Here is a 487,587-nt window from a genome sequence, read left to right on the forward strand (position 1 = left end):
ATAGACAGATGAGAGCTTATGAGTTACCATTGAGTGCTGGTATCTATGGCACACTGCAACACGGACATGGGTTGAAGGCGTCTGCACTATTAACACTGGAAATAACTCAGAGCAGATGTATAAATGGTATTTATGTACAATGGGTTAGTACTCATCAACAAGAATGAGCAAGTTAGTGTGAAAAGAGTTCTGCACTGCAAGTGTGCTTAGTTCACAGGGGAGGAGCTGAGATTCTTGGAAAGGTTGAATAATTAGGGCCAGCTAATAAATATCATAGAAGGATACTTTCTTTCTTCTTGATTTTATAAAAGGACACTTTGTTAAAGAGTAATGCAGACATATAACAAAAATCTCCTTCAAGCATCTAGTTTCATAATGAATTCTGACAAACCACACACACACTATACATATACACATACACATGCACAAGCACATGCACATACACATATGCATTTGTATAGTAACTCTATAATACCTGAAGTTATCAACATATCAAACATACTTATTACTGTGAAAATTGTTATTTCCCTTTGTAGTAAAATTTTTCTCACTCTAATCTTGCCTTTCCTCAGACATGCTTCTATGAAATCATGGAGTATGTGTTTGCATTAGACTTCCTCCACAGTGTTTGTGGGACTTCCTCCACTTATGACAATGTCAAGTTTCATTTACAGATCACTTCACTTTTGCAAAGTGTAGGACTTTATTTTGTGGTCTTGGATCATACAATTTCCATTTGATAATCATGTGGATTATTGTCAGTTTTTGACTGGGGGAAGCCTGCATGATTTACATGTGGACCTTCTTAAGGAGATGAATTTCTGTTTGCCTAAGGTCGGAACTGGTGGTTCGAATTACTTAGTTATTTGCTGGGCACAACCAAACCTTTTGAGAAACTCAGAAATGTGTCTAAACTGACAGCACCATTCCAAATGCCTAGCAACTCCTATCTCACACCTCTCTCCGCTCCTAACGTTGTCGGTCCTTTCTGGTTTGACTTTTCCAGTTAGATCTGCTGGTGCTTTAATTTGCATTTGCCCAGGTGATGCTATTTTTCCCCATAGCGTTACCTTCAGTTCCTTTGTAAAAGTGCCTGCTATCATCTGCATCTTTTTCCATTGTCTTTTTTGTGATTTTTAAAGACTTCTTTGTGTATCCTAGATTCACCTTCTTTAGTTACGTGCTTTCCGTAGGTACTGTGTACCAGACGATGCCTTCTGCTTTTCCTCGAAGAGCAGGATGTGTTGATGGTGTCTTGCTGTGCTCCTCCGTGGCTCCAGGGTTTTATCTAACTTGGTCTGAAGAAATGACAGTTATTAAAGACAGCACAGACATACGAAGACACATACAGAAAAGACAGGGCCGGTGGCCTGGGCTCTAGACAGCTGCAGCACCCCGTATGCTCATCGTGTTCATTATGTGCAGTTGAACAGGGAGGTGGGGTTGTTGGGAGTCAGGGTTATTATATACGGCTTAACAGGACGGCAGGTTAAATCACTCCCAGTGGAAGGAGGCGCTATAGGGGAGCAACCCCCGGGCTGACAGGATCTAGAGGGAGAAAGCTATGCTAGACATTTTCTGCACACACTGTCAACAGTAGCATTCAGACACAAAGAAGGCTTTGACATTCTCATGGGGCTGAGGCCTGCGGCTCCTGTCATGGCAGTGCCTAAATCAAAGGATACACATTCACTTCGGGTGCAGTGTCTACCTTTTTTTTTTCCTTTGATTTAGTTTTGTTTTGTTTATTTTATTTTATTTTATGATCATGCTAAAAAATATGCTGATCTGAAGTCAGAACACATTTTTCTCCTTTAATTTTCTTCTACGAAGTTTCTTAGTTTTTACTCGGATACGTGATGGCAATCTATTTTCAGTGGCTACTCTTCCTCTCTGAATATGTCAAAGTTAAAGGTTAAAGCTCTTTCTTTTCCATTTAAATGTCTGACTGTTCCAAAGTTATTTGTTGAGTAAACTGCCTCACCTTGGTAACTTTGTAAACATCCTCCTAATCATTTTTATCTAGGCCATAGCTGAAGGTTGAATTTAGAAAAAGCCCACGGCCCTGCACTGTCTACTGAGTCAGAGTGTTCATTTTACCACGTAGCTGGGGAAGTTTATGGCCCCTGTCAGGAGACAAAGAGCAGAACTGAAGCTAATCTAATCATTCCACAAGTGGCAATGAAAAGGAAGAACAGATATTTTCATGCCAAAGAATGAGAAACCCAAACGTGTTGCCGCTTAAACCATCCGGGCCAGGATGACAGGAGTCCCATTGCTTCCGGCACTGAGTAACCTGTCAGGTGCTTTGGTGTTTTCCGTTTTTCTTTTTCTTTTCTAAGGAGCATGCAGACCACTTTGCCAGTGAGTAGAACCCTTGCCTTCTCCAACTCAGCCAATTTTTTTTATCTTACCTCCGGGTCTGCAGCCTCCCTGAACACCACCGTCCTATAGGGACAGAACTGTTCTTGCCTTGACTGTGCTCATGTAAAGTTGGTGTCAGAAAAGGAAGCCCCCTTTTCCTGGTGCCTTTACCCTAAGCATTAGTAGGGCAAGTGTTGATTTCCCATGGTATACCTGAGACAGACCCTTAACTTTAAGGAATCCCAAAGGGAGCAAATTTTATAAGCAATGCACAGAAAAATCCAAGCCTGTCCCAGGTATCCAGAGAGTCCTAGCTTATGGGTGTAAGCTTCTCTGTGACCATGGCAACCAGATCACCTCAACCTGCTGGTCTCTTCCACAGTCAAGAGTCCAAGTTATATTAACGATTTTCTGAGAACCAGTCAAATTTCTTCTGTCTTCCTCCATAGAAATCTGTTTCTCTCTTTCTCAGAATGTCTGGTTGGGAACATCCATTCCTCTTTAGGTAAACTCTTCACTTGGTTCAATGGATTTTAAATACGATCAAGCACTAGGTAAATCTCTAAAAATGTATGGTGTTCGTTCTATTGTGATTGTGCTGTGAAAACATCTAGAGAGTAAACTTTGAAATGAGTAGGTAAAATGGAGATAGAAAATCAATTCAATATCTTAGCTTTGCTTGCTATCTGGTGTCCCTGGCTTAAAGATGGATCGGTGGAGGCTGAGATCTTTAGGCGATGAAGGATCAATACCTACTTCAGATGTCCACGCTGTTCTCATGAAGCAGCATTGATGGCGGCGCATACTGTATTTCACTCTCCTGCCTCGAGCTGAGGAGAGGGCAGTCCTTCCTCTCGCACTCCACATTCATTTCTTCAAAGCAGCGAGAGCTGTGGATTGCGAGGGTGAATTTCAGTTGTCTCGGTTTCCCACAGCCTTTTTTATTGTTCTTCCATACTGGGAATGTGCTATTCTTGACAAGGAGAAAACAAGTCTTGTTTGGGGAGCATAACTGGTGGCCAGTAAATGGGTGTCCCATGAAGAAGTTCTCATTTCAAATTTTTGTTAGCTTCTAAACTTAGCACAGAGAGCACACGCCTGGCTTTCACTGCAGCACGTTTGAATGTACTTTCCTCTTACTGCTTTTCCTTCTGGAGGTCAGCCCCACCCCCTCCTCCTCTCCGGCTGAGCCCCTCCCTCCTTCCTTTAATACCACATCTGTTTCTGTGTCATAGCTATGTGTCCCTCTTGTCTGACCCTTAAGAGAGCCTCTTCCTCTCTCATGGGGCTACCTTACTTTTTAAGTAAGCATTTGGGTTCTGGTTGCTGTGGATCCTGGCTCTTCTAATTTCTAGAAAAACTGGTCAAATGGTTTTAAATGATGCAGTGGCTGTAGGCAAGTTATTATCTAAGTGGGAGCTTGACACGGCTTAGCCAAGAGATTCCAATATGCTAATATTTGCAGAGCTCCTACAAGTGCCACACCAGGGTGATAGTGGGGAAGCAGCCTGCCCAACTGTGTGAAGTTGAGCATTGGAGGGAGCGAGTGATTGGAGAACACTGAAAACAGCAGTAACTGGTTATAATCACGGTGTGGTTTGCTGTAACCGTGTGCCGGCCGGATGCTCTAAACAGTTACAATGATAAAGTAGCTACCCTGCTCCAAGTGCCATGAATGCCTCGGGGAGCCACCTGCATGGAGACTGGGTGAGAGGTGGCTCTGAGCCTTGGCTCTGGGTTGTTTGTGAGAGGGTGTAGACCTCCTTTCTTTCGTGAGGACAGACCACAGCTTTGGGTTAAATCACCAGCCTCATTCCTATAAAGCCATTCCACCATGGAGTAGTTTAATTCTCAAAATTAAAATTTAAATCAATTTTAACCCCCTCCCTCTCTCCCTCCTCCTCTCTCTGCTGGAGAGATGACTTAGTGATGGATGGGCAGTAAAGATCACTCCTTGCTCTTGCAGAGGCCCTGGGTTTGGTCCTAGCACCCATGTGGCAACTAACAACAGTTTGCAGCTCCAATTCCATAAAATACGATGCCCTCTTCTGGTTCCAGCAGGTACTGCACACACACGTTTCACATACATACCAGTAGGAAAAACACTCAGACACATAAAATAAAAATGACTTTAAATGTTCGTGTTCTCTCTCTCTCTCCCTCTCCCTCTCCCTCTCCCTCTCCCTCTCCCTCTCCCTCTCCCTCTCCCTCTCCCTCTCCCTCTCCCTCTCCCTCTCCCTCTCCCTCTCCCTCTCCCTCTTCCTCTTCCTCTCCCTCCCTCCCCCCCTCAACTTTCTATGTTGTCAGGAGTGGTGAGAACTGGACTCCCCTCTTCCTCATTCAGTCCCGAAGTGCCTGGGGTTGTAGGCATGCGCATTGGACCTTGCTAGAAATCTGATACCAATAACTACATTGTTTCAAATTTTTCTTCAAAAGAAGTAACTGTTCACCTTCAGCCTTCTATTAGGACAGGAGATGTTTATGCCCACTTTAAAAAAAAAAAACAATTACCGCAAAAAGAAGTGTTCACTGTGGAACAATTGAAATAAGTATCTGCTGAAGGTAACCCTGTGTCCTCTTTTCTGAATGTGATACAAAGGCTTAATTAGCTCTGAGAGGAGCAATGCAGTTGTCACTCAGAAGGCTCTCACGTGTGTCTTCTATTAGAAGAAACATTCTTTCTATCCTTGTCTTTCACCCAGTAGAACAGATTCAAACAGACCTCAGTTCTTATCTTTTATTTTCCTTCTCTCCATTTCCTGAATCCAGATCGGCTCTGAATAGTGACTGATATTAATGGCCTTTCTCATTTGAAGAGAAAATTTTTTCCTACCTAACATATGGGGAAGACCATTCCATGTACACGAATTATGCAATTAGCATGAAAAATTTCAACTGGTTGAATCTTTGTGTACGATCAATTGTGTAAAGACTAAAAAGTTGATATTAAATTAAAATCAAAACTTGGTTTGTTGTTGTCATTGTTTTGCTGTGGAAGTCTTTTCCCTCTCAGCACCCAAATGCTGGTATTACTGTGGCATTGTGCTGAGCTGCTGTTATGTTGTCTAAACCAAGCAGCTGCCTGCTGGGTCATTGAAAGGTGCAGGTGTGGGACATTAGTCTTTTTGATGACAAAATGAAACTGGCTTAAGATCTCCATGCGAGAAATGAGAACTTCAGGTCTTCTGAGGACGCAGCTGCTTTGATAACCCAACCCACATTGTCAGAGATCGTTGTTATTTTTTACACAGTGTTAAGGAAGGAAGCCAGACGCCCTAGCACCGAGCTACTCTACATTTCCACACTGTGCTTGTGTTCTGAGGCTCGGCCTGCAGTGGTTTTGGCTGACAGCTGTGTATTCCTCTAGCTGAAATCTCTCGAAAGTAAAAGCAGATCTCCAAAGGCAGTGCTACTAATCTCGCCGCCAGTGATCATTTTAGTATCGATCACACATCTTCACAGATGCAGCAGGAAAAGGCTTATGCTCTCTTCTGCTCTAGACAACTAGTTAAGTCCCCAGCTTTTTGTTATACACCATACTACTTCAGGAATGAGAATCCAATGGCTTTCTCTGTTGTCAGGTAATTGTGCACATATTTTTAATTTGTTTTGCCGAAAAGAGATGAAAATTTGCCACTGACCCCATTTGCTTTAATTTTATAATATGCTTAATCTGTAGAGAAAAAACCCTTTATTTTCATCTACAGAATAACCTAACACAGAAGGAATATAATGTTTTGCAGCAAGGTTTTTTTCCCCTACAGTTGGCAAAGATTGTTTAATGGAACAGAGCATTTTATTAGCACAAAAATAGACCGAGACCTTAGAGGAGTAAAAGCTAAACTTTGTGTAATATGAATTCTTTTAAACTTAGTAAATATAAAAGCAGCAACAGCAGTGAGGTTCGCCTCTGAATATTTATTTATGTTCATTTCCTCACACAGCAGGCAAAGTAGAAACGCCAGCTCCTGAACCAAGCCTAGCTGCGTGCATTCCTGTATGCTGCCGCTGCCTTGGTATGATGGTCCAGTGTCACCTTGTCACAAAGTACCCGGAATGAGAGTCTTCCATGCTGGATTATCTAGATTAGGTTGGTCTGGGATTGTGGTAAGAGAGCATCAGTATTGGCCCCCAAGACCAAGTTCTCAGCATAAAGGAGATTTATGTGCCCCAGACGGAGAGAAGTCAGGGAATAAGAGACAGGAAAGAGAGAATGAGAGAGAAGGGACCACGGGAAAGAGGAGGGATTATTTGTCTTAGAGTACAAAGGACTGTCTTTGGATACAGAAGAGACGGCCATAGCACATAGGAAAATGCTGGTTTATAAAGAGGAGAGAGGAAACCCCATGTTAGGATGAGGTGTTTAATTTTCACTGGGCATGCTCATTAGGTGTTAGGGGGATGGGGGTGCATTTGTTTGCTGGATGCTGGATCTTGGTAGCCTCAGGAGGAGGAAGTGACCAAATAAGGAATAGACCCTTGGTGGCTAGCTTTAGGAATGTAAAATAATAGTGTTTGTTTGTTTTTGTTTCATTTCTGCAAGACAGAGGGAATGAGGGAGAAGGGCAAGGCCTGCCAGAGCCGTCTTTGCCAGCTGACTAGAGTCCTCCAGGTGTCTATGGGAGATAGTCTTGACCGCCTAAGTCAGTGTGGGAAGACCCAGACTGAAAGTGAGTGGCACCATCCCTGATTTGGAGCCGTGGGCTGCAACCCTGGACGGAAACAATGCTGGGGGGGGGGGCGGCACAGGATGTGCAGGCTTTGATTTTCATTCTCTCTCTCTCTCTCTCTCTCTCTCTCTCTCTCTCTGTCTGTCTGTGTCTCTCTGTCTCTCTGTCTCTCTGTCTCTCTGTCTCTCTGTCTCTCTCTCTCTCTCTCTCTCTCTCTCTCTCTCTCTCTCTCTCTCTCTCTCTCATGAGATAGGGCTAGATTCTCATTCTTACCTTACCACTCAATAATGGAATTTAACCTTCGATCTTGGGACAAATAGACCCTGTCTCCTGTAAGTTGCCCTTTGCTGGGGCGTTTTATCCCAGCAACAGAAACAAAACGGGGGCACCGGGTAAAGGGGAAACAAAACGATGGCTATGTTCTGTTTTCATAGTCAGCATTGAGGATGGCTGGGAAAATGTTAGGAGCAGTTTACTTTTCTCCACTCAAATAGACAGAGCGCAGAGCTAGCGAACACTGTGTGCAAAAGGCAGGTTGCATTTTAGGGCATGTGGCATTTAAGCAAGCATGTCGCTTCTACGGTTTTTGTGCCACACTACCTGGTTCTTAAACACACTTCTTTCATTTTCTTTTTGCCCATCCAGATCAACTGATCTACCAGGGTGCATTTAACACCTTTTTTTCCTGTGCAACAAATTGTAACAAACTTTGCAGCCTTAACTGTCTTATATGCATTATCTCACGGTGTCAGTGGATCCGGGGCAAAACCAAGGCTTACCAGTGCTCAAGGTTCAGCCTGTCTTAAAGCCACCGCTCACAGTGTTCCCAGTCAAACTCTTACCCCAAAGCTCTGCTAGATAAGGGTGTTTCCAGGAATATGTGGTAGGATTCAAGGATTTTTTTTGCTTGTTTGGTTGGTTTATCAGCCTGAAGGCCTCAATTCTTAGCAGGCTGTTGAGCACTTGCTTCAACAAAATACGCGTCAAGAAAGTTAACAGCCAGAGTGGCGTGAGCAGTGAAGACTGAAGAGGTAGATTATGCTACATCCTACGCACTGTGGGCTGCCCTCGTGCGGTGAGCCCCCCGCATGCGTGCTGTGGGCAGCCTGCGCACGGTGAGCTGCCCGCCCGCACATGGTGCAGTTAACATCCTGTGGTACAGCATCCTAGAGTAACTTCTAAGGATGTGGTGGGTGGGTCAGAGGTGCAGCTATTTGTGTTGAGTTGCCCCTGCTCCCCTAAGTGATTCCAGCAAAACTCCTGGCTCAGTGAGTTGGACTTGGATGGCATTGTATGTGGTTCTGTTGTTCCTTTCCTATCCTGAGTGGATGCTTATCCTCTTTACCCAGAAAACATTTCACGGAACTCAGTCACAATCTGGGGTAACCTTATCACAGGCAGAGACAACGTTTCAATGTTCTCCCAATGTTCTCCATGTTCTTGTTAGAAGGGTGTTACTTCTGGGATAGACACTGTCCGGTAGCACGTGACAAACTTCCTCCTATAGGTAGTAAGTTGGTAAGGAAATACATGATTGCATACTCACAGGGAGAGCTAAGAACTGTGGAGACACAACGTAAAAGCTGTGGATATGGAAGCGCCATTAAAATCTCAGCACTTTTCTCTAGTTTTTGTTTTGTTTTTAAGTTAAATGTGAGCAGAAATGAGTCGCTGACAGTAGGAAACTTGAGAAAAAGAGGAAATAAAATAAAGTCCCTGGGACGAGAACTGGCTTTGTGTGCTTCGTGAGCAACAGGAGGTTAGTGTGCACAGAGGGCTGACACGGAGTGGGCTGAGAGTACAACACCGAGCAAAGCTCAAGGCCACCAAACCCGGAGACACCAAAACAGCTCACGTTTATCCCAAATGTAATATCTGGGATCTAGGGTGATTTTTTTTTAACCAGAGAGCATTAGGTAATTAGGGAAATTCTAGTTACTCTTATAAAAAATTCAAAGATATATCTTAGCACTGAGAGGCAAACAAGACCATTTTCCACTAATATGAAATGGAACAGATATTCCTCATCATTAGTTCGACAGTTACCCAGATACTTGGCCTCATTTTACCAGGGAGCAAACTGACTGCATGCTGCAGCAAGCCAGAGAGGGAGTCTTATGTGGAATGCTTTGGTGGTGGTGGTGGTGGTGGTGGGTTTACATTCATCATTTGTAAATACTACATCGCTTTTATTTTACAGCCCACCATTGAGCCACACAGCTAGTTAACAGAAAGGGGGCATTCTAAATTTAATCTAGGATTGGAAACAGGATGCAAAGATAATTAGCTGAACAATTAATTCTTCTCCAATAAGAGCCTAGCATATCTTAAAGGTTCTGGTAACCTTCACATTGTCAGTACAGCACTGAAGGTAAAAATAGAAGTGATAAGTCCAGACAGATGACAAGGCAGTCCAGGCAGGACAGGCTGACTCCTGGACTGTACAGACAGACGTGAAGACAGTGAGATATTGTTGGGTTTCAAAGGTAGTGTTGAGAAGAGTAGCTATTCTTGGATTCTATTTTGGAAGATAAGATAAGAGAAAGATCAAAGATGCAGCTCAAATTTTGGGTTAAAAAAATACAGAGGATAGTGACAGAGGAGAGGTGGTGACAGAGGAGAGGTGGTGACAGAGGAGAAATGGTGGCAGTTCTTGAATGGAAAACACACATGGAAAGGGAGAAAACCAGAAAAGTCAAGGCAGCAATGACCAAGGAACAAATGCTCAGTTAAAATGTAATAATTGTGACTATGGCCAAAGAACCTTCACTGTAGCACTGGAAACAAATTTTTAAAAAGAAAAGAGGAGGCTGGGTATTTGAGAGGGTGTGCATCCACAGCTCTTCCAGTTGGTTTTGCTGTACAGGGAGTGATTGTTTAAGAGGAGAACAAGGGAGTCTTTTTAAAAACAATGTATTTGTGTCTTATTAGAAATGGTCCATAAAGACAGTAAGGGTCAGTAATGCAGGAGATGGATGGATGGATGTATAGATAGATAGATAGATAGATAGATAGATAGATAGATAGATAGATAGACAGACAGACAGACAGACAGGTAGATAGAGAATGCATGGCTTGTCTATGTGAGGAGGAGTGGGAACCAGTGGAAATTTGGAAGAATTGGCCCTAGGAAGAATAGTCAGGTTGGTAATTACACAGAAGGCAACAGAGTCAATGAGCACAGATCCCACTGGCACAGTATATGATGTATCTTTATGACAGTTAAGGTTTTATTTATTTTTCTCTTAAGATTGCGCTACATTGTCCAGGCTACAAAAACTCTGGGTCAAGCTACGAAAGCATCCCAAGGAGCTCTGTTTCTTTTTAACCAGGCAGATAAAAACAGATGCCTACAGCACAGTGAGGGAGAAGCACCCAGTTCTTCACTAGAAGGAAGCTCCCTGTTAGGGAAGAGCCTCCATTTTTCTGAAGGAGCAGTTCAAGACTTGGTGTTTTTTATGATGTTCATTCTTAGACATTTGACAGACAACACAATTCATCAAAGAAATAAAAAAAAACTAAAACAATTCTTAACCTCATATGGAAACACACACACAGAGTCAGAAAGAGACAGAGAGAGACAGAGAGAAACAGACAGACAGACAGAGACAGAGAGACAGACAGACAGAGACAGAGAGAGAAAGAGGGGGGGACCAGACAGACAGACACACACGCATGCACACACACACACACACAGAGAGAGAGAGAGAGAGAGAGAGAGAGAGAGAGAGAGAGAGAGAGAGAGAGTATATCAGGGTTAAGGCCTAGGTAAAATATTAAAGCCTAGATGGAATGTTAAGACCTAAGAAAAATGTTAATGCCTGGGTAACAGTTACCTGGCTAACCCGTCATCATAAGGAAACTTTCTCGTGTGTTTCTCCTGTTACTAGGAAACTGTCTAATGCCAACTTGATTACATATTCTGTTATGTTTTGTGCCCTTGGAAACAAATCATGATAGAAATCAGTAAACTGCTTTATAATCTTAGACCCGAACCAACCACCCAACAGTATTTTTGCACCTGTTTATAAGGTTTTATTGTTTAAGCTGCCCTTTGGATGGACCCCAACATAAGAGAGATCCCTGAACTAGTATAAGAAACTAATAAGACTTCTATTTTGAGTATTGGTCGACCAAAGTTCAAGTTCTCAAGGCCTCCCTGGGAACTGACATCATACTTGACAAAAAGAGACATGAATGTGGTTAACTACTGACATCCTGGTTGGCAAATTAAGACTGAATGTTAGACAAGTCCCATCCTCATAGACTAGTTAGGACATGAATGTTAGACAAGGCAAGTCCCCTGCCACAGTTGAAGACCCCAACCAATGGGAGCAGGATAAATGCACAACAAAGCCATGTTCCTAAGGACGTCCCCTATTCCTAAATCCTGATTGGTCCAATAACTTGGCACAGATGTTTGTAGACTTGGGGCTTAAAAACTCTGTAGTATCTTAACTCAGGGTCATGGTTCGGTTCCTGAATCTGGACCATGGCCCTGGTCAATCAGTCCTGGGGTGGATGCTCAATAAACTATCCCTGTCTGACTAAGGTCCAAGTTCCTGTGGTTTGTGAGACGATTCCTGGACCCCAACAAAAAGAACTGCTGAAGGTATCCATTTCTGTTCTCAAGCCCCACCACCGAGATCCAGTGATGAAGACAGCATGGTATTACCTGGTATTGGCGCGAACCCAGACACACTGACCAGCAGAACCAAATGAAGACCCAGGCGAAGTTAAAACACCTGTGGGGATCTGATTTTTGTACAAAGAAGACAAAAGTACACGCTGAAGAAAATGCAGCACCTTCAACAAAACAGTGCTGGTCAAATTGGATGGCTACACACAGAAAAAAGAAAATAGACGTATTTATCAACTTTACAGAACTCATTTCAAATGCATCAAGGATCTCAACATAGGACCTAATACCTTGAGTCTGAAAAAAATATATATATATCTCACTCCAGGGCAGGTCTCAGGCTCAGGAGTAGGTGACCAATGTAAAACAGAAGGGCGGGATGAACAAGGGGGTAGAAAGGATCTGGGAGGAGTTTGGGAAGAGGAAAACATGATCAAAATATACTGTATGATAAATAAATGAGATGTTAGCTTGATGACTTCTACAGGGCCTTTGGGTTGAAGACTTTATTATATGATTTTATTCACCTTAACATCTCATATGATCCAATAATCCAACAAGGACTTATTGAGGTAAGATTTCATGAAAATAAAGTTTCTGCCTTCAGGAGGCTTACAATATTACTCATTGGGTGGGAAATACTCTTTAGGACAGTTTCACAGTTTCATAAAACTGCAGAAAAACACGCTTTTGCCAATTCGAGGTCTTAATAATTAAAAGTCTTTTTGTCTTGTTTTTCAAATTGCTTGTTGAAATCAATCAGTTGCAAGGAAAAGATTTCAGTAAGGAAGGTAATGTAAGCTCTCCAGTGAATTATTCAGCGTTGGGCGCTAGCGTCTCTCTCCCTCCATTTACTTTTGGAAGACAACCTGAGTCTCCCAAAAGGTGTTCTATGCCACATTCATTACTATTTTCCTTCCAGTTCACCTCAGAGCCCACTTTACTGCTCCTCCAATCCTTCATACTCCAGTTGGACGATTTTCCTGCAGGTCAACATCTTCGAGCACGGTACACACCGGCTAGCTCTGGTCTTCATCCCAGCACGTGACATGGTTCCGTGACACCTTCCCGTGATGCTGTTTCCGTGGGACACATGCTTCTATTCTGGGAGACCTCTATTCCATTCTCCACTTAGACTGGCCTTACGAAAAAGAAACCGTGTCACCCAGACCAGTCCCCCACACAGACTGGTGACATTTCTTTGTCTGGTGCCTATTTAGATAATGACCATCCCTTTCCTCAACACACACCCCTTATAGAGCTATGGGATGCCCTTTTGACCTCTCTGGCCTTGTGACAGGCCTCTCCTTTGGCTCTCTGTAATTTGCCTCGTGTCCCCAGCCTGCATCCCAAGAGCTACCGACACAAAACCTGTCCACCATTGCCTCATCCAACCTCATCATGTAACTGCCCTGCTTCTGCTTTCAGTCTCACTAATGGCTACTCATTGTTCTCAGAATAAAGCCTAACTTCTTCAGAGACTTCTTCCTTGAGCTTCTACATATACATATACAATACACCTAAACACACATGCCTACACACGCAAACCCCTACACACATACACACATCTACACACATATGCCTATATACACTATATCTACACACACATACATACACACCTACATATATATACACACACACCCTTACACATACAACCTCCCTACCCACATACCTACACACACACACACACACACACACACACACACACACACACACCACACGTGCAGCACTAACTTAGCAAATGCCTTGAGTTTTCCATTCATTCACACCGTCTAAAAGGCATAATTTTACAGCTCACATTACTCTTCTTTGAGATTCTGTGCTGGGCTCACTCTGCAATGAACCCTTAGTTCTTCACACTGTAATTACAGAATCGGAAGTGCTCCGTAGATATCTGTTGAGTGGATGAAATAGAGACCATGAGCCATAGCAGCTGAGTGTAAGTCTTTGTAAGGACCGCAACACTTGAGAGACTATCAAATTTCTATTGTTAACGTGTTTGTTATCTATACATTTTCATTTAGTTACAGATTCAACCTTCATTTCTGTTCTGTGAAAAGGGCTCTGGGCCCGTCAAGAATTCATCTCAGCAGTTGGTGTGGGTACCAATCACATTGCAGGAGGAAGAGGCTATCCTTCCTGATTCTAACCTGTCCTTGGGGAGAGTGCGTCCAGTACCATTACTCCATCTTTTCCAATGAGACCCAGACCTCAGCTGTGAGCTGCTTACACCTTGGGTGTTCGACCTCAGTTTTGGTGTCTACTTTTCCTATGTTCTCAGAATACTATGGTCTTTGACTCAGGAAACGAGGAAGAGGAGGCAGAAAGATTGTGAGAACCAGAAGACAGTCTTACGTCACTTTGGTTTGCCAATCTTCACTGACTCCACCGCAGACAAAGGTTCTATTTTAAAATTGCCCCTTTCAAATTGTTGTGTGGCCGTGGTCCTCTCTTTGAATCTTTAAAAAAAAAAGTTATTTTGGTTACGTGTGCAGGCGTGTGTGTTTGTGTGTGCGACATGTATGTATGTGGAGGAGGGGTTGCTACAAAGCCTGTGGAGTTCAGAGGACAAGCTCATAGAGTGAATTTGGCTTTCTCTGTGGCTGGCAAGGATCTAACTCACGGTGTCTGGGTTGCCCCTTTGCACACGGAGCCGTCTCACCGGCCCTTATTTGCATCTTAGTTATAAAATTCCATCTCACAGTCAAAACTTACATCAAGGACCATGATCAGTTTGCGATAGCTCTTGAAGCTAGCAATAAAAAGAGGGGGGAGGGGGATGGTAATCCAAGCTGTAGGATTTCAGAGCCCATGCAACCAACCTCGACTGCCTCTTATGTGTGAACACAGTAAATACACTGTGCTCCATAAAGTTGTCAGAGCTGTTATGTGAAGTCACATTTATATCTGCCCTACCCGTGGGGGTGGCACACAAATCAGTGTGCATATATATGTTACAGCACTGGCTCCAGAGCCTCCTGATACATATCACGGCCTGCTCTGATTTCCCATGGTTCTGTCTCTTCAGGGAAGGGGGATATCGTTTTACTCTCCCCTCCCTAGCCACACTGTTTTTCTCCACTGGTGTGAGCTCGTCCATTACATAAATATGCATTCTATAGAAAACATCTATGAGCATGCGTTACACACTTAGGTACTGCATATAGCTTTGTGTCTGTTTCTTCAATCTACACTGAAAACTAAACACTTAATCAGACCGTCTTTCTTTCTTTCTTCCTTTCTTTCTTTCTTCTTAAAAATGTGTCCCTGTACTGTGTGAGCATTGTGCCCTTGGAGGACAGAGGAGGGTAGCAGATCTCCTAAAATGGAGTTTTATCCCACTGTGAACTACCATGTGGGTACTGGGACTAGAACCTGGGCCCTTTGGAAGAGCAGCAAGCGCTCTTAATCCCCTTCCCCCTGGTCCTCTTGTCAGCCCTAAGATGGTCTTTGTTCAAAATCTTAGGAACAGTATAAAGTGCAGGTGTCACTTTTTAATATTAACATTCTTAACACATCATCAATTTGAAAGTTAAACATTTAAAAGACTGGAGGGATGAATGGGTAGACGTTGATTAACTAGAGCTGATGGTTTTAGATCAGGAGAAAGGGGAAGAGACTAGGTGGCAGAAGATAGTCCTCTGTGTTAGGATAGACATATTTAGTTTCCTTAAAACTTAAAAGTTAAGGCAGTATGTTAATACTCTGTCTGCCTCTCCCTCTCCCTCCACCCCATCTCTCACACATACACACACAGTTTTATTTCTATAATTTAGAGCTTGGCACACTTCGAAATACAGTCTTTTTTCCCTTTCAGTCCAAACTCAAATTATTTACATGCTGGACGTTCCCATGGAAGCCTCTGACCGAGACGATCTAGCTCTCACCAGATAGTCAGGCAAATGGCACAGTCTATTGCGTAACTCAGCTCTGCTGCCTGCCACCGTTACCATCACCACTGTTGGATGTGGACGCTAGACTTCCCTAACAAGAATTTGATTGGTCGTTTAGAATGATCGCCCTCCCTCTGCAGGCGCTCTCTGCTCACACCTCTCTCTCTTCAAAGGAAAGGGGGACGGTCAGTGTCCGAGTTCTTAAGGAGACTTTCCAGGGGCGGCGATGTGGGCCGCTTTCGGATCTCCTCACGTTCTTCCTGTTCCTCTTTAGAAAGAGTACACAGAGACGTTCTTGAACATTTCCATGAGGTAGACCTGATATCATGGAGACTTACATGCTCTTTCAGCAACAGGGTTCGGTGGAGAGCAGGCCATTTTGTTTGTGATAATTTCAGAGGAATTACATTTTCCTTGGGTTTACACGTGTATATTTCAAGCATATGTTCGTGCTTCAGTGCAGACCTGTGTCCTGTGTGTTAGTTTATGCTTCCAAAACACGCAAAATGAGTGCTGATGCGCTGATTCCATAATAGGTCACCCACATTTTGATTTTTTTTGCTTAACTGTGCCCAAAGGATATTACTTTTATCCATTTTCCCATGAATAAACCCATGTTAGCTGTGTGAGTAATTTTTCCATTTTGTCCTCTTTCAGTTAATTTTAACTTCATTATTAAGATGAATTGTAATGATGTGAAAACCCCAGAGGCAAACTGGCTTCATTTAATTTCTTCTGGTAGATGGAGGGAAGGAAAGAAAGAAAGAAAGAAAAGAACTGTTAGCAGTTCCAGTCTTCTGTGAAATGTGCCCTGTGCTTTGTGCTTACATTTTTAATGTGCCTTTCAAAATGGAATTGATTTGGTTCTTTCTTTTAAAATATAAAACAATAAATATTTTATAGGAAGCAGGTTTTTTTTTCTTTCCTTCTGGGGGAGAAATGGGAACTGTAAGAGTAGTCTCACCATGGTAAGCAACTGACAGCCAAGCCAGGCAGCTCTAGATTAGATGGAGTTCCCACAGAAAGTTACCCCCAGCTTCATTGTGGTTGGTGGGTGCTCTGTAGGGAGAGTAATGCCAGCTCGGTCCTCCACAGAGCCAGCCTTCTAACATCCCAAACAAGAGGAAAGATGTTTGCAGTTTGCTTTAAGAAAAAACATAAATGGATATGCATGTGTCAGGGTTCCTGGTGGGATTCCAGAAAGAATCATAAAAAGCTATGCTGTGTTTTCTCACATCGTATGACCTTCTGTGGTGTAAAAGCTCATTTCGTAGAGAGAAAGTATCCTCTGTTTTATCCGGTTTCCCGTTCAGGCCTTAGAGAGAGTTGGCTGCATTAGCCTCGGAGCTACCCAGGGGCCTTAGCGTTCGTTCCCATCATTCATGTCACAAACCTCAGCCGAGCGCCTCGCATATGCATCTTGTGCACGAGAACCGAAGATGAATTAAGCACAGGTTTTGTCCTCAGAGAGCTTAAAGTCTAATGGGAAAGTTGACATTTCCTATTAATATGGACGGCCAAAAGGAAACTCCGTGCTTTGTACAGTTGACAGGAAAACACTGCGGGCTATCCCAGACTTAGAGCTCGCTTCTTTGAATACAGTAAGGAGCCGTCAGTGGCGCCATTTTGCATTTGGAGGTTGGTTTGCCGTGAGCCCGTACTGTCCGGAGACTCCGTGAACGTGGACGTTGGCGGCTTCATCTGCTTTCCGTGTCTTCGGTGAACTCAAGACCCCTTACTACCTGGTTAGGGGAAATCTGAAGTTTCCCTTACCAGCCTAATTATTAGCAAAGTGCTCTTGCTGGATCAATGGACATACTTTAAAGTCTAGTAAGAACTTTTTAAAAAGGGTTCAAAGCTGAGATAGTTTTAGTCCCACAGAGAGATTGATTTCTTTTTATAAGGCTCTGAATTTTTTTTAGAATGTTTTCTTAAATGTCAGCCGACATTTCAGGTTTTATACTCACTGCGCTGAAAGCATGTTTTCTTGGACGACTGCCCCTTTCTGGTTACCTTTTATCATTTTCCCTAGTTGGAAATGAACTCAAGTTTCTAAGCAAGTTTACACCATGACGGCACTGGTTTTTGCTAGTTGAAAAGTATCAACTCAGGTATTTAAAATGATAAACATTGATGATTACTCTGTTTTCTTACTTACTTGGTTGGGAACTCAGCTGAAGTTACCTTCCCGCCCCAAGCAGGATTTATTAGCATTTGATAGTGGTTGGAGAGGATTGTGGATTAGCCTCACTGCACTTTGACAGATGTGGAGAAGTTGGACCTCTTGCACACTGTTGGTGGGAAGGTAATGGGCAGATGCTATATAAAACAGTATAGACCCCTCTCAAACAATCAAAAATAGAGCTAGGATGTTGTTTAGCTGTCCTGACTCTTGGAGTGTCATCCAAAAGTACTGAGGGCAGTGTCTCAAACAAACATCAGTGCTCCTGAGTTTACTGAAGCTCTCTTCGCAGTGGCCAGGATTGACTGATTGATGATTGACTGATTGATTGACAAATGAACAGATGTGGAACCTGAGGTAACACACAGACTGTAATGCTATGATGATTTAAGATGTAGATTTTGCAGCAGTGACAAAGTGGATAAAACGAGGTGGATTGAGAATATCATGCATATTTAAATAAGCTGGTCACAGAAATACACTATGATCTCACATATGGAAGGTATGAAACGAGTCAAATGCAAAGAATTCCCCAGGCAGAACGGTGGTTGCTAAGGGCTACAAGAAAAAGTAATGAGATTTCTAATCAGTGAGAGTTACATAGGTGAGAAGATGAACAAGTTCTGTTGCGAATTTATATCCTTGTCAAACACATTACTACAATGAAACAAAAATTTACAACAGAACTACCCATGATGCAACACTTAGGTTATGGCTACAAATAGGTTTGGGTTAGGATTGGGGTTATTTGTTTCTCTGGTGGCAGGAGCCTCAGGTCTGCCCTGAGGGATTTGCGCTCTAGGTAAGGAAACTGCAGGTTGTTTTAAGAACTGGCATGTAGAACTTGGAGACTTTAAAGGGACACCGTCCTTTCTTTCCTACATTTATTTTTCCTTCACAGTATGGGTGAATTGTTTCCCCCACTGAAGCTATGGTAATTGCTAATTTCTGGTTCCTTAGAATGTGAAAATCTCTGTAAATAGATTGTTGGTATGATTAAGGTGAAGTCATACTGGATTAAGGACACCTTCATTTAATTCAACGTGATTGGTGTCCTTATTAAAAGATGATGTGACAATGTAGTGTGAGGTCCTTGGAGAGATTAGAGATATCAGGCTGTAAATCTCCGAGCACCAGTGATGCAGCTATGACAGACCACATGCTGGAGGGAGCAAGAAACTATCGTCATAGAGACTCAAACCCATGACTGTGCTGATATAGTCACTTTAGTTGTCTACTAATGAGTAGCGATAGACCCCCTTTTAATACAATAAACGCCAGGCAATGGTAAATATAGCATCGTCTGCTTCAGAGATGGAAGAGGTGAGCCATAACTTAATAGTTGCGACACAGAAAAAAACAAAACAAAACAAAAACAAAACAAACACCAAAAACGTCTTTTTTCCCTCATTTGCTTGCTCCCAGATTTTATTTCTAAAAATAAATATACCTAGAAAGATAGTAGTAGAATAAATGGTTCTACTTTATTTACGGTGAAAGTAAACGAGTTATGGCAAGTGCTTTCTAGTTTCTGTTGAACCTTCGGTTGCTACCATGCCCTGGGTGGCAGAGGCATGGCTCTCAGACCTATTTGCTCCAATCACAAGCAGAGGCGTGGCTCTGAGCTCTAGTTGCTCCAATCAGAAGCAGAGGCATGGCTTTGGGCCCTAGTTTCTCCAATCAGAAGCAGAGTTGTGGATCATGTCCTTAATTGGCCCAATCAGAAGCAGAGGCATGGCTCTGGGCCCTAGTTGCCCCTACCAGAAAACGGTGTGGCCTCCAGCATGGTGGTCAGAGATGAAGTATAGACATTGCCCTTACTAACACTTTCTGAAAAGCTAACTTTCTATTGTTCAGTGGAATGCAGAGGCCAGCAGATATATTGCCTCATTAGTCTATTTCTAACAATGGGTCTTATCCCAAATCAAGGTCCCCATTCATGAACACAAACTGCCTGGTTCTTTCCAAAGTGACAAAACAACTTCAGGGTTTGGGAGGATGAGTCGTGAGGAGTAGCAAATGGCTTGACGGCTTCCTTGGCAACCTTACAAAAGAAAAGCAGCTCCGAGGAGCCTAGTTTCAGAATTCAGATGAGTTTATCATGTTCAGCAACCTGGACGCAATCATGTTCTGATGAAAGAAATTCTCCAGAGGATGGGGGGGGAGGGGGAAGAAAACCCACCAGACCTGTGCTCATCTTTGAATATTTGAGAACTCAAAATCTTTACCTTACGAACCGCCAAATCCTTCCTAATAAGCTTTGTGGGAGCGACTCTAGACTCTGAGCAGAAGGAAATAAAGCAGGCGCTTTAAAGTCTTTATTTCTGAAATGCATTTGTTCACATAAGCCGTTTTGGTCCGAGAATCGTAGCACTGCATAGCAGACAGTACAATAGCGCTTAGACAGGAGGCCTGCTTAGGTACTTGTTTACTTCAAAACAGTGAGTGGTGGGAAGGAAGCCAACAATTCAATAGAGCATGTTCTAAAGTAACATGACCTGTCAGAGCATTTGCTTCAGCCTGGATCGGAACACTCCCCCCTGATCAGCTGTCCACTTGCCTAAGTGAAGACAGCAGCGTGATGGATACGTTTAGAACTGAACTCAGATCATCAAACACCTAGATCTGCTAATACTACATAGCAAGTGGTTATAGCTGTACTGTGCAGTTGTGCTAGCTACAGAGGAAACAGTTCACACTAGGTGAACAGTGTTAGATGAGTAGTATTTTTAGTGACTAAAAATGCCACTTTCAACAGAGACGTAATGGCTAGGTCTTTGGTTGCATTGTCTTTCACTGTCCATAGTTCGGTGTGTGGGTATGTCTTCTGCATTAGCAGAGAAAAAAATAGCTATTTATGAGCAAGCAGTAACCTTTCATCTCTCTGCATTCTTCCTTGTGGCCAAATAAAGTCCCATTGTGTATATATACTAGATTGTCTATGCAGTCCTCTCGTGACAGACTCCTAGGCTGATGCCTCCATAGGTAGCCTGTGCACTGCCAGTACCGCAGGGTAAGCACAGAAGCGTAGGTATCCCTGAACTACAAACGCTCGCTGGATGCCTGTGCTTCACCTTCTCCTCACCAACCACCTCATTCCCTAATCTACTCACTGCATTGCTTGATGTTTTGGTACTTGGTATTTTTTTTTACATACTTGCCTAATCTTAGTATTAATTTCCCATTAGGTCTGTAACTAGAGGTTAATCTATTAGGTGAAACAAGCCAGACTCAGGCAAATAACACACTTTTCATATTTTTTCCTCTTATGGGTGGATCTTCACAATATACACATACATGCATAGACACAATACATAGATACGCATGTGTACACACATAAACATACACACACATACATGAATGGAAGGAAAACTTTCTGAGGAAAGGAAGACACAAGTTGGAGAGAAGAGTAGGGGGATCTGTACTGTATATGGTTGGCTGAGGTCAATGTATAGATTGATTAAGATGTCTTTATGAAAGCCATCCCTGTGTATTAACAGCAGGATATAATTGGTGTGAAGAGGGAAATGGGGGAAACTTTAATTGGGGAGGAAGCAGAAGTACAATACAAAAGGAGTGGGAGGAAGAAAAGGAGTAATGTTAAAGATATTGGAAAGAGCCACAGTATATATACCCTGTTATCTTGTGTATATATATGTATATATATATATATATACAAGATATATAATCAATATTATATGTATAATATATAATCTTATATATTTACCTAAAATTACATAGAGCCCATATAAATGTGTGTGCATACATATACAGTTATGCCATTCAGGCTAACAGTGCTCCCCCAAAGAGCCATTTACTATCTATAAACAATACTCAACACCAAACATGAGAAAACACCCCTGTTATCCAGAGGAGTCTGAGAGACTCCCAGAATGGTCTGGGCTATCAGCATTGCCCTTGACTGTCTCCAGGAGGTTGAAGGGAAGTCCTTGTTCCTAATGTACTCAGACAGAGGTCTTGGAAGATCTATCTGGATGCGATGTGAAAGCCCCCACCTCTGAGGATTAGTTTTCAATGTACTGGAAATTGCTATACAAACTTTCAAAGGAAGGAAACAATATTCTACTCCATAGCTGTGATGCATATAACTCACGACAATGCTCCTGGCATGACCAGATGTCCCTAAGCGTGCAATAGTGGTACTCATACCTAGCGGTAACAGCTATCCAATTGGGCTTAAGTCCAACTCAATAGCCAGATGTCATGTCTGGCACTCATAAGTATATCCAACCCATACATTATTAGTGAGGTCATGAATGTTAGACTATGGTCTATGTCACTAAACCGGCATAGTCCTTACCTGCATTGTAAGCACTTATTCTTATAACCATAGATAAGTGGGGCTCTCATTCATCGTGAAAGAAAGTCATTTTTTGCAACATATGGAGACTTTTATACGAAACTGCAACTGGTCAAAATATAGGTAACCACTGATCATCGGGTACCCAGCCCAAGTAGACACATCTGCAACACAGCTCCAATGCCTAAAGCTCGGGGAACGTCATGGAAAATGAACGGGAACTATTGCAATAGCCAGAGGACCAGAAATCTACTGAGAATGACGAGGAAGTTACATGCCCACAGTACCACAGCAATATGGCTACCTACATAAGACCCGAACACGAACAACATCAAAAGACACATTAATACGGAAAGAGGAAATTCAGTGGGCCCCGCTCCTAAAAAAGGCCTACAGGCAACCAAGGACTACTGAGAGTTGGAGGACATAATTTTTATGTGCTGTGTGGAAGCATCACCTGTCAATTAAAAGCTGATGGCCAATGAGCTAAGCCAAAATTAGAAGGTGGGACATCTGAAAGAGAGAGGATTCTGGGAAATAGCCACCCCTAGGGGATTCGCCTCAAACTCTTAGGGAGACGGATATGTGAACCCTCGGAGAAGTAACTAACAACACGACAGGACGTAGACTCGTTTAAATGGGATAATTGAGCTGTGAGCTAGCAGAAATGAGCCAAAGCTATTGGCCTAGGCATTTATTCATGTATTAGAAGTCTCAAGAGAACACAGGAATAGACCCATGACTCTATCTGCATATATAGCAGAGGATGCCCTTGTCAGGCATCAGTGGGAGGAGAGGCCCTTGGTCCTGTCAAGGGTGGATGTCCCAGTGTAGGGGATGTCAGAGCAGGGAGATGGGACTGGGTGGGTGGGTGGGTGAGAGAGCACCTTCATAGAAGCAGGAGGTGGGGTGGGATAGCGGGGTTCTGAAGGGGAAACCAGAAAATGGGATAACATTTAAAATGTAAATTTAAAAAAAGGAATAAAAAAAGGGAGTCTCAGAGTTATTATTTCAGAACACAAAGTGGATGGGAGGGAAAACCTGCGGTTACAGTCTTCCCCAGGGATGAATCCCTTAATTGGTTATCAAATACCAATTCTCAGTCCTGAAAAAAATATACAGACAATTAACACCAAGAGGACTAAAGAACCTGGATTTTTATATTTATTCATATGTAACAATTAAAGTAAAAGAGGGCATGAATTTGGGAGAGGAAAGGGTGGGCATGGGTTAGATTGGTGGGAGGAAAGGGAAGGAGAGAAAGTGTATTGTAATTGCAAAAATAGAAGTCATTTTATATATATATATATACACATTATATATAATATATTGAGAAAGAGTCTCATTTTTATGCAAAAAGGACCATAAGATAAATATATGTAAATGTATATTTAATAGCCTCAGTAATGGTGTCAGGTCTTGGGGCATCCCCTTGAGCTGGATTCCAGTTTGGGCCTGTTCTGGGCATTCCTTTCCTCAGGCTCTTCTTCATTTTTGTCCCTGTAGCTCTTACAGACAGGAACAATTATGGATCAGAGTTTTGACTGTGGGATGGCAACCTCATCCCTCCTTTAATGCCCTGTCTTTCTGTTGGAGGTAAAAGCCCCAACATTTTAGATAAATTTACCAATGACTAGTGTATGTGAGCAGAAGAAAAACCAGGTTGGAGGTACCCAGGTTCTGGAGGTCAGTCAGTGTCACCCTGTTATCAGCTTAAACTTAGAAAGGTGGGTCTGATATTCTATATCTATCATAGACCTACAGCCTCCAAAGTAATATACTTATTAAAATTCCAACATTTAGGGTATATCTTATCAAATGTTCCTCTCCCTTAGAGTCTCTTATGTCCTTTCATTATTTCATGGTTAACAACTTCGCTCCAATAGAGCTTAGAAATCTGAGCACAGTTGCACAGTTGTGTTTGAAGTGTACATGTTATAGACACAGACCTGCTGGGTACCCCACCCGCTGTTATTCTTAGGCCACAATGAAAGCCGCCCACTGCTATCCATCCGAGATACCATCTATTCGCATACACACAATGCGTGCTTTTCCTTTGTTCTGCTAGAGATTGAATCTAGAGCCATACATGTGCTAAGTGTGTTCCATCATCAAACGTCCTCTTCTTACTGTCCTTCACTGGCTTGTGACATGTGTTTGAGTGTGTGTGTGTGTGTGTGTGTGTGTGTGTGTGTGTGTGTGTAAACTCTTGTATATTTCTTGGAACAGGTAAATCACCTAATGTCTGCCTTCTTTTTTTTTTTTTTTCTTTTCTTTTTTTCGGAGCTGGGGACTGAACCCAGGGCCTTGCACTTGCTAGGCAAGCACTCTACCACTGAGCTAAATCCCCAACCCCATCTGCCTTCTTCTTAATGCTGTGTTTTCTCTGTATCTCTGTGTCTATTTTATGCAGGAGACCAAGTCACACAGGACTAGGGACCATCGTTATGTTTGGTCTGCAAAAACTCTTTCCTATTAAGACCACATTGAGAGGAACCAGGGGTCGAGTTTACATTTGTGTGAGGTACGAGATCTAATAGACCATGTACATTAACCTAACCCAAGCTGTACTAACTAGTGGAGGTGAGGTTATTTACAGAAATGGCAGAAATAACTTCAGTTGGTGCTAGAGGAGGGGCTTCGGCATATCTAACCTCAGAAGGCTATGACCGAACTTCAGAAGCAGCAACGTGTGACGCTGATAAATTCTGAGAGGAGAGGATAGAATTCTGTTTTACCAGTTTTAGAGGTGCATTCTTGGAGGAAAAAAATGCCTGGTGATGTGTTTAGACAAATATGACATTAGCCCCAAACAGATCTCATTTACCCAAGAAGGGAAAACATGAGGTGGGCCATAGAGGATGGGGGTGAACTGCCATGAAACTAACTCAGTAACAACCATAGTTGAGCACTGAATGCTGCACTTACTGGAACAGTCAGATTCCTGGCACTCGGAACGCAGTTGAAGACTGCTGACTTTGCTGTTTTAAAAGCTCTGCTACAAAGAAGGTCAAAACCATGCCACGTTTATGCGAGGGCCACGACAGTGACATTTAATAGGTTATGCCCTCTGCTCTTTCTCACAGTGCTGCCTACAGGGCCTTTGAGAGTCTTGACATTCTGGAAAAGTTAATGCCAGGTTTTTGATGATGTAATAATATTTGCCGCACCTGGAAATCAATGGCCTTGCACGCACGTGTGGTTGGAGACAGTGAGATAATCCGCCTTGAATAGCTTTGTATCTACTGTGTATCTGTAGAATCTTTTCAGACTTGGCAGTGTGGGACGTGCTGGGATTTTCCTGGTTAAAATGGAGAACAGCATTCACACCGTGATCCTCACTCCCAATTATAAAAGAGAGGAATGTCTTTGGTGAACCCATCTGATATTGCAACAGATGCATGCTAGCCTGGGATGGCTGCTTAACTCTTTCATGGGGTGACTTAGAAGGCTTCTAATTTTGAGTATGGGTTCATAGCAAGGGGAACCATTCTGGCTCCGGTGGGCATTTAAGATGGTCTCCCAAGTGCCCTCTACTGACTGCATTACCCTCCTGCTGCTGACAGGGTTAGCTAATAATGACCATGACCTCCAGCCTCCCTTTCTTCAGACAACTGCCCTCAACCAAAATCCGAGTCAGCTCCGCCTCCTCTGAGAAGCTAGACCGGCTGTGGTGGCAGACCTCAGCCCATGTCAGCTGACAGCCATAGAGGTCCAGCTGCACAGCCCGTGGAGAACTAACCAGGAGCCACACTGTGTTCCAGGGGCTCCCCGTGGGATCACATGAGCGTTGAGCCCCAGGTGGGGCCTCTGCTAAGTTTTACCTCTGCCCCGTCACATTTCGTTACCACTCTACCTTTCTGGAAGACATTCCACTCTTCATCCTATGAAGAAGAACCTCTCCTCCTAAGGAACGTGGGCCACAAGCACAGCGGTTTACCTTGAGCTGTGCAAAGAATCTGGAAAGTTGCCATAGAAGAGCCCATGACATGGGCTGCTGTGATTCTCAGCACGGTCATCTCTGGTGGGCTGAGGATAAGCTGCCGTTTCTAAAGAGGCTTGTAGCCTATCGCCGCACCCTAGCAGACACTGAAGTCCAGAGGAATATTCAGTATGCAAGGAAAGACATCCGTCATCGTTGACGTGCCAGAATTTCCAGGTCAGAATGTTAGACAGATGCGGCAGGTAGGTATCCGTTTATGATAGAAATGTCCAAGTCAGTAAAGCATACACAAGTATATTGCATACGGTGTTCAACTTTCTGTGTCATCTCTCTCAAAATCCATTTGTGACTTCCGTACCGATGTTTTTTCAACAGCCAAGAGAGTTTACTATGTCGTGCTTTGCAAGAATGAATTACAGCTGAGTTAAAACCTTCCGGGGATGCCCCTGAAGAAAATTTATGATGAGAAAACTTACTGGTAGCAAAGACATCACAAATTTGAATATTCACATTGAATGAATGACGAATTGGTCTAGGTCTAGCTTACCTGGATTTGTGGACTGTTCCCACGTTTTGCTGGTTAACTAAAGGCTATTGAAAGGACACAGATAGGAGCGGAAACAAAGAAAGAAGAGGAAGAGGCATGTGGGTGCACTACAGACGTGAGTGCGAAACTGTGAATCGCTGTGCTCGTATCCCACTAAATATCTACCTACTTCCGGGTACTTGCTAACTGTTGGGTAAGCGGGATGGCACGTCTTGTAGATTCTAGCAATTCTATCTTAATTGATATCCTGTCAATTACCAAATTCCGTAGGCCTTTAAAGGGAGTCATGATCATGAGAGACGATCATGAGAGGCAGGGCACTGGCTCTCACTAAACTACATGTGTGCTGTGTGCTGCAGGTTCACATGTATGTTCAGGTGTATAGTTGGAGGCCAGAGGAGCACACGGGTATTCTGCTGTATTCCTTCTGCTTTGTTCCCCCAAAACATCGTCTAACTGTCTGTAGAGCAAGGCCATCTTCTAGCAAACCCAGAATTACCCTTGTCTCCCTACCCCACAGGCTGGTGCTAACGAGATAGGCTGTGACACCCACCACCCGGCTGTTTGCATGAGTTTGAGGACAGGGACTCAGATCCCTATGCTTGCACGGAGCACTATTAGGCACCGACTGACCTGTCAGTTCCTAAGACGGATCATTTCTAAGTGTTCTCTACAACATCGAGCACTGAGACGCCCTTGTTCTGTGTCTCAGAGCAGCCAGGTTGCCACTTGGAAGAATGTTGAATGCGCTCAATCTCGAACTTATCAAGAATAACAGGATTAAATAAAACTAAAAAGTCCATGTTAAATACAGACACATGTCGGGAAAGCAGTGACATTCCTATACTGTCCTTCGAATATTTGGACCATCTGAAGTATCAACCTCAGACCTGTATAATGTGTGATGAGACCACAGAAGTCTTCACTTAAAAAGGGATCTGTGACAGCAGATGAAAAGGAACTCTGTGACTCACAGCTGCTGCAATAGAAAGAAACACAAACACAGCATGGATATTGTGATGATGTGGTCTAAGGATCTATTAGAGTAAAAGGCATTTCTCATTGCTAGTGAAGCAATGTCTGACCCTAACCCTAACCCTAATCAAATCCTAAAGCTAACCTAACCCTAACCTAACCCGAACTCTAACCTAAACCTAACAACCATAACCGAACCCTTACCTAGCCTAACCCTAACTCTAACACTAGCATAATCCTAACCTAACCTTACCCTAACCACTTCACCAAAGTTTAAAGAGAATGAAGCCATTGAGCCCGGAACCACAGTATTCAATTAGCAAAGAGTGAATGACCACACATGGTCAGAGCAAGCCATTCTAATCGCTGGGTGAGTCTGGGCAGGAAGAGTATGCCTGGAATCCAGCAAACCCACCACGCCATCTTTGGTGCCTCAAACTCAGGGGCATCCTCTCCTCGAAAACTGTAGCAACAGAAGCGCTTGAAGAGAAACGCCTTCAGTGTCGAAGGAGAGAGTCAGCTCACCAGAAAAGCCTATGAGATCAACTCTAGTGCAATGGGAGATTCCCAACAGCACACTATCTGAACGCCACACCGAATGTTGGTAAATCCAAATTAGGAAACATATAAAACATGTAGAAAAATATGAAACAGTATTACAAAGTCCGTTATCATATCTACTAAGTGAAATGTTGCAGGTAAGTTGAAAATGCCCCTTAGTACTTTGCAGAGTCCAGCTGTTCCCTTTCAAATGTAGGTGCTGTGCTAAGGCTGACAAGTAGGATTTCCATGTCCATGAATCTATAAATGGCATGTAGACTAATGTATGTCTAAAATATCACATAGCATGTGTGTTTCTTCATGGCGTGCCTTCCATTCAACGTATTATTTAGATTTTTGTTGAGCAGCCCACATTTTTTTATAAGTCTAATTTCCTTTTAGAAACTTCTCTGGTTGCCACTGTGCTTTATGTAGCTGCCTGTTGTCGTCTTTTTCCCAGTAGCTGAGCTCTTGGCATCCCTGAAAACAGAAATCTCACACTACCTTGAGCTAACGCCCACACTGCAGAGTGCATGTGGTCATACAGGAAGGACTCTTTCCCCGGCAATACTGTTGTAATGGTTTCCGGGAAGAATCTTCCAGACTAAGGCTTTGCAAGAGCATAAAATATAGGCCAAAAACTTAACTGAAGCTACTAGCCCTAATGCCTATTTCTTGAAAATAATTATCGAGGACAAGTTAGTCCTTATATTTTATCCTCTTTTTCTTTTTTTTTTTAAATCCTCTTTTTCTAACAGAGTTCTATTCTTGTTACCAGAAAGCACACTGTTTTGTGAAGCAGTACAAGAAAAGGACCGAGTACCTGGGAAGGAACTGGGTTTTTTTGGAACTGAAAAGGACCCAGTGAGAGCTTGCAACCAGCACCACAGAGCACCACCTCCGCTGAGCCCCAAAGAAGAGCTTTAGAATCCTAACAAAAGCCCTTATAAACGGCCCCACTCTCCCCAAGTTAAGACCCCCATTCAATTTTGAAAGCCTGTTTTTTTAACCCTTGACTCAGTAACAAGAATCTTCTTATACACTGTCTGCTCTGAAATCTCTGCTTGTCCTCAAAGTATGTGACCATGCTAGGAAAACACTTGGCAACTGGGAACATCTACCTCTCCCCTGTGTAGTTTACTACCCCTCTGGCATAAACAAACAGCCTTCAATTTCAGGGAAATGACAGAACAGAAGGTCACCATATTAAGCAAAGTAAGCTAGACTTAGACAAATACCACATACTTTATATTATGTGTGGAGCATATATTTGAATGTACATATATAATATATATGTATATATTCGTGTGTATATAGCTTTGCATTAATATATAGTTCATGCTATTTATTTCTATAATGTTATATATTGTATACTGTTATATATTTATTATACACAGTTATTTTTTCATCTTTATTAACTTGAGTATTTCTTATTTACATTTCGATTGTTATTCCCCTTCCTGGTTTCTGGGCCAACATCCCTCTAACCCCTCCCCCTCCCCTTCTTTATGGGTGTTCCCCTCCCCATCCTCCCCCCATTACTGCCCTCCCCCCAACAATCACGTTCACTGGGGGTTCAGTCTTGGCAGGACCAAGGGCTTCCCCTTCCACTGGTGCTCTTACTAGGATATTCATTGCTACCTATGAGGTCAGAGTCCAGGGTCAGTCCATGTATAGTCTTTAGGTAGTGGCTTAGTCCCTGGAAGCTCTGGTTGCTTGGCATTGTTGTTCATATGGGGCACAGTTATTATAATATAAAACATTGTGTATGTTTGTATTTTATATATATAATGAAAATAGCAGGTCATCCTTGTGTGGAAGGGGCTAGGAGGAGAGACCAGGGTGAAGAGGAGGAGGTGAAGATGGCTTGTGTTTATTGTAGGAATGTGTGAAAGTGCCAAGGTGAAACATTAGTTTACATGAATAGCACATGCTAAAATGCATCAACAAAAAGTAGTTATACGTTGTCAAGCACATCGAGTTCTTTCAAGTTACACACAGTAGTGTAAAAAATAAAGCCAGCGTGAATCAAGATAGAAACAGAAATACTATGAAAGCACCTGATAGACATCCGTGGGTTCTCAGTTATTTAATCCTCACAATGCAAATCATGACGTTTGAGGTTTTTGCATCATATATTATCACTGAATAAAACCTTTGAGGTGTATTAGGATAAAATACTGGTCGTATTTTTAACATGAGGAAGAGTTCAGTAATGGCATCCACAGTACAGTGTCGCTGGTCGCAAGGAGCATTTGCATCTCCCACCGGTTGACATCTCTTTTTCCCCTTTGAATTGAGTTAGATTAGGGACAACGTGAATGACGGTGCAATGGTTCTGAGTACAGACTTTAACCGTGCTTGCCCATCTCTATCTGACTTCCTGGTTCTTGCAGATACAATTAGGGAAGCTTGGGTTATTTTGCTTGGGTAGTAAGGACTAGCCTTGGGTACTCAGCCAGGATTAGCCAGGCAAAGGAGTCTCTTGCTGCTAACAGCTGATTGATAATCCATTCAGTCCTTGGATTGCTTCCACCAGAGCTCAGTCCCAATTTTTGACCCATGAAATTGCAAATTAAACACAGGGTTTTTGTTTTAATCAGTACATGGCTGGAAGACAGACACATTAACCAGTGGGGTGCACTGGGAATCTCAAATCAGACTGAGGCACAGAGACAGCTTGATTTCCAGAATCCGGTGACCCGTGATGTAGCAGCCAAAATGTGTTTTGTGTGAATGACATTATGACAAATAATAAAAATCTCAACTCCTGGTCCATAAATACATGTAAGTTACAGAAGAACCATGGACCTAAATGTAGAAGGAAAAACGTGAGCTTTAAAATATTAATATTAAGCACAGAGACACTTCTCAAATAGAATACACAATCATAATCAGGAAGGGAAATATTAGTCAAATGGATTTTTAATTAAAATTAAGCACTTTTGCTTATTAAAAAATACAACTGGGAAAAGGCAAACCAAATATATAAAATATTACCAATATCTGTGAGTTTTTAAAAAAGCATATGTTGAAAGGATATGTTGAAAAGTTCACATCAGTTGAAAACAGGCAGACAATATTTTTGAATGAATGAAAAATTTTACTGTGAAATAAAGACAAGTTAACGACAAAATAAAAAGCAAGAATAAAAGCCCTGAAAACCACTAGTTAATAGGAAGTCACGCATTTCTGATGATAACAAACCTAAGAGAACAAACTTACCGATAACTTTGGCAGAAAACATTGGCCTTGGTAAAAATATGAATTTGTGCTTTCCTTAAGCTCTATTATAGCATACAATTTAATATTTAAAAATAGAAACAAGAGGAACCAGGGAGATAGCCCAGTGTTTAAAAGCCTCTGATGCTCTCACAGAAGACGCAGGTTTAATTCCCAGCACCCACGGTGGCTCACAACCATCTGTAACTCCAGTTCCTGGGTAGCCAGCATCTCCTGGCTTCCGCTGGCACCCGGCATGCACACAGTGCACTTACACACATGCAGGCCAAACACGCATGCGCATAAAATAAACATTAAAACAGAGACTGTTTGAGAGTGTTTAAGTGAGTCAGTACAATGAACAAAACTAACGAGGAGCTGAATGGTGGCGCATGCCTTTAATCCCAGTGCCTGGGAGGCAGAGGCAGGCAGATCTCTGTGAGTTCAAGAGCATCCAGTTAACTGGTGCTGTTTATCCAACATCAGACAACCTCACCCTTTTAGGAAACCTAAGATTGTGTTTATTTGCCTCCCCCCTTTTGTGATCTTTCATGACTGTATTTTAAAATTTATTTATATTTTTGGTTGGGGACATACAGGTTAGACCGGTCAAGGCAATGCAAGTGTTTAACTCTCTTGTGACTTGCTACCTTGCCACATGGCAGTGGTTCCTGCGGGAGCGCATGCTGAGATAAAGTCTCTGTTTGCTTGGGTCCCTGACAGATCGCAGGCAGCCCAACTCCGACAGCCTGCGGCCAAGCACACAGCGTGATTAGTTCTGTTGTATTCAGCCATTTTGATTTCACAGCTCGTGTGGGGACGTGTGTAAGTGTCCTGGATCAGAAAGCCTTTAAAACACACCTTTAGCCTTGCAGTTAAAAGTCTGGTTGGGACTAGGGTGAGGCCTCTGAGTACAAGCAAGCGGGTCTGGACTTGAACCCCACCCCTTACATAGATCAGTAGATACGAACGTGAATGAGATGCCAGTCCTGGGTGGGCAGAGAAAGATCCTCACAGCGCTGGTCAGCCAGTCTCGCTGATTGGTGAGCATCAGGTCAATGAAGGATCCAACCTCAAAATATAAGGCAGAGAGTGACAGAGACCAATGCCTGAGGTCAACCTCTGGCCTCTGCACACACGTGCATGGTTAATGTGTACCCCCCCCCACATACATATACACATTCACACACTACGCATGTGCATACACACAAACACACGCCATTTTTAAAAAACAAACAAGTCCAGTTGACGGAGCATTCAGACTATTTTGCCAGATAGCCTCAGTTTGAATTCTGCATCTTCAATTTACCAGCCATGCCATCTCGAGCAAGTGATTTCTTTACCTCAGTGTCTCTGCATGTGAAGTGGGAGCAAAAATAGTGCTCAGGCTAAATAATTTAATAATTAATTACCACATGGTAAAAGTGGTAGAATTCTTTCTCCCTCACCCCTCCCCATCCATTCAACTATGTTGAAATAGGCGTAGTCACTTTCAAAGAACTCAAACTCACGGAATTTTGAAAGCACCAAAAGTAACTTAATGAGACTTAATAGAATATCGCTTATTGTGAGTTGAGTTGCCCGAAGTCACTCGTTGAAATCTAGTCTGGAGTTTAGGGGCATTTGGAACTGGGCCCTTGGGAGGTAATTAGTCCACAGGAAACAGTGCTAACCAGTGCTCTCCCTCAGGAAGAGGCCAGAGTGCTGGCTCACTCTCTGGCCGCCGCCCTTGGGAAAGAAGGAAGAGTCAGCTTTGGCAAGTTGGAAGAGGGGTTTCCCAGAAGCTGACGGTGCTGAGACCCAGCTGCCAGATCTGAGGTACAAATATCCATTTTTGGTAAGCCAAGCAGTCGACACATATTTCTTAGAGAGGCCTCAACTGAGACAGATTGCCCCTGGTTTTCTGCCGTTCTCAGAGCGAGGGTAGATCAAAATCAATGAATACGCATTTGGCCCTCGAGGATGGGAGCACGGCGCCACCTTTATCTGGCGAGGATCTGCATGCTGCATCTCAGCTGGTAGGAGAACAAACAGAAGACTGAGGCAGGACAACCTAGGAGCAAACTCATCCTTTGATCAGGAGCCTGCTTCTGTGCTAACTGCACCGTAATGCAACCGCAATGCAAACGTCGTCGTTTCAACACTAGTTTAGGCAGGGCGGTCAAAGCATGGCCGCCATGTTTTGATCGTAAACGGCTTAACTGCGGTTATTGCCATCCTGAGGCAACTGGGTGTTTAATATTATTCAACATCCAAGTAACCAATTCACACAAGACTGCTCCTTCTCCAGTCTTCTCCTTCCCTAGAGGGACTAGAGATTTGTTCATGGGATCTGGCTGAAGTCTGTAGGTTTTCAAGCCACCCTTAGATACCTTCCTTTCAGTTCAATGGCGACACCCGAGAACATGACTTTGAGCGATGTTCGATTCTGAGGGACCACTCTGAAGCCACTTGGAATATATATATATATATATATATATATATATATATATATATATATATATATATATATATATATATATATCCAAAGATTCCAGGTTTGTTTGGCTTTTTTCCAGATCGTTCCTTTGTGGCCCAAGAAAAGATGCAAAAGATTGATTGCCAGGGTCATGACTCAGGAAGACATGAGCCTTGAAATACAGGAGATGACAGAGAGTAGAATCTTCTGCAGGCTGCTCATTTCCACCAGCTAAAAGCACAAATTAGATGGACCGTAATTGTGGGCTGTGTAAAGTCCATGCCTGGGGCAGAGAAAGGTAGATGAAGATTCCACCCAACCCATTTAAACCACAAACCTGCCTCTTGTTGATGATTTAATTAACACCAAAGCCATTCTGAGGTCACAGCCTAAAAGGCTGAGCATTTTATAGGGCCCCAGATCAGGGTATATCTACTCTCTATTTAGGAAAAACCTTAAATTCACACTCATGTATTTAATCTTCATGGATCACTGAAGGAATAGAGATTTCAGGGTTTTTTCAAGGATGCCAGAGACAATCAGAAGGTCACTGGTAGAGGAATCTGGGGCTTATTGGATTCATAAAGCTCTTTGCCATAGATAATTTGTAAGAGAAATGTAGTTTTAAGAAAAAAGATATGTTGTGCCTTGATGACAGTTCTTTCAGGCTTTACATTTTTATTAAAATAAAAGTATCAGAGCCACGTGGAGAAATTTGAATCCTAACTTAAACTGGTTTCCCCTCAAAAGGTACCAACCACCACATTCCACAGAATGACTGGGAGTTTCTCCTGGTTTCTGTTTTGTTCACTGACCTACAGGAGGTCTTGTGTATTAATACGAAGTGCTCCAGCTCCCTGATGAAAACAGACTTCCTTGTTTAACGGTCTTGTATGTATTCAGCCAGATTTTTCCACAGGGGATAAAATTTACATTGAAAGCTGATCCAAGAAAATTTAACTTGAAAGGATTTCTTCAAAAGTACCACCAGAAGCGCCTTCTTTAATCTTGGCCTCTGTTAGGTGAGCTGCATGCGTAAAATCATATGTGACAATGGACTAATGACAATTACATATATATTATATATTACTATATATAAACTTAGAAATCAGTACAATGTAGATCATTTTCATGACTTTAGTAATTTTTGTTTTCCCTTCATTTTCATGCTTCAAAATGTCTTCAAAAAATACTCACGGAGCACGCCTTCAGCGTCTCCCCTTGCCTCAGGTTTCCTTTCAAATCATATTAAACATAGGGCTTTTCAGTGAGCTTTGCTAGGACGCCCTATTATGTGCGTCCACAGGTGTCAGGATCACACGTCGTTCAGACTCCACCCAGAGCTTCAGACGCAATATTGAAAGGTGGAGTAGCCAATGAGCATCCGAACTCATCCCTGACTTCAATGGGGCCACGTCACGCCTTTCCTCCCTTTAGAATGAGGCTGGCTCTGGGTTTCATGTACATGGCTTTTGTTATGCTGAGCTCTGTTCCCATTCACCATACATTCTCTAGGGTTTCTATGGGCAAGGCCTGTTGCATTTCGTTAAAGGCTGTTTATGCATCCGTCGAGATGATCCTTGTTCAGGATGATTCGTTTGTTGAGATATTTCTTAGCCATTTTTTTTCTTCTTTTGAAAACACTCTTTTGAGGTTCCAGGACCATTTTTTTTTATTACGGGTCATTTGTTCTCTTCGATGTTATTTTTTTTGATATGTTTGCATATTGTGAATATTAATCCTCAGTCAGATGTACATCTTGCAAAGATTCTTTCCCATTTTGTGGGCTCTGCGTCCAGTTGGTTGTCATGGTATACGTCTGTCTATGGTATACGTCTGTATTCAGTTTGCAGGTATTGTACTGAGCATTTTTGAGTTTATGTTGATCAGATATTGGCCTTTTGGTGATGTGTCTTTGTCTAGTTTGGGGTTACAATAATATTGGCTTGATTTTAAGTTTTATTGCATTCATTGTGGTCAGTCAAGATGATACAGGAGTGATTTTAATGTTTTTAAATTTGTAAATATTCACTTTCTGTCCCACGTTTTTTGTTTTTTGTTTTTTTTTGTTTTTTTTTAGAAAATCTTCCCTGTGCTGCTGAGTAGAGCATGCACACTTTCCTGTGTTTGATAGAATATTCTGAGGATTCTGTTAAGTCCATTTGGTGTGTGACGTCCATCAATCCTGGTATTTCTCTGTTATTTTCGTCCTTATGGTCTACCCGTTGGAGAAAGTGGGTGTGATGGACATTTTGGGTTGTCAACCTGACTACATCTGAAATGAACCAAACCCAGGCAGTTGAATATACCCGTGACAGATGTTTTCTCTTTCTAAAAGTGGGTCTTCCCACTTTTAATCAGGATCTTTGAGGTAGAAATACTTGCCTTTAACTCTGGGCCACTATTCTGCTGGCCACAGAAGAGGAAGCTTGCTCTCTTTGCCTGCTTGTTCTAGGTCTTGTTGGAAAGCTCACTCCTTCACTGTTGTTCCAGCATACTTCTTTGGAATTCTGGCATTTAGTGAAGACCACTAGAGACATCAAGCCTCACTGACTGAACAACCACTGCATCTAGGCCCCCCATTAGCAGACAGCCCTTGTTGGACTAGATGAACTACAGTCTATATGTAGATACATACATGTATACATACATACATGTATATATTCATTCTACAAGTCCTATTCTTTAGGAATCCTTGACTAATAAACACAGTGTGTACTTTTAGAAAAAAAAGATGTTACGTTGATTCTACAGTTTTTGTTTATTTCATTTTTCTTCTCTAAAACTATCGTGACCTGGGCTTGCATACCTCAACTCTGACCATGTAGAGCTTGATTCCACTTCTTTCTCACCTTTAATTCTTTGAGATTGTATTGTTTGTTTGTGTGTTTGTTTTGTTTTGTTTTGGTGCTCTCTCTTAGTGGAATGACTCAGCATATAGATGTTACTACAAGACAGAGGTTTCCACCAACTCTGCATCCCAACACAATATATCTTTTTGTAGCCTTTTTTACACAAAACTTCTCACCAAAGCCCTCAAAGGATTATCATAATTTCAATAAGAATCTGGGAGAGAGAGCAAGACATTCAGCATTTGCTCATGTACCCATTTCTGCTTACAAGTTCTGATTCCAAGTCTAGGAACTATGCTTTGTGTCCACTGGTCTTGGCAGATTGGCCCCTTGTACAGCAGATGCTGTAAAATCTGGAAAGAAGGGTTGCAGAGGTCATTTTCTTCTCATTCTTTGGAAAAATGAGGACTTTTCAAGGAGGAGCTTGACAGTATCTTGTTTATATTGTTTGACTGAGAGTGGCTCCCATAGCCTCATAAATTAGAATGCTTGGTCTCCAGTTGGTGAGATTATTTAGGAATGATCAGGCATGACTCTATTGAAGGAAATGTGATACCAGGAGTGGGCCTTGAGGTTTCAAAAATCCATACCACCCAAGTAAGCTAGTTTGTTCTATCTGTCTCTCTGTCTCCCTGTTTCTGTCTCTCTGTCTCTCTGTCTCTGTCTCTGTCTCTCTCTCATTATTATTATATTTCAAGATGTGAGCTTTTATTTACTGTTTCAATACTATGCCTACCTGCCACCATGTTCCCCACCATGTTGGTCATGGATTCACTCTTTGAAACTGTAAACCCCAATAAACTCTTCTTGAAGTTGCCTTAGCCATGTTACAGCATCAGAAAAGTACCTAGGATAGAAACTGGTACTGGGTCGTGAGTTACTTCTATGGCAGACCTGACCGTGCTGGGTTTTGGAGGAATGCGGAAGACTCTGGACTAGGAGAACAGATGAATGCTATAAGCTTAGCCTAATGGGCCATCCTAGTTGGAGCATGGAAGACACTAGGACTGAATAAATTATGGACTATAGAGGTCCCAGTCAAAAGGTTTCAGAGGGAAACAATAATAGCAACTGGACTAGAGGCCATTCTTGTTATCTGGGGAGGGAAATGTGGCCGTTCGTTTTATTTATTTATTTTTTGTTTTGCTTTGCTTAGCATTGTTCGCCCTTATTCAAAGAACCTGCCTGAGGCTAAATTGAAAAGTTTTGAACGATATTTTATTGGTAGAGAAGATTTCAATATACCTTTCTGGTGACTCGGCTGTGCAGTCATTAGTAATCACTCTTATATGGATATAAAATAAAATTTAAAAAAGCAAGCAGGGCAAAAACTAATACAAAGTGTGCAGTTTGATCAGAGAAAGAACACCAGAAAATTTAACACTGGAGCCAAAGTCTGTGCTGAAAAAAAAAAAAAGGAATAATGGATTAAAGGGGATGGCAACCTCAGGGCAAGACCCTGCCCAGCTATCCCTGAAATTCATGAACAAAAAAGGCCTAAGAAACTACCTCTTTCCAAGAAGCAACAGCAAAAGAAAGCTCGTGAACTCCAAGCAGGCAAGACTCCAAGTGCGCCAGTTACATGATTCTGACTTTGGAGTCAGGAGGGACACAGGAAGAAATGGGTTATGAAATCTTCCTCTGAAGTTTAGGAGAACCACTGTGATGGTTTGTATATGCTCAGCCCAGGGTGTAGCACTATTAGAAGGTGTGACCCTGTTGGAGTGGGTGTGGGCTTTAAGACCGTCATTCTAGCTGCCTAGAAGCCAGTATTTCACTAGCAGCCTTCACATGAAGACGTAGAACTCTAAGTTTTACCTGTACCCTGCCTGTCTAGATGCTGCCATGCAATGCAGTACATCTAATGGACTGAACCTCTGAACCTGTGAGCCAGCCCCAATTGAATGTTGTCCTTTATAAGACTTGCTTTGGTCATGGTGTCTGTTCACAGCAGTAAAACTCTAAGAAAACCACTGAGGCAGGCAGTTCCCTCCCCGGAGCCCCAGAGAGTCTATTGCATGAAGCTGTCAGATGGCATGTCAGTTGCATTGGAGACCCAGAATGATAAAAATGCTAGAGCTGGGAGATGTCTCCAGGGAAAGCTGCACATAGGAAGTGGAACCACCTAAGAGAGAGAATGTCTTATAGTCAGGAAAGCAGAAAGGGAAGCGCCATCTCAGCCCTTTGACCTCAACTCCCTGCTGGGTTTCAGTCTTGCTTTAGTCCATTCTTTCCTAACTATAGTCTCCTTTCTCTGTTTTTGAGTAATAATGACTGTTCTATATTTTGGGCCACTGTGTGTTCGAAGTATATAGTTTGCTCTCTGATTTTATAGAGAGTAACAATTCAGATTCAATTCAGAAGAGACTTAGGACTTTGAAAGTATGTTGAGATTGTGGAAGACTGTGGGAGCCTCGCAAGTTGAACTCTGTGCACTTTGCATTGTGATATGGTTACAAACCTATTTGGGGCCAGAGAGTGGAATATGGGGTTTTGAATGAGATTGGCCCCATAGACATATGTATATAAATGCCTGGCTCCCAGTTGGTAGACCTGTTTGTGAAGGATTTGGAGATGTGGCCTTGTTGGAGGAAGTGTGTCACCAGGGGTGGGCTTTGAGGTTTCCAAAGCCCAGGACACTCCCAGTGAGCTCTTTCTGCTTGTGGTCATTGCATCATGATGTAAGACCTCATCTACCGGTCTAGTGCTTTCCCTGCTGCCATGCTCCCATGGCTGTGTGCTCACCATCTGAAACTGTAAGCCTATGAGTTGCTTTGGTCATGGTGTCTAATTACAGCACTAGTACAGTAATGAGAGACACATTTGATAAAGATGAGTAGAGCGACTATGAAATTGTCACTGTTTTCTGTAGATTTGAAGTTCCAGTTGACGGTTGCTGATTCTGTCTATGCCTTTCTACGTTTTGGGGTCTCTTAATTCCCTATTTTATGTTCTTGTTCTAAACACATAAAATGCCTTTTGTATATATAACTGAGTCTTTTCTATGTTGTACATGGTATACATTCTTATAAGATTCCTAAATTACAAGGTAAACGCAAACCATCTATGTGCATTGTTCTAGTGTTTAATCTTGCCTTTACTCTCTTATGTAGACCTCTGTCTGCCTCCATGCAGCATCCTTGCCTCTGAGCCTTCACAGAATCCAAACTTCTGAACTCTTTCAGTGGAAGGAGCATGGAGCAAGCAGCTTTTCAGATTCATTGTTAATTTCCTTTTATACTGGTATTTTAACCATACTTGTCTCTCCCATTAAACCATAGGCTCTGAAACCCAGGCTATGTATTTTCCTTTTGACTTCACGCTAGAGACAACACAGTATGGGACGGAGAATTGTCTTACTAAAGGACAAACATGAGAGTCGGTGGTTTCATCTGTGATCATAAAAGTTATATATGCTTATTATGTAACACTTGAAAAGGGATGGCATATTTAAAGAAGATAAAAACATTTATAGTTTCCTAATTCAGACATGATTCACTGTTAACAGTATGTTTTATTCATGAATAATTAAAAATAATGTGAATTATAAGAGGTAAGAACAAAGTTTTGGATACTATTTTCTCTTCTAACACCACAAAACAAATATCTTTGCTACCACTGAAAATCCCACAAGCACGGTGGTGGCTTTATGGTACTTGATATCCAAATGGAACATCATTTATCTAACTATTTTCTTTTGCTAAATATGTAGGCTGTTTTCTTTGTGTTTTATTATAAACGCTGCTGCAGTAACATTAAACATTGGTCTTCCCAGCACTATAAAAAGTTTCCAGCATATTGTTTTCTTAAAATCCAAAGCACTTGGTGATTATGTACTCAAAATAAATAGCACCGGAAGAGACTAGCAAAGAATTTTTAAAATGAAGAGGAAAAATAAAATTCTTTGGTGGGATAGCTTTCCTTTGATATTCTTCAGTGAATAAAGGTTTAAATGTATGAGTTAAGGCCCTGATACAAATCCATTTCGTCTATGGCATAGAAGAGTGATAGGTAAGCGCTATGGCGTTTCATTTCAACGCGCGTCACTTACACAGGCACAGTTGGCTTTGCTGGACTGATTGACGTCTTGGGACACAAGTCTTGTCTACAACTTCACTTTACACTTGACCGGTTATTCTCTTCCTCAAAAACTTGATCAAAATCTATTCCACATTGACATTATCAAGTTAAGAATCCTGGCAAGAAATTTTCCCCACTTGTCACTTACTTAAGAACAAATCACCCAGTAAATCTAGAAAAGAGGGTGGGGTGGAAGTCCCTGGATGACATGACGAGGCACTTTGGTGCCACGGCTGCCGGGTGACCAGTGGGAAGCTGCAGGAGAGTTGAGATGTGTCAGTGCAGATGTGCTGGGCCAGGGAGAATGTCTGACACACAATCATCTTAGGGCACTGCTCTCAGAGCTACGGTCCACATGAGCAATAGGACGCACTCACTCCTCAGCTGAGGGCATTGCAGAGGGTGAGCAACAATAACTACTTCCGGGTTAGCTTCTGGGCAGTTAATTACTGGAATTGGCATTTGGCATTACAGGGCACCAAGAGTTTTTCTTTTCTCTTATTTTTCTCCTGTTTTTCCTTTTTTTAAAAAATGCCCTATTGGTGCTTAAAAAAAAAACTAGAAAGCCACACCACATATAAATATTATATAGGCATGATTCTAGGTCACTTTTATCTATTAAGGAATATCTTTGATGTGCTACAATTATCCTTGGAACCTCAGTATTGAGCACGTAAGAGACAGCTACATGGCAGAAAATGCTAGAGGAAGCTTAATGAAGATGATCAATGAAATCCAATGGACAAGATGTCTTTTAGTGAGTGTCATAGGAGGCAACCCCAAAGGAAGAAAGGTGGCGTTGAATAGGAAATGGAGAAAGGGTTTACCTTGCATAAACTTCTAGAACTTTCCAGACAGCCTCCTGTCTTGTTTAGCACGCATTCCCTCATGCGCTGGGTTCCTGACCCCAGATCTTCTTGGCACCTGGTCTTAATAGTAGCAGCATCCCGCAGCACCACGATAGTTCTGCTGGCACAGCATGCTCTCTGACGAGGGTCCGAGTATCGGGTTTCTCAGAAAGGCCCACACAAGAGGCAAAAACCGACATGCTCATTGTTGAGCATAATACTGAGAGATACTGAATGTGGTTTTGGCATGGCTTTGAGAATTTTAAAAACACTATTTCACTTGGTATACATGACGAAGGGTCCTGATATTAATCACAAGCAAAGAAAGTACGAAAGCATAAAGTTATATAGATCTCGAGAAATTTCCTCACCAGAGCAGAAGGTTGATTGAGAATCTATCTTTTTGAAATAGAGCATAGTGCCTTTTCTTGATGAAGTCCCTAGATTGACTTCCCAGTGCTTGGGACAAGTAAATGTTTACGAATGTGTCCCCAAACATCGTCTCTGTCTCATCTTTTCTACTTCCCCAAACTCTTTATAGTCCAGGCAGCTAAGGACTCTTGGTTTCCAAAGCATGTTTGACTCACTTTAGTCTCCTCTGCCTAATAAATACGTCACCTCTTTACTGTTTGCAACATTCCAGTTTTAAAGCTTGACTTAGACAATCATTTCCAATGTCTATGTAAATGCATCTTTGTCCCCCTCACCGTGTTTGACACCCATCAAATTGTCATTCTGAATATATATCACATGGGTATTTATTCAGAAAGGTAAGAGCTATACTGCATTATTATTTCCTTTTAAAGTTATTGATCCATCCATTGCAGAATGTGTGGTATCAGATATGTCCTCGCTAAGCTTACGTTTAATTAAGAACTTCAAAAAATATTGACAACATTAAAATTCAAAGAAGATAAGGAACATTATTTACTGAGTCAGTACAGAAAGCATTTAATTCCTTGCACTTCTGAAAAATACCTGTAATTATGAGCTAATTAGAAAATACCATTCTATGTAGTATCTAGAGTCACAAAACTCTTAGTAGGTCTGGCCCTAGATCATGTTTATGATAAAGAATCCCCTGGTTTTCACTTCACTGTTATCTTAAACTCTTGTTAATCCTGGTTGACCGCAGCTACCCATACATAACCTTGTGAGGCAATTATCTTCCACACTGATCACTGGCTGCTAGGCCAGAGGAATAGCTGCTGGTGAAGGATAAGCACTTGTAATCCACTCGCTCTCTCTTCCCTTCCTAGACTTCTGCACCCCTGAGAGGCTCACACCAGCCCTTCCCAACCATTTCTGGATACTGTCTACTCATAAAATCTGTTTCAGAGCCACCTAAGAACCAAAAGGAAAAGTAAGGTCCCTTCTCTCATAGGACAGAGAGTTCACGTAGCAAAGAAAAGTTAAGGTCTTGGCCTTTCAGCCTTCATTATGATTCTCCTCGTGATAGAACCAGTGGTTAAATCTAGCCGGCCAGCACCCATGAGAAGGAATCAGCTCATTCAACCAAAGCTGTCTTGAACAGGAGACACAAAGCAACATCATTCTACTTGACCTTATAACCTGAGCTGTCTGTTCTCTTGACGTTTAAGTTTTTTGGGTTGTGTGTTCTGGACGCTAACTATCTGTCAGAGGTATAGCAGGTGAAGTACTTTTCCCCATCCTGCAGCCTGCCTCTTCCTCGAATGAAGTTGTCCTTTGCTGTACAGAAGCAGTTTTAGGTTTGTGAGTTTGCATTTGTTTATTGTTGTCCCGATGCCTGTGACAGATGCCTGTTCAAAAGAGCCATTCTTATGCCAGTTACCGCAAGTGAATTCCTTAATTTCTGCTCTCAGATTCATGGTACTAAGTCTTAGGTGAAGTATTCGATCCATTTGGAGTTGAGTTTTATGCAGGATGAGAGATAAGAATATTTTAAAACTAACATCATCAAAACATTGTTGCATAAAAAAAGAACAAATTGATTAATGGAACATGAGGGGGAAGCACAGAAGTAAAGCCACGCATTTACAACCGAATGGTTTATGACAAAGACACCAAGAATACACCCTAGGGAAATGACAGCCTTTCAAAGAAGGAAAAAAAAGGAAACTTGAGTTTCTATATTCGGAAGAATTAAATTCTATCCTTATATGCAATAACCAATTCAAAATGGATGAAAGATTTAAATTTTAGACCTAAAATCATGAGACTTTCAGAATATGGGAGTAAAAATGTGTGACATTACTCTGGACAGTGTCATCTTTTCTCTGATAAATAGGGCACAGAGACCATCTACACACTGGGGAAGCATTTTTGGGAGCCGTCTATTCGCTAAGACACTGACATCTGAGAGTACGATGAGCTCAACACAGCAGGGCCTAGGTGGATAAATAGGTCACGAGGTATTGGCCTTTGAAGTTTACAGTTTGCCTCATGTTCTGTTCACTCCATCTGCTTCCTGGTCCACAGTGATGTGACCGTCCTCTATGATATACTCCCTCTGCCAAAGCTGAGGTGATCAGCCATGACTTTCTTTTCCCTGCACAGTGCAAAAGGACTCGTGAAACTATAAACCAAAATAAGTCTTTTCTCTCTCAAGTTGTTTCTGGCAGGTGTTTCATCAGAATAATGTGACGCTATCAGTCCCAAAGAGATGCTTCCGGAAGCTATGAATACATGTAGGAAGACCATGCTTAATACCATTGACTGTCATAGAAATTTAAATTTAACTATTATAAGATTCACGTAACACCACTTAGGATTTCATTTAAATGGGTTGAGCATAGCTCAATGGTATAGTTTGTTCTTGCCATGTACAAAGCTCTGGGTTCAACCCCAAGCACCATAAAATAAAGTTAAACAGATGTATAAGCAAGTAAATAAATATTCAAAAATCATGAAACATTTGTAAGCATGTGGCGAAAAGGAAGTTTTGCACTACTGATACAAAGCTGCACAGCCATATAGAAAGTAATGAACACGTTCCTCGAAACAAGAATACCACAGAGTCAAGCAACCATTGCCATGGGGTATGTGTCTTAAAGAAACGACGTCGATCTGCAAACAGTTTAATTCCTGTGCTCATTGCACCCCTGTTTTCAGTAGCTAAGACAAAGAAGCAAACAAAGTCCCCATCAAAAGATGAATGGATAAAGATGTAAAATATTATTCAACCATGAAAAGATGAAATTCTGACGTCCACAAGAACATGGATGGAACTGGAGGTCACTCTGTTAAGAGAAATAAGCCAGGGATAGAGACACACAATCAGGAATCGTGGGATCAGAGAGAAGAAATGGTGCTTCTCATAGTCTGGAAGGGAGAAGTACTGACAAGGGGTGATGCTTGCCAGACACTACACAATTATAGTTAGGAGAACTCCAATATGGGTGTGTGTATGTATGTATGTATGTACGTATGTATGTATATACATGTATATATCATGGTAACTATAATACAGTATATAGTGATATTGCTAAAAAAATAGGTTTTAAACAACTTGTCTCATAAGTGTTTGAGGATGCATAGCCATCATCTGGATTTAGATATTTCATAGCATGCATATATAACAAAATATCACACACTAAAATATATACAGATATTACTTGTCAAATAGTCAAAGAAAAAGCAGGGAAATTTTAAAAGGCAAATACAGCAGCTGACGCGTGTAGAAACAACGCATGAGAGACATGAGAGACAGGGACCATAGAAAGAAGAGGTAAGTTTAGGGAGAATGTAGACGTACTCTTTTCCTTGAGGAAATAGTACCAGCTCTTTAGAAATTGAGATTGACAAAATGAAGACAGCTAAAAGCAATAAAATGTGTAGCATGTAGGTTCGCCGTAGTTTTAATGGAACAGTTTTTAGTCACACCTCCACCTTCCAGGACATTTTTAAAAAGAAGCAATTTGTTCGGATTTGTCGAGGTTTGGCTTGTGGGTCATGATTCCCTGACCCCTAATTAAGAAGCACAGCTGAAGAAGCCTTCAGAGTGTAATACCTCTTTACTGTTTATTATGCTTCCCACAAACAGTGCAGAATAAAATGAAATATTAATGCTTTCAAAATAAAAGTTCTAAGACTAGAAGAGCCTGAGAAGTTGTTTTCGCATAAAGGTGTTGGGAAATAAGTTGCAAGTAAGTGAAAACGGACAGGGAAGAGTAGCTCAGTTTCAAAGAAGAGCTGTTCACAGACGGATAAAGACACAAGTGTGTCATTTGAGGGCTCGGAGCCCCAGACACCAAGTGTCCGTTGTTGGGTCCCAGGAAGACTCACAGCAAAAGGATGATCAAGCCCTGAACTCTTCTGGAAGATCCCATGATGCTTAAAAGGAGAAACACAGAGGCCATGGATGAAAGACAGCAATTCCTCACCAATTCTCAGCAACAAAAAGGCTAGAAGATCAAGGCTAGGCTAATTTTGGACTTTGTTGGCTAAAACATGAGTCCAACCATCTTATGATAAGGAATTTGTACTATATAGACTCATAGGTCTTTACCCTTTGCTTTTAATAGCATTTCTGGACTCAGTGGTGCGTATCTGGAGTCGTGAGACTCAGGAAGCTGGTGAGAAGATTGCCTGAGTGCACAAGTTCAAGATCAACATGGACAAGACAGTGAGAAGCTAACCTTTAAAATGTTATTACAGGATTTTGAAGGGTTGTTTTGATAAGGAAAAGCAACTCTTATCAACCCTGGTCATCCTACACTCAGGTCCACATGCTGAGAAACGGGTCTATTGTTGTCCTCAATGACTGCTGCCACAACTGTAAGGGTCCTCCTGTAGCCAGTAATTGATAGAGTCTGTGACATCTGACCATGTCTCATTGTGATTCAATATCAGTTCCCTACTCTCTATGGAAAAATAATCCCAAGTTCTTAAAATGGACTAAGGACTTTTTAATTTTAATGTGCTCTTGTGTACTTTTCTGGGATCTGTTTTTCCTAATTACTACTTTGACCTTCAAACCCAGGCAGTGGCCAACCACTGTACATTTCCTACTGACTTGAATGAGCTCATGCCTTTGCACCTCTGCCATGCCAGTGTTCCCACTTCTTGACAAGATGGCTTGAAGGCTCCCATCCCAGTACTTCTTCATCTGTGCACATCTTACTCTACGTTAATAAAACACTTCTTCCTGTCCTACACCTCCAGTGAGGAGTGAACAGGGCCAGCATTCTTTTGTTTGCAGTTCACACAGTTCTTGGCTTATATTAGATATAATCCAAAGCAATTGCAAATGTGCAGTACCCAGCTGAAAGGAACATTTCCAGAAAGGGTTAAAGTGGGAAAGAGGCAAGAAGTAGAAGCTTGAGGGTTGAGTCCTGGGTGTAACTTGCATAGCGACCACTTTCTAGTTAGGATTGGTTGCAGATAAGATTAATGCAGGATAAATAAACAAACAAGCAAATAAATAAATACTAGCTTTCCCACTTTGCTTCTTTGTAATTATCTGTTGGGAAAAAGTACATTTGATATAAAATTTTATACATTGTATTCTAAGGAGATTCTGGCATTTGTGAGAGTCCCTGGTATAAGTGGCAGCATATATATTCATGGAAGTGTGCACTTCATTTTCCTCATTTCAGTTTAGAGTCTTAGCTTTAGAGATGGTCTCTGCCCTCAGAGATGCATACATTCAAAACAATATGGTTGGATATTTTAGTGGGCAGAAAGGATATTGTGTTGTGTGGTTTTATGTCAATTTGACTCAAGCTAGTTATCTGAAGGGAGGAAACATCAAGGAAATGCCCCCATAAGATTGGGCCACAGGAAAACCTGTAATCCAGTTTCTTAATTAGTGATTGATGGGGGAGGACCCAGCCCATTGTGGGTGGGGCCATCCCTGGGCTGGTGGTTCTGGGTTCTATAAGAAAGCAGGCTGAGCAAGCTATGAGGAGCAAGCCACAAAGAGCAGCAACCCTCCATGGCCTGTGCATCAGCTCTTGCCTCTGGGTTCTTGCCTCTAGGTTCCTGCCTCTAGGTTCCTGCCCTTTTTGAGTTCCTGTCCTGATTTCCTTTAGTGATAAGACTCCAATGTGGAAGTGTAAGTCAAATAAACCCTTTCCCCACCGGCCACCCCCAAAGTCGTGGTGTTTCACCATAACAATAGTGACCCCAATTGAAACAAAGAACATGCACACATTTAAAACAGAGTGATTATTCTTTGAGCACTATGTGTAGCCATAGCCATACCAGCTCGTTACCACACTGGCAGATAGTTGGGGCTTCTACTGCTAAAGTTTCCTATAGGAGTTAATAAAAGCATCAATGGTTACTACTGGTTATGTCTGCCATCATATTAATCACTCCCACCCATTTTTCCAATTAATCACAAGAGCTCCTTGATACAAATTAGGAATCTCAGGTCATTCAAACAGCAGAATCAGGATTCCAGTTGCAACAAGTGTGCTTTTTATGACAGTATACATTCTAACCATTTATCAATTCTCTTAAAAGGCTTCTGTTTAACACTGTTGCCTACACACCTCCTGTTGCTGCTTGCCTGGCTACTGGCTATGGCTCCATTTCAGGCTTAGGCTCAAGGTACGGACTCTTTTGTCAAGGATTTCAGAGTCCATGAAGGAAGAAGTTAAAAAGCCTCCCTTTTGCAGACAAAGACATTTGGGCCACCTGTCTGACATAGCTCCATTCAACCAACCTCTACTCCGTTGGAGGACAGAACTGAAGTCTTCCATAATTCCCTGCCTAGAAGATATACAGTGGGATATATCACATCACAACAAAGGAGGATGTGGCAAAAGAGTGGCTCCAGGATTAATGAGCGAGCTACCCTTCCCTGCTTCCTCATTTACTTGTGTTTCAGAGGAATATTACATAAAACACAATAACCCCTGGTGCTTTTACAAGTACTTCCTCCTGACAGCATAGCATTAGAGTTGGAAACCAAGAAATCATCATCTTTAGCAGCTGATCTGTGTTAAAAGCAATCAAGTAATTCAACTCCAGAGCCACCCATGCCCACAGCTCTTATTAAGTGCCTAATAGAAGTCTAGCATTAATTGTGCTGACTTGGACACCAAAAGATTATCAAGGCCCAGGATTCAACCAAAGCAGTGACCAGCACAGGGCAGAGCTTAAGTGGTAAGCAGCCACTCTGGTGACTGACAAGGCAGAGGTAGGGATAGCATGCTCAAGCACTGTGGATAGTTGCTCCCACTGTCTGCCATCTACTTGGTTTTCCCCTATGGTGTGATATGGATTTTGCTCTGAGCAGTCTTACCTTTCAGGCTATTTAGTGTGATTTATGCCTAAGACCGGAATAGTAGCATAACTGAATTATAGCCGGGAAAGTTTTTCTTTAATTGCCAGGAGCTGAAGCCAGCCACCTCTACAAATGGACCTTTCAGTCAGAAGAAACAATAAATTCCTTTTCTCTTAAGCTATGTTGCTACTTGTAACCAAAGGGCTTTTCTGCCTGTAGGTAGGTTGTAACAGACCATGTTTCTGAATAGGATGCAGTGGTGGCCAGCAGGGTGAAGCTCTCCCTATAACAGCTAGATCCAAAGAGATAAATTGCAACAGTTCAAGAAGGAGCTGTGTAGGTTAACAGGAATGAGGCACTCACTGGGTAATTCTGGGGAAAAGAAAGGCCATCTTGTCAGCTTCAGCCTTTTTTCTTTTTACCTTTTTTTTCTTTCTGCTCAGCCTGTGTCAGACTATTGGTTTTGCTGAAGTAGCAGGCAGGAATTCTCGCCAAAGCCTTTGGTAGACAAATGGCCAAGGAGTGGGGAGTTCAAAACTTAGAAAGGCTAAAATGCTGGGGTTGTTGGTTTGCTTGTTGGTTTTCCCCCAGAATGTTTGCTAGGACTACAGAAAAGTTAGGGTAGAATCTTAAAACCCTGAGTAAAATATCTGTAGTCTCTTGGAGCTTAAGAAGTTAGACCTACCTATAAGGGTCTTGAATTATAAAACAATTTGAATAACATGGAAATGAGGTTACAGAAAATGCCATACACTAAAGCTAATGAAAGTAGAAATAGAAATTTAAAATAATCTTTTATTCATTAAAGAGGTTTAGATCTTATTTTAAGTTGCTTTTCAAAGAAAATTGTGAATCCATCTTGTTTTACCAATGAATTTCCTCCAGAAAAAAATAATACAGCATTCAATTTGACAAGCTCTTCCAGGAATCAACTTCTAGGACTTCTTATGGGTAAAATCCATTTACTTTATCCCAATACTTACAGAAGAAAATTTACACCCATTTCTTTTATGAACACGGATGCAAGAATCTTGACAAAATTATCCAATTTACTAGAATAAGGCATCATAAAGATCAATTGTTCATAATTAAATGGACCACATTCTAAATGTGTAAGGTTGATTCACTGAAAAGTCAGTCAATACTCTGTAAGGACACACTCTCCTTTGGGAATATTCCTAAATTGTCTGTCAGGGAGATCCTCAGAGGAGCACCTTCTTCAAATGGAGCTTGAAGCTTTACTAAAAGGTAATTCTGTCACCTGAACTACTAAGGCAGAAATTCTCAACCTTCCTAATGTGACCTTGTGATATAGTTCATCACGTGGTGGCGACCCCCAACTATAACGTAATTTTTATTGCTACTTCATAGCTATAATTTTGATACTGTATGAATTGTAATAGAAATATCTGTGTTTTCCAGTGGTCTTAGGCAAACCCTTTAAAAGGGTCATTTGACCCCCAAAGGGTCACGACCCACAGTTGAGAACCGCCATACTAAAGTCTCCATTTGAGTTGTTACACCCGGAACTCCTGCCTTGGGTCTGGTGTCCGTCAAGAAGAGAAGGGGAAAGTGGCTTCTTTTTTTTTTTCTTTCCTGGAGCTGGGGACCGAACCCAGGGCCTTGTGCTTGCTAGGCAAGCACTCTACCACTGAGCTAAATCCCCAACCCCGGAAAGCGGCTTCTAACTCGCTAAGTCTCCATTACTCACAGTTTTCATCAACAACTAATCCAGTTACAGTTCATCAACTTGTACATGTGCCTCATATTAATAAACGTTAATAAGATTCCACTTCAAACAAATACTTAAATGTTATCACTTCGTTTGATGGCAGTCGCCCCATGTATTTGTTACATGGTTCCCTTTTAATTATTCATGTGTGACTCTTCACACTGACACTGCAATTCCCCTCACTGTTGTTCTGTCTACAGGAAGCAAGCACTTTCAAGGGATGGTCAACAGTATAGAAGGTGAGCATTGTCATTCCCACACTCAATGTATATGCTGTATCATGTAACAGTACTCTAGTGTACACCGTTTATACAATGTATGTGATACACTGCAGGGTGTGATGCCGCGTTACCTGCCTGTATGTAAGTTCTTTCTCTGCCTTGATTATCGTATTTTATAAGAAAGACTTAGACTCCAAGGGACTCTATCCTATAACAAATCATTTGAAAAAAATCCATCTCACTCCATTGAACCATGAGAAAAATTCCCCCAGTTAATTCTAAAATGAAAATACTTATAGTTACTTGCCTGGATTTTTATAAAAATTCAAAGGTACGAGTTGCCTGACACATGCTATGAGCTCAGTAAATGGAAATTGCGTTTGAAGATTCATCTTCTCATAATCTTCCCTATAAACGCCTCTGCATGCGTTACCTGCATAAATATTGATACTTCGCAGATCCTGGGGATGACGCAGAGCCACGGCCACCCTATAGTGGCTCTAGAAGCTACGATTGACTTTCCCAACAAATATTTTCTCTTTTACACTCGTACAGGGCTGAAAATTAAAGACCATTTCTTCCTGCTGGAACTCCCACCTCGCCCAATAGCCAAGACTTTCCACAGCACACTGCGACTGTCCACGAAAGCCAGACTCTTTTTCTGCTTGGGCCTAATTAGATTTCTAACAAATAAGGACCAAAGCGAGAAGGGTGCTAATTAACTTTTATTGTGTTTCTTTGGTGGATACAGGGATAAAAGCACACTTTCATTCGGAATGAAAGCAGGCTTCCCAGGTAGCCAGGATCCAGCTAAGTGATAGATCACAGTGGTGGTGTTTTACAGAGTCTCTTGTTCCGTGGACCAACATAACCCTCAGCCCAATGACGAGGCAGATGCCAGAGGTTTCACAAAAGGATCTGATGGCTTTACCTCCATGAGACTTACAATGTTTGTTTCTTCCAGGCAGTACAATAATGTGCGCCAGCGCTCAGCGAAGGGTAGAGTGAAGAGGGCTGTGTAATTATACAGAGAAGGGTGCTCTGTTTTCCTGTGATTCGCCCTGAGGAACTGCCCATAGCCTAAGCAATGGGGAGACTTTATTCCAAACTCGCGATGCCATCATAGCACATATGCTGTGGCTTAGGGGCTTTGAAAGTCAAGGACTCAAGGGGGTACAAGTTTGTGTGCCCTTCCAGGCATTGCCCCAGTGGATGTTGTTAACTCCATTCGTGGCGGGGTAGTTACAAGAACAGAGCTCATGCATATTTGTACATTCTGCCACTTCTTTTAAATTCTTTAACCGGACCATTATCTCCCACTCCTGGGCATATCTAACTGATGCTATGGTTTAAAAACAATCCCTTCAATCAATAAGATAACCTCTCATTCTAAAATAATCAATGTGCTTAGTGAGGTTCCCCAGGATAGGTAATATATTGATTTGAATTTAACTTGAGGCATAAAAGACAGCAGAGGATTTCCTGGGTTACCTCTTTGTTAACTAAATTTTACCTTGCGTGCTGATAGTGTGCTCTGACTGTTCTCACCCTCCACTTTCTTGTCTCCCACAACTGCCTATCAGTCTCTTCTGTCTCCAAAGGTGTCGTTCTCACATTCATGATGCGTATGTGTGCGTGTGTGCATGGGTGAGACCCACTGACTTTAACCAGGATCATCTGTGTAACAACGGGTTTAGAACTGTCTATGGGGCTCGGAGAACTTACCAGCAGCCAAGCAATGGAAGACAGTCACTCTGTCTCATCTAGCATCTATCAATATCTACAGGTCAGCAGAGACGGGGAGATGGGATGGACCCAAGACCCCCAAGCACATCCCATTCACAACTGACTTCTGAAAGGTCAGTCTTAATGCAGGAGCCACCATGAGTTTGTGATTTCAATGCTTAAGACATACTCAGAAGAAGCATTTGATAGTCATTCTTTCTATTTTATAGTGCTTACACACACACACAAACACACACACACACACACACACACACACACACACACACACAGAGAGAGAGAGAGAGAGAGAGAGAGAGAGAGAGAGAGATTTTCCATAATTTTCCATAATGTCTCCGAGCCTTAGAGAGGTTGGTGTAAATGCCTTGTTTAGGGCTCAGTCTTCAACCATCACCTTTTGTCAACACCTTGTGCTCCTATAAGTCTCTGCTCATGACTATTCACTGGAAAAATGGAAGCTTTTACAATTAGGATGATGGCATAATTTTTTTCACATGGGTACGAATACAGATTTAGAACACAGTTTGGTGCTATGCCAGTTAACCAAAACAATAATGGAAAATTCCCCTAAGGGCTTATAAATTTCCCGTCATGTGTTTTTTAACCAGGCTCACAGTTTTACTGTCATGGGTTCCCTCTGGGAGAGCAGACTATTTTAATTATAAAATGGTGCCACCACTGCAGCAGTGGGCACATCTTGCCTGGCGTGTCGGTATCGGAGGTCATCCGCCCTCCGCAGCACAATCCTCATAAAACCTCGGGCACTGTGAAAACCAGCCAGCATAGAGAACGTTCTAGCTCAGCTGTAGCTTGATTTCTTTATGTCTTGTAACCAAGGTATTCCATATTTTTCAAAGAAAAGCATCGCTATTTGTTTCTGGTGGTCATCCTCAAGAAATGACAAGGACCTGCCTCGTAACTGTTAGGGCAGAGGAAGTGGGAGCTTCTTTGACCAACAATTCCTACAGAGGTTTCCCGTACACAGCACTTGGATTTCGTTTAATAATCCACAGTTTCTAAGGGAAGCATCCAGGCACTCAAGGTGTCTGCCTCTGCCTTTTACCTCTTTTATAAATTGTGGGATTTAGGAAAATGGGTTATAGTGTAGTAGGTTTCCGGATGGCTTAGTACTCTATCCCGCTCCCTCATCCCCCCCATGCCCTCTGGAATTCTACTTTCATCCGGTCATGTTCTCACTGCCTTCTCCCTTAATGCTCTCCATCCAAATGACACCCTTCTAGTCTCTTGTCTCCCATGGGTGTTTCAAGTTAAATGCACAAACTGGAGATCTGAAGTGAGGATACACGTGTAAGTGACAGCACATAAGTGTTTGCCTTTCTGGACTCTAGTCATCCAGCCTGGTATAATTTTTCCTACTCCATCATTCACTTGCCTGTTATTTTCACCATTTTATTTTTCTTTACAGTTGAGCAAATCTCCATTTTTGTATATGTAGCATATTTTCATTACCCATTCAACAGTTGATGGACCTAGAGGTGGATTCCATCACTTAGCTGCTGTGACTAGAGCCTCAGTGAACATGGGTGGAAAGTGTCTCTGTAGTGGAACACAGAATCCCTTTTGTATATGCCCACGATTGGTATGGTAACAACGTGGAATTCTATTTCTCCGGACTGATCCCCAGATGACTGTGCGTGTTTACACCGCCGCCGACGGTAGGTAAGGGCTCCTCTCTCTCCACTAGCAGTCCAGGGGTTGAGGTCCTTTGGGTTTCCGTGATGGGCATTCCTAGTAGTGAGATTTCACGGATGCCTAAATCCTTACAAACACTTCAAGTGTTTGCTAGTCATTGCAATTTCTTCTTTACTGAAGGAATGCAGTTTGTTTAGCTCCACAGCTCATTTTAAAGCTGGATTGTCTGTTTTATTATTCTTTATTTCTATTTAAAAATTCCATATAGTATATTTTATCATATTTTCTCTCTCCCCATGACTCCTCCCAATTCTTCTCTCCCCACCTCCAGTTTTCCTGGTGTTCATTTTATAATTCTTCCTATATTCTAGACACACATACATAAGTGGTATATATATATATATGTATATGTATATATATATATATATAAAATACAGTAGGTTTCCATATGTCCTTTACTAATTCCCAACTCCTCTCCCACCTCAACACATCCCTTTCCTAAATTCAGTTCCTTACAAACAATATGCACATGACGTCATCCAGTGGTGCATTTACAACCTGCCCAATGGCTACCACCAGATGGAGATGGACTCCTCCTCAGCAGCCATCAACTCCTCAGCTGGGGTGGTCGGGGCATCTGGAGCCCCATGGAATCCATCCCCTTTCTATGCCACAGTTCTTAACTGGATTGATCTTGTGCCCATTGTATCCACGCAGCCACTGCTGCCCTGCGTTCAGATGTGCAGCACTATGTCGTTTCTGCCTTTCTCCACACAGGTTTTCTTTTCCTATACTGATGGAGAACGGTCCTGGGATGTCGTTGAGGTGACACTGAATCTGTATGTTGCTTTTCACAGGGTGGTGATTGTCACATGAACACAAGAGGTCTTTCTATCTTCTATCGTCTTCTTCAACTCTTTTAGTGTCATAATTTTTCATTTCAGAGTGAGTCAGTCTCTCTCTCTCTCTCTCTCTCTCTCTCTCTCTCTCTCTCCCTCTCCCAGTAGCCATCAAATATGACTCTCAACTTCTCAACTTGGTAAGATTACCTCTCCCTTTCCCATCTTCTCTCTTTCTTCTCCCTTCCCCTCCTCTTCCCCTCCCCCTCCATGATTTTGTCTGGCTTGCTTTTAGCTTTCCACAGCCTCCTGCATGCTGTCACAATTGCCATGCTTTTGTGTGAGCTTCTGCCTTCTGGTGTCTGGAAACCACTTTTCTTGAAAGTCTTTTACCACCTCCGGCTCTCGGACCCTGTTCTGCAATGATCCCTGAGCTTGGGGGTGAGACGTAAATGATCGGTTTGGAGCTGAGGACTCTACAGTCTTTAGTTCCCTGCACGTCACCCCCAGGTGGGCATTGCTGTGCTACTTGTCATCTACTGCAAGGAGAGGAAGCTAGGACTCCAAACACTGTATTGAATAGCATTGTGTGTGTGTGTGTGTGTTCCTTGTCTTGTTCCTGATCTCTATGGGAGCACTGAGTTTTTCTCCTTTAGCTTGATGTTGACTCTGTCTCGCCTTTATTTCGTTGAGATAAGCTTCCTCTGTGTCTTGACCTTCAATGACCTTTATGATCAAGAGATGGTATTTATCTTATCAAAAGCCTCCTTTGTGTCTACTGAGATGACTGGGTTTTCTCTCTCTGAGTCTATTCATATGGTAAATTACATTTTTGATTTATGTTGATCCACCCTTGCATCTATGGAATGAAGTCAACTTGATGATGATGGATGGTCATTTTAGTGTGATCTTAAACTCGGTTTGCATTTTATTGAGAATTTTCCGTGTCTTTATTCATGAGGAAGATCATTCTGTAATTTCTCCCTTGCTTTTTCTTTTGTCATGTTTCTACATGGTTTGAATGTCAGAGTAATATGACCTTTATAAAAACAATTTAGAACCATTCCTTCAACAGAGGAATGGATACAGAAAATGTGGTACATCTACACAATGGAATATTACTCAGCTATCAAAAACAATGACTTTATGAAATTCATAGGCAAATGGTTGGAACTGGAAAATATCATCCTGAGTGAGCTAACCCAATCACAGAAAGACACACATGATATGCACTCATTGATAAGTGGCTATTAGCCCAAATGCTTGAATTACCCTAGATGCCTAGAACAAATGAAACGCAAGACGGATGATCAAAATGTGAATGCTTCACTCCTTCTTTAAAAGGGGAACAAGAATACCCTTGGCAGGGGATAGAGAGGCAAAGATTAAAACAGAGACTGAAGGAACACCTTCAGAGCCTGCCCCACATGTAGCCCATACATATACAGCCATCCAATTAGACAAGATGGATGAAGCAAAGAAGTGCAGGCCGACAGGAACCGGATGTAGATCTCTCCTGAGAGACACAGCCAGAATACAGCAAATACAGAGGCGAATGCCAGCAGCAAACCACTGAACTGAGAATAGGACCCCCGTTGAAGGAATCAGAGAAAGAACTGGAAGAGCTTGAAGGGGCTCGAGACCCCATAGGTACAACAATGCCAAGCAACCAGAGCTTCCAGGGACTAAGCCACTACCTAAAGACTATACATGGACTGACCTTGGACTCTGACCTCATAGGTAGCAATGAATATCCTAGTAAGAGCACCAGTGGAAGGGGAAGCCATGGGTCCTGCTAAGACTGAACCCCCAGTGAACTAGACTGTTGGAGGGAGGGCAGCAATGGGGGGAGGGTGGGGAGGGGAACACCCATTAGGAAGGGGAGGGGGGAGGGGGATGTTTGCCCGGAAACCGGGAAAGGGAATAACACTCGAAATGTATATAAGAAATACTCAAGTTAATAAAATAAAAAAAAAGAAATACTCAAGTTAATAAAGATGGAGGAAAAAAAAAAGAACCATTCCTATTTTATTCAATGAGTTCAGAAGTATTGGCTTAGGTCTTCATTGACGATCTGGTAGAATTCTCTAGTGAATCAGTGTGGTCCTTGGCTTTTTAAAACGGTAAGCATTTTATTATTGGTCCAGTTTCATTATTTTTTTATAGATCTGTTGAAGTTATTTGTTTAACTTATTAGATAATTTGTAGATTTTATCAGAAACCTATTCATCTACCTTACATTTTCAAGTCAGTGAAATATGGGCTCTTGAGGTTTACCCATATTTTCTGAATTATGTTGGCATCTGTTGAAATCTCTCCCTTTGCACCTCTAATTTTCTTAATTTAAGACTTTTCTTTCATTTCTTCCTTTAACAACTATTGCTTTACTGGGACAATTGATGCTGCTCATCTGGAACTAACAAATCAGTGGCGATAAAAAGGAGACCATCATGACTGAGGTAAAGCCTTCTGGGAAGTGTTTCCTCAGAGTCTGCACACAGAGGCTGTGTTCCAGAGGCAGCCAAGGGTGTACCTTGACCTGAGAGCCAAACATGGGTAGTGTGGGAGTCTCCCAGGTGGTGCTGGTTCTAAAAACATGAAAGGGACTTGGAGAGCAGCTGAGTCCTGGCACTTTGAGAGGCCAAGAAAGGTCATTGGTGAAGGTGTCCTCTTAGCAGCAACTGAAGGTCCAGGATTGAAGAGGTCATGCAGAGAAGTTGAGGCTTGGCAACATGAAGAGTCCAGGAGATGTTTTTGGTAAAAATTAAGCCAGGTGCAGAAGACCCCAACAGTTTGAAGATACCAGTACCCTAGGATGACCACCAACGCAATAGCAATCATGGAGTAGAGCCAGACAGATCATAGGAGACAAGCTGTATGCTCCAGAGGGCACAGTCAGAGAAGTAACCCAAACCCCTTGGAGTACAGAAGACGGGATATGGAGCTTTTTACAGTTCACGTTTGAGTTAGCTTTGATCTAATTGTGACTGCATTCTGGTCGTCCTCTTGAAGTAAAAAAAAAATATTTAATTTATTCCTGATTTTACACAAACCCCAGTTGAAAGACTTTAAACCTCTTAAAAGATTTTGACATTTTATAGAGACTTTGTATTTTAAAAGGGAATGGATATTTTTTAAAGAAAGCATTTAAAGTGTTTGAATTTTTGAGTCTGTGGGACTTTTTAAGTTTAAAAAATAATTTATATTGTGATGTCTTCATTAATGTGTGATCCTGGGGGGAAAAAAGAAAGAAAAGGTTGTGGCTTAAGAGCGATGTCTTTGCTCGACAGGTTGAAAAGATGTCAGTTGTCCTGGCAAGTTCTGTGTCAAGTTGACAGACACTAGAGTCATCAGTGAAGAGGGAGCCTCAGTTGAGAAGATCTTGGATAAGATGGGGCGGTAAGCAAGCCCGTAGGGCATTTTCTTAATTAGTGGTTGATGTGGGAGGGCCTAGACCATTGTGGGTGGTGGTCTTGGGTTCTATAAGAAAGGGTGTTGAGCAAGCCACGGGGAGCAAGGCAGTAAGCAGCATCCCTCCAAGGCCTCTGCATCAGCTACTGCCTCCAGGTTCCTGCCCTGCTTGAACTCCTGTCCTGACAAAGCCATACAAATCTTTCTGCTTCTGGTTGCTTTGGTCATCTTATTTTACCACAACCATGAAACCCCTAGGACAGTTTGCTAAGACCATTTGTTTTTTCCAAAGAGTCACCTTTTCACTTTTCTTATTCTATTTTCTATTTCTACCATATTAGATTCCGCCCTGTCTTATTTAACTATTTTTCTGTCTGCTGCTTTTTACATATTTTATTTTAATTAAAATATAAGCACATCATTTCCCCACTCCCCCTTTCTCCCTCAAACCCTTTCCACACCTGTCCCACTCCCTTTCAAATTCATCGCCTCTCTTAATCTTGAAATAATATATAATGTGTGTATGCTCACATGTCACATATCATATATAATATGACACATATAAATTATTTAGGTTGTTTATTTGACTTCCGATTATTCTATAGGTATGGAGTGTTAACGCTGTAAATTCCCTTTCTAGGCTGCTTTCATTGCCCTTGTTGTATTCCATGGATTTTAGCAGGTTGTAGATCCATTTCCATTCAATTTCAGGAATTTGTAAATTTCGATCTTGACTTCTTCCTTTACCCATTTATGCCACCCAATAGTGATTTGGTTGTTCTTCGTGAGTCTGAGTATTTACTGAAACTCTCTTGCTGTTCACTTGCTAGATTTAGATAGACTCTAAGTTGTCATTTTAATTTGCCTTTATTTTTGAAACTTGTCTTGTGTTCGAACACGGAATCCATCTGGGAGGACATTCCATGACTTGCTGAGAATAATGTTAATTCCTTAGTATTTGGGTGGGGTTTTCTGCAGTTGTCCGTTACAGCTGCTTAATTTTTTAATTTTATCTTCTTGTGCTTGAATGAAGATTCCTTTTCTACATTTACAAATTTTTCTTCTATGACTTTATTGAAAATATTGCATGGCCATTTTCATGATATAGCTTCTTCTATCGGGACTCTGGGGACTGGTCAGTTTTGAAAGGTGCAGGTGTTTTTTATTTGGGGTGTGTGTGTGCACGCTCGCGCACATGCACATGCTTAAACTTACCTATTTACATTTATTTTGTTGATCGAATTTCTTTCTCTATTTCTTTCTTCAAGTCACTGTTCTCTTTTTGTGGACATATTTACAACGTTAATGGGTCACAACAGATTCAAGTCATTCTCTGCTGTTGGACTGGTATTTAAGAAATCAGTCTCGGGGCTGGGGATTTAGCTCAGTGGTAGAGCGCTTACCTAGGAAGCGCAAGGCCCTGGGTTCGGTCCCCAGCTCCGAAAAAAAGAACCAAAAAAAAAAAAAAAAAAAAAAAACCAAAAGAAATCAGTCTCTCTCCCTAGCCTTCCCCTAAGAGTCAGCTATGCTATGAAGGAAAGATCACTATGGGCCAGCATATCCTTGGTGGAGTCATACCATTTTTTTTATGGTGTGGCTCTGTCTGGGTGTTCTAGCTTGGACCGGCTGTGGCATGAGTCAGAAGCCTTGGCTGCTTTTTCTGGTACGCATAGGCCTAGATATCTCATCCTCAGCCATCGTCAGCTCTCGCCCACTTCTGTAGTTTCCGCCGTCTTGTATGGGACTCTGATCCCCTGAGCACCCGACCCTCAAGCAGTTCCAGCCTCTGACCTTGTCCTTTAGTCCCCGTCATCTATCCTGGATTACTTTTTAGACTGTGGCTGATCCAAGGCACTCAACAATTAAGTAGAGCCTACTCAAAGAAGAAACTAAAACGTTCCTACACAGAAACAGCGCTCACTTAATTCCTTCCAGTGTCACCCTCCGTGTCTGCCTGAACACAGTCTCTTAAAGTTTTGGGTTTTTTCTAAGTTCACAATTCCGGATCCCATCGAACACACATTGACTCAACTCTTTGTGTGGGTCGCGCATTCACGGGAGCACGGGGAACATTTACGGAGAAGCACTTGTGTACGTTCCAATGTGCTGGTGCACAGACGTGAATGTGAGAATATCTGTCTTGGGTAATCACCTCTGTGATTTGGGGCACGCCGCTGAGTCCAATCACGGAGAAAGCGGGCGCCATGCTGGCTTCCCGGGACTGACCTAAGTCCACATTGACTTCCGCCTTGGGAAATTTGGCATTTAGGAGGCTGCACTTGAGAGACGCCTCCTGTCGCCCTCCTCAGATATTTTATATTTATAGCTCCCAGCATGGTTCAGTGTGGGCATTGGCTCTCATCATTTTAATGTTTTTTTTTTCCAGACTCTGCACCCACTGATAATATTTGTTCTGTTCTAAACTATTTAATATTTTAATGTGGCCCTGAAGAATATGCAGCAACTGTTGTTTGCAGTTTTGCAGTACCCTGGAAAACACACACACACACACACACACACACACACACACACACAGGGGGGAGGGGGAGGGAGGAAGGGAGAGGGAGAGTCACAAACCAACACCGCAAACTACCATCTCAGAGCTATGAGCTGCAATCCTCCTTACTCCCTCTTAAATCATGGAGCCTGATGCTCACCTATGCTAATGAAAAGAAGATGCACTCATTACTGCGCACGCACCCTCCATTATTCTTGCTTCACATCTTCCACAGCTTGGCAGCCATTTCAGCAGTGAGTGGCCACATAGTTCTGCTCTGTGGTCCAGCCTTCACCCTTGCTTGTGCTACCTGACCTGCACGCCTTCAGTCCTCAGCTACCCAAGCCTAACCCTCTGAATCATTATCTCCGTTCTAAAGCTCTCCTCAAAGAGAGAGAGGGACAGAAGGAGGGTGGGTGGGAGCATCAACATGACCCCTAGTGTAGCCTTTCTGCCTCCCGAGTTCACGTCTTTACCTCCCACTTCGTCAGTCCCGGTCTCTTACCTTGTCTCTTCTCAGCAGTCAGCTGTCATTATTCCTCGGGGCGTCTCCATAGTGGACTCACACGAGCTATGGCGTTTAAAGGAGGTTACTTTAGCTTATGCGGGGTCTGAGTGCAGACCTGACTTACAGGTACAAGTGGGGCTAAGCCTTTGGTATTATATGGCATTTAGGAAGCTGCAGGGCACTGACCCGGTGACTGACAGGCCTCTCTCCCGTGTAGCCAGAAGAGCCAGGCTGGTTTACTTAAAAAGTCTCCTGGGATTTGCTGGAATCTGCAAATCCTCATCTTAGTTCCTTCAATGTGGAGAACTTTCTTGCACCGAGAGCCTTTGTTCTCGTGCCTCATTAGGTTGCAGAATAGCTGACAGATTGCACATCCCAGCTTCCCCTCCCTGCTCCACGGCCTAATAATATAAGGGTAAGCAGTAAGAGGGCTGGCTCCCACTGGCTTCGCAAGGCTTGAGAAAGAGCAATGTCAGAAGCCAGGAAGGATGTAAGCAGATTTCACTCTGTGCACAGATGAAATTTAAAAGTGGATAAATCCCTTTTTATTATTCAGCTTTCCAAAAGGAGAGGCAAAACCACATGTGCAGTGTTGGGCCTTCTGAGTATGTGTGTGTGTGTGTGTGTGTGTGTGTACAGACAAAGAACTGTCTTTGTCTTCGGCCAGACTAAAGATGGTGGCTCTGATCCGGTGTCACAAAGTCAGAATTAGCAGCAGTGCCTTCCCACCATGAGTTAGGGTCTCAATCAATTATGGGAGATGGATCAGTCTTGGAGACAACATCCTAGACTATATGCCAGCACTTAAATGTGGTCAACAATATGTGCTACTACATTTTAACCACTGACATTAAACAGGACTCCGAAGATGACCTAGCACTCAGTTCCCCATTGCTGCCGATGTCCGTGTCTTTGGTCTATTATTTCTTTCCATGGAGTTTCGTGTTTCCTAAAAATAGCTCTCTGAATAGATCTCTTGGTCCCAGCGAGGTTTTATCCAGGACTGGATGAGTTATGCTTTTTATAATTAGATATATTCATTTATTTCTAGTGGCAGTGGATAGTGTTTTGAGTTTGTTTACTGCTTCTCGGTTGGTTTCTAATTTCCCCAAAGTACATGTGCACCTACAGGGCTGATACACTGGCCAACCTCATTATAGACAAAAATCAGAAATGTATCTGAAAAGCACTTGATCTCCTCTCTCTTTCAATTGCTTCTTGTCCTTCAGCCTGCTTAGAGCCCCAGAGGACCAGGCTATCATTGAGAGAGCAACAGAGAGAGCCCGTGTAGGAGGGTCACTGAGAAAGATGAATTTAAAATACAGAAAAGGAACGAGCAAAAAGATCATTTACCAGGTGAGAGACACTGAGGGTAGTAGAGTCCTGTTCTCAGGGGAGCCACAGACTAGAAATGGATACAGAGGTTAAGAGTGGGAAATGACCAGATGTAGGAACTGAAATAAATCTAAATAAATCACCACCGATGTGTTGTGAACCTGTTTTAAAGATATGGGAATTCAAGGGGAATTTAGAAGGGGAAATAAGAAGATATGACTTTAATTCTTCCAAATGTTCCTCATCTTCACAGCTGGAAGATCTGCGGTCAGTGAAAAGATTAACGGCAGATTTTGGCAAAATCGTTATGGCTTCACGACAGATGGAGGGACATTTTTAAAAAGTCTGGCAAAGGGTCACTCTCCGGAAACAGATGCCCAATGTAGGAAAATACATTAGCCCAGGTGACGGATTTCTCGTTCACTGCTTTGCACACTGCACTGAGTGTCACAGCTCCCGCCATGTCCCCAGTGTCCTTTGGGAAACATTAAGATTCTGCCTCAAAGCCTGAACAACTCACTCAATGCTGCCAAGATGCATAGGCCATGTGTAGCTGTCATCCAGCTCATGGCACGGTCTCCCTAAGCAGTAACTCGTTTAGAGCATCTTGGCCTGGAGAGCATGCATGGAGGAATACCCTACAGGGTTTGCTCAAACGGCTACAGCTTCCTGGAGTGTGGAAATTACATATCAGAGATGGGAAAGAAACATGGACTGCATCAGAGGAACCACCAGATTCCTCCGTACACACCAGCCCTTTGTATAGGAGCTTTTCATCCAGATCATAACATCCCTTATATTGGAAACCAATAGGTTCTCTTTTTGTCCAACTCAAATATTTTCCTTCTCACTCTACATTCATCTACAGCTCCCTGCTTGAGCCTGACCCTCTACCACTGTCTTGACAACCGTGTGCAGTTTGATTTCTGTATCCCCCAAACCTTACAGAGTCAGTGTTCCTTAACTGCATCACTGGCTCTCAGCAATGGATTACTCTAGACTTCTCACTCCCTTGGCTTAGCATGGGATACTCCTTTTTGCCAGTTCTGTCTCTTAGCCTCTCTCTCCATCTTGCTTTTCTCTTCTTTCCAGACCCTCACATTTTTTGGTGGCTTATCAAGATTTCCTCCCCCCACCTTCTGCCTTTTCTCTAGACATTCGTGTTTCTACCGAAGATGGGCCTCTGTTGGAGAGTGAGCACCTTCAAACTAGAAATCAGCACCAGTCTTCTACCTATAGCGCAGACCTGGTATTTCCAAAGCTGTAGTTGGCCAGCCAGGGTCGCTTTAAGTAAATGCATGATCTTTAATTCACTTCTCTTTTTAAAGTTTGCTCTCTGTTCCAAATATTCCAATTTTGAAAAACAGACTAATGTTGGACAGTGTCTTTGAGAATCTCTATGGGTCTTGCTAGCGTGTGTGTGTGTGTGTGTGTGTGTGTGTGTGTGTATGTGTGTGTATGTGTGCATATACCCTGAGACTCCCTGTCTTTCAATCGTATCTGGACTTTAACTCATTTTGATATATATTTGAAGATATATATATATATATGTATATATGTATGTATATATATGTATATATGTATGTATGTATATATATATATATCTTCAGCTCCACGCTGAACATATGGTTGCAGACTATATGGAATGAGGTGTGAAACGATGCCTTGGGACTCTCCTTTCCAGCTATCTTTATCCATTTTTTCCTCTTCCCCTTTTCCCTCAAACTACTTTCTCCACAGCACCACACAGGCAATGTAAATGAACCAGATCCAACGATCAGTAAAAAAATAACTTAAAAAAAACAATTAAAGCCACTAATGTTGCATCACAGGCACCTGGTGATGAGAACTGTAAGGCTGGGGTGGCTGGAACTCGTTGAGCTTGATACATCACCATGAGGGGCTTCTTCCTTCTGTGTCTCACTTTCTTTTAACCTGGATGGGGGTCTAGTAATAGCGTCCCCAAACAGCCCTTTCTCCAACTTAACTACATTTTAGATTAAATTTCCTGCCTTTAGGCCTAACCTGTCTTTCACCTCAGCTCTCGTAGAACTGAAAAATAAGGTACTCTCTCTCCTTAAAAAACCATCGTTCCATTAAGGAAGCTGTAATTATAAGTACTCTCTCTGAACCTTTGGGAGAAGAAATTATTCTAAAAACCATGCTAGATTTTTAGAGAGGTCTGCCTCTCTTAAAAAGACCAGAGAGCCTTCTTTTCCAACTCTGATCATCAGAGAAGACGATGTCGTGGGCTCCCTTCCTGTGGGAGGGTGGGGGCCTAGATTAGCCGCATGCCATTGGCCTCCTATCAAGAAGATAAGAGAGAGTTCATCATTTCTTATATAAGGTCAGTAGTAGACGCAGCCAGCCCCATGGCCTTCTTACTCCCAGCCTATCTTAAACCCCCAACCTTTGATTCAAAGGAATTTAATTCACATTGACTTTTGAAGGAAACATTATATTTCTGGTATGCCGTACAATCCGAAAGGGATTATTACAGTCATCCTGCCAGCAGGCTGAGAACAACAGAGATCGGAAAACTATTATTAAATTTATATTTTAAACCACGTGTCTGTGTTTCAGTACATTCACATGAATAGGTGCCCATGGAAGCCGGGGGCATTGGATCATCACAGAGCTGGGTTTATATGTGGGTGTGATGAATGTGGGTGCTGAACTGAACCCGGGTCCTCTGTAAGAGCAGTGCGTGCTCTCACCCATCGAGCATCTTCCTTTAGAGAATCCCTGACTGTGCCAGCAACAGGAAACACTGAGGTAAAGGTGCAGGTGAGGCATATCTAACATGTGGAATACTTTACAGTGTTCTTGGGGTGCCTTACGAGAGTCTCCAATGGAGTGTGCAAGGATGGGCTGCATCCTAAGCCAGGGCACCTTGTTAGGATGTAGACTCCATAACAGACCTGTCAAAGGTGTAGAGAAAAACAAACTTTTAAAATTTCTGAGAACAGTTGGGAGTGGATAAATTAATACAAAATTACATGGAGACTTGAAGGCCACATTTCTTCATGCCTTAGATAAGCATCAGGCTTTAAGTTAGAAAAGGAATAATTACAAATAAAATGTATAAGCTTATTTATTTTTAACCTTTCACCTACAACCCCAAATCATTTTATCTATGCATTCCTGTTTATAATGTTTTTATTCTTTGATAATTTCAGACAATGTATTTTGATCATATTCCTCCCTCTTCCCCCAATTTTGCCCAGTTTCTCCCCACCTCTCTCCTCATAACCCATCTCTCTCTCTACCTCTCTGTCTCTCTGTCTCTCTCTCTACCTCTCTGTCTCTCTGTCTCTCTCTGTCTCTCTCTGTCGTGTGTGTGTGTGTGTGTGTGTGTGTGTGTGTGTGTGTGTGTCTGTGTCTGTGTCTGTGTCTGTGTCTGTGTGTCTGTGTGTTTATGTTCCTCTCTGAATCTCCTAGTCATGGGCCCTGCCTTGGAGTGCAGTCAGTATACAAGAAGTCACATCAAAAACAAGCAAACATACAAACAATAACAGAACCTGATTTTCATGCTCCCAGCAGTAGCCTAACATCAATAGCTCCTCAACTAGAGGTGAGAGTTTGTGCCCATCTCCCCTTCTCCATACTGGGATTTTGTGTGGCTTGGGCTTGTGCCGGTTTTGTGCATGCTGTCATGGCTGCTGTGGACAGTTCATCGATCCGTCTACCCTGTTGTGTCTGGGAAACATTCACTCTCTACACATTGATGACTTGGGATTTTTGTGTAAGTTGTTGGCCATAACAGATTTGGGGTAAGTGGAGGTTCTTGAGTAAATGATCTTCCTTACAAGAAGCTACTGCTTGCTGTCATCTCTGAAAATGAGCCCCCATCCCCAGTACCCTCTAAGGCTTTTTTTTTATTTTATTTCATTTTTCTTGGATATTTTATGTATTTACATTTCAAATGTTATCCCCTTTCCCAGTTCCCCCCTCTCCCATCTTCCCTCCCCCTCCCCCTGCTTCTTCTATGAGGATGCTCCCACTCCCACCCACCCACCCCCACCTCAACACCCTGGCATTCCTCTAGATTGGGGAAATGAGCCTTCACGGGACCAAGAACTTCTCCTCCTATTGGTGCCAGACAATGCCATCCTCTGCTACATATGTGACTGGGGCCATGGGTCCCTCCATGTATACTCATTGGTTGATGGTTTAATCCCTGGGAGCCCTGGTGGGGTCTGGTTGGTTGATATTGTTGTTCTTCCTATGGGATTGCAAACCCCTTCAGCTCCTTCAGTCCTTTCTTTAACTCCTCCATTGTAGTTCCCTTGTCCAGTCCAATGGTTGGCTGCAAGCATCCTCATCTGTGTCAGTAAGGCTTTAGAAAAGCCTCTCAGGAGACATTCATATCAGGCTCCTGTCAGCTAGCCCTTCTTGGCATCTGCAACAGTGACTGTGTCTGGTGTCTGCAGCTGTCTTCATCTTCAGTTGCCCTGATGCCTCCTTGCCAGGAAATGTGGAAGGAGCTTGGGTCTGCTTTAATCTCAGTTACAAACACCAACAATCTTCACTGGGTCAGGAGAAAGGCGAAACACTTCTTTGTTGACCCTCAGCACCCTACTGACGTGTAAGAAAAGTATATGAGCTCAGAGTGGAGTAGAGGCCTATGTGTGGTCGTGTGCACACGCATGCAACAGAATTATCTGGAGTCTTTGCTGAACAAGTGCAGATCAAACTTACTACTGTTAAAGATCATGCTACAACAATCAGAAACTGAAAACAACCAGGACAGTATGTGCTTGGTGCCTCAGGCGCCCATGATAAACTCCAGACACAAGTACAACCACCAACCTGCAGCACCAGGGTCCAGCCACCTTCATGGCATCTCATGGGTAAGGAGCCCTCACGGCATTCACCCGCTTCTTCAATGGAGAGGTCACCCCTGAAGGACCCCATCCAACTGCTGAATCTGACTGGACCCAGACTTTCTCCTGGGAATCTTTCTTTTAAATTTATGTGGGAATAAACTGGTTGCTTCCATTCATATTATTAAAAGCATATGGAAATAAGTGTTCGTTAGCCCTCCCAACTCTAGCCGGAACACTATTTTTTAAGTTTTCTTTTTACTCTCAGTAGCGTGTGTTAATTTTCTCCTATTGTTAGCCTGTACTGTATCAATAGCACAGCTTCTGACACCTCTACCCTGGAAAAAATAGTTTCCTCCATTGTAATCTCCCCTTAAACAAACTTCAGTGGAAAGCAATGTTCCAGGAACTAGGCCAGCCTTTGAGAAAACAAAGATTAGCAATATAATACTCGGTGGCTTTGAAACAGTCACCAGGCCACCAATCTACAGAGGAACAGGCGAGGGACATTAGATGAATAACCAATGCCACGCAAATTAGATCTGCTGTTGGCACACGAAGAGAACAAGCCTAGTTGCAGGCCTTGGAGAAGGGAGAGCAGAAGGGCATAAAATATTAAATGTTTACAGGCATTCGGGGAGAGCTAGGCCACCACTTCTTTTGCTTGCAGACTTATTATTGGAAATTTATTAATCACCCAGAGGTAGATTATTAAAAATGGAATCAGCAGTGACCTCAAATGGAGGCAAGAGCTTTCAAAATGTCCCCCCTCTTCCCTTGTTAGAAGCGGATAGAAAACAGGTTGGCTTTGAGTGGCCAGCCATCTGCAAAATGACCTTCCTTTTCCTCTATTCTTTTCTGTAATTGTTTTAGCATCTAATTGAAACAAGTGTTCTCTCTCTCTCTCTCTCTCTCTCTCTCTCTCTCTCTCTCTCTCTCTCTCTGCACCTTTTTGAGTCTTGTGAAAACTGAATGTGTGAAAGGGACCATGTCTCTTTTCTGCCCTCAATCCAAGGCTTTTGAAATCTGTTGTCAGGACTAAAATGAAGCCACATATTCTTGATGCCTAGAAGACGGGCGTCACAGGTCGACTCTCTGGGGTTAGGGAGAATGGTGACCGCGTCTTCTGTGCTCCCTTCTCATGGCCTGCCTGCTGACTTGGAGGGAGAGCATTCTAAGCAAGGATGACCTCCCTAATGTTCCCACCACTAATACTGTAACCACTGCGTTACAGACACGGGAGCTCACGTTGGAGAGATCCAACCTGTTCCACAACACACAGCCGGGCAAAGCAGGGTCTCCAGGATTTGGACCCAGGCTGCCTGACTCCATGTCCTTTGTATTTAATGGTGGTGCTATTGTTTGCCAGATAAGAGCTCACTAGTTAGGAAAAGATCAGACCTACTCTGGGGATGAGCATAGGTCCCAGGTTCAACGTGCCTGCTGCTTTCTGTTTTAAAGGAGGTGCTAAAGAAGATGGTTCAGCTATTAAGAACACCGGCTGACCTTTCAGAGGACCAGGGTTCAATTCCCAGAACCTGTGGAAAAGCTCCCACGTGACTATAACCCCAGCCCCAGTTCCTGACACCCAATTCTGCCATCCTTCCTCACCAGGCACATACATGGTATACATACATACATACATACATACATACATACATACATACATACCAGGCATACACACGGTATACATACATACATACATATATATACATACAGCACACCAGGCATATACACGGTACACAGACATACATGCAGCCAAAGCCTCAAACACATTAAATAATAAATCTTTTATGAAAAAGAAAAGAAATGGAAAGTAGATTAGTATAGCAGAAGGGACGTGGCTTAATGAAAACCTGAAACAGGAACGACTGTCACATAAGCTTTCTCCTCGAGACGACCTCGATCTGTGCTATCTGACTAATAGAGTCTCCTTGCACCGTGCTCAGCCCTGAGACACGTGGAGGCATTCTCGCCATTCGAGAGTGCAGTGCCATTACTCTACGCCACAGTATGGGAGGTGTGCCAAGCCAGCCGACACTTCTGTTTCTTTGAAGGTGAGAAACAATCTTTTTGTCGGATTTCTGTCCTTTTAAAACCTGCTATAAAGAAGGTCACACTCAGACACAGTTGTCACAGCCATGGGATATTGTCTTGGTCAGGGATCAGGCTAGCCGCCCTCAGACGTAAATTAAGAAAAGCGGGGAATGGCCTTCGTGTTTGCTCGTCTTTACCAGGCATAACCTCTCTCCTCACAATTTAGCTCAGTGAAAATTGTGCCTCTCAGAAGCCAACCTTTGACATCTCCCTCCAATATCACCCTACCTTATTCAGTTTCCTTCGGGAAGAGCAATACATCTCTCTTCAACCATTAGTTACGATCATTAGTTAGAGCTATCAGAGTCGCAATACAGAGCAGTTATCTATCACTAATGGCATGACAAGTGACCGAGAATCACTGCCATGAGTTGTAAGGGCATTGAAGATAGGCCTTCCATCTATATTCAGAGCTGCTTCCTCGGCTTCTCCTGTTAGGACCTGGCACCCCAGAAGAGTTTACTCTGGTTTGATAAGATAATTGAATGCTTGAACCACATCATTTGTTTTACCCAAATGATGGCCCAGAACAGGACCAGCAACAGCACCCTATAAAATGTAGCTAGCTTTCGCAGATACAGGCCAATTTTCACCCCGCATATCCCTTTACAGCAAACTCAAAAAAGGAGGAGGAGTCTTCCTTTCATATGGGTCAATACGTGTGGAATACATTGTGTGCAATACATAGCTAGTGATATCTATCTATCTATCTATCTATCTATCTATCTATCTATCTTCTAATCATTTCCGTATAGACACTGTGCTTGCTGGCCATCCTTGCAATGGAATCATTTCATATGTCTGTGGTGTTTTTTTATGTAGTTTCATATGCCGTGTATTAGGGCACTTGCTTGTAAGGTGCCATATAATGTAGTATGTATGCAAGAAGGGATTTTCTTTTTTGGTATCTGAACATCTGCCAAGTTAAATTAGCAGATGGTCCAGATACTGGCCAGAGATCTTCAGGGTAACTCCTTGATGGAACTCTACGTGATCAGGTACCAGCAAGGGATAAAGAAAGGAAAAATTATACTGCCAACTTTTAAATTGAAGGGTAAAAATAAGGCAGATTTGCTATAAGGCCCAGAGTAAGGTCTTTTGGAAAGGTTTTTGTTATTTTTATATCCTTATTATTGAAAATCATTTTCATACAATACATTCTGATTATCCTCCCCCCCCCACCTAACTCACAGGTCCTCCTCCCCATGGGCCTACCCCAACAACTCCACAGTTTCTCTCTCTCTCTCTCTCTCTCTCTCTCTCTCTCTCTCTCTCTCTTTCTCTCTCTCTCTCTCTCTCTCTCTCTCTCTCTCTCTCTCTTTAGAAAGCTACAAAGGGGAGGGGCATTGGATGTGGGAGTTTGCAGAAGGGACACCAGGAAAGGGGACAACAATCGAAATGTAAATAAAATAACCAATAAAATGAAAAAAAAAATAAAATCAGTAAGAAATAAAATTAAACAAATAAAATTAAATTAATTTGATACTTTAAAAGAAAGAATTAGTAACCAAAAGGCAAACAAATCAGAATGAAACAAAACACAAAGAGAAACCACAAGGAACAGATACAACATAACCCATAAAAACACAAAATTCAGAATCATGATCTACAAAGAAAAGACCGATAAGACAAAAAAATGTTCTAAGTAATGCGAGACAAAGTCTGTAAAACTGGAGTTGAGTCAATTTTATGTTGACGATCTACTGTGGGCATGAGGCCTGCTATTAAGCGTGTTTAATGTACACAGTGAGAATCCACTGGAGAGACCTAGTTTTTCCTTTGTAAGCAGATGTCAGTTGGAGATGTATTCACGGTTAGGGACGGGAGCTTGTGTCCGCTTCCCCCTCATAGCATTGAGACCCAGAGTGGCTTGAACCTGTACAGGTTCCGTGTGCGCTGCCACAGTCTCTGAGTTCATAAGAGCGTCCCAGTCTGCCGTGTCAGAAAAACATTGTTTACTTGCAGTCGTCCTCCAACCTCTCTGGTTCTTACATTCTTGCCACTTCCCTTTTGGGGTATCTCCCTGAGCCTTCAGAGGAGAAGATTGATGAAGGCATCCCTTAGGACTCAGTGTTCTAAAGTTTCCCCCAGTGGGTTGTTCAGTTGTGAGACATTTCACTTCCGTCAACTGTGAGAGGAAGCCTCTCTGATGATGGATAGATAAGGCACAGCCGAATGTCATAGGGGTCATTGTATTGCTATGTTCCTTTAGCAGGAATAATCATTTTTGCTTTTCTCATAGATCCACAGCCCACCAGCTCCATGTTCTTGGCTGCCCACGCAGTGTCAGGCGTGGACTCCGTCTTGTGGAGTACCCTTCCACAAGTGGGAATGATTGGTTTCTCCCACATCGTTCGTGTCACTATTGCTCCAGGATATCATGCAGATGGGTCACTGTTCTAGATTGCAGGGTTTGTAGCTGGATTGATAATTAGTTACCTTCTCCTCTGGTAGGGCATGGAGTCAATTCCAGTGCCATGAAAACTGGTCAATAGGGTGATGGTTTTAGATAGGCACTACCTCGGTGTCTTTGTGTTGAGAGAGATGTTTAAACACTAGGGCAATGACTTGCTTGAAAATAGCTTTAATTGTCTGGGGGCTTCCATGAGGCCTTTCTGACCAACGACTAAACTAGACGTCAGCCATTGCTGGCATAGGATGGTTCAGTTGGGGGCAAAAGATGTCTAGGCTGAGCATCGTCTCCCTGTTATTTGCGTTTCTAATTCTTTTATATATGTAGACATTTTAAGAGTCTTCTACGGGTTTCCACAGGATCCCTCCAGTGGCTTTGAGTGTTAGTTGTAGGCCCCTCTTTACTTTCCCTCCACACTTAGTCTTCCCACTCCCGTCTCCCCCTCTTCTCTCTGTAGTGTACGCTTTATTTCCTCTTCCTTGTGAGATCCACCCCATTCCTTACTCAGAACCTAACCTCTGCAGTTATGTGGATTGTAACACACTTATCGAAGGCTTAAAAGCTAACAACTGCATATCAGAGCATATACATGCTATTTGTTCTTTGGGATCTGTGTAATCATACTTGGAATAACTTCTTCTAGCTCAACCCATTTACTGGCGAATTTTATAATTCATTTTTAACAGAGGAGTAATTCACACTTTTATTATCCATTCGCCTGTTGATGGACATCCAAACTGTTTGGAATTTTGGGCTATTATGAGTAAAGTAGCAATGAGTAAAGTTGAGTAAAAGTCTCTGTAGTACAATGTTGTCCTTTGGGTGGGTGTGCCCAAGGGTGTTACAGCTGCATCTTGAATCTATATCCCCAGCCTCCCGATTTCCAAGATGGGTACGCACGTTTTCATTGCCAGCATCAATCCTTTCCCTTATCCTTGCCAGCATTAGCTGTCATTTTTTAAAATTAATCGTGACTATCCTGAGTGGTGGAAGATGAAATATAAAGTAGATTTGATTTGCATTTCCATAATGACTAAGGATATGAAACATTTCTTTAAGGGTTTCTCAGTCATTTGTGTATCATTTGAGAACTCTGTCCAGATATGTACCCAGTTTTAAATTGATGTCTAGGTTTTATTTTTAAGTTTTTATATATTTTAAATATTAACCCTCCGTTTGTAAAAATCTTTTCCCACTCTGTAGGCTGCCACTTTGTCAGATGAGAATGTACTTTCTGTTACACAGAAGCTTTTCAGCCATTGGCCTTAGTCCCTGTGTTAATGGTGTTCTATTCGGAAAGTCTTTTCCAGTGTCGATGAGTTCAAGACTATTTCCCACTTTCTCCTTTATCAGATTCAGGGTAGTTCATCTTATCTTGGGGTCCTTGATCCACTGGGAGCTGAGTTTTGTACAGGGTGATAAATCTATTTGAATCCTCATACATGTAGCCACCCAGACAGTCCATCATAAGTTTTGGAAGATGCTGTGTTTTCTCAACTATGTATTATCTGGCTTACTTGGGAAAAATAAAATGTCCACAGGTATGTGGAGTTATATCTCATATTCAGTTCAGTTCCACTGATCAAGGTGTCTGGTGTTATGCCAACACCCTCATGTTTGTATTAGGATAGCTCTGTAGTACACCCTTAAATTGAGGGTGGCTATGTCTCTAGTAGTCCTTTTATTAGTCGGGATTGTTTTAGCTTTCCTGATTTTCTGTGTTTTCATACGAAGCTGAAAATTGTCCTTTCAATTTTCTGTGAAGAATTATTGTGTTCAATTTTCGTGTTGGGCTTTTAATGGGGGTTGAATTGAATCTGTAGGGTGCTTTTGATAGAATGGCCATTTTCACTATATGAATTCACTATATGGGCTCTGCAGATCTTTTCTTCTTCTGATGTCTTCTTCAGTCTATTTCTTCAACGTCTTAAACTTCTTATTATACAGGTCTTTCACTTGTGTGTTGTTCTAGGCTATTGGAAAAGGTACCGTTTTCCTGGTTTCTTCCAGTCAGCCCACTTGTATACAGAGTGGTTCCTGATTTTGTGAGTTAATTTTGCACCCTGCTGCTACGTTGATGAAAGTGTCAATCAGCAGCAGAAGCTTCCTGTTAGACTTTGGAGGGTCTTTATATATAAATCACGTCATCTGCAAATAAAGATGCTTTGACTTCTTTCTCGCTATCTGTATTCCTACGTGATCTCCTCCAGTTGTGTAATTGCTCTAGCTAAGACTTCAAGACTTTAAACAGGTATGGGACAAGTGGACATCACTATCTTGTTCTTGATGCTCTGAGTTTCTCTTCAGCTAGGTCGATGTTGGATATAGGTTTAAATTGCTTATTTGGGTTTGATTTAGTTTAAGTAGGTCATACATATCAAAAATTATATCCCTTTGTCTTAGATTTTTCATTTTGATGGCATATGGGTTTTTATAAAGTATGTCTTTATTATTCCTTAGACCAGTGATTCATTCCCTCCATCCCCATTTTCATCTCATATTTTACTAATTTGGATCTTCTATTTCTGTCATTGGCTTAAATTGACAAAGGGTTTATAATCTCGTGATTTTTCTGAGATGAATTCTCTGTTTCATTGACTCGTTATATTTTGAATTTCTGATTTCATTCCTGAGTTTGGCTATTTCTCAGTGTCTTCTCCTTTGAGTTCTTATTTCTTCCTTTGCTTTGGAGCCTCCAGGTGTGCTGTTAAGTTGCTAATAATAGCTCTCCAATTTATTTCTTAGATCTGGCTTCCCTGGGTCCCCTAAGTTCAAGTATGTTGCGTTTTCATTTCCATTCAATTCTAAGGTGTTTTTTAAATTTCCTTCTTGATTCCTGAAGTGACCCATTTTTTTTCATTTGGTGGTGAGTATTCTGTTTCCATGACCTTGTAGGCTTCGTGTTGTTCCTATTGTTGTTGCTATCCAGCTTTAATTTATAATGGCCACATAGAATGCAGAGTGGCATTTCAATTTTCTCGTATCTGTTGACACTTGTTTTTTGTCCAAGTATGTAGAGAGAATCTCTTATAAATATCAGCTGTCGGTAAAAAAGCCGATGGCCAATAAGAAGAGACAATAAATAGGAGGCGGGACACTGGCAGAAAGAGAGGGGATTCTGGGAAATGGTAAGAGATAAAAAAGAGACACAGGAAGAGCTGAGAGAGATGAGATGGGAGACAGACTGGGAAGAAGGATGTAAACCAGCAGGGAGATGCTGAGGAGAAGCAAAGGAAGAAGTGGGCTGGGACTGAAGGAGAGATAACATGGTAGACATAGAGTAGTTTAAATGGGTTAAATAAGTTATGAGATAGTCAGGGAATGAGCCAAAGCTTACGGCCTAAGCATTTAATAATAAATATTAGTCTCAGAATCATTATTGAAGGAAATGAAGGGACCAGAAGGAAAAATGGATTTAAAAATTATTTTTATACAAGTATGTTATTAGTTTTGGAGAAAGTTCCATGAGGTGCTGAGAAGAAGCTATATTCTTTTGTGTTTAGGTGAAATGTTCTGTAAATAACCTGCTAAGTCCATTTGATTTACAACATTATTTAATTCCAGCATTTTTCTATTTAGTTTATGCCTAGATGGTCTGTTTATTAGTTAGAATGGATATTAAAGTCTCCTACTATCAGTGTGTGAGGGTCATCATGTAATTTTAGCATTGGTAGTATTTCTTTTATGAACTTGCTTTGCCCTAGTGTTTGGTGCATAAGTATTTAAAATTGCGGTGTCCGCTTGGAATTTTTCTTTTGCTTTGTCGAGAGTTTTCTTTCAGGTTGGTCAGTGGCAGAGAGGACGAGAGGTAGGTAGGAGAAGGCAAATGGCTGAGAGGGGTTTTGAAAGAATAAAACGATCCTTAGGGTCCTTGGGAAGTTAGAGATGCGGTTGGAGGAGGGATTCCTTCAAATGGGCTCCTGTAAGACAAAGAGCAATCTAGAGAGTCGTGGATGAGGGGGTCAGAAGGTTTGTACCAAGAGTCTAGTCACCAGTGAATGGAGGGAAAGGCAGGGTACCAGCAGCAGACTGCTACGGGGCTGAGTGAGGATGGAGAGACCCTAACATGGCCTGGGGACTACCATGGGAATCACCTTCCTTATTCCAGCTCTGTGTGGCTCCTGGGGGTATCAGGCACACGGTGTTCCTAGGTACCGGAGGCTGACACACAGGAATGGGAATGGACTAGAAGGGAAGGCAGAGAGACTCCACAGGAAGAAGGAAACCTGTCTATGCCAGTGTTTGGTGGAGTCCCCAGGGAATGGAGGTGGACTGGGAGAAGAGGGTCTTACAGGAAGGAGGTGAGATCGGAATAGAAGAAAGAAGGGGAAGTGACCCCCTCATCCACGACCTACGGGGATCCCAGTTCAGTTCTGTGTGGCCACTCTGTGGTATTTTCTACCCCCTTTGATCTTTAGTGCTATCAGGGGACCTAACGCACTAACGAATCTCTGCCTCCCTCTTGACTAATTCTATAAGCCTTTCATCCATTATACATCGTGTCGCCGCTGGGCTTGCCGTCACGGCGAGTGCTCGTGGGGAGACACAGAAGACAAGGTCTAGTACTCTAGCATTTTATATTCCAAGAGGGGACACAAGGACTTTCTACTTAGCTCGGAAAATAATCAAAGGTAATGATTTGGCACTGGGGACAAAGTTGCATTGTTTATAACATCATTCCAAGATAACACATCTCATGTCTGAAAAGGAGTGGGCGCTGTGACAGGGACATGTACCATTTATAACATGTCCTGTCTATACCGGAAATGCTGATGGGGACAGTGTTGTCAAGAGACTCAGGAGTTGGTGTAGGATGTTCTTGTGCAAATGAAGAGGAGTAGGAAGTACAATGGGAATTCCTGGCCCACATCTGGGGCAAATTCAAAAGCAAAAGTCATGAGGATCCCATGAAATACAGATTAGCAAAGGAAACTGGGTTTAGGGTGGATCAGAAAGTTTTAAGGTGTCCTTAGAAAAGGGCTTGCTGCAAGGCTGCACAAGTCATGTCTGGGGCCACATGGTGCTTTGACATTGGTTTCTTGGACTTAGATTAGTCAGGCTGTGGCCAGACCTTCAGCAGCCCTCACTCCCTCAGAGGCCTGGGAAGCTCAGCACAGGCTCGGGAAGCTCAGAATGGCCAAAGTCTATTGTTTGCTTCCTTTTGTGTTGGATTGCCTGCTCTTTTTTTGAGTTTAAGGTTGCCCTTCTTTTGTTGAATTTATTTTTCTGATCAACTGCCCTGAACTTCATTCAAATGGAGAGAGAGAGAGAGAGAGAGAGAGAGAGAGAGAGAGAGAGAGAGAGAGAGAGAGTGTGTGTGTGTGTGTGTGTAATCCTGGCCATTTAATTCACAGAAGAAGCCTTGGGAAACTTTTAGGTTTCAGGTTGTGTAGAGGGTCACATTGTTTTGAGTTTTGACCTCCAGTTGATGTTTTAAAAAGACCAAGGGAGGACTGCAGCTGCACCTTCTGAGTTACAGCTCCAGGCAGAACCGCTCACATCCACCTCCTAACCACTTCAGTATCTGTTTCTCCAGTATATTCAGCCATCACGTGGCTGCCTATGACTAACTCTTTTCCCAGTGCTGAAATAGGCAGTTGCTTTAAAATATGCCCATGGTGTAAACACTAAAAGCTTGGAGAAGGCTCCTTCGGCATCGACAGGGTTAACTGGTCGCCACTCAGATCTGCACCCACACCTGTTCTTGTGCTACCAACGTCTCCGAGAGATCTTGGCAAGAGTCACTTTTAATTATAGCCCTTCTATTTCATGGTGAAATTACTGCACTTAAATTACTTAAATTCAAATCACATTAGGTTGAAAATATCTGAACTCATAATTTATCTATAACCTCACTTCGAAACAACAAATAACTTTTGTTTTTTTTGAAGAAGCTTTGCCAATGGACTTCTTTCACGGAAAGACAAAATCTTACATTGACGACATATTTTATTTCTATTTTCATTCTGTAGTTATCACAATGCTGTTTCCTGTGTCATCCACAAACCTGCAACCCTGCGTTACTCAATTCTTCCTTATATGATCCTCTCACGTGAGCAGCTTTAACACGCTTTCCTCTGCTATTTTAAGTTTTGTCGTTCTGCTGCATGCTGGTGGCAACATTTCAATGATTTCAGAAATTAATCTTTAGGACTTGAAATACTTTGTCCACATTACTATTTTGCCAGACGAGGTCAGTTATTTGTTTATTCATCTGGAGACGGGGTCTCACTATGTCTTCCTGGCTGTTCTGGAGTTTGTTATGTGGACCTGTCTGGCTTTCAGATCACAGAGACCCACCTGCCTTTGCCTCCCAAGTGCTCTGACTAAAGGTGTTTGACACCATGCCCAGTGTGAAGTATTTACCTTCAAGGAAACAGTTTCAGCAATCGAGGTCTAAATAATAGTCTGACCTAAGTTTGGATAAGGATGAAACTTCCTAGTTCAATATTTCAACCTTGTTCATGTTTTGTTTTGAATTTTGTTGTTTTTATTTTCAAATACATTTTTTAAATTAAATAGAATCACATTATTTCCCCCTCCCTTTTCTCCTTCTAGTTCTTCCCAAGTACTCTCTCTCCAAGCACTCTGTGTCTTCCCCACAACTCTCAAGTTAATAGCCTATTTGTCTTTGATTATCATTGGTGTGTGTGTGTGTGTGTGTGTGTGTGTGGTGTGTGTATGATGTATGAATGCACAAATACAACCTGCCAAGTACACTTTTGTTGTTTGTGTGTATGACTGAGGGACACAGAAGAAATGTCACCTGATAGTGAGCCCTCCATAATACCACAAGGTCTTTCAGGAGGGCCACAGAGTTGCAAGGCGTACTCAGAGTGACAGAGATTACTGTCACAGTAATCTCAAGACTCCTGACATCTGATATTTACGACCAGGTGTCACTTAAGGAAGGTACAGCATACCCATTTCGAACCTTGGAATAATTATGACAACTGTAGTGAGCCAATATATGGGAGCAATTTGTATGTGAGGCACAGTCCTCACCACTTAACACACGGTGTCATCTACTCTAACCCAACAACCCAGTGGAGTGCATATTACTCACCACTCTGTATTGAACAACCAGTAAGGGGCCTTGTCCCCCAGGGAGGCTAGTTCTCCCTCTCCCAAGAGTCATTAGTTGCCTGTAGTTCTTAGTCTAGGGAAGAGACCACATGTTCCCTCCAGTATTACATGTCCATTGATAGTGCCATTGTCCGACCTCACCATGAAGCCACGTCTAGGAGAGCCATTTTCACCAGACTTACTAACATTCCAGCTCTTACAGTCTTTCCACCCCGTTCCATGCCATTCTTGGTCTTAGATGCTGGAGCTGTGGATTAGACTGACTTACTATATCTGGGATCCCCATCGATGTTGATCTCTAAATTGTATCCAGTTGTGGTTTTCTGCCATATTCTCCATTTACTGTAAAGCGTATCCATCAATCTCTGATGATGGATGGCAGCTACACTTCTCTGTGGGTATAAGGATAATATTTAGAATGCTCTAAGGAATTATGCTGGTCCAGCAAAGAGACGGTAGTAGGTCCTTTTCTAATGTTTGCGACAACATTAGCTCTGGAAAGCTGGCTAGCTTTTTAGTGTCATGAATTATTTCTCTCCTGATGTGCAGACCCTCCAAGTCCAACTAGATAGCTACTGGTTACCACCAACCTGTGAATGCCACTTATGCACTTTATGGCTGGTCCACCATGCTGGTCACTGGAAATTTTGACTCCATTATCATTTCTTTTCTTGCTTGCTTGCTTGCTTTTTTCATATAGAATGAACTATTTATGGCACGGGGAGAGGAGCCAAGAATGTAGTAGAGACAGAGAAAGGCAGAGAGAGATGGGGGGAAGGGAGAGGGAGATGGAAAGGGAGAGGGAAGGAAAGAGGAGGTGAATGGGGAGAGAAGGGACAGAGAGGGAAGAGAGGAAGAGAGCTCTTTCTTGAGGCCTTGATTTTTTTACTGAAATAACGAATGCTATCTTTATTTATAAAATGGAGACACTATTTTAAAAATTGGTACTTACAAACATCAAATCTAGAATTATAATGGGAAATTAGTGATTTGGTGAATTCGTTAGACAGAGTGGCCAGGGGTATGAATTTTTGAAAGGTAATTTTTAAAGTAGGGTCTACATACAAAAGCATCCTTGAAGATTCTCTACAAAAAAAAATTGTCTGAAGCAAAGGAGCATGGGTAAAAATGTTGAGTTAGAAGTGAGATTGACACTTCCAGTCCCAGTTGTGATGTGTGTAAAAGCAGTGAAAGAAATGAGACCACGGATGTGAGAGAGAGGAATAGGGGACTGCATGGGGGAAAAGAGAAGGGAAAATGGTCTAATTATATTTTAATTTAAAAATGTTTAAAAACATAGAAAAGATGTATTTCAGTCATGGGATTCATAGGTATCCATCCATCGTGGTGAGGCGAGATCCTGGGAACAGAGCTGTTCCACTCACAGCAAAGGGGAGTAAAGTTAGAAAAGAGCCAGGGCCAGGCGAGCTTCTCAATGACTCCTTAATGAGGCGCCCATCTGTCTGTCTACCCTAGTTTATAGCCATCGACTGTGTCAGAGCTTTCACGGTCTGTTCTCCTGTGGAAATGCCCGCATAGGTGCTAGAGGTCCCTTTCCCAATCTCAAAGGCATCACCCAGTTCAGTCAGCGTGATCTTCAACATTAACCATCACAGAGGTGCACAGATGCTCCGGCTGAGAGCGAATGAGGGTCTGAAGTAAAATAAACAACAATGGAGACATTCACAAAGTTCCATGAAATGTGAATACTTTTTCTCATTGTAGCTGGTGGCATTATTTCCTCCTTACTTCACTGCATCTGAAAAAAATGTTCTGATTGGATTAGGCCAGATCACATGTATCCCTGGAGAAATCAGTGAAGTCTCCCCCCACTGCCAAACAAAGGAACTATATCAGTAGAGGGAGACAATAGCAGAGTAGAGGGAGACAACAAGCAGGAAAGTGACACATGGGTGATGGGTGGTATGGACCGTAGATGGTCTTCACACTTTCTGCTCCTCAAAAATCCACACAAGCTCTGTTCTAAAAATGGCAGCAGCTGAGCCCTATACAGTAAGATCTCTGTTTTATTTCTCTATGGTACTGAAGGATAGATGTCCCAACCTCTAGTGTACTTTAATCCAGCAGAAGAAGCACGGTGTACTGACTGAATGTCACTTGACCCACGTCAAAGAGGTGGGTGAAAATAGGAACCCTGATCATTACTCTCCAGAAGATACTCCGCTAGACTTGATTCTATATAGGTTTGTGGCATAATTGTGGTCGAGCAGTCTGGTAGAGGGTAGGACATATATTTAGCATTTTGACGCATCTGTGAAAAGAGCCTTGTAAATTAAAGGAAGCCCTTTAAATATTTCATATCTCTCCATTAATTCTGGATCTGAATATATCCTAACATTCTTGAAGCTAATTTCAATTTCATATCACATTAAAAGGACCTATTTTTTTCAATCTTTGAAAATATAGGCGCTAAGGAGAAAGCATGAAAATCTTTGAGACTGGAGGCACTGGCACCATACTGGAAAGGAGGAAGGCACATCTGTCTGTCTGTTTGTGTTTAAGAACGGTTAACACATTGAGACCCCAGAGAAACATGTGGGTCTTACCCAGCAGACGGTCAGCCAACACAGAGAAATAACTCAAGCCAGGAAATATTTAAAAGGATTCCGCAAAGAGGGGAAAGAAAGAAAAAGAGGATGAGAAGAGACTTCAGACTGTGAGAGGTAAATATTGTTAAAGTTATTTGAAAGCATTCTCTATTTGAAAGAAAGAAAGAAAGCGAAGAAGGATGCGGCAAGCAGAGAGGAAGAATGCTGTGGGTGTAAATCAAAGGTCAGTGGCGAAGGAAGCAGGTGGAGGAAATGACTGCGCTCGGGCTCTTCCCATAGGCCAGACTGCGGGGCTGGGCTCCAGTGGGAGATCGGTAAATGTTTCTCCGGATTCATCCTGCTCTCTCTGCTTCCTTCCTTGGTGCCACTCTCTGAGGGTAAACGCTGGATCTGTCGTTGTCTAAGGACTGCTTTCTCTTCTAGCTTCCTGTGATTCCACGCTTAGCTTTTCCCCTGAAGGGCCTAATGAATGTCACACCCTCGGGCTCGCTGCTGTTTCTCATCCAAGAGCCATCTAAGTGCGGGTCGATTTCTTTTTCCGATATAATTCCCATCCAGCGGGGGACCTATTCAGAAAGATTCATCCCGCCATCTTCGGGCCCACAGTCTGGTTCCCAAACTAGAGTGTAAGCCTGCAGGTGTGATATTTTAAGCCACGAAGGTAGACACAAAACATAGTTAAGAAACCCGTCACAGAACAGGACCAACAGAATCCCGCATTGATTTTGTGTTTGTTCAGCTGGCAAACAGTCGTCACCACAGCACATAAGCCCTGAAATCTCAGGGACTTACAGTGTTTTTTGTTATTGATGTAGTTTTCAGTTGGCCTGGGTTCTTTTGTTTGTTTGGCTTCTGTTGTTGTGGTTGTTGTTTTGTTTTATGTCCTGGGCCAGAGGTGAGATGGTCAAGTGGGAGACAGTCCTGACCTGTGTCCAGGTGTCCTACTTCTTGTACCAGCGATTGATCTGGTCTTTATATTTTTCTGTTGGCTCGCTTTTTTCTTTCTTTCTTTTCCTTTTTAAGTTGTAATGCATTTTAAACATGTATCTGAGAGAACGTAGCATTTTGAAATCCATACAAGATGTTTTATAGATGCGGGTTCTTCTAAAGCTTGCTTTTTAAATCGACATTTTGCGCCTGAGGTTGCTCTCCGTTGAGGCTGTGTGACTGTAATTCCTACTAATGCTGCACACGGTAGCTCTCCTGGGCCCCACCATCCTGTTTATTGATGCACGTGTGAGGTTTATCCCCCGCTCTCAGTGTTTATTAGCTAATAAATACTTCAATTAGCAGTCTGGACGTCCTCATATACTCACGTCTTGGTATGTGTGTTTTTGTGTGTCTGGTGAGTGTGATGCCGTTACGCACGCCTAGAGGTCAGAGGACAACTTGCGGGAGATGGTTCTCTCCTTCCACTGCGGAATCAAGCACGGTTTCCCCGGGCTGTCCCTTTGGACGGGCTCATATCTGATCTTAGGTCATTTTAAAAGTCAGGCTGATATTTTCTTATTGTTTGTGCTGCAGTTACTGTATTTTGCCTGTTTGACTATTTGAGATGAGGTCTCATTATGCAATCCAGTCTGGTCTAGAACTTGCTATGAAGGTGTGTCTGGGGTTGAACTCTTTTACTTTTCTTTTTTCTTCTCTTTTCTCTCCTTTGTGGGGGCTGAACTCTTATTCATCGACCTATAATAAGAATCCATTACTATAACGCGCACCCACCTGCCTCTGCACAGTCATTCAGAAAGGCCTTCATGAATCCCGTGGTGGTTTGAATGGGAACGGCTCTCATAGGCTCGCACATTTGAACGTTTGGTTCTGTGTCGGGAGACTGTTTTGGAAGGGTTAGGAGGCATGGGCTTGTTGGATGAAGTTTCTCAACGCTGCTTCCGTCTCCCAGGCGCTGGCGTGACAGGCATGAGCCTCGGGGTGGGAGTCCATACTCTCGTAGGACCTTGCAGCCCCTACTTTCACTTTCCATGTGTTGCATTTTGATAAACCAAAGTTAGCAAGTTAAAGGTCTGCATTGAGTCCTCTCACCTGCTTTGTGTAAAGAACCATTTCCAGACTTTAGTTCATAGATTAAATGGCTTCAAAATAAATAAATAAATACATAAATACATAAATACATAAATAAATACATAAATAAATGCTTCTAAAAGTTTTAGAGAATTTTGCTTTTTCACTTAGAGTTAAATCTAATTTTAGATTACCAGTTTCCCGTCTGAGTCCAGTGCTCTTTCCTTTCCACTCCAGCTTAGCATATGGGTTTTAGTGTTTGCCTGGTTCTCTCCGGCCTCTCCATTTGGTTTCTTTGCACTAGTGTCGTGTTATTTTGTAATTAAATTTTATAATATCTAATAATTAAAATTTATAATATTAATATAATATTATAAGAAACGCCTCACTTCATTCGTACATGTGCGCGAGCTACCTTTACTCTGTGTCCAGTTGTCCACGAAGCAGCTCACGGACAGCTTACCGGGCTGCATTTTCTTCTTAGTACAGTGTTAGGACAGGTGACATTTTTACACTATTGAATTTTCCTCTGCGCAGGTATGACCTCTCTTCTTCTGTTTCATCAACATCTCTCTCTTTCTTCAATATCCTTTATTAAAATTTAATAATTTCCATAATAGCGTCTGTTTTCTGAAAACTTCATACTATTACAGATACTACAAATAACAGCTTTAAAATAAAATTTTCAACCATTTGAATCCCTGTCTCTCTGTCTCTCTCTGTCTCTCTCACTCTCTGCATGCGTGTGCGTGAGTGTGTGTGTGTCTGTGTATCTGTGTGTGTGTATGTGTGTGTGTGTGTATGTGAGTGTGTATGTGTGTGTGTATGTGTGTGTGTGTATGTGAGTATATGTGTGTGTGTATGTGTGTGTGTGTATGTGTGTGTGTATGTGTGTGTATGTGTGTGTGTGTGGATGTGAGTGTATGTGTGTGTATGTGTATGTGTATGTGAGTGTATGTGTGTGTGTATGTGTATGTGTATGTGAGTGTATGTGTGTGTGGATGTGTGTGTGTGTGGATGTGTGTGTGTGTGTGTGTGTGGATGTGAGCGTATGTGTGTGTGGATGCGTGGATGTGAGTGTGTGTGTGTATGTGTGTGTGTGTGTGTGTGTATGTGTGTGTGTATGTGTGTGTATGTGAGTGTATGTGAGTGTGTGTGTGTGTGTGGATGTGTGTGTGTGTTTGTGTGTGCGCCTGCCTGTGTGTACGTGTTTGTGTGTGTGGATGTGAGTGTATGTGTGTGTGTATGTGTGTGTATGTGTGTGTATGTGAGTGTATGTGTGTGTATGTGTGTGTGTGTGGATGTGTGTGTGTGTGTGGATGTGTGTGTGTGTGGATGTGAGTGTATGTGTGTGTATGTGTGTGTGTATGTGTGTGTGTATGTGTGTGTATGTGAGTGTATGTGTGTGTGGATGTGTGTGTGTGTGGATGTGTGTGTGTGGATGTGTGTGTGTGTGTGGATGTGAGTGTATGTGTGTGTGTATGTGTGTGTATGTGTGTGTATGTATGTGTGTGTGTGGATGTGAGTGTATGTGTGTGTGGATGTGTGTGTGTGGATGTGTGTGTGTGGATGTGAGTGTGTGTGTGTGTGTGTGTGTGTGTGGATGTGAGTGTATGTGTGTGTGGATGTGTGGATGTGTGTGTGTGTGTGTTTGTGTGTGCGCCTGCCTGTGTGGATGTGTGTTGTATGTCATGAAGTAGCTCATTCCTCAACAGCATAAGTAAGGCCTGGAGTTTATTTGCCATGACAGTATTGGTAGGTGAACTGGCTGGGAAAGGCTCCCCCTTCTGCTGTTATTTAGGACCCAACTGACTGAATTTATATTGAAGATAATAGAACGACAGGTTTTGCACTCATGGCTTTGATAGGTACCCGGAGGGACTGAATGCACTGTTTGTAATCAGAAGGGAAAGAATTTTGGAGAACAACTGAGAGGTCCAAAAACCTTGGAATAAAATTTTCAATTCCCTGGGAAGCAATCTGTGCTCCCTGGAGGAAGCCACTGACAATGGGCCGTTGATCAGTGGCAACCCTGGCTTAAGGGGGGGATGAGTGTGAAACTCTGAGCCAGCTCCTGGGACACCTGGCCAGAGGAGATAACAAGGCCAGACAGAGCTGGTGACTGAAACTCTTCAAGGCCTCACCAGAGATGAGGAAACTAACATAGTGGCCCATACAACTGTGCCAATGCACTGCTTTGCCCTTACCAATCATATTAGAGGTTACCTAACCCTTCTGGGAAATTCCCCCAGCCGCATAAAAAGGGACCTGCGAGCCCCTCAAGTGTCGTCGCTTTGATGAATGGTTGACCCCTGCATGCTGGTGATTTCTGCACAATAAATGCTTTTTGCCTTTGTGTACTCTCTGCGTCTGGGGTCCTCCTTCAGTGAATCTTGGACCCGACAACCAGGAGGTGTGGTAGGCTACGGGATGAGTATAGGTACTTGTGCCCGCAGATAAGAGCCTGGGAAACAGGAGTGTTAAACATGTACGACTGTCTCTTCAAAGGGGGAACTGTATAACCATTTCTGCACAGAAGGCTGGGGATGTGTTTAATAGCCCGGTGACCTCCGCACTATCTAAATGTCCAGGCCATAATGGCTCCCCTAGACCCTTTCTCACAATTACCTCAATCCATACCACTTGTATTCGATGTGGCCAATAGCCATGTCTTAAGCCTTGTCATACACACTAATCATCACCAGGGATTTTTTTCCCAAAACTCCGCTGTGCTTAAATATGCCTGACATAAACTTGCCAGGGTCCCACACTCAAAGTTCGCACCAACATCAGCGACTGAGTAGTGCTGCTAAACTGAACTGTCTCCTTATCTCATTCAGATTGTTTCTGTGCTGGCTGTGGTAGGCAGACACTTAGTGGATGTTGAGAGCATGAAGTCCACACTACATTCCTGAAGCGAGGATATGCAATTCTAGAGAACCGCTACTTGTCCTGTGGAGTGATACCCCACTGGTCCCTGAATTTATCTCCACGCTTTCCCCCACAGACACACCACCATCTTCATCTGAACTCCAGCAACCCGTGACTATGGAGTCACTCCCAACACTGCTATGGCACAGCCTAGCAGCAGCTAAGCACCAGGGGCCAGAGGACTCACCCTGTGGAGTTCCACCTCAACGCTCCCACTCCCAAAATTGTGAGATGGCTTCAGTCAAAGAATGAAAGACTGGGGATAAACAATTATTTTTATGGGGATAAAAAATAATGAAAGTTAGATTTGTAATTAGCTAAGGAAGGCCAAGCAGTAAAAGTCGAGAAGGTAAATTGTCAAGGACTTAGAGACAAGTTGCTGCTCACGCCCATGAAAGAAAAGACTCTGTTTTAAAGATTTATTTATTTATTCTATATAAGTATACTGTAGGTGTCTAAGGACACCAGAAGAGGGCATCAGATCCCATTACAGACGGTTGTGAGCCACCATGTAGTTGCTGGGAATTGAACTCAGGACCTCTGGAAGAGCAGCCAGTGCTCTTAACCACTGAGTCATCTCTTCAGCTCAAGAAATGTTTCTCTTTCTGCAACTGGGGCAGGTTATCCTTACTGAGAGTTCGAAGGAAAAGCTGTGGAATGAAAGCTGGACATGCGACAGGGACATAGAGTAGCATTCGGGGACAAGGGCTCCACAAAGACCAACTGGAGGCTTCGTTAGGCTCTCATTGCATGTAACCTTGATGGGGGTCAAGGGCTGCAGGGGCATCTGGAAACTTTGCCACAGCACTGCACACACATCTGCGGCAACAACAATAAACGGAGGGAGAGATGCTGTGGGAGTCCAAGTTCTATGAGCCTCACCTGGTGTTTGCGTCAGTCAGTAAACTTTGGGTATTGGCTGCTTCCAATACCCAAACTCCTATGCAGATTTCTGTTTCTGCCCATCATAACCTATGCCTTAAAGGGCAGGACATCCAAAACAACCAGTTTTAAAAAGCAAACAAACAATGTAAGACCAGTCTCGTGATAAGCTTTCCTATGTACTAGTTGGAGAATTAATGACAGTCAAATCAGAGCTGCACAGACTGCTGGAAAGAACTTCTTTTTCTGAGGAACTGCCAGAGGCCCCCACATATTGGGACTTAATAAACAGTAAGACAAGGTCGCACAGCACATTGTCTGCTCTTTGACAGATGAGGCAAAAGTACAAATGGGAATAGAAGCCTGGATCCTTGGCTCTGAGTCCAGCTCCTTCCTCAACACTTAGTTGAGCCACTGGCAAATCCATTCATCTCTGTGTGCCCAAGCTTTCAGGAGCCGTTTCCTCCTGAGAGACAGCTTTGCACATCAGCCATTTCCTCCCTGATGGGATGGAGGGTTGCACCATTAGCAGATAACACCATCTTCGTCTCTCGTCCGGGTAAGCTTTGGGTCGGAACGCAAATGTGAACATTCGGTAGAGACCATAGTCTGTGATCTGGGTTAGATGTGACAGAATTCTTTAAGTGTATGCTGTCTTGCAGCAAAGCAACTTCACCAAAGACAGAAGGCTGCTGCTGGTTTTCTGGGATGTAGTGTAACCTTGGAATCCTGACCCTGCTCTCGGAGGGCAGACTTGAACTTGCCTCCTGTTCCCATGTCTAGTGAATGTGTTTTTCCCAAGAAACTTCAATGCCGGATTATTTCTCACCCCGAGCCACATGTTAATGTGTCACCTGTGCTGTGCACCCAGTAGAGCTCTTCAGTGACATTAAATTAGCCAGGCCTTGGAGCCACGCAGCAGAGAAACCTTTGCCCTTTATTCTCAAAGAGGCCCCATTGGGGGGAAATTGATGGTCTCAAACTATAATTGGTCTGTGGTCTTACGGGGTAAGGGGGAAGGCCTTCTGCTTGCACGGTGCCAAGCTCGGTTTTAAATAACATACTTCATGAAGGTGTGTGCCGCTCAGTGGCCATAAGAACTTGACTGCTGAGGCTCAGTCCCTCTCAGAGATTTGATTGCACCGAGAGTAAGAAAGAGATGCTTTCCAAACAAGGGGGATAAAAACAAGGAAGTAGTAACCTCTTGCCTTTTTGCTTGTGCTTCCGGAATGGAGTCCAACAAGTCCCAAGCTATTCCAAGTCCACTGGGATGGCCCAAACAGACCTGTTCTGGAGATTTCCGAACCTCTACAGGTTAATGAGCTCCTAGACCAATAGCTCGATTTGGGATTCAATGTAGAGTTTTACATAGCATAATGTTTGCTTCTCACGGGAATATAAACATACATACATGTGCCTAGGGTTTAGCTGCCACAGTGAAAAGAACACCATCTATCAGGAGTTATCCTGGAGTTTCTTGCCTTAGTTAACAAAAAATGCCAAGGCCAACCTCAACTTTTTATAATGAAGTTCATGATTAGAACTTTCGCTGCTATTTCGGCTCGGAATAGCTCTTTCCTCAGAGCAAACATATGCTGCTCCGAGCCTATGCTCAGGAGTGTAATAAACGCTCAGGGAGACGCGGCTCTGCATTAATGAATGTGTTACATTATGCTTGGCCAGTAGTCTCTTGGCAACAGAGACGCCACTGGGTGTCATTAGATCTGGATTTAGCTTTTGTGACCTTTGGAGGCTAGATAACACAGAAGGAGGAGAGGAAGACATATCTTACTGTGCAGGCAACGCACATTGTAAGACAGGTTGCAAAAAGCTCTCGGTTTCCTCACATAAATCTCTCTGCCTCAGAGAGGTTGGAAAATCTTAGTGATTCATGGGCACGGGCTTTAATTTACTTTTTTTTTCCTCGGGTGCTATTGAGGATTGGCAGAAGGAAGCGACCTTATTACAAAAAGCAGTGCTCTTATATTGGGTGTAAAAGGATATGACAAGAGTAGCCATACATGTGCTTATTATTAAAAAAATGAAGCAAAATGACAAACAACAATGAAACAGACACAAGATTCCTTTGTGCACATAATTATAGAAACGCCACCTAATTCTGTTAACTCTCTTTTGAACTACATACAAACACTGAGACACAAATCTGATACTCTTAATGGTTGCATTCTCTGCTACAGTAGCATAAACTGAAAGAAAACATTTTCGTGTATATCTGTTTTTAATGAGCATTCATTGCGGGGCACAAGGAGGGTTCTATCTGACTAACTTGAAATCCTTGTATAACAATACTACAGAATAGGCAGAGGTGGATCCTACTGCCAGACTTGCCGTCATATTTCCGGGGTCCAGGAGTGAGGTTCAAATGTAAAATCTCCATAGGAAATAACTCGGGACTGTCCTCTCACCTTTGCCACGTGTTAAAAGTAATCGAGCTCCCAGACTGCTGTTTTGTTTCTGATAACGATGTGCGGCTCCCTCTCCCGGCCCTGTGATGGAGTCTTTTGTTGTTATTATGCCCAGTTATTCCTGGGGTATAATAGTAACTAAAATCCATCCACAGGCAGAGAGCAGACCCCAAATGTGGTTGCTTTAAAAATCCAATGAAATAGAGGCAGTGTGTCAGCAACGGGCAGCCGTGGGAAGTCGCTTAGAAAGTCCTTTCTTTGTGTTCACGCTGCTGCAGGTAGTTCGCACACCTGCCAATAATAGGTGTCCCTAGGACTGTCTTAACGAACATGGGCCTCATTCCCCAAGGCCTTCCCTAAATAGAGCCCCGGGACACAACACCTGAGCACTGACTCAGACTCCACAGCACACCCAGGATCTCACGAACACACATCACGCAGGCAAGTAACACTTAACATGTAAATCAAGCGTCCGCTTTACCTCCAAGGACCTTGAAGCTACGACTGGAATTAAGGAGAATGTCTGACAGCCTTTTCTCTGCACTGAGAAAAATAAGCCAAGCATTGGAAGGGGTTTTTCATGGAACCCAGCAATGATGCAAGCCTGGAGAAATTAGTGGTTTAGTCATTTTGGAAAAGCGTGAGGAGGATAAAGCAAAAGAAAACAGCTCTTCCTTGTCAAAAAGACTTGCAATTTAGTAGATAAATATCAGCTGAACTGAAGCCATGAAGGGCGTGTTTGCCTTTCTATTTCTTCATGGCACGGGGAATATTCTAGACAGTATAATGTCTTGTCTAAATACCTGGGGGATGATACACTTGGAACAGGTCCCAGTAGGTATAAGACAGAATATAGTATTTAATTTAGGTGTGCAATACCATTTTCACTTGCATTCATTCAAGTCTCATTAATTCTAAACCCATAAGCATTGTATGTGTTGCAAGCAAGCATATTAAAATATTAATTTTTCTTTTTACTTTTCTCATGCTTTTTTTCCCAAGCAAGTAAATAACCCCTTAACATCTTCAGGCTTCAAGGTGTTTTTGTAGATCCTGAAGCAAAATGGCATGTGAAGTCTGGCTTTCCATGCCTTCTGTAAAGCCCTGAGTTCTTTGAAGAAGTGCTGCTGCTGTCTCAGGGGAAGGAGGAGGGACTCCCGGGAACTGCAGAAGCAGCCTTCTGCATGCCCAGGATGCCAATGGAAGTGCAGACCCTGGAGAAAGGGCCGCCAGAATGATTGCAATTGAATTGAAAGTCAGACCTCAAAGTATTCAAAGAGAAGGCCTTGGCTCTTTTCCTGTGTGCCAGAGGTTACAGGGTAAAGAGCCATGCCTTCCCTTTCTTTACCCCATGTCCTGGCAAGGTTAAGATACCTTCTGTGATAATTTGCAAATGTTTACTCAATAGTATGCTTCATGTTTCAAGTGGGAAAAATAGTGAACTACTGCCCCAACTTCAGACTCACATCAGGTCTGCTTTCTCTGCCATTCCTTTGCTTTGCCCCATTGATATATAATATATATACATATATATGTATATATATCACTATATATATACATATATGTGATATAAATTATGATATGATATATACATATATATGCTAAATATAACCTACTCGTTTTGTATAATGTCACTTGTATGTGTGTTTTAAAGACTGACCTTTGGTATTGGATAACTAACTAGTGAGTTCTTCCCTGGAGAAGACTGTTTCTCCCGCTCTCAGTATTACTTAGCTGCCTGCAGTCCTTTGCCTACAGCAGGGGCCTCATGAGTTTTCCCCCCACTTTGGCATGTCTACTGTGGTTGCCCTTCACAATGGCAAGACTTTGAGGGTGTAGCTTGTTTGGCTCATGTTTAGGCACCCATGTGGGCGACGCTTCGGGCATTCCTAGGAAACACATTTTCTGACCTTCTGGCTTTTGCAAACATTCTGCTTTCTCTCCTGCACCATTTTCTAAGCCTTAGGTGCGGGAATGGTTTGGTAGACGTAGCCGATGAGACACGGCTTCACAACTCTGTGTTTGTTTTGGCTGTGGTTCTCTATGACGGTCTCTCTCTCTACTGCAAAGAGACGCTTCCTTCATGAGAGAGGTGAGGACTACCCTTACCTGTGGGTATAGTGAAAAAATATTCAGCATGTGGTTAGGGTTAGAGAGTGTGTTGGTTTAATAAAGTTATGGCTATAGGTTCTCCTCCAAGATGTATGACTCCTCCAGCCCTGGGTAGTCGCCTAGGTTTCCAGTATCAGGCAGGGTTTCTCTCTAGCTTATGGGCTTTAAGTCCAATCAGAGAGCAGTTGGTTACCTTATAGGTGTGTGTGCCACTAATGCACCCTCAGGCTTACAGTGCAAGAACTTTGTCATGGTTCATTTGATTTAATTTGATGCTATAATGCAGTAAAAGGGCAATTTTTTCCTTTCTGTAATTGAAATTTTTCAGACAATATATTTCATTATGTTTTACTCTCCCCATCTCCTCCAAGATCCTTTCCATTTTCCATCCACCCAACTGAATATTCAAAAATAAAAAAATAAGCAAAAAAAAAACCCACGAGCACACACACACACACACACACACACACACACACACACACACACATCAAGCAAATGACCAGTATGACAGTTTTTTTAAAAAAATACAAAATATTTCTTTAAGTTTATAAGTTCACTGAGTTCATACGTTTGCGATGTTGGCCAACTATATGGTATGGAGCCTGACTTGAAGTGTGATCTGAATACCCAGGGATATTCCATTGGTGGGAACAGGTATCAACTGCACATAACTCCTCGGTTAGAGGCAGGACTCAGTGTACACTTCCCGCTCAAAGTTCTGGGACCCTATCTGGCTGGACTGCGTGCAGCTCTGTGTGTGCTGCCTGCGTCTCTGTGAGTTCGTATGCGCCCCAGTCCTGTTCTGCCTGGAGCACACTGTCTCAGGAGGATCATCCTTTAAAGGGTGTTGGTAAAGGCCAACAATTTTAGACTTGGACAGAAATGGGGGTTTAAATTTCAGTCATGAACTTAATGGAAATGTGATTTTAGGAGAACTTACTCCTGCTAAATCTTAACCTACTAATCTGAAAGTCTGACATAGGGAAGTATGCTCACGGTGAACTTGTTGTGACTATTAAAGGGACAAAACTCTGGGCACCCAATAGGTCCACTCTGTAAAAGGGATTGAATCCAGAAAAACGGATGAGCTAGCAAAGTGTACAGCCTTGAAGGAAGACTAAAGAAGACAAGAAATGGGGCCTGCATAGGAAGACAAGAGAAAGCTAGTTGGGAACATGGAAGAGTCCAGGGCTGTACAGGAGGCCTGGGAACAGAGGGAAGGAGGGGGATGCATCGGCCGGCAGTAAATAATACAATCTCCTGATGAGGTGTATATGATGCTTTTCACTTTGTCCTTTGTCTGTTTGAACAAAACCATGACATCATCATGCTATGTCCAACTGACTCAGCCTACGACAGCTGGGTTTCTGACTGGTAAACATCTCCTCGTGTTCGGCTGTGGCTGCTAGACTAGGCTCTGAAGTCGGCCTACATCATTGCTCTGCGCCAGTCCTTTCTGTTAGCATGGACTAGAGAAACAACATCGGGTGTTTCTTATCTCTTCCGAAGCTCTTTCTTTCTCTTTCTCTTCAGCATAAAGAGGGAATCTATGCCCTTAGCCATGATTTTTTTTTTTTTTGGTAAAAATTCTGTTATATCGCTGACTTGTATGGTGAAAGCATAAACCCCACATTCGCTCCAGCAGAGAGCCCCATTCCTACTGTGTGGAAGTGACAGGCTGCCCTTTGGCCATAGACTTGCAGACCAATAATTGGGCTGGGTCTGTGTCACCTGATCTCTGTCCAGGTGTGTTTTCTAGTGTTTTTATGCTATGCTGATTGCCGGATATAAATCTGTCAGTGCTCACCTACGCTGTAGAGCTTAAGAGGAGTCCTTTCTAACTTTCAACGTGCCCTCACGTAGAGCAAACTGGGCACCAAGTGCTATCTTTGACAAATAAGCCAAGGGGCAGATGACACTAACTTGAACTGGCTTATAACTTCCATTCCATTTCTAAAAATTTATAACACCGTGCTTGCCTAACATACACATTTGTGTCATTTTTCCTGGGCACCATGAAGGTAACTCCTATGACTTAAAGGGTCAAGTGGACAGTGTACACACACCACACACATCTCTGGCAAAATAAACCCAGGTGTGTATTTATTTATATGTGTGCACATCTGCATGCTGGATGTGATGTGCTTGTACAAGAGGATTGGTATCAAACACAAAATTTACTTTTTTGCATTACATGTTCGTATCTTCCTTTTTCTTACCTGCCCATCAATTATTTCTCTCTGATATAATTGATTGCGACCTACTAGAAAGGGAAGGAAAACTATTTTGACTGATTCTGGCCTTCCCCATAGAAGGCTAAGCGACTGTGCTCGCGTTCATAGACAATTCCATCGGCTTAAGGGTATAGTTTTCTCCTTAGGCTACTACCTGTGTGAGTTGGTGGCTGTTATCAGAGCAAACCTAGCCTAGCCACCCATACAATATCCTCAGTGGGGTAGGAAGGGCAGATGCTACACATATCGATGTTTATATCTCCACATAGTCTTCGTCTTCGTCATCAAAGCAGTCATTGACATTCTGTTTGGTAGACAAAGATTTAACGTCTCTGAGAAATGAAACCTGGGCACACCGTTCCCAGCGTGGTCAACTAGGGAACTGGCAGGGCTCTTGGTCCATGAACCTTGACTTTGTACTTCACGCTTCCCAATATATTCACTAGGAAATTGACCGGGGGCAGATGATGAGTCCAGGTGCTGAAATCCTTCCTTTGTCGTCAGCAATTTGTCTTCAGGTTTCCCATATCCAACAAGAACAGTCGTCTTGTCAGGTAGTTATACCCTAATTTAAACCTAGAAACAGTGTTTGACTGACTTTGTGAGACTGACTTTTTTCTGCTACTGAAATAATGTGGGTAAGTGCATGAGAACAGGAACACTCGGCCTAGGCTGAGAGGGCGGCACTGTTTTGTCTCTCAGAACCTATACTCTGAGCTCATTCACAAACAGAACACCTCTGTAGAAGCCTTTGTCTCAGCCTTTCAGGAGAACGAGGCTAAAACGCATGGGTAAGTTTCTCTTAAAGCACAATATTGTCTACAGTAAGAAATCAAAGGATGAAACCTATGGAACGGCAGTACCTCTTTACTTTGGAAGCATGTACACTTCTTAAAAACACCGTTAGCCATACATTCTGAAGATGTTCAACCTTTCTCATACACACATGAAATCTCACAGAGAGCGGGAGGTTCGGGGGAGGGAGAGAGATACTACTGGATACATTCAATAGGGAGAGAAATTAAAGGAATTTGTAGGTGATCTGGAATCAAAGGATAGAAGCAAGCTGAGACCTGAAAATTGATGCTACAAATACTTTTCCTTCAAGGAAACAAACCAACATTAAAATGAAAGCAACTGGCCTATTGAGAAAACACACAGATGCACAAATGTACAAGTCGCTTAGCCTCCACGGTAGAGCTGTTCTGCTAAGCGCTGATGGTTTTCATTAATCCTGTCTGCTGTATACATGATGATTATTTCTGGAATGGATTTCCAGGAGCCACACAACTTGTGTTTTAAATACATTCTGGCGGATGTGTGAGACTGATCTTGAAGGGCACCGCGAGATTGGCTCTCCCGGGGAAAGCGGTCCTCAAATGAACCGTTTTGCTTCAGTTGCCTTCTCTGATCGATACGCTGGACATTTACAGGTTTCTTGGCCAAGCGGCTGCCAAGACTCAGTCCTCTCCCGTCTCGGCTGCTTTCAGGAGTGATGAGTTTCCCTCCACACTGCTCAGCTTTGCAGTGGCCACACTTCACAAAGCTTTATGGAGCATCAGGCTCCCGGCCCCAGAATGGAAGTCTGGCTGCATTCATTGCGAGAGCCCTCCGTTTACTCAGTGGAATTGAAACGTCCCATTTTCCTCCTCTCCAACAACTATCAGGTCACACCGGGGCCGGAGAGAAATCAACAGAAGTAGTTGCTGCTCAACAACCACTGTAGCTCCAGTTGCTCGATCTAGCAAGTCAGGAGGCGGGGCCGCCCTGCTCTCAGATCTGTGTGTGATTATTCAGGTCTGTCTCTGCCTGCCAGTCTTCACCACGTGGTGACTGACACAGTAAATGCAAGATCTCTGTTTGTGTTGAAAGCTGACTCTAAGTAGTCTCACGGCATATGTCACTATTTCTGAAGAACAGAAAGAGATGTATTGGATTGAAGTGCGTGACCTCTGGCCTATTGATGTCCATTTGATTTTTGGGGGGAAATGGAGAGAATAGTGTCACTGTCAGACATGGTTGCAGTTCCCAGTAAAGCCTAGGTCATTATCAGTTTTAATCATGCTTTAAAAAAATCATGCAGAAAAAAAAATCTAAAACTTCACAAAAGAGTATTAATGTGCTGGATGGCCCTATAAAATGCACTCTTAAAGAGGGTTCTTCAGTTTACATAAATCGTACAGATTGGCTTATATTTAAAAGCCTCTAATTCGATGCCTCCTGGCTCTGAGGTGGAGGTCATGAAATGAAAGTGGAGTGACCGAATCTACAGAGCCGGAGCCAAGTGTTGACTTTATGTTTCCACATTGACTTGTTCTCACTGCTTCCCCACAGGACATGGATTCAGATCCAGTGCTCTGTGTGTGAGTGTGTGTGTGTGTGTGTGTGTGTGTGTGTGTGTGTGTGTGTGTGTCTGTGTGTGTGTGTGTCTGTGTGTATGTGTGGTGTGTGTGTGTGTCTCTTGTGTGTGTCTGTGTGTGTGTCTGAGTGTGTGTGTGTGTGTGTGTCTGTGTGTGTATATATGTGTGGTGTGTGTGGTGTGGTGTGTGTGTCTGTGTGTGTGTGTCTCTGTGTGTGTGTATGTGGTGTGTGTGTGTCTGTGTGTGTGGTGTGGTGTGTGGTGTGTGTGTCTGTGTCTGTGTGTGTGGTGTGGTGTGTGGTGTGTGTGTTTATGTGTGTGTGTGTGTCTCTCTGTGTGTGTGTCTCTGTGTGTGTGTATGTGTGGTGTGTGTGTATCTGTGTGTGTGTATGTATGTGTGGTGTGTGTGGTGTGGTGTGTGGTGTGTGTGTCTGTGTGTGTGTGTGTGTCTGTGTGTGTGGTGTGGTGTCTGTGTCTGTGTGTGTGGTGTGGTGTGTGGTGTGTGTGTGTGTGTGTGTGTGTGTGTGTGTGTGTGTGTGGTGTGTGTGTTGGGGGTGACTTCTAAATTCACCTAGTACCACCTCCTTGTTTGCTTTTTCCATACAGAAAGGACTAAAATCTGTTCTGGAACACTGTGGTCACTATGAAAACTACGTATATTTTTTTCAACACAAACCTTTCATTTACCTACTTTACAATTAGTGCAGTTTGTATCATTTATATCTTTTAATCTCAAAACCCCACCGAATTTAATCGTGTTACCCTGAGTAGATCCACACTCCCACGCCCCCACGCCCCCCGTTCTTGTGTTACAGATCACATCCAGGGCCTTGCATGTGCTCTACCACCAAACAACATCCTTACCTAAGGTTTTCTTGTTTTAATTTTGTTAGTAAAGCCGTCACGAGGTGTCTACTTCTTTCTACTTCTAATTGTGACTTTGACATATGGGTTGGTAGTCTCTTGGCCAATGAAACTGCCAAAAAAACTTAATTTAAAAAAAAAAAACTTTTAAGCCTGCATCTGACTTTGCTCTCTATTGCTAAATAAAACACTATGACCAAAACCAACGTGGCAAAGAAAGGGTCTATTGTTAGCTTCAGTTGTAATCCGTCATGAAGGCAAAGCCAGACGCCAGGAACTTGGAGGCAAGAAGTGAAATACAGACCATGCAGGAACCCTGCTGACTGGGTTGGTTCCCATGGCGTGCTCAGACTGCGTCCACCCTCCCAGGGGTGGCCCACTTCACATTAATCTCTGATCAAAAACAATACCCTGCAGACTGGCGCACAGAGAATCAGATGGGGTCCTTTTCTCACCTGAGGTCCCCCCTTTCCAGATAACTCTAGCATGTGTCAAGCATGTGTCTAGCATGTGTCTAGCATGTAGCATTCGCAGAAATGCTTACAATGTACGTAGTTCATGTCCAACCTCTCCTCACACTTAGTTTTCCTCCTCTTCCTTTTCTCCTGGCTAGTGATGATCTGAACTATACTGAAGACTGATTTCCATCCCAGTATTCTCAGAACAGAGAAGTGACCTGCTTGTGATGGGATACACAAGTGATTACGTGGCTCCCTGCTAACAACTCTTGATTTACTCGTTCTCAGAAATACCCTCCAATCCCGACAAGCCTTTATCAGTGTGACCAGAATTCATAGTAGGTGGCTTTGTTCTCGCTCCCGACTGGGGAAGTGTTTAGAAATGGACATGTGAAATAATAAAACATGAAATACAGAATAGCTGAGTGGGCTGAATTTTAACTCAAAATAGAGAAATGTTGACTTGCATGAAGTCCAAATCCTTAAGAGAACTCTTGTACCGAGGCTACAAGTCTCAATGTCGAACCGAGTATTTCGATTTTGGAATCCTATGAGCAATGGCGTTGGAAGGATTGTATGGGATTTTCACCATCTATGCTAACACTTCAGGTGGATCGTCCTTTGTTTTTCTGGGCCACCTGAGCAGTGTAGCATCCACTGTTTCTATTCGATAGCTACATGGGAGCAGGGTGTATTAGGACCACTGTGGCTGTGATGAAACGCCATGAGCAAAAGCAAGGGGGAGGAAAGGTATTTGGCTTGTGAGGAAATCAGGACAGGAACTCAAAACACAGCAGGAGCTGGAGGCAGGAGCTGATGCACAGGGCGCGGAGGGTGCTGCTTTCTGGCTTGTTTTCACAACTTCCTCTCTATTCTTGTTTGCAGTAGGTAGACAACAAAATGAATTAGGGGTCAGTAACAGAGGAACCTGGTATGCAGAGAAGGAAGCCTCTCTGGCGAGCACAGCCTGGTTGCTGACCACATACCATTGACAAGCGTGGCCCCATAGCGGCCATTCAGGACCAGCTGGTGTGGCGGAAGCAGTGAGGGGCTGCAGTGGACTCCTTTGCTCCCCACCCGCCCCCGCATATGCTGGCTTCGTATTAGCAGCCAGCACAGAAAGGAGCGTCTACTTCTCTTGGCTTTTTATGTTCTTACATCTTCTCCTTCCTGCTGCTTTTACCGTTATTTGTTTAATTTTTAATGCTATGCTTTTCCTCTGCTCGTTTTATCTAATTCCCCTTATTTTACAGTTGTTAACTTTTGCTTCTTTCTGACCTGCTTTCCCTTTTTCCTGTCTTCGTTTTCTTTAATCTCATGTATTAGTTAGGGTTCGATTGCTGTGATGGAGCGCCATGCCCACCACCAACTTGGGGAGGAAGTTCGGCTTCTCTATCTCAAGGCGCGATCCAATAGAACGGGCCAAGATAAGAAGGAGCCTGGAGGCAGGGGCTGGTGCAGAGGCCATGGAGGGGCGCTGCTCCCTGGCTTGCTCTCCATGGCTTGCTCAGCCTGCTTTCTTAGAGACCCCAGGACCACCAGCCTAAGGCTAGCAATGCCCACAGTAAGCTAGGCCATCCTTCATCAATCACTAATTAAGAAAATTAGTTTCACGAAGCCACTGGACCTTATGGTAGCAATTTCTCAGTGGGGTTCTCATCTGTTGAAGATCTGGCCCGTGTCAGGTTGACATTACAACTAGCGAACACAAAGCACGATGCTCCCGCCAGCTGTGAGAGCCCATAGCGTCTCCGGTCACTTCGTACCATTTGAAAGTAGATGAAACATGACTGAGAGCTGCCAGGATTTAAGAAATTTACTCTCAGGAAAGGAATATTTTCCATGAGAGAAACCCCTGTCTCAGAAGTTTACCTCTGCCTTCCTTTTCAATGTGGTTTTCGGGCTTAGCCTTCTAGTTAAGTAAAACAAGAGCAAACAAAAAATACTCTGAAATACAAATTTGAATTCCGGTCTCAGGAAACATGGGCGTACAAATGGATCTGTTAGTGTTCGTTGTTGTTCGAAAGATCTCACTGTGCACCCCAGGGTGGCCTTGAACTCTTTTTAGAGTGGAGAGAAAAGGGCGATTGTGACAAATCATGTCGTAACTTAAACACGAACTCAAAACTAAACCAAAGTTTTAAAATACTAAAGATGCATTTGTAGTTTTCCCTCAGTGTGTTTGGTGAGGTTCTTGATGTATGCATAAGGGGATCGGGTCAGAAGAAGATATCAGATGCCTGGAGCCAGAGTCAGAGCTGGATCTGAGCGGCCGAGGACTGGCACTGGGTCTAACCCAGCAAGAGCAATGGCTGCTCCTCACCACTGAGCCATCTCTCCAGCCCTTGGCTTCGGAAGCTGAATCTTCTCATTCCTGCCTCCAGGCCCTGTTTGTAGCCAATTTTTAATGCACGTATTTCCATTTTATTTGTGTAATATGCCAAATAAGTGGCTTTGAATTGAAGAGTTTAAGGAAAAACTTCCTAAAATAGAAAATATAAAGACTTCATGGATAGAAGTATTCCACACAGAACAGAAAACCCTTCCTGTTGTCTAACAGACAGATACGGTGACTGGGCCCTACAGTAGATTCAAGTTGCACGGTACCAAAACTGCTTACTTTCAAGAGTCAAAGCTTAGAGACTGACATGGTTACATCTTTAGAGAAAATGAAAATTACAAACCAAAGCACCCCATTCACCAGCTCGGCTCAGCTCTCTTCTTACAGCTCCACCTTCTTTGAAGGTACCATTTCTTATTGTCTTACTATTGTCTCATTTTCACATGAACACATGCGGCAGTGTTCATAGACAGGACCCTCTAGCGTGTGGGTGTAACAGATTGCAAAGCTAAAGGGAGGGGAAAGGTAGGAAGAAATGAGTATTTCAAGAAAATTTCACATCTGTGGGATCTAGCAGGAATTCTACAAACACATACAGTATCTTCTCTGTGGGCTCTACCTCTGCCCCCTGATATCACACTCCCAATGCCTCTGACAGAAAATTTGATGCTGACACCATGCTCTTGGGAATGTGACTTACCAACTATTTAAGGACCATGGAAATCTGGCTGCAAAGCTATTCCTTTGGGAGACATTCAGCTCATAGTTTAAATATATTTTTACTGTGTCCCCAGAGAAACTAAGCCCAGGGAGTAGGACAAAAGTAGATGGAGCTGGAACCTGAATCTTAGTAATGGGGACAAAAGTGTCCCTAAAAGAAATGTCAGACAAACTCTCCTGACCCATCTTCTATTTCCCTCACAGTGTTTTATCAACTCTCATAGCCACACCATGCGTTAGATCCCAGAACTCCCTCAAATTGTAACTGAGTGTGTTAGCATTTTAAGTAATGGTCCTGTATGTATCCTACATCATAGTACCTGCTAATCACCAAACTTCCGCTTTAAGCTGAGTTCTGTATATCCCTCATTAAAGACTTAGCAGTGTATCTCCCCGTCTATGTCTGAGTTGTCCCTTTTAGTAGAATGCCTTCCATGCTTATCTATGGTTTTAGAAATGATTTTCTTTCTTGTCTCTGTGTAAATAAAATAGTATGCTTTGTGTGCATGTATGTGTCTGTGCACACGCTTCTGATTGGCTATTTATGAATAACATTATAATAATCATATGAGGTAGATCTTTTTTGAGATATTGACTTCATTTCATTGGGATATAAATCTAGATATAGTATTAAATATTGGCGTTTAAGCTTTGTATATAAATCAAAGGACTTCTATTTCCATAATGGCCGTAAATAACTTAGAATTTTACTACTCACTAGGTTTTTAACAATACTAATTACCTTTCAACTTTATTTATTAGAGATACATTCTTCCAAAGATTATTTTTAAATTGCATTCCAAGTTCTGATTTATATCAATGCATCCTATTTGCTCTCATGGGAAAAAAAACAACTAAGTAATTCATGTCTGGTTTTATACATTAATAACTTTATTTTTAATTTTTTATTGTTTAAGAGTTTCATAGATGCCTAAAAGATATTCCAACCACCCATTCCCCCACCCTGGTTTCTCCCTGACTTACTATTTCTCCCTCCAAATTCATATGCTCTTTTTCTAAAACCCACTCAGTCGATTTAGTACAGGATTTGTGTGCTACAGGAGTGGGCACACGTAGCTCCCGTAATGGCTACTCTGAAAAAGACAGACTCTACCTCACCATCAGTTAGAAGTTCCTAATAGCTCTTCAAATAGGTGTGGATTTCATGAACCCCACCATTTTCATGCTGGGATTTGTCTGGTTTGATCTTGCGTAGACCTTGTGCATACGGTCGTAGCCCCAACGATCCGTGTGCACAGTGGCGCTGTCACGTCTTCAAACATTGCCTCACTCGAGCATTCACTACCTTCCGCTTTTAGAATCATCCCCTCCTTCTTCCGCAGTGATCCCCAAAGCCTTAGAAGAGTGTATGTGATGTAGATGTCCCATTTAAACCTTAGCACTCGGAGAGCTAAGAGGTGCACCAAGCTCGTCTCCATCAATGGGACCAGGCACGAGTCCGCTCCTGTGGAGTAGGCTTTGAATTCAATCGGCAAGGTGTTGGTTGCTCCTCTAACATTTATACCACTATTGCATCAATGGAGATATTAACTGTCCTTGATGATAGGCAGAGATTTACTTCACTTTGTAAATTATGCTCTGGCCATTTTAATTTTTTTTGTCCTGTTCTCTTTTGTTGCAAAATTTGAAAAATGTTTTGCAATATTATGCCTTGATTTCTATCTCTTTTGTTAAATAGTGATAAGGAAACCATTTTGAAAGGGTCGTATGTATGGCCATTCAGCATCATCTTATCCAAAATAAGACACTGAGACGAGTGACTATTCCAGCAAAGTAGGAATAGATCCAGGCAGAAAGTGGGATACTCTGATTCGCGAAAAGTAAGTATTCAAATACTTAATTAATTGAGAAAACGTGTATTAAAGTCCCAGGCATTGATGATCCTCAGGAGTGAGGAAGTCATTGGAAAGACTGTTCTCTTTCCTTATTGAAAGGACCCTGTAGATGGAGCTTGGCCATTGCTAAATGGTGGGCAACTTGTTAATGACCAAAGAAAAGCAGACTAATTACGATGCCTAAGTGAAAGGGCTCTATATTCCCTTACATAACCAATGAGTCTATGGATTTAGAAGAAAAGGAATAGTAAACATTCTCGGGCAGCCCTCAATCAGAAGGACTGACACATTTCTTATTGCCTGACAGGCATGGTCCAGAGCTCCAGGGAGCAAAGTCTGCTAAGAGGTTTCATGATGAAGTCCCGGAGTAATATCAACTAGATGCTGAAGTTTGGAGGAATTTATGACCCTTGCCATCTCACTCTCATGCATGATATACTTTTATTTAAAATGTTCAATCTACCAAGTGGCATTCATGATCATGTGAAATACATCAACGCCGTGATGGGTATAATTTGAAACACTCGTGCTGGTCATCTCTGAATGAGGAAAACTAAGTAGCCTTGTACTTTTCTTGGAACCTCTCCATTCTCTTTTGCCTTTTCTCTTGGTTATTGAAATGATCATATACCTAGTGGAACATATTTCAAATTCTATACAGGTAAAAATCAAAATGTTTAGTTCAAATACATTGAGTAGTCTGCTGCCTATAGAAATAATATGTTTGATTTTGCTTGGTTCCTTGTTTAACATTCACCTGGCCATGATGTTAACAGGAGATCCATCTCAGAAGCGTTGTACCGTGCCTGTCCCCTCGTTTAGAAGCTCCCCAACAGTGAACACTTGTTTATAGAGGTTGCTTGGTTCCTGCACAAGGACCAGATGAGCTGCTCACTGAGCAAAGATAAAGATCTCTTTGTTCTGCTCAGCTCTTGGTGCCAATGATACAGGAACTGGAAGCCAAGATGTAAGGAGAGTCCATGCTTTTCCCAGTTCCTCACTTCAGTGAAGCCAAATGAATCCTTTTCTGTCTGATTTGGAGGGCCCTGGCGGCAGGAGGCAGTAGCCTCACACAATGAGAGCAGATTGTGCTGGCCCATCAGGGCGAGGGATAATTATGCTCCCCTCGCTTCCCTTAGGCCTGGCAGCATCTGTAGCCAGGTTCTTAGGGAGTCTGGCTTTCCATCTCTGAACTCCAGCCTGGTGATTCTCTCCTCCTCTTCAGAAAGGGCTTCAGTTTAGTGACTGTTGTAGTTCTGCACAGAATATTGTAACACACTCCAAAGGAAAATCGGAAAACAGAGGAAGAATAGACTAAAGAGGTGGCCCTCTTCTGATTCCATCCCTAAAAGATACTGGTTTGTCCCCGGAAATGGATGTCCCCTAGTGCCAGATGATGTCCTGGCTGCTCTGAGGCTGTTCTTCCTGGTGCTGTAAAGTTCCCATATCCCAGCTCACCCCGAGACCTGTGAGGTTTGAAGTCTCTGGGGAAGGGGAGAGTAATATTGGAACCAGTGGTTCTCAAGTGTTGGGGCCACGTAGGAAGGACAGCGATGTGCCATAGAATGTGTCCCACAGGCTAGCACAATCACAATGTGTGCGCCTTGGAGAGGCAGAGCCCCCGAGGACTACCAACTTCATGGTACAGTACGGTTTTGCTCTGTTTGTTGCCTTCGAGCTCCTAAAGGCTCTAAGGGGTGTCCCGGGTCCTTGCTGGGCAGTGTCATTGACATTTGTAACAATATTGCTTGATAATCTTCAAGTGTTGCTGCTGGAGGAGATTAGTCATTCAGTCAACTCCTTCAGGAAAGAACGTAGAGATCTAGATTCTTAGCAATGGCCACCAACCACCCTTAGAAATAATTTGAAGAAGCGGATTGTTAGTAAAGTTACGTTAGGATGTTTCTGTTAGTGGCTCTGATGTAGAAAAATCTTAGGGAACAACTTGAAGTTCGGAAAAGCACACTCTTGATAGTCGAGCTGGGGATTTTTTTGAGGTCAGGGAACAAGAACAATGGAAGGTTGACTCTTATTAGCTGTCATGACTCTCTTGCTAAAGCTGGGCTGGTGATCATGGTGTACCCATTTTTGCCCTCAGCTTCCTGATATAATATAAGAAGTAATTGTTGATGACTAGATGTGTACCCCTGAGGATTTAAAGTAGAAATGACCGATTGTTTTACTATATGAAAGTTTAGATTTGTGATTCTTTTAAGATTTTTATAAGACTGCTTTTTAAGATAAGTAATAAAATAATTGTTCATTTCTTTGTATCCACAAATGGCAGCCTGCCAGTAAGAGAAACTGGCTGAGAAAATTACCTTGTATACACTTTATTAATCTATAACAAGTTGCTTAGTTACAAATGTGTGTGGGTTTTGGTGGAATGATTTGTTTTTATTTTCATTGATAATACATGAAACATTTGATCATATGAGGATATTGGGAATATGTTTTTAACATATACTCATTGTGATCTCATTTACTTAAAGAAAAATAGAATGTAATCACATTGTAATTTTTATACTGCTTGAAAGATTTTGCTGGGATATATAGGCTGTGAGAGAAAGAATAAACTTTTTGGAACTTTGCTCCATCCACCGTGTGTGTGTGTGTGTGTGTGTGTGTGTGTGTGTGTGTGTGTGTGTGTGTGTGATTATTCTCCCCTTCAGACACTCTTTTTCTCAATTGCCCTAGAGAATATTTTGCTGGCCAAAAAGAATCAACCATTATTCCCTCCAGGGAAAAGTCTGCTGAGTGATCAATCAAGGACTCAGACTCTGTGACCCACCTCAGTTTACCCTGTGATGTCAAAGTTGGCCTTCAATACTCAACCTTCCTAATGCTGTGACTTTTAATACAGATCCTCATGTCAGGGTGACTTCCAACCATAAAATTATTTTATTGCTATTTCATAACTGCAATTTTGCTACTGTTATCACTCATAACATAAACAACTGTGTGCTCTGATAGTCTTGGGTGACCCCTGTGAAATGTTTCTTTGCTCCCCGCAAAGGGGTTATGACCCACAGGTTGAGAAACACTGCTTTAAACATTCAGATCCCATTCCTGTAACCCCAGAAATGTCTGAAGCCCCGCTAATTGAGGATGGTCTCATTTCAGACACTTACAGTCCCACTGTCCAGGAAGCATATCTGTCATCCTAGAAACCTTAAATTCAGTGACCCATGAGTAAGCCTGTGGCTTGAACAGTGGAAATGCTCAGGAGGAAAACACTTTGTGTCAGGCAGACTTCTGAGGTGGCTTCCAAGATACCCTTGGTGCAATGTGTCTGCTAATGAGTATGGGCCCAGTCTGCAATGTAATGTGGGACCGCTATCATGGTGCTGCTGCAAATCAGTTGACAATCAGAAGACTTCTCCTAGCAGGAATGATCCAGTTGTCCTTGGAAAGATCCTGGGCCCTTCTTGAAAGATCATGAGCATGTGGTGAACTCTAATGAGCCCCTTGTGGAAAGGGACATCTACTGTCCTATAGTAAATTGAGGGGACCAGCTGACAAGAAGAGGGGATTCAGTTGAATAGTTGCACCCTTCCCACACTTAAATGAACTCAAAGAAGGGTCCAGGCACCTGGTGATGCCGTAGACTGGATACAGTACTCCTACCTGATGAAACTCAGCCAAAACGTGATCAACTTCTGACGCACAGAGACTGTGACACAATACATTTCTGCACTTTAACCCAGCAATTTTGTGGTGTCTTGTTATAGAATAAATAAACTAACACATAACTCATAACTCATAGTTTATTTTGTGATACTGACAGTGTTCACAGATATATGGTTTCTCCTTACACGCAGTCATGAATGCTTTTAGCTTCTGTCTCAAATGCGTATATTGAAATGCTAACCAACTAGGGTGTCAGTAGTCGAAGATGGGGGGACAGGATCACGAGGCGTGAGCCTTTCTGTGTGAAACCAGTGCCGTCTGAAAAGCCTTACACACCTGTCTTTCCCTTGTAAATGTGAGGGTATGGTTAGAAGGTGACAATAGTTAAACAGAAAGCTGGTTCTCACATTACACATTGGTGACACCTGCCTTGATCTTGGACTTCCCAGCCTCCAGAGCTCTGAGAAATACATCTGTGTGGTTTATAAACTACTTAGTTTATGGTGCTTTTGTCATAGCCACACACATCTTCAGTTTCAAAACAAACAATCATACCTCATTCTTTTCCAAAGTGGGATGTTCAATTTTTGAAAAGTTTTAATTATTGTTTTCCCTGAGGTTCAGTTCTAATTTCTATATCTTTTTTTTTTTTTTTTTTTTTTTTTTTTTTTTTTTTTTTTTTTGGAGCTGGGGCCTGAACCTGGGGCCTTGTGCTTGCTAGGCAAGCGCTCTACCACTGAGCCAAATCCCCAACCCCTCTATATCATTTTTATACATTAATCGTATATTGATCGGTGTCCAGCTCTGAGTAGTTTGGTTCGTTCCTTCTACATCTATGTGGGCTCTGGGGTTTGGTCTCAGGTTGGCAGGATTTCATGGCAAGCGCTGTTACCCTCTGAGCCATCTCTGTATTTAATGGGCCTAAATTACCACCAAAGGATCTGTCTAGTAAGTACAGATCCTATGTTTTCATCGACTCTTTTCTGAGTAAATAACAACGATATGATTGATTGATGGTTTTCTGTACCAAGCAGCAGATCCTAACACATGTTTCCTTGTAGAGTTTATGGGACCAGAAACACCATGGGGTCCTCACAACATGGCCAGTAAGATATGGAAGGGAGAAGAGTTAAGCAAAGAAGATGCAATGGCGTGCATCAGAGCCTCATCCTGCTGCAAAGAGAGATGCTCCAACAGCCCAGTTGGAGCAGGGAGCCGAGGCCTTTGTGCTTTCATATTAACCGGTGGTTGTCGAGGCTTGCTCCTGCGAAGGTTGTGTAGGCATGTGGGATGCCAAAACTGTCGGCTGAGGTCGATTTGCAATCTGTGAGCCCTTGGCTGGCAACACCCTGGCAGCTGGAGAAGGAGTATCTTGGGGGAACTGGGTGGCACCCAACAGCTGTCATTGTAGTCGATTGAGATCCCCGGGAGTCATGTAAAAGTCCATCTCATCCTATTGGGTAAGAGCTTCAGTAGGACTGTGGTTGATTTTACCTTGTGGGAGATGAAATGTTCAATAGCACAGATTGTGGCTTCCTGACAGGGAAGACTAACTCACTAGGGGATGCACTTTCAGGTCAAGCACTCTCTCTCCCTCTCTCTCTCCCCCCCTCTCTCCCCCTCCCTCACCCCCACCCCACCCCCGTTACTCAGTTAAATTTTTTCCATGCCACCACTTAGCACCTCTGCTTGTCTGTGTAGATTTTTTTGATAAGGGTCTTTTGATGCCTTCAGCCTCTATGTCTTGTCCAGGCCATGCGTACCGTAATTACCCACTGATTGATTTGATTGGGGTGGACATCGGAGTACCCTGGGGAACCACTGCCCCCACTGTGGGACAGCAGGCCTGCCTCCCACTTAGGATTTGGGCAGATTAGGCCTGACAGAACATTAGTTATTCATGGCTTGCTTTCCTGAGCACCAGAAACTCAAGTGATACTAGGGTATCAGATCTCCTTTGAAGTCGGACACTTTACCCGGCCCGTGTCCTCTGGTAAAAGTCTTTCTTCTGTGAACCCAGATGTCTACGCACAGATTTAAAGTTGATGAAAGAAAAATAAAATTCTCTAAGTGGGTCCCTGGGAATAAAGGTAACTTAAATTACTGCTTCTTTTAAAAATCTTTTAATTAACATATGTTCAATGTACGTAGTGCTGGGTTTCGTAAGGACATTTTTCCTGTTAGTATATAACAGGCTTTGAGTATTTTCTCAGGTCCTATCATTGTATGTGCCTTTCTGTCTCCACCCCTCCCCTCAGCCTTCTTTGTTATCCAATACTGTTTTGCTTCTGTTTTCATGTCAACCTTCATTTTATATGTCTATAAAATCTAGGATCGATAAATGAGAGAAAACGCAGTATTCATTTTTCTATCACTACTGTAATTTGCTTAATATTAGTCCATCTCCTGGTTTCACATATCTGGACTTAGCATCTTGGAACAACTGTAGCATCGTGGCAAACACTATCATGAGTGTTCTAACCACACTGACACCTCAGATGTACAGTGTTGCCTTCAAAGGGGGGCTTGATTTGTCCTAGAGCTATTACATAGGATTAGGGGTTATTTATTTTCCTCTTTTTGTTTTCCTTTCCTCCCTCCCTTCCTTTCTTTTTCCCCCTTTTTTCTCAGTATCTAATCCTGTATACCCTTGAGCTTGATATAGATCACAGCAGTCCTCAAATTGTTGGTTCTCTAGCCTCTGAAAGACTGGAGTTACATTGTTGCCCCATCGCACAAGTCCTGTGCTCAGTTCACTTCTTTCAGCCTACAAAACTATCCTCAGGTAGATTGCTACATTAGCTAAGATCCCTACTCAGTGAGTCAGAGTCTGAAGACTCTATGTATGCGAAGAGTACGTATCAGTTTTCTTCAGAGGGCGTGCTGACCTCTGCAGTGAGTCTACAGTAACGGAAGTGCTTCCGTGTGATGAACATTCCAGTTTGGGATTGCATGTGGCACTATGTCAAGGACTCAGTGCTCGGTTTCCTTCTAAGAAGTTGGGCGTTTGGCAGTGGACGAATAAGAATTGTCATTGTATCCCATGCAGCTCTTCCGTTCTTCCCACTAAGTAACTGTTAACTTGTTCATTCGGTCAAAGCCCGAATGTTGCTGATGATGGATGAGATTGACGTGAGCTGACTAAGCCATTCGGTCAAGCTGAATAGTGAGTCTTTTCCACGGTAGAGTCAGGTGGTTGTTAGTAAGAGGGTGTGAAGACTTCTGTCCTCTGTGCCAGTGTTCACGGCACATTTACATACCCCTGCTCCCTTGTTACAGCATCCAATCTTGATCTAATACTCTGGTTAATTATGCAAGCCATTTAATAATGTCAATGAATCAGTATAAACTTCTCTTTTCGAAGAACATGAATGACTTCACTCACTATTTAAATTCTCACTAGAATAAATTCCTTTAGCATTCCAAGATACAAACAATTCAGTTTTAGCCTGGACCACCATACTCAGCCAGACTGCCCATAGTCTTATGGAAACATTATGAATTTATAAATTGTGCGGCTGAGGATCTGAGGTGAGGAACCACATCAGTTCATCTGTGGTTAAGCACTTAGAGATTGGAGACTCATGCCCCTGCAGGTTGCTACTGCCTTTTGGCCCAGACCCTACCAGGTTCCAAATGCACTTCTTCTACCTTGTGATGAACTGGCATTGAATACCATCATGGGGGTTGGGGGGGTTGACATAAACTAGCTCACATGATTATTCTAGCATCGTGGTGACTTTTAGACTGTTATCAGTTCCTCTACCCTTCTCAGTCTAGTAGTGTCCCAGGAGCTATTTTTAAATGGCAAAACCACGACACGGCTTTCCTTCTGCATAGCCACACAGTGCAGTGTTCTGAAGCCTAGCCCATGGTGCAGTGTTAGAGTGCTGTATGGAGCACCCGTCAGAGTCTCCCACCTCCCACTGTAATAACCTCTTATCCACAGGGCCTGTCCACTTCTGTAAGTCACCAAATGGGGCCGGCTTCACATCAGGAGGCTCTCTTGGGCTGGATTCCAAACTTAAGCCGTTGTGCCATTGATAAGTGGTCACAGGAAATGTTCCAAAGAGTGAAATATGGTGTCCCTCAGAATCAAAAGAAGCTCATTCGGCATCGTGCTTCTGCGTCAATTATTTGAAACATAATCATTTACCTTTTCCATCTGTGGTGCTATCCTGACAGGTCTCCATTACCTAAGTCTTAAAATATTCATTGAGATGAGATGACTTTCCAACCACCTGGGTCACATGAGCCTCACTACGGCTCTGACATTTTTGTCACGATTTGTTCATCCAATTTGATTAATATGACATTATAAGTAAATGGACCATTGCAATTTTCTTCTGAATGTCTTCTACATTCCAAATGAGTCGCCACAAACTCATGCGTTGGACCTTAATACCCAGTGCAGAGTGCAGTGGTATTGGAGACTGGGCTGGACGAGGGCTTTAGGTGACAAGGGCCTTGCCTTCGGGAATGGGTCAGTGACACTGAACAAGGATGACAAGAGTAGGTCCTGTCTCTCATAGTCTTCTGATGACTGGGGACAAAATATTCGCCACTGCACTGTTCTGTTCTTTACCTGTGAATATAAGAAAGGCATTGTTAGTTACATACCAAAGCCCTGAGCTCCTGCTTCACGGCCTCTAGAATTGGGAGGGAATGGATTTCTGTCCTTTACAAATTACTCAAAACTGTGGTAGCCTATTATCCTTGCACAACGTGAGGTAAAGTGATGTTCAAACAGACTGGATTCCTCAGAACCGTATTATACACAGAGAAAAGTGAGTTAACACACAAGCTGAGACTGTAGGTGTCTAACGTAAATTTAAGTGAATGCAAATTGCTTTGGGTCCTCCCTCGTGATTGAGATGAAAGCTATGTCAGTGGCCGTTTACCAGATGATAAACCTAAAACCATCATAATCCACTTTGCTAAACATACAAGGGCCGGTGGGAGCAGCAGCGTTTGAGAATATGAAGTGATTTGAAGTGAGTCACTGGCATTTGCAGGCTTCCATTAAAACGCCGTCCTGGCCTGATACGTGACTCTATGACCAAGCAGACTATTCGAGAAACTCTTCAGTTCCTCTGTGTTGATTTGATTTGCGTTTCCCTGATGACTAAGGATGTTGAACATTTTCTTTAGGTGCTTCTCGGCCATTCAGTATTCTTCTATTGAGAACTCTTTGTTTAGCTCTGTACCCCATTTTTAATAGGATTATTTGGCTCTCTGGAGTCTAACTTCTTGAGTTCTTTGTATATTTTGGATATAAGCCCTCTATCAGATGTAGGATTGGTAAAGACCTTTTCCCAATCTGTTGGTTGCTGTTTTGTCCTAATGACAGTGTCCTTTGCCTTACAGAAGCTTTGCAATTTTATGAGGTCCCATTTGTCGATTGTTGATGCTAGAGCATGAGCCATTATGTGTTCTGTTCAGGAAATTCTCCCCAGTGCCCATGTGTTCGATATCGCAAATGACTACCAAGTGTGTAAACCAGGGATGCTGATAGATTTGGGGACAAGGGAGTCTGCCTGGTGATAGAAAGAGTTAATAGATCATCCCTAGAATCTCCCCTATCCATTTGGATTACAAGTGGATTGAAAGTAAGGTCTTGAATGCAGTGGTGCACTGTGATGACCTAGCACTCTGTCTCCACAGGGTTGAAACATGGGCACGTGTAATGTAAGACAGGCCCTTCATGGGGAGATCTCCCAGGTTCCCTGTGCCTATCCTCAGACAAATGGTGATCACTTTCTCTGAGGAACTTCTGACTTCCATTCAAGATACTTTAATATAAAATTGTGTGAGCTTTGATTTTATTTATTCGCCATTTCTGCATGTGGTGATAGGAGGTATAGGGTTTTTGTTTTGTTTTGTTCTGGCTTGGTTTCGGTTTTTGTCTTTGATCTTAGATGTGACTGAAATGTTTGGTGACTTACTGAGTTATTTAATAGTGATTTTTTCTTATTTATTAAGCTATTTATTTACTTTACATCCCAATCACAGCGTCCGGTCCCTCTTCTCCTTCCATTTCCTTCCTCTCACTCCCCTTCCTACTCACAAAAGGGAAGGCCTCCCATGAATATCAACCAGACTTGACATATCAAGTTACAATAAGATTAGACACATCTTCTTCTTTTGAGGCTAAACAAGGCAGCCCCATTAGGGGAAGGGGATCCAAAGGCAGGTAACAGAGTTAGAGGCAGGGCAGCCCTGACTCCCACTTTAGGAGTCCCACCTAAGACCCAGCTGCACAACTGCTGCACATGTGCAGAGAGCCTAGATCTATCCTATTCACACTCTCTGGTTGTCAGTTCAGTCTCTGTGAACCTTTATGCACCCAGTCTCTAGTTGACTCTAGGTCTTGTGGTATTCTCGAGCCACCAGCCCTTTAATTTTCTCCTTTAATTCTTCCTCCCCTTCTTCCACAGGATTCTCCAAGCTCCACTTAATGTTTGGCTGGAGGGCTCTGCCTCAGTTCCTCTCAGTTCCTGTCAGATGACAGTTATGCAGGCTCCTGTCTACAAGTAAAACAGAATACCATTAATAATGTTGGAGGTAGACTCCCTCTCACAGCACGGGTCTCAGGCTGGGCCAGTCCTCGCTTGGCCCTTCCCTCAAATTCTGCTCCATCTTTTATCCCTGTACATGTTGAAGGCTGGACAAATTCTGAGTCTAGGTTTTTGTGGCTAGGTCAGTGTCTCAATCCCTCCATTGGAAGTCTCGCCTAGCTACAGAGGCTGACCAGTTCAGGCTCCATATCCCCCATCACTAGGGGTCTTAGCTATAGATTCCATTGTCCTAGGTTTCTAGCTTGCCCCAGACATATCTCTCCCATTCCCAGTACTCTCTCCCAGTAATCTCTCCGTCCATCCTCCCCCACCTCATATGACCTGTTCCCATGCCCACCCCATCTCTGACACTATCCCCTCCCCTCATACACCCCCAATGTCTAATCTACTTCTCCTTAGTGAAATTCAAGTGTCATCCTTGGGCCTTCTTTGTTCCCTAGCTTCTTTGAGTCTGTGGGTTTTAGCATGGGTATCCTGTACTTATGGCTAATATCCACTTGTAAGTGAGTACATACCATGTTTATTTTTCTGGGGCTGGGTTACCTCACTCAGGATGCCCTTTTCTAGTTACATCCATTAGCTTGCAAATTTCATGATGTCCTTGTTTCTAATGGCAGAGTAATACTCCGTTGCAAATTGTGATGTATATGCCACCCCCAGTGGCAGGATTAGAAGGTGTAGCCCTGTTGGAGCAGGTGTGTCCCGGTGGGTGTGGGTCATAAGATTCACTTTCGAGCTGCCTTGAAGTCAGTCTTCCACTAGCAGCCTTCAGGTGAAGATGTAGAACTCTCATCAGCTCCTCCTGCACCAGGCCTGCCTGGATGCTGCCATGTTCCCACCTTGATGATAGTGGGCTGAACCTCTGAACCTGTAAGCCAGCCCCAGTTAGATGTTGTCCTTCTAAGAGTTGCCTTGGTCATGGTGTCTGTTCACAGCAGTAAAACCCTAACTAAGGCACAATTGTACCACTTTTTTTATCCGTTTTTCAGTTGAGGGACATCCAGGTTGTCCAGTTTCTGTGTATTACAAATAAAGCTGCTATGAACACAGTTGAGCACATGTCTTTGTGGTATAGCCCACCTTCTTCTGGATATGTGCCTGGGAGTGGTAGAGCTGGGTCCTGAGGTAGATCTACTCCCAATGTTCTGAGAAAATGCCACATTGATTTCCAAAGTAGCTGTGCAGGTTTGCACTGTCACCAGCAATGGAGAATTGTTCCCCTTGCTCCATAACCTCGCCAACATGAACTGTCACTTGAGGTTTTGATCTCAGCCATTTTGATGAGTAAAAGATGGAATCTCGGAGTGTTTTTGTTTGCATTTCCCTGATGACTAGGGATGTTGAACATTTCTTTAAGTCCTTCTCATCCACTAGAGATTCTTCTGTCAAGGATTCTCTGTTTACATCTGTACCCCATTTTTAACTGTGTTATTTGTTTTTTTGAGCTCTTTGTATATTTTAGATGTTTTATATATTTAACCCTCTGTCAGATGTGGAGTTGGTTAAAACCTTTTCCTATTCTGTTTTGTCTTACTGATGGTGCCCTTTGCATTACAGAAGTTTTTTTTTTTTTTTTTTTTTTTTTTTTTTTTTTTTTTTTTTTTTTTTTTTTAGGTTCATGAGGCCCAATTTATTAACTGTTGCACTTACTACCTAAGCTATTGGCATTTTGTTAAGGAAGTTGTCTCCCGTACCTGGGCTCAGGGTTAGTCCCCACTTTCTCTTCTAGCAGATTTAGAGTAGCTGGTTTTATATCGAGGTCTTTGCTCCACTGGGACTTGAGTTTTGTGCAGGATGATAAATATGGCTCTATTTGCATTCTACATGCAGACCTCTACATGCAGACATTCAGTTAGACCACCATTTGTTGAAGGTGCTTTCTTTTTTTCAATGTATAGCTTTGGATGTTTGATCGAAAAACAAGTGTCCACAGGTATGTGGGTTACTTTGATTCAATTCCATTGATTAATATGTCTATTTTTGTGCTAGTACCATGTGGTTTTTGTTACTATTGTTCTGTAGTACAGCTTGAAATTAGGGGTTATGATATCTCCAAAAGTTCTTTTACTGTACAGGATTGTTTTAACTATTCTATTGTTTTCCATATGAAATTGAGTATTGTTCTGTAAAGAATTGTGTTAGACTTTTGATGGGAATTGCATTGGATCTGTAGATTGCTTTTGAGAGTATGGCCGTTTACCTGTGAATCCTACCGATCCATGAATGTGGGAGATCTTCCCATCATCTGATATCTTCTTCAATTTCTTTCTTCAAAGATTTGATGTTCTGGTCATACAGGTGTTTCAATACAGCAAGATATTTTGTATTATGTGTGGCTACTGCAAAAGATATTGTTTCCTTAATTTCTTTCTCAGCCTGTTTTATCATTTGTATATAGGAGGGTTACTATTTTTTGTTTGTTTGTTTTTTCTTTAGTTAATTTTGTATCCAGCCTCTTCCCTGAAGGTGTTTTTCAGCTGTAGGAGTTCTTTGGTAGAGGTTCTAGGATCATTTATGTATACTATCATATCACCTGTGAATAGCAATGCTCTGACTTCTTCCTTTCTAATTTGTATTCCCTTGATCTCATCTCCTTTACTTGTCTTGTTGTTCTCACTAGAACTTTAAGATAATAATATTGTCTATGGAGAGAGTTGACAGCATTGTCTTGTCCATGATTCTAGTGAGATTCCTTTAAGTTTCTTTTCATTTAAGTTGATGGTGATTAGCAGCTTGGTATATATTGCCTTTATTGTGCTTAGGTATGTACATTATATCCCTGATCTCTCCAGGACTTTTATCATGAAAGGATGTTGGATTTTGCCAAAGGCTTTTCAGCACCAGTGAAATGACCATGTGGCATTTTGCTTTATTTTGTTTATACAGTAGATTACATTGAAGCATTTTCATATGTTGAACTATGCCTGCATCACTGGATGAAGTCTACATGACCATGGTGGATGATGTTTTTGATGTGTTCTAGGATTTGGTTTGGAAATATTTTACTGAGTATTTTTGCATCAATGCTCATAAAAGAAATTAGTTTAAATTTTCCTTGTGTGATTTAGGTATCAAGGTGACTGTGGACTCATATAATTAACTTGGCAGTGATCTTTCTGTTTCTATTTTATGGAATAGTTTGAAGAGTATTGGTATGCTATGGCTCTTGTTGAAAGTCTGGTAGAGTTGTGCACTAAAACCATCTGGCCCTGGGTTTCTTTGTTTGTTTTGATTGGGAGACTTTTGATCACTGCTTCTATTTCCTTAGGGGTTATATGGCTGTTTAAATAGTTGACCTGCTTTTTATTTAACTTTGGTAAGTAGTATTGGTCTAGAAAATCATCCATTTCACTATGATTTTTCCAACTTTGTGGAGTACAGGCTTTTGAAGTAAGACCTAATGGTTCTTTGGGTGTCCCTAGTGTCTTTTGCTATGTCCCCTTTTCATTTCTGATTTTGCTAATTTAGATATTCTCTCTCTACCGTTTAGTTAGTTTGGCTAAGGGTTTGTTCATCTTGTTGATTTTCTCAAAGAACTAATTTTGTTTCATTGATTCTTTTTATTCTCTTGGTTCCTATTTTATTGATTTCAGCTCTGAGTTTGATTATTTCCTGCCATCTACTCCTCTTGGGTGTGTTTGCTTCTGTTTGTTCTAAAGCTTTCAGTTGTTCTGTTGAGTCATTAGTAGGAGATCTCACTAATTTCTTTACTATGGCACTTAGTGCTTTCTTTGTGTCCCAGAAGGTCGGGCATGTGTGCCTTCATCTTCTTTGAAGACTAAAAAGTCTCTAATTTCTTCTTTCAACTTAAATTTGACCCAGTGATCACTGAGTAGAGAGTTATTTAGTTTTCATGAGATTGTAGCTTTCTGTTGTTTCTGTTGTTGTTGAGGTCCAGCTTTAATTCACAGTGCTCTAATAAGATGAAGGGGGTTATTTCAATTTTCTTGTACCTATTGAGACTTGTTTTGTGACTAAGTATATGGCCAGTTTTGGAGAAGGTTCTATGAGGTGCTAAGAATGTGTATACTTTTTGTTGGGGTGAAATGTTTTGTAGACATCTGTTTTCTCGGGGAACTGGGTTCATTGATGTTGGAGATATTAAATATCAATGATTGTTAATCCCTCTTATGTTGATGTTGTTGGTTGGGTGTGTGCCTTTCCCTTCTTTCATTTTTTCCTGGTTTGAAATTATTTTTTCCTGTGTTTTCTTGGGTGTAGTTAACTTTAACCTCCTTAGGTTGGAGGGGTTTTTTTCTTCTAGTTTCATTTATAGTGCTGAAGTTGTGGATGTGTATTGTTTAAATTTAGTTTTGTCGTGGAATATCTTGTTCTTTCCTATGGTAATCGAAAGTTTTGCTGAATATAGTAGTCTAGGCTGGCACATGTGATCTCCTAGGGACTGCAAGACATTTGCCCAGGTCCTCCCGGCTTTCAAAGTATCTGTTGAGAAGTCAGGTGTAATTCTAATATATGTTTCTTAGCCTTTTCTCTTGGAGCTTTTAATATTCTTTCTTTGTTCTGTGTATTTACTATTTTGATTATTATGTGGCAAGAGAATTTTGTTTTCTTTTTTTGGTCCAATCTATTTGGTGTTCTTTAAGTTTCATGTACATTAATAGGCATTTCTTTCTTTAGGTTAGGAAATTTTTCTTCTATGATTTTGTTGAAAATATTTTCTGTCAAATTGTTATAAACTTAACAAGTGCATAACTGGCTCTCTCCACCCCTGTAGTGACTATCTCACATGTCTGTTGCTACAAGGAAAGGAAGTTATGATCAGTTATCAGAGGTGATGCAGACATAGATCTCTGACTATTCTGATGGAGCAGAAGGAGTCCTGGAACCTCTCAATCGTCATATATTAATAGTATAGAGTAGTGAGAAGTAGTTAGGTCAAGAGATACCATTAATTAAAGCTTATCCTTGAACTATTGGGACAGAGAGAACAGTGGTCTTCTACAGATGTCCAGGCTTCGAGCTTTACCTCTCTAAATATATTATCTTACATAAAATAAATAACTTGGAGGAAGGGGTCATCTTGGGTTATATGTAGAACCCCAATCTGATGGCTCAATAACTGAAAGCAGAAATCATTCAGAGGCTTTATCAATGGAAGAAAGACTCAAGAGTCGTGAGGAAGCTGAGTTATAACTTTAACTTTAATTATAGTGCTATAATAAACATAGCTGTAACATTTATTTGCTCAAAACCTCGGTACTTTCAGCCATTATTAACATGTTGCTATAATTCCATCTAAACCCCTTCCTAAGTATATGTAAAGTATATATGTATGTTTATATGCACATAAACATAGGCATAGAAGATAATTGGAATTGTATTATTGTATTGTGAGTATATCACACAATCTCTTTCTTGTGAGTATATAACACAATCTCTCTCCCTCTCTCTCTCTCTCTCTCTCTCTCTCTCTCACACACACACACACACACACACACACACACACACACACACACAAATATTCAGAATCTTTCCTCTGTTCCAAGGGTTGAGGATCCATTAACTACTAAGTCTCTTGTTTTTTTTTTACCTGGCTCCTGGAGGTGATTGCATTTACACAGAACATGTATAACAACCAATTCTGAACATTATCTGTCAGATATCTTCCTTCCCTTCATGTCTCAACTCCAATTCATCAGCAAATTCTGCTAATTTGATAAGGTTAGAATGTTAGTTTTGTCACTTTATTCTTTTCTATTAATACCATGAATCTCATCAAAGTCTTTATTCATAGCTCCCTGACTTATATTGGTACCCTCTTTAATTGTCTTATTTGGGTTCCTCAAACTTAATCTCCACAGGTCTTCAATGTTACACATCAGACGCCATCCTAAGAGTTCAATGATTTTCATTTCTTTAGGATAGAATCAAAATATCCTGAATTTCTCCAAGATTTTTATGCTGTGTAGCCTCCTCCTCCTTCTCCAACATGCATTTCCTTGTATGAATGATGCATTGAAGTGAATTTAAAGATGTTTGAGATCTTGGATTGGATCAATGTATATATAAGAATAATTCAAGAAATATTTACCATGAATTGATTTTAATGAGACTTTCCCTATAGCTATAAATAACCCTGTATTTTGTGTGGAGTTTTACTTTTTACTTGTTGTTTTTCTGTTTTATTTTTAAGTTTTTCTAGTATGGCAGAGTAAGGCATTACTTTAGAAGTGGTGTGAAATACACACAAATAAATAGTACTAGAATCTGTAGATCTTTTCCAAACAAACCCTGGGATTCTGTCGATACTGGAGTTTCTAGAAAGCAGTTCATTTCCTGGTTCTGTAGGACTGTTTCCTTTTCCTACTAAAATGAAGTGACAGAGACTAGGCCACCTGAGAGGATCGTCTGAATACACAAGAAAACATGGCCGGATTCTGTGTGTTGGTTTGCATAACAGGGAAGTAAAACCATAGAAAAGTCAGGAGATTCAGAAGATTTGCCAGAGCAGAGCTTCACAGCCAATCTGCCTCACAACAGAGAAAGCTAAAAACATCAGACCTTTAAGTAGGAGCAAGCTGGTGAGGACACAGTAACCACACGGGCATGCTCAGTAGTATTCTATAGATTCACCCGATTCACCTTAGCTGGTTCCAGAGGGTCTGGAAGGTGGCTTACGAGGTATAGATTATCTGGACACAGATGGAAAGAAAAATAAGAGGTAAAAATGAGTGCTCAGAATACTGTTTGGATTCTAAACTAACACGCACCAATGTAACAATGTATGCAATGTATCCAGTGATGACCTCAGCTCATAACAATTATCCAATGTATCCAGTGATGACCTCAGCTCATAACAATTATCCAATGTATTCAGTGATGACCTCAGCTCAGATAACAATTATCCAGTGTATTCAGTGATGACCTCAGCTCAGATAACAATTATCCAATGTATCCAGTGATGACCTCAGCTCATAACAATTATCCAATGTATTCAGTGATGACCTCAGCTCAGATAACAATTATCCAATGTATCCAGTGATGACCTCAGCTCATAACAATTATCCAATGTATTCAGTGATGACCTCAGCTCAGATAACAATTATCCAATGTATCCAGTGATGACCTCAGCTCAGATGGGGCTTCCAGAAGTTAAGGCCTTCATGATTTAAAGGGCTCCTGGGTACAGACTCCTGTCTTCTCCACTTCTCTAGCATCTTGTAACAGTTCTCTAAAAAAGAGTTCATCAGATGTGTTGTCACTTCTGTAGTGCCTGTTTGGTTGAGTCTAACTTAATGCTCCATAAAACCTTGGTCTAGAGTGTTTATGATGTATTCTCTCACCTCCTGCAGGCACATTTACTAGTTATTCAGTTTTTAAGTTGATGAATAGTAGGTCAAGCATGGAAAAAAAGGGAAGAGGCACTGAAGAGAGCTAAAATAGACTCAATAAAAGCTAAAAATAAAATTTCTTGCTCTAAAATAAAAAATGCTCTTTTATGGCCACAGAAAATACAGTCAGGGGGATGATCTTATATTAAATCTGACAATTCACAACTGCTAGTCTCCTCATTTATATCCACTAGTACCATGTGCAGTAAGTGTTTCATTCACAAATCTTTACCCCCACTATATTTAGATGGGATTTCTAAAACAAGATATATTTTAAATTACTTTAGTATTTTACATGTATGGGTGTTTTGCCTTCATGTATGTCTGCGTACTTTTTGTGTCTGGTGCCCAGAGTGTCCAGAAGAGAGAAAATCCCCCTGGAACTAGAGATAGTTGTGAGCCACCATATAGGCTCTGAGAATTGAACCCAAGTCCTGTGGAATAGAAGCCAGTGTTCTTAACCAGCCATTTCTCCAGGCCCTTAAAATGGAATCATTCTGTTGAAGGATGTGGGCCAGTGGAAAAGGAATGCCACTTTCTCTCCAAGTCTGACTGTTCTGTTTATTTCCAGCTTTCCTTCGTTATTCAATCTCCATCTTTGGAGACAGTTTCAATCTAGTCACTTTCCAGAAACAACCCCAAACCCAAAAGCTCGGACAGTCTTCGCAGACCCCCTCAAGTGTGTACTTACCAACATGAAACACTGTAGACCCCGAATAAGACTCCCAAAGATAGTCTTGACTCTCGGAATGCTGTGCTGTGTAACAGAGTATAATGTGATTAAGGTCTCAGCTGGACTTAGCTTTATCTGTCAACAGACTTAGATGGCCCTCGACTACCCAGGAAGATCCACTGCGAGCATGACAGCCTCTATTGGTGAAGTAGCTGGAAAGGAACAGACACTGTGGTAAGCCCCGAGGACTTACATGACCACTACTGCCACTGGAAGTGGCTGAGTGCCACGAGACAAGGAATGTGGTGGCTGTCAAAAACTAAGAATAGAGCAAAATAAACATGTTACCTTCTTGGGCTTCTGGAGCGAACCAAGCCTATCAAGAACTGGAATTTTAGCCCAGTATTATACCCTGTTGGGTTTCTGACCTTCGGAACATAAAATAGTAAACATGTTATTTTAAGCTCCCAAGTTTGTTGTAGTTGGCTAAGGAAGCCACGGGGAAGGAAGGCAGAGCCTTTGGGCTTCGGGGGCCCCAGCTCCGCCCAGCCTCAGCCCCGCCTTCCTTACCAGGTGAAATGGTTCCCCCCTCACAGCAAACGCTCATCCTGTCAATCATGCAGCTTCCCCATCTGCCTTATAATTGTGTCCCTAAAAACACTCACCAAAAGTAACTATGGAGACAGGGCACTGACAGGTCTGAGCTCAGAATTCCAATTTGGCATTTGTTGATTCCTGATTGGAAACAACACAGATGTTGACCAAGATCAATGCTAGCCACACTCTTTCCTCAGGCTGCTGTCCAGAACTCTGTCTGCTTTGATAGTAATTTGCACTTGCTATCTCCAAAGGGAGCGGGGGAGGGTATGGGGAGGCACTAAAACATCTTCTGATCATGTTTGAAGTTCATGTCCTTTCTCTCTCTCAGGTTCTGAACTGAAAAATCCTCATGTATTTTTTAAACACAAGCATCAGAGGAGAGAATAGCAGGCAACCTCAGACAAGGCTATTGTTTATCCAAGGCTCATTTCAAACTGTCAACAAACCCCAATGAAGAGATAAATTTCTGTTCCAGTCTCTGTGGTACATAGGCTATTGCTTTATGGGACCATTGTCGCCAACCCCTGGGAACTGTCGTTAGTAGTGGAATTACAGGAAGGAAAGAAATGAGAGTGGCCCTGCCTGTGATGATTGTGCCACCATGTACAATGTGTGTACCACCGTGCCAGCACTGTCACACCTTTTAATCGATTCTTAACATAGTTGTCACTTTACAGAAAGGGAACCGTGTCTTATTCAAATTGAATGCATTTCTCTCGTGCTCACAGGAACCAGAAAATGACAGAGGCAGTATCTGGATGTGCAGTCTTTTCATGTGGATTTGATGTTCTTTACCCTGTACACCGTCCCTACTTCAGATAACTCAGACTAAAAAGAACATAGCCATGAAGCCAGTTGCTACCTGCAACCCAGTCCAGGGGCCAGTCCCTCGCTGTGTCCAAGGCTTCCTTCTGTTCACTGAGCTCTCCTTGGGGTCAACAGGCCAAGAGATGAGACGGTAGGTGGGAAAGAAGAAAAACAAAACTCTCAGTAGCCTGGGAGCAAGGAAGAGGGGGCAGGAGTAGGAAGTCTTGTCACCCGCATGCAGTGTGAGTCTTCAAATGCAAGGACTGGTGGGAATCACACAGATGTTTTAACATCAGTTAATGGCAGCATTACTTAAATGAATGTGACCAGAATCACCTTATAGCACTGCAGAGGACTTTAGACATCATACAGCATTAGAGATGGGGAAAGTAGAAGATAAGGCATATTACGGTTTTTATCCATAATCTTTACAGAAAGCAGTGGTAGAAATTAAACTAGAGTGTCCTACTTTTGAGGAAGATATTTGGCTTTTTTATGATGTTATACTCCCCCCCAAGGAATCATAGTTTTTAATACACACATAATTTATACACACTTATAAAACTCACAATTGAAAAATGTAGGCTTTTTTTTTTAAACGATGATTTTAAAATCCAAGACAGAGTTTAAAAAAACACACACAGACCTGGTTTGTTTGCATGAATGGTTTCTTTCGATGATTTTTTTCCCCATTTCAATAGACTTTATTTCAGTTGTGACATGTTTGAGAACACCGGTCTCCACTTAGCATTCAGAGGCAGTCCAAATACCACCAGCGTTAGGGACCATTGAGGGGCAGTGACAAAAGCTTCTCCAGCTGACAGTAAGGATAAGAGAATCCTAACCTTTACCAGATTGGCTCCACTGGCCTTGCCACCTCCCCTGTCCCAGCTGCCAAGACACACCAGCACCCAACAACAGCATGGCATTGTTTCAGTCAAAAAGCTTACTTTGCCAGACATGTGCCAGTTTTCTTAATGTAGGTGCTGACGTCCTCAACAATCCACTCCCATGTCTCCTGGATGTAGAGTGTCTCCTGAAGTCCATTTCTGCTGACCATGACGGTTGCTTGTATGACACCCGGTGTATAAGCCAGAAGGGTGTGCTCACAACTCTGCCCATTCTTAGAGATAACAGCTTTGACCCTGCAAACACCGAGACAGTACAAACAGCCGAGAGATGCCAGAAATCAGACTGTTTATAAAGTCTGTGTGTCCTGGGGGCATTAATGATAGTCGCTTGATTTTTTTTTCTTTTCAGAATTTTCCTTCTCTTATTGAAAATAGATTTTTTTTCCTCACCTATATCCTGATTACAGCTTCTCCACTTCTGTTCCCACTTCCTCCTCAATTCCCCTCCCATCTGGATCCTTCTCTATCTCTCATTGAAAAATGAACAGGCTTCTAAAGAATAATAATATAAATTTTAACATGTGATATAATATAATTAAAAAAAATATAACAAAAATATAACAGTTTGGAATCGGGGCTAAACAAACAGAAGGAAAAGAGCCCAAGAGCACGAGAATCAGAGACCCACTCATTCCAATGCTCAGGAATCCCATAAAAACACTAAACTGGAACCTGTAATTGATACACAGAGGACTTGGTACAGCCCTGTGCAGCCCTGTGCTCAGTCCTCAGGATCTGAGTCCGTATGTGCTTTGATCCTGTTGATTTAGGGGGTCTGTTTTATTGGTGCCCTCTTCTGCCTCCCCTTCCCCAGCATTCCCGAAGCCATGATGGGAGTGATTTGATGATCCAATTTAGGGCTGAGTGTTCCAAGATCTCTCACTCTGCACAAACACTAGCTGTGGGTCTCCATGTCTTTTCCCATCTGCTACAGGAAGAAACTTCTCTGATTATGGCTGAGCAAAGCACAATCTACAAGTATACAGCAGAATGTTGTTAGGAGCCATTTTATTGTTACTTTTCTTTTTAGAGCAATCATGCATGGCTTTCCCCTGAGGTCCCTGGATTACACAGTCCCAGGCATTTGATCGCTCAAGCAGTGTATGGGTTCCCTCTGGTTGAGTGGGCTTTAAATCAAATCTGATATTGGTCTGTTACTCACACAAACTTTGCGCCACCATTGCCCATTGTGGTGGTTTGAATATTCTTGGCCCAGGGAGTGGCACTATTTGGAGGTGTGGCCTTGTTAGAGTAGGTGTGGCCTTGTTGTAATAAATCTATCACTGTGGGAATGGTCTTTAAGGACTGTATCCTAGCTGCCTGGAAGCCAGTCTTCTCCTAGTGGCCTTCACATGAAGACATAGAACTCTCAGCTCCTCCTGCGCCATGCCTGCCTGGATGCTCTGAACCTCTGAACCTATAAGTCAGCCCCAATTAAATGTTGTTACTTTGGTTTTTTTTTTTTTTAATAAGAATTGCTTTGGTCATGGTATCTGTTCACAGCAGTAAAACCCTAACTAAGACACATATTGTATAGGCAGGACACCATTGTAGATAATGGGTTTTTGTGACAGGGTTGGGGTTTACATTTCTCATTTGGTAGCAGACAGAATACCTTCCTGTACCAAAGACACTAGAACATAGGAGTGATGAAAGCTCTCTGTAGGCACTCACAGAAGCTCAACTTCTACATGGTTCATGAATTGTGTCCTCAGCAATGGGGTCTTGCTGTCACTGTGGAGAACAAGCTGTAGTCTTGACAACAGCCTGGGTTGTTCAGGGAAAGACATAAGGTTTTTGTCATACAAGTCTTTCATTTGCTTGGTTAGTTACCTCAAGATATTTGATATTATTTGAGGCTATTGTAGAAGGCGTTGTCTGCCAGTTTTCTTTCTCATTATTTGTTATTTGTACTTAGGATAACTATTCCTTTTTATGAATTAATTATGCATCCAGATACCTTGCTGATCAGCTGTAGGAGTTTCCCAGTGGAGGTTTTATGGTCACTTACAAATACTATCATATCACCTGTCAGTGAAGATACTTTGCCTTCTTCCTTTCCAATTTGTATCCCACCTTGATCTCCTTCAGTTGCCTTAATGGTTTAGCTAAGACTTCAATACTTTACTGAGTATGTACAGACAAAGTGGACAACCTTGCTTTGTTCCTGGTTTTAGTGGAATTACTTTGACTTTCTCTTTAAGCTGGTATTGTCTATGGACTTGCTGTAAACTGCCTTTATTATTTGAGGTATGTCCCTGTATCTTCATTCTCTCCAGGACATTTATTATAAAGAGGTGTTGGATTTTTGTCAAAGGCCTTTTTGCAGCTGAGACAATCATGTGGTTTCTGTCCTCCGATTTGTTTATGTGGTAGATTACATTTACTCATTTATGTATGTTAAGCCATCCTTGAATCTCTGGGGTTGAATCCAGTATTTTATTGAGAATGTTTTGCATCTATATTCATAAGAAAAATTGGTCTGGAATTCTTCTTCATTGTTGGGTGTTATGTGGTTTGGGTATCAGAGTAATCGTGGCCTCGTAAAAACAAATTATAGAATGTTTCTTCTGCTTTATTTTCTGAAATAATTTGAACAGTATTGGCTTTAAGTCCTCTTGGAAAGTATGATGGAATCTGGCTTTGTGTTTTTGGTTGGGAAATTTTTAGTGACTCTGTTTAAATTGCTTGTCTGATCTTGATTTAACTTTGGTAAGTGGTACGTATTGAGAAAATTATCTGTTTGTAAGAAGATTTTCTAATTTGGTAGAGTACAGGTTTTTAAAGTATGTCCTTATGGTTCTCTGGATATTCTTGATGTCTGTTCTTGTGATGCCCTCTCTCTAAGTTTGCTAATTTGCATGTTCTCTATTCACCTTCTAGTTAAATTAGACAAGGATTTATCAATATTTATTTTTGTTCTCTCAAAGAACCAACTCTTTGTTTCCTTGATTCCTTCTATTGTTTGTTTGTTTCTATTTCATAGGTTTTGGCCCTGAGTTTGAGTACTCCTTGTCTACTCACTTTGGGTGTGATTTCTTCATTTTGTTTTAAAGATTTCAAGTGTGCTGTTAAGTTAATAGTATGAGATTTCTCCATTATTTTATGTAGACTCTTAGTCCTGTGAACCTGTCTCCTAGAACCACCTTCATTGTGTCCCATATGTTTAGATATGTTATATATTCATTCTCATTCATTTCTACTTTATTTCTTCCTTAATTTCTGTCTTGACCCATTTCTCACTCAGTAGAGAATTGTTCAGTTTCCATGTTTATAAGCTTTTTGTGGTTTCTCCTGTTGATAATATCCACATTTAATCCATGGTGGTCAGAGAGAATATTCGCAAGGAAATATTTCAATTTTCTTGCATCCATTGTAACTTGCTTTGTTAGTGGAATATGTGGTCAGTCTTGGAGAAGGTTCCATGAGGTTCTAAGAAGCTATATTCTTTTGTTTGGGTGAAATGTTCTGTAAATATCTGCCGGGTCCATTTGATTTATACTGTCAGTTAGCTCCAGCATTCTCCTGTTTAGATTTTATCTGGATGACCTGTCTATTGTCAAGAGTGGGATATCAAAGTCTCGAACTCTCAGTGTGTGAGGGTCAAAATGTGAATTCCACTGTAGTAGTGTCTTTTTATGAACTTGAGTATCTTTGTGTTTAGTGCATGGATGTTAAGAACTGGGATGTCCTCTTAGTAGACTTTTTCTTTGATGAAAGTTCTTCCCTAGCTCTTTTGATTTGTTTTTTGTTTGTTTGTTTGTTTGTTTGTTTGAACACTTTTGTCAGGTATTAAAATGGAGACAACAGCTTTCTTCTTCAGTCTATTTTCTTGAAATTCTTTTTCTATCATTTTACCCTGAGGTAATGGCTATCCTCAATGCTAAGTTTCTTAGATATAGCAAAAGGATGGATCCTCTTTTCACATCTCTTGTTAGTGTGTCTTTTTATTGGGGAATTGAGACACTTGATATTGACTGGTATCAATGAGCAGTGTTTGTTGATTTCTGTTATCTTGCAGTGGTGGTGGTGGTGGTGGTAGTGGGGTGTGTGTGTGTGTGTGTGTGTGTGTGTGTGTTATTTACTGGTCTGGAATTATTTATTCCCTTTTTCCTGGGTGTGGTTAACCTCTTTAAGTTGAAGTTTTCCTTCTAGCACCTTCTGGTGGGCTGGATTTCTTTTCTCATGGAATGTCTTATTTTCTCCATCACTGCTGGTTAATTTTATGTCAACTTGGCCCAGTCTAGAATCATCTGAAAGGAGGAAGCCACAAATAAGAAACTGCCTCCATAAGATAAGGCTGTAGGCAATCATGTAGAGCATTTTCTTAATTAGTGGTTGATGTGGGAGGGTCCACCCTATGGTGGGTGGTGCTATCCTTTGGCTGGTAATCCTGGGTTCTATAAGAAAGCAGGCTGAGCAATCCATAAGAACAAGCCACTAAGCAGAACCTCAGCTTCTGACTCCAGGTTCCTGCTGTTTGGGTCCCTATCCTGACTTCCTTCAGGGATGAACTATGGATATGGAAGTGTAAGCCAAGTAAGCCCTTTCCTCTCTGGCTTGCTTTTGGACATAGTGTTTCATCATTGCAATTGTAACTATAATTAAGACCAATTGGTACCAGGTTAGTGAGGAACTGTTGCGACACACCTGACCATGTTGCTTTCTGGAGAGTTGTGGAAGGACTTTGGAACATTGCTCTAGGAAAGCCACTGAGTGTTGAGCCCAGTGGGCTCTTCTGTAGAAGATAAGAATGTTGAAAGTAATGTAGAAGATGGAGGCCTGGTTTGTGAAGTTTCATAGGGAAGCAAAGACTCTACGAAGACATTTGTGTGAAGAATCTATGGTGTCTGGTCGGCTGGAGCTGAAGAATTAGCTTTGATTAACAAGAGACTAGAAACACTAAAGAAAACCTCCATTTGGCTGGGACAATGGATGCTGTTCAGCTAGGGCTGAAGAATCGTCCATGACTAAGAAGTGCGAGGTGAAATCTTTCCAGAAACGCTTGGTCGGAGTTAGCATATGCAAGCTGTGTTCAGAGGTGGCCAAGGTTTTACCTCATGCTGGCGGCCAAACCTGGTAACATGTAAGAGTCTCCCAGGTGGTCCTGGTTTTGAAGGCCCGAAGGGAATCATGGAGAGCAGCTGAGGCTTGGCTCTGTGAGCGGCCGCTGGTGAAGGTGCAGCTGGAGTAGCAGGGGAAGCCCCTGAAGGACTGAAGGGGTCATGCAGAGAACCTGAGGGCTGGCACCATGAAGAGAGCCCAAGAGATGCTATTGGTGAAAGTAAATTCGGTTGCAGTAGAAGATCCTAGAATTTGGGGGATGCCAGTACCATGGGACAACTAACAGGACCACCAGTAGCAGTGGAGTGGAGCCAACCAGAGTCTAGATGAGGAACTAACTATATGTGCTACAGAGGGAGGAGCCGGAAAAGTGGCCCAAATCCTTTGGAGGAGCCCAGAAAATCGTGAGTAAATCCCTGATATAGAAGATTGAATTATTTACACTGTGAGGGTGGGCCTTTCCATTGTTTAGGTTAACTGTGCCCTGGTTCTCCCTTCTTTTTTCTTTTTCTTTTTCTTTTTCTTTTTTTTAAAGCCTACAGCACCCGGTATTCCCAGGCGGTCTCCCATCCAAGTACTAACCAGGCCCGATCCTGCTTAGCTTCCGAGATCAGACGAGATCGGGCGCGTTTCGGGTGGTATGGCCGTAGACCTTGTTCTCCCTTCTTAAAGTAAGAAAGTACTTAACTTAGTTTTGGTTTTATAGGAGCCCACAGTTGAGAGATTTTGAATTTTTAAAAGATATTTTGGATTTTAAAAGACATTTTGGATCTTTATGGAGACTGAACTTTTAAAGTGTTTGAAATGGTAAAGACTGTGGGACTTTTAAATTTGCAATCTGTTTTATGTTGGTGATATTTATTATTCTGAGATCTTGGGGATGAACCAAAAAAAAAAAAATGGAGAGAGAAGGTTATGTATTAAAAGGTGTTGTGTGTCAAATTGGCAAGGGGTCAGTTGTGTTCGCTAATTTTATGTCAATTCGACACAGGCTAGAATCATCTGAGAGAAGGGAACCACAATTAGGAAAACGCCTCCACAAGGCTAGGCTGTAGGCAAGCCTGTGGGACACTTATTTAGTGATTGATGTGGAAGGACTATGGTGTTGAGAGACCCAGTACTTTTTCACCAGCCTCAAACAGCCCCTCCCATCCAGGAGGGAGTGCACCAATCTTGTCTGGTGCAGTTCAGGTTGCCAGTGAGCGCTGTCCTCACAGGAGGACTGTCTCAACCTAAAAGAATGCATTTCAAGGATGCAACCTAAAAAAAGTTGATTGAGCTCACCAATGCCCCCCACATGCCCAATCACCATCGCTGTAACCCACCCTTTATAGAATACATAAAACTGTACTAACAAATTGTTCGGGGTCGCCTCTCCTCGAGAAGTAGGCGGACCCCAGCTTTCTGGAATAATAATCCTCTTGCTATTGCGATGATCTCTGGTCTCATGTCTTATTCATGGGAGTCTCCTGGTAATTAAGACTCAGGTCGAGTCTTACAGTGTGTGGTGCCATCCCTTGGCGGTGGTCCTAGGTTTTATAGGAAAAGGAGCTGAGTAAGCCATGAGACCAGTCCAGGTAGCAGACCTGTCCTTGGCTTCTGCATCAGCGACCACCTGCAGGAAGCTACCTTTGTCCTGACTTCCTTCAGTGATAGCCTGTGGGTATGGAAGTAAAAGCCAAGCAAACCCATATCTCCCTGGCTTGCCTTTGGTCAAGGTGTTCTATCCTCACAAGAGTAACCGCAACTCAGACGCAATTTACTGTGATTGAAAGTTTCGCTGGGTATAGTAGTCTTGGCTGTCATCTATGGCCTCTTAGAGTCTGCAGTACCTCTGCCCAGACCCTTCTGACTTTTGAGCCTCCATTGAGAGGTCAGGTAGAATTTCAATATGTCTGCCTTTATTTGTTGCGTGGTCTGTTTTCCTTTCAACTTTTAATATTTTTTTCTTTCTTCTGTAGGCTTAGTGTTTTGATTATTACGTGGCAAGGGCAACTTTCTCTTCTGCTCCAGTCCAATGGGTGTTCTCTACGCTTCCTGCACCATGATAGGCACCTCCTTCTTCTTTCTCCTTCCTCTATTGGCCTGGATGTCTTTCTTCTTCGCCTATCCCTATTATTATAGGGATATAATATCTATTATTCGTAGATTCGGTATTTTCATAGAGTCCTAGATTTCTTGGATGTTTTGTGCCAGGAGGTTTTGGGTTTTTTGTTTTGTTTTGTTTGTTTGTTTTAGATTTAACATTTTCTTTCACTGGGGTATCCATTCCTTCTATTGTATCTTCAATACCTAAATTTCCCCTTTGTCTCTTGTATTCTGTGGGCGAAGTTCCTGTATTGAGTTCCTAAATTTTTCATCTCCAGATTTCCCTCAGTTTGGGTTTCCTTTACTGATTCTGTTTGTGCTTTCCAGGTCTTAAAGTGTTCATTTCCTTCCAGAGTTTGTGTTTTCATGGGTTTCTTTAATGGATTTACTCATCTCATCTTTAAAGACCCCCTAGAATATTCGTAAAGGCAATTTTCAGGCGTTGGTCTTGTGTTTTGAGCTGTGCGGCACTCCTCAGGGCCTGCTGTAGTAAGGGTGGATCTGCTGTAGTGGGGGTGAAGATCCAGTTAGCCTTCCCGCCTCCCTGGCTGAGAGGCCTTTGGCTTCTCAAGGAATGCTTGCTGGAGCTGGGGACTGGGATAAACCAATAAATCCAGGGATGAAGGTTTGGAGGGGAAGACTCTGTGACCTGCCAGAGAGGGGGTAAGATGGGGAGGGAGGCTGCACAAGTGTTCTGCTACGGAGCTGAGAATAAGACCCGGGAAGTGGATCGGGAGGACAGACTGGAGAGGTAGAGATCTGCACTTAGGCCCCTGCTTCCCAGGCCAGAGTCCATTTCACTTCTGTCACATGCGAGCAATTGGCTTGCTCTGCATTCTGGTGAAGGACCAAGGCAATTCTGTCCAAATACAATCTGTCCCCAGAGAAACGGAGGTAGTTGGCTTTGTCCATGTTTCATTTGTACATAGAAGGGATTTGTTTTATAATAATTATGTATATTGAATCTTTGCCCATCAGCTGTAGGAGATTCCTGGTGAAGGTTTAAGGTCACTGATGTATACTACCGTATCCGCTGCAAACAGAGCTCCTTTGACTTCTTCTCTATTTGTATCCCTGCTCGATCTCCTTCCTTTGCCTTACTGCTCTAGCCATGATTTCATGAACTACGTTTATTTTCGCATATTGTATTGGATAGGTATGAAGAAGGGGACGTCCTTACATTTTTTTTCAACATAGTTTTAGTGGTAGTGCTTTGATGGGCTTGCTGTAGACTGCCTCTACGATGTTACGGGTGTCCCTTGTATCCCTGATCTCTCCAACACCTTTATCGTGAAGGGGGTGTTAGCTTTTGTCAAAGGGCATTTTTTGAAAGTCTGATAGAATTCTGTGCTAAAACCGTCTTTCCCGAGGGTGTTTCGGTTCAAGGACTTTTGACGACGGCTACAGTGAGACTATTTCACTGCAGGTTGTGGGTCTGCTTAAACTGCTGTTTATCTGGCCTTCACTTATCTTTGGTTTTATATAGATATATATGAAGTATATTTATATTTTCTAATTTGGTGTGGCAATGGGTGTTAAAGTACAGACTTAGGATTTTCTGGGTCTCCTGTGTGTCTGTTACCACACGCACTTTAATTTTGTTAATTTGGGTCTTCTCTCTCCATCATTTAGTTAGCTTGGATAAGAGTGTGTCGATTTTATTGATTTTTTTTTCCTCAAAGAATCAACTCTTTTATTGATTCTTTGTGGGTTTTTTGTTTGTCTTATTTGTCTTCGTTTTGTTTTGCTTTACTTTGCTTCTGGTTTTGGCTTATGGTTTTGTTGCTGCTGAATTGATTCCAATCCTACATGGTAATATTTCTTGGCATTAGGTCGTGTGGGGATGGTTTCTTCCTTTTTGTTCTAGAGCTCTTAGCTTTACTGCTCCATCATTAGCATGACATCATTCCACCTTGTACATAGGCTCTCAGTGCGGTAAACTTGCCTCTTAGAGCAGCCTCCACTGTGTCCCATACGTTTGGCTTTGTTGTTTATTCATTTTCACTGGATTCTAGAAAGTATTCATTTCTTACTTAATTTCTGCCTTGATTCACTTTGCATTCATTAGACAATTGTTCAGTTTCCATGAGTTTGTAAGCTTTCTGTTGTTGCTGTTTCTGTTGACATCCAGGTTTAATCCATGGTGGTCAGATATGTTGCTACATGTTATTTTTCCCCCAATCTTCTTGTATCCGTTGAGACTTGCTCTTTGTCTCAGTATGTGGTCAGTCTTGTAGAGGTTCCATGAGGTGCTGAGAAGAAGGCATATTCTTTTGTGTTTGGGTGCAATGTTCTGTAAATGTTAGATTCGCGTGGTTTATAACATCAGCTAGCTCCGGCACTTTCTCTATTTAGTTTTTGTCCAGATGACCATGAGAGTGGAATATTGAAGTTGAAGTCTTCCCTGTCCATGTGTAAGGATCAATGTGTGACTTAAATGAAGAAGTGGTTTTTTATGAACCTTGGTGCCCTTATGGTTGTTGCCTAGATGTTAAGGATTGTAATGTCCTCTTGGTGGATTTTTCCTTCGAGAACAGTGTCCTCCCCAATCATTTTAGAAACAGTTTGGTTTAAGTCTATTTTGTCAGCTATTAAAATATCTACAATATGTTGCTTCTTAGGTACATTTGCTTAGAATATCTTTTCCTGACACTTTACCCCAATATGATATCTATCCTTTATGTTAGATTGTGTTTCTCAGATGCAGCAGAAAAATAGATCCTATTTCTATATCCATTCTGTTTGTCTGAGCGTTTTTAATTAGGAATCGAGACCATTGGTGTTTAGAGATATCAATAAGCAGTATTTATGGATTCTTAGTGTGTGTGTGTGTGTGTGTGTGTGTGTGTGTGTGTGTGTGTGTGTACTTGTATGTATATGTCTTTCTCTTTTGATTTTTTGGTCTGGATTTTTTATTCTGTTTTCTTGGGTCTCATTAACTTCTTTAGGTTGGAGTTTTCCTTTCTGTGCTTTTGGTAGGCCTTGGTTTATTCCTCTTTAGGGACCTCTATCATATTCATAAAGCCATTTCAAGGTCTTTGTCTTGTTCTTCAGGTATGTCACAACACTGAGGGTCTGCGGTAGTAGGGTTGCTGGACTCTGTTGGGGATTTATTGTTCTGGCTGTTATTGGTAGTGATTTCCCACTAATATCTAAGTATCAGTGGTTAGATAGATTGTAGCTCTCAGTACTGATACATGGTCTTGTCTTTGTTTGGATGGGTATTTTGTTCTTTGGTTTCTGTTGCCCCCTGTGGTTCTCAAGAGAGTGTGGTGACTGTGTGTTGCTATAGCAAATTCTTCTGGGATCTTTACAGGTTTTGGGCACTGGTGGTTCCATATAACACATGTTTTTAGGTATTGGGTGCCCACATGTAGGAATAAGGATGGGCAAGGAGATGGTAACTGGAAGCGTCTCAGGAGGGTGAAAGCAGAGTGTTCAATGAGGATACTCTTAGTCCCCGGGACTGGGGACAGAAGGGGGGAAGAGAACTCGGCCAGTAGTCTGCTCCGAAGCTAAGACTGGGTGGTTGGACTTGGTGGTAAAGATCTGCAGGTAGCCTGCTTGTTTCCGGCCAGAGTGGCCTGTGGATGGCCAGGAAGTACGTGCTGGAGTTGGGGGATGAGCTGGGGGCTGGGTTTGAAGGAAAGGAGAAAAGGGTGGTGATCTTCAGTTAGCTTACCTGCTTCCTTGACCAGCAGACTATGATTTTTCTTCGGACAAGCAAACAAAGTTGTTCTGTGAAATAATGGTAGAGTCCTGTAGTCAAAGGCAGATTTCTCTTACTGTAATTCAGATATAAACCAACCATATTAATGATCATGAAGCTACAATGATGAAAGCATAAACAAGTTGTTTTCAGAACAACAAATGACCAGTAACTTCATTCCCCAATCCCAAGGTTTTCTATGTATGAGTACAGAATAAAAAATAAAAAAATAAAAAGATTGTTAACTAGGTAGCCATCTAGGTAAACGTCAAACATTCCAAAGTGACTCTGGGTAGCCATACATCTTGGTTGACTACAGAATCCTTCCACTACTTATGCCTTTATTGGTCTTGATTAAGGAAACTGATGATTTCTGATTAGATGTAGTAAAAATAAATTAAACATTATAAAGATTGAGGATAAGAACTTTACATGATTCCTGTTCAGTGAAATTAAATTTGATATGATTACCCACTACTCCGTGGCTAATTTTGTGAATTGTGATTTATATACATATTTAGAAACTTCTACTCCACTTATGTGCATATAGAACTTCTAAAATAAAATGTCAATGATCACTTCCATAAAGCTTTGTGGCAACCACTTGTTTAAGAATATCAACACTTATCGCGCCCCTTTATTTTAATGGAAACATAGATTTTTCTAAAAATCCTTTCTAATTCTACTATAGAAACTTTATTACATATATAAATTGACTTAGGCTTTATAAATCACTTGCGCCAAGGACAGTTCTAACTCTCATTTCCCAGTTCGTTAATTAGCAGCCTATGCTTACATCTGATACCATCTAGAAAGCCAAAGAACGTTTGCTCAGAATTTACTTTAACATAAGTAAGCTTTGCTATCAGAACTTCCCTCAGTTAGCCAGAGCGTCCCCTGTTTCTTTCTGTGGATAACAAGAGTTTTTGATTTCTACTCACTGGTATAATTACCTGCCATGTGAATAAGAAGAAACCACTTATTAAACCTGACTGCTGGGTTTCTTGGTTTAGAAATATGCACACTGTCTTAAGACTGATGTAGCTGCGAGTAATTTTCTTTGAGTACCTGCCTAAAATCTTGTGTTTTTTTCTGTGTCTTAGATGATAGAAGGCAGCTTATTCTGTCCAGAACATGTTAGTCCTCTCTACATCAGATGGGCAATGGCGTTTGAGTTTATTAATACAGGTGCATACAGCCTGTTACTACCTAGAAAGAAACCCCAATCACAAGGCAAACTGGTCTTATTCAAAGCTCAAAGCATCTATAGGCAGAACACTGGTGTTTTATTGATAAGGACTTATTGACAACATGCAATTATATTCATGTCTGTGTAGAAGTAGCTTTTATTTCCTTAGAGGAAGTGGTGAGATGAGAGCTATATCCAAGTTTTACAAATACATGGCTTGGGCTGAGCCCAGAGCACTTTTTTTCTCTGTTCTAACTATCCCTAGGCCTAGGCCTGAAAGCTTCTAGACTCCATGCAATCTTCTAGCCTCCATCTGCTAGGCTAGGCTTAGAATGTTTCAGCCTGTGAAACTTAACTGCTGAATAAGCTCACCCTTTCTAGTCCTTTCTGAACTTTAGCTGGCTGATTAAACTTTGCTGTTTTTGGCTCAAACTCCTCCCCAAGCTGACTGATTCAAATGGGCTTCTCGACTTCTGACTGAATTGCTCTGCTTGGAAAAACTGCCTCTGAACTGAACTCAACTGCATTCAGTTGAACTGCTCAGAACTCAACTCAACTGAACTCAATCTTAACTGCATTGCCTGAATTCAGCTGCACTGCAGAAAGTGCAGTGACTGAACTGATTCCTAATTTACCGACTCTCTCTTCCTGAGCTGCGCTTAAATAGTTTCTCTTTCCTCTGCTGTTCTCATGAGAGTTGGGTGTATCCTATCTCTGACTCATTCTGTCACATCTCTCTCTGATTTGTCATTTTGTCTGCCCCTCAATTAGAAATCACTTTCAAACATGGCTGCTCCCTTCTACAAACTAATTTTACCTTAAAGGTGTGTACTAAAGACCTGACTGTGTTCCAGCCAAAGGAATTGAAGGTGTGTGGAGTGTCTGCATTCCAGTCAGATCACACAGACCTACGTCTTTGGATGTCACCCCTTGCCAGAGAAGTCATGTTGCTGGAATAAAATCCCTCTACAAATTTGAAAACTCCACTAAGAGTTGGCCATGGCAGACACGTGGACACAAGTGTACATGCCTATACATGGGTACATGTATATGTATTTGAATAGATGAATGTGTTTACAGTCTTCAATACTGTGCAAACATTAATCTAAATTAAGACCAGAACTAGAAAGCATGGTAGGTTTTGCTTTTAAAATGTATATTGAAGATGGAGGTCTCACGATTGCCGCTCTAATCCTTGGAAGGGGAGTGAGAAGTCATGTCGACAAGGGCTTACACTTAATTATAAGTCATTTTGTGACTAATCAGATGCTTGGCACTTACAAACATTAGAAATCTAGCACCTTGGTTATCCCCATCCCATCCCTGGTATGGTAGCTGCTATTATTTGCTGTCTGACACAGGAAATAAAGTAAATATGGAATATCTAAAGGATAGAATTCTATTAAAGGAGCGGCAAGTGGAAAGTGAGGATCCGCCCACTGCGTGAGAAGTCTCAGTATCGCCAGGCTGAGTTCTAATTCTGGGCAGAACAGAGGCCTACTTGGCAGGGGCCTGGCTTCCTGGTGCCAGCAAGGAGACAAAAGGGCGCGAGCAGAGAGGAGGAGGGAAGCGTTCCTCCTCCAGCTCCATTCACTCCTCCGACTCCACTTTTAGCTGGCACTTTCTCTTGGCTCAGAATTCTGTTTTTACTTTGGTGCCAATGATTCATGAACTAGAGAAATTCCGGGTGTAATTCTAAATTTAGGACTCCGTTTCACCGATTTTAGTGGAGAAAACATTGGAAACATCCGTAAATAAACTACGGACGGGGCGTTCTCGTCAGTCTCTGGAGAGCGAGCTGCGTGAGCTGTTCCTGAGCATTTCGTTTTACCTTGTGCTCATTTTCTGCTCCACTAGCCTCAGAGAGGTATAGGTTACAGGCAGCAGCCACCCAAGCAGGAAGATGTTATAACATCTTTATCGGAACAGCGAATTATTAAAGTAAGACGACTGGAAAGAAAGAACTCGGAAACAATAAAAGGTAATCCAAGGAACCACATTGGAGGGAAAATTGAGTTGAGAAAATCACAGCACTCTGAGCTGCCACACTGTAGGCTAAACAACTTGATTGGATTTCCCAGTAAAATCGTCTAAAATAGCTGGGCATAAAATAAAACACAAATAAACGACATTGGGTGGCCAGCCATGTCAGACAAACTGACTCTAATGAAAAAGCCATTAACAAAGACAGAAGGATACTTCACAGCGATAGCAGGAGGAGCTCACCGAGAGTTTATAACGATTTAAATGTGTGATTTTTACCAATGCAACTTCATACCTCAAACCCTAAAGGGACAGAAATGCAAGGAGAATTAGACAAGATCATTGAAAGGTAGATAGCCTACTGCTCACATAAACTGTTAAGTGAAACAAGCAAAATAAATCTGAGAATATAGGTAAATAGTGTAACTCGAGGCTTGAAGTGACAGACACATAGGAGACATCTTGTCATTATCTGCTCAATAATGACAAGAGCTTCATTATTTCCAAAACTGTGAAACTTTTGTAAATTAGCCACTTTCAGGATTGCAAAGCAAGCCTCTGTGACTTTCAAGTGATTGATTAAGAAAGGATCGGGGATATGCAGCCCGGAGGGGCTGTCCACCTTGCAGTTGTTGGCCCTAAGCCCAAGCACACACGACCAGCACTGAGTGAACTCACTGGGTTTAAAAAAGGTGTGGATCCAGTTGGGAGGGGAAAGTGATGGTTGAGCTAAGGTAGCAAGGGGGTCGGGGAGGAAATGAAAGGTTGATTTGTTCCAAATGTATTATGCGCATTTATGAAATTCTCAAACAGTAAAAGGATTTGCAAAGAAAGGTTGGGGTGTGGCTCAGTATAGAGCACTTGTTAAACATGTACAAAAGGACAGTTTCATGCTTGCCAGCGCGCGCGCGCGCGCGCACACACACACACACACACACACACACACACACACACACACACACACACACGTAAAGATAATGTTAACCTAAGCAGATAGGAAAGAACACCCATGAAAATGTGAATTATCAAGTTAAAACACATGCAACTAAATGAACCGAAAAGTCATAAGTTAACGTTTAGGCAAACTACCAGCACAACCACAAAAGTGGCTTCTGGAGTAAGATGGCAGGCAGATTAGAAACTTTGTCCATGAAAGTCTGAATGAGAAGAGTAGGTGGATGTCAGGCTACTACCGGGAAAACCAGCACCGTTACGTAGCTCCCAGTATTTTGTTTTTGATAGCCAGGCATCAACTAGAAAGAGGGGTCTACTGGCTGAGACTTCAGAGATAATCACTAATCAGGGAGCCTGAAGATACCCTGCACCATCTCTGGGTAAAGAGGGTCATAAGAAACGTCCACAAAAGTTGGAGCTCAGATGCATACCCACAGAGATCAAGTAGAAATCTAGCGGGGAAGTGCAGGGCGTGGTGACTGGTATCCCAGTCCAGTGTGGCAAGAATGGAGTCCATCACCTGTGAGATACTGTGGAGAATCCATGCTAGCGCTGGTGGCCTGTGGGTCTGTGGGCCATCAGTTTACTGTATGCAGCTTGCTGTTGGGCATATCTGGGAAACTGAAAAAGATTGCAGTGGATCGCGTCCTTTCCGTAGCTTCTAACCCTCCTCAGGCGCACTGGGTGGAGTCGGAGAACGAAGCAAGGCAGGCAGAGAGCTTTGATTCCTAGGCCTTCCCCGTTTAGTGCACAACTCTGCTCTATCTGCTTCCCCTCGCTTTGTTACACCCTCGGGTAGAACCTCTTTATTTTTTCGGTGGCTTCAAGCAACTGTGAGACTCAGACCAGCAGGTAGACTACAAGATGAATTAGGGTCAGTAACAGAGGAACCTGGTATACAGAGAAGGAAACCTCTCTGGCGAGCACAGCCTGGTTGCTGACCACATACCATTGACAAGCGTGGCCCCATAGCGGCCATTCAGGACCAGCTGGTGTGGCAGAAGCAGTGAGGGGCTGCAGTGGACTCCTTTGCTCCCCACCCGCCCCCGCATATGGTGGCTTCGTATTAGCAGCCAGCGCAGAAAGGAGCGTCTACTTCTCTTGGCCTTTTATGTTCTTACATCTTCTCCTTCCTGCTGCTTTTACCGTTATTTGTTTAATTTTTAATGCTATGCTTTTCCTCTGCTCGTTTTATCTAATTTCCCTTATTTTACAATTATTAACTTTTGCTTCTTTCTGACCTGCTTTCCCTTTTTCCTGTCTTCATTTTCTTTAATCTCGTGTATTAATTAGGGTTCTATTGCTGTGATGAGACACCGTGATCACAAACTTGGGGAGGAAAGGGTTTACTTGGCTTCCAATATCCCAAGTCACAGTCCGCTGACAGAAGTCAGGGCAGGAACTCAAGCAGGGCAGGAACCTGGGGGCAGGAGTTGATGCAGAGGCCATGGAGGGTGTGGTTCACTGGCTTGCACCCCAGAGCCTACCCAGTCTGCTTTCTTATAGAACCCAGGACCACCAACCCGGGGATGAATCACCTGCAATAAGCTGGGGGTGGGGCATTAATCACTAACTAAAAAAATGTGCTATAGGCTTGCCTACTTACAATCCCATTCTCAGGAAGCCTTTGCTCAATTGAGGCTTCTACCACTCAGAACATCTGGCTTATTTCTTTTTACTATTTTCTTGAACTCTTCATTTTATTCTATAATTTTATTTATTATTATTATTATTATTATTATTATTATTATTATTGCCTTTATATTTCTTAGGTTGTCTTTTCTGGCAATACTAAGGATTGAGCATAGGGACTCGCATTTGTTAGCCCCAGGTCTCCCTCTCTCAATGTTTAACTTCTTAGCTCACTCTAATTTATCCTTCATTATGTTGGCGATATAGTGCCTGCCTTTCCTTGTGACTTATTGTACTTCTGAGTGGTTTGCTACTGCCTGGTAATTATAGCAGGTGATTGCATGCCCTGTGAGCAGTGCTCTCAGGAGAAGGCTGGTGACTAGGAAGACCAGCTATCAAGTCAGCAGGGAGACCCACCCTGATGTCCATGCAAATAGTGATGTACAAACACATGAAATGTTGGAATCATGGCATATGGGTCTTCCAAAAAATATTTTTCTGCCTTTATAGGTCTTGAAAAATTAAACTCACATAGCTGGGTAAAGAATTCAAATTCTAGAGCCTGAAGAAATGGATCAGCAGTTAAGAGCACAGGCTGCTCTTCCAGAGGACCCCTGTTCAATTCCCAGCACCCATGTAGTAACTCAGAACTGTCCGTCACTCCAGTTCCAGGGGATCCAACACCCTCACACAGACATACTTGCAAGCAAAACACCAGTCCACATAAAAATAATAAAAAAACATTAAAAAAAGAATCCAAATCCAAATTCTAGTATTAAATGCTAATGATGTCCTCAGAATTCAAATAAATATATATGTATCAAAGAAGCAAATTCCAATTTTGAGTGATGTATTTAGCAGTCGGACAAGAAATTCAGCAAAGAAAGATTCTAAAACATGAAACAGCAATGGCTTCTGACAGAGATGGGGGTGGGGGGGATGACTCAGTTCTGTCTAAAAGGAGAGGCACTGAGAGTTTGACCATGCTCCAGTGAGAGTTTACAAATAACACAAATGGACTTCGTGGGGGAGCCATGAGGGTTTGGGGGATGGGCACAGATGGACTGCTAGCAAGATGAACAATATAGTTTGCATGGTCTGTGGCTCACTGAAGAAACTGAAAGAGAAATGGAAGAATTCCTACTTTCAAGTAAAAATGAGATCACAATGCACCAGGACCTCTGAGATAATACAGAAAAACACAGTGGAAAAAGAAAAATGTAGATTGACGAGTGCCGGCATGAGGAAAATTTGTGTTCTTAGATAACTAACTGAAGTCTTAGAAGAACAAGTACACACCACATGCAAAGTAGGAAAAGAAACAGGTCTTTCTGAAGACAGAAAGAACAGTGAGCACACTCAGTTCCCTGAAATAAAGATAAACGTTAGATGCTTGGTCAGGAGAGAGAAAAGATGCAAATTAATACAGTTGGAGACAACAGACTATTACAACAGATATTTCTAAAAATAGGATCACTTTCAAACCTGTATTCTAATAAACTTAAAAACATTAAAGAAATTGACAAATTTCTGGGTACATCCAGCCTATCAATAGCACAAGAATTTGAGTTAAAAACCTTATACATATCAATACAATGGAATAAAGTCCTTCAACAAAAGAAGCTCTAGGAATAGAATAATGAACTGTTGAATTCTAACAAACCCTAGAGGAAAACTTACTCTAATGTTCCCCACATTAAAGAACCTATGACTAGAAAGAACACAGACACTATGGGAGAACGCATGTCTATTATTCTGTTAGGTGAATTCAGTATTAAGCCAGCTCTTAATGGCTATTGTTATATCCATAAACTAAAGCTGCACATAAAATTCAGAGCTTGACATACACGAGACTTGTGCAAGCCTAAACCAGCGTGGCGACGGGAGCTGGGCGCCAGGTCATACCCTTCGCCAAAGAGTTCTTGTCAATTCTCACCTGCTGGGCAAGGAAGGATCTGTTTTCTCTAAAAGTGCAGCTCCTGATAGGTCAACCATGCCCCAATAGAAGAGCATACACCCAAGGTATTTGGGACGCACAGATCTGTCTTCATTGATGGGACACAACACTGGATGGGAAGAGGAAAGGAGGGCAGATGTGAGAAATAGTTGAGGTAATGAGTATGGGTTTTATCGAAACACATAGGGAATGCTCAAAGAAAATATGATTAATATGAAAAATATTTTATAAAATATATAAAAATATGATAAAGAAAAGTGATGAAATAAAATATGAAAACAAATAAAATTTAAAAGGAATGGGAAGGAAAAGAATGTTTTCAAACTCAACTTAGGAAGTCAGCATTACCCTGAGAATTCTACAAAAATGGACAGACAGACAGACACACACACACACACGTGCACACATTGTAAACAGTTGTTTTGAGGAGCATCACAGTGAAAATCCTCTAAAAAGTCATTAAATACTAAATTCTATAATACATTGAGAAGGCTATATACCACCATTGAATTGGTTCCCTTCCAGAGACATAAGGATACTTTAATACACATCAATAAGCACAAGTCAGTACATACATTTTATTAAAGGCAGAGTTGCATGATCACTCCATGAGATTCATAGTAGACTTCTACATCTGTTTATGAGAAGAGTCTTGAAAGCACCAGGGGGAGAGGGGTAACAAACACTACAGAATAGTAAACATGTGTATGGCAACCAATGGCCAACACCATGTTGATTAAGGGAAACGAAGCATTTCCTCTAAAACCAGGAGCAAGATGTTCCTGTGGAAGCAGTGTTGAAGACAGTTGGCCAAAACAGACAACCTAAAATTTCTAGCACAGACACTGCCAAACATTGGTCTGTTTCCAAGGACTAATCACAAATTTCTCAGAGTCCTCTCTCCAAGTGCAGGCGCAGCCGTTGTAAAAGTCAACTCTGTAAGAAGATGTAAAAGATGAGAATTTAGATGACCTTGGCAGCCAGAGCAACTTTATTTAATGTCAGAAGAAGTGGGGTCTGGGGTTCTTACTATACTGTGATGAGGGTACAGGACCCAGTCATTCAATGACCAGAGTGTGGGAGAACTTGGATTGCATACTCCAAGCTGGAGCTTTGGTAGATAGGGATAAAGGAGGAAGAAGGTGATGCATTGGAGATGGAATGAGAGACTTGGCTCTGCCCCCACCCTGCGCCCAGACAAGCTTTTGGACAAGTGCAGGGTGTGTCCTCTCTCTTTGCAAAACAGAGTTAGGGGTAGATGCCTTTCTTCTGCAGTCGCCAAAGAGTGGCCATCCTTAGTCTTTCTGCTCAGTTTAGGGACTTGGTTTTGGTGTCAGAGGTGTTCTTTAGTATTTTTTTTTTTATTTTATCCCTTGTAAACTGATACAAAGTGCTATCTGGGTATAGTTATTTAGAGTGCAGTAGAGATGGGCATATTTCAGAACTTGGAAGCTGGAACTTTAAAGTCTGTCATCTGGTTTTGTTGTTCCATGGTTGGTGGTTGGGTTTATTGTTTTGGTTTACTTAGTTTTGGTTTGGTTTGACTTTGCCACCAGGGTAATTTTAAATCCTGCCTTAATTTCTCTGTTACTGAAATGGCAGTCTAGAAGTTACACCCTAAGAGGCTGAGAGGACTCCACTGAGCAGCCAACACAAGACACTCTGGAAACAGTGTCAATTTGTTTTCAAGGTCTGATCCTTTATTTGTTACTTTTGTTGCCTGGATTTAGACTTAGAAGGAGCAGCTCTCATCCAGGGTAGCCAGTCTCTTGGTGATCTGTTCCAGGCCTTTTCCCCACTTTAGTTTCTTTCATTTTCTTGACCAAAGGTTTAGCATATTGTGCAGCCTCCTCCTTGTGTTGTCTTGGTGTGTGGCTTCATCAGCACCATATGTCACCATTCACGGAACAGAGTGTGTGAAATAACAGAACAATGGATCTTGTTACCCTTGTCCTGGGCTTCTTCTCTTCATTTAAGGGCTTTCTGACGACATATTGGAGGACATCAATGAAAAGCTCTTTTTGGCCCCAACCATGAGGCACAGCATTTGTCAGCTTGTGAATAACCTTCCCTCCTTCTTTAAAGAATAGCCTAGCTGAGAATACTCAGATTGGCATCCACAATGCATCTGCAAACTCACGTTTCCACTCTCCAGTTCCTTTCAGTCTATGACTGGAATGCCCCTTACTCAGCAGCAGGCACATTCTGCCCTGGGTCAGGATGCCTTGTCTCATGGGAAAACCTTGCTTGTTGTTCCCACCAATGATTCAGAACATAACCCTTCCACTCCTCACCTAGACCACCAGCAGCTACTTCTGTGGCCAATCACTGCTCATAGAATGTACAAAAGTTATAGGCATCGCCCACTTCAGTGAGTTTTAGACAGCCAGGGACTGGGAAGGAGATATCCAGCTTCATCTTGACATGGCTGACCACCTAGGCACTACCTTGAAAGATAGGTCAATGGGTTTAAAAGTATTTCTTCATCGAGGTTCCAAAGGGGGAGTTTCTAGAATTAAAACCAGTTTACTATGTGCAGTACATGATCTTGTATTCAGATTTCCTTGCCTTTGATGGTTGTCTATGACTTCATTTCTTTACATGTGCCTTGTGTTTCATAGTGTACATATTCAAAATGCTTAATACTGCTTAGCATGGTTGTTCAGGCCTTAATCCCAGCACCCAGGAGGCAGATACAGGCAGATCTCTGTGACTTTGAGGCTAGGAGACTTGCCTGGTCTACATAGTGAGTTTCAGGTAAACTGAGGTACACAGTTAGACCCTGTCTCAATTAAAAATCAAATAGATGTGTATATGCAATACAAGTTTCTAGAATAGAAGTCATGTAAGTGATGTGCAAGGAAGGCCATTTTAGTCACAAATCACAAAATCTTCTCCATATATGTTCAAATTCAGAATTTTAACCAAATGGTATCCTTCTGTTTAAATGTTCTTTTTTTAAAAAAATATTTATAATAATTAGACTGTTCTGATTTTTGTTTTAATTTTCTACCTATATGTATATCAATTTATTAAATTTAAAGTGTTCGTATAACTTATCTAGATCCTTACTCTTACAGAAGAGCCCATAGTTAATATTCTTCTAGTATTCACAGTAAACCTAGAGTGTCAATTATATAGTGTCAGCACTCAGTAAAAATGTATTGATTTGGGAATAATGAATCAGATACTTATTAAGCTACATAAAGGTTGGAGAGAAAGTAATACTGGAAGGTTATAAACAAGCAAGAGGGATTGAAAGGGACCCCAAAGCCTGAATGTTCTAGATTCTGCAATGCAATAACTTTGAAAAGTATATAGGGGCATGACTGCTTGCAGGGCACTGCAGTGTGTGTGTGTGTGCATGCGTGTGTGTGTATGTGTGTGTGTGTGTGTGTGTGTGTGTGTGTGTGTGTGTGTGTGTGTGTGTGTGAGAGAGAGAGAGAGAGAGAGAGATTTTCAGGGTGGCCCAGAGCTGCAGCAGGCTGATTTAATTTGTTTCGTTAGCAGTGGCACAGACTATAAAATATGCATGCTCATATTCTAAATATGTATGCCTGGAGTAAATAAATAATTTATTACATAGGCTATAAATTATTTACCAACCCATTCTAAATATATACACTATTTGCATTTTACTGAAAATAGGGGTGGTAGACTGATGCTCTCTCAGGATTTCAAAACAAAACAAAACAAAAATCAAAGGAAAGCACGCTGCAGTGCAGTGTTCTCTGTACGGGAGAATAAACTGGAACGACAAAACCACAGACATACTGAAGAGAGAAGAAAATTGGCCTGCCTGGTAGAAAATAACGGTTTCACCCAAATGCTCAAGTGTGAATTAATCTGGATTTTTTTTTAAGTCTGTGAACTAAGCCTTTGGATTATAAAACTAGGCAGCATAGACAAAACCTTTTTAAAAACCCTTCAATTTTTCTTTTTTAACGCTAGTTGGCTCCTCAAAGAAATGATAAGATAATACCCTGTTTGGATTGCACACCCAAGGAAACATTGTTGTGTAGTTGGTTCCTTCTTTGGAACAACTCTGCCATTTCCAAATCTTGAGCAACATCTGGGAGGAAGGCTTATTTCAGAACGTACTCGCCTCTTCTTAAGCACATCATGAGCCGACTGGTTAAATGCCTCAGACTCGATCCTTGGAGAGGAGCATTCTGATTCGGAGCCATGGCGTTACATCTGTTCCCAGCATCAAGCACAGAGCCATGGCATCTTGCCTCCCACACACAGGCTTTCCTCCCTCTGTGTGGATTGTGAAAAGGGATCCACTGCCCAGAGCTCTCAACTCCTTCCTTGAAAAAAAAGTATAACATTAATTTAGGAAATATTAATTCTTTCTTATGTGCCCAAGAGCTCATTTCAACTGCATGCAAGCAGAGGACAGGCCTTACAGCAAGACACGCCAGGTTTCCTTCTTACGTTATCTGAGAGTCGTGAACAAATTACCTTGCTGTGCCTTAGTTCCCCTATGTCTAAGATGATGCCAATATCACATACCTCATGGACTTTAATAAGGGTGAAACAATATTCATGAAGCTCTCAGAGTGCTGCGTCCTTGTGTATGGTGATCCCGTTAGCATCATGTTTGCTTATTATTATCAATACATATTATCTTACCACACTGTAGCTCTCAGGAAAGAGATTTTCCTAGTTAATTAACCAGCTTTGCCTTCTCAGATAGTAGATATCTGTTCAACAAAAGGGGAGAGCCATGTGAGTGAGTGTAGGATAGAGATTTACAAATGGAATCTCGCCAGTGACGTGTGGTGTTCAGTTTATCGGGTTGTAACTTTCTCAGGGAATGTTCAGGTTAACCTAGCCCGCAGCTCTCTCACGCATTAAAACTTCTCTTGTGTTTTGAACATCTTAAACATGTTTTCCATAATTTTTAGGTTGAAAATGAGGTGTTAGCCTAAGGTGGAGTCATTTGCCAACATGCTCACATCCTCAAGAATAAAGAAACACTGTTGCCACAGGAATGGGTCTCACAATTCAATGAGTTTGGCTTCATCTTCCCTGATATCCATATGGATACCGTACTCATCTATGTACAGCACAGAAGGTCTCTGGCTTCATGTTGCACTTCCTAGCCTCCTCAACTACCGGAATAATTTTCTCTTCTCAGTCTGTGGTACTCTGTTATAGCATAGAGGAGATGGCCAGTGTACATATCTCTGCCAATCCTGATAAGAATTCAAATTATTTCTCCGCACTTTGTGTTTAAAGGATGTTTCCAATCTCTCTATGCCATCAGTCGAGGCATTTCACTAAGTGGCTATAATGACGGGGCCCTGCTGGTGATCAGTGAGAGGCTGTGGCCTTGCTAACCTTCTGTTTTGTTCCCACAGATCTTTCCTTGAGTAGTCAGTCCTTGACTTTCCTGACCCTGTTGCCTAAAACTTGTCTCATGTGTGTCCGGCCGAGAGTCCCTTGGGTTCCAGGTTCTTCTCTTGTCATTTCTTCTCGTTGATTGTTTAAAGAGAGACTTCCTCTTTCCCACTTTTCTTCCAAGACAGAGAGTTGGAGGTGGGTTTCACAGTAAGGTTTTTAGGAAGCAAATAAGAATGGCCTGCAATTAGAAAATGGAGGAGTAGGTATATTACACATTGAGGTAACCGAAATCCCTTTGAGAAAATATCATGACTCTGGCTAAGCACCCTTTCTCTCCTGAAACGTGGCACGATAAGTGAAGGATTGTTTATTTTTTGTTAGGGCTCTGTTCCATCTCTCCAGTTATCTCTTAATATCCAGCTCAAGCACTCTTCAATTTCTTTTCTTTTCTTTCTTTCCTTCCTTCCTTCCTTTCTTTCTTCCTTCCTTTCTTTCTTCCTTCCTTTCTTTCTTCCTTCCTTCCTTTCTTTCTTTTTTTCTTTCTTTTTTCCTTCCTTCCTTCCTTAGACATTAAATACCCTTCTCTGGGGCCCATTCCTATTTAGCTGTCTGGGTACCCTACAAATAGTCACAATACCTTTTACAAAACAACATAGTCCTCCACATACCGTTCTTTATCTGTACATTCATGCTGTGAGTCCATTGATGGTTTTCTTCAGCTCTCCTAGCTAGCATGGTGCTCAGAGCTCTGTAGTTTCTGAGTTAGGCCTCTCTTGAAAGGATTACTGCCATGATCCATTTGTTGCAGCATCGAAGACAAGAGCCCATGACATGGACAAAGGTCTTTTGTGTCTTTGATGTTCGTCCCTGTGACTCCATGGCCAGTGACATTGTTCGCCTGTTGGAAATATAAGTTACTAATAGGGGTAAGCTCTCCCAGCACACGAAGCACCAGGAAGTCTCAGGGATTTCTCAGGAAGGTGCCTGTCACCGTCAGGGCCTCGGGACTCCACGAAGCTTGTCTTCTCCAGTTGCCAGAGCTTAGCTACCTTGTGAGACTTCGATTTTGGCTGTCATCGTGCATCTTAATCTCGAGCGTTGGCAAGAGGCAGCTGAGCAAGGAAAAGGTGTGATATTTTGCAGCATCTTTGGCAGTCACTAGCAGCTTTGGAAATCCTCGACCATCCCCATATTCTCCACATGGTGGCAAAGTTCCAAATGTTTTAGCTCTTGAAGAAATGAGCTCAGTTGTTCCTGTCTGGGAGCTAACATATGTGGGTTCCACACTCTGGTGCTAACTAGGTGATGAGGATGCTCTGAAATAAAAATTCTAGAAGCTGGTCAGTTTCCTCAGGCCATAGTCACAATCTTGAGAAGGGGGAGGTGACCAGAGAAGTAGAGTTACTTTCTCAAAGTTACACAGTACTTAGCAATAAGAGGAGAAGTAAGCAGAACTGTGTCCTATTTCCAGTCTAGTGTTTGTTCCTAACAGCATCATTGTCTCTTCTGACCTTTAAGAGAGAGCATGGCTCAGAACAGTCAAAGGACTGCATTTCTCCTTACAGACTAGGAAAGCCCGATTCCACAAGGACTGTGGCATGCAGCCTTGGGCAGCTTTAAGCCCCTTGAAGTTGTAGCTGCCTTGTTTTTAAAGCAAGACTGGCAGCCCTGTTGGGTGGTTAGGTGACATCACATAGGCACAGTGCTTGGCACAAGGTCCGGCCTTAGATGATGCTTAGTGATCACGAGTAGTTATTACGAACAAGCCTGCTGTCCGGAGGTGCTCCCAGCAGACAACCAATGCAGCAATCTACCGGCCACGGAGCATTCTAGCAAGACAGAGTTGAAAAAGATTTGGGAGTAAATCTATTATGTAAGAAAACCACCAAATTCCCATGAAGCCTAATTATTTGCACTGTTTATTAATAGCTCTGCTCCTGCCCCTCTCCCACAGAAACAAATTAGGATCTGACGTGAGATAGTGCTCCAGATGAAGGGGGGCCTCAATGTTTCCACAGGGGATAGCTTCTGCAGAACGCATCCTGGCATCTGAGGGGGGCCTGATGGCTGCCTGCTTTCAGTCTCTTTGTATTTCCCATCATAGGCAGCGACAGCCTCCATTATGATTTGGGTCCTCTTTAAGGCGCACATAAATAAAATCAGACAAAAGTGCGGGTAAATCCTTTAGTGGTACAGGCTTGTGGAAGAAGGCAAAAAATTAATTTTATGCATGAAGAACCTCGTTAAGTAGCTTCACAGAAACAAAAGGAACTGACACCAGAAACTCTTGGATGCCAGCTTCTTCAGTCCCTGTGTCCCACGGTCCTGCCCCAGGACAGTTAATCCACCAACACCTCTTGCTGCCGCTGTTGGCTTTGAAGGTCACAGAGGATGCCCAGGCTGCACCTTCTGTAGTGCCTCAGGTTCTCCCAGAAGGCGAAGTCAAAGTCCAGGGGGCTTTCTTTCACTCCAGGTCTCTGGACAGCTCGCTGGCAGGGACTTCCAAACTCCCTAAGTGACACACCAGGTGTCACCCTGGTCACAGCTGCTTTGCTAAGCTCAGTGGACCACCCTTTGGTTTGGACACCCTGCTCCCTCTCTGCAAGAACTTAGGCTGCTAATTTTAACCATCTAGGGAGCTATCCAGCAGAGGGGTAGGGAGGAAGAGATGGGGGAGGGGGATGTTAGAGAGAGAACAGAGGAAGTGAAATGGGGAAGGGAGCCCCTACTGGAACTAGAATCCATCTCCTGGAAGCAAGGAGTACACAGTTGACTCAGAAGCTCTCTCAGTGAGGGCCAGGTTTTCATTCTCGATTGACCGGTACCATGTTAAATCACCGCACATCCCCCATGTGCTTTCAATTCATGTACATCGGAATTAATGACCCATTCTCCATGGTGCATTTCCTGTCCCGGAAGGGACGCTGTTAACAGAAAGGCTGGTAGACTTGTTGCCTTTGGCCGTCATAGTGGCGGCCTATGCCATCCATCAATACATAATGGGTTCCTCGAGATGTAAAGTCATTCATTATTGCTCACTTGTGGTTTCCGTGTAAAGTTCACTTCAAACAGAAAAAAAAGTTATTACAGATTATCGTAACCGCCCAGCTATGTAAACATAACACATCTGGAACACACCACTGAAGACTACAGAGAAAAAAGTTCCAATCAATAATTATGCCCCCCTTTTCCACCGCTGGGGAATGTCTCCTCTAGAACCGAAGACCACAAGCTCTGTAGTGGCTGCCAGAGAAAACAAGCAGCAATAAAGCAGGAAGGGCAGGGAAGCAAGAGGAAGCGTTTCTCCAATAGCAGTCCATTTCTACTTCTAGAACCATTCTGTTGTAGTTTCGTATGAAATCCTCTGTTAAAAGGCAAGAAAACAGCAGAGCCCACTAACCTTTCCCTGTGTGCTTGGACACCAACGGGACATAAATAATGTTAGAGTAACAGTTGGAAGCGAAGCCAGTTCAGAAGCAGACAGCAGAGAGCGGCAGATTTGGGGTCCGAGGTTGAGTTCATCCCTTACAAAGTCTTAGACTCGGTAAAGCAGTCAATCACTCTAGGCAGTGGTCACCTTAGAGTTCTTTTAAGGATGTGGAAAGTCACCCCGTGCTGGCCCTCCACAGCTCCTCATGAACGACAGCTCTTGGGAGAGCTGAGAGAGCTGAGGCTGGGTGGATGAGGTGAGCCAGATTGTAATCTCGGGGCCTCTTCCAATTGTGCGCGTCTGACTACCCCTTCATCTCCCTGAATATTTTCAGTTCCATATGTCACATCCTCTCTCTGATAACACTACCCGAAGGGATTAGAATGAAGAGCAAATTCCGCTTTGAAATGTCAGCCCAGAGTATTGTTTGGATTTGGTTTTCAAGGTCCTTTCCAAATTGTTTTCAAAGAATTAGTTTTCCTTTTGAACTGCTTGCTGATCAAGGCAACCTGCTCCACTGGCTGGGAGCGTCTTCTGCTTTGTAACGCTCTGTCTTCCCTGTAAGCCCAGATTTAATAGCCTTGCTCTCCATTGCTGTTTTTGCCTTTCGGTTTGGCTGAGACCAGAAAGGGTAATATTTTGGTTATTACCACATCATTTCAAGTAGAAAATTTTGAACTAGCTATCGCCCCACCCATTTTTTCTTCCTTTTTTAAAGGATTCACTCATTTTTGATTAAGTGAAAAACAACAGTGTGTAGTAGGGGCTCACAGAGTCTGCAGGTGCCGTGGTGCTTTTACAAAACCTGACCTCCAACACAAATGCTGGATTTCGAAAGCCGAATTTTCTTACTTCTTCCTAGAACTCTTTTCTTATGTGTGTGGCGTGTGTGTGTGTGTGTGTGTGTGTGTGTGTGTGTGTGTGTGTGTGTATGCGCGCGCGCACGCACACGTGCGCGCCCCACTTCATCAAACCACCCTTTGGCCATGCTGAAAGGCATTTAATCATTTTTTTTCTAACTAGCTATGCATCCTACCTCTTACAGGACCTTACAAAAACGGATAACCTTGGCCCTCACCCTTAAATACTGGAGTTCAACAAATTCCTTTTGGTTATTCCCATGCTACTGTGAACTCTCATTAAACTGGGACAAGCCCCAATTTGACAACTGAAGAAATTAAAATTGGATCTCAGAGCTCACCATGACAGAAAGCCCTCCTGAGGACATTCCAAGGCCACCGCCTAAATACGGCTGGGCGTCACTTGCTCAATACCATCTCTACGGGGTTGAGATCATATAGCACTTAGGCAAAAATCACTGGATGCTATAAAAGGCAAAGTCCAGACCACAGTAAACAATGCCTGTGACAGATTTCAAGGTCTAGAAGATCTTTTTGCCTTCCCAGCAGGTGGCTGAATGTAAGTCATTTATGCGACTTACATGTCAGGCCTTGTACAGCCAACATGAAACCATAGTTTACTTAACAGCTATCTCCGAGTTTGTAGTAATGGTTCAAACACCAAAAACCATGTTTGTACCTGGCTAGCAGTGGCATGACTGATCATTCTAGTAGGAGAAGAGAGGGGTCCTGTTGCACAGCTCTCTGAGAAATTACCTCAGGGGTACATTGTGAACACAGTTTCTCCCTCTGACTTCAATCCTATTTTGCAAGATGCAGTGGGACAACCGGAAGTGTTGAAAGTATTTCAACAGCTGGAGCAATGGCTGTATTTGAGCTGACAGAATGCTCTGCCCTTAACACAGACTCCATGCATTCTGTGTTGGCAATAGTAAGCTACAGAACTGTCAGCTTGCCATTTAAATTAGCAAATACATTGTTAGCTATGTGTATAGCATTTCCAAACTAAAAGAGTTTTAGTGAATTCTTCGCCCTGCACCTCGTCCCCCTGGCCCTTGCCTCACCCCGTATGCTCTCTCCCCACCTCCCAGTCAGCTTTCGGTCTCCATGGCGCATGTGTCCTTTTGCCCCACTCCTTTCCACAGGGTTGGTTTTTGTTTTTTGTTTTTTTTTAATATCTTCTTTGTGTCTTTTCTAGTTTTGAAAGCTTTATTCACAGTTCATCTCATTTATATTCATATATATGCAAATTACATACATCAACTCTAACTCAATGTAGGACTTCCAGAGCCATCCAGTTTTCTGTTATTTCATCGTTCTTAGAGTTGAATGAAATCCCACCGTGTCTGTGGACACCCCATTTGCAGCACCGAGGGAAAGAACCAGCCCATCAGCAGCTGCGTAGAGGCACCTGCCACCTTTCCAGCACCGCTCCGCCACAGGTCACTCTGTCCTGATGATGCAGAACCCAGTCCCTCCATACGTTTTCAAAGTTTGCGTGGCTTGAGTTTCCCTGAAGAGATACAATGGAGAGCTAATTTTTACAACAATGTCTTGTTAAATTCTGGCCACAGTTTTGCTCATTGGCAAAAGTGTGAGGATCAGCTCTTCATACACAGTGGTCAGACGTCAACGTAAAGCAATGGAGTCACGGCTATTGGGTGTCCTGTTTCCTATGAACTAGACTAGCGATTTTGCAGAAGTGTTTTTATGATGAAATATTCTGATTTTCTTGTACCAGATGCAGAAACAGATAGGCTCAGGCTGCAAAGCTGGAAGCTTCTCACTCTCTGTCCCCAGAGTCTTTTGTTCCCACACAGTGTGTCTCAGGCAGTGTGATATCCAGAGTGATTGGCTTGTGCTTACTTGATTCAGGTCATTCTCCTTTACTGGGTTCTGAGTTCTCCAAGAGCAAATCCTTGGTATCACGCCTGGACCATCGTGAGTGTCTGGGAAATGTTTGGTAAGTGACTGAAGAGACTCATGTTTCATGTTTAGGAAGACACTGAGCGGGGGTAGCACAGGGTAAGAGATGCTGTACAGCGAAAGGCTTACACGCTGAAAGTCATCAGCACCCTGGACCTGGAGTGCAGGTTTCCAAATCACAAAGATTTCATAGTAAGCTTTGTCTCCCTCCTGCTGCCCTCGTGGTTCACACTGCTGTGAGCTAGACATGTTGGGAAAGAGAAGGCAAAAAAGCCATTCTGTCAAACATGGTAGCTTTCTATGAATTTGGAGAATGGATATACCCAGTAGTGTGTGTATGTCTCTGCGTGACTGTATATGTGTATGTGTGAGCGTGTGCCTGTGTATCTGTTGTGTATATGTATGTGTCTGGTTTTGAGTGTATGTGTGTGGGTGTGTGCTTGTCTGTCTGTCCGTGTGTGTCTGTGTATATGCACCTGTGTATGTAGTGTGTATGTATGTGTGTGTATGTTTGTATGTCTGTGCTTATGTGTGTGCACACACTTGTAATGGCACACTTGTTCTCTTCTCCTCACTAAAGTCAGATAGTCCTAACCATCTCCAGGTTTCCTTTTCTTCATCCCATCATAAGGGAATAGGAAACCGATGGGCAGTTGGGTGTTTTCTCAAGCTGGTCCTCTGGGCTGGCTGTGTCAGGTTTGTTACAGAAGGAACAATTTCAAAGGAAGCACTTTAAACCCAAGCTCTCCATGCAGACACACTACATTGGCTTCTGGATTTAATAGCAATTCCTAGGAAGGTGCGACTGACCTATGCGTTTATCCAATAAATATCTGTTATGGTTCCAGTAAATTAGGCCAAGATTTTCCTCTATGGTTACCTTTGGAGGTAAAGCACTTGGTAAGCAGAAGAGCTAAGCCACAGAGGTCTCTGGAGCCTCTACAGATATTTCCTTCTCCTTCGGCAATGTGGAATCAGCAAGTGCTGCACAGCGGCCTTTGAGGAGCCATCAGGGGCTGCACGCCAAGGCCTTGGCAGGCGAGCGTGGGCTGCTCCAGGTGATGTGAGGAAAAGCAAGCGAGCAGTATGCTCTCCCCATACATTCCCCCCGCCCCCTGCAAATGCACTTACGATCATCTTGCTGACTCTGTACAAGCTCAAACAGAGTCTGCCCACTCTGATTTGCTCTTTCCTCATAATGATTTCCAAAAGGCAACAGAATTGCAAATAAAAGGAACAAATGAAGAAAGAAAAGATACACCCTAAGTAGTTTTTAAACAATTCATCTGGAGAGCTCATACGCAGGTGCCCACGCCTCCGAAGGCCATTACCGGTTCCTGGAAGGATAATATACCCACTTCCTGTTTACTGCATTTATCTTCCCTGCTTGGCAGAAGAAAACTGCTCAGTTTTGCCTTGCAGGAGGCCAGAGACCAATTTTCATCTCACCTGTTTTCTTCTGAGCTTATACACTGCCTAGGAGGGCTCTGAGCATGGAACATTCCGGAAATATTTGTATAATTTACTCAGCGGTTCTACTTGTTCGTATTGATCAAAAGAAGGCAAAGTCATTTAAAAGTGGACATCTGTCGTAGGGTCTCTTTCCAACACTGGCTAGAAAGGTCCCAAGCACTCTTCCATAGGCCAACTGTATTGGTCTCCTGACGTCATCAGTTGCCTCGTCCCTCATACATGATCTGGTCACTCAGACCTGCCCTTAGCATGAATCCTATCAGGCTGGTTACCCAGTGTCTCCCCTTGTTTCTCCTTAGGAATTTTCCACCCACTTGCTCCCCACAGGGTTCCCTGACTGTAAATTCTCATGTGTTCATGAAGCACTGAGCTGTGTCCCAGCACTGGTCCCTGTACTTAACTATGACTCTGCTGAATAGAGACTTCTTCACTGTGTTGCAACAGCTCAGACCACTTCAATGCATGGACTTTCAAGTGCGTGTAAGTGGAATTCACTCCCCATGTCCTTTTGACCCATTACGAGTTCATAAAGTACACAGTTACGGATTATTTAGCCCAGCCAGGCAGGATTATAGACAGCAGAGATGCATCAGTTATTATAATAGATAACAACTTCATTTTCAAATTGTTTAATTCCAGGTGGAAGTATAGGTAATAACCAGGAATGTCAGGTGATACATGGCACAGTGACATTAAGCTGTCCCATGACGTGACATTTCAACCTGGGTGGTCAGGATCCCTTCTGTGGGGCCAGTATCTAAACTCATAAACAGGAGTCGGCTTACTTAAGGTTACCATGAAGATGATTACAGTCTGAGACAGAGACACAAGTGAACCTGATATCGTGTGAGAACAGACACTCAGTGTCTGTGTGCCAGGGGTGGGGCTCGCACAGGGGAGTGAGCTGGAATGGGGACTCAGATAAGTTTGAGGCCAAGCTGGCCTCAAACTCGAAATGCAAGAAAGAAGGCAGAAGGGGCCTAGAAGATGAGGGAAAATGGGTAGGAACGCAGGATATCTCGGAGGTGCAGGTGCAAACAGCGGCTTGAAACAGGTTTAATATCTTAGATGATGCCCTTTCCCGGTAGTCTAGAACCTCCTTAATTGCTGAGTCCACCATTTCTTCAAGTGCGCCCACCGTGCGTAATGTCCACTTAAGTGTTCTGAAAGGCAGTGCGTGCATCTGCGGCTTTTATGAGTGTTTCTCTTAGGAAGTCGCTGGCGTGAGGCTCATACACTGAGAAATTACATCAATAGATGCTGCCAAAATAAATGTCATTGTTTGGTCTCTTGGAGCCGTCACTGTGGGCGTTATTTTCCTACACATGAAAATATTACATGAAGTCCACGAGAATGAATTAAATATCCACTAAAATCACACAATAAAGAAAACACAGAGGACTTAGATTTTTAAGGGATCTCAAAACTTACCACATTGTTGTTCTCAAATAAGTGGGCTGGCTTCCCTTCAGACCATGAGAGACTAAACTGAGGTAACTTCCGGCTTCTGGGAGGACACTTTGATTCCCTGTAGCGCCTTTACCTCAGTTGCCTGGGCATTGTGATCTATTATCTGGAACTAAGAATGGCATCCTTTTCATTCTCCCACTTTTACTGGCGTTTTGTGTCTGTTCGTTTTTTTATCTTTTATATCGTCCACGAGCATCATCTTCTAGCTCCCTTTTTAGACATTGTGAGGGAAAGTTAGCCATTCGTTTTTAAAGTATGCAAGATACAAAGCATGCTTGACCAGAATGGTGGTTTAAGAGCGGCCCCCATAGGCTCATACATATGAATGCTCACCTGGCAGTAGCACTATTTGAAAGGATTAGCTACCTACAGTGTCCTTGTTCAGGAAGAATATCAATGGGGGTGGGCTTGGGAAGTTCAAAAGCCCATGCCAATCACAGTGTTGCTGGGTTGCCCCGCCCCCTCTGGCTCACTCTGCTACCCCTCTCTGCCTGTAGATCCTGGTGCAGCTTTCAGCTCTAACTCCTGCTTCCACACCATATGTGCCACCAGGCTTCCTACCAGGACTAAGTCTCCGAAACTTCAAGCTAGCTCCCAATTAAATACTTTCCTCTACAAGAGTTTTTTAATCATACAGACTCAAGCCTAACTTTCAGTTAACTTCCGGCTTCCCTGGAAGTTAACTGAAGTTCACATCTTCACACAGGCAAATGATACAGTTTTTGAAAGGAAAAATCACTCAAAGGAGAGACGGTAACAGCACGTACAAATTGCAAGTTGCTGAGGTGTGGTAGACTATGAAAAGCACCCTGGGGAAGGTCGGGCGCGGTGGGAGAGTCAGGTCCAGACCTCTGGTGTCTGAGCGCTTCTGCTGCAGGTTTCCTAGACGGTGACTGATTCTTGTAGCATCCATGTCTTTTCAGACATAACTGCTGCCATTTTCCAGATGCTACTGTTACGGGTCTCTGCAGTGCCAAACTTAATTACAAGATATCCCTAGGTCATTGTGTCAAACATACTAAGATTCAGATTCCCAGGGCCAACACACCGTGCCTCGGCTGGCGAGAAATGGGAACGCTAAGCTACCACCTTGGGCTTCCATAGACATAAGCAGCGTGCTGTGTCTCAGGCCCTCGTTCTAACATGCACGTCTTAGAAACGCATTGGTGAAAGGCTGTTGGGAAACTCTTCAGATGTATGACAACATTAAACATCTTTATTTACGTTATTTTATCCCAACAGTTTAAAATACATACCAGTGACATAAGCTACATGTAGTTAAAATACAGTATTTTATAGATGTACATATGTATCTTATACATACTGAGTACTGTACATACTGATTAGCTGGCCAGGGAATGGTATTTTATACACTACAGACTTTAGACATGAGCAGCCAAATTTTGTATGCTGTGAAAATTAAGTAATGTTCGAGAGAAAAACCCGTTTTATTCTCTAGGTATATATACACATATTTAAATATGCATTGTATGTGTGTTCATGTGTATTGATATGTAAATAATCATATCCACATTTATGAAGATGTACAAACTTTTGATCCATGTTAAAGTCCTTTGTACTATATTGAATAGGTACAGAGAGAGTGGGCAGCCTTGTCTACTCCCTGATTTTAGAAGGATTGCTTCAAGTTTCTCTCCATTTAGTGTGATGTTGGCTACTGTTTTGCTGTATGTTGCTTGTACTATGTTTAGGTATGAGCCTTGTATTCCTGATCTTTCCAAGACTTTTATCATGAAGAGGGGTCGAATGTTGTCAAATGCTTTCTCAGCATCTAATGAAATGATTGTGTGGGGATTTTTTCCTTGAGTTTGTTTATATAGTGAATTACATTGATGGATTTCTGCATATTGAACCATCCTTGCATCCCTGGGATGAAGCCTACTTAATCATGGTGAATGATTGTTTTGATGTATTCTTGGATTCAGTTTTTGAGAATTTTATTGAGTATTTTTGCATTGATATTCATGAGGGAGATTGGTCTGAAGTTCTCTTTCTTTGTGTGGTTTAGGTATAAACGTAATTGTGGCTTCGAAGAACAAATTGGGTACTGTTCCTTCTGCTTCTATTTTGGGAATAGTTTGAAGAGTATTGGTAGTAGGTCTTCTCTGAAGGTCTGGTAGAATTCTGCACTAAACCCATCTGGTCCTGGGCATTATTATTGTTGTTGTTGTTGTTGTTGTTGTTGGGAGACTTTCAATGACTGCTTCTGTTTCCTTGGGGTTTATGAGACTGTTTAGATGGTTTTGTTGCAAGGAGACTACTTTCTTGCTTTTTCTACACAAAGGAGGGTGTAGTTACCCTCCTTGTGTTGGAGTTTTCCATCTATTATCCTTTGTAGGGCTGGACTAATGGAAAGACATTGTGTAAAGTTGGTTTTATCATGGAATATCTTGGTTTCTCCATCAATCACCATAATTGAGAGTTTTGCTGGATATAGTAGCCTGGGCTGGCATTTGTGTTCTCATAGGGTCTGTATGACATCTGTCCAGGATCTTCTAGCTTTCATAGTCTCTGTTGAGAAGTCTGGTGTAATTCTGATAGATCTGCCTTTATATGTTACTTGATCTTTTTTCTTTATTACTTTTAATATTTTTTCTTTGTTTTATGTATTTGGTGTTTGACTATTATGTGATGGGAGGAGTTTCTTTTCTGGTCCAATCTGTTTGGAGTTCTTTAGGCTTCTCCAAACAAATTGAATAGGAGCCAGATATGGATGTCTCCTGAGAGGCTTTGCCATAGCCCTACTGATACAGATTAGAATGGTTGCAGCTAACCATTGGACTGACCCCAATGGAGAAGTTAGAGAAAAGACCAAATGAGGTGAAAGGGTTTGCAACACCATAGGAAGAAGAACAATATCAACCTACCAGACTCAACTAGAGCTTCCAGGGACTAAACAACCAACCAGTGAGTAAACATGGCAGGACCCATGACTCCAGCCACATATGTAGCAGAGGATTGTCCTGCATCAATAAAGAGGAAAAGCCCTTGGTCCTGTGAAGGCTCATTTCCCCATTGTAAAGTAATGCCAGGGCGTTGAGGTTGGAATATGTGGGTGGGAGTGGGAATATCCTCACACAAGCAGGGGAAGAGGGAGGGGTATTGGATGCGGTGAAAGGGGATAACATTTGAAATGTAAATATATAAAATACCCAAGAAAAATAAAATTAAAAAAATTCTTTGTACAAATTTATTTTCCTTCCTTATTGACACCCTGGCTTTCCACAATCAATTATAGATTGACTTGATTTTTCTATAATCACATGAAATTGTGATTATATAATGTATATTGTTTTATATCTTTTTTTGCTCAACATAATTATTTCAAATTCCCCTAGGTTTTCACCATGTGTTTGTGCCTACATGTTTGTATGCTATATACATATAAGAAAGTTCACCAGTATTTGTTTGTGTGTGTATGAATGTATGTGGAGATCAGAGATTGATATCTAGTATCCTCTTCTGCTGTTCTACATAATTTTTTGAGACATTGTCTATCATTGAACATGATCCTGTTTCCACTAGCATGGCCAGTCATGAGCCCCAGTATGAGCACTTGCCTTCTTTCCGACTGCTCTGGGATCCAGATTCCAGACGTCTTACTTGTGCAGCAAGCACTTTACTTACACCCTGAGCTGTCCTTCCAGCCCTTCCTTCATGCATTAATACATTTTTTAACTTTGCAGGAGTATGCCATTGGCTAAATATACCAGAGTCTACCTGCCATTTTATAAATACTTGAGTATTTATACTTGAGTATAAATTACTGGAAAGTTTGGGACTCTTACAGATAAAATTTCCTATGACTTTCACCTGTCAGTCTTTATTGATGTACTTCCGTGCTTTGGGATAAATGTTCAGACTGCCTGGGGCATATTGTGGGTCTGTGTTTGTCTTCTGAAGAAGCTGGTAAATCGCTTTCTCCAGTAGTTGTAACATGTTGCAAACAGTGGTGAGTGGAGACTCCAGGAGCACTGTCCCCCCGTTCTCCTATTTGGGAGGGAATATATCTAATTTAGCCATGATAGGCCTGGGATTGTTACAGTCTAAGGTCCAGCAAAAATGACAGATGAATGATAAACTTTTATTAATAATGTAGCATTTAAAGGGCTAGTGAGTAATTCTAATACTATTTAAAAGAAAACCACTATCCTATAACATTTTTGTCAAGAAAGGAAAAATGTTGTAATTGGGAGTTCTATTATGGTCACAGAGAAAGAGTTACACCAGCAAACAAAGAAGGGATTCTGGGACAACATAATATTAGATATTTTAGAATTGTTTCAAGATTAAGGAATGTGAAAACTATGGTCACAATGTTAGATTAAACTAGTCAATATTACACAAGAAAGACAATAGGCTTTTGATGTTTTATATCTGCAAAGGACAAGTCAAGAAGAAGAAGGATGCTGTAAGATTTTTTTTTTTAAATTATGATGTAGAGTGCCACCTAATGAGGACCCTGTGTGCTGGACAGTGTTCGGTGGAAGGTTAGACTTGAGTTGCAGAGGCATTTAAGGCATGGAAACTTAAAGCGCACACTGGGAAACCACACCCCATCCCCCCATTGATTTCTCTATTACAACGAAAAGATTTTGTCAGTGAATCATATTGTAATGTGGGAAGTGAAAGTTAAAAAAAATTACTTATCCCCAGATTAAGTAGTTTTGCTCTCAGCTTTCGGAAACACACCATGTCAGATTGGCACACTATAAATCTTTCCTTAAGCCCAGTGCTACTTAATGATTTTCATGGTTTCTGGGGTCTTTAGGGAAACTGATGATCTGATTATTAAAGTAGATTTCAAGTGGAAGGCTAAGTTATCCCTTTAAAGATACTAATCTGGGAACAGGATCAGGTATGGGGGTGGGAGGAGCCCAGAGGTCCAGGAAAATGAATGGAAATATGAAACCATGGGGGTGGAGGGTGGGAGACTCCTTAGAATGTACCAGAGACCCAGGAGTTGAGAGACTCTCAGCTCTCAAAGGGGGTGACCTTAGATGAAATGCCTAACAATGAGTAGAGGGAACTCGAAGAGTTCACCTCTAGTAGATAGAAGAGCCTCAAGTGGAGGGACAGGGTTACTAACCCACAGTCAAAATTTCTGAATTGTTCCTGTCAAAAAAAAAAAAAAAAACTGCAGGGACAAAAATGAAGAAGAGTCTGAAGGAAGGCAGTCCAGTGACCAGCCCAAGCTGGGATCCATCTCATGGGGTTGCACCAAGGCCTGATACTATGGTGTACTTATAGATGGGAGCCTAGCATGGCTGTCCTCTGAGAGGCCCTGCCAGCAGCTGACTGAGACAGAAGCAGATACTTACACCCAACCATTGGACTTGAAGTCAGAGACTCCTATGGTTAAATTGAGGGAAGGATTGAAGAAGCTGAGGGGAGGGTAACCCTGTAGGTAGACTAGCAGTCTCAACTAACCCAGACCCCAGGGAGCTCCCAGAGACCAAGCCTCCCAGCAGGAGCATACACAGCTGGTCCAAGGCCCCTGGCACATGTACAGCAGAGGACTGCCTGGTTGGCCTCAAGAAGATACATCGAATCCTTGAGAGACTTGAGGCCCCAGGGAAGAAGGGGGGCCTGGTGGAGGGAACACCCTCTCAAAGACAATGAGGAGGAGGAATGAGATGTGGAACTGTGAGAGGGGGGAACTGGGAGGGGCAGCAGCTGGACTGTAAATAAATAAAAATATTTTTCCTTAAAAAGAGACTAATCTGTCTTCTATTTCTATATGCCCTCTAATCCTGTATATTTTTACTATTAGTGCATAGATGCCAGCTTTGCCAATGATAATTTATTATATGATAACAGCTTACTGATGCACCACAGAAATAAAGTGTACTGGTTGACTGACAGGACGGGAGAGAGGCTGCTATGGAACTCTGGCCTCCCTAAGATGTTTCAGAGCTCAAATAGGTTGTGCACATTCCTTAGGGTTGAGTCATGAGCATTTCATGAAATTGCTCTACTACAAAGGAGTATTTCTTGAGAGGTCATGTGAGCGAGCTCTAAAGCAGAGGAAGACGATCGATGGATCAAACCCTTCAGGTGTACTGGAATCCCAGGAGTGCATTCTCCAGCTCTGTGTCAGCCACGCGATGGCTGTGTTACATTAAATTGCCAGGGCGTTTCTTTACTAGTATCCGTTGTATCTTTACCCATAAGTGCTACCGCCTTGTTCCTCGCTGTATTAACAGTCCTTACTATCGGGTTTATTGGCCTTGGCTCTCCTTGTCCATTCACTCATCCCAAATTGCAAATCCACGAGTCCCTCAACTGAATGAAACAGCCTTCAGTTGAAGGGGCTGAATGGTGTGTCTATAGTAAAACCATAGTGAGTGAAAGGAAAAAGTATTTTATTTTATGAGTTCTGCCACACCTGATTGAGTCTCTCTTACTCATCACTTAACAAAATGCCTTCTTCTCTCTGAAACTCACACTTCACTAAGTCAGAAAAGAATGATCAGATACAGAAATAAATGTTCTGTTTCAGGGCTGTTACAGCCTCCACTAATACTAGTACTTCTCCCCCCTCCTCTTCCCTCTTCCTCCTCTTCTTCTCCTCCTTCTTCCTCCTCCTCTCCCTCTCCATCCTCTTTTTCCTCTTCCTTTTTTCCTTCTCATTTTCTTCCTCTCTCAGACAGAATTTTATGTATCTGAGGTTAGCCTTGAACTCACTACATCATCAAAACTGACCTTTAACTTTGAATCCCCTTGTTCTCACCTTCCCTCTGGTAGGATTACAGATGTGCTCCCCCATACCCAGGGGTTTGTGCATGCTTTGCAAATACTTTCCCAACTGAACTATATCCCCAAGTGGAACTGGGCTTCCAAATGAAAAGCCTCATCTGGCATTGAGAGGACACCCAAGAATCTCAGGAGCATTTCCAGAACTATTCAGAATAAAATTAATTATTACAAATTAGTCTACTACAAAACCAGAAGTTAGCGAAGCCTTGAGAGATCTATGAACTGATTCTTCACTTCTGGTGGCGGAGAAGTAACCAAAATTTTGGTGGGCTTGGCCTGAGGAGGGTTTGTCTTTCCTGTGTCTCCCACTTGCCATCTCAAAGACTTGCCCGATATCAGAAGCTGGAGCAACCATCTTGTTTTAGTTTGAATGGATGAACTCACTGACTGGGGCATAAAAACAAACAAAAGCCTCACCCAGTTTTACTCTATCATATGTTAGATTTTAAGTTGCCTCTATTTTAAACTATGTTTAATGGAAACAGAACACCATGAAGTGATATCTACATAAAACTTCATTATCTAAGGATAATTGGTATTGGAAAAGTCTGCCTAAGGTGAGACCACAATCAATGTTATAGGGGATGGTGAAAAAAAATGTTTAGTTGGGAATTTTAATCTTGAAAAGTTAAAGTAAAATTGGCGAAATAATTTAATTAATACTAACCACTTAGGTTATAATTATAACCACAGGCAAAAGGACTACGTGATATTTTTAATGGGACTGATTCTCCCTGTCTCAGCACCCACTAATTGCTTGTAGCCCTTCCTCTAGACCCAGGCATTTTGAGATTCCCCACATTCACGTTGGCAAGTCACCTGCTGTTGTCAGGGTATGGGTTCTGCTTAGGTGGCTGTATTTTTGAGATTCCTTGGGTGAAGTTTCTCTCTTCCCCATATCTCACAGCAAACATCCTGGTCCCCTGGCTCTTAAAATCCAACCCTTCATCTGCAGCATTCTCTGAGTACTACATTCTGAGGTTGTATTGTAGATTTATCAGTCTGTGGTAGGCACCCCATGGTCAGTATTCTCTTTATATTTATATTATATATTGTATTTTCCCTTTTGTTGGAAATAGATTATTTCCCATACAATATACCCTGGTTATAGTTTCCCAACCTCCACTCCTCCCAGTTCTCCCCCGCCCCCCCTTCTATCTGGATCCAGTTTGACCAGTTATAAATTTCTGTTGTAGCCTCTGTCTGCTATAAAACATGAGCTTCGTTGAGGAGATGGTGACTGAGAGTGAGCCTCACCTGAGGATACAAGGATAAATATTTAGGAAGCCGTTTCACATTATGTGAGCATAGGAAAGTGACAGAAATGTCTGCTCTGTAATGTCTATGACCTAATTGGCTACTCTTAATTGACGGAGCTTACAGTACAAAATATGAATCCCACCTACTGAGTGAACTAAGTCCAGTTAGGTGATTGACGGTTATATGGAAATTACAAATGTGACTATTTCACCCTTGGGGACTGTGTGGGTCTCAGGATTTATAGCTGGGTAGAACTCTTACTGATTGCTTTTCTCCTTGGCAGCTTGCATAGTACCATTTGGGTACTAGGAGAGCTAGTTGGTCCTCGGTGGGGAGGCTTCCAGGTCAATTCCTTCAAATATGGAGTCCAAGCTGCCGTGTGTCTTCAGCACCTGGGCCTTACTTTCAAGTCCCAGGATGCAGTGAGGGGCAATGGTAATATCCCACGAAGAAATACAGTGTTCATGTGTGGAATTCTCAAGAGTTGTAATTGACGAAATACATCACACGATTTTTATTAGAATGTAATTTTTAAAACAATAAAATAAATGTCACAGAATTTATTATTTGACAATTATATAAATGAGCCCCCAATCATGTTATATAAGATTTCTCTCAGCCTAAAATGTTGTCTTATACTGTTTTTTTGGTAGATCTCCACAGCCAGTATCCCAGACATTTGCCAACTTCCTGATTGTATGAATTTAGTGTTAACAAAATGTCTTAAGGTTGCGATTGCTATGACAAAACACCACGACCAAAAGCTACTTGGGCAGGAAAGAGTTTGTTTATCTGGCTTACACTTCCATATCACTGTTCATCATGGAAGGAAGTCGGGGCAGGAAGTCAGGCAGTGCAGGAACCTAGAGGCAGGAGCTGATGCAGAGGCCATGCTGCTCCCTGGCTCATTCCTCATGTCTTGCTTAGTCTGCTTTCTTATAGAACCCAAAACCACCAGCACAGGGATGGCACCACCACAGTGGGCTGGGCCCTCTCACATCAATCACTAAGTTTATTTTTTTTATTACAGTGTTGCCTATAGTCTTATCTTATGGAGGCATACTCTCTATTGAGGTTCAAGTGTGTGTGTGTCTGTGTATGTATATCTCTCTGTGTGTGTCTATGTGTCTGTGCGTCTGTGTGTGTGTGTTTGAATGTGTATGACTCTGTATGTGACTGTGTGTGTCTCTGTGTGTTTCTGTGTGTGTGCATGTATGTGTGTGGTATATGTGTGGTGTATCTATGGTATATGTGAATATGTGCATGTGTGTGATGTGTGTGGGATGTTTGTGTATGTGCATGTCTGTTGTGTATGTATGAGTATCTGATTGTGTTTGTGATATGTGTGAGGTATGTACATGTGTGTGAAAGAGAGTGGTATGTGCATGCACACGTGTGTGTGCATGTGTTTACATGTGTGGGTTTTCATGCCCACATGGATATATGTGGAGGCCAGAGGAAGATAGTAGTGTTTTACTCTATCACTCTCTACCCTGTTTTCTTAACATGGGGTCTTTTGCCAAACCCAGAGATAGCCTGGAAGCTCAGAGTCCTAATCCTACTGTCTCCACCTTGACAGGGCTGAGGAAAGTCACAGCCATGCTTGGCTTTTATACATGCTTGCCCAGTCTTCACACCCATACAGCAGGTGCTCTTACCCCTGAGCTATTTCTCTGTCTTTTCCTTCTACGTGCTTTCTTTCTTTTTCCCATCTCCCTAAACTCAACCAGGATTTACAGGAGAGAGGGACTTTACCATCTCACACACACACACACACACCCACTGCACTCAAGCGCTCGCACGGTGCCCCTCCTCACAGCCTGTGTGCTTTGCTCTCTTCATATATGATTGACAGGGAGAAAAAAAATGAGAAAGCTTCTCAAGCATGCAAACCAAAGCCTTTAGAGAGTGAGTGGCTTTTATACTTTTGCTAAGTTTTTACTGTAAGATGGGCTGCAATTTGTTACGGGGATTAACTCTTCTCTGAGGAGGAGGGGACATTAAAATAAAGGTAACAGGCACGTGCTGGTGATGTGCTCAAGCTCTGAAACATGAAAGACTCTGAATCCTTAGCATTGTATGTCACACAGGAGTACTCTGTGGCCTCTGTTGCTTACCCAGGTTCCTTCCGTCGGTTGCCCTGGGAATTACGTGTCTAAATTCTAGATTTGAAACCTCTGTAAACTGTAGACCAACCCTCACCAGGGACATCTGTCTGGCCTACTGTTCTTGTGTCCTGTGCTTATAGTGTAAAGATCAGTGCATTAGTAAACTAGGATGCAAAGCTTCAGGGTGAAAGAAAGGTGCTGACACAGAGCCTCGGGGACGGGGAGTGCCCACAGTGCACACTCGTGTCTCCTCCTGGGCTAACAGAGTATTTACGAGCTTCTTTGTTGACATTGTCTTGACAAGTGACTCTGGGAATTCAGTGCATTTTCCCCCTTCTGATAGACACTGCCAGAATGTTTGACTTTCTGAGTGTGTCAGGCAGGCTTGGTAATTAAATGGCTCAGCGTTTCTGTTTGTCAGGGCGATATAACATGGGGGGGACAATGTTTGCTTTGTGAAGCCTTGCCATCAAACCTTCAGGAAAGATTATACATCATCAGGCCTTTGGCTCCCAGAGGAAAGTGTTTGGGAAGACAGAACATCTTTTGTGCCAGTTTTCAACCAGGAGAAAATGGAATGGAATGAAGTTTGACATACAGAATGGCTTTCGTTAAGTTGTTTCACATGTGGATCATAAGAAAGATCACTTCGAGGGTATTAATGAGAGGCCAGCTGATACGGTTCTGGGGATTTAAATAGTGAATAGGAATCACCTTGCATTTGCGTGTTCACGGACCATGCCCGCATCCAGGCTCAGAAGACTTGGATCCGGTCATTTGGCTGCAGAGTTTGTTCTTGGATATTGCGATTGCTTCTGTGGAGAGGACACGGAACAAGGGTGGGAAACAGCTGTACCTTCCTCGCCCACGCTTGCTCTCTGAAAATTCCTCTTCTGTCAAACACTTCTGTGTCTTCAGGGGTCAAAAGCCACCCTACAGTAGCTACTTTCTAAGTACAGTTAATCCAATAAATAAATAAAATATGACCACCACAATCGCCTCTTTAAATCATAAAGATTTAGTCTGTGAAATTACTGCCAAGACCCCAGGATGCAGCCCAGTTCCTAGTGGGGGAAAAAGAGGTCATCAGAGGAGTACATTATTCCAATACCACAATCATACTTTCCTTTTAGAGTAACAAACTAATACAATTAGGAAGCACGATCATATAGGCACTATAATCAACTACGGTCTCCATACCAGATAGAACGTAAGTCACAGAACATTTGCTTCATATTCAGTTTTAAATGGAATTGGGATTTTCCCCAAACACGTATTTTTTCGCACACCAATTATGAATCAAACTAATAACACTCATTCCATTGCTTGCTATCTCCTTCCTCGTCCCCAGGTTGTTTTGAACATGTTGTGATTCTTAGATTTGTTTCTTTTGTCGCTCTGTTTGTGAGGGAAGTTAATTAAATATGACAAAAGCAACAGAGTCCACCCTGACCAATGACATTGCCCGAAGGAAGAACGAGAGGCGTGGCTTCACCTGGACAGGAAATGCCTTCCAGTATATTAGAAAATGGAAAATAAAGTGGAGTTATAGTTTCACATGTGCGGATATATTTCATTGTCCCTCCCCTCACCTGGTACTGAACAATTATAGTAGGTACAAAAGGAATCCGTTTTGGACTGACAGCGAATGGCTGAGTTTAACTGCTCTTCCTTATGAGAGCCACTGTCGTAGGTAGCAGCAGAGCTGTTCTGGGACACAGGAGTGGGCTCCCATCTTATCAGAGCCCTCTGCATTATCAGCCCTATGGTTGGGCTTTTCGCTGGGAACCTGGAGAGTTTCCAAGCAAGAACCCCTACGGCCATGCTGCAGCCTCCCACAATCTGAACAAGAACCCCCATGATTATGCCGTGGTGTCCCACATTTTGAACACGAGTATCCGTGGTCCTACTGTGGCATCTCACCCAGGCCAAATGCTAATCCTGAGAATATTTAAAGCAGGGGCCTTTTAGTGTTAGTCATGCTGATCAATTTTAATTGGAAAAGAAAAAGCATTCATTGTGCACAGTGTGGCACAGGGCACATCCATTAACAGAGCTGCTAGCAGGGAAGCCGGAGAGTTTCCTGCTTGATTCTCCCCTACCGAAGTCTGTCCTCATTTTAGGAGATGCCTGTCCTGAGAGGAATACACTCAGAATACAGAAGCAGCAAAGTATCACTACCATGCTGGTCAGAGTAATCAGGTCATCCCTGGATGTCACCATGGAGATGCACAGCACGGTTCACAGCTCCACCACGTTCCTTGCTGCAGTCCTTGGGAGAAATCAAGTTGTTGGGCAGTGGCTTTCTTGCTACTTAATAAGCATGCAAATTAAGCATTTCCATATATCATCAAATCTTCTTTAATGATGGCTCTGTTCAATCTGTACTAGCGTCAGTCCAGTGACCTCCGTTGACTGCACTGACCAGGCTGACATTTCTTGACTATGCCTCTGTGCCCTCTTGGCCAGCTCTGTCATGCATTTTTTTCTGTGGCCCTGGGTACTGACAGTTCTCTTAGGTTAGAAACCTTTCTGGTTATCTACAGAACTGGCTCCCTCTTGGGATATCCAGATAGCATCTCTTGAGAAAGACCTTTTGTCCCACAGTGACAACCTGGGATGACCTTTAGACTCTGCAGTCTGTAGTCATCCCTTACCTCATAATCAAATACACCTGCTCTTTTACCTCTGTGGTGGTTCTAAGACCTATCATGTTGATAATCAGTATTCCTGTCATCATTCATTATCCACTGAGGAATTTATGTCTAAGCAGTGAATGGCAATGAAAGGCTGTGTAGAATGTTGTGTATAGTATAGATCTAGGAGTACACAATGAGTCAGGGCATGCATACCTAGTCTAGATCTGGGAGTACACAGTGAGTCAAGATGTGAATACCTAGTCTAGATCTATGAGTACACAATGAGTTAGGGTGTTCACACCTAGTCTAGATCTAGGAGTACAGAATGAGTCAGGGCAGGCATGCCTAGTCTAGATCTAGGAGTACACAGTGAGTCAAGGTGTGAATACCTAGTCTAGATCTAGTAGTACAGAGTAAGTCAGGGCAGGCATACCTAGTCTAGATCTAGGAGTACACAGTGAGTCAGGGCATGCATACCTAATCTAGACCTAGGAGTACAGAGTGAGTCAGGGCAGGCAGCCTAGTCTAGATCTAGGAGTACAGAGTGAGTCTGGACAAAATGGCCCTTTCTTTAAAAATGACCTCACTGCTTCAGGAAATCTCTTCCATACATGTAACTTTTTTTGCTTTGGGGGAAGAAGAAGGATTTCAGCACGAGATAGAAGGGAGTGAAAGAGGGCAATGAGGGTAAGAATGACTAAAAATTGGGTTGTAGACGTGGCTCAGTAGTTAAGAGCACTGACCACTTTCCAGAGGTTCTGAGTTCAATTCCCAACAACCACAAGATGGTTCACAACCATCTGTAATGAGATCTGATGCCCTCTTCTGGTGTGTTTGAAGACAGTGACAGTGTACTCCCATAAAATAAATAAGTAAACCTTTTAAAATGACTACAAATGATTGTACACATTATACACACTGAATCAGTAAGTAACTCAACAGTTCAGGCATTCCCAGAGCTCCATCTGAACAGGGTTTCCCTTCCTATAACATGGCGTTTTAAAAATAAATCAGCAAATGAATGTTTAAATAAGAAACAGAAAATACCCTACCCCCTTGCATCTTCCTGTTGGGATTTGTAAAAAAACAAACTATCTCTGTTTTTTTCATGTTATTTGGTTTTTTAATAATATTTTATTGATATATATTTCATATAACAAAATTTATAATTTTACAGTGTGTAGTTGGGCCCCAGGAGAAGCCTCAGCTGATCATGTGGCTACTGTGCAAGCACAAAGATCTTAAGTGAAATCCTCAACAGTCACATAAAAGCCAGTGTGAGGCAGCATAGACCTGTAACCGGAGTGCCGGGGAGGCAGATACCGTTGGATTCCTGAAGCTCAACAGTCTGCCAGCCTACCTCAATCACAAAGTCTAGATTCAGTGAGAGAATCTGTAAGTGAAAAAAAGATATCTGGTTTTGACATCTGTCCTCCAAAAACGTGTGTGTTCCTGCATGTGCACATGCGCATACCTGTGGCAGAACCTTCCCCTAATGAATAAAGATTTCAGGGGACCAATCACTGGGCGAGGAGTAGGTGGGACTTCCGGTCAGAGAAAGGAAGAGGGCATGCATGAGAAAGATAATTCCCTTTGGATGGGAGAGAAGATGGAGACAAAATGTAGGTAGGGGAGGCCCTCATCATAGGTGGTGGATCCGCTGGGATCCGCTACCGGAGGATTTAACTTAGACTGGCTTACAAATTAGGATGCTAGGTGCTGCGCCCAGCGACTGTGTTACTTGTTGATTCTAAACCAAGTTTGTATGGTGTTTTCCTTCACATGGCGACTCAGCTGGGTTCCAGAGAGAAAGGTCTGACAGCAAAGTGTGGGCTTGCAAGAAGTGCACCCAAAAAAGTGGTGGAAATTTGGAAGCGTGGGGCTGGTGTCGCGGCAACTCGCCATGGGAACTTAGCAAATCAGTGAAGAGATTTCAGAGCTCTGGGTCAGAGTCTGCCGAGCAGAGGACAGGACGGCCAGTCTGCCGGTGCCTTGCCGGCAGTAGCACAGATTGCTTTTTTAATATTTCCTGCTACACGTACCCACATGAATATACACACCATGCACACACATACACAGATAGAAATAGTTTAAGGCTTTTAGAGTATCCACGAGCTAGGCAGCTGCAACCGCTATCAACCACTTTCCCCATCCTATCAATTGCAAGCTGGTACGACCTCTCTGGAAGTCAGTCTAGTGGTTCCTCAGAAAACTAGACATAGTTCCCCAGAAAATTAGACATAGTATTACCTAAGGACCCAGCTATACTATTCCTGGGCATATACCCAAAAGATGCTTCAACATACAACAGGGACACATGCTCCACTATGTTCATAGCATCCTTATATATAATAGCCAGAAGCTGGAAACAACCAAGATGTCCCTCAACAGAGGAATGGCTACAGAAAATATGGTACATCTGCACAATGGAGTACTACTCAGCTATTAAAAACAATGACTACATGAAATTCTTAGGCAAATGGATGGAACTAGAAAACACCATCCTGAGTGAGGTAACCCAATCACAAAAGAACACACATGGTATGCACTCACCGAGAAGTGGATGTTAGGCAAAAAGCTCGGAATACCCACGATACAACTCACAGACCATATGAAACCCAAGAAGAAAGAAGATCACACCAAAGTGTGAATGCTGCAGTCCTACTCAGAATGGGGAAGAAAATAATCTTGGGAAGTAGAGGGAGAGAGGCGGGGGAGGGAACAGGAGGGAAAGTTCAAATGTGGGAGGAGATAGAGGGGAAGTACAGAGGGTGAGGAATTTGAAAATAAGTATGTAGCAGTGGAGGAGGGGGAACTAGGGGTAGCCACTAGAAGGTCCCAGATGCCAGGGTCTCAAGAGGTTCCCAGGACTCAAAAAGGGAGGACATTAGCCAGAATACCTAACACAGGGGAGATGGAACCTGTGGAGACCATATCCAGTGGACAGGCACGGCACCCAGTTGAGGGTTGAGTTCACTCCCCCACCAGAATTCTTCCTGTCAAAAGGAAATGTAGGAACAAAAAGTGGAGCAGAAACTGAAGGAAAGGCCATCCAGAGACTTCCCTACCTAAGGATCCATCCCATCTGCAGACACCAAACCCAGACACAATTGCTGATGCCAAGAAGTACTTACTGGCAGGAGCCTGGTATAGCTGTCCTCTGAGAGGCTCTGCCAGAGCAAGACCAATAGAAAAATAGAAGTACACAACCAAACATCAGACTGAGTGTGGGACTCTGATGAAGAAGTTAGGGCAAGGACTGAAGGAGCTGAAGGGGTTTGAAATCCCATAGGAAGAACAGCAGTATCAACCAACCAAAGACCCCAAAAGCTCCCAGGGACTAAACCACCAACCAAAGAGTACATAAGGGGAGATCCATGGCTTCAACTGAATATGTAGCAGAGGATGGTCTTATCTGATATCATTGGGAGGGAAAACCCTTGGTCCTGTGGAGACTTGATAACCCAGGATAGGAGAATGCTAGGACACTGAGGCAGGAGTGGATGGGCAGGTAGGGGAGCACCCTCATAGAGGCAGTGGGAGCAGGTAGGGGATAGGAGGCTTGTGGAGGGGAAACTGGGAAGGGAGATAACATTTGAAATGTAAATAAATAAAATAACCAAAAAAAAAAATGAACTCTGAAAAGTAGTATTTTTCCCATGAGCTTTTCCCCTAGTCTCTGGAATCCAGAAATGTAGCCTCTGACTAAATTCTGGGAATTTAACATATAAGTACAATTGTACAACAGGGGAATTTTACATCTCACTCCTTTGATGCTTTATCTGTATTGTTGCCAGTGTCCGTAGTTCACTTCTGTAAGATCAGCTAATATTCCATGTGTTCCTTTTTGCTTAACCATTCATCAATTAATGGATACTTGAGTTGTTTCCATGTATTGGCTTTTACAGTTGACACCACAATGTTCATTTCTACACCAGTCTATACATGGACAAGTGGCTACAGTTCTCTCGGAAATGTGTCTAGAGGTAAAGTTGGTCAATCATAGGGTAACTCTTTGTTTAACCTGTATGGAAATGCCAAAAATTTCTCTAGAGTAGACATACCATTTCGCACCCTCATTTTCAGCTCTCAAAGGCAGCATTTATCAAAGATTCGCTTCTCTGTTGTGTTCCCTTTGCTCTTTTGTGGAAGGCTGATTAGGCGTGCATGGGTGTGTTCTGAGCTCTCTGTTCTACTACAGGATACTTTGTTTCTTGACAACTCCACCCCATACTGACTATGTAACCATGGTAATCCTGAAGCCTTGTTTAGATCTTCCAACTTTGCTACTGTGTCATCCTCCTCCTCTTTCATCTTCAGATTTGTGTTTTGGTTCTTTAAGAAAGTGTAGTATTGGTTTGTAGATGTGCTCTAAATACCTTGCTGAGAGTTTGATAGAAGTTGTGTTAAGTTCATAAATCGAGATGGAACAAACCGTCTTGAAAATACCAAGTCCTCCTATCAATGAACATGCGATGTTCTCTGTGACATGATGTTTTGTGGTTTTTCTTTGCATAGATCTTGCACATTTTTATAGATGTACACCTGACATAATGTCCTTTGGCAGAACAAATAATACTCAAGGGTTTACTCCTTCTGGTCACGTGTGCTTTGAACATTCTGAAAACTTAAAGGAACCCCTGACTGCCATGATGATAGCTCAAGGACTCTTTGGGAGGCTGCTTTTCACAAACTTCATCTTCCACTGGACATAGTTTATCAAATTACAGCTCTAGGGAGGTAATGTGGTATTGTCCCAGAGCTTGGAGATGTGCACCTGTCATTTATAAGCTTTATGGTACATGGAATTTTGTTATAGCAACACAACTGATTATATTCACTTGGAAGGGGCAATGTGAAATTTTGGACCTATTCGGGTTTTCTTTCTATGTTGTGTTGTTGTTGTTGTTGTTGTTGTTGTTGTTGCTGTGATAAAACACTATGATCCAAAGCAACTTAAGAGAGAAACGGGTATATTTCAATATAAGTTACAGGCCACCGGTGCCAGTTAGCTTCATTTTATTTATTTTTTTATTGGAGAAAAGTTCATACAATATATTCTGATTAAGGTTTCCTTCCCCCGGCTCATCCCAGATCCTTCGACCTTTTATCTGAACAACTCAAACACATTTCTTTTCTCTCGTTACAAAGAAAACAAACAAGCAAACAAAATCGAAACAAAATATACAAAAATACAATAAAAAAACAGAAACACAAGAAATACACACACACACACACACACACACACACACACACTCACCATAAAAACACAAGATTGGAAACAGTAATATATAAGCAATAAAACAGTAAGACAAAAAAATGACCAAAGCAATATGAGACAAGAACTCCACAGAAACACCATGGGTTTAGTTTGTGTTGACCATCTACTGCTGGGCTTGAGGCCTGCCCTTAATCGTAGTTAATATACACAATGAGACTCTATTAGAGAAAGTGGATTCTTTTCTTTGCATTGAAATGTCAATTGCAGATAACTTCTCAGGGGGAGAAGCCATGTCCTCTCCCTCTTCTAGCACAGAAACCCTGTCCAGCTTGAACCTATTCGGGGTCTACGCATACTGCCACCTCTCGTAGGTTTGTATGTTTATCAGTCCCACTACATCTAGAAGACATTGTTTCCTTGGAAGGTTTTGATGAAGACAGACGTTTAGGACCAAGTGGGTCTCACTGTGCCTGCTCCCATGGACTGCAAGAGGAAGCTTCTCTGATGATGGCTGAGTGAATCACTGAGATGTGGGAGTAGCACAATGCCATTTGGAGTCATTATATTGATACATTCATTTAACAGAACAGAATGTTTGGTTTTTCTATATATCCATGGCATATCTGTTATAAGGTTCATGACAACCACAGAAATGTCAGGTATAAGGTCCATCCCATCAAGTGGGCCTTGAATTTAATGAGTGAGTGGTTGGTCACTCTCAACGACATTCAGGCCGCCATTACACCAGCATATCACACAGGCAGGCAACCATCGTAGCTAGGTTGGCAGTTGCCTTTCTCCTCTGACAGCATGCTGACATTGTGCAGAGTACCTTTTAGTTCTATGAATACCAGTGATTGGGAGCAAAGCCTCTAGTTAGACTCCAGCTTAATTTCTCCATGATCAATGAGTCATGCAAGTATTATCTTCAGAAAAGGGGCTTAACCATCACTTATGGAAAGCGCCCAATAGTGCTACAAGAGCTGAGATGTTTGAGCGTTTCCAGGGGCCCCTTTGAGTGATACACAACCAATTCCCTAACCTATTCCCAGCCCTAGAGGCTTCACTTCGCTGTGAAACATGTCTAGTTGGAGTGGTGTCTTCCCCTTGCCTGAACGACTCTATTTAGACTCCGTGTGTGTGTGTGTGTGTGTGTGTGTGTGTGTGTGTGTGTGTGTGTGTGTGTGTGCGCGCGCGCGCACGCTTGTATAGCACCATCTTCCCATGTGACTCATGAGTTTTCCTAGCTCTGTCCATTTACCTGGTAATTTCATGATTTGGGTTTTTTTTTTTCAAACAGCCAAGTAATATTCCATTGTGTTAATGTTCCGTATTTTCATAATCCATTCCTTACTTGATAGACAGGCTGCTTCCAGTTTTGGGCTATAGTAACATGGCAGCAATGGGTGTGGATGAGCAGGTGTCTCTGTAGTAACTGGAGAGCCTTGGGGTGTGCGTTCCCAGAGTGGTTCAGCTAGATTTTGAGGTAGACCTCCTTCCAGCTTCCTGAACAACTGCCTCCCTAATCTCCATAGTGGCTGTACGAACTTACACTCCCGCCAGCATTAGGAGTTCCTCTTACTCTGTATCCTTGCCAGCTTGGGTTGTAGTTTGTTTTATTGATTTTATCCATTCTGACAGCTGAAAAATGAAATCTCAGAATAGTTTCAATTTTCATATCCCTAAAGACTAAGGCTGATGAACATTTCTTTTGAGCATTTCTCAACCATTGGTGTCTCATCTTCTGTGAACTCTGTTTAGTTCTGAGGTGCCTGAATTACTTGTTTTCTTGATGTACAGTATTTGAGCTCTTCGTATATTTTAGATATTAACCCCCTGTCGGATATGCAATCATTAAAGATATTTTTGGATTCTTTACCCTGCCACTTTGCCCAAATGATGGTGTTCTTTGTATATAGAAGCTTTTCAGTTTCATGAGGTCCCATTTATTGATCATTGATTTTAATGTTGTTGGTGCTCTGCTGAGAAAGATCTTCTCGGTGTTAATGATTTCAAGATTATCTGCTACTTTCTTTTCTTTTTTCTTGAGATCCTTGATCCATCTAGAGTTGAGCTTTGTGCCATGTGATAAATATGGGTCTATTTTCACTCTTCTACACAAAGCATTCAGTTTGACCAGCATCATTTATTGAAGATGCCTCCTCTTCTCCAGTGTATCTTTAGCTTCTTTATGTAAAACCGGGTATCTATAGGTATGTGGACTTGTATTCTGGTCTTCAGTTTGATCCATCAGTTGATTGATGTGTCTGTTTTTAGTCCAATAGCATGATGTTTTAATTACTATATCTCTGTAGTATCCATAAGCATGGGATACATTTCTATGCTGTTCTATCTATTGCTATGATAAAGACTATGAACAAAAAGAACTCAGGGGGGAAAGAATTTATTTCAGCTTACAGTCTACCATGGAGGGAAGTCAGGGCAGGAACACGAAGGTAGGAACTGAAACAGAAGCCATGGAGAAACCCTGCTGACTGATTTGCTCTTCCTGGGTTATTCAGTCTGATCTCTTATATAACTTAAGATCACCTAACCAGGGATCCCCTAGTGCACCTCATCCCACAGTGTACTGGGGACCTTCCATGTGCTCTACATCCCTGACTACAGGCAATGATGGTGGCACTTTCCCATTAAGGTTCCATCTTTCCACCCTAACTTGTATCAAGTTGACAAAAACAAGCAAAACTAACCAGGACAATTTGATCCCTTGTCAACTTGACCCACAAATCATCACTATTCAATTATACTCTTTTCTTTTTTTCATTCACTCTAAGATTTTACATTCTCATTAGTTTTCAATATAAAACATAAATAACTTTAAAAGGTCTATGGTCTAAAAAAATTCAGTCCTTTCCCGAAGTCTCTTTAAAATTTGAAATTCACTCTAAAAAAAAAAAAAAAAAATCCAAAGTCTCGTGACTGCAAGCCTGTAAGTAAGAGAGCAAGGTAAGTCACAATCAAATCAAATCAAAACCACAAGTCGGCAGTGTCAAGAGCTCACCATTCGGTGTCTGGAATCAGCGCATGCTCTCCCGGTTTCCGAATGGTACCAAAGCTCCATTTCTCTGGCTCTGCTATCCACAAACCGCACGGTTAGTCTCCCGGCTCAGGCAGGTTCTTCTCCATTCCTGCTACCACCCTCAATGGCCACTCCACGGACTCACATCTCCAGTAGGGCGTTGTCCCCACCAGCTCTGGGGCTTCTCCCGGACTCTCCTCAGGGACGCTAGCCCAACCCATGGTGCCAACTTCATTCAGCTTTTCTCTATGACCCCTTCAGTCCCGGGACTTGTACTGGATTGAAATTCTTTGGGAATAATTTCTTCAGCATCAGCACACGAAACTGTGGTCTAGAGTGGTCAAGGCTACGTCTATCTCATGATGGCAGCCAGACTTGGAAATATGTTAGACGCACCCAGGCGGCACTGGTTCTGAAAGTGTCATGGCATACCAACTTCAGTGGGTGTTACCGGGAAAGACCTGATTTGTTTCTTTTATCTTTGTTTATGTGCGATTGGGGAAGGTATTTGGGATTTGGGGTTGGGAAATCCTTGGAGTGTTCAGGGCTTAGTGAGTTGTTATGGGAGCTTGGAAGATAATCCTGAGAGCAGTGCGGACCATGAAGGTGTGGCTTGTGACCTTTCAAAGGGAAGCACAGACTCTCTTGGTGTGCCATTCATGTGACACTGTGAGTTAAAAATCTGGGCACCTGGGGCAAGCATTAGCCACAGTATCCCGGGTCCTCTTACATCACTTAGCAATCAAAACAGTTCTTCATAGATATGCCCACAGGTCCATATAATCTGAGCAATCCCTCTATTGAGTTCCTGGAATGATTCTAGGCTATGTCAGTTTGACAGTTAAAAATGATTAGGACAGTGCTCTCCATATGGTGAAAGAGAAATTGACCTTTTGTTTATCAAGAAGACATTTTCTCAACTCCAAGAAGAAAAAAAGAAAGAGAGTTTAGGAAACACCTTTACTGTAGTATGGGGGACAGAGCCACTCTGTACATGCTAATATAGGATATGGTCTATAATTGGGGCTTAGGGAGCCTGAATTCTGCTCTCTTTGGTCTTTTAAAATGAGCACTTATGATCAAAGAGCTACCTTCTTTAAATAATTTAAATTGATATCCATTTTAAATAATGCAGATATTCAATATTAGACATGAAAATGGCTTTCAGCTTTCATCTCTAGGTTTGCTGGTTGCAAATAAAAGGGCAAATAAACAGGAAAACATAGCATCTGGCAAAGTCCTTCTTCGGGAATGAGGATCAAGCAGGGCTCAACTGGGAGCCTCCTGTGATCTCCACACTTCCATGGAATGGAGGAGCAGGCGGGAGGTGCACCTGCTGCAGTGGCCTGGGGAGTCCCTCTGTAGACCCTTCCCACTGCCACTGCTGCCGGAGGACAAACCAATCTGTTTCTGCTCTTCCACAAAAGGGCAAGTGCCCTCCCTGACCCACGGTGACAGAGGTTTGTAATGCTGCAAAGCATTTAATGACTCGTTAGGCAGATTCTCAAGATCTCCTCTAAAAGAACAACAACAACAACAAACAAACAAAAATAAACAAACAAACAAAAACGCTCTCTGCAGAAAAGACAGTGTATTCGATCTCTCTGATGGACAAAGATGGACAAAGCCCACGGGTCCTAAAGTAATAAGCTTGTTCTGCCCCAACTTTTAAAATTGTGTAAGAAGCTCAGAATATGCGCTTGACAAAGAAGCATTGGGCTGCAAGGCTTCTGTTAACTACCCAAATTTTAGTTGTTTTCTCTCACTGTCTGCTTCATGGTAGCAGGTCTTCCCCCTCAGCAACCCCAGACTTCCTTTTTCAAGTAGGTCTCTGGAGAAACAGACTAGCGCAGCTGTCCTCTGAAATCTCAGCGCACAATCGCACTCAAAGGAAAATTAAAATAAAGAGAATAAAGAATTGTAAACCGGAGCCCCCGGATATTACAGATCAAATTTCACTTGGGGATGCTTTTGCATTATTATATGCCTATGGGCGTCATCCTAGGATTCTGAAAATAAATAAGCAATCGTTTTTTTTTTTCTTACCTGTCTTCTCTCAGAAAATATTTATAGATTCTGCCTAAACTCACCAGACCATGTTTATCTTATTCCTCTGACACTCCATTTGAGTTCAAGCAGAGAGTATCGCTGCCACTCAATTTAGAGATAGATTTCATTGATTGAAACTACCCATAGATAATTTGCATGCCTACCCAGACTGGTTTCCTGTATTCCCGCATCCACGCTACCATTTGTCTTAATCTTGGCCGTCCCAACTTGGCTAAGATAAACTATCAAAGTAATTTTAATTCGCATTTCTCTAATGATTAAGGATTGTGAACAGTTTTTCAGACAAAAATAGATTCTTCGTGGCTCCCCACTGGCCTACGTAACCACTCGCTTACAGGGGTGCACAGCCATCACACTTGGCAGGAGCCCAGATATCTTTATCCTTCCTCCATTCTGGTCTCCCCAGAGTCTCTTAGACCTTCAGCTGCTTGCCATCCCAGGCCCCTTTTCCAAGGTCACCTCCATCCCCTTGAGACTGGGCCTTGTGGTGCAGAGCCACCAACAGTACCCCTAGCTCATCCCTGCTGCCCCTTTCAGCCACTCTTTCTTGCTTGCTTCAACTCCCTCATGACTCCGCATGCGAGTTCCTCTTTCCGCCATCTTGTCATTCTGGCTGTTGTTGTCGTTCATGAATGTTATAACTGCGTAGAGATGTTTAATTGCTCCCCCACCTTGGCAGCTTGCATAATATTTTCTGCTACCACAGAGGCTAGACCAAAAGAAAAAACGCTATCAGGTCAGATCCAGCTCAAGTCATCTGACTCTTATGTCCTAAGTGTGCAGTGTCATCATAATAGGGGCTGATCCTTATCCCCCAAGAGGCAACCAAAGAGCTCTACACTGATAGTCTATACTAATCTGAGAGTTACCTGAACTACTCTGATCAGCCATTGGAAAGGAGGTTGGAAGGGTTTTGTTAATCTACAGCTTTGTGGGGAGCATTGTCAGCCTCAGTTCTTAATGTCCTTTGTTCAGTAGATAGTAGGGGCAGATCTAAAAGAAGTAAAAAGGAGGAGTTGGGGGTGATCATGAGCAAAATACATTGTATAAAAACATAATTAATAAATTATTTAAAATATTTGTTGATAACCATAACATGAGTCAATAAAAATACCCTTCTGGATGGCTACATAAACTTAACTGCATAGAGTATCCCCTGTGCCTTGGGTATTGGCTCAGTGAGCTACTGTTGATGAATTAGATTTTCTCCTTGTACCTTTCATGGCCACTGGCTGCCTAATAAGTTAGCTTTACATGTTCAACTCTTTTTCTCTGTTGAATTTTTGAGTCTCCATCATCAACTCAATTGTTAGAAATTTCTCTGAGAAAGTCTTAGTACAGTAGTTCTTAACCTTTCTAATGCTGTAACTCTTGAACACAGTTGCTCATGTTATGGTGGCCCCATCCATAAAATTATTTCATTGCTACTTTATAAATGTAATTTTGCTACTGTTACAAAACATAATGCAAATATCTGATATGCAGGATATCTGATCTGTAACTTCCCCCTCCCCACACCACCAAGGAGTTGTGACCCACAGGCTGAGAACCACTACTTTAGTAGCTATTCATTTCATGCCCTGTAGGCAGAGATGAACCAACGTGCCCTTTAATCGGTTTCCAAATCCGGGCAACATTCTTTGCTTCCTACATGGCTCTTCTTCACTAATGGGGGGTCCTCATATCAAGATGGTTGAAGCTATGCAAATGACAGTTTTGTTAAAGGAAAATAGATAAACCCCAGAGCTCAGAGTTGAAGCAGTACGTGGGGAGAGTGGATGTAAACACCAGAGATCTTCATTCGGTACAGAGCAATACACTATCTTGAAGTTAGCAGTGATTTATGGTGGTAGGTGTCACATTAAGCCAGTCAGATGGGTGCAAGCCTAATCATCATGGGGGAGGGGAGAAAAGATGGGAGATATCTCACATAGAAGAGAGAGGTCACTGTTAGAAAGTTTGTCTCAAGACCAAGGGGCTTGGTACAGATCTAGACAGATTTATATGTATGTGTTTTTCCTCACACTGGCCAAAAAAAAAAAAAAAAAAAAAAAAAAAAAAAAAAAAAACAAACAAAAAACAAAAAAACCAAATACCTAAGGAACTATCAACTATCTCTTAGCTGTAGATGGAACTCTATGATTCCCTCCCCTTCACATGATGGAATTTAGTCAGGCTTGAGCCTACATAGGTCTTGTGAATGTTGTTTCAACTGTGAAACCAAGAAAGAAGTCAAAGCCTCCTTGCTTGTAGGTAATATGATTCTATGCATAAGACTCTAAGCACTCTGCCATGAGTCTCCAACACAGAAAAAGACTTTGAACAAAATATCAGGATACGAAATTAACATAAATATCAAGTCTCCCTACACACAAATGACAAGAATACTGTGAAGGAAATCGGTGAGCCAATTATATCCACAATAACCCCAATAAAATAAAATATCTTAGAGTAAATCTTACCAAGAATGTAAAAGATTTACACACAAAAAAGGACACTTGAGAAGACACTAAAAGGTGGAAAGACTTTAATCTTGATCATGGATTAGCAGTATTAACATTGTAAAAATGCCCAGCCTGCAAAAGCAGGTTACATGTTCAATGTATTCCTTATTAAAATCCTAACACGATTCCTCACATATGTTTTTAAAAGAGTCTTAAGATTCATGTGGAAATACAGAGATCCAGGATACTAAAAAGCAATCCTGAACAATAATAGGACAGGTAGGGAGATCACTATCACTGATTTTAAGTTATACCTCAGAGCTATAATAATAAAAACAGCATGGCACTGGAATAAAAAAAAACAGGTACAATGATCAATGCAATAGAACTGGTCTATATGTAAGTCCACATTCCTAGTTGACTTTGGGCAAAGGGACTAACAATATACATCATGGAAAAGATGGGATCTTCAACAGTGGATGCTGGTCAAACTGAATAGCTGCACGTAGAAGAACAAAACCAGATCCATATGCCTCACTCTGCACAGACTTCAACTCCAAGGAAAAAAAAAACCTCAACATAACACTTGAAATCTTGAATATAGGAGAGAAAAATAGGGAATATGCCCAGACTCAACTCACGGGAAAGAACTTTTGAAGACTCTGATAGGACAAGCATTAAGATCAGAAATTAATAAATGGGAACTCATGAAGTTAAAAAGCTTCTGTAAAACAAAGAATGTCACCACTTAAGTGAAGAGGTAGACTGCAGAGAGGCAAAGGTTATCTACAGACCATAGGTCTGACAGAGGGTATGTAGAATATACAAAGAACTAAAAAGCAAAGTAAAGCAAACACCCGCACATCAATAAAACAATCCAATTTAAAAATAGAGCATGGCGCTAAATAGCAAATTCTGAAAGAACTAAATATAAATAACTGAGAAACATTTTTAAAAATAATATCCCAGGATGAGGCATGAGTAACCTTTGGTGTGATTGGTCAGGGTAGTTCAGGAGACTCCTAAACCAATATAGGCTACTGCTATGGCCTCGGGTGGTCTCCTAAAAGTTGAACGTAAATCCTTATTGCAAAGACATTGTGTGCTTTGGACATAAAACTCGAAGGACTGAAGATGGAGCTGTCATCAAAGCACCTCGAGGAAGTAGATTTCAGAGCAAAGGATAAAAGCAATAAATATTTCTACCTAGCTGTAGACTAGTTCTACTACAGTAATGCCCAGCAGAGCAGACTATTCCTAAGGGTACAAAAGGAGCTCTCAAATCTTCTAGTTCAGTGGTTCGTAACCTGTGGGTTGTGACTCCTTTGGGGTCAAATAAGCCTTTCACAGGGGTCATTTAAGACGATCAGGAAACACAGATATTTAAATTACAATTCATAACACTATCAAAATTATGGAGAAGCAGCAAAAATAATTTTATGGTTGGGGTCACCACAATGTGAGGAACTGTACTAAGGGTTCCAGCATTAGGAAGGTTGAGAACCCCTGTTCTAGATGGACTTAGCAGTTACTCAACAGGAAATCAATCACACCCAGTACTGGGAAACTAGGTAACTCCCAGAGCCTAGCAAAGCCATGGATCTTAGAGGGGAAATTACTACTGCCACGGTATAAAACCAGCACAACTCCTAACTGTGTTCTGAATACTTATCCTATATCCATGGGTAAGTTTAGTTCAGAGCACCATCAAAGAAACTTCTCTTCATAGCCTACTAAGACCACTACAGGAAACTGCAATGGGTCAACATATAAAGAACGATTGTTCCCCAATGGATACATCTGTACAACTTCTTCACTTTTCAGAGAACATTGAGGAAGAGGGGGTGGAAAGACTGTAACAGGCAGAAGACCAATAATCATGCTGTGAGCTTGTCTCTCAGAGATGATAGGGAAGCGTCATCTGTGAAACCACAACATAGCTACTTAAACATGGCTTCATAAGTGAGAAGACCGATAGACATACTAATGTGGAGGGAGAAAATACCAAAGGGCCTCACCGGAGACAAAGTCATAACTCCTGAGAGAGGGAGAATGAGTCTTCCCAAGGATGGGCATCCTAATTGGTTATCCAGCGCTAAGTGATCAGCTCTGAAGTGATATAGGAAAACACTAGACAGACTCAGCAGGTTTGCGTGTATGTGTGTGTGTGTGTGTGTGTGTGTGTGTGTGTGTACATACATACATATATGTGTGTGTGTATATATATGTATATATATATACATATTGACAATAATCAACAGTAAAAGGCCATAAACTTGTAAAGGGGTGGAAGACATAGGGTTGGACTGAAGTACATGGTGGAGCTATATTATTTCCGGAATATATGGGTTATTAAGTGAAAATCAGTTCTAAGCATGTGCTACTTTCCTATGTGTTATTAGTCAAGGGGGCCTCAGAGAGGCACCCAAAACAACACTGGCCACTGCTATCCCCCTTGATTACTCATGACAATTTGATGGTAAGAGCCTATAGTTGAAGATATCATACACTTCAGCTATAAGACATAAAGAAGTCTCGAACAGACTCGAAAACTTTCTCTACTGGCTCTCTTCCTATGTGGACAGTGCCAGGCAAGCCGAGGGTGGGGGCAATATCCATGGTCTTCAGTTCTGGACCTTCCCTGCTAATAGTACTTGGTTTTGAACATTCTATTTTAGTAACAACTGTTTGATACTTGCATGGATAGAGCAAAAAGCCATGTCCACAATTGAGACAGATACTTTCTGTGCTGGGAAGAATTCATCGGCTCTCTACCTGTTGAAAATGACAAACCCTAGCAGCTCTTTCTTCTTGAAAGAACCACCCTCTGGCCATCCATCGCCTCTGACAGGAGTGAGGACCAGTGGTTTCTCAAGGCATTACTGCCATGACTGTATAGCAGTTCAGCTCTTTGATGGGTGCATCGCCCTGTGTATGTGCAGCACAGAATACTCAGTTTACCTTATTCTCCCTTGTTTTGAAGTGAACTGTCATGGCAGAGATGGTCTTTGGCTTCACTGTGTTTAAGTTTTCCCTGGGGCTAATAAGTGTGACATATCTGAACATAGTGAGATAATTGTGTCAAATCTCACTTAAGAAATGCTGGTATCTATAAATTAATTATAAATTCTAAGAATAAGCTTGCATGCGTGTGTGTGTGTGTGTGTGTGTGTGTGTGTAAGAGAGGGGACAACCCATTTTTTCATTCACTCACTCAACAAATACATAAGCCAATATAATTGGGGATAAAATGAGAAAATAGATCTTTCAAACAATGGTGTTTCTCAAATAATAATAAGCAATGTACAGTGTTGATTGGACAGGAAAATTGAAATGATGTTCTGGGATATGCTCAGATTTTAGGCTAGACAATTAAATGAACTTGGTCAAAGGCTGGGGAGAGAAATGTTATAATTATGTATTCAAGAATACCCAGGGACATTGTATGTATTATATTTTCTTGTAAACATCGTGTCTCTTGGTCCAATAAAATTAAATATAATTGATCTTGTCAGAGGAATGACACGTCTTGATCATCTAGATATCTAGAGACAAAGGCAAGATAGAAGGGTACAAATGGCCCTGTGCTCGAATCCCCAAGAGGATGGAAATCACTGAGGTGAACTATATGGGAGTTGGGGCAGCACAGGAGTAATACATCAAGTGCTGAAGGGCTTGGTTTGTGGAGGAAAGGAACACGCAGAGCTTGGCTTGCCTAATGATAAATTGAGCTTGGTGCCAGCCATTGTGTCTGCTGCCAACACATCCTATGCATCATTAGTGAGCCAGGCAAGCAGAAACGAGCTCATACTGCCCTCTACTCTCCCAGTTACTTCTGTCTTCTGGGATGTTTGGTGTGTGTGTGCGTGTGCGTGCGTGTGTGTGTTTGTGTGTGTGTGTGTGTGTGTGTGCATGTCAGGGGTTTTCTAGGGGTGTGACAGATATGTCTGTGTGTGCAGGTAAGTGTAGAGGTCAGTAGACAATCAGCTATCCTTAGGTGCCGTTTAACTTTATTTATTTATTGTTTATTTACTCACTCACTTGTTTGTTTGTAAGCCATAGCCTTTGGCTGCCCCCATGCTGGGTTACAAGGGCAAATCACCACACCTGGTTTCTTTTCATTGTGTTCTGGAGTTGGATTTGGTCTTCATGCACACACGTCAAGCACTTTAACCACCGAGCCAGCCATTGCCCTAGGTTTCTATCAGTCTATAGTTTTCTAATAATTGGTTATGCTGTTCCAGATACCAGAAGATAACAGAGGCCACTCTGCTTGGTGGAGTTAAAGAATTGGTTCAGGATACCAGTTACTGTATCGACTTTGTATTTCATTCACGGACTTAACTCTTAACTCTCCGAGATAGCAGCATTAAACAAAAGAGAAGATTAGACATATAGATTAGGAAGCAAAAAAAAAATCTTGATAAAAAGGAAATGTTAGGCAGAACGAAGGAGCTGTGTTAAACAAGTCCACTAACGGGATAAACAAATACATGTGGTTTCCTGTACTGAAAAATGGGCGGGAGAGAAGTTGTGGCTCCATCCAATTTAATAATGTACATGCTTTCTCAGTATCAGGTTTCCTCACACCACATCATCATCTTGAAGGAGTAAAGCTTCCACATGAAGTGGCACAGACATTCGACCAACACAACTGAATTAAGTTCTTATTCCAGAGATCTAACATGGAGTCAGTCCCAGAGCCATTAAACTTTCTAAACTTGCATTTGCTTTTTATTTGTGTGTGTGCATACATGCATGAGTGTCTGTCTGTCTCCCCCCCACTCCCTCTGTGTGTATGTATGTTCACACCACAGAATACATGTGTGAAAGTCAACACATGTATTATGTGTGTGAGTTTGTTCGGTCATTCACCGTGTAGGTTTGGACTTTCCGATATCAGACTTTGGTTGGCAGGCTTGACAACAGGTGCCTTGACTCACAGAGACATCTCACTGGCTCCTGCTAGCCATCTGTCAAGGGGGTGGTGCCTAAATTTAGTAATGACTGCTTTTTATTCATGATTTCACTGTTGCTTTATTGGCAGTAATGAACTACCTTAGAACACTCTTAGTGACTGTTTTTTCTGTTCACACGCTTTCTAGTTTCACAACATCCCATGGTATGGATAGATTACTCCTACTGATGCTATTTTAATTCTCTGGTTGTCTATTAAATAATTTCAATTACTTAGTGTGTTGATGTTTGCTTTACTGTATATCATACAGTTTACGTGGGATGGTATTTCTTGCACACTTGTAATGTACGTAAGCTCTGATGAAATTTGGTAGAATAAAGAAAACCTCAATTGAGTGTGCAGTGATATAATTTTATGAAAATATTTCTTGTGTTTGAAAAGCAGGAACATTTGTTGGGCCTCATTTTCTTCTTTTCTCTTCTTGTCTCGTCTCTTCTCTTGTCTCCCTCCCTTTCCTTCCTTCCTTTCTGTTTATTGAAAATAGGTTTTTCTCACACCATATATACTAACTACATTCTCAGATCTTTTAAGACAGTGTAATTAATCCGCTATTCTATTCTGTACGTCACTTGCATTTAGCCCACCTTAAAACACACACACAATTTAATGCCTTGAGTTTCTCATGCAATCAAATTTTATATCCGAAGCTAAGTGCATAGTTTTAATCTTAAGTTATAAACCATGGTCCCTGACCCAGGGAAGTATGTGTGTGTGTGTGTGTGTGTATAGTGTATGTGTGTGTGTGGTGTGTGTGGTGTGGTGTGTGTATAGTGTATGTGTGTATAGTGTGTGTATGTGGTGTGTGGTGTGGGGTGTGTGTGTGTATGGTATGTGTGTGGTGTGTGCTGTGGTGTGTATGTGTGCTGTGGTGTGGGGTGTGTGTGTGTATGGTATGTGTGTGGTGTGTGCTGTGGTGTGTATGTGTGCTGTGGTGTGTGGTGTGTGTGTGGTGTGTGGTGTGTATGTGTGGTGTGTGTGTGGTGTGTGTGGTGTGTGTGTGTGATGTGGTGTATATGTGTCGAGTGGTGTGTGTGTGGTGTGTGTGTGTGTGTGGTGTGTGTGTGGTGTGTGTGTGGTGTGATGTGGTGTGGTATATGTGTGTGGTGTGGTGTGGTGTATGTGTGTGGTGTGGTGTATGTGTGTGGTGTGGTGTGGTGTGGAGTATGTGTGTGGTGTGTGGTATGTGTGTATGGGGTGTGTGTGTGTGTGGTGTGTGGTGTGTGGTGTGTGGTGTGTGTGTGTGGTGGTGTGTGTGGTATGGTAGGTGGGGTGTGTGTGTGGTGTGGTGTGTGTGGTGTGTGGTGTGTGTGGTGTATGTGGTGTATGGTGTGTGTGGTGTATGTGGTGTGTGGTGTGTAGTGTGTGTGGTGTGTGTGATGTGTGTGTATGGGGTGTGTGTGTGTGGTGTGCTGTGTATGGTGTGTGTGTGTATGTGGTGTGTGGTGTGTGTGTGGTGTGTGTGTGGTGTGGTGTGTGTGGTGTGTGTGGTGTGTGTGGTATGGTGTGTGTGTGTTTGTGTGGTGTGGTGTGTGTATGTGTGTGTGGTGTGTGGTGTGTGTGTGTGTGTGGTGTGGTGTGTGTGTGTGTGTGGTGTGTGTGGTGTGTGTGGTGTATGGTGTGTGTGGTGTATGGTGTGTGTGGTGTGTGTGTGTGTGGTGTGCTGTGTATGGTGTGGGTGTGTGTGTGGTGTGTGGTGTGTGTGTGGTGTGTGTAGTGTATGTGTATGTGTGTGTGCACGCACGCACACACTGTAGTAATCATTTGCTCAATAACACATGAGCTTGAACGCGATCTCAAATCAAATATCCACAGTGAATGGTGAGACCACCGTGGGCATAGCTTCATGATATCTGTTTGCAGTTGCTTTTCTAAGAGCTGCGGGGTCAGTAAAATTTCTTCTTTGTAAAAATTCTGATAACAATTTCTGTAAAGAAGTCTGCTTTCCCATGCTGTGCTTTCTGTGCTATCAAAAAAAAAAAAAAAGAGATCAAAGCCCATTACTAGAGACAAATGGAAGACGGAATGGGCTTCATTCCGTCCAGAGTTCAGAGTTGGACTCACGCTTGGTCAAATTAAAACCTGAGAGAAAGTCTGATGTCATTCCTTAATGTGACACCAACATATTTTGGTGCCTCTGAGGTATCTTTAATGGGTTTCACTGACACAGAGGTAAAATCATTTGAGAGAAGTTTTCAAGTCGTTTGTATCTTTATCCATTTTTCTTCCTACTATGCTATACTTAAATGTAAAAATATGCAAACATTCTAGAATTATGTTGTCATTTAATGTTATTCCTTTCATCTTTACCAGACTTTGCTCACATATCTTGGAGCTTTGTTACTTAGACGCACTGATGTTCAGTTCTACTTGAAGAATGGGTCACCTTATTGACCCATAGCATACTTGTGCCTCCTGGATGATGCTTTCCTCTGATGGTATTAATATAACTGCGTTAGCTGTCCTTCCCTCAACAGCATGGTGTGCTGGCTAATTTTATGCCAACTTGACATAAGCTAGAGCCGTTGGAGAGGAGGGGCTCAGCTGAGATAATGCCTCCAGGGAGAAGAGTAGAGGAGCCAGGGGAGAAGGGGGACACCAAGAAAACAGGACTCTCTAAGTGGACAGTAGAGCACACGTGAACGCACGGAGACTGAGGCAGTGCGGAGGGCCTGTAGGGTCTGCACCAGGCTGGGTCTACCAGCCGGAAAGAAAAGAGGACCCAAGTCCCCTTCCCTAACCTAGACACAATCTCCAATTGGTAACCACTTGCACATAAACATTTAGTTTCCTCCAAGGGAGTCTTGCTGGGGGAAAAACTATTCTTATAGCTAGGCTTCATGCCCGGCAAAAGATGGCCGACAGGAAGTGAACTCGGCAGCATCTTTGGAGGTGCCTTGTCTCAGTCTCCGTTTCTCGGACCTTCTCTTAGGTTCTCTATCTTCTGTTTTGTCCTATTCTGGTGTATTAGTTTTTGTTTTATCTTATTATATTTTATATCAATTATATCATATATTATTATCCCTTAGAAGTCTGTTTTTTAATGAGACAAAAAGGAAGTAAAGCCAGAGAGAAGGGGGTGGGAAGTAACTGGGAGAAGTTGAGTGAGGGGGAAATGGCAGTTAGGATATGTGATATGAGAAAAAAAATCTATTTTCAATAAAGGAACAAAGAAATGTTAAAAGAAAGGAAGAAAAGGAAGGAAAAAAAGAGAAGAAAAAGAAAAGGAAAAGGGAAGGGAAGAAAGGAAAAGAAAAGAAAAGAAGAGAAGAGAAAAGAAAAGAAAAGAAAAGAAAAGAAAAATGCTTCCATAAGATCAGGGTGCAGGCAGGCCTACAGGATACTTCGATAATTAGTGATGATTGGGAGGGCACAGACCATCATGATTGGTGCCATTCCTAGGCTGGTGGTCCTGGGTTCTATAAGAAAGCAGGCTGAGCAAGCCAGGGGAAGCAAGCCAGTAAGCAGCACCCCTCCATGGCCTCTGCATCAGCTCCTGCCTTTAGTATCTGACCTGATTTGAGTTCCTGCCCTGGCTTCCCTCAGTGAACTGGGTCTCAGGATATATAAACAAAATAAATCATTTCTTCCTCAGTTGTTTTTGGCTGTGCTGTTTCACTGTAGCAACAGTGGATCTAGCAGGGACACGGGATATAGTTTTTTCTATTCTTTTAGTTTTAGCTTATTGTGTTTCTAAAGCTCAGATTTATTCAATCATAGCATATACTTGAAACATGCTCTTTAAATTTAATTTATCCTCTACTTTATAAATATTATTTTGAACTATTCATACATACTGTAATTATCAACATGTTTAATTTAAATCTCTTTCTGCAGTTATTACTATGTGTTGTCAAGTATCTGTGCCTTCACGTTACTACTTTTTTTATTCCATTAAACCTATTGTTTATAACTCTATTAAATCCTTTAGTCATTGCCTTAGAATTTGAAATTTGTATCCAATAATAAATTAACCACTGCAAATAGTATAAGAACACAACAATAATACATTCCTAACTTCTCCCTACCACTTTCTATTCTAATATTATCAACACATCGTGTGGATTATTTTGCATATACATAAGTGCGTGATATATTTCTATATTTTGGCTCAACCATTTGTGTACCAAAATCAATTTTAAAAGTAAGAAATGCGAATCTTACACTTAACTGTATTTAATATACTTCAAGTGTACTTGTCACTCAATGATTAGAGTGTTGGGGTAGCCTCTGTTGTTGCCAGTTACTAGCAAACATGGATTCCCTGAGTCCTGGCAACTGTTTCTCATTGACCGTATCCAGACTCTCAGCTGCAGGAATGAGTCCGTCAGGATATCTTAATCCTTGTCAGGAATCGAAGATTTCATTGTTGGTTTTGATTTTCTTGTTGTTTTTCTCCCCAGTGCCAGTGAGTTTTCATCAATGATCTAATCACATCAGGTCGTGTCACCCTGTCTCTAAAATAGAGCTTTGCAGTTACCATAAAGAGACAGGGAAAGACAGTCTGGTCTGGGCTTTCCCAGATCCCTGCACTCCAGGTGTCAGAACTTCCTGTGACCATTTGCAGGAAAAACAAAACAAAAATCAACAACAGCAACAGAAGCAGCAGAGTTAGTGCAGTGCTCCGTCCAGAGGTTGCCCTGTAACTTACAGTAGGACTTTTATCATCGTATTTAAGCATTAAGCTACAGTCTTACTTATAACAATCCATTTCAGGTGATTGGATGTTTGTGTATCGGTGCTGTCTTCTGTGGACACTGTCCACGTCTTCCTTTACCTTTCAGGTTAGTTAGTACCTATGGTGGTTTGAATAGGTTTGGCCCGGTAGATTCACGGGCTTGAATTCTTGACCATAGGGAGTGGCCTTCTTGAGGAGGCGTGGCCTTGTTGGAGGAAGTGTGTCACCCTGTAGGCAGGCTGTAAAGTCTCCCAGTTATCAAGCTCCAAGCTTCAGGACCACGTGTGCCTGATGGCTGTCCTGCTTCCTGCTGTGGTGATAGTGGACTGAACCTCTGAAACTATAAGCCAGCCCCAATCAAATGTGGTCCTTGAGTTGCCTTTGTCGTTGTGTCTCTGCATAGCAATAAAGCCCCATCTCAGACAGTTCTCGAAAGCTTTCTGCTAGGTTCAAGAGCAGCTACCGACATTCAGGGTGTTTGGTGTTGCTGCTGCTATGGTTGTTGCTATACCAGCAGGAAAGATGGAGCTCTTTATAGCAGCCTATATGCTGAGCAGAAACTGGGAGTCTTAGCATACACAATATTTAACTGGGCTTATAGCCAGCTGGAATCAAAGCTCCATTTCCCGGCCTCTCATGACTACATCTTCCCAATTGCATATACATGAAGGCTGTGCGGCTCCCAGCAAATGTCTTTAAAGGGAAAATAGATGCTTTTTCCCCTTCCACTTTTTCCTGCCCTGCTGACTCATCAGCAGACAAGAGGTCTGAAGCTCCTGTCAGCACTTAGCCACAGGAAGTGGATCGAAAAAGGGAGGGCATTGCCTAGAAATAGAGTGAGGTAGAAGAAAAGCCCTGAACCACTGTTACCTGCGAGAAACAATGCATTTGGCATGTTCTCTTTCATTGTTAGATTAATTAAATCTTCATTAATAAACTATGTAGCAGGCCGTGATGAGCTGTTGGCATCAAGGTGTGAACACTCCGGGGCATCAGTCCTCTGGTTAGTCCCTCCTCTGTAGTGATCTTTCCCCTCCGCCCTACCCACAGCACCCAGCTCAGCACTCACGAGCAGTGGCACTCTACGCTAGTCAATATTCGAAAGTCTAGGCTTAGCACACCCTCGGACTGTTTCAGACCAGGAACAACATAAAGTGTTACTTTGTTATTTTATGTAACGGTTTCTAAGGACGCTTGACACCTGTACCTGTAAGCTGACCTCTCATCATCAGAATCGAAGAGATGGATTCTTTTCTCTTCTGTTGACATTTCCCCCCTCTTTGAGATGCAGTTTTAAGAGTATTTTTAAGCATAGGTCCAGAAGAACAAGAGACAGACAGGCATACAAGACAGAGACACAGAAAGGAGAGAGAGAGAGAGAGAGAGAGAGAGAGAGAGAGAGAGAGAATGAATTTGAAAACTGATGACCAAAATTTATATCCCCTCCTAACTGAAGGCTCCAGGTTATCAATGCAGGCAACTCTTTGCCTCTCTGATTTTCGGCTGAAAGTTGGGTCATGATAGCATCCTTGAAGAAACATTGCATTTTCTTCCTCAGAAAGAAAGCGTCTTCCAGTTATTTATGTCACATGCTGAAGAGGATAACACTTAAAACAGCTCTGTAATCTGCCACTGGGCCACAGAGAAAATGCTAAGGCTGCAGCCAAGAACGGCTAGACCATCCCGGGTAAACTGTCAATTCCTCAAGATTAGAATCTGTGCCATCCGTTTAAGTTTCAAATGTCATACCACAAAAAAAATAATATGTAAGGGTTTTTATTATACCTATAACAGCTGTTACTACAGAAACATCAGAAGCCAGTAACTTGAAGGGTTTAATTGAAGATAAAGCAGGCTTTATGAAAAATATCCCTTCCCATGTAAAAGGCTAAGCAAATGCAGGCTTCTATTCTCCCTGGTTCTGAGGCTTACCTGCCATCCTTAGAACGCCAGCTCTTGAAAGGTAATTGCCTTGAGTCATTTCCTAGCCACAGAGAAGATAAGATTAATAATGACCATTTGTTATAACTTTGCAACTAATTCATATAATGGATTCATGATAAATAACCACACTTAACACAAGCATTCGTCAAAACCAATTTACACATCAATTGGTTCACTGTGCGTTAAACCCACCATTTGTAAGAATAAGTTGGTTTCTTTCTATGTCCCCCAGTCTCTCTGTTAAAGTAAAAATTATTGTTAGGTATGGTAATTTTTGGCTTTCCTAGCAGCAGTATTGATAGTGTTGTATGCCGACTTCTCAGCCGCTGCTCCACGATGTATAATTTCGCACAGCGTGTTGCTTCAGTCTGAAGTAAGAGGAAATTATTGTTTTAAAAATATAAAACTGTTATTGATAGTCTGTTCTTCACTCAGTAACCTGTCATCCCAAGTAGACACAGTTCACCCCAGGGGTGGCTGTGGGTTTCTGTAAACCGTCTACTTTTAATTATTCACAGGAAAAAAATGGACATAAATAGCACAGTAAATGAAATTTGCAGCTCCTGAGTACCTCACTTACGGCATTTCCACATGGGTGTGGAGGTGTGCGCCTGCAGTCCCAGTCCTCGGGGACTGAGACGGGATTGGGAGTTCAAGGCAGAGTGAGCTACAGAGTAAGAATCTGTGTCCAACAAAGCCAAGTGCACACACAAATTATTTTACTGCCATAGTCAAGGTCCTGCCAGAATTATCTTTCCACTGTTATAGGAGTGAGACAGTTGTCTCCTTGGTATGTTCTAGAACAGTCTGTTAAATGTTCATATGAAAATTGGTAGGGGTTGGGGATTTAGCTCAGTGGTAGAGCGCTTGCCTAGCAAGTGCAAGGCCCTGGGTTCGGTCCCCAGCTCCGAAAAAAAAAAAAGAAAAGGAAAAAAAAGAAAAAGAAAATTGGTAAAGTGGACTCATACTATTATACTGACCTGGAAATATTGAAGTCAGAATTACTGCTTGTGCTCGCTGAGATGAGACTCTTCTGTAGAGGACCTGCATTTCAAATGTTTGGTAAATCCACATCATAGCTACGTGATACCTTGTCCTTGCAGAAGTCCATGCCTAATTCCAGCCAACCCAGCAGATTATCCCCGTAGGAAGGAGAAAGGCGGGACAGAGTTAGAAAGAAGAATACAGTCAGAGAGGTGAGGTGTAGGCTTAGGAATACATAGGCAGCCGCCGGGAGACAGAAAATACCTGGTGTTGTTATAACACAATGCCGTGGATTGGCTACTTTGTGAACAACAGAAATCCAGGACTCACTGTTCAGGACTCTGGGGATTCCAAGACCCAGGTACTTGTGTGCCATGAGTGCTGCCTCTCTGTATCAGACAGTGTAGGATCTTATCATGATGTCCAGGCAGAGTAGAAGGCAGAGAAAAGAGGAAAGCGCTCCCTTCAACGTCAGTCCTTCCACACGTGAGCTAATCCAACTCATGAGGGGACCTAGCGAGGCCCTGAAGGCTGCTGCTCTCTCTACCATTCCGCTCTGAGGGAAGTAAGTGTCAGAGTGAATGTTTGAGTAGAGACCATCATTCAAACAGTATCAAACCAGGAAGTGGGCTTTGATTAAAGAATTCTGCCATCTCTCTTCTGATACTCGGATGATCCACGACTGAACTCCCTTCCTCTGTCCTTTGATTTTCAATGTTAGAATGGATTTATTCCACAGTGCCCGTGCCTAAATATTCAACTGACGGCTTTGGCAAATGCTTTCCTGCGTGACTATGGTAGTCATTAAAAAAGCGAGTTTATTCTAATTCACAATAGGAATCCCATATGTCATGTCAGCTTTTGTTTGGCTGTCACTCTAGTTTGGCTGATGTCACTCTAGCTCTCAGAGAATGAACTTTAATTTCCTTGTGTCCCTTGCTAATTGCCCTATGCAGGTTATTTTTTATTTCCTTAAAGATTTATTTATTTATGAGTACACCGTAGCTCTCTTCAGACACACCAGAAGAGGGCATCAGATCCCATTACAGATGGTTGTGAGCCATCATGTGGTTGCTGGGAATTGAACTCAGGACCCCTGGAAGAGCAGTCAGTGCTCTTAACCACTGAGCCATCTCTGCGGCCCCAAGCATGTTACTCTTATTTCCCCTAAGAAAGAAAATGTTCCTTAGTTATATGGACCATGTCTATCAGAACCTTCAAAAGCTGCAACTGATTAATGGTAGAAAAGATTTTATTTGTACATATTGTGTCTGCCTGTGTGCATATTTACACATGTGGGTGCACATGTATACAGGTGCCCAGGCATGTATGCACATGTATGTGGAAGACAGAGGCAAATATCATGGGTCTTCCTCAGTTAGTCTCCAAGACAGGTCTCTCACTGAACCTAGAGCTTACTAATTTCACTTCACTTGCTGGCCAGGGAGCTGCAGGGAGCCTCCTGCCTGTGTTTCCCCAGTGCTAGAGTTAGAAGCATGTGAAGCTGTGCCCTGCATTTTATAAGGGTTCTGAGGATCCAAAAGTACAACCTCCTGCCTATACAATCAACACTCTGCTGACAGAGCCATCCTCCAGGGCTAAGACACCAGCCTTTGATCTTCCATCATCCTGAGATGAAATGTCTGGAATGAATGACATCTTTGGGATTGTATTTTGCATAGGTGCTTTTTATTTTGGATTTATGCTAAATAATAATTTTTAATATTAGCCCTCAAGATAATGGTTCCATTCTATTGAATGATACCTAATTCTACTGCTAACTCTTGCTCTGGTGAAGTGAATGGGCATGGGCCACTAAGCTCAAGCCTCATCTCGCGGTGGCTGTGCGGAGAAGTGATGTGTTACTTTCTAGACAACTGATCCTGAGTCACACTCCAAGTCTGTGAAATGGTGGGTTTGGGTTGCGCAGTTGTGCAAAAGAGGCTGTGCCGAGAGGGAGGTGTGGCTGTGCGTAAAACCATGGCGTTCCTGGCTTCTCTCCAGGCAGAGGTGCGAAGGCCCCAGAATCCAAGCCTTGGCATCTGACACTATCTGTTCTGATCTAGTGCCGTCATTGCTGTGTGCTCAAGAAGGCTATGGGAGATAAAAGAGTCCTAACGCATGCGGGTGACACTGATCCAACCTGTCCAGACCGAGCTGCTTAACCAAGGAGGTGGAGAACGATCCACAGCCTTGCAAAGCTCTCTGATTTCCTTTACATTGCAGATGGTCTGCACTGAACCACAGTGATGATGGCTGGGGGCGGGGCAGTGGGCAGCAGAACCATCACTGCCTACTAACCGGAAGCAAACAAATAGGTGATGAAAATAAGAGCCCAGGAGTTCCTCGGGGATAGCTCTAGTGGTGGCTTCCGTGTGTCGAAGGCAGCAGGACCCTGGTGACCTGCTACCCATGGGAATGGGCATCACTGAAGTTCAGACTAGAGTCTCTTGCCTCGCCTGAGGACATGCACCCTTGATCCCTTTATGCATATGGAACTTTCGGGTTCCATAGCTTGCCACAAAGAACCCCAAGGAACATTCCATCTAACCCAGGGCAGGAAACCGCTTACAGGGCACAAGAAAAGGAAAGACGGCTGCAGGAAGTAAACTTTTTTGGCAGTTGGCTTTCTTCTGAGCACAGCCATTAATCCTGCTGTCAGGAGGAATAAAGACACTTCCTGAAGAAGGTGTGAAGAGCTGAGCTGGATTCTGGTAATGCCCAGGCATGGCAGCATATAAATGCCAGTAAGCCTTTGGAGCCTCCCTCCCCCTGCTTACAGACTCTGCCGCAGACCTGTGTCAAATCTTTGCTAAAATAAACTCTTATGCTTCAGACCCAGAAATAAAATACTTAATCTCTCTGGGAGACAACCGGTCTGCAGAAAAGCCAAGATATTTTTATTTATTGATTTCTGTTTTCATGTTTGAAGGGAATGAGGATTATATAAAGATGAGAGGGGGGAGAGGGAGGGAGGCAGGGAATGGGGAAGAGAGGGGAGAATTGAATTGAATTGAATTATTCTTTAAATACCCTGTCTATCAAACCCTGTTATGACAAAGAAAAACAGTACAGCTATAGTTGTGTTTCATTCATTTCTGACTGAATCACACATTGCCAAGAGTCTGTGGTTGTCTCTGCTCAGGGGACCCAGCCATGGGTATCTGTGATGACCGATAAGGGATGGCCACTCAGGGCCGTCCCCAAGTGGCCTGTTTACCACAGCTGAGCTGCAGGGTTCGTTTCTGCGGCTTGGACCTTAGGACCGATCTTCTCCCTCTCGGCATGAGATTTCTTTATCCATCCATAATTAGTCTGCAGTCCATTTTCTTTATCTGAAGGCCCTTCCCAGTACCTACTCCTCTCTGATGCTCCAGAGCTTAGGGCCTAGAGTGGTGACCTCTGAGCTCAGAAACACGCGGATTCCTCTGTGTTGCTTTCTGAGTTTACCTTAGATGAGGTGGTCCTTCTAGGTGGCAAAAATGTAGAGCTTACGATAAAGTTTAAAGTTCTGACTGCTCTACCTACAAAATACAGGACATTAGGCCAATTTAAAATAACATTTGCATCTTGGTTTTCTGTAAAAAAAAAAAAATCACCAGTATTGACAATTTAGCTGATATTCTGATGTGCTGGTAAAGGGAAGGCAGAATCAGGGACATAGTAATTTCCTCATTATCATGATGCGCTCAAACAAATAACTTACGTAAGTTCAGCATTGATAAACATTTTTTACTTTAATAGACAAGATTTTGGGGATCTGGGCATTCCTCAAGTCTACTCTTGCTCGAGGCCTGCTCCCTACAGCTCCCTGGCCCCACAAAAGTTGAAGGCCAGAGAGTTGGCTCAGTGGTTAAGGGCACCCGTTGATGTTGCGAACGACCTTGGCTCAATGCACAGAACCCTCATAGAAGCTCATTGCCTCCTTGGAGACCAAGCAGTCACGTGGTATACAGAAGCACATGCAGGCAAAACACTCATACACATAAAATAATATAAACATACATAAAAATTTTTTGACTAGGTATGGTTCTGAATCCCACCTCACTGCTGAGGTAAAACTCTGAGAAGCTAGACTGCATTTACCCTATACCCACTGTGGATGCTGGGCTCAAGGGAAGCGCTCAGAGACCACTAAGGGTGTGGGAAAATGCAGCTTAAGGCAGGGGAGGCTGAAGCTGGGGTTCCCTGACTCCCGGGCATTCAGTTGCTATAGGAAATCCGAGTCGAGGAGTTGGAACAGAGGGTCAGGGGTCCACCAGCCTGCGATGAGAAGCACAGGGCTGGGGCCTCCCAAATTTCTAGTCATTCAGATGCTGTCACTGGGTCTCAGAGAGTTGGGAACTGAGTTGTGTCCACAGGCTGAGGACCCCTGGGCCTGAGGGGATAGGGAACTTGAGGTTAGCTCATCGGTGATTGTCCTTAGTTTACCTGAGAGCCTGTCTGAGAGCACGGGGTGGGGTTTGGGGGCTTCTGCGGGAGACTTAGACTGAGCAACTCTGCAGACAAAGGCTTCCTCCACACTCCCAGTGGCAGTTCCTGATGAAAGAGACAACGCATGCTTATCCGTACCATTTACTGATTGTTCTTCATGGAAAATGGGTGCATACAACCTCCTCAGGGTGGGTGGGAGATTAAACACTTTTTGCAGGAAGGGATATCTAGGAAGGGAACCTTATTAGCTAAACCCTCAGGGCCTACAGATACCTCATTAGCATGGAGACTCTGTTCTGATCTATGGTGACCATAGACCAAGTTCCTATGTAAGTAGCTGGACAGGCAACAGGGGCGTGGTTGGAAGTAAGTGTACACACTTTTAATCCCAGCATTCAGGAAGCAGGGTCAGGCAGGTCTCTGAGCCTGGCCTATGGGGCTAGTTCCAGGACAGCAGGGCTACACAGAGAAACCCTGTCTCAAAACCAAAGACCTTTTTTTTTTTTTCCAAACGTTGACAGACTTTATTGTGGGGGGGATTCCCACCTGGGACCCCGCCCTCTTAAATAAAAAAGTGCATAGAAAAGAAGGGATTTAGAAACCTTTGTACAATATCTACATCCTGGGTCCCCAGGGAAAGAGGAAGGAGGCAATGGCTGGGTGGGCAGGAGGGGTGAAGGCAGGGCTCCTGCCCCATTACATGCCCAAATCCACCATGAACAGGAAAGTAGGAGTGAGATACTGAGAATAGGGAGCCACAGGCCAGGGTGAGATGGCAGCGGGCACGTGAGGAATCCGGGGCAGCCATGGCCTCAGTTAAGGAAGCGACGGCAGCGCTTGGCGCCACAGTTGCAGGGCAGCTTGTTGCTGGCATCCTCGATGGGAAACTTGTGGTCATAGGTGAGCTCCTCACCTCGAAGGATGCGACGCAAGGCAAAGATGACAATGTGTTTCTGGCCTTCCACATGGATGACACAAGAGAAGCAGTTGGGAAGACTTTCTTTAGCATGGGACTCGCAGGGTGAGTCTTCTGAAACAACCCCACTGCACAACAGCACACGGCAGCTTCTCACTCCCACCCAATTCTGACTTGGTGTCCACCCGCCAGTCCCTTCCTACCTTTTCCTTCCTCCTATTTATATTTGTTAGAAAATCCACCAATAGCATGCTGGCATTTGTGGAAACACTGACTTGTGCGAACAAACAAGACATTTCTACTTTCATAGATTCGCTTGGACCTCCAGATCCTGCATTCTGAGGCCCTCACTGCTGTAACGCTTGGTGATTTTTGTGCTGTATTCTCATTTCCGATTATCTTAATCTTGCTCCTAAGACAATTGAATTCCTTCCTCCCTACATCCATCAGGGGATGACATTCACTCTGCTTTCCCCTTCTACTTCCAATTCCTCCTCAAAGCAGCGTGTGTCGGAAACGGCCTCCCTCCTTGGTATTTGGGAGCCTTGTGTCACAGAGAAAAACAGTGCCACTCTGTTGTATCTGGGTAGATGAGGCTGATGGGTTTTGGAAACTGCCTGTCAGAAGTGGCTCAAGTTTGACTAATGCATCTGGATAGGGATGCCACTCCTGTTCTCCTGTGGACTTCAAGATCCTCTGGGACAAAACTGGAGTTTGCTTTCCTCCAGGATCCAGCAGCGAGCTCTAGTAGCCCAAAAGTAACACGACATGGGCATCACATTCACTGCCAAGACTTGGGGACTGCAAGCCCTGAAATGAGGGTTCCTTAGTCTGTTCCAACACACCACAGAGGGAGTGAATGCACAAGCCCACACCAGCAACGGAAGTGTCTTTCTCACGGACCCCAGTGTCGGCCGGCACTGTTAGGCCCTGAAGGTCCTTGTGGGGTATTTCTGGGTATTCATTCCATGACCGAAGTACCCTGCTAGGGTGGTTTATGAACTCAATGTGTTAAAACCAATTCGAAATAGTGTGCTCCCAAGAGTTTTAAATGTCTCAAATTCATACTAAATATCATGGCTTTGTTTCTTTGAAGCCTAGGAGCAACAGGCATACTGATTTCCTTGAAATGATGACTGACCTTATTCTAGAAATTAATTTTTAATAGATAATTAAGATATTATTATATATTTACTGAAAAACTTTTTCCAATGTGTTTTTGGTAATATCAGAAGATATAGCAGTATTAAATAAACCTTCCTGCCAGGAGTAACTGGTCAGAATGAGGAGGGCTGCCTCATTTAAAAGGGTGGTTTGATCCTGAATGCCTGAGACATCGCAGGTCCCCTGAGAACAGGACTGAGTTCCTGCCACCTTAGTCCTCACATAGCCATTGTTTTTCTCCTGGAGTGGACAATATTTTCCTAGACATCTCTTTCCACCATCAGTGGAAACCAAGAGGGGAGACTGAAGTGGCTGAAGAAAGGCACTGCAGATTATGACTCTGCGGAAATGTGGAACCTACGTACATGCGTGCTGTATCTGACGCTTGCATCCGCGTAGTGTGCTCCCCACGGATGCAGCAACTTGCAAAAACACCAGCTCTAAAGCTTGTGGATTTAGGGGTGGCCGAATGCACCGTCTTGCTGGTCTGTTCGATAGACAGGCGCGCTGTGTGCAGACTCGAACGTGAACGTCTTTCCTCAGAGCACTGACTAAAGGAAGTAGCTCCTTCTGGATTCTACTTGAAATATTTAAGTTTTGTGCATTAAGAAATCAAACTTGGAAGCCAATCGTAGAGTAAGTAATTACTATTAAAATCATATACAATCTAACTGGAGACATTTTTATAAGTCAATTTCTATGTAAATAACACATCCTAGGCAATTTAGCAAGAAATTGTGAGGTTTGGGAGGTTCCACAGCCTGTGACAGCCCTGAGGAGGAGGAAGATGGGGACAGCTCTGTTCAGGGCAGTTGGCTGACAGTCTTCTCAATGATTCCGATGACAGGGAACACTGCCGAAGAGGCTTGTTTGGTTTTTGTTTTTGTTTGTTTTGGTTTTTTTTGTACATTTGCTTGTTTTTTGTTTTGTTTACTTATTCTTTCTTCTATTGACTTAAAGACTCAAAGTCCACACAAACAGAATCCCCAGAGGAAATGACATTTTCTCCCCAGAAGAAGTCAGCGTACCTTGATTGACAATCTCACCAAGGAAAGAAAAATAATTTCCTAAAGGGAAAAAAGTCAGACATTTAGGACCAGATCAAAAATGAGAGGATTCTAACGGGTTGGTGGTGCACGTATTTAGTCCCAGCCCTGGAGGAAGAGGCAGGCGGATCTCTGATATGGAAGGCAGCCTGGTCTACAGATCGAGTTCCAGGTCAACCAGGGATGCACAGAAAAACCCTGTCTCAAATAATCAAAATAAGGAAGAATGCTAAACCAGAGTAAACGCTCCTTTCTCTTGCTTACCACTGTCTAGCAGGAGATGTTGAATGTCTTTAAATCTGTGAAGATGTAACAGTGAAAATGGATGGCTCACTTCAGGCACAGATCCTCTCACACATGGAGGGTCATGCTCTGACAGCCTGAGGCTCCCTACGTAGATTGAAGTGTCTCAATCTCGGGGTTCCAACTCTAGAGAAAACTTCAAGTAATCAAACACTTGGCAAGCAGAATTAGAAAAATGTTTAAATGTATTTAAATGGCTATCAGACAAAGAAATACATCTAAGTGCTGAACCTTGAGTTTTCTAGCAAGCATGGCCCTCCTTAGCACCACTCTCAGAAAGATCAAATCAATCCACTGTGGTAGAATTCTCCTTTCCCTTCTGGATTTGCTAGAAAAATGAAGGTTGCCCCATCCTTATTTTGATCTGTTCAGCTTCATTTATCCACAGATTTTTCAAGAGGTGAGACATGGCATGGCTGAGAGCTGCCAGGGACCGGTCAGAGCTCCGGAGATTTAGCCAGAATATCAGAAAATATGTAGCTCGTGATGCCCTAGAAATGCTGCAAAGATTTATTGAAAAGAGGGGAATTATTTATGCCAGCGGGAAGAATCACAACAGGAACCTGTGGGGATTTGAGTCGATGAATTCAAACCCGAGGAGAATTTAGCCTTTGTTTGTTAACATAATCCAAAAGCCTTGAAATTCAGCAGGCCAAAAATGATCGGTAGGCAGTGTGGGCCCATCAGCGAGAGATCTCTGAATTTGCTTCAGCTCCTGGGGGCAATCTGGGCAGTGTGGAGGCAGGGGGGTATGGAAAGGAGGCACCATCTTGAGAAAGAGCTGGCTCCAACATCTGCAAGTCTTCTAAATGGAGGGATAGAGTAGGAAAGGAAAGAAGCATTAGTTTTAAAGGTCCAACAGTGAATTATGTGGAGGGGAGAACTATTTTTGTAATATGTATAATTTTTAGAAGTTCATGCATAAAAGTTCAATCATTTACACCCCTACCTCTCCCTCTTACAATGCCATTCACATCTCCCCCATCTCCCTCCCATTCACGAGCTCTTTTTCTACCATTATTATCATCATCAAGGAGGGCCGATGTCACTGAAGGAGACAAAATCACCTCTCTCATCAGTCACTGACCACCCATGACTGTGCATCTAGAAATGAGGCCTTGTGAAACGTCCCCCAACAACATCAACATGAAGGCCAATATGGTTGTTATGCAGAACTCGTTGTGGCAGCCATATTGTTGAGATTCAATGGGTGGGGCCTCCAGTCGTATCTGGAAGGCACTATCAGGCAGCAAGCATCCTGGTCCTTCAGTTCTTACGATGATCTTTCTACCCTTTCTTCCACAAAGTCCTCACATCAGACACACAGCCAACAAACTAAACCAATGTGCCCAAGTCCTATTTCGAAACTACAAACAATATTAAAGGCCAAGATAGTATGCATCCTCTGCCAAAGACCACCCACCCTGGGGATACATTCTCCAATGGAAGTTACTTAGACAACACACAGGACACAGAATTTAAAAGTTCAAGGATAAACTAAGTCAAAGAATTTAAGGTTAAAAAAAAAGAACCCAAAGAATTCAGAAAGACAAAGGCAAACACCTTAATGAACTTAAAAAGGACAGAAATAAACCCCCCAGGTGAAGTCCAAGAAAACACAAAAGACTGAATGAAAGTACGAAGATGATGCAGGGTTATAAAAGTGAATTCAATAAAGAGATAGAAATACTACTGAAAACTCAAACTGAACTGAAGACAGGACTGAAAACACATCACAGATTCAATTAGAAAATTCAAGAGAAGTCCCTAACAGTATGATGGTTCAAATTAAAGACAGGGAATCGGGACTTATAAAGTAGAAGATTGGACCAGTCAACAAGGATAGAGGTTTTTAAAAAACAATTAGATCCATTTTGGTTTTTGTTCTGTTTTGGTTTTGAGAATTTCATACTTTATGTTCTAATCCCAGTTACCTCTTCCACCAGTTCCTCCCAGATCTGCACCATTACTGTGTCCATCCAAATGTGTGTCCCCCATTTATTAACCAATTAAGACCTATTTGTGCTGCCCATATATTCTTGGATGTGTGGCCTTCTGTAGAAGGGTGGTCAGCTTGTCAGCAAGCAAACTTGTAAAGAAAACCCATTCTCCTCTGAGTAACTATCAGTTCCCAATATCTCCTGGGCTAAGGGCGGGACTTCATGTCTCGTTTTTTTTTTTTTTTTTTTTTTTTTTTCTCATTTTGGAATTCGTTGTGGCGTGAGCCTGTGCAGGTCCAATAATTTCTCAAATATGTGGTTTCTTTAGCAATAGAAGCTTGCTATCAAGCTCTGGAGGGTAAGCAATAGTGTTAGCAGTAACATGTGATGTTCAGAGGCTCTGAGAACCCATTGGCCATCAAAAGAGGTGTACCAGACCATTGTGAGCTCATATGTGGAGCTGTGTCCAACAATTTCCTCAGAGTCATCCACCACCTCTGATGCTTAAATCCTTCCGGCCCTCTCTCTACAGTCATCCCTGAGCCTTAGAAAGAGAAGCTATGATACGGAGGTCTCTTTTAGGGCTCAGCATTTTGCAGTCCCTTATTTTCTGAACTTTGACGAGTTATAGGTCTCAGTGTTATCATTATCTACTTCAAGTAGAAGCTTCTCCGATAAGGATTGAGAGATGCATTGATGTATGGATTACAATAAGTCAGCAGGCGTCAGCCTATACATAGTTAATACGATGTCCATTTAACAGAAAAGTAGTTGTAGATGATCTAAGACCTATGACCAGGGTAGCCATAGGCCCTCTGCCTGATAATGGGTTAGGTATGGGGTTCATCTTCTGGAGCAAGACTTAAAATCAATCAGAAAGCAGTCAGTCAACACCAGCTGGATTTCTCCATGTTCTATGACTCAAATGTGTGGTGTCTTTAGCAGTAGTTTCTTTCTGTCAAGTTCTAGAGGATAAGCAATAACATTAGAAGTTACTGATGTTTGGGGGCTGTAGGAATCCACTGGCCTTCAAAAGAGGAAGCCGTGCTTGGCACCGAGGTTTTAGCTTGTTAGCCTGTGCTGTCTAGGAGGAGCATCATTGTCCCATGATAGGGGACCTCCATTCATTCTAACTCTTTAAAAATACAGTATTTTATTTATTCTTTGAGAATATCACACAATATATTTTAGACATGTTCATTCCCTCCCCCAATTCCTTTCAAGTTTTTCTCCTAACCCCCAACCTGCTTAACTTCATATCTGCACCCTCTCAATAACTGAGTCCAGCTTCTGTTGACTGACTGCTCCTGCGAATGGGGTCTGCCCTGGAATGGGATGGTTATAACAAGTGTCATTACACTGAAGGAAACTGACGTCAGTCCTCCCGGCAACAACCAAATGCCTCGGCTAGGGATCCCCTTCTTCATGCAGGATTTTCTCTGGTTTGAGCTTCTACAGATCTTATCCGTGTGGTCACAGACTCTGTGAGTTTGCGTGTACATCTGCCCTGTTGTGTATGGTTTTGCTGATGTTATCCACACTACAATCTTTCTACCCCACATAGATCATTGAGCCATGAGGGGAGGGATATGATATAGACATCTCAGTTAGTGAGGAACATCCTGATGCCCCTTAATTTCTGTGTATTAAGCAGTTGTGGGTTTCCATCTGGTTTTTTTTTTCAAAACGTAAAAAACGATTACTTAAAAATAGAGCATAAACTAAGCAGATTTCTAAAGTAGAAGCACAAATGACTCAAACACCTAAAAAATGTATAGCAGCATTAGCCATTAGGAATAGTCAAATTAAAACAACTTTGAAATTTTATCTTAAACCAGCCAGAATGGGTAAGATCAAAATGAATAAATTACAATAAATGTTGGTGTGGACATGGGAAAAGAGAAACACTTATTCACTGCTGGTAGGAGTACAAAGTGGCATGGTCACTATGGAAACCAGTGTGGAGGCTCCCCGCTAGAAAGAGCTCCGCCACACAGTCCGGCTATACCACCCAAATGCCTACATCCTGATATAGTGATACGTGTTCATCTACGTTCTTCTCTACTGTAATCACAACAGCATTGCATTGAAAGCTGCTGTACAGGACAGAATAAGGAAACAGCTTCTTGTGATGGTAGATTAATATCTAGACTATAGAGAGATCTAGAAAAGCAACACACACACACACACACAGCCCAAAGGGAGGAACTAATAAATAATTGAATGGACAGATACAAGAAGGAGAAACACAAATCAAGTCTTCAGTAAGACTCTAACTTACCCCTGGCGTATTGACTACCATCAAGACAACAAAGAACAAATGCTGATCAGATGCAGGGGACAAGGAACTCTTATACTCTGACGGCAGACATGTCACTAGCGTAGCCACTAGTCAGTATAGTGGCCTCTCACAGAATGAAAGAGAACTGGTGTGTGCTTGGCCCAGGGCTCCTCTGGCGTGCACCTGAGTGAGTCTATGTCAGTGTGTAGCAACAATACCTGTGCGCCCATGTTTATTGCTTCTTAAGGTTTCTTCTCTGGGTTACATTTTTGAGGTGGGGGCACCATGACACGACTCACGGGAGAAAGTCAGAGGACGACAATCTGAAGGAGTCAGTTCTCTCTCTCCTTTGACATGATAGGTTCTGGTGGAAACAAACTCAAGTCATCAGGCTTGGCAGGAAGTGCCTTTTCCCTCTGAGCCACCTCTCCCACCCTATCTCCACATTTATTATGACATGACTCACAACAGCCAAAGTGTAAAATCAGCATATATATCTATATATAGATATATACAGAGCAAAGTCTTATTCGAACAAAGAAGAACAAAATCTTGTCGTTTGTGGGGAAACGGGTGGAATGAGAGACCAGCAGGTTAAATGAAATATGGCAGACCAATAGAGAAAAGATTGTGTCCTTTCTCCCATAGACAGAATAAATTTTTAAGTATCTTTTTAATGTATGCAAACCATAATTAGCATATTTATAATAAATATAAGAGAGAGAAGAAGGGAGAAGCATGAGATGGCTGAAGGGGGACAAGGGAGGGTGACAAGGGTGTCAGTATGAACAAAATACATGACATGGCGTATGGAAAGACTGTGATAAATCCCGCTATTTTATACAACTGAAACCCTAATGAGGAGGAGGCACCGGAGCGTGTCTGGAGTCTTCGGGGGCTGTGATCAAAAAGTTGCGTATGTCTAGGATTCAGAAAACAGACTTGGCAATATAGCAAAGCCTACATCAATAAGAGATCCTGGAGCTGGAAATTGTGGGCCACAGAGATGGCTTGATGCATAAAGGTCCCTGCTGCCACCAAGTCTGATTATGTCACCCTCAAGACTCAGCTCTCCTAGACAGTGACTTCCCTAAGCTTTGCTTGGGCCTGTTTGTGTGCACCATTCAGTGAGTCAGGACAGTCCTATGCTATCACAGGTAAGCACTGGAAGGGAACACAGAGCAGGGAAAACCCTTATGCGTTTGTGGGACACTGTAAAAGAGTAAACTATGAGAAATATTTGAGTTTTGATGCACCTGCAACCTGGAAGCTGTGTTTTCAGGATCTATCGGGAGAAATAAAGGTATTTTTCACAGAACTTACCATGTCAAAACTTTTGTTGCCCAAACTGGAAGCAGCCATCAACTGGAGAATGCACAGTCTTTGGTGTGTTCATACGATGTGAATCCATCTACATGAATTTCTATGGGTCACGTGGCTGGTGCATGGATGTCTGTGATCCAGCAGCTGGCAGACTGAAGTGGTAGGAAAATGAGTTCAAGGCCACCCTGGGCTACATAACAATACCATGTATCAACACACATGGGGGTGGGGCAAATAAAATGAAGAACATAGGAAAAAAGAAGTTGTACAATAGGTAAAAGTAATCAGTAACTTTAGAAACTAGAACTGGATTGTCTTCTCTTTGTAAGGAGATTGTCTGCTCAGAAGTGCAGATAGCAGAGCTTGGAAGAGAACTGGAAAAGCTCTCCTCAATCCGTACCTTGACTACATCCTGTTTACTTCAATATACAACTAACAATACTTATGAAGATAAGACTTCTACTCAGTATAGAAATTATTCCTCAGTAAATCAAGATGATATGCAAGGTAAAAAAGAATGCAACGAGGAACTTTATGTCAAACTTTTGAAAATTAGAAAAAATGATTAAATTTTAAATCAAATACAACGTTCCAAATGGACGTAAGACCTCCGAATGCTATAGCAGCTAGAAAATCAGCTGAGCAGCCTTCCTAGTCCTTTGATTTCTCATTTTTGACCCCAGAACTGGAAAGGGTGTGTTTTCTCTTATCAGGGAACATTGCACAAGAAGTCAGAGAGGCTGTTAAGAACCTGAGGGTCGGTGACTCTGCTGTGAGACCGTGACATGGGCTGGACAAGGACAATAGACAGGAAAAGCGTATGAGGCCCCTAAACTTTCACAAAGAACTACAGGGAACTAAAGAATTCCGTGAGGGGAGAAAGTCTTCCCCAGGGAAGAGCACAGCAATTAATTATTGTATTTCAAATGGTCATGACTGAAGGCATATATACAATTAACATTGTACAGACTGAGCATGTTCTATTTGGGAACATATATGTACACATGTATGCATGTAACAGTGTCTAATGGAAAGAAGCCATGAGTTTGAAAGAGAGCGAGGAGGATACAAGAGAGGATTTGCAGGGAGGAAAGGGAAGGGGGAGGTGACATAATTATAATTTCAATGAAAGAAGCAATAAGAAGCCATTTGAAACTGTGACAATATGTCCACCTCTACCTCTTTGCAAATCACTCATTCTATGTCAGAAACGCCTGAGGTTTGCTCTTGGGCCTGAATCCACTGGTGCTTGTCCTGAGGAGAATAGCAGAGAAGAGACACTTGAAAAGATGGGATGAGAGACAGGATGTTTGCAGCCACAGGCTTGAGGCCACCTGGCAGAGGACCCAAGTGAGGCCCAGCTACGGCTGGAGCCTTTGGATGGAGAGTTCTTCCTGCAACTCATTTCTCAAGCTTGATCCCAGAACTGGGATTGGGTGTGTTTCTCTAACCTTGGGCCGCAAATCCATGGTCTTTGTTGTGACAGCTCCAAGATACGAATACAGAGCTTTCTGAGAAACAATAAAATAGTTAATAGCAGAGCTTGTAGTCTTGCTGGGTCAGAATGGGTGTCTGAAAAGGGTGATGTGTAGCCACAATCAGAGAATTATCCACACAATGCTCATATATGCAAACGAATGTAGATCCTATATTACCTGTAACACTTCATATCTTTAATTCAGTAATAACTGTGTCACCCAGTCAATGAGAGAACAAATGGATACTCGACATTTGGAAATTGAGATAAGAGAATTAGAAGCTCAAGGTTGGGACACCCACTGAGACCTTCTGCTAAAACATCAAAATAAGAGTCCTTAAATTTGACACTTTGGACAATTCGTAGCATCACTGTTTCTTTGGCTCTACATAAATATTCAGCTTCCTGTCTTTCTAATTCCTCTGTTAGCAATCAAGACTGTGGCTCAGTGTGTAGAGTAAGACTTGTGGTTAAAACGAGTCCGCCAGAAGGTTTTTCATCTTACCATAAAAGTCTGTACTTAAGACAGCTAGTTTGGGATGTACCAGATACAACAGGCTGTGGCCAGACATTTGGCCACTGTCCCTTCACTCGCTCAAATAAAAGAGTGCCCCACTGTCACTTTCAGCAAGCCACACGGGAACTTCTAGACTCTTTCACTACTGTAAATGGCCATGGCAAGTTGGGGAGCCATGGTAATTTTTTTTTTTCAGAATTCTCTTGTCTTGGTAAATAGCAAATTTCTTTTAAGTCAAGTATAAGATTAATGACTTAGGCTTGGACTATCCTTAGTGCATGGATTCTTAGCCAGGAAACCATGGACACCCGAAGTGTCTGTAATAAACTGAAAGTGTCAATGACTTTGGTGTTTGTTTTCGTTTGTACGCACGTATGTGAGCCTGTATGAGTAGATTGCACTCCAGGCATGAAAGAGCCCCCGTGGCCAGTGAGGGCGTCACAGCTCCTTGGAGTAGGGTTACACCCAGTGGTTGGCTGCCATGGAGGTGCTGGGAACTGAACTCGGGTCCTCTGAAGAGGAGCCAGTGCCCTTAACTGCTACGCCATCTCCATAGCCCCTTTCTGCGAATCTGGATGTAAACACTACTGTATCGTATTTTCACTGGCCTCTGATTTCATTTTATATTTTTTCTATTAGTTACAATAGAATAAATAAATACATGTGTTTTGCTGCCAACAGACATAAAATATTCTCATATAGATTTACAAATTTTGAAGCTATTTAGGTATGCCATTTAAAGTTATAATTAGCAAACCTGTGGCTAACTCTTAGGTGACACATAAAGATAAGTCATTTATGTTACTGTATTCAGATAACTTCTATGTTACCTTGACAGTTGCTTATAATCTTAGTTTATATGATTAAAATTATTCTAATGAGTCCATGAGTGCCAATGCTCTACCACCTTCCCATTTAGACAGAAAAATTCAAGGCCTGCCTTTATTTACTCCCCAAATTCCAACACGGACAGGAAGATCCATCTAAACAGTCAATGCTATACACTGCTTTATAAATGCTTTAGTTGAAATTTCAGTTTCCCTGATTCCTCAAACATAAAAGGGGAGCAATGTTGCCACAGAGATGAGTTTTTGCAAAAGTGAATTAAAAAATCATTAGCTCATCTTGAAAATGTTAACGTAATATTTTCCCTCTAGTGCATTTCTTAGCCAGCACAAGTATTATTCATTATAATCTTGGTGTCTCTGCCATTCTTAAGTGACGAATATTTCTGAGCCTGTTTATCTGTCTGCTCCCCATGTTTTTCAGCTTTAACTAGGCCAATAAAGGATTCTTCCCAGAAGAGAGATACAAATGGCCTAAACATGTGGGGAAAGTTTCCCATCATTTGCAACTCGAGGCTACCCTGAGATTTCATCACGTCCAAGTCATAGTGGTTAGGTTATAAAAGGAGATATTAACAAACGCTGCCAGGGATGTGGGGAAAAGAATATTTACACACTATGGGGGATCGAGCAAATGAGTTGATATGTTTCCCATGTTCTGATTTTCTGTTCTAGCTGGGTATTTGGAAATACCAATTTGAGAGGTCACAGGAATAGGGGCTGGGAAGGGGAGTGGCCATTTCCATTTATGGAAAACAATATGAAGATTCCTCTAAAAAAATAAAATTTGAACCACTATATGATCTACCCATCAACTTCTGGGTATGTATACAAGGCAAATGAAGTAACCACCCAAAAAGAGATACCTACATTCCTATGTTTATTGTAGTTCTATTCCCAAAACATAAGCCATGAAATCGGCTGAAATGTTCGCCCACAGATATGTAGCTGAAGGAAATCTAATATATACTCAATAAAATCGTATGAGGTCAGAAAGAATGGAAGCTACCATTTGCAGCAAAGTGGACACAAGGAAGACTTATGAGAAGCATCAGATCCCATCATTTTAGACCTTTATCTTTCTTTTTTCTCCAGGAAAGTGTGCTTCTTAGCAACAGCTGAGCATCTTCAGCCCCCTCTTCCTACTCACGGTGAAACCTTGATGGATCTCTTCCTACTCACGGTGAAACCTTGATGGATCTCTTCCTACTCACGGTGAAACCTTGATGGATCTCTTCCTACTCACGGTGAAACCTTGATGGATCTCTTCCTACTCACGGTGAAACCTTGATGGATCTCTTCCTACTCACGGTGAAACCTTGATGGATCTCTTCCCGCAGGAGAATGCTAGGGATAGAGTATATGCCTCTGCTGAAGAGAGGTGCGGGAAGAAAGTGCCAAAACTGAGTTCAAACCCTCCCCCATGTTTCCTACCCCAGACCTCACCCCAGCCAAAGTTCAGCTTCATATCATGCAGAACCAGTATAAGCAGCCACTCCCCTTTCTGGCCTCTAGTCAGTCCTATGACCTCTCAAGCTGTCCTTGGTTTCTATTCTACTGACTAGCTTATTCTTAAGGGCCTATTATTTTCCTATGGTCCCCAACCATCACAAATATAACTTAAAAATTTAAGACATTTCCTGTAATCCTGGGTACTACTTGTATACTACTAACCTAAAAAATCTACCATATGTTCTATAATTCTCTAATGATAAATCTACATGCTCTATTTGTTCACATCAGCCCATCCTTGCTTGAAGTTTGTTCTTAGTTCTAACGTATTTGCCAACTTGTTTATGTTCAGTGGACAGACAGCTGTCGCTGTCCTCACACCTGTCAGTGTCGGAATCTGTCTCACACCTGTACTTCATTCCTGCCTCTGATACCCATGCTCTTTCTTTTGTAATCTGGTAGTTTCATTCACCAAAGAGCATAAAGCATCCCCTTTCTTTAGCTTTCATCAATAATGGCTTCCATTCCCAGATAGGTGACAAAACATTGACACTGTGGAGGTGTCTGCATAATCCTGGTGACTCTGATTCTCCCAACTGGAAGGTTTTAAAAGCATGTGAGAATCTCCATCTGTGGCCATCAGTTCTGTCCTCTGATGAGTTCTAACCCTTTCTTAGAGCTTGGCCTATGGATTTCAGACTTGTTAGACAGGCCCTACAATAGCATAATCCACAAAAGTGATGAATTTCTTTCTTAAAATAACAATCTCTCAGATGGTCTCCTGGTGACACTACTGAATGGTGTCCCCCTAGGCTGAGTGGAATCAATGTGCTAGTTCCAAACCATGCTATTAAGTAACATATAAAGGCAGACCTATTAGAATTACACCAGACTTCTCACCAGAAACTATGAAAGCCAGAAGATCCTGGACAGATGACATACAGACCCTAAGAGAACACAAATGCCAGCCCAGGCTACTATATCCAGCAAAACTCTCAATTACCATAGATGGAGAAACCAAGATATTCCATAACAAAGCCAAATTTACATAATATCTTTCCACAAATCCAACCCTACAAAGGAAAATAGATGAAAAACTCCAACACAAGAAGAGAAACTACACCCTAGAAAAAGCAAGAAAGTAATCTTGAAACAAACCCAAAAGAAGATAGTCACACAAATTTAATTCCACCTCTAACAACAAAGCAACAGGAAACAGTCATTATCTCTTAACATCAATGGACTCAAATTCCCCAATAAAAAAGACGTTAAGACAAACAGACTGGATACTTAAAAGGACCTAGCATTTTGCTACATACAGGAAACACACCTCAGTGACAAAGACAGAGACTACCTAAGAGTAAAAGGCTGGGAAAAGATTTTCCAAGCAAATGTCCCAAGTAACAAGCTGGAGTAGCCATTCTAATATCAAAGGAAGTATCTACCAAGATGACCTCTCAATTATGAACATCTATGCTCCAAATGCAAGGGCACCTACATTCATAAAAGAAACATTACTAAAGCTCAAAGCATACACATGTACCACACACAATCATAAACTTGAATACACCACTCTCATCAATGGACAGATCATGGAAACAAACTAAACAGAGACACAGTGAAACTAACAAAGTTATGAACCAAATGGACTTAACAGACATCTATAGAACATTTGATCCTAAAACAAAAGAATATACCTTCTTCTCAGCACCTCATGGTACCTTCTCAAAAATTGACCAAATAATTGGTCACAAATCAGGCCACAATAGATACAAGGAGATTGAAATAATCCCATGCATTCTATCAGATCACCATGGACTAAGGCTGGTCTTCAATAACAGCAAAAACAAGAAAGCCCACACATACATGGAAGCTGAACAATACTCAATGACAACTTGGAATAGAAGAAATAAAGAAATTAAAGCTTTTTTAGAATTTAATGAAAATGAAGGTAAAACATACCCAAACTTATGGGACACAATGAAAGCAGTGCTAAGAGGAAAACTCATAGCTCTGAGTGCCTCCAAATAAGAAATTGGAGAGAGCATATACTAATAGCTTTATAGCACACCAGAAAACTCTAGAACAAAAAGAAGAAAATTCACCTAAGAGGAGTAGATGGCAGGAAATAATTAAACTCAGAGCTGAAATCAACAAAGTAGAAACAAAAAATTATACAAAGAATCAACAAAACCAGGAGGTGGTTCTTTGAGAAAATCAACAAGATAGATAAGCCCTTAGCCAGACTAGCCAGAGGGCAGAGAGACAGTATCCAAATTAACAAAATCAGAAATTAAAAGAGAGACATAACAACAGAAATTGAGGAAATTAAAAAAAATCATCAGTTCCTACTACAAAAGCCTATATTCAACAAAACTGAAAAATCTGGAGGAAATGGACAAGTTTCTAGACAGATGCCATGTACCAAAGTTAAATCAGGATAAGATAAACCATCTAAACAGTTCCATAACCCCTGAAGAAATAGAAGCAGTCATTAAAAAAAAAAAAAAAAAAAGGAAGCCCAGGACCAGATGGGTTTAGTGCAGAATTCTCTCAGACCTTCAAAGAAGACCTAAACAAAGGGAATATTACCCAATTTATTCTTTGAAGCCACAATTATGCTTACACCTAAACCACGTAAAGACCCTACAAAGAAAGAGAACTTCAGACCAATTTCCCTCATGAATATTGATGCAAAAATACTCAAAATTTTCACAAACTGAATCCAAGAACACATCAAAATGATCATTCACCATGATTATGTATGGTCCATCCCAGGGATGCAAGGTTGGTTCAATATAGGGAAATCCAGCGATGTAATCCACTATATAAACACACTCAAGGAATTAAAAAAAACCACACGAACATTTCATTAGATGCTGAAAAAGCATTTGACAAAATTCAACACGCTTTCATGATAAAGTCTTTGAAAGATTAGAAATTTAAAGCCCAGGGGTTGGGGATTTAGCTCAGTGGTAGAGCGCTTGCCTAGGAAGCACAAGGCCCTGGGTTCGGTCCCCAGCTCTGAAAAAAAGAAAAAAAAAAGAAATTTAAGGCCCATACCTAAACATAGTAAAAGCAACATACAGGAAACCAGTAACCAACCAAACTAAATGAAGAGAAACTTGAAGCAATCCCACTAAAATCAAGGACTAGACAAGGCTGCCCACTCTCTCCATACTTATTCAGTATAGTACTTGAAGTCCTAGCCAGAGCAATTAGACAACAAAAAGAGATCAATGGCATACAAATTGGAAAAGAAGTCAAAATATAACTAGTTTAATATGATATGATCATATACTTAAGTGATCCCAAAAATTCCACCAGAAAACTCCTACAGCTGAAAACAACTTCAGCAAAGTGGCTGGATATAAAGTTAACTCAAACAAATCAGTAACCTTCATCTATTCAAAGAATAAACAGGCTGAGAAAAATTAGGGAAATGACACCCTTCACAATAGCCACAAATAATATAAAATACCTTGATATGACTCTAACCAAGCAAGTGAAAGATCTGTATAACAAGAACTTCAAGTCTCTGAAGAAAGAAATTGAAGATCTCAGAAGATGGAAAAATCTCCCTTGCTCATGGATTGGCAGGATTAATATAGTAAAAATGGCCATCTTGCTGTAAGCAGTCTACAGATTCAATGCCATCCCCATCAAAAGTCGATTCTTCATAGAATTAGAAAGAGCGATTTGCAAATTCATTTGGAAAAGCAAAAAACCCAGGATAGCGAAAACTGTTTTCAACAATAAAAGAACTCTAGGGGAATCACCATCCCCAACCCCCAGCTGTATTGGTATTGGTACAGGGACGGGCAGGTACATAAATGGAATAGCATTGAAGACCCAGAAATGAACCCACACACCTATGGTCACTTGAACTGACAAAGGAGCTAAAACCATCCAGTGGAAAATAGACAGCATTTTCAACAAATGTTGATGGTTCAACTGGAGATCAACATGTAGAAGAATGCAAATAGACCCATTCTTATCTCCTTGTACAAAGCTCAAGTCCAAGTGGATGGAAGAACTCCACATCAAATCAGATACACTGAAACTAATAGAAGAGAAAGTAGGGAAGAGCCTCAAACACATGAGCATGGGGGGAAATTTCCTAAACAGAACATCCATGGCTTATGCTCTAAGATCTAGAATCAACAAATGGGGCCTCATAAAACTGCAAAGCTTCTGTAAGGCAAAGGACACTGTCATTAGGACAAAATGGCAACCAACAGATTAGGAAAAGGTCTTACCAATCCTACATCAGATAGAGGGCTAATATCTAGTATATACAAAGAACTCAAGAAGTTAGACTCCAGAGAATCAAATGATCCTATTAAAAAATGGGGTACAGAGCTAAACAAAGAATTCTCACCTGAGGAATATTGAATGGCTGAGATGCACCTAAAGAAATGTTCAACATCCTTAACCATCAGGGAAATGCAAATCAAAACAACCCTGAGATGCCACCTCACACCAGTCAGAATGGCTAAGATCAAAAATTCAGGTGACAACAGATGCTGGTGACGATGTGGAAAACGAGGAACACTCCTCCATTGGTGAGATTGCAAGCTGGTAAATCACTCTGGAAATCTGTCTGGTGGTTCCCCAGAAAATTGGACATAGTACCACCTGAGGACCCAGCTGTACCACTCCTGGGCATATACACAAATGAGGTATAACAAGGACACATGTTTTATTGTGTTCATAACAGCCTTATTTATAATAGACAGAAGCTGGAAAGAACCCAGATGCCCTTCAACAGAGGAATGGATACAGAAAATGTGGTACATCTACACAATGGAGTACTACTCAGCTATTAAAAACAATGACTACATGAAATTCTTAGGCAAATGGATGGAACTAGAAAATATCATCCTGAGTGAGTTAACCCAATCACAAAAGAATATAAATGGTATGTACTCACTGATAAGTGGATATTAGCCCAAAAGCTTGGCATTTCTAAGGAAAAATCCACAGATCATAGGAAGCTCAAGAAGAAGGAAGACCAAAATGTGGATACTTCATTCCATCTAAGAAAGGAAAACAAAATACTCACTCATGGGAGGAAATACAGGGACAAAGAGTGGAGCAGGGACTGAAGACAAGGTCATCCAGAGACTGCCCCACCTGGGGATCCATCCCGTATGCAGTCACCAAACCCAGTCACTATTGCTGATGCCAAGAAGTGCTTGCTGACAGGATCCAGATATGGGTGTCCCCTAAGAGGCTCTGCCAGAGCCCTACTGATACAGATGAGGATGCTTGCAGCTAACCATTGGACTGAACAAGGGGACCCCAGTGGAGGAGTTAAAAGAGTGAAGGAGCTGAAGGGGTTTCCAACACCATAGAAAGAACAATATCAACCAACCAGACACCACCAGATCTCCCAGGGACTAAACTACCAAGCAACGTGTACACATGGAGGGACCCATGACTCCAGACACATACGTAGCAAAGGATGGCATTGTCCAGCATCAATAGGAGGAAAAGCCCTTGGTCCTGTGAAAGCTCATTTCCCCAATATTGGGGAACACCAGGTTGGAGTGGGTGGGTGGGAGTGGGAGTATCCTCATAGAAGCAGGGGGAAGGGGGAGGGGAGAAGGGAGAGGGGAAAAAAGGGACAACATTTGAAATGTAAATACATAAAATATCCAAGAAAAATAAAATTAAAAAAAAACCTGAAGAGGTTGTTTCTTAGTCTACATAAAATCATTATATTCATATAATTCATTATATTCATATAAGATATCACCTACAGTTTTCTCTCTTAAGTTCATCTCAGAAAACAGATCCTTCAAATGGAAATATGTAGTTTTTCATTTTATGGGTCAGACATGTAGGCCACTGCCAAAAAGACAAAAAAATTTCTATGCATGGTTCCAACCTGCTATGATTATATCATGTATCACCTCCCTAACAGTTCCAGATCTCTCCACATTTCTTCCAGAGTCCATGCCTTCTTTTTTCCGTCCATTCTTTTTGTTCCCAACCATAAGAAAGAGAAAAACATGCCTCTCTAGCCTTCTACTCCCAGGGGTTTCTAGGAACCATGTGAAATGGAGGCCTAGGAAGTCAAGCCCCCTAGGTACTGTTAGCCTTGATCAGATACAGTTGTGATTGCAGCTTATCTGGTTTAAACTCAAGACTTTGCAGGTGGAGTCATACAATGTTATTGTATCAAGGGATAACCAATAAACTAAGCAAGAAAATGTCCACCATTTCACCTCTTCCTGGGGACCCATATTTTAAATTTTATTTGCTGCTACTTTGAAAGCAAATATAAAGTTGAAAATATTCTTCTAATCATAAGTATTTATTTCTCAAACACTCTATTTGTGCCAGAGCCTTTCTGTCTTCTCACACACTTGTTTCTGGGTCAGTTCACAGTGTAATCCTTTTCGAGATGTTTTAAGTAGACATTCGACTCCATTTGCTAAGGGCCAACAATGCACACAGCTCTTGTGACAGAAGGTCAGCTGTAAACAGCTCTGATCAAAGTCCTGCATGCATAGGCACTAACAGCCATGTCACAACTGCCACTTGTGTGACTGCAGTTATAAAGTATCATCAATTACTAAACCAGCCCCCTTTCAAAATGTTGAAATGTAAGAAAAATGTGAGTCATTTGTTAAAGTAATTTGTCAGGCACTGCATTCACACCATGAATTACTATTGGAATCTGGATTCCCTCTTTGGAGAAATTTTAGGTTGAACTCTATGAGCTTTGAACCCATGTATCCGTAAGTATCAGTAAGTATCAGAAAGGTTGGTGCATATTGCCAATGTTACTAACCCCTGACCTGATAGTACAATGTATCTGTTCTCAAACTTGGCACGTGGAATGGGTTGCATCATTGTGTATGTACGGTAGGGAAGGGGGAAAAGAGACATAGGCTTGCCTTCTCCCATCACCAGGTTCCAGCAGGGCGCACCATGATGACTCAAAAGGATAGATTTCCTTTAAGAGTTTATTAACTTGGCTTCTATGCTTTAAATGGCTGTGATTTAGTAATCAGCGCTCTGGCTGATTTCTAGACCCAGGTGTCACTAGTATTAAGTATTACATACAAGAACACAGATTAGGAATACAAGGGGATGCTAAAAGTAGGATGCGAAAGTTGCTTCCATGCATCTGTACACAAAGAGATTTGTGTGTTTTTATAGAATAATTGATCTGTTTTCCTTAATCCATATTCAATTTAGTGTGAGAAGACTTGGGCTTCTCATTTGAAGTCAACTGTTATTTTCTACAGGCAGTATTTGGAAATTTATATTTGATAATTTTACTATTGATAAAATAAAATCTCACATGTTTTTCGAGGACTGAGTGCCAAGTATTGGGGTAGAATCGTCCCATGAATAAAATACTCATTTAATCCACAATCTACAAAAGGACATATTTTTTCTATTTTATAGTAGTGTCTCACTTAATTGAGCTTGGCGTTGGGCCAAGAACACACTATTAGACAGAGCCATACCCCATCCTAGACAAGTTTTGTTATTGGCACGTTTAAACAGTCACGTTCAGGAATGGTAATGAGTCCGCTTGCTCAGGGTCTCAGCCAGATGAGCCTTGATGTTCACAGTGCTCTCAGAACTGCTACACTGCCTCTTCCTGATGGGGACTGCATTGCTCTTTCCCTAGACCCTGGTAATGCCATTCTCCTTTCTGTTTTATGCACTAGACCGCTCAGTATCTCCGGTGGTACAATCAGGCAGTATTTGTCCTCTTGTCATCTTACTGTCCGTAGAATGGGATCCTTGGGGTCTGTCCATGTCATACCATGCATTTAGATTTAATTTTTGAAGCTAAGCACATGGAATGTATATGTTGCATTTTGTCTACCCACTCAGTGTTACTGGACACACTGTTTGCTTACACCTTTGTGGTACTGTGAACAAGGATGCTTTGTGCTCCTCTTTTGAGTTGTTTTGTTTTCGAGGCACAGCTCCACTCCATAGCCCTTCACTGTAGATGGGATTGGCCTCCAACTGGTAATAATCCTGCTGCCCTAGCCGCTGACATGCTGGAATTACAGGCCCGAGCCATTATCTCTGGACAAATAGTGTGGCATTTAATGACACTGAGGGACTATAATTTATCGGAAGAAGAATAAAATACCTAATGTATATATTAATTAAATGTTTTCATAATATAATTTCCGCTATATCCTGTAGCATGTCTCTCTAGACTTCTGATCTCAGAGCTCTGATCTCAGAGACACAGAAACAAGCAGCACCCACTCCCTCCATAACAGCACCTGCTTTTTCTTCCTTCAAAGGGAATATGATTTTTACATTAGAAGTAAGTCAATAGAACAGCTAATTGCATTGGATACTTGAGAGTTTGTTTTATCTTGCTTCTCACAGCAGGAAATAATTGGGAATTCAACCTTGATCAAGCCTGTCTTTCACAAATACAGTGAGTGGGAAGCAACTGCCAAGTGCAATCAGATCTCTTTTCCTCTCCATTGCTGTGACAAAACACAGTGAGTGGGAACGAGGGAGCACCTGCAGGCCGGTCGCACTGAGACACCAACCTGTCTTCAATGGCCGCCCTGCCGGCCCAGGTTGATGCAATCGTGACCATTGATTTATCAAATACATGATGTTTGGGGGGGGGGGTTAAATTGATCCCATTAAAGCAGCTCTGTCTCGCTTTCCAGCAGCAGCAACGGCAGGAAGCCACACCTACATGGCATAAAGGTGTCGGTATTTCCTTGGAGCACATGTTTTCCTAACAACACTGAAGACATCCCACTACCACTTAGAGTGTTTCAGGGCTGTTTTTATCTTTACCAAGTTAGTATTAAGTGTTTCACCGACTTCCAGGTATTTGCAAGAGAAGGATATTTAAATTCATCCTTGTTTTGCATCATGGTTTTATATAAGATTTTGGAAGTTAGAACTTTAAGTCAAACCCCATCATTTAAAATAAAAAAAATTAATTATTTGACTTTTGGGGAAAATATATGAAGAATTAGGCATGTTAGATACTAAGTTCAAGGCGTGGGGATGTCGTATCTCTGTAATAGTCTGGTTGTCTGGAACGCACATGGTCTGGAATTTGGATCCCAGCACCTCAAAAGAAAAGAAAACTACACCTTCCAATTTAAAAAGAAAAAAAATCCTCATTACATTTTTAACATATTTACCTGGTGGATTAGCTTCACCATCACGGTAGAAGAATTTCTCAGCACTCAGAAAAAAAAAAAATCCCCATCAGAAACCCCAACGCTGGCAACTTCACGGTCTGTGCCAGACTCACCTCTCAGATTTGACCTCTTTTCCACCGTCCAGGGTCACCACCCTCTCTGTGGTATCTGCTTCTCTTGAAGCATGAAGTTGGAGGTCATCAGGGATCTTTCTTCACCACTGTGCTAATTTTCTGAGATAGGGCTTCTCGATGAACTTGGAGCTCGATGATTCACGGAGGCTGCCTAACACTGAACTCTACGGTGTCCGTTTTTCCCGGGTCCACACGCTGGGGTCACAGACTCTGCTGTCGTTCCTGGCTTATCGAAAGCTTCCTAACAACTGAGTCATCCTTCCAGACCTGTTTTAGGAATTTTTGATTCTGTGTTTTCTCTTCTCAAACACTGTTACCTCAGGACTTGGGGCTTTAGATGACTCATAGTGCCACTGCGTTCTAATCTTTGTCAAAATCCTCAGAGTGGACCCTCCTTCTGGCCCTATTTAAAACAAAAAAACAGAAACAAAAAGACAAAAAAAAAAAAAAACCTTCCATCCTTTCCGCTCATCACCCTGACTATCTGTTCCTCGCCCATCTCTATGTGAAATTGAAATTTTACTTGTAATTTATATTGATTCACTGGTACGTCTCCAGGGAATAACAGTATATGTAGAATCTAGCAATCGTTAAACTTTCTTTAGTAAACAAATGAACAAATGAGTAATGCAACAGGTTAGTGTACCGATGTTTAGGTACAGGCTCTGCCTGGTCATGTATGTAATGTGTCAAATGCCTACTTCATAGATCCACTGCAAGTAAACAAACTTAGTTCTATATTGCATTTTAAGTATCAAAAGAAAGTTTAGTCTTTGAAGGGTTATGAAAACATTGTTCACACACACACACACAAGGTTCCTCTGCTGGTGGTATTCTTGGAGCAGGGCCAAAAATTAGGCTCAGGAGCTCAGATTTAAAATTAGCCAAATCCAGGACTTGAAGAGGCTCTTTAACCACTAATGTGGTTGCTCTGGATAATTAATTTACCCCTTCAGATTCTCTTTTCCATGCCCAAGGCCATGTTTGGGCATGTACAGTGGGACAGATCCTGGGTAAGGCAGGAGATGGGGCTGCCTCCTAAACCCTTCCCTGTGCCCTCGGGTTCCTCCCTGGTCTTCGCTGCACAGCGAAGGAACCGAGAGCTTCCTTCGCTGGCAGGGCCTGACGTGTGAACTAATTCCTTGTGTCTGTTTGTGTTTGATATACTGAAAGACAGTGCTGGTCATGTTGTTCACTTATTCATGTCCCCTTAGTGGCTGCATCCTAGGAAATGGCTGAGTTCAATATTTACCCTGTACTTTGGCAGGTCCTCAGGAGTGCAGGATTGATGCTACCAACCTGCTAATGACCCTCAGATGTCTGCCCGCTTCCCTTGGGGTAAGAGGTGTGGTACCAAGGGGCCTCAAATCTATCTTTACTTGACTTTTCACAATTTCTTCTCCTAATGAGTTGGAAGAAACTCTTCTTCCTTTTTCTTATTAATTTTTTTTTTTAAGTATAAAACTTTCATTGGGAAGACAAGAGAAAACAGATCTAGGGCAAACAGATTTCTTCCCCAAGTTTTCTTTTATTTTTTACTTTTTCATTATTTGAAATCCCACTGAAAACACTACCAGGGCACCGGCATTTTGAGAATGTACTAGACCCTGGAATTCATGGCCTCTACCTACTCAGTTCATGAGAAAGGATCCCCTTTTCCCAAATAGACTCAGAGGGGGACCGTGGATTGGCAGCTGTGTTGCCATGAATGTCTACCAACAAGAAACCACCTTAGGATACATTTCCTTTTGTTTATTTTCGGCTTCTCAATGAAGCAGTTGAAAGAAACAAGGCATTAGGTATTATGTAAATAGGTCCCTTAGCTAGAATGACTGTGGGAAAGAATGAGTTTGAATAACATTAGGACCAAATTATCCCTGAAATATGTGTCACTATGAAAAATTCATGTAACCCACAAGTAACCAAATCGACAACAGAATTTTCAAAACTGCACAAACCTATGAATTTTATTTTATACAGGATGATAATTTAAAGTGCATTTTCCCCTGGTTGCATACACATTCTGTGCCAGAGAAAATAGCTAGAATTAGTACAAGAAAAACAAAACCACAAGTCTCCAGAAAGTGAATCTGAGGGCTGAGAAGTACAGTTTGCTTACTGCAGGGCAGGGGCACCACACTGCTAGGATCCCTGCCTTCCTTTGCATTTAGCTCACAGAGAAGTGATAAATGTCATTAATTGATTAATTAGCTAATTAATTAAAACATGCAAAACGACAACAAATCACTGGAATGTTTAAAATATAGAATCAGAATCCACCAGAAAACTCCTAGAGCTAATAATAAACACCTTCAGCAACAGCAGAATATGAAATTAACACTCAAAAACCAGTGCCTATGTAGCAATGGCAGACTGAGAAAGAGCAGGGAAAGGCTCTCCTTAAGCCAAAAGAAGGAAATGAAAGAGCTCCACACTTAAGTTAAAACACTGAAGAGGGGAATTGACTATGACGCTAGAAGAAAGACATCCCATACTCATGGAAAGCAAGAATTAATATAAACGTATCCATCCTACCAAACGCCAATTTACGCACTGAATTCACTCTCAATCAAAATGGCAACTCAGTTCTTCACAAACTTTAAGAACAACCATAAAACTCATATGGGAACACAAAGGACCCTGGATATCCAAGGTTGTCCTGAACAACAACAAAAAAGTGTTAGAGGCATTATGTATCTGATGGCAAATTATACTACCTGATCCATCCCTTTTCCCCAAGTAGACTCAGCTGGGAACATTGGATTACAATGTAATACATAGTAATACAAACACAGAGCAGCCTACGGCTGGGCTCCTGTATCTCTCTCTCTCTCTTTCCTGCCAGAAACACACTGTGTCTATCCTGAAAATATATGCTAGAGAGATCTTTGACAGTTGTGGCAATCTCATGTTGACATTGACCTCCACACCTCAGAAGGTCTGTTCTGAGCTGCCATACTCAATGGTGAATCACCTGGAATATTTGAGGCCCTGAAACTTTGGGACAATGTTAAGATCCCCTGTGCAGGGAAGGTTTCCCTGACAGCTGTAGAACACAGCAAAATTAAAAGGGGGGGGGCACCTGGTTAACAAGAAACTGAATATTGAACAAGAGAAGAATGACAAACTGTTGGTTGAGATATCTGACACTGGAAATAAATTTAAGTTTGGTGCAAATGCCACCCTAAAAGTGCCCTTTGCTGTCTGCAAAGCTAGTGCTGTGGAGAAGGTTGTGCCCTGTACCATCACATCGCTGACCTAGCTGGTACCCGGCCATCATCCTGCTACCCTGGCTCTCAATGTGATCAACAGCAGTGCCATGTTAAGCAACCAGCTGGCCATGAAAGAGTTAATGATCCACCCCATGGGTGCATTCGAGCATCCAGCTTCTCGAGAGCTATGAGCCTTGAAGCAGAAGTCTACCATAACCTGAAGACTATAGCCAAGGAGAAGTACAGGGAAGACTCCACCAGCAGGGATGGTGGGAGGTGGGTTTGCCCAACATCCTGGGGAACAAAGAAGCTGAGGACTGCAATGGGGAAGACAATCTTCTGTCAGATGGATAAGCTAACACAGACTCTCTACTCTGATCAGGTCACCAAGGGCATGGATAGGGCTGCCTTTCAGATCTTCCCAAGATGACTGGGGATCATGGCAGAAGTTCACAGCTAGTTGCAGGCATCCAGGTGTTTGGTGATGACCCCACAGTGACCAACCCTAGAGGAATGCTGAAGTTTTGAGCAAGAAGTCTTACAACTTCGTCCTGCTCAAAGTGAAACAGATTGGCTCAATGACCGAGTCTTCACAGGTGTGCAAGCTTTCCCAGATCAATGGCATGTTGCGTTGCTCTGAGTGACTGGCCAAGTGCGATCAGATCCTCAGAACCCAATAAGAACTGGTCTGGTGTGCTGGCAGGACCTTTAAAAACCTCCAGCCAGAAAAACCACGGGCTGGCAAGTCCTAGAGCCATTGACCACTAGCTGCTTAAACCCTGTCCCTGAAGGCATCCTGCACCTTAGACTGGCCCTGTGGTTGACTGGTCTCTCTAGTTAATACCCTCCCCTGCCATTGGTCCGAAACTTTGCCTGGCCACTCAGAGCTGGATATCCCAGCTCTCGATCATATGATTAGCTCAAGTTATTGTGTCTGTCACTTCCCCCTTCACTGAGTACTTGGAACCTTCAGTCCTCCAGTGTTACGTCCCAGGAGGCCACAGGACAGACTCCTTGTGGTTCTGTTAGCAAAACTGAAACCTCGGTACCCACCCTCAAAAAAGGTCAGCATGGTTCTGACACGACGACAGACACGTGATGCTCACATAGAAGCGATAGGACGGAAGACGTGGAGTTAAGTCCATGCAGCTACAGGGCCTGACATTTCTCACAAAAGAGGACAAAGGTATAGTGGAGGGGAAAAGCAGCATCATCAGCAATGGTGTGTGAAACCCTGTATCGATACTGTGTGGCTGAAGGACCTGCCAGGAGACTACACCAGTTCCTAAATATACAGAAGAGTAAAGCGTGATCCTTGTCTCTCATCCTGCAAGTAAATCAATTGCAAATGAGTCAAGGACCTCAGCATAAGACCCACAACTCTCGGATTGCTAGAGGAATAATTGGGAGCGCCCCACACAGTAGAGGTATATACATAAGGACAGTCTTAGTGGGGCTTTGGGTGCTCAGGAACTAAAGCCAATACGTTGTCAAATGGGACCTTGTGGGATTCAAAGTTCTTGGTACAGCAAAGGAAACTGTAAAGTTAGAGAAGATGCAGAAAAGTCTGTGTCAGCCATACACCTGACAGAAGATTAATGTGTAGAATATACAAAGAACCAAGCATACGAAGGAAACTGAACTCCAAGAAAACCAATCATCCGAAACAAGAAAACGTCTGTGGAACTGAGCGGAGAATTCTCAAAGCAATCCAAAGGCCTGTCAGATAGTTGTAAAGGTGTTCAAGGTCGTTGTCCCTCAGGGCATGCAAATTCCAAACTACTTTGAGATTCCGTCTCAGTCAGAACAGCCATCATCAGGAATATAAATGTCAATAAATGCTGGCTCAGATGCGGCCAAGGGGGAACTTAATATACTGTCGGTGGGAGGGCAAAGTGTTGCAGCCACTGTGGAAGTTAGTCTGGCTAGGTCTGAAAACCCTAAGAATAAGACTTCTCTATGATTCAGAAACACCACTCGTGGGAACACACCCAAAGCGCTCTACATCCTGCAACAGTTACCTGCCCATCCATATTCATTGCTGCTCTCCCTAACGACGAGAGTTAGGAAGGAGAATAGCACTAGACGTCCATCAGCTGGAGAAAGGATGATGAAAATGTTGTGTGTGTCTATGCGATGGGATTTTATTTCGCACTTAAGTAAAATGAAACTATGAGATTTGTAAGAAAATGGATCGGGTTGGAAAAATATCAAGACGAGTGAAGTAACCCAGGCCCTGAAAGGAAGACGCCATCTGTTCTCTTTATGAAGAGCCCAGCTTTGAATGTTTATATTTCCATTGTCAAGCTTGCGTGAGCATCTATAGAGGCCAAGAAGTGATTTGGGGGTGTGCTTGAGCTGGGGTGATAGTAAAAGGAGGAGAAGGCACTAGACTGAAAGACTTATGTGATGATAGGATGCGAGAAAGGTGTGTAGGGAGAGCACCTAACCAGGACTAAAGATGTATGGTGAATCCATATAGACACCTCCTACTCCATATACAATTAAATAGTACTACTGTTTTTTTTTTAAGAGAATTAAAACTGAGGTACTCTGTATACGTAGACAATGCTATTCCCCAAAGGCAAGGGTCTTCAAAAAAAAAAGTCCCAATGCCAAGGACAGGGGCCCTGCCTGTGAGTTCTTATTCAGGTTGGGACCAGGAGATTACAAAACAACCAGGCTATTGTCAGTGTTTCTAGCTGCCCAGCAAAACTAGAGTACAATATCGGATTACCAAAGACACATTTTGCATATGGTATGCAAAGAAACCAAGCTGGGACTTATCTGACTGCTGACTAGTGTCCATGATGTTGTAAGAAGCTATTCTGGGTGATGGAGGAGAAAAGTTAACGTTTTAGCCTACTGTGGTCCCTTCGTGCTACAGTACCAACCTATCAGGCAAGTCACGTGCACTGCTGTAATAGCAGTAGGAAGGCTTGGGGGTGGGGGGAGTGGCCAGCCTCATTCTGATTAGATCTGAGGCTCATTCAGGAGGGGGGAAATAGATGTACTATAAACCCAGCTAAAGCCGAAGTCCCTGACATGTTGTCAGACTGCCTTCTGAATACGTATGTTCTTACCCTTAGCCTGGTGCTGTTCTCAGCCGTGGACTACAACGCTTGGCTTGCTGCAGGTGAAACTTAGTGCAGACACAGAACTGGTCAAAGTCCTGAGGATAGGTGACTGTTTAGTTCTTAGTCCTAACTGGAACCTCTATACCACCCTTTTCAAGACCCAAGCAATATTGCGGAAGAGGGTCTGGAAGGATTGTAAGAACCAGAAGATAAAGAGGAAAGTTAGGAAACATTGTCTTTCTGATAACACATCACGACCCCAACCATGAATAGACAGTGGCTATGGATTCCTGCATAGGATCCTCCCAACACTTAGACCTTCAGCTTTCCATCACGGATGGGGGAGGGCTCGTGAGGGCCCACCCCTTTCCATGAGCTACTGGCCGTTACCTGTGACTTGAGTGGGGTGTTATTCTCTGCAATGGTGTGGCCACCGCTCACGCTCCAATAATAACTTTCTATCGGTGATCATACACGCAATCCTAATTAAACTCATTGTGTCTAAAGAAAAAGAAGAGAGAGGCGTAGGGGTGGGAGGGACTAGCTGGGAAGCTGCAGCCAGAAGGCGTAGGAAGGAAATAATGGATAGTAATTGGGGGATGTCTAAAACCGTGATTGTATAAAGCCCATGCAATAATCAAAACTAAGAAAGCCGCATCTTAAAAGCTCCGATGTTATGACTCATGTCCTCACTTCAGCAAAGGGAGGGGTGAGGGGGCGTTCATGAGACCCACTCTGGTCTTTCCCACTCAGGAGCGACTAGGTCATTTCCAAAGGACCTGTGATTGTCACAGCTGGAAGCAGAGCCCTGGAGAGGGCAGGGTGGGGAGCTGCTGGCCTCTACTGCAGGGATGCGAAAAGTGCAGTTCAACAGTGAAGAAGCACAGAGAATCCCCCATATTAAATAATTGCCCATCCACAATATCAGATAAAAATCTCCCATCATTCTGTAGCTGGGAGCATAATAATACAATTATGGGGACGTGTTAGGGGAAAGGAATCTTTGTGGATTTAAAGCAATAGGGAACTTACAGATGATATATTGAAACCTTCTTTGTCTTTGCTGATACATTTAAAGTATGAGAAAGAACAGTCAAGCTTAATTCTCTAGAAAATGGTAACAGTCAGTTACTGATAGAGAGGGACGAATCAGCTACTTGAAGTATAACATCCATGCACTGTCATAGTCTTTCTGGATGAATGATGTCAGCTACTTTTGATGCTTCTCCCCGAACCGTTGTTCCATGAGTAACCACTTTGCCAGGGCTGAGTGTGTGTTTGGTGGTTATTTTTTTTCTTTAAAAGTATCTCCTGTGTTCTTCCAAACCTCCATAGGTCAACTCACCTGTGCTTCTATAACCAGGAAGAGAGAAATATTCATTTCATGCCGTGGTTCAGAATAAACTACTGTCTTCTCTGCTTCTTTCCTCAACAACGCGTGCCTAAGAGTTTCTAGTCCTGCAGGAAAACTAACCCCATCATATTCATTCTGAATCCTGTAAAGGACTGTGGTTTAGTGTGAAGACTATATTCTTAAATATTTATATTATTCTTATATATTATATATACATATATATAATGAGGGTTATTAGGAGGAGCCTACAGAAAATCCACAACCAATGAATTCCATAAAGCCTTGGTTTATTCTTTCAAACTGGAAGCAAGCATAGAAGGTAAATTATACTAGAAATCTATTCAGCAAAATAAAGGAAGTATTTCCTTACGCCTGTAGCCTGTAGCCTGTAGCCATTCTAGGCTACACCACGCATTCTCCCTAGTCATTTAGTACCACCGGTTCTAAACCAACCTCCTCCTTTTCTGTGATGCTGAAAAACAACTGCTGAAGGATAATTGAGAGAAGGGAGGATCTAATTGTTTCTGGAATGATCTGTAGAGACAGCTTGTTCCTCTTTTGATGATTTCTCTCTAAGCCAACTCCATTGTGTCCTTCAGAGGCACCAGCAAGAGGAGAGCAGCCTCCTCTCCAAAGGTCCTCCTCTGCGAGGTGTCTCCTCCCCTCCACAGAACTCTAGTGTTTCCGAGTCCGTGGAGCTAAAAGGTGAGCGTTCTCCTACAGTTCAGTGTTATTCTTCTATTTCCCTTTCTCTAATTTCAGTTCTAAGTCATCCTTTCAAAAACAGTTCCTTGGGGCTGGAGAGATGTCTCTTCCGTTAAGAGCACTTACTGCTCTTGCGAAGGACACAACTTCGGTTCCGAGGATTTACATCAAGGCTCAGACCTGCTTATAGCTGTAGTTCCAGGACATTCAGCATCATTGTCTGGTCCCCAAGGACTTCTGCATGTACATGGTGCACATAAACTTGTCAGGCACACACACACACACACACACACACACACACACACACACACACTTTTAAATCAGTTCTTTATATTGAATTCTCTCTGGTAAAATTATTGACAACCTTGTTTTTCTAATTAGCATTTGCTTGTGACAATCTTTACCTAATTACGTTCACCTTAAAAAATGAATGAATTTAAGCATAAGGGGATTGTTAACTTGTCTACTGTTTTAGGGCAACCAGAAATCAAAACCGGAACGTGGCTCCAGATCTATGAGCATGAAGTCGCTAACATTTCCAGAGGAATCAGACAGACAGCTATAAGAAATGTCTCCCTTTATATTTTAAACTGTAATGTAAGAAGAAAGATGAAGGAATTCGATCACCTCACGCTCTGCTCATCTTTCCCTGTATCGTCGTCTGCCTGTTACTATGGAGATCCTACACCTGCTTCCTTCCATGTCACAACAACCATGACAGCAAAAGGGTGATAAAAAAAAACCCTAAGCATGTGCAAGGATGGCACACTGGACGTATTGAGAAAGCTATGGACCCGTGACAGTAGTCAAACAATGAGGGTCCAGGACTATAACAGAAAAATAAAAGTCTCCAGGGGGACCAGAAGACACGCAGATGCCAGAAAATGGAGGGTCCGGCATCTCTCTACAGAGATGGTAAGGAAAAGTGGCAGTTAGACTATTCACACTCCTTTCCTCACAGCTCGGTGGTCACGTGTGCCAACAAGCCAGTAGATAAGATTAGACAGCAGCCAGGGTTTGGTAAAGTCCACATCGCAGGGTGTGAGGGAAGGTGGGAGGAAATCCAGACTTGCTTGGGTAGAGTGGGTGGACAGAATCTTATGATACGGTGGTGAGCAGCTCGTAAAGACATGGAACTAGCTGGTCTTCTGGATTCGTATTTCATTCGCTTTGCAAGTAGATTTAAAGCCAAGATGAGGGAGATGTATGGTGTATTGTGAGGTTTCCTATAGGACAGGAGGGAATAAGTAAAGAAACGTGACTGTGAACCAGGTAAATGGGGAATGGAAACAGAACGCTCTCTCTCCACCACATTCTTGTCCCTTTGGTTACTGTTATCATGAACAACAACAACACCAAAAATAATACCTACGAACCTCATGATACAGACCATAAATGTGTGGCCCATTTTCCAAATTCAAGCCCCAAAGTACTTTCCAGCTCTGTAAAGCGGTAACTTTCCTTTAACAAGAAATCTTACCTGGATGCAGCCATCTTGAAAGACTCGGAAAAGCCCCAGTGCTGTGCGTACACGTGTGGAAAGTGTAGGGTGTTCCTCTAGATGGAGTGGTCATTCCCTAGGTCCTTCACTAATTTGGGGTACCACTCTGACCTGTATCACATTTGACGTCCCTAATAAAGTACTTGCCTCTTGAGTATTACCAAACCACATGTGTGAGTTGAAGTGAAATTTAAAAATATATTATCTGTATCTTCAAAAAGGAGCCTCAGACACCATAAGGGCTCCACCCTTTCATCCTTGCCCATGGGTTGAGGATCTCAGGTGAAATGAAATACCGTTTATAAAATAATTCCTGGTGGGGTGACTGCCTTGAGCGGTTAGTACCAATCTTTCTGGGCTCCTTCAAACCCAGTCTCATAAGCTCATGTGGCAAACACAAACGGCTGTCACTCAGGGGTGTCTTTGGCCATCCCTCAAACATCACGCTGACCTTGGGGACTTGCCTTTCTGGACTTGCTTATGTACCGCCATTTATCAAGTGGGGTTTAGTTCTTCAAATTCCGACGATAAAATACAGATTCCAGAGCCATCCTAATTTCTTTATTCAAATAGGAATGATTCTAGGGGCTCAATCCCGTGTTCACTCTCGCTCTAAAGAAAAATTCTCGCACACACCCCCACCTCATGTCCTGACTCGTTAATCAGGCTTCGTTTCACTTTCTTCTCACAGTGCAGAGAATGTCAAAGCTTAGAGTGGTTGGAAGAGTGATCCTAGAGCAAGGGGAGGACCGCTGAGGGAAGAATGGGTGTAGCTGGCGAAACCACTTCACCTACGTGTGATGAAGAGTTGGCTGTTAATTTAAGACTATGCTGTGACTACTAACGGGTACCAAGATAGCAACTTCTTTTTTAAAATGGCTGCAGCAGGCTGACGCTAAGAAAGCTCCTCTACGCCGAGCTCACTTGGCGTTTGTTGCAGCGCTGGATTCCGGCTGGCAGAACCCACATTTTTTTTCTGGGTCACTCTTTTTTTTCTGACGGAGTTATTTCATAGGGTTTGGTTTGTTTGTTCAGTTTCCTTTCTCTCTGCTTCATAATTTCTTGAAAGCGAATCTTCTCCTTTTCCTCTTCGTCCTTCCGATTTTGGGCCTCACACACGGCTTCTATTTGCTTTAGGGTCTCCATATCTTTTTGCCACTATGACAGAGAGAATAATTCATTCACATATTACTTTTCCATGGAGAAAGCACATGTCAAAATAGCTTTTCAGATGCCCACTGCTATAGTCGTTCTCCTCTTACTGTTTGCAGGGGTGTCCCTCAAGTTTCTTCTACTCTAGCATATTTGAAGACTGCAGGGTTGGGGATTTGGCTCAATGGTAGAGTGCTTGCCTAGCAAGCGCAAGGCCCTGGGTTCGGTCCCCAGCTCTGAAAAAAAAAAAAAAGAAAGAAAGGAAGAAAGGAAGGAAGGAAGGAAGGAAGGAAGGAAGGAAGGAAGGAAGGAAGGAAGGAAAGGAAGGAAGGAAGGAAGGAAGGAAGGAAGGAAGAAAGAAAGAAAGAAAGAAAGAAAGAAAGAAAGAAAGAAAGGAAGGAAGAAAGGTTTCTTTCTACATCCCAGTGTATTTTCTGTCAGGTTCAATGCTTGTATTCCCATGACAGCATTATGAAATGAAAGGTATAGCTGAAGGAAAAAGAAACTGTATAGAGCATACAATCCCAAAGTAAAGGGTTCAGTCTTAATACTAGTAAGGTTAGACCTGAAATTACCGGCCATGCAGTTCTGCACTGTAGCAGACGGGAGTTCTGACATGAAGAAAGCTAAGAAGGTGTAATTACTTTTGGAACTAAGGATGGGGAAGCACTAAACACCAGGGGCAACTTACCCTTTTCTAACACAGTTGACAGAGGAAATGGGTGTAAGGAGTAGTAGTAAGCCCTCTTCAGACTAAGTGGACTATTTGGTGTAGAGTCACTCCAGCCATGATCTGCTGGAAACCCCTAAGACTCCCACCTGCAATGTTTCATTGTTTTGTTTTTTGTGTTTGTCTGTCACCCTCAGCTTAACACTCACAGCATGCCATGCAACCTTACTACAAGAGTAGAGTTTTTCAAAATGTTTAAATACTCATGTGAGTAAACACTAAAACTGAAGCGTAGTATATATGTATATAGTAGATGACCTGTGTGGAGAGAACATCCTGTGTATTGTATGGATGCATCACCTGTCAATTAAGAAGTCTATGGCTTAGGCAGAGGTGGGACATCTGGGAGTACAAAGAATACATAGACATAGACACAGACACAGACATAGATATAAATATATTTACAGAGATATTAATCCCCAAAGAAGGGAGAAATAAATGGAGATTGATATAATAAATGTTTTTAAAGATACTTGAATGAATGAGTAAATCCAGGCCTTTGATCTCAGTGCTTAGTAGACAAAGGCAAGGATAGCCAGGTTTGTTGTGAACCTGAGGCTGGTCTCATCTTCATACAAATCCAGGTCAGCTTGGGCTACACAGAGAAACTCTAACTCAATAAATAAACGTAAATTGTTTTAAGTTGTTTTAATTATCAAGATGAAGGTGGTTATAAGTTTGGTGGTTATAATGGCATTACAAATCCTCTATGAGAGAGGTCAAAATAGAGCATACCTAAACAAAACTAGAGGCTGCTGAATTGAATCAATCTATACTTTTGATGGCTTTGGGTTGCTGCACCAAGCACATGTTATTGTGGGAGAGAGGCTCTGTATTTGTGTTAACAGAAAAGAAGAAAAGGCTTTGGACCCCTTCCAAAGTAATAAGGATCAGATTTGATTGAGGAAGGCCCCCTGAAGATCTTGGCTACAGATAAAAAGAAAGAGGTCAACAAGACCAAGCAGGACAGGTAACATGATTTGCTGATCCCTCTACGTAGGATCAGCGCTCACTGACTGAGACATAAAAATGCCTCTGGCCAGAACTTCAGCTTCCCATAGCCAATGGATTCTGTTGGTTACAGAGTCCTCTAGATTCATTGTACCATCCTTCTGTACAGCACGTATGAAGATTTATATCACAATATGGTTATATGATCAAACTCGCTCCTAAACAAAGACAGTCTTTCACCTGCTCAAACTAGGAGCAAAAGTTCATCTTTAACTGATCTGTTATAGAACTAAATAATGGTTATGAGGTTTATATATTATGAAACGAAACACCAAGAGAGCAGCCCTAACAACACTCACCCTCGGTGATGATGAAATGACCTGCTGTTCCAGCTCCCTGACTGATCCTGACTCAACTGATGCTCTTTCAAGAGATTCATTTCTAGAACAGCTTCAGAAAGGACTGCTAATCCCAGATGACCTTGGTTCATCCAGCCTTTCCGACTGTTCCAGGCGGGACGGTCCTGAACTTTCTCAACATAAAATTTTTTCAATTTCCTTTCGGGCCCCCAAACAGGAATACTTTACTCCAATTCAGCAGAAGGCAATTATAAGAAAGCTGTCATTCCAGTCCCTTAAGTTGGGGTGGATGGTTTTGGTCATTTTATGAATTATAGATATATTGTCATTTTAGGGAATGCTTTACAAATAATTAAGGTCTTGGACAGGAAGGAAATGAATTAGGGAGCTTAGACTCAGGGATTTCTCTCTTTCCTTTTCTCTTCCCCATCCTTTCTTTCTTAAGTAAAGGGAAGGGTGTTGAATAGAGAAAGGAGAATATAGTAATATTATAAGAAATTTGACAAATAGGGATGGATTATTAAATCTACTCTTTTTTTTCTTTTTTTCGGAGCTGGGGACCAAACCCAAGGCCTTGCGCTTGCCAGGCAAGTGCTCTACCACTGAGCTAAATCCCCAACCCCTTAAATCTACTCTTAAACAAAAGAATTTTATAGCCATAATCTACATTGGTAGAGATCTTTACATGTTGATGCAAAATTGAAGTTACATTCTCTTACACTGATACAATTTTGTATATTGATACAGATTTAAAATTAATTTATTATAACATATTTGTATGTTTTAACTTTTATATAGTTGTTATACCCATACAACTCATCTTAGAATACAAGGTTCAGTCCCAGTTCTTTAATGACTGCTATTACAAACTGTTTAAAATAATTAAGCAATGCAAGTTAAGAGTCAGATAGTCAAACTCATGGTCATATCAAATTACTAGTCTTGGATCAACATTTAAATGTACATCCTGTGTTGTACAGATAATAGGTGGCTGGGAGACAGGTAATGTTTGCTTATTCAGATGTGCTATGAATAGATGGCCTTCAAAAATCTCAGAGATGCAAAGAATATGACATTTAAAGATTTTTTTTTAATTTAAGGGTTTCCTGACATTGAGACATATCAGCTCCTGGCAGCACCCCATTCAACTTGGAAGAAGATGATAAACATCAAAAGACCCCCATATGGGGTTGCTTCAATTGTGGCAAGCTAGCCACTGTGTAAGAGAATGCCCTAACTTTATCTGCAGACAGAATGCTGTTCAGAAAGGACAAACTAATACAGAGAAGTCAATTTGCAAGTTCTGCCAAGATGGGGCCAGCAAATCCTTCATAATTCCTGATTCTTAAAAGGACTGTTAGATATTTGGGACCAGAAGGCTGAGGATAGGTGCTCCAGTGTTATAGAGAATATTGGGGACTGTCAAGGCAGTCAGTTGTTTCTGTCATTTCTATAATTTCTGGGAGCTGCGTCCTTGCATTTCCTACAAACTGAAGTAATATTTACTTCCTTCTCAGGTCTCTGATAGGGTTGAAGACTATATAGTCATAGTCTTACTCTAAGCTTAAATTGTTGAGGATTTAAGAAGATATTTTTAGAATTGTAATACAGGTTAAGATAGTGATTTAGATACAGAACTCTGAACTTCCCCAAGACAGGACAGAAGATAGAACACTACATTTAAATTGCCAAATATAAATGGACTGGACATTGTAAATATATAATCATGCCTTATACTTTTCATAATTGTTACATTTGAAAGAAAAAGAGCCTTTTATTGGACTAAAAGGGAGATTTGTAGAGAGAATATCTTGTGTATTGTATGGATACATTACCTGTCAATTAAAAGGTCTATGGCTTAGGCAGGAAATAGAAATGGGAAATAGAAAAAGAATTCTGTGGGAGGAGAAGGTAGAAGAGTTGCCAAAAAGATGTGACAAGTTACATACAGTACCTAGGCCCATGTAACCAGCCATGTTGCAGAACGTAGGCTAGAATAAATGGGATATTTTAAGTTATATCTAGTCAGAGAAGAGCCTAGCTATTTGGCCAATGTACTTGTAAATTCTGAGAGCCTGGGATTAGGAGGCAAAACTAGGGCTTAATTATAACAGACCTGATTCGATTTTAATACTACAGGAAATAAGTTACTGTCATGTTCCTTGAGGTGTTACCTGAACATCAACATTAAATATTCAGTTTCTCAGAAAATAATATATTGGATGAAATGTACAGGAAATTGTAGCAAAAACATTCATGATGTGCAAAACCTGAAAATCATTTAATTTACCAATTTGTAATGTTCAATAGCAACAGATACTTTTTTCTCATAAGTCTTACAGTTTATTTTTAGCCTTTGAAGTTTTTGTTGTTTGCCTGTCTCATACAATTACATCAATTTCAGTCGTTGTTAACTAAACCTCATTCCCGCCTCATTCTGTCTCTTCCCTCCTCCTCAATAAGTTCTCCCACCCTGACTTCAAGTCTACATTTTGTGTGTAACCTTCTGAGTTTAACCAGACTCTTGCCCAAGTGTGGGTCAGAACTTGTTTACTAGAGCAAAGGCAGTTTATTGGAGGATAGCCAACTAGAGAACCTGACATCCTGACTCAATGATTATCAGCAGCCAGTAGTCCCTCAAGGATCTGAGAGGACGTAGAGAGACTACTTCCCTACGCATAATGAAATGTGCCCAATCTCATGTAAGTCTTGTGCAGGCAACCATGGCAACATGAGTTTAATACCTGTGACATGGCCAGAAGACATTTTTTCCTGTGCATCTCCTTATCCTCTAGTTCTCTTATTTTTTAAGTTCTTATATTATTTTTATTTATAAGAGATTACATCACTCCACCACACACACACACACACACACACACACACACACACACACACACACTTTCATCCCTCTGGGATACCATCTCTCAAATCCCTCCTATGTCTCCACTCTACTCTCAACTCTTTTTATTAATATTACATACATATATGCTTGTGTGTGTGTGTATGCACAAGTATATAAATACAGCATGCTGGGGTTGGAGAGATGGCTCAGTGGTTAAGAACACTGATTGCTCTTCCAGAGGTCCTAACCTCAAATCCCAGCAACCACACATGGCTCACAACTATCTGTAATGAGATCTGATGCCCTCTTCTGGTGTGTCTGGAGACAGCTACAGTGTACTTATAATATTAAATAAATAAATCTTTAAAAAAAAAGATTTATTAAAAGCAACACATTGACTTCATTTTTGTTGTGTGTACATATATGGTTTTAAGGGTGGTCACTTTTCATTGGATAACCAACAATGGATGAGGCTGATTCCTCTTCCATTGGCAATATTTAGTGGCCTGAAGTTCTTTGCCTAAGGGTGGGAAATCCCACAGAATCTTCTCCTTTCTTGTTAACATTTCCGTTATATTGTTATTGTTCTGGTCTTGTTTATGCAGTATTCATATCTAGGAGATAATTTCCCAGGAAACTTTCTGGCATTATGGCTCCTACAATCTTCATTCTTCTCCTCTTCTGCAACCTTCCCTAGGCCAAAGATGTAGGAGCCATGATGTAGGTGTATCTATCGGGGCTGATCTCCCCACAATCTGCTAATATTGGCACTGTGTCTGATCATCTTCAACAATGTTCTCTTGACCTTGAAGGGCTGATGTGGTTGCCCTGAACACTCCATCTCCTGTTGTTGGCAGTTTGACCAGTTATGAGTTGCTTTATCAGCCCCTGCCCAGTGTAGTAAGAAGGTTGAGTGCAGCACTAATATATGTAAATAAACACAAGTACTTTATGTGCACTTGGCAAAACATAAGGTTTTCCCTGTGGTCTACGACCTGCCCAGCCATTGGCTCTTAACCAGGTTGACTACCAGGAATGTATTCTTCTCCATGAGACAGGTCTTAGTTCCAATCAGAAAATGGTTGGTTGTTCACGTAACTATCATACCACTAATGCGTTAGAGGGCACAGATCATTATAGCTCATGGAATTCATAGCAGAATAACACTGTTGTTAACTTTCCCCCTAAAATAGCCTTTATAGCGCTATTAAGTCTATTTAGCAGGTAGGAAAACTCCAGATGAGTTCCAACTTGATATGTTTACATGTTTAAACCATATGATGTCACCATCCATTCATTCGCTGACGGGCATCTAAGCTGATTCCATTTCCTTGCTACTGTGATTAGAGCAGCAATAAACGTGGAAGGAAGAAGTGTCCATAGAGGGGTATAAAGACTATTAGCTATATGCCCAGGAAGGGTAGAGCTGGGCTATACAGCAGCATCATTTTGAGCTTTCTGAGGACTATGAGCACTGATTCCCACAGGGGAGGTACCAGTTTACACTCCCACTGACAGGGACTAAAGGAGTTCGTTTTCATTGTCCGTACCAGTGTTCATACTTCGTTATTTCTCTAATAATAGTCCTTCTGACTGTGTGTGATAAAATATCAAACCACTTTGAATTTAATTTTCTGGTGGCTAAGGATGGTAAACATTTTTTTAAAGTGTTTATTAGTCATCCGTGTTTCTTCTTTGGAGAACGCTACCTTCGGTCCCTTAAACTATTTGCTAAGTAGGTCATTCGTTTACTTGATATTTAGATTTTAAGCTCGTTGTAGATTCTACATTCTAATTTTCTATCAGGTATAGAGCTGGCATAGGGCTTCCCCTATTTTGCAGGCTTCCTTTGCAGTGTAGACTCTTCGTAATGCCATGAGTTTCTATTTGTCGGTTGTTAGCCTTAGTCCCTGAATGGAGTCCTATTTGAAAGGCCTGTCCCTATCTTTAAGTGTACTTCCTACATTATCCTCTAATAATTTCAGAATTTCAGATCTAACATTGGGGTCTTTGATCCTTTTGGAAATAATTGATCCAAATATATATTGAATAGTCATGAAAAACTGGGCACTCCTGCCTTGTCCTTGTAGGGATGCTTCAAGTTCTCCATTTAAGCATGACATCTGCTACATGTGTTCCAAATGTTGCCTTTATTTAGTTGAGATGTGCTCCCTAATGCCTAGGCTCTCCATAGCTTTTATTATGAAGGGGTGGATGTATGGTTTTGTCAAAGGCCTTTTTTATATCTATTAAGATGGCCATGTGATTTCTGTCATTGATACTGTGTGGATGAGTTATGTTGATTTCCATCTGTTGAAACTGTATGTGAGTAGTGAAGTAAACTTGATCAAGATGAATGGTTTCTTTATGTTCTTAAATTTAGGTGGCAAGTATTTTACTGAGAATTTTTCAGTCTGTGTTTATTAGAGATTGGTCTGTAATTTTATTTTCTTGGTATGTCTTTCTCTTGTTTTAGGATTAGAATAATGCTGGTCCTTTAAAAAGAGTTTGAAAGTTTTCTTTCATTTTCTATTTGGCATAATAATCTGAGAAGTATTGGTCCTAGTTCTTAGAAGATCTGATTGAACTAAATTCCCTTTAGGGATCATTATTTTATAAAATTGAGATATTTTAACTATAATTTCTATGTTTATATTTGTTGCAAGTCTGTTTGTCTTATTTATTTCATATTGGTTTAGTTTTGATAGGTCATACCTATCTAGAAATTCATTTGGATTTTCCAATTCGGTGGAATATAAAATTTTAAAGTATTTCTTCATGATTTTCTGGTTTTCATTGGTATCTTATAATGTCTTCCTTTTCATCTCTAATTTTACTGATATGGATCCTTTCTCTCTTTAGTCTGGTGTTTTTATCTGAGATTTTTCCAATTATTTATCTTCTAAAAAAAAAACCCAACTTTTTGTTTTAGTGATTTTTTTTATTTGCTTCATTTTTATTCCACTAATTTATGCCCTGATCTTACTATTTATTTGTATCCAATGATTTGGATTTGATTTTTTGTTTTGTTTTGTTCAGCCTTAAGGTACATTAGGTCATTGATTTCAGAATTCTCCTCTGCACGCTCGCGTGCTCTCTCTCTCTCTCCCCCTCTCTTTCTCTTTCTCTCTCTCTCTCTCTCTCTCTCTCTCTCTCTCAGAGCTTTAAGATTTCTCTCTTAGCACTGCATTCACAGGCTTTGTATATTCATATTTATACAATTCCAGAGTTTTACTTTTCATCCCTTTATAATCCAGTGGTGTATTCTTTACTCTCTGTGAGTGTGTGTATGCTCCATCGTTTCTCTCACTGCGGAGTTGCAGTCTAATTACACTGTGGTCACATGGAATAAAAGGAGTTATTTCAATTTCCCATATCTCTTGAGATTTGCTTTGTGTCCTAATATGTGGTTGATTTTAGTCAAAGTATGTCACATGTGCTACTAAGGATGTGTATTTTGTGATGTTTGAGTAGAATGTTCTGTAGATGTATGCTAAGATGATCTACAGTGTCATTGAATTCCAGTGTTCCCCTGCCCAGCTACCTAGGAGGTAGGGTATTGATGTCTGTTGGGTCCATTCGATCCATTGTGTCCTTTGATGTTTCTCTGTTGAACTTCCTAATGGAGAGATGGGACTAGTAGAATCACTATTTTTTTTTCATAATTAATCTGTAAGTGTAGATCTAGTTGTACTGGATTTGGTTTGAAGTCTATTTTGTCGAATATTCTGATAACAATGTCTGGCTTCGTCTTGGTCCTGGTCGCTTGGAAGATCTATGTTCAGTTTTTGACGCTAAGCCAGTGTCCATCTTTGAAGACAAGATATACTTCCCAGAATCAGTAAAAGGAAGGAACCTGTTTCTAATCCACTCTGCTAGTCTATGTGATTTGATAGGAGAATGAATATTGTTTCTAGAATGTCTGAGAAGTTATACCCATGAAGTCTCATCAACATGGCTACCTAAGCAAGATCTAAACAGGGATGACACTATAAGGCATGCTGATACAAAAGGGAAAATATCATAAGCTTTTAACCCTAGTTTAAAAAACAACAACAACAACAACAAAAACAGGTTATTAACAAATGCTAAGATTGGGGAAAATAGTCTTCCCTGGAGAAGGGGCCCAAAATCATTTATCTAATACCAGTACAAAGTATTTGGCCCTGAGATCATGTACTTATACTTAATGTTATACAGACTGAGCAGGCTGTACTTATATATTTAGATATATATGCATATATATCAACAACTAAGTAAATACAGGCTATGAATTTGAAGAAGAGTAGGGATAGAATTGGAGGGAAGTAAGGTAGAGTGAAAATAATGTAATTATATTCATTTTTTAATTAAAAAAGTCAGTCTTACATGATGGTCAATGACTTCTTCCAATTTCTTATCCGCCTTGGTGAAGAAATCTGGATACGGAAACATGGACAATTCTAACACAGAAGGATGTTCCCTTCAAAAAAAACACACACACAAAAAAATGTCTAGCATTAGGTTGAGATGCAATCCTTTTTAAGACATATTTAAGTGACAATTAATTATTAAGCATCTTGACACTGCTTTATTAACCTTACTCTGATAGATTACTGGTGTACTAACTTGTAGTTTGTCAAAGTCATTTTGGATTACCATAACTAACATTTTTTTGAGAGTAAGACATGAGATTGTACAATGAAAACTAGAAAATAATAACCTTCTGAAAAGATAATCCTCTTGTGGCAGATGCAAACTCTACAGCTGAGACGTAGCTAATAAGCTGTAAGAGCACAAAGGAGAGATAAGATATTGGAATACAGCTGTACTCAGTGGGGACGTGAACACACTTGTCATTTCTCACAGGACCCTACCAGCTTGAAAGCTCTAACCTAACCCAAACCTAAGAATTTGACCTAAGAAATTATGAAAAGATGATGTGAGTCTAATATTTTTAAGTTAACCATATTACTGTGATAATTTAGCAAGAGCTTATAAATTTGCTGCTATTATAAAGCTGGGTCCCCAACTAAGGCAGATTTAGAGCCAAATGCCCACATACTAATTCTACTATTTCAGATACTAGGAAAGAATTGTGCACAGTAAGAAATATGTAACAAATGAAATGGGGAAAGGGGTGAGGGGTGAGGGAGAAAAGAAAAATTGTAAAGGAAAAAGCTTAGGTAAGAGACCAAAAAGAGAAAATTCATGAGAAATTTCAGTATCACAAAATGAAGTTTGATCAGTCCATTAGTTTGGAGTACTTCACATTACTTTTCTCATGTTTGTTGCCCGTATCATTCTAACAAGTTCTGCATTCTTGTTTTTCATTATCCCTTTGCAGAACTGCTCGATCCTTAAGTAAATGCTTTTCAGCTCTCCATCTACCTACACAACACTCTTTCCCCTTCAAACCATCACCATCTCTCCTCTGGACTCATGCCTCATCTTTGGAATTTGTTATTCAGTGTGGTGGTTTGAATGAGTATGGCCCCATGAGCTTATTTGGTTGAATATTTGGTCCCCAGTTCTTAGAACTATTCAAAAAAGATTAGGAGGTGTGCCCTTGATGGAGGAGATATGTCACTGGAGGTGAGCTTTTAAGGTTTCAAAAAGCCATGCCACTTCCAGTTGGTTCTTATGCCTAATGGCTGTGACTCAGGCTGTTAAGTAAGTGATAACCAAGCTGCAATCCATAGAGCCAGAGAGGTTATGTATAGAAGAAGGGGCTGGGGGAAGGAGGGGAGACATCTGGATCTCCCTGGGAGGTGGAAAGAGAATAGATTTTATAGTGGACTGGAGGCAGGGGAATAGATTCAAATGTGAGGATCAGTGGGGAGAGGGAGGGAGGACAGAACTGTAGTGGGGAATGAGTAGAAAGAGAGCTAGAATTGAGGTGATATAGAAATCTACTTCAGTGGAAACTCTATAAAATACATAAAGGTCATCTAATGAAGTCTCCAAATAATGATGGAGTCCTGAATGGCCATCACCAAACAAAATTTCCAGTACCAGGGACTGGGTTTTATCCAGTTGACAAAAGGGGTTGCCTTAAAGGGTCCCATAGACAATCCCAAACAACCTAGGCTGCTGCCAAGACAATGGGGTTGCTCTTTCCACAAACTGACAACAGGGCCCTACTGGAAGACAGCTGAGAACATTGTGAGCTATGGAGGCCCATAGGTAAAAATAGCCAGAGACCATTCTTGTGATGTTTTGGCAGCGAATGTGGCTGCTTTTGCCCTGTCTGAAGGATCTGCCTGAGGCTAAATTGAAAAGGAGTAGACTAATTCTATTGGCAGAGAAGATTTCAAGATAGCTTAATGTTGACTCTGTTGCTTGGGGTTATTAGTGAGCCCTGGTATGCAGATCTATGACGAAAATGAATAGAAATGCCAAAAATAAGTAAATGAATAAATAAATACAAATGAAGACATTTTTTAAATGTACAACTTGAAGAGAAAAGGAGCAAGAGGAATTTTAATGCTGGAACCAAGTCTTGTGCTCAAAGAGATGAGAAGTTAAAAGAAAGGCTTGATGGGAAATGGAATCAAGGGTATGGTGCCCTCAAAGCAAGACCACACCCAGCTAAGCTTCCAGCTTATAAAAGGAAATGCCTAAAGTTTACTCAATAAAGGAAAGAGCAACAAATCAAAATTTAGGCTAATGTAATTAAAGGGGAGGACCAGTCTCCATCCCAAGCAGCCAATAGAAATTGGCAGCATCAGCCATGCAGTCCTGGCTTTAGAGTCAATGATGAGTCAGTAGTAAAGGGATTTTAGAATCTCCTTCACGTTAAGGAAAACTGCTGAGGTGTGTGGCAGGGGAGTTCCCTGCATGGAGTCCCTAAGAGGCTGATGTGTGAAGCTGTGTGGTGAAGCCTGGATGGTGTTGGAGAACTCAAGAGTGTTGTAGATGCCAGAGCCGTGGGACACCTGGCAGAAGACGCGAAGACAGAATGGAACCATTCCAAGACAGAGAAATGTGTTACAGTCAGCAAAGCTGGAAGGCAAGACCCACTAAACCCTTCCATGTCCCTTTGGATCCTGACGTAGAACTACAGGATTTGGCGTTTTCCCTGCAGGGCTTCAGTCTTGCTTTGGTCCAGTGTTTTATCATGATTTCCCCATTTTTCCTTTTGGAATGATAATCTATACCCTGTGCCATTATGTTGGAAGTATGTAGTTTGCTTTATCATCATCATCGTCGTCGTCGTCGTCGTCGTCATCATCATCATCATCATCATCATCATCACTATTAAAGGGTTGCAATTAAGAGATTGCCTTAATCTCAGAATCTTAAAAGAGACTCTGGACTTTCCAACTGTTCACTCTCTCCCCATCAACTACCATCTAGGATGCTGACGCGTGCTGTGTACTTGTGAAAGCCGTTTACTATGACTCCCAGTTGTCTAATTTCCTAGATCTATGTATGTCCAGGTCACAGGTTCACTTGTAATTTCTTCAGCAGACTCTTGCCCTCAGGGTTGTCTGTCTGTGTATGTTGTCAACTGTTTCCCTCTTCTCTTCTCCTCCTCGTCCATGTTCGTTGGGTTAGCGCCTTTAGTTCAAGCCTAGTTCAGTAGTATCGGATCCTGCAGAGACCTTTTCTTTCTGCACTTACCTCAGTTGTAATGTTACATTCATCACGAGCCCGTGTGAGTTTGATGTTTTTCTGAACAGCGACCCAAACAAGGAGATTTCTGTCTGTTTTCTTTTTACGTGCCCAAGACACTGTCAGTAAACACCCCACAATGCCTGTATGTCTCCCACAGGATGGGTGAACCCGGGAATCTTCCAGGATGCTTCAACCCTCTATATTTTCTAAGCTAGCACCAGTTTATCTCATCGGTGCCCACTGCAGTAAGAGTTAGGATCTCAGGAGTTGGGCTGCACGATGAAGCAGATCTGTGGTTCACAGGAAGCCACACGGCACTGGGAACAGGGAGCTCCCTCCCAACCAGTAGTGCTGAGAAATGGTGCGATCTTCTCGCTGCTATTAAAATATTAAAGAAAACTGTGGCTCTAGAAAGCTGGGAGTTGGAGGACAGACAGAGGCTGACATGTGGGTTAACTATATTCATTCCACGAAAGCTGGGGCATTTCCAAAGTTCAGAGAAAGACACTAAGCACTCTGAAGAGTTAGGTAGAATCTTAGGAATTATTTAAAGGTTAAAAGTAAGTTGTCTCATAGTCCTACTTAAATAATACATAAAAAATTTTAAGTGCAAGTTATATGATGCTCAAAGGACTTTTAAAGGGAAAACTTAAATGGGTCTGCTTATCTGTGGTGTTTAGCTCTAGCTGTCCACTCATTTGCACCAAGAGAGAAACACATGAATAAGAGTAACTTCAAGGCAAGGTGAGAATGGGTAGATTTGGTAAAATAACAAAGATAGCTAAGCACGTGACTTCGCTTCTCTCATATCGTGTCATTGTGTCCCTAATATGGAGAACAATACTTGCTATCTCACGGAGGTAAGGTGTGCATCAAACACTGTACAGATGTGTTTTGAAACATTATTATCAACATAATGTAAAAGAGGAAGCCACAACTTTTAGCTTATTCTATCATCTACAGGACTCAGGAATGAACAAAAAGTATGGGCAGTCATAATGAGTCTTTAATGAGTTGCAGAATTCTACTATTTTATAGTAAGTGAGAAGTGGAGACACTTTTCCTGTAATTCTTTGTTTCATGGTCTGGAGTGTTGCCAGTTAGTTCTCTTTTTTTATTGGATATTTTATGTATTTACATTCCAAATGTTATCCCCTTTCCCGGTTCCCCCCTCTCCCGTCTTCCCTCCCCCTCCCCCTGCTTCTATGAGGATGCTCCCACTCCCACCCACCTACTCCCACCCACCCACTCCCACCTCAACACCCTGACCCCCTACACTGGGGCATCGAGCCTTCACAGAACCAAGGGTTTCACCTCCTATTGATGCCCGACAATGCCATCCTCACTACATATGCGGCTGGAGCCATTCGTCCCCCCATGTGTACTCTTTGGTTGGTGGTTTAGTCCCTGGGAGCTCTGGGCGGTCTGGTTGGTTGATATTGTTCTTTTACAATGACTACTTAACTTCTTAGGCAAATGGATGGAACTAGAAAATATCATCCTGAGTGAGGTAACCCAGTCACAAAAGAACACACATGGTATACACTCACTGATAAGTGGATATTAGCCCAAAAGCTCAGAATACCCGAGAAACAGTTCTTCTAATAACCCCAGCAGGGGATGTGCTTCTGTTGAAGGGATTGGCTATCCTTGCTATCCCCTGGCTGAGGCTATTTATCCAATACATTATCCTCATGCGTCTGTCTTCCCAAGGCCACTTCCTCTGTGCACAGGAATACTATCATTAGATTTAAGATTCACGCAACCAAAATAGCTCTAATGTTGCCTCAGTCTACCAGACTTTAAATGGGTGTCTTAGGCTACAGGCTATTAACCTCCATTTTCTTAAAGTATTTCCCCCAGGCCATCAACTCTAAATTCTCTTTCAGCCCTTTGAAATGTAAACTTCATCTGAGCTGAGATGTCCTTCTCGATGAACTGAAGCTCTTCCTCAATGTACAAACCATCTGTGAAGTTAGCCCCCATTTGCCAGTGTCTGAGGGAAGTCTGGGAGCCTTGGATAAGTTACCAGTTAACTAACAGGTCACAGTCACCTAATTGAGTTCTTCTCCCACACTTTCCCACCAGCTTAGAAGCTATCCTGCTGTTTGTTTCAAGTAAGCTGAGTTCAAACGCCTCCTCCTGTTGAGTGTCCCTGAGTAGAGTAGTGCCTGCTGGATACGTCCAGTACGTCTTCTCTTTGGTGCAGCTGCCTAACCCAGGATGGTCTCATCTTCAGAGCCTGGTATTGATTACATTGGAAAAGACTTCTTTTGCTTCCAAGTAGAGTCCCTCTCATGGGCACTAAGAGTTGGGGTTGGGGAGCATCTTTTGGATAACTCAGTCTGACACACTACAGATTGCAAAAGGGTGATGAAGTCATCTGGGGAGCAGTGTGGAGAGCTGGTGTAGATAAACCCCGAGACACAGCAAAGATGATGGACTTCACTTGCTCTCCAGGTCATCTGAACCAATGTCCACCACAAAGAGGCTGCTGTCATAAGACTGATATAGAGACAGGAAAAGGAAAGCACTGGATACTGTCACCCAAAACTTCAATGAAGTACAAGACGACATGGGTAGGACCCTAGAAAACTGCTGTAAAGTGGTACCATACAATTTTTGAGCTGCAAGGTTATGAAAGATGGGCTTTATATGGCTGTCCCAATAGACCTTGGAGCTGGATGAAAATGAAGTCCCATTTGTGACTTAGTTTTGTTCTTATATCAAGGATGGGAAATAGACATGGATGCTTCCCAGAAGGTGTGAGCGATGGCGAGGTTGTTCTGAAAGCCTGGCAGTTATTGTTAAGAGACGGTTCTGTCAGGACACGGGGCAGGCAGCACACACAGATCAGCTGGCATCGCTCCTTGACATACGACTCAGAGCCTTGTGCTCTTTCTCTGTCACCATGAACTGGAGGCTTAAAGAGGACAGAGGCCTCTAGAGACAACAACTGTTACAAAGGTCAAAGGTTACTTAATAAAACTGTTTTAAAACATCAATGGCCCATAGAAGCAGCCAGGTCAAGAGTTGCCAAGGCCTCCAAGAAATGGGCCATTGGGAATAAGCATTATTTTTCAAGCCGTATGCCTCCAAAGGGGCTTTTACACAGTTGTTTTATGGAGCAAAAGGAAAAGAAAAACATCCGAAATAAAATACTCAAGGAAGGGAGTTTTGTTTAGAAAGAAAGTTGGTAGAGACTTGGAAACCTCAAGGGACTGGTAATGTAAAATTAGATTGTAGAGCTATCAGCGGCCCGGAATTGAGGACCAGAGCAATAAAAATGTGAGTCTATGATGGTAGCTAGGTTTGTGCTCAAGGGGCTGCTTGGTACGTAAGCAGAGAAAGGTCAGAGGACTCCCTATGAACCGCAGAGGGCAGACTTTGAAGTTCTGAAAATTTGGAAAGACTGTTCATAAATATTCCAGTATCTCACTCGGGTCTTGTGAAAATCTGTGATTTGGGGTTATAGTTGAATTACAAATAGGTTTGAATTAATAGGTAGGTCCACCTCGTATCAGATTGGGTTAGACAAAGCAACCTCCCAATAATGAAGTTACGAGGGGAAGAAGGAATCGTTGTAGATGCACTGAATGTCAATGATATATGTGTTTTTAAATCTGTCTTTACTACATATGAGTGTTTTGCCGGGATGTCTGAGCATCACACGTGTGTAGTGTTGAGACCAGATGGGGACACTGGATCCCCTAGAACACTTGTCAACTATTTAGGTGCTGGGACTCTAACCTGGGTCTTCTGCAAGAGCAACAAACGCTCCTAAATGCTGAGCCATCTCTCCGGCCCCATTGCTTTGCATTTTCTTCATATACAAATTTCACCATGCATTAAAAGAACTCATGTTGAAACTGTAAACATGGGCTTTTAAATAACTGTGCTAGCCAGGCTGCAGGTGAACATAAGGTGATAGGTTTGTTTGCCTGCCACCATTGCAGAAGAAAGAAGGAGAGAGAGAGAGAGAGAGAGAGAGAGAGAGAGAGAGAGAGAGAGAGAGAGAGAGAGAGAGAAATGATAATATTCAAATAAAGTAGAACAATAGAATTTCAGAAGAAAATGGGGTCTTATATGAACTATTCTCTAATAACCTACATATTAATGCTAGAAGTGAAAGAGTCAACACATGAAATAGAAAATTTCTCAGAAGGATGTAATGAAGAAAATTTGTCAAAGGGATAGAACTACAGGAAGAAAATAATCTGAGTGAGCGGGAAGGTTTTTAAGAAGTAGAACCGTCTGGCTTCAGTAAGGACCCACACAAAAGCAAGGAAGGGACACATTGCACATATGAACTGTCTTACAATAATGGAAAACTGGAATAATCCAGATCTTACCAACAGTACAAAGGCAAACTAGCTGTCTTTTTATATAATTCTAGTACCTTAAAGTGTTATAACTAATTATTTAATATATAAAATATTTAAATGTAAAATACATGTTATTGTTTAAAGAAAATAAATGAATGGACCACATAAAATGTGAAATCACATAGAAAAGGTAAAACAAAATTTATATAGGAAAATATATAGTATAGTTTTACTTATAAACATTCAAACCAAGTAAAAATAGTTTTAAGAATGCATAGAGTTGAAGAAAACAATTTTTAAATGTAAGAATTATATAAATTTATAGTATCTGACCTTTTGCAATGAAGAGAAAGTCAATCAACTAAAAAGATACAAAGAGTTTCCAGTTTTAGCAACATCTGGATCGTAGGGATTTGCCTCTCACTTTTACTACACTATCATCATCACTTGGTGGGAGTATTAATTTGTACATATCTATATAAAAGCCAATTAGAAAGTACATTTTCACACCCATGAAGCACATCTGGAGTACCTTTTCCTGAATAATCAAAATGAGATACAAAGTGACCTTTGTATAGGTGATTAGATGGATACAGAACATGTCAAACACAGTTACAGAGAAACTGAAGGACTGTGCTTGTGCCTTGAGCCTGGGTAGGTCCAACACAAATTACCAGAGGTGTAGTTCACATGCTACCGCTCAGACTGTCTATCCCCAAGAATGTAGTCAGTTATTTCCTAGGATGCCTGCAAGTCCTGTATGCTCTCACTGGATTCTGTGACTTCTCCACAAGGCTATGGCACAACCGTCTGAAAGCACGCCCAGGCCTTTCTGATCTTTGTTTTAAGATGCTTAGGCTCACGTGCCAGAGATACCACCACAGGGCTCCGTTGTGCAGTTTGGTGCACCCAGTACTGAGCATGCCCTATCTACCTGTGGCTTCTGTTCGTGCCTTTTCCCGGGCTTGGTGAGAAGAAGCACGCCTGTCTCTCCAAGCCTTTTGGTACTACACAATTGTCCTCTGATTATATTGTCGAGCACGGCCGAGTTTAGACCTCACTTGTCCACAGACCCACAGAATTACATCCTGCTTGTACATCTTATGCCTCCGTAGCTCAGCATCCTCCAGCTCCAGAGAGGTGCTACACAGAGCGCACCGTGAGCCGCAGCTCCCACCTCACGGCCCCAGAGCACAGGCTATAGGAAATCATTAGTCTTTTCTCCCCTCTGATGAAACACATTTGCTCTGTACTTAGTGTGATTCACCTAGGGTTGCATCGTGTTTGTACTGCCTTCCCCCAACCCCCACCCCGCTATGGGATTTATGCATATTTTACTGTTGGATTATAAGGCTGGGGGTTGGGGGATTCAAATCATGTATTTGTTTTCCCTCAGCATAGTTTGAAGAAAATTAGACTGGAAGTCAGAATTCAAACTGATCATAGTTTCCTCGAGGCTCTGGAAGCCTCTGAGCATGTCTACAATGCCTTAGGTCACGGAGCCCTCAGAAAGTGAGACTGGAACCATCTGGTAAGTCTTCAGTTACCGTTTCTCTCATTTCCACTCATTTTCCTTAAGAACCATGCGTCATCCCTAGAAACTAAGTGCTTCAAATCTTCACGGACAGATTCAACTACGAGTTTTAGACTCAATAGCCCACCTGTCAGATTTAATTTTTCATGCATTTCTCAGAGAGGGAGTTTTTAATTACGTGATTTAGTGAGCACCTGAGGGAAAGATCTTTATCCCAATTAAATATTTTTATTTTCCACTTGGGATTGCTGAGCGGTGCAAATTGTAAATCATATCTGATTATAGTTTGAATATTACTTTTATTTTCTTTGCCTGAATTGGCTCACCCAAGTACAGTCTCAAGTTTATACAGTACTTTACATGAAACTTAGCATTTAAAGAAACCCCCAAAATACCACCACCACAACTGAAGTAACGGCAAACCCGTTTTCTTGGCTACTCTTAAAAACGTAGACCAGTAAGGATTTGTTCCCAACTGACTATTATATTCCCTGCCACCTGTTCCAAACTTTAAAATCTCCTATAACAGCTAATCAGAGACTTTGTGCCATTCTTAGATTTTAATCTGTCTGTAGATCACAGTCTACTCGACGCTAGTAAAAATGTTCTAATCTCTCTCCCCTCCAACAGCAGTAGCTGGAGCAATGTTCTGGTAACTACTTAATGTGGACAACTCGGAAGGAGACCCCAGGGTCATTGAACTTCTGACATTCCCAGTAAAGCTGTCCCAGGGGCTCTGTCCAAGACATTTGCTTCTACCGTGTCCGTCTCAATATTCCCTGCCATTCACGTTACTTGATCTAGTGGTTCCCATATACAATTCCAGCTGGAAGGTTTCAAGTATCTTCACGTTGAATAGAGCCCACAGAAGCAACAAAGAAACACATAATAAATGCCTTTAAAAGAATTTTTTTTTTGCAATTGTTGGGCAAAGTAGCCTGTATACATGCTTTATGGAAGAAATTCTTTCTCTACTTCTAGACAAAAAATGTTCCTGTTTGGCACCAAACAGAATCTGCTGACACCCTCACATCGCCCACTCAGTGAATGCCCTCCTGCAGTTTGTCGACAATCTCCGAAGTCAATTTATAGATCAGTGTCTGGGGCCTTTTCATTACTTGAAGAGTAGACACTCATCTATGTGATTTTCACAACAGGATTGTGATATGTTGGGGGGGGCGTCAAAAGATGCAGTCAGGATGATATGCAAGCCGTCTCACAAAGCAGGTAACGCAAGAGTGCAACTCCAGCTGCAAACCTGGAGACAGAGCGGGACTTGTGGAGAGGCACTGAGAACTGTGCTACGTATGACGTATGACACAAGTGAGAAGACGTAGTAATGTGCCTTGAAAGACAAGAACATGTTGAGTTTTAGTGGCTTTATCTGTTTGGTAGGCTGGTTGATTTTTTTTTTCCTTTTTTGGGTGGGAGGGAGGTTGTTTTGGTTTTATTTTGTTCTGTTGTTATGGGGGTGTATTTTGCTTTAGTTTGGTTTGTAGGCATTCATTGAAATCCGCTGCTCTCGTGGCCTGGTAGGATATTGCCACCCTGGGAATATTCTATTGAGAGAATTTTTATTTTCTCTTGGGACCAACCCCACCTTCCTGTCTGTTTCCTGGCCCGATTCCTCATTTGAGAGAGCACAATAAGAAGTTTCTCAAAGTATAACCAGTGAGAGGAACTTAGTGGTGTGAAGGCCAGCGCCGCATTATCAGATTCAATAGACCTTGGTGGGGTATATTTAGATGTCGTTTGTTATCTTGAATACCTCTATCTTAACAAAAAATTGTATATGGAACCTTTCTAGCTAAACAAATATCAGCCAAATATAATCCGGGACTGTCACAGTTCTATGTTGACATAATTAGTTTTCAATGCCCCAAAACAATTGTTTCACTGTCTGGTCCCTGGTGCATGGTTTCATCATCATCATAAAGAAAATGATGGGGTTGGGGATTGAGCTCAGTGGTAGAGTGCTTGCCTAGCAAGTGCAAGGCCCTGGGTTCAGTCCCCAGCTCCGAAATAAAAATGTTAACCATGAAACTATCTACTTTTTCATGAACCTCTTATCTATCATTTGTGTTTATGGATAAAATAGTACAAAGACAATTGGAAACTCTGGCTGGGTGGTGGGCATGGTGAAAAATCACTCTCATTGGGTTGTGATAATATAAACTAGTTACATAATGCTACATAACAAATTAGCAAGCTAAAATAACAGACATTTATCTTTTCTGTTTTTCTGGGTCAAGAATTTGGACATTGGACAATGTGGAAAGGAAGTGCTGCCAGGTACTTCAGCCATTTCAAAGCTCAGTCAATCGAGCACCCAGTTATGACTTTACTTGTAAGACTCTTGGAAGCCTTGTGGCCTTATTGGCTGTTGGTCAGACACATCGCTCCTTCTGTCTGTCCTTTAGAGCAGCTCCAAATGTGGCAATTGATTTTCTTCAGGTTGGGCACTTCTACTACAGATGTATTTATTACCTGACCTTGGAAGTTTCTTCTCATGTCATCTGACCCATTCTGATTCTTAGAAGTTAAGAATTAAGTTTGTGCCCATTCGATGAAGCACACTAGACACCGACAGGTACACTCGGGAGTCGAGGATTACCGGAAGTCATTGTGGAGCTGCCCTCTCTGGAGTCCAGCCCTTTATCTAGGAAAATCCCATCAGAGCATGTGTGGACTTTTACTGCTGTGCCGGCAGAGCCGTCCGATAGTCCCGTGCCTGGATGTGTGAGGTGAGAAAGGAGGCTCTGAGGGTGGAAGTTACAGATAAAGCGCGGGCTCCGAGTCTGCGGGCAGTTTCAGACGAAGTCTACCTGAATTCGGGACTACGGCCTCGAAGTTTCGGAGGCTTTTACGCAGGGAAACCGTGTGATCAGAATTCCGTTTCAAAATGATTGTTCTGATGATTGTGCAGATTGAACGGGAAGTGCTCGGCGATGTGGGACCTTCTCTGAACCGATTGGAGTCGAATGGTGGTGGTCATTATCAAAGATTGGAAGGGCGATCGTAGGAGAGGAGCTATTGATTGCCATGGCAACTATACAGATTTGGAGGAAGAAACAGAAGGAGGTAAGAGGTGTGTGACTTCCTCCCTGCTGGACAGCATACTCGATGGTGCCCAACCTTTGGTTTCAGGGGACTGAGCGGCTAGGGGTGCCACACGTGAGCGACCCAGGACTGTTATATTCTGCATCTCGATCATGCCGTGCTGGCCTTCCGGGCATGTCTCTTTAGTTACGAGATGCACGGACATTATTGGTGATATATTGGTGAATAGCACCACGTCTGACAATTACCCTTTGCATTTGCAGTTGTGTCTGGGGCTTCATGCATACCAGGCAAACATTCCTCCATTGAGCTGCATCCACGGTTCCAAATTATTTTAAAGTAGACTATCCTGGACTTGGCTTCTCACTCTCATTCGTCACAAGCAGGGCTCTTGGATAGAGTCTGCTTGGTGGAGTCACAGCAGGCATGCTGAAAACTGGGTACAGCCTGGAAGCTCGACTTTCTGTGGGGTGATACAATGATCTAGGAGTCACTGGAGCTATGGCTTATAATGAGAGCCATTTAGAGAGAAGTGAAGGAACTCTTTTCAGATTCCAGAATCTAAAAACAGGCATAGGTTTTAAGACAACAGAGTCACAAGTCCCCCAGGGGCTGATGCTATAGCACCAAGAGGTGGTTTTACCTTCCCTGTATTGTGTCTCATATTTATAATCAGACTTTACAAGATATAAAGTAATTTAAAAATCAGAGAGAAGAAAATTGAGGGGTAGAGATTATGGTATGTCCTAGAAAGAATACTTATCACTAGTAAGAGTCCATGGAGGAAAAAACAGAACACCACCAGGGGAACTGAAATGGGCCTAGCTTTAAGACAGAGTAAGATTTATCATTGCTGACATTTCAGAGGTCCAGGAACAATAGATAGGGGGAGTGCCACATCCTAATTCTCATGAGCTATTTCTTCTGTTTCACTTCTGGCCATCTTTAGTCTCATAGGACATTAGTGAGGTAAGGTCTACTAACTCTTCCTCAGGGCAATATGGGAGAAGCTCATGATCATCAGAGACCTAAAGAGATTCAAGGGGCTCATGAGAATTCCAAGGTTCAAGAACCCTTACGAGTTTCCTCCCTTCTCTGAGACATGGTAAAGGGTAAATAATTTACTTTGGTTGGGTAGTTACCCATATGTTAGCCAGGAAACTCCTTGGTGCATCTACGCTGTGGGTGCATGGGACTCCTCAGTAACCAGGGATACCCCCTGGTGGTGTAGATGCCTCTCTGTCATCTACGTTCCTGTAAGTAACCCCAATAAACTCGATGGTCCTCCTAGCTGGACTTGGATGGATTATTTTCTATTTGATCTGCAGGTTTCCTCTCTGTAATGGTGCCAGTGAGTCTGGAGTGGTGGTGGTGTTTTTAGACATCTCAGGAAAGTCACATGATGCCAACACAACTGTGAGACATAAATGCTCCCAAGAGCTCAGGAACAGGCTAGGCATTTTGACAATCACCATGACACGTAAATGTAGATCTAAATGGTCTCCCGCTGTCACATAAATGTGGGAGGCAGGGACACAAATACAATTGACAAATACATCTTACTGATGAACCCCGGTCTTCTGTAGAGTTCACTTTGATAGGCATAGCAAGTAGGAGAAAGTTGTCAAAAAGGCTTGAAATTATTGCACCGAAAGAATGTCAACACATGATTCCATAGATGATGAAGAAGATGATAAAAATTCTAAAAATATTTTGTAATAACTGCTAAAAGGGAACGGAAAACTGGTACCTGATACTTTTTGGCAAAGATATATAATACCTATAAAAGAGGAGGACACATTTATAAAGATGGAAGGAAAAAAAAACCACTGTGGGATGACAACGTGTGGGAGGGAAACCAGGGGTCACCGTGAAGATTAACAGAGCAACCAGCAGCCAACAGGACAGAAAAGGTGCCATGAGAATAAAGCCATGGCATGGAGCACCCAGTTGAGATCTCCAGGTTCAAAACAGAGAAGACAAACTGGGTACATCCGTCACAGCTGGGACCCCTGCACTCAGGATTTGAGGCAGGAGGACCATGAACTCAAGGTCAGCCTTCATTACAAACTGTGTTTGGAATGCCTCAGTTTTTATGGTTGTTTGGTTTGGTTTTTGGTTTATTTGGATTTTTTGGGTTGTTTTTTTTTTTTTTTAATCTTGAAAATTTTCTGATTTCTTCCAAATATCTAGTTTTTATTCACCTCTCAAACTATTGCAAGGTCTGTCATGCTGAAGCTAGCACTCACTCTGTTATGCTCTTCACGAAAGCTGGGAGGCGAAGAGATTGGTCTAAATGTTTAAGAGTTAAATGACTAGAGCACCCACTTATCACAACAGGGACTGTGGGTTCTGACAAACGGAGCCCCCTGGACCACTCTCTGGATGTACACGCAATGGTCCATAGATGGCGCTCTTCAGGCCCAAACTGCAAGGAACGCGTCAGAACCCTTTAAGTGTTTGTCTTGTGCATACAGCCCTGTCAGGTCCCAGCAACAGAGTAGTCTTCCAACCTGAAGTCAGTTAACCCCACAACCATCCATACATGCCTGCCTTCGTTGTCCTTACCCAGAGGAATGGCATGATGGACCCAGGAAAAGATTGAGGCAAAAGATCAAGAAGTGTATGTTACCGAGTGACCACGTGTTAGGCCAACAGACAAGGCATACAGCGCTTGCCTGAAATGGAATAAAAGTACGTGTTCATCGTAGCGAACCATTGCTACTTTACGGTGTGATTGTGCAAATAGCTTTGCTCAGGTAAGTGGTTCACCCTTCTGCTTCTTAGCTCTCTGTTCTCTTAGGGAAAAGCTTAGTCTATGGTTCACGTGCTTTTGTGTAAGCTTCTTCCTTTAAATTAGAAAATGCCCAGGTAATTTTATTTCCAGAAACTCTGTGACTCTGAATTTTTGCTTTAAAATTTTAACACTGTTCGTTTCCTGGACTAACTCTCCTCCTTCCTTGTCCTAAGCAGCTTCCTCTTCAAAGCTTAGCTAACTCAGTTTAACCGACGGAACAATTCCTGATCTCTTCCACTGAGTCTCCTTTCAGGAATCCTTCTATCCCTTTATCTTCCTTATAGTTTTTATTATTTATAATTAGAATAGCTATTTATAAAAAAAATACTAAATATATATTAGGCAGAAGTCTCAGCTAATACAGTATATTTCCAAGTATGGCATCGTTTTTGTAAATATAATAAGTAATATAAGTTTTTGTTTTACAGTTCAGTAGTTTATTTAAAGACAAATTTTATTTACAAATAAATGTTAAAATACTCAAAGACATTTCAATTACTGTTACCATTCACTGGTTAAATGAGCCTCATTCAATATTGGCCACTTCTTTGCATGTCTCTTCCCAAGGACAGGTAGCTACAGTATCTTGTAGTACCAGCTCAACCTTTATGACTGTAGTGAAATAAAAATTTTCCCTTGTGCCAAAAATTTGACAAATGCTCAAAAATACAATAAAAGACAATATGAATTGAATGATGGAATATTAATCACATTTTAAGCCGGGAAATGTGATTCATATCACACGCAAATGGTGCAAATATTACCTAGATAGTCTGTTAGTAGCTTACAGCGTTTTAGTTTATTTTGAGACTCCTCTCAATTTTGAACAAAACAACAGAGCACACTTGTATTTGAAGAACTCATCCAGATCGCTTTAATTTCCTTGGGATTGATTTTGCAGCCTCTGAGGCACAGGAAGTGTTTTGTTCTGTGTGCATACAGACAAACCGTGAGTGATTTAAAATGAGCTAGGTCAGTGCGGATCAATTTAGGCCATGGTGACCCACGAGGAGATGCAAATTAGGACTCTGCAAGTGAGACCAAAAATAGACGTTGCCAAATGCTCTCTGTGCAGGCTCTGTAAATCATATTAAGGAGGACAGCCGGGAAAACCCTCAGCTCTACTGCAGCGGTACAAACGAAAGACACAAGAGAGATTTGCAAGCAGATGCCAGAGCGACGTCTCTGTTTTCATCCTGTGGCATTGCCAGTTTAGGGGTAAAGGCCCACAAGAGGAGCAAATGCAAGGAAAACTACTAAAGACTTCACACCAGATGTGTGTGCCACTGGCCTTTTCTCTTGACTAGATGGCGGCAGGCAATCTTCTAGTCTCAGCACAGCACGCAGGCCCCGCCCATGCACGCATGCGCATACTCCTCAGGCTCTTAACGGAAGGTGAAACAGCGTGAAAACTAGAAAATAGTCACTAATTGAAGTGATTGCGCCTGAAAGGAAAAGTGGAATCACATTAATAGTAAATGTTTCATGCTATGAAGATCGCTTCTATGTCTGCTCAGTAAATCATTCATTACTTTACTGTAAATGACCTCATAGCTGCTTTTGTTCCACTTTTCCATACCACAGGAGGCCTTCCTAGCATCTGTACAGACTCCTTGTGTTGAGTCTGTACAGACTCCTACCTCAGGTAAAAGTCACTGACTTTTTATGTCTACCCATACGCCCTAACCGGAAGCTTAAGAACTCGATTACAGGTACGCAGTGCGACCGATCTACAGACATATTTCACTTTGGGCAGAATTCCAGATTACATGACGCAAGGACTTCAGCTCTGCTTCTGTTCCTAGCTACCTGTGCTCCACCTCAGCCTGCAGGCTTCACCCGATCATGGGAGCTTCTCTTCGGAGTCATTATTTCCCTGTCTTGAGTTTTCCATCGCAGCTGTCTGCTTGCTTCATCTATTTTCTTTTTAATCAACAAAGGTTCAGTTTCATGTGCAAGAATTGAAGTCGGGTGGTCACCACCCACTGTAGGTCATAATCACCTTGGGCAGTGTGGCTTGGATACTGGATAGTTCCAGGCTGCAAGAATATTTTAAAAATAATGAAAAAGATCAACTAAGAACAAAAAAAAAAATCCTAAATGTATATGAGTCTGAAATCTGTGTCTGAATATATAAAGTGAGAATCATGGAGTTAAAAACAGAAAATTTCATAATTTTATTGGATATTTTCTTTACTTACATTTCAAATGTTATCCCCTCTATCCCATCCCCCTCCTCCTATAAGGGTGCTGCCCCACCCACCCATCTACTCCCTCCTGCCTTCCGGTCCTGGCATCAAGGGGCATCGAGCCTTCACAGGACCAAGGGCCTCTCCTCCCACTGATGCCTGACAAGGCCATCCTCTGCTACATATGCGGATGGAGCCATGGGTCCCTCCATGTGTGCTCTCTGGTTGGTGGTTTAGTCCCCAGGAGCTCTGGGATGTCTGGTTGATATTGTTGTTCTTCCTATGGGGTTGCAAACCCCTTCAGCTCCTTCAGTCCTTTCAATAACTCCTCCATTGGGGATCCTGTTCTCAGTTCAATGGTTGGCTGCAAACATCCACCTCCGTATTTGTCAGGCTCTGGCAGAGCCTCTCAGGAGACAGCTTTATCAGGCTCCTGTCAGCATGCACTTCTTGGCATCCGCAATAGTGACTGGGTTTGGTGACTATGTATATGGGTGGATCCCCAGGTGGGGCAGTCTCTGGATGGCCTTTCCTTCAGTCTCTACTCCACACTTTGCTCCACACAAAATGCTCCTGTGAGTATTTTGTTCCCCTTTCTAAGAAGGACTGAAGCGTCCACAATTTGGTCTTCCTTTGTCTTGAGCTTCATGTGAAATTTCATAATTATACTTGAGAATTTCAGTAGTTTTCTCTCAATACTTAATATAGAAAGTAAAAGAAATGTAGAAAGAAAACCAATGACAACAAAAGACAGAACTGTCACAGAAGAATATAAATAATTTTTAAGTATGTAAGGAATGATCACAAAATTAGATATTCAGGGTCATAAATCAAATCACAACAAATATAAGAGAATAAAAATCATATGAACCATGAGATTTTTAAACTAGGAAAAAAATAACAAACAGAAAGAAATCTAGGGAATCTGCAGGGATTCAGAATTACACTCTATTTCTAGATGCCCCGTGGTTCAAGGTTGGAGAAACAGGAAATGTCCAGTGTAGTTGAGACAGTAGTTAGAAGGAAATGCATATAGGGACATCTAGAATGCTCATAATGTTTGGAAATTCTAAAAACTCTTCAAGTCATGACCTTTTACTTTAAGAAACCAACAAAGAAAAACAAATTGCATTCTTAGAAGTAAAGGGAAGTGGGACAAGTGCATAGATTAGCAAATGAAATTAGAAGATGAGCAAGCCATCGAACAGAAACCAAATCTCTGGTCTCCTCAAACAGAATTTCATGAAAGGCGACCACAAATGGGTCAAAACTAGAATATAATGGGTCAAAACTAGAATATAAAGAGAAATTTCCTTTTAGAAGCTCTGATACTTAAAAAAGTATAATACTACAATCGAATTAATTCTCATCACTTCAACAATAGGGAGATGGTGGGCAAATGTCCTGAGAGGCCTGAAATAGACACTTACAAAAGGAAAAGGAGATTCGGGGACTGAGAGATACACTGTAGCAGTTGGGCTTCCTGCAGAAGGATGTTTGGCTGTGTCTACTGTGTGCTGGAAACCATTAAGGAAGAAATGGCAGTTTTGTATTTGTACGGGACTTCTGTGTGTGAGAACGTGTGTATCTCTGTGTTTCTAGTGTTTCTTGAGCTTTTTCCTTTGGCTCTTCTGTTTATTCATCCGTTTGCTTTGCTCCACTATGATTTGTTTGTTCCATTTTATGTTATTTTGTCTTACTATTTTTAGATGCTTCTTTGTATCCTAGTGAGAAAAGACAAGAAAGGAGGTAGCTTTTTGGGTTAGTGAAGTGGTGAGCTCAGATCTGGGAGTTGGGAGAGGAAACCATAATCAGAGAATATTGTATCTAAAAATCTATTCTCGATAAAAAATACAATAAAATAAATCATTTTCCATGGGATTGTAAAAACAGAAAAGATCAAAGGGAGGCAGGAGAGGAACACAATGTTTGTGAGTATGAGTAGTAGGCACTGAAGAGAGTCCATTTTCCAGGAGACCAGAAGTAGAATAGAATCTCACTGGAAATTCTTGAAAGATTTTAAATAGCCCCAAACTTTAGAATGTACATTTGCAGATGCCTTCCATGATATAAAAATTAAAAAAAAACTTTTACAATAATAAAATGAGAAAGGAGACAGCCTTCCTAATTCAAATGAACCTTCTTGGTTTCTATTACAAAAAAAACTTGACCAATTTTATTTAAATAAAATTTAAGGACTGGATTTCATCCAGATTCAAAAACATTTCCATGACGTAAAATGTCAAAAATTAAAAATAAGCCATAGACAAGGACAAAACACTGGATAGATAACTATCTGCCAAAACATTTATGCTATGTAAAAACTATTGTTACATTCCATTAATTAATAGCAATGGGTTATTTAAATAATTTTACAGAAGATAATACAGGGAAAAGGTTGGTGAAGCATCTTCCAAGCTGGGGCACAAAATTCACTGTTTATAATGAGTCACTCAGCAAATTTAACCTGAAGCCACAGCACACCCATGAGAAGGACTATAAACAATAAACAGGAAACCAGGCCACTAATGACAAATTCTGCCAGGGGGATTTACATAAATTCTGGATGGGAAGACAGAGCGGGACCAGCCATCTTTAGACACCAACGTGTCGATTTCATTCAGGCGTTAGGCAAGCATTTATGACACAACCCAGAACTCTGCCTGCAGGGATTTGACGTGGTAAAAGAAAACAAAAATATGTTGGTTTAAACAGTCGGGTATTTATGGTCACCAAAAAACCCTGGGAACCAAATTCCTCGAATGGTATAGGAATAAGCACTCGGCAGACATAGACAGTGAAATGTTCGGCAGAGTCAGAACAGTTACTGCAGCACACAGCGCGGTGATGGGAAAATCTCAAAGGCCTTGTAATGAAAGAAGGAAGGGCTTTGGGGAAGATCGGAGGCAATTTGGATCAAAGTGGTAAGTTTCACGGAAAGAGCGGTATATCTCAGAAAACCCGCTCAAACTATTCATATTACAAAAATGACTCAAATAAGTAACTTGATAAACAATGTGCATTATCATTCTAGTATAATTACAGGGTAGCCAAATACTCATATATACTTATATGAGTAAATGCATGATGTTTTATTGTGATTAAGGATAAAAGGTGTATCTCTTCTCTCAATGTTTAATCTTCTTTTAAGATTTATTTGTTGTTTATTTTATGTTTCTGAGTACACCATTGCTGTCTTCAGACACACCAGAAGAGGGCATCAGATCCCTTTACCGATGGTCATAGCCACCATGTGGGTGCTGGGATTTGAACTCAGGACCTCTGGAAGAGCAGCCAGTGCTCTTAACCACTGAGCCACCTCTCCAGCCCCTCAATGTTTAATCTTATAAATTAGACATTTCCCCTCAATCTGCATCTTCAATGCCCTATACATGTTTATTATAAGCATTTAAAATTTATTCTCTGTTATTTCATCTTGAATGAAACCACATTTCGAATCTGAATTTGTTTGCTTGGTTCTCTTTCATTCTGCGATGGTGAGGATTTGGGCTACAGAGTTTGGTTCTGGTTTTGGTTTGCTCTTCGGTCCTAGGAGCATCTATCAACGGAGATGGAACTGTGAGGGGTTGGGGGTGCGGGCTTGGGAGGCGTCCATACCTGAACTGTCTAGACTCTCCTTCTCCATTAACTGTGGTTTCATGTATTAGATGTTGATAACCTACACTGTGGGTTGATGATCAGCTGAGAGATTCAAAATGCTTGCCGCTGTTCCAAAATCGCTGGGAATTTTCATCAGTTTCCATAAAGTCCATCTTTTGCAGCTTTTTAAAGACTATTTTTTATTCTTTGACAGTTTTACACACGCGTGCACACACACACTCACACACAAATATACATATATATTCACTAACATCGCAATCACCCTCTCTCATCCTTACTCCTCATGCTAAACTTATCCTCTACCTGAGAGATCCCTCTCCTACATTAGTGTCGTGTGTGTGTGTGTGTGTGTGTGTGTGTGTGTGAGTGACACACTGCGTGTACTCAGGGTTGCTTTCACAAGCATGGGGGTGGAACTTACTGGAGCACGAACAACTTATCAGTGGATACCCCACCGAAGAAAGGGATACCTTTCCCCAGCTATAATTAACTATAAATAGTCTCTCCAACAAAGATGAAGCCCAAAATAACCCTTCCCCCACCTCCTCCTCCCACCCCCAGCCCCCGGCCTTGACAAGATGTTGACCTGCTTACGTATTGGTCTGCACTGCCAACCCCACTGCAAGTAGTTTAGGAGCAATGTCCAGTCATGTCCGGAAGACTTTATTCAGCGTCCTGCCTGATCCTGCACCTCTTCTATTCTCTCTTCCCCTTCTGCAATGCTGTCTGACCCTTTTGAAGCTGACGTTTTCATCTTCTCGTTCATCCCACCCCCCGACCTTTCATGAGCTAGTCTCCTTTTCCTCTCTTTCCAGTGTCTTAGTTTTAGAATTTAAATCATTGTTTTCCGGGTTGATACATTGTTTTAGGAAAGAATGGAAGGTGCTGCGTGCTCTTGGCGGAGCGTCTGACCTTGAGCTGCAGAAGGATAACTCAGGCTGTTGGGTTTAGTGGGGGTTGAGTACAGTCCCTTCCTCGGGAGGTTTTCTCTTAATTTCCCAGGAAGGTAGCCTGGCCTAAGACCCAGGCCTAGGCAGCAACAGCAAGAAGAATCTTCCACACCCTTTGTGGGAGAGGAGATGGAGCCAAACTGAAGAACAGCGAGCATGACTTCCACCCTCTACTGTGGGCTGCATCATCCGCAGGTCCGTGCCTAGCACGCAATGCATGATGGGATCCTTGTCAGTTCATGTCCGCTATCTTCAGCTCCCTTCCCTACTGCCCATTTCTTTCCTGGATTTTTATGATTCTTTTCATTTATTTTCTTCTAATTCTGTGGGTGTTTTTCATTTAAAGAAGATAACTATATCCCTCTGTGTTTGGAGCTGGTCAGAGGCGGTGAGATGCTTGAGCAGTTAAAGCATGAGTCCGCTGTCCTGCTTGGCTGGGCTCTGGTGTGTAAAATGCTCCAAATATTTGCTTAGCTGACTTGCTGAATATGACATCTAAGGTGAAACTATTCCTATATTCTATTTAATTCCTCTCTCTTGCTCTTACTTTCAGTCTATTAGGGAACATCAAATAAAAAGGCAAGCCCTGCACTTCCAGTCAAGCCACAGAAATCAGTTCATTAGGGTAAGTAATCTTCGGGCACCTTTGAGAGCAGGGTATTTATAGCGTATTTAACAGCTTCATTTACATCCATTTTATTTACATCCGGAAGCAAACATAGGTATCAAAGTTTACATTTTATGCCGCTGCATTAGAAACACCAAGTTTCTGTGATTTCCATCTGGACTGGCAGCAGGCCCTGTCCCGTGACGATGGTAGGCAGGACAGAAATATCTCTAGACTGTGCCGACCAACCCTGTTTTTAACTGAAGATTTCATTCTTTGATGCAGCAGTGGATTGGTGTTGCTCAGTGTCGAAGCTTGCGAAGCTTCAAGGACAGGAGTACAAAGACTGATCGTGAAAATACAAAAAAACCCAAAGGTTGACTTTTTTTTTTTTTTTTGGTTTTTTTTTTTTTTTTTTTTTTTTTTTTTTTTTTTTTTTTTTTCGGAGCTGGGGACCGAACCCAGGGCCTTGCGCTTCCTAGGTAAGCGCTCTACCACTGAGCTAAATCCCCAGCCCAAAGGTTGACTTTTTAACCTTATGAGTAAGTCTTCCCTTTTGACCTTACACTAGTGAATTTAACTCTTTACCAAAGCATTTATACTAACTGAAATTCAAAAATAGAAATAGTTTATTTCAATGAGTTGTTAATTAAAAATTGAAAATCTATTTCAAGAAAATGCTAACTCATAACTACAGTTAAAATTTTAGGAGTAAAAACTTTTCCAACCTCCTGGCAATGCCAAAAAAAAAAAATTGTTAGCCAAAAACTATAACTATAAAAATTAGGGGATTAACACTGAATAGGAAACAGGATTTAATAAAAACAATGTTTCCCTGCAAATCTGTTCATTAGAAAAGGAATGGAAAGTATGTTTCCAGCAAGAATAGACTGGACACCACTGACTCAAGTGTTGAAAGTAAAAGTTACCAATAACAGAAGTGGCTAATGGACCCCTGGTGACAGTGTCTCAGCGGGGACATGTTGCCTCTCTCCGCTATTCATGCTGAAGATGGGTAACCTGAAGATAACGTGGATGAAAAAACAGTCACATGAGCTTCATTCCACAGAGTAATCTCCTGTGCCCCCTAGAAAGATCAAAGAAAAGTTGGGGGAGTTCAAATAAAGAGAAAACAGAGAAGCAGCAACTGAACGCCTGTGCTATGCAACCTCCCGAGGCTGGACCTGGAGGAGAAATACGTAAGGAGAGAGCACGACGTAGAAACAGCTGGCCGTGACCAGCTTCATGATAGCGTTGTATTAATTTCTATCTCCTGGCTTTGAGGATTTCTATGTGGTTGTGTGTGAATGGTCTTCTCTTTCTGTCTGAAGCTACTGAAAGGGAGCACACCAAAAAAACTTACAGCAGAATGCCAAGTATTTACTTAGTATAAACACTGCGATATAAATCTGCTTAACTGCTTGATGAACATATTTAAAAATTATCCTTAAGGAAACTTTTCTACTCACACACACATACACTCTACCATATACAAACAGTATTCTATCATTTGGATGTTTACTAGCTATGTAAAACTTTATATGAACCAGACATTAAATGTATCAATTTTGTTCATTCAGGCCTGCCTTTCTCATGTCTATGTAAGCCATTCTTCTTATGTTCATAATATTCCTACTGTTGTCTGAAACATATATGTCCAAACATACAGGAGCTTTTCCTGCTTTTAGCCAACCTTTCTGTGGCTCAGATTATAGTACTGATATACTGTGGTACTGATAGTACTTATAGTACTGATGGTCTCTGTGGGTCCTACTTTTGAACTCTCTCCTATCCATACTCTCTCCTTAGTCCAAGTTCAAGAGTGCATCTCATCAAGACTACGCTAGCATTCCTGCCTGGTCTCCTTGTTGTTCAGACACACTAGCCTAGCTTCTGTCCCACAATAAGCTAAGCTGAGTGTTTCCACTAGGGGGCCTTTGCGATTACTCTCTGACATACTCAGACTCCAAGTCTTCAGGGCTGTCTTGTCGGTAACATTGGGACTCAGTTGTCACTGGCTCAGAGCAGTCTGTCCTATTCACCTCTTATGAAGGAGCCACACTTGAATTTCCCATGACATTGCTGGAGTGCTTTTAAGGACAGTTTTTACACGCTGATCTTAATATTCTAGCTGTCTTCTCCATTCAAAGGGCCAAAGGAGAGAAGAACCTGCCCTTTGAACCCTTGTTGGTTAAGAAATTTCAGAAGCTCAATAAATGGTTATCAGAGAGTGAAAGGCGAACAAAATATTTGTCAAATGAGTGGGGAATCAGTGCTGCTTTAGGAACACAGCCTTGTTCTACTGCAGCGGGCTCTCATGGTGGTCTGCTGCTGTGTTGCTCACTGCATTGATTCTGGGGGGAAACTAAAGATGCTGAGGGAGGGAAGAAAAACATCTCTCTTCAAGTCTGGATTAGGAAGTACGGAATCTAGACCTCTGCGTGCCAACAGTCTGCTAAATGTTTGCAACTGGAACACTGCCACCAACATAGATGGAAACCTGGGTTCCCAGCCTGGCTACATATGGTGTGACCTTTAAGTTCAAATTTATTCAGATAACTCTCATATTTAAAAGCATCATCTTTATGTAATGAGAAAAAATTAACACACAAAGTAGGAAAGCTATTCTGTATTTTTAAAACATGGGGAGAGCTGACCATTTTGAACAAAAAGATAACTGGGATAATATTAATATAGTGTTTGGAAAGATATATATATCAAGAATCTTTGGTTTGTTTATATATCATCTATCTGTTCATCTATTAATCATCTATCCATCTTATCTCTGTATCTATCTACCAGTACACATTCATCCTATCTATATCTATCTATATACCTATCTATAGATCTATCTATCATCCTCTGTGAACCTATTGTAAAATTCTATGCTCCCAGACACTAAACTACATGCCTTTCAGAGCACCTGACTACAGGGACTCAGAAGGGAGGCCTAGCAATGTCTCCAACGCTAACTTCACAGGGGAAGCTCACGAGAGCCTATGACTGCTCTTCTGGAGGTGGTACATGCTTATCAATTGACAGTTGCTTCCTACAGTGATTGAAGCCATCTGAGAAAGCACCACTGGAAGTTCTCCACAGTGGAGAGAGAAGAGGAAGCTGTCAAATGATTATACTGATAAGTGAAGACAGGAAAAATCAGGTCACGAGGACCAGCCTTCTTGGTAACACACTATCTGTGAGGCATTTTGCTTACTTCCTTACAGCTGCATTCACATTCAGCGTTCTGTTTGTCACTGGCACCTTTGCTTGACACAAATGTCGCATTCAACTTCGGAAGCCACTCCACTGCTGTCGGCTGTGATTTGTGGCTAGTGTCCTATGGCAAGGCAGGGGGTGTGAACATGCCCCCACCAGTCACTTAGGTTAAAAATGTTAATGTTTTGCCCAGATCAAGACTCAGAGTGACAGCCTGAGTGCAACAGAATACTACTTTAGTTTTCTCTTTAATGTTCAATGTACTTAATGACGATTTTAATAATCTCTTCAGATGACCATCCCATAACATTTTCATACACAAATAAAGACATTAAAGGTTTGCTTTAAAAACTTGATAATTCAAAACTCATGCATGCAGGTAATAATCTGGGGGGGGGGCGGTCAGCAGTAGTCGATTTGTGAAGTGACACATCCCTTAATGCCAGAGGTACATTCTGGGAAATGTGCCAAGACTTCATGCAGCTATCATGGGGGATACCAGCATCAACCTAGTCAACTTGGGGCACATCTAATCTATATAACATGAATGCTCGTAGTTATAGACATAATATACATAATATAGAGTAATACATATGTTTAGTATGTTTGTTATATATTTGACAAATATAATACAAAGCATAAACAATACATTCACAGACATATATGCATAAATAATTTATATAATACATAATGTATGATATAATAGGATATATACATATATCCTATTGTTTATAATGCCATGATGAAGAAAACAGTATGACATGAAATCAAGTGCAAGAGAAAATGTTCCAACTCAGAGATGGTAAAAATAGATGAGGCCATGGTAGAGTAACATAGTGTGCTGCTTGTAATAAACTTTCTCTCATACATTAAAAGTTATGTATGATAGTGCAGTGAATCTATAGTTCAGCAAGATAGTCATGTTATCATTATCCAGCCCTAAGTTATGAACATACGTGACTGGCAGTCCAGTGATGTTCATGCCAGCATTGGCACACCAGCAGTCAGCCCTCTGCAGTTCAACTGTGACTGCCACAGTGTCTCTAGGAAACAGAAGTGTTTTGGGTGCATCATAGTCCTCCAAGGTCACCTCATAGTTGGGGACAATTGTTGACTGAAAACTCATTATAATTCAGGTGACTGAATAAAATCTATGCACACTGGTGTCTACAGAGCCGTCTGTCTAGCGTTACACTTTCGCTCCAGACTGGAGATTGAAGGAGGGAATTTTTGCATGATATGCGAGTTCCTGCTCTACCACTGAACTACATCACAGCCACATCCTTACTTTCGATTTTGAAGTCAAGTTTCCCCACGCTGCCCAGACCTCCCTTGAACTTGCTCCGTAGCCCACACAGGTCCGGAACCTGATAATCTCCTGCCTCAGCCTCCTGAGTCCAGCAAGTCCAGCTACATTGTGGCTAAAAGTAACAGTTCTGAATGTTAATAACTGATGAGTGACCGCAGAACCTTAGTTCAAGCCCCTGCTGCAACATGGCGCTTGGTTTGTTTGGGAAAGTAACACTTTGTATCAATTCATCCTGCAGTTACTTAATACCTACTTCCACTCTAAGAAAGAGATGTGGCGACCTGCAAAAAAACCACAGCCTGCTCTTACGACACTCTTCCTAGAAACAGTTAATGAATTGAGAAAATATTTACATCATATGGGTAACTGAAAACAGGAGATTTTAAAAAGCATGTGTGCTAGCTAAATCTCAAAGGCGTAAAACAAATGAAATATATTCATTTATTCACCATGTGATTGCTAATGTTTGAAAAGAAAAAGGGATGTGGGGAGGGATTTGATGTTGCCAAGGAAAAGCCAGTAGCTACATCTCCATATTACATAAGGGTTGTGGAAGCAGAGACAGGAGCAGCAGATCGCAACACAGGGAAGTGGAAAACAGAGAATATTGCGAGAGCAGGCTCTTTTCTGCAGAGTTTTTTAAGTGACACAGCTAGCCCTGTGGCTATTCTAAATGATAAATGAGCTATGAAAAAAGTTTGTTAAGAAAAAAAGCAGGGACTAACATTTTGGTTTTTGCAACATACACTTTTGTTGCCTCCTCTAAACAAACACTGTCTCTTTAAATAAATATGATTCAAGTCAAGTAACTTGAATGAATCGAGATATGTGATAGAGCTCCTGTTGTCTACTAACATGAATTAATTTCTAATCTAGAAAGCTAAAGAGCAGTAATATACTATTCTAGAAGACCTATGCTTTAAAAATTATGAGGAAAAATCAGAGCTGAAAGCAGAGTTGTGAACATGTGAAATGAAGTGCTTGGAGCTGCTCGGAGTTGCTCAGAGGACTTGATTTATTGGCTACACACAGGGAAGGAGAGGTTTGCATCCTAAGGCATACACTTACAAAATCCATCTTTTGGAAATTCTGTTTTGAATTATGAATGCACACTTACATATAGGATGAAATAACAGGTTCCTATTTATGCTTATCTGGAAAACATCATTTTAAAGGAGAAATATACATCACTGCCCTTGACACAGTGGACATCAAAGGATGAAGGACCAGGCTCTGCTATGAGAAACAAATGAGTTCTGAAAGCTCCAGGCTACTGTAGGGAAGCTAAGGAGCTTGGGTGAACAATGTCATCCACCATATAAACAAACGGAAAGACAAAAGCACATGGTCATCTGATGCAGCAAAGTCCCCTGGTAAAATCCTGCATCCTTTTATGATAGAAGTTCTGGAGAGATTAAAGATACATGCAATATACCTTATAAAGGCAGTTTACAGCAAGCCTACAACCAACATCAACTTAAATGGAGAGAAACTCAAAGCAAGTCTACTAAAATCAGGAATAAGACAAGGCTTTGCACTCTCTCCATGCCTACTAAACATAGTACTTTGAAGTCTCAGTGAGAGCAGTAAGACAACTGAGGGAAATCGAGGAGATACAAATTGAAAAGGAAGGAATCAAAGTATCTTTGTTTGCAGATGATGTTCTCGAATACATTAGTAACCCTAAAAACATGTTCTACCTGTACATTCCAATAGCTGATAAACAATTTCAGCAAAATAATGGAGTACAAACTTAAAACACAAAAGTCAGTAGCCTTCCCACACACAAATGACAAATAGTCTGAAAAAGAAATCAGGAGGAAAAAAAAAAAACACCTTTCACAATAGCCTCAAGTAATATAAAATATCTTGGGGTAACTCTAGTCAAGCAAATGAAAGACTTGCATAATTAAAAAAAAACTTTAAGACATTGAAGAAAAAATTAAAGATGATATCAGAAGATGGAAAGATCTCCCAAGCTCATAGGTAGATGGGATTAATCCGGTAAAATTGTCAATCCTATCAAAAGGCAATCTACAGATTCAGTGCAATCCCATCAAAATTCTAACATAATTCTTCACAGACATAAAAAGGACGATTTTCAGCTTCAAGTGAAAACAGGAAAGGAAAAAACAAAATCACTGAAACAATCCCGATGAAGATATCACCACCCCCAATTTCAAGATGTAAATACAACATGTTCTACAACATGTACTACAACATGTACTACACCACGTACTACACAACATGTACTACACAACATGTACTACAACATGTACTACAACATATACTATACAACATGTACTATAAAACATGTACTATACAACATGTACTATACAACATGTACTACAACATGTACTATACAACATGTACTATACAACATGTACTATACAACATGTACTACAACATGTACTATACAACATGTACTATACAGCATGTACTATACAACATGTACTACAACCTGTACTATACAGCATGTACTATACAACATGTACTACAACCTGTACTATACAGCATGCACTATACAACATGCACTATACAACATGCACTATACAACATGCACTATACAACATGCACTATACAACATGCACTATACAACATGTACTATACAACATATACTATACAACATGTACTATACAACATGTACTACAACCTGTACTATACAGCATGTACTATACAACATGTACTACAACCTGTACTATACAGCATGCATTATACAACATGCACTATACAACACGCACTATACAACATGCACTATACAACACGCACTATACAACATGCACTATACAACATGCACTATACAACATATACTATACAACATGTACTATACAACATGTACTATACAACATGTACTATACAACATGTACTATACAACATGTACTATACAACATGTACTATACAACATGTACTACAAAGTAAGGGGGCAGAGGTAGGAGGTATGGTAAAGCCATAAAAAAAAAAAACACATTGATCAATATGATCAAATTGAAGTCCCAGATATAAATCCACATACCTATGGACACTTGATTTTCCATGCAGAAGCCACAAATACACACTGGAAAAGGACAGCATCTTCAACACATGGTGCTGGTCAAACTGGATGACTACATATAGAAAATGCATGTAGATCCACTTATCACCCTGCACAGAAGTCAACGCCCAATGGGTCAAAAACCTCAACATAAAACCAGATACACTGGACCTAATGGAAGAGAAAGTGGGGAAATACCCTTGAACTCTCTGGCACAGAAAAAAACTTTCTCAGTAGGATACAATTAGCATTCACACTGGGATCCATAATTAATAAGTGTGACAGTGCAAACCTTAAGAGCTCTGTAAGGCAGTGGACACCATTATTCAGAAAAGGAGGAGAAGATTCTTACAAATTACAAATAGAGGGCTAATATCTAAAATATACAAATAACTAAAGAAACACAAACACAGTTAGCTAAGAGGAACACAAATAGACAAATTTAAAAATGGGACTATGGATGAAAACAGAGGTTTCTCAAAAGAGGGAACCCGGATAGCTAAGAACACTTAAATGATCAACGTCCTCAACAGTCAGAGAAATGCAAATCAAAACAACTCTGAGATTTCATCTTGTGCCTGTCAGAATGGCCAAGGTCAGCACAATGACTCATGCTGGAGATGTGGAGCAAAGGGAACACTCCTCCATTGCTCAGAGGAGTGTCGTCTCCTAAGGCCACTATGAAAATCAGTATGGAGGTTCCTCAAGTTAATGGAGATTGATCTATCTAAAGATCAAGCTGTACCAACTTTGGGCATATACCCAAAGGATGCTTCGTTGTATTACAGAGACACTGGCTTGAGCATGCTCATTGCTGCTCTAGGGGGTAGGAGGGATCATCCTGCAGGAGGTATTCCAGACCCAAAGAACACTTGCTTATGGGTGGATATCAGTCGCCAAATCAATGACAGCCAAGCTACAATCCACAGAACCACAAAGATTAAGTCATGGACAAAGAGGAGGGCTGGAACTGGAGGATCATGTTGGGGGCAGTAGAAAGTAGGACAAAGGCGGTGATGTGGGAAGAAAGAGCTAAAATCAAGGCGCGTTTGGGGAGGAATGTGGAAACCTAATACATCAGAAGCTTACTAAAATTACACATACATGAGGGCGATCATTTGCCAGATGATGGGGGAGACAGAACCCCAGTGGCTACCTCTCATCACCAAATGAAGTTTCCAGTCTGGGGACTAGGGTACATCTGACTGACTTGTGCACCAAATGGCTCCCATGGGAAAACCCCCAGACAACCTAGATTGTTACCAAGACTGTAGATAGTTCTCTACAAAGAGGGCCCTCTTGGCAAAGACAGTGCGCACGCAACTCATTAAACATGAAAACCTTGAGCTAGAACTGGGAAACTTGGAGCGCTCACCCCAGATTCTAGAATCTTTGGTACAGGAGAGTACTAAGAGAAACCTAAACACCAAGGCAGCCACAAACCCTTGGATCAACAATGGCGTCCTGCCCGTAAGATACACTAGTGCAACCGTGAGCCGAACCCTGTGGGAGTGGCCAACCAGTATCTGATTTGACATACGCCCACTTCAGGAGACGGAAGCCACCCAACACTGTGTGAGGGACCAAGCAGTGGTCTAGATACCAGAGAGACCTAGAGTAAAACTGAGTACTATTGATTTTTTTAAGTAGCAATAAGATGACACCTGATGACATTCTGCTGTTCTCGTAGATCAGTGCCTCCGCTCAGCCGTCATCAGAGAGGCTTCTGTCTGCAGCAGATGGGAACAGTCGCAGGACACACAGCCAAACATACAGAGAGTTGGAGACCTTGGAACACTTAGCCCTAAGTGGGATGTCCCCATCAAATTCCTCCCCTCAGTGCTCAGGGGACCCCCTCCCCTGAAGAGGAGGCAGAAAAGAGTGTGAAGTCAGAAGGGACGGAGGACACCGGCAAAACAAGACCCTCTAAATCCACAGGATCAAAGGTCATATGAACTCAGAGACTGAGGTAACCGACGCAGGACCCTGATGGGTCTACAGCAAGTCCTCCGCACACACATTAAGGCTTCCAGTGTAGTGGCTTCTTATGGGAGTCCTGAGTGTGTGAATGAATGGGTCTTTGATTGTCATGCCTTCTCTTGGGCTCTTTTTCCTGCTGTTTGTTTTGTCCAGTTCCAAAGCTTTGTTTTGTCTTGTTTTATTGTATTATCTCCTAGAAGCATGTTTGTTTTTTAATGAGAGACAGAAAGGAAGTGGATCAGGATGGGGGGGGTGCTGGGAGGAGTAGATGGAGGGGAAACTGGACTGGGAGGAGTAGGGGGAGGGGAAACTATTCAGTATATATTATGTGAAGAAAAAACTATTTTTAATAAATGAAAAAAATCCAAAAAGTTTTTCAAGAAGGGAGATTAAAGATACAGTAATTAAACTTTCCAATTAAAGTACAAAGAGGGAAAAGAAGACAATGTTAAAGGAACAGAGCCCCAGTAACACTACAGAAGAACTTGAAGTGGCTGAACATGTATATATGGCTGTAACAGACTCTGGTGTTAGGGAGAATGGAATGGGAATTCAAGAAATAATAACCAAGTTTCTTTTAACGTTGCTCCTTTATGAAACAGGACTCAACCCTGTTGCCCAGACTCAGCTTGAAGTCATGATCCCCCTGCCCCAGCCCCTGCCATGTTGACATTACATCATCAAAAGCAGCTTCTTCCAAACTCGGTGAACCTAGCAAGCTAGAAATAATATACACTTAGATTCTAACCAAACGACTAAATCAAACAACGAAACATCAAGGATAAAGAGAATGATAATGAAACTGACCGGGGGAAATACATTCTGTGCACAGAAGCAACAATACAGGCCAGAGCAGGTTTTCATGTGTGCATCTAGGACAAGACAGAAAATAACAGCGATAGAAAAAGGAGTCGAGCCCTGTTTAAAGAAACAACACTTTCAACACAGAATTCATTCCCTGTAACAGCCTCCCACAGATATTAAGGTACAATAAGCAATTTTCCGATGGACTTAAAGAATCCATCACCGGTGGGATCATATATTTTGCACCACACAAAAAAAATAATATATGTTTACAAAAGTCCTCCAGGCAAAAGGAAAACAGCACCAGATACCTCTGGATTCTGCAGAGGAATGGTGGACAATAGAGGTGGTTACTGTGCGTGCACAAAGCTGGTTCCAGGCAGGACTACAGTGAAACCTTGTCTGGAATGAACAAAAGAAAGAAAAGATGTGGTGTGTATGGACACATGCATGGTGCTACATTATTAAGTCATAAGGAGGAATGAACTCTAGTCACTTGGATGAAAATGAATGGAATCATGTTTACATAAAAACTTCCAGACAGAAAGAATGAAGTATTTTGTGTTTTCTCTCATGCATTGAAATAAAGTGATAAATTTTTAAAATGAACTTAGAGAAGGAGGAGCGCTAGGGACTAGAAAGAGACAGGAGGATGGCCGGGATGAACACGAGAACACGGGAACAGGATCAAAGCATGACAGGCGCACGGACGTATCAGCAAAACCCAATCATCTCTAAAATAATTATGCGTTAATCCTTATAACAAAACTGTTTTGTCTATAAAGTTATCCATTTGTGGGAGGGAACCGCAGAAAGGTTGCCTGTGGTATATCAAGTCCCTGCATCTGGCAAGATGGGGACAGATTTAGCACCATTGCTCTTCATCTTCCTATGGCTTCCTACTTGGTGGCCGGAACTGCTGCAAGAAACAAGGCCGAGGCTGGGAACTGAGGGGTTTCCGTGTCTTCTGCCCTGTCAGGTGTTTGGGGAATTGTTTATACGGGGGCCCCCGCCATGCATGAGACAGTGAAACAGGAACAGAAGCACAAGGGGCGCCTGTGCTCACAGCCATGTCTAGTCTGGGTGCACCTACTCCAGTTTCTGCGAAGCACTCACGTGATGGCACCCAGGCCTTCAGAAGTCCACAGCCAACTTCGCAGAGAGTCTGCCAAAGCTACTGCACGTCTTAGAACAAAGAGAGATGCTATTTTCATAGCTTTTATTGTAAGGACATTATTTTTATATCATCGATTACTAGAATGGCCTGGTTACCAGATCAAAGGATGCAAGAAGACAGGATTTTTTAGCTCAAAGAAAAATGTTTTAGACTTAGAAAATACATTTCAGGAAACCAACCTTCTATTATCTAGAAGGATAATAATAAATCAAGATATTACAATTGTTAAAATTCTTACGTCTGCTGAAGTCATTTCTCCTGCTTGGAAATGCTGTGGAGTGGATAAACAGTCACGTGGTATAAACAGTCACGTGGTATAAACAGTCACGTGGTATAAACAGTCACGTGGTATAAACAGTCACGTGGTATAAACAGTCGCGCGGGCATGGTTTCCTATAACCCTTGGATAGAACCCGCTTATTCCCATTTCACAAAAGAAATAAGCTCTGAGGAACAACTGAACTAAAGCAAAAAAAAAAAAAAAAAAAAAAAAGGAAGTCTTTAGGCAGCAAATACGCCTGCACCGCTGTCCCTCGGATATTCACGGCTAACAAATTAAATCTGAGCAATTGGCCCGGGGGAAAATTATATTTAAAGGCAAAATATTCTTTGTTTGGGAGAGAATAAATGAAAGAAATATTGCTTTGTTTGATATCGATTTTAATGTCAGAGCTGAGGTCTATGTTTAACTATCAAATTGACTATTTTATTTTCCTGACGAATTAACCTAATTGAGTTGCTTTGGTGTCATCTATTACACTTAATCAAAAACCCTGGGTAAGCATTCTTCAGTTTTGTAAAAACAAGTCAACGACTTCCATTTCAAACACATTTGCTTCTTTGCGATAGGTTCCCCCGCTCTGAAAAAATAACATGTTTCTTCAAATTATAATTATTTCTAACCTTAAAAGAACCATTTAGATTAGTATTTCATTTCATGCTTTCCTATTAATCAAATAGAATGCAGAAGCTCTATTACCTAATCAAAGGTGAAATAAACCAAATGTTTTACTCTATTTTAGCACAGTCCAAGTGCTGACGGTTTCTGAGTTAAGAGAACACGGAGGTTAGGATCCCCGGGAAGTCTTTGTGAACAGTAAAGATAACCACTCTAGCGGTCATGAGAGAGGCAAGGTGGTGAAGATCCCACACCCTTTAATAGAATGATTCTTTGCATCCTTTTAGTGAACTAAAAGTCCTGTCAGAAGCGCCTCCATTTCCCTAAGGACAAAAGCTGCATCTAAAACCTCCCGGAGTGCAGTAAGGGGAAACACTGGCCCAGCTAGAAAACATCGGATTGAGAAGAGACAACACACAAAAGTGGAGACAGCACTTTGAGCTACTGTAGGTGTCAAGGTGAAAGAGGAAGGCAGATTTAGCTTGAGAAGCACTGTGCAGAGAGGAAAGGGGCGTTCCAATGGGGTCAGGGGCGTTCCAATGGGGGAAAGAGGGCGTTCCAGTGGGGTAAGGGGGCGTTTCAATTGGGTAAGGGGGCGTTCCAATTGGGTAAGGGGGCGTTCCAATGGGGGAAGGGGGCGTTTCAATTGGGTAAGGCCTCACTTCCTTTTGTGTTCCTCATCTTTTTCTTTCCTTGCTTTATTCCTGAAGACTAGGCTCCATACGGTTCCCAATCCACACAGCAATGCTTGAATTTCTAACTAAAGAAGCTACAAAGTAACAGTCAGGATTATCATGTTTCTTCTTAAGTTATGGAGAGGAAAACGGAGAAAAGATGTACCCAGTAACAATATTCATATTGAAATTTTAATACTGGAAAAGCAAAAATTCACAAAACCTGAAACTAAAGTATTTATAAAAAGATTACCAAAAGTAAGTTTGCCTTGAATATGAGTAACTGGATCATCTTAACAAGATGTGGTGCAGATAGAGCAGAAAACCTAAAAGCAGCTTAATTTAAAAATCCTACAAAAGGTTAATGCCATGAATAATAGCATGAGCGAGCACCACGCCACCCACTTCTACTCCCCACACCTGAGACGCTGAGACCTTGTCAAGTAGAGAAGAGGAAAAAGAGAAGGAAAGAAAGAGGAGGGGGAAGGAAGGGGGAGGGTGCTAGTGGGAGAGAATTACTCATTCCTTACTTGGCAGGAGCCAAGTTACGCAGCACAAGTCTTTAACCCCACTGCTGGGGTGGGATCGGAGACAACAGGAGGACCGAAGGTTTGCTGGCCAGACTGCCTAACCAAACAGCAATCTCTGGCCTCAGCACAAGACCCTGTCTCAGAGTAAGTTGGAAAACAACAGAGAAAGATGCTTAATGTTGACCTCTGGTCTCCACACACACATACACAGGCCAGCACACCAGCATACATGCGTGCATACACATGCACGTAGACATGTGTGCGCATACATAAATGCATGCATATGCACATGCATACATATGTACATACATTTATATGTATATACACAACACACAAAAACCACATGCACACATGCACACACAATAAAACTTAAATTTTAAAGATGATCGTGAGAAAGGGCTTATCTTTTACTTTTCTAAAAAGGATATCCATGAGTTTGCAGAACTATAAAGAAAAATGCCCAAACAAGTTACTTTGAAGTATATTCAAAATATTGAGAGGATGCCAAAGTATAGAAAAACAGGAAAATACCTCAGGTAAGATTGCACTGGCAGAACTGATGAAGATGAGAACATATTTCTTATAAAAGCCACTTACAGAACAAAAATGAAACTGACAACGATGAAATTTTATCAATAAAATGTAAATTCCACGGAAAGACATAAAGGCCCCCAGTGCCACTTTTATCTACACTTCAGAAACTGGAAAGTGTAGAGTCTATTCCAGTAAATTAAGGAAAAATAAACCATGACTGAACACTGTGTCTAACTGTTGTTTAAATATTGTGGGAATGGTGGATCACAGAGCTAGTCAGAGAGAAGTGGTGCTCAGCATATAAGAGTAGTTAAGTCCCAAGAACCCCATGTTAGGTTCGTACCCCTCAGTTCATGCCCAGGAAGCATGAATCTTCTATAGCAAGAACCTCTGTGTTTCCCCCAGAGTGACTCAAAGGCAGTCATCAGCCAGCATGTGCTTACAAGAATACCTGGGTAGCCTAGGCAAGAAAAAAATAGAGAGAAAAGTACACATGAAAATCATGTTAGACTAGGTGAGTGGATGTGTCACATACACAGTTGATCATGTAAACTTCAAGACAGATGAGACAGTTCAAAGGTTATACTAGATACAATGATCACAAATCAGTAGTCATGCTGCCCAGTAACCATTTTTAATTGTAAGGAGACGTGTACATAATCTCGTTTATAGATGAAACATCTGAAGGAAGGAGAATCATTACTTTCCAATAATTCAAATTAAAATTCTAGTGAATATCCTTGTAGCGTTAATAAATGTGGTCTTTAAGTCTACAGAGAAGCAACAGATTATGAATATAAGATCAAGTTATTCATGAGAACTGAAGAAGATTGGCTCTGACACAAAGATTCATGGGAGAGTCATAACCATTAAAACTGTGGTCTCGGCACAGAAACAGAAGGGGGCTCTGAAGATGCTTGGTGTGCGTGCCGTTTGACAAACTGAAGCAGCACACACCTTCACAAAAACTTACATGTATAGATGCAAAATGTATTGTACTGCATATGAAAAATAACAAAATCAAGTCACTACAAGGCGCTGGACACTAAAGTAAAATATTCTAGGCAGATTAAGAACACCGAGATCAAAACTGCAGTGGTCTGTTAAAATTATGGTACAATACATTTAGATAAGAAGAAAGAAAAAAATTAAGAAAGGTACAGGCACTTAAAACACTTAAAGGAAACAGGTAATTAATTACACTAAACTTAAAAAACAAAAACCATGAAAAGAAAATGAAAGGAAAATTATACAGATTTAAGGTTTAAAAATATAAAGTTAAAAGAATAAGTTTCAAAATCCACAGACTCAGAGCCAAAAACTATAAGAAGCAAGCCCAGACAAGTCCAGGCAGGGCGGGGCCCGCCCTACAGCCAAGACTGACAGGCCATAAAGATAAAGAAAAGGAATACAGGAACCAGCCTAGGCTTCTAAAATCCTAAACGCCCCAGTCAGCACGTACTCTTCTGCTGTGTTGTGATCTCACTGCTATGTTTAAATGAGCCAATCATTTATAGCCACGCCATAAATTAGCCAATTGTGTGTAACCACGCCAAACTCCCTAGCCTTCCCTATATAAACCCCTGACTTTTGAGTTTCGGGGTCGACTCCTCTGTCTCCTGCGTGGGATACGTGTCGGCCGGAGATCTCTGTAATAGGTCACTGTAATAAACCTCGCCTTTGCTTATTACATCCAAAATGGTCTCTCTGTGTCTGGGGTCCTCAATTTCCCGAGACTTGAGTAAGGGTCTCTCTCTGACTGGGATCTTTCATTTGGGGGCTTGTCCAGGATCGGTGTTTCCTGGGGTGCGCCATCTTGAGACTCCAGCTAGGTTCTTTCAAAACCATAAGGAAAATGAGAGGAAAAAAAAAACATATCTGTTGGGGGGAAATTTGGGGTGAGAGCTTTAACTTAAGGCTTAAATTTATGATAAAAAAAAAAAAGTCAGTCAAAAAAACCAGAAAAATAACTACATGAATCCGAAATTCACTAAGGAATAGGCATCGGGCCTCTCAAAATATCGCAGCCACAGGGGGGAACAGTGGAATGCAAGTCAAAATATGTCACCAACTGGCAAAAAAACCCAAACTCTAAGGCACTAAAATAAATTAGGGCAAAGGTCCAGAGGAAAAGAAATCCCCTTCCACATTACTGCACAGATTACACAACCAGTTCGCAGAGCCATCTTGCCACAGCTAGCCAGCTGCGCATGCGCGCTTCTGCTTCCTGGCCCCTTGAATGATTCATGTATGTTCCCAACGACACATGAGCTAATATACACACATTGGGTGGAGTTTTGAGATTAATTTTCCTGTTTCTTTCTTCTCCCTCCCACACACCCTTCATTTCTCTTTCATGGCCTCCTTGTTCATTCAATGGTTGTTACACGCGTGTATGTATATGTGTATGTACATATTATTCCTAAATACAACCTGCTCAGTCTGTGTAACGTTACTTGTGTGCAAGGTTCAGGGACGACCACGTGGTCTTAGATACCAATCACCGTGCTCTTCCCTGGAGACGGCCATTACTCCCATTCTCAGCATTCCTTAGTGCCCTACAGTTGTTTAAAGGACTGAGGCCTCGCTGGCTTTCTCGGGTTCATTTTGGGAGGTCGGCCTTACTGGCTTTCTCGGGTTAACTTTGGCAGGTCTGCTGCCATCCTCCGTGTTCTGCTCGCATTCAGGTATTCATGTTAAAATACAAAGTAGATGGTTTATTGATATGCTGTTATCTAAAATAAGTACGAATTACTGGGTATGGGTATGAATTAAGTGATAGCCTCAGATGTCAGAGTAGTGTTTACTTCCCATGATGGGAGAGCAAAGAATAACAATATCAGAAAAAAGATATACAAGTACGTGTGTGTGAGTGTGAGTGTGTATGTAAGAGTGCATAAGAGTGTGTGTGCATGTGTGAGAGCGTGAGTGTATGTGTGTGCGTCTGTGAGTGTGTGTGACTGTGTGTGTGAGAGTGTGTGTGCATGTGTGAGAGTGTGAGTGTATGTGTGTGAGTGTGGGTGTGTGAGTGTGTAAGAGTGTGTGCATGTGTGAGAGTGTGTGAGTGTATGTGTGTGTATGTGTGAGTGTGTGTGTATGTGAGAGTGTGTGCGTGTGTGTGAGTGTGTAAGAGTGTGTGTGCATGTATGAGAGTGTGTGAGTGTATTTTTTGAGTGTGTGAGAGTGTATAAAAGTGTGTGTGCATGTGTGAGAGTGTGAGTGTATGTGTGTGTGAGTATGTGTGTATGTGAGTGTGTGTGCGTGTGTGTGAGTGTGTGTGTGTGTGTGTGTGTGGTACAGCGAATCTGTGCAGCTGAAATTCATGTTATTTGGGGGGTATGTGTGTGAGAATGTCCCTCATCCCTAGAGTTCCTACCTTTTCCACAAGAAGCATCCATGCATTCTTTTGTTGTGACACGTTTTGTTTAAGTGCAGTTTCAGATGACACACTGCTCATTCTGACAACAAAACCCAGGAAGGTGTCACGGTTCCCCATCCTGTTTGTCTAGATATGAGGTGGGCTCTGCTCTGAGAGGGCAGGCATACCACACTTCAACACTCACCTCCAAGGAAGTCTCTGCCTTGGGCTCTCAAAGACATTAAGAGGACTTTATGTGCAATGCCCCTTCCAGCAATCCCCGTGGTTCCTGGTAACAGTCGGGCTGTGAGGTATCTTAGTGGGGAAACAGACAGCATGTTTTAGCATGTGGGAACCCTTGTACACTACAAGGTGTTGCATGTTCCTTGGCGCCTCAGCTAAATCTGAGGGGAAGTTAGTCTGATTGCCCCCTTCGTGTGAATGCAGCAAACCCTTTAAGTACAATAACTTCAAGGTTTTTGTCTAACAGTGTTAGCAGTATCCATGAGAAGGAGACAGTGACAGAGCCTACTTTTTTCTTTCCAATATCTACAGTTTCTATTTTCCCTCACAAGACGCTTGTTTCACTCACGCATTTTATTTTTTTCTTGTTCATGTGCACAGGCAAAGACTCCTTTGAAAAGATAAATCACACGTTTGCACTTAAGTTATATTAGAAATTCTGTACTCCACTGTTCTTGGAGCATAAATTGAGCTCCAAGAACAATGGAGTACAAAGTTTCTAATACAACTACAAACCCTAGCCCATCAGCTGATGCTACCCAAGAATTCATAGTCTAGTTAAAGTTGTGTGTGTGTGTGTGTGTGTGTGTGTGAATTGTTCAATGCATCTCTTTTGTGTATGAAATCCAGATAAAACATGTTTTATAATATTTGTGATTATAATATAATTACATCAACTCCCTCTTTCCTCCTTCCAAGCTCTACATGTATCCCCCTTTGTGCTCTCTCAAATGCATGGCTTCCATTTTCTGTAATTGTGGTTATGTGTGTGTACTCATGCACACACACACACACACACACACACACACACACACACACGTACACACACATTACTAAAACCATAAATATAGCTTGTTCAATCTCCGTAATGCAGCATGTAAGTATATATCTCAGATGAAGAGACCCATCTGCAGAAAAGCACACCCAATCAAAATGCAGAAAACAAGAGATCATGTGGTGTCTAGTCCTAACTAATACATCTACAATGCGGTCCCTGCACCTGAGGCACAGGATCGTTGACAAAGACATGGAGGGAAGATTATAAAAGCCAGAGGAACAGGAAGTTTGCTGTGCGAATAAACAGGAAGACAGTTATCATGCATGGCAAAGGCTTTGAGAGACGCCAACTCCCCCCCACCCCCCACCTCCCAGCTCCCAATAGCTTGATCTTGGACCTTGTGTATCTAGAACCAGGAGGAAATGAGTTTCTGGTGTTGTCAACACAAGGCGTGAAGTATTTTCATTCCATTCCTAGAAAACCTATAAGGTGCATGCTCATGGAAAGTGAGAACATAGAATGAAATATCTATGAAATGGATTTTTAATTAATATCAGGAGGCATCGTGAAGGTTCTAGATGTCACACAACCAGCCTGGTGGCCAGTGGCATCCTAAACCTTTGAGCGTCTCCCGTGTGGAACTCTTGCTGCTCCTGATGCTGCTTATTTTCCTGCATGCGCAACATGCTTGATGACCTGAGCTTTTAAGGGGAAAAGAAAGTCTTTTTTCAGCTGCCTAACTCTCTGGGTTCTTAAGAAAGAAAGACTTTAACTTTCAGGTTTGTTGGCTGGAAATTACCAATACCCAGAGGATTAAACAATTGTTCTTTAAAAAAGAAAAGAGAAGATGGACTTTGGAACTATGAAAATCACTTATTAAAAGTTCCCAATAAACATTAAGAAGGCGTGCGGATTAGTTATTTTTCTATTACTGGGATAAAACACCGTGACCAAGGCAAATTATGAAAGGAGAAGTATATTTGGGTTTATGGTTCCCGAGGGCTAGGGCGGTTGATGTGGGGGAGGGGGGAGGGGGAGGGAGGGCAAGGGGCAGGGCTCATATGTTGAACCACAAGCAGGAAACAAGGTGGGAACCGTGTTAGGCTTTGGACCTCGAAGACTAGCCCCAGTGTCTCGCGCCTCCTGAAAGGCCACGCCTCCTAATGCCAACCCAAAGGGCTCTGCGAGCTGTGGGCCAGGCAGGCGAACATCTGAGCCTGGGGTTGACATTCTTACTTAAACCACCACGGTGTGTGAAGCCACATCTTCCTCTGAGAGTAATAAACTAACTTTTCTGGCAGTCCATTCAAAACTACTAGAAGTTTCTTAAGACAAACCCAAAGCCTATTTGGGCATTCACAGGGGCTTCTAAACGAGGAATCTTTCCAACACAGTGACTTAAAGCCAGACTGTCTTTGGCATCGATGTCATTTCCACGGGAGGAAAGGAGCCGCGATCTGGGTTGCCCCGCAGCTTGCGGTAGGTAGACAGCTGAGCTGCCCGTTAAGAAACCCTGAGATGGGGGTTGGAGATTTAGCTCAGTGGTAGAGCGCTTACCTAGGAAGCGCAAGGCCCTGGGTTCGGTCCCCAGCTCCGAAAAAAAAAGAACCAAAAAGAAAAAAAAAAAAAAGAATCCCTGAGATGTCTCTCACAGTGGACCCTTGCCGCATTCTGCTAGAGGTGGGAACTAGCATTCTTGGCTGGTGAGACCAGCCATTATTTAGCAATTGTTGCTTGGAAGAACAAAGATGGTTTTGTAAATGTCTTAGTAAATCATTCTGAGGAGGAATCCAACTTTGCGTCACTGTGTATTTTGCTCAAGTAATTATATTTAATCACTGTGCTTTGCCTGTCAGGAAGTTGAAGTGCGGAACTGTAATATTAGCGAGAGCATTATATAAAGCACTGTGTTTCTGTCAGTCACAGGGGCCCTTGATTGTTATATTAACTATTGCTCTCTTCAGCAGAACCAGACTACGACTGTTCAGAAAACACCCTTCCCCTGACCATGGAACAGTTTGCTGAAATACCTGTATTTTCTCTGATGTGTGCCTATGAAAACACAACGATTTGTACTGATGAGGAGCTGATGTCAGCTTGCCGTATTGGCATCCATCAATTAAGTGATTAAGTCCACATGCTCATTTTGGATAATGGAAATACAATGACTGTAACACAACGCTGCCATGGAACCAACGTTCTCCACTTTGGAAGCTGTACGTCTTGCCTTGGCTCGCCGTTCTCTGAAGCAGCAGGAGAGTGTTTTCCTGTGACAGCGTTTTATTTCACTGACATGTCAAATATATTCTTAATATCCTTTATATTTGTGTGCAGCTTAGAACGAGAGGATTAGAATAGGTGTTATTATAGTAGAAAGGCATTCATTATCCCATTCAGAATAGCATTAGCATGTGACATGCCTCAGGCATAAGAATCTCTTGGTTCCCGCTGAATCTTTCACTTGTATGTCGTCACAGCGAAGTTGTCTCATCTGTGGGTCATTCCTGTGTGAATCACCCTTGTTGATCCAGTCCCACGTCTACCTGCCTTCTACTTTACAAACTGTGGAAATCAATCCGCTCACTAAAATATTACTAAGTTATTCTTTAAAGTTTTCTAACTTTAACCTGAAACAATAATCATAAATTTAGACTTTTTGCTTTAAGAATATAATGTCCCTTTCATTTTGAAGTCACTGTCCTCATCACGATTCCGCACTCTGAAGGCTATGTGTGCAAAACGGAGGCGCACAATTACTGTCTTTGTAACTTCAGGTAAGAGAGAGAGGCAACTTCGTAGGTAACACCATGGCAGTTTGGGGAGAGTGGATTTGGATTATGCAGGGAAGAGAGCTCCACTTCTCTACCACATTCTTCATGTGTGCATACAGAAACAGAAACGGACACCATAAACTAGTCAAAATACTGTCCAGGGTGTCACATTTGAAGTGAAAGATAGAACAGAGAAACTGAAAATTCTTCTGCAAGCACAGTTTTTGAGAGTCTGCATATGAAGCAAAGGGATATGGAGAGGTCTCGGTGCGTTTCCATCACAAAGCAGTGTTCTGGGTTTCCAGAGTTTTCAGTGTATAGCGTTTCTCGTTCCTGCTAGACTGCTGGTGCCTTCCAGCTGTCTAAAAGGATGCAGACACAGTCCGGTCTACCCCGTGTTACAAAGGAAGTGTGTTGAATAGGAGTGGGTGGGGATGTTGGGGCTTGGTGAGGGTATCTCTCTTTGTGGGTTAAGAGTAAGTCAGCCCTGCAAGCATGCACGTGTGACACTAAGCAGTCAGCATGTTGTATTTATATATTCATACATACACATGTAACGGTAATAACTAAAGAAAGAGGGGTTTCTTTCTTTATGCGTTTGAGGGGTAGATGGAGGAAAGCACAAGGGAGACGGGAGAGAAGTGGAATGGGGGTCGTGCAGAAAAAACGTTCATACATGAAAAACATTATCTCATTAAACTATTCCACTGTCTGAAAAAAATGAATAGGGTGGCAAAAGCTTCAGGATGTGCCCTGGGTTAGGACATACAGTGGTTAAACTCTCACTGAGTCTGTAGGCATATCAACATGTCTCTGTATTCTCAGAAGTTCTGGAGACAGAAGACAACCGATTCCGACGTATCACAGGGAGCCCCCATGGTTTTATCACAGTCATTTCTTCTGAAATATCTAAAGAGATCTCATGGCCAATGTCTTTCAGACCTCAAATATTAACTGGCTCCTGTTAAAATATATTCAGATGTAACTGGCACACAGGTAAGGAATTATTTTTAAACTATTTTAGCCTTAGCTTTCTGCTTACGGACACAGTTGAGATACAGGGTGACTGTTTAGACTTTAGTGCACACGTGGACAATTTGAGTTATCACCAAGTCAATGGATTTTATTAAATAAAACCCAGGTCAAGAAATCAAAATAAATTACCCAAGTAACCTAATGCCCTTCATGCTCCGTTTCCGGTCTTTAACCATTCTCCGAATACCGCCTCTCCTCAGCCTTAAAGCCGTGATTTTTAAACTTGATGTGAACTGCACCACAAAGCACATATTTTACGTTGGTTCTTGAGGTCATACTCGGGGTCATTACTAATTTCATGGGAAACCAGCCAGCCAGCTCTCCTTTCAGAATAGTTAATTTGCTTAGCATAACCCATTTATCCCGTTGTCAGTGCACATTTTGAATTCCTGGAGTTATCTGCTTGAGAGTCCTGTTTTCAGTGTTCCATGGCAATCGAGGACTAAATGTCTCTCTTTCCGAGTAGCACTGCGCTGCCTGGGTGGGGTAAAGCACTCCAGAAAGCAGATGACCTCCTGCGGTCGTCGGTTCTGTGTCTGAGTCCATGGTGGTCTTTTGTGCAGAGGTCACTTGGGTTCAGAGTCTCGTGTGCAAGGCATATATTTACAGCCCCCAAATCCAGGATAAATTTTAATGCGATGCGGTTTTTTGTGCCAAGAGGAAGATACGTGAAGTTAAGTTATTCCCACTGATCGGCTCATCTCAAAACATTTCCATTAATCGCCTCTCACGCGTGGTGACTTCTTTGGCTCCTCACTTCTGTTTTAATTTCCTCAGGTACCTAATAATGTTTAAACCTTATTGCCTATCATACAGGGGGGAAAAAAACAAAAGTTTGCGTTAAGAGTGGCCCCCTGCCCCTTGGAAATGGCTTAGCATTTCTCCACAACATGTATGGTTTGCACAGTCAAGAACTGCCCCTGAGGATTTTTAGTCTCCTGTCGTTGTGGTTGTCGTTTGCGTATGCAAATGCCAGTCTTTGAGAAGCCACAGAATTTAAAGTGTTCTCCAAAGAAGCTAGGGAAAAAACTGAAGAGTGGTGACAATTCCTGTGTTAAATTATTAGCCACATCTAAGACTCGATATTTTTCATTTGGCTGTTTTTAAGATAATGTAGAATGACTGCTGCCAGATGCATTCTCCACACAACGGGGCCGATCACGACTTTCTTGTGACCGAATTTTCTTACTAACTTCTTCAGTACTAGCGGGGCACTGAGGCAAACCTGGCTCTTGGGAGTGTGAAGTAGAAACATGGCAAAGACACACATACTACACACAGTAATGGGCTTTAGCAGTGTCATCTCAGCGTCTTCTTCAGCTCTCCTCCTCTTCCCTTGGGTCTCTTCATCCCACACATTCTCCATTCTCCATTATACCTTCTCTGCTTTGTTTGCTGGTTTTGTTTTTCTTTTTGAAAACAAAAACTGTAGGTTCTGCTTTTGAGAGGGAAATATTGCATTTTTCTTTGAGTCTAATGTGGCTGAACACAGTGATCTTCTGTTCTTTCTACTTTGTGCAAACTATGTGATCGTGTGTGTGTGCACACGCATGTGTGTGTGTGTCTGTGTGTGTGTATGTGTGTATGTGTGTGTCTGTGTATGACTGTGTGTGTATATGTGTATGTATGTGTGCGTGTGTATGTGTGTGTATATGTGTGTGTCTGTGTATGTCTGTGTCTGTGTGTATATGTGTATGTATGTGTGTGGTCTGTGTGTCTGTGTATATGTGTGTGTATGTTTGCGTGTGTGTGTATGTGTGTGTGTGTCTGTGTATGTCTGTGTGTATATATGTGTGTAAGTATGTATCTGTGTGTCCATGTGTGTGTATGTATATGTGAGTGTATGTATGTGAGTGTGTAGGTGTGTGTGTGTGTGCATGTGTGCATGTGTGCATGTGTGTGTATGTGGATGTCTGTGTGTCTGTATGTGTATGTGTGTCTGGGTATGTGTGTGTATATGTGTATTATGTGTGGTGTATGTGTGTGTGTTTGTGTATGTCTATGTGTGTATGTATGTTTGTGTATGTCTATGTGTGTATGTGTGTTTGTGTATGTCTATTGTGTATGTGTGTGTCTGTATGTGTGTGTATGTGTGTATGTATGTGTGTGTGCATGTGGGCGTGTGTGTGTGTATATGTGTATGTCTGTGTGTGTATGTGAGTGTGTGTACATGTGTGTGTGTGTGTGTATGTGTATGTCTGTATGTATGTGTATATATGTGTGTATGTATGTGTATGTGTGTCTGGGTATGTGAGTGTATGTATGTGAGTGTGTGTGTGTGTATGTGAGTGTGTGTGTGTGTGCTTTTGTGTATGTGTGTGTCTCTGTGTGTGCATGCTTTTGTGTATGTGTATACATGTGTGACTCTGTGTGCATATAGGTGTGCTTTTGTATATGTGTGTCTGTGTGTGTGCTTTTGTGTACATGAGTCTCTGTGTGCTTTTGTGTATGTATATGTTTCTGTGCACATGTGTGTGTTTCTGTGTGTATGTGTGTGAATGTGTGGTCAGTGTGTGTGTGAGATGTTTTCTTTATTTATCTGTTGATAGACACGTAGGCCATGCTGATGCTGTAATTGGCTGTTGGGAACAGGGCCACTCAGCATACCACAGAAACCCCTCCCTCCATACCCTGCTTACACCATGGCACTATTTACAGTAACCAAGGAGCTTCCAGTCCCTGCCTTCAGAATAGATGAGAAGAATGAAGGAAAAGAGTCAGAAGTTCAGTTCGTCATCCAGTAAGGTAACACCAAAATAAGTACTTTGCAGTTCTTTTGTGCAATCAAAACTCATTATCTATTAAAAACAAAATTGAATAAAATATTAATCTATTAAAATTTAAAATAGTTGTCTATTTTTACAAGAACGTATGCACTGAGAAGCATTTTCCACCAAACTGAAGATGAGGCACTATTTCTCAAGTGAATGAAAAGATCATTTTAGATCAAAAGGGTCACTTCAGCCCTTTATAGTTGCTTTATCCATTAAATTAGGAGATTGTTGTGCTTAATCTAATCGCATGTGCCTGGTCAATATGTACTCTCTGTTTATTAATCATCCATAATCACATTATTTGCTGAAAACATCTTTTACATGTACACGATAACTGGATTGTTTTGAAACTCATCCTTCCATCCCATAATATTGCATCTTCTATTACATCATTTCACACACTGCTTTGTCCATTGTGCCTACAAATTTTAGTTATAATATTTCAATGCTAAATCACACACTTATATTGATGGGTGATTAAGTGAATTCTGAGGGTTCAAATTTCAGTTCAAAAAGTTGAGTGTGGGGCTGGAGGGATGGTTGGGGGGGCGGCGTGGGTGGGTTAGAGCATCTGTTGCAGGACCTCTGGGTTCTACTCCCAGCCTCATGACTCATGACCACTTGAAACTCCAGGTCAAGGGGACCTGACGCCATCTTGTGGCCACTGCAGGTACACACATGGTACAAATATGGAGGCAAAATTCACAAGCTATTAAAAAATATTGACAAATTCTTTACAAAAAGGAAGGGTGACCAGGAGACAACAGAACTGAGGAACGTGTGTGTCAGAAGTGTTGACAAAGGTATGAAAAGTCTGTGTGAAAAGCCATGCTTCTGAGCTACATTCGATACTTGTATTGGAGACATTGACCACTGACTTATAACAATATACTCCAAAAAGAACAAACTCCTCTTTTTGTCCTTACATCTCTCCTATGTTCCAACAGCAATGAAACTCAGTAAGAGAGAAACTGAACAGAAAGCAAGATGGCTACGTAGCCCCACCATTATTGATGGGTTAAAAGGAACTTTTAAGTGGAAAATCGAGCATTTCAAACCAAGAACCATTAGCTGTTTAAGTAAAAAGAGCCCTATCCTACAACAATTCGCCCTCTCAGGAATTCTAATCAACAGGCTAGAACACTGGAAGAGGATGTGTCCCATCTACAGACAGGCGCTCATAGTCACAGGCTGGCCAGAGATCACCGCCACGTAAGAAATCTGTTGAAACATTTAAAACGGTTGTTTAATTAATGATGGGCACAGATGACAGAGAGCATGAGGCAGCAAATGAATTAGCCCAGTTAGAAGAGTTTTATAATTAAATCCGTAAATTAAAGCAATGAATGTTTTGCGAGTGAAACAAGCTTGAGGCACTGTCGTTTGAAGAAGGAACAGGTAAGGGAAGGTGGTGGTGGGACACATTTCAAGGGCTGATGCATAAAGCATCCAAGAAACGTTCCGTGCATGGGAAAAATACTTTCTTTCAAATATTGAGAATCTTCCCGGGGCCCACTTCCCAAAAGGGAGTGTTAAAGAAATTCCTTCAGATGGAAATCCACACCACACAGAATTAACTCAAATCTATATAAGAAACACGGTATATTGGGGAAAGTTACACCATAGTGAAATATCAAAAAAGAATATATTTTTACTTGTGTTTTAAGTCTTTTGTCTTCTATACTTTAAAATTACTTCAGAAAGCAGTAATCATAAATCTGTGTTAGCGGTACGATCTGTAAAGATTGACTCGTGCAACAATAAGTGACTAGAAAGAATAATGTTCCGGAACAAGAGCTACATGTTGTTGAAATTAGGTTGATGCCAATGTGAACAAAGATTTAAATAGTAATTATGTTAATTCCAAATTGCAGGGGAAATATGAATGAAATAACTTTTTTAAAAAACAAAATGCTGAATTGGAATGTGTCGTTAGAAAACCAGCTTGTGCAAAAGGAGGCAGAAGTGGGTAAAAAGTACGGAACCAGAGGGGAGCTCTGCAGCGTGCTGAGGAACACCTGACGGAAGGAAGCGGGAACTGCAGCAAAGGTGAAGGCACTGAGATCCGAAGGCACTGAAGACTCGGAGGGAGGAGCCCTGACTTGAACCAGTGCACACAGATGACATCAGTAGAAACACAGATGGGCTAAAAGTTAAAAGATACAAGGGTTTCACAAGGCAAACGGCGCTGAAGGTCAAGTGGGGCTCTCAATGCTTACATTAAACAAATTAAAGGTTAAAATGTAACAACAAAGGACATCTAATAATAACAAAAGGTCGGCCTCTCTGGGTAAATGACTTAATAAAAGCCTCAGAATACATGAAGTAGGGAGTAAGGGCCATGAAGGTCTATTAGACAGTGTGACGGGCAACAGAGCAGAGCCGCCACCAACCCGCCCTCCAGGATGTGTGAAGCACACAGGTAAAACACAATGAGGAAGCAGAGACTTGAACGATGTTACAAACTAAGTAGCAATCTGAACACCCCACTTCCAGCTGAATAAACTTCTTTGGCAAACGGAGCTGCCTTGTTCCCTATGATCAACTAAGGATGGAAAACGAGCCATCTTAATGCAGTTAAAACATTTCAAATCGTGTCATCACAGAACAGGATAAAATTAGAAATAAAAATGAATTTTAATTATTTATGCACATGAAATTAGACCATATTCCTACATATAATTCATCTTACAAAAAACTGATTTTTTAAAAAAAGAGGTTGGAAAATACCTGGAGATGAATTAAAACTAAAAAAAAAAAAAAACCGAGAGACTTGACTATCTCCCTTCTATGAGACTAGAAAAGGCAAAGCAAATTTAAGCCAAGACCTAAGCATTGGAAAAAATAAGATTACAGTGCAAATACATGAAATAGAGGATAGAAACGCACTTGAGAAAATTGGAAACGGGTGTTTTTACTTGAAAGGTCAACAGAAATAATAGCGTTAGTCTGATCAAAGAGAGGGGCAGGACCAGAGACAGATGGGAGACAGGGCTATAGATAGATAGCTTAAATTTCTAAAATCGAGTGAAGATGGGCTATTGTTGTGACTGTTTCAGAAATCAAATGGCATGCATATATGTATGTATGTATATATATATGTATGTATGTATATACAAATATATGCTTCTAAGGTAATATATGCATATATGAAATGTATGTAGTATATAATGTATGTGTGTATGTATGTATACATGTGTGTATCAATATGAATACATAAATGGGAAAGAAATTTAAATGGAGTCACCATATAATGGAAGAGACAATGCCCCAACTAAATATAACAGGAACGGGTTGTGTATTGTTGAATCGTTGACCAAGTGGGATGTTTTTATCATATCCTCCCCTCAAGACCCAGGGATCTATGCAGGAGAGGAGGCAGAAAGATTGTAGGAGCCAGAGGTGGAGGATGAGTTCAAGGAGATAGTATCTGCCAGACACAGTAGGATAATGCACAGAGACTGTGACAATAGGCACAAGACCTGCACACAGTAGGGATAATACACAGTGACTGAGATCAGGCAGACCTGTACACAGTAGGGATAGTGCACAGAGACTGTGACAACAGGCATGAGACCTGCACACAGTAGGGATAATACACAGAAACTGAGAACAGGCATGAGACCTGCACACAGTAGGGATAATGTACAGAAACTGAGAACAGTCAGGAGACCTGCACATAGTAGGGATAATGTACAGAAACTCAGAACAGTCAGGAGACCTGCACAGGTTCAAGCCAGACAAAATCCAGCACTGAGAAGTGAATACAAAAAATATAAAGTGCCAACCCTTACCAAGAAGCGATCGCAGTCAATACCTGCTGGGAGAGGCTGAGCCAGTTTTCTCCAGTGGAGTTTCACAGGGTATGTGGAGGACACTTCTGAGAAGCTCTCACGCTCAGGAATAGGTGGACAGTGCAAAAGGGACTCCATGTTTTTATGTGCTTTTTGTTTTGTTTTATTTTGGTTTTGTTTTTTATCTTATTGGGGTCTTTTGTTTTGTTTTGAACTTCATGGGGCAGGAAGGTTCTTCTTCCTCTTAGAGAGAGACAGGAAGAAGGAGAGAGACAGAGAGAAAACATGGAGTTGGGTGGGTAAGGTAAAAAGGTATTTGGAGGAGTTGGGAAAGGGGAAAGAGTGATCAAAATGTATTGTATAAAAAGTAAAACTACATCTTTTAAAAATAATCCTTAAAACAAAATAGATGCCCATAAAACACATGCAATGGGGATTGTCTCTTATCCCAATGTGCTTCTACCAGAGGTGGAGGTAGAGACAAAAGATTGCTGGACTAGCCAGGTTTGTGTGGTGCCAAGACGCTGTCTTGAACATGGTGGAAAGGCAAAATCCAGTACTTAAAGGTTGTTCCCTGTGATCCACGTCATGCCTAGCCATGAGTACACACACACACACACACACACACACACACACACACACACACACTTGAAATGGAAAAGTACTAATAAAACAAAAGTAGGAAATAGAAAAAGATGTCACAAATACAATTGGACCTGTAACTAGTTAAGGGAATTAAATAGTGACACGAGACATATACCAAACAAGACCACCACCCACAAGTCAATGTTGGTGAATTCTATTGGCTGCTTACAGACTTAATTGATGCCTCGTACTTTTTTCTACTAGAAGCAGATAACTTCTCGCCTCAGTCTAAGAGAACGAGTAAATAACAAAGGGAATGAATTACAGCCCCTGGCAAAAACAAAAAACAAATTCTAGAAAACTGAATCCAGCAACATGAAGTGAAAAAAATTATACTCTAAAACTAGTGTAATCCATCCAGATGATTCATAATATTCTCCTCCCAAGGAGAAAAAGTTGTTTGAACATCTGGAAATATGCCACCACCCCATTTTCATGGATTTGCCATAGCAATTTTTAAATACATATTATTTAAAACCCAGTTGGATCTCCGTTTTTTGCCAAAATTAACAATAGAGTTCTGAAATGTGGAAATGTATTAGAACAAAAAAAAAATCAAAACAGCCTCAGAAAATCCTTTAAAATCTGGACGTTCACAAGTCCCCCATTTCCAGTTGTGATACTGGTGTAAGAACAAATGTAGTATCGGTGGCGTTGACTTGAAAGTCCACAGAATTGGTTTACAACAACTGTCCAAACAGCTCAAAGCAACGAACCATTGCTGGAGTAAATACCGTGGAGACAGTTTGCTGTCCACAGACTGCAGAATGAACTCAGACCTTTCTGCCAGTCCACGTGAGAGAATTAACTAAGGCTGGTCAAAGACTTCAGCATAAAAGGTAAACAGAATAAAAGACCTAGAAGAAAAAAATATATAACCTCCTTATTGTAAATCAGGTGATAGCGTCTTAGCTATGCATCACACTCCAAAGCATAGAAACAGGTGGGGGAACTGCCCATCACAAAATATAATTAATATAATATATTATGGTTAATATTATACTATCCAAAAAGTAAAATTATATAGAATGGGAAAGAGAAAAGGCCGATGGGTTCTCGAGGTGGAGACTGTTTCATTATGGGTACAGCTTTCGTTCTAGATTGATTTAATAATTCTAGAATTAAATGTGTTAGTGACTACACACTTACTAATATGTGCAAGTATTGAATTTGACAGGCCTAAAAGGTTAGTTTTCTAGATTGTGGGCCACATTTTAATTTAAGATAAGATAATTTAAGAGAATTAGATGGAGGTGGTAAATATGAGAAAAAAATAAGGGAAATTTTTAAAAGATAAATATTTAGGTGATCTTTCTAAACTTGGCAGACTGGAAATATAAGAAATGCAAGCAGGGTTAGAGAAGAACAAAGAAACGGGTTAAAGTCTCCATGAAAGATCACCTCCATCATGGTTTAGCGATGTATTTTAGAACGTAAACCAAGTAGAGAGAGTTTAAAAGCCCAAGGAGCAGTCTAAAATATAGTAAGCAAAGTTAAGCCAATACAATTTTACAGACAATATTGGACAGATCTACAGAACACAGTCGTGTGATAATGACTTGTGGACTCTGCTGGCTATGCAAACAGATAAGATTCCTAAGGAAACTTGGATGGGTCAGCAAGGAGAGGGGAGAAAATGCCAGGACCCAAGAACGCCTTTCAAGAATCGAGAGACTGCTTCACTGAGGAAACGTGCGAAGATGACTCTTTTTTTTTTTTTTTTTTTTTGGTTCTTTTTTCCGGAGCTGGGGACCGAACCCAGGGCCTTGCGCTTCCTAGGTAAGCGCTCTACCACTGAGCTAAATCCCCAGCCCCGCGAAGATGACTCTTAATGGGGAACTTTTCGAAGTTGGATGACATATAAAGGCAGTTTGCTACTCTGGGAGACGTAATATTACTTGGAAAATGAGTTGAAGCCATAATTCATTACTCGTAAATAAAATTGGGTGATGCCCACAATGGGCCAGAAATTATTGTCCTAATCACCAAGATTATGGTGGATGATAGGACAAACAGAGCGAGGTCGACCACGGTGGGCAGCTGCTCAAGATGGAACTTGTTTGCAGAGGGGTAAATAATGCTGTACTTTCTGGTTTTCTATCTGCTTCAGAGTTGACCTAGCAAACGGGAGTGAGGCAGTAGATCAAAAACCAGACTAAGGGGCTGGGGATTTAGCTCAGTGGTAGAGCACTTACCTAGGAAGCGCAAGGCCCTGGGTTCGGTCCCCAGCTCCGAAAAAAAAGAACAAAAAAAAAAAAAAAAAACCAGACTAAAATAAAAATAAGCCAATCTCGATATTAAACACTAAAGCTTGTGGAATCCAGAGTTAAATGACCAGTTTGGCCATGGTCGTAAGGATATACACAGCACTGCCAACTTAGCCTGAAATTTATGAATATGATGACATGGTCGTTAGAGTTCTCTTGTTTTAGTGAAGTTTATGAATATGATGACACGGTCGTTACAGTTCTCTTGTTTCAGTGAAGTTTATGAATATGATGACATGGTCGTTACAGTTCTCTTGTTTCAGTGAAGTTTATTTTACTGGTCCACAGCACCGTAAAGCATGAGTATACTTGTGAACTGAAATGTCATCCTTTGACGCATATCAAATTGTGCAGGGACTAAATTGGGTTCAACGTTCTAGCTCTCCACATACTGAACACTGCATCTTGGTTCAAACACAAAATCCTCCCTTCTACTTGAAAGCAGCAGTGTGTCTGAGTCCTGGGTAACTGTAACTTAGTACCTGTCAATCGAAAGCCCGCCACCTCTGCCCTCCCGGCTTTTCCTACACTGCAGTAACTATAATCAACTTGTATGGAGTCGGCTGCTTTTGGGTGTCCGTACCACAACCATCAACAGTCTGTCTATTACTGACTCCTCTCAAAGAACACAATCACCGTCAGCTCCTGTAATATGGCATACGATAGGATTCTTTCTATGGCTGAATAGTATTCCACAATATATACAGAACACATGTTCTTATCTACTCATTATGAGATGAAAATCTAGATAATTTGTTTGTGCCTATTGTGAACAATGTGCGCCTGTGTGTGTGGCATACACACACACACACACACAGACACAATAGGGCCAGTATTTCTTCACCATGACAATTCCACTTCCCTTGGATGTGTGCCCAGTTCTCAGATCACTAGGTCACATGGCGGGTGTAAGTGTGATTCTGAGCCTACTCGATGCTATTTTCTATTTTGGCTTTGTGAATATTACAGCCCCACCAGCAACAAATGGAAGTCCTATCTCACATGGTTGCAGTACTCTTGTGTTCGTTTGTTTGATAGTTTCTCCCTTTGTGGCCTCGGATACCTTCAAACCCATGTTCCTGCTGCTCCCCAGTCTGAAATGTTGGGGGGTTGGGGCTTGGCAGTGTGTGTATGCCCACTGTCCTAGCTGCCTGGTGGTGTGTGTGTGTGTGTGTGTGTGTGTGTGTGTGCCCACTGTCCTTGCTGCCTGGTGGTGTGTGTGTGTGTGTGTGTGTGTGTGTGTGTGTGTGTGTGTGTGTGTGTGTGTGCCCACTGTCCTAGCTGCCTTTTCCCCATCTTGATCACATTTTTTATCTTTCTCTCTTCTGTTAATTTGATTCCTTTAACAATTTTTAAATGAAGCTTTTGGAGATTTCATCTCTCTCCCAATCTCATGAAATTAACTGCTATTTCCGGTGTTTATGTCTCTCCAAATATTGTTTTATTTGTTGGGAGAAAAAACTTTATTTTATTTCCTGTGCTTTGAGATGTCTTCCTAAAATTTTTGCTAAACCAACATCTGGAAATATTTCTTCCATGTTTTGATTTGGTCCACTGTCAGAACTACATAATCAGTCAGGGACAGGGAAGAGCTTCCAAAGAGAAAGGTCTTTTAGAGGCATTAAGACCAAGTATGTACTCATATGGAGACAGCAAAATTAATTATTATGATCTATACATACTGTGTACATACATTAAATATCAAAGGAAGCCGTACATGTAAACAACTATTAAATGTTAACTGCTTAATTGTGTGCAAAAATGTTAACTCTGCTGACTTAATTGTTAAGTACTATATACATCTATGAAATTATCATAAGATATCCTATAAATTTGTACAGTTAAAATAACAATATATTTTGAGTACTGTGGGGACATGCCAGGGCAGTGCTCTCAGCTCAGGTAAAATGTTGGCAAACCTCTATCTCCAAAAATATTTATGTTACCATTTGTAACAGTAGCAAAACTACAGTTATGAATTAGCAACAAAAGATAATCTTACGGTTGGGGTCGCCACATCATAAGGAGCTGTATTAAAGGGTCATAGCATTAGGAAGGTGGAGAGTCACGGCACTAGAGGCTCATCTGGCAGAATGGCACTAGAGGAGTCTGACAGAATTGCTTGGGAACAGGAGTTCAAGGCCAGTGTGAACAACAACGTGAGACTCCCACCTTGGTAATAACTATTAGTCTATTAATAATTAGTATTACATACTATAATTATCATTGGTTATCAATAGTATATTAAAATTAGGTTTGCCTTTATCCTAACATTTCAGCATTCTCCTTCCATTTATTCCAATTGGTTCCAGACTTGTTTGCACGTTGGAATTAGCTTTGAGTTTTTTGAACAGTAACAATGGTGTCTCCATTCCACTTCCAGGGTGTCTGATTTAATTTGACTATGCCTCGACTTCAGGATCTGTAGAAATTCTCTTGGGTAATTCCAATGTGCACCAGAGTACAGTACCCACAGGTCTATTTTAAAACAATGATTGTGCTTCAGAGACTGCCCCTCTTGGTGAACAGAACAAAGAGAAAATTTACTTGCTGGATAAATAGAGCACTGTGCTTAGAGTAAAGCTGTGTCGAAATGAACACATGAGGCTTTAGAGATAGGAAAATCATTATGTCATGTCCCAAGACATAATGAGTTAGCAATACATAGCGGTAGAACCATGGTGGAAATCGATGAAGTAAATTAGGTACAATATTTTATTTCCTGACCAATTATGGGAATAATAAAATATATGTGCCATTAAGTTAGTTCATTCGTATCCTTTATCTTTACTGGAACCCCAATGCCATGGAGCTTGTCTATTCCTGACTCTGACCAAATAGTAATGGGGAAAAATAAATATTATGTAATAAAAAAGGCAGGCTCCCCAAATACCATTCCAGCCCAGTGATTATCTTGTTTTTTACTTGTTTTCATATGAATTTAATACCATGATTTCTTAGAAAACTTGCTATCAAACAACAAAATTACCAAACCTTCAATCCACAATAATCTGGAGTTAAACTGGAAGTTTTGTTAAGAATTTAAAATTTACTTTGGTAGTTTTATTGTGTTTTGGGGGGGATTTTTTTTTCATTTTTACAGGTTAAAGTTAGTTATATTAAACTTATTTGGACAACAACCTAGGCTCTTTAACAATTTAAAATGATCCTGAATTCAATTTTATTTTATAAAATCAATGGTGATTTTTTTTTTCATGTTAGGTTCTGCGCAAAGAAGCCACATAACTTAGACGGTCTAAGATCCTGAAATGCGACACTCCCCAGAGGTTCTAGAGTAAGAGGGCGCGATTTTCTCATCTGTAAAGATTTCTGAATTCGTTTTGATGTGGCTTCTATAGAAACATACTTAAGGTGCCATCCTGTGGTGCCATGACTGTGTCCCAGAGGTAAACACGTCCAAACAGAACTTGTTTCTGGCATAACACGGCTGCAGTTAGGACATTAGAATTCAGCTCTGCCAATTAAGGGTTCAGAGGTGCACACACCAGTCAGTCCTGCCATGACCACCTACTTCTGGCCACCCGGATCATAGCGAGGAGTAGGTTAAGGGAGCTAGGCTGGCCCACCTCCCCCACAGTGCAGATTAACGTGATTGGTCAAAGCCTCTCAACACTCCCAGTTTGAAGGGTAAGTATTTTACCCATGACTTCGCTGTAAAGAACTCAACCGCAAGGGTTTAAATCACTGGCAGCTCTGCCAGAGGTCTTGGGTTATATTCCCAGAACCCACACAGTGGCACACAGCCTCGGAGACTCCTGTTCCAGGAATATGGGGTGCCCTCTTCTGGCCTCTGCCGGTACTACAGACACAGGACAACCCCCTCCACCCCCCCAACCCGCAGAGAATGGTGGTGGGAGTGGGGAGGGAGGGAGGGAGGGAGTGGGGAGGGAGGGAGGGAGTGGGGAGGGAGAGAGAGAGAGAGAGAGAGAGAGAGAGAGAGAGAGAATAACAAATAAATAAATGAGAGAGATGGACTGGGGGGCACAGAAAGCTGGGATAGGAAAGGGAGGGAGGGAGGAGAGAGAGAGAGAGAGAGAGAGAGAGAGAGAGAGAGAGAGAGAGAGAGAGAGAGAGAGAGAGAGAGAGAGAGAGAGAGAGAATGAATATGAGAATATGAATATGAATGAATCCCAGGTCATTCTGCTACTACAGGAAGAGACAGGATAAAGAGATGCTTTGCTGTGGGCTAGGAAAATACCTTTTTATGAACCTACTGCATGTTTTTGATGAGAAGAAAAGCTACATGTTTTAAACTATATGATTGGGCCATTAGCTTTCTAGTCAATCGTTAAAAGCTGATTAACTGACTAGGCCTCAGGTTTCTTGTCTATTAATTGCTTGTGCGAGGTACACCTGTGATCTCCCCGTTGTCAATTAATAAAGTGCTTGGGTGGGGTACTTTAATATTTTTCTTGACCTACTTTTAATGATGCTTTAAATGCTTTAACCTCCCTTCTAACCCACCACCCACTAGAGGTAGTGGAAAAGAAAGGATGCTGGGGAAGTGGACCTGTTCGGGGATTCTTCTTTGGAGCAAGCCCCATCTGGATCGTCAGGAAACGAGTAGCTTGGTTCACAGGTCAGCAGCGGCAGCTCGATCCTCTCACAAACACTTCATGAATACGCCAGCGGTCCAGCTCTGTAGAGCTGGTATAGCATCAGCAGTGGTGTGACCTAGCAGGAACTGCCAGCCTCAGCCCAGTCTGCACAAGCCAGGCAGGAGGGACCAGGGCCAGCAGGAGCACCAGGAGAAGTTCTCAGCTGTGCCTCTCTCAGTGACGCAGGGTCAGGAAGACTCGAGACCAGCAAGCATTACCCAGCTACCTCTATAAGCAAGCCAGGCTCAACCCTTCCATCACTGTCTGTCAAGTCCTATTCATACTCCCTCCTAACATGTGTCCTCCACAGGTCTTGCCTCGCCAGCTGTCTTGCCTCATCGTGTTAGCTAAACTCCACAAGTCTACATCAGCTGACATCACTCTGCCAGTCAGCCCAAGTCTGTGGAAGTGGCACGAAGCCACAACATACCCGAAGGTTTCTGATGCATTTCTCTCTGTGGAGTCCCGACAAATGCAGCTCAACTATGCAGTGTAAGGGAGACCAATACATTCACATCGTTAGCAAAGAATCCTTCGTCACGTGTCCTTTCACACGCTCGCTTTAGCAAAACACCCTCTCACCTGCGCCTGCTTCAGCCACACGTTCCTTCACGGCTCTGCCTTCGTCTTTCACCTGTGTCCACTTCAGGAAAACACTCCTTCACGTGTTTGCCCCAGCAAAACAACAGCCAACACAACTCACTTTCCAAGGAAACCTTAAGTTTCCACTTTGGGGTGGAAACTTGTGATCTCCCCCAGATCAAGACATTTCCTGTAGTTTTACATTTTGTCACTTTTTAAAATTATTTCTTGAATTTTTTTAAAAGATTTACTTATTTATTTTATGTATGTGAGTACATTGTCACTGTCCTCAGACACACCAGAAGAGGGCATTGGTTCCCATTACGGATGGTTGTGAGCCACCGTGTAGTTGCTGGGATTTGAGCTCAGGACCTCTGGAAGAGAATTCAGTGCCCTTAACCACTGAGCCATCTCTCCAGCCCTATTTCTTTTATTTTTTGAGATTATGATATAATTACAACATTTCTCCATTCACCATTATCTCTTAAAAACTCCCCCACGTACTGCTCCCTTATCTCTTTCATAGTCATGCTCTCTCTTTTCACTGTGTTTACATCCATGTATGGGAATGCGCATACATGTGCATTCATAAATACAGCCTGCTCGGTCTGTATGATGTTACTTGCATATATGTTCCCGGAATCAGCCCTCTGGTATTAGATAACCAACCAGTAAGCTCCTCCTGGGGAAAGACGATTTCCCCAGCTCTCAGCATTCCTTAGTTACCAGACTTTAAGGAAACTCATGACGAACACCAACCATACATCCATAAATTAGAATTGAGAAATCTATCGGGGAGATACCCAAAGGATTCTAGGGGCTGACACTCAGTTAATATTGAATGATGGCAATAAAAAATAAGCTATGTGGTGATCTATAAGCCATAAATATAGATTTCACAGATGCCAAAGATAAGCAGGGGGCTTAGGAGAGTCACAGCTCTGTGGGAAATCTGAGATGTGAGTTGAAGACACAAACATGGGGTTTGGGTGGATTCTGAGGAAAAGGCATCCTCTGTGAGCAAGGAGGAGTTCATCAAGAGAAAAAGAAGAAAGAACAGAAACAAGAAAAACACTGGGTCTCTGTGCATTAAGTATGGTTGATGTGACTCTTCAGGACACTTTAATTATGAGGAGGTTTCTCACAAAAGAGAAGTCTATAATTTCACCTTCTTTTGAACGTGAAGATTTGATATCACGGTCCACGGCTTAGCCAGTGGTGAAGGCTACCAAGACCAGCCTGGGGCCTAATGAATGCATGATTCCCCAATCGGTTCCACCTTCTAGAACATTCAAACATGGCTCCAACCTGGAAGGCGGAACACATTTATAGAGTGGGGGCCACCATCCTTAATCTGAATGTGTGACCTTAACAAAGGTCCAAGTGGAGAGGAGGTGTTAGTAATGAGTGAAGGTTTTTACCTTAGACTTCTCTGGCTCCTTTCCTCTCCTTGCTGATTTAATGTGTCCAGTATGAAGAGAATCTTATTCATATGGTTTACTGTCCATATATAGAAACAGTCCTGAATTTTTGCATATTTATTCTGTCATGAGAATTACTGAAACCTGTAACAGCCCTTTGTCAGTGTCTATGGTTTTCTACATCTAAGATGACATTATCTGCAAACAACTTAATTTCTTTCTTGCCTGGGTGCTCTGGCTCGGACTCTGGTTCTATGTTGAATGGATGTAGAAGAACTGAGTGTCCTTGTCTTTTCCTGACCTCGAAGAAAAAGCCTCCGAACTTTTCCCAGTCCACGTGCCATCAAGAGCACCTTCGCCATAAATGGCTCTGCCTGTGCGCACGCATGCTCATGCTATCTTAATGATCTTAGTGATCTGAGAGTTTTAATCGTGAAGGGATATCGAATGTTGTCAAACATCTGCTGTTCATCTGTTGAAATGAGCACGTTCCCTGCCTTACTCTATCAATACAATGCAGCGCACTGATCAATGTGCATAGATCGATCCATCTTTTGATCGTTGAGATGACCCCCACTGGACTGCGGTGACAGGGTTTTTAACATGCTGGATAAGAATGGGAATAGAGCTCAGTGGTATAACATTTGCCTAGCACGCACGAGGTGTGGGGTTTGGTCACACCACACAAACACACATGCGCGCGCACACACATGCACACACACAGACACGCACACACACACACATACACAGACACACACACATGCACACACACGCACATACACACACACACACACACACACACACACACACAGCGCTCTTGAGTTGTGTGGTAGTGTCATGCTCAGGTTTTGTTTCTTTTATGTCCAGTGAGGATTCTTGGTGCTGGTGTGCTTGTTTGCTGCTGTTGTTCTGGTGTCCTTGATTTTGATATTGCAGTAATGATGGACACAGAATGAATGCTATGATATCGGTTCCATTTTATTGCAAGGGTTTGGGAATTGACATTGATTTTCTTTTTAAAGTTGCTGGAATTTAGCCATCAATATGTAAAGAGATGGGCTCTCATTTGATGGAAATGTTACTGTTTCTGTCTCTTTACATTTATACTTATACATTTATTTGTGTGTGTGTGCACATGCGTGCACATGCACACATGCCTGCACATACATGCACATATGCATGGCTTTTTACATGGGCGTTCAGGATCTGAACTCGGTCCACAAACTTCTGAGACAAGAGCTTTACCCACAGGGCCCTTACTCCCCTCTTTACTTGTGGATGAACCATTCAGGTCCTTCTCTTTGTTCACACACCAATCCTTGTATGGTGAATGTCGTCCAGATTTTCTTAGTTTAACGCGTGACTGTTGAGAATACCGTCTCATGGCGTTCTGCCCTTCTGCTACGTCATTTGTGGTTATTCCACTTTGAATTTCTGATCGCATGTGAATTTCAGTTTTCTTTTCTTTTTTTGTTTTTTGCCTCTCTATTTAATGGTTTGTTTGGTTTTTGGTTTTTGTTGTTTTAGTTTCATTTTCATTCCAAAGGCATTTCTTTTTCTCTGCAATATTTTATAATGCTTTTCCTGTGTTTTAGCTATTGGCCCTCTATTTTTACTATTTCCCTTTCTTCTTCTAACGTGAAGTTGGAGGCAGGGGTTAGGACATGAGTCCCTCTGCTTCCTGTCATAGATTTTAAGGCAGAAGAGGGAATTGGTTATCACAGAAGAAGCCAGGTTGAAGAAAAATACTGAATCTTCTGCAGGACCCATGAGACCCTGGCTCCCAAGTATGGGTTTCTAATCTGTTCCTTATGTCAGGGACTAGTATGGCCCTCCAGGGCTCGCCCTCACTCCCATTGCCCTCCAGGGCTCACCCTCAGGACCATTGCCCTCCAGGGCTCACCCTCACTCCCATTGCCCTTCAGGGCTCACCTTCAGGACCATCAACACCACTCTCCCATGTTTTCATTCTTTCTTTCCTTAGATCCTCAAGACATCTAGGTCCTTCACTGAGGTCTTTTTCTTTCTTCTTTGATGTAGAACTTGTTGCTGTAAACCACCTTCTTACAGCTGCCCTGGCTGTACCCCACTGGCTTTGGTATGCTGCCTTTCCACTGCCTTTTATCTCAAGGAAAATTTTAATTTCCTTTTCTTCCTTGACACAATACATTAAAATAGAACATTGAATTTTGTCATTTTACAAATGACTAAAGTCTACTGAGATAATTCAGCTGGAAAAAAATTCCTTGTTGTGCATGCATGATGGCCTGAGTTACATCCCTAGAACCTATGGTAGAAAGAGAAAATCAACTCCAGAAACTTGTCCTTTGATCTTCACAGGTACCTCACAGCACGTGCGCACACGCACACACACACACACACACACACACACACACACACAGAGAGAGAGAGAGAGAGAGAGAGAGAGAGAGAGAGAGACATAAAACACATTTTTAAAATATTAATTAAAGGGACAACAATAGTAATTTCAATGTCTCACACTTTAAAGTCAAGCACTCATGACATAAGCATGGAAAATTACGTAGAATACATTAAAATAAGGCATTCTGAAATCTGGAAGTATTCATATGGACTAAAATGGCACAGACTTCAAACTAAAGCAAGAAGAAAATATGGCAAACTTATAACTTAAGCAGATAGGTTCAGGTTCGTTCCTTTAAGTGTCAGGAAAAACAGGTGCCTTTCAGAATGGCCAAAAACACAGAGAACTCCATGCAGCAGCATGCAACAGAGGATGAGTTCAAAGCAGAGAGAGCCAACTGGAATGACAGTGTCTTTTGAAGCCTCAAAACCCACTTCCAGGGACACACCTCCTCCCAAAAGCCACACCTCCTAATCCTTCCCAAATAGTACCACCAACTGCAGAACAAGTATTGAAACATAGGAGCCTCTGAGGACCATTCTAATTCAAACCACCACAAGTAGTTATATACATAGGTATGTGTGGTGGATGCATATATGTAATATATTTAATATGTGTGTGGGGTGTGTGTGTGTGTGTGTGTGTGTGTGTGTGTGTGTGCGCGCGCGCACGTATGTGTGTGTAAGGAGTAGATAAGCATTAAAAGCTGGGGCAGAAGTACTCATATGAAAGTAAAATTTCATGTGAGAGGGCTCTCTAGCAACAAAGGATGCCTCTTAGCACTTCAAGGGTTAGTTTCTCAAATGTATTGATACCTTGAATGTACATGCACTTAATGAGAGAGACTCTGTAAGCAGAGAGCAGACTCGGACTGAATCGTGATTCAACATCTGGAGTCTACATCTGAAGGTGGAGATTTTTATACTCTTCTCTCACTAATAAACAGAGTCCAAGGGAGATGAGGAAAAAGTCTCAGCTATGTTCATGCTCTTCGCCCTAAGCTGGTCCACTAGAGCACCATGCAGTGGTAGAGTATGACCAGTGCCAGCACATCTGGAGCACATCAAATGGTGGATCATAAGAAGGCCCCTCACAGCTGTTAAAACTGATAATTCTGTACAATATTTACTCTGGTCAGAAGGGAACTAAATCTGATGTAAATGTAATGATGGTCGCAGACTTCTTCAATATTTAAAAGTTGAAAATCATTAATAATTATAAATAACCAGAGACCAAATATACAACCAACTAGGATGAAAAACAGTAGTTACACTCAGTTCTTCTGACAATATCCAATCTCAAAGTCTCTGCCTTGAAGGGAATGTCTAGTTAAAGAAGTATTTGAGAAAACAAGAGTTGTAGAATCAGCAACCTAAGGTCTACCCTTTAAGGTGCTAAAATTAAAGAAATAAACAATGTTTGCCCAAAGTACAAGGAAGGAAGAAAACAAATGATGGAAAGTACTTTTAAAACTCTGTAAATATGGGGTGATAAGACCAAAGAATTGATCACACTGGATACTTCTGAGGTCCCTGGGTTAAGCTAATGTATGTTCTCCTGAAGTTGAGGACCCCCAAACTCTTTCAAGCATCATGGAGCTAGAATGACCAACTAGAAAGAAGAAAAACCAGGTGACTGGAATTATGAAATTGCAAGGTTCTGAGTTTCCATCTGGCCCTAGAAATAGTTCCTTCATTATGCAAAGAACTTCCCACCACTTTCCTAAAATCCCCAGGAGTTGATAAAAACATGAGACATAAAGCGGTGTGCCTGTTTTTGCAAACCATTTTACATTTTTTAGAAGTGTTCATTTTACTTATACTATGCATTCATCCATGGCCGCTTGCCAGGTTGCTTACACTGAAATAAAGAAGTGACATTCATTCCTTTCTTCTCAGGCTGTAGCAAAAACTAATGGTGTGAAAACACCTTCTCCGTGCTCACACTGGGACAGAAAGCGGGAGCACATGCCTGTTGTTGTCCTGATGGAAATGCTGTGAAAGCTTACTTTAGTGAAGCATGGTCCTCTGTGCTCAGTCCTTTGAATACAAAATATCGGCATCTCATCTATTCATAGGTTTGTCTTTTTATAAAGAAACCATAGGGGGAAAGTAGGATGTAAGTTGTAATTAGTCTTGTCATAACTAATCATTATGGTTTGTCTTCAGGATCAGGCCATGTAACCCTTAGGGGGGAGTTAAAATGGCATTTTAAATATAATCGGGGGTTTAAACTTTCGAGCACCCACGTTTAAGAGTTACAGCATAAGTTTTCACGAGACACATTTATTTCACAAAGCTATGGCTTAAGATGGAGGCAGTGTGGGTCATCCTTTTAAAGGTGCTCAAATGAGTTAAGATTTAGGGAAAATAGAAGTGTCACAATTACAAACAGCCCTAAAATGAAGAATTGTCTCATTAAAAACCCATTCCACAGAGCCAGTAGACAAGGGAGCTTTAAGGCCCTCTTTAAAAATTTAAGTAAATGCAAGAGAAAAAAAAATCTCATGAAGACATCATAAATGGATGCTTCCAAAACCATCAGTCGAAGGTGACAAAGTATGAAGTGAGTTGACTTACAGAAAACTGTCACCATTGGAGGAGAAGCAGAAGGCCTGATATTGTGACTTTGCTGAAGTATGATGGAGTTTGGCCATCATAGAGAGAAGGAAGCTCTTCAGTTCCGTTGAGTCTTGAGACAGGTCTACCAAGCTATTCTGTGAGAGTAGAGGGCATGAGATGCTCAAGTGTACAGAATGCACGCAAATTAAAATGCGCCTGAGATGCCTAGGAAGCGCAAGGCCCTGGGTTCGGTCCCCAGCTCCGAAAAAAAGATCCAAAAAAAAAAAAAAATGAGCCTGAGAGCCAAAATCGGTGTCAAAATGAACATTTCCTCATTTGATCATTGGAAATTTTGTGATAAGGAAAACCCATGACTGGAACAGAAACGGATGAACTATTGTCATTAAGATGCTAAGAGCCAGGCTCACTAAGACATGGACAATCATTATTATGTTATAAAGTATTTGAGATTTTTGACAGCATTGTGAGGGTTGTTTTCACCATAAACTCCAGTAAAGTGGATGGTGTATTTTATTTTAAAACAAAAAAAAATTAGACAAAAATAACTTTAGTAAATAAACTATGCAAGTCTAGAGGCCAACTCCCAAAGTCTGACTTGTGGGATTATTAGGAACTAAGAACGGCAATGCCTTTTAGCTTTCTGTATTTTCTACTATTCCAGTGACTAGGTCAGGCATTCCCCTCCTTGGGACAAAAGGACTTTTCCAGTGACTTTCAGCTGGCGTGGGCTGCACTTGTCACCCACTGGAAGGAAGAGATCTGGTGGGGAAAATTCTGAAGGTAAGTAGTATAAACCCAGGTCAACGTGATGACCGCTTTTAATTTTGAAAGGGAAATGGGGTAAGAGAGAGGTGGGCGCGGCTTGGCTGTCACCCTCGGACTACGGTCCTGGCTTTTACAGATAAATCAGCCTCGTCGCGACCCTGGAGTGGGTGCCTGGGGTGCCTTATGTGAAATTTCCAAATAATCGGTAAAAATTTAAAAATCTCCTGATCCCTTCCCTCTGCCCTCTGATTAAAACCGGAAGTGCTAATTCAGGGCCAGGGGCACCCTCGCCTGTCTGGCTTCACCTCCTCCTCTCACTGCTGGGCAGGTGTACCAGCCCCCTTGTTATGATCAGGCTCGTGGTGATCTCTCTCCTTCTCCCCCTTACGTGGGCTGATACTTAGTCGACAGACTCTGTGCACAGTCTACAAGGCAAAGTGTTCTTCGGCAGGTCACCACCCAATTGTCCCCTCCTCAGAGAGATCTTTCCTGGATGCCTGAGTAGAATCTTGATTTTCAGTTTTATTGTCCCATTAGTTCCACCTATGGGACTTAAAACAGTGGTGCCTTGTTCGCGTACCAAGCTGTCTAAGGTATTTTAGATTATCATCTGGGTCAGTAAGCAGTTCTCAATCTGTGGGTCACCAAGCCTTTGGGGGTCCAAACAACCCTTTCACAGGGGCTGCCTAAGACAGTCAGAAAACAGGAGCATTAATGGTATGATTTATAACAGTAGCAAAATTCTGGTTATGAAGTAGCAATGAAAATAATGGTTTTTATGGTTGGGGAATCGCCAAAACATAAGGAACTGTATTAAAATGTCAGCGTTAGGAAAGTTGAGGACCACTGCCTCAGCACTGATATCTAGTGCCTAGCCTTGGGCATGGTGCAGGTAGATTCCAGTTTGGGTCAGCCTTCTCTCATCGCTCCCAACAGCCAATCTCAACCATCGTCACCTCAACAGCTGGACTGCCTCGGCTGACCTGTCAGTTTTTTTTTTTTCTTTTTAAATCAGGGGGTAACGGGTTGAGAAGTGAGGGAATTATAGAAATATCTGGAAACAAGACCGTGGGAACATCTGATATGTTACGGATGCAAAGGAAACAGCAGAAGATCCTTTCATACCTGAAGTGATGACAAGATCAACTATTGAAAAAAACTAATGATGAGCAAGGGCGAGGGGAGAGTGGACATTTTCAGTTTTGTGTGTATTAAATGTGAAGTATTTAGATATCCATTTAAAGGATGATATAATACTGTCAGTTACCTACCGTGCCTAGGGCTGAAGGCGAAATCTGGCTAGGGGACCACTGAGGCACAGATGGGAATCACTATTATTGTAAACCTTCCCCGGGAGTGACCTTTCATACACTCCAGACACATAGGCTCTGTGGGTTCAGATGCCAGTCCGCTCAAACATATGCTGAGAGCCTCTCAATCCATTGGCTCTGCATCTTCATGCCTCCTCCCTTCTTTACCTTGTGTCATGGTTTGGATGAAAATGGGCCCCATAGATTTCAAACTGGTACAACCACTCTGGAAATCAGTCTGGAGGTTCCTCAGAAAGTTGGACATTGCACTACCTGAGAATCCAGCTATACCACTCCTGGGCATAAACCCAAAAGATGCTCCAACATATAACAAGGACACATGCTCCACTGTGTTCATAGCAGCCTTATTTATAATAGCCAGAAGCTGGAAAGAACCAAGATGTCCTTCAACAGAGGAATGGATACAGAGAATGTGGTACATCTACACAATGGAGTACTATACAGCTATCAAAAACAATGACTTCATGAAATTCATAGGCAAATAAATGGATGGAACTTGAAAATATCCTGAGTGAGGTAACCCAATCACAAAAGAACACACATGGTGTGTACTCACTGATAAGAGGATATTAGCCCAAAATCTCAGAATACCCAAGATATAATTCACAAACCACGTGAAGCTCAAGAAGAAGGACAACCAAAGTACAGATGCTTCAGACCTTCTTAGAAGGGGGAACAAAAATACTCACAGGGGGAAATACAGAGACAAAGTGTGGAGCAGAGACTGCAAGGCCATCCAGAGACTTCCCCACTTGGGGATGCATCCCATACACAGTCACCAAACCCATATGATGTTGCTGATGCCAAGAAGCGCATGCTGACAGGAGCCTGATATACCTGTCTGCTGAGAGGCTCTGTCAGAGCCTGACAAATACAGAGGTGGATGCTCACAGCCAACCATTGAACTGAGAACAGGATCCCCATTGGAGGAGTTAGAGAAAGGACTGAAGGAGCTGAAGTGGTTTGCAACTTCATAAGAATAACACAATATCAACTAACTAGACCCCACCCCCACCCCCAGATCTCCCAGGGATGAAACCACCATCCCAAGAGAACACAGGAATGAACCTATGTCTCCATTCACATATGTATAGCAGAGGATGGCCTTGTTGGGAATCAGTGGGAGGAGAGGCCCTTGGTCCTGTCAAACCTTGATGTCCCAGTATGGTGGAATGCCAGGCTGAGGAGATGGGAGAGAGGGAGTGGGTGGTTGAGGGAACACCGTCATGGAAGCAGGGGTTGGGTGGGATAGCAGGTTTCTGGAGGGGAAACCAGGAAATGGGATAACATTTAAAATGTAAATTTTAAAATGCAATTAAAAAGACTTAAAAAAATAGCCCCCTTAGGTTCATAGGGAGTGGCACTATTAGGAGGTGTGACCTTGAAGTAGCTGTGGCCCTGTTAGAAGTCACTGTAGGTGGGTTTTAAGGTTTCAGATTCTCAAGCCAGGCCCAGTGTCACTCTCTGTTCCAGAGGCCTGCAGATCCAGATGGAGAATTCTCAGCTACCTCTCTGCCTGCATGCGGTCATGTTTCCCACCATGATGATAATGGCCTGGACCTCTGAACTGCAAGCCCCAAATAAATGTTTCCCTTTGTAAGAGTTGCTGTGGTCATGGTATCTGTGCACAACAGTAGAAACCATAACTAAGGTGTCTTGCCTTTCATTTATAGCCACTATCCCAGGTCTGTAATAGAGAACAGGACCTCAATTTCACTGCTGAATTCATGGCAATTATTTCTCCTTCACCTTACTTTTTAACTTTAAAGACATTAGCCTGTGTGTTTGCCAAATGACTGAGCATTAAATGGAGCTGTGTGACTTCCTTAGAGAGAAAAAAAATTATGCCTTTGGCTTTTCCATACCTAAGGATGTGACCCTTAAGGTTGTATTGTATGGGGGGATGGGGGTCACCCCCCGGTTGATATCACGGATGCATAACACAGTTCCCCTTGTAATCTCCTTCCTACTTGATGTTTGCAGGTCAGAGAACATGTTCCTTTGGATATCTTAGCAGTGTTTTATCCTGAACCAGTCAGGCCATTTGCAAACACAGCACAGCATGTCTGCGTTCAGCTATAAATGAAAATGGTTGTCTATTTATAGATATAGTACTCGTATTGGTACAATTTTAATTCATTACTTTGGGCTCCCGGACGGTTTTCATCTCACGTGGGGTGGGAATTATGCAGTCCTGTATTAAAACTGTCTTTTAACAGGTTGAGTTATGAAATACCAATTATATATGTGAAAAAACAAATGTGGAGAAAAGACGTTAACGTGGTTGCCTGAGCAGAGCAAAGTGGGTTCCTCGTAAGTCTTGATGGTTGTGCTTTCAAGGAGATGCTGAGGCTGGGGCAGAAATGTGCAACACTGAAGCCCTTAGGACGTTAGCAAATTTAACTGTCAGCCAGAGGTCTGCCTGGAGAGAGAAGCTGGGGAGGCTACTTCAGGTGGCTATGAAGGCTCGCAAGACATCAGTAAGCAAGGTGGCGATGCAGGCGTCCTACTGAATCTCTTATTCTAATCTTATGGACTAAGACCCAGGAGACCTACCATTTAAATTCAGGTCTGTAAATGAGGAGGGTGTTCAGTTCTGAGGTAAGCAACTATTTCTTCTTCCTTTTTTTTTTCCTTTTTATTTGAAGGGGGTGTTCTTTTTCATTCATTTATTTCTTCATTCATTCATTTTACATTAAAATATCAGTCCCCTCTCCTCCCAGTCCCCCTTCACACTGCTCCCATTCCACTCTCTAAAGCCTTTAGCCCCACCTTTCCCCTCCACTGCCCAATCACAGGCTCTAGCCTTTATTTGACCAGTTAAACTGGGGAGAAGGTTCACATGGAATCACCTGACTATGTGATCCGCTCCTCTTGAGGAAGCAGAATTCACACCAGAGTACCAAGAGCACCACGGGAAACCCACGACACAGATGTGCAGCTTGGTCTTTCATGGGGTAACTGTTCCAATTTCAGTTTGAATCAAGAAGCTCGAAGCAGCTGGGAAGCAGGATGTCCCTACCACACAAAGCCCAGGTTTTCTGTTCTAATCAAGCTCTGGATTCACTGGATTTGAACCTCTCCAGCATAGAAAAGAATCCCTTCACCTCAACCTACCGAGTCCAATGCTCATATCTCCCAACAACTCTTTCTAGACACTTGCATAATGAGTGTTTGATGAAAAGGCCAAACATTGATGGCTCAAACAAGGTAACACACAAAACCAGCCATCTCGTTGCTATGTAACTATGATTACATTCTTGTTTTTATTCTGGTATCTCAAAGACTTTACCCAAGAGGTTAACAGAATTCGTGTTAGTCCTCTTTCAATGTATACCATTTCTTTCCCTAAACGCTTATTTCAAACCTTGGAATATTACTATAATTGTATAAAATTAAGAGAATTTTTTTGCCCGGATGGAACTGAGGAAAACCTTAGGTTCTAATTCCACTCCTACTCTCCTGCTTATCTTGAGTATGGTCTTGGTAAAGCCAGTTTGGGCTGTAAGATTCCACTCTCCTCGAGTACAAGAAGAGCGCTAGACCAGGGGACTCCTGTGGACGCCTCCTGGCCATGCCCCCTGCTCTCTGTTGCCTCTGGCTCTTTGGATTCTTCATGAGTGGAGATGAACCACCAGCAGTCCTGGTGGTCAGTGTGGCAGAGTGTGTACACAAGATGACTGATCAAAACAGTTTATTGATCCAACGGGGAAAAAGACAATAGGTTTGTGTTATCCATGGTGTCCTCCAAAGGCACAGCCACACTTACCCAAAACACTACCAATCTTTTCTTTTAAAAAAAAATGGGGTTGGGGATTTAGCTCAGTGGTAGAGCGCTTGCCTAGGAAGCGCAAGGCCCTGGGTTCGGTCCCCAGCTCCGAAAAACAGAACCAAAAAAAAAAAAATGTAGTTTGGGCTTAGGGCAGGAAAGATGAGGGGCGGAAGGAACTGGGTAATTTATCCATTCTTCTGCCAAATGTCTAAACTAGTCATAAGCATCTAAGTCCTTCCCATTCTCTAGCATTAATACATAGGCTTGTTGTTCTGAGTGATCTTCACTACCAGTGGATCCTTAACTGCTTTCCTTCAAGGATAGGATGGTTATGGCGCCTCCTGTGGCCTCAGTCATATGAGGTCAGTTTCTTTCACACACCACAGATAATGAATAGCAAATGTTAAATTGTATAACTTTCTTACTGATCTTGTATTATGGTTGCTAACTTTGAATATGTGTGTGTGCGTGTGTGCATGCGTGTGTGTATTTTGTAGATTATTTTTGGCTTCCTTTTTTCCATGTACATGTATGTTGTGTGCATGGTTTTGATGAAGGGGTGCATGCACATAAAGATGTGTGCATGTGTGCACGGCAAGGTTGCCACAAGGAATTGTCCTCAATGACTCTCTTCTATGAAGCTGTATGAGGCAGGTCTCTCAATCAAACCCAGAGCTCCTGGATATGACTAAGAACACTAGGCAGCTTGTTCTGGGGATCACCTCTCTGTGTCTTTCGAGGCTGGAAATACAGATGGATGCCGATACCACCCAACATTTTACCATCTACATTTAATGGCTAAGTCAACTTCTCAGTCATGCCATTATGTTGCGACGTGTAGATGTTTTTCCATAACATTGTATTTGGAGTTGAGGAGACAGGTCATGGTAGAAAACACACTAATACATTTAAGGTTGATTTTACTAAAATATAAATGTGTAATCGCTCTGCAAGCAGTGTTATAGGCAGTTGTCATATGCTGCTTTGAAAACCTGACAACCTTTGCCCCATGGTTACTGACGAGAAGAGCCAGTTATGATCATTCAAATCAGGAGTCTAAACCAACATCAGTTAAGTTAGCAGCTCCCCTCTCTCCCAATCTCACTCATCTGGTAAAAGGCGGCCACAATCAGAGGGGAGGGTTGTGGGCTTTGCTGGCAGAGAGGTTTGCTCAGCCACTAGACATGTGGACACCGAGCGACTCCTGTTTCAGGTGACTGGGAGCCCCACTGAGTCAGATGACTCTGGGGAGAGGGAGGGAGAAACGCCTTGAGCAGCCCATGTGATTCCATTTATATAACCTCATTCCTTCCTAAAATATAATGTTCTGTTCTTACACTCTTCTCACAAAGTTATCGTAGTTTTCCGATCATGTATTTGAGCCAAACGACCACTGTCTTGGGCTTGTTAACTTACCATCCTCCGAATGTGTCTAACTAAGCAGTAGTAAAATCTTCCATGATTTCTGGAAGAGGATTGGACAAATTTATGGTAAAGCCATCCACTGAGTCCATCTTGGCTTAGGGGCAGCAGAAAGAGATTGTCAGTAACCAGAACTTAAGGGGTTTTCACTGTTTCCACATTGGGCTGACTGACAGAACACACATAAAACTGAACAAGAGGAGAGGGGAGCTTGGCAGTTCTTTTGTGTGGCTCTTTCTTCTGGTGCATGCGCTCATCACGGCCTCCCTTACTTCAGATGCTGTGCTTAACTCGTGTTCATTGTTTGCCCAGCTGTGTTTAGAGTTCCTCATGACAGAGAGTACTCTGTGGTGACTGGAAACAGCAAGGATGGGGATTTTGGAAGTGTTTCTGAAAGCCAATGTGGAGTTCTGCTAATAGATATTTTTGGAAACCCAGTTATTCAGCCGTTTCCGCTTCTTCTGCCTTTTCCAGGCTGAGACAAGGAAGGTCTTCAGCCTGTGTAAAATCAACTCACAGTCGGCAGCAATGTTGGAGGCCTCCTCGTAGAGCGCCAGTATAGATGTGGGGCTTCCCGGACTCCGAGGCCTTGTCTCTCCCAGCCAAATAAAATTCTCTGGTGGAAGTTGGGTTAAACGTGGACCCCTTCATTTATGGGGTTGGTTTTTTCTCCTGTATCTTACTATATACTGGTAGAAGGTGAACATTAATAGAATGAGACCAACAGGCATTTGGGAACTGTGAGGGGATGTCAGATATATTTTGTAAATGTACAGACCTTAGTAAGCGGTTCTTAACAGGTCCCTGCTGGTTGCATCCCAAGTTATTTCTTGCCCAGAAAGAGAAGAAGCCAGCGTAATCACCATGTGGCTGTTCCCCTGTGGCTCCCTCATCACCTTCTCTCCATCTTAATGACAGTAAGATAATAGGGGGTTGATTTGCCGGCCAGAACACCGAGAATTGTGTCTGACAACACTGGTTTGCTTACATAAATGGCTTAGTAAAATTTCACAGCTTAGGGCAAGCTTTTCCTTTTGAATTCTTTTATATTTAAGAAAAAGCAGAAGAAAAAACACCACTTGACATTAATTCTGACTCAACAAGACGCGGGTGAGCGAACTGTTGTGGACTGCCAAGAACTTAGTGACATATCACTTTAGAAATGATGGATGCCTACCAATTACGGACCTTCTATTGCACTGACAGTCTTGGCATTGAGTGCGGAGGCTGCTCGGGATGATAAATGGATATGACAATTTATTAAAGATCAAAGGCGTGGTGAGCATTTGAGTACAGAGGCATCCGCTTAGAAAGAACGTGGGAGAAGGGAAAACAAAGGTAAATACAGGTCAGGTGGGAGAAGTGTAAACTTTGAAATGAAAGGCATATCTGAAGTACATATTTGATTTGTTTTGAGATGCAGAAATTCAAGAATCTTAGTAGCCATGTATGTTAGAGGCAACGAAAATATGTGTGAGACAATTCTAAGACCTGACATCACCTCCCTGTCTCCTGACATACGCTACCATGGATTAAGGCCTCTGGGTTGACTACGGTCCTTCCCATGGTCTGGTTAGTTTCAGTGAGAGTTCCCTTTCTCAAATGAAAATGGAAGTCATGAAGTACGGGCACTAAAAAAGGCACTGGGACAGAGGCAATCCCCCAACTTCAGGACTCTACAGCCTTTTTGGTAAACCAAGTGACACACCGATATTCCTAATGGCACACATAATCAACACTTCTTACACATATACGCCATGTGACACCACTCAACCTAAAAGAAAAATAAAATTCCAAGGGTGGTTGTGCATGCCTTTAAACCCAGCACTCAGGAGATAAGAGGAGTGCAGTTCTCTGTGAGTTCATGAACAGCCAGGACTGCTTAGTGAGACCCCATGTCGATAAAAAGGAAATCCTGAACTTTGCTGGTAAGTGAATGGAACTAGAAAAGATCAGATTGAGAGAGGTAACCCAGATCCAGAAAGGCAAATGCCACGTGTCCTCTCTCATCTGAGGATCCGAGCCCCAAAGCTTCAGATGTGAGTACATAACCTGCAGTAACTACATGAACCAGGGAGATAAAAGGGAACAGCGCAGGGCGGGTGAACAAGAGAAATAGGAATAGCAGGACACAAGTTTTCTGAAGGGGAAACAGGGAAAACAGGGGAGGGAGGGCTCTAATGAGGAAGAGGGAGAAAGATAAATACAGAATGAGGAGTAAGGTAAAATATCAGCAAAGGTGTCTGAAAAAGTCATGAGAAGTCACACTGTTAACTACCTACCTAAAAAACAATGCCAAAAACTATGTATAAGTCTGTACATAAATACATACTTTAAATGAAATTTTTCCACCTGGACTGACAATGCTCCTCCCTAGGTCCATAGGCAATCTAACAGGAGTTCCAAAGCTAGGTATGAAAGCCCCCTCTTTAGCCGTTGGTCAGATTTGTAAAAGAGACTCCAGATACATTGTAGGATGCCACTGTTGCCCTTGGTTGACCCCACCTTCACCCCCAGTTAAAAGTCCCGATTGCTGAAGGTGCTATGTACTTCAGACATAGGGCTCAGAGGCCCTGTGGTGGTTGGAATAGGAATGACCCCAAAGGCTCACACACTTGAATGCTTGGTAATTAAGGAGTGGCACTACTTGAAAGGGATTGGAGGTGTGGCCTTGTTGGAAGAGCGTGGGCTTTGGGGTTTCAAAAGCTTGAGCCAGGGTTGGGGATTTAGCTCAGTGGTAGAGCGCTTGCCTAGCAAGCGCAAGGCCCTGGGTTCGGTCCCCAGCTCCAAAAAAAAAAAGAAAGAATAAAAAGCTTGAGCCAGGCCCACTGTCTCTCTCTTCCTGCTGTCTACCAATCTGGCTAGAAAACTGTCAACTCCTCTAGGACAGTGTCTGCCTGCATGCCACCATGCTTCCTGCCATGCTGATAATGGACTAAATCTCTGAAACCGGGAGCGAAGCCCAAATAAATGTTGTCCTTTATGAGAGTTTCCACGGTCATCATGTCTCTTTGCGGTAGCAGAACATTGACTAAGACAGCCCCTGGGTGGGATGTGAAAATCTCCTCTCTGAGCGCTAACTTCGACGATACTACTGAAGGGCATGGTACAAACCTCCAAACGAAGGAAGCGAACAATAGTCCTGCTCCACTCTGACGCCTATGAGGTGCACTATGAGGCACTCTAACCCTAAGGATGCATTAGAGGCACACATAATCTTGCAGCACCCAATCTCTCTCTCGTTGGACTTAATATGCACTCAATTCATAGGAGGGGAATAGTTTCCGGAAGGGAAAACGCATCCATCTGTCTGTAACTACTGAAGTTCTGGATCTTGGAGATGAACTTATGACCTCCACTTTACATGTAACTTCTAACTACATTCTATGTGTGTGTCCTTGTAATCATAAGTAAGTGTAGTTCTCACCCCTTATCAAGAGACTTCTCTTTTCAACAAACTGAGACTATTACAGAAAACCGTCACCAATCAAAATGCAGAGCAGGGGAGAGGAGTCCCAAATGATACACAGACCACCTAATTTCTGTACCTAATGTTTGGGGATCGCTGTAGATGAGGAAAGAAAGGCTGTAAGCGACAGAGGAATAAAAGGTTTGCCATAAGGTTTTGCCTCTTAGAAATGTCAGAAGCTATGCCACAATGTTTCCACAACGTGGCTTTCTAAACATGAGCTGAACGATGGCATGCTAACATAGAAGGGAGAAAGGTCACAAGGCCTCAACCCTAGACGAAGAACTGCAGGCATCTAAGCCCTGCTGAGGGTTGGAGAAGGTCTTCCGCGGGGAAGGCTTCTCACACCGCTGGTTATCCGGTATCAAATGGTCAACCCTGAAAACGTGTGCAAGTAACATACAGGACTGAGCAGGTGGTGTTTAAGTATTTCAGAGAGACAGAGTATAACAACAAGAAAAGAAAACATGAATTTGAAAGAGCGACTTTGTGTCGGGTACAAGGGAGGGTGTGGAGGAAAGAAAGGGAAGAAGGAGTGATGTCATTATAACTTCAAAATAAATTTATTTTTGTTCACAGCTGCATTGCTGGAAGTGTTTCCCAGCTGTAGGAGTTCCCTAGAATTTTTAGGGTCACTTTGGCGTATTTTTTGCCATATCATTGTAATTTGACTTCCTCTTTTCCAATTTGAATTCCCATGATCTTTAGTTGTCTTATTGCTCTAGCTGATACTTCGAGGACTACATTGAATGGGTCTGGAGAAAATGAAAAGCCTTGTCTTGGCCTTGATTTTAGTGGAACTTGGTGGGAGTTTTTCTCCATTTACACTGTTGATGTTGGCTATGAGCCTGCTGTAGCCTGCCTTTCTTATGTTGAGGTAACGTCCCTTGTATCCTAGTCTCTTCAGGAGTCTTGTCATGAGGAGATGTTGGACTTTGTCAATGACCTTTCCCAAATGAGATGATTGTGTGGTATTTGTCTTTCAGTTTGTCGATATGATGGGTTATGTTAATCAACTTGTATATGTTAAACCATCTCTGCATTACCAGATAGAGAGGAGTTGATTGTGGTTGATGATCTTTTTGATATGTCCTTGGATTCAGGTTGCAAGTATTTTATTGATAAATTTTGCTTCTAGGTTCATGAATGAAATTGGTCTCTAATTCTCAGTCTTTGTTGAGTATCAGGGTAACTGTTGCCTCATAAAATAAATTCGTTAATGTTCCTTCTGTTACTAATTTGTGGAATAATTTGAAGAGTATTGGTGTTAACTCTTTTTAACCCCATAGGAAGAACAACAATATCAACCAACCAGATCCCCCAGAGCTCTCAGGGACTAAACCACCAACCAAAGAGCACACATGGAGGGACCCATGGCTCCAACTGCATATGTAGCAGAGGATGACATTGTCTTGTATCAATAAGAGGAGAAGCCCTTGGTCCTGTGAAGGCTCATTTCCCCAGTGTAGGGGAATGCCAGGGTGTTGAGGTGGGGATGGGTAGGTGGGAGGGGGAGCATCCTCATAAGAAGCAGTGGGAGGGGAGATGGGAGGGGGGAACCAGGAAATGGGATAGCATTTGAAATGTAAATACATAAAGTACACAATAAAAAAAGAAAGTATGGTAGAATTCTGTGCTAAAAGCGTCTGGCCCTGGACTTTATTTCTTTTTCTTTTTTGCCATTTCTTTTGGATTTTCTAATTTAGTGAAGTATAGGTTTTTAGGATTCTCTGGATTTCTTTAGTGCCTGCTATGTCCCCCTTTTCAACTCTGTTGTTTCTGTCTTTGTTGATATCCAGCCTTAATCTGTGGTAGTCTGATAAGATACAAGGTATTCTCCTAATTTTCTTGTATCTGTAGGCACTTGCTTTGTGTTTGAGTACGTGGTCAATTTTGGAAAAGTTTCATGGAGTGCAGCAAAGAAGGTATATTCTTTTGAGCTTGGATGAAATGTTCTATAAATATCTGTTAGGTCCGTTTTGTTTATATCATGTTAGCTCTAGCACCTCTCAGTTTAGTTTCTCCCTGGATGACCTGCATCTTGGTGAGAGTGGGTACTGAAATTTCTCACTGTGATCTATGTGATCTAAGCTTCAGTAGTGTTTCTTCTACAAACATGGTGCCCCTGTATTAGATGCATAGATGTTAAGAATTGCAATGCCCTCTTGGTGGATTTTTTCTTTGAGGAGTATCTAATGTCCTTCCCTATCTCTTCTGGTATGTTTGAAGTCTATTTTGCCAGTTAACACCAGCCTGTTTCTTAGGCCTATTTCCTTGAAATATCTTTTTTCAATCCTTTTATACTAAGAATTTTTCCTACTTGGTGTTAAGGTGTGTTTCTTGGATAAAGCTGTAGGTTAGATCCTGTTTGGTTTTGTTTTTTAATCCAATCTGTTAGTCTGTGTCTTTTTATTGGGGAATTGAGGCCAACAATGTTGCAGAAACCAATGAGCAGCATTCACTGATTCCTGATATTTTTTTGTGGGTGTGTGTCTGTGTGCATCCATGTGTCTGCATGTGTCTCTATGTGTGTCTATTGTGTGTGTGTACATGTGTGTGTATATATTTCCCCTCTTTTGATTTGCTGGTCAGGGATTCTGTATTGTGTTTTCTTGGGTGTGGTTAACCTCTTTAAGTTGGACTTTTTCTTCTAGTGTCTTCTATAGGGCTCAGTTTATAAATATTAAGATATTGCTTAAATTTGCTTTTTATCCATGGAATGTCTTATTGTCTGCATTTATATTTGGCATCTGTAGTCACTTAAGAGTTTGTAGAGCATCTGTTGATAATTCTTGGTACTGATCTCTGGTCCTGTCTTTGTCGGAAGAATGGTTTTCCCTTGGTTTCTGTTGTCCTCCCTGGTCCTTAGGAGGGTGTGATGACTGTGTATTGCCTGGCAGGAAAACTTTCTGGGATCCCGATGGGTGTGGCCATTGGGGGGTTCCTGGTAAAATATGTTTCTAGGTATGGGGAGCTAAAAAGTAGGAATGGGGATGGACTGGGGGAAGCGTGGCTGAGTGGGTCACAGGAGGGAGGAAAGCAGGGTGTTCCACCAGGATCTGCTTAGTGCCCTGGGAATAGAGAAAGGAGGTGAGAAACGCCTCAGCAGGTGGTCTGCCACAGAGCTGGGATGAGACCAGGGAAAGAGACTTGGAGGAGTGGAGGAAGACGTCAATATCTACCTTTAGCCTGCCTGTTTCCCTGGTCAGAGAGGCCTATGGGTTGATGGGAGTGCCTCTGGGATAGGGGTCTGGGATAGATCAATGAGAGAGAAGGGAAGTTTGGAAGGGGAAATCTGTGTGATCCACTGGAGAAAGTGGGGGTGAGAAGCCTCAGCATATGGTCTGTAGCCCAGCTAGGGGTGAGACTGGGGGATGGATTTGGAGGAGTTTAGGAAGGGGTAAAGATCTGCAGTTAGTTTTCCTGCTTCCCTCTCAATGTTATCCTTCTGTGAACCTTTCCACTGTGCAGACAGGAGCAAGGGAGAGCCCTCTATTGGAGTGACTCCAGCGGTCCCTGTATTCACGGAACAGAATGAGCTGTCCAGGGTGCTGAAAGAGGAAGCTTCTGTCACTGCCTGGGTAGTCTCTACAGAATGTGGGCTACACACTGACTATTTTTTAAAAAAACAGTCCTGTGGCTTAAGATCATCATGGACTTCTGAGCCTTTTTTTTCCCTCAAGATTTTTATAAAAAATACCGTGGGTTTTTCTCCCACTCCCTTGGCTGTTTCTAAAGTGTGGTTTACCATTTTAGATCCCTCTCCTTCTTTTAGACACTGAATGGTGGCATTCCTCAAAAATTGCACCAAGCCCAACCGCCCATCCTGCTCTGTGCTTCTGCCAAGGCAGCACCCGCTCCACCCACACCCTCCATCAGCACCGTCCGTCGTTCCAGCCCACACTTCCTCCTGAGCTGCAGAACTGTGAAACTCACTGCCCACTTGACACCTTGGCTGAGGGGACTCAAAAAACACTACCTCAAATCCGGAGAGTTCCAAAGCAAAGTTATGTCTTCTCTGTCCCAAATGCCCCAACCGCCCCAACCACCCCTCTGTCTTCCCTCCCTCTCTCACTGGGGCCTCTGCTGGACTGGCTGGTCTATCTCCTCTTCTCCCCCCTCTCCCTCTTCCTCCTCACCCCCTTCTTTTCCTCCCCCTCTCTCCCTCCTCACCCTCCTCTTTCTCTCCCTTCCTCCCTCTCATCTATTTCCTACTACCTTTTCTTTAAATATCAAGATCTTTCTGCCTTCTTCCTCTGTTTTGACCAGTATAATGTGTACATTCATGCTGTTTATAGGTTAGATTATATTATGATTATGCAATTAATATAATAATAGTTTTGTACTTACACAATCTTGGATGTTATCATAATCACTTTTTTGTTATTAACATTTCCAACTCACACATTAAATTTTATATGTCACTTTGTGAAATTTAAATGTGAATACATCCATATATAAATCAGGTCAACAAATGCACGTCTCTTGAATCAATTATCATTTTAATGAAAATCTTCAAAATTCTATTCGGTTTTTTAAGGTGTCCATACACACAGTATGTGTTGTCTATAGTCACTAAACTGTTCAATAAAATATCCAAACTTTTTTCTCTTACCTCTAACTTAATACTCATCAATCCCTTTTCTTACATCCCTTCCCTCGAGTCTTCCCAGGCTCCGGTAAGTGCAGATCTAACCTTACCTTCTTTGTGAAAAATTCATGTACTAACAAGCCCGTGAAGTATTGGTCATTCTGTGCCTGGCTTGTTTCATTTAATATAACTGTCTCACATTGCTGCATGTGACAAGGTTTCAGCCCTGCTTTCCTGTGTCCACATTTTCTTCATCAATCCCTCAACTGATAGACACTTAGGTTCTCTTCATTTTATATCTAAATGGGATAGTGCTACAATAGACATGGGATAAAGATTTCTCTTCTACATGGTAATAAGCTATTACATGCACACATGTATAGGTAAATAATCTGTATATAATGTGATATTTTATTTAAATGTATGTTTTATATAAATACATATTTATAAATCCACATCATAAATGCATATATCCAGTGGTAGATAATTACTTTTAAGTTCTCAAGATTACTCAAAACAAATGTATCCTCATTGCCTTATTTAAGATATTTATGTTTAAAGGAGTTAATTTGCCTAGTGTCACCTAACACACACTCTCTCTCTCTCTCTCTCTCTCTCTCTCTCTCTCACACACACACACACACACACACACACACACATTGTGATGGTTTGTATATGCTTGGCCCAGGGAATGACACTATTAGAAGGTGTGGCCTTTTTGGAGTAGGTGTGTCTCTGTGGATGTGGGCTTAAGACCCTCACCCTAGCTACCTGGAAGTCAGTCTTCCACTAGCAGTCTTCAGATGGAGATGTAGAACTCTCAGCTCCTCCTGTACCATGCCTATCTGGATGCTGCCATGCTCTTGCCTTGGTGATAATGGACTGAACCTCTGAACCTGTAAGGCAGTCCCAATTAAATGTTGTCCTTTATAAGACTTGCCTTGGTCATGATGTCTGTTCACAGCAGTAAAACCCTAACACACACACACACACACACACACACACACACACACACACACACACACGTACGTCACTCCTCACTCAACCACCAAGTGCTTCTTGTGTGCCTAAGATGAAACTAGAAATCCCGACTGCTTCTTTCTCCAAGTCTTTCCCCCTGTGGTGCATGGGCCAACTGCATCATTCTTTTGTGTACTTAAGTGTCCTATCACCCACTTTTCACCACTGGGAATTCCTACTCTCTGTCCTCTGTTGGATGGTGTCTTCCTCCTGAGGAGACACCTCCCCTCAACATCCCACTGAAAGCTTTTATATGTTTTACACACGCATACACACACACACACACACACACACACACGTGCATCCCTCTTGAACATTGCTATGGTACTGTGAACTCACTTTCCTTGTACACATTGTTACAGATACTGAACATATATGCTTGTTTTGACATGTGAGATTGTAACCAACATCTATCTTATAAACTTGAATTTAAGTTCCCATGGGAAAGAATATCTGCAGTGTCCTGTAAACGATGGCTGAAGAAGTGCATGAAACTCAGCAGTCTGAGCACACAGTTTTGAATGAATCCTATGGGGAAGATAGGCTAGACACGAGTGTGAATCTAGCCGAGAAACTAGCAGACATACCCCTGGCTGAGGCTTACTTTTTCTTTATTCTGAGGTTCCTTTCTTTCTTGTGTGGTGGTAGCTCACACAATGCCTGCACAGAGTGCTCTGTGAAGGAATTCAGCTTCTCTTGGGAGCTGTTTTCCCCTTACCATTCACACCTGTAGCCAGTGTCGGCTGTGGTAAAGCCTGGTTAACTGGAACCTTGTTCACCCTGAGAGGTGACAGGTGCTTGTTCAGTTCATGCTCAGAGATCAAATACCTGACCCTGTAGGTTGATGTCATCATGCAGGTGAAGGCAGGTACAGGATAGAATGAGGCCTGTTATTGTTTGAGAAGAAAGAATGGGTGGGAGAAAAGTTTCAGAGTGGAGGAGACCAGGTGAGAGGAGGGAGAGCAGCAGAGAAAACATGGAGGCGGATGTTAAGATTTCCCTCTGCACTTTACAGGTTGTTATGAATATTCTTAAGAGATGGGTGTGTACAGGATTTTGCCTGGCATGGTGGCAACCTGACTTGGGAACTAGATGGGTACAGAAATTGTCAGGCTCAGAGAGTAGCCATCGGCAAGTGTGAGATGGGATGGAGCTTAGCAGATGAGATGCTTTGTTGACTGAGATGAAAATATCCCACAGATGCCATGTGGCCCTACGATGCCCTCACTAGCATGGGATAAAAGAAACCTTTTTTAATTTTACCACAACATGACCCTATCAAGTATTTAAAAGAGGAAAAGATCAAGACCTGAACATTGTTGGCTTCATGTTTTCTGAGAGCTCGAAAGGTAGAACAATTGTAAAAATTTGATCAGTGCCCCAGTCAAGATTTCTCTCCTAACCAAGCAGGTAATAAATGCTTGCAAACTACTGTGAAAATATCTTACAACAAGCCCAATACTTTCCTTTTCTCTGGCAGACCAACGAGGATATGAAAAATAAAATACAAAACATGTAGACTTCGTTTCTGTTGTTGTCCCGTAAAGGGGCCATCATGATTCTAGTTCATCTGTATTTGAAATATAAAATTTCTTCTATCTCATTAATATCATGTTAATACCTGTGTAGTGTTTAGAATTCTACATCATCCCACTCTTAATGAAGAGTTCAGAGGGCGACAGTGGTTTTGAAGGAAAGCATTTATGATGACAAGTGGGAACTGAAGCTATGGAGTGGTCCCACTGCTGCAAAACAAAAGTTCCTGCTGAGATCAAGGCTCTGTTTCAGCAACTGAAACAGGATTAGTAGCTGTAACAAAGTCAGGGAGGTTCACCTACAAGGCAAACTGTGATAATGCTAAGACACCTGGTGAGAATAGAGGAATGGAGAGCCATTTGATCAGTGGATTTCACCTCACAGCACCTAAGTCCCAACAGAATGAAGAAATGAAACTATGTCGATCTGCAAAATTACACAGCAAGCCAAAACATAAAATGCCAGCCCTGGGGTGGGGTGGGGTGGGGTGGGGTTTATTATACACATATAATAAACAATAAAAAAAACAGAGAAAAGCTAGATGAGGTAGAGGTGCTCCTCCCCAGGAAAGAACACACACATTATCTGTCCAGTGCCAAAGGTCAGCCCTGAAAATTCACATACAAGTAACATTATGTGGTCTCAATGAGTTATTTTAAGAAAAATATATGTATATACAAACACATATGCATGCAGTAACAATTAATGAAAAGGACGTCATGAATTTAAAGGAGAGTAGGGAGGAGGTTGTGACAGGGCCTGGAGGAGAAAGGGGGAGAGGTAAATGTAATAATCCAACTGTAATTTCAAAATCAAAACGGATGGTTAATATCCAAAATAGGTAAGGAATTCGTACAATTCAACCATAAAGCATTTTTTTATAAACTGAAACTAAGATCTGCAGACAAAACTTGATTATTGGCAAAGACGATCTGAAGGCATTTTTCTAAGAGGTTGTTCAAATGGCTGACAAGTATACAGCAGTGTTTTCAGCATCACTAATCAAGTCAATTATCCAAACCACAATGGTCTGTGATTTCCCATGGAGGAAGTGGCTTTAGGACTTAGTCAAAAGATCAGTGTGTGATGGGTAAAAGAGAACATTGACAGACTGGAGGGGTGGCTGAGTGATTAAGAGCATACACTGCTTTTTCAGATAACCAAGGTTTCAACACTCGTGCTGGGTGGCTCACATGCACCGAAGCTCTAGCTGCAGGAGCTTTGGCGCCCTCTTCTGGCCTCCACAAGCATATGCACCCATGTGCACATATCCACAGACACACACACACACACACACACACACACACACACACACACACATACACACACAATTAAAAATAAAATTTTAAATAGTGCATTTATACACTGATGGTCCTGTAAATGGTCCAGATATTTGGGGTGGAGATCTTCAAAGAGCTGAAAGTAGAATTATGACCTGATTCAGGATCAAAATTACTGTGTCTTAAAGGGGGTGGGGGTATGTGGAAGAATTATGGGCACTACAAATCCCAGAAGTTTTAGCATGTTGCAGGACTGATCTAAAATAATAGTTGGTTTCTTATCACTCAGACATCTCACAAGAGACAAGATGTAAAAGCCCACTCTCTGAAGAAGCCCTTTACTGTTTTCTTTACTTCTCTCCAGCCAACAACCGAGATCGGCTGTGTGGACTTCGGAAATCTCCACTTTACTTTTCCTAGTAAATCTGCCCAGCATAACCACTGTGGTTAATGTTGTAAATGTGATGGGACCTGAGTTTAACTGAGAGAAATACTCCTAAGGGGGTGTATGAGGATATTTCCAGAAAGGACTGCCTGAGAGGGAAGGACCTTCTCTCTGAATGTTGCACCTTTCAGTGCATGACCCAGGTATAGAGGTCTGAGTACCAAGCCACGTCGTTTGTCTACATTGGTTTCTGTGAGTGTATCTGTTCTCTCCCTCCATGCTGCTGCTGTGGTCACCACTATGGCTGCTTCAGGCTCCAGCCCCTTCAGCACTGCAGTGGACTGAAAGCAAGCAAGCAAGTCTTCACGAATCTTCCAGGTTTTTGGTGCCAGGCTGAGATTTAAGAATCCAGCTCCATGGAGTTAAGGTACGAATGCCCATTGTTGAACTAACCCCTCTCATGTAAACCAGTCCACTGAGTCTCCTTTTGTAACGTATAGGTAGTCTATCGGTCAGGTTCCTACCTAACACAACCATAAAGTCTATACACGCAAGCACACAGCACGTGGTGAAAACTTGGTATAAACTGTTTTTAACTAGGCAGAAGCAAGAGGATAATAATATATAAAAGCAGAGCCATTATAACGCTGTGTGTTCTCTGAAGGATCCTAGCAAGTTGTATCTTGAAGATAAAGCAAAACAAGCAGAAATGTGAGGTGCTTTTCACTTGCTCTTCATTACGGTCTTCGTAGTGCTTTATAAAGAAATACTTAAGAAAATCTAGTAATGACTGAACAAGAAAATCAGGAACTGGAGTGTGTAGGCATGTTACCTACATTCCTCTCTTCAGAACAGACCTTACAGCACCATACAACTCTTTTAGGACTACACTCCTAAGGCATAGAGAAATGAGCTAATTTATTAAAATCAATTTTAAAAAAGCAGCTGTCAGAAGACAGAGTTGATATTATGTGTGATCATGAATGGTTTTAAAGTTTTAAGTAGTTATTAATTTAAATATTTATATCATTTTATGTATATGAGTGTTTTGTCTACAGATATGTATGTGCAAGCATGTGCGTGCCTGGTGCCCACAAAGGTCAGAAGAGGGCATCAGGTCTCACCATAACTGGAGTTAGGGATGGCTGTAAACCACTGTATGGGTGTGGGTACCAAGCCCAGGTCCTCTGTAGAAGCTACAAGTGATCTTAACACTGAACCATCTCTCCAGCTTCTTAAGTGATTATTATAAAACAGTATCATTATTATCTTATCTGTGTCTTAATACCTGATGTGCTGCCTGATTCATAAATTTCTGAGAATGCGTGCTGGTTGGGTTTTGCCAATTTAACAGAAACTAGAATTGTCCAGAAAACGTGAGCCTCAATTGAGGAGTTGTCTTTATCAGATTAGCTCTGAGCATATCTGTGGGGCATTTTCTGGATTGATTGATAAGGGTGGGCAAAGCCCATTATGGGCATTAATATCCCTAGGCAAGTGGTTCTGGGTTATGTAAGCTGAGCAAGCCTGTGGGCAGCATTGGCTTAGGCAGTTTTCTCCTTTGGGTACCTTGGTGACCCCTGATAATGTCCCTATCAACCATATAGACCCTTTCGTTCACAATGCTGCTTTTGTTTGGTGTTTTATCACAGCAACAGAAACGTATATGTATATGTATATGTATATGTATATGTATATGTATATGTATATGTATATATGTATATATATGTATGTATGAACATACGTATGTATAAATGACCATAGTGTATATGGCATGCTGTAGTGTCCAACACATCAAGAATACCCAGTTCTGAGGCTGGAAAAGGTTCCTTGGTGGTGAGCGCCTCCTGCTCTTGCTGGGGACGTGGTACAGCCCTCAGCATACATATCACAACTGACGGTGACTCTAGTTCCAGAGAATCGATGCTCTTTGCTGTCTTCTTTGGGATCTTGCACACATGTGATGCACACACACAAGTCAGAAACACACACATAAATAATGAATAAAAAAACTAAAAGAAATATCTATGCCCATATGGACAGGACTGAACTGTGACCCTTCTCCTCAGAATAAAAAAAGATGGTGTAAAGACATAATGTAATGCCTAAAATTATGAAACAAAACCAGGAAAACACTGCAAGACAAATGGCCTTGGCAATGGTCTTCTAGATTTGACCCCAAAAGCACAGACAGCTAAATAGAAATCAGGTGCATTGAATCTCATCGAACTGAGCTTTCCCATAGCAAGAGACACAATCAGGAGACAGCAGCAGAGAATATCTGTAGACTATTCAACTGATGGAGGATTAATGTTTAAAACTATGTAAAAAGACTTCTAAGAATGTTAAGATAGAAGTAAGAAATCTAACTAAAATACACTGGTAATCTGAATAGACAGTCTTCGAGAGAAGAGACACAAGTGCACAACAGGTTTCTAAACACATGAAGGCATTAGTCATCAAGAAATCGAGCCAAACGCAGATAAGAGGTCATCTTACTCCATTAGCACGGCCATACTGAAGAAGGGAAAGGCTGCCTAGCAGTGACAAGGACAGGGAGAAAAGTGAACTCTCCCGGTGTCGGTGGAAATGCAGACAATGTGGCCACAGAGGACCGTGCTTCCAAACTTACAAACAGATGCGCTGTCAGGTCCAGCTCTACACTTCTGGATGTGAATCTGCGCCCCAGGGTCTGTCTTTGTGACCTGCTTGGTGTGCTATCACGAAAGCAAAGACAGAGAACCAACTCGGGTCCTCACGCAGGAATGGGTGGGGGGAAATGTGGTCCCTGGACAGTAGAAGACTGTCTGCCGAGAAGGATGAGCTTCTCAAGAGAACGGGTGCAATGGGGGACATTAGGTTAAGCTGACTTGGTTTTATCTGAGTATAGAATGAAGACGAGTTAAGGGGAGGAGACATAGGGGTCAGGGCCCTTGCGTCGTGGATACCCAAGCACACTCAGAGAGAGGGGACAGGTTTTGGTGTTCCCCAGCACAATAGGATGTTACGGTTCATCATCACCTGTTGTGTCTTATGAACACTTAAAAGAGAGGTGCCTGACAGCTTGACAACTTGAAGGCATGACAAGATAAACATGCCTGCCTTGGTCTGGCCGTCACATTTGGTACGTGCAATTATTACAAGTCAAAAGTCAGATAAAGTGTGTCTTGTGCCTTGTTCCCTGTATGGAACAGAAATAAGCAGATTTGTTTACAGGATTTGTTCAGATTCTAGAAGTAGAGGGAAGCCTGGAAGATATTAACAGACCAATTCAATCCTTGGGACTCTCCTTTTAAACTCTATCCATGTTTCAGATTTCCCACTGGCTTTGCAAGAATCATGGTAATTAGAAAATGTCATAAATGCCCTGTTGATGAACTGGAGATGTTTAGAGTTTACTCAAGATGTGTGTCCTAATCAATGTCATGTTTTCAAAGTCAAAAGGCAGGAACTGAAAAGAAACATAAGGAAGGGTTGCATTTATTATGGTTTGAAGGCAAGCTCTCTAACAATTGTTAGCACCTTTTAATTCAAATGGCATTCGCTGGGAGGGGAAGAAAAAGAGCATGGTGTATTGGAGTCAGAACATCTTTATTTAAATCTGAACTCCAGAGTGAACAGCTGTGAACCCTTAGGCAAATCGCATTTTACCTCAACATAATATTTTTTATTGATTATTTGGGAATTTTATACAATGCATCCTGGTCACACTCACTTCCCACTCCTCCCAGGTTTATGCTCCCACCCTTGCATCCCTGCTAAACAAACTAACCTCACTTTCCACCAAGTCCTACTTGGGTTGCCTAGATACTCACTGGAGCGTGGTCAGACTCCCAGTTAAAGTCCCTTAAAGAAACCCCAGTCCTTCCCCACCCTCCCGCCAGAAGCCACAGACTGTGAGGAGCTGCACTTCAGCGTGTTTATCGGGGTTGTAAGGACTCTCTTCATAGCTTCCTGTCTGTGCTGCTCCTTTTTGTGGGAGAATGGAGTGGGGGAAGAGGTCATCACAGTAGCCTTCGCTGTCTCTCATTCTCAGTTACGAAGCTGCAGTCATAGATACCACAGCAAATGAAGCTTCCTTGTCCACAGCAGACCAGGGACATCAACATGGTCTCTGGACTAATCACATCTCTAAATCTCAGTGTCTTTGTTGGAGGAAAGTACACCCAAGGGAACGCTGAACATGGACAGCATGAGGGTCCATTGGGAAACAGAATTCATCATCGATCATTTGACAGCTCACTACCTAAGACTAAGGAAAGGTCCAGGTCTCTTCCTTCATGAAAGTTTCTCTACAAATGTTTCGATGGCTACCTGTGTTTGTGGAAATGGGCATGTCTCAAAGCTCCGGATTTCAAGTTCCTGGCATATCCAGGATCCCTTGTGCAGCTAATACCAGACTTCCGATGGCTGGCGGCTGGCCGGGGTGGCAGTGCACATCTGCAATCCTAGCACCAGAAGGCCGAGGGAGAGGATGACTTTAGCGCAAGCAGTGGGGACCAGCCTTGACCGTACGGTGATTTTTAAAACTAAGGGAATTATTTATGAATAAAAAGATTACTAAATTATGGGTAACTAATAATAACTCAACAATTATTTTGACAATTAGCTTTTTAATAAATTAAGAAACTAAGAAAATTATTTGTTTGTGCACTGAAAAGGGTTTTCATGTTTGCCAGAAACTGGAAGAGCAGAAAGGCCGTGTTTCTTACAGAAATCAGTGTTGAGGCGCAGGCTGTTTCTTCTGCAGATCTCTACACATTTACCAGTGGGCTACGAAGAGCCATGATGGGTCCCTCTGGCTTCTCTTTGGTTGCTGTAGAGGTCCTCCTTTTAGGTCTTTTTTTCCTCCTGTAGTGAATTTTCCCAGTCTGAGGGAAATGAAGAGTTCACCGTTCTACCTCGCCGCCATTGGTTAAATCACACTTTGGAGCTGAGCTAGATCCTCTGTGAAGGAGTTTCAGGGAGAAATCAGGTCCACCTTGATCATCCGTCCATTCACGGTGGAGTGACATCTGCTGGAGTGGCAGGAGAAGCTGACAGTCGGCGTTCACCAGGTTTGCCCGTCATAGCCTGGTCTAGTCGTTTGCGAATAAATGAGGTCCTCAGAGTATTGATCAGCCAAGGATTATGAACGATAGAGCTTTAAGTTACCAGTGTCCCAGTCTTCATTTATACGGAGACCATCATGAATCTTCAGATTCAAGGTGTAGCATGAAAACGTGGACTTTAGAAACTGGGACACAAATGAGTCTAGAAATGAAAAGTTTGTTTTTCTAACTTGCTTTAGGGGCTATAAATTTTCAGCCTTCAGTTACACGCAAGATGCTTTTATTGACAAGGAGAGAAAATGGAGAACACTGTGCTTTGAAGCGGAAGGGTTATATACCTTAGTTTCCATCTGCAGTTCTGATGAAGCAGCAAAGAGTCGTAATGATATTTTTTTTCCATTTTAAAAAAATGCCCAGGGGCACACAACGCATGTGTCTAATGACCCGTCCCACTAACCCTCCCCCAGCCTAGCACATAGGACCAAAGGGATCAATTTCCTCTTGAAAAATTTCATGAGAAGGGAATTCTATAGATCATGTAAGTAAAGATGTGTGCTTACAAATGTATAAAAGACAAAAATTTTGAGTAATTTTAAGCCCAAACTACAATTCGGTCTTCAATTTTGCTCTAAAAATAAATTCATTGGAATGATTCTTCAGTGTGGGAGCTCCCAGTTCTCCCTTGGAAGTGCATTTCCGGACTTCCACCCTGAAGTCCGAGTGCTCTGGAACACTGAGGCACCAGAGAACTTCTCAGCTCTCTGCTTACTGTCAGGTCCCAAAGAAAAGCCCTACCCTTCCTCCAGCTCTGCCTGTAACTTGTAATGTGCTGTAGTTTGGTTTTGTTTCTAAGTGCTAATCACCTTTTGATTTATATTTTGATCCAACTGTTATTCAAAAGTATTTTCATTCCCAAACTTATATAAAATCTCCAATATTTGTGCTTTGGCTTCTAGATTTGTTATGTTAGTTCGAGAAAAAATAGCAAACTTGATATTTTCTTATTCTTCTTAGATTTTTTTAAAGATTATTTGTGTTACATTAACTCAGAAAAGACTCCATGGCAATAGGAAAAGAAATCTTTAAATTCTACTATTGTTGGGTATGGGGGTGTTCATGTATCTGTTGGATGTATTTGATCTAGTATTACTCAAACCCAACTTATTCATATTGACCTATTGGATACTTTGTCTATTACTGAATGTCGGATATTGAAATATGTCTTATCATTGTATTTCTGTCCCTTCCTGTCATCTGGTTCATCAATATTGGCTTCAGATGTTTAGAAGTTCTAATATTGAATAGATGTGTGTTTACGTCTAGATCTTTCTCATCCGTTGTCCTTTATAATGTGTTTTGCTTTGTGTGACAGTTTACTACTTAACAGCTATTCTGTTAGAAAAATAGATAGATGATAGATAGATAGATAGATAGATAGATAGATAGATAGATAGATAGACAGACAGATGGATGGATGATAGATGGATGGATAGATAGATGATAGATAGATAGATGATAGATGGATGGATAGATAGATGATAGATAGATAGAGATATAGATAGATAGATAGACAGACAGACAGACAGATGGATGATAGATGGATAGATGATAGATAGATAGATAGATAGATAGATAGATGATGGATGGATAGATAGATAGATGATAGAGAGATAGATAGATAGACAGACAGACAGACAGATGGATGGATAGATACCTTTGCTGTTGCTTATGCTTGACCAACAGGTCCTTTTCTATCCATCAACACTGTCATAGCTCTAGTGAAATAAACAGGCCAAATGGATTTTCACAAATCCAACTAAAGAGTGTGAAAACATAGTCCAAAAGCCCGTGTCACAAGTAACAGACTAACAAGGGACAATTCTGAGTAAAGACAGGGAGAAAGAGAGGCCTACACCCAGGACACTAATCTATTTTTCAGAGAGATACTGAAATAACAAACACCTAAGGGAGAGGAAAGAAGCAAAAGCCAAGAAAGAAGAAATAAATCTTTCATACTTAATACAATTGTTTATCCAGGAGACAAATCTCTTAAGAGAATTTACTCAGGGTCTCCGCCAATTAATCTACTCAACGTCGCAGCCTGGAACACACATGAGGAACAACTGGGAGATGCTGAAATAAGAAGTTTATACTAAAGGCGAGCCAGAGTACTGAGCGGTGAACGTGGGAGTTCAAGTATTACTAAAGAAGAGAAGCAGCCATTTCCAATCCCTGGTCATGTGCGCATCCAGTCATCTCTCGTTTGGGAAGGCGGACCAGTATTCTTTAAATACTCGGTAAACATTTTAAAAAACCAGAAATACTTCAGTCGGGTAGTAAATAAAGATGAATACTAATGGAGAGTCATTTGTAGCAGTGTGAATAAAAGGCATCGTTGGATCCAAATTCGTAGATACATTATCAGCAGCGAGCTGTACCAGCTAGGCTTCCCCACTCTGCTCAGAGCCAACCAGAAGCAGAAGACTGATATACAGGAAAATGACCCAAAACAAGGGCAACCAACCATCATTTCTGAAATACAGAGAAGAAGTGTGCTATTGGAAGAATGGGGTGTGTGAAATACCGGTTTGAAGTACAGTCTAACCATAATCGGTCTTTGGTAAATATCCTGCTCAAGGAAGGGTTAAGATATCAAATGTGAATTGTTAAAAATATTAATACATATGAGTCCTCTGTGGAGCTCATCAAAATTAATAGCAAAAAATATATATGACATATTCTTTAAATGAGCTGGGTTGAAAAATAAAGTCTTCCTGTCTAGAATAAAGCTTTGCATATTAAACAATGTAGGTCACACACATTGTGAGATCCACGCTGAGATTCTTCATTGTAATATGTCAGAGGAGTAAAGTAGGGGGAATATCTAAGTACATTAGTAATAAGCATCTCAAGGCCCTGGTGATATCATTGCAGATACGTCAGATACACATTGAAAACCACTCACCTACATCAACCTATCCCAAGTCTATGTTTTCCTGAGAAGTAAATTTATTCTAAAGTAAAATTAGAAGTAAATTTAAAGATATTCACAAGTGTTTAAGGCATAAAATATATTATCCTTATACTTGCAATTTACCAGATTATTAGTTTGAGACTATGGGGGTACATGAATTTAACACACATTATATGTATAGATATGTATACACACAAACACATCTAAAAATAAAGTCTTGAGCGTCTAAACATCAAGTGTGTGTAGTTTTCTTTTTTAACTTGTATTCCTATACAAGAATCACCTTAACATTGACTTGCATTCTTGTACTGATTCTGTTTTAAATAGGAAAAGATAATTCCTGAGGAAGCTACTGCCTTCTGAGGAGGAGCTGGCTCGGGATAAGTGAAAGGGAGAAACTGGGTTCAGGAAACATCCTTGATTATACTGTCTATGCCTGTGAACTGTCCCCCCACACACACACAGAGCAATGAGACCCCGTTTCACTTACTTCATAACAATGCGCACTACTCCCTTTTTTTCGGGCTGCCTTTTGCTGATGGTGTGTTTCCTTTGCAGGTCTGTTTCCACGGGCGTCTTTTGAGGGAGAGCGGAGACATCCAGAGAGGGGAAAAAGAGTCTGGAGAGAGTGTTAGCGATTCTCCACCCGATGTACTTGGAGAAAGCTTCTGAGTTTGGTGCGGCCTTTGAGCTGAAAGGGTCAGCTGCGTCATTCAATTCAGCCTGTTGGGGCAAAATGAAAAAGAAAAAGGAGTGATTGGAATACGGTTGAATGAAAGAAAGCTCAATTTATTTAATAGAAGATAATGTGTATGTTTTCTTTGACTAGCAGTGCCTTCTTTCTAATGAGTAAGAGTAATCGTGAGCTTGGTGGGAAAATGCTTTTGCCACAAACACTGATTGTCTGAGTTTGGTCCACAGGACCCATATAGAGGAAAGAACAGATGTCCACAAGCTGTCCTCTGACCTCCACATGCGTCCCTGTGCATGTGCAGCACACATGAACACAAATGTAATATACATTTTGTTGGGCTGCAGAGATGGCTCAGAGGTTAAGAGCACTGACTGCTCTTCCAGAGGTCCTCAGTTCAAATCCCAGCAACCACATGGTGGCTCACAACCACCTGTAATGGGATCTGATGCCCTCTTCTGGTGTGTGTGAAGAGAGCAGCAGGATACTCATATAAATAATAAATAAATATATACATATATCAAATAAATAAGTATTTTTTAAAAAAATTGTAAAGCTGACCTTTGCAATAACCTCCCCCAGTCTACAAATAGAGCAATACTCAGCAAAAAGAACAATTATGTATTAGTGCACAGTTAGGTAATTTTTAATGTGGTGATAAAATTCACATTTTAAATATAATGCCCTTGACATACAAAAGTCTCATCAACACAAGCGCTTGAAGTGCTGTATACTTCATTATATGAAATTTCCTTTATTCTGCTTATAGCTCAAGATCCCATTAGAGTGAAGACAGCATTTCTACAGAATGGATTTTTAAATCAAAGGGAGTACAGAAACAATGGCTTTGCATTTAGCTACGGTTAAAAATATTTCAGGAATTTTATTCATTGGTTTTTTTATTTTACTTTAATGCCACATAAAATGTGAAAACTATGTATATTAATCAGTCACCATATTATATTTCAAAGCATGTAGACTCTAATTAACGGCACCCACCAAAGCCATGACAAAGAGTACAAAAAAATCTGAAACATTTCAGCAAATTCTACTCAAAATGAGAGACTGCTCAAAATCTCCAATATATGTGATGTGCCATCCATGACTGACTTCCGAGATATTCAGAGGCTTGGTTTCTTTGGTTTGACATGATTCTTTTGAAGACCCGCACACAGAAGGACAGACGGATACCTACAAGCTCTGTCCCCTGACCTCCACACCTGTGCATGTGCAGCACACATTAACCATCTCAATTCCACCAGGAAAAAGACACAGAATAGCACTGGATACAAGAACAAGATCCATGCTGCTGCATCCAAGAATTCCCATCAAGAATAAGCATCACCCAGAGTAAGGGTGGGAAAAGATATTCCAAGCTGATGAACCCAAGAAGCAAGTCAGTACAACCATTCTAAGATCTGACAAGAGATTTCAAGCAAAAAATAATCTGAAAAGATAGGGAAGGTCCCTATATACTCATCAAAGGAAAATCCACCTAGAGGACATTACAGTTCTAAACATTTATGTACCAAACACAAGAGCATCCAAGTTGGGTGGAGGGGGACATCCTCTTGGAGACAGGGGAGAAGGACTAGAATGAGGACCAGTTGGAGGGCAGATAATGACGACTGTAAAAAAAGATTTAATAATAATAATAATAATAATAATAATAATAATAATAATAATAATAATAATATCAAAAAGGAAAAGAATTCCAAAAAAGAAAAAAGAAAACTACTACAATTTAAATCAAATATTGACCTCACACATTGATAGTGGGTGACTTCAATACCCCGCTCTCACCAATAGACCATTAACCTAGACAAAACCTAAACAGGAATGTGGGGTTGATAACTTCCTAAATCAGGTGAACCTAACAGGTATTTACAGAACATTCACCAGACACCATAGAACGTGCTTCCTTCTGAGCATCTCATGAAACTCTCACCAAAATTGACCACATACTCAGACACAAAGCAAGTCTCAGCAGATCTGAGGAAATTAAACCTTGCAAACCTTGCATGCTATCTGACCGCCACGGATTTAAGGCTGGATGTCAACAACAGCAGAAGCAACAGAAAGCTGGGTGCTGGGATCCTACCCAACTCCTCACTGATACTAAAGACATGGATCTTGCAGGAGAACCTACAGTATCTCTTTACTTATCTCTAACCACGCCCTAAACATTTGTTCTTATAAACACAGGTAAGTGTAGTCTTCAACCTCATCATGGAAACTTCTTTTTGCAACAGATGGGACCCTCCGCAGGAAACCACAGCCAATCGGAGCACGGAGTTGTGGAGTCCAGCCCCAGCCGATACATCTACAAAGCGCCCCCACACCTAAGGCTTGAGGAACATTGCAGAAGATGGGGGAGAACTGTTAGAAGAGCAGGTCAGGAAGTATGCTGGGACGTCGTGACTCCCAGCAATAGCAGATGCTATGTCCATAAACGTGAGCTGAGCAAGGTCAACAGAGATAGACATGCCAACGTGGATGTGGCCTCAGCCCTGTGCAAAGAGCTACAGGCGGCCAAGGAGTGCTGAGATGGGCAGAAATCGTTTCCCCAGGGAAAGGGCACCAACTGGTTACTCGGTATCAAATGGTCAAGCCTGGAAACACACATCAGAGTGACATTATTCAGAGAGCAAGTTACCCTTCAACAGAGGAATGGATACAGAAAATGTGCTACGTTTACACAATGGAGTACCACTAAGCTATAAAAAACAATGACTTCATGAAATTCTTAGGCAAATGGATGGAACTAGAAAATATCCTGAGTGAGGTAATCCAGTCACACAAGAACACACATGGTGTTCACTCACTGATCCGTGGATATTAGCCCAAAATCTCAGAATTCCCAAGATACAATCCACAGACCATATGAAGCTCAAGAAGGACAACCAAAATGTGGATGTGTCAGTCCTTCTTAGAAGGGGGAACAAAATACTCACAGGAGGAAATACAGGGACAAAGAGTAGAACAGAGCCTGCCCCACCTGGGGATCCATCCCACAGGCAGCCACAAAACCCAGTCACTATTCCTGATGCCAAGAAGAGCTTATTGACAGGAGCCTGATATGGATGTCTCCTGAGAGGCTCTCTCAGAGCCCTACTGAAACAGAAGAGGATGCTTGCAGCTAACCATAGGACTGAACAAGGGGACCCCAATGGAGCAGTTAAAGAAAGGACTGAAGGAGCGAAGGGGTTTGCAACCCCATAGGAAGAACAACAATGCCAACCAACCAGAACCCCCAGAGCTCCCAGGGACCAAACCACCAACCAAAGAGTACACGTGGAGGGACCCATGACTCCAGCCACATGTGTAGCAGAGGATGGGCCTTGTCTGGCACCAATAAGAGGAGAAGCCCTTGGTCCTGTGAAGGCTCTTTTCCCCAGTGTAGGGGAACGCCAGGGTGCTGAGGTGGGGGTGGGTGGGTGAGAGGGGGAGCACCCTTATAGAAGCAGGGGGGATGAAGAGCAGGAAGCCTGGTAGGGAATAACATTTGAAACGTAAATACACAAACTATCTAATAAATTTTATGTGTGTGTGTGTGTGTGTGTGTGTGTGTGTGTGTGTGATATATGTCTGGTCATGAGGGCTTCATTTTTCATTACCTTGGCCAGTGTTGCAAATACAGAATGTAGGAACATTAACGTTTTAGACAGGCAGCTGAGGAGGGTTAAAGAAAGGACTGAATGAGAGCTTGATGTTTCCCACTCACAAGTTATGTGGTTTCCTGCGAGTTATGCACTCTCTGTACCTCTTTCCCTACCGCTGAGTTGAAGTAGTAACAACGTGTTCAAGTGATCTTGTAAACGTTGACCACGAGAGTTGACTATGTTTTCTAGCTCCTTCTGACCGCAAACCTCTTCAACGTCAGCCCCTCCTTCACGTTTACTTTCAGAAAAAGCCTGACACAGTACAAACAGCAGGGCCTTGGAGTAGTGTTCACTGACAGGGCATGGACCGCATACCGTTTATTTCACCCTGAGCCACATTGGCAGCGAGAGTAGGAGAGCTACGGAGGTCAGTGCAGGTGGTGGATGAGGTGCTTAGAACTTTGCTGTGCCCATGAGCAGGCACACTGCCTAAACGTGGTGCCGTGACTTCAGCACTTGGTTGCTGAGAATCTAAGGAGAAGAGATCTCCAAAAGCATAGCTATCCTTCCATATCCAGCTTTTCCATTTATGCCAAAACAAGTCAGGCATGGAGGAGGAGACAGGCAGGCACCGGGAGGCAAATAGACTGACGGCTGTCCCTTCTGCCCAACAGGCAGTGCTAGGACTGTGGAGACGTTATGAAGTATAAAAACTATTTTATTTTTAACAGTCTTGCCATTGAAATATAACCACAGAGGGTTGTATCTGAGGAGTCAGGAGACACCCTGAATAGAGTCACACATCCCTTAGAGCTCTGCGTATTTTTCCTTGATGATCCAGGTCACATAGCAGATGGCAGAGAGCCTTCAGACGTGATGGCTTCTCCTGCATGTGCCAGCATAAGCTGCTGACTCACCAGCACTGAGAAGCCTCCCTCAATACAAGCCTTTCTGGAAACATTTCAAACAGAATGCGCTAATTAGCATTTGCCTATTAGGCCACTCTGACGGGATTTTCTTTATATTGGGTTTATGTTCACTTCGGTGCACAAAAGGACTCGTGTTTAGGGATCTATTCGGGATTGATTTTCATCTCAAATATTCTTGTTAGATATTTCACCTCTCCTCGAACCTTTGAAATCACTCAATATTCTGAACAGATATAATGAGATTATGGATGGCAGAATGTTATTATGGATATGTATGCTATATGGTAGTAGCTTGTATAGTTAGCAGTGGATTTATTGGCGTTGAAAATGAATTGAAATATTAAACTAAAAAATTTTCATTAAATTCAAAAGTCTACCATACGAAATGCATATTTGATTTTAATGTACGAGAATATTTCTATTTACCTAGCATTCTAGTACATACCTCCCCCACGTGGTGCTCAGTAGATCATAATAAAAGCTTCATGTCACTCCCTGTAAGCTACAGTAGTATCTGACATGAACAGGGGTTGGGGAAAGCAAGGGACAGGACAGAAAAGGGCGAAGCTTGTGTTACAGACTCAGATTTCTTAAGTCCTGAGCCTTCCTTATACAGGTATTGTTTTTATGTTCCCTACACACGTGGAGTAGTAAATGAACAGCTAAAAATAGGCACACTTTAGTCACAAACATCTTCCAGACAGTTTATATATCATCTTCAAAAGGGGCATCCGGGAAGACATATAAAATGGCCCTGTGGGACCCGTGAATTAGCGAGTTACTAAAGAAGCATGGACGCATATGCATAAACAACTAAACCTTGACAGTCTTTATTGCAAACGACTGAAGTCAACAGAGTGTCAAAGGAAGAAATAAAACAGAGGTTTGTCCCATGACGTTCATGTTTTAAGATAAAAATAAAGACCGCTTGCTTACAAAATGTTCCCATTCAATCCGATTTAAAAACACGATTTTCATAGAGCTGAAGTGTTCAGCCCAGTAACCTGTGGGTGAGACATGCTCATTTTCTAGAACCTGATGTGGGTTTGCCTTACTTGTCTAAGTGACATCTGCTTAGCTGTCTTGTATGATCGTACTAACTATATTGAGAAGGAAGGATATAAAAATATAAATGGATATGTGTGTATTTAACTGGGTAAGTGGTACAGAGGGGTAAGACCATTGGCTTTGGAACTCAAGAAATAGCAATTCCAGGAGCAGGGGGGAGACAGAAGCTGGGACTGCCACTGCTGCTCAAAGGTCCTCAGCCAGTGACTTGGGTTGACTAGTGAGTATGGGAATTTTTAAGAACTTAGCTTAGAGACTATTTCTCCTGAAGCCTGTACTATTTATTCCATCAAATCCTGTAGAGAGCGGCGCGGCAAAACAAAGATGGTGCCGACATCCAGCCTTGTCTGGATATAAATGACTTACTGTGCATGTGCAGGCTTGTCCCCTTGCTAGGGCTCCCTCTAGTGGTGAACAGCGGTACTGCACATGTGCGGTTTATGCACCAGGTGTTAGTTGACCGTTAATATGCTAATGAGGTGATTCATTCTCGGCCAATCCCTGGAGGACAAGTAGTGGGGTGATCCAAGCCCCACCAATCCCTGAGAGATAATTAGCATACTGTTGTCTATATAAGCCGAGCGATTTTGCTGCTCGGAGTCCCTGTTCAAGAGAGCTGTAACACTAAGAGAGCTGTAACACTAAGAAGAGCTGTAACACAGTAAAGGCTTGCTCGCAGAAGAATCCTGTTGCCACGTGTCGTTCTTGCTGGCGGGACATTGGGCGCGCGACAAAATCCAATAAAAACCTTTTATGACCAAAGACATGAGAATGAGGTGAGAAAAAAAACACTGAAATAAAGCAGTTATAAGCATTTACATCTTATGTGTGCTGTGTCAAAAGCTCAGCCCAGAAGACTACCTGTTTCGTATAAAGCTGTCGGCTTTATATAGGCTAGAATCGTCTATCTCGATGAGGGATTGCCTAGATTCCATTGGCCTGTGGGCATGTCTGTGGGGGATTATCTGTCTGTGGGGGATTATCTGTCTGTGGGGGATTGTCTGTGGGGGACTGTCTGTAGGGGATTGTCTGTGGGCATGTCTGTGGGCGGTTGTCTGTTGAGGGTTGTCTGTGGGGGGTTGGCTGTGGGGGGTTGTCTGTGGGGGATTGCCTGTGGGGGATTGTCTGTGGGGGATTGTCTGTGGGCATGTCTGTGGGGGGTTGGCTGTGGGGAATTGTCTGTGGGGGATTGTCTGTGGGGAATTGTCTGTGGGCATGTCTGTTGGGGGTTGTCTGTGGGGGGTTGTCTGTGGGGGTTGTCTGTGGGGGATTGCCTGTGGGGGTTGCCTTGATTGTGCTCATCCATGTTAAAGACCCAGCCTTAGGAGGTGGGTAAGCACATCCTCTGTATTTGGGGTGTGGACTATATGAGAAGGAAAGAGATGAATACTAGCCTGCATTCATCAGTGTATTCCTCTCTGCTTTTTGACATATGACCAGTTCTCTCAAGCCCCTGTCATTTGCCCTTCCCTGCTGCAATGGGCTATCACCGGGAATCATGAGTTAAAACCTTTCTCCCCTAGGTTGCCTCCATCAGGGTATTTTTCATCAAACAACAGTCGAATGAACTAAGACACCATTTAAAAATTAGATTGAAATATTAAACCTGAAATAAACGGAAACCTACAAAATTCACTGCCGCTGAATCAATCACAGTTCGTGCAGATGTGCACCGCCAAGACACATCCTGATACGCATGCACAGCCGTAATTCAAATCTCAACCCATAGCAAAGGTGAATTAGCCCAGGCTGTCGCACATGGGGGAGCTTTCTGCATTATCTACTTAGTTGGATCATCTTTCTTCTTCACTCTTCAATGCCCAGTTCTAGTCAATCAATGTAAAATTTCAGTTTCTGCATGATAAAAATAACTGTTCAAATATCGGCACTTCTATAAGGGAAATGGGAATTATGAAATTTTGGGGAAGTAGATGGATCTGAAAAGGGTACCATTAATAATGAATTATTAAATGAAGTGACCCAAATTAAGAAAGACGAAAAACAACAGTTTCTCACACGCAGATCCTAGCTTGTACATGTGTCTATGAGGGCTGTAAATGTGTGTGCAGCCTAGGAAACTAGAAAGGAACCCAAAAGACGATAAAACTGGGTGCCAAGGAAGAAACAGGAACAAATGAATGTCTGTGACCCCCAAAGCAGGAAGGAGGCTGAAGGTCAAGCTACAAACAAGGGCCCAAGGGAAGGGAGGAAGGAGGCGGAGACATAAGGAGAGGGAAGCAACCACAAAAAGGCATTTTGAGATTGCCATAGTGGTATTTAATGCCTTCTGTGGTGATTTTTAAAATAAAAGTTAAATAAGTATCAGCTATCTTGTTTATCTGAGGTGAAAAGTGTTGCTCCCAATGGCATGTACAGGCCTGCTTGTGGTAGGGTAGTCCGACAGGGGAAGCAGCATGCATCTCTGCCAACAGGAAACATGATGGATACACTATAAGCTAATGGGTTGCTGCGCTGAGCCACAGTTTAAATTGTCACACAGAATGTTGATGAATCTGGGAGACATGTTCGCTGGCACAGACAGATGCTAATTGTGTAACATATGAAGCTGCTCACATTAACAAGACCTAGAGCCTGGGGTAAACGCCTTGTTTAGAGCGGAGAGGAGTGATTAGAAGGGATAGATGTATGAAGCCCTAAACCGTTAAATATTTCACTAAACAGTCCCTCCTTAGGTGTTTGCATTTGGTGTGTCAGAGATAAACATTTTTAATCTGTGTATCTTTACTTTGTTTCTATTTTGATAAAGATTATGTCTAGGCATACACTGCATCCTTGTTTGATACTAGAAAGTAACAACGTGCTAAACAAGAAGAAAGGGAGGAGAGGGGGGAGGAGAGGGAGAAGGAGGAAGAAAAGGAGGAGGAGGGAGAGGATGAGAAGGGAGAGCTAAAAACAAAACCAAAGAGGTATGTGGAAGTCACGAAGGGATAACTGAAGCAGGAGAAACCACGTGGTAATGAGCAAGTATTGCATAGCCGTTTGGGAAGAAGTTTGGAAAGATGGCTGGACAATACATAGATAATTTGAGGAGAAAATGCTTTCGAATTATCAATTCACAAGTGAGGGAAATCCAAATGGCAAAGAGGTAGGGAAAAATAACCATCTTAGTATTAAAAAGATTAAAAGCATTATTTATTTCACACAGAGGACCAGCTATCACACTACTACACAGACGACTGGCTATCTCACTGTCTTAGAGTTGTCACTATTGTCCTGATTAAACATCAAGACCAGAAGCAACTTGTGGAGGAAAGGCTTCCACACATCACTGATCATCACCAAAGAAAAGTAGGCAAGAACTCAAACAGGACAGAAACCTGGAGGCAGGAACAGATTCAGAAGCCAAGGAGGGGTGCTGTTGACTGGCTTGCTCCTCATGCCTTGCTCAGCCTACTTTCCTAGAGTACCCAGGACCACCAGCCCAGGGATGACACCCTCCACAGTGAGCTGGGCCTTTCCCCATCGCCCACCAATCAAGAATATTCACCTCAGCTCTGTTCACATGGCCATTAGTGGGTTTTTTTTTTTTAGTTGAGTTTCCCTCTTCCAAAGCGACCCTAGCTTCTACAATGTTGACATAAAGCTAGCCAGCACAATTGACCCCTTGTCAACTTGCTCAATCAATAGGCTATTGAACAACGAATAACCTTTCCAATTTTGTTCATCCTCAAGCTATCATATAAATAAATATAAATATGTAACATAAGCTATAAATATATGTAAACATGTAATGTAAACTATACTACAAACTTAAAATTCCTACAAATTTTAAACATTTCAGCGCTTTAAAATTCAGTCTTTTTTGAAAGAAAAAAATCAAAATTCTCTTTTAAACTCAAAGTCTCTATAAAACCTCAAAACTCTCTTTAAAAGTTCAAAGTCTTTCAGGTGTAGACTCATGTAAAACTAACAATGAGTTAAATGCTTTCTTATTCTGAGGGGGAAAACCCCAGGGCGCTGTCACAATCTAAACAAAGTAAAACCAGCCCCAGTCATTTAAAGCTCGGTGTTAGACTTCTGGGATTCACTCACTGTCCTCTGGGCTCCTACTAAGGGCTGGCCGCAGCACACACCGCCTGTCTCATGGTCTCAGGGCGACCCCACTCTGCAGCTCCTGCTGCCCTCATCGCTTGTCCCACGGCACAGGCTTCTCGAAAATGCTGCGGTTTCTTATTGCAACTGGGCTGCTCTTTGACCTAGCCTCTCCTGGGCTCTCTTCATCTTGCCAATTCTCAACTCTCTGCATGACCTCCTCAGTCCTGGGGCTTCGACTGCTACTGAAGCTACACCTTCGCCAGTGATCTCTCATGCTCAGCTGCTCTACACAACACTCCTGTGCCTGCAAAACCAATACCACCTGGGAGACCCTTACACGTGATCAGGTTCATCTGCTAGCATGAGGCACAGCCTTGACCGCCTCTGGAACTCAGCTTCTGTGTGCTGAGTCTGGGGAAGGCTTCCCGCAAGACTTCAGCTCAGCGGTGCTGGTCTCTCCTTAATTCCTGTTTATCTCAGCTTCAGGTGACCAGCATCAACTGCCCCGGCAAAGCAACAGTTTCATTTAGGTTCTGGTTTCTCAGTGGTCACAGCTGACTTCCATCAGCCCAGCTGACAAGAACCACGGATTCTTAATTCGAAATTGCAAATGGCCCCCATAGAACCTTTAAGAGTCTCAAGCGGCTCTCGGGAACGCCACAGGCCAGGCCTCCATCGTCTTCTGTGCCTGCGCTGCCCTCAACAGTTTTATCTTCCAAGCCCCTTCAGGACTGCCCCGCCCAGCTCTCAGCTCTCAATTGGTTTCATAAAAATAAAGAATCTAAATGGATTTTGGATTTGTTTGTTTGAAGAGAAAGCAATCTTCACGGAATTTTAATTGTTTGGTTACTTTGTAGTATAAAATTGCTACACAAAATTTCATATATATACTTAAAATAATGGATATTTTTATTATTGTTATTTTGCTATTATTATTTTCCAGCCCAAAGTTCCAAAGTCCTTACACAATCCTCTCTAGAACACAGCCGGGTCTGTCCTGATAACACCTTGTGACCGTCTGTCCACCGCCATCTCAGCCAGGGTTGGTATTTCCGAATGGAGCACCATAATGAAAAGCAGCTTTCAGAGGCAAGCAACGAGGGTAGGAAAGGGTTTATTTGGCTTACACTGCTACATCATTTTCCATCTTTGACCTAGTTAGGGCTTTACTGCTTCGAACAGACACCATGACCAAGGCAACCCTTATAAGAACAACATTTAGTTGGGGCTGGCTCACAGGTTCAGAGGTTCAGTCCATCATCAAGGCAGGAGCATGACAGCATCCAGGCAGGCATGGCACAGGAGGAGCTGAGAGTTCTACATCTCCATCTGAAGGCTGTTAGCAGACTGACTTCCAGGCAGCTAGGATGAGGGTCTTAAAGCCCACACCGACAGTGACACACCTACTCCAACAAGGCCACACCTCCAAAGAATGCCACTCCCTAGGCCAAGCATATTCAAACCATGACAATCATCTAAAGAAATCAGGGCAGGAACCCAAGCAGGGCAGGAGGCAGGAGCTGATGCAGAGGCCATGGAGTGTGCTGCTTACTGGCTTGCTCTTCACAGCTTGATCTGTGTATATGCAATGCTCACACACAAGCATGCTCACATAGGACTCCAAGGTTTTTGTAAGGGTACTCAGCAGAGGAGGGAAGTCAGAGTATAATATAGATATGATTTCAAGCAGTATTGGTAACCATGTATCTAAAAGCAAGCTAGCTAATCTTGGAGAAAATATGAATCCTCATTTAAAATTTTAATTTCCACATCTGTAAAATAAAGGTAAAAATAGCGTGTGTCATGGTTTTATGCAAATCTGCTAATTAAGGCAAATATAGGACACACTGTAAATGCTTAACCAGTTTTAATAATACTATTACTGTCTTTTTTTTTTTTTAACGATGAGCTTGAACCAAAGAGTGGAGCATGCACACTATTTTACTGCTTCGGAGGGGGAGGAAGCTGAGAATTCAACGTTAACCTCTATCATAAAGCAAGTCTGACCATATGCAAACCTTGTCTCAAGCACTTAAGCAAAACAAAGATAATACCAACAGGGTAGTGAAATAAAATCCCATGTGTACAGCTGTCAAACTCAGAACTCGCTGTATCGGAGTGTCACTCCTAAACACAACTGTTTGCTTAACTCGCGGTTTCGAGGTCAGTAGCCTGAGTTTGGGAACAGCAGAGGGATAGCCACGGTGCTTACAGACCTGCTTGCATGCTGTCAGGTTCTGTGGAGAAGGCCAGTCTAGGGGAGGGAGGGGGAGGAGCTAGGGAGGCTCTCTCTGCTTGGGGCCAGGTTTCCTTTCGACCTCCACTAAGTAGTGAACTTTGGGTGGTGACAGTTACAAAATTCCAGGAGAAGACACAAAAGACTTCACTTTGTATGCCTCTGTCACACTTCAGCATGTATAACTGTGCCGTGATCCAAATCAAGTCATGTGGTCGAATCAAGACTCGGAAGAGGAAAGTTATGCAGAGACGTCAGTAAGAGAGGCTCAAATAAAATGGAGGCCACCTCAATCGCTGTATACCACCATTTCCAAAGCAGTAATTCATTGTTTTGAATATATATATTCTATGTAGCAATTTCACACTACAAAGTAACCAAACAACTAAAATTCAATGAAGAGAGCTCTCTTTCTCCAAATTGTTTCTCTTCAAACAAACAAATCTGAAATCCATTTAGATTATTTTTATGAACCCAACCAAACATCTACCTTTGCTTTCATAAATGTCCCTTTAAATTTAATGCCTACTGACGCGCAATCCAAAGTGTTTTCCAAACTGTCCAAGTCAGGCGAAGACTGCCTCACGACAGTTCATCATCTGTGAAATGTTCCTCTGCCTAGCCACCTTCCATCACTGACTACACTCGTGATTTAGGTTTGCAGCTCAAACTCTAGTTGAAGACAGCAATAGTTTATTTCTCACAAGTATAAAATAGTGTCTATGTGAGTGTCCAGAATGTGCAATGTGTTTTGATGGGGCTACCCATATATTTAATCTCCCATTTAAATTATTGATATATGTTGGAAGGCTATGTCTACTGCGTAACATACAAAATTTTTATGTTTGGATTACTGTTTCAGACCTCTTTACATTTTCATATTAAATAAAAATGGATTTAATAAGGACTCAAGTATATTTTCATATTCTTATTTATTAATTTTTAGAATTTATTTATTTGCTTTTTTAAAAGAAATGTTAGCAGGGCACTGGTGGTGTAAGTCTTAAATTCTAGCATTCAGGAGGCAGAGACACACAGATTTCTGAGCTCAAGGCCAACCTGGTCTTCAGAGTGAGTTCTAGGACAGCCAGGACTACACACACACACACACACACACACACACACACACACACACACACACAGAGTCTCAAAATATTCCTTGAAATAATCCTAGTGGCACAGTATAGCCAGTTCACTGCTGAAGCATGGGTTTAGACGCTGATGCTGGCGTGAGACTGACTGCTTCAGACTGCTCTAAAGGCACAGAGGCATAATTAACAATACTCAATCAGATCTGTTCTTTCTCAGATAAGAAAAAATTTTAAATGCCAATTAAAACCCTAACACATCTTCTCCTTAAATGTTTCTTATGGATACAATATCAGTATTATTACTTGATAATGGTAATTTCAAAATTTTGTTTGATTCATAAGTTGAACGACAGTCTACAAGAGGGAACAGACTGCCTGCCTATAGGCTCATAGTGCACACCAAAAGTTCAAGAATGGGACAGCAACTGACCTTTCTAAAAATATCCAACATAAAATTCTCTCAACATTCATGCAAAAAGCTTTATGAAGCAGATGGCCACAGAACCAGAATGCCTCACAGTTTTGCTGGCAGCGTCAGTGGGACAACTCGTGTTTGCGCACGCAAACTGAACTCTCGCCATAGGCTTTGCCGTTGCCTTTTCTGGTTTCGCTAATGACACAAACATGATGCAAATCCCTGAAGTCCTCGTTATAATCAATGGGCACATCCAACAACAAACGTGTCTGGAATTTCGGTTCTGACAAAGTCTTGGCTGTATCCAACACTTTGAGAGGTCGTTTTCACCAACTTGCTTGTGACAATTAACCTTGGGGAGGTGAACTGCTTGACCCAGGAGAGCAAGGCTCACATTGATTTACCAGATCTACTATGATGTCATCAAGACACTCTTTGTACCGTCCTAGGGATGGATCTATCAGTCTTTCTATTCAGTGATCAATGCAATGCAGACAGTTAGTAAAGAATGATTAGCTCCCCCTGAGCACGCAGAAGTCCACAATGTGAATGGCCTCCTGTCCCTTTCATGACATCTTTAGGAAGTCTGTCAGTCCTGTCTACAATCAGCCCCTGAGAAATAAGCATCTTCTCCAAGTCCTCAGCATAGCAATTAGGCACACAAAACAGCCTAGGCCACGGCCTGGGTCATCCTCACTAATCGCCATGCTGGGCTCTAGGTCACCGAGATGGAACCAGCTGGTGAACGTGGGCCACAGCCGACTGAGGAGGAAGCCGGAGAAGGGATTAGCTATCATATGACCTTCGTTTGTATAATACTGATCAAATGCAAAATAAACTAAATGATACTTCCTACGTCAGATATCTTAGGATTTGTGTCTAGAAGTCATGGTTTTGCTGTACAGCAGCTTAATTGACTCTATCTGGTTCTGAGTAACCTTGATGTGAGGCAGGCCTAGAGTGAGGGTCCTTTGGTCTTCATCAGATACGTTATATTTACGACATATTGTTTAATACCAAGTGAACACTAAACTAAACTTCCGCTAAATCAATAGAGCTGCTCTCAGAAATTCCCAATTTAGAGTTTTCGCTGAAGAAGACTTGCCTCCCTATCAATTCCTGGTTCAAGTAAGCAAGGCCCTTCTTCAGCCTGTGTCAAAATCGCGTGCATAGCCGATGGGCTCCTGGCTATGCCAACCATCTGCTCTCTCCCTGAGTCTGAAGCCTTGCTGCATCATCTAGTATTTGCTATATTTGCTGGGCCTGATTGACTTATGAATTTCAAATGTAATTATCTGTAGATATTTACTAAAACGTTGAAAACAGGAACAGCTTACATCAAGTGATTGACCTTGAAAACACGCATGGAGACCGAGTTCTAATGATAGAATACACAAACGTGAGGTGGCTCGTGGGCTTACGGTGTCATCCCCTTGAGATCTGAAGTGGCATGGGAAATAGATAACACATCAGAGAGCAATAGACGTAATCAAAGGAGTCCTAGAAGCAGACAGGGGTTGGGGGGAAGAGTAAGGGTCAGTGAGAGGCATGCACTTCTGAGTCCATTAAAGTTGTCCAGAACGCTGACTGCCGTTCCTGTCACACCCCCACACAGTCTACACAGAGTCAGGAGTGAGGTCCACAGAGACTATGAGGGTGTGGGGGATTTCTGTCCTGGTCCCGGTAGAGGGACCGTTGGGTATACAGTGGTGGTCACTACGGTTGATTTCTTTTTACTGGTTCTTTCTGAGCTCTTGGTCAAAAACAAAAAAACAAAGGTAAAATTTAAGTTGAGTGTAATGTAAGTAGAACATTTTAGTCGCAGTGGGGCAGGCAGTTGTCTGTTTTCTTCCGAGGGGGGAGGAAAACCACTTCCTAATCATACGTAGTTCCTACAGATTATCAGTCACGTCATACTGAGGATTAAAAGGCTGACAAGTCAAAGTCTCATTTTCTACTAAGAACGTGGAGTACAGGCTCCGAATCATCGACCGCCTGACCTTCTACCTGTCAACATTTGTTAAGCTTGTAGTAAAGAATTATGAAGTTGGGTGATTAATCACTAATTTAAACCCAAGAAAGAGCAAGAAACTTCAATGATGTATATATATATATATATATATATATATATATATATATATATATATGATGAGAAATTAACCTGAATGAAAATAAAATAAGATATGAAGAAGAAATGACAGCATTGGGTAAATGGCCAGTGTGTCGGACAGATGACACGTTACTGCTGAAAAGAAGGAATTGGCCTGAAACAGGCTAACACCGAGGCAGGCTGCAAACTAGCAGTCCAGGAGACCAGGCCTGAGTCTCTGCTTCCCAGAACTGGGCAAGTCGTTTGCTGTAACAACCATAGGCTTGTGTAAAGGGAACCCCCTTCCAGCTTATAAGAGCCAAATCTGTGACCAAGATGTCAAGAGCTGCCGGTCCTTGGCATGAAGCAAGCACAGTTAGTCTGAGTCACAGCATCGCCCAGCCCCCAGAGATGGAACCCACCAATCAAGATACAGATCACCTATAGCCCCGCCCCCAAGTGTCCCTCTTTTTAGCTTTAAAATCCTATCTGTGAATCCCGTTGCGGTCCTCCCATCCCGATGGAGCTGGGCCCCTGCGTGCAGGAACGAACGCTCCTTGCTTTTGCATACCGTTTGAGTCTGCGGTATCATTCTAACACTGCAACGTCATGGCTGTATTTTCAGGAGAATGACTCAGTAACTTCAAAACGTCTCGATTCTTTTCCTACGCAAATTTAGACACTTTTGAGGGCGGGTAATTAACTACTGCGATAAGCAAACTGTAAAACACCCGTGAAACACCCGCGAGTTTGTAGTGTTTCGTCAGCAAACTTGCAAATGCCTCTAAAGCAAACAGCCTGGAACGGAATAGTTTCCCTCCTCGTGGTGAAGTTCTAGCAGTTTATTAGGGTGGTGCCTCAGGCCTGAGCGGACATCGGTGCTGCTTACACCCTTGCCACCTGAGGATGGAGACCTGAGCCATCCCGGGGAGACCTGCTTACTTGCAGAATCTCAATGGCTGCTATGTCCAAAGCTAAGAGCCGCCGGGCCGACACCACCTCAGCTTCTCCACCCCCTTTGGAATCTTGAAACAAGTCATGCTCTGAAAATGAGCCGCCCTCCATCAATTCTGGAGGGTTTTTCTAGCCTTGGGACCGTATTTTCATGACCTGAAGGAACAAAGAAACCACTGCAGGAGAAATAATAATTTAATTGGTTTCCTTCATATTGTGACTCTTGTCCACTCCCTCAAGATATTTACCAACTGTAATTTCTTCATGCGAAGTTTATCAGTTTGATATTGAGTTTTTATATTAAATATAAATGTCCCCTTCTTTCATAGTCTACTATAGAAATAATAAGAGACTGGCAGTTTTAAAACACAACTTGGGGTTTTTTTTATTTATTTATTTGTTGAGCAGAAATTGTATTTACTTTGTAATATTAGCTCCAGTCACAGGAGGCAGCCCTTTGGTTGAGGGCTTTTTGGCCTCACTTTCAGAGAAAGACTGATAGCTAAGTACCCTCAAGGTCTTCCAAGGGCCGCATCTCTGTAACTGCCTTCGGCTTGCACCAGGGCCCTGCCCCTAGACTGCCCGTCCCTGGGCTTCCCCTCTCCTGTGTGTCCAGTAGTATCTTTTCTTGTGAGCATGCATGGTTAGTACCACTGAGTACCCAAGTGTAGAGGGCCGCAATACGTTCGCCACCACTAGATGGCGCTGTCTTCCACTGCGCCCCACGTGATAGGTCAGGATAGACTCCGCCATTGCAAGATGGCGCCAACCTTCGCAGCGCCAGCCAGCCCCCCTTTCAGGAAGTTAACTGTGCGCATGTGCAAGTGTGCCTTCGTGCCAGGTCTTTGCCCACTCCGGGGCGTGCCTTATGAGATCATGGGTAACAACCAATCAGGTGTGGGTGCGCCGCATGAGGGTTTTATAAGCGCCCCATGTTGGCGCAGCGTGGCTTTTCCTCTTCTAAGATTAATAGAGTGGTTACAGTAAGGATTTCTAATGTCCGCGTGCTCCTTGCCGGCGGGAGGTTGCGCGCGGGACACCCAAGAGAACTAAGGCTGTGGGTTTTGATTTGCTGCAGTCCAGGTGGTTATAGGAACTGAGAATTTAAACTCTTGTTTCCTTTCTGTTCACGGCTGCTCCAGTGGTGAATTCTGACAACTTCTTTGCATTTTTCATTTACTATAGGACATACTTCCAGTGGGAAAATGCTACACCTAAGTGCACAAGTCGTCGTGACTTAAGTGCCATGTGAAACGACATGGTAATGAATACGTTCATCTTGGTTTCCTACATTCACTAAATCAAATCGCTTGTCTCGGAAATCCATTCATTCTCCCACATGACTGGCCAGGGTTCTCAAAAAGACTATAGCCTATATAAGGTGAGCCTACACTATAAGAATTCGTTCCTGTTGAGTTAGCCTTAGGTCCAATTAGAAAGTTGCTGCTTGGCACCAAGATGTCAATGCCACTACTATACCCTTAGGAATAGCTTCCCTTGCCGGTCATAGTTGTGGTCCGATGGCTTCAAGATGGGTAAGATTGTTGGTTGCTTCCCCCTTGGCCCATTGCATAGTACTTTCCAGCTCTATAAAAGTTACCCACAGGGAGAAGGCTTTTAGGTCAGGACCTCAGAGTGCTCTGTCCAAGTTCATGGTGTCTTCTTCCGCAATAGGGACAAACCTTCTATCTCTGGGAAGCAGCCCAGGGCATCAGCAACGGCCAATCAGAACAATTCTTCGGGCATGGCTCCCTACTCATGTGGTTGGCATTAAGACCAACCGTCACACTCTGTGCCTTCAAATACATTAGCATGAACTTGTGAAGAGACCTAGTAACTGTTCTCCACATCTTAGAGCTCCTCTCCAGCTTTCATGATGAGTATTTTTCTAGATTTCTCATTTGTACCTATTCTACAAATTGTCTACTTTGTTCCAAAGAACAATTTCTCAACTAATCAATTTTATTTTTTATTGAATAATCTATTACTCTATTTTTATATATTTTTTGTTTTTGCCAACAGCATAATTTTTCCCATAAATTTTACTTCATGCCCTATAATCGATCTAGAAGCAACTTCTGTGTGTGCTCACCAAAAGGGCACGAGACATGGAAGAAATCGTCCCAGACATGCAAGAAAGGAGAGAAGAAATGGACACCACAGTCAAAGGAAATATTGAACAAATCTGAGCACACCACATCTAGAAAATCTCAGACTCTGTGAAAGAACAAGTAATAGGAACAGAGGGGGGAGAAAATGAGGCCAAAGGCACAGAAATTACTTTCCACAAAATCATAGAAGAAAGTTTTCCGAAGCCTTTCATGGTACAAGAAGGATACAGAACACCAAATAGAACCAAAAGAGGAATGATCCATAACACATAAAGATCGAAATACTAAATACACACATAGGAATATTAATAATCAGCAAGGCAAAGAGACCAAGTAACAGACAAAGGGAGAGCCATTAGAAAGGCGCATGGCTTCTCAGTGAAGACTCTAGGAGCCTGAAGGGCCTTGGACAGGTGTTCTGCAAGCTCTGAGAAGCCGCAGAGGACAGCCAACCTCTCTGAGCGCTCCTTGTGGAAGAGAGTGTGTACATTCATCAAACCCTTCCCGGACGGAACCCTAGAGGCAGAAGTTCGTGCAATGTTCCTGAAACAGGATCACTTACCGAGCTAATACGCCATGTTCTTCTGAAAAGAGGGGAGAAGCTGTGGCTTGGCGACTTTAGTAGTGGTGTACCTACTACATGTCTGTCGGATTGTTTTGCTACATCGATGTACCAAAATCGATGTTTGGATTAGTCTCCGCTTGGGTTGTTTCACTTGGTTTTGGCCTGTGTTTGTCCAGTTTATTTAATTCTGATTATACTAAAACCTTCAACTTAGCCCTCACTGTGGAACAACAGTAGGCGAGTATGGAACTCAAGGTGACGTCATCGAGGGATGACGAACCACTATGGCTCATTGGACGTGGAAGTTCTACTCTCTGCAGAGAACTGCTACACACGGTTCCTGCTGAGAGAGGACAAGTTTGAGGACTCACCTGGGCTATCGTTACTGCGTTTTGGATTCGTGGGTCTTCCTCATAATCCTTTATCTTTTGCAGTGTTTGCCATACCATGTTTCTAAATCCATCCTGTTCCTCGTCACCCTGAAGTTCCCATGACATCTTCACCAGGTTATACACTATGCCATAGTATCCGACCCAGATCACCTTCGCACCTGTGGGAATGGTGGTGGTGGTGGTGATGGTGGTGGTGGTGGTGGTGGTGATAATGATGGAGAAGGAGGAGGAGGAGGAGGAGGAGGAGGAGGAGGAGGAGGAGGAGGAGGAGGAGGAGGAGGAGGAGGAAGAAAATAACAATTTTTGAGAATATACTATCTTATGCATGAAAAAGTTAAATTTTACTCACATTCATAATTAATGCTATTAATCTAGAGAAACTGAAAATTAAAATGCTCTCCAACCTAAACACGACAAAATAGTTAGAAATTTAACTATATTAAGTTCTACTCTCAAGATTAAAATTAATGTCATTTATCCTTCAATTACTCTTTTTAACCTAGCTAGGCTATATTCTATGTGGTGATGCTTGGCATCGATAATTCTGATTTAGGTAGACACAGGAAAAATAAATCTGAATAATGAAATCATACGGTTCTCAGAAGAGAGACAAACTAAATTTAGTTATAACATAGTATGGAAAAGAACTGGGCCTATGGGAAAACTTCAAGTTTTCTAAAGAAAAAGAAGAATACACTTTTACAAAAAGAGATAGAATGTATTAAAACCCCAAAACTTCAATAAGAATAATTATTACTTTAAAAATCCAGACATAACAGTTCATGCCTTTGATCCCAGCACCTAGGAGGCAAAAGCAGACAGATCTCTGTGAGTTTGAAGCCAGCCTGGTCTACATAGTGAGACCCTGCCTTGAACAAAACAAACAAAAGGATAATAATTATTTTAATTGGCATAAACTGGCGGGCCAACTATGTCTGGATTCTAGTCTGTGCTATACTTCTATTATAGGCCTTATACTTATGTTTATTTAGCGTGTGTGTGTGTGTGTGTGTGTGTGTGTGTGCGCGAGTGTGTGTGTGTGTGTTTAACACATGAAAGGAAACACAGGAAACAATGTTCCCTCAAATGTTCCCTATAGTAACACAGCCGATGAGCAGTAAGGAGGTAATGCCCTATGTGATCTACGCCATGCAACACATGCCCCACTCTATGTGATCTACGCCATGCAACACATGCCCCGACTCAGACAGTTCACACACTCATTCACAGGGAAAGGCCACAAGGTAAGAAAAGCAAGGGAAAGGCTAGAAGAGAGAAAGAGAAAATGTGCATACATTTCAGATATTGAAGAAAGGCATCCTCTGACCTCCTATCCTAAAGGTTGTTCACTCTATGTCACTGTCACTTAAAGGAAGGAAGAGAGGAAGGGAGGGAGGAAGGAAGGAAGGAAGGAAGGAAGGAAGGAAGGAAGGAAGGAAGGAAGGAAAGGGAAGGGAAGGGAAGGCAGGCAGCCAGACATCTAGTAAGATGCTCCTCCCTGTGTCAATCAAATTATGTACAATAATTTATGTAATAATTATGTGTAATACTCAAAGTTCTGTAACTGAAAATGGGCCCATTGACGAATAGTAATGTTTCTCACTACAAAAACAGAATATAATCAAAAGAATGCAAATTTAATTATGTTTTCTTTCTTGGAAATAGATAACCAGTGGCTTTTAGCCACTGGAAATAGACCAGTCTGGAGCTGGAATGACTTACAGAAAACAGTAGATCCTTGGAAAGATGATGTAATGGGACTGCCAGTGCAAGACTCTGGGTGAGGGCTGGTAGAGTAAGGGAGAGAGCTGGACAAGGCAAGACCTCACCCCACCTTGCAAGCAGGGTGATTTGGAGAAAGGGTAGAGACGAATGTTGGAGACTGGCCTCTCGTAGGAGGATACCAGAAAGAGTCAGCCATTAAATGCTATATCAGATCTCCTACTCACCTTTATAGTCAGGCTTACTGCAGGCTAGGTAGCCATTCATAACCCATGCTATGTCATTTGTCTGTATAAATCCCAAATTAGAGAGCCAGACAACCATGACTCTGTCATTTTAATATATCATTTTAGAATACATCTGTCATCACTCATCCACTTTCATCAATTGCAAAGACGTTACACAGAGAAAGTGAGGCCGAAGACTGGAGTTCTTGGGTGAATGCTGAATTCTGTCTTCTAACATTAATGTAAATTACCCCTTTCACTTAACACTACGTCCATCCATCCAATAGTACACTACACTTTAGTGGCCTCCAAGCCATTGTTCTGTTCATATCCTATTAAGAAACTCTCTGAATCTTCATAGTTAGTTTCCTGGCTAGCGCTTACAAAATTATATGTAAATCATATTGGAAGGGTGCATGTTACCCATAGTTCTAGGAAGACAGGTGTTATTTGATCCACTCTGACATACCAATCCCTCAGCCCCATGACTATAACACAGAAGACGTAGGGTAAAAACAATCTCCATTTATCTAGGATTAGTATGCTGCCTAACAGTGCTTTTAAGGACAAAACTGGAGTTGTGCTAAAGGAAATTGGAGTAGCTGAACTGATAATAGGACTCCTGCAGAGGTGCGGTTCTGAGGAGAGAGAGGATGTCACACTGGGCTGAAGAAACGAGTTCCTAATAATATGGAGGCTGTAAAGTTAGCCAACAGAATATGGCAGCAGACGCAAAGGTTGACGTCTCTGCAGAGGAGCGGCGCTCTGTCTGTTCCATGATGTGTCCTAGCCATTCAGTGGTGAACTGGGTGATGAGAACTGTATGATAATAGGTCCTCATTGTGACAGGCAGGAGGGGACTGGAGAGGACGAACAAACGCCAGCTGGCAGAGAGAACAACTGATGAAACCGCTGTGGTGAGCAAAGGTCAAAGGAGAAGCTTGTTCTTAAAGTTAGGAAACAGAAACAACCGTGCGATCGCTTGCGAAAATGAGATGGTTGTTCAGAGGGGTCGGTTTGGAAGTAGAGGTGAAGAACGTCTGGAAAATGGGGAAGGATTGGGATGATCTGACTTCCAGCAACACGAAACTTTTCCATAGAACATGGCTGCAGAGATGCACCAAGGAAAACATGAGTGATGCTGCTTTACAGAGTCACAGGAAGAGAAACACTAGGATCCACACAGGCAAAGGGCTATCGAGGGTTTCTACTATTACTGTATTTTAAATGTGTTTATTTTGTGTAACAGGGGTGTGTGAGTGAGTGAGTGTGTGTGTGTGTGTGTCTGTAAGTGTGTGTATATAAGTGTGTGTGTGTCTGTGTATATGTGTCTCTGTGTGTGTGTCTATGTGTGTGTGTCTGTGTCTGTGAGTGTGTGTGTCTGTGTGTGTTCATGTGCCTCTGTGTGTGTCTGTCTGCCTATCTGTCTATGTCTCTGTGTGTGCCTCTGTGTGTGTATATGTGTGTGTGTCTGTGTCTCTGTGTGTCTGTGTGTCTGTGTGTGTATGTGTATATGTCTGTTTTTGTGTGTATATGTATCTGTGTATGTCTATGTGCATGTCTGTGAGGATATGTGTGTCTATGAGTGTGTGTGTATATCTGTCTGTGTATCTGTGTGTGTCTGTGTGTGTGTGTCTGTGTGTGCATGTGTCTGTGTGTGTATATATATGTGAGTGTGTGTGTATGTCTGTGGTGTATCTGTGAGTGTGTGTGTATGTGTGTATGTCTGTGTGTGTCCATGTGTGTGTCTGTGTCTTGTGGGTGTGTGTATGTGTGTGTGTATGTGTGTGTATGTCTGTGTGTATGTCTGTGTGTATGTCTGTGTGTATGTCTGTGTTGGCATCTGATTACCATGGTGATAGGTGGGAGTCAGAGGACAACTTGAGGAAATCCATTTTCTCCTTCTACCATGTGGGTCACAGGGATTAACCTCAGATCATCAGGCCTGGTGGCAATTCCTGCACTGATTAAGGCATCTCATTTGCCCCAATTTTGAATTTTTAAGTTATTTTTCAAACTGAGTCTTAGGTGAGAAAAGTTTTAATAGGATTTACTTCTGATGCTTTATGTATGTGTGTGTTCTCTCTCTCTCTCTCTCTCTCTCTCTCTCTCTCTCTCTCTCTCTCTCTCTCTCTGTGTGTGTGTGTGTGTGTGTGTGTGTGTGTGTGTGTGTGTGTACAAATACCTTTGAAGAACAGAAAAGAGTTCCAGACCACTATGAGCTGACCATGCTGTCCCTTGTGAGCCGCCCGATGGAGGCGACAGGTTCTCAACTCCAGTCTCATGACAGAGCTCATGACGGTTGAGCCAGCTCCCCAGCCCTGAAAAGGGCTTTGATAAAACAAGTATCATTTGTTACAGATTTTAACTGGTTTTTAATTGTTATATTGTCTTCTGGGTTTTCTGCTCTCTTCTTTTGAAACAGAGTCTCATGTAACCCAGACTGACCTTGAATACATCTCATAATCAAGGCTGGCCTTGAACACGTGACTAGACCATCTGCTCTCTTCTGTTGGGATGGCAGGTATGTACCACTATTTACTGATAGAATCCCAATCTATACATTTCTTTCTGTGATTCATCGCCCATTGCTGTGTCTAAACTCTGGGCTAAGGTCTCACCAAGTCGCTCAGCCTAAGCTAGGACTGTTTTTATTAAGGAGGAAAATTATTTAAATCACAGTTAAAGTTGCTCACATCTGTGGTCAGTCGTCCACTGTCTTTCAGTCTACAGAAGCAGTTCCCGCTCTCCTATACTGAGACCCTTTAGTACAGAGCCTCCTGTTGTGCTGACCCCCATCCATGGAAGTACTCCATAACCATTTCCATATCTTAATTGTGCCACTGTTATGAATCATAATGTAAATCTCTGATATGCAGGATATCTGATCTATGACCACCACAGGTTGAGAACCACTGATCTACAGAGGCGGAATTTCATCACAAGGAATATCTCCTGGAGCAAAGCTGCTAAGCACACCGCAGCCAGGAGACAGCAAGGCAAAGAGAAGATTCAGGAAGGTTCTGACAGCCCGTGGAAGGGAGCTCTAGACCGCCAGGCTCCTTCCAGCTTCCAGAAGGACTCAGCATCTCCCAGTACTGCGAGGCTGAGGACTGAGCCGTCACCACGTGGGCTTCGGGGTACGCCACCGTCACGTATACCACGAACTCTGTTTTAAAAATGGTATTTGTTGTCTTTCAGACACCAAATACAATGTCACTGGGCTACAGAAGGGCATTTCCACACAAGTGTCTAATATTCCTTGAGCATTTTCCCAGCCATGCTGTCTCCCTGACCCTTTAGCTTCTCTCCCTTTGTTCTCCTGTACTTTCATGAATCTATATAAAACCTAGGAGCGGCAAACAAAAGGTCACACGTAAATGTGACTCTCCCGCAGTTACTTAATATAAATGTCTACAGTTGCACCCATGGTTTCTACATGTCATGCTTTCTTGTCTGTTCCCTGCCAATGAACATCTAGGCTGGTTTTCTGAGCCACTGTGGGCAGTGCTGCGGTGAACACGGATGAACCACCGCGCTAACACACGTCCACTTGGAGTTCTTCAGGTAAATCCCCAAGAATGGTTTCACTGGGGTCGTAGGCTACGTCTATTTTTAGTTTGGGGACGGGGACCTTCATGTTGATCTTTGTGACTGCACCCGTTGTTTTCCCAATGGCTACCTTTCTGACTGGGTGAGAGACCTCAGGTAGAGCTTGACTTCGTATCCTCCCTGATGGCTGAGCAGTGTTTTTCTTCATTTGTGCTTACTTTTTAATGACCATTATTATTATTGATTGGCTTGTTTGATTTCTTATGGGGGGTTTTAGAGTGACACGCGCTTGCTCCGTTGTTCCGTTTGCTCTGCCTGCAGTACCTTTCCCCATCTTCTCACCCTTAGTGTGGATGTCTTTAGATAAGGCGCACTCCTTGGAGGCATCGAAGAGATAGACTCTGCTTTTCATTGTCCTCGATCCAACCTGCTGGTCTGTGTCTTTTTGTTGAGGAGCTAAGGTCACTGATGGAGGTGTGTGGTAACTGTTGTCATCTTGTTCATTCTTCAGTGTTTGCTTTTCTCCTGGTTTTCACTTGGTAGTTGTCTTTTAAAGTGGCTTATACTTTCCTATCACCTCCAAAATGGATTGATCTTTCTCTTTAGTCCAAAGCATTCTTTCGGTGTCTTCTGTAAAACTGACTTAGTGCCCATGGATCCCTTGTTTGTTTTCTTTTAGTTAACCTTTAAGCACGACAGCTTTGCCAGATAGAGTGGATTGGATTGGTATGTGTTGTCTTTTAGACACCGAAATGCAATGTTCTAAGGCCTGCTGCCTTTTAAAGTTCCTGCTAACACACCTGCTTTTACTCTGATAGGCTTGCCTTGTCTGTGACCCGGTGTTTCTCTAGCATCTGGCATATGCGTCCTGGGGTGTATATTTAGTGCTTTAATTATAATAGACCACAGGCAGACTCTTTCTTCGTCTTGTCTGTTAGGGATTCTAAATGCCAATTTTACCTGGGTAAACTTGAATGGGCTTCAGAAATTTCTCTTATGCCTTTTTAAAAGAATGTTTTCCACGTATTTTTTCATGAAATTCTTCTTCTGTTCATGTGTCCATGATTCATAGACTTGGTTTTATTACAGTGTCCTACAGATCTCACACGCCCTGTGTATACTTTCTTACTGAGCTAACTGTGTCATTACCTGAATATTCTTTTTTCTTATTCACTTGACACCTGGCTCACTGTCCCTCCTCCCAGTCACCCCCTCCCACAATCCTCCCCTTTGGGAGAGTGGAGATCCCCCAACCCTAGCACATCAATGGGTCTAGGTGCATCCTTTCCCACTGAGGCCAGACAAGGCAGTCCAGCTAGAACATATCCCACAGACAGGCAACAGCTTTTGGGGTGGCCCCCTGGCTCTAGTTGTTTGGTACCCAAGGAAGACCAACCTGCACATCCGCTACAAGGGGAGGTTCAGCCTTGTCATGAGAAGGGAGGCCTAGTTTCAGCTCATATATGTGCTTTGGTTGGTGATTCAGTCTGAGAGCCCCCAGGGGTCCAGGTTGGTCTTCCTGTGGAGTTCCTATCTCAGAGCCAAATCCTTCCCGCTACTCTTCCATAAGCGTCCCCAAGCTCCACCCACTGTTTGGTTGTAGGTATCTGCATCCATCTGAGTCAGCTTCTAGATGGAGCCCTCAGAGGACAGCCATGCTAGACTCCTCTATGCAAACATAACAGAATCATTAATAGCATCAGGACGAGCACCAGCACTCGTTCATGGGATGGGTCTCTAGTTGGGCAGTCATTGGTTGGCCGTTCCCTCAGTCTCTGCTCCATCCTGTCCCTGCATTTCTTTTAGACAGGATAAAGTTTGGCTTGAATGTTTTGTGGGTGGGTTGGTGTCCCTATAGCTCCATTGGGGTCCCTGCCTAGCTACAGGACATAGTCTCTTCAGGTTCCACATCCCCACTGCTGTAACTCACAGATACAGTTACCCATACTGATTCCTGAATGGTCCCCCATCCAAGGTCTCTGTCACATCCTCAAGATGCCCAACTCTCCACCCTCTGTCAGTTGCAGATTCCCATTCATTCTCACGGCCATCTGGCCATCTCTCCTGTCTCTCCCCACACCTGATCCTGAACCCACCCATTCCCCTCCTCACCCCCTCTCCCACCCAGTTCCCTCCCTCCATCCGCCTCCCGTAACTATTTAATTCCCTCTTCTGGGTGAGATTCAAGCATCCTCTCTTCTTGTTTAGCTTCATTGGGTCTGTGGAATGTAGCATGGGTATCCTGTATTCTATGGCTAATATCCACGTGGTTGCCTCACTCGGGATGATATTCTCAAGATCCATCCATTTGCCTGCAAATTTCATAATGTCTTTGTTTTTTAATAGCTGGGTGGTATTCCATTGTATCCATTTTCTTTAGCCATTCTTCAGTTGAGAAACACCTATGTTGTTTCCAGCTTCTGGCTATTACAAATGAAGCTGCTATGAACATAGTGGAGCAGGTGTCTTTTGGGATGGTAGAGCATCTTTTGGGTATATGCCCAGGAGTGGTATAGCTGGGTCTTGAGGTGAAACTATTCTCGGGTTTTTGGGAATCCACCAAATTGATTTCCAAAGTGATTGTACCAGCCTGCAATCCCACCAACAATGGAGGAGTGTTCCTCTTTCTCCACATCCTCGACAGCATCTGCTGTCACCTGAGTTTTTGATCTTAGCCATTCTGATTGGTGTGAGGTAGAATCTCAGGGTTGTTTTGATTTGCGTTTCCTTGATGACTAAGGACTTTGAACACTTTTTTAAGTGCTTCTCAGACATTCGAGACTCCTCTGTTGAGAATTCTCTATTTAGCTCTGTACCCATTGTTTAAATTGGGTTATTTGGGTTGTTGGTGTCAAACTTGTTGAGTTCTTTATAAATTTTAAATATCGGCCCTGTCAGATGAAGGGTTAATGGAGATATTTTTCCCAGACTGCAGGCTATTTTGTCCCGTTGACAGTGTCCTTTCCCTCATAGAAGTTTTTCAGTTTCGTGAGGTCCCATTGGTCAGTTGTTGGTCTTAGAGCCTGACCCACTGGTGTTCTCTTCAGGAAGTTGTCTCCTGTTCCAATGAGTTCAAGGCTATGCCCACTTTCTCTTCTATTAGATTTACTATATGTGTGGTTTTGTGTTAAGGTGTTTTCATTATGCTGGCTCTTTTGTTTTTCCACATGAAGTTGAGAATTGCTCTGTCTAGGTCTATTTAAAAATTGTGTTGGAATTTGATGAGAATTGCATTGAATCTGTAAACTGATTTGGGTAAGATGACCATTTTCACTATATTAATCCTACAAATCCATGAGCTTGGGAGATCTTTCCATCTTTTGAGATCTTTCCCCAATATCTTTCTTCAATGACTTGAAGTTCTTGTCATATAAGTCTTTCACTTGCTCAGTTAAAGTTCTATCAAGATAATATATATTATATATATTACTCATGACTATTGTAGAGGGTGTTATTTTCTTTCTTGGACCATTTATCATTTGTATAAAGGGAGGCTACTGGTTTCTTTGTGTTAATTTTTTATTCATCCACTTTGCTTAAAGGTGTTTATCAGCTGTCGGAGTTCTTGAGTAGAATTTTGGAGAATGCTTATGTATAAAATCATATCATATCATAATCATAGTCTAGGTGGGCATCTGTGGTCTTTTGTAAAAGTTTCAAAATATGCATTCAGGCCCTTCTAGCTTTTAAGAGTCTCTGTTGGAAAGTCAGGGGTCATTCTGGTAGGTCTGCCTTTGTATGTTATCTGACCTTTTTCCCTTGCCACTTTTAATATTCTCTTTGTTCTGTAGACTTAGTGTTTTGATTGTTATGTGATGGAAGGATTTTCATTTCTGGTCCGTCTTATTGATGTTCTATAAGCTTCTTGTATGTTTATAGGCATCGCCTTTCTTAGATTAGGAAAGTTTTCTTCTATGATTTTGTTGAGAATAATTTCTGGGCCTTTCTTCACCATCTTCTATTCCTATTATTCTTAGATGAGGTCTTTTCATGGTATCCCAGGTTTCCTGGATGTTTTGTGTCGGGAATTTTTTTTATAACTAACACTTTCTTTGACTGATGTATCAATTTCTTCTATTCTATCTTCTATGCCTGAGATTCTCTCTTCCATCTCCTGCATTCTGGTGGTGATGCTTGCATCTGTAGTTCCTGTTCCCTTCCCCAGGTTTTCCACCTCCAGGATTCCCTCAGTTATGTTTTCTTTATTGCTTCTATTTCCATTTTCAGGTCTTGAACAGTTCCATTTATTTCCTTCATCTGTTTAACTGCATTTTCTTGTATATCTTTAAGGGATTTGTTTCCTCTTTAAAGACGTCTGCCTGTTTGATTGTATTTTCTTGTATTTCTTAACAGCTTTACTTTTTTCCTCTTTAAAGGCCTCTATTATCTTTATAAGATGGAATTTAAGGTCACTTTCTTGGGCTTCAGCTGTGTTAGGATATCCAGGGCCTGCTGTAATAGAGTAACTGTGCTCTGAAGGGGTCAAACTGTCCTGGCTTTTCTTGATTGTGTTCTTTTGAGGGCTTTTGGCTTTGATCCCTGGATATTCCTGTTGTAGCAGGTATTAGGGGCGTTAACCCTGATGGCCCAGAAGCAGGGAAGGAGTGTGGGGGAAGGGAAGCTCACCTGTTTGTTTCAGGCTCCAGCAAGCCTAATGAAGGTGGGCAGAGAGGTAGCAGAAAAGAACAGAAAGATGAATGTTCTAATCATCCGTCTTTGAGCCCTGTATTCTGTCTCCCCTGGATCCATTTTGCTGCAGAAACTTTCTGCAGAGCTTTTATTCGACATTTGGCACTTTTTTATTTCCAGTCGTTCATATTGATTTTTTTGTTGTTGTTATTTCTCTGTCATTGTTGAATCTCACTTTCATATCCATTTTTTCATTTCATTCTGTTTATGTTCTCTTGGAATGCATTCAGTGGTGTATTTGTGGCTTCTTAGATTTATCCAAGCAAACTTAACATTGTTGTTTTACATTCTTGCCTAGAAAGTCGACTAATTTTCTCTCATTAGAGGGCGCTTCTGTGAGTTCCAAGGAGTCAGGTTGCTTTGGTTTTTCTTGTCCCTTGCATTTGTCCAGTGGTACTTTTACCTGTGAGTTAGACTGCTGGTTGGTTATTTCTTTTGACCGCCCTCATTCACCCAGTGGAAGTACTTGCAGTCTTCGAAAAGTTTCAGAGGTGCTTGGTTATAATAGAACTTGGTTTCCATTTTTGTTTGCTGCACCGGAGATCTAATTCACTAGTTAGATCCTCAGCACCGGATCAATATTGAATGTTCCCAAGAGCATAATATAGTTTTATAAGGAAAACTATCAAAGGGTAGGGCACTGTGAAAATGCAGTGGCTATCAAGTAAAAAGTGATCACCCCTTAAACTCAGGTCATTTTAGGAAGTAGAGGGAGGCGTGTAGAACTGTGAACGCAGAGCTGTTCATTACTGTGTGGGAGTGGAGGGGAAAACAGACTATGACTAGTGATTAGAGCTGGAGTGGTTGAGAAGCATAGAAAAGAAAAACTAAATAGAAGTGGGGAGCAGATGGATCTGCCAATAAGGCTAAGGGTTCACAACCTAAGAAAATGGGAGACACAGGGACGAGGGTTAGAGAAGATGTGTCTGTGACTAATGGTACAGAGAGGAGGTGAGGAAAAATTACAGTTTGATGACCTAAAACAATAACAGATTTCAGAAGTCTGACGCATGGAGGATCCCAAACTAGGCCATGCTATGTTCCTTGGAAAGACCAATAATAATAATAATAATAATAATAATAATAATAATAATAACAACAACTAGATAGATATAAAGAAATAACTAGAAGAGAAAGAGAGAGTAAAAATGACTGGTGTCCTGATAACTTGACATTGGGCATTATATAAAAGAGGAGGGCAGAGAGACCAATGTGGTAGAGTCTGAATGTGATCTCTTGCCTGCTTAGCATCCAGATTCCCAGCCTTCCTTCCTGAACTTCCCGATGCTAGTCACACCTGTGGGAGTTCAGATCACAGATGATGATGACCAGGCCCATCGGTGAGAGGTTCTTTGCAGGGTGGGTTGGGAACAGTGACTCCTCCCTGAGACATCCTTCCCAATGTCTGTCATGTGATTAGAGACTGTGGGTCAATTCTCTTGCAGACTCCAGTTCTAGCTAGGCTTCCCTCTCACTAGATACTGCATGGTTCTGCTGCTTCTCTGTAATCTAGAAGTGTCCTGTTGGTCTGTCTTTGCTCTGGGCTCCCCTGGTTGTAATCCCCAGAGGGTCTAGTTGTCTTCTGAGAAAAGTCGTTTGCTAAATGATTTCTCATCATTGCTTTAGTGGCAAGCACAGAAGAGAGGCTCTTCCTGGTGCCTCGGCCCTCTGCCAGTGCAGTGGACAACTTCTGTCTCCTTCTTTCCCTTTCTCTGGTGTTTAAAATCTCTGTTAATGAGCATGTAGGGCACATTTCCTCAAGTTCTTGGTCATGATTCCTGCCCTCTGGTGTTGCATTTCTGCTTCCCTGGGAGGGAAGAGCTCCTGGATGCACTGATCCCTCAGGGGTGGTGTGGTGGTTTGAATACACTTGGCCCAGGGAGTGGCACTACTAAGAGGTGTGGCCTTGTTGGCGGAAGTGTGACATTGTGGGGTGGGCTTTGAAACCTTCCGTCTAGCTGCTTGAAGTCTAGTCTGCTCCTGGCTTCCTTTGGATAAAGATGTAGAACTCTCAGCTCCTCCATGGCTATGCCTAGCTGGACACTGTTCTGCTTCCTGCTGTGATGATAGACTGAAACTCAGAACTTTTAAACCAGCCCCAGTTAAATGTTGTCCTTTATAAGAGTTGCTCTGATCATGGTGTCTGTTCACAACAAAGGAAACCCTATCTAAGACAGATGGATTTTCCCCTGTTCTGATTTATATTTTCCATTTTATTTTGCTATTTAAACCATTGGTGTTTAGCCACCAGGCTTCTCTTCAGAAGCTGCTATCCAGTGTCCCCAGTTTATTATCTGGAGATACTATGAGCTCATATCTGCATGTGTCTCTTCAGCCTCTATTCTTCTGACCTCAATTTTTTGATCCTCCTGCTGTAGTCTCCCCAAGGGCTGACTTTATGTGTGACCGTGCTCACCTCCCAACTTCCTGACCTTAAAAAAGAATGATTAAAATACATACAGCCCATTTTCCCTCACACGTTTAAATTATTAATTGAAGAAAATTATTTTATAAGGCTACAGTGGTTCCTGTCAAATTGAAAATGATTTGGTCTTATAGTCCTCGAGCTCAATGACAAATCCATAAAACATATTCTAACAAATGTCTGTGCTGTCAAACTCAAAATTCTTTTGAAATTTTCTTACTTTTTTTTTTAACAAGTAAGCTGCTTGAACTGTGCTGGAGTACTGCCGATAAGTGGTATCAATGAGGAGAGTCCATTCATGTAGTGTTCTGACAGTTAATGACGGGAGGAACCCTGTAGCAACAGATGGCATGGGCTGGAACTGTCACGGAGAGCCTTCTCATCCACACGGCTACACCCTCCTGGGAAGCTTGCCTGTTATGCAACTCTTAGTCCAGGACCAAGCCAGTCTTCTGTTCTGCTCTCAGCAACTCTATGGTGGCTACCAAGTGTCACTTAAAATATACAGAGAGAGACCATGCCTACCCATGAAACTAAGCAGGCAGGGCCTCAGGGGATGGAAAGGAACAAAACTATACATTCCCAGAATTCACTAAGAATCTGTGTATTTGAAACCTAGGATTAGGAACTCTCTTTTACTATACTGTTTTGTTTTGGACTCCTTGTAATTACCACTCTGGATATACAGACTGCAAACAGTCTGCAAATGTGGAATACAAACGTCTGTGTTTGTCCGAGTGACTACTAGTGAGTTTCAGCCTCTGTGATTTTGACAAATGCAATCTACTTAGTGAAATCAGATGTGTGGCTGGAAGGTAGTGCAAACGTGTGATGTGGTTCAAAGTGCACCTTTATCAGATGCTGTGTGGAACAAAACTGATAAGGCCAGGGCCCGGAAGCTAACATGGGTAAGACTCGACAGCCAGCTGTGTGTGGGCAAACACAGAGCAGGCGCCATCTCCCAGCGCTGTTCTCTTCACCAATAGAAACTACCACATCAGTGCCTGTGGGATACACAGCTCAACTGGAAGAGGCAGATGTGGAGAAAGTAAACGGAGCAGCATCAGTCCTGGTGGCACAGTGAGAGCCACTGCTGATGACCAGAAGGGAAAGAAATGCCTCGATGGGATAACGGGCAGCCAAGTTTCAAAGGATAGAAAGTGTGAGATGTCTAGAAACCCCAGAACAGTCTTCCCAAAGGAAACAGGGAATGCAGAGGGTTTGGTCCAAAAGCAGCTTACATATTTAGAGAAATAGAAGACTTTTTCTAGTAAAATATATATATATAAAATAAAATAAAAAAGTGCCTTCTGAAAGGCCCTCCAGTGACCGGCCCAAGTTGGGATCCACCCCGTGGGCGGGAACCAAGCCCTGACACTATTACTGACGCCATGTTGTGCTTCCATGGCTGACCTCTGAGATGCAGAGAACTATGGCCAACCATTGGACTCAGGTCGGGGGCCCCTGTGGTAGAGTTAGGGGAAGAACTGAAGGACCTGAAGGGGATGGAAACCCCATAGGAAGACCAAGAGTGTCAACTAACCTGGAGCTCCCAGAGCAAAGAGCACGGGTAGTCCATGGCCCCTGGCACAACGTAGCAGAGGATTGCCTTGTCTGACCTCAGTGGGAGAGGGTGGACCTAATCTGTAGAAACTTGACGCCCCAGGGAAAGGGAGGTGCTGGGGGTGGTGAGGTGGGAGGATAAGAGGGAGTAAGGGAATGGGGTGGGGGAGGACCTTCTCAGAGGCAAGGGAAGGAGGGATGGGGTGAAGAACCCTGTGAGGGGTGCTGGGAAAGGGGGCAGCATTTGGAATGTAAATAAATAAAAGAATTTAATTTTTAAAATGCCTTCTTACTTGAGGGCCATTGAGATGGGTCATGGGTACTTCTTGCCAACCTAGAGTGAGGATTTTGAGTCCGGGAACTCATAAAATGGAAGGAGAGAACCAACTCCCCAAAGGTGTTCTCTAACCTCCATTTGTACCAGCATGACACTCATGCACACGCACGCACACACAAGAAAGATGATAGAGATACATATACATACATACATATACATACATACATACATACATACACACACACACACATACATACATACATACATACCAAAGAAAGGGAAGGAAGGAAGAGAAGGGAAGGGAAGGGAAAGAGAAGGGAAGGGAAGGGAAGGAAGGAAGGAAGGATGGATGGATGAAGGATTATTTAAGTGACTCTATTTACTTGGCATGGGTAATCTTGGTTGGAAATGTGATTCCTCACAGAGCCATATCAGATCAGTTCAACCTCTGGAAATGCCAGAGACTAGAGCGAGCCATTCGGCAAGCCATCTGTCTGAGATCCACAATAAAACTATGAATAATAAATCATGGGAAACCTCCCATAACAGAGTATACCCTTGGTTCCTTATCACTCACTGTTACTAGTGGGAAATGCCGTCCGTCCACACAGACCCACAACAGGAGGATGTGAGCTCTTGGCTTACTCTGCTTCCTGCACTGTTTTTCCCTTGGCTGGTTTTAATCTGTATCCTTTCACAGTTTTAAGTCATAATAAAGGAGAAGGGATTTTGTTAGTCGTGTGAGTCCTTTAACAAAATAAGACAAGCGCTTGTCTCGGGGATCCCCGAGATCACAGTGGGTGTCAAAAAAATTCTGGGACACCCCCCCAAACTTACAGCTGCTGTCAAGAGCTGAGGTGTTCCTGAGGTCTCCCAAGCTTCTGTGCAGATAACAAGAGAGACAGACAAGAGCATGAAAATGAGGGTTGCATTTTGGTTGTGTGATACAATGTTTGGAACATTACCAAATTATAAAAATGATGTTAGACATGCATATGTGCATGACGAATTTACATATAAGTAGTACGGAAAGTTATTTTGCATATGTAATCACAATTGGTTCCTGTTGCTCGTATTAAGCAGGTATGCAACAGAATAAACGGAGGAGAACCGCTCTTAGAAATATGCTCCCGTTTGTGCAGGGACGATTGGCGGCCAAAGACAGAGAGTTAGCAGGATGTTTTATTGGGATGTGATGGTTGACTGGAAGAGAAGCCAAGTAGGGTGCCAACATGTTAGTGAGAGCGGGTGGGACTTGCCTTATGTGAGTTTCATGATGTTTTCCAACTGTAAATTATGGAGATCTGTTCATTAAAAATAATTACTGCCTGGAGTCATAGCTGAAAGGGACAAAAGTGATTCGTTTTTTTGTCAGGACCAACTGTGATTCTTACAAATAGCCTTACAAAATGCTAGACTCCTGTTTCCTTGATTTCTTCTCAGTTTCACTTAGCTAATTTTGTACTACCATGAGATACAGATTATGTCAACAGAGGCAAGGTGATTTTCACAAGTGTTTATATCCCAAGGCTAAATGAGAATAAGAAGGAAACTTAAAGGCAACCTTGGAAAGTAAAGCAGTGTAATAAAAATGTTATGTTTACAGGTGTGCTGAGGAAACAACAACAAAAAGAGTCTGATGAGCTGGGAGACGGTTCAGTGGGTAATGTACTTGATGTCCAAACATGAAGATCTGATTTCAAGTCCCCCGAACCCACGTGAAGACCCTGCTATGGCGGCAGAGCCTGTAACACCAGCACTGACAGCAAAGACACGGATTCGCAGGCCAGACAGTCCAGGTTCAGTAAGAAACATTGACTCAAAACCTAAACAAGTAGTGGTGCCCACGAGTGTGTGTAACAATAGCCATGTAAAAAGGAGGTCATGAACTTGAGAGGAATTAAGGAAAGGAATTCAGGAGAGGCTAAAGGAGAACATGGAAGGGATTGGAGGGAGAGGAGGAATTAGGGGGATTCAAATACTACAGTGAAAGTTAATAAAGGCAGCATCACTCCTCAGACTTTTCTAAATGAAAAACTAGAGGAGGGAGCACTTTCAAACCTGCTTTATGAAACAAAATATGATGCCACAAAAGGAGATAAATTATGTATCAATATCCTGATTACCTTGGATGTAAACTCAACAAAGCATGCTAGTGTGGGAGACAGGTTTTGTTACAGTACCAAGTGTCCCAGACAAACAACTTAACCAGAGGAATCAGTTACTATGTTCTGGTTTATGGTTTCAACAATTCCGCCTGTGGTGGCGGGAGCCTGTGGCAGAGGAGACTTCCCTCCCATGGCTCCCAAGAAACAGAGCAGATAGGTGACTATGACCCAGGCAGTTTTCAAAGGCCCCCAGCACCACATTTTCTCCTGCTGAACCCACCTCCCAAACTGGTTCCACCACCTGGGGGGCACCTTCAACAGAGGAATGGATACAGAAAATGTGGTACATCTACACAATGGAGTACTAGTCAGCTATCAAAAACAAAGACTCCGTGACATTCATAAGCAAATGGACAGAGCTAGAAAATGTCATCCTGAGTGAGATAACCCAACCTCACAAGAACACACATGGTATGCACTTACTGATAAATGGGTATTAGCCCAAAAGCTCGAATTACCCAAGATACAATCCACGGACCACATGAAGTTCAAGAAGAAGGATAACCGAAGTGTGGATGCTTCAGTCCTTCTAAAAAGGGGGAACAAAAATATTCATAGGAGGAGATATGGGGACAAAGTTTGGAGCAAAGATTGAAGGAAAGGCCATTCAGAACCTGCCCCACCTGGGAATCCAGCATATATATATATATATATACAGCCACCAAACCTAGACAACATTGCTGAAGCCAAGAAGTGCATGCTGATAGGAGCCTGATATAGCTGTCTCCTGAAAGGCTCTATCAGAGCCGGACAAATACAGAGGTGAATGCTAGCAGCAAACCATTGAACTGAGAATGGGGGTCCCCATTGGAGGAATTAGAGAAAGGTTTGAAGGAACTGAAGGTGCTTCCAACCCCATAAGAACAACAATACCAACCAACCAGAGCTCCCAGGGACTAAACCACTACCTAAAGAGTACACATGGACAGACCCATGGCTCCAGCTGCATATGTAGCAGAGGATGACTTTGTTGGACACCAGTGGGAGGAGAAGCCCTTGGTCCTTCTAAGGCTGGACCCCCCCCCCCAGTGTAGGGGAATGTCAGGGCCGGGAGGCGGGAAGCGGGGGTGGTTGGGAGAGGGAACACCCTCATAGAAGAAGGGGGAAAGGGGTTTGGGATAGGAGGTTTGTAGATAGGAAACCGGGAAAGGGAATAACATTTGAAATGTAAATAAAAGGTATCCAGTAGAAAAAAGAAAAAATGTAATAATGCATTAAAAAAAAAGATCACACACTATGGGCAAAAAAAATCTATCCCTGGGAAAATAAACACAGTTCTGTAATTCATTTCGTATTGTGTACACATTAAAGCAATGAAGGACAGACTGCCATGTGGTAATAATAATTTAAATTGATGTCTGGCTGTTCTCAATTAAAAGCAGACAGGGCATTTTTAAAAATAAGAAAAATAACTAGGTCACTTTATACTTATTGAGAGGTAGTGTCCCTGGATCTCTGTCTATGACCATGAGGCAACAATCTTAAAGAGAGGAGTGAGAACACTGGAAACAAAGTCTCACTTGTTTAAGATATTGTTAAAGAAAATAATGGGAAAATACACCTGCAACCCACCTTATGCTAATGTTAATCTCCAAAGTACACAAGGAAGTTATAAACAACGGAAGGACTAGTAAGGCGGGCCAGAGGGATCCTCTGAAGGAGCCTGGTGACCTGAAACAACCCACGAGGTCATCCTCTGACCCTCACATTGACAACGTGACATGTGGACCCCATGTCGTGCACGCGCCCATTAATAAGGAATGAAAGTTAAAGGTAATTGCAGCCTAGTAACTAAGTGTATAGGAGGACTTGGAGGGAAGGAAGGGAGGGGGAAATAGATTGCCATTTCAAAAAACCAGAAAGAGAACTCTGTGAAGAGAGATGCTGAGATATTGGCCTTAGACGGCAGGTATCTGTTTTTGTTTTTGTTTTTTTTTTGGTTCTTCTTTTGGGAGCTGGGGACCGAACCCAGGGCCTTGCGCTTCCTAGGCAAGCGCTCTACCACTGAGCTAAATCCCCAACCCCTCTGGTTATATATTTTAAATGACATCAAGTTTTTCCTACTGGAGATATGTCCTTGGTGAGGAAGCAGTGAATCTCCATAGCCAAGTTGTCCTTCTCTCTCAACTGCCAAGATGGAAATCCCCAGGGTGGCCTAGTGGGGAAGAGATCAAGACTTTAAAACTTCCCAGTGAGCTCCAGGCATGGTGTGGCCATGGGTCAAGGCCCTACCTCAAAGGGGCAAACAGACAAAATCAGAGTATAAATCTCCCCAACTTTCTCAGCAAAGGAAACAGCGATCTCACCCCTCCCACTGAAAGTGTAGACAAAGGACTCGAAGAGTCAGTTCTTTAAAGGAGACACACCGACAGCTAAAGGAAGATGAGGGTAAAGAGACAAACGCGACCACGGCTGTGAAGAATTTGCAGTGCTTTTGTGGGTTTTTTGGGGGTTTTTTTTGTTTTTTTGTTTTTTTGGTTTTTTTTTGGTTTTTTTGGTTTTTTTGTTTGTTTGTTTTGTTTTTTGTTTTTTTGGGGGGGTTGGGTTTTTTTGTTTTTTGTTTTTTGTTTTGTTTGTTTGTTTGTTTTTTGGAGCTGGGGACCAAACCCAGGGCCTTGCGCTTGCTAGGCAAGTACTCTACCGCTGAGCTAAATCCCCAACCCCGCTTTTGTGGTTTTGCCAAGAAGGTGGTATGGTACAGCCATGGTGGAATACTGTGAGCGACTTCTTTGAAAACTTCAAGGCAAATTGCTGTGTGGCCCTGCTTTGGGAGGGTGGAGGGGATTTAGCCAAAGGAATTAAAGTTAAGGTCTGAAAGCCTATTAGTGTCATTCCTGTGCTCCTGAGGCCTGTTACCTGTGCCAGCATGTATGAATCTTAATGACATGGCAGCAGGTGAACCAAGCCAGTGAGGGGAGAAATACTACAATTATACCTGTTAGGTAATAAAAATGGTGAAGATCAGATACTGGCTCTGGAGACATCAAAACTGGCCCGATGCACACATGGTTGTCATGACTCTGGCCGAGGATGGCATGCAAATTCCCGAAGTGCTCATGTATGTTATACATGCATTATAGACATATAGAGAAAACACATATATTTATGTATGTGCATATATATACATATATAAATATAATTTGGACAGGAAGTCTAAACTTTGTACATATATACATATGCATATATATAATTTATGTATAATGTGGACAGGGAGTCTAAGCCTCCTCTCTTCCCTTCACTGATGTACTGTTATGAAGTCAGGGTTAGAACCTATGCTAGCTCACTAAGTGCTTGAAATGCTGTATTTCTAGTTCTTTGCTTTTTTTATATTTTATTTATATTTCATCTATATGCTTATTTATTTCATACATGGTTACACAATTCACATATGCTTACATATTTCATATATATTTATATTTTCTCATGTGTGTACATATATATTATATATACAAGTGTTCTGTATATGAAAGAGAAGTGAGGGCGATTTGAAGGGAAGAGGAGGACGGGGGTTAGGAAAGAGGACAAAGTGAGGAGTGGAACGAGTGCTACGGAGCTAAGATGACATTTTTGGATGACCGTGTCCTAGGAATCACTTCATCTGTGAATGTTGAAAAAGGAGATGAACAGCAAGGACAAATAGTTACACTCCAAATGACAGAGCAGGGTGGCAGGGGCAATAGGCGATGGGTTTACAAACTCACAAGTCCTGAGATCTGTCTGAGAACAGAATCCCTAACTCATTCATTAACTTATAAAGAATACAATGTAGTAAAGGGTAGGTGTCCCATATGTAGTGATGTAGCATTATGTATGTGTGTTTGCATACATTTGTGTGTGTGTGTGTGCCTCTACACACATATATAACATAATATTAAATTTTTTTAATCTAGAGAATACTTTATTAGTTTTTGTAATCAAACCCACGTATATAAGACCTTACATATTTCATACAGTGTGTTACCCCTGTACAAATGGAAAAAACTTAAGTTCAACATTTCTAGACCAATATGGCTGTTAATTTCTGTACAGTGCCAACTCAACACAGTAAACGGGGATACTTTTTTCGAAAGTTGACAGCACAGGTAAAGTTTCAAAAAATTCAAATTATATATCTGTATATATATATTTATATTTATATGAAAAGACCAATAATAGCAGTGTGTTATGCATCAACAGCAGCAACAGCTTTTCCAGGTTCTGCAGTCATCTGAACAAAACTGTAGAGACATCCAGCACACTCCATTAAAAAAAAAAAAAGTAAAAAAACAAAACCCGAGAAAACAGCACAGTTCTGATACTCTTGTGGTACCTGGCACCATTTTTTTTTAAATTAGCTTCTCAATCATCATCTGGAAAGAAAACATTCTGAGCAACATCATTAAAAACAGCTCTGATAAAGCACGATCACTACTACATATCATAAAGCAGGTACAAGCTATTTTACATCCACAGAGGTATGATACAGTACTGTCCTACATCTATAATACTAGAGGATACAATTTAAAAGGCATTATTTGAGACTTGATTCTACTTTTCCAGCAGAGGGCCCAAAGGATGGTGTGACACAGCTTTGTAAAGAAACATACTCTAGACAGGATTTCCTTTCACTAGTGGCACAGTTCTAAGGATTCATTCTCTCCATGAATGTCAGCTAAAACCGTTATTAAAAAAAATGAAATATCCCTAGAACAAAACCGTATAACCACCGGATTCACATGAAGATGACCTAGTGGAGACAAGCTGGACCTCACCTTACCAACAAGCTATCAAATCTGTTATGTTTAAACAGTGAGACCTCCAAGGAAGGAGATGCCAAGTAGTGCTTCAAAGCTTCGGACCACAATCAAACACAGCATCCTTTTCAACAGAAGCAGAAGCTCATCTGAATATGTTCATGGATGCTGACATCAACATTTAATCATCTCCTCACTCATCCAGGAAGAGGGGGAGGTCAGTTACTACTGTACTTTATGTGTTCAACCAAATCACCATGTTACAAAAATAGCAAGCTGCCATAATAAAAAATAAGGCTCCTCTATCCAGCACCAGATAGCATCATTTTACTTTCAAGCCTAGAAATTGCACACTTGTATATAAACCAATCTAAGATGAGGATTGAGAGTTCATCTTGGTGGATTTTTCCTTTGATGAATATGAAGTGTCCTTCCTTATCTTTTTTGATGACTTTTAATTGAAAATTGATTTTATTTGATATTAGAATGGCTACTCCAGCTTGCTTCTTCTGACCATTTGCTTGGAAAGTTGTTTTCCAGCCTTTCACTCTGAGGTAGTGTCTGTCTTTGTCTCTGAGGTGTGTTTCCTGTAGGCAGCAGAATGCAGGGTCCTCGTTGCGTATCCAGTTTGTTAATCTATGTCTTTTTATTGGGGAGTTGAGGCCATTGATGTTGAGAGATATTAAGGAATAGTGATTATTGCTTCCTGTTATATTCATATTTGGATGTGAGGTTATGTTTGTGTGCTTTCATTCTCTTTGTTTTGTTGCCAAGACGATTAGTTTCTTGCTTCTTCTAGGGTATAGCTTGCCTCCTTATGTTGGGCTTTACCCTTTATTATCCTTTGTAGTACTGGATTTGTAGAAAGATATTGTGTAAATTTGGTTTTGTCATGGAATATCTTGGTTTCTCCATCTATGTTAATTGAGAGTTTTGCAGGATACAGTAACCTGGGCTGGCATTTGTGTTCTCTTAGGGTCTGTATGACATCTGCCCAGGATCTTCTGGCCTTCATAGTTTCTGGCGAAAAGTCTGGTGTGATTCTGATAGGTCTGCCTTTATATGTTACTTGACCTTTTTCCCTTACTGCTTTTAATATTCTTTATTTTGTGCGTTTGGTGTTTTGACAATTATGTGACGGGAGGTGTTTCTTTTCTGGTCCAATCTATTTGGAGTTCTGTAGGCTTCTTGTATGCCTATGGGTATCTCTTTTTTTAGGTTAGGGAAGTTTTCTTCTATGATTTTGTTGAAGATATTTACTGGTCCTTTGAGCTGGGAGTCTTCACTCTCTTCTATACCTATTATCCTTAGGTTTGATCTTCTCATTGAGTCCTGGATTTCCTGTATGTTTTGGACCAGTAGCTTTTTCCGCTTTACATTATCTTTGACAGTTGAGTCAATGATTTCTAGGGAATCTTCTGCTCCCGAGATTCTCTCTTCCATCTCTTGTATTCTGTTGGTGAAGCTTGTATCTACAGCTCCTTGTCTTTTCTTTTGATTTTCTATGTCCAGGGTTGTTTCCATGTGTTCTTTCTTGATTGCTTCTATTTCCATTTTTAATTCCTTCAACTGTTTGATTGTGTTTTCCTGGAATTCTTTCAGGGATTTTTGCCATTCCTCTCTGTAGGCTTCTACTTGTTCTCTAAGGGAGTTCTTTATGTCTTTCTTGAAGTCCTCCAGCATCATGATCAAATATGATTTTGAAACTAGATCTTGCTTTTCTGGTGTGTTTGGATATTCCGTGTTTGCTTTGGTGGGAGAATTGGGCTCCGATGATGCCATGTAGTCTTGGTTTCTGTTGCTTGGGTTCCTGCGCTTGCCTCTCGCCATCAGATTATCTCTAGTGTTACTTTGTTCTGCTATTTCTGACCATGGCTAGACTGACCTATAAGCCTGTGTGTCAGGAGTGCTGTAGACCTGTTTTCCTGTTTTCTTTCAGCCAGTTATGGGGACAGAGTGTTCTGCTTTCGGGCGTGTAGTTTTTCCTCTCTACAGGTCTTCAGCTGTTCCTGTGGGCCTGTGTCTTGAGTTCACCAGGAAGGTTTCTTGCAGGGGAAAAGTTGGTCCTACCTGTGGTTCCAAGGCTCAAGTTTGCTCGTGGGGTACTGCCTAAGTCCTCTCCGCGGCAGCAGCAACCAGGAAGATCTGCGCCGCTCTTTCCGGGAGCCTCCGTGCACCAGGGTTCCAGATGACGTTTGGTGTTTTCCTCTGGCATCTGGATGTGCACAGAGTGCAGTCTCTTCTGGTTTCCCAGGCGTGTCCGCCTCTCTGAAGGTTTAGCTCTCCCTCCCACAGGATTTGGGTGCAGAGAACTGTTTATCCGGTCTGTTTCCTTCAGGTTCCGGCGGTGTCTCAGGCGCAGGGGTCCTGCCGCTCCCGGGCCCTCCCCTACGGGAACCCAGAGGCCTTATACAGTTTCCTCTTGGGCCAGGGATGTGGGCAGGGGTGGGCAGTGTTGGTGGTCTCTTCCGCTCTGCAGCCTCAGGATATATATAACATAATATTAAATTTTAATGTTGATCACATCAAAACACTGGAAAGACTTTCCGTTCTAATGTGCAAGATGAAATTGGGAATTTCTCTACCTGAGCAGTATCAGGTTTCTCTTGGCATTTTTGTTGTGGTTGTTGTTGTTGTTGTTCGTTCATTCATTCATTTGTTTGTTTTGGATTCGTTCTGGACTGGATTTCACTGGATGGCCCTGGCTGTCCTGGAACTCACTCTGTATACCAGGTTGGCCTTGAACTCACAAAAATCCCCCTGCCTGTACCTCTGCCCCTCTGCCCCTCTGCCCCTCTGCCCCTCTGCCTCTCTGCCCCTCTCCCCCTCTGCCTCTCTGCCCCTCTGCCCCTCCCCTCTGCCCCTCTGCCTCTCTGCCCCTCTGCCCCTCCCCTCTGCCCCTCTGCCCCTCTGCCCCTCTGCCCCTCTGCCTCTCTGCCCCTCTGCCTCTCTGCCCCTCCCCTCTGCCCCTCTGCCTCTCTGCCTCTCTGCCCCTCTGCCCCTCCCCTCTGCCCCTCCCCTCTGCCCCTCTGCCCCTCTGCCCCTCTGCCCCTCTGCCTCTCTGCCTCTCTGCCCCTCTGCCCCTCCCCTCTGCCCCTCTGCCTCTCTGCCCCTCTGCCCCTCCCCTCTGCCCCTCTGCCCCTCTGCCCCTCTGCCTCTCTGCCTCTCTGCCCCTCTGCCCCTCCCCTCTGCCCCTCTGCCCCTCTGCCCCTCTGCCCCTCTGCCTCTCTGCCCCTCTGCCCCTCCCCTCTGCCCCTCTGCCCCTCTGCCCCTCTGCCCCTCCCCTCTGCCCCTCTGCCCCTCTGCCCCTCTGCCTCTCTGCCTCTCTGCCTCTCTGCCCCTCTGCCCCTCCCCTCTGCCCCTCTGCCCCTCCCCTCTGCCCCTCTGCCCCTCTGCCTCTCTGCCTCTCTGCCCCTCTGCCCCTGCCTCCTGAGTGTTGAGATTAAACTTATGTGCTACCACCACCCAGCAGCCAGGTGACACCAAAAGAGAGAAGGTAAAGAAAGAAGATGAAACTTCTAGGCCAGATAAAATACAAGAGTAAATCATTCCAAAGGTGATCGATCACAGAGGTGACCTTAATTTTGACATATGTAACATAGAACTTCCAAGCACATACTGAGTTACTTTATTAATGCACACATATCAGCTTCTTAATTAATTTGGACAGAAAGTTTAAACCTTTTTCCTTAGTTTGCTAACATACTGTTAAGAAGTGACATGTTAGACTGTATCTAAGTGCTTTAGAAACAATGTATTATTTTTAGGCCATTGCTCTTTTTCCTCTGTGGTAGACTCCAGATAACTGAACTAAATGAAATACTTGAATTGTGCTTCAAAATGTTAATTCATTAGGCTGATGAGATCTTTGTGTAGACAAAGTACTTGAAATTTTCAGTTTATTATTTCACCCTATAGTAGCGGCTCTCACCTTTCCGAATGCCGTGACCCTTTAATACAGTTCCTCGTGATGTGGTTAACCCAGCCATAAAATTATTTTCGTTGCTCCTTTAGAACTGTAATTTTGCTACTATTGTGAGTCATAGTGTAAATATCTGTGTTTTCTGATGGCCTTAGGTGACCTCTGTGAAAAGGTTGTTTGGCCCCCCAAAGGGGTCATGACCCCAGAAATATTTGAGAGCAAAATAGTAGGTACACTTTTATTTAAACATAAACAGAAAACAGAACTTCCTGAGAAAGACAACAATATTTCTTAACTCTAAAAACATCCGTAACCCTTTGCCTAGTTAGTTTAGATTTCTTGAAAATAAATTTAGAAGGACAGTTTCAGCTGTAAGATCTAGAACTATTGTCTACAGACGTCACAGACGACGTCTCACCAAAGCAGTGTTGACAGAGACACGGAAGCCTGCCCTATGTTTGCTGAGCACAGCAGTCACACCGGCCACAGAATTTAGCTGCTAACTTAGCTTTGCAAATGGAACCACAAGTGGCCGTGGAGTCTTTTCTTCTGTTCTGCTTACGATACCCACTTACTGTCACCCACTCTGAACTGAAAGCATCTACTTCTGCCCCTCCTACAGTCTTCGGAACTCTCAGCCCGACCCTTCAATAAGTAGAGAAAGAGAGAGAAACCACGGTTCCTCCTGAGCTGCCTGGCAGCTCCAGGGTCCCAGGCCAAGGGCATTTCCCTGACACATGAAGCTGTTCCAGGACTTCTAGCCCTACACTGAAGCTCTCTTGTAAGAAAGCAGAGAGCACCCACTGCAGCCTGGAGGGCTAGTCAGCCCACCTCACATTGGATGCTGTGGGTACCTCCTCAGAGAAGTTTACAGGATGGGGAATACGTTTAATGTTCCAGACCTGACTTACAGGTCAGATTATAGCACACAGTTTTGTCTTAGGGAAGAGGGCAACTGAGAAAAAGAGATGCATACAAGTTAGGATTTGCTCTTGGTCCAATAAGCTTAGAAATGAGGCTGAAAGCGGTGACCGTAATGACAGAATTTCTTTTATTATCCTCTCTACTCTAATGCATGTTCACATTGTCTGACCTTCATTTGCATTTTAATGTTAACCAGTTCTTGTACCCAGATCTTATCTAATCATGTCTTTTAAAATCGGGGTCTCCATTTCATGGAGACGTTCCTTATCAGACATGAAGGTGCTGTAGGTTTTCTTCTAGTTACTGAACGAACTATTCCATGAGGAACTTTGGATTTATTTCCTCTAGTTAGGATGTGTGGCCAGTAAATTTACACACATAGATGGATAATTGATTATACACATTTAATCTATCGATACTTCTTTTCTCCTCTGGTTGAGTGTTACGTGTATCAAGATGTCACCGTGGACAGCAAATAGGCATATTTGGGGCAGGCATTTATGTCTGTCATTCAGCATGCAGGCTTGCACATGTGTGTGAGCATGTGTAGGGAAGCTGCTCTGAGGCAAAGTGCCCACCAGTTCCCAAATATTCTTAATATGAGTGAGGCAGAGAGCCAAGGCCATGCTAATTCCTAAAGCCTGTCTTGCGGATAAGCACAACGATACAACAGCAGAACAGTCATTTTCTGGGACAGACTTTTCACAAAATCTTAGCCACAAGCCGCACACACTGACAGGTAAAGTTTGGGTCACTGCACACTGACTGTTAGATTAGACCAACAGATGCATTTATGCTAGTTAAATATGTAAAAGTTGAGTAATATGTAACCTTCTCACAGGAGCTGTGAGCTTGGGCACTGAGTTACTCTTTAAAAAGGAAACAAGAAAGGGTTGGGTATTTAGCTCAGTGGTAGAGCGCTTGCCTAGCAAGCACAAGGCCCTGGGTTCGGTCCCCAGCTCCGAAAAAAAAAAAAAAGGAAACAAGAAAACTGGAAGGAAATGGAAATAAAATGGTACCACAAACTAAGAAAACTAGAATAGCATAAAGTTAGAAAAAAACGAAAAGGTGGTATTTGATGAATGTAATAAAAAATAATCCGGTATTAAACACTGAGGCATTTTAAATGAGAACAGAAGTTTTCAATGTAAAAAGGCTTTGTAATTATTCAACTACACACACACACACACACACACACACACACACACACACACACACACAGTATGTTAATATGATAAAATCACATTGTTGTGGTTTGAATTAAAATGGCCCCATGAGCTCACATATTTGAACTAGTCACCAGGGAGTAGAACTGTTTGATGGGATTAGAAGGATTAGGAAGTGTGTCACATGGGGGGGGGGGGCTTTGAGGTTTCAAAAGACCAGGCCAGGCCCAGTGTGTCTCTCCCTTTCTGCTACCTGCAGATCAGGATGTAGAACTATCAGCTACCTCCTCAGGATCCTGTCTGCCTATGTGTGCCATGCCCCCTACTGTGATGACAATGGACTAAGCTTCTGAAACTGGGAGCCAGCCCCCAGTTCAATGCTTTCTTTTATAAGAGTTGCTTTGGCCATGGTGTCTCTTCATAATAAGAGGATGGTGACTAAGACAAACATGAAAGTCATCAGGTATCTATGAAAATAAAATTATATATATCTAATGCCTCCCTCAAGGCAGGGAGGGACATGAAGCCGCAGCTGTGGAAAAACTAGGCTCCCTGACTAATTTACTAGCTTTACCCTACAACCCAGGACCACCTGCCTAGAAGGCGCTCCATAGGTCCGCTGATGACACCACTGCAGGGGAAAAAGCCAGTCTTTGGGGTGTGCTCGCCTGACAGCTGAACAGCATGTGCCAGACGGTAAAGGGGCAGCACCTGTCCCAGACTCTTGAGACTAACAGGTAATCCAGTCCAACAGACTGCACCAGTAATCACTTCCGGTGCCTTCCGTTCTACCTGTGACGTTCAGTCAGCCCGACTGCACACTGACTGTTAGATTAGACCAACAGATGCATTTCTTATATCAGATCACGGTCCCTCTTTTTAAAGTATTATTAGTGATTCCCAATATTCTCAACAATCCCAGTAGTGAGGCAGCTTTTAGATTTGTCATTCGAGGCAGGGATAGAGTCAGGAGTGAAGTACACGTGAGCCTGGACCCCAGTACTGGGAGCCTAAGGCAGGAAGATCCTTAGTTTCTGGTCAACCGCAACTTGGTAGCAAAATATAACAATATTGATCACGGCCGTTGGTGATGTTGTTGATGATGATGATGGAGTAACCAAAGAGAAATTTCTTGATAGAAAAAAAGAGCAGGACAGGAGATTAAAGGCAGGTGCTTAGAGGAATGGAGAGAAAACTCCTTAGGAAAGAGCAGAAGGAAAGAGGAAACACATCCCACAGCCGCCTCAGCCATCTTAAGTTTCCAAGTTACCTGATTGGAACCAGAAAACCTACTGAGTTTATTTTAGATATCAGTCGTCTTACAATTACTGATTTTTAAAAATCAATTTTAAAAAAATACTTCCCCTGGGAAGTCTTACTGGACTGAGAGCTATTATTCGTATTTAGACGTAAGCACTCTGTGAAAGGTTGTTATACATAGGAGACAGGGATGATTAGAAAATATGATCCACTAAAAAGAAAAGCTTGTTACTTACAGTTATCAGAGATCCTGGAAGAGAAATACTTCAGCAGAGTTAAAATGCTTGCTCCATCTAATTCGGGCATCTCCTCAGACTTGTTGGTGAGGTGAATGTCCTGCTGCGGGTCTTTGCACACACAGAACCCAATCAAAGCTGTTTTCCTCAGGTCAGAGGTGGCTGCGTACAGACAGACTTCCGAAATAATTGATGTGTATATGAAGACGATGTCTGAGGCCCAGGGGATGTCATATATACTGCAGTACTCTTCCTGAGACCAAAAAAATCAGAAGTGCACATTAGAGAATCAAAGTACGTTCTGTCAGCTTCAAAACCAGATGTATAGTATAATTATAACAAAAATGATTTATTTCAATGTTATGCAGTTGTTGTGAAACTAATTAGAATTTCTAAATGTGCTCATGAGACTTAGTTTTTGATGAGTAAGTTTTATTTAAAAATTAGTTCAGAGATACAGGTAACTAATACATATGTGAAGTAGCAAGCATCCGATCGCTTTAGTAATCTATGGAAAATAAATTAATCTATTGCACCTCCTCCTGCACCCGTGACAGATCAGCAGGCCTGCTTACCCCCTGACCCCACAGCACTGCCCATCTCCCAGGAGGTCTGCCCTACTCAGGGACACAGGTGAGATCCCTGCCCCAATCCCCACTCCAGCTGGGACCCCACGGAGTCCAGCGGGTGTGGGATCTGTCCCACTCTTCTGGTCTACACCTCTGCCTGCATCCATGGCAGATCAGCTGCCTGCTCCCCCATCCCACATCCCTGCCTCTCTCCCAGGATGACTGATCTAACCCAGGTCACACAGCTCTGCCTGCCTCTGGGGAGGTGCCTCTTGGGAGACACCCAAGCCAGTTAACACCAGAGATAACCAGATAGCGAAAGCAAGAACATGATCAACAGAAGCTGGTGCACTGTGGCACCACCAGAACCCAGCTCTCCTACTACAACAAGCCCTGGACAGCCCAACACCCCTGAAGAGCAGGATTATGACCTGAAGTCCTACCCCATGAAGATGACAGAGGCCTTAAGGAAGATTATAAATAATTCTTTCTTTAAAATACAGGAGGACACAGGCAAACAGGTAGAAGCCCTTAAAGAGGAAACCAATAAACCCCTTAAAGAAATGCAGGGAGATACGATCAGTAGGTGAGGGAACTGAAAAGCGGTCCAAGACCTAAAAATGGAAGTAGAAGCAATAAAGAAAACACAGGTGGAGCGAACCCTGCAAACGGAAAACCTAGGGGAAAGGTCAGGAAATACAGATGTAAGCATCACCAACAGAATACAAGAGGCAGAAGAGAGAATCTTAGACATAGAAGATACCATGGAAAATATTGACACATCAGCCAAAGAAAATACAAAGCGTAAAAAGCTCCTAACCCAAAGCATCCAGGAAATCCAGGACACAGTGAAACGACCAAATCTAAGAATGATAGGAATAGAAGAGAGTGAAAATTCCCAGTTCAAAGGGCCAGAAAACATCTTCAATAAAAGCATAGAAGAAAACTTCCCTAACCTAAAGAAAGAAATGGCCATTAATGTTTAAGAAGCCTATGGAACACCAAACAGGTTGGAACCAAAAAAGGAAATCCTCCTGCCACACAGTAGTCAAAACACTAAACTTAAAGGACAAAGAAAGAATATTAAAAGCTGTAAGAGAAAAAGGCCAAGTGACAGATAGAGGCAGACCTATCAAAAGTACACCTGACTTCTCAACAGAGACTCTACAAGACAGAAGACCCTGGACAGATGTCTTGCAGACCCTAGGAGATCACAGATACCAGCCCAGGCTACTATACCCAACAAAACTCCAAATCGCCACAGATGGAGAAACCAAGATATTCCATAAAAAAAACAAGTTTAAACAATATGTTTCTACTAATCCAGCTCTATAGAGGATTCTCGAAGGAAAACTCCAACACAAGGAGGGAACCTACACGCAAGAAAACATAAGAAACTCATTATCTCACAACAAACCCAAAGGAAGTGAGTCACGCACACACACAATACCACCACTAACAACAAAATAACAAAAGCTAACAATCTTTGGTCCTTAACATCTCTCAAAATCAATGGGCTCAATTCCCCCAATAAAAAGACACAGGCTAGCAGACTGAATATAAGTAACAGGATCCATCACTCTGCTGCATACAAGAATATTTGAAATAGCTCTATCTGAAGACCCAGCTACACCACTCCCGGCCATATACTCAAAAGATGCTCCACTATGTTCATAGCAGCTTTATTCAAAATAGTCAGAAACTAGAAACAACTCAGATGTCCCTCAACCAAAGAATGGATACAGAAAATGTGGTTCATTTACACAATGGAATACTATTCAGCTATTAAAAACGAGGACATCATGAAATTTGCAGGTAAATGGATGGAACTAGAATGACGGAAATATCCTGAGTGAGGTCACCCACACCCACAGAGTACGCACTCACTGATAAGTGGATATTAGCCTAAAAGCTCAGCATACCGGTGGTGCACCCCCACAGAACAAAGAAGTTAAACAAAATGGAAGGCCAAAGTGAGGATGTTTCAATCCCACTTAGAAAAGGAAACAAAATAATCATGGGCGGCAGAGAGAGGGATGGACCTGGATGGGAGGGGGAGGAGGGAGGGAAAGGGGTCAGGATTGGATGTCAGGGGAAACAGGTGAGAGGCCCAGAGGGCAGGAGAATGAGTGGAAATACGCAACTGCCAGGGGTGGGGCTGAGGGTAAGGGGGGCCTCTAGAAAGTCCCAGAGATTCTGGAAGGTGGGAGGCTCCCAGGACGCAATGTGGGTGGCCTTGGCCAAAATTCCAAATAGCAGGGAGATGGAACCTAAAGAAATCACCTCCAGTAGATAGACATGATCCCCAGTTGAGGGATGAGGTCACCAAACTACCTTCAACATCTCTGACCCAAAATTGTCCCTGTCCAAAGAAATGCAGGGACAAAAATGAAGCAGAGACTAAAAAAATGGCCACCCAACTTGGGTGGGCACCAATCCCTGGCACTATTACTGATGCCAATGTTGTGCTTGCAGACAGGAGCCTAGCATGGCTGTCCTCTGAGAGGCTCTACCAGCAGCTGACTAAGACAGATGCAGAAAGAGACCCATCACCAACCATTGCAGTCAGGTCAGGGACCCCTATGGAAGAGTTAGGGGAAAGGATTGAAGGAACTGAGGGGGATGGCAACCTCACAGAAAGAACAAGTGTCAACTAACCTAGACCCCTGGGAACTCAGAGAAACTAAACCACCAACCAAAGGGCATGCACAGGCTGGTCTGAGGTCCCTGGCACATATGTAGCAGAGGGCTGCCTTGTCTGGCCTCAGTAGAAAAGGATGCACCTAATTCTGTAGAGACTTGATGCCGCAGAAAAGGGGGACACCTGGGGTGGGGGACTCTCTCAGAAGCAAAGGGAAGAGGAGATGGGGGAAAGAACTCTGGGAGGGGGACCAGGGGGGGCAACATTTGAGATGTAAATAAATGGAATAATTTTTAAAAATTAATCCATTGAAGCAGTTTGTTTTATTCAGGGCTATGGCGCCTTGCAGGCCCAAGTGGTTGTCCAGTAGATAGGCCTACACACCCTTTCACAAACCGACCACACTGAGTGTTCTCGGAGGGTTTGAAAAAACAGAATATGTAAAGTTGGGAGGGAGAAAGGGGTATGGAAATAGGAGATAGACTTGATCCAAATGCATGATTTACATGTGTGTGGCTCTCAAATAATCAATTAAAGAAATAGTTCCTTCCATATTATTTTGGGAAATAGTCTTGTCTAGTGTGTGTAACTTTCATATGCATGAAAATACAAAAGAATTACAACTTTCAGGACAGAGTTTGAGAGTGCGTTCCCAGAACCTGTTCTCAGAGACAGCCTCACTGGGAAGTTCGTGGTAAACGAAGGGCGGTGGCTGTGGAGAGATAGCTCAGAGCATAAATGATTGCTGTGCAAACCTGAGGACCTGCACTCACATCCCCAGCACCCACATAAAACACCCATTGGTGGCAGCACACCCTGGAATCCGAGTATCCCAAGCACCCCAGGGGCTTAACTATTCTGTGAGCTCCAAGTTCAATGAGAGACTGTGTCAAAACAATACTTGACATTGACCTGTGTCTACAGACACACATACACAAACCCAGACACTCATAAATACCACAGAGAGATACACAAACCCAAACACTCATAAATACCACAGAGAGAGAGAGAGAGAGAGAGACAGACAGACAGACAGAGAGACAGACAGACAGACAGAGACAGAGACAGAGACAGAGACAGAGAGGCAGGCAGACAGGCGGAGAGAGAAAGAGAGAGAGGGAGGGAGGGAGAGAGAGAGAGAGAGAGAGAGAGAGAGAGAGAGAGAGAGAGAGAGAGAGAGAGATCGTAGTATTTCACTAAGTAATTTATTCAACAGAAACAGTGAAAATGCAGTAAGAACCCCATCTGTAAGAATTCCAGCTCTACATGCAAAATCCTGTTGGTGATGGCACCATGCTCTTTGCTTTAGGAAGCAGGGGAAACAAGCAGGAATTTATCTAGAAGCTCCCTTCATGACGGCTGTGTGTCCATAGTCCCAGAATGTCCCGCACAAAATCTGGGACACAAAAATCAACAGCCGTATCCAGCTCTAGGCCCTGAAAGCCACAACACCCATCTGCCAGGCAAAACACGCCCCCAGGTTCGATATCAGCCTGACTCTTCGTTGCCTGGTAACCAACAACTTTCTGGTAGGGTTTTAGGTCTATTCCGCAGAACCAAATACACGCCTCATAATGTAAATGCAGTCAAATATCTACAGCTATGGAGACCACAGAGTTTCAAACCTGGTCAAACAAGTAAGAGTAAGTGACCATTGAGTGTTGTGTCCTAAACAGGATGTGCATTGTATCAGCCCCTCAAAGGCCCACTAAACACTTGTGATACCTGTAGTGGGTTCAGCCAATGCTACTTATATTCTAATGTTAATTTGGGTTCCCAAAACTGCTTATATGAGTGTCTCCACGTAGCTTCTGGGAACCTGCCCCCAGTTGGTTCTGATTGGTAAATAAAAATGCCAACAGCCAATAGCTGGGAAGGACAGACAGAGGCAGGCTTTTGGAATTTCCCAGAGTCGCCATGGCTTAGAGTGCAGGACAGAAAGGCATGGCCACCTTGGGAAGGAGCTGGGAGAGCACAGCCTAGTGTGCAGCCCAGTTGGGCAGCCTTCTGGGTACAGAGCAGCCAAGATGAAATATTCACTAAATTCTGTAGCTCACTAAATTAACCACATGATGGTTAAGGCAGTGGCCCAGCTATTGAACTGTTTAAGACATGTCAAAATATAAAGGCTGTGTGTGTGTGTGTGTGTGTGTGTGTGTGTGTGTGTGTGTGTTTCATTCCAAATATAAACCATTGAGGTGGGTGGTGATCCCCTCACCAGGATTTATTAACTAGGTATTTAATTCAACAGACACCTGCTCCACAGCTCTCAGCTTGTGGAGAGCGACCAATAAACTTGGGGATAGCCTGAAGTGTTTGGGGGTTCCATGGGAGACCTTTGGCCGACAACTCAACTGGATGTAACCCATTCCTGGTACTGGGGGACTCACTTGGTGCATTTCCTTCCCTATTATCACACACACACACACACACACACACACACACACACACACACACAGAGATTTTTGTGTATATGCTTCTTGTGTACTTTCTTTAAGTTTTTGTTTGTTTTTGTTTTGTTTTTGGTTGGCTGGCTGACTGGCTGACTGACTGACTGACTGACTGTCTGTCTGACTGGCTGACTGACTGACTTTGGCTGACTGGCTGACTGACTGGCTGACTGGCTGACTGACTGTCTGTCTGACTGGCTGACTGACTGACTGACTGTCTGGCTGGCTGACTGGCTGACTGACTGACTGGCTGGCTGGCTGGCTGGCTGGCTGACTGACTGACTGACTGGCTGGCTGGCTGACTGGCTGACTGACTGACTGGCTGGTTGGTTGGTTTCGGCTTTGATTTGCTTGCTTTCTAAAGAGTAAGAGTGTGGTGTTGGGTGAGTAGGGAGGTGGGAAGGATTTGGAAGGGCTTGGGGAAAAGAAAACCATAATCAGAATGTATTGCATTGAGTTAAAACAAAAAAAAGGAAAATCAAAGATAAAGAGGAGAGAGAAAAATGGCATAAAATAGAAAGGATGATCATGATGGGAAAGGGGAAAAGAGGGCAATTAGTGTGGCTAGGACCGTGATGCACTGCATTCCTGTATGAAATTGTTTAAAAAATAAAAATTAAAAAGGATTCGAGTTCAATATCATTTGTAAACTGTAAAAAATACAGAAACAAACTTAATAGTCAACAGTTCGGGACGAAATGATCCCCTTTCCACTAAAATTTTCAAATATGTTTATGAATGCTATCACAAGTAATTTACATATACAAAAAAACCACACACCAACATTAGCCATTACCGATCTACACACATCAGGCACTCGGATGCGGTATGTAATTTGCGTGACGGTAAGAGTAGAGCATGTTTCCGCCCGTCTACTTTCACAGCTACACGGCGAGGTGTTACCTGGCTCTGAGGAGACAAGAGGAAATGTGTCATTAGGTCCATCAGTGTTTTCAAGCAGGCCATGTTCAACTTAGCGGCTTCCCCCAGGACCAACAAAGCCAGCGCTGAATCCAACCTGAATGGTAAACAAGCGATAAAGGCCTTAATAGATAATGGGAGCAATCAATCTTAATGAAAAAGCATTGAAGCCAAAGGAAATGGGAGTTCTGATTGTCAGATATATTTATCTTCAACACTGGAAGATTCTAGCTGGCATGAATTATAATAAAAGTCTACAAAGAAGAGTGATAGTTTAAGAAGTTTATGAATTTAAGATACTAGGCTGGCAGCGTTGGGGTAATAACCACCAGGAAACATTTCCACATCTGTGTGACACAGTAGTCAAAGGCTGCGGCTCTCAGGGGAACCCTTGAGTCATTGCGAGATGTTCTGAGTCGTTCTCTGGCAACTGACTCAACAGGGTCAATTTGAGGAGGGTTTTCTTTTCATGACAAACCTCGGTATTATGTTATTCTTTGAAAAATGAAATATCTCAAAATAAAATGCATATTTCATAGAGAAAGAATAAGATCACAAGGTAGCTTTTTAAAATTCTATATAAGTGGGAATTTATACTGAAAGTTACTGGCCATTAATGTTCATACGTAACAAGGTTTTCAAGAAAGTACAGCCTATGCCATTGTTTTGGGTTCACCCAACTGCAGTGCGTACAGGCTGGAAGAGTTAAGAGACGGCAAATGTGAGATTGCCCGCATGGAGAGCGTTTGTGGCCTTGGCTGTGGGTGCTGGGTAAGTTGAGCATCCCGGGTGTTTAACAAGCGTGTTTGAATCTCACTATTATGCTGTATCAGGGGATTCAGCTTAGGGGAGCATCCATCATGCTCTCCCTATGCACACACTCAACACGTTAAGTGAGTTAAGCCAGGCTAAGGAAGACAAATACACAAATTTTCCTTTTCTTCGGAATCTAGACGGCCTCTCCCCCCATAAAGACATGAAGGAAGAGAGGCCTAGAACAGGCCCTCTATGGGGAAGGGACAGGAGCCTGCAGGAGGCGGGGCCAAGGGATCGGGAGAGGGAGGAAAGGAACAGTAGCTATGGTCAAAGTACATTCCGTGCTTGTATGAGAATTCCACCACAGAGCCCGTCACTTTCTACAGTTAATAAATGCTGATAAACTAGGTTTTGAGAGGTACAGAGAGGAATGCCTTCTATGAGACAAAGACCACCCTAAATACACTAATAGAGCTTTACAGATCTCAGGGGTCTTTAGCACTAATTGTCTACTTGATTTAAATTTGACAGCTTTGGACTCGTTTCAGATTTTTCAAATCCCTTTCTCTTTAACGTGGCAGACTGTACGCGCGGAGAAGCCCAAGACACTCGCACATACTCCCTTCAGTGCTCACTTAACTGTAACAATGTCTCCTCTGGCAACTCAGATGGCTTTGCACTTCTTTCTTTTCTAAGTCGTTTCTTAAGTGTTTCAACACTAAACCTCCCTGTGGCCTAAAAGGGCTCAGGTTTCACTCGAGATGGCAAAATGTTTGGCACAGATTGTCCCCTCAGCATGGGATGTTGTGTGGCTTGGAATATATGAGTAGGTTTCTCAAAAATGACAGGTCTATATAAAAATATACCGAGATTATGTCTAAGTACGTATTATATCTAAGTTATAGCGCAGTACATTTGACTCGAAATTACCTTGGAGATTGAAAGCACCGTGTGACGTTGGTTTGGCCGATGAGATAGAAATAAATTTGTATCACTAGGTGGGGCGACACACACCTGTAATTACACTTGATAAACTGAGGCAGGAAGAATACAAGGTCACAGCCAGTGCAGACTACATAATAGGACTGTTTCAAGACAAAACACAGAAGGAGGCATACATACAAAGAAAAATCCCTAAGCTATTTTTTCTATTTTTTAATAAAAAAATAGTACTTAAATAAATTAGAATTTTAAAAAAAAATTAGAACTTTTATTTCCTTCACTGATCCTCTTCCTCCTGCCTGGAATACCGACTAATACCAGAATTAGAACTTCTGTGCTGTAGTAGCGACTCTGAAAGTCACATGCTGGGGTGACAGATCAGGGGTCAGAGGACCCATGAGTCAGAGCATGTATGTCACAGCGCTTTGCTTGTCCTGGGCGATGACTGACGCCCTATCTGGTCACGAGTGCAGCTGGATTTCTCTAACACAGAGAAGACTAAATCCCAACCGATACCCCTAATTCCAAGATACTGCAGAGCCTCAGCTCTGCTACTAAGTAAACGCTGTGAACAACTGCCTGATACATCTGCTTCTGCCGTCTCCCGCCTAGCTCAGTCTTACTGGTCTATGTGAACAAGTAAGAAGCAAAATCTGATAATGGTGGGCCATTACCAACTTGAAATAGCTGGGTTAGGGTGTTGAACTGAGGTGAATGGCTGTTTCTCTGGTGTTAAAAGGTAACTTTCCATGACTTTCCAAGTAAAGTCCCAGAGTGGCCGAGGGACATTCAGTGACCTCCAGGAGGAATGAGTCCCATTCACACTCACCACGAATGCTCCACAGGTGGGACAAGGCCCCCACAGAAGGAGAGTTCGGGGGCTTCCCCCACCCTGCCCTGCCCCTGAGAACAGCGTACCTCCTCAGGCTTTCCTCTGTTCTCTTTTCTGTCCGGGGAGTTGTATCTAAACTAGGGCATGCTCACCGAGCTATGCATTGAAAACCATCTCGGTGTCAGCCACTTATGGCAGAAAAAGTGCTCCCTCGCTAGAAGCACACTCTTTTCCATCAGTGCTGTTGACTGCAAGACCTTCTATAAGCAAAACTGCTCCTGCCAAAAATAGACTCATGCATCAATACGTGGGCGCTGAAATTTGTTAAAAGTCAGAATTGAAAATCAATGCACACAGAGAGGAGAGCTGGGGCTGGAACGGGGTGAACATGCACACACACACACACACACACACACACACACACACACACACACACACCGCTACCGCCCCGCTCGGGCTCCTTGAAGATGCAGAAAAGGTTCAGTTACCAGCAACTTGATTTCACAAAGCTTTGAAACTGCACGGGGACCACGTGAGGAACAGGTGCTGTGCATTTCCCCTAATTGTGTAGACAAAGAGACTGACTCAGGCTTCACAGTGACAGCCACGCACATCTGGGAGGAGGTGAGACCATCGACGGCTGAGAGCTCCAGGTTCAGTTTATTCCTCCAAACCGTGCGCCCAGGGAGTAGGTTGCTCTTTTGGAGAAATGGAATTAAAATGTCTCCAACTGGTTACATTTTTAGAAGTTATTCCAACCTCGCCAGAAAGCACTGTCTAGATCAAAATCCACACACAACCTTGAAATCCAGTAACAAAAATGGTCACTCAACTTACAGGGGCAGCACAAGCCATAATATGGGTAGACCTGGAATTAGGAGACCCACTAAGGAATAACCACTCTCTATACTGGGAACGGAAGCAGCCAGGTCCCAAAGAAAACAAAGAAAAAAAAATCGCGTTCGTCTTCAAGTTTATCCTGTGAGTCAGGGATCAGGGGAAAATACAGATGATCCCTTACCCTGGGATGCTGGATTTTAAAAATAAACTATCAGGGATCTTAATTCTGTGTTTCATTGTATCTATCATCGGTCTCTTCCTATTTCTTCAGAGTTATCGGGATTCAAACAATGAAAAGTCCTGAGAGGTATGTGGCGAGGACATAAGGAGAAGTTATGCGGTGAGAATGCAGGCGTGGGCTTTCTCGGGGTGGGGGTGGGGATAGGGGTCGGGGTAAACTGTGGAGGTGAGATCACATGGCGGTCCTCGGTGATCGCAGTGGTGGGTCCTAGTCTTCAACTACTCAAAACCACGACATTAACCGCTGTCAACACAGATACCTCGCCTTAAACTGTCCATTTCCATGGCGATCTTTTCACTCTGGGGTACGTAAAGGGAAAACCGGACAGAGTCTCCGGGACCGGTGAAAATGTATACTAGGGCTGAAAACAAGTATCAGTCTGCTTCCTCAAGAAAACCACAACTCTTAAAGATATTTTTTACAGAGAGCCCAAGGATGTGGCTTAAAGGATAAGTGTGAGGAGCTGAGTTCTAGTCCCCCAGACCCACCGTAAAGCTGGATGTGACATGGACCACATTGACAATCCCAGGGGTCACCACCCCACCCCCCACCCCCCAGTCTCCCATCCCAACAAGATGGGAGGCAGAGACAGGAGGGTTCCACAGAAGGGTGCATAATGAAATGCAAATATATCCTTTAAGTAGATTCCTTAGTAAAAGATATTTTTAAGTAGAAAGTAGCAACTTTTAAATAACTAGTTTAATGCCATAAAGAAACAGACCAAGTAGAATAGGGTCGGTATAAATTATTAGCATCATCTTTATCACTGATTTGACCCCTAGTCTACAGAATGTTTTTCTCTCCTGCTGCTTAGATATTGTTTTGTTTTGTTTTGTTTTTTACATTTCAAAGAGATGACTATGTGAAAATTCTGATCTTGATCCTGTCTGCTGAAAGGGTTTCCTTCACTGGATTACAGAAGGTCCTTCGTTTTTGAAGGAGACTGAAGGCATTGTCAGGAGGCAATGGCTACCATTTATCAGGCGCACACGGCCACTGATTCCTCCTCTCCGCCCGTCCCCTGGGCTGCTTTAGGCTGACTGTGTGGCTAACAGCAGTGAATCCAGCCAACGGGATCTTCCATTTCTGCTCTTACTGGTTTTCTGATATCACGGTAAGTTGTGCAACATTGGCTGGGCTGCAGCTCCGGTGTAGTGGAAAGCCATTCCTTAGTAAATACTGTCAAGCTAGAAAGGGATGCAATCGCATTTATGTTGTGATCCTGGCAGCGCGGGACACATTACTGAGGGAGAGATTTATGTCCAAGAGGCCGGCTAGGGAAAGACAACTGCAAACGATGCTAGGACTTCGCAAGGAGGCTGTGGACCGGGAACAGAGGGCGGGGCAGCACGTGGGAGCTGCAACCGATGTGTTTGCAGCCCGTTTAGACACTAGGTTAGAAAGGAAAGGTGGGGTAGGAATAGAGGCAGGCAGATTTCTATGAGTTCGAAGCCATCTTAGTCTACATAGTAAACTCGGGGTTAGCCGAGGCTATATAGTGAGCAGAGAGGAGGGAAGAAGCGGGGCTAGGAGGAGAGGAAGAGAAGAGGAGGATGAACTAATTTGATTAACTTGTCAGGAAATGCCCTTTAGTACAAATCGCAACCAAACAGAAACTAGCTGAGGAAAGTCAGTTCAAATCTGAGTTAGAAGAACATAAAGTAAGGGAGAATTGTCTTACTTAAACCTCTCAGAAACCTTTTAAGAAGTCCAGAATGCATATACATACAACTAACACTATTCAGTTTGAGCAGGATGTGTTTATATAGTCTATTATATGGTGTGTGTGTGTGTGTGTGTGTGTGTGTGTGTGTGTAACAACTGAGTTCATGATTTGAAAGAGAGCAGAGGGTTACGTGGGAGGGTTTGGAGGGAGGAAACGGAAGGGAGAAATAACAACTCTTTTCTCTCTGGATGGTCAGCAAGCTGGTTCATTGGTATTTAGTGACTCATTGAAAATGGCACAGGGAGTAAGCGGTCCAAAATGGAGGTCTCCTGACTTAGGTTGAACACTGCATGATGATGCAGTGTTACATAAATGTATGTCTCCCACCAGCAGATTAAATGCTTACCAACAGTGAGGAGGATCTATAGATCTATGAGGAATATGAACCAAGAAAAATCAACAAAGTAGAAACCTGGATTCACATGAAGTCACCTCAGCTTGTGAAGAATGAAAACAGCACCACACCTTTTGTTTAAAAGCTTCCAGTGAGACGTGCCCATGGACGCTAGAGTTATCAGGGCTGAGGAGTTCAGACAGACAAAGGATGGCAGGGGAGTGAAGAGTCTATTGTCCCCAAAGCACCTGATTCTTGGTTTATTTTGAGGAAACACAATTACTCTAAAGTCTGACAGGCATTTGCCAAGTTGGTCCAGTTTTAAACTATCAGGCTTTTTTTAATGCATACATGGGCATATAAACGGGACACGTGGGCACATGAATGGTTAGTTTGCTTTGGGAGGTTTTATGTGATGACGGTCCTCTGCAATGTTATGTTTCTCTGCCATCTTTGTAGGCCAACAATTCAATTAGAAATATAATTTTTTCATGTTGGACTTGAAAGCCTCTGGAGCTGGCTTGAGCTATCTCTCAGAAGCAAATGGGGCACTTTGGGAAAGGCCACCCTGCAGGGCAGAACACTGAGAGCATACAACAGCATAGGAAATTTAGTCTGCCTTCTAGCAGGCTTCCCATCTCCTTCTCTGGGTGGACAAAGGCCACAGTGTGGCAGCTGGGGGAGGGGGACGGCTGCATTCTCCACTCCTCTGATTCTCCCTTGTGTTTTATATTGTGTTGGCTTGGGGACACTCTTTCCTCTTGGGACATCATGGTCCCAGCAAGGATGCTTTAATTCTATGATAGATTGTGTGTGTGCGCACATGTGTGTGCATGTGTGCGTGTGTGTGTGTGTGTGTCCATTTTCAGACTTAAAAACTGATGGTTTTCCTTTCCTTTTGTGTTATAGGTAGTCTAAAAACGGGGTTATAGGAAATGGGGTTATATAATAGGGAGATGTATGGGTCAGCTACAGACCAACCAATCAGAATGACCAGATGAGTCATTGAGTATCCTAATTAAGTTGTCTTTCATTGCACTAAATATCTCAGCATCCTCCATCATTATGTTGTCTCTGATACCCACAGGTGCCAACATCTCTCTGGTTACTCCTCTTAACCCTCACCGGTGTCAACATAAGAAGGCTGAGAAAAGGTCTCTCTCCTCAAGTGTCAGTTAAGAAAATCTTGACAGCCCACCTCTCAACAGCCCTTTCAGTGTCTCTTTTTATTCTGGATATATTGTTTGCTTTCCCGGTTTCTGCGTTACCCTTGGGTGTCACAGAGTACACCATGAGAGTGACAGAGAAGGATCCCTAGAAGGCAAGAAGGCATTTCTGTGTAGTTCCAACAATTCGATCGATGCTCTGTTTTATCTGGAGTTGTGGCGTCTTGCTATCTGTACATGCTGCTGTCTAAGTCACCTAAGTACCGTAATAAGAAAAGTTACTTTTATATTTAATGTGAGGCTATCCTGAACAGATTTAGTGCAAGCTTAAACCTTTACTCAATTTCTTTGTGGTGGTTTGAGCAGGAATGGCCCCTGTACACTCAGGTGTTGGAATGCTTGGCTCACAGGAAGTGACACCATTAGGAGGTGTGGCCTTCCTGGAATAGGAGTGGCCTTGCTGGAGGAAGTACAGGGTGGGCTTTGGGGTGTCAGAAACTCAAGCTGATTCTCTTCCTGCTGCTTATAGGTCCCGATTCGGAAGTCTCAGATCGTCCAGCATCACGTGCATGTCGCCATGCTTCCCACCATGATGATGCTGGACAGAACCTCTGAAACTGTAAACCAGCCCCAATTAAATGTTTTCCTTCATAAGAGTTGTCATGGTCATGGTGTCTCTTCATAGCAATAGAACACTAAGACACTTTTAAAGATGGCCTTACATTTATGTAGTGTTGTGTGTGTTCACACGTGTGTGTACACCCATGTGTACAGGCACGTGCCCAGGAACGTGTGTGCAGGTGAGAGGGCAGTTTTCAGGAGTTGATTCTCATCTTCTATCATGCACATTCCAGGGATTGAACTCGGGTCCTCAGCCTTAGTGACAAGCTAGGCCACACCCTAAGTAGCTATAGTTGGTCTCTGAACATCAGTTGTGGTTTGTTGACTAGAATCATGTTTTTTATTTTTCTAATGAAAGGTTACTTTCTTAAAATAAAAAGAGAAACACAATAAACAGTATCAAAATGATTTGGCATTATTCAGACGGCTGTCGTGCCCTCTCTATTATCACTCGGGGTTACTTGTCCCACCTTACTAGATGATTCTCACACCCTCCCAGATAAAAGAAGGAAAGCTTCAGATGACCCAGGCAGTTACCAGTTGACAGTGCAGTGATGTCCTCCTGGGAAAACGTCCTCTACTACTGGGATACTTGGAACCCTGTCCCAGGCTCTGGCAAACATACTAAAGTGATAAGTTTCCTTTTTAAAATAACAACAGTTTGTATTGTCTGTAACCCCAAAATCTATGAAGTACCTGGTTTTTAGAGGCCTGTTGACAGCCTTAAACATAAATGGTCAGCAAATTAATTAAATATGTGTTGATACAACATTTAAAAATGGCTAAATGGTTAACGTAAGTCTGAGGCAGGAGGAACCGCCATGATGAGTTCAAGGCCAGTGTAGATCGCACAATAAGTTAAAATCTAAACTGGGCTACATGGGGCTCTGTCAAAGAGAGATGGAAGAAAGGAAGAAGGACAGGAGGAGAAAAGGGAATGGGGAGAAGGAGGAAAGAGAAGGAGAGAGAATTCATATGTGGGGAAAAAAGCATGCATCCGATGAATTAATATCTAAGGATCTCAGGTTATTCATGAGCAAACAAACAACCCAGCTTAAAGACAAAGGCCCTGACTCAACAGTTCTTAGAGGACACCACACAGACAGCTCACAGTTACGTGAACGAGGCTCCACCTCACCAATAATGAACGTAATAAAGATTGAAGCCCCAGAGAACTCCCACCTTGCACTTACCACCATGGGTAGGAACTGCCACTTCACACCTGTTACCATGGGTGTGAATTCTCTTACCTCATACCTGGTACCAAGGATGTGAACTCTCACCTCACACCTATTGCCGTGGGTGTGACCTCTCTCACCTCACACCTGTTACCATAGGAATGAACTCTCACCTCACATCTGTTACTGTGGGTGTGAACTCTCACCTCACACCTCTTAACCATGGGTATGTGCAATGAAATAGAAGGTAATTGTGAGGGAATGAACAAAGAGAACCCTCGGTATGTTGGAATGTAACCGAATCTAAGATGGGGGTTTAAAAACACCTCAAAAGAATTCTAAATAGGATGCCCTGTGACCCAGCGACCTCTCTTCTGACTAAGCATCCAAATGAATGGAAATCAGAATGCTGAGTGTGTCAGGTTTGCCCTGCTCATTGACAGACGGTGGACTACATGTTACATGGGATACTATTCATTCGTCAGTGACACCTGGGTGAACTTGGGGAATACTGTGCTAAATGCATAGGCTAGTAAAGGAAGGTAAATATTTCATGGTCTCCCATGTGAAATCCAAACTCTTAGAAATCTAATGCGAAGTTAATCTGAGGCCTGGAAGGAGGACCGTCGCTGTACAGAAGGAAGAACCGTTGAAACAGTGGGACAGAGTTCTAGCAATCCACATAGCATGGTAACCATCATCAACACATTGTTTGTTCAAAATGTAAAAACAATAGGTTTCAACATTCTCACCAAGAACAAGTAAGTATGAGAAGTGGTAGGTATGTCAATTAACTTGAGTTCACACATACATACACATACACACATACACACACCTACACATATACATGCATACACACACACAAACACTAAACAATCCACTGACCCCTACAAATATAATTATTCCTGACATATACACACATACACATACACATACATACATACACACACACACATACACTAAACAATCCACTGACCCCTACAAATATAATTATTCCTGACATACACACACATACACACACATATACATACATACACTAAACAATCCACTGACTCCTACAAATGTAATTATTCCTGGTCAATCTATAGAAGCTAAGGTCTTCCTTCCACTGTACCCAGCCTGCTTTTGTAGGACATCTATGCTCCTTCTTAAATTAACACGTGGACCAGGAGAAGCTAACCCTTACTGAGATTAAATGGTCTTGTATGTTCTTTGAAAAGCACAAAGAAATAGCATCCGCACATTCCCTTTCAGATATGTGATAGATGATCTCATAGCGGAGATCCAGCAACATGAGAAGTAAGAAATGTTTTAAACACAGGAATGAATTTCTTCTCTGTAGCACATTTCATTTAATAGAGACAAACTACCCAGAGCAGCCAGCAGAACAGGACAACAGAGACAGCAACAATTCATTGGTATGGCCGATATAAAATATGCGTGTGGCTTTTGTCTTTGGAGCTGAGACTATAAAGTGTATTCGTCGGCAGCTGAGCCGTGATTAACATTTCCGAGCTAAGGTCTCCCAGAGTCACCCGGGATTTACGGAATCGCCCTTACCAGCATTTGGTCTGAAGCTGCGCTTTGTGGAAGAGGATGTGGTCTAGCACCGCATTCAGCTGAGGACGATTGTCCTGAACGCAGGACCACGCAGCCACACTGTGCCAGAGCAGGTGGTTGACTTCATAGCCTCTCTTGTTCAGCTGCACATGATTCTGAAATTACAACATGGACGTTGATCTGCCAAAGAGTTCTTTGACTTGCACAGAATTGAAAATACATTTTAGGTATACCAACCGAAATGAATATTCGCTTGCATTTTATGTGTTACTAAGTAGAGTCGCCAAGTACTTTTAGGTGTGGATAGTTGATGTGAGCCTAATTTTCACTCAAAATCTTTACACAAATCCCTGTGTTCAGTGAATCAGTCTACAATAAGACAAAAGTCCCCAGAATGTCTGGAGGACCACTGTTGGGTGACTGTCCTTGGACTCCGTGTGGCTCCCTTCTATACAACACCTGATCATCAAGGGGCAACAGGGAAAGTTTTAACAGACTGGACTCTGAAACGTGGATTTCTCTGCATTAACAACCAAACAAATGCCTCATAGAGCATGACCAATGCCTGTTAGAGTTTGTTCTTTGAAAACTACAAATTTAGATACTAAGAAGTTTTTCCGTTTGTGTTCTCCAAGTGTTCCCTGACAGCTTCGTTAAATAATTGGTCTGCTGCGGTGATTGACACTCCATGACATCATAGCACTCTTCCCCGCCCTCGCCCCGCCTCGCCCCGCCCTCGCCCCGCCCCAAAGGTCCAAGGGCCGGTCACATTCTGTACTGGCAAACAACACTTCACATCTAAAGGATTTCATTTCCCTCGGTTATTATATAAAATATCAGAGCTAAGATCTAAAGATAGTCTTCATGTTGAGTCCTCTTAAAAAGCTGGAGGTTCATACAAATTTTCAAATTAAAACCACTCAAGTTTTCTAGCAAGCCATTTTAGTTGTATTCTTTGTGTACTGATTTTTTTTTTTTTCATGTCAGGAATAGTTAGATGCTGGAGAGAATTGCTAGAGTCAAGGTCTGCGGGAGCCCGCTGGCCCTGGAAGCAGTAATCCAGGAAAGGAACTATATAAACAGAGCCATGTTTGGGGCGTTACAGTATTCCACAGGGAATTTATCGTCTGAGATAACGTAAGACATTGGACTGAGCCGTGCTGACTCCGGTAAATGCTCAGATTAACTCAGTGGAAACTAGTCAAAGAGTAAGAGACATTACATGAAATTGTCTCGGGAGCCCTCGGCTACATCTCAGCCTGTGTGTCTGGTGGTCTTCAGGCTTCAGGCTTATGGGAACCTGCTTGGTTCCCATAAGCAGGGATATAGATCCGTTTTAAATTTTTGAGACAGCCTGACCAATGAGTTTAAAGCAATTCTTTTCTAGATCATAGACACTATATGGCTACAGAGACGACTAAGTTAAGTAAATAAATATCCGACATGACACATGGTGAAACGTTAGGAGGTGAGCCGTGTGACGGACGGCCGCAGTCCCGATACCCAGTAAGAGAACACCTGAAACAGAAGGACGTCAAACTGAATCTATGTTCAGGGAATTTAGAAAGACACTGCCTCAAACTAGCAAGCCATATAAAACGGTCCAGGTGAGGGTTCCGCACAAGACCTACGCTTTCTCTTAATCTGTTATGATGTCGTTTTTACACATGGTGGAGAATGAGAAAAGGTGGCCTCTGCTGTTGAGAACTGATTTGACACCATGTATTACAGCCTGGTCTGACACAGTCGGGTCATTGTGACTTGTTAGGCACAAACACAAACTACATGTCCTGGATACTACTCCAAGACTATGGGTTTTTCCTTGTTTTTTATTGGTCATTTTATATGTTCACATTTCAAATGTTGTCCCCTTCCTGGTGTCCCCTCCACACGCCCCCCCCACCTCTCCCCCCTTCCCTTTGCCTCTATGAGGGTGCTTCCCGACACACCCTATTCCCGCCTCGATGCTCTAGCATCCCCTTATGATGGGGTAACAAGCCTCCACAGGACCAAGGGCCTCCCCTCCCATTGATGCCAGATAAGGCCACCCTCCATATCTGTAGCTAGAGCCATGGGTCCCCCCATGTGTGCTCTTGGGTTGGTGGCTTAGTCCCGAGACTGTGGTTTTTAAAAGCTGTTTACTGAGACTTGTTCTTAAACACAGTCAAAAAGGAAGCAACCGTGTTGCCCACAAAAATATCTGGTCATAGAATCACCCTTAGTTTTCAATAGGAGAATCTAAAGGGAACTCCTGTTTTCTCAGGCTCCCCTTGATCTCTCTAGGTCCAAATGCTGAAGAAAATAATAATAATAATAATAATAATAATAATAATAATAATAATAATAAATAAAGAGCCCAGAATGCTCCCTCTGAAGCATTCACAGTTCCTCCTGGGAGTGTGGGCGCCCCCTTCTCCTTTCTCCCTCCTCAGAGGAACGAACCCCATTGTCTCTGACAAACACGTGCTCCCCCTCCTGACCTTTGGCTTAATGGCCTTGGCATTATCAAAAAGAAAGGATTGATGGAATGGTGATAATCACGTGGTTCAATCCTGTGGTCCCAGAGCAGGAGAGAGCAGCCCTGACAGTTATTATGTGCCACAGAAGCTCCTGTCTTTATGCCAAATCAACTTACTGGGGTTGGGAGACGAGAATGCCGCAAAGAGGAGCACAGAGGTTAAGGGACATTTTAAAGCATTGCGATTCTCTGGCAGAGTGGCTGTGCATGTTCGATCTAATGAAAACTTAATATATGCTTGACTTTTCCCCATACTTCCTCTTATTGTTTCACTTTGCCAATTGTCAACCTGTGGTAGCTCTGACGTGGAAAGGAGATGGTGTTGGGGGACTGGTCAGCCAGAGAGGTGTCTGTTACACAGGGATGAGGACCTGAGTTTGGATCCTCAGCACAGATGACAAAACTAGGCATAATGGTGCTGTGAGTGCTGGGGGTTGGAGGACAGAGACAACAAGAAGATACCAGGTGTCGGTCTCTGGCATCCACGCCCACCTAGATGCTCAAACTTGGCTACACACAGGCATGCACACCAACATAAAAAAAGGAGGGGAAAATTGAGAGTGGCTTTTACTGGATGATAATTTGATAAGCACCAAGCACCGAATTCAGTGACTTTGGAGAACATTTTTCCAGCCCTCTCTGCCTGCCTTTTCTTTCTTTCTTTTTCTATTTCTTTTTCTTTCACCATGTCCTGTGATTTCTCCATCTTCCTCCCATGCCGTCCAGCCTCCGACTATCATCCCGCAGTTTGCACAGTCCCTTCTGTGAGACGCCCACCTGCCCAAGTGCTGTTGGGAATCCTGATAACACGCTGTTTTCGAGACTGTAAGTACACTCCCTCCGAGGGACTGATCAGACTCTTTGAACAGAGTTGAGATTGGAGGTGTGGGCTCTGCTGTGGCTTGCAGATGCAGCGTTCCGAGTTTTGTCCTGTTTTCAGTCATTTTAGGGGTCAGTAGCATTGCCATGAAAAGACCTCTTAATACAAACGTGGTAGCCAGATAGCAACACAAATCGCTGGACAGTGCTCCTAAGTTTGAAGGCCACCCATCTCGTTAGGATGCTCTTCTCGGTTAGCATCCCTGACGCTTGGCAGAGTGTCCCAGATTTTGATCACATCCTTTTGCTTACAGAGTGTGTGAGGTGTGAGAGGGAAAGACTCCTGATCACATCAGAATGCAAAATTTGGTGTATCTGCTGCTTTTCAGGGAACTATTTATATGTTAGATAGTAATATTTAATAAGGGGGCCACTCCATTTTAGCTGAGTTCTTTCATATCCTCCAAAGAACTCCGTTGTTACCGTCAAGTGACAACTGTGCTTAGAAACGTCAACTGTGCTGCTGGCCAGACAGAGTGGGAAATTCAGTCCTGCAATGGGGCTCTGCAATTGCAAAGCTAATAAAAGTGTACCACTTTATCAAAGTTGGTGGGAATTATGGATCTGGATTACTTAAAGGGACATTAAGAGAAGAAACTGTGTCTGGGGGCAAGGGAAGGAAGTGTCCTACCTGGGGGTGAAACCAAACATCTGTATCGTGTATCTTACGATATGTAAATTCTACAGGATTTTGAAGTAATTCTAGCACTGGTTGTACAGCAAATTCTGCAAGTGCTTTTACTCCGTTTCTGTGAGCATTAAACATAAGATACTTTACAATGTCCAGTGCAGGCTGTGCGTGGCCCTTTTAGTAGAGTCAGACGATAAGGGATGATGGATAGATCGATAAATCCTGGACTGCAATATAGCATCGATAACGACGGGAGAAGAAATGGCCACTGGTGTAGCTTTTACGTTCTATTATCTCTTCTTTTCCTCTCTCACTCCCCGAAGTAGGGAATGAAATGGGTATTGAATGGGCAGAGGCTCGGCTGAACTGGAGAGGCTGGCTTCGAAAAGCCACACTGGAGAAATTGGGTGGAAACTGGGGAACTTTAGGGCTTGCAATCATGCCATGAATCAGTGCTGATTAGCCGAGCGGTGATTTAGGAGCACTGTGGCTCCACTATCCTTTATGGTTGTTATATTATGAAGTAATTGGAGAAGGAAAAGAAAGGCAATAAACCTGACAGCCCCAAATGCGTTATAGTCCCCTCAGAGAATCGCGCGGATAGAGCTGAAATAGAATTGAGGTCCTTTGTTCTACAGAGTGGAAAAGGCACGGGAAGACTCGGACTGCGCATGTCGCTCTCGGCAGACGGGTCCGTCCCGTGAGCTGTGGGGCTTTGCCCCTTCGAGCAGCGCGTGTCCATTGCTTCCAAGGGTGGAAATAGGTTTGTTCTTCAACAGAACCAGCCTGGAAATGTGTGGCCCCACCTGAGCCAGAACGTGGTGGGGCTGAGGTTGCTATATTTGCATAGGCAAATTGCAGGTTGCGACACTACTAGGAGATACAACACACGGGTCACTCATTTCCGTCAAGGTAGCCGCATCCTCCTCTGAAAATCACTGTGACCTGTTTAAGTTAGAGCGAACACCTAAACGTTATGGCTATGTTTTAGGTCACACATTCGGTTGTCCTGCAGGTCGTTCCTCTCTGGGATCACTGTTCTTTTAGCAGTTTCACATCCTACCTTAAGTAGATTTATCATCAAAACATATTTTTAATTTTGAAACAAGTACCTCCTTTTGCATGGCACAACTTGCGTTTGTTATTAATTATAAACAAATGATTCGAATTACTTAGCAAGTGTCACTTTTTATGCTGACGGCCTATCGCTAATGAGCCGAGGGACAAATACCTAAGTTTAAAAGTTATAAACGTACATGATAAAATGTATTTTTGCTAAGTTCATAGTTAGTGTTTGAAAGGCAGGAGAGGGAGTGTGGGAAGATTGTGAGGTCACACATAGATAAAGCTATTTTAAGAGGAATTTTCACAAATCTTTAGATTTCACAAATTGTTAGAACTTAACTTAGAAGTATTTTCCTTGAGCGGATGTAAAGTGAATAAGTAAAAAAATTAATTAATTATTTTTTTAAGTATTTTCCAGGCTGGTGAAAAGACTCAGTGGATGAAGTGCTTACCACTGGGGGGAAGGGGGGGTTGTGAGTCTACAGCCCTCACAGAAAAGCTGGCTGCTCAGACAGCCCGCCTGTCATGCCAGCTCTCTAGAGTTGGAGACAGGGGATTCTGGCGCAAGCTGCCTAGCTCGGCCAGCCAGGAAGAATGGAACATCTCCAGGTTCAAGGAAAGACTCTGCCTCTAGGGTCCAGAGCAGTCGGTGAGGGTTCCAACATCTCCCTCTGGCCTCGTGATCTACACAAACACTCGTGACCACACACGTGCAAATGTGAATACATGCATGCATGTGCACTGTATGCACAAAAAAAAAGATGTTCTCCTTTTTGAAAAATTAAAAGAACAGATTTTCTGTTTATAGACTATAAAATTAATTGAAAAAACCCTGTTCTATAGTACTGGCATTGTTATTCAGAAAATATTTGAGTAAATGAAATAAATTATTACCGAGGACACTGAAGTTTGTCCTTTGAAAAACATGTCTTATACACAATGGCATGGTTCATTGGACTTGTTTGTATAATATTTAACTATGTATTAGAATTATTTTAATCTCTCAACTTGAACTGAAGAGGGTGGAATCTCACTGTGTGTCTCTGGCTGCCACTAAACTTTCTGGGTGAAGCTGGCCTTGAGCTCACAGAGATCCTCCTGCTTCTGCCTCCCTGGTGCTGGGTCTAAAGCTGGGTGCCGGTTGGAGCACTGAGAAGTTCTCAGCTGACTTCAGTGGCAGATTAAATGTTATTTCAACGTGAAAAATGGAGAACATGACCCTGTGACATATGTTTCATGGCCAGGCATCCTTCCCCTGGATGAAATAGGATCTGCTAAAATGTTCTCTTAGGAATCTAAGTCATGCTAGTATTCTTAAGTGGCTGAGGCATGGCCTATGTGGAAGAGTTGGTACGCCCTTGCGCCTCTCAAAGAAGTAACAAATCACATGAACAGCCCATGCCTTGTTGAGCATTCTATGATCCAAGAGGTGTGCCTGAGCATCCCACTCTCCCGACCTCCCTCAATCTAAGCCTGGCTTCACCAGGGCGTGCTTAACTGATGAGAATAAGTGTAGGGTCACAGCCATTTTACCTCATGGAAACGCAACCTAGCGTACCCGCCATATTTGTTTACCTACCGTATCAGAAAATGGGTCCTCCACTTCACGTAAGCTCTCAAACACTTCAAAATGAAGCTCTCTCTTGCATATAATTTCCGCCGTCTTCAGGATGAACTGCAGACTGGAGAGGATGTTTGGATACTTGTAGTAGGATGGTTCCGAGTAATAAAGCGCTGTTGGGAGAAAGATCGTGAGGGACGTTTTGTTCGTGCCTCGCACTGCGCTCAGTTAGTCTTTTAGCTGTTAAAGTGTCGTTAAGTTCAGTGTTTCTGAGCTCCCGCTGTTGTGCGTTGCTCTCTCTAGCTAAAATTTATAATGGTGGGTGTGTCCTCTGGGGGTGAGGAAGGACACTGCACCTTAAGTAAATCTTGTGAGAGTTTTTATAATTCGAGACAGCTTTGTGTGATGGTTGAATGGACAGTCAAGTACACTCTTCTCCAGCTCTCCGCTGCCGTTAATTAAGGGATCTCTGCATCTGAGGATAGAGCTCTGAGAGACTCGCTCTACACACACACATACATACGTGGACAGCGCCAAGTGGATTCAGTGTGATCTGTCCATAGTTACACAGGCACATGGATGTAATTAAAAAAGGAGTCATGAATTTGAAAAGAGGTCAGGAGGATTGGGGAGAAGTGGAGGGGGAAGATAATGTAAATGTAGCACTGGTCTATGAAATTCTTAAAAATTTTAAATTAAACTATAGGTATGACTTAACATAGTCTGTGTATTATATATTATAATATATAATTATTTGCTGTACATATAGTACACATTAATTAATATTGCTATTCTGTTTTCCCCAGGAGCGAGCTCCTGTTCATCCAGTCTCAAGGGATAAACCCTGAATACATTTATATATGAGCGACATTAAACGGGTTCAGTGGATTTCATATGGGATATGACACCCTCGGGTCTCCTTAGCTGTGTAAATCCTTCTCTTCACTTCTTCTGTGACACTCAAATACACTGTCGCATTTTTCCAAATTTTGAACGTATCAGTCGATACCTAAGAACACCAACTTCCTCCTGATTCCTCGCTTTTGTACACAGGTGACCTAGAGCCAATGACCTAAAAATCAGTCTTTTCTCTTCTAAATGCTTTAAAACTATGTTGCCATAAGGCACTCCCCATTGCAACCATGTCTGTTTTCAATAGCTGTTTCTCAACAAGTCCTTCTTTCCAGTGTGTAACCGAATGCCTACTATAATGTGTCCAAGTGCTGATAGCATGTCTGCCTTTGAGGATCGATCAGGATGACTGAAAGCACCCTGCTATATGTCCACGCTGAGATGGCCTCCAGAATTCTCTTCTCTCCCTATTCCTGTCCAGCGTCTACACTGCCAATAGACTTACTTTAAAATACGAACTTCGTTGCTTTATTGTTTGTTTGCTGTGGTAGCTACTGTTACAGGTGGGAAAGTTGAGCCTGGGTCACCACCATATACAAGTAGTTGGAAAATAAAAATGGTTGCTCACAGAAGGATAGCAGGGAATGGGGAGAAGGGGGTGACGGTCAGACAAATTCTTAGTTTCAGCCAAGGTTAGATCCCGGTTGTCTATAGCATGGGTGATGAGTACAGTTCATAAGGATGTAGGTTTTATTCAGACTGCAGGGAGACAAGATTTTAAAATGTCCTCACCACAGGAAGTTCTAAGTTTCTGAGGGGAAACAAACACTGAAGAGACACTGCGGGTCCAGCAGCCCTCACTGGAGGCCTCACTTCTCATGAGACATTAAACAGCTTACACTCTTTATGGTGACAGTCTGAGGTTTTTAAAATGGAGCATAAAACAGTTATAAGCATAAAAATAAAAGATACTCTACCGTATAAATATGGCTGCAGCCTGAGCAAGTGTTGTTTAAAATTTTCTAAGTGACCGTGCAGGAAAAATACAAAAAGTCGTAAGAAGATCAGATAGCCAATCTGTCAGGAGAGAAGAGAGAAAGGCATTTGTGTATTGCACCACTAGATGCCTAAAAGCCATAGAGAAAGATAAACCTTTTTATTACTACACTTACTTTCTGATAAAACAATTTCAAACTTGGTTGATATTATGTGTTCTTGAAATAACTTTAAAACGGTTATGTCAAGACTGAAATGCTGGTTCAGCCAGAAGAAAGACTTAAATAAGTCATCTCTACCCTCGTTCAGACGAGCCATTCTGGATGCCTTTTGGTTCTGTGTCCTTTAAAGCAACATTGTTTTTCTGAATTGTAGATGGGAGCCCTTAAATAACTCATGGAGTGAATTGATGGGGTTTTTAAACAAAAATAAGACACATGATGAAAGAAAATGCTACGATGAATTTCGGAGTTCCCTTTACCTCGGTGTATGGGAGGCTGTGTATTATGTAGGGGTAGATCACGCGGTGTTATGGAGTTCCTCCCATGGCTTCTAACCAAAATGGCTTGAAAAACAGACTTGGGGAGCACCGGGAAATGTGCAGCTTCTCATCACAAGCTGTACGGGGTGCCTGTCCCTCATCACATGGCAACACTGAACACAGCAAACTCTTCTCTGACCAAAGGAGTTTATCTGCGGCTAAAACTGGGCTGTTTTACATAAGCTACAGAAAAGTGGGACATCTGCAGAAACATACAATACACAAGATCTCATATAACAACATGAAAACTGTAATTCTTAAAAATGGGCTGCATTCTGTGTGAGTTACTAAATCAAAGAGCCACATAGAATGACAGGAACGATGGCCATTAAGTTTGCGTGAGAGAAATCAAACACTTTTAACAAAGGCGCAAAGTATTGACTGAGGCACGTGTTAAAATAGAACGTGGTAATCGAGCACGGCCAAGCCTCAAATGCTTCTCCCCTCACTGTTACAGAAAGACGATAAATTCTATTCCAGGAACTGAAAGCTAGGGTGGTCTTTCCCCAAATCCACTCACTTTCAAGTAAACCCTCAAGTCAACGGTCTTATTTATACCCGGGGCCTTTGTTAATGACAGTGGTTTGATGAACAGAAATTGGTATTTAGAAATGTTCCTAAACTGTACAAACACTAGCCTTTTATACATAAAAGTAAAGTGTGCACAGTGTGTGAGCAATGGGCTTTGTACACGGTTGACACTCAGAGAAAGTGCTGTTAGGAAGTAAGAAAGTAAAAATCCACCGGCTGTCAGGCAGACACCAAACCCAGACACTGTTGCTGATGCCAAGAAGTGCATGCTGACAGGAGCCTGATACAGCTGTCTCCTGAGAGGCTCTGCCAGAGCCCGACGAATACAGAGCATACAGATGCTCGAAGCCAACCATTGAGCTGATCACAGGGACCCTGGTAGAGGAGTTAGAGAAAGGACTGAAGGCGCTGAAGGGGCCTTATCTGGCATCAAGAGGACGGGAGGCTCTTGGTCCTGTGAAGGCTTGATGCCCCAGTGTAGAGGAATAGAGGTGGGAGTGGGTGGGTAGGTGGGGGAGCACCGTCACAGAAGCAGGGGGTGGGAGGATGGGATAGGGGGTGTGCAAAGGGGAAACCAGGAAACAGGATAACATTTGAAATGTAAATAAATTTAAAAATCCAGTTTTTAAAAAATCCGCTGGCTGTGTAACACACAGCAACAGGTCTGGTGACCCGCTAACACGCGCAGGCTCCCAGGATTAAAGGTACAGGCTAAAAAGGCAGCCCGGGAGCATCATTTAAGACCTTTTAAAGGGGCGGTGATCATATCGAGGGGAATAATAAAAATGGTCATGCTGTCTTATACCCTAATTTCCTATTTCCTCGTCAATGTTACCTGATGGAGACGTTTTCCTTAGTTACTACTACACCCAGAAAAGAAAAAAACAAGCAACAAAAAGACAGCTCAGGAGTGTTTTGTTTGTATCATTCTACTGGAAACTGTCCTTTTGCTTATCTCTGGACATCTCTGTGTCTCTTTTCTCTGCAGCCTGACCTTCCACCTGAGTCTCTGCTTCTGACTGCCCGTTCTCCCCACCTCCCTCCCTTTCTTCACCTTCCTCCATTTTCTTTCTGCCTCTCCTCTTGTGTCCCCGACGCCTCTAACTGGGAGATCACTGCTACATAGGAATTATCTTGCTCTGTATGTCTGTGTTTATACTGAAGCTCTGTACACAATTTATTTTATTTTGTAGCTTACACGAATCCGGACTGGTGTTTCTTATATTTTACTCTCTGCAGTTTTTGAGAAACACTTCGATGGCTAAAATTCTTCTGTTTAGAGAACAGACAACAGGAAAGACCAAGACCATGCACAAAATCTGGACTTGGGGCTGTGCTCGGGGGCTGTATATTGCTGTTTTAATCAGGCCTTAGTAGTTTCGGTGAACGAGGAGTCAGAAGTTGGAGTGGAGCTGGAGTCTGCTCTGACAGTGTCACGGGCAGAGTGGCTCTCCGTCTTTCCAGAAGAACGCAATCTACCTGGTGGTGGTGACCTATGCTGCTACCTCTTCCCTTCTGCCTTAGGCCATTGGGATGGCCCAGGGTGGTACTACCCTTCAGGAAGGCAAGTTCACTTCAAGCCATGCTGGAGAGACTGGAGGAGTAATTAACCTTCCAGTGGGATGAAGTGTAAGCCATTTCCAGGATCCCACCCCCACCCCCCACTCCCAGCACAGTCACTACAAGCCACCACGAAGCACTCTTGGATCTTATCACTCTCTCTCTCTCTCTCTCTCTCTCTCTCTCTCTCTCTCTCTCTCTCTCTCTCCCCCCTCCATGGCCTCTGGGAAGCTGCTGAGACAGACAGCTGGCCTGCCCTGGGGCTTTTCTTTTCAATTCCAATAAAGTTGTCCTTGAGCTTCTGTTCGAGTCTGCTCTTGGACTCACTCATTAGTGAGACCAAGAATTCCCAGAGGGGAAGCCAAGTTTCCTGTGAGTTGACTCTGATGGGACTCCCAAATTCGTTACAGTAGTTGTGTCTCCAAAAGCGCGTATGTCCAGAAATGACACCTCAAGCTGGACTGCACAGGACTTTTGGATGTTAGATGAAGGCCGGCATTCTTTCAGGAACTTGTAGAATAGGCTCCCATACCCAAAACAGGCATCATTCCCTTGCGTTGGGCAGAAGGGCCAACCCACGGCTCTCCGTTGACATGTACTTGCGGTTGCATGAATGTCAAACCCGGTGCTGGCCTCCAGATTTCTTCAGTTCCTATTCACATCTTTGTTACACATCTCAAAGCCTTTCTTACTTCCCTCCTGCTCCTCCACTGTGCTAGCCCCAGAGTGTTCCAGATCTCCACCCTCTTCATAACATCAAGGTTTCTCTGCCTGCCAGCCATTTTTGCTGTTCTCCTTTCTCTCAAAGAAAACCCTGGTCATGTCCAGTACTCCTCCTCCTCCTCTTCTCTCTGTCTCTCTATCTGTGTCTCTGTCTCTGTCTCTGTCTCTGTCTCTGTCTCTCTCTCTCTCTCTCTCTCTCTCTCTCTCTCTCTGCTCTGGACTCTTCCAGATGCCTCCAGATGTTTTCTCTCTTACCCACCACAAAAGTCTTCCCCGTCACGTTGCAACAGGAATAGTACCTTTCGACAACATCTTCTGTCAAATGGAGAGAGCAGAAGGAAGGTTTCCAATAGACTTTTCGCTTCATAAAGAAAACTCTACAAAAGCCAGGATGGCACTTTGGGACTCAGGCCAAGCTATTCCCACTGGCTAGTTCGTATTAGCTCAAAAAGATAAAATTGTGGCTGAGAGCCTACTGGACTTTCTGGACTATAGTAGGCCAGTCTAGGTTTTCAAAACATTTCCTGCTGAAATGGTCATTTTTTAGCTCTTCACTGATGTTCAAAATGGAGGTGACTATGGCCCATACACTGTGAGACACAAAAAGTCAGCACGAGGGGCTGAATCTTTTCCTCTGCAGAAAACCAAGCCGAGGCGTGGAGCAGGGTGGCTGCAGCAGCATGGACAGTGGACTTGTGAGGCTGTGCTGTGCATTTCCATTTGACCTCTTTCATTATGAACACAAACGTGGGTGTCCTCTGTCCCACACCTGTATCTATATTTAAACTCTGATCTGTCTTCATATTCTCACATATAAATGTGTCTCCATAATGAGAAGTTTGGGAAATACAAAAAAATTTTTTTTAAATCATTATAATCAGTGGCTGGAGAGATGGCTCTGTAGGATGATGTCTGCAGGTGAAGGCAGGCACAAGATAGAATGAGGCCTGTCATTGGACGAGAAGGAAGGATGGGTGGGAGAAACGTTTTCAAGAGGAGGAGGAGTCGGGAGTGAGGGAAGGAGGAGGAGCAGAGAGAACATGGAGGCTGATGTTGAGATTCCTCTCTGCACATTTACAGGTTGTTGTGAATGTTCTTAAGGGATGGATGTGTACAGGGCTTTGTGTGTCTAGGTGGGCAATTGTATCTTATCAATTGGATCAGAGGTTATTGTGTTGTGTGTTCTTTCATGTGGTGATTTAATCAAATTCAAGAGAGTGTGGTGGCTGGAGACATTGGACCACCACGGAATTGGGATGTGTATGTCTGGCAACCTGCCTTGGGAACTGGATGGGTAGAGAGATTGTTGCCAGGCTGAGAGAGAAGCCATCGGCAGTGTGATATGGGATGGAGCAGAGCAGGTGAGACGCTTTGCTGACTGAGATGAAAATATCAAGTAGATGTCTTGGGGCACTGTGGTACCAGATCTAGTACAGGTAAAATAAAACTTTTTAAATTTTACAGCAACATGGCTCAGCAGTTAAGAGCACTGACTGCTCTTCCAGAGGTCCTGAGTTCAATTCCCAGCAACCACATGGTGGCTCACAACCATCTGTAATGGGATCTGATGCCCTCTTCTGGAGTGTCTGAAGACAGCAACAGTGTATTCACATACATAAAATATATAAATAAAATTTTTTTAAATCATTATAATCTCACCACACCAAGACAAGTGTAAATATGTTAAGTCTTTTCTTCTATGCAGGATCTCAGGTCTCTGCTTAGGCAGTTTATCTGATGTTTCCTAACATTCTGCCACTCCTAACATGGTCAGAATGCTCTGAGACAAAGGACACGACACAGTTATCTCTCCAAAACTTCCTAATGGTGGATGGACTTGGGAATGCCCTCCTAACCAAAGCTGTGATCAGTTTTGCTTGTTATAAAGACAGGTGGCACTGAATTCTTAAGGAACTCTCCTAATCTTTTTTGCTTTTCTGTAATAATGAAACATTATTTAAGCTTAATTTATTTGCAATAAAACACTAGTTATTCTTAAAATCATTTTTATAATAAATTTTTCCCATGTCAACTGTTCCCATGTCAACTGGCTATTACAAACATTGGGAGCATTTGACTGAAGATTTATAAAGCATAAACCTTATGATGGCGGCTCCCTGGTGAATCACTCTGGTATGATAGAGAATTGACAGGGCCACTCCCATCAAATTAAAATTAAAGTTATTTCTCAGAAGCTTTAAATAATGAACATAGCATGTTTTTTTGTTTTTTTTGTTTTTGGCATTTTCATTAGATAGTCTTTAATTCTTTTATTTTTTATTAACTTGAGTATTTCTTATATACATTTCAAGTGTTATTCCCTTTCCCGGTTTCCGGGCAAACATCCCCCTCCCCCCTCCCCTTCTTTATGGGTGCTCCCCTCCCCATCCTCCCCCCATTGCCGCCCTCCCCCCAACAATCTAGTTCACTGGGGGTTCAGTCTTAGCAGGACCCAGGGCTTCCCCTTCCACTGGTGCTCTTACTAGGATATTCATTGCTACCTATGAGGTCAGAGTCCAGGGTCAGTCCATGTATAGTCTTTAGGTAGTGGCTTAGTCCCTGGAAGCTCTGGTTGCTTGGCTGTTGTTCATAAGGGGTCTCGAGCCCCTTCGAGCTCTTCCAGTTCTTTCTCTGATTCCTTCAATGCGGGTCCTATTCTCAGTTCAGTGGTATGCTGCTGGTATTCGGCTCTGTATTTGCTGTATTCTGGCTGTGTCTCTCAGGAGCGATCTACATCCGGCTCCTGTCGGTCTGCACTTCTTTGCTTCATCCATCTTGTCTAATTGGGTGGCTGTATATGTATGGGCCACATGTGGGGCAGGCTCTGAATGGGTGTTCCTTCAGTCTCTGTTTTAATCTTTGCATGTTTTTTTTTAATCCCTAAAGGAAAGGGCTAGAGAGAGAGGTCAGTGGTTAAGAGCGTTGTTGTTCTAATTCGCAGAGGACATGGGCTCAGTTTCCAGCACCTACATGGAGGCTCACAGCTAGAGTCTGTAACTGTAGGTCCAGAGGATCCAGTTCCTTCATCTTTCCTCTGAGAGCACTACACACACACACACACACACACACACACACACACACACACACACACAAGCACATAAACACATACACACTCACACACATACATTCACACATACACACACACTGTGATGGTTTGTATATGCTTGGCCCAGGGAATGGCACTATTAGGAGATGTGGCCTTGTTGAAATAGGCATGGCACTGAGGGTCTGGGATTAAGACCTTCACCCTAGCTGCCTGGAAGTCAGTCTTCCACTAGCAGCCTTCAGATGAAGATGTAGAACTCTCAGCTCCTCCTGTACCATGCCTGTGTGGATGCTTCCATATTCCTGCCTTGATGATAATAGACTGGACTTCTGAACCTATAAGCCAGCCCCAATTAAATGTTGTCTTTTGTGAGACTTGCCTTGGTCATGGTATCTGCTCACAGCAGTAAAACCCTAACTAAGACAGAAGTTGGTACCAGGAGTGGGGTATTGCTGTGATAGTCCTGACCATGCTTTTATTTGGAGAAATGTGGATTTGGGGACTTTGGATTTGGAAAGCAGTGGAATGCTTTAAATTGGGCTTAATGGGCTATGCTAGTAGGAATATGGAAGCCTTTGTTACTGAGAGTGATTTGAATTGTGAGTACCTGGTCCAAGAGGTTTCAGTGGACAATTTCAACATGTGGCCTAGAAACTGGTTTGTGGTATTTTGGTGGAAAAAGGGCTACTTTTTGCCATTGTCTGAAGAGTCTGCCTGAAGTGAAGAGACTCAGACTAATTGCATTGACAAAGGAAGTCTCAAAGATGCCCATCATATACTTTGTTCTCTGGTTAAGCCTCATGAAGAGCATTTTAATTAAGTGTAGCAAGCTGAGAAAGGAAAAATATAAAATAAATGGTTCGAGTATTAAAGGGGCACCAGGAAATAAAATAGAGCTGAATCTTGTGCTCAAGGATATTAAATTGAATCAAGGGAGTAGTGACTTGGGGCAAGATCCCACCCAGCTAAGTTTAGGTCCTGGCATGGTAGTACAAGCTTTTAATCCCAGGAGTCAAAGACAAGCAGATCTCTGACTTCAAGGCCCAGCCTAGAACAAAGCAAGTTCTAGGTGAAGAAAAACTGAAATTCAGGATTGGTGCACCACACCTTTAATCCCAGTGGAGACAGACAGGCAGATCTTTGAGTTCAAGGTCAATCTACAGAGCAAGTTCCAGGAAGGTCAAACTTAGGCAGAGAGGGAGTTGGAAAACAGAAAGCTAGTAATAGAATGGGGGGTGGGGCATGTTCCAGCCCCAGCAAGCAATGGAATTCAGCAGTTCTAGCCATGTGGCTCTGGCTTTAGAGCAAAATATAGAAGGAACAACTGGGACAATTGATGGTGGTTAGCTGGAGCTAAGAAATTAGTGGTGATTAAAAAGAAACCTGCATCACTGAGGTAAAGTCTTCTGGGAAGTGTTTTCTGAGAGCACAAAGAAACTGTGTTCCAGAGATAGCCAAGGTTGTACCTCTTGCTGCAGCTGTGTTTTGTAAAGTGTAGAGTCACCCAGGTGGTACTGGTTTTGAAGGCAGGAAGGAGTCATGAAGAGCAGCTGAGGCTGGGTACTGTGAGTGAAAGATAAAAGTTTTAAAGTTGCCCCCCTAGACACAAAGTTTAGAGCAGAAAAAGAAAACAGGTTAGGCCCCAGAATTGTATGTTCCAAGAAGCCTCGCCTAGGGCTATAGAATGGATAATTACATTGGCCAGCTCAACAGCTTTCTCCCAGAAACTAGCTGACCATAAATCTTAGAGAACAATCTTGAGAAGCAGGAAACAACTTCTCCTAGGAACTAGCGGACCATGAAGTTAAACAATCTGAGAAGTAGGAGACAGCTTCTCCTAGGAAACAATCTTGGGGGACAGAGTTCTTCCTTGTGATTTTTCACTGTTATTCTATGACGCCATCCCTGCCCCCTCGGGTTGTGGTTTCTCCCTTTAAATACCTCTTCTCCCAGCCTCTCGGGGTCGAACTCCACTGCCCCTGCGTGGGATACGAGTCTCGACCCCAGTGCACTGGTTGCTATCGATAAACTCATGTGATTACAACAAGGACGGTCTTGTGTGAGTTCTTGGGGTGTTGCGTCATCCCGAGACTTGAGTGAGGGTCTCCCCACTCTGGGGGTCTTTCATGAGAGACCATGGAAGGCCATTGGTGAAGGTGCAGCTTCAGTTGTAGTTGATGACCCAGGACTGAAGGGGTCATGCAAAGGAGTTGAGACTTGGCACCATGAAGAGAGCCTATTGCTGAAGCCTAGTTACAGCAGAAGACCCCAGCATATTTTGGAGATGCCGGTACCATGGGATGACCACCAAGAAGAGCAGCAGCAGTGGAGTGGATCAACCTGAGCTGGAGAAGTGATGTCAGCCCTTTGGAGGATCCTAGAAGACCATGTGTGTATCCCAGACATTAAAATAAGAAGCTGTAACATTGAAGTTGCCTTGGAGACCCCAAGAGGTTTGAGATGCCAGAGCTGTGGGCTATCTATTGAGGAAAGCTGCTAACAGGGAGGAGAACCAGCCCAGGAGAAAGAAGTTTGTTGCAGTCACCACAGATGAAAAAGGAGCTGGAGATGTGAAGACAGCTTCACATCAGACATGGAGATGCAGAGTTTGGAGTTTGCCCAGCTGGTTTCCTGTCTTGCTTTGGGGATTGCAGTTAAGTGATTAGAAGACTTGCAAAAGAGACTTTGAACTTTGGACTTTTAAGTTTGATAAGACTGCTATAGACTATAGGGACTCTGGAAGTTGAACTAAATGTATTTTGCATTATGCTATGTTTAGGTGTAGCTCCCGTAGACTCATATGTTTGAACAAACCTATAGGGACCAGGGAGAGGAACGTGATGGTTTGTATATGCTTGGGTCAGGGAGTAACACTATTAAGAGGTGTGGCCCTGTTGAAATAGGTGTGTCACAGTGGGTGTGGGCTTTAATACCCTAGTCCTTGCTGCCTGCTAGTGAGTCTTCCACTAGCAGCCTTCAGGTGAAGATGTTGAACACTCAGTTCTGCCTTCACCATGCCTGCCTGGATGCTGCCATGTTCCTGACTTGATGATAATGGACTGAACCTCTGAACCTGTAAGCCAGCCCAATTAAATATCATTTATAAGACTTGTCTTGGTCATGGTGTCTGTTCACAGCAGTAAAACCCTAAGACACATACACACATACACACTCACACACACACACACATACACACACTAATGAACACCCATACACACATGTATACACACATGCACACACATATAAACATACACACATACATACACATATACACAGACACATACACATAAACTCACACACATACACTCAAACACACAAACACACACACACATACACACACACATACACACATATACACACACACAGGATACATGCACAGTATGCAGACACATGGGAGCAAATGACCCATCTGCATAAAATGAAAGTAAAAAACCCTTTTTTTAATCCTTGAAAGAAAATCTTTGTGTACTTAGAACAGCGGCATGATTATTTTTACATAGTTATATTCTTAAACAGTTTGTGAAATTCCATTTTCTCAAACTATTTCACCTTTGCCATTAAGCAGCAACCTACATACTATATTCATGCTCAGAGATGATTAAACCGCCCTTCTTAAATGCCAATATCTTGTTTGATCCCAAAGCAGACAGCACTTATCGCTCGTGCCTTTAAGAATTAAAATTTGAAGCATACCTTCACCAGTTTTATCTCAACTGAATATAAATATTCCTTCTTGAATGCATCGCAGCAGAGTCGATATAAAACTGATTCCGCAAGAAAAAACAGGGTGGGAAGCTGGTCGCAATCGAAGGAAACATGGTCCAAAGAGGCATAGAGCATATTTAAAGCCTCTGAAACATGAATGAAGACAAAGTTTGTCACTGAAAAATTAACCTTGGCTTTCTGCATACTGTGCTTACATCTTGCAATCCAGTGTTTGTCCATCCTACTCTGGGCTCCTTTGTACTTGGAAATGCTTTCTAACCTTCCCAGTGAGAGTTGCCTCAAAGCCCAGCAGGCCTAGTGACTGTTTCAGTCAATAGAACCCAGGAAAGTCACTGTGGGCGATTTCCAAGGCCAAATCCCCAAGGGAAACAGGTGTCTATGTAACCCTCCTCCCCAAGGCCTGCCCCTCTCCCCAAGGCCCGCCCCTCTTTCCCTCTCTTCCATTTCCCTGCTCCTTTGGTAGCAATGAAGATGGTTGGTGGTAAACCACGAGGCCTAACACCACAGTATCTCTTAAACGTCTGAGAGGTGCCAGTGCTGAGTCGCAGGGCCATAAAAACAAGTTAAGTGCAAAACATGCTTCCTTCTCTGAGTTCTTGAGCTCTCCGGCATCATTACAAATCCCAATTTCCTCGGGAAATATCCTCTGACCTTAGCAGTTAACATCCCCAAACTCATTTTATAAGGCACACACATAACGTTTAGTTTAACGAGAGAAGGAATTTTATCCCCTTAAAAATAATGTTATTTAATTTCTTTTTTAGATTAGCTGGAAGTTGCTTGGAAGAAGCCATGTAAGTGAGAAGTACCAGATAAAAGGCTATGAGCAAAGGCATTAAAGCAGAAGGAAAAAAGCCAAGCCAACGGCCATCTGGTTAACGTTTTATAAGTAAGGCTATAATGCGCATAAACCCCTTTATTTAGGTAACTAAGCACTGCAGGTAAACTTACTCAAAGACTATACAGTGACTTAAATGTGTTACCAACTTTAGGGGGAAGGCAGTAAAGACTATACTGAGAAAAAGCTTTGGTTGGGTTTGGTTTTTGCTTTGTTTTTAGGACAGGGTTTCTCTGTGTGGCTTTGATTGTCCTGGAGTTGCCTGTAGACCAGGTTGAACGTGAACTCACAGAGATCCACCTGCCTCTGCCTCCCCAGTGCTGGGATTAAAGACCTGTGCCACCATCACCCAGCTGAGCTTTTAAAACCCATTTTGTAACTAAAAAGCTCAACAGTCAAAGTCATAAATTCAGAATTACAGAGGAACTTTGGTTAAGGAACATCATGAGCCATCTTGGTAGAAAAAGAAGAATCGCCTACCTTACATTTAGTCAGTTTAATAAAACTCTAAATTCTCAAATCATGTCCTTGTGAGCTGAGGGACACTTGGGGTTTGTCTGCAGTTGGGACCATATACATACCATCTTGGATCTCCCCTTTGCACTGAGCCAGATAGATGACCTCAGCCCACGCAGTCGGAAGATGCACATGCTTCCCAGAGCCCAGGGTCTTGAGGCCCAACTTCCTCTGTGATGGGGAAACAGGAAAACAGCAAATGGAAATGTGCATCCCTCCATCCATGTGCATCCCTTCATCCATGTGCATCCCTCCATCCATGTGCATCCCTTCATCCATGTGCATCCCTTCATCCATGTGCATCCATCCATGTGCACCCCTTCATCCATGTGCATCCATCCATGTACATCCCTCCATCCATGTACATCCCTTCAAACATGTACATCCCTCCATCCATGTGCATCCCTTCATCCATGTGCATCCCTTCATCCATGTGCATCCCTCCATCCATGTGCATCTATGTGCACCCCTTCGTTATTTGTCTCCGTTACTATTTCTCAGTTATATATAAAAGCCATTCTTCTGGGCCAATGGTTTGTGACCAGAGTTTGGAAATAAAACGTTATACCTTTTCTTTTATGGGGCAGCCACTGCCCAGAATTATGCGACATTGTATTGTTTAGTTATAACATTAGTGTCTTAGTGCTGCCTACTTACGCTTAAAGGTAGCAGCTGTCTATTCCCCGTATCCCTTTCCTCTTCTCTCGGTACTGGGCAGCAGGTAAGCATTTACAAGCTGGAGAATGAGACTTACGCGCCGAGTGCCCAGAGCGCCAACCCTTACCTTACACCTGACAGTGAATTTCCGGGCCTGCTCCAACAGTTCTTCCTCCTTGACTCGGTTATCTGTGTTGTTGAATCTCAATATGAATTCTTTGGTAACTGAAAATGATGGCCTGTGCAGAAAAACAATAATTATAGCTATCATCTAATTTTAATTAATCATCTTCTAGTGGGTACAGGTAACAGTGTTCTAGGGAAAGCGCTCTACTTTCTAATCACGTCTCTTGTCTCTCATGCAAACGAGATCAGTATCATCCAGCATACCCCAGCAGATAACCTAGGCCCACATTCTCATTTCCAAAGGCTTTTTGTCCTGGGAAAGACATTCCTAAGATGCTTACCAACAGGCTCTTGGGTGTTTTCTTCATAGGTGACATCAAGAACAGCTCCAGTTATGCTGTTCTTCATTTATCTCCTCACACAAATTGGTGTCGGTCCCATTTATGCTAAATCTTTATTCCCTCCAGACGGATTCGGTACAACTGTGGCTACAGCTAAGTATTGACATACGGAGTAATTTCAGCTGGGGAGCAAGTAGCCATGATGACGCTGCCCAAGAGGCTGCCATTGCAGAGCATCTGCAAGGAGAGTGGCGGGACTAGGAAGCCTTCGTGTCGCTGTAGTGATCTGCTGAGAGCTGGAGGGGAGGACGTGGGACATATCTACAGCAGTAGTCACATGTGTGCCTAGACAAGAGATGACGGTGGTTCCGGCCAGGAGAGCAGCAACAGAAGTAGAGACGATTATTTGAATAATCTATGTGCTTTACATTACACTGGCCAGAGAGTTATCCGTTGAGCTTAAGGAACAGGGAGTCATGAGTCAAGTGACCCACTGAAAGGACAGAATTGCTACCCACTGAAGCAGTGCAAACTGCTCAGAGGTGCAGATTTGATGCAAGGGTACAGAGTAAGTCCAGTATTAGACATGTTTTGAGATGACAACAGTCAGGCTAGGTCAGGGATGCTAGCATTTTGGAGGTTGTGGAGGGGAGTGTGTGAGTTAGAGACCATAACAGGCTACAAAGTCAGCTCTCGGCTAGTAGGGACTATGTCCTGAGATTTCCTCCCATCAACCTCAAAATTTAAAAAAAAAAATCAGGAAAATGTTATGAAGTTGGTAAAGTCAATGAATTATTTTTCTTTTCACAGTCAAGAAACTGTTGGAATTATGTTACTAGGAAAAATCTGGAGAAACAGAAACACGTTCATTTATGGCTTACTGCATTCAGAATTTGCTAAATTAATTGTTCTGTGGAGTGTAGAAAAAACAAAAAAAAAATCTAATGCTGCCACTGAATAAATTTTCATCCTTCTAAGCAGAGAGATATGCCAAAAACCAATGGCAATGGGGCAGAGTCTCAGACCCAGCAGAGAGAATGAGAAGACACTGCAAACTGGAACTGCAGACAGAGCTTGGAGAATAGTTAATGCTCTAACCAATTTGTTGGCACCATCCCAAGCCCCCCTGAGGCACTGAAATGTGCACTAAGGATGCAGAGATGGGACAGACACACACCCTGGCCCTCTCGGGGCATCTGGAACAGTCTGGGAAGAACTGAAGCCTTTGGGCTTGCACAGTCCGCAGGAGTTGTAATTGTAAAATGATTAACTCCGAGTTTGACTTTCTCCTCCCCATTTTACTTTCTACTTATGAGATGCTGCTGGTTAGACACAGTGGAGAGAGGCTGGACATTCTTTTCTCGTTGCCACTGGGGATGGTGCAGGGTATTTTTCTATTTGCTTTTCTTGGGTTTTGGTTTTTGTTTTGTTTTGTTTTTAATCTACATGAAGCATCTACATGAAGAATTCAAAGTTGATTTAATTTTCCAGTTTATACAAAGATACCAGACATAAAGGTTGGCTCTTTGTTATTTTTATGCTCTCATTAGGGATTAGTTTTTAAAGTATGAACATAAGTTCACTGTTGATGACAAAGCAAACGCTTACAGCTCCACCCACACCCAACGCTGCTGCCTCAAACCGTACCCGTCAGGAGCAGCCGAGAGCAGTGGTTAAAGCTTATCTTCAAAGTCCTTTCCTAAGGTTGACGGTGTAAAGCCACCTATGCATCCTTCCCACAACCTCCAGGAGTTTTCATCTGTAAGTTGGACACTCCATGCCCAGACTTCTCACAGCCTCCTGACCCATCCTGTACTCCCCCACCCTCAGCAAGCACCTCGGCGGGTCCTGGTTCTTTTCTAAGGGGAGGGACCCACATCTTCATTCCTGAAGGGTCTTTGTCCTTTACCATCCTGCTTGGGTCAGATCGTTGTAGTTTCACATTGATTTTAATCACAGGCTATGGCAACACTAAGAGACATCCTAAAGGATTTCCTGCACTCCAGACATAATCTTTCTTACAGAGAAGTAATACAATCTCTCCTTGGTAATCTGAATCTTTCACCCCTTCTGACACTGTTATTCTTTTCTTAGCCTGCTGGTTTAAGGACATCAAAAGTCCAAAGTGGCATGGGGGGTTTGGGGGAGGGGTGTGGCCCTCCACTTCAATGGAATGTTTCTGTGGTTCCTGGAAGGACCTCTCCCCTCTCTGAAACTAAAACTTCTAGGTCAGCAGAATTTAAACTCACAGGAACAGTAAGCAAAAGTTGTCCTAGTAGGATACTAGAGAGGTAGTGAGTGGAACTATTCCCTCTCCCACTCTGGTCCCATAAGTCCTAGCTATGGGGAAAATCATACCATATATTAGATGTTGGTTCAAAACATATAGTGCCTTTCTGGAGAGCCCTGTTCCAGCCCTATAGGCCATTGCCACTTAACCTGCACTAGAACTGTGTCTTCAAAATCTGTCATTGTTCTATCAGGCCATCTGCTCAGGATGGCAGAGAATGTAGTACGACCAGTGGAATCGTGACCATGGGCCCCATGTCACATCTTTCTGTCTGAAAGTGAGTTCCTCGATCAGAAGCGATATTGTGTGGGGTACAATGATGGTGGATGAGGTGTTCTGTAAGTCCACAGTTGGTGGTTTTGAGCGTTGACATAGTGAAAATGGCCATCCTGCCAAAAGCAATCTGCCTATACCATGCAATTCCAACACAATTCTTCACAGAAATGAAAAAAAACAAAACTTCAACTTCATATAGAAACCCACCGGAGACAAAACAGGATAGCTAAAACAATCTCGACCAATAAAAGAATTGCTGGAGGTATTGCCATCTCCCATCTCAAAGGGCTCTACAGAAGATCTCACTCAAACAATGACGCATGGCAGATAGAATGGCTGGACGCATAAGAACGCAGATAGATCCATACGTATCACCTAGCACAAAAGTCAACCTCAAACGGGCTAAGGACCTCAACCTAAGACTAGATGCCCTGAACCTGATAGAGGTGGAGCTGAGGAATGGCCTTGAACTCATGGGCACAGGAAAAGGCATTCTGAACAGACCACCAAGAGCAAAGGTTCCAAAGCCAACAACTAACAGATGGGACCTCGTGAAGCTGAAAAGCGTCTGTATGGGAATTATACATCATTCGGGCAAAGCAGCAAGCTACAGAATGAGAAAATGCCCTGACTAATCACACCTCTGGTAGATGGTTTGTATCTAAAATACACAAAGAGTGGGAAAAAACGAGTGGCAGTGAGACAAATGACCCGGTTTTAAAAGGCGGGGTACAGAGCTAAGGGAGTTCTCAAGCAATGAAACTCAAATGGTCGAGAAACAAAGAATATTCGACATCCTCGGCCATCGTGGAACGTGAGTTAAAACTACTTTGAGACTTCACCTTACCCCAGTCAGAATGGTCAAGATCAGAGATGGATGGATGTGGCTCTCCCTGCTCTCTTGGGTCATCAGCCAATATGGTCCAGGCAAAGGGAGGAGAGTTGACAGATGGAGGGTTCGGAAGCCCTGAGTATGTAGGGCTAAGACCCACTGGGACCAGCTGCAGGGAGGCAGAGTAACTTCACTTGGGGTGATTCAAGGCTTATATAATTTGGGGGTGGGGGGAAATGGGATAGGAAGATCCAGGATGGGCAAAGGTCATTGGCTAAAGAAATATGGTACCAGAATGGCTCATTAGCATGGGAAAGCATTTCAAGAATCTCAGGTGCTTGCTGAACCGGTTCTAACAGAGAAAGGAAGATAGATAGATAGATAGATAGATAGATAGATAGATAGATAGATAGATAGATAGATAGATAGATAGACAGACATACACACATAGATAGATACATAGATACTTAGATACATAGCTAGATACCGAGATACATAGATAATTTTTTTAATGAGAGCTAACACTGGTGATGATATAGGGAAACTGAAACACTTTTCATTGAGGTGAGAATGCAAACTCTACAGCCGCTATGGAAATCAGTCTGGCAGTTCAATAACTCTCCCTCAAGATCCAGATCCACCACCCTTGAACGTGCACCCAAAGGACTCTCCAACCTCCTACGAGACACCTGCTCACCTGTACACACGTACACTGATGCTTTATTCGCAATACCGGGAAAATGGAAACAGCTGAGATGTCCGTCAACTGAAGAATGGACAATGAAAACATGGACACAAGGGAATATTGTGCAGCTGTATTGAAAAATGTGAGCTTTGTAGTAAATGGATAGACTAGAAAGAAATCATCCTGAGTGAGGTAAGCCAGACTCCGCCAGACTCAAAAAGACAATGTGTGTTTTCTCATATGTGTGGATGTTAGGCTTTAAGCTTTTCAATAATAAAGGAATATAACTGGAGTCACCAAATAACAGGGAGACCATGTTCCAACTAGACACTCCTTGTCGTCTACTGAAGCCTCCTGTACACAATGGGTTACATGTAATTGAGTTAGCCAAAGAGGCCGCACAGAAGCTGCCCAAACACCTCAGGCTATTGCCAAGACTGATAGTTGCCCTCCATAAATTGACTGTAAGGTCCCATTGCCAAAGACAACCCTTGGAGAGCTCATCGAACATGGAGAAGTTGCACTTGTGCTAACGGGAGACTTCACTGCTGCTGAGTAAACATTTGTGGTGCTTGGAGCTACTCTGCATGGTGTCCGAGAGAGAAAGTTATCATCATGCCAGCTATGAACTCTTCAATCCACAACAGTGAACTACCAATATCCTTAGCCATTGGGGAAATGCAAATCAAAACGACCCTGAGATTCTATATTACTCCTGCCAGAATGGCTAAGATCAAAAACACAAGTGACAGCTTGTGCCTAATCCACAGCGAGGGAAACACTCCTCCATTGATGGTAGGAGCACGAACTTGTACCGCCACTTTGGAAATCGATATAACCGTTCCTCGGGAAACTGGGAATCAATCTACCTCAAAATCCAGTTACACCACTCGGGCATCCCACAAGGACACTTGCTTAACCATTAGCCAGATGCTGGAAACAACATAGATGTCCCTCAACCAGGCAACGGATAAAAAGGAAGTGGTACATTTACACAATGGAGTATTACTCTACCGCTGAAGACAATAACATCATGAAATTTGAAGGTAAATGGATGGAACTAGGATCGCAAGTGAGGTGTCCTAGATCCAGAAAAACAAACGAGGTATGTACTCATAAGTGGACACTAGCTGCTAAGTAAAGGACAGTCACGCTACAATGCACAGACCCAGAGGGGATGAGTAACAAGGAGACTAAAGGAGGGACAGATGCACACATCTCTCCGGGAAGGAGAAATGGTATGAAGGTTTGTTCTACTCTATCTGGTTAGGCCATGTTGGATGGATTTTTCTGGGAGGCCTTTTTTTTTTTTTTTTTTAAGAAAACAGAGGAGGGGGTTGGGGATTTAGCTCAGCGGTAGAGCGCTTGCCTAGCAAGCTCAAGGTCCTGGGTTCAGTCCCCAGCTCCGAAAAAAGGAAAAAAAAAAGAAAACAGAGGAGGGGGGAGATGAACTGGGAGGAGTGGAGGAAGGGGAAACTGTAGTTGAGATGCAGTGCATGGGAGAAGAGTAATGGATAAGGAGAAAGGGGAGCCCTTGCACCCCAACTCTGGAAACATAAATCAGTTCTGCAATGGGGGGATGGAGGGGAGTGTGACATTGCCTCGCAGGATAAAGTATAAAAGTAGAATGACCACGGTCTGACGATCCTAATTCTGCGCACTTGTATAAGAGAAATATAATCAGTATCCAAATGGGAATATACAGCCCCCACATTCACTGGAGTGTTGTTCCTAACGGTCAAGCTATGGGCGCAGTTCAGGGTGGTGAACAGATAAAGAAAATGCAGGGTGTGTAAGTGATGGGATGCTATTCGTTCTTTTAAGTGGGAGAAAATCCTGACACTCACAGCAACATGGATGATCGTGAGGATGTTGAACTGAGTAACATACATGTGCAGGACGAATACCACATGAGCTCACTGACCTGTGGAGCCTAAATAGTCAAACTCAGTGACAGAGGCCAAACTAGAGATGGCCAGGGCCAGAGGCGGATGAGCAGATCTCACTCAGGAGCACAAAGTTTTACCTAAGCAAGTTAAGTAAGATCTAGACCTATTCCATAGCAGCATAAACAAAGATACAATGTTATCCTTCTTCCAATTTGCTAAGAGCTGTCATCACAACTTCTAAAAGGGTAACAATGTAATGCTAACTGGCTTGACTGGGATAAACATTTAACTATGTGTGTTCACATCAAAACATTAAGTCAAATATCTCAAAGGTATGCATTTTTTATTAATTATACTGTAGTATACTTTCGATTATGCCAACCATACTGTAGTATAATTGAAAGGGGGAAGACAGGTTTTAAATAAATAAACCAATGAGGCCAAGTTTCTACAATGCTAGCACGCTTCTACCATTAAATTTACAAAAGATCTTCTTCAAACTCTACTGGTTCTACAATGCAGTGACATTTTATCACAGCAAATATGACAATTTCCTTTGTGTTGTCTTTTCTGTTATTTCTTTTTATTTATTTTTTTTTTTGGTTCTTTTTTTCGGAGCTGGGGACCGAACCCAGGGCCTTGCGCTTCCTAGGCAAGCGCTCTACCACTGAGCTAAATCCCCAACCCCTTTTCTGTTATTTCTTATAAGGTTTGCCATGCATTAATAAGAACGAGGATTATAAAAGCTCTGTATTTGGGGTTAATTCTGGGTTGGTGGATATCGTTGTTGCATAGTGATTTTCACACCTGTGCATATTTTTTTTTACCACCTCTGCTTATCATATGTGTGTGTTACTTCCTTTAGTGCTGTGATATGAACCTTTCTTCTTTCACACTGACCTTTAAGGATATGAGAGTGAAAAGATAAAATTTTAAGCAGAAGAGCACGTTTTCAATATATGTGGGTAGCAAAGGACTCGTGACCAGTATGTAAAAACTTCCACATGTCAGAGACGTGAAGACATGAGCAAGTAAGTCTCGAAAGAAGAAAACCAAATGATTGATAAACATGGGATCCACTCAACAACCTAAAGAATAAGGGAGTCCAGTTTAAAACCATAGTGGGGTCTTTTACTCATCTACCCACATGCTGCATTAAAAAGGATGAAGATGTCTAGAGCTGATGAAGATGTGCAGACTTAGGAACTTACGAACATTGTGGTTGTGGTGGTTTGAAGAGGTGTGACCCCTGGTAGACTCATGTGTTTGAATCCTTGGTCCATAGGGAGTGGCACTATTAGGAGGTGTGGTCTTGTTGGAGTAGGTGTGGTTTCATCGAAGGAAGTAGTCACTAGGGGGTGGGCTTTGACTCAGAAGCCCAAGCCTAGTTAATGTGTCACTGTCACTTCCTGCTGCCTGCTGATGTAGAACTCTCAGCTCCTTTCCCAGCACCATGTCTATCATGCTTCCCACCGTGATGATACTGGACTGAACCTCTGAACCTGTGAGCCAGCCCCAATTAAATGTTTTCCTTTATAAGAGTTGCCTTGGTCATGGTGTCTGTCCACAGCAATGAAACACTAACTAAGACGGTGGTTATATAAAGCGGTACACGTACTGAGAATCAGCTGGGCATTTTCTACCCAAGTCTACAGAGAAATCTATCTACCAACTCCATAATCCCACTAGCTGGTGTATGTCAGTCATAAATCCATGCACCTGTTCACAGGTTGGCACATATAAGACTACTCATGTTCATTCTCCATCCCATGAGCAGAAGAGGTGAGGTTTTCTGGAACATACATCTGACTTAGAGTTCATTTGATTCTCTTACCTGCCTGTTAAAAATAAGTGTCACTAAGTTATTGCAAGCAATGCTTACAGTAGAAATGACTCACGAATGGGATGCTACGTTTTGACTAGCCACGCTGTAAGCAACCCATTAATGATAGAGAAAGGCAGCCCTAGACTTCCTGTCTGCTGGCAGTTTTTTTTTCAAGTCCTTGGTGCAACTTTCAGGCAGTAGGATCTAGATTTTCGTATCTCTTCTACCCAACCCTTGGACCCTGGTGTCCTCACAAATGGAGTTGTGCGCGTTGTTGACAAATACTAGCTGTGATCTCTGTGCTCTTGTGTGGATTGCTGTGAGAATGCTCTCAGAAACTAATCCACCACGTGATTCAGCTATCTCCTTTCTGGGTGTATGTGCGAAGAAAAAGGAATCAGCCTGGCAAAGAGGCTTATACATCTGTATTTCTGGTGGATCAGTTCTCAGTAGCTGAGATACATAATCAGCCTAAATGTGTCCATCAACAGATAAGTAGAGATGATATGACAGGTATACACAGTGGGGTATTATGCAGCCATGGGAAGAATGAAATCCTGTTGTCAAACAAGGAAAGAACTGGAGGACATGATGTTAAGTGAAAAGAGCCAGTCATGACAGCAGAGGCAGTATATGTAGTCTCTCACATGTGGGCCCTAAAGAGAGTTAACCTAATTCAGGAAACCGATTCATGGAAGTCAAGAACACTAAAGGAAAGGAAGAATGATTCAAAGAATGTTGAATTTAATTGGTACATTTGGTAGGAATCTGCTGGAACATCACACGGGTACTCTCTCCCCTCAAAGACCTCCCTTATCTCCCTCACATACCTACCTCTTCCCACCCATCTTTTCCTCGGGTTTATGACTTTTAGTTTTGTTGTGTGACCCATTTGGTTCAATTAGGGTCATCTCTGTTGACTACTGAATTTAAAATATCTGCTAGAGCTTGATCGAGTCAGTAGTCAATACACAGCTGAGACCAATGACTCTTCTTCATCCTGAGCCTATCGAACAGCCAGATGAAGTTGAAGAGAGATAGAGTCACGGGAAGGAAAAGTCACTGCTTTAGGGGAAGAGGGTAACCAGAATGCATTATACACATGTATGAAATTGTCAAAGAACTAGTTTAATGATAAACAAGAAGGAAGGAAGGAAGGAAGGAAGGAAGGAAGGAAGGAAGGAAGGAAGGAAAGAATTAAAAACAGTGCTATCAAGTACTGTTCCTAAAACAACACATACTTGAGTCATAGAACATGGAGTAATCAAACTGGTACTTGTCTGAAAGCTTTCTCCCTACTGGCTAGCTTTCACGGTGCTGGAAGGTATACTGTGGGCTGCCAGAAAAGAGAGGCAGCCATCATTCTTACCCAGCTGTGAACCCTTCAAGCTATAATAACCACAGGCCTGGCAACACATGCCCACCGACGAAATGGTGGCATGAACATCATGGATATAACCAACCACTTCCTGTTTGGATTTAATTGCTAACCCATAAGACAAAAACCAGGTCTTACACTGTTAATGAGCCAAGTTATTGTGGCTAGACAGGCCATGGGACCTAGGGGTGATGCTGCTATTCTTATTCTGCTAAATGGTCATGATATTAAGCCAACTCCTAACGACTCACTTTTACATCCATACGGTCGTGCATTTCTCAACCCTCATCAGAAAGGTTTCTTTCAGCAACAGATAGTGGCGAAAACAGAGACCCACCCAACCCATGGAAGTGCAGAGAACAGATGGCTGCAGAGTGCTCAGCCCTAAGTGGGACATCTATGTCATACTTCCGCCAAAGACTCAGAGATCGCTGTGTAAGACGGGGCTAAAAAGGATTGTAAGAGTCAGAGGTTGTGGGTGAGTGCCGAGAGTGTTTTCTAGACACAGCAAGGCAGCTAAGCTCACGATGGCAGTGACAACACACGCCCCCTTGTGGTTGGTGCGTGTCACAACACCCTGGGTATTTGCCGACTGCAGCTGTGACTGGCTCCAGACTTTCTTCTTTCAAAGATACACGGTAAACCGGGTCATAGGCATGGAGGAAGCGCTGACCGCTGCCGAGGTGTTTGTGCGGCTGCTGGCAGGCTACACACAGTACACAAGGTAGTCACGTGGAATCGTAGCTGTGTTCGTTTGCTTCATTGAACTTATTGCTTATAAACTGAATACACGCGAGGTGCGGACGGGGCAGGGCTCAAGGCAAAATGCCAGCACAGAGAAAAAGAAGTGGGCACGAAGTCCAACACAACCCCTTGGGAGAGGGGTGATTAGCAGGTGACCTGCTGCAAGAGGGGCAGCCTGGTGGGTAGACCAAGATCCACTGGAGGATTACATACCCGAGAATATCCAGGCGGCATAAATTGGATTTGATGAGGAGAGAGAGAGAGAGAGAGAGAGAGAGAGAGAGAGAGAGAGAGAGAGAGAGAGAGAGAGAGAGAGAGAGAGAGAGAAACACCCAGTTGGGTGGTTAAGAAAAGGAATGGTTCTGGGTGAAGTTAGGAGAGGGATGGATATGATCAAAACACATTGCACAGAATCCTTAAAGATCTAATAAAAAAATGAGGGAAAAAAATCAAAATATAGGTGCCCAGTAGATAAATCTGGTTAATAACTGGTTTAATTATCGTTAAATATCTGCTCACTGTTTGCAGTATGTTTGCCTTACTTTAACATTTTTTCCATTGCTGTGCTAAGTGTGGGCACACTTAATTAAATTTCCCTATGTATACACGATTATATTTTTCTTTTGTGATTTAGGGATTTCCTTTTAAGTGGATTATAGCTGGGGACCTGGCCCTGGAAGGTATTTGGGTTTTGAGAATTTGGCTTGTTAGAGTAAATTAAAATTGTTAGAATTTTGCTTGGGATGTGATTGGAAGGCAGTGGAGGTTTAAATCGGAGCGGGAGAAGTCGACATCGCCTGCTCAGTAAAGATCTGAGCCTGCTGTTCAGAGAACAGACCAGTGGGAGGCTGGGCACAGCAGGGATGTGGAGAGGATGACTGAGGGGATGAGGGTGAGGGAGGCAGATGTGAAAGTCTGTGCTTGGAAGCGTGTAATAACAAAGGACAGAGAACTCAGCCAAGGTCTGGCTGTAACCTACAGAAATACACTCTGTAATTTAGTATTCACCTTGTGGCTCGAGTTTAAGTTACTCTCTATGTCATATATATGTGTGTGTGCTATTAATATATATTTAAATGATATATAGTAATTAACTATATATAAAATTAATTCATGTATTAATTAGCTTAGTGAGCACCTGGTGTTTGCTTTATATATGCTGATTGAAAAGTATAGAATGAAGAAAAATGTGCTGGAGAGATGGCTCAGTGGTTAAGAGCGCTGACTGCTCTTCCAGAGGTCCTGAGTTCAATTCCCAGCAACCACAGGATGGCTCATAGCCATCTGTAGTGGGATCTGGTGCCCTCTTCTGCTATGTCTGAAGACAGCTACAGTGTACTCAGACACATAAAGTGAGTTAACTAATTAAAAAAAGTATAGAATGTGTATTGTTTAATTAAAAAGGAAAAGATGGCTTAAGAATCACACAGAAGTGCATATATTTAAAATAATAAAAACAATATTTAAGAAACTTAACATCTTTGAGCTCGTTTGCAATTTTCTATAGGAGCTTACAATGTACAAATCTTTTTTGTTGTTTTGTTTATTTCTATATTTTTTTTATTAACTTGAGTATTTCTTATATACATTTCAAGTGTTATTCCCTTTCCCGGTATCCGGGCAAACATCCCCCTCCCCCCTCCCCTTCCTTATGGGTGTTCCCCTCCCAACCCTCCCCCCATTGCCGCCCTCCCCCCACCAGTCTAGTTCACTGGGGGTTCAGTCTTAGCAGGACCCAGGGCTTCCCCTTCCACTTGTGCTCTTACTAGGATATGCATTGCTACCTATGAGGTCAGAGTCCAGGGTCAGTCCATGTATAGTCTTTGGGTAGGGGCTTAGTCCCTGGAAGCTCTGGTTGCTTGGCATTGTTGTACATATGGAGTCTCGAGCCCCTTCAAGCTCTTCCAGTTCTTTCTCTGATTTCTTCAACAGGGGTCCTATTCTCAGTTCAGTGGTTTGCTGCTGGCATTCGCCTCTGTATTTGCTGTATTCTGGCTGTGTCTCTTAGGAGCGATCTACATCCGGCTCCTGTCGGTCTGCACTTCTTTGCTTCATCCATCTTGTCTAATTGGGTGGCTATATATGTATGGGCCACATGTGGGGCAGACTCTGAATGGGTGTTCCTTCAGTCTCTGTTTTAATCTTTGCCTCTCTCTTCCCTGCCAAGGGTATTCTTGTTCCCCTTTTAAAGAAGGAGTGAAGCATTCACATTTTGATCATCCGTCTTGAGTTTCATTTGCTCTAGGCATCTAGGGTAATTCAAGCATTTGGGCTAATAGCCACTTATCAGTGAGTGCATACCATGTATGTCTTTCTGTGATTGGGTTAGCTCACTCAGGATGATATTTTCCAGTTCCATCCATTTGCCTATGAATGTCATGAAGTCATTGTTTTTGATAGCTGAGTAGTATTCCATTGTGTAGATGTACCACATTTTCTGTATCCATTCCTCTGTTGAAGGGCATCTGGGTTCTTTCCAGCTTCTGGCTATTATAAATAAGGCTGCAATGAACATAGTGGAGCATGTGTCTTTTTTATATGTTGGGGCATCTTTGGGGTATATGCCCAAGAGAGGTATAGCTGGATCCTCAGGCAGTTCAATGTCCAATTTTCTGAGGATTCTCCAGACTGATTTCCAGAATGGTTGTACCAGTTTGCAATCCCACCAACAATGGAGGAGTGTTCCTCTTCCTCCACATCCTCGCCAGCATCTGTTGTCCCCTGAGTTTTTGATCTTAGCCATTCTCACTGGTGTGAGGTGAAATCTCAGGGTTGTTTTGATTTGCATTTCCCTTATGACTAAAGATGTTGAACATTTCTTTAGGTGTTTCTCAGCCATTCGGCATTCCTCAGCTGTGAATTCTTTGTTTAGCTCTGAACCCCATTTTTTAATAGGGTTATTTGTTTCCCTGCGGTCTAACTTCTTGAGTTCTTTGTATATTTTGGATATAAGGCCTCTATCTGTTGTAGGATTGGTAAAGATCTTTTCCCAATCTGTTGGTTGCCGTTTTGTCCTAACCACCGTGTCCTTTGCCTTACAGAAGCTTTGTAGTTTTATGAGATCCCATTTGTCGATTCTTGATCTTAGAGCGTAAGCCATTGGTGTTTTGTTTAGGAAATTTTTTCCAGTGCCCATGTGTTCCAGATGCTTCCCTAGTTTTTCTTCTATTAGTTTGAGTGTGTCTGGTTTGATGTGGAGGTCCTTGATCCACTTGGACTTAAGCTTTGTACAGGGTGATAAGCATGGATCGATCTGCATTCTTCTACATGTTGACCTCCAGTTGAACCAGCACCATTTGCTGAAAATGCTATCTTTCTTCCATTTGATGGTTTTGGCTCCTTTGTCAAAAATCAAGTGACCATAGGTGTGTGGGTTCATTTCTGGGTCTTCAATTCTATTCCATTGGTCTATCTGTCTGTCTCTGTACCAATACCATGCAGTTTTTATCACTATTGCTCTGTAATACTGCTTGAGTTCAGGGATAGTGATTCCCCCTGAAGTCCTTTTATTGTTGAGGATAGCTTTAGCTATCCTGGGTTTTTTGTTATTCCAGATGAATTTGCAAATTGTTCTGTCTAACTCTTTGAAGAATTGGATTGGTATTTTGATGGGGATTGCATTGAATCTGTAGATTGCTTTTGGTAAAATGGCCATTTTTACTATATTAATCCTGCCAATCCATGAGCATGGGAGATCTTTCCAACTTCTGAGGTCTTCTTCAATTTCCTTCTTCAGTGTCTTGAAGTTCTTATTGTACAGATCTTTTACTTGCTTGGTTAAAGTCACCCCGAGGTACTTTATATTATTTGGGTCTATTATGAAGGGTGTCGTTTCCCTAATTTCTTTCTCGGCTTGTTTCTCTTTTGTGTAGAGGAAGGCTACTGATTTATTTGAGTTAATTTTATACCCAGCCACTTTGCTGAAGTTGTTTATCAGCTTTAGTAGTTCTCTGGTGGAACTTTTGGGATCACTTAAATACACTATCATATCATCTGCAAACAGTGATATTTTGACTTCTTCTTTTCCGATCTGTATCCCCTTGACCTCCTTTTGTTGTCTGATTGCTCTGGCTAGAACTTCAAGAACTATATTGAATAAGTAGGGAGAGAGTGGGCAGCCTTGTCTAGTCCCTGATTTTAGTGGGATTGCTTCGAGTTTCTCTCCATTTAGTTTAATGTTAGCAACTGGTTTGCTGTATATGGCTTTTACTATGTTCAGGTATGGGCCTTGAATTCCTATTCTCTCCAGGACTTTTATCATGAAGGGGTGTTGAATTTTGTCAAATGCTTTCTCAGCGTCTAATGAAATGATCATGTGGTTTTGTTCTTTCAGTTTGTTTATATAATGGATCACGTTGATGGTTTTCCGTATATTAAACCATCCCTGCATGCCTGGGATGAAGCCTACTTGGTCATGGTGGATGATTGTTTTGATGTGCTCTTGGATTCGGTTTGCCAGAATTTTGTTGAGTATTTTTGCATCGATATTCATAAGGGAAATTGGTCTGAAGTTCTCTTTCTTTGTTGTGTCTTTGTGTGGTTTAGGTATAAGAGTAATTGTGGCTTCGTAGAAGGTATTCGGTAGTGATCCATCTGTTTCAATTTTGTGGAATAGTTTGGATAATATTGGTATGAGGTCTTCTATGAAGGTTTGGTAGAATTCTGCACTAAACCCGTCTGGACCTGGGCTCTTTTTGGTTGGGAGACCTTTAATGACTGCTTCTATTTCCTTAGGAGTTATGGGGTTGTTTAACTGGTTTATCTGTTCCTGATTTAACTTCGGTACCTGGTATCTGTCTAGGAAATTATCCATTTCCTGAAGATTTTCAAGTTTTGTTGAATATAGGTTTTTATAGTAAGATCTGATGATTTTTTGAATTTCCTCTGAATCTGTTGTTATGTCTCCCTTTTCATTTCTGATTTTGTTAATTTGGACGCACTCTCTGTGTCCTCTCGTTAGTCTGGCTAAGGGTTTATCTATCTTGTTGATTTTCTCAAAGAACCAACTTTTGGTTCTGTTGATTCTTTCTATGGTCCTTTTTGTTTCTACTTGGTTGATTTCAGCTCTGAGTTTGATTATTTCCTGCCTTCTACTCCTCCTGGGTGTATTTGCTTCTTTTTCTTCTAGTGCTTTTAGCTGTGCTGTCAAGCTGCTGACATATGCTCTTTCCTGTTTCTTTCTGCAGGCACTCAGCGCTATGAGTTTTCCTCTTAGCGCAGCTTTCATTGTGTCCCATAAGTTTGGGTATGTTGTACCTTCATTTTCATTAAATTCTAAAAAGTTTTTAATTTCTTTCTTTATTTCTTCCTTGACCAGGTTATCATTGAGTAGAGCATTGTTCAATTTCCAAGTATATGTGGGCATTCTTCCTTGATTGTTATTGAAGACCAGTTTTAGGCCGTGGTGGTCCGATAGCACGCATGGGATTATTTCTATCTTTCTGTACCTGCTGAGGCCCGTTTTTTGACCAATTATATGGTCAATTTTGGAGAAAGTACCATGAGGAGCTGAGAAGAAGGTATATCCTTTTGCTTTAGGATAGAATGTTCTATAAATATCCGTTAAGTCCATTTGGCTCATGACTTCTCTTAGTCTGTCTACATCTCTGTTCAATTTCTGTTTCCATGATCTGTCCATTGATGAGAGTGGGGTGTTGAAATCTCCCACTATTATTGTGTGAGGTGCAATGTGTGTTTTGAGCTTTAGTAAGGTTTCTTTTATGTATGTAGGTGCCCTTGTATTTGGGGCATAGATATTTAGGATTGAGAGTTCATCTTGGTGGATTTTTCCTTTGATGAATATGAAGTGTCCTTCCTTATCTTTTTTGATGACTTTTAATTGAAAATTGATTTTATTTGATATTAGAATGGCTACTCCAGCTTGCTTCTTCTGACCATTTGCTTGGAAAATTGTTTTCCAGCCTTTCACTCTGAGGTAATGTCTGTCTTTGTCTCTGAGGTGTGTTTCCTGTAGGCAGCAGAATGCAGGGTCCTCATTGCGTATCCAGTTTGTTAATCTATGTCTTTTTATTGGGGAGTTGAGGCCATTGATGTTGAGAGATATTAAGGAATAGTGATTATTGCTTCCCGTTATATTCATATTTGGATGTGAGGTTATGTTTGTGTGCTTTCGTTCTCTTTGTTTTGTTGCCAAGACGATTAGTTTCTTGCTTCTTCTAGGTTATAGCTTGCCTCCTTATGTTGGGCTTTACCATTTATTATCCCTTGTAGTGCTGGATTTGTAGAAAGATATTGTGTAAATTTGGTTTTGTCATGGAATATCTTGGTTTCTCCATCTATGTTAATTGAGAGTTTTGCAGGATACAGTAACCTGGGCTGGCATTTGTGTTCTCTTAGGGTCTGTATGACATCAGTCCAGGATCTTCTGGCCTTCATAGTTTCTGGCGAGAAGTCTGGTGTGATTCTGATAGGTCTGCCTTTATATGTTACTTGACCTTTTTCCCTTACTGCTTTTAATATTCTTTCTTTATTTTGTGCGTTTGGTGTTTTGACTATTATGTGACGGGAGGTGTTTCTTTTCTGGTCCAATCTATTTGGAGTTCTGTAGGCTTCTTGTATGCCTATGGGTATCTCTTTTTTTAGATTAGGGAAGTTTTCTTCTATGATTTTGTTGAAGATATTTACTGGTCCTTTGAGCTGGGAGTCTTCACTCTCTTCTATACCTATTATCCTTAGGTTTGATCTTCTCATTGAGTCCTGGATTTCCTGTATGTTTTGGACCAGTAGCTTTTTCCGCTTTACATTATCTTTGACAGTTGAGTCAATGATTTCTATGGAATCTTCTGCTCCTGAGATTCTCTCTTCCATCTCTTGTATTCTGTTGGTGAAGCTTGTATCTACAGCTCCTTGTCTCTTCTTTTGGTTTTCTATATCCAGGGTTGTTTCCATGTGTTCTTTCTTGATTGCTTCTATTTCCATTTTTAATTCCTTCAACTGTTTGATTGTGTTTTCCTGGAATTCTTTCAGGGATTTTTGCGATTCCTCTCTGTAGGCTTCTACTTGTTTATTAATGTTTTCCTGTGTTTCCCTAAGGGAGTTCTTCACATCTTTCTTGAAGTCCTCCAGCATCATGATCAAATATGATTTTGAAACTAGATCTTGCTTTTCTGGTGTGTTTGGATATTCCATGTTTGTTTTGGTGGGAGAATTGGGCTCCGATGATGCCAAGTAGTCTTGGTTTCTGTTGCTTGGGTTCCTGCGCTTGCCTCTCGCCATCAGATTATCTCTAGTGTTACTTTGTTCTGCTATTTCTGACAGTGGCTAGACTGTCCTATAAGCCTGTGTGTCAGGAGTGCTGTAGACCTGTTTTCCTGTTTTCTTTCAGCCAGTTATGGGAACAGAGTGTTCTGCTTTCGGGCGTGTAGTTTTTCCTCTCTACAGGTCTTCAGCTGTTCCTGTGGGCCTGTGTCTTGAGTTCACCAGGCAGCTTTCTTGCAGCAGAAAAGTTGGTCTTACCTGTGGTCCCGAGGCTCAAGTTCGCTCGTGGGGTGCTGCCCACGGGCTCTCTGCGGCGGCAGCAACCAGGAATACCTGTGCCGCCTCTTCCGGGAGCTTCAGTGCACCAGGGTTCCAGATGGCCTTTGGTGTTTTCCTCTGGCGTCCGAGATGTATGTACAGAGATCAGTCTCTTCTGGTTTCCCAGGCTTGTCTGCCTCTCTGAAGGTTTAGCTCTCCCTCCCACGGGATTTGGGTGCAGAGAACTGTTTATCCGGTCTGTTTCCTTCAGGGTCCGGTGGTGTCTCTGGCAGGGGTCCTGCCGCTCCTGGGCCCTCCCCCATGGGAGCCCAGAGGCCTTATACAGTTTCCTCTTGGGCCAGGGATGTGGGCAGGGGTGAGCAGTGTTGGTGGTCTTTTCCGCTCTGCAGCCTCAGGAGTGCCCACCTGACCAGGCGGTTGGGTCTCTCTCTCACAGGGTCTGGGAGCAGAGAGCTGCTGCGGGCCGGGATCCGAGGGTCCAATGTACAAATCTTAATAGAACGGTATTAATAAACGTTAAACAGATATCCCCCTCCCCCCCCATACCAAACATGGTCATCCCCAAATATACTATCTATCCAGGGTTTTGAACATGAATTTAAATTTTATTTTATGAAATTAAATATTTTACATCAACCTCCTCATAAACTCAGGGATGCATTTATTTCTAAGCAAAAGAAAGTCTTGTGATGAAACAGTATCTAATTCAATTTCTGTGCTTAGAACAGCTTACAAATAATTGTATTTTTGTTGATTATTTTTCAATATAGGTTCTGGTCTGTAATGTTCTGTCGGGAATACACGAAGTTAATAATTTCCTATTTTCAGTACAGATATTGAATGTCTTAATTTGTCTCCCACAGTCCATATTAACAAATGCACAAAAGGAAATAAATAAAGCTTTTTTTAACCATTTCTCCACCGTTGAATATAGAAAAATTAACCCTTTCATTAGTGTTATATAATATATACCTATAGTAAGTAATAAGTCACAGGAGGAATGGTAAAAAATATTAATACAGGCATTTGAAAGTAAAATATAATTTAGCTTCCTAGATCGCAATTTCTTCAAAATATCAAAGGATTCCACAAAGGCAAACACAGACCATCCCAGGAGGACAGTCCTGTTTAATGGAAGCTACGAAGACTATTGTCTTAAATTTACATAGAAAGTAAACACACTAAAACGCACTGATTGTGTGGATAGCCAATCCAAACTGACTGTTTATCTCGGTTGCGATTTGGTTTGTTCATAAATACTTAATGGAGACATTTTGCTGGCTCTAAGCTCTAAAGAAAGCTAAGTGATGAGAACCAGCCTCGGGAGGCTCACAGTCTGAGAGAGGAACGTGGTCTTAGTCACTTGTTCTATTGCTGGGAAGAGACACCATGACCATGGCAACCGAGGTCTTGCTTACGGTTTCAGAGGACGAGTCCATGAGCATCATGGCGGGGGGAAGACGGCAGCAGGCGGGTAGGCCCGGTGCTGGAGCAGCAGCTGAGAGCTCACATCCTGATGCAGCAGGTGAGGCAGAAAGACCTGAGAACAGTCTGGCTTTTGAAATCCATCTCCTGCCCCCCAGTGACACACCTCCTCCAACCAGGCTGCATCACATGATCCTTCCCAAAAATAGTTCTACCAATCAGGGACCCAAACATTCAAGTATGTGGGTCTATGTGGGCCGTTTTCACTCAGGCAACCACACTTTACAAAACACGTCCCGACAAGGAGACATGCTGGGAAAAGGTGGTGGGGTACCATGAGAACTCAGTTCTCTTGGGTGACCCAGGCTAGGCGAGCTGGTTGTAAATCCCCCTCTAATGAAACGGAGACAGAATCTCGTAAGATTTTAAGAAGCAGTACCACAGAACACACAGCATGTTTTCTGGCATAAGCTCGATGCTCGTGATGGTTACTTAGAAACGGGACTGATTTCCTTCAGAGATGCGGCACCACCGCCATGATGGTGATGGAGGCGGTAAGCAGGCCTCCCATTAAATGCTTTGGTGTACAAGTTTCTTCAGTCAGGATCTCTCTTCACGGAGATAGAAAAGTAACTAAGAGAGACAGTACTGTTCAGATTACATCTGTCCGGGTAATCATGATAACTTCAGAACGACGTGCTGAGAACACGGTACTCAGTGAAGAGAACAGGCATGGGTGTGCCTTTTGGCATAAAGTTCTACAAGGTAGTCTTGTTATATCATCATCATCATCAACGCCACCACCACCATCATCACCACCATCATCTTCATCTTCCTCATCATCAGTAATTATCATAGTTTGAAACTATACCTAATGAAAAAAACTTCTTAGCCCTAGATAACAAAAAATAGAGGAAAACAATCCCCAAACTATGCATAGCTGCATAAATATCAATACTGAAGACCAAAAGACACTAGAATTCCTGTTCAAAGGGTTGGTGAAGTCATTAGAAGAGTAATTTCATTATAGAAATTTTAAAAATATGTTTTCCAGGGTGTTAACCAATACATGGATGGAAAAAAGAAACAAAAACCTTACTGATTACTCTTTTATACATAAAGTTGACACAGCAGGTAAAAGAAATTGAATTGAAACAGATAGCAACTTCAAATTATAATTAATATGGCTTCTCCTAACCATCAGAAAGTGCCTACAGGAGGAAGGAGCTTTGCCCCTTGGTGTGGCCATGATGCATGTATGTGCAGCAGGAATCCTCATGTGCAGCAGGACAGACTCATGTCCTGAACAGGATAAACCAGGAGTCAAGACTGTGAAGCAGAAGTACCCAGAAGTCTATTCTGTGAACACAGCAGTACCCTGAATTGACCTCACTTGACTCATTGGGCCTAGACTTTTGAGGTCAGACTCTGGAAATACTCTGTCATCCTTGACTTGTGTGCATACGCAGTAGGCTTTAAAGAGACCACATACCCGGCTCTACAATCATATCGAAGTGTATATGGTCTCTAATTCTGTTTTGATATTGCTTTAGCTTTTAAACTGTGATGCAGTCTTAATAAACTAGGTAGCCTGTTAAGCTTTGAAAATGGAGATCCTCCAATTCAAATAGTAAATGGAATTCTAAGTGGACATGGGAAGAGCAGGTTGTCATACAGACTGAATGTTCAGTAAAGGCCACTTAGAAGAAAATTCAAAATATTTCCCTTTCTAAATGTTTGCCCCTAAATTTATAAAGTTTCTCTTCTGAGTTTGGTACCAGTGCAGGCAAGGCTGTCTCTATGAGGCACTCTTTAAAACAACCAAATGTCCTATGTTTAATGTCATCTATCCTCACATGTAATTACTAATCTCAGAGAGATTCAGTTATGTGGGTAACAGGTTTTGAGTTTGTGTGTTTATATAACAAAGACAAACTTTACTTGAAACGTTTTGCTTCAGAAGGGACTTTCAGGAGAATATCGTGGGAACAGGGATAGGGAGGAGTTGAAGAGGAGGAAATGAGGGGTCAGTTGAATCTAAATACATTATATGCATTAATAAATATTAAATATTTAATTCTAAAAGGAAAAATACTCATGCACCTTATCCTTTTTATAACTCCCATTATTCACTAAAAGGGAAATGGCATGACTGACAGACTTTTCTGAAACTCCTGACACACCTGATCCACAGGACAGAAACCCCAGAAACATATCCATGTGCTTACAGCCAACTGATTTCTCACAGAGATGCTAAGTGCATAGATGGACGGTGAAACAGATTCTTCCAGAAACGGTACTGTGAAAACCAGACAGCCATGTGCCAAAGAGAAAAGTAGGTAGGCCACGGACACACAACTAAAGTCAAAGTCAATCAAAAGACAAAGCACAATACTGGAGGCAACACTGGCAAGGGCAAAGACTGTTTGGATACATTCCAAAACACAGGCAGCAGAGGCAATAGAGACAAAAAGGTTGCAACTCAGCACAGCAAGGAAAAGAGTGAAAAGCTGAAAAGAGAAGGGAGAAAGGGAGGAGACATCTGCAAAAGAGTTGTGGGACCAGGACGGATGTGTGATTTGTGTGGAACACAAACACTCAACAACAGTACAACCAGGCAACGCAACAATAAAGTGGAGAGGTGATCTGGGTAGATAATTGTTTGTCTGTTCGTTTGTTTGTTTTAAGAAAGAAACATAAATGGCCAACAAGTTTGAAAAAAAGTTTTCAGTATTACCAGTAATCAGAGAAGGAGAAATTCCTGCCATAGTTATATGCCACTTTACCTTGGCAAAATGGCTGTGTTGGGGGGACAGAAATCAGTCAAATGTGAGGTCCTGAGTTCAATTCCCAGCAACCACATGTTGGCTCACAACCCTCTGTAATGGGATCCGATGCCCTCTTCTGGTGTGTCTGAGGACAGCTACAGTGTACTCATATAAATATAATAATAAATAAATCTTTTTAAAAAAATGAAGCTATCAGATGACATGTCAGTTCTACAGCCCAAGGAAGACCCGCTGTAGAGTAAACGGATAAAAGAAATGGGGTGTTGTTCTGACATAAGAGTGAAGTCCTGTCATTTCCAGCAATGGTAGAGCTGGGGACATTATGCTAATTGGAGTAATCTAGACACAGTAAGCTATTCTAACAGATTCTCAGTTATATGTAGACACTAACATACTTTGTCTCCTGGAGTTTGAGAGTAGAATGATGACCATAAAGTCTGCAATGAGGGGGTTGGAGGGAGATAGAGAAAGATGAGATTGGGTACCAACCAGCGCAGAGAGAGAATTAGTAAGTTCTGGTGTTTTACAGAATAGTAGGGTAAGTATAGCTCTAAAAATTATTATGTTTCTCAAATGTGTATTGAAAGGTACACGGGTTTGCAGAGCATTCATTCAGATCTGAGCATTACATGCCCTTCTCAAGTATAAAATTATCACAATATATAACGTGTATAATATATTAATTGAATTAAAGCAAAATTTAAATATTAAATACACGTGACTTTTCTAACATGTGGTAATCTTCTGGTGCCACAAGGAACTGTCTGATGAAATCAAGAACATCCCCTGCTTGGGAAAAAGCTCATGAGATGGGGAATTACAATGATATCCAGGGAGAAAATACAGTAAAACAAGGGGGTTGGTCATTTTCTCTCCAACAAAGGAGTTACGCCAGAGAAGGATGAGATTTGGTTCAGTTCAAGGGTGTTAAAAAGTGGGGTGACTCAGAATGTACTGTTTGTCAGTGATGTTTATGAACATCTCTTTACTATGTATTTGAATGTATAAGAATCCAGGAAAATAGCTGTAAGGGATGAATCTTCTCTCCTAACCCAACTGGTCCAAAGCCCAAAAGTGAGTGTTTTGCTCAGTAGAATCAGTGAGTCATCTGGAAAGAGTAAAGACAGATAACAACTGAGGCTGTAGAGTGTTGTTGCTGGTCACTTTGTTACAGAGAAATTAATGTCAAGAGCTACATCAGAAATACATTTCAAGCGCAATAAAAATAGTTCAACTGCTGTAAAATGACGTAATTGTTGTAATCAATATAGACTTCCCCTTTTCAGGTGGAAGACCCAAGACATGTGATCTAGGGCAGAGTGTCTGTGTAGGAGGTTCACGGGATTTTCTTGCTACTTTGTGGGCCAAAGCATCTTCTCTAGTCACTGCAACCCAATTCCCACTAAACAGAAGCAACAAAGAACGAGAAGATGGAAGACGTATTTCTCCTTATAAATGAGCACAAAATTAAACTATAGCAAAATTTCTGCTAACACGGCACTTAAAGGGATCATACCCATAGTACATTAACAGCAGGGGCATCTGAGAAATGCATGCTTCAATGTTTCACTATGTATCCTACTAAAAAATATTCTGCTAAGGTGAGCAAATGGAAAAAGGGATCTAGGAGAGTTGCAATTAGCAGCCTTTGCCACAGCGACCACTGAATGCCACAGGCCAAGAAGGAGACAATACCAATTGTCACTAACTAGAGTGATCAGATTATAATTGTTGTTACATAAGGCTAACTTCCAATTGTATCCCTTTTAAAGCAGTTGCTAAACCATGAAGGGAAGGCATATATTCCACTACCCTATCACGTCTCTGTGGTCTTGACAATGTCAGTTCAATAAGAGAATAAAAGGGAGTGATGAGGCATGGCATGCTTGCTTCTACAACTAAGAAGTTGAATGATTTTCTAAACGTGTTGGGGACAGGATAGGGTGAGCCATGGGTTTGCAATCCCATCAAACTACAAGGTAAAGAATTGTATCAGAGAAGTAGAGTTTGTATCAAGTGCTTATTTGAGCCCTCAAAGCTACCTGAAGTTAACTTCTGGTCACCAATAAAGAAAACGCTCTATGAGACACATAATAGCAAGTTACAAATATCCAGTTCCACGGAGAACTCCTTTCAGTATGACAAGAGGAAAGTTATGTTTTTCTTACAAATATTTCCAATCTATTCCACCTTGGTACGGCCCCTCATCTATTTGGCCCTTCCTGTAGTAAGCACTAGAAAACTTGCATTTTTAGATGCAATCAGGGCCTGCTATGAACATCTTCATACAAATTATTTTTCCTCTGCTGGCTAGATTTCTAGGAGTAAGATGAATCATACAGTCTACAGTGGTCAAATGTTCTCAATTCTAGCATCTTTGTTTAGATACACCAATCACTTTTACTCTGTTATCTGACCTATCCGTAGAACTCCGAATACATTACCAGCATTTTCAGAACCTGAAGTAAAACTCCGTTCTTGGATGCTGTGTTATAAATTGTATCTTTATCCTTGTGGTTTGTTGATAACTTTTCCTGCCTCCCCTTGTTTTTTATAATGTATGATGTTAGAACAAAAACAGAAGCACACCAACTAAAAAACTGAAGCAAACACAGAAAAGATACACAGCCTGTGATTGCAAAGCCTTTGCAACAGCTCTGCTAAGCTGTACTTGCATTCGGTAGAAAATTTACCCCAATAATTTCAAAGTGGGAAAACTTTCTATTATGTTGGAATTTAAAAGACTGAAAATGGCCACTATTAAAAGTTTTTTCTCGTGCATTTCATGAATCCAGTGGCAATTTAAATTGTACAGAAAACAGAAAACATTTATTTCAAGTAAAATATAATTAATATAATTATATTATATAATAAACTAAAAATATTGAACCTTTATATTTTTCTACCTCCAGTTACAAAACTGCACTTGTTTTTTTTCTTATAACCTCACAATTTTTTAAACTTTTGAGACCATCTATAGTGATTCAGAATGTCCACAAAGAGGCAGAAAAATCATAGACTTACTTTGGTTTTCTATTCTTCCTTCTGTTTGTACTTTCAAAATTAGATTTCAGGAGTTCTTCATGATAAGTGGAAGTTATTACTCCAAACTTATTGACCACAGGTGACTTATAAACTGGCATAGTTACAGATCAAAAACCTAAAGGGAAATTGTAATTCTTCTCAGAACACCAACACAATACAAAATAATAAACCATGTGCAAAACTTATAAAAATGTATCAAGAAGAAAATCAGGGGAATAATTTACTTACTGGGGAATAATTTAAACTGGCTTGGGGAAACAAACCTAACACTGAGCCCAACCAATGTGTTTCCTATTCTGTTGCCGTGCAAGCTTATCAGATCACATGACTCGGAGTATTTATTATAACTTGCTTCATTTGCAAAACTACTGTGTGGTGGTTTGAGTAAAAATAGCTTCCATAAATTCATAGGGAGTGACACTATTAGGAGGTGTGGCCTTGTCGGAGTGGGTGTGGCTTTCTTTGTTGGAGGAAGTGTGTCACTAAGGGGCGGGCTTTGCGGCATCGGAAGCTCGAGCCTGGCCCTTCCTCCTGCCTGCAGATATAGACTCTCAGCTCCTTCTCCAGTACCCTGACTGCCATGTTTTCTTCTGCGGTGAAATGGACTAAATCTCTGAAACTGTAAACCAGCCCCAGTTAAATGTTTTCCCCTAAGGGTTGCCTTGGTCGTAGTCGCTTCACAACAATGGAACCCTGACTTAGACACACGGCGAGAAGAACAGAGCAGCTGGTTAGGACAATGAGCTATGCACACATTGAGGCCAGTGGGTCTGAGTCGCTGTTCCGCTTGTGATTCTTCACTGTGAGCAGAGAGTGACTCCGTCCTGAGTGCCTCAGAGAAGGGAGCATGGATTATGTCGGTTGTTCAGAATGGAGGCTTTCCACCAAATGCTGGTGACCATTCTCTTACTGGGTTTCTTTTAGCCAATTTATTAATCTTTTTTCATTCTTTGTCTTTTGACCATGTGGGAAGGTCTGCTTTCGCAGCTGTTCTAGTACCCATCCTTTATTTCCTTTTGAAAAATATCTGAGCGTGTTTTTATGAATATATCAACAAAACCAGGGCACGCCACATTTAGTGCAAAAATTACTAAAGAAGTACATTGACGGGGTTGGGGATTTGGCTCAGTGGTAGAGCACTTGCTTGCCTAGCAACCGCAAGGCCCTGGGTTCGGTCCCCAGCTCCGAAAAAAAGAAAAGAAAAAAAAAAATAAGTACATTGATCGTGTTTACACTGGGTTATTATTTTTTATTCCTAGGAGAGCTAAATTGAAAAGCTAATCCTTTGTTTCATTTAATAGTTTGACAGGATACATAAAATACACTCAAATGCAGTGACTGAAGGAATTGTTTCTGAAACTAGGCACAGTTATAAAAATAGAAGAAAGTTCCCCGGGGTCAAACAAGGAGAGAATGGACAGATGTCACTCTCGGGACCGTCCTGGGAGGGCCTGTAGGAAAGTGGCGTTTAATTTAACAATGTGTCCTTTGGTTGAGGAATGCGACCAGCTTTCGGCTGCCCTATAAGAAGCTAGAGCTCACTTATTCCCACCCTCCAGTGCCATCCTCTGCCTGTGGTTCGGGTTAGTGGAGTTAACTGGAGCCGGAGGCACAGCACAGAACTGGGGCGAAACCGAAGCGGCACTGGGGGTGATGGGACAGTATCTGGCGCAAAAAGACTCATCACGGTGAAGGTGCGGCTCGCTTCCTATCAGCCACACCTATCGAAAAGCCGAAGCAAAACCTCAAGTCAGCAGACTGGTGCTGTTTGAGGAGGACGTCATTCTGAACAAGTTTCAACTCAATGTAAAATGCAAGCCGCTCCAAGCAGAATTAATACGTTTAGCGTATGTTTTATTTAACAGCTACAGAAAGAAAAAAAATTAGGCATTTCCACCCAACCAAAAAAGACAACCAAAAAAAAAAAAAAAAAAAAAAAACCAAAAAAAACAAAAAATCTTCAAGCTCATATCAACAAGAGTATGATTTTCACAGACGCTATGAACCCCAGGGAGCTCTAAGCGCTGACACATTCATGGAACGTTGTGTATACCAAAAACGCAGCCGAAACACGCGAGTTAGAATCCGACATATTTAGATTAATTACTTTAAAGCAGTGGTTCTCAAGCTTCCTAATGCTGCCACCCTTTAACACAGTCCCTCACGCTATAGTGACCCTCAACCACAAAATTATTTCATTGCTTCTCTGTTGTAGTTTTGCCACTGTTATAATTTGTAATGTAAATATCTTTGTTTTCTGATGGTCTGAGGCGGCCCGTATGATGGAGTCGTTTGATCCAGCGGGGGTCGCACCCCACAAGTTGAGAACCTCTTGGCTTAAAGGCTCAACTGGATTGACCAGAAGAAGTACAGTACGGGGTTGGGGGAATTGGGGAGAGACGCTGTTTGAAGGCTGGGGTCTTTCTGCTGCTTTCAGGGCTTACTGACCAGCGCTTTTGCATGGGGTTTTGATAATGTATGTTTTTAAGCTTACAGAAGTTGGTGCCTAATTAGTTTAGAGCAGAAAGCAAAGCTCTACCATTCCTCACACGTCCTGTCAGATACCCCCTGCCCAGGCTCTCAGTCTTACCCAGGCGGAGGAGAAAGATCTGCCGATGGCGCCTCTCCATTTCTGGTTTTCCCTTGGCAATGCTGGAAACAGGATACAGATAGCACCAGTGTATAAACTGGATAAGCAGGACCGGCCCTGTTCTCAAACGGTTTTATCAAACTCTCAGTAAAGCTACAACTTCGAGGGCACCGGTACAGGAATTACTAGCGTTTCTGTTGATATTGCATTTTCAACACTGAGGCACTGTGTGGTATTTTGAGATTAGTTTTTCAAAGTTCTTTTTCAACTAAAGCACATATGGATACTTTCGATGATTTTAATGTTCATAGTTCTTTTCTCGTTTTGGCATAACTAGAGAAGCAAAACTCAACTATAATTTCGATAAATTTTGTTCTAACTTACGACGAACAGGCCTCGCCGGACCATTTGTGTCAAGAAAAGGTAAAAGTATTTACAGCTGAGGCAACAGTCTATAAACCTAACAATGCCAGCACGTTTTTCAAAGGCATGGAACCACAAGAATTTTCTTCCTTCTCAAACGTTTTTGGGTTTTAATGGGGTAGGGTCTTTTGTAGCCCAGGCTGGACTTTAATTCATTATGTAGTTGAGGATAAACTTGGACTTCTGGACCTACTTTCTCCACCTCCCCAGCGCTGGGATTACAGCGGTCAGTGTGGCATCTGTGACACTGGGGATGAGAACCAGTGCTTTGTACACCCAGGCAACACGGTACCCTCTTCTCTCTTGTACAGGTGAATCATATCGGGCTTGATATTCTTAAACTTCTGGGGCAAACGTATGTTCTTTCTGAGTGCACATTGTGAAAGGAAGAAATAAATATTACTCCTTAAGTTCCACCTCAATTTTAAAAAGTTCAAAACTAAGGGAATTTTGAAAGGAAGCACTAAGTTAAAAAAAAGCCAACAGGAGGAGCCTTAAAGAGTCCTCATCTGGGATGAGATTCCGTCAGACAAGCAAAGAGCTGAACAAACGCTTTTGAAAATGAAAGCTGGTGACGTTTGGCCTACAATTTGATTGATCTGACCTTGGCTGACCTTGGCTGACCGTGTGGATGAGCACTGAAGGGCATGCATTTCTTACCAAACATGCCAACCAGGTGAGGCTGTGTCTGCTCCTCAGCCATTTCTCCTCACAGCTTTATTGAGGTATGTATGATTGAGAAACCTCTATGCATTGGCGAAATAGATTTTTGATGTTCGGATATGCAGATATTGTGAAAAGACGACCATAGTTAACCAGAATACGTATCCCCTCACGCAGACTGTTTATCTGATGAGTGTATTCAAGACTTTCCCTGGCTGTTTCCACACGTACACTGCTAACTCTGGTATCTGCAGAGTTCAACCTTTCTGTCTGAGCTGCGTGCCTTCAGTTAAGAGTTCTGTGTCTACCCAAACTGTCTGGAGACTGAACCTTGAAAAGCTGTCTCCCTGGGTGAGAGCTTGCAGCTGCACAAACCTTGGTCAAAGGACACTCCCGGAAACTTGGGAGTTCTTACTTTTGATTATGGCTAGCCGTGGTCAAAAGGGGCTGAGATCTGTGTGGGTTGTCCGTTCTCGGGCAGCAAGGGCAAGATAACTTTGGTAGATGGACTCTTTCCCAGTCTCGATTAATTTTATGTAATGACTGAATAAAAGTAGCTAGAATGTGCTAGTGGGAGCAGTGTGGGGGAGGGTCAGTCGGTCTTTCTGAGAAGGCTGAACTCCTCTGCTCCTTCAGTAAGTGGAGACTTAGCATCTTGATGGGCTTTCCTTTCTACTGCAGCACCTACAGCAAACATCGGCCCATACCCCTGTGACACAGTTCTCGTTTCCGTTAACTTTGTACCCAGAAACAGGCACTGAGTTAAGCCTTTATTCCTTTCATATCAACCTCTTGTTATTTGTAGATGCTGTCTAGATTTCTAACTTTTGAGACACTGAGTGAAGAGTATACTCAGCTCGCCCATGTTTATGATACACAAAACTGCCAGATACTAAATGAACATTGTCTTATACCTCTGATTTGTGGTAATTAATTTTTTGTGATGATGGAAAACCAAAAAGAAAATTTATTTCCTTTTTTTTTTCCTTTTTTCCTTTTTTTTTTTTTTTTTTTTTTTTTTTTGGAGCTGGGGACCGAACCCAAGGGAAAATTTATTTCCTATCAAAATAATATTCAAGCACAAAAGGTTTGTAGATACTGAATTTCTTGAACATTAATTTTAGTTGTGATAGAACTTAATAGGAGAACTTATAGAAACAAACTAATGTTTTAAAACTGAATATACAGTATTTGATTTAGATAAAAGCCAAAATTGATATTTAAAGTTGATTTTAAATTTTTAAATTTCTTCTATAACTATTATGATTCCTATGTGAGATTTATTTTTACAGCGATTGTTATTAAAACAAACCATAAAAGTAATAGCGATACACTCTTTAGTCCACGCAAAGAATATTAAGAAATTAGGAATATTAAGAAACCCAGTAAAATGTAAGCCCATTGCATTCCTTGCTTGGTTTTCTGTATTATCTGCTAGTCTCACTACTATGATAAAATACCTTTAAAAATTATGGAAGGAACATACATTTATTTGGCTCACAGTCTGAAGGTACCTAGCATGGTGTGGCTAGTTTGGCCACAAGAGGGTGAGGCAGCTGGTTATACTACAAAGATATTCAGGAAGCAGATGAGATGATATCGCTTCTCAGCTCCCTGTACCTGTTGATACCGCCAAGGACTCCAGCCCAGGTAACGGTGACACTTTCTGGTTTCCTTGCAGACTCGGGTGTGTCACGTGATGTTTTTCCGAAGCTGTCTTGTGAGAGGATATTTTTGCTGGAGCAAACCTGTGGGAGGATGTTTTGCTGAGAACTAACCTGTGGTGTTTTTCTATAAGTAGCCTGGTAAAAGGGCATGTGGTGTTTTCCTAGCGTGGACGCTTGAGAGAACACATGATGTTCGGAAAATGTATAAAGATAACCCAAGAGACAGCGGGCGACGCTGCATGGTATTGGTTCGCCTTGCCGTCCTTTGCTGGTCACCATTGGGTTTTGCTGATGCTGGTCTTCACTGACAATGCTGTGTGGTATTGGTTCGCCGTGTGGTATTGGTTCGCCTTGCCGTCCTTTGCCAGTAATCATTTGTTGTGACTTCACACCGAGAAATGCACCAAAGATCTTCTGGTGGTGTTCCAGCAGCTTCTTGCTGCTCCCACAGACTCAGACTGGTTGGCAGAGCCTCTCAGTTACTTCTGGACCAAGCCGCCATTGCTGATTCGTGAATGGTGTTGTTGAGCCGCCTCTGCTGATTCGTGCGAACTGAACTGCTGATTTCCTGACAACACCAATTGGGATTGCTCCAAAGAACTATTTCTAAACAGGTCCAGATCCTCCTTTGCCCTATTAACCTTTCCTTTCCACTACCTCTGATGGGCTAGAAGGGACATTAAAGCATCTAAGAACCCTTATTAAAAGTACGTTTTGAGCCTTCCATTCGCTGCTGTATCCACGCCCATGAGTGTGCTCAGGCTGCAGAAAAGGCTTGCGTCTGGTGTCCTCTACTGTGGTAAAAAGAAGGTCTGGTTAGACCCCAATGAAACCAACGAAATTGCCTGTTCCAACTCCTGTCAGCAGATCAGGAAGCTGATCACAGATGGGCTGATCATCTGGAAGCCTGTGACTGTCCATTCCTGGGCTTGCTGCTGGAAGACCACTTTGGCCCGACAGAAGGGCAGGCATATGGGCATAGGGAAGGGGAAGGGTACTGCCAACACTCAGATGCCTGAGAAGGTGACCTGGGTGAGAAGGATTAGGATCCTGCTCCAGCTCCTCAGGAGATACTGGGAATCGAAGAAGATTGACCACCATATGTATCACAGCCTGTACCTGAAGGTCAAAGGGAATGTATTCAAAACAAGCGGATTCACACGGAGCAGATCCACAAACTGAAGGCCGACAAGGCCGGCAAGAAGCTACTGGCTGACCAGGCTGAGGCTCGCAGGTCTAAGACCAAGGAAGCACGAAAGCGCCGGGAGGACCGCCTCCAGGCCACGAAGGAAGAGATCATCAAGACTCTGTCCAAGGAGGAAGAGACCAAGAAATAAAGCTTTCCTCGTATCTGTATATAGTGGCCTGGCTGCAACCTCAATGGATCAGTCATTAAAATAAAACAAGCCTTAAAAAAAAGTAAGTTTTGAAAAATCAAAGCCTACAGGTGGTGCCCAGTGTGACTTAGGCATTATGAGTAACTCTGCTACTAATGTACTAGAGGAAAAGGTGGGTTTTGGTAGATAGCAATGTTGTCTAAGGAGGTTGGCAAAATAGCAGCTACTACTGCTGAGCGGTCTCCCTTGCCTCCAGAGGGGGTTTTTTGGGTACTGCATCATAGTTTCCACGAATACTATTTTGTAAAAGTTTAAGGGAAGGCCCGAAATTTCTCTTCTGTTAGAGAAGAATGCAGAGTTGACTATGTACTTTGAGAGTTTGCAGATAGAGGTAAAAGTGCTGGGAAAACAAAAAGAGCTGGTGGGAGGAGAACAACAGGCTTCAGGCTTGGTGTCTGAGAACGGGAATGAACTGCACGATGAAAGCAGGAAGCAAACTAGGCTGGAAGGTAAACTGCCAACCATGCCGTGCCCCACACACTCACTGTCAGATGCCTCGAGCACCTCGGTGAGACACGGGGCCTGGAAGAGCAGGAGGCGGGACAAACGTGTTCTGCCAAGTGCTCTATTGGGGGTTTGCTGTGGGCCTACACAGGCACCTTCAGCCTTGCCAGTCCTTCTGCAGCATATGCCTGCGAATGGTGGTATTCCTGCCTACGATGAGCTGACCTGATGTCCGACAGAAATGCTAGCTCTCGGGGCTGGGGATTTAGCTCAGTGGTAGAGCGCTTGCCTAGCAAGCGCAAGGCCCTGGGTTCGGTCCCCAGCTCCGAAAAAAAGGACCAAAAAAAAAAAAAAAAAAAAAAAAAGAAATGCTAGCTCTCAAGCATGTTAAAGAGGCTGTGGTACTGTATGGGTTGCACTCTCCGTTTGTTAAAGAAATGCTAAATAACTGGGCCACACAGCATGGGGTTATCCCCCAAGACTGGAAGGGATTGGTGTCAGCTGTGCTAGAAGCTGGACAGCGATTACAGTGGTTATTGGGGTGGAGGCACAAAGCCACAAAAAATTTAGAACAGTGAAATGTAGTGGTGGGGGCTTAAATGTTACTAAAGAACAGCAGCTTGGGGAAGACCATTATGCTGACTGACAAGAAGACTATCCCGTGGCAGCTTTAAGAACTTGGGGTATGATTGAGGAGCCCGGGGGAAAGAAATCTATTTCATTAATAAGATAATACAAGGCTCCAGAGAAGCCTTTACAGAATTCTTACAGGAGTTGGGTTCAGCTGTGAATAGACCCTGAAACAAGATAGTCATTGATAGAAATACTGGTGTTTGAAAAAGCAAATACTGAATGCAAGAGGGTTTTCAGATCATTGAAAGCATGAGGAGCCCCAGTAGATGAATGGATAAGGAAAGAACTAGTATTGGTTCTCGGAAGCATAATGCCAAGATCATAGGGCAAATCATAGCTGGAAATTTCAGGATTCAAAGTGCCCAATGCTCTAATTGTGAAGAATTTAGTCATTTCCAAAGAAATTGTAAAGCTAGAAGATTCACAGCTCAAAACAGCAGGTACATTGGCTCCAGAGAATATGGTATTCGTAGAAGAGAACAAACAGGTTCTGGTGAGCCACAGAGCTTTCAGGGAACTGTAGCCACTGTGGAAAGGGAAAACATTGGTCAAAGGATTGTCAGTTCAAGAGAAACATAGGAGGTAACCTCTGACCATCGGGAAACAAACTGAGGGGCCTGTCAGCTCGAGGCCCCACAGCTAACAATGTGAGCCATTTCCTTTGGTTAGCCAGGTCATACCAAGCAGGCAGGAAAATCAAAGCTAAGCGTTTTCTATCTTCTACGTGCTACAGAAGGAAGTGCAGCTCTGGAGTTGGCTACGCCTCTTACGTTATCCCCAAAAGTTGAATGTTACAAGTTAGACCACAGGTGTGTATGGTTCCTTACCTTCAGGGACAGGGAGAGTAATCTTGGGAAGAAGTGCATAAACTTCTTAAGAATTTATTGTGCATCCAGCTGCATTAGATGGGGACAGCTAGGAAGAAATAAAAATCATGGCATAGTGGAAAGGGGGATTCGAATTGATGCAAGGGAGAGAATTTCTTGACTGCTCTTGTTTCCTTACATCAAGGGCAAGGCTGCTATGGTAGAAAGAACAAGGGCTTTTGGGAGTGTTGGGAAATGTGTCTCCTGAAAAACAGTGATTAACGATCGGAGACCTGCATTAGTGGTACGAAGGAATGGTGTTGACATAGAAGGTTTGGTAGATACAGGAGCTGATGTTAATGTAATTTCCCAAAATTTGTGGGATCCAGATTGGCCACTTCAGAAGGTTTGCACACAACTTAAACAGAATTGGTAAATTACTACGCATAAGACAATAGTGTCCGATGGATTACTTATGTGGGACCAAAAGGGCAGACACGGAAATTGAAATATTGTATGGCTGATGTAACCATAAATTTATGGGAAACAATGGGGAACGCAAAGTAAAAGTCCTGCAATTCCAAAGACAGCAAATGAGGAAGTTAGGGGTGATGGGGTAGATTCCCCTGGGGAAGGTATTGATATGGGTGAACAAGAACAACCACGAGCTGTGTGGTTACCTAAAGACAGGACATCATAGGGATTGAGTTTCCAAATTTATAAAAGGGGCCACTGATGATGTACCAACAGCCTTGCCCCTGAGTGGCTATCAAACATACCTGGATTGCAAGAGTCCTGGGCCATAACAAAAGAAAAGTCACAGGCATTTGAACAACTGGTACGAGAGAAACTGGAGGCTCGACATACAGAAGAGTCTACCAGCCCACAGAATTCCCCTGCGTTTGTTGTAAGGAAGAAATCAGGAAAACGGAGGGTGAAAATGGATTTAAGAGGTAGGTAAGGTAATTCAATGGGTCATGTACAGCCTGGACTTCCTTTACATCTTTATACCAAGATCATGGTCTATAGTAATAACTGATTTGAAAGATTACTTTTTCACAATACCCTTGCATGAGCAGGATAGGGAAGGTTTGCTTTCTCAGTACCTACTTTGAATAATAGTCATCCACCAAAGAGATGCTACTGGAAGGTGCTTCCACAGGGAATGTTAAATAGTCCAACTTTATGCCAGTATTTTGTGTAACAATCATTAGAAATAGTCCAAAAGCAATTTCTTCAAACTGTCATTTATATGCTATATAGATGACAGTCTGTTGGCTGACTCTGAAGAAGACATTTTAGAGAATGTGTTGAAAGTAACACGAATAATTCTGCCATGTTGGGAGTTATAGATTGCTCCAAAACAAAGTACAAAGAGGAGAGTCACTTAGTTTTTGGATTATAAAATCAATCAACAAAGAAGTCAGTCACAAAAGGTACAAATTTTTAAGGACCAGTTGGAAACTCTTAATGATTTTCAAAATTTAGTGGGAGATATTAACTGACTGAGGTCTACAATTGTATTAAGTACAATTGTATTGAGTACAAATGAGTTAAATAATTTATTTCAAACATTACAAGGAGATTCAGTTTTAAACAGTCCAAGATGTCTAATAGCTGAAGCAGAAAAAGAAATCTTGTAGAACAAAGACCACAAGATGCATATATGAATTTAATTGATCCCAAACTTGCTTGTATTTTGGTCATTTTGCCTTCAATTCATTCTCCTACTGGACTTATTATGCAAAGAGAAGATAGCATTATGAAATGGATTTTTCTTAACTTATAAACAAAATAAAAATTGAAGACATATATAGAAAAGATTCCTGAATTAATTATAAGAGGTAGAATAACATTACATCAATTAACACAAACAGAGCTGGCCAAACGCTGAGGTTATGTCATTATGGGTGATCAATAAACACTGCCAAAGAGCTTGTAGTAATTACTTGGGTGAAATCAATAACAAATATTCAAAAAACAAATGTATACAGTTTATGAAAAGAACTAATTGGGTTCTTCCTGGTATAGTAAAGAGAACACCAGTTCCGGAGGCACCAACATTCTATATGGATGCAAACAAGATGGGGGTGGCAGGTTATAAAGCAGATAAAATAAGCGAGGTGACCAAAAGTCCATATACATCAGTTCAAAACTCAGAATTGTATGCAGTCCTTATGGTATTATTAGATTACCTTGAATCTCTTAATATAATCATTGATTCTCTTCTGAATGTGTACCTGATAACTCAGAATTAACTTTATTGTTTATACAGTTGCAACAGGCCGTCAGAAGTAGAAACCATCCATTATACATGACTCATATACAGGCTCATGCAGGTTTTCCCAGTCTATCAGCTCAAGGAAATGAGGAAATTGACCAATTACTAAAAGGAAATGTGTTGAAAGCCTCACAATTTCATGAGAAAGATCATGTTAACGGGGAAATTTTCCATCACTTGGCAACAAGCCAAAGAAATGATTAAAAATGTCCTATGTATTCTCTGTACACTGAACTCCTTTGCCTGCTGGCAGTGACCCTGGGGGTACCAAAAGAAGTGACATCTGGCAGAAGGATGTTTTCTGTCTTGCAGGATTTGAAAAGCCGAGGTACATACACCATACCACTGACATGCGCTCAGGGTTTCAATGGGCTACTGCTTTTAGTCCCAAAAAGGCTGATTGTGTAATTACACATTAATTGGAAATAATGACAATTATGGGGATACCTGCACAAGCTAAACCTGGTAATGTTCCCACATATGTATCCAATAAGATGAAGCAATTCTTCACATATTACAATATAAAGCATGTTATTGGTATAACACACAATCCCACAGAACATGTGGTTATAGGAGAGCCAATCGTATCTTAAAAGAGATGCCTATTAAACAAAAGGGGAGAGTAAAACCCCCGAGGAACAGACTAAATAAAGCATTGTTGACTCTCAGTTTCCTTAAAGTTGGTAAAAGAGGAACAGCAGCAGCTGAGAGACACTGGGTTATCAAAAAACTGAGGAACCTGACCAACCAACATACTATAGAGCTGTATTGATGTTAGAATGGAAACTGTATTAGTCTCAAGATGGGGACATGGTTATGCTCATGTATCTACAGGGAATGAATGGTTGCCAGGGGCTGGAGAGATGGCTCAGTGGTTAAGAGCACTGACTGCTCTTCCAGAGGTTCTGAGTTCTGTTCCCAGCAACCACATGGTGGCTCACAGCCATGTGTAATGGGATCTGACGCCCTCTTCTGGTGTGTCTGAAGACAGCCACAGTATGTTCATATACATAAAGTAAATAAATCTTTAATATATATAATACATATTATATATATATTAAAATTTACCAACAAAACTTACAAAGATTAGATCTGGCCAGGGAGAAACTCTTATCAGCAGAAACACGAATGTCTTCACAGAGCAAACGGCCCAGGTGATTTACTCTCACAGACTGTCTCGGTTACTGATCTCTCCAGGATAGGAATGGAAATCAACTTCAAAGGGGCTAGCCCAAGTTGTCAATCGCACAGAGACTTGACAGGCAATACATAAAATGAACAGACAACACAGATTCTAGACAGGTAACACAGTGACTGGACAGACAACTCTGACACGCTAAATAATGAAGAAACTGGACAATAAATGCGATAACTAGCTTTTTCTTTCTTTTCTAACTATTTTTCCCCTCAGGCCCCAAACAGGAATTCTTTGTTCCAGTTCATCAGGAAGCAATTACATAAGAAGATGACTGTCCTGATCCCTTACACTGGGGTGGATGGTTTGGGTCGTTTGCTGTGTTGTGGCTGTTATCACCTAAAATGGTAGATTATTTTTCTTAATTACTGTATATTGGTAGAAACTTAAGGTTGTTTTGCCTAATTATGTAGTGACAGAAATTTAAGGCTGTTTTTGTTAGAATATTGTTTGCCTATATTGTACGTAAGCTATTTGTTTAAGGTGTGATATAAAGTTCTAGCTTTATGATTCTTACCACTGTTTCTATTGTGTATGAGTTGATATTGTTAGATAAAAGGACAGTTTTTTAAACAGAAAACGGGATATGAAGTGGAAATTCCTGGTTTCTTTGGAGACTTGGTTGAGTCGTGTGAAGTTTTTCTGGAAACTTCATATGAGAGGATGTTCAGCTGAGAACAGCTGTGTTTTTCTGGAAGCAGCAGCCTGGTAAAAGGGCATGTGATGTTTTCCTGGAGTGGACACTTTGAGAGAACACGTGATGTTTAGAAAGTGTATAAATATAACCCAGGAGACGGCGGGCAACACTGTGTGGTATCGGTGGGTGACGCTGTGTGGTATCGGTGGGTGACACTGTGTGGTATCGGTGGGTGACGCTGTGTGGTATCGGTGGGTGGTGCTGTGTGGTATCGGTGTGGTATCGGTGTGCCTTACCATTTTTTGCTGGCCATCACTGGGCTTTGCTGGCCTTAGTCTCTGCTGACTCTACTCTATGGCACTGGCTCACCTTGACGTTTGTTGCTGGTCATGGTTTGTTGTGACCTCATAGAGAGACGCATTCTAAGGAATTTCTGGTAGTGTTCTGGTGGCTTCTGGGGCGACCTGCCATTGCTGATTTGTGAAGAGAGTTTGTGAGTGGATCGAGCTGGCTCTGCTGATTTGTGTGAACTGAACGGCTGGTTCCTGACAATGCTGGTTGGGATTGCTCCAAAGAACTATTTCTAAACAGGTCCAGATCCTCCCTTGCCCTATTAACCTTTCCTTTCTACCTCTGGTGGTAGGCTACAAGGGACGTTAAAGTGATTAAGAACCCTTATTAAAAATGGGTTTTGATTTAACAAGCAGGTAGGCCCAAGTGGGGATGCTTCCATCCCACTTAGAAGGGAGAACAAAATAGTCATGAGAGGCACAAAAGGAGGGAGGGACCTGGGCTAGAGAGGAGAGAGGGAGGAGAAATGGGGAACAGGATCAGATATGGACTGGGGGAACAGCAGAGAAGCCCAGAGGGCCAGGAGAATCAATGGAAATATGCAGCCTCTGGGGGTTGGAAGAGGGGGACCCTCTAGAAAGTCCCAGAGACCCAGGAGGCGAGAGACTCTTAGGACTAAATGGAGGTGACCTTAGCCAAAATGCCCAACAGTGGGGGGAGGGAACTTCAAGAGTCCACCTCCAGTAGATAGTGAGGGCTTCGAATGGAGGGACTGGGTTACTAACCCACAGTCAAAATTTCTGACTCAGGGCTTTTGGATGGGGAGAGCTTGGAGGAAGGTGTAGCAAACGAGAGGCCCCCATATTTAACTTAGAATGGCTTATGAATTAGGATGCGCACCCAGTGATTGTGTTACCTGTTGATTGTACACTATGTTTGTGTGTTTTCCTTCACAGGGCAACTTAGCTGGGTTCCAGAGAGAAAGATACAGCGGCAGAGCGTGGGTTTGTGAGAAGTACATCCCAGCTAGCCATGTGAATTTGGATGCATGGGACTGGCGTGGCGGCAACCCACCAGGGGAACTTAGTGAGTGAGTCAGGTGGAGAGATTTCGGAGCGCCAGGTCAGAGAGTCTCCACAAGATGAGGGAAGTCTGGTGCCTTGCTAACGGTGGTAGCATGGTGGTTTTTTTTTTTACTATTTCACACAACAGATGACGTCCAACGTGGCAGGCAAGAATCCGCTAGAAATGTAAGATTCTTAGCCTTTAGTTAGAAATCTAGTTAGAGGGGTTGGGGATTTAGCCCAGTGGTAGAGCGCTTGCCTAGGAAGTGCAAGGCCCTGGGTTCGGTCCCCAGCTCCGAAAAAAAGAACCAAAAAAAAAAAAAAGAAATCTAGTTAGAAAGTTTGGCTAGAGGGGTAGAGTTGAGTCACTTGTTGACTCAAGGCGGGAACCTTGAAACAGAGGGGGGGGGGGGCCTGAGGTCCCCCGCTGTGAAAAGAGACAAGATGGCTGCTCTGAGTCAGAGAGCTCGGGAATGGAAGCTGCCTACTCATTGGAGCAGGTACTGATTGAACGATGAATTCATAAAATTGGTATTATTTGCTTTTAGGATAGATTTATATACAGATTTTGTCCAAATCACGTGGGGAATTTCACCTGTGGTTCGGAACTAAGATAGAGAAAATTAGTCACTGACGCCAAGTAGAGAGCAGTGATAATTTGCCTGCTAATGAGAAGGTCTCAATAAAGAGAAGTCTGTGGCTCCAGGCAGAGAGCACAACAGGTAGACGGTATGTTGAAGTCTACAGGAAACTTTTACTCTTTGTGCGCTCTCTGGGAATGTTGGATTAATTTCCTGACATGACAGAATAGAAAAAAACCCAAGAATAGGCTCACACAGCGTTTAGTTTAGTTTAGTTCGGGATTACTTTAATTTTCAAAATGGGTGTGATTTTGAGTTTTGTGGTTATATTATTCCTCTGGGAGAGAGGTCAAGCTAAAGGTTTTTCTGGTTACTGGCTCAAGGACATGCCATTTTGGGAGAAAGGCTTTGTCTTGGTGTTTTACCAAGTGATTAGTGTCTACACACTTTACAGAGTTACATGGATCAAATATGACGAAGGGAGACCCCCTGAAGACTAGATTCCAGAGACTCAAACAAAACAGATATCTTGATGATACTTAATTTTGTTTTGAGATTTGTATATTACAGAATGCACAGCTTTGGTGAGATCCATCGTCAGATGTGCTGAACTGACCTGCTTGAACTCCTGATCTCAGGGACTTTCAGCCAGATCCAGTCAGGACAGACATCAGAGACATCATTGGTGTGGCCTTTTTAAGGCCTAACAACTCCCCATTTTCCCTCCCTTCCGCACCCCCACCCTTGTCAAAGATATCTCAATGCCCATATACTACTGGAAGTAGCTATGAGAGTCATCGCCCTGGTTCCCTGGACTTGTGGGGGCTAGAGGTGGTTATTGTAAGGATGTCTTTCTGGGGGATTTAGAAATGGTCATAATTTAACAGGCAGGAAATAGCTAGAATTGATTGTGTGGCCATCATCTCATTTTGTAGCTGAGTTGATGTTATAATTTCTCACACTGGTACAGAATTCGTTTTAATGCAAAATCAGGGTTTTTATTGGCATAAATTTCCTCTACTGTCTCAAAAATGTTTAGAGTACAAGGCTTGGGCCCAGTCCTTCTATGAATGCCATTACAAACTGAGCTGAGCTGATTAAGCATAGGAGTTAAGGGCCAGATAGCAAATTCATGGCTCTGAGTTAATAATTACTTGGGTGTTTGCGAGATATTTCTATTAGAAATAGCTGAGGGTAGTTAATGGACAACAGTCTGGTTACTTTACATAGGTAGATAGCTTTCAGAAACGTCAGAACTCCACAGGATGTGACATTTGATGTTCTTTACTCGATTTGTTGAGACATATCTGCTCCCGACTGCTCCCCATTTGTGGATTCCGAGAAGCAGCTGAGCCTCTCTACCTCCAGGTCAGGTTGTACATTGTGGCTGGGTGCCCACTGGGCAGAAACTGCCTATTTATCCAAAAACCTGTACTGTTCTTGAGAGGACACAAGTTACAGGGTAGGACAGCTTGGTTCTGCCGAGACAGAATGAGCCATTCCTTAATAATTCCTGTTTCATGAAGTCTGTCAGATGATCCAGGCCAGAAGGCTGGAGACTGAGGCTCCAACTTCCTGACAACACACGGGCTGTATAGGTGGGCAGAGGTTTCTACGACGTCTCAGTTCTGGGAGCTGTGTTAGGCTTCCTGTATTTTCAGATAATATTGATCGTTCTCAGATGGATTTCTGATGGGGTTGAAAGACTAATTATAATCTCATAGCCCACCCAGGTTATTTAACATTGAGGAGACATATTTAATTGGATAGTTTTCAGATAGTATACAAGCTAGCCAGGACACAACAAAAAAAAAAAAAAATGGTGGACTGGGTGTTAGGTGTGTTTTGTACTTTGTAAGTTACAGAATGGTGATAGTTGTGCTCAGCTTACATTAGAGAGGAAAGTTCTTTTTTAATTGGACAGACAGAAAGGGTGAAATGTGGCAGGAACTTCTCCTAATGAATAAAGATTCCAGGGGACCAATCTCTGGCCTAGGAGTAGGCAGGACTTTCAGGTCAGAGAGGGGAAGAGAAGAGGCAGGAAAAGGGAACTTGCTTTTGGACAGGGACAAAAATGTAGCTAACAAGAGGCCTGCGGATGCCCCAGATTCGCCACCAGAGGAGTTATACTTAATATAACATGCAAAATCACGATGCTGGGTTGCTGAGATGATGTGCCTAACCCTCTTGAGGTCCCAGGGAAGGGGGGGGTGCCTGGTGGGGGAGGGGAGAGGGGAAGCACCCTCTAGGAGGCAAAGGGGAGGAGGAATGGGATGAGAAACTGTGAGAGTGAACTGAGAGGCGGGGCAATGGCTGGAATGTAAATAAAGTATTTTTTTTTAAAGTAGGTTCTGAAAAATCAAAGCCTACACGGTGCTGCCTGCGTGCACCTTTCCACCTCAGTTAGCCTGGCTGGAAAGTCCACACGGACATGCCCGAGCTTAGTTACTGAGGGGCACTAAGAGCCTTTAGTTAACGATCGTGATAAAGCCGTGAAGGTCATTTGTCACGTTGAGAAGGTGGATGTTTAAATTCATGTTTGCTCTGTGTGCACACGTGGCGTTCCTGCTTAGTGGTTTTATATTTCAAGAACAGTTTTAAGTTCAGAACAAAAATGAGAAGAGAGCACAGAGTCCGATCCGGATCCTTATTCCATACTGGTACCGCCCATCCCTCTATCCACATCCCCTGTAGGAGACTCTTAGTTACAATGTGAATCAACGGTGACGCATCGGAGTCGCCCAGTCCATCGATGACACTCAAGTCACTCGAGCTGTACATTTCAGGAGTCTGGTGAATGCTGTCTGACACAGTGCGCATGCTCTGTTGCCACTCTGTTACCAGTCCTCCGTGCTCAGCTCGCTGGTCCATTCTCTCTCATCCTTCTCCTCTACACCTGAAATGTTTGTTCTCTGAGGTTTCTTTCGCTTTGTCCATCTGGAACCACGCAGCGTAGTCTCTGAAGATTTCTTTCGATTAGTAATATTCGGCCAAGGCTCTTCCTCACCGTTTCACAGCGTCGGACAGTGCTGTCCTTCTTCAGTGCCGGCTAATATTCCGTTATGTGGATGTACAAGTTGCCTTTTCTATATCTACTGAAGGACAGCTTTGTGGCTTCCAACATTTTACAATTATAAAAAAAGGCTATTATCAGCACACGTGTACAGGTATTTCCGGGGACTTACATTTGGAACTTGTATATAGGTAAATACCAAAGTGTATGAAGGTTGGGTTGTCAGTGTGCGATGTGTTTTGCTTTCTAAGAAACTTCTAAGTTGTCTTCACTGTGACAGTACCATTTTTATTTCCTAATCAACTGATGAGAGTCCTTGTTCACGGTCTCATCCATTTTTACGTTGTCAGTGTCTGAGTGTCGTCCATTCTGATGAATGTATAGTATAGTCATGTTTGTTTTTTTCAATATCCAAAGTTGGGGTTTGAGGGGGTTTTGTTTTGTTTTGTTTTGTTTTTTAATAACAGTAAGATCCAGAGTTAGTTTTTACAGCCATAGCTGGCCCTTTGACCTCTAGCGTGCTTGAACTCCAGGCCCTTGGAGTGGACATTAGTTTTTGTGTGGCCGTGTGAGGTTGCCAGGGCCTTGTCAAAATGTACCTCTTGACCCTTTAGAGGAGCACAGTGCCACAGCCCTTGGGCGACCAGGGCGGTCAAAGGTGAGGCTCTTATCTGAAGCCTTGGGACTTCGACTTTGGGTGCAGCAGTGCATACGGCTTTAGCTTCGGAGTTTCCAGAATCTGCGTCATCTGTGACGCCCACAACCACAGCTGTTCTGTTCTCTCAGCTTGGGAGCTTTGTCTTTCGGAGATCTGGGACAGGGACAGAGCCGGCCGACTAGGGTGATTCATAATAAGTAATCTTTTCACTGCAACTCGATGGAAGGTGGAGCTGGATGACCTGGCCAGAATCCCGCAGTTTGGCTCGCGGCTGCTGGTGGATTGTCCTGATTCTTGAGCTCCTTGCACCAAATCTTTAGGTCCTTGTGGCGACAGCCATGATGGTGCCTCCTGGCTGTCAGGTCCAGAGAGCTGTATTTATTGTTTAAATGTGCATTTCCATGACTTCATGTCACTGGGATAGCTTTGCTTTATCTCTCATGGATATTATATATAACGTATTATTTTATATAAAACATATTTTTATATATTTAGTGAGGCGTGTGTGAAAGCTTTTGTCCCATTCCGTAATCAGCGGTGCATTCTCTTACTATTTAGTCATAGGACTTCTTTGTATAAGTCTCATTGCATTCTTGATTGGATGTAAGTTTGGGGAGTGTTTTCTTCTACTCCATGCTTGTCTCCTTGTTCAGAGTAGTATCTAAAAGTCGTTGCCATGCTCAGAGTAATATAAGTTTTCTTCTACATGTAAACTAAGTGCTAATCCATATTATCTAAATAATAACTTAATACAACACACTTATGCTAAAAATGAATACAACTGCGTTATCGTAGTTCCTATAAGCAGACCAGAGGCTTCCACAGGGCACCAGACTTTAGGGAAAGGTAAAAGAGTAAAATAGATTCACCTAGGGCGTTTTCAAAAGCAACTCAACTGATCTTTGAAGACACGTACAGGGCCAACCTAGAGAGGGGGCGGGGCCAACCTAGAGAGGGGCGGAGCTAGCCTAGACGGGGGGGGGCCTAGAGGAGGCGGGGCTAACCTAGCGAGAAGGGGGCGGGGATAAAAGAGGCAAGGGAAGCCGGAAGAGGCAAGGATGATGGAGAGCAAGGGGAGCTTCAAACTATTCTGGTTCTGACACCACCTCCTAGCCTCTGCTAGAACACGGCAGAGGGCTGGGAAGAGTGTCCAGCAGCTTATCAGAGTGGGTAATGACAGTATGCTCTGTCCCTCATTGGCTAAAAGGGGCTTTGAGCCCGACAATTTCCCAGGCCTGGGCAATTATCCTAAAGATTGGATTTGGCCAATGAGTAGGACTCCCGGTGGACGGTCGCTGTAAGAACCAGAGACCTGGAGGGAGAGTAAAGCAATGTAAAGATGCACTTCTGGGTCCTGTGTGGTCCTCAGTGGAAGCATCAGGAAGGCAGAAAGGTACCAGGGAGCCTAGGGGCCAGATTTCTCTGTCTCTTTCCAACAGTCACTCGAGCTTCAGTTTACTTGTAAAAACGGATGATAGTAAGAGTTGTATAGATTCAATAAGGTGAAGTACTTTAAATGTATGTGGATATGTGTGTGTGTATGTATGTATGCATGCATGCATGCATGTATGAAGTGCGGCATCCATTGAATAGATGATGTGCTTGATCTAAACGTATATGTACATAGAATATATATTTTTACCCAGAAGTTTACTTTATGGTTTTGATCCAAATTCCCTGATATGTAGAAATAGAATAAATGTTTGGAAAACACCTACTAGAAGAGATTAGCAAGATAACTTTATAGTTATAAGTCCAGGATGTACATGATAGCAAACTAATCAATAAATTAGTAAATGATTCGACCTCTGCTTTATTTACTGTTCTATTGCTGTGAAGAGACACCATGACCAAGGCAACTTATAAAATAAGGCATCTAACTGGGGGCTTGCTTACAGTGTCACAGGGCGAGTCCATGATCACCATGGCAGGGAGCACAGCAGCAGACAGGCAGACATGGCGCTAAGCAGTAACTGAGAGCTCACACCTCTTCCATGAGCAGAAGGCAGAGAGTCTGGGCCTGGTATAGGTTTTTGAAACTTCAAAGTCTATCCCAGTGACACACCTCTTTCAACAAGGCCATGCTTCCTAGTCCTTCCTAAACTGTCCACCAACTGGGAATTAAATGTTCAGGTATATTAACCTGTGGGGGCCATTCTGCTTCAAACCACCGCAGCGTCTAATAGACTATTTGGTTGGAAATAGAACCTAGAACCTCGCAATAAGGCTTCCTGCAGTATAAGTGTGTCCCATTCTATTCCTCCCAAGGATAGTAACAGACAGGCTACGTGCTGACTTGTGAAGATGGGGGCAGACGTCAGTGTCTAGCAACACCCTGACAATTTCAAATGTAAATAGAAAATCAAAATGAAAACAGCATGGTGTTGTTGCTGCTGTTATTTATTCTATGTGGAAATCACAACACAATATGTAAAAGGCCAAATTGGACTTGCTAAGTTGAATTATTCCCCCCTTTAGTTTACTGCCAAGCAATAGCCTTTGTGTTATTTTCTGAATGAGGTATTATAAAACTGATATGTTTATGTTAATAGGGTCTGTAAATTTTAAATTTCCTTTGATTATCTAGAAATCCTCAAACATGGGGAAGTTCCTGAACTTTCTGGTCTAAATGGAAATAAAACTTGAGTGAATAAAAAGTGAGTGAAGTTTGTCTAAGATTGGACTGATCTCTTTTTCTAAGTAAATAAAATACCCCTTCAAATAGTGAGACAACTAGAAAACCCACAGTTACTGCTGATGTCAGCTTCCCTGAGACCCAGCCCCTCCTCCAGTGCCCTTGACTTACCCTTTCGAGGAAGGTCTGAAGTTGAATCTACGTCACGGTTCCGATAGCTCCCAAGGCCTTATCTTGAAGATTTCTTGTGAAATGGGCAAAAGAAAAGCATGATTTTAGATTTTACTTACAAAGATGTGATTTTCACAGCAAAAGATATTTACTCCTAAATATATTCAAATGCCAAGAAAATGGAATGATTAAAACTAATCTCTGTCCTCTAAGACAGAGGGAAGAGATAACAATGATCTCCGGGCATACGAACCATCAGCCATTTCGTTCTGCTCTTATCTGTTTTTTCCACAGTACTGACCCTGCCAACCCTTACAATAAGGTCTGTCATTCAGCCAGTGTCTTGTTCCTTTCCACTTCTCTCCTTGTGCCTGGGGGCTCCCACTCAGGCTCCTCTGTGGCATGGTGTATACCTGTGTGTTACACAAGCCAGTTCCTTACTTTAAACCTGACCCGCACCAGGCTACGTCTCTGACATTGTGCCAATAGCTTAACTTCTAGGTGTATCAGTTACTTCACATAGAAGTGGAGGTTACAATGTCTAGTTGCTAGGCCCCAGTACCTAAATGGAAAGATTATTCATCACTGGGTGAACCTGGAGGGGGTGGGTATGCATGTAATCAGTATGCATAGAAGAGAATCATGAAATTCTAAAAGAAGAAATACAATGTTTCTTTTTAATTTAAAAGAATCAGTGATCCTTCAGTGCTGGTGAAGCTGGTGGCATGCAGAAGCTTTTGGGTCCTGTGTCTAAAAGCAACTTTGTGAAAGTAAATCAGAAACCTTGAAGCCCAAGAGATGACATCAAACAAATAAGCCTGAACACCCCAAGGAAAAGCACAGCCGCCTCGCACTCCAGTGTGGAGTCTTTGTGACTCTAGGAAAGTGAATGAGAACTGGCCTGGGATTACATCCTCAGAGTCAAGGGAGTTACAAGCCCCAGGGAGGGCCTGAGAAGACCATCTGCAAGGGTGGAGCCAGCATTTGAACAGCCTGGTATAGAATGCATATGGAACAACAATGTTTAGAATACACTGAGCTATTAGCGAGTGTGTTCTCTCCTGATACAGTATCTAGAATGGCGATACATTTTATTCCACAGTGGAAGCTTTGACACCTCACGGCAGGGAATCTGAGAGTTCCCTAGGCTCCTGGACATGAAAATACAGAGAAATATCCCCAAAAAATTAATCATTTATGTATGGAAAAAATAAAATTATAAATGATCCATAGATCAAAAATGAAATACTAACAAGACTTCTAGAATACTTAGAGCTGAGTGACAAAATTTGTCACGTTCAAGAACCTGTGGCAAATGGCGCTCCAGGAAAGCATTTACTGGTGAAGGCCAGCAAGGATTAGGCAACATAACAAATATAATAAAAGGTGGGGGAAATGGCAAAATATAGTAATTAGGAAGAAATAAACTGTAATGATACTCAGAAAACATCTCAGATTTTTTTCTAAGTCAATGCACTCAAAATAATATCCTTTAGGAAAATTAAGACTAAAATTATAATGGAATTCTACTTCTAACTACACTAGCTAACTCTAAGGACAATGCTGGCTGACACCCGTTGTTAGGTGTGGAACAATGGGACTCCCCTACAGGGCCCGTGGGAGTGAGATAAGCTTTAAATACTTGGGAAACCAGTTTGTGCTTCTGAAAATGATTCGCATAGCTAAACTATGATCCAGAGAATTCATCTCAAAAGTGAAAACCAAGTCGTAAAAGCGTTGTACAGCAGCGTGTCCAGGGGGGTGATTCACGGGAGGTCATCAGGAAGATAAACAACAGGTGGGATGTCTAGATAGCAGGGCTATTCTCACTGGTAATAAATCACTGCTGTGTGAGCAGCTTGAATCTCACAAACACTGCTCTGACAGTCCACGCACCTCTCCTTTTCGGCTACTGTGACAAAAACATCCAGGCAAGAGGCGACTTAGGAGTGGAAACTTTATGAGTTCACAATTCCAGGTTACAGTCCATCGCTATTGTAAGAAACAAGACCCTCACTCTGTGATAACAAATTCAAGAAACTAGCAAAAGCCAGTTGTGATTCGAACGCTTGGGGGGAAGTAAGCACCAGTCTAGAGCAAAGGCTGGCAAGCACATTTGGTGTGAAATGGTGGTGGCTGTACTTCCTGGAGGAAAACGTGCTCCGTTTTTCCTTGTAAACTGGCACTCAAGAGAGTTATAAAGTCCTGCTCATCCAGTCGACCCCATTTTCCAGTTATAAACTCCTGCTCATCCAGTCGACCCCATTTCCCAGATTGCCCCTCGTCCTGGGTGGGGCTCGGGGCTCCCTCCCCTTTTCTGACATGAAGGTTCAGACTACCTAATGCTGAGATGATGAGACCATAGCGCAGAGCACTTCCCTACCACTGCGCTGATGCAGAAGTACCCAGGTCACCCTGGGGCAGGGTCAGCTCATAAAAGTGGGGAGCGCGGCGCCAACAGCGGCTTGACGCATGCGTGGTTGGCTTAAAGTACGAAATCCTAGGAATTGGACTTTTAAGACCACCAATTGTGACTAACAACCAGTACAAGCACTTTACCTTTTTAAATAAGCGATTCTCCGGAAGCACTAAGTATAAACACGATGAATATAAAACAGCTGTATCTATACTGTTGGAACAAATGTTTTAAATAAAGATGATTTAGGAGGCTTTGGGTGATATGGGTAAAAAAGTGATTAAAGTTTAAACAGCAGCTGCTTATATTTCTGTCCCACCAATCAACTGTTTACTCCTTTGGGAAAACTGTTATGAATTGACAGCACAGACCAAACCTCGCTCAGGCATAGTCTTAAACTGCCTTTACTCGCCACGGGAAGCCATTTGGCTTTGATGCAAACTGCTAATGCGGTAAACAGCCTACGAGCGGATTGCAGAACTGACTCTAATTGTCCATGGACTCCCATATAGGGCGTGTGCTGTGGGACAGGACACTTTACTTTCACCATCAGTATACAATATTTAAGAAGCATGTACGCAGAAACGAGAAATAAAAATTACTTTTAACCGAATTGTCTCTAGTACTACCAAACAGTGTCCAATACCCTTCACTTTAAGTGCAATCTGGTTGATGTTCCTGTGTATATGAGGATGATAAAAATATGGCACCTTCTCGGACTGAGTTATTTGGTGAGAAAGGACAGGCCCGTATGTCGATATGGTTGCACGCACGAAACAATGCTGACACAGTTATCATACTCCAGGGAAGTTTAAGGGGGAAACTGCCCACAAAAATAAAATACCACCTCATTCTGCAAATGTTCACCGACAACTAGAAAGCCATCTACTTTAACTTAGATGTATGGGTGCACAGGGATGGGGAGGCATCTCTAGGATGTGCCAGACTTAGGATGGGAGACACTCCAAGGAGTCTGTGAGGGTGACTCTAGGTGAGTCTCCTAGCAGTTGGGGACAGAAAGCCATCTTCTGAGGCCAGGCAGGACTTGCTGTGGAGGGATAAGAACACCAACCTACCCATGAAACCTTTTACCCAAAATCTGTCCTGCCTACAGAAGTGCAGGGACGGGTGACAGAGCAGAGACTGAGGGAACGGCCGACCAATGACTGGCCTAACTTGAGACCCATCCCATGGGCAAGCACCAAACACTATTAATGATACTCTGCTGTGCTTACAGACAGGAGCCTAGCATAACTGTCCTCTGAGAGACTCCACCCAGCAGCTGACTGAAACAGATGCAGAGACCCACAGCCAACAGTGGATAGAGCTTGGGGAGTCTCGTGAAAGAGCTGGGGGAAGGATTGGGGGCCCAGAAGGGGACAGGAACTCCACAAGAAGACCAACAGAGTCAACTAACCTAGACAATTGGGGGCCCCCAGAGATGGATCCACAAACCATAGACCATGCATGTGCTGGACAGAGGACCCCTGCACATGTGTAGCAGATGTGCAGCTTGGTGTTCATACAGGTCCCCCGACAACTGGAAGGGAGTCTGGCCTTGATTCTGTTGCCTGCCTGTGGATCCTGTTCCCCTCAACTAGGCTGCCTCTTCTGGCCTCAGTGGGAGAGGATGTGGCCAGTCCTGCAGTGACTTGATATAGTTTGTTACAGGGGTTAGAGGGGAGGGGGGTTCCTTTTCTCAGAGAAGGAGAGTAGGGGCAAAGGAGGAGAGACTATGGTGGGGGAGAGGTTGTGAGGAGACGAGAGAGCTTCTATCAGTATGTAAAGTAAATTTTAAACAAAAAAGTAAAAAAGAAATAGATTTACATCTTTCTCATATAATTTTTATCTGTTTTGGTACTGAATTTTATAAATGTACCTGTATTGTTTGTGTTTGTCTGGTTGCTTCAAAACAGGGTTTCTCTGTGTGTAGTCCTGGCTGTCCTGGAACTCACTGGTAGAGATCTGCCTGCCTCTGCCTCTGAATGCAGAGATTAAAGACATGAGGTACTAAGCAGCATAAATACCATTGTTTAATGAGCAAAGAATCTAGAATGTGGAATAAAACTGATAATTCTCTCTGGCTGAAACATTCTAGTACAACATACAAACCTTTCCGTTGTTCTCACTTTTGTCATTTGACCGTAACTAAGAAGGTCTGGAAGTCGTTTCTTAAAAAGTAGGAGAGCCACCAGAGAAAAGAGATTGGCCAGAAAGGTGAAGGGCTTCCCTAAGCTGAAGACGTGTAAAGTTTTGGGTTGAAAAGGTGAGGATAAAAACCAAACCACACAGAACTCATGCGATCAACCGATGAGCAACTGGAATGACCCGACTGCCTAAACAGAGAAGTGGCTGACCTGTGGTTCTCTATGAAGCCTTCACTATTAGACACAGAAGTGTAAGCAGCTGTGTGTGACAGAATATCCGAATTTCTCTGTGACAAAGTCTGGCTGGAAAAAGGGGGAGGAGGGGCATGAATCCATAGAGTGAAGAACAGCTCTGTCCTGATTCTGTGCTCTAGAACATTAGACATGACTAGAGGAAGCAAACTCTCGATCTTGAGGACACTGGGCATTAGTTAGTACAGAACTCTAATAGTGCAGGATAAATCGTGGTGATCAGGAAAGGCCTCCATGGTGTACAGAGGATACACAGTTTATCTGTATCCTCCTGACCAGTAATGACCTCTCCACAGAGGAGTGAGATCATGTAGACAATCAAGAAGAAAACTGTAGACTTTATTCTTTGCAGACAACCTCTCCTAGACATCTTGTAAAAAGCAATTATCTTAGTTAGGGTTTTATTGCTGTGACCAATACAAGTCTTAGAAAAAAAAAAAACAACATTTAATTGGGGCTGGTTTACAGGTTCAGAGGTTCAGTCCATCATCATCAAGGTGGAAACAGGGCAGCATCCAGGCAGGCATGGTGCAGACAGAGCTGAGAGTTCTACATCTTCATCTGAAGGCTGCTAGCAGAATACTGACTTCCAGGCAGGCAGCTAGGGTCTTAAAGCCCACACCTACAGTGACACACCTACTCCAACAAGGCCACACTTCCAAATAGTGCCGCTCCCTGGGCCAAGCATATTCAAACCATCACAGCAGTGTTACCAGTATCTGCTTCCTCACGCCATGTGGTGCTTAATCTCCATTGTCAGTTTGGCTGGAGGTAGGCACTTAGTAGGCCTTAGTGGGAATATCTGTGGGGCCTTAGACTGGAGAGAGAAGACACACCCTGAATGAACCAGCTGTTGGCAGGATGCCTTAGACTGAATAAAAGATGGCAGAAGAGCCCTGTAGCCACCCCTCTCTGCTTCCTGACTATGGATACAAAGTCATTAGGGACACCATGCCCTTGAGCCCTGCCTTCTCCTCCATGATGGACAGACTGTATCCTCTGTACCTTCAAGCCAAAATAAGTACTTCTTTCCTTAAGATACTTTCAACATATATTTTGCTACAACATGTATATTTTGTTACAACAACAAGGTAGTCACTAACAGGTATCCCACAGGCAAACTCAAAGTAACATCAATGACAAGGGCCTATGGAAATGAAATTTTATGTTATATAAATAACAGTGTAAAAATTCCCTTATCTGCAAATTGGCAGTAGTTGATGGAGGTTCTAGAATCCAAGAATGGGGCCTGAGAGAGGTCTTTGTCAGTAAAGTGTTTGCTTGTATAAAATCGCAAGGATGTTAATTTGATGGCCCTACCCCACCCTCAAAGTCAGCTAAAAAAAAATGGAGCGTGGTCGGGTTTGTTTGTCATCCCAGTGCTGGCTAAGGGGAGACTGGGGGCTCTTTAGAGCTCATCGACCAGCTGTACAGTCTTTTTGGAGAGCTCTAGGCTAAAGGCAGACCTATTCTCAAGAGCCCGTGCCTGATGGATATTTTTACAAAATTTACAAAATTTTTACTGCACCTCAGGCTCAGGGAACATTGCAGTGAGGAGGCAGAAAGATTCTAAGAGCCAGAGGGCCCAGATTTTGCTGAAAGGCAGTCATGCCAAAGTGGACAGGGAAACTCATGAGGCATCAGCCCCACACAAAGAACTACAGGGCTTAAGAAATGCTAAAAGTAAGGGGTTGGGGATTTAGCTCAGTGGTTAGAGCGCTTGCCTAGGACGCGCAAGGCCCTGGGTTCGGTCCCCAGCTCCAAAAAAAAAAAAAAAAAAAAAAAAAAGAAAGAAATGCTAAAAGTCAGAGAAATAGTCTTCCCCAGGGAAGAGCACAGCAAATGGTTATCCAATAGCAAATGACTAGCTTGGAAAACACAAGTAACATTATACAAACAGAGAAGGTTATAGTTATAATACATATGTATATACATAAGCATACATGCATGTAACAACAATTAATGAAAAGAGAATATGAATTTGAAAGAAGGCAAGAAGGGGTATGTGTGAGATGTATAAGAAGAAAAAGGAAATATGATGTAATCATATTATAATCTCAAAAGTAAAAGAAAAATAACAAACAAGATATGCAGAAGAGCAACACCTGAGGTTGGTCTGCATATGCACGCACACACACACACACACACACACACACACACACACACACACGCACTCAAGCACACACAACTGAAGAGCTTCAGGAAGTCCCTGAAACTGGCCAGGTTCACTGGGCTCCTCCTTCCCCAAGAGCAACAGTAAAGACTGCTGAGAGTCACTCTCAAACAAGCCAAGTTGCAAAGATTCCCAATCCTGCCAAGCAGGCTGGAAGAAGCTTAACTGCCTCGAAGAAGCTCAGACCAGCTGAGGAACCTGGAAAGGACAGTCTTGTCACCCTTTGAACTGACCACAGGCTGTGCAGTGTACCACAGGTTCCCAGTTTTGCAAGCTGTTACCCATTCTGGGGTGAGCTTGGGTGATGCAGCAGTCAAAGTTTATTGGTCAGAAATCCAACCAAACAGAACGTCCACAGACATCAGAGCACTCTCCCCTCTGAGAGTGGCGCTTGCTTTGTTTCTTTTGAGTGATGTAGAATGGACCAATGATTCAAGAGCAAGGAAGCAAAGTTGATGGCACTAATCATGAACGTGAGGATTCACAGTGAGTAGAAAACCGATACAATGCAAACCTTGAGTACAGGTTTTCAGTGAGCAAAAGAGCCACTGACTGAATTTAAAAGAGTCCTCCAATACGTGGCTATTAGCCCAAATGCTTGAATTACCCTAGATGCATAGAACACATGAAACTCAAGACGGATGATCAAAATGTGAATGCTTCACTCCTTCTTTTAAAGGGGAACAAGGATACCCTTGGCAGGGAATAGGGAGGCAAAGATTAAAACAGACACAGAAGGAACACCCATTCAGAGCCTGCCCCACATGTGGCCCATACATATACAGCCACCCAATTAGACAAGATGGATGAAGCAAAGAAGTGCAGGCCGACAGGAACCGGATGTAGATCTCTCCTGAGAGACACAGCAAGAATACAGCAAACACAGAGGCGAATGCCAGCAGCAAACCACTGAACTGAGAACAGGACCCCCGTTGAAGGAATCAGAGAAAGGACTGAAAGAGCTTGAAGGGGTTTGAGACCCCATATGAACAACAATGCCAACCAACCAGAGCTTCCAGGGACTAAGCCACTACCCAAAGACTATACATGGACTGACCCTGGACTCTGACCTCATAGGTAGCAATGAATATGCTAGTAAGAGCACCAGTGGAAGGGGAAGCCCTTGGTCCTGCCAAGACTGAACCCCGAATGAATGTAATTGTTGGGGGGAGGGTGGTAATGGGGGGAGGATGGGGAGGGGAACACCCACATAGAAGGGGGGAGGGGTTAGGGGGATGTTGGCCTGGAAAACGGGAAAGGGAATAACACTCGAAATGTAAATAAGAAATACTCAAGTTAATAAAAAAAAAAAAAAGGACAGCACTGGGTTCTAGGTATTCTGGGAAGGAAAAGTACCTTATATTCAGGTAAACCTGATTCACTGGGGATGGTCCTTTAATCCATGTTATTGACCTGACTACCTGGAATAGTTGTTCAGAGAAGAGAAAAAGCATGCTGCCATATAGAAGTAGACAAAAAAAAAAAAGACAAAAAAAAAAAAAAAAGAGTCCTCCAAGTCAATAACGGAGCACAAAACAGAAGGAATTCCTTCTGAAGACTACTGCCAGTACTAAGGGCATTTCTCAGGAGTTCCATCACTATTCCCTCATGAGTTGCTCAATTCCTACCCTAGAAAAGGGGCAGAAAACTGATATATCCTTTCAGATAGCTCTCAGAAGCAACCTGGGGTGCGATTAAAAATTCATTGCTCTTCCTTGAACTCTAATCCCCGGGAATCAGAAGACTCGCCTGTCTTAAAGAATCTACAAGGCTGAACACCAAACTCCCTGGTTACGGGATAAGAAGTTGCAGACTAGGACCAAGTTCCCTGGGCTATTTTTGGCCTTTCTGAAAGCATTTACTGCCCACCTCTGTGTCTGACCTTACCTCCTTGTGACTGTCAAAACCATTCAAATGTATTCTTAGCAAACCACCATCTTCCACCCACCCAGAGGCTCAGAACATAACCAGAGAGCGTTTAAAACTTGTAAGGTGGCTTCTTCACTTTGCCATAACTTGTACCTACGATTCTCCTTGACTTAGGACAGTCTTTGTTCTGTACCTAATAAGATTTCGTGACACCATTCCTCTAGCACGACATGATTATTTAGGGTAACGCAAATCTCTGATCCTAGACTGTGGTCACCCACTTTTGGATTAAGAATAAACCATCTTTTATTCTCTGAGGCAAGGGCTGTGTTGTGGCACTGATATTTATATATGCTGGTCTTTACCTGAGCTTGAATCCAGGTGTTTTTAAGGCTTCACAGATTGTTTTCCTCAGAACTCAGAAGCATCTGAAGGTTTGAGTCTGTGATGATCTCCTGGGTCATATCCATTTGAATCAGCTGAAATAGCACAATAGTATATAGCTATCGATATAACTCAGTATGAATCTGCATATATACTCTTGCAAATGTATTTATGCGTTTGATCTTAGAGTGCTGTTCCGTGCAGACTTCATGAAGGATATCTCTTTTAAGAATTAGAAGAACTTGGGATTTTACATATCTAAGCCCCAAATCCTTACATGAGCAATAAAGAACTCGTCTGTGCTTGCATTTCATTTTAATACGCCCTTTTCCTCCAAGTGTGGCATGACCAGTCCATTGTCACCTTGAGTGCAACAAGCCCAGTAGCTGTGAAATAAACAGAGTGGGATAGTGAGGGTGGCTCTGTGGTGATGATTGACTGACAGTTCCTAACGGAAGGAGGGGAAGAAGGGGATCGCAGGTTGGGATTTCAGCCATTAGCTCCTCCCGGCCCCCAAGAACTACACATGATCTTGGGAGATCCTACAGGACAGGAACTGGACAGTTCAGTGAAGGTGGATTTTTATGTAGCAGCCTTCCTTGTGGTTGCTTCTGCAATGCAGTGGAGGGCCGCTGCTTCCCGCCATCCCTGTTCTCGTCAGTATACCTTGCCATGCACACTCCAGCAAGCAATCTAAATGAAATCACGGTTTCACACATCAGGCTTGGGTGGAGTCGTCACGTTGACTTATTAGCACCCTCACTGGAGTGAGCAAACACTGCTCACATTTCCCCCGAGAAATGTTGCACCACAGTTTTTTTTTTCTTTTTTTTTTTTCTTTTTTTTTCTTTTTTTCGGAGCTGGGGACCGAACCCAGGGCCTTGCGCTTGCTAGGCAAGCGCTCTACCACTGAGCTAAATCCCCAACCCCTTTTTTCTTAAAAAGATTTTGAAACTGTATTCTGAGAAGAAATATACAGAATGATATGAGGAGAAGGTTTTTGAATAGACCTTGAGGCTCAAACTTTGGAGGTTTCACAGACGGTTGACTCAGCCAATATAAGACAATGTAAGAGAATAACAGCAGATTATTTCTTATAGAGTAAATCTGCTAGCAGCAAATGCCCTCACCTTTCATTTATCTTGGAATCCCACATTTTACCCTCCCTTTTTGTTTTAAGTCTTGCTAGGATGGTATCTAGCTTTAGTTGTTTTTTTTTAACTTTTAGAACTTTTGAATACATTCTTCTGTTGCTTTTCTGGCTTTGTTGTTGCTAACAAGAAGTCAATTGTCAATCTGTATTAGTCAGGGTTTCTCTAGAGGAAAAGAAGTATAGAATGAAACTCTCTCCCTCTCCCTCTCCCTCTCCCTCTCCCTCTCCCTCTCCCTCTCCCTCTCCCTCTCCTCCTCTTCCCCTCTCCCTCTCCCTCTCCCCTCTCCCTCTGCGTGTGTGTGTGTGTGTGTGTGTGTGTGTGTGTGTGTGTGTGTGATCTGTGGTCCAGCTAATCCAACACTGGCTGTCTAGGAATGGAAAGTCCAAGTACCCTGTAGTTGCTCTGTCTCATCTGGTCTTCAGTAGATGCTGGAATCACAAAGAAGTCGGCTCCGGTGCCAGTGAAGGAATGGACTAGCAAGGCGAGAGCAAGCAGGTGAAGAGCACAAGCTTCCTTCTTCTAAGTCCTTCCATAGACTTCCAGAAGGTGTGGCCAGGATTAGCTGTGTCTTTACACTTCAGATTAGGCAGAAGTTACTCACGGGTATGCCTTTTACTTGGGGTTTTTTAGTTCATTCCAGATGTAGACAAGTTGACATCCGAGAGCAGCCGTCCCATTGTGTGAACCCTTTTATGAGCAGAGCACTGTTCTCTCTTGCTCCTTTCCAGTTACATCATCTTCGTAGCTCCTTGTGGCCTGTCTATGCTGACAAGTCTCAGTGTGAGCCCCAGCGTGAGCCCCCCTGCTTCCTCGCATCGGAACTCACTGCTCCTTTGGAGCACGTTTGGGATGTTTGTATCTCTGGGTTTGGGGTTGTTCTGTTTTTGAATTGTTTTTGTTTCTCCTGCATCTTTCTCTTCTCCCCTAGTGTTCTTGTTAGACAAACCTAAGTATGCTGTAAAGGGCTCACTTTTCCTCTCGTTCTTTGGTCAGCTTTGGTTTTTAGACTTTCAATTCCAAATGTTTCATTTATTTCATATGTAGAGTGTGTGTGTGTGTGTGTGTGTGTGTGTGTGTGTGTGTGTGTGTGTTTCTGCCTTTATTGGTATTCTACATTTTACTAAATGCTTGCTTGATTTCTTCCCTGATTTCTTTAAATATGGACTCTTTAAAGGATTGGGCTGTTAATCTGACAGCTCGTCCCTTTTAAGAAAAACCTTACTCACTTTCTCCTCCTGTCTATAAGTCGCATTTTCCTGATCCTTGCATGTTTTGCCAACTTTTTTTTTGAAAAATGACCATTTGAGGTAATATTGTAACAGCAATTATGGGCACATTCTCCACATCTAGAGGTTATTTTTCTTCCTCCTCTGGGCTCGTGCACACGTGCCTTGGCTAGGTTATTTCAATTCCCTTTCAGTGTGAAGCCTTTGGTACCACACTGAAAGCACAGCCACGCACACATACAGTACTCACGGGGAAACAGTGGATTTGTCATGCTGTCTTTGACTGTCTTCTCTCTCTCTCTCTCTCTCTCTCTCTCTCTCTCTCTCTCTCTCACACACACACACACACACACACACACACACACACACACAGTAGGCCCCCTATGTGTTAGATCCAACCCATTAGTCTCTGGTAATTGTCAAATGATTGTTTCATTACTTTAAAAATATTCTACAGAGGGCTAGAGGGATGGCTCAGTGATTAAGAGCACTGACTGCTCTTCCACAGGTCCTGAGTTCAATTCCCAGCAACCACATGGTGGCTCACAACCATCTGTGATGAGATCTGATCCCTCTCCTAGTGTGTCTGAAGACAGCTACAGTGTACTCATAAAAATAAAATAAATAAATCTTTAAAAAAAATGTTCTACAGAACAAAATTGGTCAGCAAAATGATGGGTGTAGTCTGGTTTCTGTTGGTGGGATAAAACAGTAACCAAAAGCAACTCAGGGAGGAACAGTACAGTCCATCACTGGTGGGCAGCCACGGTAGAAACTCTGTCAGGAGCTTGGAGCAGAAAACGTAAAGGAACACTGCTTGCTCTGCTGGCTCACGGGCTTGTGCTTACCAAGCTTTCTTATACAGCTGAACACCACATGGCCTAGGGATGGTGCAGCCCAGAGTGGGCTGGTTCCTCCTACATCAGTCAGTAATGAAAGCAGTCCTCAACAGTGTGACCGGGACCGTCTGTCAACTGAGACTCCAGTCTCACATCATTCAAGGCTGCGCCAAGCGGAGAGTCGAAGTTAACTAGGACACCGACCCAATTTAATTTGGGTATAGGTTCCTTTGAGGCAAGTTTTTGAGGTTTGTTCTGACCTAAGAAGGGCTCCCTTTAGCTACCCCTACCGATCTCAGTGAACTAAATGGCAGGAGCTGCTGTATTAAAGGGACTATGTTAGATTGACCAGTGTGGATCAACAGATGGACATCCAGCATGTTTCCATTTCTGGGCTTTTATAAATAGAGCAGCAGTGAACATAAATCGCCAGGTGTCTCTGAGGCAGGATACAGAGTCCTTTGGGTATCTGTCCAAGAGTGGTGTCTTAGTTAGAGTTTCTATTGCTACAGCATGACCACAGAAGCAAGGGGAGGGGATGGTTATTTAACCTACACCCCCATATCGCTGTTCATCATCAAAGGAAGTCAGAACAGGACATCAAATAGGGCTGGACCCTAGGGGCAGGAGCTGATGCTGAGGCCATAAAGAGGTGCTGCTTACTGGCTTGCTCCCCATAGCTTGCTCAGCCTGCTTTCTTATAAACCACCAAGCCAGGGATGGCCCCACCCACAAGGGGCTGGACTCTCCTCCATCAACCACCGATGAAGAAAATGCCTTACAGCCAGATACTATGGCTGCGGTTTCTCAGTTGATGTGTCCTCCTTTCGGACAACTCTGGTTTCTGGTTAGTGTATCAAGTGGACAGGAGACCGGCCAGCGCTGGTGGTATAGCTGGGTCACATGGTGGATCTATTTTTAGCTTTTTAAGGAACCGCCACACTGACCTCTATGGAGGCCGTATCCGTTTTCACTGCCGCTGACAGTGACTGAGTGTCCCCCCTCCTACTTCCATGCAGTCACTTGTCATCATTGGGGTTTTTTATTATTTATTTAATATTGTGCTAACCACCTTGACAAGTATAAGAGACAAAGTCCATGTCTTCACATACATAGCTGCTTTGCCTCCCGGGGAATGTCCCCAAGATGTCACTGTAACAACTGAGGTGCAGGTAGCCATGTAGACTTACGTTTCACGGTGAACATTCAGGATGAACAGGAGCGAGGGATGTCAGGGCTCAATGGTCTTTGCTGGATGGCTGCCGCGTCTCCTCTCTGTGGGGAGAGAACAAGAGTCCGACCTCTCAGCCTCATCATCAGAAATGTAACGTCTAACTTGGGTCGGAAGAGTAGGCAGACTACTAGCAAACCGCCCTTGACGAGAGACAGCAGGGCTGACCATGAAGAAACTCCAGGAAAATGGATTTCCATTTTCTTAGCCACGCTGACAACTGGAAAAGCTCACTCAAGTTCACCTTAGGGGATGTACCGGCTGGTTTTGCGTGTCAACCTGACACAGCTGGAGTTATCACAGAGAAAGGAGCCTCCCTTGAAGAAATGTCTCCAAGAGACCCAGCTGTAAAGCGTTTTCTCAATTAGTGATCAAGGGGGCGGGCCCTTGTGGGTGGTGCCATCCCTGGGCTGGTGGTCCTGGGTTCTATAAGAAAGCAAGCTGAGCAAGCCAGGGGAAGCAAGCCAGTAAGTAACATCCCTCCATGGCCTCTGCATCAGCTCCTGCTTCCTGACCTGCTTGAGTTCCAGTCCTGACTTCCTTTGGTGATGAACAGCAATGTGGAAAGTGTAAGCTGAATAAACCCTTTCCTCCCCAACTTGCTTCTAGGTCATGATGTTTGTGCAGGGATAGAAACCCTGACTATGACAGGGAAGATGAAGAATGAATGGGTCAGGGCCCGTGTACTCTTTCTATGGAGTTACACTGGTGCCTGCCCTTTGATTAACCTGCCTGGCTTTGAAACATTCACTGGTTTTCCAAGTTAACGTTGTTTCCACCTTTCTTTCAGTTACATTTATTTCTTCTGGCAGGCAGAGTCAGCTCCTGGAGTACAATCCCAGCTCAGTGCCTCGTGCTGGGTTATCCTTTCCACTAATAACCCAACACTCTGTGTGTGCCCAGCTACTGACACCTCGTCATTTATAAACGTTTTCGGGATGCATTCAGGAAATGACCAGATGCAGAAGCAGAATAGATCTTAAGTGGGCAAAAGCTAGATAAAAGAGTAAAAAGGAATAAAGAAATAAGGTAGGGTGAGGTAGGTATGTTCGTGTCATAAAATCACATTTATTCATTTGCCAGGGGTGTGCTACAAGTTTGTCTTAAAAATAATGCTCAAAGCCACAATTTACTGTGTTCAGAAGCTTAAAATCTAACGGGTTGTAAGAGAAACAGTCACTCCTGGTAAAGTTACAAGACATTTTCCCCTAAGCGACCATAAAGAAGACAGACTCTAATGGAATGAATACCATCCTCAAGGTAAGAATAATCAAGAGTTTCATGGGGTGGTCTCTGGTGCTCAGTATAAATATATGGTGTTCCAGTAAGCAATAACCAATCTGACGTCCCAGCTTCTGGTCCTGAGGAGCTTATCGCCGCAGAACAATCCCTCTGTGCTCGAAGAGTAGCTCTAGCTCCCAAGGATAGCACCACCTGCTGGGCATCATCTGCAACTGCACGGAGATGCCTGTCACTGACTACTGTGGTGCAGGATTCTGTGTCTGTCCAGAGCTGATGATAGATAGAATAGATAGAATAGATAGAATAGATAGATGATAGATGATAGATAGATAGATAGATAGATAGATAGATAGATAGATAGATAGATAGATAGATAGATAGATAGATAGATGATAGATAGATGATAGATAGATGATAGATAGATGATAGATAGATGATAGATAGATGATAGATAGATAGATGATAGATAAATGATAGATAAATGATAGATAGAGATAGATAGAGATAGATAGATAGATGATAGATAGATGATAGATAGATTGATAGATAGAAGATAGATAGATAGATAGATAGATAGATAGATAGATAGATAGATAGATAGGAGATAGGAGATAGAGATGGATGGATGGATGGATGGATGGATGGATGGATGGATGGATGGGTAGGTAGGTAGATAGATGATAGATAGATAGATAGATAGATAGATAGATAGATAGATAGATGAGGTAGGTAGATAGATAGATAGATAGATAGATAGATAGATAGATAGATAGATAGATAGATTCCCAGACTCTGAGAGTGCTCCATGAAGAGAAAAGATGTTCTCAAGAAAACAACAGCACCCTACCCTGATAGCCTACCTTGAGGAATAATGAATTAAATTTCAAACCATGCCACAGAGTAAGCTTTTATATTGTGAGTTTCTGTAGTATTTACATGTATGAGTGTGTGTATGCAAGGTGGGGTGGGGGAAGGGATTGTGATATGTCTGTATGTATGGGCGTGCATGTGTATATTTGTGTGTGTGACTCTGTGTGTGTGTGTGTGTGTGTGTGTGTGTGTGTGTGTGTGTGTGTAAGCCAACAAGTGTAGAAATATAAGACCCAGAATTAATTCTGCTTGTACATTGTTGGTTTCATTCTGATGATACTTTATTTAGGATTTCTCGACCTGTGTTCAGGAGATTTTGGTCAATCGTTTTGTGTTTCTCAATCCACGTTTTAGCCACAAGTGAAGTCCTACTTCTTTCTGCAGCTCTTACCATGGACATATTTTTCTGCCCTGCTGTGGCGGGTACCATGGCCCTGGAATCTCACTCTGCCTTCGTTTTGTTGGTCCTCAGTGTCCTCACGGAGGCAGCACTCTCGGTTGGGTGCTCTTGGCAAGACTGGTGAATTTTCTTTTGCAACTAAAAGCACAATCTAAAACTTTTTGTAAATTATTTCTTCTACTCTTTGAGATTATAGTGTAAGAACATCATCTCCCCTCTCTGTGCCCTCCCATACTCCCCTCCCCACTCACTTCAAGATCCATGGCTTCCTTTTTCATTAAGTGTTGTTACATACATGCTTGTACATATACATATGTTATATACATGTATACGTATGCATACATGTTTCTAAATCTGAATAGGTAATTGGAGAAAGTCTGCCTTTCTGGTAGATCCACGTAGCCTTCTTTCTTACTTTCTGTTTCTTCTACCTTCCTGGGTGAAATGATCATGAAGATGAGAAGCATGTAGGAAATTGACCAACAGAGGTGCAGAACACACAGCACTGGGAAACCACAACTAAGCTCTCTCATGTGTATCTTGGTGTTGTTACTGAAAGGACAAGTCCCTGTTTGGGTGAACTACTGGTGTTAAAGTTCGAGGGGTGTGTTTCATCAAATGCAACCCCCTAAGCCATTCCTCACACTCCTGAAAATCAAATTCAATGTATTTCCTCAGGGAATCTTCTGGAACTAAGGAACATATGTCCTGCATAGCACTTCATGGTTTACGAAGTACATCCACATACAACGAATTTACATATTCCTATCAACCTTGTGGCCAAAGCACATTTCCCCACCCTCTTATCTCTCTGGAGTTGAGGCAATCTAGCCTCATGCTGTCAAGTGCATGACAGACCAATGACCCCTGGACTTCTACCTACAGTCTGACTTCATTCAAAATCTAGATTTATTTTTCAGACTGTTTTGGACTCCTAACATGTAGACAAATACTTAGAAAGCCATATGTGTTGCCTTCCTCCCCTGACCCCAAACACTGCTCTTAACCTGGGATTTCTATTTACAATTTACCAATGAACAAGATGAGCCACTTCTCAAATCCCCATTCCCTGAACTACCCAAAGCAATCAGTCCTCAACTCACACCTACTCTACACAAAAAACATCTACCACCACCAAATGGCCACGGTTTGCACTTTGGGGGCTGTTATTAAAAGCATCTAACTGGTCTTCTATAAGATAGGCATTATAGAGGGAAAAATTAATGACTACTTTTAGTTATTCGAATAGTTATAGAGCCTGTGCAAGATGCTAGATTCCATGATGTTAGAGTCGTGGTGTCAACAAAGCATCCGCTGTGTTACTGTGGGAAACTGGTAGCCCTAAACAGTTAACACAGATGTTACTGCTGAAATACAGCACAAAGCACTGGGGGTAAAATAATTCATTAGTGTGCTAGAGTCATTTTGAGGGAGTGCGGGCTTGTACTGAATAAACCAGAAACATTTGAAGAAATGAACGAAGAAGAAAGAAGAAGAAGAAGAAGAAGAAGAAGAAGAAGAAGAAGAAGAAGAAGAAGAAGAAGAAGAAGAAGAGGAAGAGGAAGAGGAAGAGGAAGAAGCAAGAAACCACAGTTAATTTAAAATAGTAATTCTCGAAAGTGCAGTGTGAAATATAATCTCTTACATTGAAATCCATTCAAAAAGCTATGTGATTAATTATTTTAATCACCGGACTGGATTGAACCCTAGACTGAACAAATTTATGTAGACTGTCATGCTGCAAGATTTGGGGGGGGGGTTATTAGTATGTGTGCATATATAATGAATCCTGAATGACAATGTGATATGTAATTTTCTCCAAATTTATTGACAAGAAGAACTTTTTAGAACAGTACTTCCTGGAATTAATTATATGAATGAATACATTTTGGGGGAACGTTCAATAGTTCTCAGGAAGATGAAAATCTAGCGCTTACCTTGCAGCCAAAGACTTACATGAAAAATCAAAACATTCCTGAGACATCGCTCGTACTGAACAAGCTCCAGCAAAATGCCTGGTTTCTTGGCAGTTTGTCCGCATGCTTTTCCTTCTAGAAAGTTAATATTAATCTCTGGACAGCCTTTTAAAGCTTCAATTAAAACAAGCTTTGAGATATGTAGGCGACATAAAAGGCGACTTTTGAGAACTTTTAAAAACAAGATCAAGTCTTTGGAAATGTAGCTTCCATTAGGGAACACCAGATTTAAACTATAACCCTAAAGAACAAAGTGAATGTGACCAGAGACCACAGAGAAGACAGCATCGATCGGATGGACTTTAATTATAGACTTCTACCCCACTCTTCCCTACCCCTAGGAATACTTCCTGACTGATAACTTTGACATTATTTTCTAGGTTACTTGTGAGGTTTTGTTTTGATTTGATTTGATTTGTTCCCATCTATTCTTTGCCCTTTATGTGTGTGCCAATCTTCACGTTGGAATTTTCTCTTTGGAAATCCAAACGTGGACGTGTCCAAGAAGGAAGGATGGGAAGGTGGTAAGAAGACGGGCGGGAGGGAGAGGAAGAGTTGAACTGCTGGAGAACATGGAGACTGATCAGCAAGGCAACTGGAGATGCCCTGGAGCTGTTACCAGAGCTGCCCCACCTTCTATACTCTCCCCCAAAACACTGCCTCTACCAAATGCGGAAGTTGCAGGGCAGAGACTAATCTGGAGTCTGATGCGGTAAGCGTGGTAGATAGGCCTAGAGTCCCCAAAGACTAGAAGTCTCTTCAAATAGCCAGGGCTTTGGGACTCTGAGGGGTGAAGTTCAACCTACATTTGTGTCTTTTGTGGTCCAGGTTACTAAAGGGCAGGACTGTCGCCAGCAATTGGAGCTACAATTACTCACCCCAGCGCTCCAGGCTCTCCAGCTGGTCGCTAAGAATGCTGTGCAAGTCGCTCTTGGAGCCAGCGGGTTGACCTTTAACTGTCTCAAGGGTTTAGCCAATCACAAGCTGTCATTCCACCAGCCCTACCCCACCCGTACCTCGCGTGTATTCAGTTTATAAGCAATAAGTTCAAACAAGCAAACACAGCTCGGATTCCATGTGTACTGTGTGTAGCCTCCCAGCAGCCGCACAAACGCCTCGGCAGCAGTCAGCGCTTCCTCCATGCCTACGACTCTGTTATACCGTATATCTTTGAAAGAAGTAGCTTTTGGCAAATTTCTTTCTTTAGAAGAAAATCTGAAGCCAGTCAAAACTGTAGTCATTTACCAAATACCCAGGGTGTTTTGACACGTACTAACCACAAGGGGGCGAGTTTAAATTCAATGCCTTAAAAATACCCTGTAAGTTTGTGAAGACACTGTGCTAACAGAGGAAAGATTGCGTTTCAAATAGGTTTTTCATATTTTCTTTATTTTTTTTTTGGTAGGGGGTGGAC

At 42.5% G+C, this 487,587-nt stretch overlaps 1 protein-coding gene, 2 long non-coding RNA genes, 1 other non-coding gene and 2 pseudogenes across 13 annotated transcripts in view; 3 read left to right on the top strand and 3 right to left on the bottom strand.

The window, feature by feature from the left end:
* LOC108351983 (uncharacterized) overlaps positions 1-81,751 on the top strand; it is a 282,038-nt gene extending 200,287 nt beyond the window's left edge. The window contains exons 5-10 of one of the 2 annotated variants that reach the window (XR_015629809.1): positions 32,986-33,114; positions 57,367-57,397; positions 58,229-58,337; positions 62,584-62,710; positions 62,943-63,093; positions 63,844-64,002. This is a non-coding gene — a long non-coding RNA (uncharacterized LOC108351983). Of the gene's footprint in view, positions 1-32,985; positions 33,115-57,366; positions 57,398-58,228; positions 58,338-62,583; positions 62,711-62,942; positions 63,094-63,843; positions 64,003-81,538 lie in introns of those variants that run through there. The other variant, XR_015629808.1, reaches the window with a different exon arrangement.
* A 47,280-nt stretch (positions 81,752-129,031) lies between these two features.
* LOC120094858 (5S ribosomal RNA) lies at positions 129,032-129,150 on the bottom strand. The gene has a single exon (XR_015630087.1). It is a non-coding gene; the product is annotated as a 5S ribosomal RNA (ribosomal RNA).
* A 102,902-nt stretch (positions 129,151-232,052) lies between these two features.
* On the bottom strand, positions 232,053-487,136 carry Tmem232 (transmembrane protein 232). Of its 8 annotated transcripts, XM_087567423.1 has the most exons (17): positions 487,052-487,136; positions 481,645-481,729; positions 477,217-477,330; positions 467,995-468,067; positions 446,825-446,960; positions 421,831-421,942; positions 421,112-421,217; positions 419,660-419,817; positions 409,547-409,646; positions 407,736-407,890; positions 401,064-401,218; positions 390,850-390,964; positions 384,287-384,539; positions 355,402-355,580; positions 335,714-335,946; positions 241,909-242,002; positions 232,053-232,664 (listed from the first exon to the last, which is right to left on the bottom strand). In XM_087567423.1, exons 5-17 carry the CDS (start codon positions 446,941-446,943, stop codon positions 232,488-232,490), a joined length of 1,956 nt encoding a protein of 651 aa, XP_087423549.1. In that variant the 5' UTR covers positions 446,944-446,960; positions 467,995-468,067; positions 477,217-477,330; positions 481,645-481,729; positions 487,052-487,136; the 3' UTR covers positions 232,053-232,487.
* Positions 349,431-351,299, bottom strand: LOC148003880 (hypoxanthine-guanine phosphoribosyltransferase pseudogene; annotated as a pseudogene).
* Positions 358,283-373,371, top strand: LOC102552718 (uncharacterized). Its single transcript, XR_015629813.1, has 5 exons — positions 358,283-358,400; positions 359,797-359,895; positions 360,276-360,511; positions 360,853-360,938; positions 371,484-373,371. It is a non-coding gene; the product is annotated as an uncharacterized LOC102552718 (long non-coding RNA).
* On the top strand, positions 451,551-453,525 carry LOC134480619 (large ribosomal subunit protein eL19-like; annotated as a pseudogene). The gene has a single exon (XR_015629812.1). The product of XR_015629812.1 is annotated as a large ribosomal subunit protein eL19-like (transcript).
* Positions 487,137-487,587: the final 451 nt, after the last annotated feature.

This window comes from Rattus norvegicus, chromosome 9 (genome assembly GCF_021556685.1).
Source record: "Rattus norvegicus strain SHRSP/BbbUtx chromosome 9, alternate assembly SHRSP_T2T, whole genome shotgun sequence".
In the NCBI taxonomy this organism is placed as follows: Eukaryota; Metazoa; Chordata; class Mammalia; order Rodentia; family Muridae; genus Rattus; species Rattus norvegicus.

Excerpts from the sequence above, each read along its gene's own strand:
- Tmem232 (XM_087567423.1), bottom strand. The coding sequence starts at position 446,943 with ATGCCAGTTTATAAGTCACCTGTGGTCAATAAGTTTGGAGTAATAACT. Across the intron at positions 407,891-409,546 it reads GCTGCAGCCATATTTATACG|CGCTTTATTACTCGGAACCA; the intron begins GTAGAGTATCTT and ends TTCTCCCAACAG. Across the intron at positions 390,965-401,063 it reads CAGCTTCAGACCAAATGCTG|GTTGGATTCAGCGCTGGCTT; the intron begins GTAAGGGCGATT and ends TTTACCATTCAG.